At 35.7% G+C, this 576,716-nt stretch overlaps 1 long non-coding RNA gene, 1 other non-coding gene and 1 pseudogene across 3 annotated transcripts; all 3 read left to right on the top strand.

Annotated features, from left to right (window-relative positions):
- The first annotated feature begins 60,460 nt into the window (after positions 1-60,460).
- Positions 60,461-60,848, top strand: LOC123637425 (annotated as a pseudogene).
- A 152,421-nt stretch (positions 60,849-213,269) lies between these two features.
- LOC123637557 lies at positions 213,270-213,376 on the top strand. The gene has a single exon (XR_006734926.1). It is a non-coding gene; the product is annotated as a U6 spliceosomal RNA (small nuclear RNA).
- Positions 213,377-239,676: 26,300 nt separating this feature from the next.
- Positions 239,677-498,964, top strand: LOC123636436. Of its 2 annotated transcripts, none has more exons than XR_006734535.1 (3): positions 239,677-239,732; positions 242,021-242,066; positions 498,901-498,964. It is a non-coding gene; the product is annotated as an uncharacterized LOC123636436 (long non-coding RNA). The 2 variants fall into 2 exon arrangements; XR_006734534.1 differs by lacking the exon at positions 498,901-498,964 and adding an exon at positions 390,100-390,185.
- Positions 498,965-576,716: the final 77,752 nt, after the last annotated feature.

The following is a 576,716-nucleotide window of genomic DNA, read 5'->3' as shown; positions in this document are numbered from 1 at the left end:
CTTCAACTAATAGGTACCAACGTGATAATAGGTCCTAATATTAATACCTTACAGAGTTGCTCTCTCAGGTAATTTGCATTTAAATGCAGATTTTAAGACTCCCATGATTCTGTCCTTACAACTGTCTTTTAATGATGGGCATTTTAGGCAGCTTCTTACATACTGGGGTCTTGTATTTCTTCAATTTCCCATACATTTACGGTACATATTTAGAAGGAGGTACTGGCCTTACTGGTTTTTAAGATACCAAACTACGTCCTTATTTGTTGGACTGTCTTAAGTATACTGAGTGATGCCCATCACTCACCAGTCACTCTAACACTACCACTGTGACCTTCCTCCTGCCCACCTCCCCAGGGCTAAACAACAGGAAGCAGAGCAGGGTAGTGTCCAAAACCCAGCTAAGGTGCTGGGGTCAACGTCCTCTCTGACTGGTTGCTGCCCTGTGCCATAGTGGGTGTTAACTGTTTTGAACTTTAACCCTGCATCTAGGAAACTAGCTTCAGATGGGATTGGTTTTGGGCTGAGACAATCAGTGATCAGTGCAGACAGACACAAATAATTTGAAGACCAGATCATAGTGAAAGTTATTTGACTTAGGTATATTTTAAGAAGCAATGTAAAAGTGACATCAAACTTCATAACAGTTTTCTGGAAAGAGGAATTAATCATGAGACATTTGTTTATAAGAGGCTAGACTGCCCAAAACAGACTGTTCTTAATTGTGATGTCTGTTTTTAGTCTCTTTTATTCTCTGAAAGTAGCAAAGGTTAAGCCCTAAATATAGAATATAATGAAGCATTAGCAGTTTATGTCTTAATAAAGTGGTTCTTACTGATGTGTACAGGTAGCTGGTGATTCAGAATCAGGCCTTTTCTTGGTCACAAAGTGGTAGGTCAAATTCATGGCAGGTCGGTTTTCAAAGAGACCTTATACACTTCAGGTATACGGATTGCCTAAGGTAATGTTTATATACATCTGTGAAAGCCTGAATAAAATGTAAATCACTCACATTAATGCCTTTGATATATGGCAGACACTTTTGGATTTGCAGACAATTTTGAGGAAGGATGTTTTATTAGCTTGTCAGCTCCGCGGGGAAAGCTTGAGATTCAAGTCAATGATTCACATAAGCTGGCCATGTGTAGGCCAGCTACTGCTGCAGACATTTTCACATTCTCTCACTTGGTCTTTCCAATAGCATTGTAACGGGGATATTATTAACTTAACTTTCCAGATGAGGCTCAGAGAGGCTGATTAGACGTTCCTTTTCACAGCAAATGTCTCAGAGCACTTCCTATGTGTGTATTTCTATGTGCTTCAGTGTTGTAAAGACAAGTCATATCTGTTCTTAGGAAACTTCTGTTTTAACTCCTAATATGCCTTTTACCTTTCCTTGATATCCAGTGGATATCTCAGCTCTACCAAAAGGGAAAAATGTTTACTAAGGTGGTTTGTGGTGATGGATATTATGTGGGATTAGGAAGAGATGAAGAACAAATTAAAGACATGCAGGGTATTGAGGTCATGAGGCTGCCCCTCTCTAGAGCAAAAGAAATGCCTTGGCTTCTAGTTGTTGTTGCAGGCTGAAAAATTAAGAGATAGATTTATATTTAAAAATATTTATCAAATGAGTGCTCATTATTGAGTGCTCTTTTACATCCAATTTCCCATTCAATTTCTGAAATGACCCTACAGAAAATATGTTAACCTCTTTTTCCCTGATGAGGTACCTTAAGCTGTGGGATGCTATTAAACTTGCCTGGCTAGAATTCGAGGAGATTTGAGACCAGCCTCAAAACTGCAGCCTACTGTTGCTTTTCCAAGGAACAAAGCTTATAACTCTCACTTTTATAAACATGAAGAACTAAGGGGCCAGTTTTGACTGGAAACTTGTTTTCCTTTCCAGTTTTCAATTTAGTTTAGTACTGAGAGATGAATATTGGATTTCTAAATATTAACAGTCCATTTCATTTAAGTCAATAAGCAGCTATGGTGCCGAGGTATTTATAGTATCATATTTAAAATTCTCTCATATTATGAATACAGTGCCAAAGTTTCTCACCCTGGAAACAAGAACTTTAAGATACAGTGATTGAAAAATAATTGAAGTTGCTATTAACCATAGAATCCTATGTCTGTGAGACAATATATTGAGGGCAAATACTCTATAAATTAAAATCTTCATTTACAAATAAATTATAAATATTACAGCTGTTTGATACTTAGACAACTAAATTTTTTTATTATTTTTTTAAATGCATTTTGGTCCCAGCTCCTAGTAAACATAGCTTATTGCATTGACTGCATATAAGCAGCTGCCTTTTGCAAACCACTGACTCTGATGGGAACTATCAAGCAGTTCTAATTTGGAGGTCAGCTACTGCAAGGTGATTCATTAGCTTCTTAATCATACAAATATGGCCAAAGCCACACTCCCTGGATACAGATAATGGGTACGGCAAACAAGCTTTGCATGCGACACTGTAGCTGACCTTTGAAAGAAATCTATCCTTGCAGGGTGAGTCTCCTCTTTTCCTTTTTTTCTGGGCTGACGATGACTTTTCTCCCAAGATAACAGCTCTACTAAACACTGCTTTTATGCTAGTTGCTTAATGTTTAGTGGTAGGCATTAGGAACCAGGAGACTCTTACAAATTATTTAAATGAGATTTGAAAATAAAATTCAGCTTGCAGAACTTGCATGGGCCTTATCCACACTTCTGCTTACTCAGCTCTCCTCGACAATCATCTCTCTCACTGGGTAGGGGAGCAAAAAATTTACATGGTTTCTCTTATATTTTATTTTTTTAAATTTAAAAATATATATTTTTAATTTTATTGTGATAAGAACACTTAACATGAGATCTACCCTCTTAGATCTTAAATGTACAATACAGTATTGTTATGTATAGGCACAATGTTATATAGCAGATCTCTAGAACTTACTTTGCAAAACTGAAATTTTATACCTGCTGATTAGCATCTCCCCATTTCTCACCCCCACCCCCTGCCCCAACCCCTGGTAGCCACTATTCTATTCTTTGCTTCTGTTAATAAAGTTTGATAACTTTAAATACCTTATATAAGGGGAAGCCTACAGTGTTTGTCCTTCTGTGACTGGCTCATTTTACCCAGCAAAAAAAACCTAATAACAATTAAAAAATGGGCTAAGTACTTGAATAGACATTTCTCTAAAGAAGACATACAAATAGTCATGTAGGGGCAGAAAAAGAGTGATCCCTTTCATCCCCATCATCCCACCGTAAGAGTGACAACTGACACCCCTATAACAAAAGAGAGGTTAATGAGAGAAAAGTGTAATGAATTTATTTAATCATAATTTTGTGTGACCTGGGATCCTTCAGAATGAAGGCCCGAAGATGCAGGGAGGCTATTTGGTTTTATGCTTAGGTTCGAGGAAGCAGGGACAGCCACATAGAAGTGTGATTGGACAAAAAGGGTATGATCTAATAAGAGACTGAGTTGGTGGTGAGGGATCCATCAGGACCTGTCTTTCTGGATTCTTCACGGCCTCTCTGAGCATGCGTGTCTTCCTTCCGACTAGGGGGCAGGACCCTTTCTGGAATGGGGGTCTTATGACCTATAATCAAACAAAGTAGGTCAGAGAATGTCTTTATGGTCAGTTTTTACATAGAAAGGCAGGGGGAAAGTTAAAGTAATATTTTTAGGTTTTATGGCTGGCTTTGGGGAAAAGGGGTTCTGGTTTCCATGACCTTCCTTGAGGAAGAAGGATTCTAGTTTCTATGGTTTGCCTCAGGGGAGAATGAGGCTGAAAGACAGGAGGGCAGGAGAAGGTCAGAGAGAAACTTTGCTTCTGAGGCCTTCACTTTGGGGTATTGTTTTCTGACCCCCAATAGCCAATAAGTATATGAAAAGACCACTAATTATCATAGAAATGCAGATCAAAACCACAGTGAGATATTACCTCCTACCCAGTAGGATGGCTATTATATAAAAGAATAACTACAAAAGATAACAAGTGTTGGTGAGGATATGGAGAAAAAGGAACCATTTACATTATTGGTAGGAATGCAAAATGGTGCCATGGGATCCAGTAATCCTACTTTCTGGGTATTTATTCAAAAGAATTAAAATCAGGATCTAGAGGAGATAACTTGCACTGTGATGTTCATTGTAGCACCATTCACAATAGCCAAGATGTGGAAACAACCTAAATGGCCATCAAGGAATGACTGGATAAAGAAAATGTGGTATATACACACAATGGAAAGTTATTCAGCCATAAAAAGAAGCAAATCCTCCAGTATGAGACAACATTGATGAACCTTGAAGAAATTATGCTAAGTGAAATAACATACTGTTTTTTTTCTAAAGGAAATACAGACTCACTACGAGGAGGGCCCCTGAATTCACTGCTCCTTCGTGTGGCCACTGAGGTATATCCATACATGCATGTGGCAACAAAGAAAAGGTACAGTGGACCCCATTCCCTATTCCAACTTATCAAAGGAAAATGCTTCTTTTTTACTAAAAATACTTGAAATTCAGAAATTGTTTATACCTCTACAGCATATTCTCCTAGCGGTTTTCTGCATTAATGGCACCCATACATCTCCTTTTCTTTTCTCTGTGATTTTCTTTAACTACTGTCTCTTCACTTGCTGGATGCAGATTTCTTGAGAAGAGTTGGAAAGAAGTTGTCAGAGCATCAGGGTTAAGAGAAACAACGGAACAGTGGGACACCTCTCTCTCCTCCAAATAAGTGTCTGCTACATCAACACTTCTGCTATATAACAGGGGTTAAGCATAGAGCTGTGGTCAGAAAACAATGCAACATACGTATTGTAGAGGTGGCATTAGCCTCATTAGTAACATGCAGTAGAAGGTAGCACAAAAGGCTCAGTGTAGGGTTATGAGATTCTTCCTCCCACAAAAGCATTGAGTTATCTAAACTCTCTACTTAAAATAAAACAAGATAAGCAGTATGTTTTTCACTTTCCTGAGGTTTGCTACCAGATTTTGATAGCTCTGTAGGCTGAGGATTGTTGTATTTCTAGACCATGGAAGTGCAGAATTTGCATTCTTGACTAGTTTTGCATTCTTGACTAGAAAAGTAAAAGAAGGAAGTCCAACACATTTACTTTTGCATGGGGCAAGCAAACAGTCCTGTTTTCATGCAAAAACCAAGGGAGTAAACAGAGAAGTATGTTTTGCTTAGGATTATCTTTGATGGTTTAATGAGTCTTCATAAAATTTCAGGTGCATTCCCAATTCTCAGCTCTGTCCACACTGCATATTTTAATTACTCTGGAGCATAGAGGGAGATTTTGTTAATCCTTAACTATAACATGCTTGAGATATTTGAATACTTCATCCCCTCAGCCAGTAGCATGCATATTCTTTATTGAGGCCACATTAACTATGCAAAGGGCTAAATAACCTGTGAGAATGGTTTTCAAAACCTGATCTCAGCATAAGGAATGTATTGTTATTAAATCAAAACAACTCCACAAACTTCCAATGAAACCCACAGCCTATTTTTTTTTTTTTTTTTGAGACAGAGTCTCACTTTGTTGCCGGGGCTAGAGTGAGTGCCATGGCTTCAGCCTAGCTCACAGCAACCTCAAACTCCTGGGCTCAAGCGATCCTACTGCCTTAGCCTCCCCAGTAGCTGGGACTATAGGCATGCGCCACCACGCCTGGCTAATTTTTTCTATATATATTTTTAGTTGGCCAGATAATTTTTATTTCTATTTTTAGTAGAGACGGGGTCTCGCTAAAGCTGGTCTCGAACTCCTGACCTCAAGCGATCCACCCGCCTCGGCCTCCTAGAGGGCTAGGATTACAGGTGTGAGCCACTGCGCCCGGCCTCACAGCCTATTTTAACCTCAAACTGAATATTTATGGACTAATCTCTTAGGAGGTAACCATCACTACTAATAAGTTTTATGGTATATTTTTATTAAGTTTATTTTATTAAAATTTAAAAAAAGACTGAAATAAATTTACAATGGAGCAGAGATGACTTTCGGGTATTTTATCCGTGAAAGATCAAAGTTTATATTATGAATCCAAATAAAGGCTAATTCTTGGGATTCCAATCTCCCGAAATATGTTTTGGTGCCCTTATTTGTCCTAGGTGTAATTTTGGCTTGGGTTTGAGAGAGCATTTATAGTAGTAGGGGGTGAAGGTGAGAATAATTAAAAAAGGTTGCTTAGAAACTAATGTGCTAAGTTTGTTCACAAAGCAATCCTATACGCCTCATGCATGCTATCCTCTGGTGTAGCCTTGGGAACCGACTCTGATTCCAGTGATGTGCTGGGGCTGAAAACGTTTTTGGAAGTCTTTGGAAATGGTTCTAAAGGTCAGTTTATGAAACACACAAGCCTTCCTCATTTATTCATTTGTATCACTAACTCCTTTTTGAAAATAAATTCTATTATTTACCTTATTTAGTGAATTTTGTTTCAAATGATGTTTGGCTATTTGAAAAAGACAAATTTGGAGCATGAAAAGAATATTGAAGAAATACTGAGGAAATCTGAATAAACTGTGAACTGTTGTCAATAATTATGTTTGGTTCATTAACTGTAACAAATATATCATTCAAATATAAAATGTTAATGATGGGGAAAGTGGGTGTGAGGCACATGGAAATTCTCTGTACTGTCTTTGCAACAATTCCGTAAATGTAAAACTATTTCAAAATACAAAAGATTTTAAAAAAGGATAAATCTCATACTTAAGATATCATCCTTGTTTCTGATACATCTCATTGACTGAGAACAGAAGAGGAAATGAGAAATAAACCAAACAAACAAAAAACTAACCTTTTCTGAGTATCTATTATGTTTCAAAACCTTATATCTATATTCTCATTTAATTCTCACAATAGTTCCATGGCAGTAGTTATTATTGCAGTCTTATAGGAGAAAAACAAAAGGATACTCAGAAAAGTTAAAACTTTCACTAAGGAAAAATAAATAATATATGGTAAACATTAGAATTTGAACCCATTGTTACCTGGGCCCTAAATTATCTCCACCACATTATCACATTTCTTCCATAAAAATGTGTCATAGGCTTTGAAATTAATTTCCAAAGAGCAGTTTCCAAAATAGTATCAAGTACAAGTTGTCAAAAACTGACCACCTTGAACAGGGTAACACTGATCTGGATGAAAAATTTGTTACTAATTTTCTGATAAAGTTCATAGTGGTGACAGATCTTTCATATTTGAAGGAAATGTCTGTTGCTCAAGAACAGTGGATCTCTTGGAACAAGCCCCTTTCTGAACTTGTCATCAAGCCAAAGCATCCATTTGGTAGAAAGGCCTAACGTGTGAAAATGAAACGTGGGGTCCAAATAAATGCTCTGTGTTAATGGAAGATCAGATTTTTTGCCAACATTGTGGCTTATCCAGCTGCCAGGGTTACCATGGAGAAATGAAGGGACCTCTTGATAAGCCCGAAGAGTGAAAGTGGGAAGTGGGTTTTCACACCCGCAGTGGATGCTGTGGCGCACGGCCCGGGTCCCTTTGTCTCCATGGAACCACTTACCCTCCCAGCTTCTGCTTGTGCTGACTGCTGGCAGCTCACAAGTGAGTTTGTCCCCAGGAATTGCCTTCTGATGGAAGGAGTTTGTCCCACATGAGTTTGGCCCCTTCCTTTAGGGCTGCTTGCATCCAGTGATTGATAAGACTTCAGAGTTACAAAGGCCTGGACCCTTGTCTCAGTGCAGGGCTTCTCTGAAGGACCACCCAGCTTCAAAGCTCACTTGGAATCAGCTGAGGCCTCTTTTCCAAGGGTCTCATGCTTCAACTTCGCCTTTTGCCTAGTTCTGCTTCCTGCACTCTCTTAGAAATGTTGATCCAAGAGTGCTCCTAGTAAACCATCTATATGCAAGTCTCAGAGCCACTTCTCAATGTGCTACTGCCCTCTCTCCTTGTGGGAGGACTCTAGTACATTTAAGACGCTCTCTTTACTTAAAAGTGCAGACATCACTTTTTCTGGGAAGCCTTTTCTGTCTAGCTTAGTGCTCCTTGTAGGGGCTCCCTCAGCTTTAGGCATTGGCCCAGTATAGCATTTATGCCACACAAGTGTAATTTCCTCTTTCTTTTGCATGTGACCCCCACAGAAGTGATCTCTTTGAGGTTTGAGACCGTGTCTTGCACATCTCTGAGTCCCCATTGCCTACTTGTTGCCTGGTGTGCAGCAGGAACTCAGAAAGCATTTGTGGAATTGCATTGTACTTAAACACATCAAATTAAGAATGCTCCTTTAAAGATCTTTTACTTGTATTGGTTTTGCCCCAAAAATAATTTGTCATACAACCAAAAAGTATTGATGAGATTATCCTGGAAACTTTAATTCCTATTTGTTAACAGTAGTTGGTTTTTAAAAAATGGGCAGAGTTAAAAGAAATGAAATCCTGGAAGAAAGAAATTCTGAAGAAAAAAATTCAGAACGAAATCTTGAAAACAGGGATTTGCCAAAGGTCAAAATTTTTTCTCTAATATATATGATTCTGAAATGGAGGCACACATACGATGGAATACTGATTCAGAAATTATGATGATTCCTTCCAACCAGGGAATGTCTGCTTAGAACTGGAGGAAATGTTACTGTGCTTCCAGTAGTGTAATTTTATTTTTACAGATAATGGAATTGTCACATATTATATATTTAAAGCTTATAGTTAGCTATGGCATGATAGCCTTAGCTTCCAGTTCATAGTACCATTCCTTTTTTCTGACTCTCCATTGCTTCTTTCGCTTGTGCCTCCCAGTAAGGGCTAGTCATGCGTGGGCCTTGAGTACCTTTGCAACATACCACTGAGGAATCTCTGACCATAGGTTCCTTGAACAAAGGACAAACTCGACGTAGGACCGAGAGACTCACTAACCGGAAAACATCTCTGGGATTTCCCATATAGTAGCAAAGTCTTCCCGAAGATGTGGACTTCCTAGGCTCACAGGGCCTTAGCTTCCAGGCCCTCTAGTTGCTGCCTACCGTAGTCAATAGGCTTGGAGTCAGTCCCTTGTATCTTTATTGTTTCTCTCTCCTGAGACCTGTGATAAGTGTTTTATCTTGCCTCCTCCCTTGGAGACAACTCTCTCATTCTTTGTGATGGAATGTACTTTCACAATCACTGCTGAAACTTTCACCTAGTTTGAGAGCTGGGTAGAAAGAAGTATTTGGAGTTGTGCATCTGCTTTGATCCTGGAGGAGTTTTAAGTATCTATTCAATCCTTTATATACTAGCAATGCTCTCCTCATTACTGAAATGATTTAGGAGTTAATAAAGAGAAGCAAGTAGTTTGTGTCTCACCTAACACAAAGCCAATTTTCTCACTACTTGCCACGCCCATGAATCTTTATATTCAGTCCCATAACTACTTTTCAGTTGTGTTGAATACTAATAATTCTCTTTTCCTGATGTTCAACGCTTCACATATATCTCTTGTCTTCCTAGTTAGAATAAATGCTCCCTGAGAGAAAGGTTCCTGTCTTGTCTATCTTTTAATCTTTCAAAATGCTTAGACTAACTGCCTTGCATCGAACATGTGAGGCTGAATATGGTTTATTACACTCAGCATGCACGTCTACTTCCTTTTTGTTCCCCCAACCAATCCATATAAAAGGGGCTGGAAGGCTAAAACCTGCATTCCTGAGACTCTGTTTTAGTTTGGGTAATGATGTGATTTGTGTAGAATCAGTGAGATGTATTAATATATGCATGAGAGTGGAAAGACTGCTTTCTTCAGAGATGTCAGCTGACAAGCCACCTCCCAAGAATGTAAAGCATTTTCTGCATTCAGGTGCCACATTCCACTCTCTGGCCACCAGATTGTGGTTGTGGGACAACAGGTGGTCACAGCAGTAATTCAATAACCTCTGAATCACAGCTGAGGGGGTGTGACTTTGAAACAAAAAAATCCAAGTCAGTGGCAGCTCCATGACATTCATTTCTCAAGTGATTTTGAGACTAATCCCCTACTAGATTCCCTTCTTATTGAAATACATAGTAGGTTTTCTGTTTCTTGCATTGAACCCTGACTGATAGTTGCCCAACATCCCTGGTTGATGTAGTAAAAATATTTCATGCCCATCCCAGATTATAGAAAAAAATTTTGCCTTATATTTCAGTTTGTTTCTAATTTTATTTTTCTAATTTCTGATGGGCTCTGAAGGCTTAAGAAATGTTAAGAACTCATTTATATTCCTTTAGCCACTTTGATGGCACAATTAACCCCTGGATTCTTCCAAATAAGCACAAATGAATTCAGCACAAAGAATTAGAGCAAATAGGGTATTAGAGACTGAAGAATTCTGAATTAAAGAAAACCCTGAATATTGGTAAGTGAGCCTTTTCAAAAGGAGCTGAAATTATTTATTCAACACTTCAGCTTAACAGTGAAAAGTCATCTATTTAACCCCACAAAATTCCCCATGGGTGCTTTTGATCTTATGGCACAGATCCACATTCTGAGGTTGAATATTGTGGACTATTTAATTTTAGGAAAAGTCTATCTTTTACATATAGAGCTTAAAACATATTGAGAGATGATTAATGAGGGATGACCCGTAAATCATTTGGCTCTCCTAAATGGCACTTCCAATTGTGGAGGTAGGACAACATCCCACTTGTCTTGATTTTAGTTCACCCTGCTATCCACTGTGCTGCCTTGTGCCATCGGTCTGTTGAGTGTGTGATGAACTGAATCCTTTTTATTTGAGCTTTCCGCCATTCTTCCTCATGCACAGCCTCCCTGTGGATCGCTAAATGAGAACTGCAGCCACGAACTTGGCAACCTTGGCTTTCTCGAGTATAATGATGGCTGCTAATGTTAACACAATATTTTACTACTTACAAATATCTTTCACAAATTTTAATTATTGGAGCCTTTCAATAAGGCAGGCAGGTATCATATGCATTCATTTTATGGACGAGAAAAGAAATATCCAAGAGACAGACATATATGTTATTAATAACATTTTTAAATGAAGGATAGAATACAGTTTGGATTTTTAAAAAACTATTAATATTTCTGTATTGTTAGTTGATTTCTTCAAAAATGTTTGCTAGAAGGCTGAACTATTGTGTCCAAAAATTAAAAGTCAATAGAACTAAAATAACTAAGCTTCAAACCAGTCTGGGGTAATGGGTGACCTGGTAAATGGGAAGTGACCTTCTCCATAGGAAGGTCTGTCATTATCTGACTTTTGCAAGTTATCATGATTTATAAGCAGGAGAGAAGGCAAAAAAGACACTATGCAGGCACATTTTTGAGCTTTTGCCAACTTTTGCAATTCTAGATTTTGACCTCAAGGCAAAGGGATGATCTGAATCTCTCTGGTTTCCTAGACTATTCTTGTTCTAGCCGTGAATTATTCAAGAGCAAAGAGACCATGTCATATTCAATTGCAAACTGTGTGCCTTGAACATGCTAAGAACAGGGTCAAATGTCCTCTAAGCCTGGCTAACAGTTCTTATCCCAAAGTTCCTCTGAATTAATTCATTATCTTTTGAGGTACTGTGTCAAATGCTCAACCTCACATGCTAATGTGTATCTCCAGCCCTTCATTTGGAATTCTCTCCTAGTATAAAAGCAATCAATTTTTTCCTGGCATGATGGCTCTTTATAAATGCTTGCTGTTTATTGTGTCTGCTCCCATTATTCTCTCTCCTTACACATTTAATTCACTCTTATACTTTATTTTGTTTTTGTTAGATGCTGTTGCTAAATCACAAAATACAGAGAGCATGTGAATGGAACATTTCCCCTCTCTGTTCTAGACGCTTGCTCTTTAACCAGAACATTTTAAATGTCAAATTGAGAGGAACAGATGGAACACTGAGTCATTCCCTAGGACTTTGAGAAAACCTGGTGCTGTGGCGAGGTCTCAGCTTCCCTATCTGTCCTACCTGTGTTCACACTGGGCTATACCATAGAGGGAGGAGGCAGGGTGCTGACTACAGGGGGTCTTCCACTGAACAGAACAGGTTGACAACTGGTGGACAATTCTGTGAGAATTTTCAGGGGACAAGAGTATTCTGAGACTGGCTCTCTCAGGCTTCCTGTTGTTTCATTTTCATACATCCCCTTCCTTTCCAAAGAAAAAAAATGCCTTGTATTTTTGAGGGGTTCAATTTATAATAGAGATCTTTTTGGTGTTTAAGTTATGATTATTTAAAAAATATTATCTTCTATTGCTCACATCCTTCTAAAGTCTGAGGAACTTAGCCGGGCATGGTGGCTCATGTCTGTAATCCTAGCACTTTGGGAGGCCAAGGTGGGAGGATCGCTCGAGATCAGGAGTTCGAGACCAGCCTGAGCAAGAGCGAGACCCCGACTCTACTAAAAATAGAAAGAAATGATCTGAACAGCTAAAACTATATATAGAAAAAAAAGTTTAGCTGGGCATGGTGGCGCATGCCTGTAGTCCCAGCTATTGCAGAGGCTGAGGCAGGAGGATTGCTTGAGCCCAGGAGTTTGAGGTTGCTGTGAGCTAGGGTGATGCCATAGCACTCTAGCCCGGGCAACAGAGTGAGACTCTGTCTCAAAAAAAAAAAAAAAGAAAAGAAATAAAGTCTGAGGAACTGACTCAGTAGTAAGTATAACATCTATTTGCTCTTCCTTTTCCTGAGAAATTCCCAGAAGATCCTTTCCTCAAAAACCATAGGTTTTCAATAGTACCCACTCCTTGTTACTAATGCTCACTAAGAGATGGCAACACTAAAGCAAGTAGCTGTCAATATTAGCAATGGCATTTGGGCCATGAGTAGTTTGCAGATGTTCAGAATGCAATGTTTCAAAATGGGACTGAGTGGAAAAGCCAAATTCAAATTGATAAGGGGACTGTACATGTGCTTCATTTAACTTTGGACAGATTTTTGACTAGTTGTGTCATATGCAAATGTGTACAACAATGCTTGAAATTGGATTTCCATTTTACTTAATTAGATTAGTGCAAGACCTGCATAATAATCAACAGTTAGTAGTCTTGCTACTACTGGGGTTCAGAGTTTCAAAATGATTGCTGATTTTGAAGTTTGGTCTGATCCTGGGGAATGAGGTCAATTGGTGGATTTGGGGTACAACTATGGTTGGTTTTAGTTACATTTGTGTGATCTGACAAAAAGACCTCGATTTTCTTTAACTCAGATAGGTAGGCATAAAAAATAGAATTCTGTTTTTAAAATTCTGTACAAGTAATTAAGGATTTTTTTTTAATTAAAGACTATGCTCTAACAAAAATAAGTTCAAGTACTACTTTTTCCCTGAGTTTTAAAGAAAATGAGTAATGAAACCTCCCTGCATGTTTTCTCTCCAACAAGAATAATAGGAATTTGAAATCCATTATAATGACAATTAGGGTGTTTTCTCTCCAGGTTTTAGATATCTACAGTGTGTGGCCTGCAAAGAGAACAGCTTTACATAATTACAAAAGACAAGGAAGATTGGTTTCAGAAAAGCCAATGGTGGAACAGACGATTACACATAAAATTCTGGGCAAGAAGACAATGACAATATCAAGAGAGAGAGAGAGCTCAAGGGAGCGATACTAAGAACTCATTCAGAAATCAAGAAAACCCAAATAGCATTTACCCAAGCAGAGAGCAGCTCTGCAGTGTTCTATTAAGCAAAAGGAAGGCAGATGTTCCATCTTGTCCCTGTTGGGAAGGTTTTCATTTGTAGCTGGGTGATGTTTTTAAATAAGACTTTCCTAAGTACTGCTTTGTAGAAGGAAATCTAATTTCACAACAGGCTAGAGGAGTTTTAGGCCACTCTGGTAGCACTCAGAGGCGCAGTTCAAACTTTGACTTAAAGGTAACATGCAGAAATGGAAAAAGTTCAACACTTACAGTTAAGGTTTCTGTGCCTACCTTTGCCATTAAGTACACTACCTTTTCATGCCTCAGTTTCTTCATTTGTTAAGCAGGATTATACTAATAATAATGCACTGCGGTGAAATTGGTACTTCTCTTAACATCTCTGGGTCTCAGGATTTTCATCTGTAAAACAAGATTACTTTATGACTCTGGAGAATAAGTAAAGGAACTTCATTTTTTGTGTAAGCAAATTTTAAATAACCTCCCTATTTCTCATATTCTGACCCTGCTATTTGCCTTTCATGTTTCATGGAGTGTTTATGATGATTAAATAAGACCATGTACAGCTAATTGCTTTAAAAGATATAGAGGGCTACCTAGAAATCAAAGTGAGACTCTTATTGTTAATACAACATCAAGTCTTGAAATAAATTCTAGTTATTGGTCAAAATGCCTGTAAATCATACATCCAGTCTTGGTTAGGATCCCAGGGGGGAAGTTTCTTACCCTGTTTGTAAGGAGCGGAGAGAGAATTTGGACCCAGGTCTTTCTGATCAGGGTCCATATTCCTGATGACCATCTGTACTGTGCAAATAGCAGGAATGTCCAATACTCAAACTGGATTAGAAGGAATGCTGATGAAGGGGTTTGTACCTTCTTTTCCCTTTCCCTTTGGGTTCTTTCCATGGTGGGGAAAAGGCCATACCTCTTTCCTTACTTCTCATTAGTAGGCCTCTGTAACATCGAAGGAGAAATACTTTGAAGCATTGCTTCTACTGAGTTGCTAGATGGGCTATAGTCCCTGTGATTAGACTATTGATAAGGAAAACATGCATTTTGCCCCTTATCCATTATAAAAGATCTATGTAACTTGAGTTTTTGGATTTAACAATGCTACAAGTCTAAATGTGTTCTTGAAAATTTATGAATGACTGAGGTTTCCTTAAATTTTATAGCTTAAGTTATTGGTAACGTATCTTATAAACCTCAAGAGTTAAGAACCTATGAAAAGAGAAACTTTATAATTAAAGATGAAGTATTTATAATGGGCTATGGTGGTGGTATGTATGTTTGCATTTAATAGGGAAGAGATAGGTGTAGTGATATGGGCAGGGCTTTCTTGAAAATATTTCCGCAGTGCCACATTTTCTGAGTCAGATAGGAGGCAGAGTCTAACCTACTCCCAGCTGCATCTGGAAGGCATAATGAGGCCAATAGCATCTGCGAAGACCTTGTGAGTTCAAATCATGCCTGTGCTCAAGATCCATAAGTACTGTGTATATGAAAGGGAGGATGTCTTGATGCTGTGTAACAGACTGGATGTGGAATGGAAGGAAGTGGAAGGAGCCATGAATATTTCAAAGGTTTCCAACTTGGGTGACTGGGCTGGTGAGGACAGGAAGAGAAGCAGGCTTGGCAAGGAAGATGATGACATATTTCGATGCACTGTTTGTGAAGTGGTTGTGAGATATCCAGCTGAGGTTGACAATAGGCTCCCAGAAGTGTAGATGTGTACCTGGCAGGGAGGATATCCATACTTGATATGTAGAGTTGGGATTCATCAGCTTTGTGAAGATGGGGTCACCTACGGGGGGAGGTGGACATTGGAATAGGATGTGCAATGAGATTCTCTTATCAGAACTGGTTTTAGACAGAGGCAGGTACAGAATGAAGAGGAGGAAATGGTACTAGCAAATAAATTGAGATGCAGTGTTGGCCAACACAACTGCAACCTCTACTTCAGGTCTTTAGCACATTTTGTGCCCTTTGTTGGAAAAGTTTCTCCCCATAAAACTATGTGGGTCATTGCCTCACCCTTTTCAGAACTTGGCTGAAATGTCACTTTTTCAACAAAGCCTTCGATGACTGCTCCACTTAAAACTGCAAACTTGTCCATATTCAGCATTCCCTTTCCTCCTGGCCTGCATTTTTTTTTCCTAAAGCATTTATCACCATCAGACATACTATAAGTTTAACTTAATGATTTGTTTAATGTCAGTGTCTATCCACTAAAATTGCAAGCTCTATGAGGGAGAGGATTTCTGTTTCCTTTGTATATCTAGAATCTCTGAGATTGCCTGGCACATGGTAGGAGCTCCAAATATACTTGTTGAGAGAATAAATAGGCTTTTAGAGACCTAATGATAACAGATCTCATGCGATTATTAGCCTGGAACATATGAGAATTCCCAGTTTTGGTGGAAGAGTGAGAAAAGATTATATCTTAAAACTTGATAGCAGAAAACTTGAGACCATGTTTTGCAACTAGAAAATGTTTAAAGAAGACAAATGGCAAAGCAATTTGTCTTCCAGAGAGGATAATTTAGAATATTAATGGGGCTGCTGATAAGTTAGTCAAGAAAATTAAGAATGTGCTTGCCGTGTTTGTGCAGGTGGAGATTGATGACAAGAGAGCCAGTTTGGAGGGATGGCAGCATGTCTGAAAATCAGGCAGGATGCAGCCTGGTTCAGCTGGGCATAATGATCTGTCTTGTATACTCAGGGTTGTTGTAAATGGTAGATCAGGTTTGGCTTCTTCAAGTGCCTTGTTGAAATGTCTCTATAACTTAGAGAAATTTAGGGTTATACCAGAGGAACTTCCTGAGTTGATAAAATAAAGAGAACAGATATTTCATGTTTAGGAAATTTGAAATTAAATGGTTTTAGAGAAAAAAGATAATGTTCAGCATGATATAACTAAAATTTTAAAAATTTAAGGATATGTTGAAATATATAAAAAACTCAATGTAACTTAAAGATTATTATCACAGAGTTTTTTTAAAAGGATAAAAACCAGTTATAGGGAAGACCTTACAATGTTCCCACTTGGATCCTAAAAAGGTGCACTTGGGTCATGGGCTTGCTAGCAGTGCAACTTTCCACACTGGAAAGCTGCCTAGATTGTCAGGACTCCACCTGAAACGGCCATTATAAGGTCCTAGGGAAAGGTCTACAATTGTGGCATGAAGTCCAAGAGACATATGCTTGATTTAACTAAGTTCTGTTCAAATGATGAGCTGCCCAATATAATGTATATTTAAAAGTTTATATTCTAAAACAGAAATAACTGCATACTGTTTACATATATTCATTGACTTCTTTTTCTGGAAGAAGAGTTTGGATAATTATAACTTTCCAAGAGTAGTAATACCTATCTCGTCTTCCCATGGGATGATCATTTTCAGTGATGCTTCATTTTTGGATCTAGTCAGTAAACACTAATCTGGACAGTGAAGCTGACATAGTCTGGTCGTTTCTTAGCTAGAGGAAGTATTCCACTCCTCTCTTCTCTCCCATTTTCTGTTCAAAATGCCTCAAAGCTCTTTTCATGTTTTCTTCTAGTGCCACTTAGGGCTGTTTGGTCGCAAGCAACAGACACCAGTGGTTCTGGTTAACTTACAATAAGAAGAATTTCTTGGAAGGTAGAAGTGAACACAGGATTTGAGAGAAAGCCTGATTGTTAGGCTTGGAGCAGACAAGGACCAGGCAGCTCCAGACAGTACTGATGGTAGAAATGTCTGCACAGATTTGCTCAGGCTGAGTTCTCAGATTAATTTTCTCCAGCTTTTTGTTAGTGTTTTCATCATATGGCTTAGGATTCACATTCTAGGAGAGGAGTATCTGTTTTGCCTAGCTTGGCAAAAAGGAGGTAGGGCCTCTGATTAACATTTTCACACATCTGATCCAGTGGGGAGAGATAATTCTCTCAAAAGAAACCAAAGAATGTGAAATACATCATGGGTGGTGAAAAAGCATCCAATATCCAAAACCACTGTGGTCAAGAGAGCCCTAAAAGTTAAGCAAACTGCTATGCCCCTGCATGAGCCATAGCAATTGCATTCCTGTGTTTCACACTGTATCTTGGACACCTCTTGCTCCTTAATGAGCCTTTAAAAAGCATTTGTGCATTTTTTAGCTACTTTGGCAGGTGGTTTAATTCTCTATTCTAATTAACAATAGAATATTTTAAGTAAACTTCAAGGGAGATTAGTTCAGAAGTTCTATTAATCTGAAGAACTATTATAGTTTTATCACTTGTAGTCTTGGTTCATCTGAGGGTGGCATTTTAGAATACCAATGTATGTATAATGGCAGACATTTTATAATGCCTTATCTGCATGCACTCTATATTCATAGAATAATAGACACTGATGATAAAGTTAATATTGCATTTGCACAATAAGTTGTTAGAAATTTAAGGATTCTATGAGTAGATAGATGTTAGCTTGGCAGCTCCATCCTCTAGGGGTTTATTTTGGTTGCTGTAATGGTTAAATCTTATGTGTCAACTTGACTGGTCTGTGGTGTCCAGTTGTCTGGTCAGTTACTAGTCTAGATGTTGTGAAAATATCTTCACAACATATCTATCACAACAATATTGTGGTTAACATCTATAATCAGTTGATTTTAAGTAAAGAAGTTACCCTCTAGAATGTGGGTGAGCCTCATCTAATCAGTTGAAAGCTTTAAGAACAAAAAGTAAGGTTTCCCAGAAAAGAAGGAATTCTTCCTCAAGCCTGCAACATACAAATCCTGCCTGTGTTTTCAGCCTACCCAGCCTGTCCTACAAATATGAGACTTGCCAAATACATCCTGTTGGTTCTGCTTCTCTGGAGAACCCTGACTGATACAGTTGTTTAAGGCTCCATTTAAACATCTTCAGACTTGAAATTCTGAGATATTTTAAAAATTATAGTAGGGTTGAAAATATTGCAACAGTTACTCTGACTCCATGTCCACTCTAGGACAGTGTCTAGAGTGCTGAGTCCCAGGCAGGAATAAATTTATTTGAGCATCCCTTTTATAAAGGCACCAGAATCTTGAAGGCCATTGTTAGTCCTATCCTCTTGGCTCAGCTGTCTTCTCTTCCATGATATTTAAGGGGCCCTTTAATTTAGGGCTCTCTAATTGCAATTAAAAGATAAATTGAGAGAAACAACCAATACTCTGAAATGTGATTACATATAAGGTAAACATATAAAATACATACATGTATATCATTCATACATAAAATAAATATGATCACATGTATAATAAACTGCAAAAATGATATTTTATCATTCTAATGTCTACATTCCAACCTTGGAATGTAATGAACTGATGAAGCACCAGCAGATGGAAGTTGACTCAGTTCTAGTCTTGTTCAGCCTATCACCTTTCATTGTCCTGGTTTAGGATGTGGACAGATCAGTGTTTGATTCTTACGACATGTTACAGAATTTATTTTCTGCGTTGCCTATGTTGCTTCCTTAGACATTAAGTTTGTTACATTAAATGTAGATAATTCTCAACACCTCTGTTTGCAGTTTCTTAAGTAACACCTTTAATAGAGTTTACATCATCTGTATTCTTTCTTTCTCTGTCTATACCTGATTGAGAATTATTCCTTTACTCAGAAATATGTCTTTAATGCTGGTGTAGGATACAATACAAGGTAGTGGATGAACAAAAGAAATGTTGCATTAGTTTGTTAGGGCTGCCATAACAAAATAACACAAACTACGTGGCTTAAACAGTAGAAATTTATCTTCTCACAGTACTGGAGGTTGAAAATCCAAGATCAAGGTGCCAGCAGGTTTAGTTCCTCCTGAGACCTCTCTCCTTGTCTTGCAGATGGCCACCTTCTTGCTGTGCCTCATGGGGCCTTTTCTCTTCACGTGTGTCCCTGGTGTCTTCCTCATTTTATAAGGATATAAGTAGCTGCATATTTCATATTCAGCATTCACAAGTCCTTTGAAATTAGGGCCCCACACTTATGACCTCGTTTAACCTTAATTACTTCTCTAAAGGCCCTACCTAAATATATAGACCCACTGGGGGTAAGGGTTTCAACATGTGAATCTGGGGGGATTTAATTCAGTACGTAACAGATGTAGTCTTTGTACTGGTCATGTTCACAACTCCTGCCTATATAAAGGCTCTGCTGGAACTGATGGCATATTGATCTTCTTCAATATGCCTACTTCTAAATGCCTGTGAATTACTTAGGAAATGATCTTTCTATGCATTGTGCCTATTCTCTGCTTTGCTGTGGGGTTGGGATGGGGAAATATTCTTCTCTTCCTAAAACAGTTTTTGCATGACATTAATAAGATTGCTTTTGAATTCACATAAGTCAATATGAAAAAACCCAAAAAACTTGATTGAAAAGTGGGCAAAGGATCTGAATAGACATTTCTCAAAAGAAGACATACAATGTCCAACAGGTGTTCAATATCACTAATCACGAAGGAAATACAAATGAATACCACAATGAGCTATCACCTCACACTTGTTAAGATGGCTATTATCAAAAAGACAAGAGAAAACAAATGTTGGCAAGGATGTGGAGGAAAGGGAAACCTTGTACACTGTTGATAGGACCATAAGCATTATGGAATACAGTATGAAGGTCCCTTAAAAATTTTAAAATGGAACATATCATATGATCCAGCAAGCCTACTTCTGGGCATATATCCAAAGAAAATGAAATCAGGATCTTGAAGATATATCTGTACTCCCACATTTATTGCAGCATTATTAACAATAGCCAAGATATGGAAATATCCTAATTGTCTGCTGACTGATAAATGGATGAAGAAAATGTGATTTTATGTATATATATATGTATATACACATAATGGAATATTATTCAGCCATGAAAAAGGAAGTCCTCCTATTTGCAATGACATAGATGAACCTGGAGGACATTATACTAAATAAAATAAGCCAGGGAAAGAATTACCAATACTGCATGAACTTACTTATATGTGGAATCTAAAAATGTTGAACTTATAGAAGCAGAAAGTAGAATGGTGGTTGCCAGGGGCTGAGGGTGCTGGGGAAATAACGTTCAAATAGATGGCCAAAGGGTATAAATTTTTAGTTATAAGATGAATAAGTTCTGGGAATATAATGTATAGCATGGTGACTATAGTTAATAATAATGTATTATTTACTTGAAATTTGATAGGAGAGTAGATCTTAAGTGTCCTCACTCCACCACCACACACACAATGGCAACTATGTATTTTGATGACTGTGTTAATTAATTTGATTGTGGAAGTCATCTCACAATGTGTACATAAAATCAAATCATGTTTTTGTACACCTTTAGAATATATAATTTCTATTTGTCAATTATACCTTAATAAAGCTGGAAAAAAGTAAAGACAAACAACAAACAGAAAAAAACAAGGTCCTTCTGTTGGTTTTAGGGAACTAGTTGTTCACAGTTTAACTATTTCATGCCTGTATGTATATAACAGAATCCCCCTTTTTTAGAACTAAAATACTGTTAATAAGTGGACTCTCTAGGAACCTTATAGACCCTTATATTTGAATAAAGATGGCTTTTTAAAATACTGTGTCCTAGAATGTCAATTATATTTTGTCATTTTCCTCTGTGCTGAAATCCAAATTACCAGATAAAGAATAGAATAGTTCATTGAAATTCTCTTTTTTAAGTAAAAATAAAATTTCACATGCAACCACTAGAATATTAAAATTTGTTCCTATTAAGAAAGGAGTATTGGGATAAAAATTCAACTTAAGTTTTTAAAAGAAAAATTACAAAAACTTGAAGGTAAAATGAAAGGGTGCCTTTGAAAATGTTTTGAAAGTTTCTAGTTATATATTTCCAAATTGGTGATTTTAACATTTTAAAATAATAATGCCTTCATGGATTATTATTCTAAAAGTATATTTTGACCATTGGAGTTGTGCTATTTATTGATTAAATGGTGCTGTAAGTGAAAGACAGGCACTGAGAGCAAAAATTGAAGAGCTGGTGAATTTTTACTGAGATTTCCAAGTCTGTGCATAGCACAATGGTTTAAATCACTCTTTCTCTTTCTTCCCACCTTAACACCAATGTTTACTTTGTGTTTGCACAAATTTTTATTTCTTTAAAGAAACTGTATTTCCAAATAACATCCTATTTTTGTTACCCAAACTTCTTTTAAAGTCTTTTCTCTTCATTTCCGGAATGTATTTCATTTTTATTTTTTCACTGCCATATGTCTTGGTTGAAGATTTTATATTTTCTCTCTGGTTTTTTTTTTTTTTACTGCCCACCAATATGTTGTCCTCAAAAACATTGATTCCATCCCTGGTGCGCTACAGAAGCTACAAGTGATTCCTCCATTACCTCAAACGGAATTTAGCCTTTTCTCTTAAATGGTATTGTATTAATTGTTTACTGCTGCATAATAAATTATCACAAACTTAGTGGCTTAAAATAATACACATTTATTATCTCACTATTTTTGTGGATCAGAAGTTTGGGTACCACTTAGGTGGGTTCCAATTTTCCAGGTCTCTCACAATGGGGGCAATAAAGTCATTGGCCGGGGCTGGGGTCTCATCTAAACATTTGAGTGGGGAAGGATTTGCTTCTGAACGCACGTGGTGTGGGCAGGATTCAGGCACTTGAGGCTGTTGAAGTGAGGACCTCACAATTCTTTAGCTCTCAACCAAAGTTCACTTTTAATTCCTTGCCATGTGGCCCTATCCATAGTGTGGCTGACAATGTGGCAGGTTGCTTCCTCAGAGCAAGCAAGGGAGAATTCTGCTAGCAAGTTAAAAGTTATAATCTCTTGTAATCGAATCATAGAAATGCTACTGTATTCTATTGGTAAAAACAAAGTTGATAGACCAGCCCACACTCAAGGAAAGGGGAGTACATAATGGTATGAATAACGGGAGGCGGAGGTCACTGTGGACACTCTTAGAGTCTGTCTGCCACAGGGATTATTTCTTGAATACTTTTTATCTGACAATGATGTCATTATTTTTTATATGACAATGATGTCATTATTATATTTTAGGCCAGTTATTCTGCCCTAAAACCTGGGAGTTTTCTTTGATTCTGGTCTCTTTCTCTAGTTGTCTTCCATTTTTTCTTAGTTTCAGTGTCTGTGTGATAATGAAAAGAATAGTCAGAAAACCAGTTATCATTTTAGCAATCCTACCAACTTTGGGGAATCACTTAAATATCTGGGCTACAGTTTCTTTATCTGTAAATGAGGTCTGGTATTAAGTAATCTATATTCCATTCAATTCTAACATTTTTTGAACTCAAATATGCTGAATTTTCCTGTGAGAATTTATTTCTTTTCTTTTCCCACTCCAATCCAACTAAACTACCATTTTCATTTTGTCATTTGCCAACTCAGGTGCCTATAGTAACTTCCAGTTGCCTATAAGATAAAAGCCAAATATATCTTTTTTTTTCCTGTTGTCAGTTGGCTCTCCTCAGTCTGATCCAAATTTCATCCCCAACTTCACCTTGGGTTCTACTACTACAAGGATCCCTTAGCTATGGCTCGCCTGAGCTACTCATTCATCATACCTTGACTTTTTTCCATGGTTTGTTCACCTATACTCTCTCCTTGATTGTCTTCCAAACCTTCCCTTAGTCTATCTAATTTATCCCATTCTTTAGAGTCCAGCTGAACACACATCTTTAAAACATGGATGTTAGTATACTGGTTTGAATTTGGAAAGACTAAGTTTCAAATTCTGATGTTACACATGTAAGTTTTGTTACTTAGGCATGTTTAAACTCTTTGAGCCTCATCTTTAAAATCAGGGTATTAATACTTTGCTCATGGGTTATTATAAGGATTATGTAAGATAATGTATGTTAGGAGCTTAACCTGGCACACGTAAAATTCTCAAAAATTATTAGTGTCCCTGATTTTTTCTAGTCTGTTTTTCTTGACATTGAAATAGTATGACATATCGTTTGTTGGTCCCACATTTTTTCCTGCCTTTTATTGTTAGTTGATTATTATTTCTTTTGCATAAATCTTATTATTCCCCAGATGGTACATTTCTTAGGGGCAGGGACCACACTTTACACTTCTTTATATTTCTCTTATCAACCAGAACAGTGCTTTGCAGCACACTAATTACCTGCTCTTCCCTAAACTTGTCATCCATGTTCATGCCACTGTGACTATGTGCTTTTCCCTCAGCTCTTTCTTTTACTTTCAATCTATCAATTTTTTCATTCTTTTGGTCTCAGCCCTGGGTTTCTCAATGATTCATTCAACAGGCATTTTATTAGGAGTCTTCAATATACTAGGCACAGTACACCACTCTGGGGATACATTGTTGAACTAAAACCAACATCCTTTCTGACTTGTGGAACTCACAGTCTAGTGGGGAAAAACTGACATTTGTCAAATATTCATAGAAACAAATATGATTCCATGAGGAAACTGACATATCATCAAATAAGGGACATGATGAGCAACTATAATAGGGAAATTTGACAGGGATAATGTGATATGTGAAAAGTAAAAATTATCTGGATGAAGGGATAAGGGAAGAGCATTGGTAAGAGGGAACTTAATGTGTGTCATCCAGGGCAGAGCTGGGTTCTCAAATTTGGGGAGTGGGCCAGCCCATGAGTGGGGATTTGACATGTACAGCCACCTTTTTGACTATCTTTTTTATACATACCATGATCTTGCTTTCATTAATCATAATCTAAATTGTTATGCTAAAATTTTGCTTTAAAATAGGTACCTGACTTGGAGAATGTACTTCGGGGAGCAATTGCACAATCTGCTATGTACAGCTATGGTTCTGAGTAAGAGGAATGGAAAGGCCAGTGTGGCTGGACCTCAGAGAGTGGGCTGGGACCCTGGGAGTATATGGGATTGAAGGGGTAGAAGGGCCATGATCACACGGGGCATTTTATACCAGGTTGAGGAGATTTATCCCAGGGGAAGTCACAGGGAAGTTTTAAGCTAGGGAGTTCAAGGATCAGATTCACATTTTGAAAGCATATCTTTGGCTGCCATGTGAAGGGAGAGGACATCCCTAAATCACTTTTTGTCATTCCATTTTGTGTGAACCAGGATATAGTTATATAATTAATATTTAATTTAATCTACTTGACTTTATAGTATTTTTCCCCTGTTCAACTATATGCTACATCAATTAGGATTTGGTTGGCTATTAGTAACAGAAGAATTCCAAATGACAGCTTAAACAAATAGAAGTTTGTTTTTCTATCACACAAAGGAATTGTGAAGTGGGCATTCCAGGATTAATATGGAAGTTTAACAGTCAACAGGAGCTGTGATCTTTTTTTTGTTGTTACTCTATCAGCTTGATGTGTCTTGCCTCATGTCCAAGACAGCCAATTGAATTTTAGACAACACATTAGTATTTTAGTTAGTAACAAGGAGAAAGGATGGATGAAAGGCATATCTTCTCAATTTAAGGACACTTACTGGAAGTTACTCATAATGTTTCCATGTTACAGAACTTAATTATGTGCCAACACCCAGCTCAAATGGATGCTGGGGTATATAGCTGATTTTCTATGGGACGCGCTACCTACCTACAAATGAAGGATTCTATTCTTATGGAAGAAGGAGAGCATGAACATTGAGGACAAATTTGGACTTTTGGCCACTCTATTCCTTCTGAAGGAGGCAACCCTGAATCCCATTAAGTTACTAATTGTAGTTCAAAGTTCAGGATCTCTGAGACTTAGGCAGACTTATCCATCAGGCCTGGATATGACTCCTTAAGTTCTGGTAACCCATGAACTAAAAGACAAATTGTCTACCATACGCACATCCAATATATCATATTAGAGAAGGAATAGGCTACTTGAAATAAAAACTCCTATTCAGAAATGGGGAGGATGGAGACAACCACTAGTTACTGATTCCTAGAAATTATAAATTCCCTACAGGCAAGAACAGTGTGGGACAACTTCCTTGATTAAACATCTGGAAACCCCTGATTCTGTTCTTTGGAAGGAACTGCCTCATCCATTGTTCTCTGTGGTTCTGGCTTTTTTTCCTGGAAATTTTCTTGTTTTCTATTTTCATGGAAGGACATCTCTGAAGCTAACAGTGGATAGTAAGCACCTTTTGATGGCCATGGAACTTTCTCAGATCACTTATTGTTTCTGCCATTTTCTTTGTGGAGGGCAGAAATTGTATTTTGAAGGCTACATAATTACAGACTCCCCTCACAAATATGGCTGTAACATTGTCTCCCATCTTACCGGTTATTCTTACAACATGACTTTGTTATTTCCCCATCAAGAAATAGAGTCTATGTCCTCTCTCCTTGAAACTCGGACCTTTTGACTGTTCCAACCAATAGAATATGGCAGAATGTCACTATGTGACTTCCAACCTGAGGTCTTAAAAGGTGATGCAGCTTCTATTTGACTCTCTGAGGTGGTTGCTCTTGGAAACCAATCACCATCTTATGAGGAAGCCCAGGTCATGTGGCGGGGTCACATGCAGTGTTCTGCCTCACAGGCTTAGCTGAGATCATAGTTAATAGCAAGCATCAAGACTTGTGAGTGAGGAACCCATTAAGGTCACTCTAGCACTAGCCACTGTCTGTCTGCAACTTCATCAGAAACTAAGTGTGAACAATCTAACTGAATATAGTCACTTTCCAGAAGTGTGAGGGATAATAATGATGATGATGATGATAATGATGATGATGATAATAATAATGATGATGATGAAGGACTGTTGTAGTTTCACACCACTAAATTTAGGGTAGTTTGTTATATAGCAAAAGATAACTGATATGACTTTTGCAGGCTGGGCATAACGGTTTTGTCAATATAATTCTCTATAAAAAAGTGAGCTTTCAATTTATTTACTTCTGGTCAGTTCCATGTATAAGTAACCACAATTACAGTTATTAATTATAGTTTTTAAGACTGTGGTCTTTTATTTATTGGCTTCTTTGATCCTCCCACCCCTTATGACTATCTTGTGACTGTCTGACATAATGGATTTAGGGGTAAAGAAAACATCTTTAGTGCCATCTTTGTCAGTAGATGCACAGCTTTTGTGTGGTGGGCATAAATACAATCTCCTAGCAGAGCCTTTATTCAGCCACACTGCCAACCTCACCTTGCTGCTTCAGAATGAGGTATTGAAGCTATAGACTCCTTCAACCTAGCAATGTTCTAAATCTTAGGACTCTTAATAAATTTAGATTTCAAGCTGTAAACAGAGGGTGCCTCTTTTAGCAAAGTTGAATTCTCTTCCATCTCTCCTTGCAGACTGGCTAGCCGTGGCCAGAGTTTAACCTTTTCACATTGGTCTTTGCTGAAAGAGGGAAGAAGAAACCAACAACTGCCAGCATTCTGAATCTTTTCTGTTATTTCACTCAATGTTATAGCCTTGTTGGGCATGTGTCTTGCAACAGGGTGCCTCGTGGGGTGAACAGGTTTCCATTTGGTCAAGAATTTTGACTGACCAAGCTGTGCCATCATGAAGCAAAGGTCCCTATATTTCCACCCTGCTATAACTAATTGTGCCCTGCTGCCCACCACGTCTAGTATGCCAATCCCTAGTTTTTTTTTAAAGTGGGGAAGTACCCACTTCTAGGTATATACATTCTGAATCACTCTGGAGTAGATTCAGCTACAAGTAACAGAAAAATCAAAGTAAGAGTAGCTTACACGGAATGGAAGTATATTTCTGTCTAACATAGAGGACTCCAGAGGTGGGCAATCCAGGATTTGTATGGTAGTTTCATGGTTATCAGGATTCAGTTTCTTCTATCTTGATGCTCTTCTATTTCTTAACTTGCTGCCTCATGTTCCAAGATAGCTGCTTGAACTCCAGGTATCCCATCACTTTCTAGCCAGTAGTAAGGAAAAATGGAGCAGAGAGGAGCATTGCTTCTTCAAGTGTGTTGATTAGAAGTCGTACACACAGCTTTTTATTTAAACCACATTTGCCAGCAAATAGTCTCCTGGCTGCACTTAACTGGGAGGGAAGATGGGAAATGTTTTTATTCTGGGTGGTCATGTGCCCAGAGTAGCTCTTATTTACATCTTCTTTAAAATTACTTAGCTCTGTTCTATATATTCTTTACATAGTTTTCTCGTGAATATAAACTGTTAAATGAACTGTGTGCTATGTGAGGAAAACATCACTGGGATTTAATCAGAAAGGGGGCATTTTGGGACGATAAAGCGGAGAAAATTAAGCCTCGCATGTGTCCTTGGGATCTGGACTCCCAGGACCTCATTCGTTTTTGGTAACTAAATCCCCTATACCAGCCCTCATTAACCATCCTTACAGCCAGAGCTCTTCCTCCCAAAAGGATTTATTATTTGCATTCTGGGGAGGCAATTAGAAGTTTATAGTAAGATTTAAGTTTAATAAGAACCCCAGTGGTCTTTTCTATATTTGTTGTCAATAACCTGACCAAGGACTTTTCTCCTCTAGTTTAATAAACTTTGTCAAATCTGATACTAGAAGAATAAGCTCTGTTTGATCAAATAAAAGCTTCTTTTTGTTTATCAGAAATAAGTTGACAAGAGATACAACAGTCCCCTCTTACCTGCAGAGGACACATTTCAAGACCCCCAGTGGATGCCTGAAACCACGGATAGTACTGTACTTTATATATACTGTTTTTTCTTACGCATACATACATAAAGTTTAATTTATAAATTAGGCACAGTAAGGGATTAACAATGACAACTAGTAATAAAATAGGACAATTATAATATACTGTAATAAAAGTTGTGTGGATATCTCACTGTACTGTACTCATCCTTATTCTTCTGTGATTTATCAATGAGAAAATAACCCACATGGCTGCTAAGTGACTAACAGGCACATAGCATGTACAGCATGGATAGATTTTGCTGGGCTAAGAGGTGATTCACATCCTGGGCTGGATGGAGCAGGGTGGTGCAAGATTTCATCATGCTACTCAGAACAGTGCACAAGTTAAAACTTAGGAATTGTTTATTTCTGGAATTTTTGATTTAATATTTTTGGACTGAGGTTGACCACAGGTAACGGAAACCATGGAAAGTGAAACCACAAATAAGGGGGGTTACTGTAAAGACTTATCTCTCATTATGTCTAAGAGGAAGATTAATGAAGTATTCCAGTGATTAAAAAGTTATTAAATTAATTCATTTATTCGTTCAAAAATGTTACTTGAGTACTTACTATGTGACAGTCACAGCATTCATCCTGGGGAACGTTGTGATGAACAGAACAGCCAGTCTTGACTGTAGTCAGCTGAATCATGACCACAAAGATACTCAAGTCCCAATCCATGGAATCTGTGAACCTTATATAGTAAAAGAGACTTTGTTGATGTGATGAAGTTAAGGATCTTGAGTTGGGGAGATTATTCTGGGTTATCTGGGTATGCCCTAAATGCAATTATGTGACCTACTAAGAGGGACCTACTCGCTCACTGTGAGAGATGTGAGAGAAGAGGAAGAAGGCACTATGACAAGGCAGGGGTCATAGCATGAGGCAGAGCCATGAGCCAAGGAGGAAGGACAGCCTCTGGAAGGGGGAAGGCCATGAGAAGGATGCTGCAGCACGAGAAAAGGAGCCTCTAGGGGGAGTGTGGCCCTCCCCGCACCTTGATTGCAGCTCAGAGAACCTGCCAACTTTTGGTCTCCAGAACTGGGAGAGAATCAATTTCTACTGCTGTAAACCACCAAGTTTGTGATAATTTGTTACAGCAGCCACAGGAAACTAATACATTGTCTGTTAACCCACTATTACCTAGTGGGTTAAAAGGCAATTAGAATAAAGTATGAAATAATATCTAATTTGAAACTTAAAAGAACAATATGGGTTAGTCTGGGTAAGAGAGTGGGGAAGGGAAAAGTCATAGATAGCTAGAAGTATCAGCTCTTAAAAAGTCATTCAGCCTCTTTGAAGTGGAGAATGCTTTTATGGGGGTGGGGGAGTGGCAGGGATGTTGTTGCAAAAGATAAGGCTGGATGAACCGTTAAGCAGGTGCTGGATGGTGAAGGCACAAGTCATGCTAAGGAGACTGGGCTTTATTCTTGGGGCCTGGAAGCTGTACAATAGCTTTTGGCAGGGGAGTGGAATTATTAGGTAGGAATTTTAGATAAACTTTTTGGACTGTGGGGTGGGTTATTGGAAATCTCCTAATGCCTCATCAGTCTTTTCAGGACCCATTCTTGGGCCTTTGGGGTTTAGGCATTTTGTCTTATTATTTTGGTTCTTTTTCTAAACATGGACTTTGAATTGCAAGATTCCCTTGGTTTCCACATGTCTTTACTGCTACAGATCCCTTTTTGCCTCCTCTTTCCTGAACTCCAGACAGATAGATTTATATGCCTACTCAACATCTCCACTTGGATAACAGTAAGTATTTAAAACTTAGCATTCCTAAACCAATCTCCAGATAGTCCCTTATCCACAACTTGTTCTGCATCTCAATAAATGATGACTCTTTTCAGTCATTCAAGTCAAACACCTTGTGGTTGTCCTTGACTCCTTTTCCCTTCACATCCTACATGCAATCTACTAGGAAATTCTGAGTAGAAAACTTATGTCTAAGATAGCTGCAGGGTTTTGTTTTACTAATGTTAATATACATGTTCTACAAATCAGGGCTTCCTCATTACTTTGAAATGCTTGATATGAAAAGTTCAATTGGATTTAAAATGTCTTCATGTTATTATAAGAACTTGAACAGTTATATTTGTCAATGGAAGAGCTCTTAAATCCCTTAAATATAATTTCAGCTATTGTAAATTTTTGAATGGTTGCATAAAAGTGTTTTATTTCTTTTTTTTATCACCTGCTAGTAAGACAAAAAGTTTTCCATTGATGATGCTCATCAAGAATTTATAGAGATCATCATTAAAATGTCTTGAACAGGAATTTAATAAAACCATCTTAACATTTAAAAAAAATTTCAGAATATTACAGGGGTATAAACGTTTTGGTTACATGAATTGCTTTTATACAGTTTGAGTCAAAGTTATAAGTGTGTCCATCACCTTTAGTACCTTTCCATAGCTTTCTTTTTAAAAAAGAAAAGAAAAAAAAAGCCCACTTTCATTCTAATTCCAAAGCCAAGGTAGAGAGTTCAGTTCAAAGAATTTAAAATCTTTGAAAGCTTGTTTTTTATAATTGCCTTCTTTGGTTTATTGCTTTCTCTATGCGTTGGGGTTTGGAGAAGATTTCATCTCAAATTTAGGAGATTCGGAAGTTGAATTCAATTTAGTTACTTATGACCTTCAAATATACTTATTGCCCCAGCAATCCTTTTGTGCTCCCGTTCTATAGAAGACTCTGGATTGCTTGCAATTCTTTTTACTGTTTTACTTGGAGGCTTAGAGTATTAGCACCTGCATCATCTCTGCATCAGCTGCCACCCATGAATTTCCACAGATGGGCCTGAATGTTCAGTCCCACATAGATCTCCTGCAAGTTGATAGTGTGAAAATTATTTAATTGACTTTGTTTTGACTTTCTAATCTGGCAAGATCCAGCTCTGTAGTTTTTTTTCCCTGAGGGTTGGGGAACCTGTGGCCTTGGGGTGACATGTGGCCTTCTGGATCCTTGACTGTGGCATTTTGACCGAATCCAAACTCACAGAACAAATCCCTTATTAAAAGGATTTGTTTTGTAAAATTTGGATTCAGCTGGGGGGGCCGTACTTGGGGATCCAGAGGGCCACCAGTTCTCCACCCCTGCCAGTTTATCCCATCTCTGTGTTTTATTTTCTAAGATGAGATTTCTGTTTTTAGTCCTGCAACCCTGTTTTTCTCTAGCTACAACCCAGACATGATGTGTGTGGACACATCTCCCTGATGACTCCCATGTTGCCTCAGCTCCTGATTATGTCTCACCCTGGATGCTATGTCTGCGTGTGACATCCACCTGCTGGGACCCTAACTTTTCCTTGGAAACACTGCAGGCTCTAACGTATCCTGAAAATGAGTGAGCTTTCTATGCCCTTTGAACATTTCCTTACTCTCACTGCTCAGGCATCATTTTACTCTCATAGCTGAGTTTCATTTAAAGTAGAATATTAAATTTCAGTGAAAATGGAGAAAGGTTTGTGAAGAAACCTGAACTAAGGATGGCCAAATCAATTCTATCAATTTTCTGTAAACCAAGCTTTCCCTTTTAAAATTTTTAGTGGCCTTGCCATAACACATTCTTGTGGTACAGAAGCTCTGGTATCCTGTGTAGTCCTGAACTTATATTCATCTCATGAATTGTTGTTCTGCACATTGAGTTTAGAGTCTGAGATTGTAATTTTCATTTCTGACAGTCACAGTGCCATTTTATCAGGAGACCATAGACTATGAGGCAATAGAAGTCCAGCTCTGGAGTCAGACTGCCTGGGTCGAGGTTTGCTTCCATTATTTATTAATAAATTCACACTTGCTCCGTGTGAACTTGGGCAAGTGCCCAAGCATCTTCCTAAGCATGTTTTATTATTATAAACTGGGAATAACAGTAATAATGGCATTTATATCTTAGATTTTTCATGAAGATTAGATGAAATACTTTATAGAAAGTAAAATACTTAGCACAGTTCCTGCCATATAGTAACTTTGCGATAAATGCTATGATTTTAAAAATTATATATTTACAGTACAAATTCAAATTTAGAATTCTAGCTAACCTTATGCTATCAGTTAATCTTATCAGGTATTAAAGTTTGATTAGTTTTACATTTAACAAATAACTAAAAAGTCTGTTTATGAACTATCAATTGCGTATCTGAAGGCTAGTCCTTTATAAACAATGAGGTTAATTATTGGTTACAAGTTGCACGTGGAGCTTCATCTCCAAAATCAAGAATAGATATGGTTTTCAGAGTGTATCACCAGGGAATGTAATAGAAATGTAAATTCTTGGACCCTACTCCTGATCTACTGAACCAGAAACTCTCAGGGTGAGGCCCAGTAACATGTGCGTTAATAAGCCCTGTAGGGGATTCTGATGCGCATTCAAGTTTGGGAACCACTGTTAGATTAAGTTTTGAGCCACTGTGTGCATTTTCTGTCTCATAGCTCTTGCTTCTGTGTTCATTGTTCCTCCTGCTGTCATGTTCATCACAGATATCTTTAGCTAGTTAGAAACCTAACAGGCTTAACATACAATTAAATTATTGTGTTAGATTGAGGGGGAAAATTTTTTTTTTTTAAAGGTTTTCCTTATAGGAAGAAAGATCTAAAGGGAGAAAAAACGAACAACTTAACCAAGCAGTCACATCTCCTGTGAATAATCACTGGAATTGCCTTGATTATTTCATTTGATTATTTGCTTTTCTGTTCAATAGCAGCAACCAAGCCCTTGAGATCTTTATTTTCCTTTCTTGGAAATAATCCTGAAGAAACCAGGATTTGTTAGTGTCTATGGCTGCCTTGTGGATTGTTATTTTAAGGAGCCTCTTAATTTAATCTTAGCATAATCCTTTCTTTCTGTTGGTGTTCCAATGCTTATTTTAACACATGAATAAATTTACAGTGACTGCTTAAAAGCATTTTGGACTTCTTAAAAGCATTTTGGGTACTTTCTGAGCAGTTGTAAATACAATTTCATTTATTCTGAGCAGCTAATTTCTGGATAAACAGTAATTCAGTTGCTAAAAGCTATCTTTGTTATGTTTTCCCATTTTTTTCTAAGCATACAAAGTGAAGCATAAACATTATATAGAATTGAGAAAGGAAATATTGGATATTATGTAAATTTAGTATATGAATTCTCACAAAATAGCATGTTCTTTCCATTTACTTATATGGGAATACTGATATATTTGAAACCCTTAGGAGAGAATTAGCTTTAGGATAGATAACATTGCATAGTGCTAGTCTGCCACCTCCTTGGCATGGAGCTTGGGTAAATTGTTTAACTACCAAACCTTGGATGCCCCATATTCAAAATGACAATATGGGAAATTTCAGAGGTTGTTGAGGAGAAAGTGACATAATATAGGTAAAGTATCCAGCATAGAGTAAGAGAGCTCAAAAAATATTGTCACAACATCTGAGGTATTTTGAACATTTTATAGTTTTGATTTGCATTTAGGATTCTTTCTAATTGATAAGGCTATTTATATACATATTGTTTATGGTTCCTTATTTGAGTGTTTTAATTTTTCTATGAGGCGTATAAAATAGATCTCTTTGTTTATTTATTTTTTTTAAACAGAGAAAAGTTTTCTGCTGATTAGCTTATTGCCATGTTTAACAGTGGTTCATTAAACTTTAGAATCGAATCTAGGAGGGATTGATCTTGGAGGCCGTCTAGTTCAAGTTCTTCCTTTACCAAATAAACCACCCAGGCCCTGAGAGTGGAAATGACACGGCCAAGGCCTCACAGCTAGTTGTTGGCATGATGTGACCTGTTCTCTACAAGTTGATAACCTGTTAGATGGCAAGGACAGATACATCACCTCAAACGTCCAGAGGTGCTCAGCTTGGCACCAGGCGCCCTGCACGATGAGGTTCTGCCTACCTCCAGCTTCCCCTTCACCACTTCCTGCCTAACGCGCTGTGATTCTGCAATGTGCATAATTCTGAAGTTTTTCTTTATTTGTAGCTCCGCTGATAATTGTCTTCTTTTCCTGAAAGACCCTTACCTCTCTTTCCAGTTTTCAACCTGTTAATTCTAGCTGTGAATCACAGAATGGCAGTCCTTCAAACCCTCACAATCCCATCTCCACTTCTCACCCACACCCCACTCCAAAACCTGCTGTGCTTTTGTCATAGCTCTGACTACATTGTATTAAAATGATATATTGATGTCTGTCTTACTTGCTATATTATAAAGCTTTCAGTGTTGGGTACATGTCCTATTTATTTGTCTGTTTCAGTATCTAGTATAGAGTCTGGCACATTTCATATGTTTAGCAAAGCTTGTTGAACTGAACTGTTGTTTGGCTTCTGTGAATTGCCTTTTGGATTGTCTTTACTTACATATCACTGTGATCTTCTCTATTCTAATACTTTCAGAGTCAAATGTAAGTGACTCAAGGTCTATTTATACAAGTAGCTACAAAAATGGGGCTTATGGTTCAGAGACCTGAATTCTCCAGCCTTGCCGCCTAAAAGTCATGTGAATACAGAAAGCTTAGAATGTTCCAGGGCCTTGGTTTTGTTCATTTAAAAATTTTCTTTTGTTGTAAAAAATACACAAATGCACAAAACAGATTTACTGTTCACATATTGATATAATGCAAATACCTGTCTCTCTCTCTCTCTCTCTCTCCCCTGTCTCTACCACAAAGGCTGAGAAACAGAGCATTGCCAGCACCCAGAACAGCACCCTGTGTTCTTTCCTGATCACAACTCCTCTCTCGCACTAAAAGTAATCTGGATTCTGACCTTTATGATGATGACGTCTGTCCTTTTCTTTGTACTTTTTGTAAGTGTCCATCCTTAAGGATTTAAGATGTTTTGCCTGTTTTCATATATTATATAAATGGAAGCATACTTTGGGAATTGTTTTGTATATGGCTGGTATATAGAAATATAGTTGATTTTTCAATTGTGTTAAAAAACACATGACATAAAATTCAATATTTTAACCGCTTTTAAGTATACAGTTCAGTAGCGTTAAGTATATTCACATTGTTGTGAAACAGATTTTTCATCTTACAGATCTGAAACTCTCTACCCATAAAACAATAGCCCCCCTTTCCTTTCTCCTCCCAGCCCTTGGTAACCACTCTTCTATTTTCTGTTTCTGTGAATTCGACTACCTTAGATCCTCACATAAGTGAAATCATGTTGTATTTGTCTTCTTTTGTGACTGACTTATTTCACTTAGCATAATGTCCTCAAGGTTCATCCATATTGTAGCATGTGTTGGAATTTCCCTCCTTTTTAAGTCTGATTAATATTCTATTATATGTATATACTACATTTTGTTTATGTATTTATCCATCAATGGACATTGGGTTACTTTCACCTCTTGGTTATTGTGAATAGTGCCGCTATAAACATGGTATGCAAATGTCTCTTCACGACCCTGCTTTCAATTCTTTTGGATATATACTCAGAAGTAGGATTGCTGGATCATATAATAGTTCTGTTTTTAATTTTTTGAGGAATCTTCCTTCTGTTTTCCATGGAGGTCGTGCCATTTTATGATCCCACTAACAGTGTACAATGGTTCCAATTTTTCCACATCCTTGCCAACACTTATTATTTTCTTGTTTTTTTTTTTAATAGTAATCATCCTAATGGGTGATAGCTTATTGTGGTTTTGATTTGCATTTTTCTGGTGATTAGTGATGTTGAACTCTTTTCATATGCTTGTTGGTCATTTGCATATCTATAATTGGATTTTATATATTGATCTTTTATCTAGCCATCTTTCTAAATTCACATATTAATTTTACTATTTTTTCTATAGATTCCTTTGGAATACACACACACACACACACACGCAAAGAGATATATAACTGGTGTGTAATGATAGTTTTATTTGTATTTTCTAATTCTTATAATTTTTTTTCTTGCCCTACTTCTCTGACTAGTTCACCATTGACTTCTCACTTTTTTATGTTCATTGATATCTTTACCCCTTTTCAAGAAAATGCAGATGCATTAAAATTCTTTAAACCTCTTTATTTCCTGTCTAAAACATACTATTATTTCTTAAGTTGTCAAATTCTATAAGAGTGTGTGTTTTGGAGACCTCAAATAGTGTGGTGTCCTCCCAGAAAGTGCTTGTCAGGTGACTCCAGGTACTAGCAATACAGGATTACCTCAGTCGAATTCAAGTTTGGGCCAGTTAGATGAACTGAAACTGGGCTATTATACTTCCCCATGGGAGGGTTTTCATTCTGTTATAGAGTGAAACTCTTTGGGGTCACAGCCATAAACATGGTGGCTTACCAAGGTCCTCAGTCTTTGCAGACCTAATTATGACTTTTCTATGCCTAGTTCTGTAAGGCTACCAAACACACACCTCGCTTCTCAGCAGCTGGTTTCTGATGTGAAGGACAACAGTGGCTGAGTGCCAGCTGAGCTTCCTAGATTCCTGTCTTCTATCTCCCCATCTAGTATTTCGTCTCACTCTCTTGTTAGTACTTTGATGTTTTTAAGAAGTTTTAAAATATTCTATCCATCTTCAATGGGAGGTTATGGCCAAATTACCTAACTTGTCATTAGCTCATCCAACCTCAAAGTGTTTTATTTTTTTCTTTACAAAAAATCTTTAAAATGAGGAAGATAGAATTGATAAAATTTATTTAGGACTTTCATTTTATCGTGAAATACTTTTTTTTCTGAAATTTTTGTCTTTGACAAAAGAATAGCTGAATAAAATGTTTAAGTGAATTAATTGGGAAAGGTATGTTCCCCTTCTACACTTTGAGATAGTTGGGGGTAGAAAGGTGAATTAAGTGAACACTACAGTAAAAGTGTACATTTTTGAGAAGTTAGTTATTAGAGTTTGTATACTTTCATACCCCCACTTCTTCACTTCTGCCTGAATAGAGATTAGATTATCATCTTTTCCTGCTTCCCTTCCCTATGTCCTGTATAGGTTGACTTTATCTCTAAGTGTGTTGGTTTCCTAGGGCTACCACAACAAAGTACAACAAACTATGTGGCTTAAACCACAGACATTTATGTTGTCATGGTTCTGGAGGTGAGAAGTCTGAGATCAAGGTGTAGGCAGGGGTAGTTCCTTCTGAAGGTTGGGAAGGAGATTCTGTTCCATGCTTCTCTCCTAACTTCTGGTGTTTGGCTGGCAATCTTTGGCATTCTTTGGCTTGCAGATGCATCACCCTGATCTCTGCCTTCCTCTTCACATGGTATTCTCCCTGTGTACGTGTGTCTCTCTGAGTTCAAATTTCCCCTTTTTGTGAGACATGTCAAATTAGTTCCCTTCCCCATTGTCTTGTCTTGATCACATCTGCAAAGACCCTATTTCCAAATACAGGTCACATTTTGAGGTACTGGGAGTTAGGATTTAAATATATCTTTTTTTGGGGGGGCACAACTCAACTCATAATATTTAGTAACATTCTTTGGCAACATTTATTTAATATTTAAACAAATATTTGTTGAGTGAGGTACTGCTCAAAAGTCCCTCTACTTTCGTGGAGCATGCATTTTAGTGGTGGGGGGAAGATTTAGGCAGAAGAGGAATATAGAATATTATGCATTTACTGAAGGCAAAAGAAACAATTCCAACCACTGTTCACTTAAGAAGAGATTTAGCACTTTCAACCAAATGGATACCTATAACAATAGGAAAACACTAAGCCTCAGCTGAAGACAGAATCCTGCTGCTGTGCAGCCGGCTATCTGGGGTTCCTCAAGCACTTCTTTCATCACTACTGCCCAGATAATGTTCAGTAACTGACTACAGTAGTTCAGCCAAGGAAAGGATATCTACCATAGATTAGTGCTATTTACTGGTGACATGACATAGAGCTCTGTGGTCCATAAACCTATAAACCTTAATCATTTTCTTTGTAGGGCTTCGTTTTGTAGTTTCTGCAGCAGTAGGTGTTACAGATCAAAATAGATCCAGCCACTTATTTATTGATTAGTCTGAGGATCTACTTGCTAGCAATTAGGGTGGGCTGAAGTCAACTACTAGCTAGAATTCAGGCAGCAGAGAAAGCCAGTATTGCCTGTTATTGTTTTCAGCTTTCATGGTTTTTGTGAATAGACAGGAGAGATACTGGGGAAAACTAGGGGAGATTTGAGGTCATGTGAATCATTGGAAGAACAGAGGGCTACAGAAGCTGTTCCTAAATTGTAGTTTACAGGTCCTCTGGGGTTGCTCAAACCCTTGCAACAGATTTGTGAGGTCAAGACTACTTTCATCATAATATTAAGATATTTGCCATTTCACTGTGCTGATATTTGCACTGATGGTGCAAAAGCAATGGTAAAAGTACTGATGCCTTAGCATAAATCAAGGCAATGGCATCAAACTGTATTTTGCACCACCATATGCATACACAATTGAAAGGAAAATTTACTATCCTTGCTGAAACAGCAAAAAATATTAATTTCATTAAATTTTGATCCCTGAGTATATATCTTTTTAATATCTTGTGTTAAAAATGAAATGTATGCATAAAGCACTTCTGTTATACATCAAGTATGACGGTCATCTTGAGAAAAAACATTTGTGTGATTGAGCTGAACTAGCTACTTATTTATGGAACGCCATTGTTACCTGAAAGCACTACAGACAGACAAACTGCGGTTATTTAGACTTGTGCATTTGGTGAGCAGCCATTTTTGTGAAAATGAATGAAATGAGCCTGTTTCTTCAAGAATCAACAACTCACAGCAATTGTTGCCAGTGATGAAATTTAAGATTTCAATTGAATATTAGGATTTTGGAAAACTGTATTTGCTGCTGTGAGCTTGACAGTTTCCCAATAGTTGGAGACTCTTTTCATGAGATCAGTGGTAACATAAATGAATGTGATTTTTAAGTTTTATATGATGAAAGGTACCAACATTTAGAATATCTGTATAACTTGGTGAACCAATATTTTCCAAATGACTAAAGCATATTATAAAACCATGCATCAAAATATACATGATTTTAATGTAAAAGAGCATGAAAAGTTCATTGGCATGGCTCCAAATATCATATTGCAACTAAATTTTAAGGCTTGGGCCCCATAATATCCTGAAATAAAAACAACAACAACAAAAAAGAAACTACCATTTGTTGAGTTTGGATATAGTATAAAATGGTAATATCCACAATTATCTGAAAAAGCTATTAAAATATTCCTCCCTTCTCCAACTTCACATCTGTGTAAGGAAAGGATTTGTTTACATCCCTCAACCAAAAGAATGTAGTGCAGCAGATTGAATGAGAATCCGGTAGTCTTCTACCAAACCTAATATTAAAAATATTTGTAAATATAAAGAATATTTGCAAAAAAGCTAAGTAAAAATGACGTCACAGAGGCCATTTGGGAATAAGATCCTGCTCACTGGCAGAGGACACGGCGAAGGGGAGTGGAACTCACTTACATTTTCCAAATGACTGGGTGTATCAGTGAAGATTTTATACATTTATAGAAATTTACAGCACCTGTTTTCAGACAGATGTTTCTTTTGAGACTCCTTTGCAACCTGCTCAGGGCATTTCAATTTTTATCAACTAGATACCACCATCTCAAATATTCAAGAAAATTTACCTGCTTTATCTTTCTTCTCGGCTTCCAGATTTCAGAGTATCTGTTCAGAGATTTGACCTTTTATTCTTTTTTCTCAGGAGTACTGATTATGAATTGAACCCTCTTCCAAGCAAAGTTAATTATTATTTATGGCTTGAAGGTTTTTAGATGTATCAGAAGAATTCCTAGAATATTTCATGAGTGTTAGACAGGTCCACCGTGCTTTTACTTCTTGGCTAAATAAAACTGAAATAAAATTGAATGTGATCTAGTCTCCTACCCTAAATTTGAAGTATTGATAAGATGACAACTAGTACATAGAGAATGAATCTCACAATTCTATTCACAAAGCCATGGTTCCTTAGAGAGTCTATATCTAAATCATTATTTAAGATCTGTGTTAAGTTTAAATTCTTCCTATGGCTATTTTTGACAGTATCCTGATACATTGAGCTATATATTTCTGTTGCCAACTTACATACTCTCATAGAAAGAGCCTTGGACAAAATTTGAATGGGAATATAATTAGTGTATGAGTGAAATATTGGTGCAAATAAACACAAGATATCTCTATTGTCCAGTTTTCTTTTCTGAAATTTAAAACAGGAGCCATGGGGCAATACAAAAATACTAAAATACAAAGTTAACCATTTGGGTTTTATTATTTGAGAAAATTAAAGCTACCAATCTAATTGTGTGCTTATCAGTGAACACTATTGAAATTATTACCTACCTCCAAGTTTAAAACATAGACTAAAATAATTCCTACTTCTAACAGCTAAATTTTTGGGGACTTGTACCTACAAGACCTCTCACAGGAACCCACATAATAGTTTCTATTTCTTAAATCTTTCAATTGTTTCAAGTGTCCAGAACAATGTTGCATAAATGTTCCTGAAATGGCCGTGTTCCTCCCTCCAGGGCCATCTGTCCCCATTCTTCTGTGTGTACCAGTATTCCAGCCATTTTGAACTTTTAAAAATTTCCAAAACATGCTATTCTTTTTTCTTCATATAAAAATTCAGTTCAGTTTATACATACTGCTCCCTACACCCAAAATGCCTCTTATTTTTTCTTCCTAGCCAACATCTAATCATTTTTCAAAATGATAGTAGTAACATATTATTGTGCTTACTGTGAACAAGGTACTGTTCAAAGCACCTGTGCATATTTTAATTCATTTAATCCTTACCACTACTCAATGAGATAGGTAATATTATTGCCACCCTTTTAGAGAAGAAACTGAGCCACAGAGAGCTTAAATGATTAGCCCAAGGTCACCCAGCTTGTTAATGGTGGAGATTGATTTGAACCCAGGTTGTTTGGCTCTAGAGTTCACACTTATAATCATCATATAAATACTCTCACCTTCTCTGGAAAGCCTTCCAAGACGTCTTTGGCCACAAAAATGATTTATTTCTGTTCCTGGTTCATACCTTAGTTATAGAACTTATCATATAACTGCCATGATTTGTTTTCACTTGTATTTCCCTTATAGTAGACAATGAAACTATAAAGAAACTGGGTATTTTTCAACTTTTTATCTTCAGTAGATTACCTAGAGAAATACTTGTTGAGTAAATGAATTGGACAATTTGGAAAAAATAAAAACAAAAACAAAATAAAACATAAAGCACTAAATGTGTCTTTCCCATTTTAAAATTGGCCTAGAACCCTAGATACTTTTCATGGACTGACCACTTTTCAGCAGAATGTCATTTTTCTGATCTGGGCAGATTTATCAGCAGAACCAAAGACAATTGAACACATGACCTTTTATGAATGTTAGAATCATAGAACTGGAAGCAGCCTTATAGAGCAGAATATTTGCCACCTGTCCTTTTTTTTCTTTTTTGCTAAGGAAATTCAGTGAAATGACTTGCCCAATGTCAGAGATTTAGAGCAGAGTAAGGATAAGAACCTGGTCTTCCTGATCCCCAGAATGAATATTTTAGCAGAAAGTATGAAACTTCTTCCTTAAACTCTACAGTTGCAAGCTAGATTGGTATTCTCAGTTTCTGTGCTCAGGGTGTGTTTGAGTTCTACAATGAATGCAGTATGTGCATTTTTAGAAAATAGTTCTGAAAGATTGTTTCTTTATAGGTCAAAGCTGCTTTGTTAACTTTTTCCTTCTGTCAAATAAATTTCAAATTTACAAATGAATTCCTTTTTGATTACACAGAAGGGCTTTCATGCTATCTTGTTAAAGATGAATATTTCTTCCTTTAAATTTTAAATGTATTTCAAAGATGAGCTGCCTAGAACCTGAAATGCTGTTACAGAAACAGAATTCTTTAAATTCAGGGTAAAACAGAAAATGTTACCTTTTTTTAAAAAAAGACCTTTATCCAAGTTACCATTTATAATTAATTTTATTAAAGTCTTCACTAATGGGGGCACTCTTGGCAACTAAAATATTTCAAAAGAATGTGTAAAGAGTAGAAGGAAAACCAGGGGTAGTAGGGGAGAAAAGCCTGTGAGAGCTTTCTGTCCATGCTAAAAGGAAAAGTATTGGAATGAATTATAAATTTAATAAGAGCATAGATTAGGAGGTATTATTCAAAAAGCTACAGTTACTTCCTGTTGTTGAAGTCACTGTAGTGGCTATAGTGGTTCAATGTACCTTGATTGAAATTAGCAAAGGTATAGTTTAAAATAATTAAAATATTAAAGTGCTGTTAAATATAGATGAGGATTTGTTCATGGTGTAACCGCTCACCCTTACCACTGTAAATGATCCAAAAGACAATCTTAAAAATCTGGTGGGTTTTCATGCAATGTGAGGACTGTTCTCTAAGCCTATGATGTCTGAAGGGTATTCAGGTTCCTTACCAAAATCAGTAAATATTAAATCAAAGAAGAGAACAAAGTCAATTGCAATGTAAATCCCCAATTTTTGTACACATGCTTATATTTCGGTTTCAGCGAGGTGTGGCCCTCTCAGCTCTCCTCAACTAAATGTTTCCAGTTCCCGAGTGTAAGAGGAGGTTAAAATACTTTCCTTTCATGTTCATTAAAATAACACCTTTGTTTGAAGAGACAACCATACCATTCCAAGTGGAAATCCACTTGTTTAACTGGGACTTGCAGTAGATAAAACTGTTGGGAAACTTAAGTTCACTTAAGTTATTTAACCCTGAGGATTTTTTTTAAAGCTTCTTTCTCTTTCATTCTTTAGTTTCTATTTCCCAAGGTAGATAGAATTGAAGTCCATTTTGAGACAAAACTGGTCTATATTTTAGTGCAGTATCTGCTATGGAAATTCTTACCCCAAACTGTTTGGACAAATCAAGAGGGTATTTTGGTGTAATCTCATTGCCTAAGGACAAAAGATGACATTCTCAAAAATGGTTCTGAAAGATGCTGTTTGAAGGAGGGATTGGGATTTTCACTGTGTACTGTTTTCTGTAAAAATACATAGTTTCTTGCTGATTCAGACGAAAGCTCCTACAACAGGCAAAAAACAAAGAACAGTGAGAGACATCGTAGAAACACACAGACAGTAAGCAAATGTGAATGAATCTTGCTGATTGTGTAAATAATTCAATTAAATCTCATTTGTATTTATTGAATGGTTTCTATTCAAGCATTGAATTAGATACTTTAACCCTAAATGGTCTGCACTGGGCCATAGGAATATGAGAGCCAAAATAAGAAATAGCAACATCGGAACTAGGAGAGAAAAAAAGGAATTTGAGAATCAAATAGGAATAAATACATGGAAACCAAACATAAATAAATAGAATAGGAAGTTAGGAGATGGAGACTAGGCTTTTAGTACCACTTCTTTCACCATCCATGTGCCCTACACCTGTCTGTGACATATAGTCATACTTAACCTATTCACATCTTGGGATTCTGGTAAGGATAATATATATAGAAATATCCTGAAAAATTTATGATGGAATATAAACATAAGATAATATTCTTTTTTTTTTTTTTGAGACAGAGTCTCACTCTGTTGCCTGGGTTAGAGTGCTGTGGCGTCAGCCTAGCTCACAGCAACCTCAAACTGCTGGGCTCAAGCAATCCTCCTGCCTCAGCCTCCCAAGTAACTGCGACTACAGGCATGCGCCTCCATGCCTGGCTAATATTTTTTCTATATTTTTAGTTGTCCATATAATTTCTTTCTATTTTTAGTAGAACCGGGGCTCGCTCTTGCTCAGGCTGGTCTCAAACTCCTGAGCTCAAATGATCCGCCTGCCCCGGCCTCCCAAAGTGTTAGGATTACAGGCGTAAGCCACCGCGCCCGGCCAGATAATATTCTTAATTATTATTTGTTACTTTTTCCTTTACCTTTCAGTGAGTTGAAGAACATAAAGTTTAGATTGCATTTCAATAAACCCTTTGTACAACCAAAGATTTCCAATGCCTAGATAGTGATCACTACAACATTATCCCAGAGAAACCTTATTTGTGACAGGATTTGAGTTGTAGAAGTGAAAGTAAACAGCACTCAAGCGCAAGCAAGTTTCACTGAATTCAATTCTGAAGTGAAGATGGACATGTCTCCTAAGCTTGATCTACACTATGCCAATTTATTTCAGCACACGATAAATGAGCTCAATATTTCAGCAGCTTCAGCCTCTCACACCTGATGTCATTGTTTCTTGCTGTCCTTGTTTAATCAAAGCCACAGAATAAAGTCACTTCTGTAATATAGTCAGATGAGGCAGTAAAAGTTAAGAAGGCTATTATAAGAAAAGGATAGAAGAGATAACCCAATGTGCTTTTTTATAGCCCTAAGCTAGATGGTTTCTTACTGATCTGACATGAAATAGGATCTGTTTTCCACCTTTGAATGTCTTCAGAGTTTTATGCATTTAAACAACGTGGAATTATCCAGAAAACAGAACTTGAAAAAGAGAAATGGAAACAAAAAACAAAAAGCAACAAAGCATGCTCAGAAGCCCTCTTATCAACAAAAATAAGCCCTTTCTCATAGGGTAGGGCGACATACAGTCTGAGTATCCAGGCAAGGAGATTATTTCCAAGGACCAAAGATAGAAAGTTATGAGGGAGAGGAGGAAATGCATCAGACTTCCAGATGAAAGGAAGGGTAATGTTAGTCTTAGTAATAAATGGTCTCTTCTTAATTATTTATAGATTTCTCTTAAAGTTCCGAGATAAAAGAGAAATACACACAAAAGATAAATGCTTAGAACGAATTATGTGAATCCTAGGTACAGAGATTTGAGAAGACTAGAAAAAAGGCTAGAAAGGGAAAATTCTGATTGTCATAATCAATTCAAATAAATTGTTACTACAGGCCTGTCCTTATGTGCTCTCTTGACAATTAACTAATTCTATTAATTCTCTCATGGACTAAAATAGCACAGCCAAAGCACACTAGTGCCATAGAGTAAATTTGGAGAATGCATACACAACACAGTAGATTGGAAGAATTGATGTTCTTATAGGAGAAAGATAAGGTTTTCAGTCTACTTTTTCTGTATAATTTCTTCTTTAAGTTCAAGTTGTTTCACCTGTAAAATGGAAAGGAAAACTCTTTACTTTTCCTAATGCAGGAGGCTGGTTCAGGTGATGTCTTCAAGGTAACAACTTTCATCTCTATGCTCTATTCCATGTCTAAATCTGAGTAAAAGGCCTTTTTGTTTTGGTAAAATTGAATCAGATATATCAAGAACTTTTTCCTTGCCTGTAGTTTGAGAACTCAGATTAGCAGTCCTAACTGGAATGAAACTGTAGAAGACTTTCTGAGAGTTCACAGTCATCTGACCTCTGTGGCTGATATACGACTTGTCTTTATTCACTTATGGAATATGATTCTTTAAGTCATCAATTCCCAGACATTTTGTGGTTAAAATATATAGTTTGAGATTGCATAAAAACTGCCAGTTAAAGGTTTATTCATTTATTTATAATTCCTTGATATACCTTAAGGTATTTGAAACTTTAGGAAATCACAATGAAGAATTACTACTCTGATTAGATGTGTGTCCGCACTCCACTCCAACAGTATACATACAGTTAAGATAGCCTGTTCTTTATCAAATAAATTATGCATGAAATTGTTGTCCAACCTCAACAATTAACAAAATTATATGTCTTTTTGTTTTAACTATTTGATGAAATCTACTATTTGGCTACTGTACTTTTACCTGTAATATTTTCACATGGTAATCTAGTGTTTCAGTATCATCTCCTTACTGGTAATAGTTGATATTTTTGAATTGAGGCACAATTCTCACCTTCATTTCCTTAAGGAATGATACATTTTGCTTCATTTTAGTCTTCCTTTGGTTCAGGATTTAATTGCCAAGCAAATCAAATGAATCTTTTAAAGAAGAGCAATAAATTCAAAGGAATAACGATTTCTTTTGATGAATTTAAATAGAGGGAATTCAGTTTTAAAAGGCTTGACTTGACCCTTTATATTTTCAACTTTCAATCTAAAATGTAAGAAGCAGCAAGATGGCAACTCTTAACCCAGTTAAGCAGTTCTGACATAAAAATAGAGAGGTGGACTCTACCTGTGGTTCGGGTTAGTTATTTCCTGCTTCACCCATATTCTTGGTTGACTTCATTTATTTTTTAGGATGGCTTTATTGTCAGTCTATATTGACATATTAATAGAATAGATTCTTTTTGTCTTTTACTTATTATGCAAAAAATAATACATAGAAAATAATGAATACATGCTTGTTAAAAATTGTGATTTTCTCTTGTGCTTTCATCACTGAACTAGAACACTGACATAATATATATATTTATATATTATACATAATATATTTATAATTTTTGCCTGAAAAATCACGTATCTTTAAAAATTCATTATGACTTACATTTTTACTGATAAATAGGGCTTAGAAAAATTTTGTGTTAGAACATACATGTGAATATTTAGTTTTTTTAAAAAAATAAAAATACAGTCATATGTATATTACACTGGTACTTGTTTTTGTTCAGATAATATATCAGGACTATTTCTTCAGGTTAATGCATATAAATGAATGCAGCATAATGTAGGCACTCACCTGTTAAAAGATGTTCGTTTCTAATTTTTACTGTTACAAAATATTGTGACAATCTTTTTACATGCATCTTTGTTGCCTGATTCACTAATATTTTAGTATATAGTACTACATGTAGAAATAAAGGGTCAAGGGTATGAACATTTAAAATCGTGGTAGGTAATGCCATATTTTTCTGAGAAGGGTGTTACTAATTTATATGCCCACACATGGTTGCATGAGAGTGCCTGTTTCCCTACATTCTCACTAATACTGGATTTTAGTAAACACTTTGATTTTTGTCAACCTGATACGACAGAAATGATATATTATTGTTGTTTTAATTTATCTTTCCATGATTACCAATGAGTTTGAAGATCTTCCTCATTTTTATTTGTGTTGTGTATTGTGTTTTCATAAACTTTGACCATCTTTTCTGTTCAATTATCAGTCCTCTTTTTGATTTAGGGAAGTTCTTAATATGGTTCATATCAGTCTACCACTTGTTTTAATTTTACAAATAGTGTCTTTTAAATCTCAAATAGTCAACTCTGTCTTTTTCTGGAGTTTATTTTTGTGTATGGCATTACGGGTCTAGTTATATGTAGTTTTTTGCAAATGTGATTAAATCTGCTATGCTTTGTCTGGCAGGTTGATTCTAAAAACTAAAATTCAATAAACAGTTTTTTACAATATTATGATTATGTAAGTGCTGTTTACTTCAAAACCAAGTAGTATGTTTAGGCCCTTAAAAATGTAATCTATTAACACTAACCTATGCCTTTTAAAGGGACATATTGCTAGTATCAAGGACCAATGGATTCTCTATCTTTCTTTTTAAAAAAATACTCCAACACCTGCTTATACCGCATTTTCATTTGCTTCATATATAGACCATTATTTTTTTTCAGATTTTTGGATTTTTTTTTGACATTTTTGATTGTCTCTCATTTGAAAAGATCACTCTGGTTATTAATGCAGAAAGGAAGATTGGTAGTAAAAGTTAAAACAAATTTAACTTTGAGGTATCTGACTTTAATTTTTATATACTTATTGATATGACTCAATTGGTAGACATATATGAAATATTCATTTATTAAGACCCTGAAGGTTTCGGATCTGAGGTACACATGGAGCTGGCATGGCTAAAAGCAGGCCAAGGATCTTTGCTTCATCTTGGCCTCATTTCAAGGACTTCTCTTCACTCCTGGGTCTTCTACCTGTGAGGGCATTATCAGTAAGTCCTTCTGAAATCTGGTGTTCAGGTAGAAACCAGGGAACTCTTACATTCCCACTGAAAGGTGAGTTATAAATTGGGTGGGATCCCACAGAAGCTCTTCGTTTCTTGATGGGTCATGAGGAAAAGCCATTGGGAATGTACGTCCCCTCCAGGTGGCTCAGAGAAATGAGGAGGTTTTCAAAAAGTCATTAAATCTCTGAAAAGGCTTGTTACCAACACAGCAATGTAACTATTATGTGACACAGAATAATGTACAGTAAGGCTTTTCAAAATCAGACAATTGCCTCAGTTAGAGTTATTTTAAGATACTGGAGACTTCCTTAGTTTTTTTCAATGCAGCATTATTTTTAAAATGATAGATTACATGTTTAGAATAAGGGCAGGTGGGAAGAGAAATGGAAGTGCCAGCTTTAGAGCATAAATTTAGCAGAAAAGTACTTCTAAAAGTGCTTCCCAGAAAGGTGAAATGAACTAACATGCTGGTTGGGCTCATTTGCTCCAGTTTTCTCCTCTGATCTCCTGTTACTAAATGGTCTACTGACCCCAGGTACTCCCTGTGGATTGCAGATCCTCACCAATTTTCTAACACAAGGATCAGCAGCTCACCTTGTTTACATCTCTCCTGCTTAAAAAAAAACAACAACAATACAAACAAACAAAAAACAAACACTGAATTGAAATTCATTCTCTTTCAGATGGGTTGGGGATCCTGTCATGTGTCCATGTCAGAAATCTGTACATCTTGTCCCTGGCATTAGTGTCTACTAAGAATAAAGGATGGATTCTCAGCTTAATATTTGGTATGTTATAATTCAGCATGATTGCTATCATCCTCCATTAAGTAGAACTGCAAGCCATGCTGAAGGCTGGGTGTACTTAAATGGCAGTCATAAAAATTATATTTTATTAAGCTGGAGTGGTTGTCATGGTTTTCTAAGTTTATGTGCTTATTAAGTCCCAGACAAGCCACCAATTACCATGTGGCTCTGTCTTTGGAAGTAGCACCAAATTAGTAGTTTAGGGGAGAAGTACATAGGGTTGATAATGTACTTTAGCTAATACATAGTTCATTTCAGCGTGTCCTTTGAGTTTAAATACTTGGGGTGGCTGTGATTGAAATAACATAGCAGCAGGAATAAAAATATTTTCTGTAAAAAATGAGTGGCTAAGAACATAAACTAGTTTTTATGAGAGAATATGTACATTCTCTCACAGAGACCACTGCCAATCACTTTAAGAATAACCTGAATAATGGTGTGATTTGTCAAATTTTTATGAGTTGACATTTAGGAGTAGTTTTGATTTAAAGGCAATAATAGAAAGGTGGTTTAATGCCAGGTTAGGAAAAACAGAGCCTCTAATCTTATACTACACAGAATTACAGTTATGAAAGAGAAAATGACTTGAAGTTATAGAACAAATTTGGTTTATTTTCAGACATCCTCTGAAGAAAAAAATAAGAAAATGTGGGAATTAGAGATTCAAGGCAAGATGGCTGAATGGACAAATTGGTTGCCAGATCATCTCTGAAAGAAGGAAAAGTTTTAGATGACAAAAACATAGCTTGTAAGATTTTCCCCTTCACTTTGACTTTGGCCAGTCTGATGACTATGTGCCTTGGTGATGCCCTTTTTGCAATGAATTTCTCAGGTGTCTATTGAGATTCTTGTATCTTGATGTTTAAAACTCTAGCAAGACTGTGGAAATTTTCCTCAATTATTCCCTCAAATAAGTTTTCCAAGCCTTTTGTTTTTTCTTCTTCTCCCTCAGGGATACCTATGAGCTGCATAAAAAGTTTCTGCATAGCAAGGAAAATAATCAAGAGTAAATAGACAACCTATAGAATGGGAGAAAATATTCACGAACTACACATCTGACAAAGGACTAATATCCAGAATCTACAAAGAACTCAAACAAATCACCAAGAAAAAACAAATAACCCCATTAAAAGTGGGCAAAATACATGAACAGAGTTTTATATAAAAAATAGACAAATGGCCAAAAAACATATGAAAAATGCTCAACATCACTAATCATCAAAGAAATGCAAATTAAAACCACAATCAGGTACCAATTTACCCTTGTCAGAATGGCTGTTATTAACACATCAAAAAACAGTAGATGTTGGTGTGGATGTGGTGAAAAAGGAATGCTTATAAATTATTTGTGGTATTGTAAATTAGTACAACCTCTATAAAACACAGTATGCAGATTCCTCAAAGAACTAAAGGTAGACCTACCATTCAATCCAGCAATCCAGAATTCTACTGGATATCTACCCAAAGGAAAAGAAGTCATCATATCAAAAAGACACCTGTATCCAAATGTTTATTGTAGCAAAATTCACAATCACAAAGATATGGAATCAACCTAAATGCCCATCAATTAATAAGTGAATAAAGAAAATATAGACTATATATACCATGGAATACTACTCTTTCATAAAAAGGAATGTAATAATGTCTTTTGCAGCAACTTGGATGGAACTTGAGAATATTATCCTAAGTGAAGCATCTCAGGAATGTAAAAACAAATACCACAAGTTCTCACTAATAAGTGGGAGTTAAACAAGGGGTACACACATTCATAAAGTGATATAAAGGACATTATAAACTAAGAAGGGGAAAGTGAGAGGGCTGTGAGAGATAAAACTTACCTATTGGGTACAATGTAGACTATTCTGGTGACAGGCACACTAAAAACCCTGAGTTCAGCATTATACACCTCACCTATGTAACAAAAACTCTTGTACCCTGTTAATATTTTGAAATAAAAAATAATAAATAAAACAAGGAAAGCAATGGATTATTAGGTTATAATAAGTGAAAACAAATATATGAAAATTAAAGTGGATCAATTGTCATATATTTCTACCTCTAACTTCCATACATGATATTTATGCATTCAAAAACATTCAGATACCCTTAGGCTTACATTATAACACAATTTATTTAGTCTCAAATAATTAAATATTATTGTAGCTATTTACAAAAGATGTATTAATTGTTTTTCAGTTTTCTGAATCTAAAATGTGAAATACTTCATAGTTTTTTACTATGTAAAAGAAAAAGAATAGATGCTTCCAAGGGACTAGTTGGTTAGATCTGCTTGGGACAAGAGCTGTTACTCAGAAACTTCCAACTTTTTCTCTGGTAGAAAATGATCAAGGGAAGACAGCCCTTAGGGCTACTTATTAATATGGCAGTATCTTGTATTGTATTGTGAAAAAATGGTCCTGGATTGGAATGCAGGGAGTTCCACTTTCCCAAGATGACATGAAGGGGGACAAGTCAGTGCACACATCAGCGTTCTGTTCTTTGAAAGGAGAAGAATAATCCTCAACCCTCACCAATGACATCATTAAGAACAAATATAATTAGGAACAAACAAATCTTCCCTTAAACACTCATGTGTTCCAATCTTTTGGCACCTATTATTGTGGCCTTTTGTTGTTAATTATGTTTTTGTGTATCTAGTTGTCAAAAGTTACATTGTTAAGTAAAGAATCCTTTTTTCCCTTTAAAAGGCTGATATTTACATTGAGGCAATAACAGATACATGCCTACAAAGGAAAGATTGTTTACATTGGATTTCATGTAAGTATGCCACATTAGTTCATAGTTTCTAGGCTGGAACTCCTTCCTTTACAGACATGTTTCAGTCTAATTTAATCTATTCACTAGTTGTGTAGAAATTAGGTAAATTACTTGACTCCTTTGAGCTATAGTTTCTTAACCTATAAAACAGGGATTACAATATCTCCCTGACAAATTATGGCTATGGATGCATTTGGTAAATTGTATAGCACCGTACAAAGGTAAGATGTTAGTACTGAGCTCTGATATTGGTTTTATCTCCAAGGTCTTTGACTGAGTTTCCATTTTTTTTATTCTCAATGTTCAGCTTTAATCTCCATCTCTCTGAAACAAATCTTTCAGTTTTTCTAGACTGGACTAGGATAATTTGTTTTAAGGTAAGCTCACACCATGAAAATTATGCCTACCTAACCAGTTGTCAGTCTCTTTAGGGTAGTGTCCATATCTATACATTTCTGTTTTCTAAATATATGTAATATTCCCCGATAATTCCAAAGAGTGTATTGAGTTATTTGATAACAGAAAAGTAATAAAATTATTTCTATATAAGATCCAAACATCCTCAATAGATTTTTTTGGTGTTCAATACTTTAATAAATTCATTATTAACATATTTTTGCATATATATGATATGTATTTGAAGCATTTCGTGGACTGATTTTTCTGAAGTAACATTATAGGTCAAAAGCCATGTATATTTTTGTGGCTTCTGCTACATCTTACTGAACTGTTATATAAATTTGCAGTGTGATTGTGTTCAACACTTTTAAAAAAGTTTTAAATTTTAAAAAAAATTATTTCAATAGATTTAGGGGGTGAAAATGGATTTTTATTACATAGGTGAATTATATAGTGGTGACATCAGGACTTTTAATGTATACCCAAATAGTATACATTGCACCTGTTGGGTAATTTTTCATCCCTCACCCCACTTCCACCCTCCTGTATTCTGAGTCTCCAGTGCCCGTTATACCCTCTGTAGGACCATGTATACTCATTGCCTAACTCCCACTTATTAGTGAGAACATGCAGTATTTGTTTTTCCATTCCTGAGATACTTGCAAAGATATGGAATCAAACTAAGTGCCCATCAGCCAATAAGTGGATAAAGAAAACGTAGTATATATATAAATCATGGAATACTGTTCAATACTTTTAATTTAAATTCACGAATAATAAAGCTGAGGCAAAAGGAGAGTATTTGGTATGCCCAAAGAGTGGTCAGATTAGAGCTAAATCACAGGCAAGTGTAGGACTGATGCATAGATTGCCTGGCCAGCAGTACTTTCTCGTCCCCTTATTTCCTGGCAGGTATGCTTGGCTGAGCCTACGTCCATGATGGAGACTGCACATGCAAGGTGCTTACTGTCCCAGCCTCATCAGCAGCCAAGGCGTGAACATGGAGCCCAATTCCAATCCTGAGGAGAACTCTGCCAGTGGATTCTGGAAAAGGGTATCCTAGGACTGATGCTTGTGGTCATCTCTTCAGGGTGTTGTATTGTAGGTTGTGTGGCTGCTCTGGAGTTGTGAAGTATACAACCTGTGCAGGCATATATAGGGGTTCTGGGCTTCCCTCCTTGACACAGACTTGTGGGAAGTAATTTACCTCCCAGACTTTGGATGTGATTGTTTGTTGGATTGATTCCTAGAGCAATAGCAGTCATCTTGTGATCAGAACGAAGCAAATTTGCAGATAAAAGCAACACTGAGAATGACAAAGTGCAAAGAGAGAGAGAGAGTCCTCAGTGTGTTCATTATGTCACTGGGCCACTAAATTAACCAACTCTGGACCAACCTCCTTCCAAATTCTTGTTATGTGACGTAATAAAAGCCCTTATCCTTTAAGACCCATATTGTTAAAGATTTTGTTACTTATCACTAACAACACTCTAACTGGCACAGTGGGCAATTTGTCTATGGACTTTCTGCCCAGCTAGGTTAATATTTGTTCTCTATATAATTATAGCACAGCATGGCATGGCTTAATACCAGGCACTGACATGCCTTGAACTCCTTTTCATTTAGAATTGGTTTCGTGTATTTAAAGAGAGAGGGTAGCACTGGCAGCACTTGAAAATATTGCAACATAAATTTCAAGTCTTGTGAAAGATGTGTTCTAATTTGTTTTTACCAAAGGCAGCTTTGGTACAAATGCCACTTTGGAGGATCCATTTTTCTTCCCTGAGGTGCACACCATGCCATGAGAACTGATGGCAAAGATACATTTGGCATTTTAAAGTCTTCCTTTCAACTCCTACATGAACTCATTCCAGCTCTGTGAGGTCAAGAGCTTCATTCACCTATTCTTCTTTCCATTAATCAGAGTAGCTCAGACTGTGTATGATGGAAGGTCAAAACTAAACTGATTTTTAAATTTTTCTTCCTCCCACATTATTTTTCAAACAAAATAGGATCTAATCATTTAGTAAGGAGTTTAATATTTTAATTGAGTTTTTGACTTTGCAGACATAAACAGGGACTCATTTACAGACTCTGAAGTTGACTGCAACTATATGGCACAACTAATATAACCAGTCGTCACCTCCTAATTGTTATGAAACTCTTAGGTTTATATAATAATGACAAAATTATCTTTGTTTCTTTTAGTTATCTTGTTTTTGGCATCAGTGATTAAAACCCTGGTCAAGTATAGATTTAGTTACTTAGTTTTTTGAAAAAAATGTTTATTCTTGTGTTGGGTTGAGTTATATTAAATAGGTAGGAGCCATCAGGCCTTCAACAATTTGATAAATGGTTTCTGGAAAAACCCACAATTAACATCATATCTAGTGTTGAAAGCCTAGGGCTGAAAAGTACAAAACATTGAAGTAAATTTAAAAAGATTGAAATAAGTGGAAAGATATCCCTTGTTCATGGGTTGGTAGACTTAATATTGTTATCACAGCAATACTCCCCAAATTGATCTATACATTTAATGTAATCTCTATCAAAATATTGGCTGCTCTTTTTTTAGCAGATTGCCAGATGTGGACTTCTGATTATCCTATTTTCAGTAAGGGGCCCCATTCCTATTTTTATCTATACTCATTGTTTCCAGTTCAGAAACTCTTTGCTTTAGTCTCTCCAGAGCACCACACTGAAATTTTCTTATTATTACTCTTTAAACCCAAGACACCCTTTTGATGTGAAGATTCAAAAGACCTGTTGCATGTATAAAGTTTTCATGTAAAATATTGAGGTCATCCACATAACAGGAGTATATTTTTAGGGGTACACTCCCAATTATCAGGGTCTTTTTTAATGGTTTTGACATTTGAACAATGACAGAGTCTCTAAATTTAGGTTATGCAGACTCTATCACCTTTGAATCTGGCCATATGTAAATGTAATTATTATATATCACTTAAAATATATTTTCCATAAGGGCTCATTTACATGCCACGTAGAAATCAAAACAGGAGGGAAATTTCCACATCAGATTCCCTCTTTTTGTCCCATTTAAAACAACAGAAATTATTCTGTCAACATATTTGTAAGTGTGCTGCTATTATCAGATTCTCAGTCAGTGGAGCTCATTATGAGATGAGCCCCAGTTTGAACATGTGAACAGGAGACATATTTGAAACAATATATTTAAGTAATCCAGATGACTCTGGACCAAGATGAGAAGTCTGACCGGATTGCCGAGAGATGTATGCCTTGCTCTCCATTAGCTGGGCCTTGGGCACAGAACTATCCATGTTCTAAGAGGCAGTGGTCTGGGTCAGGTTGAGGAAGAAGTTGCTACATTTCCATTCCTTTTTGGTTATGAGCAGAATTAGGAAGAACATGCTTCAAGGGTTTATAATTCAGTTTGAATTATTTATTTGACTTAAATTTGTTAGGATCTGATATGTTTTGAAAAAGATTGAAAATAATTTGGGAGTCATCTCGACTTATATACATGGGCTGTTATTGACAGGTTGATTTCTTTTTTGTATACCAGATTCAATTGTAAAGTCATAACATAAGACAAAAAATTGTGTATAAAAAAGTCATCCATAAAAATCCCTTAAATTCACTGTGAAATACAGTGTAAATGGTTTTATATGTACAACTTTATTTTGTAACATGTATATATAAATGTGCTGTGGATTTGATAAAATAAAGCATCTATTTCCTTAGATCATATTCAGAAATAATAGCACCTTTTAACAACTTCAAAATGCTTTAGCTAATTTATGAAAATATCAACTTACCAGCTCTACCTATTTCTTATAATCATTTTCATCGTATGGAGAAAATTTTTATCTTTTTCTGTAACTCTTCTAATCAATATTTTGAATTGTTCTCAGTACAATATTTATTCCTAGACTACTTTCAGAAAGTCATCATCATTTACCTGCCAAAGATAGAAAAAAGAAAATCCTCAATATAATTCATAACTCTCTTTCTCTGGGTATGCATAGACTATTTTATTTTCATCACTTCTTTAAGTTTCCTTTATTTATTTTTAATAAAGGATATTATGGGGGTACAAACATTTTGGTTACATGAAATGCATTTGCCTTGCTCAAGCCAGGGTCACAGGCGTGTCCTTCCCCCATACAGTGTGCCCTGACTCCATTAGCTGTGTGTTTACCCACCTGACCCGCTCTACCCCCCACCCCCCACCTGACTGGCACCCAGTGAGTATTACTACCACGTGAGCACCTTAGTGTTGATCAATTACTACCAGTTTGATGGCAAGTACATGTGGTGCATGGTTTTTTAATGCCCCGATCTTTAGGAAGGATCTTGCCACTCCGAAGGGTTACTTGGACCCTATTCCCCCTTAAAGTGGTGGTAGGAGCAAGGCAGTTGGCAGCTCCTGCCTACCAGCCTGGAAGTGTGTGCTTGTATGGTTGCTCGGTCTGCCGCTAGGGGGAGCCGCTAATGTGTTATTCAGGGTTCTTCCACCAGGCTTGGGAGGCTGCTCCTGATGGGAGGGGTTACTTGGTGCACCTGCTGTGGCCTCTGGCCAGGATTTTCCTTTCCTGACCATGAACCCCACTGTTGGCAGCCACCTAGAGGCGGAGATCAGGCCCCAGAGTTATGACCCTCCTGGATGACCTAAGCTGGTCTGACAGGCCGAGTCACTGGGTCGTCAACTATTGATCTGCGCCAAGGCCCTGCAGATTCACACCAGCTGCGCAGGGTTAAAGGCTTTCTTGCCTCTCCCTACTTCCAGGGGTGGAGCCTACCACTTCTGGCGGGAAAGTCACTGTGCTAGGGGGAGGGGCGAGGCCTGAGTCTGCTCAGCGCCCCAGGCCTGTGAATCCTGCAGGTGTTAGCCTCCCATGACTGCGGAAGTACTCACAATTCACCCATGCAAACAGGTCCGGCTGGTTGACAATAGGTCTCAGAAGGGCGGAGCCTGTTGCGAGAGTTCCGGGGCTGGGGGAGGGGGCTGCCCCAAACCGTTGCCCACCACGGTGTCTGGGTTGGGGGCCCCCAAAATGGCAGCTGCCCATTGGGAGAGCGCTAGCGCTGGGTGAGACTGTTTAGGAGTTGGCGGATGCCGGATTGTGGCGCTCAGTCAACAGGACGCCTGTTGTCCCTTGTGTGTCGCCCTCCTGCAATCTCAGACCTGTCTGGCAGGAGGTCTTGCACTTTCTGACCTACCTTGAGCTGGCCTCATTGCCTGCAGTGGTTTCCAGGTGAAAGCCCCCCTTTTAGTGTTCACCTCCGTTGTCCTGGTCCCGCTGCCCACCAGAGGCCACGTGCCTGCCTCCTAACTTCTTGGAGAGGTAGCTCAGACCAGTCCCTCCCCCGCCCAGTTCCGTCCTAGCACAGAGCTCCAGGGAGTGCAAGATGCTTCCCGCTATTGTCTCCTCTGCACAGAGCCCCATGTCTCCTGCCACGATTTTGCACCGACTTCAGGCTGGTCCCTGTCTCCGTGGGTGTGGAGGTCAGTGGGGCAGTAGGACGTTCTCCTGTGGGTCATGTCAGACTGCACTCTCTATTGTTGATCTCGCACTCTCCAGACTTTGTGATCCTATCTCCCATTCACTTTTTTTTCTTTTCCTGTGTTGTGTGTCCTATGCTGTTTTCCTGCAGTTTCACAATGCTCTCTTGTGGGGGAGTGATCCACTGGTGCGTAGCAGACCGAGTTCTTCATCTTTTCCTCTGGGGGCGGGGAGCCAGGAGGTCACCTTTACTCTGCTATTTTTCCTCTTCTCAATAGGTTGAGTTTTGGAATGAGGTTAGTGAGAAGTTTGCTTTACTGAAAGGTCCACTCTGAAACATTCTGGGAAACATACTCAAGTTGATAATAGGATATTAATAAAGTTGTATAATGCTTTTAATGATAGGGTGGGCAGGATAACACGGTTGGAGTTAATCAGATATGGAAATACAACATTTGTGCTGGACCAGCTCAGTCAGGTCCAAGCAGCCTTTCACTGTGTTTGAGAACCTGAACTATCTGCAGTCAGGAGTTGGTGGGGGGATATTAGGAGAGATATTATAAACCAAGTAACAGGGAAAGATCATGACTGAACCTATAAAAGGATAACAGATATGTATACCATTAAGTATATGAAACATTTAACCAATAAGATTAACTCATCATTTTTTTTTTTTTTTTGAGACAGAGTCTCACTCTGTTGCCTGGGTTAGAGTGCCCTGGCGTCAGCTTAGCTTACAGCAACCTCAAACTCCTGGGCTCAAGCAATCCTCCTGCCTCAGCCTCCCGAGTAGCTGGGACTGCAGGCACGTGCCACCACGTCTGGCTAATTTTTTCTATATATATTATTTTTAGCTGTCCATATAATTTCTTTCTATTTTTAGTAGAGACGAGGTCTAGCTCTTGCTCAGGCTGGTCTGGAGCTCCTGAGCTCAAACAATTCGCCCGCCTCCACCTCTGCCTCCCGGAGTGCTAGGATTACAGGTGTGAGCCACCACAACGGCCTAACTCATCATTGTTTGGTCATCCCATATACAGTGTGTTTGCCCTGCATCATTAGGCAGTTTTCCACATTTTTGTTGTCTGTTTTTCACTCAGTTGTAAGCACCATCTTAATCCTAAAGAACCAGTGTGGTATGAAAAGATATCAATCATTTAAAAAAAGATTTGTTCTCCACTAATAAGAATTCTATAGGACATTAAATTTTAGAACACCTAAAAAGGTCTTAGAACGTTTTTGCCCCCACCTAATAAGTAATAGAGGTAAAAGAGAATACATAAAACAATAACACCTTTGAAGTTGGCTTGGAGGCTCTTTAAATTTTTCATTTTTAACGTGTTATTTTCATTTATCTTTCATGACACATGAATTTAATGTTGAACCTAATTTTTAAAAGCCCTAAAATCAGTACTGATATTACTTCAGAATTCTATTAGTCTGACTTTTGGTATGCACTTCATATGTCAGTAATATAACTAAATGCATAGCAAGGATTATCAGAGATTTAAAAACCTTGACTCAGAGGTTTAGGTGAAATAATTTTTGCACATGTTCAAAAGCATCTTCATCTTGCACATTCACACATGTATTAATCTTACAAATATTTATCATGTGACTATTATATGCTAAATAAAGTTTTAGGAACTATAAATATTCTTCTAAACAAGAGAAAAAATACTTCCCTTTATGAAACTAATATTTAGTGGGGTGAAGAATAAAAGAACCATAGCATGTAAATATATTTTATAGTATTCTAGAAAGTGATAGTTGCTTGGACAAAAATAGGACAGGGTATTCGGAACCTAGAGTGCTGGAATGGGTTGAAATATTGAATAAAGAGGTCAGGATAGGCCTCACTTAGGCAAATATTTGAGTGGCACATTTGTATATCTAGAGAAAGGCATGATCCAGGCAGAGAAAACTGGCCCCCAAAAGTTTCAAGATGGAAGCATGTCATGCATTTTTAAGTAACAACAAGGAGGCTAATGTGGTTGCAGCAGCGTGAACAAGTGGATAGAATGGTAGGAGATTAGGTTGGACGTATAGCCTGGGGGAAAGCGAGAGATATTGGGTAGGGCCTGGTGGAATACAATTTCTTCTGGATTTTACTCTGAATGAAATGGGGTGCCACAGGATGTGCTCTGCCTGACATTTTTCTAGGATTACTTTATCTGTTGCATTCCTGTAGTGGGGCAATGTCAGAAGCAAGGAGACCAATTAAGAGGCTACTGCAATACAGATGAGAGAGGGTAGTGGTTTGGACCCAGGTGGTAGTAATAGAGGAGAACAATTAAGAGGCTACTGCAATACAGATGAGAGAGGGTGGTGGTTTGGACCCAGGTGGTAGTAATAGAGAACAATTAAGAGGCTACTGCAATACAGATGAGAGAGGGTGGTAGTTTGGACCCAGGTAGACCCAGGTGGTAGTAATAAAGGTGAGAAGACCAGGTCTCAATATATGGACTGTAGATAGAGCAGGTTTGCTGTTGCTGGTGTTGGTGGTGGGGGAACTGAAGTCACATTTTGGACATATTAAAATTGACATCCAAGTATATTTAAAGTAGATATGTTACCAAAGCCCAAAGGGGTCCAACCTAGGTCTAGTTAGTTGCTCACTGCACAGAAAGCCAATGAGGAGTGCCGAGGAAGAAAGGAAGTTTTAATATGAATGGCATCAGCACAGAGAACTCAAGGGGCAACCTCAAATCCATCTTCCCAACCAAGGTAAGGACTTTTATAATGGGTTGTGGAATTTGTGGAATAGACAAGGTTGTTTTTTTTTGTTTTTTTGTTTTTCCTCGGCAGTCTCAGCAGCTTTACTGTCGGTGGCAGGTGAGCGGGAAGGGGAGGGGAGGGGGTGGGGTGGCGGCCAGGAGTGAGGGGTGCTGTGGTCGCAGCCTGGCCCCCTGGGGCCCGTGCTCCCACCTCCCTGCCCACCCGGGCATGGCTTGAAGTCATGGGGTCTACAGGTGGTCTGATTCAAGAGTCAACTGTTACAGTCTGGAGTGCGTGGGCCTGGAGCCGATGGGCGCCAACAGCCTTGAGTGCACGGGTCTGGCCATTGGTGGCGGTGGTGGTGCCAGCTTTGACCGCGCCATCGAGATGGAGCGTGGCAACTTTGGAGGAAGCTTCGCAGGTTCCTTTGGCGGAGCTGGAGGCCACGCTCCTGGGGTGGCTAGGAAGGCCTGCCAGATATTTGTGAGAAATCTCCCATTTGATTTCACATGGAAGTTGCTAAAGGACGAATTCAACGAATGTGGCCACGTGCTGTACGCTGACATCAAGATGGAGAACGGGAAGTCCAAGGGGTGCGGAGTGGTGAAGTTCGAGTCTCCAGAGGTGGCCGAGCAAGCCTGCCGGCATGACGCTGAGTGCCCGGGAGATTGACGTGGGAACGGGTAGAAACGCTTAAGCAGTTGCCTTTTTTTTTTTTTTTTGAGACAGAGTCTTGCTCTGTTGCCCGGCTAGAGTGAGTGCCGTGGCCTCAGCCTAGCTCACAGCAACCTCAAACTCCTGGGCTTAAGCAATCCTCCTGCTTCAGCCTCCTGAGTAGCTGGGACTACAGGCATGTGCCACCATGCCCGGCTAATTTTTTTTCTATATATATATTTTAGTTGGCCAGATAATTTCTTTCTATTTTTAGTAGAGACGGGGTCTCGCTATTGCTGGTCTCGAACTCCTGACCTCCAGCGATCCACCCGCCTGGGCCTCCCAGAGGGCTAGGATTACAGGCGTGAGCCACCCCGCCCCGCCAGCAGTTGCCTTTTTTAAACATCGATACCAGACCTCTGAATTTGTTTTTTTTCTTGTTAATCATTTTAATTTGTTGGCTGGATGTATAAAGATGTTTAAAAAATTCAGTTGCTTTTTGGGGTAATTTGAATTACTTTTTTAATGACTGGGGTTCCATTTGATTGTTTGCATTGAGATTGCAATGTGTGCAATTTTTTTTGTAGTTGTGGCATCTTGTTGACATCAAATATGACTTTGATAATAAATACCAGTTCCTGAAAAAAGAAAAAAGAGTCAGCTGTTGCTGATGGATGGTGAGTCATTAGAAAGTCCTAGGGAGAAGTTAGTTGTGTGCTTCTTAGGCTTGATTGATTGGAAAGTCTGAGGTACTGGGGAGAGCAAAAAACATAACTTAAAGAAGGGGTCATTTTGCAAGGCTGATTACGTGTAGTTGGATGTATCAATATGGAAGCCAGGGGAGAAGTTGGATTGCAGACACACATTTGGTGGTGTTGGTACATAGACGGCATGTGACTGGGTGAAACCAGGAATGGAGAAAGTACTGAGAGAAGAGCAGAACTCTGGGGTAAGTTCTTGGTCTTAGAGATGAAGCTTTAGTATTTCACCATTAAATATTATGTTTTCTGTAGTTTTTTTTTTTTTTTCGTTGCAGATACCCATTACCAGGTTAAGGAAGTTCTTCACTAGGAAGCTAGACTAGTTTTTCTTTTTTTAAATCATTAATTGATGTTGAATTTTTATTAAATAGTTCTGTACCTATAGTGAGATAATTGTATGATGTTTTTTCTTTAATCTGTTAATTGATTTTTTTCTTATTAACTCAATCTTACGTTTTTGGGGATAAACCTAACTTGGTTGGGATATATTATTCTCTTTACATAATGCTCAGTTTTGCTAATATTTGGTTTAGGATTTTGTACCTCTGTTATTTAAATAGGCCTGTAATATTTCTGTTTGTATTTCTCTTGTTGGATTTTGGCATAAAAATTATTCTAATTTGGTAAAATGAGTAGGGGAGAGTTTCCTCTTTTTCTTTCCTCTGGAACAGTTTGTGTAAACGTGGAATTTTTTATACCTTCAATGATGGTTGAACTTACTGACAAATCTCAGAACATGAAACTGTCTTTATGGGAACATTTTAGACTACTGATTCAATTTCTTTAATATTTATATTTTAAGATTGTTTAGATTTTCTATTGAATTTTGATAAGTGATATTTTAATGAGAATTAGCAAATTTCATTTAAATTTTCTGTGTAGTTGTTCATAAAATCATTTCATTACATTTTGTGTCTTCGGCATCCTTAGTATGCCTCCTTTTTTCATTCCTGATGTTATTTTTCTTTTAACTTGATCGATCTTGCCAGATGCTTGTCAATTTTGTGAGTCTCCTCAGAGAACTTTTAGCTTTGTTTCTTTTCTCTATAATATTGTGTGTTTTCTATTTCATTAATTTCCACTTATTTCATTATTTCCTTCTAGTTTGGGTGTATTTTATTTTTCTAACTTGTAAAGAGGGATGCTTAACTCATTGACTTTTATTTATTTTTTTTTAACCAATATATTTATTTAAGATAGTAGTTTCTGTCTGAGTACTGCTTTAGAAACATCCACAAATTTTGTTAGATAATTGTTCCATTCATTTTAGAATATTTTCTATTTTCTGTTATTTCTTCTTTGATTTTTTTGAATTTTATATAAAAACACAAACATGAAGCTTAATTTTTTTTAAATTTCGGAATATTAAAATTTCAAAGCAGGAATTTCTAATTATCTTTTTGTTGTATTTTAAAATTAGTGCACTGTGGTTAATAAGTATGTTCTTTGGATTTTTATCTTTTAAAACTTTTGAGACTCATATTGATTATTATGTAGTCAATTTCTGTACACATTCCAGGTGTGCACAGAAAGAATGTGTTTGAAATCTTTAGGGTGCAGTATAACTTTAATGTCCCAATAAAGTGTATTCTCACTGATATTTTGTCAGCTTGTTCTATTAATTCTTAAATGTGTTATTTCCTATTATGATGTGCCTATGTATTGTTTTAGTTCTGTAAATATTCTTTTTTGATATATTTTGAGGGTATTGTTGTCTTTAAGCTTTTTATTCCCAATAAGATCAAAGAGGTAAATTGTAATTTTTTTTAGGAATTATCCATTTCATTTGGTTTTCAAGTTAACTTGCTTTAGAATTGGTGAAAGTAGATTTTGTGATTAAAAATAGTTTTTTTGTGTGTTTGATGGTTACTTCCTCCTTTACCATCATTTTAAAATCTCCTATATCTGTGTTTTATTTTTTAAATTAAATTTTCCAGTCATGTATTTTATGGATTCCTTAAATAGTTTCCTACCTCATCATCTTCTGCTTTTGATTTACTTTGTTTCTTTTCTAGCTTTTTTGAGTTGGTAGGTAATTTAATTTATGCATTTTTATTTTTCCATTTGTATTGATATGTGTTCAAGGCTGTAAATTTTCATCTGTTCAGTGCTTTGTTTCCCATAGATTAGAGAAATTCTGCAATTGCAATTTGGATTTTCCCTTTGACCTAAGTATTGTTTAATAAAGAGCTTTTGAATTTCCAGATGGAAGGGCCTCTTTTAAAGACACTTATTACTATTCTTGCATTGTCAACAGATAAACTTATTTGTTTTATTTGTATGGCATGTAATTTATTGAGGCTGTTTATGCATACTTGAAAAGAAGATACTATTTTTTGTTATTAGGTGCAAAAAATCTTCATAAATCTGTTATTGATAATAATTTTCTACTTGACCTTCTTATAATATGAGTGGTATGTTAGAGTCTCTAATTTGCCAGTCTATTTCCGTTGTCTTGTATTTACTTTGGTTTTTGCTTTAATGATGATAGTTGCTTATGTGGTATGTATATGTTCATATATTTAATATATCCATTCATGTTATATCTTCATTGTGGACTGTGGCCTTTAGCATTATGAAGTGTCCTTCTGTGTCTCATTTATTGCTTTGGCCAGAATATGACATTGCTTAGTATTAAAATCACAACCTCTGTTTTCTTATTTTTTCCAAGTATACCTTTATCCATTCTTTAGCTTTGCAAAATTATTTTGTTTGGGATTTTTTTTATGTACAACATAGTGTTGAATTTTTCTGTTAGTCAATTCTAAAATCTTTTTCACTAAAGATAATTTTTATTTATTGATATGACTGGTATTTTGAGCCATAACTCTGTCACACTACTCTAGTAATATTTAATTTGTTTTTCAATTTTTCTTTGCTTCTTTTGGTATGTTTTTGGTATTTGGGAAGGCATGGAGTTGTTACATTTTTTCTTCATATTAATATTTTTGTATTGCTTTTAGATCCTTTTTTACCTTTAGGATTCTAATTGGTTTGCCACCGTAAATCATTTGCTTGTACTGCCTCTTATTACTCAGTTGGCCGTTAATTAGCTCATTCTACTTCTCTTTTATTCTTTTATTTCTCCTTTTCCTGTACATATATCCTTTACATGGTATTTTTCTACTTCATCACACCCTTGTTTCGGTATTATAGTTAAAATAAATGTTGTAAATGTTCATCAGTTGTTTGCAGGTGTCCCCAATAATATTGTGATTGGGTGAAGTTTGTTCCATAGAGACTTCACCAGGAAGGGTTTGTGAATACAACATTCTTCTAGCTATTGTATGTTTATAAAATCCTTGACTCATACTACTCTTTTCCCAGAGATTTTTAAAAAATGTTGGTATGTTATTGTCTTTTTAAAAAGCATATGTTGCTGCCAACATAATGTTTTTAAAAAAATTTATAGGTGACATGATCATTTTACTTAAAACCTCACAGGATTTTTTATTCATCTTTAAAGTCTAGTAGTTGCTTTATGATATTAATCATCCTTGTTCATTTTCTCAGGTATATGGTGAACTCTTTTACTAAGTTGATTCATGTCTTCTATTTCTGGAAAGATTTTTAGGTTATAGGTTTAAATATTCTATTGCTTTGGTTTTCTTCATTGGGAGACTTACATGTTTGTTGGATCATTTTGCCTTTCTTCTATATTTATGTCTTTCTCTCGGATAATTTTTTTTTTTTGCCTCTGTTACCATACCTTCAATTTTTATCTATTATCCCTTGGGACTTACAAAATTGATAAAATCTGAAGGTATGGTAACAGTTTTTATTTTTCTAGCTCATTTTGTCTTTTTCTTCAGTTTCTTTCTGGTGTTTGATCAGCTCCTTTGTCACACCTTCCTCTTTTTTTGTCAATTTCTATTCTGAGTTTTTGAATTTGTGGTTTTTCCCCGTGTGTGTGTGTGTGTGTGTGTGTGTGTGTGTGTGTATGTGTGTGTGTGTGTGTGTGTGAGAGAGTGTGAGTGTGAGTGAATGTGTTAATAATAGTCCTGGATCATTTTTTTTCCCAGACCCTCTACTGCCTCTGCAGATGATCTTAAGTTAACTTCTTGCAACACCATTCCTGGAATTGAACTAAGTTAATATAGATTTGAAATGTTAACAGTATCAGGATCTTGTTATCACCATTGCTTAATATACAATACTTAATTTGTGGACTGCACTTCAGCTGACTGTGAATTGATTATGTGGTTTCTCTGTGTGGGTTAGTTGAGACTTCCTCAGAGGATGTTGGCTGAGTTCTAAGAGAAAACATTCCCAAAGCAAGAGACAAGTGGGAGCCAAATAATCTTTTATGACCTAGCCTTGGAAGTCATACATAATACATTTTATTCAATGAGGCAGTCATAAAATCCTACGCAGTTTCAAGGAGAGGAGAGATAGACTATACCTCTTGACAGGGAGTGGCAAATTTCTAGAAAAGCATGTGAGACTGGAAATACTGCTATGGTCATTTAGGGAAAATATGGCAGAGGAAGACCATATGGAATTAAGAGAACAAAGACAAAGGTCACAGGTGGGCAGGTAACCAACTGTCACTTCAAATAAATGAGAAGTTATGGAACTAACATCTCAGAGATAATGTATGGCAAGATACTGTGAGAAACAGTAAGGAAAAGGTGAGGACAGTGGGAGATTGTAGAGTAAATTCTGCAAGCATTCAGTGTTCTCCAAGTGTTCATTGTTTGAACAATTATTCTCTGTGTGAACATTATTTTGCTGGTAATTCCTTCTGAAAGGAATTAACCAGGTTGTACAGAATTGGATTAGGATCTAGAATAACATTCCCAAACCTCTGCTATCCACAGACCATATAGGGGTCATAATAGGTCATAATGCATGTTTTAATATACAACTAATCCACCAATCTTAGATAAAAATTATAGCAGTAAAAATGCAAGCATAACATTTATAAAATTAAAGCATTTTTGCTTTATTCAATTAGTGGGATGATATCATTTAGTCTTTGAATAATATGTATATGATTAAATTATAGCTAACTGAAGCCATAGATCACATTTCATCTCCATTGTTTTCTTTCTCTTATTCCTTTTATGCTTTTACATCAGAAAACACCAATTATTATAGATTATTGAAAAAGGAAACTATCATATGGTGGCATTTTAGGTAATTCAAATTTTGGGGTGGAATATGAATCCAAAATTATGTGGAGATCTTTCGGCAAAGACTTCAACTTTTGGTCGAATGCTTGAGTATTTGAATGAGTATATCTTCCTTGAAAGCAGAAAAGACTGAATATTTCTTAGAATAAATGGTGGATGATATTCAGTCTTTGGTTTCATTCAGCTTTGTAAAATTTCACATTCTATTGAAATATTGGGTTGTATTTTAAATGTGTATTCAATAATGCATTATCTACTTTCCCTAATGGGCGAAGAAAAGCAAGTGTTAGGAAAGAATAAAATTTTCTTAGATTAAGCCATTTATATCAGTTTGATCTTTTTAAGAAAGTGTAGTATTTTATCTCTATATTTAAAAAAATCATAATATTTTAGACTACTTAGGTTTAGGCTACTAAATATCCTGAATATATTTCTGAGATACACTACATAAGTCACATAAAATAATAGAATTATTTTTTCATCTGGTTATTATTAATGTTGTGAAGAAGTATTCTTTTCTCTAATTTTAAAAACGCATATCAGTACCTTTCCACTCACCAGTCAGCATAATCCAGTGTGATCAGCAGTCACGTATTCATGTTCCTTTCCTCCCAGAGTCCACTGAAATGTCACATGCTCACTGGCTGCAATTTGATTGTATTTATATCTGTGCTATTTCCTTTCACACTGAATTAACAGCAGTTGACTGAAACCTGTCTTTGAAAAGGCTATGTGTGACATGACATTCAGGAGAAACCTTTTTATGCCCTTAGTCATGTCCTTCTATAGCTGATGCTGGTTAGTTCTTGTCCCAATGTATTCTTCATCCATCTGCGTTGCTGCTTGTGAATTTTCAGCACTTTCTCCTTTAGGAAAAAGTTACTTGACATATCCACCTCATATATGAATTACATTTATGTCACTAGCAGATTCATGCTGTGAACATCAGTGGTTTTGTTCAGCTCTAAATTCAAACGTCTACTGTTATGCCCATGTGATAGTAATTTTGCTCTCTCCTTTGTATGGTGTATTAATTTCTTATGGCTGCTGTAACAAATTACCACAAACAGTGCCTTAAAACAATGCATGGTGATTCTTTTATGGAGATCAGAATTTCAAAATCAGTTTCACTGAGCCAACATCAAGGCATCAGCAATGAGTTAGCTCTTTCCAGAGGTTCTCTGGGTGAATCCATTTCCTTGCTTTTTCCAGCTCCTACATTACTTGCATCCCTTGGCTTGTGGCCCCTCATCCATTTTCAAAGGCAGCGGTCTAGCATTTTGCTTCAAGGCTATATTTCCTTCTTTTTCTGTGTCATAGCTCCCTTTGCCTCCCTCTTAGAACACTTGTGATTGCATTTAGGGCCTGCCCAGATAATTCAGCATAATCAATCTTCCCATCTCAAGATCCTTAATTAGTCACATCTGCAAGGTCCCTTTTGCAATATAAGGCTACATTCACCGATAGCAGGGATTAGAACTTAGATATGTTTGAGGGACATTATTCAGTCTGCCGTATGTTTACATTATGGGATATTTTACTAGATTACTTAATGTTGTTATTACACTTTTTTTCCCATGCATAATATTTTCCACTAACTTGGGCTGCTTTTACAAGCTTCTTGGCAATGATGTGACCGGTATCTGTCTTTGCTTCATGGAGCACAACTTTGAATAATATCTCCAGAGCTATGGTTTATTTTATGACTTTACCTATTACTTCTTATTGGAGAGCATTTTTTTTGTAGTAATGATTTGTTGCTTTTAGCTGTCGACATCTCTAAGTACTCCATCCTTTGTTATTGGGAACCAGTGTTTCTTTTAGAGGTTCTCCTATTTTATTTAGATTTGTTGGTACATAGTGTTCTACCTTATAGAAAGTTGAAGGGGTCAGATATTCTTATATGCCACCCTAGCATACCTAGGAGCAGGTACATGACTTAGGTAAACCAATCAGGTACTATCTCTTAGAATTTTGAATTTTTCGTGAGCCATATTTTTTGCATACACACAAAAACATTTATTATACTAAATAATTTTCTAGGCTCTAAGAATATAGCAGTAAACAAAAAATTCCTTATTCTCATGAAGTTTATATTCTAGCAGGAAGATGCAGATAACAAGGTAAATGTAAATATTTTATGTCAGATGGTGATAAATGCTATGAAGAAAAATAAGGGCATTAGAATGACTGATGGTAGTTTTCTAGATAAGATGGATAGGGAAGGCTTATCTTATAAGAGATCTAAAACAAATGAAGGACTGGGACATTAATGTATCTGAAGGAAGAGTGTTAGAAGCAAAGAAAATAACCAGGACTGAGTGTCTGTATGAGTATGTGATCGACTTACTCATGGGACAGCTGTGGGGCCAGAACAGATGGAGAGGCAAGGGAAGGAGATTAGGTCAGAGAGTTAACATGGGCCAGATTATGTAGTTTTGTGGATGACAGTAAGGAGTTTATATTTTATTCTAAATGTTAGGGGAAACTTTTGGGGGATGAGGAGAAGAGTCACATGGATTGACTTACATGTAAAAAAAGAATATTCTAGCTGTTGTTTGGAGACTAGTCTATAGGACGCAAGGGCAAAAGCAAGATGGTGCCTTAGAAGTCTATTGGGCATAGTCTAAATTAATGTTGAGGATGGCTTGGTCTAGGGCAATGTTTCTTAAACTTTAGCTTCAAAATGACCTGGAGGACTTGTTAAAACACAGATTGCTGATATCCATCTTCAGAGTTCTGATTCAGTAAGTCAGGTAGGGGCCAAAGTACTTATATTTCTAATAAATTTCCAGGAGATGCTGATACTGCTGGTCTGGAGACCACACTTTGAGAACTATTAAAGGGTGGTTAGTGGTGGAAGTGTTGGGAAGTGATTAGATTCTGGATGTATTTCAAAAGTAAAGTAATAGGTGATTGATTGGATGTGGGATGTAAGATAAGAGAGTCAAAGATGACTCCAAGTTTTTCTCTTGGGAAACTGAAGAAGGTAGGTAGGTGAGAAGATTTTATTTTGTAAGGTTGAATCAAAGCATCCAGTATTGGTATGTTAAGGTTTGAGACCTCTATTGGACCTTCAAAGCCAGATAACAAACAGGGACTTGGAAGACATGTCTGATATTCAGTTGACAGGTCAGGGCTAGGATGCAAGGAGTCTGTAGCATATGAACAACATTTAAAGACATGGGACTACATGAGATAACTTAGGGACTCAGTGAAGAAGCAAGTAAAGAGAAGAAGCTTGGAGACTGAGACCTGGGAAATGCTTATATCTGGAGATCAAGAAGATGAGGAAGAACTAGCAAAGGAAACAGTAAGGAATGACCAGTGAGTCAGAATAGAAACCAAAAGAGTGATATCCTGGAACCAAGAGGGAAAGATAGGATAAAAGAGGAGAGGAAGGAGTAGGATGTTATCAACTGTGTGAAATCCTATCAATAGATCAAATAAGATGAAAACCTAGAATTAACCAGTGGATCAGTCAAGATGAAGGTCATTGGTGGCTTTCATATGTGTAGTCATTTTGGAGTTCAGGAACACAGGCCTGTGTGTGGCGGGTACAAGAGAGAATGAAGAGAGTGAAAATAGCAAATGTAGGTGGTACTTTCAAGGAATTTTGTTGTAAACAGGAAGAGAGAATTAGGTGATTAGAGGGGGATTGAGTCAAGGGAGAGAATTTTTTTAATGGATACTACACTGTATTTTATAGATGGATGGATCATCCTTTGTAACAGCAAAGAAGGCCAAGAATATGGGTCTGATGCACATAGGTTGGCATAATTGGTTGTGAGAACCTAAGTAATTTTTTTTTCAAAGGCTTCCCTGGGTTCAAAGCAATTTTTTAAAAAATTCTTTTCTTATTGAAGAGGCAAGGTCATCAATAGAGGAAAGGGAGCGTTAGTGTTTGAAAGGAGAGAGAGGTGGGGAGGAGAAATGACTAGAGAAATGTGGCAGGACTGTCAGGTAGCACAGAGGCCTGTTGGAGGTTTGTGGTCATGAATTCAGGATGAGTCCACTCAATATACTTCTGTGTTTTTCTTAAGGCACATGCAATTCTTTTGGCAGGGATGAAGAGGACAGAGAGCTGGATTTAACCAGGGTTGGGATTTGACAATATTGTAGGATGAAGGGTGAGAGGGGTATGGGCATTGAGTATGTACACAAGGAGTGCTACTGATTGAGCATCCCTAATCTGAAAATCCAAAATACTCAAAAATCTGAAACTTTTTGAGCAGCAACAGGACGCCACAAGTGGAAAATTCCACACCTAACCTTATGTGACAGGTCACAATCAGAATGCAGTCAAAACTTTGTTTCATGCACAAAATTATTAAACATATTATATAAAATCCTTATCTTCAGGCTGTTTGTGTAAGATGCATATGAAACATTAATGAATTTGTTTCTAGACTTGTGTCCTATCCCCAAGATATCTCATTATGTATATGTAAATACTCCAAAACATGAAAAAATCCAAAACACCTGTGGTCCCAAGCATTTTGGATAAGGGATACTCAACCTGCATAATGACAGGCTGTAGAATCTAAACCAATTTAGGAGGAAAATTGGGACCTAAGGAGGTGATGGACAGTCAAACGTAATACGATGAATGGATTTTTGTTCCAAACGTATAGTTTGGGTCCTTCAGGGAGTGAAGTGGATTGATAGGGGAGGCTGGTTACACGGTGGGATTTTGCAATAAATATTGTGAAGGCTCTTCAGTTATGAGGATGACAAAGATCAAAATATAATCACAGAGTAGGTGACTGAGGTGGGGTGGAAATAAGGAGGTCAACAAACTTACAAGCATGACTAGTAGATACTGAAATAATCTATGACAGGAGCAGTGGTAGGGAGTGAGAGGAGCTAAAACCTCCACAATGGAGGAGAGTGACTCTGAGGTCTTGTTGTTAACTGTGACAATGAAGGGTCTGTAGTGCTCAGATCTGATGTCAGGAGCTTCTAGGAGGATGTGCAAAGGTTTTCTGAAATGGCGAGCTCCATGCATTTCAGTTTGGAAAAAATAGTAACTGGTAAATTAGGTTGTTAGGAGGCAGCAAGATTTTGTTTGGAGCAAGAAAGGAAAGAGAGTATTTAGAGAGAAGGATTATGATAGAAGGTATTTTGCTGGTGGGATATGATTACTCCAATGGTGGGTGGTTTTCAGTGTGGGTAGCGTGGGTGGCTGGTCCATATCAGACAGTGTACAGATATATTTGGGGGTGTGAGTCCAGGCAAAAAGAGATGGCCTGAGAGTCCAGGGCTTCCTGTGGTGGCCAAGTAAATGGGGACATAAGGCATGATATAGGTATGATGGTAAGATTTTCGGCAGTGGCTGTGGCGGTATCAGCAAGAGCCCAGACTCTGAACACTTTGTCCCACATCTCATGGCTCCATGTGGTGAAAACTTCCTGGACTTTCTTATTACACTGTGCTCAGCCCCACTCCTGTTGGGAAGGAGACGAACATATGACTTATGAGCTGGCAAGAAGGAAGTGGGTGTGCTCAGCTCAGCCTCACCTTCTTGTCCCTTTACATCTGCTCATCAGCACAAGGGCTCCTGCCTTAGACTAGAGGCCTTGCCTCTGTCCAGGGAGGCCCGTGGCTGTCCACCTGTGGCATAAAAGGGGTAGTAATTCTAATTCTGGGATACTGTTCTGTCTAAAACCACTATCTCCAACCCGTTTTTTCTGTAATAACTTGAAAAATTTATTCCTGGGTCTCTGACTCAGGCAGTGAAGGCTGGAACTAATGCAGAACTCTCAGCGATGCTTTTGATTCGATCTATTTTCAAGCCTGGTTCCTCAGCCTTGTGCTGATTCTGTATAAGCTCTGAATTGTCCTTCAAACAAATTCCCATTTTGCTTATTATAGATAGAGTCAGCCAGAGTTGCTTTAAACTGAGCACCATAACCAGTACAATCATTTAGTCCTTGTTCTGGACAAACCTCATTGGTTTGCAGAAAGGCCATTGTGCTTTGCTTGAAAATGGCTAAAATGGTTGCATGTTACTTTGTGACATTTCATTATGGACAACGCGCAGGGGAATAAATCACCAGTACAGGAAAACCCGATTTTCAGATAACTATCATTGTACTTTTTGTTCCCACTCTGCTGTTGGGGACTGTTTATGCTACATTCTCACATTCCCAGATTCACTTGGATGAGCATTACAGATTCACTTCCTGTAGTCTTTCTGGAGTCAGGTTTAACTATGTTTATGACATTCTTCTGGGTTGTACTTTTTACATTATGGTTTTCAGACTTATTTTCATTCATCCATGCGTACTATTAGAGTCATCGTTTCATTTAGGGGAATTGGTGGCATAATGATAGACTATAGTGCCAACAAAAGTATAAAATTTAGCAACTGTAAACAATTACATAGAAATGTGTGCTGTCAACAAATATCAGCCAAAATAAACTGACCAATGTTGTCTTCAAGGCACTTTATGTGACCTTGACAGACTTAATGATTAGTCAAAATCTCACAGGGGTTATGTAAAACTCAAATAATTTTATTCTTCTGGTTACATATTGCTATGTGACAAACTATCCTGAGACTCAGTGGCTACCACTACCACCAAGTTACAGCTCACAGTTCTGTGGACTAAAATTTGAGCAGGAGTTAGCTGGTCGATTTTCCTGCTTCACGAGGCATTGCCTGGTATTTGCAGTATTCAGTGACAAAGGCTGGGCTGAGCTGGAGGTTCCCAGATGCTTCGCTTGCATGCCTGTTGCTTTAGTGGGAGTGACTGGAAGGCTAGGATCAGATGGTGCTCCTTTCTCTCCAGGTAGTCTTAAGGTCTCCCATAGTGGTGTGAAAATAGGGTGAGTGGATTTCTGACAGTAATTTAGGGATCCAAGAGCAACTGTCCCAAGAAACCCAGGTGGAAGCTTCAAGTCTTTTTATATAATAACACAGCCTTGGAAGCCCCAGAAACTCATTTTTATATTCTATTGATCAAATAAATTACTAAGACCAGGCTGGCTTCAAGCATAGGGGAATTAAAGTGTCTCCTAATGAGAGAAATGTCAAACATGTTATGGCTATCTTTAATCTCCTTTGTGAAATTTATTAAATGAATGTAAGTAACATAATTTCATCATTTTTGTCTCTGAAAGAAATTGCATGTGGACTACTTGGGACCACCAGTACTCCATGGATCACATTTTGAGAAAAGATTTGTCTAGAAAATGAGGTTGGTCCTAAAAAAAAATCCCTAAAACTCCTGAGTACAAGTGCTAATTAAAAACATAATATGATTGTCAGCCGTATTAGGGAGGCAGTGTAGCATAATGGATAGTGTGGTCTCTGGAGCTAAACCATCTGGAGTTCAAAGTCAGCTGCTAAAGCTTATTAGCTATATCACATGGGCCAATGTCTTAATTTGTCTGCTTTTTATTTCTCATTTTCTTTCTCTCTAACTGGAGAGAATATCTTCCATTTCACAAGATTGTTTCAGTAATAAAACAAGAAAATGGAAGTAAAGGATTTAGCACAGTTCATGGTACATGGTATCACTCAATACATATTAACTATAATTATTGATACTATTAAATTTATTTGGGCCCCTGAGTCTCACTGGTTTTGGGCATCACCTTAAGAACAATAGCTACCTAAGGGATGAGCTATTGAAAATATGTAAATCTGCTTTTTGATGATTATTTTTTTATATTGCTGGTTAGATTTTGTTCTCTTGATTTCTTTAACAGAAAATTGAAGACCAAGAGAGAATTAGGCTGTAGGGACTCTCAGGTCAATAGAATTGAATAGGGAGTGGAAACAAGGTGTCAATATATTAAGAAACAAAAACCAAAGAAAACCTAATCCAAACAAAGCTTACTATTGTTTCAGGCAGATCCTATGTATGCCCTTCTTTTTTTCTTCCAATGTAAATTCTGCCATAGACTTTTTTCTGTACTTGATATTTTGATCATAGCATGGGTAGTAAGAAAAAATCCTTTATTGGGATCTCAAAGTTTTCCTTCTAGAGTTTCTTTGTATCATTAGGGTTTAGAATTGGCTGTGTGTGTGAAATAAACCTATAAATATACTGACTTAAATGAGATAGAAGATGCTTTCCATCTCACATAGAATCTGGGATAGGGATTCGAGAGCTTGTAGTTTATAGACCCAGGTTTCCTCCATCCTATGGCTCTGTCATGTGTAATTTCCATTCCCAAGGATAGCATCTAGGATGCTTTCTGGAGCTCCAGACATTATATTTGCTTCCCTACTATCAGAAGAGAGGGGGGAAGGAGTGAGGGTATGCCTCCTGACTTTAAGATACTTTCTGGAGGATTCAAATGACACTCTTGTTTATGAGATTCTTTTTGACACCAAAGGTTTGGTATCTCTCCACATCGATTTTCTAGTTCTCTGACACCAGCTAGGTGTCCAACAGTTCAATTTAATTCTATCACTATTTACCTGAAGTTAGTGTCAGATCCCACAAGTTAAAGGGCTCAGTCCCACAAGACTGCCCCTACTTCAGATGGCAGCCACAAATGAGGTGCACAGGCTACCTATACTTTTGCCTTGCTGACTTCAAATTTGAGGGTTCCCACAACCCCCTGCAGTCTTGATAATTTGCAATTCACAGAACTCAAGAAAACACTATACTTACGTTTACTGGTTTATTATAAAAAATACAAATGAATAGCCAGATGTAGATGTACTACATAGGGCAAGGTCTAGTCCCAAGTGTAGGAGGCTCTGTCACCATGGGGTTGGGGTGTGCAGCCTCTGGGTGTGTGGATGTATTCACCAACCAGGAAGTTCCCCAAATCTCATTGTTAAAGAGTTTTTATAGAGTTCAATCTTTAGATGCCTCTTTCTCCTTCTCAGAGGTCCGTGGTGCTGAAAATTCCAACTCTCTAATCACAAGTTCAGTCTTCTTTGTGATTATCCCTATCCTGAGACTATCTAGGGGCCCCACCCTAAAAGTTACCTCATTAGCATAAACTGAGATGAGGTTGAAAGGGTCTCCTTATGAGTAACAAAGATACTCTTATCACTCAGGAAATTCCAAGAGTTTTAAGAGCTCTGTGCCAGGAATGGGGGACGAAAACCAAATATTTATTTTTTATTATAACACAAGCCCATTGACCATAATTAAGTTACATGGCCTCATCTAGCTAAAACGGAGTCTTTGAAATGTGGTCAATGAGAATTTTATTATCAAGGAAGAAGAGAAGAATGGATAGTGGGGACATCTTCCCTGCTCCCTCATGAATGAATTTTCTATTCATTAATGAAAGTTTCTGGCACTCAGCCTTAATGATTTTTAGTAAGAACCTGGGTTCCACGGGAGTGGTTTTCCAAATGTTGGCATTAGCCTCACTGTTGTTGTAATCCCTGAACATTTGAAAAAGACTCATCATCGCTAATCAGTCTGGACTCCTATGTGGGGTGTTAGTCTGTGATACTGCTTGTCCTTAAGTCAATTGTGACCTCATTCACTTTGGTTTTTTAGACTGTAAGTCCTGCAGATGGGGAGCATGTGCAGTTTTAAAGATTATGCCTACTTCCTTGACATTTTTGTTGAATGTGTATTTACCTAAACACTTGTGTAAGTATTCAGCATCACACATAGTACAGTATTTCATCTTATTCTACTTCTAATAAACCAAAATGAATTAGTTTCTATTGGAGAACTATCCTTCTTCAACTTCTAACATCTTGCCCTGTCTTTGAATTTTGCTTTTTCTCTGTGTGATTTGTTTGTTTATTTCTGAAATGCTTTTTAATTGCTTACACAGATCCTTAATTGTTACAGAAATTCACAAATTTCTGTAATGTATTAACTTATTTATCTCATCTGAAGGACTTTATCAAAGCCCACTGAGAGTCTAACTTCGTATAAAACAATGCATTCTCATTAGTTTCTCTGCAATCTCCTTATTTCTTAACTTTTCCTGAAATGCTGTGACAGTTGATCCAACTTAAGATCCTCTCCAAAGGTTCATATTTCAGGCTTATTTTTAAATATATTATTGCTGGACTTTGGGCCTATTTGGGCCTATTTGTTCTTTAAATGATTTATTGCCTTCTTTGCTCTCAGTTGTACCAGTGAGAGCACATGTTCTTCTATACGCAACTGGCATGCCCTGGACTCCTTCAGTTATTATAGAAATTCGTCAGTGTTTTCTTATTGTTGACCAGTGCCGTTGTTTCATATCTTAAAAACATACAGAAACATAGATATTTTGTTTGTGATGTATTTCAGAAAGATTTACATATTCTACTACATTAGGATGTATAATATTTTGGTGATTGGAATGTTTGGAAGTTTGCCATGCTATGACAGGTATTAGCAGTAAGACTCACAAAATCCATTACAAAGACAGCTGTGGTCTGGCGGGGTCAGCACAAATTTTGTGTCTGAACATCTAGGTTACTGGAAGAATTTAATTGGGCAGTGTATGTGGAGGTGTTTCGAGGAGCCTCAATATGTTGTAAAACAAAATTCAACAAATGCTTTCTGGGAGCCCACGCAGAGTTGGTGTTTTGCTAGTGCTCTCAAAGAGCACTCAACCTTTTGTGGGGATTATTTCACAGGCATCAGTAGCTATTGGATATTATAGTCAAATTCTGTGGAATACTAGGATAGAAGATATAAACAAAGATATTCAATAAGACATGTTATAGCTCTTAGGAGCCAATATCTCAGGAATATTAGTCCTGATTTTTCCTTTGCAATTCTGCATCTATTTCAATTTTACTTTCCAGGATTTTAGTGCCTTACTTCAATTGTGTCAATTAAATGCCTTGCTTTGATTCCTTGCATTGGAAAGAACCCTTGGATCCTACTTCCTTCTTGGCAGAGCTACTGGGTTCTTCTCTCCTAATAATTTACCAAGTCAGCAAGGTTAACTTAATTCACACCCCTTTATCAGTCACTTTAGACAATTTAACCAAATTAACTAATTCTTCAGACAGCAGAATGTTGAATTATGTATTCAAGTATGGAGTCCTTTAAAAATTGTTAAGGATAAGTCACAAATAGTAATTTTCCTTATAACATTAAAATATATCAATCAACCTATATTTTTTGAACAGGTAAATTTTTTGCCTGTTTATTTCTTATGTATTACCAGCAATGAAATTCTGTGTTTATTATTACTTTATTTGAGTTAAGATGCTCTGATAGTTTTGGGTGTTGACATGACTGAATTGAGGAATACCTAGAAAGCTGGTAAAGCATTATTTTGGGGTGTGTCTATGAGGGTGTTTCTGGAGGAGACTGCCATGTGAGTCTGAGGGGACTAGGTGGGGAAGTTCTGCCCTTAATGTGGGCAGGCACCATCCAATCTGCTGGGGCCCAGAGAGAACAAAAACAGAGAAAAGGTGAATGTGTTGATCTATCTTCTGGAGCTGTGATACGCTCTTCCTCTCCTGTCCTTGGGCAAAAACTGCAGGCTCCTTGGCCTTTGGACTCCAGGGCTTAAACCAACAGGCCCCTGGGTTCTCAGGTTTTTGGCCTCAGACTGAGAATTACATCACTGTCTTCCCTGGTTCTGAGGCTTACCGACTTGGACCGAGCCAGGTTACTGGCATCTCGGGGTCTCCAGCTTGCAGATGGTTCATTGAGGGACTTCTTAGTCTCCTTAATTGTGTCAGCCAATTTTCCTAATAAATTCCCTGTCATATATCTCTGTCTGTCTTTATATCTATCTATCTACCTATCTACTCTAGTAGTTTTACCTTTTTTGAGAACTCTAATACAGATTTCTTAATTGGCCATATTTTGTTTATTCTTAGGGGTTCCTTGAATCATAGTGTAACAGGGATACCAGCTTGAGCTCATACCAGGTTTAATTATATTTTGGCATAAGTAGGAAACTGTTGGATTGGTCCCACCATTCATTTATTCCATCAATATTATTGAGTGCCCATTATGTGCTAGACACTATTCTAGGCATTTGGGATGAAGCAGTGGCCAAAACAGGAAAAAATCTTTATCTTCATAGAGCTTACACTCTTTCCTATTTGGGGATATGTGGGTATAGAATGCGTGTAACCCAAACCAACACCTCCACTATCTTAAGACAAAAAAAAAAATTATACTAATAGGGTATATCTTATGAAATCCAAGTAATATCTGAACATCTCCAGAAACCAAGGAAACTCCAGGTTTTTAATACAGATTCTTGCCCATTTGATGACTCTGCTACCAAAAATTCTTAGTGATCTTAATTCAAAACTCCAAATCCTGAGGAATTTGAATATGGAGATTCTTCCAGGTTGGGTCAGATATTTGCCCTTGAATCAAGCTACTATGGACAAGGAAAGGTCATAGAGTACAAATACATCTATTGAGAGTCCCCTCTTTTAAAAGTTGTGATAATTTCCAGAGAAATGAAGCTATTCAGACAATCTAAGTATCCACTAAAACTCTTAAAAAGACCAACCCATTGATGACAAAAGGAGACAAATTTTGGTAATACTCATCAGATTGCCCTTGTCTCTTCAGTAATTGTACTTTAATTTCATGGGCTGATTGATCTAACAAAGTAATATATTTATAGCAAAAATTAAAGAACTTCCAAATGAAGAATCATAAAGTCCATTTTAGAGATAACAAAATTGATGTTCCAAACTTCATGCTCTTTTCACATCATACAACCTATCTACATTATTTTATTTAATCCTCACAACAGCTCTGTGAAGTTGGTGTATTTCCTTCATTTTATGCCATTTGTGGAAGTAAGATTAGGCAAAGAAAACTTGTCTGTACTTCAAGAAAATTAAGGATGAAAGAGGTTATTGTTGGATCATTGAAGAAAATCCCACATCCCTAATAGTTGCTAAACTGGCTCACTTAAAAGATGATATCCTCCCATCTTGTAATATTAAAGCTCACATGGAATATAAGGACATAATATTTAGAAAAGAAAGACAACATCCTTTAGGTCTTTGTTCTGGCAATGTGTAATAAACAAACTTACTTGAAGTATTACTATCATACTTATTAATATCTACTTCTAACATGCTTATACAATAGTTTATTGATTCTAAGATATACTTCCCCCCCCAGATTTTGACATCACTGAAACTGCTGGACTTCCTTCTGTCATACAATATCCTCTTCTAGTTTAATTGGCAACATTTTAAAATTTCTTAATTGTACATTAAATAATGGTGCATGTTACATTTGCTGAATTCTTAGATTTGATAAAATAATATGTATGTACATACATATTAAATGTAACAGGAGGGTAACTGAAGACAATTTCAGCTGCCTACATTCCTGTATTATAAATTTCTTCCAAAAGTAACACAGAACAGTAAGAAAAAATAAAACTACACAAAAATCACTCAAAATAAATTGAAGACACAGAATGCCTAAACTTCAAAATAATTATAAGTTATAAAGAAGGAACATTCCAGTGAGTGATTTTTCATATCCCTGACCTCCTGCAAGGCTTTGTGGCAAACAAAGACAGGCTTTAATAAACTGCAGGGAAGAGAGAAGAGAGGTGCTAGCAACGGGCCTAAGGTTGATCTAAAATCACCTGCAGAAAGAGTAAGTCCATGGTAAATCTGAAAATGGAAAAGTGTTTTGGGCATATCAGGGTATGGCACATAGGAAATGACTTAAAAATACGTGTGATTTTTTTTTCCCCCGTTTCCCTTTCGTGCCTTCTTTTGAGTCATTTAAAAAATGCCACTGTGTGTTATATCTAAAATTGAAAAATGCTCTGAAAGACAGGTATCTTGCCATTTGTTAAAACTCCTTAATAAGTTAACTTCAAGTAATTGCTTTCATTCATATTCAATGGCTCAGGAAAAGAGAATAAGAGCATAATTCTTTTGTAGATATTGATAAGCTCAAAGTACTTAAAATTAAGTTTGGAGAGAAAGAAACAAGTTTCAAAAAGAAACGTGGGTGCCTCTTTTGACAAACTGAGCTGCTTGGAATCAAATAGTTAAAAAGCTAAGTTTTGATAAACTGTATACAGCCAAAAAGAAAAAAGCCTCTGGCCTGGACTAAAAGGTACTGTGACTATTCTAGACTTAATGTAACCTTTGAAGCTCCAACATTATACCCTTCCAATGCCCTTTTCAGATGTGGTCAAGGCAAAGAATGGAACTGCAGAGACAAACCGGAGTATAGAGCTGAGAGCCACAGAGAAGAATGGATTGTAATGGCAAAACCAAGCCCTGATAGGGAACAAGTTTTCCCCTCAGAGTAGAGTTTTACGATGACAAAAATATTCCCACCAAGATTTCAGAAGCGCTAAAGACAAGGGACAGCTGTGTGCCTTGCATTCTTTTTTTTTTTTTTTTTTTTTTCTGATCAGGAATACTTGTTTGCAATGAATTTTGCAGTGCCTCCCTATGGGAGGTATGTACAGGTTTCCACCCCACTGGTGTGGAGTTTGATAATAAGACTTTTGCTGGTTGTGGAATATAAGTGCAGGGGAGTTTAGAATTAAAAAAACACATGGGAGCAGAGAAGCAGCTGACCTACAGCTGATATATAACATGACAGAAAAACAAACCTCTGTTGTTGCAAACAATTAAAATCTTAGGTTGTTTGTTACTGCAGCATGACATAGCAAAAGCTGATTAATACATATAATCAGAGCCATACTTTAAAAATCACTCTGGTTGCAATTAAGTAAAGGGTCAGAAAGTAATGTTGGGGAAAAAATCTGGAAAACCATTTTAGTATTCTGAGAGAGATAATGATGTCTTAAACTTGGATAGTAATGATGGAATTAGAGTGAGAATAAAAAGTACAGGGTGTTTGATTATATGTGATGTGAGAAATATGTCAGAAATTAATCTTAGGTTTTTGGTAGGAATAACTGGTTGGGTGATGGCATATGGGCACCAATAAGAGAAGGGTGGATGTGGGGCAGAAGTAGTAGTCATGGAGACACTAAGTTTAGTTCTAGATGTCTATGGAATATCTTAATGCAGAAGCTGAGTAGGAAATTGGAACATGAGTTCAGAAGAAGGGTCTCAAATAAAGATATAGAATTGGAATTCATCAGCATTTAGATGAACACCATAGGAGTTGCTGATATATCCAAAAAAGAGAATATAGGATGAAAAGTGAAGATATCTTACAAGAAGATCCTAAGAAACTCCAACATTTGAAGATCAATCAGTAGCCCCCAAAAGAGACTGAGAGTAAAAGAAATGAGGGTGCCATGGAGAAAGGGCTGATTCTAGGACTGGGGAAGGATATTTACAAGGTGACCCTGAAGTATTTTGTACTGTGGTAAAGTAAGGACATGTTCCAAAAAAATCCAAAATGATGAGATTATATCCAAGGTGCGCAAAAGCCAACTGAATGATCTCCCAGTGACCAGAGCTTGTGCATGTGGGGCTACTCTGAATTTCTACATCCTAAAATTACATTTTGCTCTTATGTGGTTTCTCCTTCTGCTGTAGTCTTTTAACTGGGATTTCTGGATAAAGTTGCTTTTGAAATAAGAACACTCAGGGTCAGAAAGATTTTTCAGGAGTCAAAAGTGTACAAGTGTGGTGAGAACTCACAGCCAAGGTCTCTCAAGTATTTTGTCTAGACTACGGAGTAGTTTTCTCTTAATACATGTCTCACTGGAAAAGTTCCATTTGCAGTGGCAAATTTATATAGTTTACTAAGGCCACAGCTTTGACAGAGCCTGGAATTTTATTTACTTTAATCATATACTACTAGAAAAAAGTAAATCTGTTGGTGGAGTAGTTTCCTCTAACATTTTGTATTTGTATTTGAAAAGATAATAGAAATCCAGAAGGTGGTTTATGAGCCTCTTTTAGACTGGGTGGATGTGGAGCTCCAGTTTGGCTGCCTCTTGATCATTTTAATGGCAGCCCACATGCACAAACAGACCCGATCCCTGGTGCTTGCTGTGGGGGAAGCAAAATTTTGTGAAACAGTAACATTCATAAGGAGAAAGGCTATAGAGTCTGTAAAAAGAACAACTGACATATATGGAACTAATGAACAAGTTTTCTGTTTTAATCAGGATTTTGATGGTATGTAATGGAATAGCTTGCATTTCATTCAACAAGCTAATTAATATATTTTTAAAATTTAATATTTGTAAGTACTTTTATTCCTTTAAATAAGATGATCTGGGAAAGGTATTGGTCTTTCTTATAATTGAGAGCTTGGTAGTGAACAAATGTTTATTTTTTCGCTAGGAAATAAAAGGAGATATAGTTTATAGCCTGGCACTATTCAACAGGGCAGCCGGTAGCCACATGTGACTATTTAACTTTAATATTTAAAATTCAGTGTCTGAGTTACAATAGCTACATTTCAAGGGCTCAGTAGCCTTCTGGAGCCAGGGGCTACCTAACTTAACAGCACAGACATCAGGCATTTTTACCACTGAAGGAAGCTCTGTTGGACAACACTGTTCTAGACTACGCTCAAACATGAAAAATTTTTGTAAATAGTGAAAAGGAATCATAATGAAGCAATGTCAACACAGTTACTCACTGCTCACTGACAATTAACTAGGTTTTTTGTTTTGTGTTATTTTAAGCTGCTGCTGCTGAGGCTGTAGATGTTTACACACATAAATAGTTATTGTAACATCTAGAAAATTTTTGTTTAATTTCCTTAATTTACATCATCTCCCCTGTGCTTGCTACCACTTTTCTTTTATCTAGCTAGCTATGCTCTTCTGCTAAGCATCTACAGTGAATACTCTTTCCATTCTGCCACTACTCATCCTCCTCCAAGTGTCCAGCACAATCTTGGAGAAGGCTGAGCTCTTTAAATATTATGGGATATAGAATCTGAGTTCATGGTGCGTGTTGAATCTTCTATTATGAGGTTCTTTTCATGTGGTCTTTCATAGTTGCCCAGTTTTAAATGTGGCTTTTTAATACAAGTATAAATACGTTCTTTTTTCACCCTGGATTAGATATTTTAAATTGGAGATTTAGTCGTGATTGGCATAGTCCAAGAAGATCCAAGCATGTAAGTTTATTTGGAGAGAAGGCTTGCTTCTTCATTTCAGATGCGAGCAGTGGGCTTATAAAGAGATACTGGCACTCTCATTGCATCTAGGCAGACAGAAACTGTCTTCTTTGTCCGAGGTTGCATCTCCTTTATTTTTCTGCCTTATATCAAGATAAAGATCCAGTTGTAGCATGAAAGCTGATTTATTATCAAATTCTTCGTTCATAAGATAAAACAAAATTCAGAAAGCTTTTAAATTAATTCAGAGAAGAATAATGTTTTATAGCTGACGTGTTTTTCTACTTCTCCCAAATTTTTGGAAGAATGAGGTCATTCAAACTTAATGTATGAAGAGAAACGATTTTAATTTATTTAAATACTTTATATTTTGCTTTAGCCCAAATAAAACATAAGTCATTTATCAAAGGATAAAAAAGCAAGGAAATTAAAATTAGCTTGTACTGTAAACAAGTAGTAATTTAAAAAAAAAGCCCTCTCCTTGTCTGAATTAATAGTACTTAAAAAAAAATCTATTCACATTCCCTTATAGAGTTTTTCAGAAAGAACACTATGAAAAGTGTCAATGAATTATGAAGTTTCTACCTGTAGCAGGAACCATTATATTGTGTCATTAGCTTTATTTTCCATTTTGAATTAGAAATGACAAAAATGAATATTGACATAGTCACTGATTTTGCCAAAGTCATTTGTTAAAATTACTTTCTGTTTGGGACCTGAGCTTATTCCTCGCACAAAGTCCCAATTGAAATTAGGGAAAGAGCCAATGTGTGCAGGTTTTTTTTAAATTCTAAATTTGTTTCTTTGGTTATACAAATAGGAGTTGGGTATGCATGTGTAGACTTTGATTTCCCAGGACACTCTTTGTAGCACTCCACTTGCCATAGTGACAAGAGTGTAGCCTTTGAAATCAGAGAGTCCTGTTTTGCTTTTTACTGGTTGTTCAGTCTTGAATAAATTATTTAATTCTCTGAGCTTCATTTCCCTCATCTCTAAAACAGGGATGGTATTATTTACCCTGTAGGTCTGGTGAGAGGATTGTACATAATAAATACAAAGCATCTCAACAGCATCTGGCCAGTAGTATATGCTCAGTAAAGGAATGTTGCCATTTTTAAATAGATTATACAGTAGCATTGAGCTTACAGTAGTGCAAGAGATTAAATTTTTCCCAAAGGTTTCTTTTTAAAAATTTGAAATGATTTCATTGTGGTGGCAGGAAAAATGGTTGACACACACAGAAATATATTTCCTTATCCCTTCCAAGTATATGAAGTGAATATTTGAAGCTGGGAAAAATAATTAGTGGCTTGATGCATCAAGATGCTATCTACAGATCTACATGGTAAACACCAATTTGCTAATTTAAATGAGATCCTGTGCAGTGATCACAATCATTCTTACATGGAAATATGGACCTATTCTAGGTCTTGGCTGATAAGTGAAAGTGGGGCACATTAATATAAATTGATGACTACTGAGGATTGAATCAAAAGTATGGGAGTGTTACTTAAATGATTAAATTTGCTGAGCAAAGTACAAACAGGATACTAACTAATGAATTTATTGGTCATTTAACTTTTAGCTATCTTTTATCTATGTTACAGCTCTTTGAATAATACATTTGGGTACAAGTTAACAATTGTGAAATGACTAGACATATCTACTGGGATTGAATGCTTACATAAATGACTGGTAGATGATTTCTTGATGTCGGAGTGAAAGCTGCAGACAAGCAATGGGAAAAAGCTAGAATGAAACAGGTGGTAATGGCTTAGAATTTGAGACATTAATATACACTTCTGTATTGCCTAATATAGATACATGCAGACACATATTTGTAGATATGTGTATGTGCAAGGTTTAGCATGTACACTTACATCTTTGTTCTGTCAGTCAAGAGGCCCTAGAAGCAATGGCACCCCATAGTCGGGAGCACATCCAGTGGCCAGATCTTGGTTTCTAATACTGTTTCCCAGTAAAAGGAACCAGGCCTTCTTGGAGAAATGGCTGATTCTAGGGCCGGAAAAGGAATATACAAGATGATCCTGGGGTAACTTATAGCACCAGAAAGTAAGGAATGCTCAAAAACCAAAACAAAACAAAATTAAACAAACAAAAACCAAAACCTCGCTGACAGAATCATGTCAAAGGGTTATAGGAGACAACCAAAAGAGCTCCCAATTGCCCAAGCTGAAGCAATTGAGCACAAAATAAATAAAGTTATATTAGATTGTACCCTGAAGCATAAAATAAATATCCATTAATCCATGCTGGTATAAATAAATGGTGGAATAAATAAATACATGGGGGAGAATCAACAAATCTCCCAGGCAGAAGAATTCCAAGTAATTTATGTAGATAACTTTGTCCTTACGGATGTGGAGTGTAACTCCCTACCCTATAAGTGTAGGCTGTGCATAGTGACTTCCTTCCCAAGAACAAAGTCTGGAAAGGATGGGGCAGGGGAGAGAGTGACTTCACAGTGGAAAAATATGACAAACACTACCTCAGCCAGGTGATCAAGGCCAACAGCAACAGTCATAAATCATGTTCATAGTACATGTACTCTTGATATAATGTGATTTAAACAGCACTTTACCTCTGTGATCTCCCTACCCCAAATCCATAACCCCAGTCTAATCTGAGACAAACATCAGACAAATCAAATAGAGAGACATTCTACAAAATACTCACCAGTTCTCAAAACTGTTAAGGTCACAGAAAAAAGGAAAGTCTGTGAAATTGTCTCAGTTTAAAGTAGCCTAAGGAGGCAGGATAACTAAATAGAATGTGGTATCCTAGATGGAATCCTGCAACAGAAAAGGGATATTAGGTAAAAACCAAGGAAATATGAATTAAGTATGGATTTTAGTTGGTGATAGTATATGGACTTAATTAATAACAATGCATCCGAGCTAGATTGTTTCTCCCTACTGTATAGAATAGCTTTTGATTTTTTGTCGTTAAAATTCAAACTTACTAAATAAGTTTAAACATCTGAGAGTACCTCATCATGCTTTCCAGCAGACATGCAAAGGCATTAGTGTATTTTGAAACACATTTTATGTTAATTTCCTTTATTTGTACTTTATATTAATGACGTTTTAAACTATGTTTTTGAAATAAAAAAGAATATACACAATTATTTTAAAAATAGTAAAACATCTGGATAATATGAACCAAAAATTTCCAGGAATCTCAAGTGAAGAATATTTTGGATCCTTAAGTGATAGAAAAAACTTCTTCACATTTCTGAATTCAAGGAACTTAAAAAGCCAACTTTTACAAACCATTCAATAAGTTATAAAAATTGTGTTCGTGGATCTGGAGCTTCTTGTCCATCTTAGGTCACCTGAGGCCCACTCCTCAGCTCTGTCTCACTGATAAATAAAGGTCATGTCTACACGCCACTTATAACTCAGTTTGTGGCAACCCCAGACTCAACAGGAAATTCTGCTCTCTGCAGCATCAGGCCCCCCTGCTAAGAGGAAATCAATTTCCTGAGTGCCTAGTTGTCCTGATTCCAAAATTCCTTTCCTTTCTACTCATTAAATACAACTACTTTATGCAGGTGTCACTTTGGAAAATGATTACATAAGATATAAATTATTTTTATAAATACAATCTTTTAAATGATTTTGAAAGTATTCCATGCTCATTGCAGAAAATTTAAAAAGTTGGGAAATATCAATAAATAAAACATATAACTTAATCTCTCACCCAATTAATATTTTGGCATAATTTCTAGGTTTACATATCTATCAATATTTATTGTTTTTATAGAGGGATTATCTGAAGACTTTTTGTATCACTATTTAGTTGTTAATATTCATATGTTCATGATGTTCCAGGAACTGTTCTAGCTGTTGGGAAGACAGCTGGGGTAAGACAGGCAAGGTCATTGCTATAATGAGGTTTAACCTTGAGTTAAGGAGCAATCAACAAGGAATCAAATAAATACGATAATAGCAGGTGGGATTACGAGAAAAACAAAACATAAAATGGGGCAATGTGGTAAACAGCTATGAGCAGCAGTAGGCAGAAAGCAGGGGCGGCCAGAACAGGTTAAAGGAGGGAAAACAGGCCTCTGTGAGGGGTTGACATTTAATATTTGATCTGAGACCTGGATAGAAAACAGCTGGTACAGAAGTCCTGATGTGGGAGCAAGTGAATTTGGCACATTTGAAGGCCAGAAGAAAGCCCTGTTTGGCTGGATTGTAGTGAATAAAATGAAGAAAAGTATGAAATAAGGATGAGGATATAGGCAGGGGTGAGATTATGTAGGGTTTTATAGGCCTAGAAGGAAATCTGATTTTATTTTAATTGTGATGATGAGCTACAGGGAAGTGACGTAGTCTGATTTCTGTTTGAAGATGTTCATGTTGATTGCTCTGTAGGAGTGAATTGTAAGATACCAAGAAAAGTGTGTTAGTAAGAACACGCTATTGTAAGAAGGAGCCCCCAAATCACAGTGGCTTAATACAACAGAGCAGCTCCTTCCACAGGCTGGCACTACTGGTCGGGCAACACTTTACACTGTCTTTTAGGGACTCAGGCTCCTTTCATCGTGTGATGCTACTGTCTTTATTAGACACATGGCCTCCAAGAAGGAGAAGGGGGAAAAAGTGAATGGTGGATCAGTGGAAGTGGACTGCAAATGACCACATACCACCAGCTGGAATTCAGTTACATGGCTCGAACTTAACTTCAAGGAAACTGGAAAATAGAGTCTTCCTTCTCTCTGCCACACAGAAAACAAGCTAGGAGGCTGTTGGAATAGTCCACGCAAGAGGCTATCATGGTTTGGCTTCTTTGTTCACTGAACACATATTTACTGAGCTCCTTATGGGCACTGAATACTCTCTGGGTGCTGTCAACACAGTGGTGAGGAAAAATTTCTTGCCCTCATGGAGCTTGTACTTTACTGATAGAGATAAAAAGAAAAAAAAAGAAAAAGAAAAAACCAAAAACAAAGAAAACTATACACACACAATTTGAGTTAGCAACTGAATGTCATGAAATAAAAGAAAAAAAGAATAAAGAAAAATAGAGCGATAGCAGGATGAAATATCTTGTCTGTGTCTGTATAATTAATTACATTCCATATATCTGTATCTATCTACCACCTGTCCGTACATATAATTATAAAAGTTTAATCTCATTTTATGGGAATAGTCTCTTTACTACAGACTTCTCTAGTGTACAGACAGTCCCAGACTTATGGTTTGACTTATGATTTTTGACTTTATGATGGTGCAAAAGCAAAACATGTTCAGTAGAAGCTGCACTTTGAATTTTGATCTTTTCCAGAATTAGTGATATGTTGTATGATGCTGGGCAGGGGCAGTGGCCCACAGCTTCCAGTCAGCCACACGATCACGAGGGAAAACTGCCGATGCTCTACGGGGTGCTGGGTTGCAGGATGATTTTGCCCGATTAGGCTAATGTAAGCGTTCTGAGCACATGTAAGTTGGGCTAGTTTCAGCTGAGGTTAGGTCAGGTGTATTCAATGCATTTTCAACTTAATGATATTTGCCACTTACCATGGGGTTATTGGGATGTAGCCCTTTTTGTGTTAGTCAAGGAGCATCTGTATATGTATTAGTCAATAAATGCTCATTTGTACTGGAAAAATAGCTCTAGAAATCCATTTCTACTTAGACCATGGCTGTCTTAATATCATCTTGTGGAAAGAACAATACTTTAATTAGTTTTGCCCTTTTTACTATTTTCTTCCATGTTTTAAAAGAATTCTTTTGTCCAGGATGCTGAGCCTCTGGGGCATTCAGATCCTTGTCCAGGGAAATGTCTCTGTAGCTTTTCTCCTGGGCCTCATCTTCAGACTCAAGATAAGGAGAGCTCCCCAAATGCCCTGCCTTCTCTAGCGGCATTTCTTACACCACCGAGGACAGTGTTCTTCATGTGTGTGTATATGTGTGTGTATATTTATGGAGAGGGCTAGCAGTGCATTTATTATTATGTATTACTACAATAGAATTACATGTTATTGAGCAATACTTAAAAATTTCATTGAAATTTAATAAACAGTTTTAATGAATATTTATGTATTGATAAGGTTTTATACATATTCTTCACCAATCTCTGGTTTCCTTTCATTGGCTTTTTAATATACAGTCATACACTGCTTAATAACAGGGATACATTCTGAGAAATTCAATGCTAGGCAATTTCATAGTTGTACAAACATCATAGAATATACTTACACAAGCTTGGATGGTATAGCCTACTACACACCTAGGCTATATGGTATAGCCTATTGCTCCTAGGTTACAAACCTGTACGACATGTTACTGTACTGAATACTGTAGGTAATTGTAGCACAATAGTAAGTATTTGTATATCCAAACATATTTAAACACAGAAAAGGCGCAGTAAAAATACATATTGTAATCAAATGGGACCACTGTCATATATGTGAGCCAGCATTGACCAAAATGTCATTATGCGGTGTGTGACTATATGTGGCTTTATTTCTAAATATCATTTTGGCAGCTCTCAGATTCTCAGTTTTTATATGTACAAGCGATAATTGAAAGAAAGGGGCTATTGAAGTTTGGAAGCGATAAAGGAAGTGTCAGGCAGAACAAATGTAAGGTTTTTGTAACGAAGCCTTAGAAGTGATAAAAATGCTAAAAGAAAGGATCAGAGTTCCAGGCCTCAAAGCTGTGATCTTGCAGCTGCCAGAAGAGAGGGTGCCATGCTATGTACTGAGGGACTTCACTGAGAACAAGGGACAGGCAAAGTCAACTATTTTAAATCATCAAATCAAAAAAGTATTGAATTTTAGATGAGGAAGTAGGAGCAGAAAGAAGGGGATATTATTTTTAATGAACCCAAATTAATTGCAAAAATATAATTAACATGTAGCAAAAGGAAATTCTGATAATTTCTAGATCTACAGAGAATGACAAATAGAAGTTTATTGTGCGGTCTCCATCATTCCTATTTTATGATGTATGCAAAGTTATGTGGTTGGATAGTGGTATTGTTTTATTATGGAGAAAAGAGAAAACACTTGATAGCTTTCATAATTTTATTTGTGATCTCATTCCCCACCTCTGTATCCCCCAAACATCCTTCATTTTTGAACTGCCAATTTTTTTTTTTAACCACAGAAATTCTCAGGACCCTAACTCTTGAGTTTTGAATAAGTGATTATCTATAGGGTTTATTAAAGTGGTCACAATATTTCAAATGGATCGTATTCTAAAAATTCAGCTCAAAGCCAGATAGAGGTTTGGAATTAAGAAACATGGCTATATGTAAGATGACAGCCTTATACTGCTCATGCAATATCCAATAAATAAAGAACATTAATTTTTAAAAATTTGTAACCAGAAGGAATTTCAAAAAGACGAAGAGACAATTGGTTTCTTTTCCTAATTCTCTCATAGGCCTCTAGAAAATTTTGAAACTGTAGTTTATTCAACTATCCTCCTGCTTTTCTTCTGCACTCCTCTCTCATCTCCTAGTAGTGCTTTCCTCAGGCAACCTCGATCATAATACGTTGCTGTTGCCTGTGTTTCTCATCAGGGCATTCTGTTGAGGGATGGTTCACTGCACCAAAAGGAGCCATTAATGGTGGTCCAGAATTGCCTTCCTCATTTCCTATTCCCCTTCCTCCACCCTTGACAAAACTCACCTTACATTTGCAACTCAGTGTGAGCGGATAAGAAAGGCTCAACTCTTTTGGTGGAGTTTGCATTTTAAAAAGGAGATGTTTGATAACTCAAATGCATACATATTTAGTGGAAGTTTATTTTTGTTTATTTTATTTCTTTTTGGTAGAGAGTGGGGCTCTTGCTATATTGCCCAGGCTGATCTTGAACTCCTGGACTCAAGCAGTCCTCTTGTCTTGTCATTCCAAAGTGCTGGGATTACAGGCATGAGCCACTGCGCCTGGCTGTATTTAGTGGAAGTTTAGATCAATAAATTAAGTGAGAGAATACATATAAAACATTGAGTACAGTGCCAGGAACTTCCTAAATGTCATTATAATTCACCTGATTCTTAATATAACAAGTGAAAATTTTAAAAATTGCAGTGTGGGTAAGATATTATGATGCAGAGAGGGTGTCATATTTTAGAATTTGTGAGTAACACAGAATCAGCATGGAAAAAGTGACTGCTGGAGAAAGCAAGGCTCAGGTAATTTGAATATAGTAGTGGCATATTTCTTAACAAAGTAGCACTCAGAATCTTTTTATTTTCCTTGAAGAAGTCGAATCCTGTATTATACAGCTATTTTCATGTTTCTGACAAAATGTTTATTTTTCTGTTACTTTGATACATCATGCTAGACCATTAGTTGGTGGTTCCAGAGCCCTGATATTCTTAGACATTTTATTTTTTATCTTGAAGTTTACTACAAGCTTTTAAACTTCTTCCCCTCCTTATTGTAACCCATACAAGTTTAAATTCTATACTCTTTGGCAATCTTTGACACACTTACGTGGAGGTGGAAGGAGTAATTTTTCTGAGTTATGTGTAAGTTGGAAATGTCTTGTGTATTATGCTTAGAAGGTTATTTTTTTTGTTATGCACATTTAAAATTCTCTTCTTTCTTCACATCCTTGCCAGCATCTGCTATTCCCTGTCTTTTTGCTAAAAACCATTCTAACTAGGGTGAGATGATATCTTATTGTGGTTTTGATTTGCATTTCTCTGATGGTTAGTGATATTAAGTATTTTTCCCATACCCTTGTACGTTGTTGGTGGGAATGTAAATTAGTACAGCCACTATGGAAAATAGTATGGAGGTTCCTCAAAAAACTAAAACTGAAACTACCATTTGATCCAGTAATTCTACTACTTGGTATATATCCAAAAGAAAGAAAATCAATATGTTGAAGAGATATCTGTATTTTCATGTTTATTGTGGCACTATGCACAATAGCTCAAATACAGAATCAATTTCAGTGTCCATCAGTGAATGAATGGATAAAGAAAATGTGGTATATATACATAATAGACTATTATTCAGTCATAAAAAGAATGAAATACTGTCATTCGCAGCAATATAGATGGAAGTGAAATAAGCCAGGCACAGAAAAACAAATATTGTATGTTCTTACTCATATGTGGGAGCTATAAAAGTGGATCTCATGAAGATAGAGGGTAGATTGGTGATTCCCAGAGGCTGGGAAGGGTAGTGGAAAGGATGGAGAGATGTTGATTAATGGGTAGAAATACACACTTAGATGGAAGAAATGAGGCCTGGCGTTTGATAGATCAGTAGGGTGACTATAGTTAATATTAATAGATTGTACATTTCAATATAGCTAGCAGAGAATAATTCAAATGTCCCCAATGTAAAGAAAAGATAAATATTTAAGGTGATATCCCAATTACCCTGATTTGATTATATAAGTGCATCAAATTATCACATGTACCGTGAAAATATGTACATCTAATATGTAACAATAAAAAAACTGAAAAAAATAATACAAAATAAAATCTATGAATACCAAGAAAGCATAACATGTAAACTAAGACCCAATTTATGAAAAAAAAAAAAAAAAAAAAAAAAAAAAAAAAAGAATCAGAGAAAAGTGGTGTTGCTCATATTTTCACACTATATGCTATATAGAAAGGGCTGTTTCTTTTTTTTGGTCATGATTCTACCTTTGATTTCTTTACAGGATACTCCAATATCTCTGGATAAGTTGCATTTTCTTCTTTATAAGTTTCTTTTATGGATCTTAAGATCCTTTAAATGTATTATAAATAAGTACCACAATGCAATATTTATGTGTCCTCCACATTACACAAGTCAGAGTGCACTTGTATTTTTAGTTTTATAGAAAACAATTTTAATTTTTCCACTTCACTTATCCCCTCTCAATTGCTCATTGGAAGTTTGGCTAGTCTATTAAGCTTCATTCAATTTTCTGTTATAAATTTCACATTTCTTCAAAAACCTTTCTTCTGTAGTACATCATTTCTCATGTTATTCCTCTTTCTGCGGACACTCATCAATATTTGAAACTTGCAATATTATGAATTTTGTCTGAGCTCTCCAACTTAGATATCACATCTAGTCCATTTCTAGTTATAATTGTGTCTGACCCTTCTGACTCTTTCACAGTCTGTGTGAGGAGAAATCTTAAATTAGTTTCACAAAAACTGCTTTACTTTGTTTATTTCTCATTAATAGAGATACCTCCAAGTTGCATAATCGTTTTTTGTGAATTTTTTTTTGAGACAGAGTTTCACTCTGTTGCCCTGAGTAGAGTGCAGTGGTGCCATCATAGCTCACTGCAACCTCAAACTCCTGGGCTCAAGCGGTAAGTAGCACATCGCTCAGCATCCTGAATAGCTGGGACTACAGGTGTGCCACGACATCTGGCTAATTTTTCTATTTTTTGTGAACTTTTAAGAAGAATACTTTGTAGAATGCTGGGTGATCTTAGATAGCTTTATAGATAGATTTATAATGAACATCTGGAATATAGTCTGGTTAAATTTAGAATGTTGTTTAGCAGATTACTACCTTGTTTTTATCCTTTGGTCTTGATGGTGATAATGAGAGAATCATAGTTTTTTTGTATTATACAAGCTACATTAGTTTCTGAGCAGCAATAACTTTTTCCTGAAAGGTTTTTAAATAGTTATCAATATATGTCCATTATAATAAAAGTAGAAAACAGAAAAGCAAACTAAGGAAAGGAAAATTAACAGTTTCCTTTTCAGTAAGTAATAGTTCTTAAATTTTGTAGTGTAATCTTCTAAAATTTTATAAGCATAATTCCATTGTGCTTCAAGATGTCAAAAAAGAAGTCTTACCATCGACTGGGGACTTTGGTCTTGATGTAATCTGAAGTGAAACAGAATTCCTGGAAATGGTGAGCTATATAGAGAGGATGAGTTATGTGCCCATAGGCCTGGCTATGAAGGCTTGAGTGAAATGCTTTGAGGCTGGCAGGTAGGAAAGCCTATATTGGTAATAATACCACTGAAGAATTATTGGGGTGATGTGTTGAGTTAAAACATTTGTTCTCACTTTATTTAAAAGAACATGCTCACTAACCTCCTCTATTCAGTATAAATGGTCCTATGAATTCCTCTTACTAATATTGAAATTCCTTAGTTCTGAAGAGTACTTTGTTCACAGACAACATTCTGTATTGCAGTTTAAATTGCCTTTTATCATTTGCATAGATTCTACTGATTAAGAAAATTGTGCAACTTCATAAAAGATGAAGATTCTTTCTCCATTAAAGATGGATTATACGAACAGCAGAGGAAATGAACATGATCAAGCGTAACTGATGCCCATAAATCCTTTTTCTGTATGAGGATAAATAACTATAGTCATGTGCCATATAATGTTTTGGTCAATGACAGACCACATATACAATGGTAGTCCCATAAGATTATAATACCGTATTTTTATGGCACCTTTTCTATATTCAGATATGTTTAGATACAAAAATACTTACCACTGTGTTACAATTGCCTACAGTATTCAGCATAGTAACATGCCATACAGGTTTGTATCCTAGGAACAATAGTTATTTAGTAGGCTAGGCCATCTACGTTTGTGTAAGTACTCTGTGATGTTCACACAATGATGAAATTACCTAATGACTCATTTCTCAGATGGTACCCCATTGTTAAACGATGCGTGACTGTATATGTATTTTTGTTATCATAGTCAAGTCTGATGCTTATTATATCATCTGAGTAAATTCATAGTGATGTCAGTCATTACTTTTTAAGTGCTATATGAGAAAAAAAATTCTTATTAGCAGATTTAGCCAGTTCTTTTACTAAATGAGAATAGGGCTATCATGAGGCAAAAATGCAGTTTTTAAAATTCCAGCTCTACATCACATTACATAGTTGTGGTTAAATATCTCATAATAAATTTACAGATATAACCCTAGGATAGTGACTGACTGAAATGAATGTAATTTCTACTTGGCATTTGCCTTCTAATTATTTGACAGTTCACTATAATATTCTTTACTAACAGCAGAGTTTTCGAGAGACAGTGGATAAACGTAGATTAGTTACTGGAATCTTTTAGCTAAAATGTTTCTGAAATATCTGGAAACTGAGAAAATATCATAAGAGTAAGAATAAAATTATAAAGTATCAATAAATAACAAATGCATCAAATAGTGAAATTAGAAAGTTGTTTAGTCAAAACTGATTTTGCTGAAATATAAAGGTAACCATTTATTTTCTTGTTTACTATTTCAGAGTCAGGAAATATTACCTACTTTATTTTAATATCCTCAAGGAAAAACCTGACTTTGTCATTAATGTAGGAGTACCATTTTTAAGATGAATGGAATTTCAGTTTTTGAGAGACTGCTAATTATTGAGATCTGTAAGGATCTCAAATGGGCATGGCTTCTTTTGTCTGTTCTTTAAGGTTGTTAAATTTATTCTCACCTCTGAGCTTTTGTCCTGAGTACTTCCTGAGTACTTTGTAGTTGCCAGCTCAGCTCTGATTTCATATCCCCAAACTTTGTACTGAATAAAGTAGGTCTGGATCTTTTAGGTTAGATGATTGTTTCCTGTAATCTTGAAATATGTTTGGAAGAAGAGGACTCCTCAAGGTCAGAATTGAGCCAGGAAAGTTTTTGTGCTTCTGTAGTCTTTAAACTTGTAAACAAGATAGGTAAGACCTATTTGAGAATATATCATTAATAGGTGTCATTTAATGGGCATACTGTATATTCAGTTCTACAAATAACTTTATGAGGTTAGTATTTTATGGAAGAGGAGACTGATGCTCAGAGTGGTTAAGAATACTGTTCCTGGTTTCACAGCTACAGAGCAGCAGAATTGGAATCAAACCCAGGTTTAAGTGAATCCAAAACCTGTATGTGTTTCCATGTTACTTCCCACTTGTGAAGTGAGGGAGGTATGCAAGTGGAACTAGTAAATTCCTGGGAGGTTGTGATGCCTATTATCACAACAAAACAGTCTTCCTCTTTGGAGGCTATGTTGACTGTGAATATGCTTGCATCATCACAGGTATTGTTAAATAAAAGCATGGGTTTGTTTTTATGTGTCAAGTAGATCCTTAGAAACCAACACATCTACCAACTAGACTTGGTTCATGAATCGATGCTGATTCCATTCTGAGGCAGGTACAGCTACTGTAATGTGACAGATCGATGCCCAGATCTGTTACATTCTAGAAAATGTGGCCTAATTTGTCGTGAATTTTGTGTGAAAATACTTCCTTAACTTGTTTCTGTGAAGTGACTTTAGACTTGACAGATGATACAGACACCAATTGCTTTAAAAATGTCACTGTGAAGAACTGTTTTCTTCAGACTTTTCATCCACTAAAAGATTTATTATTCTAATCATGCAATTGCACAATGGAAAAATCCACTACAAAGATGGATAGAACTGTTTAGACAAAGACATGCTACTTTTTAAAAAATGTGATATGGAGACTGAGACAGTTCAAAAAAGAAGTTGACTCACTGGTTCACCTTCCAGCAATTGCACCATCAACTTCTAGCTCTGCCATGCAGACTGAGAACACAGTTCATCTTGTTGATGCTATTTCTGCCCTTAAGCTTGTGCTTGTGCTTTGAGATGAGCCTTACTGGTCAGATAGCAATTCGGGTAAATGAATTTAATTTGTTTCTTACTCTACAGGCTTTCCCTAATTTCATTCTCCACAGGGTGGGACTTCTGGTGGGGGCACTTTCGTAGCTTCATCAAGGTGTCTGGCAGGACAAATTTCCATCTGTAGACTGTGGAAGAAGGTCAAGAGAACAGTGGTCAGTTATGTTCAGAAGAGATTAATTAATGGTCATGTACTTGCTTTCATGGGGAACAAATTCCATGAGAACATCACTGTGTATCTGGAATAAGAATTCAGACATCACGTTTCCTCTTTAATAATGATTGATTTTCAGGTAACTCATTCAAATTTTCTCTAAGCATAAATTAACTTAGAATCTACCTGCTCATAATGCTTGTAGTTTTAGTTTTAGTTTTATTCCAAATGATAAAAGATTGGAACCAAAAGAATAAATGACTTCTGTTAAAGCAACAGAAATTTTAGGAGCATAGAAAGTTTCCTATATATTACATATGATTAGTTGTCTCCACTAATAAAAAGTAAATTTGTTAAAACCTTTAGACTTTAATTTCTCTGTTTATTTGCCCTACTTCATCCTCATTTTGAGTCTTAATATATCAACAGTCAAACTGGATTTAGTTGAACTTTGACTTTACTAGAAGGATTCCAGTAGAAAACAGAAAGTGGATATGTAGACTTTTTTTTTTAAGACAGTCTCTCTCTCTCTCTCTCTCTCTCTCTCTCTCTCTCTCTCTCTCTCGCCAGGGCTAGAGTGTAGGGGCATCAGCCTAGCTCACAGCAACCTTAAACTCCTGGGCTCAAGGGATCCTCCTGCCTCAGCCTGCCGAGTAGCTGGGACTATATGGGCATACCACCACACCCGGATAATTTTTTCTATTTTTAGTAGAGACAGGGTCTTACTTTTGCTCAGGCTGGTCTCAAACTCCTGACTTCAAGCAATCCTCCCACCTCTGCCTCCCAGAGTGCTAGGATTACAGACTTGAGCTGCCCTCCGATATGTAGATTTTGATCATGGATTTTTCTGTTTCCTAAATATTTATTACATTGCTGCCTCAGTTTCCCTAACTGGGTACCTAACTGTCTCAAGACACTGAAGTAAATTCACAGAGATATCCCAGGATATTTTAAATTTTTGAAGGAAACTACCACATTCAACATTTGTCAGATACTGAGTGGACTAATGGATCAAGATAGTTCATAGTTTGAACTTTAAATCGTACAACATTTTAAAAAATTATATCTTTGCAAATCAGTGCTTCCTATGATTGGAAGAAAACCCACAAGCACCTTAGGAGTATCAATGTGAAAGAGCAAATGAGGGTAGTAGAGTCTGACTTAATTTCAAAGTTTGAGAAGCTTTGTAGTGCCCACAAAGTGTACATCTCACATTGGTAAATGTGAAAATGTAATTTTTCTTTCAAGTTATATGTATTATTTTTCAAATACTAAGTTGTTAGGACATAAATACTTGTTGTTTGGACCTAATCTTAATAAATGGAATGGTTAGATATTTCCTTTGGTCTAGAGGTACCATAAAGTAATTGCTGAGACATGAAGGTTGGTGACCAAGAAAGTTTAGGGTCCTTTGATCTATGCCAATAATTTAGTAGATGGAATCAAAATATTATATGGGAGAAAATGGCTTTGAGGCCTTGTTTCTTATGAACAATTTTTAGCATAATTTTTTCTTTATAATATTAGAATATTCATTTTAATATTCTTGTCAAAGACAAAATTGGGAAATTATACTATAATTTTCTTTAAGTCCCATTTAGCTCATTATGAAGATTAATGTAATGTCAAGCATTTAATAAGCACTCAAAATATTTGAGGAATGAATGAACAAAAGCATATGAATTATATTTAATCACAAAATAAATAATTACTCCAAATTATCAAACTCATTTCAATTGTCATTAGACTGGCTTATATAATTAGAATATCACAAAGGATTTGGGCCATTGTCTAAATAACTGAGTTAAAAACAAACAGAAAAACACCTGTGTTCTCCTGTACATCACTGGCATATAGTTTTGATGGTAGAGAAACAGGTACCTTTTGTATGTCTTCACATTATGCCAAGAGAGGTGATATATTCTATCTATATGAGAAAGTGCTAATTCTATCTTCTCCTGTCAAAGCAGAAACAGTATGAAAATTATCTTTGAAAAGATAAACAAAATTGACAGACCTCTTGCTAGATTAACCAAGAACAGAGGAGAAAGGACCCAAATAAGGTCAATCAGAAATGAAAAAGGTGACATTACAACTGATACCACAGAAATACAAAGCATCATTCATGAATACTATGTAAATCTCTATGTGCATAAACTAGAGAATGTAGATGAAATGGACAAGTTCCTAGAAACACACAACCTTCTAAGACTCAACCAGGAAGAAATAGAACTCCTGAATAGACCACTGATAATCTATGAGATCACATCAGTAATAAAAAACCTCCCCCCCAAAAAAGCCCTAGACCAGATGGATTCATAGCCAATTCCGTGAGACCTACAAATAAGACCTGGTACCCATAATACAGAAATTATTCCATAATATTGTGAAGGAGGCAATTGTGCCCAAATAATTCTATGAAGCCAGTATCACCTTGATACCAAAGCCAGGAAAAGACACAATAAAAAAGAAAACCGTAGGCCAACATCCCTTATGAATGTAGATGCAAAAATCCTCAATAAAATACCAGCAAACCAAATTCAACAGGACATCAAAAAAATAATACACTAGGACCAAGTGGGCTGTATCCCAAGGATGCAAGTTTGGTTAAACATATGTAAATCAATAAATGTAATTCACCACATAAAGAAAAGCAAAAACAAAAACCATACAATCATCTCACTAGATGCAGAAAAAGCATTTGAAAAATCCAGTACTCTTTCATGATAAAAACCCTCAACAAACTAGGCATGGAAGGAATACATTGCAGAATTATAAAAGCCATACATGACAAACTCAGCCAGCATCATACCAAATGAGGAAAAGTTGAAAGCTTTCCCTCTAAGAGCCAGAACAAGACAAGGATGCTCACTGTCACCACTCCTACTCAACATTAGTGCTGGAAGTCCTAGCCAGGGCAATCAGGCAAAAGAAGAATATTAGGGGTACTCAAATTAGGAAAAAGGAGGTCAAATTATCTCTTTTCACTTGTGACAATATGATCTTGTACGTAAACAATAACCGCTTAAGATTCTGCCAAGAGTCTCCTGGAGTTCATAAATTCAGCAAAGTTTCAGGATACAAATCAGTGTACATAAATCAGTAGCATTTCTACATACTAATAACAGTCAAGATGAGAGTCAAATCAAAGACTCAATATCATTCACAATAGCTACAAAGAAAATGAAATACTTAGAAATATACTTAACCAAGGAAGTGAAAGATCTCTACAAGGAGAACTATGAAACTCTGAGGAAAGAAATCACAGAGGATATAAACAAATGGAAAAACACATGCTCATGGATAGGTAGAATCAACATTGTTAAAATGTCCATACTACCCAAAGTGATTGACAAATTCAATGCAATCCCCATCAAGTTACCAAAGTCATACTTCACAGATCTATAAAAAATAATTCTACACTTTTTTGAAACCAGAAAAGAGCCCCAATAGCCAAAGTGATCTTAAGGAAAAAGAACAAATCTGGAGGCATCACATTACCAGACTTCAAACTATACTATAAGGCTATAGTAACCAAAATAGCATGGTATTGGTACAAAAATAGAGACATAGACCAACGGAACAGAACAGAGAATCCAGACATAAAACCGTCTACCTACAACCAACTTATCTTTGACAAAGCAGACAACAGTTTACACTGAGGAAAAGAAACCCTATTCAATAAATGGTGCTAGGAAAATTGGATAGCCACGTGCAGAAGAATAAAACAGGACCCGTACTTCTCACCACTCACAAAAATTAATTCAAGATGGATAAAAGACTTAGATCTAAGGCATAAAGCTATAAGATTTCTAGAGGAGAATGCATAAAAAACTCTTCTAGGTATTGGCCGAGGCAAAGAATTTATGAAAACTATTCCAGTGGCAATCATGGCAACAAAAAAAATTAATACATGGGATTTGAATAAACTAAAAAGCTTCTGCCCAGCTAAGGAAATAATCAACAGAGCAAATAGACAACTTACAGAATAGGAGAAAATATTCACAAGCTACACATCCAATAAAGGACTAATAACCAGAATTTACAAAGAACTCAAGCAAATCAGCAAGAAAAACCCAAACAACCCCATTAAAAAGTGGGCAAAAGACATGAACAGATGCTTCTCAAAAGAAGAAAGACAAATGGTCAAGAAACATATGAAAAAATGCTCATCACTAATCATCAGGGAAATGCAAATTAAAACCACAATGAGATATCACCTTACCCGTTAGAATGGCTTTTATTAAAAGTCAAAAAACAATAGTTGCTGGCATGGATGCAGAGAGAAAGCAATGCTTATACAGTGTTGGTGAGACCTCAAATTATTACAGCCTCTATGGAAAACAGTATGGAGATTCCTCAAAGAACTAAAAGTAGGCCTACCATTTGATCCAGCAATTCCACTACTGAGTATTTACCCAAAGGAAAAGAAGTCACTTTATCAAAAAGACACCTGCACTTGAATGTTTATTGCAGCACAATTCACAATTGCAAAGATCTGGAATCAACCCATGTGCCCATCAATTCATGAATGGATTAATGGTATATGTACACCATGAAGCATACTTTACTATAAAAAGATTAATTAATACCTTTTGCAACAATCTGTATGGAAATGGAGACCATTCACCTAAGTGAAGTTTTGCAAGAATAGAAAAACACCACATGTACTCACTATTAAATTGGAACTAACTGATGAACACACAAGTGCAGAGAGGAAAGTAAAACTCAGTGGAAAGCAACGGGGTGGGGGTGGATCAACAAACCTAAAGGGTACTATTATATGAATGCTATTTGGGTGAAGGGCTTACCTATAGCCAGGACTGAAGCATTGTAAAAATGATCCATGTAACCTAAAACATCTGTACCCCCTTAAGAGTTTGAAATAAAAAAGTAATGCATGTGAAGAGTCAAATGCAAGTTACTTAAAATGATGTAAAATAAAAGGGAAAACATTCCTCCCTAGATCTTGTAGCCCTCTACTCAAAAGTATGTCCTATTAAAAACATTTTGTGTATTATGGTAGATAGACTCTAGGATGGCCCCTGTTTTTGTCTGTTTTGTGTTGCTGTAGAGAAATACCTGACACTGTGTTATTTATAAAGGCAAAAAGGTATTTGACTCATGATTCTGAAATCTTGAAAAGTTGCAGATTGGACATCTGGTGAGGGCCATGGACTGCTTCTACTCATGGCAGAAAGTGAAGGGGAGCCAGCATGTGCAGAGATCACATGGTGAGAGAGGAAGCAAGAGAGAGAGAGAGTAAGGAGGTGCCAGGCTCTTTTTTAACAACCAGCTTTCTTGGTAACTAATGGAGTGAGAACTCACTCACTCCTGGGAGAATGGCATCAGGCCATTCATGAAGGATTCGCCCCATGACCCAAACATCTCCCACTAGGTCCCACTCCAACATTGGGCACCAAATTTCAACATGAGACTTGGAGAGTACAAATATCCTTTCACTTAAAGGTACAAAGAAGAAGGAAAATAGCAAAAATGTTCTTTTTTGCAGAAAAATAATCTCTTTCTCTGTTCTTCTGAATATTTCTGGACAACAATGCTGTTTACTTGTACATGGAAGGAATGAGGTTTCACTTTTCTCTCTGATCCTACTCACTGGTGTTCTGAGTTCCTTTTATCTTTTGGATATTAACCCCTTATCCAGATGTATGGTTGGCAAACGTTCACCCCATTTTGTAGCTTGTCTATTCACTCTATTATTTGTTTCCTTGGCTATGCAGAAACTTTGCAGTTCAGTATAATTCGATTTGTCTATTTTTGCTTTTGTGGTCTGTTCTTTTGGATTGCTATCTAAAAATCATTGCCCAAACGAATGTCGTGGAGATTTTCTAAAGGGAATCATTATTAAATCAGTTCTTGGATGGTTTCCATTTCTGGTATCCAGAAAGCTCTACATGTTTCCAGAGCAGATATTGCACACATTTGTGTGGGCTGATTCTTCCCTCTCCTTCCACCATGATAGAGGTGAGTAGGGATGCCAGTCTCATCAGGGAAGGAAGCACAGTGAACCTCAGTTTGCCTATTCCCATTTCTTCCCTCTAGTCCCTACAACTCACCTATGTCCTTGTAAGTTATAGAATGAAGAAAATGTTTATATTAGGTAATCTTTGTATTACACAGTATTTACATTACTTTACTTATGATACAGAAACAAATAATCTCAGTGGTCTGCACTTTGATATAATAAAATTTTATTTTTTATTCACATTCTATGTTCCAGTAGGTTGTTAGAAGGCTGCATTATCACTTAGGGATGTGGCTGTCACCACCTTCTGATTGGCCCATCTGAAACACTCTGCCTCTTTAGTTCCTCAGTCACCACAATGAGGGGAAGAAGAAGCTGTAGAATTTCAAGGTTTTTCATTGCCTTAGACTGGAACTGGAAGCAGTACATATCAGTGTCACTGCCACTTCACTGGTTGCAAATCATTGTGTGACTTCACCTAATTACAAGGAGATGAGGAAATGTAGGGGACAATGGGGATCAAATGGAATATTTGGTAAATGTGTCTGCCATGAAGTTCTCTTCCTAATCACCAGCAAAAGAATATTTTTAAGGACACAGATGAAGCAGATGGTGAGACAGGTAGAAAGTGGAGCATTAGCATTTTATAAGTATAGTGCTAAGGGGAGCATTTTGATTTTGTAACATTTGGAGATTTTGTTAGAGACATGGAAGATTGTGAACTTTCAGGTTTCAATTCCTTGAAATGGAGTTGTTATAAAACACTATGGCAAAGAGGGCTCATCTTTTATAATGTTTTTCGTGTCTTTAGGTAAAGGCCTGTAGATTATTTTGTTTTATTTCATTTTATTTTTTATTCTTTTATTTTTTTTGGCACAGAATCTCTCACTCTGTTGCCCAGGCTAGAGTGCCATGGCATCAGCCTAGCTCACAGCAACCTCAAACTCCTAGGCTCACCACATCTTCCTGCCTCAGCCTCCTGAGGAGCTGGGACTATAGGCACGTACCACCACACCTGACTAATGTTTTCTATTTTTGGTAGAGGTGGAGTCTTGCTCAGGTTGGTCACGAACTTCTGAGCTCAAGTGATCCTCCCGCCTCGGCTTCCCAAAGTGCTAGGATTACAGGTGCAAGCCACCATGCCCAGCCAATATTTTATTTTGATCCATCCATAATAGAATCGAGTCTTAAGATCTCATCAATACTTCTGTTTATCTTATCTATTTAAGTCATCCCATTTCAAGTATTAGTGTATAATTTTATTTATGTAAGTATTTGTTATTACACCTGTAATTCATTAATTCTTCAGATTGTGAAATAATTAACACTGGCTGTTTAACTTTCAAAGGTTTCTATTGACCATTAAGGTAACTAAAGGCCAGTGGTATCAAATGACTTTTCCAATATTTAATATTTTTCTGCTATGTAATAACAGATACTCTTTTAGCTATTAATGGACCAGGATTGGTGGATGGAGAGATAAGAGTGGTCCTAACCCATGAGGATTTCAATTTATGGGAGTGGCTCCCAAATTTGCTGTTTATGATAATCCCTTGGACTGCATGTTAGAAATGTAGTATCTCAGGTTGCCTGCAGGGATTTGGATTGAGTGGGTCTGGGGTAGGGATCTACATTTTAGCATACATATCCCACATAACTATGATGCAGGTGACCTACCGACAGCAGTTGGTTAAATGCTTGCTGGATGACGGGCAGTATCAGTGTAGTGAGGAACACTTATTCCCATGACCTATCAATTCTCCTTGCCCCCTTATTTATTCTTCTCAGATGAATCGACCTAGTCCCTATTTCCTTTCTGTAATTTTGGGATCTGTTTCTCTGCACAGTCAGTGTTTCTGTCTGCCCTATGCCTTGGGGTAAGAAGCCCATCTCTGTGGGACATCCTGAGGCTGTCTAATGGTGTTGGAGCTTTATGAGTAAGTGTGTTAATTCCATGTAGGATATTAATAGATCTACTTGACTCTGCGTATCTCATCAGTTATTCTCAGCTGGGGGAGATTTTTCCCCCCACCCTCTCCTTTAGGGATACATTTGGCAATGCCTGGAGATATTTTTGATTGTTACAATGAGAGGAGGAGAGGATGCTATTGGCATCTAGTGGGTAGAGGCAAGGGATGCTGCTAAACATCCTACAGCACACAATATGAGCCCCAGTCTCCTAGCAAAGAATTTTTCAGCCCTACATGTCAATAGTGCCAAGGTTGAGAAACTCTGATCTATATCCTATAGTATATATTAATAAAAAGGCAATATTTCTATCCCCAGTTATTTGGCTCCTGAATGTGTCTCTGGTTGGCTGCATATTTTGGTGGGGAAGAGAATAGCACTCTTTATTGCGCCCCCTAAAACTCCATGAATAAGGAGTGGTCAGAAGACAGGAGAGAAAGCAGAAGGGTGCCCTGGAAACCAGGAAGATAATGTTCTTAAGTGGGAGGAGCCATCAGAGTCACCTACTTCAAAGAGGTCTAGTGAGGCAGGAACTTACAAGGTGTTTTTAAGACTTAACATCTATGACTTCAACAGTGACCTTTATTAGAGGAACTGGGGTGAGAAGGTGAAGCTGGAGCAGATTGTCTTGAAGGTGAGGAGATGGAAACAGTCAGTGCTGGATTCTGTCTCTCTGGCTGCTGGGGGAAGCAAGAGAGAGGATGACACCTAGAGAGGAACACAGGAACGGGGCAAGGTTGAACATGTTTGTGTAACAAACAGGCTAATAGAGAGGGGATGTTTGAAAACCAGGCAAAAAAAGGGGGGATGGGGGAATATCTGTAGTCCAGTCCTTGAGGAGATCAGAACAGAGGGAGATAAAATTCAGAGCACAGTTGAAATTTTGTTGTTGTTGTTCAGGAGAAGTGATTCCTCTTCATGAACATGAAGATGTGGGAGAAAGTAAACAGATGAAAATAGGTTTGTAAAACATGGACTTTGTTAGGGTAAGGGGTCATGGGAGAGGCAGCAAGTCTTCCTTGATAGCCTCTTTTTCTTCTCTGCTGAACTGAAAGGTGGTGACATTTTCTGAGACCTCAGAGAGAAGTGTTAGAATAAGGAGCCAAGTGGGGTCTGTGAAAGTTTGAAATCAAAATTAAATGGGGGATGGAACCAACTAGGGGCCATTCCATCAGCCTTTCTTTACTATGGTTCTCAGTAGTTTCTGGGGCAGTTGGGAAGGGAGGTGGATCTGGTCATTCACATCTTGCGACCAAGCTAGAAATCTCAGGCTCTTACGTTCTGTTGCCCACAAGCTGTACTCACAGGTGTCAGAGCAGAAGAGGCCAGTGGGGTGGGATGACAGACAATATTCTCACCTTCCTGTTTCTTTCTTGCTTACCATTATCAAATTTCTAGAAACATTACTGGGGAGTCTGACTTTTCTCCAGAACTTAATTAATATCTCTCACATGTGATGGGAATTTGCACTGCTGCCTTCCCATAGTTGGTGAGACTCCTGGTACCTTAGTAGATAACCCATCTCAGGCCCAGGCTTATCATGTCTACGGGTTGAACAATGGAGAACAATATATTTCGAATCAGTGATTCAGAAAGTATGTTACTAAATGTGATGTTGTTTGAATCCCAAGTTGTTGGAATTTCTATGAGTGCTTTCATGGCCCATAGAGACAACAGAATGGAACATTTGAAATAGGTGTCATACTGGGATACCCAGGAAAAGGCAGCCCTAAAGGCAACCACCTGCTTCACCTCCTTGCAAGGATGTTTTTAGAATACTTTGCTCCAATGATTTGAGTTTCTGAAATGCTCATGATACTCATCTCTATCCACAATCCTAGCACAAAAGGAGCTTGAATGTTTTCATTTGCATCTCTAAACTCCTACAAAGGTTATAAAGTTACTTTACCCACTGGTAAATGTAATAAACAGCGATATTCAGATAGTGCACATTTAAGCTTGCCTTTCCTCTCTACATAAAAATGCATGCTAATGGCCGCTGGATAATTAAAATTAAACCACATTCAATAGATAAACAAATTAAAGCAGAGCAAATTGTGTGCATGCCTCCTTAAACAGCACACACATTATCAGAGAGGGCAACCCTAATTATTCAAGGATATAGCAATAGCTATTGAAGAAGCTATTGATTTTTTTTTAAGATAAGAGATTGTCTTCAGTATTAATGAGTAGTATTTGTTTGTAAGCCAAATTCTTTGTAGTACTATAGAAATTAAAAAGAAAATTGGATCAAAGCTACCCAGACCTTACATTCTAATCTGGACTTACCAATATGTTGTGATCTGCTGGTATTATTTTTTTAACATTTAATTAGAAGGTAATACATGAATTTATTTCCATTGTCAAATGTTACAACATTTCTGACCAAGTTCAAGTACATATCTGCTCTTTAGAGGTAACACTTGTTACTTGTTTGGTATGGATACTTCCAGATGGTTTTTAATGCATTTTAAGTACGTTTATATATATTCACTCATACATGTTTTACAATATTGTGGGGTTTCTGTTTGCCTCTTTGTTTTTTAGATTCCAACGTAAATGAGATCATTCTACATGTGTCTGCCTCTGACATGCCTTTATCATTCAATAATATGCCTTAGAGATTTTTGATAGTGGTACATACAAATCTCCCTCAATATTTTTCCCATTTTGTTTCTTTTGTTTTTAATATATTTATCAATGCCCTTGATTAAAAAATCAAAAAGGATAAGAATGTATTATAATAACATGCCATAGATTTTCCTGCTCCATAGCCACTAGTTCGAGTCCCATGACTCAGAGGCAACCACTCTGAGCAGTTGCCTGTGGTTACTATCTCCAGATATCTAAATAATATATATGCCCATATCATTATTAATGAGTTATTAATTTCAGACACTATGTTGACTTCCTGCTTGATGGAATATAATTACCCTTACTGACACCATTGCTACCTTCTCTCCCCATCTTCCTCCAATATGGTCCTAACATTCCATTTAGTTTCTCTGCTGACTGCCTTTTAATAATAATAATTAAACTACTTAAACCTTCCTTTCTTATCAGCTATATATATTGTCTCTGGACTTCCGACTTTGTACACTTTGTATGATGATGATGCTACCCCTCTTTTTAGCTTTTGTTTCCTCCTTTCCACCCTTCCAATCTGTTTTATAATCAGTACCCTTTTTCATGTTAAGTTGGAATACGTGCTTTGTTTATAAGCTGAATCTAAAAGTTGAAAAATCAACAAATGGCATTAACATGATTGTGACTATGCAAACATTCTGTTTACAAAGAGTATACTATCTGTAATTTTAAAATATGACTTTCAGTTTTTGTTTCTGATTGTGTTTAATTTTCTTGCATTATTTGCCTTTATTATACCCTTTAAAAAAATTCCTTTCAATAAAATATTTTGGGATTCTTCTTTCCCAGAGATCTTCCTCTCAGGGTCATCCATTCTATTGTTCCAATAATAGCTATTGTTCTCTAAGCCTGTTGCCCAGGTTTTATCCTGGGACATCTTATTGCTCCTCTAGAATGTTCTGTGTATTTTTTATTCCCATATTCTTTTGCTCCAGGATATTCTCTAGTAACTTATTAAAAAATGGTATATGAGGCGTAAATTTTCTGAACATGTCTTAAAATACTTTTTCTGCCCTCAAATTTAATTGACAATGTGGTTGGGAGGTTAGGTAAGAATTCAAGTTTCAGAATTATTTTTCCTTACTAGATGAAGGCATCTAGTGTTATATCCTGAGCAGTCTGAAGACAATTATTTCTATTAGTGACCTTTTTTGTTAATCCTATGTGAAAGCTTTTAACATCTTTATTTTTAGTATTGTAAAACTTTACAGATATTTGCCTGAGTATAGGTCTTTTTCATTCAATCTGGGCCTTTTAAATTTGGAGTACTGTGGAAATTTTTTTGTACTATTTTTTAGATAATTTTGTCTCTTTCATTTTCTCTTATCTTTTTCTAAAATTGCTGTTAGATTGGAATGTCTGATGCTTGAGTCATATGGATTAATTCTCCCTTTATATTTTTTTCGTTTCTCTGTTCTATTCTCACTTCTTGGGATATTTCTTTGACTTTATTTCCAAACTGTCCATTGACTTTTATCTAACTTAACCGTATATTTTCAACATATAAGAATTTTTGTTTTTTTCACTGACTTTTTAAAATAATCTTTCACTGTTTTACAGATTAAATATCATCTTGAGATTTCTGAGGATAATAATTAGAAGTTTTTAAAGTTTGTTTCATTCCCCTAAATTGATCTTTCCCTCTGGCATCATTTTTCTTTTCTTTTCTTTTTTTTTTTTTAAAAATCCTTATTAATGTCTTTCTTTTGGAAATTTTTGTCAACTGTTAGGTGATCTTTAGGTCTCCTTTTGGCCTTTTAGGATGAAGGTATAAAAGGCTGTTTGGGGAGCTCTGTGCATATAGGCAAAGCTTGTCCCTTGGAGGCATCTGCTTTATGGTAATTGCTCAGAGAACTCTAAATACCAGATTATGGATATGTTTTTTTTGCAGACATTTCGTGACGAGCTACCTGACAAGAGCTGCTCTGTAGGTCTGTCTGCTCTGCTCTCTGGTAGGTTTTTGGCATAGATGGCTTCACAGGACCCTCACTCAGAAGGGCCTTGCCTTTGGTTTAATGTTCTGTTTCCTGTATTGAAATTATCAATAATTTTTATCTTTGAATTTGTGTTTTGTAAGTCAAGTCCAAGGGGCCAATGGAGCATGTGTCAAGGCTTGTAGCCTCTGCTTGAGGGATCTTACATGTTCTTGTGCATTTAGTTTTCTTCATGAAGTTTAGAATCAGTTTATCAGGTTTCATGAAAAATCCTGTTAAGACCTTTAGGTGGATTGCATTGAAATTAACATGTTGTTTGAAAACTGTTGACATTTTTATTTTAATGAACATGATATATCTCTATTTTTTGAGGTCCTTTTCAATATTTAGAAAATATATTTTTGAGAGTTAAAAAAATTTTTGTACATGATGATATTGAAGATATGTATGTAGTTTATTTCTATCTTGATATTTCATAGTAGTTGCTATCATAAATGATGGTTTTTTTCCTATTACATTTTCTAATTGGTTATAAGTAATGTGTAGATAGGAAAACTATGACTTTCTGCTTGTTGATCTTATATCTGGCCACATTTGTTTTTGTACTTCAATTATTTTTTAAGCTGATTCTCTTGCTGATAGATCTTCAACTAATGTTGCTGCCGAGGTCTTCTGTTTTAATGATTTGCCATGATTTCCATTCTGAACTTTACTGTCTGTCACTAGACTTGCCCCTCAAGAACGTTATGGTCAACATATCTGCCCTCACCCCAAAGTTGATTCCAAAAGTACTTTACCTAGTGGCTGAGTTTTGTCAGTGCACTGACATGGTAGGAGTAATTCAATCCCTAAATTACATTTTGGAATATTCAGTCCATCCATCCTTCCAAAAGATACTCAAATAGGTATTTTTCCATGGCTCTTGACAAGTTACATTGATTAAATGTTTCTGTTTAAATTTGGTGTACGTGGTATAAATATTTATATAAATTTAGGTTCTTTTGATGACTTGTCTCTGGGGATAGGGTTGCCCCCAGATACAATACAGGGTACCTAGTTAAATTTGAATATCAGATAAACAATAAATTTTAGGTGTAAATATTTTCCATACAATATTTGGGACATATTTGTTTCATGCAACATTTGGAACATACACTAAAAATTATTTGTTGTTTATTTAAATTTAAATTTAACTAGGTGTCTTGTATTTTTCTTTACTACATCTGGTGACCCTATCTGGGAAAGCATCATAAGCAGATGTAGATGTTGTGGTGTGTACACACCAATAGTAACACAATGAAACCATCTGTTTTGATAAAGGAAGTGACAGAAAATAGAAGAAAAATCACTTTCAGACTGAAAGGTTTTGAGGATTTCATTTGCATACTTTGTTCAGGGTGAAAGTGATTAATTTTTTAGCTTCTCTCTTCCAATTTAAGCCCCTGCTAGGAAAGTTATTGTTACAGCAAAATAGTCATATAATGCTAAACATAAATTATTTTAGGATTTCTGCTACTTTTTGTGTTACATATTTGTATCAGTTTTATTATAGTTTTTAGTACAGATACTTGAGGTACTAAAGACAAGTAGGAATTAGGGACCTGAATTTTAATATTATCTCTTTCACTAAATAACTATGTGAGTATGATAGTCATTAAATTAGGACTGTTAAAAATATATTGGTTCTCCTTATTCCAGGCATATGGTAGGATTGTAACACCCAGTCCCAAAGACTCATGACTTGCTTTGGCTAATAAAATATGAATGGAAACTTCAAAAGCTAAAATTCCATTTGCTGTGGCCCTGCACCTGCCACAGTGACTTTGGAAGATGGAACTTCCACAGCTTCGGTCCCTGAATGTCTATGATGAATGGAGTTTACCCTTCAGACCCACATTGAAAATACAGTGTAAATGAGAAATAAACTTTAAAACAGCAATTTAAAGTTTATTATTATTACTTTTTTTACTGCAGCATAACATAGACCACACTGACAGCAATAGAAATTGTATGTTGAAATGGGGGTTGCTGCATTAAACCCATAACATGTGGCGTTACTTTACTGGTTGGCTTGCTGGTTGGCAGACAACTGTTGTTAGAGGCCAGACAAATTGTAAACTGTCTCACACGATAATTTGGAGTTTAATGTGCCTATTTAATTTGTATCTCTAGAGCAGTGGTCCCTAACCTTTTTGGCACCAGGGACTGGTTTCATGGAAGACAATTTTTCCACAGACTGGTCAGGGGGTTGGTTTTGGGATGATTCAAACACATTATATTTATTGTGCCGTCAAACCTCTCTGCTAATGATAATCTGTATTTGCAGCCACTCCCCAGTGCTGGCATCACTGCTTCAGCTCCACTTCAGATCATCAGGCATTAGATTCTCATAAGGAGTGAGACCTAGATCCCTCACATGTGCAGTTTGTAGTAGGGTTCTTGCTCCTATGAGAATCTAATGCTGCCACTGATCTGACAGGAGGCGGAGCTTATGTGGTGATGCGAGTGATGGGCAGTGGCTGTAAATACAGATAAAGCTTTGCTGGCTCCCTGGCTGGCTTGCTTGCCTGCCCACCTGCCTGCCTGCCACTCACCTCCTGCTGTGCTGCCCAGTTTCCAACAAGCCATGAACTGATACTGGTCTGGCTGCTCAGGGGTTAGGGACCGCAGCTCTAAAGGTAGAGGTAGAAAATAAAATACATAATACGTGTTGGTTGCTATTTACTTTGTTTGATAAAATACTTCAAGAAAGATGAATTCAAATAAGAATTGGCCAGTTTGCAAGCACAAATAAAAGGAAAAGAAAGGGTCCATAGACTCAAAGAATTGTAGGGTTGGAAGAGGCAAGTTCCTCTCAATATCAAAAAGTAAAAATAAAATCAAAAAACTTTTTGCTTAAGAAAGGCTGATTAAACTCAAATGTATGGCCATTACATTTATTGTCAAATCTTCTGAAGGGATTGAAGTATTTCTTCAATGTCTGACTAAAAGTATGGCACCAAGTAAATATTTTCAACTGGACAAAATAGCTCAGGAATAGAAGGCTAATGTGTACAGAGTCCTTTACTAAACTTTGTTGGATGTATGGTGAGTACAGGAAATAAACATTAATTTTTTAAGCCACAGAATTCTTGGACTTCCAAGACAGGTATATTGACTTTAACCTCTTGTCTTTTTCTTCTATAAAATGGGATTAATTATATAATACTTGTCCATTGTATTCTACAAGAGAATTATGAAAATCATGGATTTGTAGCATGAAATCCATTAGCATACATTAGAAATCCATCATAACATACATTTATTAAGCATTGTTCATGTGTTAAGCTTGTCCTAGGCTTTAGGAAATCAAACCCGAATTTTACTTATAGAATCAGAAAATTAAAAATACTGCATGATCATTAAGCATAGTGGGCTTTTGGCTTACAAAGGAAGATTGGGTGTCTCAGCATTAGAAGGGAAGCTGTCAAAGAATAATTGCTATAGGAGATGATGTGCATTGAATCTTGAGTAATGCCTGAGAGTTATGTTTAGGCAGAAGCCATAGTAAGAATGAGGGAAGATGGTATGAAATATGGAATTAGTAAGTGCTTGTGGGTAGTGGTGGTGGGTAATGTTGGAAGGGTAGGGGGAAGACAGATCTCTTCTGTGCTAAGTCAAGGAATTATACCTTTTCTAAATAAAATAATGAATCATTCAATAATTTATGTATGGAGAAAAACAGAATAAAATTTGCCTTTTTAGAAATACCACTGTGACAACAATAGAGGGTGGCTTACATGGGCAGATATTATTGGGTAGAAGTTTACTGAGGTGTAATACAAAGAAAATACGGTGGTGGCAATGTTGTTGGAGAGAACAGGAGATATTTGAGAGAGATTTATGGAATATTTATGAAACAGAATTATTAGGATTTGGGAACTTATTGACTCTGAGATTTCTGGTGTAGGTGGGATGGATGAGAGGTGGTGATTCTATATACTGAGGAGAGAATATAGGAAGAGGAAGATTTTTGAGGGAAAGATAGGGTGTTCTGTGTTGTCCATGTGGAGTTGCTGTTTGCCTGTGTTTTACATAAGAAGAAAAATTCAATAAACAATTGGCTTTATTAGACTTGCTCCTAGACTGAGAAGGAAACATAGATATTGCAGTCATTATCATCTTATGACTATGTAAGAAATAGATGAAATCTGGGTTTTGTTGAGATTATATATACATAGAGAGAAAGAAAGGCAGAAGAGCAGGGGTGAACATAAATATTTAATCATGTGTAACAGCTGACTTTTATTGAGTACCTACCATGTACCAGGCACTGTGCCAAAAGATTTACATGCATTGTTTAATTGAAGTTCAACTACATCCTATAAGACAGTGACTGCTATTATATTTGTTTTATAGAGGAGAAAACAGAACCTCAGAGGGGTCACTTGCCCAAGGTCATGGAGAGGTGGGACTCAGACTCCAGTGACTTGATTCCAGAATCAGCAACCTTAATCATTGCATTTAGGGAATGAGCTATGAGAACAATGGAGGAGGTGTGACTGAGGGGTAAGGTCACACCTGGATGAAGGGGGTGTAGCAGAAGCCGAGGGAGGGAAGACTTTCAAAGGAAACTCAGGGAGCAAAGGATTCTGTGGTAAAAGGTTCTAAGTGGTGTGGACACAGCAAGGAAGATAAAATGCCTAAATGTTTTTGATGGCAGTAGTGAACAGGGCAAAGAGTGGAAGTCAATTTTCAGTGAGTTAAGGAGGGGCTAAAGTTAACAGAAGGCAGATAGTTGGTGTAAACTTCTTTCTAGAAGCTTAGTCCTGAGGGGAAGGAGAAGACTTGTGGCCAGGGATGACCTGAGGTTTGAAGTGTGTGTGGGAGTTTTGTTTTCTATGGTTTTGATTTTTAATGGGAAAGGTATGATCATGTTTAGAGGCTGGTTGAACAGAATCAGTGGGGTGAAGAGGAAAGAGTAAGATGATTGGGATGGGGCAACGGGTCTGGAATCGGGTGGAAGATCAGCTGTGGGTAGAAGAAAGGGCACTTCTACTGAGAAAGGAGAAAAAAAAAATTAGGAAGGTGAGAGAGCCAGGCATGTTTGTAGAGGAAGAAGAGAAAGTTGAGGTATTTCTCCTACAGACATAATGCTTTGAGAGGGGCAAGTATTGTGCATATACAAATTAAACCTTTTAAAGATGGATGATATAAATTTTTTTCAAGTTACTCAATATATCGAAAGAGTTAGTTCAAGCAAGTCTTAAAAATCTGTGCAAGTCTGTATCTGTAAAGGATGTGTACATATTTCTTTTTCAGTCTGTACCACGGTTTCAGCTCTGTGCCTAGGAGACAGCCATTTGAATGTAGACTTGATTATCCTCAAGAGGAATTGCATTGATTGGCTGCTTATGCTACAAGTTTAAATAAAATCAATAAAAGTTATTCAGGAGCTGATGCTATAAATCCATTCTGGAAAGGGCAGTCCCCATGCCCCTCACTCTGTCTGTTCTGGACCCTTTTATTGTTGACTTAATGACTGATACAGAAAACCCTGTGTCTTAGCTCGGGCTAATGTAACAAAATACCATAGACTGGGGGGCTTAGAGAGAGGGAGGGTATCTCTTCCTATAAGAGCAGTAATCCCATCATGAGGACCTCACCCTCATGACTTCATCTCAACCTAATTACATCCCGAAGGCCCCACCTCCAAGGACCATCACATTAGGGGTAGGGGTTGCCCCTATGAATTTTGGGAGGGGGACACCAACATTCAGTCCATAACACCCTGTGATCCCAGAGGACTTCTTTCTCTTGGGATAACCCTTGCTCCTTCATGCTTTTCTGTTTGTCTAGTTAAATCAGAACCTTGGTAATCTTTATTTACTCAAAAGGTTACAAGTGGTTTTGTACTTAAAAAAATTACTTTAGGGTAGGTGTGGTTGCTTACAACTATTGATATAATCTCAGTGCTTCGACAGGCTGAAGTGGGAGGATTGCTTGAGGCCAGGTGTTTGAGACTAGCCTGGGTAAAAAGCGAGGCCCTGTTTCTACAAAAAAAAAATTAAAAAATTAGCCAGGTGTGGTAGTGGGCACCTGTAGTCCTCACTTATCAGGAGGCTGAGGCAGGAGAATCACATAAGCCCAGGAGTTCAAGGCTGCAGTGAGCAATGATCCTGCCACTGCACTCCAGCCTGGATAACAAAGCGAGATCCTGGCTCTGGAGGGAAAAAAAAATTACTTTGCAGAATCCATGTGGAAGTTCATTTGTTTGTTTAAATCAGCAAATCTCTTTTGTCTGAGTTAAAAAGACATCATAAGACACAGAGTTGTGTGTGTTTAACAGAATGAATGACAGTAATGAATGTGTGCTTCTTTTTAACCCCTGAGCCTTCTGAGTCTACCTTGTTCTTGTTGGGTAGTTGTTTTTTTTTTAGTTTAACTTTTGCTGTGCAGTTATAGAGATTTTTTTCCTTAGGCAAAATTTTCTAAAATCAGAAGCAAGGGTTTTATTGGATACTACTTGCCTGTTATTTCTTTACAAAGCTGTTTTTCGATCTGCTGTCAGAGTCAAGACAGCCTTCTATTATACAGAGCTGAATTATTGAAATGCTTGGGGATGACTGGGGCGCTGGCAACGGGCTCCCACAAAGCCTCAGTTGGCATTTGGGAGAGCAGCGCCTTAGGCTACCTAGTGACAGATAAGGTGGCTCTAAACTCTGTATGTTTTCCAAGTTGCTGGCAAATCCATGATGTCTGGGTGATCAGTGATGAATATGTCCAGGCCTCGAGATGACAAAAATGACATCTGAAAATTTGATAGTGCCATTTGATAGGATAGGCCATGCTGGAAGATTGTGAGCTGCCTTTTCCGTCTCAGAATTAAATTGTTACATTTATTCTAGCAGCAAACATTTCTTACCTCAGCTGAGACTGCCTCAGTTTGTTTTGCTGTGATAAATACTTAAGAAGTTATGGCTGTGCTTTTAACCTCTGCCTGTTAGCTGGGCATATTTTGCAGCCTCAGTGTTTAAATGTGCCCCTGGGAATTACTTAATGGGACTGTATGATGCTGTGGAAAGGCTTGGAAGGGGAAGCCGGGCACTGGACCTGGCACAAGTCCTTTATCCTGTGTAGGCCTTAGTCTTGTCTTCTATGGAAAAAGGAATTGGATTAGGTGACAGTAAATGTTGCCTTTTCAATCTACAGTTTTATGAGTCCTATATATTTGAGATGGCTGAAGAGCATTTTACATGAAACCAGAAAACTCATCATTATGCATTTTAGCAAAAAACTACATGAAGCTAACAGAAATGGTATTTAAGTTTATGAGGAAAGTTAAATTTGTTTTCCAAAAGATTAATTATAGCAAGGAGAGCTAAGTATGGAGCCCTAGTGTGTTAGACTGATTTTTTTTTTGGGGGGGATGCCACACATGATCAATGACTGAATCACATAAGAATGTATATAATGGAATTAGTGTGACCAAGAAACATCAATTTCATGTTTCATCTGCACTGAGAAAATAGATTTTTGTCATATTTTATTGTAAAGTTAATTAGAGCAACTGAATGCCACTAAAGTTAAGCTGACTAGCACATATACAATATTACACTATGTTAAATTATTTCAAAGTAAATTATAGGTATTGTTACACCAACTCAATTAGGTATCCTACAGTTGGATTATATTGGAAAGTCCTTTTAAAAGATATTCTTGGCTCCATCTATTAATAGGATAATTCTTTTGGGATGTGTGGACAGCTATTAGGATTAGGCTTTTCAGTTATTCCAAGAGGGTGCCAGCCATACTTCAGCTGGTATGCATTTTGAGATCTTTGTACGTTTAGGCAACTGGAAGTATCTAATAGCTCTTCAGGGAGAACAATATCAATCTTATCGTCATTGTATGAAATAAAGTATAATGTAGAGGTTAGGAGCACAAAGTCTGGAGTTAGACTCCCTGAGTCTAATTCTGATGCCACCTTTTACTGAATGACCTTGGATAAGTTACTTAGCTTTTCTCTTCCATGGTTTCCTCATCTGATAATTAGAGATACTGGTGAGGATTAAATGAATTAATATATTTGGAGAATTAAATGTGTTAATATATTGAATGGGTTTACAATAGTGCTAGTTGCATAGTAAGTGCAATCCAAATGTTAGCCATTATTATTATTGTTGTTGTTATTACATCATCATCATCTTCAGGATTTATTAACACCCAGTTGGGCAAACAATATTGAGGGAGAGCTGTGTAGAAGATTTATAATCTGTTTTTTTTTTAGATATTCTTAACTGTGCCCCATTGATAAATCATATCTACAGAAAGCTGGAATTGTGGACCCCATATTGATCGAGTTCATTTAGTCAGGAAAATGAACACAGTAAGGTTGTTTCTTGCTCATGCCATGGTCTAATGCAGGTTGAATGACTCTCCTTGGAGATACTCCTGTGACTAAGGATATAGTCTCCCTCCATTATGAGATGCTGCCATCTAAAACGTGGGCCTGCCGAGTCACTGTGGAAGAAGAGAGCAGGGAGGTGTTATGTCTAGACCCAGATGGAGGGCACATTACTGTGCACTGGCTGGAACCCAGTCTCATGGCCCCAACCTAATTTCAATGGAGGCTGGGAAATGGAGACTTTCTGTGTGTGCAGGAAGAGGAAAAGAGGTCAATGCAGTCTCTGTTACATGTGGTTCTGCAAACTCATTTTTATGTGGCATTGACCAAGTCAGTACAAGAGAGAGTTCAGTGCCACATTATCTTATTTTTATTGTATAAATACCATTGAATAGTGTCCTCCTTATGTGACTCCCTAGTGAAGCCCTGGATCTGATCTTTAAGAATAGTTGTTGTTCTCCTAGGAAAATTGTTAGTATTTTCCCTAAGAAAACTGAATTGAGAACAAATTTCTCTTTTCAAGTTGGCAGGCTGCTAAAAGGTGTAGAGCTAAATTTGTTGCCTATCAGTAGCAACTACATTCCTTGCTCAGTCTTATTCTTTATAGACTTGGTTTCCCTATATTGTTTCTCTCACAACTAGTTCATATTATTTTGTTATATTGTATAAATCTTTATAAATCACAATAAATCTTTTTTTTGGAACTATTGATAGATGGAGCATAAGTAAGTAAACAAACTTCTTTACATAGAGGCATATCTCAGGGAAATAGTTATCATTGAGTTCCATTAATTGATGAAGACACTTCCTTAAATCCCTTGAGAGATGAAACACCCATCATTAGCAATGGCTCAATTTAAGTAGTGATTCTGAACTCAGGAGGAAGGGACGGAGCCCCTGTGAAGGCGTATTAGAATGTTCAGGAAGGGAGGGAGCAAGCGAGGAAAGTGGGATCTATCTCTTACATACACCTTCCTCCCGTATCATTGGTACACACAGACATTTGAATAGCAGTGCACCACTTCGCTGCAGTACTATCATAGCTCTATTCTTCCTACCTATTCTCATAGAATGTTTTGTATTTATCTCATGTAAATTTTTAAGAAAAGGGAGAGTTCCCACTTCTCAGAGTATCAAGTTACCTTACTACAGTTTAAGTTCCAGGTGTTGATCTGAAGAAGTGTTCTTGGGCTCAGGTGGGTATCTTCCTGGCCAGAGAGAAGCCAGGTGCAAGCCTGCTATGAGAAGTGTCTCTTTTCTTCTGGGAAAAGCATTAATTAGATTATCCTTTTCCTGACATCACTTCTAATTATCCTAAGGAGGTTTATTTTCCTTTCTTTGCCTGTTTCTCCCAGGAAAACAGCTTCAAACTATCCAGGGAAAGGCAGAATGCCAGAAAGAGAATGTTCTCTGAAAGGCAAGCACTTTTAGAGAAATTGGGTCTTGTCTTTCTTATCACACTGTATGTTTGATAAATGTGAATTGGAAATTGGAAAAGACTGACTAGCTTAGCCAATGCAATTATGTAGACTTCACAACCAGAGAGAGGAAACATATGTATACCTTATGGAAAAAATAGATAAAACTGTGTGAAAAATAGAGTGTTTTGATTAGTTACCTTGTTCCCATATCCTACCAGCTAAACCTGTAGCCATTTTTGTGGTTGGCCAACGCTGATTTCTTGCAGGCCTCCTGTAAGTTAGACAATGCAGTAGCCAGCCTCTAAGATGCCACCCAGTGGTCTCTACCTCCTAGTAATAGCCCCGTTATGTAGTCCTCTCCTACATTGCACCAGGGTTGTTCTATAGCAAAGGGTGAAATGGTGGTCACTCATTTCTGAGATTAGGTTTTAAAGATTGCAGCTTCCATCTTGGATTCTCTCTCTCTGGAGAAAATAGGCTACCATGTGGTGAGCAGCCCTATCCAGAGGTCCCGGCAGTAAGGAACTGAAATATCTGGCCAATAGTCAGTGAGAAAGTGAAGGCCTGCCAGCAATCACATAGATGAGCTTGAAAGCAGATCGTCTAGCTTCAGTCAAGTCTTGAGATGACTGCTGCCCCAGCTGACAGCCTGTCTGCACCCTAGTGAGAAAACGTGAGCCAGAACCACCCACCTAGCCTCCTTCTAGATTCTTGACCATCAGAAACTCTTAGAGACAATAAATGCTTGTGGTTTCAGACCAATAACATTTTGGGGTCAGTTTGTTATGCAGCAATAGATAACTAATACAGATGAGACAGAATGAACACAAGTATTTTCTCTTGAACATCACAGAATTAATCATTGGGTTTTCTTGAACATAAAGAGATAGCTGACTTTTCTTTCTACTTCAATTTCTTTCCTCCTTTCCACCTTAATAAATATACTTATCACCTGGTACCGCAAAGGAAATTAGATACTTTACAAATGTTGAAACCCATTTGACAGTATCTTGGAGTGGTGATTGAAGAAATGAGATTGCTCCCAAAGCTTAATGTGAAAAGAATTCCCTCCAACAAATCTTATAGTAATGGTCATTATTAATTATCATCTAGGCAGCTACTTCTCCCACTCCACCCCGCTCCCTGCCATATCCACCTTCTCTGGGGATTCAGAGACGTGTCTCCTCTATTAGGAAATAAAATATAGATTAAGAGAGAATCAGCTTCTGAATGTGCTGGTCTGAAGTTCGGTTTGTATCTCCATATGTTCTGTTTTCTCCCATTAGAAAAAGGGACAACAGAACATCTTTTAGGAGCCAGATATTCTGCCTTAAATTGTGCCATGAGATGCTGCACAGAATCCTGGGACAGAATCAATTTCACTTCCTCCTTTTCTAACACGCAAGAGCTGGGTAGGGAACTCTCTTGGGGCAACTGGAGCCCTGTGCACATTTTAATGTTCTATTTAAATGGAAGGTCTGTGGTATTTTACTAATGTGTTAATTCATAATACAACTTCTTTTGTGCAGCATGATAAACACAGTTTTACTTCTGTTATCTCAGAGACTCAGGTAATCTTACCCTAATTTAATAAAGAGGGAAAGTAAAGAATCTATGATTTGTCCAAAGCTCTCCAGCTGGTTAGAAGCACTCACGACTAGAGTTCCCATTTTTCACCTGACTTCCAGGCCTAGTTTATTTTTGTTGTGTTGTTGTTTTGCACAAGATTAGGCAGTCAATTAGCTGAATTTAATTCAATTTCTTATGTATACAAAGAATGACTTTTATACATTTAGTATGGCCCAAAATAGAGAGATCCCATGAAGTTTCAAAACTGGAGCTCCTTACTCTGTAAGATAGTGAGTCCAGATTTTAACCAGCATAAAACAGTTTGGACAAATCCATGCAATTTGATTATTATTTAATAAAATCCATTTTACTTAAAATAGCACTTCTGCTAAAACTGAATAGCATTTCTTTATTTTGGATCACACTGTATCATCCCATAATATGGCAAAAATATTCAGAATATGTTTTGAGATTCAGCCAGGCTATGGAAATGAAACAGACTTCAGAAAAATCACTTTTATTTGAACCTGCTTGAATTTGCTCAAGTCTATCTTTGCAGCACCTCTGTTGAAGTGTGTCTAAAAGCCTATACATTTATTCACAGGGCTGCAGTTTATATGCAGGGGCTACCTTCCATCCTGAGCATGGCTAAAAGTAGAGTTAATCATCCGAAATGTGCTTTGTTTCTGTTCTATTTGTCCATGGAGGACATTAATCAGTGCTTTCTTAGAAATGATGTTCTGGTATGTGAGTTAAAATTGCAATGAGTTTAAAGAGAAGCAAATGAATAAATCTAAAAATAGATTCCTATTGAACAAAATCTACACGCCTTCCTCTTAGACACAATTCTCCTGGTTGACTATTCCCAGCATTCAAGGGTACAGAGCTTTGCAAGGGCTTTGCCCTTTTTCTGGGGTACATAGGGGCACACCCAAGACCCTACAGGACCATTGGTCTCTGGTGCAGAGCAATTAAACTGCCAGATTTCAGCTGTGCTGTATCTTTTAGATTTTCCTAACATTAATTTCTACATGAGCCAAGACAAATGAGCAACTGGGAAACCTGTTTAGTCTTCTCAAGGCTTCCTCTGTGGACTATTTCTTTTCTCCCCAATGAAGGGATGGTTGTACAATGCATACTAAACATTCCTTCATTGTCTTAAAAGAAGAGAGTACTCCTAAATAACATACACATAATTCCCAGTTAGATAATTTTAATCAGTACGCAAATCTAATGAACCACCTTTATTTTTTGTTGCTCCCTAATTGGGATATCCTTCAAAAATATTTAAAGAAATAGTATTATTTCAAAATACCTGCAACAAAATAGAGTAGATTTCCTCATGAATGCTGACCAGCTAGGTATTCAGTGACCTTAGGGATTCCACCATTTATGAATAAACACAATTTGGAGCTATCTGTAATGTTTGAATTGAAAATTTGCCAAGGTTATTACTGTCGTCATGGATTGGGTCAGGATAGGGTCTAAGTGAGGGTCTTCTACATCTGCTGCTGTCCTAGGATTCATTGAAATTTATGCATCACGAATGGATAGGCACATGCATACTCTGATGCTTGTAAGCAGTTGGGCTTTGAGGCCTATTTGGTTGTTCATCCTGGCAAGGCGTTCTGTACTGTGTGACCGTCGTACGAACCCTTTCCTCCAGAGGGTTAACCCCTAGCAGTCCATTCCACTTCTTATGCTGAGGTCCTCCCTGGACTCTTGAGGGAGCAGCAGGATGCGAGGGCTTAGAGTAGGAGCTCAGTTCCTGTTTGTTGAATAAAGGACTGAATCTTCCATTTGCTTAGATCTAATTCTATTGATACTATTTTCTATTGGAGGTTCTACCACTTAGTGATGTGGCTTTTATTGTGTCTTCCTGAGGCCTCCCTGTGTCCTTGTCTTTCAAACTAGTTCCTCCATAGAAAAAAACTGAGGAGGAGGAACATCTTCAGCTCTACTCAGAGCACAGGATTTAATGAAGGGGTGGTGTTCTATGAAATAAGTGGGGCCCATCAGTGGGCTTCAGGGCATCTATAACCCCTTCAAGATGTCCTGAAAATTTCGAGTATTTATCCATTTACATATATATTTTTCAAGGAAGAGGATCCATAGCTTTTAGCAGATGCTTCAGGGTATTTGGGCTCCCAAACTGTCCAGAGCCACTGCCATAGAGGTTGCCAGCAGTAATTATAGACAGACTTCGCATCTGAACTGGGATTGTTACCAGTACCCTAGATACTGGGGTTTTAAAAATGCAATGATGAAACTGATTAATTAGAAGTAACTTGCGGTTAGACACACAAGATACTATTTGAGCAAGAAGTCATGTCCGAAACTTTGTGGAATATCCTTATGGTTTATTCATTTATTTATTCATTCAGTAGACATTTGGGTGTCTACAATATGCTAAGGGCTTTATAAATTTCTGATATAAAAATATAAGTAAGAAGTGATCTCTCCTCCTTCAACTTGGAGCTGACTGATTTTTCTTTCAGCTGTGAAAATTTTATACTTGTTCTGCTCTCATGGATTCTGCAACAGAAGTTCAGTGATAATGGAGCATTTGCACACTTTGTCTTTCAGTACAGTGGGAATGGAGGTTTCATTTTTCATTCTTTTTAGTCTACTCTAGCTCTGGTCTCTCATGCCTGAAATATATATATATTTTTGGAATCTATCTTTTCTACTGGCCAAGTATTCATGAAAAAGGGGACCTTCTAGAAGGCAGAATAAGTTGAGCACATTGTGTTTCATCTTTATGATGAAATACAGATTTCCCATTAAAAGGGAAATTCTTTTGGAAAAGGTGAATAGAAAGGCACTTAAAAAAGAGCCTTACATCATGCTTGAAGGTGCTGACTTGGGGAGGTGGGGGGTGGGGGGAGGGGATGGAGGTGTGACTACATGGTGAGTTCCAGGCGCACTGTCTGGAGAATGGACACGCTTGAGGCTCTGACTCAGGGGAATGGGCGGGACATGGACAATGTTTATAACCTGAGCTTTTGTACCCCCATGATGAGCTGAAATAAAAAAAGAAAAAAAAAAGCCTTACAAATTGAATTTAGAGGACAAAGAAAAACTGATAAAATTTAATTGCAAATTGGATAAATTTCCACTCAATTTTAATAAGCTCAGATGTCTATGTGTAGGTATATGTATACACAAACACAGACACACACATACACACACACACACAATAGTAAAAAAGAGAACAGAATGCCAGGCCACCTAGTTTTTGTACAGAACTTAGTTAAGTGTTGCCTTGGTTTTACTGAGATGGTTTAATCAGTAATTAGTGTAACAAGCATTCATTCATTCATTCATTCATTCAGCACACATTTGGGTGTTTTTCACGTGCTATGGCCTTTATTAGTTTCTTACATAAAGTATGAGTAAGAAGTGGTCGCTCCTCAAAAACCTGCCTTTAACACACAAAACAGACTAAACACAACCCAACATGTTCCGGGTTAGTACTGTCAGTGGGAGCAGGAGAATACGGCAGAATCTGAAGTGAGGTACCCTGGGTGTGAACTTGGTGCTAAGGGTATATTAGCTGTGCAACTGTAGTCAGACATGGCACTACTAGAGGCCTCCGATTCTATTTTTAAATTAAATAGTATCACTTCTTAGAGTTGCCATAAGTATGTAAAGGACTTAGTAGGATGCCAATAAATGTTGCATAAATATAAACTGTTATGACTAATTTTATTATTGTTAAAAACATAGTACTTGAGAGCACAGAGAAAGGAACTATGAAAAATGACTAGAAGGGTTCTGGAAAGTTAATATAGAAAATTTACTCTTTGGGCTAAGTGGGGTTGGAGTGAGAAGAATCCTCTGAGGACCACAGAAGGCCTGTGCATGCAGAGGTGTGAGGGGAGGGGGACAAGGCTGAGGAGAGAGAGGCTTTCTGGAGGGCTTATATTGTTTTCCATCATGTGCTCAATTTAGTTTTTTAGAACTATGATTTGGTCTTTAAGGTCTTTCTTTTCTTGGCATCAAGAAATAGTTTGTTTAAAGAGTAATTGTCATTTGACTGTTTTGCACCTCTTTTATCCCAACTAGCTAGTCTCCCAATGTATTAATAGATTTATTAGTGCCATACTTTAACATGGATTTCCAATTAGAAATATATTTCAATTTTCTTTGTCTTACATTTAGGTTCAAGGCTAAAATTTTCTGTATGTCATCCAGCCTTAGTTTATAGCAAGTGTTTCCAAAATATTAATATTTATACTTTCTGTTAGCCATCTTTGACCTTTTACAATTTTATACAGAGTGGCTTCATAAGTAATTTTCTATTGAATTTTATTTCTTTTTAATTTTCTGTTTTGACTGAATAGTGCCTATCTTAGTCTACTGCAAGACTTTAAAGCAATAAGCCTTTGGCATTTATGTATTAGTGTGAGTGAGCATGTGTGTCCATATATGTATCTTAACATTTTGCAAATGTGAGACAGTTTTAAGTAAAGGAAAACATTTTCCTAACTTCCTGAGTCTGTTGTGAGATATCGAGAAAAGCAGGATACAGAAGTAGCAATATGGCTAAGACTGACAAATAAAAAAGATTCATAAGAAAAAATGTTCTATTTCTTCAGTCCACAAATATATGCTATCATTTTTATTAAAGTATATTTGCCTTTTACCCTTTATTTTAAACTTCACCTGAACTCTTCAAGGTCTTGAGCCTAGGGTACTTAAACTTTGAGTTGACAAATGGTAACATATCCAATATAGCAGGTAACAGGCACTTTGAATAGACTAAGAATTTATAATAAAATCCTCATCAGTTAAGTTTTCAAAATTAACTCAGATTGCCAGTGTATTAAAATGTTTTCAGAAAATATAATACTCTGCACACAAAAATATTTAGCAAGTGTTAGCCTTAATTTTCAGATACATTACTAATCAGTGTACTTGAAATAGTATTATTTTAGCAATACCTATTCTCATGTTTAATAAAATTCTTATCTATGAACATATCTACAGAGATTTCAATGCTATTAATCTAATTGAAGCTATTTGATTACACGGGGATGCATTTTAAAATGACTAATATTTTCTGGAGACAAATTTAATTTGCTTTTAAGTACGATAGCAAATGACATTCTTCTAGATCTCTGAATGGTATTGATGTTTATGTGTTCAGGTGTTGCACAAATTAAGAAGCTAAATCACTTTCATAGGTAGGAGTTAAATGTGGTAGAGAAGTCATTAAAGTAATTTACAACTGATGATATGTCAAAGCAGTTTCCTATAAAATCCTACAGAGATAGGAGGGAGTATGAATCATTGAGAATTAAAGATTTTTCATCTCTAATTACTTTAGCTCTCTTAGGAACCACATATAAATTTTTAATGTAAAAAATAAAGACAACAAAGACTAGGCAGAAATATCACACTAATGCTGACTTTTTGTTTTTTAAGACTGTAATTCTGGGATCAAGCTGAATTTGGATACTTGATTTTAATGCCTCCTCTCTCTGTTGTCACTAAAACAACATCAGCACCAAATTGTTCATCAGGCCTGTGAGATTTCATTGATTTGTCATATTCATTATACTAAAATTGATTGGGGAATGCCTAGAAAGCTCTCTGTCAATATAGGTTTTTAAATATTTAAAATTTTTAATGTAAGTTAAATAAACCCTTATACCAAAATAGAATTTCAGTTGTCCCTTAATATGTACATAAAACCCAGGTATGTTAATTGCCATTATGATTTAATTTCATTTACAGATGTAATGAACATCTATTTATTGTTTTGATCATGCAGTAACTACTCCCTATTCTTTGGATAAAATTACCCCATTTTTCATCTGAGGAACTATCTATTTCCCATTTTTCATTAATGTATATGTGACTCAGCTTGAGCCAATCAAGATATTATATCCTCATAGCCACAGTGATTGTCTTAGGGATGAGTACATGAGCACAACTATTTTGTCATATAAGGACCATGAAAATGAAGTTAGCATGGAGGAGAGTAAAATAAAATTCAGGGGAGAGACCACATCCCAGTGAATCTTTGAACATCTGGAAAAAAAGACGTAGATGTTTAGTTATTTCGTCCAAAAAGTTAACCTGTTCATTTATACCAGTTTGAATTGGGTTTTCTGTCACTTGCAACTTAAAGAATCCTAACCAAAATATGTACAGAATTTTTGGGTTGGAAATCAATGAGTTGCAGGAGTAGCTGGGTTTAACATGAAGTACAGCTTCATTCCTGTAGCCAATTTCAGAGGCAGGGGTGTTTTCTTCTCTCTAAATATAATTTTTTTCCAAATAAGATTTCTAAAACTCATGCCTAGATGTAGACATGTATAAAGAATCAATCTGGCAGTCTTGACATAAAAATCCTGACAAAGTAATCCAGCTTCTTTTATGGTTTCTGAGATAAATGATGTTTTTCCCTATTGTGCCTCTGAGATGAAGACAAATCTAGGTTTTAATTTTTCAATAGTCTTAGGGGAATATGGCAGTATCCACACCTGCTGTGCCCAATGCCTAGGGCAGCAGCGAGCAGCCTGGAGGCTGGACCCAGGCTTGCAGGCACAGAGCTGGGCCAGCTGTGGCTGTAGGGCCACCCTGAACTCAGCACAGGGCCAGCCTGGCCAGGGAAGATTCTCAAATTTGTGGGGACATGGAGTTCTGTATGCAAGCTTTGTGTTGGATGCTCTTAAGAAAAGGAGTCAGCTGACTTATCAGGCCTTGTAGAATCAGCTTCCTGGAGATTTTTACAGACCTATGAACTACCTTGCTCGGCTGGCTTAGTTCTTTGGGAGTCCCTCTTGGTTATTACTTGTTTGGATTATGCATTTAAATGTTATATTTTGTATAGCATTTGTGTTTTTGGTAAGACCATGGTGTCTACTATGACGATGTAACTGGAAGTTTGCAATAAGGTTTTATGAGTGAAATTCCCCTAGTTATTGTCACTGTTAGTGGGGTCATTATAGGATTGTCAGGTGATTTTCAGGCTGTATGTAAAGTCCAGAGCCTGGCCCAGAGAAGGGACTCTGTGTATGTTGGTATAGGGAGGGGAAGGGATGGATATCCATGTAGTCCAACAACTGTCTAGCTGCCTGAAAGCAAACTAGAAAGGACAGGATTCAGGGCCCAGCAAAATTCCTCCGTTTCTTGTTTGGAGGCAACTTTGGAAGCTTCTGCCCCTTTGTCTCACAACTTCCTCATCACTGGAAAGCACCTCCTTCAAAGAGCTAAGGGAAAATAACAGTCACCTAGAATTTCATACCTAGCCTAATACTCCTTCAAGAGTGAGGCAAAGACGTAAAATGTAACCAGAAGATATTTGTACTTCTGTGTTTATTGCAGCATTATTCACAATGGCTAAAATGTGGAATCAGCTTAAGTGTTTATCAAGGGACGAATGGATAAAGAAGATGTGGTATATGTACACAATGGAATATTATTTAGCCACGAAAAAGAAGGAAATTGTGTCATTTGCAGAAACATGGACAGAACTGGAGGACATTATTTTAAGTGAAATAAACCAGGCTCAGAAAGACAAATATTGCATTTTCACACTCATATATGGGACCTAAAAAAAAATTGATCCCATGGAGGTAGTGAATAGAATGGGTGGCTACTAGAGGTTGGTAAATGTGGTGGGAAGGGATAATGAAGAGGTGTTGGTTAATGGGTAATACTGTTAAATATAAAGAAAAAGTTCTAGTGTTCAATAGTGCAATAGGGCAACTATAGTTAACAATAATTTATTATATTTCAAAATAGCTAGAAGTTTTCAAATGTTGCCAACATAAAGCAATGATAAATGTTTCAGATGAATCATGTCCCAATTACCCTGATTTGATCATTATATGTTATATGCTCGTATCAAATTATAACATGTACTCCATGAATATGTACAATTATTATGTATCAACAAAAAATTTAAAAAAAAAGAGGGTAAAAAAAAAAGTTCTTCCCCCAATGCAAATAAAGTAAAGCCAAATTTTAATACAATAACAAGATATGGCATGAAGTTCAAGGGTAATTAAATCATATTTTCAGAAGGCATGTATAAAGTTGAAGAACTTTTAGAAAAATTCACACATAATAGTATATGTTAAGCTTTTAAGAGAGCATTATATATGACTTTTATAATTTTGAGGTGTTTCTTCTGTGCCTAGTTTGTTGAGGATTTTTATGAAAAGGGCTGAATTTTGTTAAAACCTTTTCTACATCTATTGAGATGATCATATGATCTTTCTTTTTGCTTCTGTTTATGTGGTGAATCACATTTATTGACTTACGTATGTTGAACCATCCTTGCATCTCTGGGATGAATCCTATTTGGTCATGGTGGATTATTTTTTTGATATGATGTTGAATTCAGTTTGCTAGTATTGAGGTTTTTGCATATATATATTCATAATGGGTATTGGTCTGCAGTTTTCTTTTTTTGTGTGTGTGTCATTTCCTGACTTTGGTATCAAGGTGATACTGGCTCTGTAGAATAAGTTGGGGAAGATTTCCACCTTCTTGATGTTATGGAATAATTTCTGCAGAATGAGTACCAACTCTTCTTTGTAGGTCTGGTAAAATTTGGCTGAGATTCCATCTGGTCTGGGGCTCTTTTAGTTGTTGTTGTTGGAAGAGTTTTTATTACTGCTTCAATCTCATTGCTCATTATCGGTCTGTTCAGGAGTCTACTTCTTCCTGATTCAATATTGAGAGGTTGTGTGTTTCCAGAAATTTTTCCATTTCCTCTATGTTTTTGAGTTTATATGCACAGAGATTTTCATGGTAATCACAGATGATATTTTGTATTTCTATGGCATCCAGTTGTAATATCTCCTTTTTCATTTCTGATTAAGCTTGTTTGAGTCCTTTCTCTTCTATTCTTGATTAGTCTAGCAAGAGGTCTATCCATTTTGTTTATCTTTTCAAAGAACCAACTTTTTGTTTTATTGATCTTGTAGATAATATAAGCCATATATGACAAACCCACAGCCAGCATCATACTGAATTAGGGAAAAAGTGTAAAATATTCCATGTAAGAGCTGGAACAAGACAAGGATGCCCACTGTCATCACTTCTATTCAACACAGTGCTGGAAATCTTAGCTACAGTAATGAGGCAAGAGAAAATAATTAAGGGTATCCATTAGGGAAAGAGTAAATCAAACTATTGGTTTTTGCAGACAACACGATCTTATATCTAGAAATCCCCAAAGATTCCACCAAGAGACTGCTGGAATTGAAAAATAAATTCAGCAAAGTCTTGGGTTACAAAATCAATGTACACAAATCAGCAGTATTCCTATATACCAGTAACAGTCAAGCTAAGAGTCAAATCAAAGACTCAATACCATTCATGATAGCTACAAAGAAAATAAAATACCTAGGAATATATTTAATCAAGGAGGTAAAAGATCTCTACAAGGAGAACTGTGAAACACTGAGGAAAGAAATCTCAGATTATAAAACAAGTGGAAAAACATATCATGCTCATGGACCAGTAGAATAAACATTGTTAAAATGTCCATACTACCGAAAGCGATTTATAGATTCAATGCAATCACCATCAAAATACCAATGTCATATTTCACAGATCTAGAAAAATAATTCTACACTTCATGTGGAACCAGAAAAAGAACCCAAATAGCCAAAACAATCTTGAGCAAAAGGAACAAATTGGGAAGCATCACATTACCAGACTTCAATCTTTCCATAGTATTAAACTATCTCTGAAAATGTGTACCTTTTAGTATCTTGTGTACCTTACTTATTTGTTGACTGCCTATTATGTCTGTTTTCCTCCACATTTACAAGCATACCTTAGAGATATTGTAAATTCAGTTTTAGACCACCAGTAAAGTGACTATCACAATAACACGAGTCACATGAATTTTGTGGTTTTCCAGTACATATAAAACTTCTGATTATACTATACTGTAGTCTATCAAGTGTGAAATAGCATTATTTCTAAAAATAAATTACATGCCTTAATTAAAAAATACTTTATTGCTGAAAAATGCTAACGATCATCTGAGCCTTCAGAGAATCATAATGTTTTTGCTTGGAGAGGGGCTTACCTCAATGTTGACAGTTGCTGACTGATCAGGGTGTAGTGGTTGCGGAAGGCTAGGCTAGCTATGTCAATTTCTTAAAATAAGACCACAATTAAGTTAATTGCATCAATTGACTCTTTCATTTAAAAATTTCTCTTTAGCATGTGACACTGTTTGATAGCATTTTACCTAAAGTAGAATTTTTTTGAAAATTGGAGTCAATCTTCTGAAACTCTGCTGCTGCTGCTTTATCAACTGAGGTTATGTAATGTTCTAAATTCTTTGTTTTCATTTCAACAATGTTCATAGCATCTTCACTAAGGGTAGACTCCCCTTCAAGAAAAGACTTTCTTTGATCATCCATAAGAAGCAATTTCTCATCCATTCACATTTTATCATGAGGTTGCAGCAATTCAGTCACATCTTCAGGCTCCACTTCTAATTGTAATTCCTCATCCTATTTCTACCACATCTGCAGTTACTTCCTCCACTGACGTCTTGAATCCCTCAAAGTCATCGATGAATATTAAAATCAACTTCTTCCAAACTTCTGTTAATGTTGATGTTTTGACCTCCCCCCCATGAATCATGAATGTTCTTAATATAATCTAGAATGATGGAAGTTTTCAACTGACTTTGCTTAGATCCATCAGAGGAATCACTAACTGTGGCAGCTGAAGCCTTACAAAATGTATTTCCTAAATAATAAAGTTTGAAAGTAAAAATTACTCCTTGATCTATGGGCTGCAGAATGGACGTTGTGTTATCAGGCATGAAAACAACATTAATCTCCTTGTACATCTCCATCAGAACTCTTGGGTGACTAGGTGCATTGTCAGTGAGCAGTAATTTTGAAAGGAATCTTTTTTTCTGAGTAGTGGTTATCAACAATGGGCTTAAAATAGTGAGTCAACCTTGCAGTAAACATATGTTTACTGTAGTTTCACTGATGGCCTTGTTCCATTTGTAGAGCACAGACAGATTAGATTTAGCACAGTTCCTAAGGACCCTAGGATTTTTTCAGGAGGGTCAATGAACATGGGCTTCAACTTAAAGTCACCAGCTGCATTAACCTCTGACAAGAGAATCAGCCAGCCTGTCCTTTAAAGCTAGGCATTGACTTCTCCCCTCTAGCTATGAAAGTCCTAGATGGCATCTTCTTCAAATAAAAGGCTTTTCATCTACATTGAAAATCTACTGTGTAGTGTAGCCACCTTTATCAATGATCTTAGATCTTCTATTAATAGATAACTTGCTGCAGCTTTTACATCAGCACTTGCTGCTTCACCTTACACTTTTACATCATGGAAAAGACTTTTTTCCTTAAACCTCATGAACCAACCTCTGCTGGCTTCAGATATTTGTTCTGCAGCTTCCTCACCTCTCAAAGCCTTCATAGGATTGAAAACAGTAGGAGTTTTGCTCTGGATTAGGCTTTGGCTTAAGGGAATGTTGTGGTTGGTTTGATCTTCTTTCTGGACTAAAACTTTCTCCACATCAGCAATAAGGCTGTTTTGCTTTCTTGTCATTCATATGTTCGTCGGAGTAGCACTTATAATTTCCTTCAAGAACTTTTCCTTTGCTTTCACAGCTTGGCTAACTGGGTGCAAGAGGCCTGGCTTTTGGCCTCTCTCAGCTTTTGACATGACTGCCTTGGTAAGATTAATCATTTTTAGCTTTGATTTAAAGTGAGAGATGTGTGACTCTTCCTTTTACTTGAACCTTAGAAAGCTGTTGTAGGGTTGTTAATTGGCCTAATTTCAATATTATTGTGACTCAGGGAATAGGGAGGCCCAAGGAGAAGGAGAGAGACAAGGGAACAGCTGGTTGGTGGAGTAGTCAGAACACGTACAAGAACACATACAGCATTTATTAAGTTTGCCATCTTATGTGGGCATAGTTCACGGTGCTCCAAAACAATTGCAATATCAGTTACATTGAAGATCATTGATCACAGATCACCATAATGGACATAATAATAATGGAAAAGTTTCAAATATTGTAAGAAATATCAAAATGTGACACAGACACAAAGTAAGCACATACTGTTGGAAAAAATGGTGTCAGTAGACTTTTTCAGTACAGGATTGCCACATACCTTCAATTTGTAAAAAATGCAATATATGTGAAGCACAATAAAGCGAAGTGCAATAAAATGAGATATGCCTGTACTATCTACCCAATTAAATATTGTATTTTTTCCTGTTTAAATGAAAACTGTCCACATTTTAGGAGATAAAAGAAATTGTTTCTATCATTAATAAAGTTTTGGAGGGGTAGAGGGCCATTAATATATGCCATACTCTGCCAAGAATGCTGGTCAGAAATTATGGGAAAATTAATTGCAAAGAATACACTTCTATGGCAAACATGTCAGAAGCCATGATTTACTGTTGCGACTAGACTGTGTGATTCAGATAATGATTGGCAGGGCAGCCTGGGCCATGATAGATGTGGCTGAGTGATCATCATTGAAAGGCAGCATTAATAATGCACTTTCAGAGAGTGTCAAGTGGAAGGTTGCCTTTGTAAGTGGGGAGCTGATGATTTTGCTCCAAATGTGCTCCACTTCTTCCTCCCAAATCTGCGTACATGTAAGCCATTGTAATGTTGTGATTCAGAATTGGCCAAGTTCTAGGAATACTTTAGTATTACTGACGAAATGTTAGCCCAGACAGTAGCAAAATCCTCTACCTGTAAAACAACTCCCAAAGAGCCGTGATTTATCACAGATGCCAGTGTGGTCTCTTGTCATCATTTCTGAGTCTGTCTAGGGGCTCATAATCAAGACAGCTAAAAATAACAAGTATTGCAGAGGCTTGAGTAGAGGTCAGGGCCGGCTGTCGTTAGGAGTTAGCATAGTCTAGACACTTAACAAAATGTGAAGAGTAGTTTTAGCAAAGCTTTAAATCTGGATGCATTGTCTGTTTATCTTTGTGGGGGAGCACATTTGGTGCCCTGTGGAACATTTCCAAGAGTATTCATTTCTGCCCATTTGTACTGTTAGGATCTTTGTGTGTTTTCAGGACTGATGAAATAACACTCTATTTAGAGAACCTAAAGTATCCTTACTTTATATCTATATTTCACATCAGATCGCAATGAGTTAGAGAGATATTGGCTTCTGGTTCATGACACATTCTGAAGCAAAGCTTGATACTTCCTGTTTATCTGTTTAAAAAATACTTTGTCAAGATGTGGAAACAACCCAAATGCCCATCAATTCATGAATGGATTAGTAAATTGTGGTATATGTATACCATGGAGTATTACTCAGCTATAAGAAATAACGGTGATACGACATCTCTTTGGTTCTCCTGGAGAGAGTTGGAACCCATTATATTAAGTGAAGTATCCCAAGATTGGAAAAACAAGCATCACATGTACTCACCAGAAAATTGGTTTCCCTGATCATCACCTAAATGCACATTTGGGAATGATACCAATTGGATATCAGACTGAGGCGGGGGATGGGGGTGGGTGGGTGTATGCCTACATGATGAGTGCGTTGCGCACCATCTGGGGAATGGTCATGCTTGAAGGTGCTGACTCGGGGAGGTGAGGGTTTGGGGGAGGGGATGGGGGTATGACTACATGGTGAGTGCCAGGCGTGCTGTCTGGGGAATGGGCACGCTTGGAGCTCTGACTTGGGGGGATGGGCGGTACATGGGCAACGTATGTAACCTGAACTTTTGTACCCTCATAATAAGCTGAAATAAAAAAAAAAACACTAAAAAATAAAAATAAAAGAAAATACTTTGTCTTTTGGCTTTTCTTCTTGGAGAATCATAATGACCAAGGGGACAGTGTATCACAAGAATAAAATATTCACCTACATAGTATGAATTTATTCAACTATTATATTTGTATATTAGCTTAAGCCTTTATTATATTCTCCCAATGTATTTTATGGTTTATCTGCCTTGGGTTGTAATTTTCAAGAGAACAGCATCCATGGTGGTTAATTGTTTTGTACCATGTTATAACCAGGTAGTTGTATAACAAATAGTGTTTGAAGATGATCATGATGATGGTTACTCCAGATACATTTGTCTTTAGCATTAGTATAATTGACTGGATTTAGAACTGGCTGCCATTGGGTTTAAATGTAATGCTGGAAGTGTCTTAGCATGTCTCCATACAATAAAAAATTTCTAGCTTGAATGCCAATCAGAAAGTCATTCTTCTTGCCAAAGAGGTACAGAATAAACAGAGCTTCAGGGTGTCTGAGAAGGCACAGAAAGAACCAAAATCTGAAGATGCAGGACAGAGGCCTCCAATCACAGTGGAGAGACAGCTGGGCTGCAACACCAGGTAGTCATTGCTAGAGAAGGAAGCAAAGCCAACAACATGTGCCTTGCAGAGCTTTCTGGAGAAAAGCAAAAGCTCCTTAGCAATACCTTTGATGAAAGTTCTTATCTTTTTTTTTTATTTTTTTTTATTTTTTTTTTATTTCAGCTCATCATGGGGGTACATAGGTTTAGGTCATATACATTGTCCATGTCCCGCCCATCCCCCCGAGTCAGAGTCCCAAGCGCGTCTGTTCTCATTCTCCAGACAGTGCGCCTGGCACTCATCATGTAGTCATACCTCCATCCCCTCCCCCCCCCACCTCCCCGGGTCTGCACCTTCAAGCATGACCATTCCCCAGAGGGTGTGCAACGCACTCATCATGCAGGCATACACCCATCCCCTCCCCCCCCATCCCAGTCTGATATCCAATTGGTATCCTTCCCCGATGTACATTTAGGTGATGATCAGGGAAACCAGTTTTCTGGTGAGTACATGTGATGCTTGTTTTTCCATTCTTTGGATACTTCACTTAGTATAATGGGTTCCAGCTCTCTCCAGGAGAACCAAAGAGACGTCGTATCATCGTTATTTCTTATAGCTGAGTAGTACTCCATGGTATACATATACCACAGTTTACTAATCCATTCGTGGATTGATGGGCACTTGGGTTGTTTCTACATCTTTGCGATTGTGAATTGTGCTGCTATAAACATTCGGGTACAGGTGTCTTTGTTAAAGAATGACTTTTGTTCTTCTGGGTATATGCCCAATAATGGGATTGCTGGATCAAATGGTAGGTCTACTTGAATCTGTTTAAGGTATCTCCATATTGCTTTCAATAGGGGTTGCACTAGTTTGCATTCCCACCAGCAGTGTATGAGTGTTCCCGTCTCTCCGCATCCACGCCAGCATGTGTTGTTTTGGGATTTTTTGATAAAGGCCATTCTCACCGGAGTTAAGTGGTATCTCATTGTGGTTTTGATTTACATTTCCCTGATGATTAGGGATGTTGAGCATTTTTTGATACGTTTTTTGGCCATTCTTATGTCTTCTTTTGAAAAATTTCTATTCATGTCCTTTGCCCATTTTTTGATAGGATTGTTTGATTTTTTTCTTGCTGATTTTCCTGAGTTCTAAATAGATTCTTGTTATCAGTCTTTTATCTGATGTGTAGTATGCGAAAATTTTTTCCCATTCTGTAGGCTGTCTGTTTATTTTCATGACTGTTTCTTTGGCTGTGCAGAAGCTTTTTAATTTAATCAGGTCCCAGTCGTTTATTTTTGTTGTTGCTGCGATTGCCTTAGGGGTTTTCTTCATAAATTCTTTGCCTAGACCAATGTCTGTAAGAGTCTTTCCTACATTTTCTTCTAGAATTCTAATCGTTTCCCATTTAAGGTTTAAATCTGTTATCCACCGTGATTTGATTTTTGTGAGAGGTGAAATCTGTGGGTCCTGTTTCAGTCTTCTACATGTGGCTATCCAGTTTTCCCAGCACCATTTATTGAATAGGGACTCTTGTCCCCAGAGTATGTTTTTGTCTATTTTGTCAAAGATTAGTTGGTTATATGAGGATGGTTTTATATTTGGGTTTTCTGTTCTGTCCCACTGGTCTGTGTCCCTGCCCTTGTGCCAATACCAAGCAGTTTTAAGAACCACAGCTTTGTAGTATAGTTTGAAGTCTGGCAAATCAATACCTCCCATTTTGTTTTTATTGCTTAAGATTGCTTTTGCTATACGGGGTCTTCTCTGATTCCATACAAAGTATATAATTATTTTTTCTAAATCTGTGAAAAATGATGTTGGTAATTTAATAGGAATTGCATTGAATCTATAGATTACTTTGGGTAGTCTAGACATTTTAACGATGTTAATTCTTCCAATCCATGAGCATGGTATGGATTTCCACTTATTTACGTGTTCTGCAATTTCCTTCCTTAGCGTTTCATAGTTCTCTTTATAGAGGTCTTTTACCTCTTTAGTTAAATATATTCCTAGATATTTTATTTTCTTTGTTGCTATTTTGAAAGGTATTGAGTCCTTAATTTGGTTCTCTGGTTGAATGGTATTGGCATATATGAATGCCTCTGATTTGTGTGTATTGACTTTGTAACCTGAGACATTACTGAATTCGTTAATTAATTCCAGGAGTCTCTTGGTTGAGTCCTTGGGGTTTTCCAGATACAACATCATGTCATCAGCGAAGAGTGAGAGTTTGATCTCTTCCATCCCTATTTGGACACCTTTGATTCTGCTCTCTTGTCTGATAGCTCTCGCAAGGACTTCCAATACTATGTTGAAAAGTAATGGGGACAGTGGGCAGCCTTGTCTGGTTCCAGTTCTGAGTGGGAATGCTTTCAATTTTTCCCCATTCAGTATGATGTTGGCTGTGGGTTTGTCATATATGGCTTGTATTATTTTTAGGTAGGTCCCATTTATTCCTATGTTGTTAAGTGTTTTTATCATAAAAGGGTGTTGAACTTTGTCAAATGCTTTTTCTGCATCTATTGAGAGGATCATATGGTCTTTATTTTTGCTTCTATTTACGTGGTTAATTACATTTATAGATTTTCGTATGTTGAACCACCCCTGCATCTCTGGGATGAAGCCTACTTGGTCATGATGAATTATTTTTTTAATCAGCACTTGGATACAATTTGCTAGGATTTTATTGAGAATTTTTGCATCTACGTTCATGAGAGAAATTGGTCTGTAGTTTTCTTTTTTTGTTGCACCCTTTCCTGGTTTTGGTATCAATGTTATATTGGCTTGGTAGAATGTGTTGGGGAGAATTCCATCCTTCTCAACATTGAAGAATAGTTTATGTAGGATGGGCACCAGTTCATCTTTGTATGTACGGTAAAATTCGGGTGTGAACCCATCTGGACCAGGGCTTTTCTTTTTGGGAAGGTTTTTTATTGCTGTTTCAATTTCAGTTCTTGATATTGGTCTATTCAGGAATTCTATTTCTTCCTGATTGAGCTTGGGAAGGCTGTGTGTTTCTAAAAATTTGTCCATTTCCTCCTCATTTTCCAATTTGTGTGCATAAAGATTTTTGTAATATTCATAGATAATGTCATGTATCTCTGTGGCTTCGGTTGTGATTTCTCCTTTCATGTTCCTGATGGAAGTTATTAAAGATTTTTCTTTTCTGCTCTTGGTTAGTCTGGCCAGTGGTGTGTCTATTTTATTTATCTTTTCAAAGAACCAACTTTTTGTTTTATTAATTTCCCTTATAGTATTTTTGTTGTCTTTTTCATTTAATTCTGATTTGATCTTAATAATTTCTCGCCTTCTGCTGGGTTTGGGGTCAGTCTGTTCTTTCTCCAGCTCTTTGAGTCTATTCATTAAGTTGTCTATTTGTAAGTTGTCTGTCTTTTTGAAATAGGCATTTATGGAAATGAATTTTCCTCTCAGGACTGCTTTAGCTGCATCCCATAGATTTTGATAAGTTGTGTCACCTTTGTCATTTAATTCAAAGAATGTTTTGATTTCTGACTTAATTTCTTCCTTTACAAAATTGTTATTCAGGAGAAGGTTGTTTAACTTCCATGACTTTGAGTAGGAATGAGAGTTCCTGTTAGGGTTCATTATTATTTTTATTCCATTGTGATCTGAGAAGATGCAGGGTATGATTTCTATTTTTTTAATTTTTTTAAGACTTGCTTTATGACCTAGGATATGGTCAATCTTAGAGAATGTCCCGTGAGCCGATGAGAAGAATGTATATTCAGTGGATTTCGGGTAGAATGTCCTGTAGATGTCAGTCAGGCCCATTTGTTCTAGCATTCTGTTTAAGTCTACTATGTCTTTGCTTATTTTCTGCTTGGAGGATCTGTCCTGTGCTGTCAGTTGGGTGTTATAGTCTCCAACTATTAAAGTGTTGTTGTCTATCATTTGGTTTAGATTGAGTAGGATTTGCTTTATGAATCTGGGTGCGCCTAGATTGGGTGCATATATATTAAGTATGGTTATGTCTTCTTGTTGAATTGTGCCTTTCACCAGTATGTAGTAACCGTCTTTGTCTTTTATTACTTTTGTTGGTTTAAAGACTAAGTTATTGGAAATTAAAACTGCCACACCAGCTTTCTTTTGGGTACCATTTGCTTGAAATATCAAGTTCCATCCTTTTATTTTCAGTCTAAATGCATCTTTGCCGGTTAAGTGAGTTTCCTGAAGGCAGCAGATACTTGGTTTGTGTTTTTTTATCCATTGGCCCAGTCTATGTCTCTTGAGTGGGGAATTCAGGCCATTGACATTTAGTGAGAGAACTGATAATTGGGGCAGATTTCTGTTTATCTTATTGGGTAGAACTTCATTGCTATGTTTTCTCTCTTGAGCCATTGTGGTGGCTAGAATTTGATCTTTAGCTCTTGGGTGGTTTTACATTCGTGGGTCTTTGTTGTGATGATCCGTGTGTAACTCTCTTTTGAGTACTTCTTGGAGGGGTGGTCTTGTCTTGGTGAATTCCCTCAGTCCTTGTTTATCTGAGAATGTCTTAATTTCTCCTTCATATAGAAAGCTTAGCTTAGCTGGGTACAAGATTCTAGGCTGGGCATTATTCTGTTTCAGAAGAGTGACAATGGGGCCCTAACTTCTTCTTGCTTGTAAAGTTTCAGTTGAGAAATCTGGCGTAATTCTAATGGGTCTCCCTTTGTATGTCACTTGTTTCTTTCTCCTTACACCTTGAAGAAGGGTCTCTTTAGTGGATATTTTGGTCAGTCTGACGACTACGTGGCGTGGTGTTTTCCTATTTGCTATGAATCTACCAGGGGTTCTTTGAGCTTCTTGAACCTGTATATCTAAAGTTTTAGCAAGGCCTGGGAAATTTTCTTCTATTATGTCTTCAAATAGTTTATCCAGCCCTTGCTTATTATCTTCTTCACCTTCAGGGATGCCTATAACTCTCACGTTAGGTTTCTTCACATAATCCCACATTTCTTGAAGACTCTGATCTTTTTTCTTATTTCTTTGCTCTATCTCTGTGACTGTCTTATTTAATTGGAAAGAGTTATCTTCGATCTCTGAGATTCTGTCTTCTATTTGATCTACCCTGTTCTTGAGACTTTCCACTGTGTTTTGTAGCTCCCTGAATAAATCTCTCATTTCTAGGAGTTCAGTTTGGTTTTTCTTCAATATGTCTATTTCTTTAGTGAATTTTTCTTCAAAATCCTGGAATTTTTTTGCGGTTTCTTTGCGTTGGATGTCAATTTTTTCTTGTATATCATTCAGCTTATTTATAACCCAAGACTGAAATTCTTCTGGTAACATGTTGGTATTCTGAAACTGGCTTGTGCCAATTGGAGGAGAGTTGGTATTTCTCTTTGGGGGCGAGGTTTCCGTTTGTTTTTTTGTGCTCCCCATATTTTTCTGCTGAGCCCTTCCCATCTGGCTCTATCGTTAGATCTTTTCTCACAGCTTTAGTCTAGTTAACAGCACGTCTTGTACTCTGTTCTTAGGCTGTGAAACAGTCTAGGTATGTTGCTTCCTTTATCTAGAGGGGGAGACTGTTGTGTGTTGTTTAGAGTTTTCTTCTATCTCAGTTGGGGGACTGCTTCTGATGGGTCCACCCCCAGAGGGTTGGCTTGACCTAAGACCAGTTTGGCAAGTTAAATCACTGTGTTGTGGACTTTCAGTTAGTAGGCAGGATTCACACTATTTGCAAGCAGAAAGCCTCTTCTCCCTCTCTTTTTCTTTCTTTTTCTTTTTTTTCTTTTCCCCCTGGCTTTTGGTTCTTCCTCTGGATGTGTGGTTTCTGTCTCTTTCTGCAGGAAAGACATTGCCTAGGCGGAGGAGGTGGTGCCCTCACTCACTCAGTGCCCCAGCTGCTGCAGCTCCCACGGGCAAAGGTCTACACTGTCCCAGTGTTCCCAAGGTCTGGGCTCCACACTCTTGCGTCTGGGGAAGCACTCAGTGTTCACACCTGGGAAGGGGACCTGGAGAGGGTCTATGGATCAGGGGATGGAGCCTCCTGGGGAGCCGCCTGGCACCCTATGGCTCTGCAGCAATTAGACCTTGGCCCGCACAATTGTTCCTGCCCACCCGCAGATCACTGGCACTGGGGAGCAATTTTCAGGGTCCGATAGGAATCAGAGGTGGGGGTCTGGAGCACTCAGGAGTATACAGTAGCTCCTGGGCTGGAGGGCCACCGGAAAGGAGATAAGAAAAAGAAAGGAAAAAAGAAAAAAAAAAAAAAAAAGAGAATATGAATAACAAGAAGAAAGAGAGAAACAATATGAATAACAAGAAGAAAGAGAAAACAAGAAAGAAAAGAGAAAGAAAGAAAGAAAGAGAGAGATAAAAAAAAAATCCCGCTTTAATATTTCACGCTGGTGGCCCCTCGCCTCGGTGCAGGTCCGCGTCTGTCCCTTTAAGAGATAGGGCTCCGGCACCGCGGAGACCTGCCAGAGTCCAAGCTCTCTCCCGCCTATGTCACCTGTCCTCGGAGCTCCACGTCTCCCGCGGTGATTCTGCACCAATTTCAGTCAGATCCCTGACCGAGTGGATGTGGGGGTCAGTGGGGAGATCAAGCCGCTGTGCTGTGGGGCTGAACCCGCCCCACTTGCTGGTGAGGCGGGCACGGCCGTCCCGCACTCCGCTGTCTGTTTTCCGTCCCGCACTCTCCAAATTATCTCGGTCTGATTTCCCACTCGCCTCTGTTTTTTCCTGTTCCCCGTGTGCCACGGTGATTCTCCGTGGGTTCACCCCACCGTTCCTGTGGAGGAGCAATCCTCTAGCGTTGTGGCAGGTGGAGATCCACGCCTTCCTCTCCGGGAGCACAAATCCAGGAGGTCACCTCCACTCCGCCATCTTCTCTCCCCGAAAGTTCTTATCTTAAAAGGACTTTTTAAGAAAGAGCATAAGAAAAAGAACACTTTTGAAAATAGTAGTGTGGCAAAAACTTTGTCCTGGGACACTGAAATAAAGGAAGGAAAACTAAGTTGTCAGAAAAAGAGAAAAATCAGATGCATTTGGAAGATGGGGAAAGTTAATTCACAAGGAAATAACCTCAGCTTAGTGCATAGGTAGGACAGGTCTGCCTGACACTGGGAACCCAGGGATTTCTGAAACTTTGGGTGGGAAGTGGGAATAAAAAGGAATGAATCTCTGAGAGTTTCAAGCATCTGGCAAAGGAGTGGGGAAATGCTCTGGTGAAAATCTCCTTGAGGTGGCTGTGACTGGAAGCAGTGAAGGCAAGAGCAGGTGGTTTGTTTACCTGAGCAGGTGTTAATTGTTCTACTCCTTGCTCAAGGCCTCTGTGGGTGGCAGATTATTCTAGGCATATGTGGTCCCTGTGGCAGCAAGGGTGGCACCTGTTACTTCAAATGGTGGTGAGATCCCCTGGGTCTACAGATAGGGCCGGCTGGGGATGGCAGAGACAGCAGTGTTAGGAAGTAGAGTAGAAGAAATCTAAGCACCCCAAAAATCTTTGTCCTGCTGTGTAAGCCAGACAAAGGGAAAAACTGAAGGGTCAGACTTGTCAGATTCCTTTACATCTGCACGCTGGAAATCAGGGGAACTTCCTAAGACATTGTAATAAATGCCTGATCTATAGCCCATATTTTCTTTGCCACATAGCACACTACTTGGTTCCTCACTCAGTTTAGCAAGCTGGCTCCACATTTTTTTGCCCTCCTTAGATTTGGTTCTCTAGATTTGAGTGTTTACTGTCCTGGAACTTCCATGGGATCTTGGTTCCATTCAAAGAACAGTGTAAAGAGGATCATTTTTGTTAGTATCTAACTTGTAACTTTTAAATTTCTTTTTTAAATTACTGGCTGAGCTGAGGGGGTTGTTTTCCAAGAACAGGTACTATACTGTGACTACAGTAGTGATTTTCAAACTTTTTTTTGACTATTGTGACTTAGAGAAGAAACCCATTTTACATCAAGGCCCAATATGCAAACTTATACATATAGAAAGCTAAAAAGTTTAATAAAACAATACTAACTATAACAATGTTCTATGTAGTAAAGTTTCCGGTCTTAGCCTGTTTCACTTTTAAAAATGCCTTTTGTAATTCACCAAACTTATTTTATAACACACAATGTAGAACAATCTGCATTTTAAAAACACTGGTCAAGAACAAGGGCCAGCAAATTATAGCCAGAGCCAAATCTGCTGTTTTGTAAATAAAGTTTTATTAGAACACAGTCATGCCCATCATTTACATATTGGTTATGGCTGCTTTTGTGTAGTTGTGACAGAGACATATGGCTCAGAAACCCTAAAATATTTACTGTCTTTTCCTTTGCAAAGTAAATTTACTGGCTGGGCATGGTGGCTCATGCCTGCAATGCCAGCACTTTGGGAGGCTGTGGAGGCCAGGAGTTTGAGACCAATCTGGGCAACATAGCGAGACCCTGTCTCTGAGGAAAAAAAAAAAGAAAAGCTGAGTGTGGTGACATGTGCCTGTAGTCCCAGCTACTTGGGAGGCTGAGCTAGGAGGATTGCTTGAGTGTAGGAGTTCTAGGCTACAGTGAGCTATGACTGGGCCACTGCACTGTAGCCTGGGTGAAAGAGCAAGAATTTATCTCTAAAAATAAATAAATAAATAAATTTACTGGCCCCTACTCTGGAAAAAAGAAAGGCAGTTTAGGTACATAAATGAGTGTGCGTGCGTGTGTGTGTGTGTGTGTGTGTGTGTGTGGGTGTGGTGTATATTCATATTTACATTCACATATTTATACACATTCTTAAGTGCATATAAGTCTCTTTAGATTTAGGTATGCTCAAATGATCTTTAAGTATATTTCAAAACATATTAAGGCCACATAGAATGTAGTGTATACTAAAGACAAGTCTTAGGGTGCTTAGTGGCTATTGCCATTGAAGTGTGTGAATGGTATGAAGATGTTAAGGTTGCCTGTTTCAGGGAATTGTGTGGATCCTTCTAACAGTGCTGGACAACTGAAAGAATGATAATAAAAAATTCCTAATTTTTTTGGCTTAAATAGACTGTTCACAGGAACCTTCTATTCCAGTTAAAAAAAAAAATAAATCCTATGTCCTAGAGCTTTAGAACTAAGAAAAAACTAAATAAGTTTGATCTTGCAGGTTGCTAACATATAATTTCAGTTGAATTTATGGCTTCATCAGATCTGTATAAGAGTACGGGTATTGGTTTTTGTAAATATTGTGGGAAGTTGGAACAAATGTTTGTTGAAAACCACTAGATGCTGAATACTGTGGGGAAAACCTTGTGATCCAGGTGAGGTACCAGGCACACATACATGACCATAGGATGAGAGGTCACTGGCAGTGCATAATGATTGCCAAATAAGTGCAATGGACCTTCAGGGCTGGGGTAGATCAGGGATGAAAGAGGTCATAGCTAAGCTGGAGAAATCCGAGGGTGCTGTGGACTGGCAGTTGGCAAGATGTAGGCCTGGGATCCAGTCCACACCAGCCTCTCAGGCTTGAACAAGACACATGGTCTTTCTGGGACTTCTGAATCCTTAACAGTGAAAAGAGTTACAAATGGTTTTACAATGACCTTATTGTTCTACAGTCTATGGTTTCACAGTCACAAAAGAAGAATTAAACCAAACCTGAAGAAACTTAGGATGTTGTTATGAGGGCGAAGGTGCAGGACATTTCAGGAGGTGGGAATCACATGAGCCAAGTGTAGAACCAAGAGAGTTTCAATTCCTGTTTGGGGATGCAGAGTGGTTTGTGCTAAATATTATAAGTAAACTATCAGGAAGCAAATATTTGGAAATACAAGCCATCGATACCACATAGTAGACAAAGTGGACAATATATTATAATTGGATTTGGGTTCATGGTGAATGGTGTCGATTCCCATCTATCTTTCTGTAACTGTGGTTCACTTGAATCCTTCAAGTCTCTTGCATGTGGTTGTTCTTTGGTATCATTCCTCTAATTCTGTTGTTACTTATCTATTAAATAAAAAAGGCACAGTGAAGAATTATTCTGTATCTTTGTATTTTTAACATTAAAGGGAGTGTAAACAGGGGTGGGGAACCTGCGGCCCTGGGGCCACATGTGGTCTTCCGGATCCTTCAGTGCAGCCTTTTGACTGAATCCAAATTTTGCAGAACAAATCCTTTTAATAAGGGGATTTGTTCTGTGAAGTTTGCATGAAGTTGAGGGGCTGCACTTGGGGATCTGAAGGGCCACATGTGGCCTTGAGGCCACAGGTTCCCCGTGGTATTCTATGTAACATTAAATTGACAAAAACTTAATAAATACTCTCTTAGTCTGAGGGAGATGGAGAGTGACACTTCAATATTGCCAAATTTACACAATCCTAATCTAAGCACATTAGTGGCAGCACTGTTTTAGGGGTTAACAGTTTTTGTGCAGAATTGAGGTTAAGTAGTTTGTTTTGGTTTTAATAAGTCATCCTCACAAGATTTCTTATTAGTGGTTTTTTTCCCCAAAGGTTATAAGGACGTATTAAAGAAATTATTTTGATAAAAATACTAAACAGCTGCTTTCTATTTATTGTTTTAATCAGGCTTCCAAATGATTCATGTCTGACGTTAAATGCAGTATAACAGAGTATTGAATATTACCATCTTGAAGCTACCAGTATGACTTTGCTTGCTGTTTGCTTTCACAGAAATATTTCTAAGGATGATTGGAATTATGTATAAATAATCAGACTATAAATATTTGTGTCACTTTTCCATTTCAAATCAAGAATTTTGTCTACAGAAATGGCATTAACTCCATAACAGCAGTGCTTGAATAAACACCTTTAGTAAAGAAAATATTATTTCTATTATATTTCTCAAGAGAAGTAATATAGATAAAGAGTGGTATGAATTATCATGTTATTTGTTGCATAATCAGGGAGTAGCGAAGTAGCTTCATGTGCTTGCTTGATAATGGGGACAAGTTATAGAACAATGCCTGAGATTTCATATTAGCTTATTAACCACTATTATTCATAATGGTGTAATAGATTACTTGTAGGATGTTTTAGAAAAAGATCTACACAGTTTAGGTTAATTATATTTGTTTTATCCTATACTATTTAGATTTCTCTGTAGTCCTAATTAACACTATTAATGCCCCCTATTCTACCCATCCAGCACCCTGGCAATCTGGAATATTGTTGGTTTGTCATACAAGACCTCGTTATCAGAAGATTCATCTAGATTTTGCAGTTAGTGGGAATTTAAACAGACTTGAAGTGTAGACATAGATGGAAATACCGTAATACTCAAGTAGCCCCTGAATCACAGCATCCCCTCACTGCCTCCATGTACTTGGAGATACTAGTTTTCCATTGTTGACTAGTATGGTTGGGTTGGGATGATTTTTGATGTTGTCTATGGATAAGTTATCATGTGAGTCTGATTGAAGCACAAACAGTCTGCTATAGATTGAATGTTTGTGTCCCCCCAAAATTCATGTGTTATAACCTAATCACCAATGAGATGGTATTTGGAGGTGGGGCTTTTGGAAGGTTATTAGATCATGAAAGTCCTTATGACTAGGATTTATGTCCTTATAGAAGAGGCCTCACAGAGCTCCCTTCCCTCTTCCACCGTGTGAGGACACAGAAAAGATGGCAGATTATGAACCAGGAAGTGAGCCCTCACCGGACACTGAATCTTCTGGCACTTTGATCTTATAATTCTCAGCTCCTAGAACTCTGAGAAATAACTTTCTCTTATTTATTAGCCACCCAATCTGTGATATCTGTTATAACAACCTGAACAAACTAACACAAAGCCATAATGTAAATGTGGGTTTCAGATGTGCAACAAAATAGGGAAAATCTGACAGTGTAAACTGTGAAGAAAAAGAGGGAAATACGTTATGGATGGTAGAAGAACTAGGGTTCCAAAGCAAAGTTTCTTAGTTGAATCTGCCGTGATAGAGGCAGCTAAAAGGGAAATAATAAATGACCTTGGTTAAGACATGAAGGTGCTGCAAAAGTGGAAATGTAAGAGGGTATAGCCTTGCTCCCTAGTGATTGTCACTGGGGAGAAACTCATTAAGATTCCTTGACCCTTTAATGAAAGATCCACTCATTCATTCATTCATTCATTCACTCACCAGTTACTGAATGCCTTCCCTGACCTAGGCTCCAGTCTAGACACTAGATGTATTTAAGGGAACAAAACACAGTCTCTTCCACTATGAAATTTACATTCTGGTGAGAATAGACAGATGATACACAAATCAATATATAATTTCTATCTCTATGATATTAAGCACTATGGAAAATATGATGTAGATTATATACAATAGGAATGTGACAAGGAGACAGATTTTATTGCTGTTTTATAAAGTTGGTAGGGGATGTGGGATCAAGAACTTTCTTTTTGAATGGGAGCTATTGCAGCATATGAATACTGACAGGAATGATCTAAAAGAGGGAAAAATGGAGGATGCAGGGAATAGAAGGAAACAGCATTAGAGAAGTTCTTGATTAAGCATAGAACGTGGGATCTGGTACAAAAGTGGAGGCTTAGCCTTAGATAGGAACATGGATAAGTGAGATGATTAAAACTGCAATTAGTAGAGAGGTACCATTATCAGTAATGCCAAGATTTCACCATGGGAGTAGGTGCAGAGAAATTCAAGGATTACTGAACCAGAGTATTTGGGCATAGTTATCCAGTGCATACTGAAATCACCAAAAATTATGACAGGAGTGCTGTTGGAGAGAATTACAGTAAAGACAGTGTTAAATTCTTCAAGGAATAAGGAGCTGCTCCAGGATTCTGTAAATGAGAGCAAGAATACTTAAATAAATAAGTGTAAACCATTCACCACTTAGGAGATGGGTGCTCTTTTCTGATCCCCATTCCTTGACTGGAAGGCTGGGGAAAAGTCCTGATCTGAGTTAATCCAGGGAGACCATCCTTTATCTGGAATTTTAAGGATATTGAAATACAAGGGATATACAAAATTGAGGGTTGAATTGAATCAGCTGAGTCATTAATCCAGAAAAGTGGCTACAGTTGGGTCATCACAATGAAGCAGTGCTGGGGCAAAGTGTGAGGCATGCAATCAAGGGATCTGAGGACCAGGGGGAGGAGAGCAAAGGAGAATGTGGGAATCAAGCTATTTGCAGGTTATTGGAGATGGTAGGATAGAGCAGGGAAATAGGAAATTGTTACATCTGGGCTTTAGAGAGATTACTGTGGTGTGACAGAGGTTGTCCAGCTTTACTTTAAGATCACAGTAGACAATGTCCAAAGAATATTGTCTTGCTTATTGAATGACTTTTTTACAATTATGAACTTCACAACCAGTCAAGAATCCCATCTCTCCATTCTGACGATTGCTTATAAAAACCACTCCATCAGCCACTTTTATTTGGCCATATTGTCATTTGAAAGTAGAAAAGCATTTTTTCTTGAATTAAGAATGTTAAATCGGTTTTACTGGAAGGACTAAGGGTTTTCATATGAGATTGCCTCCTGGAGGACAACGGGAGCAGCCAGACAGCATCTGCTTACTGCTTCAGGTTAGATCACCATTACTTAATGTGAGTAGAGAAAGGTGGTGGGGAGAGGTCCTGTTTGCCCCACTGGTGCTCTTGGGCCCCTTGTGGATGCTGTCATTTGCAGTGACATTTAAAATTCTCTGCTTTTCCATCATGTGGTCTGTTTCCTTCATTGAGTCTCTTTATTTTCACAACCTATGTAAGATTTTCTCCTGTTTAAAAAAGCTGCTTAAAATGCAGAATGCTACTTCCCATCTCCTCTTTTTACTTCTGCTGTTCTTGAAAATAATTGCTGTGTATAGTCAATCCACAGAGTATGAGAATAGGTACAACCTTTACAGATTTTACATTATAAATTTAAGATTGCAATCTCTTCATTTTCACAAATGCCAAAGATGAGGGTCTTTGCTTTCATTTGCTTTTCTGTCAAGAGGACTAAATTTAGTTGGTTGATTTACCTTTTATCATCCAAACATTAATTTTGCAAAGCAAAGAAATTTTTACAGATGGACCTTAAAAAGATAATATATCTGATCCCTAAAGCCCCAAATCAGAGATAATACATCAGAGACTTTTTTGGGGAGCTAGGCTTTTTTTTTTTTTTAACATATTTTCATTTATCATTTAGTAGATTTCCTTTCTGTATGCAGAAATAAGGTATGAGAGCCTGCATTTGTCTGTATTTTCTATTAAAGTGAAACAGGCAAATATCTCCAATGTCCTACCATGCTGTGCAGATTATAAATGAACTCTTAGAAGAGTTCATCTTGATATCAAGATATTACTAATTTCTTTTAATTTTTGCTGCTTGTTTGTGAAATAAAAGAGTTGACTGGAAATAAAGACCCCTGAAGGTTGTATGTGTGGAAGTAATAAAATCTGATTTGGTACATTATGAAGCTCTTGACATGGCCCTAAAGTGATTGTCACTCATTTCCTTAACTCCCTAATGAATTTTCCAAAGTTACTGCTCTGAACTTTCTCCACATATTTCCAGCCTTTTTTCTCCCTTCATCCCTGAAGTAGCCTTGCCTATTACACTGCCTGAGGAGATTTGAAAACCATCTTTGAAACCATTTAACTCCCTCAATTTCTATATCAAACTTTTTATCATTCAAAGAAAACCACAGTGTTATAACATGGTCATGATTTTGAAACATTTCTAATTGACTGTTTTCCAAGCTCTTTTCAGGGCTCTTCAACTATATTTGGTGCTTTTGAGGGATCAATCTAAGAAGGAATATCTATAATAAACTTGTTTAGTTTTGATTCTATATTTATATTCAACCAGTGCTTACTGTGAAGTATTTTAATGTACTTTTTACATTTCTGAATTTTACATTTTGATTCAGTTTTTTAGGTAAATTTTTAAAGGAGTATTTTTTTAAAAGTCTTGTTCCCACAATACTACCTGTCTAGTATTTGCTGATATGTAGTATGCTTAAAAATGTATACAATATTGCAAATTAGAAATATCCCAATTTAAAATCAGAATTTAAAAAGTTCTTTTATAATCTGTATAATAGATAAAACATTTACGGTGTATAATTGGAAAGAAGACTTTGGAGTGAAATCTTAGCAGTTGTCCAAGCAGAAAAACATAGATTCATCGATTCCTTAAACACATATTTATGAAACACTATGTGCCAAGCATTGTTTCAGATACTGGGGATATAGCAGTGAAAAACAAAGAAAAAATCTTTGTCCTCAATGAATTCATTCCTCGACAATAAATCAGGTTAATAAATAAAATATAGGATGATAAGTGATATGGAGAAAGAAATAAAGGAGGAAAGAGGATAGAAATGTCAGCCTAGAGACTGAAACTTTAGATTGGCTAGGGAAATACTCATTGAGGAGGTGATCCTATTCAATAAATGGTGCTGGGAAAATTGAATAGCCACGTGTAGAAGAATAAAACTGGACCCCATCTCTCACCATTTGCAAAAATTAACTCAAGATAGATTAAAGACTTAAATGTACATTACATTTTACATTTACATTTTAATGTAAATATTCTAGAAGAAAATCTAGGGAAAACTCTTCTGGATATTGGCCTAGAGGAAGAATTTATGACTAAGACCTCAAAAGCAAATGTAACAGAACCAAAAATAGACAAATGGGACTTAATTAAACTGAAAAGCTTCTGCAAAGCAAAAGAAATAATCAAGAGTGAACAGACAATCAACAGAATGGGAAAAAATATTTTCAAGCTATGCATCCAACACAGGACTAATATCCAGAACCTACAAGGAACTCAAATAACACAGTAAGAAAACCCCAAGTAACCCTATTAAAAGGTGGGCAAAGGACATGAACAGACATTTTTCAAAAGAAGACATACAAATGACCAAGAAGCAAATGAAAAAATGCTCAACATCACTAATCATCAGAGACATAGAAATTAAAACCACAGTGGGATACTGTCTTACACCAGTCAGAATGTCTATTACTGAAAAGTCAGAAAATTACAGATGTTGGTGAGGATGCAGAAAAAAGAGAATGCTTACAAAGTGTTAATGGGAATGTAAATTAGTACAACCTCTATGGAAAACAATATGGAGATTTCTCAAAGAACTAAAAATTAGAACTACCATTCCACACAGAAATCCCACCACTGGGTACCTACCCAAAGGAAAAGAAATCATTATATAAAAAAGATACCTGCACTTATATGTTTATTGCACCACTATTCACAATAACTAAGATATGGAGCCAGTCCAAGTGTCCATCAATGGATAATTGGATAAAGAAAATGTGGTATATATACACCATGTAATACTACTTAGTATTCGTGAAAAAGAATAAAATCATGTCTTTTGCAGCAACATGAATGGAAAATTGGAGGCTATTATCTTCAGTGAAATACCTCAGAAACAGAAAGTCAAATACTGCATGTTCTTCCTTATAAATGAGAGCTGAATGATGTATACACATGAACATAGAAGGTGGAATAATGGACATTGGAGACTAGAAATGGTGAGGAATGAAAAATTATTTAATTGGTACAATGTACACTATTCAGGTGATGGTTACACTAAAAGCTCAGACTTCCCTACTACCCACTATATCCATGCAACAAAACTCTACTTGTAACCTTAAAATCTATAAAAATAAAAAGAAAATAAAATTAAGGTGAGTAAAGGAACATCACTCCCTATGAACATGTAAATTGGGACTGCTACTTTCTTACTCTGTTGTTTGCTGAGTTAGGGATGGAAACTGAAGCATGGTGAGATCTTTCTAGGAGGTCTTTTTTTTTTTTAAGTCTAAAAGAGTTATTTTTTAAAATTTTTGTTCTTTTTTTTTCCTTTTAGAATATTATAGGAGTACAAATGTTTTGGTTACATGAATTACTTTTGTACAGTTTGGGTCAAAGTTATGTGTGTCCATCACCCAGATAGTGTGCCTTGTACCTATTAGGTGTGAGTTTACCCAACTCCTTTCCCCCTCTAGGAGGTCTTGAGCCAGTGAAGCAAGTGAGTGTTTCTTGTTCATGGATTTGTGTGTGTGTGTGTGTGTGTTTGGCTTAGGTAACTGGTGCCCTAGTAATTAATGTTGAAGTTGGAAATGACCCTATAAACAATCTATGAAGAAATGTAATGACCCCCAAAATGTTTGCCAAACTAAACTGGCCAAAGTACTATTGTGAAGACCTAGCCCTAAACCCACATGTCTTTTTCCCAGTAGAGTTGTTTTTTTTTTTTTTTCCCACTTCATCATCTTTATTTCAGATAATCATTGTAGTGATTTTTCTCTGAGTTTTCTCTTTTTTCTTTCAATATTTATTTTTATTTTTTTTCTATCTCTTTATTTCATAATATCTTACTTCCTCCATGCAATGGTGGTCATTAAAGACCTATTTTAAACTCAGTCCAAAAGATGTGTCTGGCAAATTTCTGAAAATAGTCCTCTTCTCTGCCAGTTTCCATTGTTTGTCATTCTTGTTTTTTAAAAGCAATGAACTTTGGAATGGCATTGATTTCTTAAGACATGACAATGTCACAATTCCCGTAATAGAAGTTCTGGGTTTCCCGTTTCTTTTCATATAAATTTCTTTAGGAATTTTTTGTTTTGTTCTGTTTTTTCTTGAAGGGAGCAGAGCAGCTGGTTCTCTCTGAGCTATTGATTTGGATTCAGCTTCAGTGATTATTTAATTCTTTGTGCATTATTCAGCTCTAGTATGTTCTGCTCCATGAAAGACATTTGTGGGTGAATGAAGGTGTATGTATGTATTTCAGCAAGGACTTATTTCAAGCACACTGTACCCTGGAAACTCTCCTAATTAATAAAATATACCCCCCTAAATTTTCTAATTAGTGAATTTGAATTTTTAGTCTTCTGTACACCTAATTTCATGGTACCATAACGCTGGGGTTCAGATGAGCAGCATTTTGGTTTGGTGAGCAGGTTAATTGTGTATGAAGTAAGCCTTTGTTAATGCAACAAGCTGCTTCATTTCTCTTGTATGCACATTGCATTATGGAGATCATTTCTACAATTTGTAATCATAGAGAACATCTTTAGACTGTTTTCTGCCAGTCACACTGAAAAATTTCCAATTTTCAAGATCACAATCATGGAAATACAAGAGCGTATATGCTGTGATTCATAGAAGGATGTTACCTTGCCTGAGTAATGAGTTGTGTTCTGTGTTGTGTGTATGATTGTGTTTATGTGTGCACAAGTATATGTGCCTGTTTGATCAGTATGCAGTCACTTAGTTTATCCTTCTTGACATTGTTTCTAGAACTGTCTAATCTTCCATTATTATTCTAGAACTTTCCTTCTTACACATTAAAAAAATACTTAAAAATATAAATACTGTTAAAAGAATCATGATTTTAGAGATGGACGTATTGATTTATTTTACCAGTTTAAGATGCTTTTTACTTGACTGGTCCTAGGAAAAGTGTTTTTCATACTTAATCACTTTAAATATACAAATTTTGACTTCTGTAGTTACCTGACATAAAATCAAATAGCCCATAATCCCTATGGTAGTGTTCTTCAAAAGATTCACCTAGTACAGTGCTGCATACCTAGCAAACACTCAATAAATAGGTATGGATTAGTTGGCCATGGATCTTGTCAATTTCTCACCATTCATTTTTTTCATTTAATTATCCAAATGTGCATGCCTGTAGAATGTGACAAATACTTATTATGGGTCTGTAATGCTTTAGCTCTTGGGGGATATGAATTTGAACAAGAGAGAGTCTTGGCCCTCAAGGAACTCAGTTTTCACGTGATGAGAAGTAAAATGTTTAAGGTCATTTAGTTATATTGTAAATGTTGTATTGAGCATCCCCAAAGCAAGGCCCTATGCATGGTACTAGAGATACAAAGAAAATTAATGAGGCACTCCTGCCCTCAGGGAACTCACAGACCAATTAAAGGGCAAGACCTATACATATGACTACATATCCAGCAAAGTAAGGTCTTGTAGGGTGACAAGTGGATACTGCTCATCTTGTCTTTTGCTGTGTGTTCCAGACAAATGCGTGTTTGTCTCAGGCATTCTATGCATGGAAGCTTCCTAATTCTTCTAGTGAATTAGATTTCCATCCTTAAAATTCCTTCTTGCCTTACTTTCATCTTTTGCCTTTCATTTTAAAACTTCTTTCTCATATTCTCTCATAGTTTCAAAGGGAAAGATATCTAGTCACACTATTCTTACAGACTCCTTTCTGCTTGGAAGAATAATTATTCAACACAGGGGCTAGACTTTTTTCAGGTATATTATCTCCATTGAACCATTTAAGATCCTTTTTGCTCTCAATTTTTTGGTCATTTCAGACTGCATCTGCAGAAGACCCCATTATTGCCACAAACTTTTTAATGAACTCAGTGACCTTCATCACACTATAGGCAAAGACCCACAGAGGTAATTTTAGCTGACGTGAATCCTTCATATTTGATTTGATGAAAGGATAAAATTGCTCTATTCAACCTAAGTGACCCTATTTGGACTTTTTATTTAACAAAATCCTGGATTAGCTTAGATTTGTCAGTGACCAACCTTGCATAAGATAAAACATAATTATATGGCAATGTTAACCTCTTGAAATTGGTTTTAGAGGGGAAAGAGATACAATTGACTAGAATAAGTGATGTTGGAAGAGAGGAAGAGCGAGCTTTAGAATAGATTTTATTTTTGGTTTCTTTATTGGAGATGCTGAATGCAGATTTCTAAATGTGAATTCAGTGTGTCAGAATGCTTTGGCATGATGCAGAGTGCATTATTTGTTCTATAGATGACTGAGCAGGTGAATGGCATTTGGGTAAATCAAAAGTCTCAGGTTTTATGACTAAACCAGAAATAAATTTCCTTTCTTATAAATTCCTAAATAACATACTCCATAAAGCCTTCTGATCAAACATGTCTTCTACAGAAAAGGTATAATATTGTATAAAGATTGGTTGTTATGTTATATGTTTATATATAGAGATATATTTTTTTCTTTCTTGCCTGGGCAATTGGAATCATCTCTAATGAGCTTCGCCAGTTTCTCCCTAATCCAGTCAGTTTTGCAATCTGCTACTGGAATAATCTTTGGGAAATTTTTGTACCACTCATCTGCTCAAAACCTTGAATGACCTCACATTGTTTCTATACCAAGAGTCAAATATTTTATTCTGATATTCTAAAATATTTGATTAACCATATTAATATTATTTGTTACTTAATTTTATTGGTTGTTTCAATCAAATGAAGCTACTAGTATTTGCCACACCCAATGCAAACTCTCACATTTCCAAACCCTTTCTTTAAATGTACTTTCTGTTTTATTAAATACATTTCCTCTGATCTTTTTACATGTAAAGTCTTCAAGACTAAAAAGCCACTAATTTTACAAAGCTTTTCCAGAATCTCCACTACCATAAGTCATCTCTCTCCTTTTCCTAAACTACCAATGTACATTATTTGTGTATTTTTATGACACAGTGCTTTGTACATACACATACACATGTATATGTATACACACATAATTTATGTCTCTTTATTTTTAGAGAGAATGACTTGTATCTCCTTGAATGGAATAATGGTGTAATGTTCTTTATTGCACCACTTCTTTGTGTACTGTCTTTCATACACTGAGCGCCTAACAACCATTCCTAATATAGAATTTTGTGTGAGGCTTGTCTATAATCTATGGCCAAGGGTTTAGAATTATGGAGATGCATGAGTAAAAGGACTCTCAACATAAATAATTGTACTGTGAAGAATAACTGAAGTGCTTCTATATCATGTTTAAACTACAGAAAGTGGTGTTTGGTAGCTATTGGCCTATCCACACCAATCAGAACTTCTAGCATGGGAATGGAAAGCCATGAAAATAGCTTGTGCAGAGGTAGTTGGCAATCCTGAGAAACTTATTAAGATGTGATACAGTAGAATACTGTGCTTCACATTCAAAAGAAAAACAGAGTAATAGCATGTGATGGATGCCAATATGTGGCTCTGGTACCAATCAGGAAGAACAGTGATGTCATAAAGCAAAGGATATATCCGATTCAGGTAGTTAGAGAAGACTCAATTCAGGGAGTCAGCTCTCATTTTTCACGCCATTCAATGGAAGAGTTAGGCAGGTGTGTTTCAATTCTGTAATTAAAGGCTATCTGAAAAGTTATTGAAGTTTAATTGAAAACTATGTTATACTTCTGGGTCTCTGTGAAAGAATGATAGATGCCTATCTACTGATATCCATACCTCCTCCCAAGAATCATACATATCAACAGGAAGATTCAATAAGAACACCTTGGCCTTTGGTTATGTTATAAGAAGGAGGTATTTCTTCAACTTATGCATAAAGGGGGGGAAATACACACTATAAACAAGCAGAATCATCTTTGGAGCCCACACTCAAGTAGAGAGTCAGGAGGTAGCTGTGTGAAAGGGTTAGATATGGAGGGTGGAACTGGCAGTGGAACACAGAGATCATATAATGTTAACCCTAGAGCAAGAAAGGTCTACCCTGAGTGGAAACACTCAGGACATGTCTAAGGTCTTGTGGGCCAGGGCACTGGCTACTTAAGTGTCAGTAGAAAGGGGCTTGGAAAGTGATCAAGACCACAATTGGCAACATAAAGAAGACACTACTTCTGGGGAAGAGGAAGATGGTGGTTCAGGGAAAGAAGAAAGAGGCTGAAGATATGAGCATTACTGAAATAATGTAGTCTGGAAGAATTTGAAAAAGAAGAAGAAAAAAGAGATACCATTTTTTTTTTTTTTTTTTTTATAAAAACTTACCTTTATTGTAGCAGTGAAGAGGGAGACATTGATTTAGGAAAGTGGGAAACTCACCCAAACACTTCTTTCCACCAACCATAGAATCTCCTATTGTTAGTCCAGGAAAATCAGACACAAGTAAATATGAAAAATAAAAATAGGAACCCAGCATCCATACAGACATACTCTCAGACTGTGGTCCTCAACCGCTAGTTCATGCACCAGGCTGCAGAGCTCCATCCCCCCACTCTGCTACATCCATGGAAATACTGTCTTTCATGAAACCAGTCCCTGGTGCCAAAAAGGTTGCGGACCACTGTTCTAAGAGACAATAGAAGAATAAGAGTCAAAACTATATGACACATTAAAACATTTAAAAAAATATAGCCATAAAAGTGCTGTAAAATGGCACTTCAAAATGAATTAAAAATAATTTAAAAAGCAATTGCAGTTACAGAAGAATATCATGACACATAAAACTGAGAATACAAACAGAAAAGCAATAGAAAACTATACAATAAAAATTATTAGAATTCAGGAAAGAAGTGAAGAAAAAGATAAAATCTATCTCAGAAATTAATAATAAATTACAATGTGGTTATCTTAGCTGCTCAGGCTGGCATAATAAAATACCCAAGACTGTGGCTTAAACAAGAGAAATTTATTTCCTCACCATTTTGGCGGCTGGAAACTCCAAGATCAAGGTCCAGCAGGGTGTGGGTTCTGGTGAGGGCTCTCTGCCCAGCTTGCAGACATTGTACCTCATGTAGCTCTTTCTCCGTGCATGAGCATGCAGAGACTCTCTCTCTTTTTCTCTTCTTAGAAGGCCACCAGTCCTATTGAGTTAGGACCCCACCCTTGTGACCTTGTTTAACCTTAATTACATGCTAAAGACCAATCTTCAAATACAGTCACATTGGGAACTTCACCATATGCATTATGGGGGAGGCAGAATACATAATTTAGTAAATAGCAGTGGCCAAAGGGAAATATATCTGACTGAAAGTGCTATAGTGTACATGGAGGATAGAAATGGAGAATAGCCAAGAAAAGAAAACAAATGAAGAGATTAAAAAGAAAGAGAAAATTATAGATGTAGAAGACAAGCACAAAAGATGCAAATACATATGTAAATATGTTTGGTGTCCCAGTAAGAGAGAAAAAAAGGAACAAAACTAGATTTTGAAACCATTTTCAAGAAAATTTATTGAATTAAAGACTTGATTCTATATAAGGTCCATTTTTATGTACAAAAATTGACCCAAGGTGATTATCTCTGAAGCACAGCAAAGAGAAGACTAAGTCATTTACAAAGGAAAGCAAGTGGAGTGACATCAGCCTTCTTCACAGAAACATTCAACACAAGAAAACAAAGGAGTGACAGTTTCAAGATATTTAAGAATAGAGAGTGAAGGATGTTAGTCCATTCAAGTTGTCTTTAAGTTCGAACGTTGTTGCAAAAGATGTTAATAAGAAGTAACCAACAGGACAAAATTTCAACTTCTTTGATACCAAAAGAACACAAAAACAACAAAAAACTAAAAAACCACATCACTGAGTGATATACTATATGAATATGTGTAAGAGAGAAAAATAAAAATATGCACAGTAATTTGCATAAAATATAAACTATACTTATAACAAGAAACACTAGAAAAATAAACCAGAAATTAATAGGATGATTAGTCATAGGAGGATGGGAAGAATGGGGTTGAAGTAATAGGGTTGAAATTGCAACTTCTCTGATTATGTTTTTGTTACAGTTTTAACTTTTGAACCGTGTAAATGTTCAAATAAATGTTTTACATGGTTCAAAAATACAAGTAAATCACAAAGAAAAAACAAACCCTAGACTAAAAACAAATAATCTTAAGAATATATTGGTAGTATAGATATGCAAAGAATTATTTTAAGTGACTTTCAAACTGTATTCTACTCTGTACTATGTAGTCTAAGGATGAAAAGAGCTGCAAAGAAATCTTAATGTCATTCAGTAATGTTATTAGTAGTAATAATGGATTGTTATTTTTTGTTTTTGGTATATTGTAGAAAAATTCAATAATTAAACAGATTTTCAGTGTATGGGAAAAAAGATTCAAGTATCGAATCAAAGAAATTAAATGAAAATCCTGAAATGTTAAATTCGTTTTGAAAATCTCAATATGATTCATGATCATATATTTCCTATTGTTGTCCAGTGGAAGGAACCAGAAGCGATGGAACTTTCTTAGGAATCACCATTTTACTGCCCAAGTTTTGTTTTGTAAATACCATTCTTCACCAAAAGCCATCAGTGTTCCTTAAAGAAAACGCTGAATGCAGGTTTGGGGCAAGGTTACCTTGCTCTGCTAGAAAGCAAGGAAGCACTCACAGACTAATGGGGTTGGGCCAAAGAGTCATAGGGGCAAGCTTTAAACAGGTTCTCATTGGTCAGATTTGGGACATTTTGAGCATCCAGAAAAATAATGACTAACTGATTGAAATCTATGTAGTAAATGAATATTCAAGAGTCCACAGTGATATAAAAGATGAGAAAGTTTTAAAAAATGAATTATTTGCCACCATTGGAAGTGACTATTAAGTTAACTCATTCTGAAAATGGGTAATTAAAGAGAAATAATTATATATTTAGCCTGGCTTTTTAGTGGGAACAGTAGTTCTGACAAACAAAATAGCCCAATTCATGAGGGAAAGTTTTCTCTACAGAAGAATAATAGCTAATAACTACAGAGAAATGATAGAATTTTTAAAATATACAAAAACAAATAATATATAATTATTTAATGTATTTGTGTATATATTTCCTATATAGAGAGAAACATAGGAAATATATACAAATATAATATAAAATTTCCTATATATATGATATATATATTTATAGAAAACATGTATAGCAAATATATGTAATCTATATTTATAGGAAACATATGTTTAGCAAATATATATAATTCCTACATATAGGAAATTATTCTGTTGTAAATATTTTTTGCAAAGCAAGTATTCATTAATTCAGTAATCATTTGAGGACCTAACATGTGCCTTTGAAAAATGCTGAACGTTTAATATTTACATTGTTTTCTCAAGCCAAGCCATTTAAAGTAACAGTTATGAATGTCATTAAACTATACTATTTCAGAACTGGGAGGATCCCAAAGAGTCATCTGGCCAACTGCCTTCCCTGCATGCCATATCATTTTATAAATAAGAATCACCCCATACACACTGATGACATGAATACTGTTTGGCTTATCAATAACCAAGGAAAGAAAAAGAATTAATGAACATTTAAGAAGTTGAACAATCTTTGCAGCATATGAAGATTCAGCTTATGCTGAAAAAATGCCAGGCACTTTAGCATTTCTTTCACTTATTTGTTTTTAAGCTTCAGAAAATTAAAACACAGAGATGGACAATCTGGATCATTATAAATTCTTTTTTCTTTTCCTCTAGATTGATATCAGACTTGTGCTGAGTGGCTGAGGCAGTGGCAGTAGTTCAGGGACTAGGGCATAAAAGTGCCCTCTCCACTGAATAACCAGCAAACTAATTTGATGTTCCTATTGACTTGAATCTGTCTGCTTTCTGTCTTGAACCTACGAGTGTGTGACCTCTTCTGCAGAGATCTGCTGCTTCTGGGCATTTTGTAAAGTGCTAAAATTGTCTGGAAAACTGCTCTCTGTGCTTTGCAAAATAATAGAAAGAGAATTTCCTATCTGCTTCTCGCAGTGATTACCCAATAATAATTTTAAAATGTATGCTTTAATTGTAGTTTAGTTGTGGGAAACCATCTTCAGGTATTTAGCTTCTTAACTATTACTCCTTATCTGTCATTTTTTATGAATCATTGTTTTTCTCTGCTATAATTTCTTTTCCACTTTGCTTCCTAACAAATGGCTCCATATTTTCCTGAGTCACTCTACACTTTTTTTTTGAAACAAAGTGGACATACTAAAGATAATATTTAGCTGGAATCTCAATCTTGAAACTCCATCCATTTCCTAATGTGTTTAGCAACCAGGCAATTAAGAAACTGGCCTTCTTTTTCATTAATTCAGAAAATTAGGGAGGTTTTTCTCATGGTTAAATTGCATTTCTGAAAACTATTGAGAAGGCTTTTTGTAATTTGTGCAAAACTTTTGTTTTCCTTGAGCTTTCGTGTATACATTGGTCATTTAAGAAATAAAGAACTCAATTTTCTCTTTTTCTCTCCCTTTTCTTACCTTTGTAATTGTCCTTTTGAAATCTGGCCAGGACCAAGATAAGCTATATTAGTGTATCACCGAATACATTTCTGTTTTAGCCATTTAAATAACTGTACCTGCTTCTAAGGTTCTGGAGTAATTTAGTAGTTTGTTCTCTGACTCCCTCAGCAGCCAGCAGGTTTTTCCTGGAAGCCTTGAACCACTTTCTGAATATATTTATTTCTCTAGGTCCTGGATTTGTATAGATAGCAAGAAGTCTAAAATGGCTTAGAGAGAGGAAATAACCTTTGTCTTAGGATTTTTGTACTCATGTCAATGACTTCTCTCAAAGACTGTTATTTCTGATTCCCTAACTGACCTCTACAACCTTGGAACTTACCAATTTGGATCAACTTGCTCTGACCTATGTCTTATCTAACTCAACTCCCTAACCAAACCCATTCTGCTAGCTCTGTCCCGGTACTTCCTATACCATTTTGCTAAAGCTAGCACAGTACCTTCTTCATTCTGGTGTCCTCAACATAGAATCTTGCCCAGAGTGGGGACTTGGTAAAATACACTGAGTGATATCATAAACTGCAGCACACAGTGAGCTTGCTGGAGGTGAGCTGGAAATGCTGAATTGTTGAGAATTTGTAAGCAATCCTAGTGTGGGCAGCCAAGAAGGATGGAGTGGGTACCCAGGATGTTTTCCTGTACATTGCCTTTCCTTTTCCTCTTCTGTACTTATTCACATTGAGCTTAAGTGAGTGTTGATCAATATAGAACTAGAAATAGACCATTCCTCTGAATCATACTCTCATTGGCTACCTGACGTTTCCAGTGTCTACCCTATAATTCCTTTGCTAGAATGATATAAATCCTAAATGTGGAAGGTATTATTGACTTGAATCTGTCTGCTTTTTTTGTCCATTTTAAAGACCTAGTGATGAGACTCTGGGATAGAGGAAGAAATCTGGGTCATGAGAAGTCCAAAGCACAATGAAGATGTATGAAATATTCAAATCTAAACTTCTTTGATGGGATAAAATGCTTTAGGAGGATCAAAAGATAATAAACATAGGTTGTGCCTTCAGTGAGCAAGACTGTCAGGGACAACAAGGGAGATAAGAGAATTAAGATGCCTCAGTGTGCTGGTCCCTGTCTGTCAGCATCTGCTCAGTTGGTACAGTGCCTCTGGGAAAGCCACAGGGGGGCTTTCTTCAATTCTGAAATAACCTGTGGCCTTAGAAATGAGCTTTTGTGCTTGTCCTGCTATTGGCACAGGTTTTGCTATAAAAACATGTATGTTCTTTGCTGGCTGCTCAGAGGATGGACATAACTCTGTCCTTCTGTAACCACCAATGATCCTTTCTGCAAGGCTCTTTTAGGAGCTAGGAACTGTCTTTCTCTTTATACTTTCAACTTAAATGCATCCTGTGGATTTGTGTAACTCCTTTAAGATAGAGACTTGTTTTATTTTTCTCCTTTTCTTTCCTGGACCTTATCTTGTGTTAGCCTTAGACTGGGAAAATAAAAACCCTGGGGGCCCTTGGGAGCATCTGCAGCCCAGACAGCAGGGGCCTGAAGGAAGAGCTCTCTGCTTTCCATGTTTTTATGTCCTTTCAAAATGTCAGTTAGCACCTTTAAAATAAAGTCTGCCATCAAAGACACATACTCTTCTCCTCCCTGTCTGGTGTGCCAAAGATAGACATTACTCTGTCTGCTTCACTTCTCAGCTTCCTGTCATGTTTGGCAAAAATTTAATTGCCTCTCCTTTCAGAACAACTTTTATTTGTTTTCTTAGCTTCAACATCTCCTCTGGAGGAGAGTTTTTGCAGCAGGGGAATGTAGACAGGTTTTGTTTTTGCTGCTTTATGATTGGCTTTCCAATGTCCTTTAAAATGAAATTTTGTACCCAGAAAAGATGCCATAGGAGCCAGGCAGTGTTAGTTTATTCGAGGGTGACAGTTCACATAGGGAGCCAAATTTACTCTGGTTCGACTTCAGGCTGTGTCTCTGTTGCAGACAGGGGCATTTCTTTACTGCCATCTAGTTCACAGTGTCACATGCTACCTTGGCAAGGTGAGTTAAATAGTAATAATAGTGATACTTCCTCTCATTGGGCTTCTCATCCCAAACTTATGTTCCTTCTCTTTAGGAGGTCCTTGCCCTGCATCCTGGTGATTTTGTACTAACCCTTCAAAACCTGGCTCAAATGTTATATGGAATTAATATTGGTTTTTTTGTTGCCATAGCACTTTGCACATATATTGATTACGGTACTATACTGTAATAGCACGTGGTAGGATAACAATCATACATGTGCCCAACCGCTTAGCCCACCTACTCTCCCCACCCAAGACTGAGAGATACTTAAGGTGAGGGAACGTATCTCTTACCTTACTCATTCTCAAATCTTCAACATCTAGCTCAGGGTCTGATACATAGTAGTCATTTAAAAGACATTTATTAAATGTCATTTTAAAGACATTTATTAAATGAATAAATATGACTGGTGTGTTTGCATGTAGGTCTTACAGTTCATGCTTCCTTCAAGTATTGTACCATCAGATGCAAGTATTTATGTAGGACCAAAGGATGAAAGTAAAAGAAAAGTGTTGAGAGAGTGTAAAAAGGGACGATGAGCTGTCTGCTTTGGGGTTTTGTGAAAGAAGTCAAAATCTCTTGAGACTGATAAAGAGGAATGATTAGGCTTCACAACTGAGGAAACATGAGAGAATATATTTAAAAGGGTGACATGATACATCTATGTGAACAAGGAGATATTCTGAGAGGGTAAGGAGAGGTCAGGCTTTTCTGGTGAAAGGTTCTGAAGCACAGGTGAAGACGATGACACTGGTCTTTAAATACAAAGGAGGTATGACCCTGAGCGTAGAAGGCCACCTGGGAAAAACAAATGTCTGGGGAAGTTGCAGCTAGAACTTGGACTCTCTGAAGTCTCAGGAAGTGTGTGCGTGTGGTGGGGGTGGGGGGCAATCCAGGCAAAATGAACTGTACACAGACCATGTTGTTAACGCTCTCCTGGACAAGTCAACAAGAAGATCATTCTGTGTCAGTGACCCTGCAAGTCTCTCTCATCATTACCCAATGTGTCCGGAGAAGCTCTTTCAAGGGAAGGCATGTGGCTTGAGTTTTAATTCCTTTCCTCTCACACATTGTGTGACCTGGGGGATGTCACTAACCCTCACTGGATCTCAGTTGATTCCTCTCTAATATGGTAGTAATGGCATGTGACATGCCTGAAGGTGTAGGATTGTGCTGAATGATTTGTTGAGCTCTTCAGCTGCTATGAAATCATTATTTCTCCCTGAAAATTCTACATTGTCTCAGTTTATGTGGATTTTCTTAAGAGTCTGTTGTTTAAGTTATTTTATTGTCAAGGCTCATGATAGATAGTTGTCATAGACCACACACAGGTCATGAGACCCTAAGCATGACCACCCTGGAAATGACTTTCTCATGTGTGGCATTGAGAATCTACATTTAAGCTAGATAAGCTTAAACTTAAATAAAAAGGTCAAATGTTGAAAGGATATTCTTCTTTAAGATCTGAAATGCATAGGGCTGAATGATATTGGAATATTATATAGTGGTAGAATTTTCAGATAAATAGAATTTTCTTTAAGAGATCTTGGCTTTGTTGAGATCATTAAAGAAAAGTCTAGCTTTCTGAAGAATTAGAGCCTCTAGAAGGTTAAACAAAACGATTTTTAAAAGTAGCTTTTTAATTTTTTAACAGGAAAAATTCCTTTTAATCAAATAATCCCTTTCCATTTCTACTCTCCCAATATATAAACACAGCCACGCTGTTTTAAAATATGTATATTTCTAATGATAAAACAAGATACATATTTATTGTAAGAAAAATGAAAATGAAGAAAAGCTGGAAGAAGAATAATTAACATCACTCCTTAGCAATAACTGTTGTGAATATTAACATCTCTTTTTCAACATACCAATTTAATATATGTCCATATCTATTTTTTCTATCTTCGTGTGTGTGTGTGTATATAGGATCACATACATATATGCACACATGTGTATCCACACATATATCTGTATCCATATATATGCACATACAAGTATGCATCCCATTTTATAACTTGCTTTACCATTTAATAATTTATCATTTCAGAGTCCTTCAAATTGTTTTTAATCTTGAAAGAAAAATGCAAACAAATAACCAGAGCATATGAAAAAATTAAAATTATCCTTTATTATCTCTTTCTCATTCAAAATTCTACTCCACAGGTAACTGCATTCAACTATTTTAGATTTAAGTACTCTAATTAAAATACTTAAGCATCTGTTTCTTAATTTTATCCCCAATATCTCTTGATTCCTTGTTAACAGAAGATGAGAAATTTAGGACTACATTTCTATTCTTTTTCTTCTCTCCACTTCCTCATTTTTATGTTATATTATTACTATCTTTTGTCTCATAGCAGGTTCACTGAAAACTATAATTTACATAGCACTTAAAATTACATTTCAGAATAAATCATCTTTGGAAAATATACAATGACTCTCTCCTATGTAAGATGAGGAGAGAGCACATGCTACTTTTCTTTGATTTTCTCCCCAACTCTGTCAGTCTTATATTATCAAGGTGTGTGACACTGATATTTTGAGCTGTCACCATAATTGTGTTTTCTTTGTGTGGTTTTAAAGTTGTTTATAAACAATGAAAACCAGTGAGATAATGTACGGTTGACCTTGAACAACATGAGTTTGAACTTTGAGAGTCTGCTTATACTCAGATTTTTTTCAGCCATAGTTAAACCAAGCGTGCCTGCCTCTGCTGCCTTCCCTTCCACCTCTTGCACCTCTTCTACCTCTGCCACCCCTGAGACAGCAAGACAACCCTCCTTTTTCTCTTCCTCCTCAGCCTACTCAACCCGAAGACAATAAGGATGAAGACATTTGTGATGATCCACTTCCACTCAATGAATAGTAAATATATTTTCTTTTTCTTATGATTTTCTTAGTAACATTTTCTTTTCTATAGCTTACTATATTGTAAGAATATAGTATATAATACATATGATATAGAAAATATGTGCTAATTGACTGTTTATGTTATTGGTAAGGCTTGCAGTCAACAGTAGGCTATTAATAGTTAAGTTTGGGGAGAGTCAAAAGTTACATGTCAGTTTTCAACTGTGCAGGTGTCAGTGCCCCGAACCCCCTACATTGTTCATGGGTTAACTGTAGTTGGTAAAAGCATAAGCTCTAGAACTACACTACTTTCTATAGCTGGGCTTTTGTAATTTTAGATAAATTACTTATCGTCTCTGTGCTTCAAGTTCTTCATGTGTAAAGCAGTCATAAAATAGTATCTGCCTGATAGTTTTATTATGAATAGTAAGTAACCTGTAATGTCCCTAGAGCAAGGCATTTCTTGGAGAGCCCAGTACTGTGAATGGACATGTATCACTAAACCTATGCTGCTCGAGGGAGAATGTCCTAGGAATCAAAGTCAAATAGTTTTTCTATTCTTCTGTGCATGCCATCAGTTATTAAAAATCATGCCTTATATTAGGTATTGGTTTACATTTAGACTATGACTATCTTGTGCAATTTTTTGTTTTGCCTGCAATTTCTAATTATTTTTCATTGTGGCTGTTAATGGAAGAGAGAAATTCCCTCATCATGTTATTTACCTCTCCCAGGAATGTATTTATTAAATTAATTTGAATAGAGATCGAAAATACAGCAACAACTAAGAAATGCTTTCTTTTTGTGGATTATTGAATTTGATTTGATGTATATTTTGATACTGCCATGGGGCTTTTATGAACCAGATTTGATTCTCTGCTTGGCTTTAAAGACCAGCTCAAAATGGCAATCACAAGTGCTACTGGCTGAATTTTTTTCTATGGCACATTCTTTGTCTCTCTCATTATTTTAGTTTAATGCGTGGAACAGGCTAGCTGTGCCTCTTACTTCTCAAGGGTTTTCTTCCTCTGGAAAAATTTCTCGGAGAAGTAAACTGAGTGGCCTTTTACACATTCAGCTTGGTGCTTCAGTTTCTTACTCTCCATGCACTGCCTCTCTAGCACTTTATTTAGTCAAGACTCTCGGTCTTAATTTTGGAGTTGTTCAAATAATCTTAGTGACCTGCTTCTCTGAAAAGAGCTGGTCAGGAATACCCTGTCCAGAGACATCCATGTGTGGATAACCACTCATGTTTGGGGAACAGTAAACACTTCAGCATGTCCGTAGTTTGGGGAGTATCTGAGGGATAAAGGAAAGATGATTCTGGATAGATAGATTGCAGGGGATGGGGTGATTGTGAAGAATGTGGAACAATGTGCCAAAAAATTTGAAATTCTTTCTGTGCTATAGGGAATCATTGAGGTAATTTTAGTAGGAGAGTGCCATGATCAGATTTGCATTTCAGAAAAAAATATCTTTGGTGGAAAGCCTGAAGAAGATTACAGCAAGAAGAAACTGGGGGTGGAGGTGGGGGTGGGGAGACAGAACTAATTGAGACTGTTGCATTTAAATTTTTGGCAGTGGAAATTAACATCAAAATAATTTTTAATAGACTTAACGGGGCACACTATTCATTTGGATGTGACAGATAAAAGAAAGAGGAGCTGAGGACAAGGTCTAATGTGAGCACAAGAGCCATTTTGGGGGAAGAAGATAATGAATTCAGCTTTGGATACTGGCGTTTATATGCCTGTGGGATATCCAAATAGAGATATTTAGTTGGTAGTTGGAAATCAAAGACTGGAGAGCAGCAGAGAGGAGACCTGGATACACAGAACCAAGAATAATCCACGCAGCGGCTGGAGCCAATTAAATTGGATAAATTCCTTTTAGAGGGACTATTGCATAAGAAGAGATCTGAGGACAAAAAATTCCATGTACTACAAATGTTTAAGAGATGATTGCAGGAAGAGCAATCAGTGATAGGGAAAGTGTCTTGTTCATCTCCACATCCCCGGTGTCTAACACAGTCTTTCAACAAATGCTTATGCATGGACTACTTGAGATTAAATAAAGAATTTAGGAATGAAGAAGAACTAGTGACCTAGAAACCAAAGGCAGAGAGACTGCAAACAAGAAGGAGAGACATTAGGTGAGAAGTGTCCTTTGGGTTTGACCATCAGGAAGTCATTTCCTACCTTAGCAAGAGTTTGTGAGTCAGTGAGTTGGTGGAGCCAGAGCCATATGACAATGGGTTGAGGGGGTTGTGCTAGACAAGGAGGAGACAGTAAGGTATGTTGGTTTTTAAAGGAAGGAGGTGATAGGGGGTAAAAATATTATTTACCAATACGCATTCATATTTGATAATTTTGGGAGAGTAAAGGGGACTAAGAAAGAAAAGTCTCCACAGAATGAAGAGCAGAGGGAAGGAAAAGTAATAGTGACCTCTCATTTTGACACTGAATGTTTATCACCTGGAGTTGGTTATTTTTGTGTGTAGATATGTCATTTACCCCTGAGAATAGTGTCTGTTGTTAAGAGACAGGGGTCACAGTTTGTACCTCTATTCCTCTTCAGCTTATTTAATACGTGGCATGTGTGTATGGTTATTATTGCTTGAGTATAGCCTTTTGATATCACTGTATAAGGATATATTTCAAGGCACCTCTCTGGATAACCCCTTAATTCTTTGCTTTTAAAGTAGTCTCATTGTTGAAGCAAGGCCACACAGCTCTTAGCAGTCAGCTCTGGCCTCTTGCTGTTTAGGTGGCATGTAGTTGCACACTTTGGTCCATTTTGTTTTGGCAGATTTGAACATTGTCACCTCTTTCTCCCTAGGAAAACTGGCTCTGTGATTGGTAAGATTAAGGAGTTGGTAACTCTGCAGTTTGGATCAGGAGAGGACATTCTCTCTTCAAAATGGGGAAAAAAGTATGATATTATCCCAGTTTCTCTTCATTTCACCTGTTGTGAAACCTTTTCCCTTCTAGTGGTCCCGGACTTTCCTTCCTAGAAGCTGGTGGATCAGCATCCCAGTTCCTGGGGAAGCTTTGGGCCCACATAGGCTTCTTCCTGGATTGACTTGCTTTTCAATTTTCTACGTATCTTTGCACTTCCACATCTCTGCATTTATTTAAGGAAAAGGGGACAAAGGTTTACAGTTATGTCTTGAAGGTGATGATACCAGTAGATGTCACTCTGGACATCAGGATAGAGTGTCTCCATTCTTATCTGTGGTTCAGAATAGGCTGTGGCATTCCTGCTCTCAACCACTTTCAAGCATCTCAGGGCTGACACATATGAATTATGACATTCTCTGCATTGCCAGTTTTACTTCTACATTGTGAAATAAGAGGGCTGGGAGAGCTGCCATTTCGTCTCGTTCTCATTCAGCTAGAATGCCAAATGCTTACACAGTTACACCAGTCAACTAGGCAAGAAGAAAATGGTTTAGGGACAAATGGAGGAAATACATAATTTAAAGCAGCATATCTGAATTCATTGTTTAGGCCCATTAAATTCTGCTGAGCCTCCACCCAGAGAGGAAGCAGTAAATACTGTCTGAGTATATGTGGCTGGACACAGACTAGTATAATAAGCTGACCTCTTCCTACCTATATAATCTCCCTTCCCACTGTTGCCTTAAATCAGTGATTCTCACCCAAGCTTTTGGAATAGGAAAAAAGAGGATTCCTCCTAAAATTCTCCAAAATCAATAAGGTTAAGGAATCAACTTTTCTCAAATTAGATTTTTCTTTCCATACCCTATCCTCTTGCCACAAACCTTTGGAATCTGTTTCAGCATATGACAAGATCAATGAGCAAATAGCAAACAGGAAATGTTGAGGGAATAATCAGTCTAGTTGGACAGATTTGTATTTTTGAAGACATATGCTTGTGGTTTTCATGCTGTATGCAATTTTATTTCATCATATTTTCTTTTAAAACTGCTTGCAGTATGAATAGTGTATGTGATATTGTATGTATTGGTTTGTGACATTCTGTCACCAGAACAATAGTGAGAGCTTGTGCTCTGCATGAGCCACCTTTCACAGCTGCCCATGCCTAGCTTAAAGTTCTCAGTTGAGCTTTTATCCTTGACTTACTACCCCCTTCTGTGTCCCTCACCAATATGCATAAAATCCAGCCAGCACTCGAAACCCATCTCAAATCCCACCCCTCACCATAAGAGAGTTTGGTGGGGCAATAGGAATTATAAAGAAAGAGTGGAACAAGATGGTGCATGCAGGAAGAAAGAATATTTCCTTGGGACATAAGCTTGTGACAAATTTGGGAGCTATATTTAAGGGCTCATGGGAGCAAAGATCACTCCAGCAGGCATGATGGAGCAACTTTTATTGAGGAGGTAGAATTGACACTGGATTCCTTGCTGGATGAGATGTGCCTAGGTAGTGAAGAGAGAGGGAGGAGGTCCTCTAGGGAGAGAGAGGACATGAAGGAAAACACAGAGATGAGCAAGGCATGGGGGACACAGTAACATGGAGGCCAATTTGTCTAGAACCCAGGACTGACGACTGGGAGTTATTAGAGATAAGGCTAATATGACTTCTCACCCTCATTCCCTGCTGTCTGCTGAGACTGATGACTAAAGGAGTAGTAATTACTATTTTCCCAAGTACATGTGACTCTTCTTCTCACTGTTGCCTGTGATTCCCCCATCTAGTCCATCTTCTATGTTCTCTTTAGTCTTCCCCACTGTTTATCTCTGTTCCCTTGATGTTTTTTTTCGGTTATCCACTTTACAACTAGACCTTGAGCTCTTGAATCTTCTTGAATACAAAACAACATAATAATGCATGTTTAATAATGACAAGAATAAAAAATCATACTTGGCTTCTCTGTATCTTGTCGGGTTTGAGAGACTATGACTGCTATTAATCTTACTGGTGTGGTGTTAGCTCAAAATATGTTATAAAAAGCAAATAAATAGAACTCAAAGGGAAAGGCTCTTGAAGAAAGATGTAATCCTTTATAGACCAGGAGGAGAAGACACAGATAATATTGCTTTAATTAAGGTTTTCTTAGTATCTTCAATATAATTTCCTTCAATGTAATTTCCTTCAGTTATTCAATATAATTTCTCTTGAAGGGTTATATAGTTGTTAGACCTTTTCAAATGACATTATATTGAATAACTGAAGATCTTTCAATACTAGAAATAATTTTCTCCCCAACAACTGTATTTTCAAAGTATTGTTTTAACACTACTCTTTCCAGAAGTTAAGGGCACCTTTTTGTTTTCCTGTGTTAGGATGGCCTCAGCATTTTACAAAACAAGAATAAGTGTGCTTCCTGGGGCTTTCTTTTAAAATTCATATTATTTTATTCTCAGAAAGTAATATATTTACTTGGAAAATATCCACAGAGTAATCTACAATTTAGATCTCTAGGGAAAGAAAAGAATGACTTTTCATTATGTGAAAAGTTTCAAACTAAGTCTTCTAGAATCCTCTATGCTGACTATCCCATTACATAATGCAGTGAGCTATTAGATTGTCTCATAAGTTATAAAATCCTTATTAATCAAAACATGTTGGTACAAAGCAGAGGATTAATTGTTTGCTTTGAAAATTAAGGAAAGGGCATACAGAAGAGAAAAATGATATTAAATAGCATGATATTTCATACTGTTTGGAATTAAGGAGCATCGTGATCACCTTATTTGAGTTCCTGACCTTTACCATATTATCAAAATTCATTATGTGCAGAAAAATCTATGGAGATTTCAGATCCATTTGTTACGGACTTAGATGACTTGAGAAAAGTACTGTGAACCTTTAGAAATTTTGTTGTTAGGATTCTATGATGTCATTTAAATTAGGACACATGGGCAGCAGCTTATAATGGTGAATTTTACAGTATTTACTTTGTTGTAATATGAACTTGCAAAATAATTTGACTTCCAATATTAAGGAAGATCGATTACCCTTTTTACAGAGCTTGTCATGTTATAGAAGTGGTCTCTTCTCTTAGACTCATAACACTTTGTGCTTCTTAACAGAAAGTGACATCTGCCACCTAATATGTGAGAACAAAGACCATGTTTTTTTCTACCTTCTTATCACTGACAAAGTCAAGGTAAATGGAACTTAGGAATTGGTAAATAAATATTTATGGGATAAATGTCATAGCCCACTCCACTTTCAAGTATTTAAAACTAAGAAAGCTAAACATGAAACTACATTTTGATGAAAAGAAACCAGAATTACATTGCTGTGGCATTGTTCGTATCATAAATTAATCCTTTTGGCACAAACTTTCATCATTAAAAATTGTAATTAGCACCTACAAGAATAAGGACAATCTCCATTTTCATTCCTTTATGTGTCAGTGCATCCCTTTGTTCCTGTCTCTCCTACATTCCCCCTGCAAAAGTAGCACAGGAGTACAAATGTTACGTCTATGCTTCTGATTGAAATCTGAAATAGCTTTCTAAGATCCAAGTGTAAATGCATATGGAAATTCCAATTTTATATTATAGATGTAGGAGGGAAAAAATGACCTATACATGATATCAACTAGATCTAAACTAGATTTAATATTGCCAGTGATTTTCTTCATACAAGGCTTTAGATTGGGAACTTCTTGTCATGACTACCCAAGAGCAAAAATTTAGTATTTCCAGACAAAGATTAATTTCTTAGATACCTTTTCAATAGGGATAAATAATATAAGCTAGAGAGGCCCTGGCAGTACCAATTTGATAATGTGATAATGCTCTAAAGTGGAGCCACATCTATCAAGAATATTCATATTTGTTCTGCTATTTTAGATGTACTTCTGAGGTGGTCTCAGAATAACAATAATAATCACTAATATTTGAGTGCTACCTAAGTGTAAGATACTGTTCTAGTCTCTTAGCAGCTATTATATCATTACAACAAACTAATGAGTTAAGTTTATATTATCTCATTCTCTGGATGAGAAAACTAAGGCATACAACATTTATCTGGTCTTAATAAAAAGCATGTTTAGCAACCATATAAACTCTATGCACCAACACATATAAACATCCTGACTAAGGTAAACCCAGGACTCATGTATCATGATCTTTCTAGATTCATATCTCAATAGAATTGATATATTTTAACCTGAGAAAAATGGGAAAATTTTAGTAGATTTCGTGAGGATGCCAATCTAATTGTATGGGTTCTTAATAATATCAAATTAATTAATTTGCTTTTGCCTTAAACCACAAATTCAGTTTGATGCTGTTAAATACTCCAGTCAGCTAGCAATCTTTGACTACAGGTTATAAACCAAAATATTCTGTTAAGTATTTAGGTCTGCTCTTTTATGTTTCTTTAATTTTTAAAAGAAATAATGTTGTATGGCTGTGGTTGTTATGAATATTCTTAACAATATTGAATCTGTCTGAGGAATATAAGCTTTGATTTTTTTGGGAAAAGTTAGTTTTTAGTTTGAGCTTTTTGACTAATGCATAGTAAATGCCAAACCACAGACTTGATGGCTAATAATAGTAATAAAAGTAATAATAGTAATAAAAGTGGCTAATATTTATTGAGCATTCACCATAAGCCAAGTGCTGTTCTAAGGGCCTAGCATATATTCATTGATTTATTCCATATACAACACTGAATTATTGACATAGCCCTTTTGTAAAATGAAGAGGCTGAGGCACAAAGGGAAACTTGCTGAAGGTCTTGCAGCTAATAATGGGTTGAGCAGAGATCTCAAGCCAGTGAGATGTCAAGAGCCCAGCGCCCAAACCACGGCAGCCTGCCATCCTGGAGCAGCAGAGGATTTTCCTGCAGAATGGTTCCTTCTCTGCATTCTCATTGTAAGTAGGGATAATGGAAAAGGTGGAGAAATACTTAGCTGGAAAATCAACTCTAAATCTCTTTGGGGACTACTTTATCACCTTAAATGATTTCTAGAACATTCTTCTTTCATGCTTAAGCAAGATTCTGATATAGTATGATATTGGCAGAGGTTGTAAAGTGTCTGTCAAGTTGGCATTATAGTGCTACCCTGGGCTTTTCTACTGTCCAAATCAAAGCAATATTTATATAAAAGATCACAGAGGCTGAATTACAAAGCCTTTCTCGTTTAGGCCTTGGTGGTGGTACTTGAATGTGTCAGTTTGAGCAGCGCATGGCCATATGTGAGTTGGTAGGGAAATAGAAGAAATGCTGCATATATGTGTTCCTCTTTGAGAGAATTAAAAATATAGAAGCAAAGTCCTTCAAAGCATTATGTAGTTGGTATCTCTATGCACTGTTAATTCTGTCTTCGTTTTAAATTATTTGCTACATGGTTTTCTTCATTATGGAGATTTCCTGGTATTTGTCCAAACTTGTTTACAGATTATGAGCTAGTTTTTAGAGTAACATGGATTAAAAATTGAAAGAGAAATATATGGACGAGTTACTCAAAATCACTTAGAAATGGAAGTAAAGCATAATATTGCCCAATTTTAATGTAATTTATCAACATTTCATTTGGAAGACATCCTTTCATTGCATTTTCAGAAAATATTATAATTATATCAGTGATAAAGTTTGTTTTATTAAATCGATCCTTTTTAGTATCTATAATAGGTAGATCCAGCACTATTGCTGTGTTTTAATCTCTTCCCCTTTGCCTCATTGGTGAGGGAGAGATTCTCACCCTATCGTTACGGGGATGGCTGAACACATGACCCCCAACGCTGGACAGACGAGATTGGCAGCAGTGTATTGATCCCACATATGCACAGCCCCGTGGAGGACGATGCCACAGGCCAGGCAGCGCCCTGTGGGGGTTGCACTTGGAAACAAAGTGAACAGGCATGGGCTGTGGAAAGCAGGCTTTGTAGCAGCAAGAGGTTGGAGTGGCCCCTGGTTCCCGTGGGAGGGTGTGATTGGCTTGTTTGAATAATTCCACAGGCTAGAAATGGAACTGAAACCTACTGTGTAGGAATAAGCTAAAATTGCACCTGCTCTCTTGATAAGTTGTTTTGCTGTAGGACCTTATCTGTGGGAGTGGCGTGGAGAGAGGAACGTGCAGTTAGGCCATTTGAGGGCTTTCTGGTTATTCTAGATGTCAAGACAGCACATAATATTGTTTCTTAATTTTAGACCTAAGACCACAGACTACTAAATTCAACCATGTGGGGGGAGGGGGGACCTGCAACCTTAAGGCAAAATGTAGCCTTCTAGGTCTTTAAGTCAGACCTTTTGACTGAATCCAAATTTTGCAAAACAAATTTTTTATTAAGAGGGGTGCAGCGGAGAAAGATGAAGCTTTTCTTGCCTCCTTTGGTGCTTAAGAAAGAAGAATCTTGAAATCAGAGGCTGCAGGCTCCTCATCCCTCTTCCTGTATTAGTCTACTCAGGCAGCTATAACAAAACACCACAGACTGGATGGTTTAAACAACAAAAGTTTATTTTCTCGTTGTTTTGGAGGTTAGATGTCCATGATCAAGGTGCTGGCAAATTCAGTTTCTGAAATGGGCTCTCTTCCTGGCTTATGGTCACTTTCTTGTTATGTCCTCACATGGCCTTTCCTCTTTAGTACGTGCAAAGAGAGAGAGAGAAAAAAAAAAGTGAAAGCGCTAATGTTCTTCTGTCTCTTTTTATAAGGGCATTGATCCTGTCGGATTAGAGCACCATCCTTATGAAGTCATTTAAGGTTAATTACTTAAATGGCTGTATTTAAGCCACACTGGGGGTTAGGGTTTCAACTTTTGAGTTTTGGGGAGACACAAACATTCAGTCCATAACACTTCCTCAAATATTTTCAATACTCCTTACACTTTTAACAATTGGTTAATATTTGTTTCTTTACTGATAGAATTGAAACTTGGAATTTTACTAGTACCTACCATGGTGTCTAGCACAAAATAGATTCTTGAAAATTATTTGCTGAATTGAGAGAGAGGACTCAGATTTGGATATTGTTTATTAAGACACTTAGTATGTCCAACTTTCTTCTAGATTTTCTTTGAAACTAATTTCTGAAGATCATTAGTCAAGCAAATATCTGATTTAAGAATTGGTCAACACACTATAATTTTCCTGTTTTTTCTCTTTATTGTCTTTATCCCTGGGAAGAGCATGGAACATGGTGTTAGTTTTGATTCCTGCATCTGGTAGTTAATATTTGTCACTGTTTTAAACTTCATCTGTAACATGGGAATAATCATACCTATTCTATCTTGCATCCTGTGAAAATTAAATAAGAGCATGAATATGAGAGTTCTTCATAAAGTACAAATCACCACACAAATGCAAGGTGGGATCTTAGAACACAGCACACATGCTGCAGCAGCATTACTTCAACTGGCTGTTCAAAGCATCTAGGGTGTTGTTAAAAATGTCAGTTTCATTTTCCTACATAAGACTTACTGAGTTGTGCTAACAGATTGGACCCAGGAATCTGCATTTTAATAAAATCCCAGGTGATTCTAATGCATGTTAAAGTCTGAGAGCCAGTGTACTTTGTAAAAGTTAGTTGAGTTGAAGTAAATTAAAGAAAAACACTTAACCCTTGAGTTTACAAAGTGATCTTAGTTTTTGACAAAAACAAGCAAACAATGAAAATGAGCAACTTCCCACCAACAGCAGGAAGCTCATGGGTGTACATTGTTTACACCGTCTTCACACTTTACATTCAGAACTATGAATTTAGTGGTTCCCAAACTGGCATGATTTCAGAAACACATGGGAGCTTCCAATATGTAGATTCCAGGGCCCCACTTATGGAGAATTTGATTCAGTAGGTCTGTGGCAGAATTAGAAAACCTGTTTCTCAAATGATGATTAGAGAGTTTTGGGGGCAGACCATTGAGTTACAGTGTAACACTAAATGGTTATATAAAGTCAACAAAATTCACATTTCTTCACATAACAAACCTCTGATGTACTAATCTCACTCAGTATTGAATTATATAATACAACATTAGTCCTAATACGCAAAATTTAGGTTCAAAAAGGTGGCAAAGTTTGCTGTAGTCCTTGCATCTTTTATTCAACACTGGATTGTTCAGCACTGTATATCTATTTGGAACAAAGCCACTTTTTGTTTTGACTCAGGATGTGCAACTGAAAAGAGAAGACCCCTGCAGGGCTCAGTAGTTCTGACTGAATGACTTTTGGCTTCCAAAGTCTTATGGCTTTTCTTTACTGTTCACTCTTTGATCCTAGAGTTTGAAAAGGAATCTGAACGCAAAACTTATCATAAACCTGTCTGAACACAAAACCTATTTAGTGAAATAAAGTCTTAATTAGTAGCCTTTATTCAATTCTAAAGAAGTGGATTTTAAACACTTTAAGCTTTCACCTACTCAAATACATAATATGTTTATGCTCAACCCCATTCTTATGTGTTTATTGGAAATGTCAAATTGTCAAGAGTATATCCAAGACACACACAAATTAATCTATGTATTAGGGATATTGCTGCTTAGTTCAACACTGAAACATGTGTCTAGGGGAATGTTTTGAAGTTGAGTTAAGCAAGGCAAATAGTAGCTGAAAAATGAGAGTCTGAGAAATAATATTTTAAAGGTACTAATTGTTGTATGACTTGTGGTTGCATCTTTGGAGGTTTTCAAACATTTTCTTGATTCTCATAGCCAGTCTAAAACCTTAGTCTCACTCACTCCTCTCCCTTTGGAGAGGAAGCGATGGAAGTGGGGTGGCTAACCTAGAATGAGCCATGGGCTTAATCAGTGTCAGAAATTGTACTAAAACCCAGGTCTTCTGGTCTTAGTTCACTTCTGACTGAGTCCCATGGGTTTGGGCATAAATATATGCCATCTATATATTAAAAAGATGCCATTGTTACATGGCATGAAAGTGAGTTTAAATGTGTTGGATCCTGTAGGTATCAAGAGGCAAATAATTTTTCTACCTTCCTTAGCTGGACTTTTGCTATTCAAAAATTAACAGGGGGAAAGGAAAGATTATGCCAGCCTGTCTGGTGTATGTACTTCTTCTCAAACTTGCAGCTCAAGTTCCCTCTTCTTTGATCAATTTCTGGGAACATGATTGATAAGAACTTTATAGATTTCTAAGAACAGAAATAATGTAAAGGGTCTAAATTCTATCGGAGATTAATTTTAGATAAGGGCCAGAAAGTATTTAGACACATTAATGGAATTTACTTTATGGAATCAACTAGATACATGTAATGTTTTCTTGATGTGCATTCATTAAAAAACAATGTAGAACACTGAAGCATAGGCAATTATTGTGTTGAGAGTTCTGGATAATTAAAGAACAATCTCAGTTTATTAGCATATAAGTTTTTAAATTCATTTTCTCTTGGTTAGGGATTATCTTATAAAATATTCTTTTGAAAAATAGTAAGGGTCATCTTAAGTCACAGGTTACTTTAAGAGACTCTTCAGATGGAGATGTATAGTAAGAGAATTAGAGAAAGGGATTAGTAACAAAATTTTTGTATTTTGACATTATCAATAATTATTCTCTAGATAGTCCCCTATTATGAATATCTTGTCCTATAAGCCTCTCATTTATATATATATATATATATAAATATATAATATAAACATTTAATCATATCTACATTAAGGTTTACTTATATTAAAAATTATACACACATATATACTTTTAACTTGTTTTCACATTGTAAGGATCTAGGAATCTCATGAAATTCTACACAAAATATTTGTAGGGATAGAGCTGGCTATATACTTTCTGGGTTTCAGGGAAAAATAAAAATATGGGGCCTTTGTCCAAAAAAAACAGGAAAAAATGCCTTTAATTAACTGTAGTATCTTTAAACTACTAAAATATAAAGCTTTTTCCTTTCCTCCATCTTTCAACTTGTCATTTTTAATTTTTTAGTAAAGAAAACAAAAACATTTAAAATTATTAGCATGAATTTTACCATTCATATTTATATTGTATAATGCCACTTTGAAATGCAAATCACCAAATTTTTGAAATTCCTATTTTGTAGTTTGTGCATATGTATTTTGTTCTTACTAGAGCAGTGGAAACAATGCACAAAACTAACTCAGCTGTTTCATGTCACTTCTTTCTTTCATATTCTAGGAACACCCACTCCCCATGGTTTTCTGTCATGTAAGGAAGAACTTAAAGGAAAGAGAACTGTGGGTTGCCCTATCTTTTCCTTCTGTGTCATCATTTTCAGTGCAGGTGGTTGGCTAATACAGGGAAGTAACAAAAACGAGAAAGGATTTGATGGAGATCCCTGGCTATTTGTGTTTCTTAGAACACCATTGTCTTCTTTCTTCATTTAAAGAAAGTTCTGGTTTGAATTGAAAATGTGGCCTCTTAGGGCTGTTGGCGTTCCTGCTTATTCAGTAATAGATGCAACAGATGACTTGTCACCTCTCCTGTTGTCACCCCCGTCTCCAGCTGGGTGTGTGAGACTTATATGGGACTGAAGAGCTAGCTTGGGTCAAGGACCAGGCACTTCCTAGTGGGACACTTAACTGTTTCACCCCTCACTGTCCCACGGGCAGGCACCCTGCCTCTCCCTGTGCATGTCCAGGGTCAGAGGAGATGGACACAGTGGACAGTTTGCCTTTGGGTTTAGTTCCCAAATCAAAATCTTGTCTTAACAGGCTGAATACTAATTAAAAAATGTAAACAGAGACTTCTAAAAAAAGTTTACCTTCTCCTTGCTTTGAGACTTGCTGAACTCTCATGCATTGTGGGTCCACTTGAATCCTGTGATCATGAGGCATGGTGAATGCTGTATGCAAATGGAGTGGCAAGGATGGGACACACATATTTCATGTTCTGCTCTGCTCATGCTCCACGATCCCATTGGACTTCTCTTGCAGCTCTCTTACAAGTTCAAAGATAAAATTATTAAGAATTTATAGATGGCAACAGCAGAATATCAAAACAGCATAGGAGCTTTGGGAGCAGGGGACTCCGTGCAACTGCATAGGTCACACACCCATGAAGCCGGTGTGTGTAGGTAGGTGTATGTGTGTCTGTGTGCATACATGCATTATAATGCTCATGACAGGTTTTTCTTTTTCTCTGGAAAGAGGATCTAGCACCTTTTCAGATTTTTAGAGAAGTTTTTGACTTTGCAATAAAGATGAGAAGATACTGTTTTAGAAGGATTGTAGCTCAGAAAAGAACCTCATCATTTTGCAGGAAAGGTGGTAATAATCTTATTACTCTCTTTTCTCAACAACTGCAGGAGAGGATACAAAGTAAGTGGATTGCTGGTGCCACAACAGTGCATTCACAGAGCGATCAAGTTTGGGAACAACCCCTGTGAAGATTTTACTGAAAGGAAATATGGGTGTAAAAATATAAAATACCTGAGGTGTAGGGTATCTGTCAAATCCTCTGTTTTTGTATGTGAGGAAAAGGTACTCTAGAAAGCCTCATGGTGCAAGAACTCACACCAGTTTAAAAGCATATCCTGACTATATTTCTTTTGGACTATAAAGCTAGAGGAGTAAAGGGCTCTGGGATGGCCAAAGGAAAGCTGAGACTCTCTTAAATTTTTGAAAATAAATGTTTTTGGCAAAAGCAGTTGTTGCTCAGTGATGAGTAACATCTTGGGTCACATGTGGCTGGTGAAATAAATTGCCTGCATCCTGCCTCATCACCTCTGTTAGGGATTGATATCACGCAGTGTAAAACTGAGTGTTTTATGCAGGGAAAGGACACTAACATTTGTGTGCACCATTCCAGAGTCTTTGCTGCTGGTGGATGCTGTGATAATTACACACAAATATTCATTCAGTCTGCCAACCATTTCTTTGTAATTGACAGTTTCTGACTCCTAGGCTCACTAGAGAATTGTACGCTTGGTGCAGCCCAATAAAAGCCAGAAACGGGTTTGTATACATTGCTCTGTCAGGCAGACACAGTTCTGGGAAGTCAGAGTCATTCATTATGGCCTTTACTACATCATCCCACACAACCCCAGCCAGGTTTCAGTTGTGTGAAGGATTGTTTTCAAGCTTTGAAAGTAAGATGGTTTGCGCTCGGTGATAAAAACTAGGAGTGTTAGGCATATATGATTCTAGCAATATTTTTCTCAGCCATTTAGCAGCATAGGGAATATTTTTTACTTTATCAATCAATATTCATAGGTGAAAACAAATTATTTACCTCTTTGATTTTGCCCAGTGGTAATTGGAATGCATTTGGGAAACACAATACAGAAACAGAAGGTGGTTCAATGCAAACAGCTTCTGCCTCTGAAACAGGGCAGTCAAGTTGGGAATATTTTAGAGATTACTTTTTCCTCCTGAGTTTCAGATTCAATACAATGTCAGCAACAGTCAACATAATGTATCACTGCTCTTCAACAAATGAAGCAGTCCCTGTTTACAATAAAAGCATATGGTAATTTAGAAACATCAAAATACATGCTATAAACATTCTGTACTGAAATATTTATCTAAAGCATTGACTAATCAGTTGAATTTTATGTTTTATGAAATATTCCTCTGCCTTATCAGAAAATAAAGGCAAAGGATACAAATGAGTGCACATGGCAGGGATGAGAATGATGACTGACATGTAATACATAATTCCACACATGCCTTGCTTCCTGCCTGTTTTTATTTGGGGAAACAAAAAGTCTGTGGCCTCTACAAGTGTCTAATTTGGTGATAAGAGGTTTATTAATTTTTTTCTTCTATTAACTTCCTTAGGATTGCAATTCCATTTCCTCATTGGCATCTAGCCAGAACCCTCAAAAGGAATGCTTATTAAAAACCCCTTTTCCAGGCATGCACTACGAACTCAAATAAAAGGCCCAGGAACTATTGTTGGCAATAATTTTTTCCTTGTATGCCTTGCTGTTTCTACTGTATTTTGTCATATTCTGCCAAGTCCCCCTTGCACAAGGAGGTATTATAGCAGAGTGGCTCAGAGTGTTTGCTTTAGTGGCAAGAAGATCTGCATTTGATCCCTGCATTTCCTTCTCTCTGAGCATCAGGGTTACATCTGTAAAGAGATATTAATAATATTTCATATATTTTTTCTTTTTTTCTATTTTATTTCTTTTCAGATCAGGTAAACTAGTGGAATAATATTTCATATTTTATATCTCCCAGGCTTCCTATGAGCATTACATGAGTTAGTATAAATCCTTAGTACCACGCTTTGCCTCACGTTACTGACAGCTATTATCAGTATTAACAAATAGAAAGCAAATTTTAATCTAAAAAAACTTTATAAACTGTTTATGAGCTTCCCAAAGCTTTCCATTTGACCTGTTCTCTGTTCTATATGTGGCTACTTGACTTTTTACAATCCATCTCTTGCTACTTCCAAAATTGGCCCTTGGATTCTTTCCCCCCTTGATATATTCCTGCCTCTTGCTCTTGTTTCCTCAGTATGGAAATCTTCTTCTCCTTCTCACAATATGTTACATAATTTTGTTGAAAACAGTTCAAGATTTGTGCCTTTCAATGAGTTGGCACGCTTGGTCCATTAGGTAGTGACCACTCTGACTTTTTGTCCCCTTCACCCTTTCAGATGTGTGCTCTGTTGTTGCCTTACACGTGTTGTAGTTTTCTGGGTTTTGTGCATGTAGGTAGGTTTCAAAGGGGCTACTCTTTGCTGCATCATACCGCTTAAAATGCTTAAAACAATGCTGAGTGTCTCTCTCTCTCTCTCTCTGCATGCAAACATATATGATCTTAACAAATGCTTGTTAAACAAACTATCACCACCACCATGCCTCATCTGGAAGTTAGAATAAAAGAATTTAGGTTTGGAGATCTGGCTTTTATTGTACATTCGTATCCTTCTTTCTCTTTGCCTCAGTATTTCCATATGTATCATTTCAAGTATTTTCAGTTACAACTGTGTGGAAATACATGTGAGGGCATTTAGCACTACTTGTGTAGGCATACGTGAAAAGTAATACGCAAACACCTAATCACTGGGGTCTCTGTGCTATCAAATCTCAGGTGTCCACCATCTGTACCAGGGTTGGCAAATATTTTCTGTCAGGGGGAAGGGTCAGATAGTAAGTATTTTAGGTTTTGATGGCCACATATGGTCTTCCCTGTCACATATACTCTTTGGGGTTTTTTTGTTAGGTATTTAAAACAATTTTTATTTTTATCAATCCTTGAACAAGGTCTGAACCATTTTTGGCTTACAGGCCCTGGGCAGATTTGGCCCACAGGCCATGGTTGTGACCCTGACTTTGCTGTCTAGATCACTGTCTGTCAGTTTTTCATGGCTCCGTAGAACAGACCTTCCAGTGCATTCCACGTATGATACTCCATGCAGTGAATTTTCCTTATAGAAATTACTGAAGAGTAGCTGAAGAAATGGTCCAAAAAGATCTTGGGAAGTGTTTCTTCGATATTCAAATTCTGTCACTGTCATTGCTGGTTTGACAACAATCCTGTTGACCATAACAATTTGTGGCAGACAGATTCCTCTCCAATTAATCCACACACTCAGGTTAATTGTGTTTTCACTAAGTGTTCCAAGTCATATCCTGACACTGCTTTAAGGACACTTCTGATTCCCTGGGCGGGGACACCAGCCATGCTCCCTGTGGATGAGACTCCAGAATTTTCCTAAGTCCGACTCAAATGCCATATTTTTCATAAGGCTTTTCTTATTCCCAAGCCTCTTAATTTTCTGAGTCCCATACACCTAATTGTCACTTTATTGCCTTTTAATATCCTTCTGTCTTTCACTATATCTCTGAGAACCCTGTTTTTATTCATTGTGTTAGAGCTTATACAGGAAGGATTGTCTTTTGTTCCTCACCTTTCCCTAGCACAACACCTCTTCCATGGTAGGTATTCAAAAAGACTGCACTGAATTCAAAATCTACTGACACTGAATTAACAGATTTTTTCCCTGAGCCTTCCGATGAGCTCTTTAAGAGGTAAGAACAATCCTGCTGAATGATTTAGTGAAAGCCATTTTCATTCAAGCAGGGGCTAAGGAGAAATGGCTTCCCTACAATATAGTTTTCTAAGTCTTCTCCCTTGGAGGTCTTGTCAATTTTGATATATTTAACTATTTTTGAGTCAATAATGAATTCCCAAAGTCTAACACTTAAGTTTTTAGTAGTTATTTTTAGTCAAACAGTGTCAAAAACAGAATTTTGAAATTTTCTTAAAATGTCTCCTTGTAGTGTGTAACCCATTGAAGCTCTTCTGAAGGAATATCTGGAAGGCTTAAACTTTCCATTAGAACTTGAACGGCCATAACCCATTTCCCTCACTGCCCCCCGCTCCCAGATGTTTGCTTCAGTTTTCTCCCAGGTGGCCACACCTTCATTGGTTCCCCTCAGCAACACACAGGTTTAACAAAAAAGGTCTGGGAGTCAAAGAAGATTAGCACTCAGATGGGCAGGAAGAGGTATGTTTCTTCATATTCCCTGAGTATGTAACCGCAAGCTCTCAGGAAGTCAGCAGTCTATGGGTGGGATAGAGTATCAGTGTAACCTTAAGGAATTAAAAGAAGCCTAACTTCTAGGAATGGCCCTGCAGTTAAGCTAAGAAAGTTCAGCTAAGATTGGGAATACTGGGGAGTGAGGGGAAGGTATTTATGTGATGTGGTCTGGGGGACCAATTACTTATTTATTTTTAACCATTTTTGGTTGTATAATGGGTATTCCTTTCAGAAAGGACAAAGCCTGTCGTACCAGGTACTAAGACAAAAGGAGTTAATGGAAATGCCTCTGAGAACAGCATGTATTTAACTTAAATTTATACTTCAGTACATATGAACTATCAAAACTTGAATGAGGGGAGGACTTGAAAACTCTGAAAGGAACCAGAGAAGAAGATGAGGAAGGATGAAGGGAACAAAAGAATCATGACAAATATGTGATTCTGTGTGAAAGAACCTACCATTGTGTCTGACACATGTAGCAATTCGATATATATAATGATCAAACCTGAAAAGGGGAAATATCACCCTTATTCCCAATAAAAACAAACTCATATTTAACACTCAGTTGCTAGTGTCACTGATTTTGTTTTGGGGTTTGGTAAAATAAGTGCTGTTAGATAAATAGTGAGGAATTCCAGGTCTCCAACGGATGAAAATGGACACTTTGTCTTGTGCAATTGCCCCACTCTAATCCTGTCCATACCTGGGAGAGGAGGGAACACCCTACGAATCTACCGATCAGAACTTAGCATGCCAGCTGCAAAACAATGCAGAGGACTCTCTAGCCCACGGGCCAAGTCGCATAGGTACCATAGAATCTGGAAATTGACCCAGAAGAATCCGTGTGCATAGCAATGCAACTCCCAATCGGGGCACTGCAAGACGCAGATCCTAACCAGCCCCTTTTCGCGCCCTTCCTTTGCTGCAACAATGGATCTGGTTGTCGTCCATGGTGTATGTATCATGCTCTGTAAACCTATATTTTGCTTTTGCCTTATAATCCTATCTTTCTCTCCTCAATAAACCTCATTTTTATGCTTGCTTTACTTTGGCATGTCTGGTCATTCTTCCGTCATGAGCGCACTAAGAACTGACATTTCAGACTGAAACCTGACAAGTACCATCTTGGCAAACGAATTGTATTTAAAGTACAAACAGTAATACTTAAAATTTGCCTCACGAAAATTAGATTATTTTATTTCTGATGCTACTGAAATTTCCAGACCTTAACCACGTGGCTTGATGAAGTCTGGCAGATTGTTTTATGGGCTAGAAAAATGTTTATAAATTGTGCTAAATATTGTAATACTAAGCTGAAGATGATGTTAACAAAACAAAGGTAAAAAGCTTAGGAATGTAGAAAGGTAAGGGGTAGTCGAGCTATGCGAAGCTGACACAGCTCATAGATCGATAGAAAAATCATAATGAGGTAGGGCTTCAACGGTATCCTCTAAATGTGTTTCCTGTCTTGCTGAAAGAAGTGTCCATACTGGCAGAGAGGGGATTCCTTTGGGAACAGGTGCGAATGGATAATGTCCAAGACTGCCTTAAGGTTCCCCTCAGTTTGACTAAACTTTAGACAGGTTTTCTCTTGATTGTAGGTCCCTGACTTCTCTTTTCCTAGAGCATTTATTTTGGAAAACATGCAATTGTAAGTACTTTCTCTGTCGCTTTGAGATGTAAATCTAGCCTCTAGCAAGTTTACAGCCCAGGGAGCTCTTTGTCTAGGACCTGCTGAATCATCTCTTTGAAATGTAAACATCCAAGGGCCCATATCTCCCATTCTCTGGGAAAGTTGGGAAAGTAGGAGTTTACCTCCCATTGTATCAATTAGCAAACACAGATGACCTAATCACAGAGAAGAACATTTGCTAAATCAAGAATAACTCAATTGTACTAGACACATTGCATTGATCAACTTCCCCTCTAAAGTCTTCCAGTACTTTTCTACTATCTTAGTCCCTCCCCCACTTAAAAACTACCCCAGTGCTGGCAGAGTGGCTCAGGCCTGTAATTCTAGCACTTTGGGAGGCTGAGGTAGGAGGATCACTTGAGCCCAGGAATTTGAAGTTGCAATAAGCTAAGATCAGATCACTGTGTTCTAGACTGGGCAACAGAGTGAAACCCCATCTCAAACCCCCCACAAAAAACTCCAAAGCAAACAAACAAGAAACCATCCCACCTTTTGTTTTAGCTGAGCCAAGTATTCAGACTTGATCTTGTGCTCTCGCTCCTGTTGCCTGTGATAGTATCGGAATAAAATGAACTTCTGTTGGCTCGTCTTGTCCTGTGTGATTTTTCTTTAACAGTAAGCATACCATCTGCCAGCATATATGTGTTAGAGTGATTTCACATCATGGAAAAAAATAGGTGCTGTTGTTTTGCAACCGCTTTTTAAAAGCATACTTCATTTTGGAGCACTTGTAACCTTTGTGTTGCATATAATATGAAACTTGCATGTGGATGGGGACTGTGAAAGTATTGTGTAAGGAAGTGTTTGTGTGTTTCTAAGCAGGGACTTGAGTGCTTAGAAAGATCACTGTGAAAAATTATGAACTTTTTGACTTTTTTGTTCTTTGGGGTCAGTTGCCCATAACCTTTCTTTCTCTGATCTGACAACCTCATCCAGAGAACCTGGCTCTCTTCTAACATTAGAGCACCTGCTCACAACCACTTATTCATTCTAGGGAGCCTGACATCTTCTTCTTCCTGGGCCTATCACAGTAGGTGAAGAGAAACGTGGCTTAATCAAAGGCTTTCTCACCAAACTAGAGTATGATCTGACTGGAGAGGTCTCTGTGCATGCAGGCGATAGCTTTCCTAACTTTTAACCATAAAGAAGGAAGAAAAATATGCTACTGAAGATAGATTCATACCTTAAAATGCCTGTAGAGGTTACAACTGCATCTTCCCATGAATGAAGGGGAACTCCTTGATATATTTACTAATGATAGTATGGGGGGGAGTGCATAACAAGAAGGAGATGTGTAAATAAAGTGTCCTAGTTAACACACTGACTGCCATGTAAATTGTATTTAACTCAGGCTAGTTTTGAGCACAGGGCCTCGTGAAGCAAAACTCTGCAGTTGGTTCATGAAAATCTTACTTGATGATGTTCTTATTGTTATAATTAATATTGACAATTTAATTCTAAAAATGTAGATTGTGTTCCATATAACTCACAGAAAACAGTAAAAAATAACAAATTAGAAAGGATTGTTTTGTTTTAATAAAACACCATGGCCCCAGGGAAACATTTTTTTTTCCAAGTGTGGCAGTCAATGTGTTAATAAAGAAGGGAGAGTAAGTTCTTATTAGATTATCTGGAAGATAAGTTTTTGGTTGGTGGTCATCCAAAGAAATTCAAAATTGTCCATCTGATGTGTGAAAGGTATTTTCTTCAGCTTTTTGCTTTCCCTGTGATAAATCACTGAATTTCCCCAAACTGCTTAGATGTACTGTGAGGATTAAATTTTGATTCTAACCTTGTGAATGGGGGAGAATGTGAGACTGGCCAATGAGTTCCTGGCAATGACACTGTTTGGGCCTTTCTGAATATGAAAAAATCAGAGATAAGGTGCTCTGTTTGAGGGAATGAAAGCAGACAGACCAAAAAATCGGTCTTGTTCTTAATCAAATTAATATTGACAGCCTGCCTAAAGTATGATGGGGACAAGGGGAAAGGAACATGGAGATTACCTTGTCTTTTGGTAGAAGGTGTCAAAAAGAAACTGCTATTTGCATAAGTGACAATGGATCTACTTCAAAATTGCAATGTGCAATGTGGCAGAGATTATGTGGGTGAATTCTTCCTGTCAGCTAAACCACTTTCGTATCTCGGGTTCACCTTTAAGCCAATCCATTTGTGGTCCATTTCCTCTGTTATTTGGTTTAAAGTTGAGGGCAAAGATAAAATCAGCTTAGAGAGGAAGTTGACAATCTGGTAAATAGCTGTGGCTTTTCTCTTTTAGGTAATAGAAGATATACAAGGGTCAAAGCAGTGAGTAATACTTCTCCAGGAAATAGGTTTTCTGCCATTATCTGTGATGGTCTTGAATATTCTAAATTGCCAACCAGGTAAAATTGCCAACCAGCTTTACATGCTCACAGGGAGACCCAGGGAGGCCTGACTCCTCTCTACCTGCCTGAGAGAGTCTCGTCAGCAGAAATCAGGCTTCTCTGGGCCAGGTGGCAGCGAGGCTCAGTACATGGACAGAGGATAGTACATGGTGCTCTCTGTTTCTCTGCTTACAAAAATCCCAGGGGGCTTTGGTTCCGCTCATGGAAAATGAATCTCATGACAGGAAATGAACAGAATAGAAAAGATAAAACTTTGTATGTTGATGAAGTGGTATATGAACAGAAAGGACAAGAATAGCTCATAGATATTGTTTCTTTAATTATATAGCATGATGGTCTTTTCTGAACCTCATTGTTATTCTAATAGTTGTCCTATTTTGTATATATTTTTTGTACAAAATAACTTGCTGCATAAATTTAATGTTTTTTTCCTGAAGTCCCCCCTCTTGCATAATGTCAGTCCCAACTAATTTGTTTCTATTATTGAATTAACTAATTAATTCATTGCTACATTTTTAAAAAATCATTGAAGAATGTTGTATACCAGTCACTGTGCTAGGTACTGTCAGATAGGAACTCACGTGACTTTTTCCACACTGAATTCTCCTTGTACTTTTAAGATACAGCCATGTGATTATGAGATTGCATTTTGTTTGCAATTGTGCTATGCTTAATGTTTGGCTTTCCAACTAAATTTTAATTTCTGAGTGGTTACAGTTTATTACTTTTGTTAAATTTCTTCTGGTACCAAAAACAGGATAAGACACATAGTGGATACTCAGTTAAGATCTTCTGACCGATTGTCCCCTTTGGTCAACTTTGAAAGCATTCTCTATATGCTGAGTTACAACTGTTTTGGGGCTTCCAGGCTATTGTTTTTCTATGCTGTCTCTTCCTTTTCAACCTGAGCTCTGATCATGGAATTACATGAGAAAGAGGTCAAATCTGACCTACCTAGAAAATTGGGAATTTTGAGAAGGCCCAGTTGATAGGAAATGAAGAAGAACTGAGCAGATCTGAACTGACATCAGGGGAAAAGGGGCACAGATGGGGGCAGCCCAGGTGAGTAGACAGCATTAGCTTCTGCCATGTGTTCTCCCTCCATGCCCCATCTCGATAAGCGGCAAACCTGGAATCGTCCTTTGATTCTTCTCGGTCACTCTCACTCTGTGACCAGCACCTTAGCAAGTCTTGTCAATACTGCCCTCATCATATATACCCAAACCAACCACTGGACACTCCCACTCTGGTTCATATCACCGTTCTTCACCTGGGCTTTCACAGGTGAAGGACACCTCACTGCTGTCCTTGCTTCCATTCCTGCTGCTGCTTCAGGCTCTTCTCTGCACAGCAGCCAGTGGACTTTTAAAAATATAAATCATTTTATGTCATTTCTGTGCTCAAATCTCTCTTTTGGCAAAAGGTCACAGTTAAAATAAGATTCCCGACTCCTAAGCATGAAGCCTGGTCTACCTGGCCCCGCATGAGCTGGTCCTCGTCTGTGGCAGCAACCTGTGGTCTCACCTTCCCCCACGCCCCTGCCCGCCTTTCCAGCCTCACTGTTCTTCTTGCTGTGTTTTGAATACAGTGATTTTATTCACACACCGGCGCTTTTTGTGTTTGCTGTTACCTCTGCTCCAAATGCGTTTCCCCTAGATTTTCAAATGACTCTATTGCTTACTTCATTTAGTTCCCTGCTCAAATTTTGCCACTTCTCATAGGCCTTGCTTGCTTGTTCACACTTTTGAATCTAGGCCCAATTATTCTCTTTCTCTTTACCCTGCTGCTTTATTAATTTGTTGGTAACACTGTCATTACCTGAGATTATAGTCTTTATTTGTTTACCTAGGGTTGTTTTCTACTAGAATGTAAACTAAATGAAAGTGTAGCTTTTTTACCACCCCCTAAATAATGCTAGTGCATAGGAGGCACCAAATAAGATTTGCTGAATGAATAAATAAAGTAATGAATACTGCAGCCATTTCTGGGTTGTAGGTATTCAGTGCTGGTAAAATGGCCTTGCTTTGCTTTTTGCCATTTCTCTTTGCTGAACATGACCTGGTGTTATTGACTTGTTAAAAAGGCATACTTTTTAGGGGGTCACCCCTGGATTAGTCCTAGGGGCCATGAGCTACTCAAAGCAGGACAGAAAGATAGAAATCGGTAAATCACAGGGTAGAGTATCATGGAGTTATAGCTGAAACACTCTTGGTTGTTTCAAGTGACAAAATGAGAGTCCATAAAGACTAATAGCTATTTATGGTTATCTGTCAATGATTTTTATGTATATTAAATCATTTGATCTTCACTTCTATGAAATAAATATCATTATGTTTTCTGTTTCACAGATGAGGAATGAAGGCTCAGGCACTATGTCTCTTGACCATCAATAAAGCATGAATTCAAACTCAGGGGTCATCAGGCCCACTTGAGTAATGTTTAATGTTTTAATTCCTTGGAGGAAAAATGTTTTAATCTAAAGAAATGGTTTTGGAGACAAATCCCAACCAACTCTGCTACTTACTATGTGAATAAGTCACTTTTACTCCAAGAACATTAATTTTTGTTCTATACAATATATTATGCTAATTACTCCATTTCATTGAGAAAAGTGAGTAATCATGTAGTAAGTGCTTGGGACATACAAATGCTCAAAAAAATATTAACTCCTTTCACTCAATTCTTTGGTCCCATTTATGGGTAATATATTATCACAGTTGCCTTCTTCCTATAAGAAACATTCCATAGGCACCTGGAGATCTAAGGGACCTATAGCATCATCTTACTCTTGTTAGCTGGGAAAATATAAACACTTTTTTTTAGAGAACTGAATTTCAAGTTTGTTTCCTACAAAGTGCTATAGTTAATGAAAGATGTACTTCACCAGTTTCGGCAAGGGCCAACTCTGCAACTGAGATAAAAAATCTGGTGAATCATTCAACATAATTTATTTCCATTGTAACCACTGTGAGATAACATAAAATCTTAAGGCTTCCTCCCTACCGGCTGACTGAATGGACCCCCTCCTGGCCAAGGGAATATCCTAAAACTAAATTGCCTGCCATGAGGAGGGAGGTCAGACATGCCTCCTCATGCCCCCCTCCCTTCTTGGAGATATCCTCTGTAACTGGTTAACAGGCCTAAGGCTGTGTAAGACAAACCTGCAGGTCCTCAATTTACAAAACAAATATATGTCCCTGTAGCTTGTCTCTGATTAACAGACCTCACCTTAAAACATTCCAAGCCTTTAGACAAAGCTTCATGTCTTTAACCAATTACAAGTCAAAGAATCTTTAAACCCACCTATAATCTGTAAGCTCCCTCTGACCCACTTTGAGTTGGCCCACCTTTTTGGGCCAAACCAATGTACGCCTTCCATGTATTGATTTATGACTTAATCCCTGTCTCCCTGAAATGTATAAAACCAAACTGTAACCCAACAACAGCAACACTACTTGCTCAAGTCTTCTTGGGTGTGGCTCTGATCATGGTCCTCAAATGTGACTCAGAATAAACCTCTTTAAATTATTTTACAGAGTCTGGCATTTTTCCTTCAACACCACTAAGGAGAAAAAGGAAACGTGTCATTTTCCTTTTAAACCACGAACATTGCTGAGTTTTCCATGGGCTTGATGTGCATACATAACTTTTAAAATAAAAATAGGATTTGTGTGAAGAGGATGATCAAGGTAGACTACAGTGACCTGGCACTGTAGTACTTTGGGATGTCAGTAATTCTTAAGTTACTTTCACGATTCAACAGGACACCTCTAATTTTCCATTTGTTGTCATATTTCATTTGCTTTCCTATTTTGGAACCTTTTACCAACTGTGCTGATCGGACTGTTTGATTCCTATGGAGAAATGGTCTATCTTAAAAGTTGTGATGCAAGAGGAAGAGAGAAGTAATTCTTATTTTTATTTCAAATTATTTGAAATAATAGTTTAAGTGGGTTTTGTATTTCATTATTGTAGGCACTACACATAAAAGTTTACTTTGTGTATGTTTTTTCAATAGTATTGATCAGTGAAGCAAGCTTAAAGTGCTTTTCCAAAAGAAATAGTCACATAATTAATATGAAGAAACCTAGTTTTTAGTTCTTCTGAAGGTGCTTGCTTGCTTGGATAGTTGTTGAATTTGGTGTTTATGCAGAGGGATGATTGTCAGAGCTTTCTATTCAGCCATCTTGCTCTGGCCCCTCCTTTGTATTGTTGGTATGATTTAATCCTGGAATCAGGGAGTAATTTAAAGGATTCTATTGATGGAATAAACTACATAATAGTTATTAGGAATTTTCAATGTGAGACAGTCAATCTAAGTAGCCTCAAGGAGAGCTGGACTAGGCTACTGAATGATTATTTCTGTAAAGTCTTACCATAAAACCAATCCAACCTGATACTTTAGGCTTCTGTTGCCTGAGAAATCTGGAGTATAAATCCATAGCCAATAGCACTGAGTACTTCTGACTTTTAATCTTGGCTTGATTAGGAACTCTTAGACCCTCAATATAAGTCCTTGAACTCTCTCTACCTTTCCTCCTCCATCCTGAAGTCTTTCCCACATCAGAGGCTAGTAAAAAGGAAAATTAATCTGAAGATCAAGAAAATTAATGAACATAGTTCATTTTATCCAAATAGTTCCTATTGTTGTGGCCCAATAATACAATAGTGAGAAATGGGCATGTTTTGTCTCCTGTCATTAGACTCTGAAGCTTTCACCATTGGACAAGCATGTTGTCTTTCAAGAATGTGGGAATCATCATCTGTCTGCCTTCCTGGGAAGCTCAGGAGTGTTGGATGGAGGTTTTACTGCTGTCATCCACAGAATTAACTTTAATGGGCACTATGGATCTGGTGAAGCTTCCCTTCGTGCTCTCAGCCTCCTTGTGCAGTAGCCTTCCTACTCATTTTACTCTAGATATTTTACTTCTTTGTGCTTCTCTTTCATTGTCTGTCAAAACTTCTCATCAAAACAATGTGCTATTTTTCTTAGTGATTTAATAGGAATCAAAACCAAAAACTCAGAAATGAAGTAATAATTATTGGCTAAGTGAGGAGTGTGTTGAAAAACAGTAGACTGAACTGGTTAGCCCTGAAATTATCAATATGGTCAAATTGCCTCTTCCATTCTTATACAAATTTAGCCCTGGCCTATGCCATTACACTGAAGTATTTACACTGCCATCATTTAATATCCTTTATCACACACTAACTGACTGAATGTGTTTTAATGTGTTATTGTGGAAAAGGCTTCATCATTTAAATTGATTACAAGTTCAACATGGGTATATCACCTCTGCTGAGAAGGCTAATGAAAATGTACGTTACATTCATAAAAATATTGTCTTGATCAAAGGTCTCTGTTCTCTGTGCTGATTCTACTACATCTGGAGTATCGAGTTTACTTCTAGACATCATTCCTATAATGTGTACTGGATCATTTTGCTTGTCTTACACCCAAAAGATCAAATTTACACATATATTGGTACAAAAAGATATATTAGTTGCTTAACCTTAAGGATGTTGTAGGGTTTATTAAAATGGATCAAAGGATACCTGGAAAAGATTTTCTGCTGTGAGATGAATGTGAGGCTGAAATGAGGTTGAGTTGGTCTTAGAATGAGGTGAGAATGGGGATAGAGTGAGCACGAGGTGTGCTGGAGGTGATCTTGGGATGAGAACGGTTTGAGCTTGGAGCACGTTTAGGGTACTACTGGTATGGGAAGAAGCCATAAATTTGTTTGGAAAACCCCAAGAAACACTCTGGAGCTTGCATATATTGATATATTCTTTTGGGTATAGGGCACAGGTCATGCTAGTCAACAAAACAAACCATCTCAAGACATAGTTAACCTAAAAGCAGATGCTTTGATCTTTTCAAATATTTCAGTTCCAAAGTGTTCCCTTTTGAAGAGGTCAGTGAGTTTTCTTCTTGAGGTACACACAGACAGTAAAGAAGTTATCATCTTAAAAGCATCTAACATATACCCCCTTTCCCTAGCCACTGTCATCCCTTGAATCTTAAGGAAAGCATATTGAAAAAAAATTCAAATAATTGAATAGGATGTGCTAACCAATACAGAAACATTTCTCTTGGATGGGAAATATATAGTGAGATTTCAACTAGGCAAAGGAATTCTTATAATATGACTAACAAAGACATTTTTATGGAATGTTCCCATTTTATGCTCCCCAAACTATTGCTGATAACCATTTCTTTGTACTTCTATTTTTTGCTCCTGTTTAAAAAGCAGTTTGAGACTCCAGCTGCTAAGCCAGGAATGCTCTTTTTCACTGGCAGCATTTCTTGTATTGGCAGAATCCACAGGCAATTGTTTTGATGTTTTATGGAGTTACATTTGGTATCTGTCATAGTTCATGCAAAGATAAGCTGATTGGGTTGTGTAGTTGGTCCCAGATGCTTTTGGCTTTAATGCTCCATCAATTCTCTTTGAAAATGAAGTCCTCGGCCAATCTCATCTCTCAAGGGACACTTGCAGATGACTTGTTTATGATCAAAAGGCAACATGATTTTCTGATGTCCATATGCTTTCTCTGGAATCTCTTTTGGTATCTTCAAAACTGGTGTTTCTTATGGGTGGATGACAGAAATAGCCTCTTGAAAAAGGTCTAAACTTCAGAAGTGTTTCTTCCAAGAGTTTCTGTAAGTGGGAATCAAGAGGTCTGAACTGGTTACTAAAAACTCCAGGGTGTAGGTTTTAGAACATAGAAAGAGAGCATAAAAATCACCCAAATAGTATACCTTGTAACCAATAGGTAATTTTTTGATCCCTTATCCTCTTCCCACCCTTCCGCCTTCTGGGTCTCCAAAATCCTTTTTAGTGCTCTATGTGACCAGGTCTACCCATCTGTCAACTCCTACTTATAAGTGAGTACGTGCAGTATTTGTTTTCCATTCCTGAGATACTTCTCTTAGGATTATGGTTTTCAGTTCCACTCAGGCTGCTGTGAAAAACATTATTTCATTGTTTTTTTATGGCTGAGTGTTATTCTATGGTGTGTGTGCATGTGTATGTGTGTGCATATATATATATATGTATATCACATTTTCTTTATCTAATTATCTGTTGATGGGCACTTAGGTTTATTCTATATCTTTGCAATTGTAAATTGTGCTGAATAAACATAGGAGTGGATGTGTCTTTTTGATAAAATGACTTATTTTCCTTTGGGTAGATAAGCAGTAGTGTGAGTATTGGATCTAATGGTAGGTCTACTTTTAGGTCTTTGAGAAATCTCCATACTGTTTACCATAGAAGTTGTACTAGTTTACATTCCCATAAACAGTGTATAAGCTTTCCATTTTCACTGCATCCATGCCAACATCTATTGTTTTTTGACCTTTTAATAATGACCATCCTGTTAGGGCTAAGGTGGTATCTCATTGTGGTTTTATGTGCATTTCCCTGATGATTAGTGATGTTGAACATTTTTTCATATATTTCTTCACCATTTGTCTATCTTCTTTCAAAAAACTTCTGCTCCGGTCTTTTGCCCACTTTTTAATGTGATTATTTGTTTTTTCTTGCTGATTGGTTTGAGTTCCTTATAGATTCTGGATGTTAGTTCTTTGTTGGATAAATAATGTGTGATTATTCCCACCCATTCTGTAGGTTGTTTATTTACTCTGTTGATTATTTCTTTTGTTGTGCAGAAATATTTTAGTTTAATTAAGTCCCATTTGTTTATTTTTGTTTTTGTTGTATTTGCTTTTGGGGTCTTAGTCATAAACTGTTTGCCTAGGCTGATGTCTAGAAGAGTTTTTCCTAAGTTTTCTTCTAGAATTTTTTATGATGTCAGGTCTTACATTTAAGTCTTTAATCCATTTTGAGTTAATTTTTGTATATGGTGAGAGTAATGGGGATCCAGTTTCATTCTTCTGCATGTGGCTTTCCTATTTTCACAGCACCATTTGTTGAATAGGCCAAGCTTTCCCCAGTGTATGTTTTTGTCTGCTTCATCAAAGATCAGTTGGTTGTAGGTTTCTGGTTTTATTTCTGGGTTCTATATTCTGTTTCATTGAAGTATGTGTCTCTACTTTTATACTAGTACCATGCTGCTTTGGTCACTATACTGGCATCCTGTTGTGAAGGCAACCACAGCTACTTGACATTTCCAAATTTGTCCTTTTTAAAAATTTTTTTGGTAATAAGGCTCATTCTGGTATGCTCTCATCATTCATCCTCCCCATATGTTTACATAGCAGGAAATACCCTCTGGTTTTCAAGATTTAGCTCAAAAATAAACTCCTTTCCAAAGCCATTCTAACCTGTTCTTATAGACAGACAGATCTATAGCTCCATCCAAGTATGTTTTTATTTCCTGCCCCTCCTCTGTATTCAGATGTCTATCATTGAAAGCCTAACACTTGTTTCCTTCTTTACTTGTCTATTTTCGTTGATTATGCTGTTGGTTGGGAAATTATAGTCTAATCTATAATAAAGTTTGCCTTATTCCTCTTGGCAGCACTAGGATCCAGTACAGTGCATAGCTGATGGTCAGCTCTCAGAAACTTTGGTTAAACTAATAAATTATGAATGAAAACAAAATCTCAAATCTAAAGTCTATAAAAGATATCAGATTGGTCATGATCTAAGGGAATAGCTCAATAATGAATTGAATAGTTTGGATCTTCCATATTTTACACCTGTTATAGTGAAGAAGCTGTGACTATAGGAGAACTATATTTACTATACAGAACATACTCTGAAATTCTCTTTCCAAGTATTTCTACATGAATTTTCATTTTTATATGAATGTACTAATGCGGGTCTAGAGAAATAATATTTACCCCTAAAACAGTGGCAAAATAACAGGTTCATTTGTAATCTAGTAGATAAATTATATTACCTTAGTAAGAACTTGGTTCTAATTAATGAAGTGATAAAACATAATATTTTCTTATGTTCATTATGCAATTATATAACATGAACTAATGTAATGGCAAGAAGCTCAGAAAATTAGGCATAATTCATTAAATAAATGAGATATAATTAAAGAAAAACATTTTATAAAAATCAAGCATCATCTAAAACCTGGTGAGCTGAATTTTCTGTATGCATTTGCATGTGTTCATAATTCATTTTCCCCAAATCTCTATATTTAGTTCATTTGAAAATCATCTATGAGTTGCAGCCATTGCCTAAGTCATAAGTGTTTCAATATTCTGAGATAATAAAAATCAATTTAGAATCCAGTGACCAAAAAACCATAATCAACTTGTATATAAATTTCCTTGCTTAAGAGCAGTGTGGTAATTAAAATGTATGGTCACAGTAACCTGGATTTCTGAGAAATTATAAATGTTAGTCTTTCTTCCTTTGATTCTTCCCAAACCACTCTGTTTTGAGTGTGCCTCTTAAACAGTTTACTTTTGGGTGATCTGCTTTTTTTCTTTAGATCCATCTTTATATGATTGGTATAAGGAGCATATAGGCTCACAAATGACAATTTTTAACCAGGAGAAAATAGGCCAAATAAAACCAGGACAAAGCCACTATTTTCCCCATCATTTTCCAAGATTTAAGATTTAGGAATGAGATAACCATAGATTTAAGTACTTGCACATCCATGATAAAGGGATGATGGGTTCCAGTACTCAGATATGCAGCCACTGTACCCCACATGTGATTTTATAAAAGTGGACAAGTTGCTTTAAGTTGGAAATTGTTCTCAGGCATTGTTAGAATCACATTTGTCCAGTTTAGTCTTTCAAGTTATATTTGACCCAATCTACATTTGCTGTGATTTGCTGATGTTGGTGACAGTACTCCACTGGTTTGTAGCTTGTATATTTTTTAATTGTTTTACATGCGCCTGAGTTAAAAAGTGTAACTCTTTCTTTTCTCCTCTTTTTCTCTTTCTTTTCCCTTTTCTTTGTCTTTTAGTTCTTTTTTTCTTCCTTCATTCACTCACTCAATCAGTGAAATCACATGTGAATACCAACCAGGTGTTGAGCTCCTCAATGAGCTGCCTGTGGCCAGAACACCTCTTTTATTTCTTTAAGGAAGAAAATAATGCCCTTGTTGAAAATCCCTTCTCTCACTTTTCCCTTACTTCCTCCTGTGCTATCTCCAACTTCTCCTCCCTGAAGTTGTAAATGTTAGCATTTGTTGATTTGATATTATGTGCCAGGTCCTATACTAGTTGCTGAATATATATTATTATATCAACTTCCACAACCATCCTATGAAGTAGGATCAATTACTTCACACTTCACCTGTGAGAAAAATAGAGTCTAGAGTAACTTGCCTAAGTTGAGAGCCAGTAAGTAGATGAGCCATAAATAGAATCCAGTTGTGTCTGACTCAAAGTCCATTCTCTTTTATTGCTTCCTAATTATTTCTTCAATAGATTTTTTAAGTGAATTTACAGGTTCTAAAAGTTTTGGAAATAGTGGCACTGAACTTGTTATGAGGGTTGTTTATGGATATGACATCCCTAATATTGGTTTGATTTTCTGAGAAATTACTTTTTAAAATAAATTTGTAGAAAAGTGGGGCGTGCAAACGGAAAAGTAATTCTTTTCAGAATTAAGTTGGATGCTTATACTTTCATAATTAAAACAATAATTGAAACATAAAATATTTTGACAGTGCTTTGTTTTTTTTCAGAGCAATAGATCCTTTAATAGAGGAACTATTTTATAAAGACCTTTACAAATTGAACAAATGCAGAGCTCTCTCTCCCAGCCTGACTAGAATGCCAGCCATCTGCACTCAGAGTTTGAATGATGGGGCTGTCATTTAGGTTGGTATTTGAAATCAAACTATTGGAGTGAATTTCTAAATTACAAAGTAAAGAGACAATAGTTGGTTTATCAGGAAGACATGGAAATTGTCTTTAAATTATTCCCTCTGAATGTCCTTATTTAGAGGTCATGAAGTATTTTCCCTGCCTTTGAACAATACCAGGCCACTTCTTAAACAGATCCAAAAATGGAATAATAATTTTCTCTTTTTAATTAATGAATATTTCCTCTGATTCCATTGTGTATCAGCTAGACTGTGCTTGATATTATGGAGAACATAAAAATACTTTGAGATATGTTTCTTGACCCCAAGAAGTCTATCTTCTACTTGGGCTTAAAGTAATTGTAGAAATAAGTACATATTAGTTTCAGTAGATTTTGAAAAGCAGGAAAGGGAAAACCTCAAGTGTGAACTCCACAAGTGAATTTTCTCTTTATTTCAAGGAAAATTTTTGTTGGGGCATTTTTATTTGATTAGAACAACACACACACATCCTCAAACAGAAAATGAAAGCTGATGTAAAGAAAATGGTTCCCACTCCCAGTTTGTGATATCAACTTATCAAATAGTCTATGTTGCAGTAGGACATAGACTTCAATAGAAATGTTTTCTCAATGGAGAATGTCATTTTAGCATTCTTAGTATTATTGAAAGGATGTTTAGGCATGTTGGGATGATGGTGGTATATGTGGATCAGAGAAACACAAATGAAACACAAAGATTATGCGATAAACATATGCAAGAAATATCTCAAAATTATGTTATTCCAGATAACAGACAATGTCACCTTCTAACCTTTCATTTTAAAACTAGGTACAGATTCATAATCAGAGTTAGATCTTAGATTTCTTACCTTCTCCACAATTTCAAGCAAAACCATGTAAGTCTGGTGATTGTTTTATCTGTTGATACTAGATATCAGACAAAGCATTAAGATATGGTTGTTATGGTGATAGGATGGAGAAGAGAATTACGTGTCATTTTACCATGTAGAGAGGGATTTGGATCACAAAGCCTTCTGTGAAAGCCTGTGTGGGATTGATATATCATGCCGCCTATTCCTGTCATTCTAGCCTGTCTCGTGAGGTCAATGATTCAAATACCTCATAAGCCAGATATTGTCCAATGTAATAAGATCTTCATTACATTGCCCTCATAACTTTAGGAGAAAGGAACTAAGAGAAAAAGGTTTTCTTATATTGAGGAAATATATATTTGTACTTGCAATTTTCTACTTAGCCAGTCAAGTTCAATTAGGCATTTGAATGTAATTTTGGAGTGATTTTATCAAAAATTAAAATGCTTAGAGTAGATTCTTAATGGAACTGTATTTTCTTCTGTATGTATTAGCTCTCTGCTAGGAAACTGAACAAACCTGATTTTATTCATGAATTTGGAAAAGAGGGAGCGTTATATAATATATGACATCTTGGTTTTTGCTTACTAGGTAAATGTTTCTTTCTGAAATCTGGTTATCACTCTCCTGATTAATTATGTGCATACATATAAAAGGTAGGTATATGTAGGCAAATTTGAAATATACCAGTCTCATTTTTGATTACTAATGAATTAGATAAATTTATGGAGACACTAAGTAGTCTACAACAAAAACTAGTTTGTTTTTCTTTAACTGATCCAATTGCTATTTTTTCCAGGGAGAATGTTTTATGTGTTAACTTAAAAATTATGACATGGATAAATTTGGAGAGGAGTGCTTTATTTCTTATTAAGGGGTATAGCCTGCATGGTGGCCATTCTGACAGTCTGGAAAGTGTAGCCTCCTGTAGAAGGAAGCTCAGAAACAGATACTTTAAGGGTGGGAAGGGAAAGACAAGAATTTAAGCTATAATAACAGGTTGACTAAGTATGCATATTCGACAGGTTACAGGAGGAACTATGACTATTCATGAAGGTTGTCCTGACAGAGGCATATTGAACAAACATGCATGTTACGTATGACCCATGTTTAATTTGGGGTGGAGACTTAACATTAAACTGTATTACAATTAGGCCCTATATGTCAAAAGATCTTTTTAGGACACAAAGTTATTCAAGTGCACAACCTCTGTAAACCAGCCAGAACCAGTCCATGGTTAGTGGTTTTTTATCAAAAGAAAGTTGCTGAAATCAGTCTCTTGTCCAATCAAAGCTGTAGTTATGGCCTGTGGAACAGAAGGTGTGGGTCAGTGTCTGGTAGTGAAGCTGTACTTGTTTTAACATTGCTTATTTTGAGGCTAGTGCTTGTTTAGCTGCTAGAGAAAAAGAAAAACCTTGTGGCAGTTAGAACATAGTTTATTCTTTAAGTGTAGCGGGGTGCATGATTTAATCCTTGCCTGGCATGGCTTTTGGTCCTATTTATATTATAATTTGGCATCTTATTGCCACAAAGTCTGTTCTGTCAGTCTTATGAACTGTTTTAACATTAATTTTGATCATTTGTTTCTAAACCCTAAAATGGAGGGAATATAATGGAGACATGTCTGACCCATCCCATCATGGTTAGGAACTCAATTTTTAAGGTTTCTCTGGGGTCTCCTTGTCCTAGAGAGGGTCTACTCAGTGGTTGGGGGTTTAGGATTTTATGTTTATTAATAGTATACCTTATGTGACAATTTCCAAGTTAAATGTTATCTTGGAAATAGTTTTGAGACTTATACAAATGTGTATATATACATATATATATATATATATATAATTTAAAAGGTTAATAGCTTTTAGGATATTATGTAAACAGAAGAAAGACCACAATATATAATGAAAACTATTTTATAGTGCTATAGAATGGTAGTTTTAGGAAAAAAATTGAGTTAATCCATTTTCAAGATAGAAATAATATTTTAGATGATCTTTGGTTTAGGCAGTTAAACTGGATTTGTTAAAGTAATCATCTTTTTCCTAATTCCATTTCCATTTAAAAAAATCATAAATGATATATATTCTTTCTGTCTGCTTGCTTCTCTTTCTTTTTATATACCCACTAAGCAAGTCAATCAGAAATCAATTCCTCTAATTTCTTTTGTAACATTTCTTGAATCTTTCTCTTACTGTTTTGTTTTCTTTTGCCACCAATCAAACCTAGGCCTTAGTCTTCATGCTTAGATTATTGCTTTGTTCTCTGAAATAGTTTCTCTCCCACCAATATTGTTCTCATATAGATTATATGGGACCAGATTAATCTTCCAGATGTATAGTTTTCATTAAGTCTTCCTTTGAAAAAGCAAACACTACTTTATATTCATTTCTAATAGCAATTTGTACCTTTATGGTAAAGACCTGCTTTCCTATTTGTAGTGTGCATGGTACTCCATCATTTTCCTCCATTCTACATTCCAACCACATCTCACTTTAGTCCTTTCCCGGATCCTATGCTAGAATGGTTTAACAGTCATAACATTCCATCTCATATTCCACTCTCCATTTCTACTCCTCCAATTTGTATTGGTTTCATTTTAATTCTATAACATCAAAATTTAATGAGATTATCCTGCAATGCTTTTGTCAACCTCTGAACTCCCACAGCACTAATATTTATATAACTTTATGGTGATTTGGGATCACATGTGTTTGTATGTATATATATTTTCATTCGTGTATTTATATTAATATATGTACACATGCATATACATTTATATATATATACCTCTGTCCCCATCTCTGTCTGTCTCTCTCTCTCTCTGACACACACACACCTGGATACCTGGGCTTGAGGTTAGGCTTCCTGGTATTGTATTCTAGTCTTGTTGTTCATAGGCCATTTTATCTTGGATGAATTACCTAACCTTGTGGAACTTCATTTTTTTTTCATCTATAAAATGGGACAACAGAAAGTGCCCATGTGCATTAGTTTCCTAGGGCTGCCATAACAAGATACCAAAACCTTGGTGGCTTAAAACAACATAAGTTTATTGCCTCACAGTCCTGGGTAGTAGAAGTCAGAAATCAAGATGTCAGCAGGACCATGCTCCCTCTGAAGGCTGAATGGGAGGATCCTTCCTTCCCCCTTCTAGCTCCTGGTGCTTTCTGGAAATCCTTAGTGTTTTTTGGCTTGTAGAGATATATCATTGCAGTCTATGCCTCCACCTTCACATGGCATTGTCCCTGGGTGTCACTATGTTTCTCTGTAAGGAAACTAGTTTTAGGATTAGGGCTCATCCTAATCCAGAGTGACCTCATCTTCATTAATTACATCTGCAAAGACCATATTTCTAAATACAGTTATTCACATGCTGAGGTTCAAGGTGGACATGAATTTTGGGGGAACATTATTAAACCCAGTACTCTACCTCAGAGTTGTTTAAGGATTTGATGAGATACTTCATGTAAAGTACTTAATGAAGTGCTTTGCTACATCGTATTTTCAAATGTTAGGTATTGATATCATTATTACTACTCCTATTAATATTTGTTAAATTTCCTTGATCTTTTCAAGGGAACTTATATGTGAAATTTGAGAGTTTAGCCATTTGGTCCAGCTTATACAAGATGTTTTTAAATTGGAAGCTCAAATATTTTACAAAGAGAAAGTCATCATCTAGAAAAGCCAATAGTTACCAAGATTTTGGGAACTTCTCTTTTGTCATGAGATAGTTACATGTCAAAAATTACTTGCAGAGAGTCTTTCAGAATTCTCTTGCTTGATTTCATTTTATTTTTACTTTAAAATTATTTTTAATTTTTATAGCTACAAAATAATTGATAACTAATTTAACTCTATTAGAAGCTCTTGACTGAGCACACATAAAAATATAAGCTATAGAAAAGAGGAAAAATATGGAAGGCTGACTGGGATACTTTTAGTATGAGTGAGACTAGAAAACAGGTTAAGGAAAAGGATAAGGATACCAGTGAAGGAAGATGATGTACTGTTCAGAGATGTGAGTAAGCTTAATTATCCAAATTTCTGTTATGCTTTGCCCTTCCTTAGCAAGGAGGACAATTTTTAAAATGACAAGTATAGAATATGTAAACATAATTAAGAAAAAAATGAAAGCTCAAGATGAATAACTGTAGGTACCTTGATCTTTTGAATAAAGTAACTTTTTCAGAACCAAATAAACACTTTTGAGAAGGGAAGTTTAATGAAGGTGCAGAGGTAGGAAAACAGTCATTTGCTAATTTTAAAGAATTTTACAAAATTTGGGAGACATGCTAGGGAAAAAAGGCCTTGTAGAATTCCTGGCATAATAAATCATATTTACTGTACTATTTTTAAATGGCATGAAAGTGGTCTTACAAAGTTGATACTACTTCCAACTAAATTTTGGAAAAGATTACAAACTAACCATGGAATTCACTAAGAAGAACAGGTCTTAAGTCATTTCCTTTCATAATAATGGTATAGAACTGGAATAATCTAGTTTTGGATATCAGTGGAGCATTTGACAAAATTTCTTATGTTCTCAAATAACAAATATAATAATGTGGAAATGACAATATCATATTTTGGTAAATTTTAACTGGCAGCACAACTCTAATCAATGACTTTTAAATGCAAATAAAGGTTAGGAAAACATAATAAGCAAGAAGGTGAACTCAACTCTCAGAATTATCATGATGTGGGCTTCTGGCCAATATGGCATCATGAGTTAATGCTGTAATGCAACCTTTGTTCCAAACACATGGATAAACTGTGAGAAGATAATAATAAAATGCATTACTGGACTAAAAAACAAAACAGAGCAAAAACATTAACAAAAGAAAAAGAATCTCCATTGATCTGAGATGGAAGAGGAATAGAAGATGGTGAACGTAGCTGGACCCACACACCTGCTGGCCTTGGACCCCATGCAGAAAGTTTTGACTTTATTTGGTTCTTGGAGGAAGAAAGGGGACTAAAAGTACACCATGGCACATGAGACCCTGAAGAAGACTCCTTGCTTGAATCCAGGGACTGTGGATAAGCCTTTTGAAAGAAATTTTTGAGAAAAAAAACAAACAAAACACTGCCACTACATGGGGCATTGAATGTGTCTTAGTTCAGGCTGCTATACCAAAATACCCAAGACTGGGTGGCTTATAAACAACAGAAATTCATTAATATTTCTCACAGTTTTAGAAGCTGGAAGTCTGAGATCAGAGCGCCAATGTGGTTGGATTCTCATGAGGGCTGCCTTCTGGGTTGAAGACTGTGCAACGGAAACAGAAACACTGTTTTTCCATGTGTCTTCACATGGAAGAAAGAGAAAGAGAGCTCTTTCGGGATCCCATTTTTAAGGGCAGTAATCCCATTCGTGAGGGCTCCACCCTCATCACCTAATCACCCTCCAAAGGCCCTACCTCCTAATACCATCACATTGGGAGTTAGAACTTCAACAAATAAATTTTGGGGAGCACAGACGTTCAATCCATAACAGAATTTAACAAGCAGCTTAAGTTGAGAAACAGAAGGTCCCACACAGTCTCCCAACCAGGACAAACGTTTTCCCTGGCTCACTAACTGGATGTGCAATTTTATCAATGTCATAATGGGAAGTAGCCCCAAAATTCTGTTAGAAGAGCTGCAGGTCCTGAGGATTTAGAAAGTAAATTCACATTCTCTCAATGTGGAGAGGGGAACACAGAGAAAGATGGAAAGAGAAAATAACATCAGAAAACAAAAACTTAAATAGTCAAAAGGAGTTTGAAAGCAAAATTGTAAAACATGTGAATAAATGTAATGTTCTTATAGACAACCATCAGCACTCAGAAGATGAAGCTATTCCCAAAGTAACTATTCTTATAGAGTAGTAGCACAATGGATTTAAAGTAAGTTTATCATTTACCACATGTACTCACCATCAAATTGGTACTAACTGATCAACACTAAGGTGTTCACATGGCAGTAATACTCACTGGGTGCCAGTCAGGTGGGGGGATGGGGGGTAAACCTACAACTAATGAAAGTGGAGCACACTGTATGGGGGAAGGACATGCTTGTAGCCCTGGCTTCGGTGAGGCTAATATATTACATGTAACCAAAACGTTTGTACTCTCATAATACCCTGAATTAAAAAAATAAAAAAAATAAAGTAAGTTTATCTAGAATATTCTAAGACAATTTTTATTAAAAAGCATGATGCTATAAAAATATAAGCAGAAATGAAACAAAGACAGGTGCTTAAGGTAAAAGAGAGCATTAGAAAATATAAAATATAGCATTTGAAATATTTAAAAATATAACAAATTTGATAAACTCTAATAAATATATAACTTGACAGTTCATTGTGAAACTATAGAAAGTCAATAACAAGGAGAAACTCTTAAAAGAATCCAGAAAAGACAAAGTGTAGGTTTCCTTCAAGGAAATGCCACTTAGAGGGACAGCTGATTTCTTCTCAACACCAGTAGATACTAGAAAACAAAACAAAACAAAACAAAAAAACAGAGTAGTGGCTTCAAAGTGCTGCAATAAAATGATGTTAAGCCTAGAATTTTATTTTCAGCTGTATTATTATTTGGGAATTATTTTCAGACTTATAACAATTGACAGTTTAAATTTTATTAAACCTACTTTAGGAGGAGAAATATTGTTAGCACAGAAATTAATAACATGTATAAAATGTATATTGACTATAAAATAACCTTTTTAATATGAATATAAAATATTGGACAAGAATTAAAAGGGGCAAGAGAATAATTTTCAATGCGTAGTTACACTGTTCTTGTATCTGTTGCATATTTGGGATAAAGTGGAAATTTAGAATAACCTTTGCTTTGTTATGACAATTTATAGTTAGGTATGTATAAAGTGCTAAAAACTTAAAATAGGGTGGTTACTACTGAAAAAAAATAACAAATTCTGGGGAGAATATAGAGAAATTGAAACTCTTGGGCACTGTTAGTGGGAATGTAAAATGGTGCAACTACTATGGAGAACAGTATGGCAGTTCCTCAAAAATTTAAAAATAGAACTACCATATAATACAGCCATTCCACTTCTGGGCATATACCTCAAAGAATTGAAAGCAGAGTATCAAGGTATTTGTATACTATTTATAGATAAATTCATAGTGGTATTATTTGCAATAGCTAAAAGATGGAAGCTACCTAAATGTCCATTGCCAGATACATGGATACACAAAATGTGGGATATACATACAATGAAATATTTTTCAGCCTTAAAAAGGAAGGAAATTCTGACACATGCTACAACTTGGACCAACCAACCTTGAGGACGTTATACAGAGTGAAATAAGCCAATCACAAAAAGACAAATATTATATGATTTAATTTATATGGGGTGCCTACAGTAGATAAATTCATAGAGGCACAAAGTAGAATGATGGTTGCCAAAGCCTGGGGTGAGGGGAAATGGGAAGCTATTGTTTAATAGATATGGAGTTTCAGTTTTGCAAAATGAAAAAAATTCTGGTGATGAATGGCAGTGATGGTTGCACAACAATATGAATGTACTGAACTGTATACCTAAAAATAGTTGAAGATGATAAATTTTATGTTGAATGCATTTTACCATAATAAAAATTAGAAAAATATAATTACTAAAAGACTAGATGTATAATCTTTGGCATCCTCCCAACAAAGGGAAAATATAATACTTAATCAATTTCAATAGAGAAAATAAGGGAAAATAAAAGAAGCCAAGAGAAAGGTTAATAAACAAGATAAATTAGAATGGTAGAAGTCAGTGAGGTAAATATCAACACATTAAAATACACAGATTATCAGATATGATTTTAAAATATCCTACCATAGAATATTAACAAAAGAAAATCCTAAAACAAAACCACACGGAAAGTTTGAACATAAAGGAATGGATATATTGGGAAGTTAGAAATTAAAAGGTAGCTGTTGTTTCAAGCTTAATACAAGACAAAATAAAATTCAAGGCAAAAAATTATGTATAAAAATAAATAGGGATACTATATCTTAATAAAAAATTAACCACCAAGACTATAAAACAGTTGTTTTTCAACAATTATTTAATATCTGCTAGGTACTGGGCACATTCTCTTTTTTATTTCACAATATTATGGGGGTAAAAATGTTTTTGTTACATGGATATCTTGTATAATGCTTAAGTTGAGGCTTTTAGGGTGCCTATCACCATGTTCATTGTACCTGATAATAAGTTTTTACCCCTCGACCCTTTCCCACCTTCCTTCTTGGTTTTATTTACATCTCCTTGTGCTTGTGTGTGCCCATCATTTAGTTCCTCACTATTAGTGAGTGCATATGGTGTTTTTTTTTCCATTTCTAAGAAACTTCACTTAGGATAATGGTCTCCAGTTCCTTCCAATTTGCTGAAAACGACATTATTTCATTCCTTTTTATGGCTGAGTAGTATTCCATGGGCAGTATGTGTGTATGTGTATAATATGTTTAATATGTTCTTTATCTACTCATTAATTAATAGGCATTTAGGTTGATTCCACATCTTTGCCATTGTGAATTGTGCTGTGATAAATATCCCAGTGCAGGTATCTTTTTGATAAAATGGTTTCTTTTCCTTTGAGCAGATACCCAGTAGTGGGATTGCTGGATTGAATAGTAAGTCTACATTTATTTCCTTGAGGAATCTCCATACTATTTCCATAGAGGTTGTACTAATTTGCAGTTCCACCAACAGGGTATAAGTGTTCATTTCTCTCTGCACCCACACCAGTAGATGCTGGGTACACTTTGAAAAATGGGGAGGAAAAATGAACAAAGAGTCAAGAATTCCTGTCCTCATGGACAGAAGCACAGGTAAATTTGAAAAATCCATAATCATAGTGGAAGATTTTATTATGCCCTTATGAAATGGAGAAAGAAACCATTAAAAAATCAGAAAACTTAAGAATGTTTGAACCACAAAACAAAACAAAACACAAGCTTAATCTAAAATATATTTAAAGTTCTATAACCCAAATGTACAGAATACATATTCTTTCCCAGTGCCAATAGAACAAAAAGCTAAAAACTAGAAATAAATCCAACAAAATATTCAAGATTTTTATTGAGAAAAATATGAAACGTTATTGAAGAAGCTTTTAAAATCTGATTAAGTAGAAAGATATAGAATTATCATGTATGGGATCACTTAATGTGAAAATTTTCACTTAATCTATAAATTTAATGCAATTTCTATCTAAACCTCAATAAGAATTTTGGTAGACGAACTAGTTCCAAAATGTACATTGAATAGCAAAAAGCCAAGTACAATTTAAGGCAATTTTGAAGGAGAGAAACATGATAAGAATTCTTCCCTACCAGACATCATGGCTAATTATAAAATATAGCAATTAAACAGTGTGAAAAAGTATGGTTTTATTTTAAGGATTAAATAGAATAATAGAACATAATAGAGAGTCCTGAAATAAACCATTCAAATGTGAAAATAAGACAAATGATGGAGGTGACATTATAAACCAACAGGGAAAGACTGGGGTATTTAATAAATGTTACTGGGAAAAAGCTCATCTTTGTGGATAAAAAATAACATAAGGTTTCTACCCTATATATATAAGGCTATATCCCAAGAAGATTAAAAACATAAATGTGAAAACCAGAATTTTAAAACTTTTAGAAGAAAATAAAGATGATTTTTATGACTCCACAGCAGGGAAAAAATGTTTAGACTAGATACAGTAAGCACAAACCATAAAAGATAATATTCAGAAATTCAACTACATTAGTACTAAAAATGTCTCAATGGCTATAAATAAAGTTATAGGGTAAGCCACACTTTGAGGAGGTTTGAATTATTTGTATCAGAATATATAAAGCAAAACTAAAAAAGGAAAAACAGAAACTCAAGAGAAAAAAGGCAAATTATATAAACAGGCAATTTATAGACAATGTTGAATTGCCAAGGACCATAAGCAAAGGCACTCAGCCTTGTGGGTAATTAGAAAAATGCAAATAAAACCACAATGAAATACAATTCTCACCAGATTGGTAAAAAGTATAAAGTCTTATGCTAAGTATTGTTAAGAAAGTAGAACAATAGGGACTTATATACACCACTGATAAGTCTGATAATTGATTCAATCTCTTCAGAGTGCTAATTGTTGGAGATGCCACTTTCCTATAGCCAAATAATTTTACATCTAGGTTTATACACTAGAGAAGCTCTCCCCCATGTTTCAGGTATACACATCTCATTGCAGTGTTTTGTTGTTATTCAGTGATTAAAATGAATTAACTAGAACTATACATATCAACCTAGACAAATTTCAGAAGTTGAGTAGAATAAAGCAAGTTGCAGAAAGTGAAAGAGTATGTGTGTGTGTGTATGTGTGTGTGTGTGTATACATACACATCCATTTGTATATGGAGAGAGAGAAATATAATTTATACAGAATTAAAAAGCTATTAAATATCACTGTTTATAGATATAAGCACATATACATATGAGCAAAACTAAAATGCAGAGAAGTGATTCAAAGTAAACTTAATATGGTGGTTAGTTTAGGGAGAGAGAAGGAGATAGGATTTGGGAAAGTCACAGAAGGTGATTCATCAGTGTTTGTGAAGTTTTTAGTGGTGGTTTTGCTCTGATTTGCTTTAATGTTTAAAGCAAACACAGAAAACAAGATTGTTAAAGTTTGTACATAAGTATTTTATTATTTTATGCTTTTCTGTATGTTTAAATTATTTCATAATAAAAATATATTGTAAATTTGTAACATTGACCTAAATAATGGGAAGCAAAGCAAAGTTACACACTAAATTCCCTAAGTAGACCCAAGAGACTGGCTGACGTAATAGTTTACGTGAAAAAAATCTCATGGTATTTAGCTAACTACAAATGTGTAGAAATCAAAGCTAAAATATTAATAAATGCAGTCAACTTAGTTAAAGGTAGATTTAGGGGTCAAAAAGAATGTACTTGTTTAAATTGAATAGGCTAATGGCAGAAAAGTGACCTCCTTGTTCTTGAAGGTGTTCAAACAGAGCTGATAGACCACAGTCAGTTTGGTGGAGGTAGGGTGGTATTTTGAATATAAGAATGAATAAGACGAGTACTACGTCTCTTTCAACAATTCTGATAAAAATGATCAAATATTCTCTTTGCTGATTAAACAGGCATTCCTTAAGGTGTTCTAAGGTCATCTCTATCCACATGAAGAGTCATCATTTTGTGACCATGCCAAAATTTCTATATTTTTATTTTAAGTGGCCTCAAATTTGGGTCAGGCTTTATAGCTACCAGAAACTATTCTTTCCTTTCTGAGCAGGTTTTTGGTTTAAAAAATGTCCAGTTGAATCATTACCATTTATTCAATAACATTTAACAAGTTTACTGAATGTCGTACTCTATATTAGTATTTTGCTACTCTCTAAGCTTTGTCTAAGTCATCTCCTTCAATTAGAATTAGTTTTTTAAAAGTCGGATGTATTCAGTTTATCTATTAATTATCTATTTATACTCTTTTCCAGTCATCGAAGTCAAGTTATTTGATTATATTTTAAAAATCAGCAGTATGAATATTATGACACTGTTTCATAGATAGAAGTATAAAACCTAAACTTGTTTGCATTGTAACCTGCAATTTATTTTCCTATATGTGTTAAAAATAGAGAAGCTGACCTTGGCCCCTATCTTTAGAGATTACTTGAAAGGAGTGTTCATCTTAAAGCAGGAAACAATGGCATGGTCTGCTAAGGTCATCCTAAAAATCTATTAAAAATTTATTAAGGATGAGTTAGTAGTAAGCAGATAGTAAATATAAGTATCCAAATAGAAAATAGAATATTGTGGTGCAGCAGGAAACATAGGTGTGTAGACAAGAAAAATCAATGGAAGTAATTCAAAAAGGTAATAAATCTCTCTTAAGGAATATTGTCATGTTATCTGAACCTGCAACTATAGCCTACATTAAACTTTTTATCTGATGAGTTAAAAGTTCCTCGTACTTTCATATCTAGTAACAAAGAGTTTTTTCTTCAGCTGAGTGGTAGGATGGAGAATTCTAAAAAAAATCATCTATTGAAGTCTTGTGTAATTATTCTGATACTATCTTTACTGCAGCAAAAACAAGAAACCATATGATTGCTTTCTAGCTTTTAGGAGCAGGGATATGATGATGTGACCCAACTGGTAATTTTTCCTTTAAGTTCCATAACTCAGAAGAAATGTCTCTTCTACAGCTTGTATCTCCAGATTATAGATGTATTATTAGATATGAGGTTGAAGTAGAGCCTGTTTGAATCAGAAAACATATAAAAATGGTGTTAAGGTAAGGTGATGGGGGTAGGATGGATATCATATATATTAACAAGTGAACTTTAAATGAAAAACAATTTTTGTCATGCCTGAGAATTTACTTCTTATACTCACAAGGTCCAAAAAAAAAGAGGCCTAGGTGTTTTGTTTGATGGCATTGGTGGGTGTTTTTTATTGTAGCCAGGAACTGAGGAAACAGTTTCAGAATTTGTATCTAAATGAGCAACTAGGACCTTCAGGAATGTGCTGTCTCGTGCCATTCAGACTATTTCTATAGTGTTTGTGTCTGTCAACTTTTTGGTACTTATCTTTGCCATGATGACTTACCACTCAGAGAGCTACTACAGTAAAGACTTTTTATTTTAGTCATTTTAAAATTTATTTTACAAAATGTGGTATTTAAAGAGAATTCATCAGTGCTCACTTTGGCAGCACATATACTAAAATTGGAACCATATAGAGAAGATTAGCATGGTCCCCATGCAAGGATGACACCTAAATTCATGAAGCATTCCATATTTTTTGAACCTGGAGGACATTATGTATGTTAAGTGAAATGAGCCAGACACAGAAAGACAAATACTGCATGTTCTCACTCATGTGGAATCTAAAAATGTTGATCTCATAGAAGCAGTGACTAGAACAGATTACTGAAGACTGTGGAGGGGGAGGTTCCTCAATCAGTACAAAGTTACAATTGAAAAGGAAAAATAGTTCTGGTGGCCTATTGCACAGTAAGGTGATTATAGTCAGCAATAAAGTAGTGTATATCCCAAAATAGGTATAAGAGAGGATATTGAATGTTCCTACCACAAAAAAAGCATAAATGTTTGTTGTGATGGATATGCTAATTAGTCTGATCATTACACATTGTATACACGTATTGAAACATCACATTGTATCCCATAAATATGTACAATTATTAATATTATGTGTTCATTAAAAATAATAAAAAAGAGAACTCACCACTGCAAAAACATACTTTGTGCCTAAAATTTCCATCTGGCTCCAAGGTGTGTCTAAATAACTTTGGCTCACAGAAACTTAGTGCTATGCTCCCCAACCCCAGGTGCAGACTGGCACTGGTCCAGGGCCTGCCAGGCACCCAGCGCACAGCAGGGGGAGCCACCGAAGCTCCGCCTCCACCCACAGCCCCTCCCCATCGTCTAGCTTTACTGCCCGAGCCCCGCCCCACCGTCAGAGGAGCGCGGGAACCTCACTGCCAACTGCGCATGCGAGAGGCCCAGGTTGCACGCTCCCCACGAGAACTCCGTGCCTGAAGATCCGAGGTGGAGCTGAGGTAGCGATTCAGCCCCCTAGTCCCCCAACCCTGGGCTATGCAAAAACTTATCTTCTATGAAACCGGTCCCTGATGTCAAAATGGTTGGGGACTGCTGACTTAGTGGCTTGGAAAGTAATGGGGTGAAAACTTACAAATACTTCCACAAAATTGGCAATGCCTCAGAAAGAAGAGAGCCAAATGGAAATGTCCCCGTGGAAAATGCGCTGCTCAGACAGTCGTAATATGGTGGATTATGGTAGGACAATGCCTACTGTTTTCCTTATATATCAAGGCAAGAGAGAGCATGTGTTTTGTGGATTTGTTTTTTTTTGTTACGAACCAAGCTTGTACTGCATATTGACAACTCTAACTTAGTTACATACTAGATTCATAACGCTTTCAGTTTCCTAGTCTGAAAATAGCCTACAGATGTTTCCCTCAATATTATTAAAATTAGCTGGCTTGTGAATGTATCAGCCTCGCATGTTATACATTGTTTTGGCAAATGCCGTACTGATCCTTAACTGGGACTTGAGGTGGAAATGTAACAACTATCTTTATATTGAATGCAGAAGTTATTACAGAAAAGCAAATGTTATTAAAAGGTACTTTCTGTGCTGCCAATTTATGACAGAAAATTTATCAAAAGTTTATAATCTTATTTTGTGTTTTGGCATGTAATTTTCAAGAAACTGTTTTCACAGTTGATCTTAATATCCTTAAAGGGAAGAGAGAGTTTTGGGTTATCTTATGATATTTAATACATCCTTCATGACTTCCTTGTTAAGAGAGCAAAATTGCTAATTCTTGTTTACCTTCATATTTAAGGGGAAAACAAAATACATAGTTTGTTTCAATTCTTCAACAGCCCAGGAAAGTAAAATAAGTAATGGAGTGCTCTGGAATTGAATTTCTAGCACCAAAATGAAATTTTGTAGAATTTAATGTCTTCCACTTCAGACGACATATAGATTCCACCCTAGTTAGTATATAAAGTGTTTCATATGTGTGTTTTTAAAACATTTCTTTTTGGCAGGGGGCAGAGGGGGAGGTACAAGGGTCACAGCAGGGGATAGATTTGATTTGACTGATTTGATTTGACTTTATCCCCACCAGGCCAGAGAGTGGGATTCTCTGGCTTAGTAAAACTTACTTTAGGGAAGACTGGGAAGAGGTTTGATGGCCTCTGTATCTTAATAGAAGTTGACATAGAGCAGATTAGTGATTATTTTTTGAATTATATTTTTTAGTGTATATTAATAGACTTTAGTATATTCCCTTTAGTGGATACAGAAAGAGGAAGATCAACTCAATGAAAGCTTTCTCTTCACTGGTTTCTTCTCCTCCACCTCTTACTAAAGAAAAAGTCACGCATGCACGCACACACACATGCATGCACTACTGCAGGAGTGCTTATAATGAGCAGTCTCCTGCCCTAGGCTTTTCCACCCCTACTCCCAGAGCTCCATAGGCAATGATTGCTGACTATTTCTGGTTCCTTCTGGTGGTTATTTTCACCTCATCAATAAATGTTTGTGTAGTTATTTCTGGATTTAGACATTAAGCTTCCTACTCTGCTGAAGATTTAGCTTAACCATGCCCTCTATCACCCCTTCTCCTTCCTCCTGGTATAGTTATAAAACATTTTTGTTTCTTTACTGGTTACATTTCTATTCTCAAATGACACAATTAACCTCTATATCTTGTTTCATCAATTACAGAAAATATTTTCCCCCAATGTGTGTTCATTTTCTGTAGTTATAGTTGACTTACTGTCTGCTGTTAAAAGGGGAGGTTCTAAACCAATTTATTTCACAAGCTTCTCTAATAATATCTGTGCAGAATGTCAGCCTTCTCAATGTACTGGTTTTCAAATGGTGCTCTGTGGATTACTAGGAGCATCTTCTGGGATTTTACAAAAAATGAGCTTTTTTTCCCTGCCATTCAGCAGAACATTCATCCTTTTATTTTTCCGTGCCATATATTTTGATTTTTATTTAAAAATGAGATTGAGTTTTTGGAACTTGGGTTCTATCCCAGATCGTCTAGTAACTTGTTTTGTTACTTTGTTTAGGTCATTTGTGCTCTTTGGACATCAATTTCAATAACAGCAGCAGCAGCAACAGCAGCAGCAAATAACATGAAAATAGGATTTGTATTCATTTGCCAGGGCTGCCATAACAAAGTACTACAATTTGCATTTCTTAAACAATAGAAACTTATTTTCTCAAAATTCTTGAGGCTAGCAATGCAAAATTAAGGTGTCTGCAGAGTTAATTTCTTCTGAGGGCTCTCTCTTTGGTTTGTAGATGGTAATCTTCTCTGTCTTCACATGGTCTTCCCTCTGTACTTCTCTGTGTCCTAATCACCTCTTCTTATAAGGGAATAGTAATATTGGATTTAGGGCCCACTTTAATGACCTCGTTTTAGCTCAATTATCTTTTAAGGACCATATCTCCAAGTACAGTTGGACTCGGAGCTACTAAGGCTTAAAACTTTAACATGTAAATCCGGGGAGGGATTAGGGGCACAAAACTCAGCTCATGGTAAGATTGGTAACCTCCAATTCCATTTAGCTCTAAAATTTGATAAATACTGCTAACCAAGAAACAGGGACCTGTTCGTATTTGTTTAATATTTATTATTTCATTTGATGTTCTTTAGAGTTGTATTTTTTTAAGCTAGAAATGATTGTTAGAAGTCTAGCATTCTTCTTTTTTTTTTATTTCAAATATTAAGGAGGGTACAAATGTTTTAGGTTATATGTATTGCTTTTGTAATGCTCAAGTCCTGGCTATAGGTGTGCTCATCATCCAAAGAGTGTTCATTGTACTCATTAGGTAGGTTTTTGTCCCTCCTCCCCCACTTGATTTCCACTGAGTTTTGCTTACTGCTGTGCAGATGTGTGCTCATCAGTTAGTTCTGATTTAATAATGAGTACACATGGTATTTGTTTTTCCATTATTGAGGTACTTCACTAAGAAGAATTATCTCCAGTTCCATCTAGATTGTTGCAAAAAATATTAATTCATCTGTTTTACGGCTGAATAGTACTCCATGGTATACATATACTACATTTTATAAACCCACTCCTGAATTGATGGGCACTTGGGTTGATTCCACATCTTTGCAATGGTGAATTGTGCTACAATAAACATTCGAGTGCAGGTGTTTTTTTGATGACAAATCTTCTTTTCCTTTGGGTAGATACCCAATAGATGGATCGAATAATAGTTTTACTTTTACTTCTTTGAGAAATCTCCATACTATAAGGGTTGTACTAATTTGCAGTCCCACAAACATTGCATAAATGTTCCTTTCTCTCTGCATCTATGCTAGCATCTGTTGTTTTTGGACATTTTAATAAAAGCCATTCTAACTGGGGTAAGATGGTATCTCATTGTGCTTTTAATTTGTTTTTCCCTGATGATTAATGATGCTGAACATTGTTTCATATATTTACTGGTCATTTGTCTTTCTGCTTTTGAGAAGCTTCTGTTCATGTCTTTTGCCCACCTTTTAATAGGATTATTTGTTTTTCTCTTGCTAATTTGCTTGAGTTCTTTGTAAATTCTGGATATTAGCCTTCTATCAGATGTGTAGCTTGCATATATTTTCTCCCATAATGTAGGTTGTCTATTTCTGTGGTCCCCAACCCTAGGGCCACAGACTGGTTCCGGTCTGTGGCCAGTTAGGAATGGGCTGCACAGCAGGAAGTGAGTAGTGAACAAGTGAGCAAAGCTTCATCTGTATTTAAAGCTGTGCCCCATCACTCAGATCACCACCTGAGCTCCACCTTCTGTCAGATCAGTCACTGTCTCCCATCACCCCCAGAGGAGACCAGCTAGTTGCAAGAAAACAAGCTCAGAGCTCCCACTGCTTCTGCAGTATGGTGATTTGTATAATCATTTCATTATATATTATCATATAATAATAATGGAAATAAAGTACAAAATAAATGTAATGTGTTTGAATCATCCCAAAACTATCCCCCCACCCTGGGTTCATGGAAAAATTATCTTCCATGAAATTGGTCCCTGGTGCCAGAAAGGTTGGGGATCACTGGTACATTTGCTCTGTTGATTATTTCCTTAGTTGTGCAGAAGCTTTTTAGTTTAATCAAATCCCACTAATTAATTTTTGTTGTTGCCATGACTGTTATTGGGGTCTTTTTCACAAATTCTTTGCTTAGGCTGATATCTAGAAGAGTTTTTCCTACATTTTCTTCCAGAACTCTTATGATTTTATGCTTTAGATTTAAGTTTTGTATTCATCTTGAACTAATTTTTGTGAGTGGCGAGAGATAGGGGTCCTCTTTCATTCTTCTGCATGTGGCTATCCAATTTTCCCAGCACTGTTTATTGACTTGGGCTTCTTTTCTCCAGTGTACATTGCTGTCTGCTTTGTCAGAGACCAGTTGGCTGTAGGGAGGTGGTTTTATATCTGGGTCCTCTATTTTTGTTCCATTGTTCTATGTCTCCATTTTTGTACCAATAACAAGCTGTTTTGGTTACTATAGCCCTTTAGTATAGTTTGAAGTCTGGTAATGTGATGCCTCCAGATTTGTTCTTTTTTTTGAAGATTGCTTTAGCAATTTAGACTTTTTTCTGGTTCCAAACAAAGAATAGAATTATCTCTTCTATGTCTGTGATGTAAGACATTGGTATTTTGATGGAGATTGCATTGAATCTGTAAATTATTTTCTTTGGCCTATTCTGAGATTTAACCTATTACATATTTTTATTTCAATAATATATTTTATTTCATTTCTAAAATTTCTATTTAGTTACTCTTTTCAGGTTTGTTTGACCACTATTGATAGTATCCTATTACTTGCTCATTTAAAAAATGCAATTATTTTACTTCTTTAAACATCTCATACATAGATATTTTATAATCTCTAGCTGATAATTAGAATACCACCAGTTCTTTGATGTCCATAACTGTTGCTTGTACTTTTGTTGTCTTAGATTCATATTGGCTTTTGTTCTTACATATTTGATGATTTTTATTATAAATATCTATAATATTTATGATGCATATGTATTAAATATATATGCCAATAGAACCTATAAGTATATGTTGTAGAAGCTTTCCTCGGAGAGGATTTGCAATTGTTTCAACTTTACAGCATGGAATATTACAAATCTTTAGCCCTCTTCCAGAGTTCCCTGCTTAATCTAGGAATTCTGCCTTCACTTCTCCTCTTTTGCTTTTATACCAAGGCTCAGTGTCTTCATAGTAGTGCTGATCTTGGCTTTTGTCTTCAGAGCAATTCTGGCTTTTACATTTTCTTACCACGTCTGCTCTAATTTTAGTTATTTTTTTTTTTGCTTTTGTTTTTGTCTACTTGTTATATCCTTTACCTCCTCCACACCTAATATGCAATAAGCATAATGGATCAGTATGTTTATATCTATATCCATATCTATGTGTATATGCATATTTTGTTCCTCCTATGTACTTTCTTTTATCTAGAAAAAATGCCTTGATGAGCTATTTCTACTTTTCATTGTATTTCTTGTGAAATTGATAAGCATTTCAAGTAAGGAGTTATTAATACTTGGAAAAATAAAATATTGTTAATATAATAAATATGGAAGCACCAGCTCTTCAAGTCTGCCATTTGTTTGCATCATTCATGTTAGGGTTGATTTTTGAAGGGTGTTGTCCCAGTTCTTTGGTCCTAGCTTGGAAAAATCACAAGCATGGCTGGTGCTACAGAGTGATTATAGACTTAGCACTTCCACACAAGCAGCTTTTATTGCAGGCTTTTCAGCATAGACATAGAAAGCAAAATACATTTTCTGAGGGGAAACAGGTCTATCTCAGCAAGTGGAGAAGATGCTGGGGTTTTACCATACTTCTGCTTTTATATCTATACCTTTTAATATTCTAAATGGTAGGTAGAATATTCATTATTTTCCTGGGACAAGGGTAGAGAGCTCTTAGAGCTAAGGGCCCTCCCCAATTTTATCCTTATAGGGTAACTTCCAGGGGTTGCCATGACATTTGTAAACTGTCATGGTGTTGGTGGGTGTAATTTTTACTATGCTAATGTATGTTAATGGGGAAAAGGTCACTTTTGGACATGAGCTCCTAGTTTCTGCCCATGCTCCTGGCCAGGAAAAGTCCCTAACTGCCATTGAAGGTTTTAAATGCTCATTGGCCTCCTCGTTTTTGCCCTCCTCCTCTTTTCCTGTGGTTAACACTGCCCACCTACACCTGTCCCTAACAATTAATGGTAAATACCCACGTGCTTCATTATTTCAGTAGTACCGCTACAAGAACATTATAGTTCCATTTGTATACTGACAAAATATTCTTGGACAGATAAGTCAGAACTGATTTTTCTTTTAAACTCCTTTTCAGGGAAATATTTCCAATATTTTCCTTTGGTAGGGAAAATTCGATTATTGGTGTTTTCCCTTGAAAACTACTTTGGAGCCAATACTTATTGTTGCTACTTGTTGGTATGGAAACATGATCTTGTATTTACTAGTTGTGGCTAAACATTTCTTCCCCATATTTTATGTTTTCTGTGTACTGTCCAAAAGTGTATCCTAATTTAGCAGCACTCTAAAACCTGGGCAGATTTTAGACTTGGTGACCACTTTGGGATAAATTTTTACTATGCAATAGTAGAAAGTGTTAAGACCTGTAGAATAAGTCAATGGATTTTTATGGAGAATAGTATCTCATGTTGGAAATATAGGCTCTCATGATTGTTGTAGCAATCTCAGGTACTATAGCAATTTCGCATGAGGCATCTTTTATAGTTTGGGTAAAATAATGCTAATAGGTTTTCTGACTTAAAATTGATCTCTCTTCCATGATTTAAGACGTTCACTGACATTTAATTTTGTTTCTGTTAAAGAAGATTTAGTAATTTAAAATATTGTATATGTATCTTGAGAAATCATTAGAGTTTAACTCACAAAACCTTGCACTTTAGATTTCTCACTGCTTGAATTCAGATCCTTTTTTTTTTCTCTTTGTACTTTCACATCAAGATGTTTAGCAGTGTGAAGTTTAGGGATGGGACAGGGTAGAAGAGCAGGAAAGAAGGGACTGGACACTATTGTACTGAGAAAAGAAGAGACTGCATTCTGAAACATTTGGTTTATAAAGTGGACAAAAAATGCTGAGGACCTGACTCCTCTAAAAATTGAAATACATCCAGTTAAAATGGTAAAATGAATGAGAGAATAGTTCTCTATTTTTAGAAAAATGGGCTATGTCAAAGCCCTTCAGTGATACATTTTTTTTTCAATTGCATTTACTTTTAAATTATGGACGTTTTGCTTTTTGGCTTAAGACTTTCATTCCTCAATATAATACCTAATTTCTTTCTGCAGTATACAACTTAAAATGACAGATTTTGCCTTTGTTTATGACTTCTGTTGGTGTTATACAGAAGGAGGAAGTTTTGAATCTTATTTCTATTGTATGTATGTGTGGAGTGAAACTCAAGAAAATTGATCAGTAGGAGGAGACCAGAATTACAAGATTATGCGCTTTGAAGTAGTCAGTGATTAAAAGCATCTATTCTCTATCTACAACCCCCAAATTGATAACCCTTTTACATTGTAAAAAATGTAAAGCCAATAGGGAAAGGGCTGGATCCTTTAGCCTACTCTAAGGAAGCCCTTGTTCTTTTTTGAATTCCAATAGCAGTTCCATTGTTTGCATAAAAGTTACAAATTCTCAATTCATGGTTCCAAATCCCTAAATAAAATCCATCTCTGAATTCTTGAAGCTTTGACAAATCTTTCTCTTTTCATTGTTGCTTCTCCCTTCCTTTTCCTTCATCTGCCTTCTGTTTTTATTCAAATACAGCCAGTGACTTGGAGGTTATGGTCAAAGACAGAGAAATAGAAGACAGTGGAATGGAGAAACTCTTTCAGATTCTTTTTCCTTCTTAAGCCTGAATTTGACTTCAATTTTGGGAGGCCTCTGGTAAAAATAGGGTCAGTAATGACTTAAGGCTACTTAATTGGGATCTTCCCTGAGATGAAAGAATATTACAAGAATATAATGAAGCTGAGAAAAGGGGAAATGGGTTTTCCAGAAATTGAGAGATTTGCCTTAAAATGTATTGAGAATATGTATTTGCTTTCCATCATTACATGAAAACAGCACTATCAAAAAAATTATATGTTATGGACCTTAACTTCCAGAGCATCCTTTTTTGGAGATAGTACTTCTATATTATTTTAAGCATTAAAGCTATATAAATATTTAGAAATTAAAAGGTCATTATCTTTTGAGGCAGAAGTGGGTTCAAATTCTAGCTCTGTGGCCCTTAAAGTACAGGCAAAAAAAACAAAAATAAAAAAATGAGCTTGCATAAAGCTGAAAAACTTGTCACAGCAAAGGACATAACAGAGTAAAGAGACAATCCATGGATTGGGAGAAAATATTTGTGAACCATACATCTGATAAAGGGCTCATACCCAAAATATATAAGGAACTCAAACAAGTCAATAGCAAGAAAACGAATAACCCAATCAAAACTGGGCAAAAGACTCCACTCAAAAGAAGACATACAAATGACCAACAGATATATTAAAAAGTGCTCATCATCACTGATCATCAGGGAAATGCAAATTAAAACTACAATGAGATACCACCTTGCACCTGTTAGAATGGCTGTTAACAAAAAGATGAAAAATAATTGTTTGCAAGGATGTAGAGAAAAGGAAACATTTGTGCACTGTTGGTGGGAATATAAATTAATACAGCCATTATGGAAGACAATATGGAGGTTCCTCAGAAAACTAAAAATAGAATTACTATATGATCCAGCAATCCCACTACTTGGTATATATCCAAAGACTATGAAATTAGTATGTTAAAGAGAGATCTGCACACCTATGTTTATTTCAGCATTATTCACAATAGCTAAGATAAGAAAAAACCTAAATGTCCATCATATGAATGGACAAAGATGTCCTATATACATATATAAATTTCATATACAAATGTGGTTCTATATATATGTGTGTGTGTATATGTATGTGTGTATGTGTGTATATATATATATATATGTATATATATATATACACATAAGGGAATACTAGGTTAGCCTTAAAAAGGAAGAAAATGTTGTTATTTGTTACAACATGGATCAACCTGGAGGACATTATACTCAGTAAAATAAGCCAGGCACAGAAAGACAGATACTGTATGATCTCACTTATATGTGGAATCTAAAGAAATTGAACTCACAGAAGTGGAGAGTAGAATGATGGTTACCAGAGGGTGAGTGAGGGGGATGGATGGGGAATGGGAGATCTTGATCTGATTACGAAGTTTCAGTTAGACAGGAGAAATGAGCAGTTAGAAAGGAGGAATGAGTCACCATTGCAAAGAATAGTGACTATAGTAAATAATAATGAACTGTATATTTCAGAATTGCTAAAATAGTAGATTTTGAATGTTTTCACTACAAAAAATGATAAGTATGTTAAGTGGTGAATTTGTTAATTAACCTCATTTAATCATTCTACATTGTAAGCATATATCAAAATATCACATTGTATCCCATAAATATATATAGTAATTATTTGTCAATTACCAAAAAAAAAAAAAAAATTTTAGAAATACAGCTCTGCTTCTATTAGAGCAAGTTACTTTTCAACTTTATACCTTAGTTGGTCATCTTTAAAATCAGGATGTAAATCCCCAACTTACATGATTTGTGTGGATATTAGGTCAGAATAAGCATGTATACACATACTATAGTTTAATAAATTAGTTTTATTGTTATTAATAAGACCTTGATGAGGGATGAGGTATACTAACAAATGAGAATGAGCAAAGTCACAAAATGCAATCCCTTATAAAAGTCATATTTAGGAAGTGAGAATTTTGTTTTAACTAGCAGAATGAAATTATGGACCTTCATCATCTCAGTGATATTGAATGGAAGTATACCTGTGTTAGTCTGCTTAGGTGTCCTTAAGCTTAAATACACACTGTGTCTATGTACATACGGTGCCCAATGTCTGGCTGAAAAGGTGAAAAAATTCAGCAAAACAACTAAGTATTTACAAAGCTCAGACTTTGAGATAATAAAGTTGTAGACTTTAGATAACTTTCTCGTTTTCATCTGGATGTGTCTGTGATCACACCTGAAGTACTGTCCACACAGAAGAAGCATCAGTGATTTTGTTGAATTTTCTTAGTATGTTTCTAAATGTTTGGGTTTACCCAGTTACTTAATGGGAGAATATTTTAACTTATGTTTAATTGAAAGAAATAATATCTGTACGTTTGCCCCCCTCATTTTTTTGGTGATACATTTGAAAGGCATTTACCCTCCGAGTGTTCTCTTTAGTATCAGAAGCTATGTGGATTGCTTTTTTATGTGCTTTCAAAAACCTCAAACTAAAATATATAGTTTTTTGTCTCATTGGTTGACAGTGCTCATCTTTTCTAAAAATCTCCCAGACTTGCTGAAAGTTCAAAATAACTCAAATTAACTTTATCCATTGAAAATTCCCTTTAGATATATAATTTCACCCAGACAAAATGACAAATCTCATGCCATCAATAAATTAGAGGTGGAAAGAACCGACTATATTATTACATCCATCCAAGTAGCACGAGAGGAATGTGCCTGACAGTACATTATTTTGGTATATAATTTATCTCATAACAACATTTGGAAAAACTTCCAATGTTCCTGCTAAATTGTCATGTGTCAGGGTGACTTTTATTTTTAGCATTTCTCCAAAGTGCAGAGTGTGAATATATAAATTAATCAATCTGATTGACACATACAAAATGAAACAGAAGGAATGCTGGGGCAGAGACAATGGGGCTGAGAGGAGAAAGCCGGGTTTTAGATCCTATAGCCTGTATTCAATTCCATACCCTGCCATTTAATAACCATATGAACATAGATGAAAGTGCTTGAGCACATTATAGGCACTGAATTAATGTTACTCTGATTTTCAGTTATCCGGTATTCAGTAAATTTGAACAAAACATCCTTTTATAGCTTATACGTATAAAAAGATGTATCATACACATACCTTATACGTATGTTATGTACACATATCATTTGGTTTAAGGACTAGCAGGATATAGCAGGGAAATATATTGGAAGTGTTAAAAAAACATTGTGCTTCTAAATAATTTATAGCAGTATTAACATATTATTTTATAAACTTATCTATCCAAAATGTGTACATATGCTGGCTCCTGATTTTTTTGTGGTTTCTTGTAGGTATATTTTTTCTTTTTATCTAGCATATATAGATTTTTGAGAGCAAAAACTATTCTGCTTTTTAAATATCTTCTACGATACCTCTGGCACGGTACTAAAAACACACAGTACTTATAGATGTTTAATAAAAACATTTTTATGTAAGAAGCATTCTAATATAAAACTTAAAAAATATCTGGAGAGCATCATGATCCACTAGTTGACCTGAGCACTCTCTTGTTAACCTGTTTTCTATCTCCCAGCTATGAATTGACTCTCCATCCCAACCTTTGGGTCTAAAAGAATTTCAAGGGGTTCTACAGTCACCACTTTCCCCTGTAACCAACTCTAGAACTTAAGGCACCTACTTACTCCAAACCAGGGCTTTTGTAAGATTCCTTCTAATTTAGTTTCAGAGGACTCCTCTCCCATTCTGGAAGAAGGTGCACATGCCATTTTAGGGTCAGATATCTTAGAAGGAAACTCTTTAATACAGAAGTGTCTAATCTCTCCTCTCGTCATCTCACCTCCCATTAAGGACAATTTTGTTTTGCTGCCTTCATGTGCTTGCTCATTAGCTACCTGTCATTTTTAGGGTTTTATGTTTTCCAGGTGCTGTGCTAGGTTTTTGATGATGAATGAGATACGCTGACTGCCTTTAAGTCACTAATAGTCTCTGTGAATCATTCTTTCCTCCACACTTCTGCTTATGTTGTATACCCCCTTTTGAATGACTTCATTTTTTTCCTATTAGATTTTTGGCTTCCCATTATCTTTCTCCACCCACAACTTTGAGATATCATTGATTTCTCTCCACCCACAACTTTGAGTTATCATTGATTTCTCTCCACTCACAACTTTGAGATATCGTGGATCTCAGGGAGTCAGTGTACCAAATATATGCTGACTACCCCCAAATGTATATCTCTGGCCTCTTATTTGTATTGAGCTTCAGATTCATGATGCAACTTCCTATTCCCTACTTCTTATCTTCATGCACCTCAAAATAAAATTGTCCAAAAATAGACCGTTGATTCTGTATCCTCCAAACTTGTTCCTTTCCTAGTTCTCCCCATCTTAGTAAATGGCTTTTTCTTTTCTTGTTGTCCAGACAAAAATCCTTGGAGTCCATCTTTACTTTTCTCATTGTATCAGTTATTAAATCTCATCTCTCTACTTTCAAAGTGCTGCTACCACCCTAATCTGAATCATTTTTGGCTTAGATTTTTACTGCTACATAACAAGTTACCACTAAATTTGAAGTTTAAGACAGCCTGCTTTTATATCTCATGGTTTTGTAGGTCAGTAGTCTGGGCATAGCTTTGCTAGTTGTCCGCTTCCAACTTTCCCTTTTTCAGGCACCAGACCAAGATTGGCTTTGGTGGCAGCAGTGTCATCAGAGGCTGGACTGAGGAAAGATTTTCTTCAAAGTGCCCTCAGGTTGTCCAGTGTTGTTCTGGAGGCTGTTGTCAGTAACTTGAGGCCTCCTGTTGATTCTTGCCACAAGGGCTTCTCTAATGTGGCCACTTACTGCGTGGTCACTCACTTCTAGGCTGGTGAGGGACACTCTCTCCAGTGCCTCTATTAGCAAGATGATGTCTTAATATATATTGTATGGCAATTGCAGTAGTGGCCTCCTATCACCTTTCCCATATAATCTAGTCTCCTCATGAAGGTGACATTTCTTCGCCTTGGCCGTGGTTTATTGGCTAGAAGCAAGTCACAGATCTTGAATCCAAGGGGCGGAGATTACACAAAGCTGTAAACACCAGGGGTGGCCAAGGATCATTAGGGTCATTTTAGGGATGTCTGCCAAAACTGTCATCTCTTGCCTGGATTTTCGAAATAGCCTCCTGACTCATTTCTGCTTCTTCCCTCTCCTGCCCTCATTCAACAGCTAGAATAATCTTTTTAAAAATTAAGACACTTACGTAACATCCTGGGCTTAAAACCTTGAATGGCTTTTGATTTCAATCACAGTAAAAGCCCATGTTTTTGCAAGGTCATACAAGATCTGAACTTTTACCTCTCTGATGTAATCTTCAGAGGGAACGGGCTATTCCCTTTCTGGAGTGTTCTTTTCTAGTTATCCATAGGCATTACTGTCTCACCTCTTTCAAGTCTTTGCTTGAACATTACCCTCTCATTGAGGACTTACTAGAACCCGTACCTTTCATTTAAAATTATGACCTCTTCCTCTTCTCTCTCACTCAGCTATCCTTTATTTTTAAAATTTCCTTTAGCCACTGCTCCCAATTAAACCCAAAATTGACAAAGCAAACCTAAGATTCACAGGCTGTTCTGTTCCCTGCTGTATCTCTAGCACCTAAATAATACCTTTCAGGGGGTAGACACACAACAAATATATATTGAATAAATGAATGAATACATCTTAGTCAGGCTTCAATTCCTTGATATAGACTTATCACCCAAATCCATGGAAATATTTCAGATCATGAAAATTCTGTTGAAACTCTTTTCTGTTCCATTTTTCCTTTCATCTTACAATTTTTTTTGTGTGTTTATATAATATATTCTAAAGTAAAACTACATATATACATACATATTTATGTTTAGTTTTACTTTAGGATGGGTATAGTTTTACTTTAGAGTGGGTTATGTTGGTTTTCAGTAGTTATTTGTTGATTGACTTTGAAACTCAGACATTAAGAACTGGTTGAGTGATATATTACTATGCAAATATATGAACTTATTTGTAGACATCCTATTTGATTATCACATAAAAAACTAAACTACTTCAATCTTTGCTTCAAGAGATTTATTTGGATATGACTCTGGCTAGCCTTTGTTGGCCAGTGGAGATTTTTTTGCTTCTATATGACAGTTAAGGGATCAAGTAACTCAGAACAATACATGATAAAAGCTTTCATATATCTTTTGCAGAAAAATACTTTTTTATTTTCAAACTGCTTTATTGAAATTGATATACAATAAACTTAACATATTTAAAGTATACAATTTTATCATTTTGACATATGTATATGTCTATGAAATCTTCACCATATTCAAGATGGTAAACACATCCATAACCCTCCAAAGTTTCCTGAAGTCTCTTTGTAATCCCTCCCCAAACCCCTCCTCAATGTTCCTCTGCTCATGGTTTCCCAGTAACTACCAATCTGCTTTCTGTTAATATAGGCTATCTTTCATTATTCAGGGAACTTTTATAAATGGAATCACACACTATTTACCCTTCTGTCTACCCTTCTGATAGCAAAATTATTTTGATATCCATACATGTTGTTGTGTGTATCAACCCCTTTTGATTGCTGTGTGGTATTCCATTGTTATGTTTTTCCATTCACTTGCTGATATACTTGTGGATTATTTCCAGGTTTTGGCTTTTGCAAGGAAGTCTTATGTCCAATTTTTCTATAGACATTAATACAACTGTTTTCCAAAGTGATTGTACTATTTTACATTCCTACCAGCAATGTATGAGAGTTCTAGTTGTTCCACATCCTCTCCAACACTTGATATGGTCAGTCTTTTAATTTTAGACATCATAAAAAGTATAAAATGCTACCTCATTATGATTTTAATTTGCATTTTGCTAATTAATTTCCATTACTAATGATATGGAGCATCTTTATGTGCCTATTTGACATCTGTATATTTTCTTTGGTAAAATGTCTTTTCAAGTTGTTCTATACATTTTTTCAATTGAATTTTTTTTACCCTCATCATTGATTCATAAACATGTATATATTTTTTCAAAATATTAAGGGAGTACAGCTGTTTTTGATACATAGCTTGAGTCAGGGCTATAAATGTACCCATAACCCGAATAGTATTCATTGTACCCATTAGGTGGGTTTTTGCCCCTCCCCTCCTTCCCCTTACCCCCTGCTTGATTGTCAATGACTTTTACTTCCATCTGTGTACTTGTGTGCCTATCAGTTAGTTCCAATTTATTAGAGAGTACATTGTTTTTCCATTCTTGAGATACTTCACTTAGGATAATGGCTACTGGTTTCTTCCAAGGTGCTGAAAAAGGCATTAATTCTTCCTTTATTATGGCTGAGTAGTACTACATGGTATATATATATATATATATATACTACATTTTGTTGATTCACTGATGAATTTATGGGTGCTTGGGTTGACTCCACATCTTTGAAATGGTGAATTGTACTATAACAAATATTCCAGTGCAGGTGTCTTTTTGGTAAACGACTTATTTTGCTTTGGGTAAATACTGAGTAGTGGCATTACTGGATCAAATGGTAGGTCTATTTTTAGTTCTTTGAGAAATCTCCATACTGTTTTCCATAGAGGCTGTACTAATTTGCAGCCCCACCAACAATGTATAAGCATTCCTTTCTCTGTGTATCTGTACCAGCATCTATTGTTTTTGGACTTTTTAATAAAAGCCATTCCAACAGGGGTAAGGTGCTATCTCGTTGTGGTTTTTATTTGCATTTCCCTTATGATTGGTGATGTTGAGCATTTTTTCGTATGTTTATTGTCCATTTGTCTATCTTTTTTTTGCAAAACTTCTGTTCATGTCTTTTGCCCCTTTTTAATGGGGTTGTTTGTTTTTTTTCTTGCTGATTTATTTGAGTTCTTTGTAGATATTGGATATTAGCCATTTATTAGATGTGTATATTGCAAATATTTTCTCCCATTCTGTGGGTTGTCTATTTGCACTGTTGATTATTTCCTTATCTGTGTAAAAGCTTTTTAACTTAAAGTCCCATTTATTTATTTCTGTTGCTGCTGTAATTGCCATTGGGGTCTTAGTCATAATTATTTGCCTAGGCCAATGTCTAGAAGAGTTTTTCCTACATTTTCTTCTAGAATTCTTAAGGTTTTATGCCTTACATTTAAGTCTTTTATCCATCGTGAATTAATTTTTGTGGGTGGTGAGAGAATAGGGGTCATGTTCTATTCTTCTGGTGTGGCTATCCAATTTTCCCAGCACCATTTCTTGAATAGGGCTTCTTTTCCCCAGTGGGTATTCAACATAGTGTTGAAAGTCTTAGCCAGAGCAATTGGGCAAGAAAAAGAAATAAAAGTATCCAAATTGGGAAAGAGGATATCAAACTATTGCTTTTTACTGATGATATGATCTTGTTTCTAGAAAACCCCAAAAACTCTACCAAGAGACTACTGGAGTTGATACATAAATTCAACAAAGTCTCAGGATATAAAATCAGTGTACACAAATCAGTAGCATTTCTATATGCCAATAACAGTCAAGTTGAGAGTCAAATCAAAGACTTAATACCATTCACAATAGCTACAAAAAAAATAAAATACCTAGGAATATACTTAATCAGGGAGAGAAAAGATCTCTAGGAGAACTATGAAACACTTGGGAAAGAAATTGTGGATGACACAAAGAAATGGGGAAGCATATCATGCTCATGGATGGGTAGAATCAACACTGTTAAAATGTCCATACTACCCAAAGTGATTTACAGATTCAATGCAATCCCCATGAAAATACCAATCTAGATCTAGAAAAAATAATTGTATACTTTGGAACCAGAAAGGAACCCGAATAACCAAAGCAATCCTACACAAAAAGAACAAAGCTAGAGGCATCACATCACCAGACTTCAAACTATACTAAGGGCTATAGTACCCAAAACAGATTGGTATTAATACAAAAATAGAGACATAGAACAATGGAAGAGAATAGAGGACCCAGATATAAAATCATCTACCTATAGCCAACTGATCTTTGACAAAGCAGATAACATCATTGAATTTTGAGAGTTGTTTACATATCTCTTTATAAGAGATATGCTTTGCAGATAGTTTCTTCCAGTCTTGCATTGTCTTTTCCTTTTCTTGACAGCATCTTTTGAAGAGCAGAGTTTTAATTTTGATGAGGTCCAGTTTATCAATTAAATCATTTTTTTTTTTTTTTTTTGAGACAGAGTCTCGCTCTGTTGCCTGGGCTAGAGTGAGTGCCATGGCGTCAGCCTAGCTCACAGCAACCTCAAACTCCTGGGCTTAAGCGATCCTCCTGCCTCAGCCTCCCGAGTAGCTGGGACTACAGGCATGCGCCACCATGCCCAGCTAATTTTTTCTGTGTATATTTTAGTTGGCCAGATAATTTCTTTCTAATTTTTAGTAGAGACGGGGTCTCACTCTTGCTCAGGCTGGTCTCGAACTCCTGACCTTGAGCGATCCACCCGCCTCAGCCTCCCAGAGTGCTAGGATTACAGGCATGAGCCACCGCGCCCGGCAATTAAATCATTTTTGAATCATGTTCTTTTGTTGTGTCAGATTAATATTTTTTATCTTAAAATAACATGAATTAAGAATGTTTGATTTGAGATACACTTTAAGAGAAAAATACAAATCAATAATTAAACTATAGCTCAGGTAGTTTTTATGAGCCTTTGACTTCTGAACAAATCTCATTCACTTGATTAATATATTGTGTACCTAATTTTAAGCAGCCTATCATGGGTATTCCCCTAGGAATACCCAGTGTTTCTCAGCTTTGGTACTACTGACATCTGGGGCTGGATAATTCTTTGTTGCAGGAGCTGTCTTATGCATTGTAGAATGTTTAGCAGCATCCCTGGCTTTTTTCCACTAAAGTAGAACCTTCCAGTTGTGATGATCAAAATGTTTCCAGACATTTTCAAGTATCCCCTGTGAGACAAAAATCACTCCTGGTTAGGAATCGGTCTCTTAATTTATGCACTAATGGGCCTGATTCTGGTTCTGACTGCCCCACGCTGCCTGATTTGCTACTTAATGCCACATGAGAAAACACAGGAAAATAATGTCCTTCCTTTCTCCCTTGATTTGGCAACCAGTGATACCAGGAGAGAGATTAATAGATGCCCCCACCCTCCAGCACATATAAATGGGCCTTCAAACTGCACATGAAGTTATTTATTCAATTGGACTCCTTTTCCATTCTTTACTTTAATGGGATTGGGTACAGGAAATAACATATGAGTCCTTTACTTGTGGTGGACACAAAAAATGTTAGGTGTCCCATTACTCCTAATTCTGGAGATGTTATTTTCTACTTGGCAAGAGTTACCTATTTCTCTTGCTTTCTATCAGCAGATACATTTGATACTGATTTGGATGTGACTTTTTATGATCTTTGTTTTAGAGGATATTAGCTGTCAGTTAAGCTGACCCCTAAATGATAGTAATTGTTCAATTTTTGCTCAAAATATAAATAAGTTTTTCTAAATTATATAGAAAATTTAGAGGGCAAGCAGAGGCAAAAAACTACTTATATAATAAGCACCATCATAGAAATCACTTATTTTTATTCCTTTAAGTTTATAATATCTAATGCAAATAATTTTTTTTAAAATGTCCACTTCCTGCTATGTATATACATTTATACATTTTAGAAAATAATTTAGTGTTTTAGAGGATTTCTATTTTCCATTACTGGGGCTCTTCTGGAGAATATTGGAAGTATCTTCTCCTTATATGACAAAGAGATATTTCTGTTATTGTGCAGGTTTCAGAAAACAGTTCAGTTACCTCATAAAAATATGGAATCTGAACTTCATTTTCCCCCCTTTAAGAATACATATTTACAAGCAATACAGAATAGAGTTTGCAAGCAAGACAAATGCCATGATGGGAGGAAATTCCTTGAAATAAGAGTCTGCATGAAATTGATGACTAAGATTGAACATCCCCTTCTGGCTGATATGTCCCATTAAAGGATTGTTAGTGCAGTTAATGAAGCTCAAAAGGAAGATGCTAAGAGATATTGGATGAAACTCATGTTGTTTTTAAAATTTGCACAGGTGTTTTGAACTCAGTATTACTAGAGCCACTGTGTGCAGTAGTGACTCAAATAGTGGTCATCAGGCCCCTCTGAAATAATAAATTTGGTGTCTAACCATTTATTTTCAGGGTAGAGAAGCAAGTGAATGGTGATGTTTAGCCTTTAAGTCACCAACAGGCATCACATTATTTTAGGGTGAGTCAATTGTAATTCACCTAAATTACAAGGCAAGTTGCTGGAAGAAGTCATTTTATTGTAACATGATGCTGAATGTAAGATGGCATTTTTCAATTCAGGCTAAGAAAGTTAAAGAAGAATAGTGATGAAATGCCAGGACTAATAGAGAGTGTGATCTGATGCCACAAACACAGAGTTCAGAATGGAGGTTCCTGTCATCATCACTTTCTCTGACTAGGTATTTTTCCCCTGGGGCAGGAGGGTGTTATTTATTTGTTTTCTACCCGCCCCATTCAGTGTATCAAGGAATGGAAATTCCATTTTAAAACTTTGTTCTGTCTGGGCTTAATTTCCCTACTTCCTTTTTGTCTCTTTACCACTTCTTCCTCCTTTTTCCTCTTCTCTCTGCACAGTCTCCTTCCCTTCTTCCCTTCAGATCTTCCTTACATGGTTTCTTGAATTGTTACTTTTGCAGTTTTTGATAAAGATACTAGAAACTCAAGGTTCTGCTGCTGTTCCGTAGAATTAGCCACTTGTACCCCAGAAGCAGTGTTGACCGTTTCTCTGGTTGGTTGCTCTGCACAACTTTTTCAAACTGGATTTCCTAATTGCCAGAAGTACTCCTACTTCGGCCCAGGGGTCCAGTTTCACAAATGTGAAATCATCAGTTGCATGCTGCCAAGGAAAGCCAGAAACAAATTCATATTTCTTCTCAATTCTTATTTGGGAAACAGGGATACACCTTATATTTTGGAATAAACATGTCAAATGGCTCAGTATAGCATATTTTGTTCATCAAATTGTGTGGTATAAGCAAGGATGATAATTTATTTCAGTGGATTTGTATGGAGTCAAATATTTTAAAAGATGCCTGCTTGTCTTACTAAAAAAGCAGTGTAGTGTAGCTGGTGTACAAGTCTGGGATCCCCCTAGCTTGTGACCTTGGGCATGTGATTAAACCTCTCCAGTGTTCATTTTTCTCATATAGAATACAAGTAATAGCCTCTTCATTGCAAGTTAAGAAGGTTAAATAAGGTAATGCACGTAAGACAGACTACATACTCGGCATTCTTTCAAATCAGAACTATTTTTATTTTTAATTCTGTCATTTTTGATTGTGGTACATTATTTAACTTTTCTGTGTCTCTGGTTATTCATCTATGAAATAGAGGTTGTTTTCAAGAATGAATTAGATAGTTCATATTAAACACTTAGCCTTCTAGCACATGTGTGATCATAAATGTTATTGCATTAACAATGTTATTCTTTTTTAAAAACACTTTTACTATAAAATACAACACATGTAAAGAAAACTTAGTTATATAAATTAATTTCCATAATAAATGTTCTTTTTGAGTATAGTTTCTCTGCTTAACATTTCATTTGTAAGGTTCATCCATGTCTCTACGTCTTACTATTGCTGTTCGTTTTCATTGCTGTTACAGTGTTCTGTTGAATGACTGTAATTAAATTACTCAGTCAACTGTGGATGGACATTTGGATTGCTTTTGGCTATGAATAATGAGTCTACTAGGGGAATCTTTTTATCTCCCAGTGCTTGTGAATGAAATTTGGTTGACTATACACATAGGAATGAAATTGCAGTGTCCTAGAAGGTGAGTCTTCAGCTTCAGTAGATGACACCAAACTTTATGAGAGTACCCATTTCTACTCATCCTTGCTAACACTTACATTGTCAGTCTTTTTAATTAGTCATTCTAGTGGGTGTGTTGTGATGTATTATTATGGTTTTAATTTTCATTTCTCTGATGAATAATGAAGAGGACCAACTTTTCATTTGACTGTTGGCCATTTGGATATATTCTACTGTGTACTAACTGTATTCTGTGTTTTTACTCTTCCTTTATTAATTCTGTGTATTGCAAATACCATCTCCATTCTATGACTTGCTTTTCAACTCTCTTGATATATTTGGAGAAAAATCATTTTATTTTAAAAACAAAAAGCAAAAATGTTTCCCTTCCCTGAAGACTTTATAATACTCTTTTCTGCTCTTCTAAGACCTTCATCATTTTGATCTAAAATCCATCTGACATTGACATTGATTTTTTTTGGTATGGTAGAAGGGAGGAGTAAAATTACTTTTATTCTCACATGGATATCCAGTTATCCCACTATCATTTATTGAAAAGACCATCCATTCTCCATAGCTCCACAGCATCATTTTTGTCATCAGTGAACAGTCCATGTATATATACACGTCTGTTTCTAACATCTTTATTTTTTCCTATTGGTCTATTTTGTCTTATTTTGCCAGCACCATACTGTTTTAATAATTGTCACTTTAAAATAAGTAGAGCAGGCCATCATCCCATAGGCATTTTATTTTAAGATTTTCTGTCAGTGATTCTCAAAATGGGTCTGAGACCTGTGAGCTCCCCAAGACGCTTTCAGGCGCCCAGGATCTCATCTTTTCTAACTACATAAAATGTGTGAGGCTGGATTTTCTTCATATACTTCAACCAAATAGCATATGGAACAGATTTAATTCAGTCTTCTGTTAAGTCAGATTTTAAAGAGGTTGGCAAAAACAGAAAACAAGGCCACTGTTTTTACTAATTATTTTTGTTTTGGAAAGTATAGTATTTTTTGATACGTTAAAATTTGTTATTTGTTAACATGTAATATATTCATTATCATTATTTTAAAATCAGTTAATCATAACTATTTTAAAACTTCCTGATTTTAATATTTAAATTTTAATACATATTACCCCCATAAATTAAAACACTCTGAAGTCCTCAATAATTTTTAAGAGCACAAGTCAGTTGAAAATAGTTTTGGCTATTCTTGATCTTTTGCATTTTCATATAAATTACAGAAACAGCTTGTCTAGTTTCACAAAAACAGAAACAAAACTCTGTTGCAATTCTCATTGGGATTGCATTTAGTTTATAGATCAATTTGGAAAGATTGATTTTTTTAATGTTAAGTTTTATGGTCAACTAAAAGGTTTTATCTCTCAATTTATAAGCTTTCTTAACATTCTGTCAATCTTTTCTAGTGTTTTGCATAGAGACCTTATGTATTTTTAGTTTGATTATTATGCTATTATAAATCTTTTAATTTTATTTTTTGTTTATTATTGCTGATATATAGAAATACAATTGAATTTTGTACATGAATAATAAATCCAGCTGCTTTGATAAACTCACTAAGTAGGTCTAATAATTTCTCTGCCTTTTCTTTTGAATTCTCTACTTCCAGAATCAAGTCCTCTATCAATAATGGTAGTTTATTTATTTTTTTCATTTCTAGTTCTTATACTTTTATTTCTTACATATTTTTCTTGCTAGGTCAAGGTTGACTAGAAGTGGTCATAGCAGATATACTTTTCTTGAATTAATTTCTGAGTAAAGTTTTCAACTTTTATCACTTAGTAAAAGCAACATTAAATATTACAGGTTTTCTACAATTATCCTTCCTTACCTTAAGAAAGTTTCTATTTCTAGTTTAAGAGTTATAGTGAATAAATGGTGAATTTTATTTAATGCTTTTTTTTTGGGTCTATTGAGATAATTATATAATTATGTTTCTTTTGTTTATGTGGAGTAGTACAGTGATTCAGTTTTTTAAGATGTTAATCCAATCTTTTATTCCTGAAGTAAATTTATCTTTGTTGTGCCTTTTATGTATTTTTGAATTAGTTTGCAAACATTTTATTAGGATTTCTGTATTTATGTTTATAAATGTGATTTGCCTGTAAACTTCCTTTCTCAAAATATCCTTGAGTATCTTGACATCCTACTTGAGCCAATCTTGAATGTTTGGTAGAATTCACCCTTGACGCTACTGGGGCTGGTTTTCCTTGTGGGAATATTTTAAATTATGGATTCAGTTTCTTTAAAAGTTAAGATATTATTCACATCTTGGTAAATTTACATTTATTGTCATGGTGCTTTTCATATTTTACATATGTATATATTTCTTGTAACATATATCTTTAATGTCTATAGGATTTTTGATGATGTTCCCTTTTTTTGGAAATTGATTATTTTGAAATTTATTTCCTATTTTCTTTATATTTCTCTTCAAGAGTTTATTAATTTTATTACTCTTTCCAAAAAGCCATCTTCTGGCTTTGCCAATTCTTTCTATTGTATACTGGTTTCTATTTCATTGATTTTTGTTCTCACTGTTACTGTTGTTTTTTATTTACTTTTTAGCGTATATTTTTAATCTCCTTTCTAACATCTTGAGCTAGATTCAGAGTTTATTCATTTTTTAGTCCTATCCCTTTTCTTATCTATGAACTTAAAGCTATAAATTTCCTGATATGAACAGATTTATCTGCTTCTTATAACTTTGATATGTAGAATTTTAGCTATTTTTTAACTAAAAATATTTTCTTATTTTCTTGTAATTCAATCATTGACTCATGGGTTCTAATGAATTATATTTCTTAATGTCCAAAAATTGTGGAAACATATTGTTGTTGATTTCTGTCTTAATTCCACTGTCATCAGATATTTTATGTATGATTTTAATAATTAGAAATGTATTGGGATTTATTTTGGTCAGTTTTTGCAAATGTTTTAGTTATCCTTAAAAATAATTTGCATTCTGCAGTTGTGTGGCTCAAGAAACCATATGTCTTATTAGGTCAAATTTGTTAATCATTTTGTTCAAATCTTCTATACCCTTACTATTTTTTTCCCTTTCTTTCCTATGTTAGTGATAAAGTTGTATTAAAAGCTCCTACAATAATTGTGGATTTGTTAGTTTCTCCTTGTTGTTATGTCAATTTTGTTTTGTATATTTTGAAACTATTCATTGCATAAAAATTTAGAATTATTTTATCTTACTGATGAATCAAAAATTTTGCACATAAAATGTATCTCACTTTATTCCTCTTAATGCCGTTACCCTTAAGTTTACTTAGTTTGAATTAATATATCTATTCCAGTTTTAACTTTTGTTATTTTTGAATGACACAGTTTTTCTATTTTTACTTTCATCTTATCTTTCTGTATCTTTATGTTTTATACGCCTCTCTTATAAGAAGCAACTTTGTAGGGGTTTTAAAATTATAATATTACAATATTTGACTTTTAATTGGAGTTCTCCAGATTTTTCCTGGATTTCAAGTTAGTGGGTTAGCTTGTACTTATCATAATTTGAAGACTGGGGCATCATTTGACTATTTTTATAACTTTGATATCTCAGAATTTTGCTGGAATTTACCATAGATTATTGCTTTGAGATCATTCTTTCACTTCCCCTTATATAATCATTTGTATCTGGGAGAATTGCACTTAAAGGATCATGTGTTTTTGTCCTACACCTTCATGGATAATCCAAAACTCAGTCTTCCTTTTTAAAAATAGATAATTTTTTCACTATATTTTCTAATGGCTAAAAACTTTTGGATATTTTTTGAGATACATTTTTCTGGATACTATAATTATAACATACCTAATTATGTATTTCATTATTGTCTGATTAAGATGACATCATCTCCTTCCCTCCTTTGTCTTCAAAGATATTATTTTTGATGGCAAGAAATAGTAAGTTTGGCATGTGTTTGTATGTCTCTGTGTGTGTGTGCCTTTAAGTAGATTGTAATATCTTACATTTTAGTAGAGCAGTTAAGCCATAATATTCTTATAATAGCAAAGTAGAATTAAGTGAATTAAAAAATTATCAGAAATATGTTAAGATTACAGTATGTAACTGTATTGAAATATGTATTAAATACATCGAATATGTATATTATAAAATACTAAGTCAATACTAAGAATTGAATAGAATGACAGTATTTTGGAAATCATTATTTTATTACCATGCTTTATGGTTAATTACAAAATAACATAATTTTAAAAATAAAAGAGACATTAGCAATCACTAAATTAAGGATTCTTATTTTTTGGTGGAAAAGATAGAAATCCAGAGACGAAAAATAACTTGCCCCAAATCACGTAGTTTTAATGGTGAGAAGAACCATATCCATGTCTGTTTCAGTATTTTGACCACCTGCTATTATAATCCAAAAGCTTACCAATTGGCAGGAACTGATTTCCTGGCTTGGCAGCAGATTTACTAAGTGTGTACTGTTCAATCTTATTGTGGGAGGAAGGAAAAGCAAAATAGAACTTATGAAATAATTGTTAAAGTAAGAAAAAGAATCTACCAGTTTCTCCTTTCCTTCGATGTTTGAATTTGCAGAATGACCTTTGGGATCAAAGAAATAAAAGATCTATTCCAGTATCACTATGTGTGGAGGAGGCAGAATCAGGCTTGTGGCAATAATATAAAGTTCTAAAGCCTTAAAGGTTTCTTCATTAATTAACTTAGAAAAGTTCAGTTGTTGGTTCTGAACAAAATGAAACAAGCGACTGTAGGAACAGAATAAAAATATCTAACTTCTGGGAACTACTCAAGGTATTCCTTATGACCTTTACACTGGGCACAGTAAAATGTAACAGCATTACTGGGTAATGTATTTGATTTCTTTTTTCTTCTCTATTTAAACCATCTTTGGATTCTGTATCTTCACCCTCACTACCCCTTCCTGTCTCTCTCTCCTCCCCACCCACTCCCTCATTTTACCTGTTCAGTGCATCTTCGAAATCCATCTCTGACTTTTTATCTGCAATACTGTGAACTTGTTGCTCATGCTTAATCTGTTCTGTTCTCCACCAACACAACTTCAAACTTGATTTCTCAAAATTCCTCCTGAAAACTCTTTCTCTAGCAGATTGATATTCTAGGGGAACAGGGAGATAATATTGGAGTGCCTGAGAGTGATGTCACTGTTCTAGAGCATCTTCCATCTAGAGCTTCCATGATGAATGTTATCCTGTTAAAAATATCCTGTTTCCTAAGGCGGCATATAAAATGAGTAATCTTTATATCCTCATTAGCAAGTAGGTAGTAAAATTCAAGGTGATTGTATGTATATGCAAATATATCAAGAGCAGTAGTAGTTCTTGGGGTTTTCTTGGTAATCTGTTTTAGAAGTAGTTACATTTTGTATGCTGACTGTATATGTTCTCTTTCCTGTTGTATTTATATTTTGCCCTTAAATAGTATTGGCAATTGCATTTAGGTTACAGATAATAGTGAAGAATAAGGTGTGTCTTTTTCTTTTTAACATACTTAGCAAAGCAATAACGTTGGGTATACTTAAAATAGCAATATTTTAATGTAATTATATGCATTGTTTCTCATATCTGTGTGGTCAGGTAATTGGTGATACCCCTGTGGCATGGGTATTTTGCAGAGGTTTGCCATTCAATTATCACATAAATAAGCAATGCCTTCCTGAATAGAAAGACATCAAAGCAAAAGGAAACCTATAACCCAATGGATTTTATTGTTCATAACTTCTCACCAGTTCCCTATGTTATACATAAAAATGAATTCCATTTTAGCTCATAAATATATTCTGTTGCTACCAGTTGGGAAATAAATTCACAATAACATAATAATAATTAAAAATCACCCCTCCTAGATAATGTTTTTACCTTTACCAGAGCCTTCAGTGTCTTAATCCAATGGGACAACCCAAATCTTTTTCCATTTTGGAGTCAAATGATGTTTGTAGTTACTTGTTTGTTTTATTGGAGAGCTTCTATCTTTCTTCAAATCTCAGCATATAAAAAGTCAGTGGTTTTGTCTATAAGGCATTGTTAACTTGACAGGCCTTTTCAAGGATATCCAAGTCCAGCCATCATGATTACATATAATCATAGGCTCTCCAGCTCCTCACTTCCCCAACTTTTGGATGAGAGGGAATTCAATACTTCATGAGGATACTATTCTTAATTCCAGACAGTTTTAGATAAAAAGTTATTTCTATTTTTAATCCAAATATCTTCTTCCCTGTAACTTCTCCATTCAGTCTTCTTGTTCCCTGTTAAGCTGCACAGATTTGGCTCAAACCATCTGACTTTGGTGGTCTTGAAAACAGCTTGTGTGTCTCTCCACCAGCCTCTTCCTCCCTGGGGCTGGCAGTCTCTGTTTCTAGAGCAGCCATTCCAGCTACCCACTGGAGGATGCACCCAAGATGCACCCAAGAATGTTGAAGTTTCCTCTAAAATGACATAAAAGAACTGGGGGAGGAGAAAGAGAGATAGGAAGAGAAAGATATATAAAAGAGATGCACATAGAGAAATAGAGAAACAGAGAAAGAGGCCAACAGCAAAAGGCAGATGTACCAGGAAGGAAGAGCATGGCCAAGGGCTGGGTGAACATGTGTCAACATTCCCTTAGACTTATTAGTCTTGATATTTTACTCCTTTTAATGCAGTCTACGGTTAATATATTTTGGCAATCCCGTAACACTGTTGATTCACATTGAGCTTTTAGCCAAAACAGGTCCCTTTTTAAAATAAACACAATAGTAATTTAACTACTGACTGTGACTAACAATCCTTTAAAGTCATTTAATTCTACAATTTCCATAAAATATCAGTACTCTTTTATTATATCTATTTTACAGGTGAATAAATAGAACCACAAAGAGGTTAAGCAACTCATTCCAGTTTATACAGTGAGTGGTAGAGCAAAGATTCCAGTCCATCTTGCCTATTTTGTGACTGTGCTTACACAGTTTTAATAAAATCCAGAGTATATTCATCTGTATTCATTTTATTTTGATGAAGTTGGCCCGTTATTTCATCCTCCTATTTTTAATTCTGACTCACCCCATGTGTTGACTATTTCTCAGAGTCTTTTCATAAGCAAATAATAATCATATCATTTTTTTTCTTATTCATAGCATTCATGGACTTGATGAATAGAACAGCCAAGGATGAAGTACAATGGTATGTGCTTTGAGCCTTTTTACCAAGTGATATGGATTCATGTGTCTATATCCTTTATTTTAGACCAGGACATTTATCCTGTTCTTGAATTAGCATCCATATGTGTTTTTCTGTGTTATTATCAAGTATATTATGATAGACTATTTCCAGTACTTGGTTTTAATTCATTTATACAAAGTATTTCTATTCTAATGGTTCACCAGTAGCCCTGTCAAATTATTTATTAGAGTAAAATTATCTACACTTGAATACCTCCCAAGTGGTTTTAATGGGGTAATTTTCAAAGTAATTGACATTTCAGTGATTTTGAATTATGAAAAATAGATTTCTACCGTTAGAGATCTTCATATGATCCTTATAATATAGATATAAAAAATAAATACCAGTGTATGTGTGTGAGGGTGTGTGTGTACACATACTCATACACGTATATACAAGTGTATGTATAAAATTTTAGATGCATATCCTTAGGCCAACTTTATTTATAACATTTTAATTTTGGAAATAGGAACTTGACTTTGTATAGTATTAATTATAGTTTCAATCCTGGAAACTTTTCAGAGTTCAAATACTGAAAGTAGCTCAGGTAGTGAACACAGTATTCAAATGGTAAAACTTGCTCAAGTAGTGAAGAGAACAGTATTTCTTTCACTTGTATGGCTTTTAGAATTATCCAAGTTCTAATCTTACATGATCTGACAACAAATATGTGCCTTTTTGCCTTTGAGGGAGCCATAGGTAACAAGAAAGGGAGCTGAATTTACAAATCAAAATATAGGCTATTTTAATCTTCCACCTTCACCTCTGAATTTCTTTCCAAATGGACTTTTAGAAAATAGAATTAAAAATTCTACATGTTGCAAATGATATTGAATTTCTGGATTTCTGTGGGGGTGTTCAGACAATTTAGTGTCAGTAAGACATGAATTAAATTGCCTGGAAATTTTATTAAATGTCCAGCCACGACAAGTACTCAGTGAGAAATGCTTGAACAAGTGGTGCCAGGTTGCTGTCCATTGACAGCAGCATAAATTGTCCAGCTTCTTTATCTTTGTTTCTGCAGCTATTTTCTCTTATCAAAGAGAGAAAAAAATGATTCTTTTTGCAAATAGAAGATGGTCAGAGGGTGAAACAAAATTAGCATGTATGTCTGTAATTGCTCAATCATCTCCCCCCAAAATCACTGCAAATGACTCTCTTTTTCTTTGCAGTAATAATTGTGCACCTGCTTTTCAGAACACAAAAGCTGGTTTTGCCTTTGTGCATAAAATGTGATTTGGAGAATTTGGGGATCATGCAACCACATATTTACATAATCAAATGGCAAACTGCAACTTATTTTAAGCTCATGGATACTTTGTTCTTCCTTGCCCAACAATCATGTAAACAATGCCAAAAGCACTGGTGTCTGTCTGACACTTGGGGAGTTAGCTTTGGTTTGTATTACACTGTATCAAGGACACATGGCAGAGTAATGGATACAAATGATTCTAGGACATTCTTCTGAAAATACCTCCTATTTTCTGGTACAAGCCAAAGCCATTTTTAGAATTTTTCATCTACCCACCTTGTGCACACTACAATTGTGTTCCCTGGGGGGAAAAGAAGTATAAGGTTTCTTGTTGATGATCCAAGAAATGTGAATAAAGTTGTTGGCAGATGGTTCGCACATTTCATTCTGAAATATCTTATAGTGACAAATAACAAGTGTATATAATTAGCTCTATGCAGATGGCATGCCAAGTGTTGGTATTCATCTCTGCAGACTTTTTACAAAGGCACTATTTTAAGAGTCAAGATTCAAAGACAGCCCATAAGCCCTCTAAAGAGGAACAAAGCAGAGTTTTACCAAAAAGGACCATGGTTGTCAAGAAAGCCTTTTCTAAACCAAATTTGCCATCTTAGATCCATGTTGTACTCCAAGGGGAGTAAACCCGACAGCGAGTTGTATCTGCACACAACTGGTGAATGTATTTTGATTGTTTTGATTGGATTGACAGAAGGGATGCACCAGTGAATTTTGGAGTGTGTGTTCACTGAACTAAACCACAGTACTCTTCTTTCTTTCCTCCAATCAACCAAACCTTTGCATCTACCTTTCTCTCCACCAGGAATGCTCTGCTGTCAAGTCATTTTATGGCTGCAGCCTCTTACCTGTCACCTTTTAGTTTAAATGTTACTTTCTCAGAAAGGCTTTCCTTCACCACTCCAACACTATTTGTTCCTTCCCACTTGCCAGTTCTTCTCATATTATCCTGGTTTATTTCTCTTATAGTTTTTATTATTATATTTGAGATAAGTGATAAGTGAGGACATTGACCATCTGGTTCACAGTTTTATCCGCAGCCTCAACCAGAGTGCAGGACAAGTGAGATTGACTTAAATATTATTTACGCAAATGACTTCTGTGAATGGCTCATGAACTCCACACTGATCATACTTATCAACATGTATAAGCTAATACTTCTCTGTATTTATTCAATATTAGAACATAAACAGTCAATGTTAATACATTGAACTAATGTTATTTCTGCTGTAAAGATTTTATTTTATTACTTTTCTTTCAATATTTGCTTTCATTTAGTTCAGTAGGTATATATGGTAGAGAATGTGGAGGCAGACCAGGACTGAATATAAGTAGGTAGTGTAGTTTTAAGTACTTGTTTTTTTCTTTTATGGCTTACCAATAAATAGGGATCATGCCAGATTAACACATTTATATATTGCCTGGTATTAATGACATACTGGATATACCAAAAGGGAAAGTGTTATCTAGCTAAAGAGATTTGATGCCTAGATTTTCATTTTGGTTCCTTCATAAATTTATTATAATTTAAAAAAACATTTTGTGTCTGGGCCCAATAATCTATATGTAATGAAATATTTATAATATCATATGCTTTCAGGATTTGATGGATAAGAGAGTTTACCCCAAAGAAACAGAGGTAGACATTATTCTGATTTTCTTTTGCAAGTTGCATTTTAAATTATTCTTTTAAAGAATGACATCTTTGAGTTTCCATTTTGGTGATACTGTATTTTTTCCCATCTCAGTTCACTGAAATTTTGAAAAGTCTCCTGTTTCTTTAAAGTAATTTGAATGTTTATCTTGATTCATCATCTTTTTCCAGATCTCAAATATTTGCACCTCTGGTTTTAAGCAGGAACAGCTGAAACTTTTGAGAACTCACTCAGTGAAACACAAACAACAGGTTTAAAGTACCAAAATGGAACATTACTTTCTTCCCCAGTGTCTTTTTAATTGTTAAATTTAAACGCTGTAGACTGAGTGTCCATAAAATGCAATGATTGCCTCAGCTGGAATTCTGTTGTCTTCCAGTTTCTTCATATATTTTTTTAAAAATGCAACTGTTTTGTTTTTAAAGCTTTTGCAGCTTCTAAGAATTTTCTCTATTTAAGCTTTTAGTGCACAAGGGAATCCTTATAGCAGCCCTGTTTTCAACTCTTGCAAAAAGTGGGCCACACTAAAGTCACCAAATCTCTAACCACTTAACTCCAGCAGGCCCCAATCTGCTATGAATGGAAAACAGCTAATCTTAATTGTTGCCTAATAAAGGGCTTCCTGAGAAGCATGTTTCTACGTGGTGACACTTCAGAAGCCATAGGAAGCCCAGCAAGTGGAGGCGAGAGAAATAGCTGCGTTATCTGAAGTCTCATAAACTGGGATAACACAAGCAATTTTCCTCTCACAGGACACTTTGTGGTAATGAGTGGGTTTAGGCTGTGTATTTTACCATGGTAAAATACACACACATATACACTGGACTAGAATTTATTGTAGGGGTGAAGGGAAACTTGCCCTTTCCCCCAAAAGTTTGCTGAAAGATCAACTCACAATTAAGGCAGATTAATAAGAGAAAGGTTTTTTTACCGTGCACACGGGGAGAATCACAGAGTGATTACCCAATATCCCAGGGGGATCCAGATATTTTTATACATGCCTTTTAGAGGGAAGGGGGGAAATGAGGAGTATAGGTAATTCTGTTTAGGGGCAGGTTGCTAGGGAATATGAATGGATGGGGGAAACAGATTGACTTGTAAATTAACCTGAGAGACAGGTATTATTACATGTTTTGATTGATTTGGGTCAGGTCTAGTTGCATTCTGTAATATATTGAGATAAAAGGAGAGGCAGGAAAGTCAGTTGCCCCATTTGATCTTTTGATCAAGCAGTCCAATTTATGCAGATAGAGGGAAAGCTCTCTCCAATGCTTTGTTGATTTTGAGGGGTCTGCAATTCAAAATACGCTTTATACCAAGAAGTCTTATTTTGGGATGAATTTCCTGAGCTCCTTCATTCACAATAAATATTTTGCTTTAATTGACAAAGATATGAAAGCAAATGTGAGTGAATTACTATTTTCCTCTTCCACGTTTATAGGTACCCAATTTAATTCATTTCCTTTTCATTGTGTTCATAATTCCAGGCCAAACTCCAAGGTCAATATCTCCTAAGCCAATCGACCAGGATAAGACAAATTTAAACAGTCTGCCTGCCCTCTTCTTCCATGAGGAGCACTCATGTCTTCTTCCATAGTTTTTTCCTTCAAGCAAAATAAAACATTTAAAATATTATTAATTTCTAGTCTAGAGTATACATGCCTGTTCTTTACCATATTATTAATATTTAGATTACACAGTCTGGGTCATCATTTTATCTAATCACAAGGAACCAGCAGACAAGCCGAAATTGAGAGACATTCTTCAAAAATAACTAACTTGTTCCCTTAGAGACCATCAATAACATGAAAGATGAAGAAAGGTAGAGGATTTTATAGATTAAAGAAATCTAAAGAGATAAGACAAATGAATAACCAAGGATTGCCTTTTGCTTATAAAGAACATTATTGGAACAGTTGATAGGCTCTGTAAAAGACCTATAGATTAGATACTATATCATATCAAAGTTAATTTCCTGACTTTGATAATTATGATTATGTAAAAGAATGTCTTTGTTAGGAAATTTACACAGAAGCATTTAGAAGTCAATGGGGAAGATGTCATAACTTACTCTCAAATAGTTTTTAAAAATGTACATGAGGGAAGAGAAAGAGAAAGTAAATGTGGGAAAATGTTTAAAATAATGGTAAAGGGCACATGGATGTTTGTGACTATTGTGTAACATTTATTTGAGTTTGAAACTATTCTAAAACAAAAAGTTAAGAATTTGGCTCTCTGTACTGAATTCTCCTTGGAGAAGGGCTGGCTTCTCCAGTGGGTGTTGAGCCTGACCTCTCCTCCAGGAACAGCCTCGCAACTGTGTCAGTTCTTCTAAACCCTTTTAAACGTTTGAAAATGTATATTTTCAACCTGCAATCTCTATGAAGTTAATATCTATAATTTATGAAGTTATATATCTATAATTTCATTTGCAATACTTGGCATTTCAAAGGTTCTAGTATTTGTATATTATTTTTCTACATTATATTGTTGTATCTACATTTTCTATATAAGACTGTGTATTTCTTATTTTCAAAATTCATTGTGTATGCCTTTCCAACATCCCCAAAACATTCAAGGTGATTTGCCATTAAGGAAACACAATAGAAACCATAAGAGGTAAATTATACTTACGTTGTTTATATGACATGTCGGGCACTATACAGAACATGTTCTTTATAAAAGTACTTATACCAATGTTCTGAGATGTTTTAAGCATTCCTGATGAGAAAAGAGGCTCAGAGAGGTTATGGAGGTATGAAATTTCCCCAAAGTCATACAGCTAGTGAATGGTAGAGTGAGAATTTGAACCTGTGACTTTCTAGTTCTAAGTTTATTCTCTGTTGACTACTATGCTAATCTGCATATATCACATACCTCTATACAAATGAAAGATCAAAGTCCATTTAGTGAAGATGTGGTGATATGATGAAAAGAAAATCATAATTAGGTAAACATTGTTAGGTGCGTGATATAATTACAAAAAGAGCATGAACCCTGTCTTTCATTGATGCAACAAGGAAGGCTAACAGTTTATCAGGGGAGAACAATACTTACTGGCCCCAAATTCTAGGAGTTTTCAAGAGTCTGGTGTTCTATATTTCTAACATTCCAGAACTTAGAGAAAATTCTGATTTTCAAATACTTCCTAATATAATGAACTACTATTAACAATTATTTTGAGTTCAAGATTTTATTAAAGACCTTGAAGAAGATGCACTTATGGGGGATGTGCCAGTCACTTTTGCCTCTGGACAATAATAATCTAGAAATTGGTATGCCCTTTAAAGGAAAAGATATCAAATAATCCCAGGTGAGCCAAACCTAAATATCATTTTTGAGGGTGCCAAGAAAGAGCTTTAATGAAGGCCAAAAATGGGAATTCAGCCATTGCTTCTTTGGGGCTCTGCAGTTCATGCATGTAAGATATTTTCCTGACTCTCCTCAACCTGTTCTCCATCAACATGCATGATTTCATGAGTCAATTTATCATAATTGTATTCACTCAATGCATATTCCACCTACTATCTGCCAGACACTGTTGTTAGGTGCTGAGGTTACATAAGTGAACAAGACAGACAAGCATTTTTTAGGGCTTATATTCTAAATGGGTGAGAAAGACAATAAAGTAGCAAAAGAAATAAACTATTCAAGAAGACAATGTCATATTTGATAAGTGTGCTATGAAGAATTTATGCTTGGCCTATAAAGCTGAGCAGTGTGAAGAGACTATGTGTAGATAGGAAAGGGCTGTCTGCATAGGTGACAGCTGTTGTAAGCTTTGATAGACTACAGCAGCCTTTCATATAAAAATCAGAAGAGTCAATTCCAGCAGATGGAATAGTAAGTGCAGAAGCCCTGAGACAGGTGAGTGCTTGATGTATTCCAGGAATAGAAAGAAAGCCAATCGGGCAGGATTACATTGAATGAGGAGGAAGAGGTAGGAGATAATGCCAGCATATTAGGAACAGCCACATAGGCTATGATAGTAGTTTGGATTTTGTTCTATATATGATGGGCAGTCAGCTGGACTGTTGTATGGTATGGTATGTATTTTAAAGCGATCTTTCTGGCTGCTCTTGGAGAAGTGGATTATAGAAAGGCAAGAGTAGAATAGATGAGAGGATGCAGTAGGTTGTGACAATAATCAGGGCAAAGATTAGGGAATTAGCTATAGCAGTGGAAATGAGAGGGCGGATTTGGGATATAGTTTAAGAGTGTAGCAGTCAGGCAGAACAGACTAATGGATGGATTGGAAGTGACTGAGGAATCTTCTATATTTTTGGCCCAAATAACTGGGTGGATACTTGTGCCATTGTAGAAAGAAATAATTTTATTCTGGTAATAAAATTACTTTCCGTACTATGACTATTCTGTAAATTTAGGCACTAAAAATGGCCTTTATAAGGTTTTAGTATTTTGTTCTCTGTTCCAATGGGATATTTTAATGGCAGACATTTCCTAAAGCATCAAATGACTTTTTTCTTCTAGCATCTATTTTTCTTCAGAAAGTCAGGATGCCAGAATTTTCTATTATTTGTAGGAATAAGATAAGAAAAGCTTACATGTTTATATTTTGGGGATTAATTGACAGCAAATTAAAGATATTAAGGATTAATTATAGAATTATAAATGATGACCCATAGATGAGCAAATATTGCTCAATATCCAACACACAAAATTATGTCTAGTACGTAATTACCATTCAGTAAATGTTTTTGGAATAATGCGTAAATTAAGCACTGAAATGCTTCCCAGGATGTGTGCTGTGAAATCTGGGCAACTCATGATGTGGTCTGTGATTAACTATAGCAGATTCACCAGAAAAGGAAAAAATCTGTTTCCTAGATACTTTAGGTTGAGGGTCAAGGCTTTTAAAATACAGAAAAATATTTCATTTTCTTGGTGTAGGAGCAGATAAAGGCATCAGTTCTTTCTTGATTTTGACAGTCACAGTTTTATCAGAGCTGTATCAGAATCTACAAGGTTCTACCAAGATTGTTTTGAAGACCTTGGCTTAGCAGGATTGAGGAGGATGCTCACAGCACCTGTGTTCTCACTGAGCCCTTGTGTCCAAACTCTATATTTTGGGCCAGTCCAGTCTAGTCCAGTCAGTCTCAACAACAGTCTGAATTCTGACTAGTTCCACTGAGCTCCTTTTGCTGAATTTACTTTCTTAGCCTAGGATTTGTAACCAAATAGGACTTTGTTAGGGCTGTTATACCAAGGTTTTGATATAATTAAACTTAGTCTTTGTATAAAGTTATTTATACAAATATATTTTCACATGGTACATAATTAGACTTAGGTTTTTGGATTATTAGACTTTTTGGCTTGAGAGTGTACCATTTGGTAATTTTTTTGGTTATTAACCTATTTATTCTCTTGCTTACTTTGCCTTTCCTATTCGCTCTCTCTCTCTCTCTCTCTCTCTCTCTCTGTGTGTGTGTGTCTCTCTCTCTCTTTATATATATATATATATATATATAAAATTTGGTTTTCTGTCTTTTTTTTTGCATTTTCCTGGATTTTCTTAATTCTTTTGAATTGATAAGGGAATCTTTCATAGGGAATGAGTGAAAGAATAAGCCAAATAAGTCTCAATGCTAATACAATCCAGTTCTGAGGGCTAATGGTTGGAAGTTTGTTAGATTGGTGACCAATTCATGAAAAGTACATTGGTCAAACTTTGTCCTGGTGTCCTGTAAGTCTTTGATAAGAACTCTCCTTGTTTTTTCAATTTGTGAAACAAGGCTCCTTTGTTTAATTTGTATTCCAGCTCTTACATCGTCATAAGGCCCCTTTCTAGCCTCTGCTTGGTTTGGGAACCTGAGATATTGTTTGTAAGCACACGTGACTATTGACCAAATATAGTGGCCTGTGTTTCTGGTCTGTTCTTGGTTTGTCTATGTCAAAGTCACAACCTTCTATTGGAAGAAGTCCTTACTTCCTCAGATCACCATTATATACAATCAGCAGTCTATTGTACCTGATCAGCGTAGCTCTCTCTTATTATAAAAATTAATGATTTCATCTTTGCCTTTTTATTTCAGATATTGAGTGGTAGTCTCATAATCCTTTGACAATTCTGGGTTTGTCAATATCTTGACTATAAAGACAAAAGTAAATTTATTGCTTACTAGAGTAAGACAGAACTATGTTAGTCAGGCAGTCTCCCCAAGGGCAGAAATCTGCTTATGTTATGTAGGGTTTTGAGAAGTACAGAGTTCAGGGATTAGTAGATTCTCAGAGGTGTAAGTGCTTTGATCACATCTATATATGTGTGGTAACTGTTGTTGATTGGCTGGCATTGAGTAACTATGCTTGTTGAAATGAATTCATCCCTGATTGACTTTCCAAAACAAAAGGCTGTGTCTGATCATTTGGCTTGTAAAAGTTACTCACAGAGGCTGATCTTAAGTGATGGATAAATGGGTCTAAAACCAATTCTGGTGGCTGCTTGTTAACTTAGATGCAAAACAATCAGTAATGTCCTAGGAGTATGGGAATCTCTCTTTATTTTCAGCACCCTATTTTCATTGTCATTCAGCCAAAGCTTCAGTGGTGACCATCAAGAGAAGAATTTCTCAATCTTAGCATTTTGACATTTTGGATCAGATAATTCTTTGTTGTATGTGTTTGTGGCAGGGAGGTTGTTCTGGGCATTGTAGGATGTTTTGCAACATATCTGACCATTACCTAATAGGTGCCAGTGACACCACCTTCCCCAAGTCATGGCAACCAAAAATGTCTTCAGACTTTGCCAAACATCCCCCTGGGGTGAGGGGAGATCATCTTCAGTAAAAAAAACAACAACAAATTATTGATGTAGAGAGGTAAATATCTCTAGTAAAGCTTTGACTTGGGAAGGGGACCATTATAAGCTAAATCTGAAGGGCAAAATATTAAAGTAGAAATGTATGAAAAAAAGAGTATGCAAAGGATTGTGTGACGTATAGGAGGATCTTGTTCCAATGGTTTTGGAAGAAAATTGTCTGTATCATGTCACAAGCAGCTTGTTCCAAGAAATATAAGTTAGCAGTAAATTTCCACAGAATATCAGCTTCTCAAAGCTTTCTGAAACCTCTGTTTATCTAAAGGGAGTAACATTTTAGTTCTGCTACAGGTCCCTTTCATTTTTTCCCCAGAGGATTGAAAATGATAAAGACAATAATGTTACTAAGTACATGGCAAAGCTTTACAGAATTCAAAAACATGTATAAATGTTCCAGTGAAATATGGCCTATATCACCGGATAGATATGTTAGAATGTTCTAGGTAAAGAATACAAAATCTAGTGGGTTTTTTTATGTTTTATTTTGACTCTGTTCTTGTGGCTGTTGTGGCTTTTGTTAGGGACATGATTCAACCAAGTTATAAAATAAACAATAGATACATATTTATAAAAAATAGATAGATGCAATATCCATTTGGAGATTCTCAAAGGATTTTTAGGAGATTATTCTAATTTATGCTGCACCTTTATAAATTTCCAGATTTATGTAGTTCAGATGAGGCATGAATTGGCCATGTTTTATGCTATCTAAGCAAAGTTTTTCCATTAGTGTTTAATATTTTGACCAATTTGTCTCTAATGTGGTGGGTTGTTTTATTAAGGGTCATGACAAATTAATCTGATGTTTTATCTGGTACTATCAGGTGTTTATCCTGGTTTTGCTGCATCTTCTCTTCAGTTTTTATAATTCTGTTATTCCCATTTCCTGCCCAAGAATTTGGGGAGGGAGCAGATTTTGTGTTTCTATGATGGAATTCTTGAATTTTTCCATGAATTTATTATTTTTGTTGTTTTTATATGAGGTCATTGAATATGAACTTCTATAGCTTGAATGTCCTCTCCAAAATTCAAATGTTGCCAATGAGATAGTTTTAAGAGGTGGGGCCTTTAAAAAGTGATTAGGTCATGAGGGTTCTTCCCTTGTGAATGGGATTAAGGCCCTTATAAAAGAGGTTTCATGCAGCATTCAGCCCTCTTGCCCTTCTGTCTTCTGCCATGTTAGGACACAGAAGTAAAGCCCTCACTGGACACTGAAGGCTGACACCCTGATCTTGGACTTCCTAACCTCTAGAACTGTGAGAAAATAAATTTCTGTTTTTTTGTAAGTTACCCAGTCTGTGGTATTCTGTTATAGCAACAAAAATGGACTAAGGCACAGATTTATGTTGAAATGGTGTTTTTAGATTGATCATCATCTAAAAGTTTTTATGTGTCAACTTGGCCAGGTCATGGTACTCAGAAATTTGATCAAACATATCTGGATCTTCTTGTGAAAGTATTTTTTTTAGATGAGATTAATATTTAAACCAGTAGATTTTGACTAAAGAAGATTACATTCATAATGTACAGACTCATTCAATCAGTGGAAGTCTTTAAGAAAAGACTGACATCTGAAAAAGAGAAAATTCTGCCAGCAGACTACCTTGGGACTTGAGCTGTAAAATCAACTCTTCCTGAGTCGCCAGCATGCTGGCCTACCCTGCAGATTTTGGACCTGAAAGCTTCCACAGTCATGAATATGTCTCTGCTGATTATACAGTACAGTCATGCACTGCATAACAGCATTTTATAATGACATTTTGATCAACGATGAACCACAAATATGACAGTAGTCTCATAATATTATAATGTAGCTGAAATATTCCTATTACCTAGTGGCAGTTGTAGCCATTGTAACATCATAATACAATGCATTACTCACATGTTTGGTGTGATGCTGGTGTAAACAAACCTGCACTGCCAGTTGCATGAAAGTATAGCACATACAATTATGTACAGTACATAATATATGATAATGATAATGAATGACTGTGTTACTGCTTTAGGTATTTATTATACTTTTTATTATTTCAGAGTGTACTTTTCTTTACTTATAAAAACAAGTTAACTGTAAAACAGCCTTAGGCAGGTATTTTTAGGAAGTATTCTAGAAGAAGGCATTGTTACCATAGTGAATGACAGCTCTATCCATGTTATTGCCCCTGAAAACGTTACAGTAGAACAAGATATGGAGGTAGGAGACAGTGATATTGATGATCCTAACCCTGTGTAGGACTAGGCTAATGTGTGTGTTCCTGTCTTAGTCTTCAAGAAAAAAGTTTAAAAAGTTAAAAAAAAATAAAAAATTTTAAAAATAGAAAATAGTATAAAGACATAAAGAAAATATTTTTGTACAGCTGTGTTTGTACATTAAACTAAGCATTATTACAAAAGAGTAAAAAATCTAAAAAAAAATTAACAAGTTTATAAAGTAAATAAGTTACAGTAAGCTAAGGTTAATTTATTATTGAAGAAAGAAAAATATTTTTAATAACTTTAACATAGCCTAAGTGTCCAATGTTTATAAAATGTACACTCGTATACAGTATTGTCCTTGGCCTTTACATTCACTCACCACTCACTCACTGACTCACTTAGAGCAACTCCAGTCCTGCAAGTTCCACTCATGGTAAGGGGACCCTATATAGGTATACCATTTTGTATCTTTTATATGTATTTTTACTGTACCTTTTCTATGTTTAGGTATATTTAGATATATAAATACTTACTACTGTGTTACAGTTACCTACAGTATTCAGTACAGTGACATGCTATACATGTTTGAAGCATAGGAGCAATAGGCTATACTATAAAGCCCAGGTGTGTAGTAAGTTATACCATCTAGGTTTGTGAGTACACATTATGATGTTTACACAATGATAAAAATTGCCTAACAATGCATTTCTCAGAACATATCTGTGTCATTAAGTAACACCTGACTGTTTATCTTTTATTAGGAGTATCAATCTTTATAATAGCATTCAATTTAGGCATCAAGATATCAGGTAGTTTATGAATTTGCTGTTACTTTTTGTGGGGTACTGCAGGAGATCAAGAAACCTGTTAGTTCCTGTAGCATTTAAAATCAGTGCATTATTCAAAAAAACATACCAGCTATTAATATATATAGATATATAGTTACTCTTATTTTGGCAGTTCAATATACCCTATGGGGACATAAGTTCAGTCGTTTGTAAAATTTTATTTCTGGAAGGAACTGGATCCTAACAAAGAGCCTAGACAATTTATTGTGTATCAAGCTTTTTATTCTCAATTTATTTTTAATATAATACTAATTAATATCTAGTATTAGGACAGAATTTGGTACTGGAGTGACCAAAAGTTTTGTTGTGGCCATGGACACTTATTGTATTATAAAAACATAATTATGAGATTTTTCTTCATTGGGTAAGGGTATTCGAGTTGCTTAAGAGTGTTATAGAAATGAATGGTAATATGAGAAAGAAAGGGTAACAATATTTCATAATTATTTAATCGACAAGTAGAAAAATGTTGAGTGATTTTATTTAGCAAAGGGGATTTACTGCATATTAACATCAGATTTCAAGTTGATCCTAGTTCAAGATCAAGTCTGGATGCTTTGACTACTTTAGTTGAGGAATGTAATTGCTCTGAGACAAGGAGACTAAATCTTGCCTACTGAATAAGCATGGATTTTAATGTGTTATGGATTTTTATGTGTTGTGTTTTTGAGGTAATATCCCTAGAACATGAAACAATATTCTCATGTTAATGCAAAGAGAACTCAAATCAGTAGAGGCTGAATGTCGAATCCAAAGTCACATAACTAACAAGGGGCAGAGCCAGAACTTCTACCTGAGTCTTCAGCTCCTTTTCCTGATAGCAGGGATGGCAAATGCAAATGCTTTAAAGGGCAGACAATGAGAGAAGCATCCAGGGCACGTGCAAAAATATTTTTTAAAATATGTATTTCTTCACTTACCTCTTAAGTCTACAATAAGAAAAACATCATCACACATGTGATGATAAATGGTAACAGATGTATGACTTAGGATCAGGAATGGAAAAGTTATGAAAGGTTAAACTTACCTGAGAGCCTAACATTCAGATAAAATAGCTGCTAATTTGGTTAAGATTCTTTCAGTCCTTTTCTATGCTCACACACATACACACACATTAAATTGTATACACATGGAATCATGTCTAGGACACCTTCTTATGCCATTAAGTTTGTGTATGTGTGCATGTAATCATTCTATAATATCTGAATATTTTTCCATTGCATAGTTGTACTATAATTTAAATGGTAAGTCAGTCATCTATTGATGGACACATGAGCTGTTTACAATTTTTTTGTGTGTGCTGAACTAAATCACACTGCAATATATGCCCATTTATTTAAGACTTTTTTATGCCTATTACTGCAGGGCCAAAGTTTCCATGCATTGAAATTCTTATTCTGATTGCCAAAATGGGTATTCCAGAATTGCTTAAACACTTGCTCTGAATTAGCACTTTTAAAAAGAAGAAAGTTGATAAACTTATGCCACAGATGATTAAGGGCAGCTTGACTTACTCAGAAGCATTTTCATTTTCAAGGAAGATACTTGGAGAACAGAATGCATTAATGCAAAAGGGAAGAAGCATTAAAGATATGATTTGTAGGAAATCCTTCTAAAGTCCCAGAACAGAAACCATTATTTATGCCACCCAGCTAGGAAACAAATAGATTTATGTGGGCTGAGAAACATGGTGTTAGTGCAAAACTGAAAGTGTTAACTAATCATTCCTTTTTTAAGTTGTATGTTTTCCTCAACAAATTTGCTAGAAGCTTTGATTGCTGACTCCTGGTTACTAGGCTAATAAAAGGGTGTAAAATGATTCAGGCACTCAGAATACACAGAACCCTTTTTAATCAAGAATTTACATATTTAATCTTTTAATTCTACCTTCACATAATGCTTATATAGTCAGACATCAGATTAGCCCCTGGGGGAAATCCAAAGCAGCAACCCTCATTATGAGGTAAATAAAAATAAAGGGCAAGATGAAGAGAGAGCTGTTTTATGTGTGGATGGAGCAAAAGGGCTGAAAGGATTTTGGTAAGGAAAAAGAAAACTGGTGGTTTAACTGGAAGGAAGGTACATATCTATTACAGGAAAGAGAATGAAAAATTGAAATTTGACTCTGATCACTGTAATTATCAGTAATGGTCAATTGTAATTATTATAATTTAGAAAAATGAAGGAATCTGGCTGGCACTCATGCATTTAATTACCATGTTATGACCACACCATTTGGAAAGCTTTCATTTGCATTCATGTAGATGAATAATTTCTTTTTGATTTAATGAGAAGAAAGCAAACTTCCTCTGCTTTGCTTTTTATCTTAACAATCTGCTGGAGAAATTTCTCATTCATATTCCTTTTATGCAGATGATCTGCATTATGATCATAGAGGTATAGCAAGTTTTTCTGTGTTTTGTTGTAATTTCTCCTCTTTTGAGAGAAGCATTTAGTCCTCAGTGGCCTACACCTCATCAATGAATAGCAAGATCTAGTTACCAAGCACTCTTCAAAGTGGAGCAACTCATTGGATAAAACATATTTCTCTTTTGCATTTAGAGATTACTTTATACTGTTCTGCTGATAAGAGTGTTCACATTCATTTTATTATGTCACAGCTGCTTTGTGAGAGGATATATATCTTTACTTTTCAGATCAGAAATCTGAGTCAGAGAGTTGCATTTTTCTTTTTCTTTTCTTTTTTCTTTTTTAATTATTAATTTATGTGCTATGAGGCAAGAGTCTAAATTAATTTTCTTAGTGATTATTCATTATGCCAGTGCCACTTGTTTTTTAAAAAAAACTTTCCTCTTGAGTTCATAATATCACTTTATTATATATTAATTTCTCTTACCATTTGGGTATGTGTGAATACATACATATATGTATACATGTATATGTACATATATTTGTAGACTCACTACTTCCACTCTTATTTCAACACAGTAGTATTTTGATCACAACAAATTTATCGTCAATTTAAATATTACATAAGAGAACTTTCTCTAGCATATTGAAACAAATAATATAGAAGAATAATACAAATACAAATACAGAAGAATCTCTGAAAAATAGTACAAAAGATTTTAAAAATTCAATAGATAAATGGATAAAGGATACTGACAATTCACAGAAGAATTGCCACAACCCCAGTAATAGTCAAGAAAATGTGAATTAAAATCCAGAATGAGACTGATTTTTACCCATTAATGAATGAAAAGAAAGTAAACATTAAAAAAGACTGCTTTTTATAAGATTATGTATATTTTTATGAACATAGAATAAGTTGTGGAAGGGTATACACTACAACTTGGGGAAATGGAGTTATGTCAAATGAAGCAGGTGTAAAAACAGAAGTGAGATTATAAACTTCTTTAATATGCTTAACTTTTAAAATATATTTATGTATTTTGCAATTAAAAGATTGACCATGATGAAAATTAGAAAAAATGCAATTGGTGAACACCTAAAGAATTATAAAATGTTAAAAAGAAATTCAGAAGAATAAAGAAATGTTCTTATCAAAAATCTTAATTTGGATTCTTAAAAATCAGGCACTGAAATAAAGATTTGTTCTCAACTAGTTTATTTGGGAAGTGATACTAAAATATTCTGGTATAGGAGTGGCAAGGTGAAACAGGAAAGGCAGTTAAATAAGGGCCCAAAGGGCCACTGCAAGTTATCCTGGCCAAGGGCCCAAAGAGCTGTTTATGTTCCAACTCTCGTCATATGGACATTGATTCCAGAGGGGGAGACATTAGTTAATCTTTTGAAAAATAGTTCAAATCAGAGTATTCCATCACGTTAAATAGTCTCATCTGCAACTGGTAAGCATTAGGATTAATGTGTATGTGTGCGTACACGCACACATCTTTTCTCTTTTACCAAAGTGAAATTTAATTGATATTCCACAGGTAAAATGAAGGGCCTATAGGAAGAGAGACTGCAGTTTCTTATACATACCTTTATGCCTTCTCTTTTAACTAAATAGCTGTCCAATTTAATATACATATTCTTATATGTTTACATCAGCTCCTGTTTTTAGAACCTTTTTTTCATATTTGGTTATTTTATTACTAAGTGCAATAGTGTAACATTGTGAAACTTTAAATAGATTTCAACATTTCAAAATTTTCTTAATTTTTATTCTTAAGATGGGCCATGTACATTTGAAAGCTTGAAAAATCTTTCTTAAATACATGAAATTGCTATCTTGTTACCCAGGCTTTGCAAATGAATTACAAGTGGATTAATTTTTAGGAATAAATCTACTCTTCATTAAATTCTCATTTAAATTTTGGTGGCTTTGGTGTTGAATGAAAGGATGAAATCTTTCTTTAGATAGATCTGTTGGATCAGCTGTCTGTGTGCTTGTCATATTCTTTGTTGGCCACCGATTTGACATCCATTTGACTTCAAAATGACTAAGAAACAAAGTGATTTCTCTCGTGTATCTTTTCTGTAGTCAACCTTGTTTAGAGCCTGTTTGTTGACTTTTTTCATTGTAATACAATATGAGATTGTTTTTACAATACTGTGTCCAATGTATTATTATTTTCTTAGATTTGTAGAAGAATTAATGAGATACGTTTATGTAAATCACTGCAACAGAGTTTGCAAAAATATGGCAAATGGATGTGGTTAACAAGGGGGTAGGATTCAAAGACAATTTTATTTTTTTTTAAATCTAGGAAAAGGCTGAAGAAAATCTATGTTTGCAAGGAATACTGGTAGTCTTATTAGGTAAAAATAATTTAGACAGTTTTCCTTCTATAGCTTCCTAGGTATTCTGAATTGTAAATCTCATTTCTGAAAATGTATCTAGGAATGATAACATGTTTAGAAAAAGAACTAAAATGCAAATAGCGATAACTGAATAATTATGTAACTTATATCCATTGTTAGTAACCATTGATTTTGAGAGAAATAAAAGTAAATTTCCTTTTAATTCCATTTATATTCACACTTCCAGCCCTTATAAACCTTGGCAAACTAGTTTTGAAATAAAATTCATTTCCCCAGGAAAATAAAACTAACCTGTTGGAACTGAAGTAAACACCATCTTCCCAGTATTCATTTTAATCCACATCGATATTTTAAGAAAGTTGGTTAATGGCCAAGTAGTTATCCTGCTGTGTAGAATTCTGTAAATAGCCAGACCAGGCCCTCTAACTGGAGGAGTTTTTTAGTCAGCCCTCTTTGTTATGATAGAAATCCAACTCAGCCATACTTAAGCAAAAAAGGGCATTTATTGATTCTAATAAATGAGAAGTCCAGAGAAGGAACAGGCTTCATGTGCAGATGGATTTAGGGATATAAATAAGGTCATTTAAGTCCTTCTCTCCTCCCCTCCCCTCTCCTCCTTCTTTTCTCCCTTAACCCTCTTTTTCTCTCTTTTGGCCTCATCCTCCTCTACTGAAGCCAGTCTTATAGCTCTTGATTCATATCTGGTCAGCCAAACAAACTAGGTCAATCCAGTGGCTTAAAAGAAAAAAAACCTCTATTTTATATTTTTTTATAGAAATTTTAGGAGGGAATTAAGGTTAAATGAGATCGCAAGGGTGAGGTTCTAGGTTGGTAGAATTGGTGGCCTTATAAGAAGAGTAAATGGAAGAAATATCCCTCTCTTCATGTACACACATCTAGGAAAGGCCATGAGAGCACATAGCAAGAAGCATCTGTCTGCAAGCCAGAAAGAGAGATCCAACCAATCAGAACGTAACCATGCTGCCGCTCTGATCTCAGACTTCCAGCCTCTAGAATTGTGATAAATAAATTTCTGTTGTTTAAGTTACTCCGGTCTATGATATTTTGTTATGGCATCCTGAAATGACTGACATTCTTATATCCCCTTTTAATTTAAACTATTATAATTTGCATTTTCCCTATTTTTACTAGATTGTTCATAGCTATGTCTATTTTTTATAAAGCGACACCTCTTAAACTTATAGGCAATTGCTATTATTATTCCAGTTCCAAAATCACCTATTTCAGCATTTATCACTTAGTATTCTGTTATTTCTTTCATTTTGTTTCCATTCCTTTCCCTTGTTTTCCTTTTGCAGTCTTTTTATAATACCTTGAGTTGAATGTCGTGTTTATTTTCTGCCTTTTCCTGGCACTCAGATTTGGGAAGAATATGAAATTTCATCTGAACACAACTTCCATTTGCATACATCTTGGGCTGCATCTTAGAGATTTTAACAATTTGTAATTTTGTTTTGGTGTGGTCACTGTTTAGGAGTGGAGATTCATCTGGATGTCTCTTTCTTTTTCTGACTTCTGTTTCTGTCACTAAATTTTTTCTGATTCTCCTGCCTCCCTCTTTAACTTATGTGGATCTTTGTGATTACATTGGGCCCACCCAAATAACTCAGGATAATCCCCCAATCTCAAGATCTTTAATTTAATCCCATCTGGAAAGTTACTTAATTTGTAGAAAACCATATTCACACGTTTTAGGGATTAGGATGTGGATATCTTTGGGAGGCCATTATTCTACCTACCATATCAGCCATTCCTTAAAATTTTTTCTCCAAACCTTCCATGAATGGGGATTGTCTAAGTACATTGCTATAGTCATTTGCTTTTCATTATAAGTGGAATGTAGATCTGCTGATCTGACAGTATCACCTATTTTTTAAATTGCAGAAAAATATTCAATAAATTGAATTTTAGAATCGTTGTGTGACTATATGATGGTTTTGACATTTGGATGACTTAGATATATTTCAATAATGCTGTGTTTTGGCTTTGTGTTTTAGTCTGCCACTCAGTACAATAATGGTGTTTTTCATGTTTGAAAATGTGCCAAAAATAAATTTCTAATTAAAGTGATTACTAATCTGCTAACAAAAGAAGGAAAAATATAAACTAATCATATATTTCTGCAAAGGTTAGAAGGATTAAATAATGAATTAATTAACCCTGTCTTCTATTCCCCCAAAGGAAGATAGTACAAATACCTTTTTTTCATGACTTAGTGGACCTGAGTTTTGGAGCTGTTAAGGAAAGAATGATGCAATGTTTGTTAAAGATACAGATGAACCATGTTTTATATGTATTTTTTTCTAATTTTGACCTCAGATATAGTTATTACATGAACAATGTATAGAATTTACACCTTCTATTTATTTTTAAGATATATATAGGCCTCCCTCAAAGGGTTACTGGCTGAACATGCTTAATATTGATTTTTATTTTCTTCATATTTTGTCCAAACAGAAACCTCTGATCATTCTCTTTTAAAACATTTTTATATTTGACAAAGAAAATATTTATTTATCCTAGCCCTGAATGCCTTCCTTACCAGCTGAAAGCCTGGTACTTTTTAAAATAAAAAGAGTTCTGAAGGCTATGTTTCATCAACCAAAATATAAAATATCTCAGATTGATCTGGCCAAAAACAATGGCAGCAGAAGTGCCTTGTGAGTATTCAATCATTTTCTGAAAACAAGATACACCACTGCAGATCTTCTAAAGGTCAAAGAAATGAGAAGATATGAAGGAAAAAAACAAAACAGAACAAAAAACCTCAAGTCATGTATTGATCTTCGTGGCTTCCAGTTTAGTTACACAGAGATTATTATCAAACTATCTAAAAGAGAGGGGTTCCAAAATCAAACATACCTATTTATTTTTAATAGAGTGTTGTTAGAATAATATTGAATTTTTAAAAGATTTTTTATTTCAGCATATTATGGGGGTACAAATGTTTAGGTTACATATATTGCCTTTGCCCCACTGAGTCAGAGCTTCAAGTGTGTCCATCCCCCAGATGGTGCGCACCACACCCATTAGGTGTGAATATACCCATCCCCTTCTCCCCCTGTATCTGCCTGTCACCCGATGAATGTTATTACTATATGTGCACTTAAATGTTAATCAGTTAAAACTAATTTGATGGTGAGTACATGTGGTGCTTGTTTTTCTATTCTTGGGATACTTCACTTAGTAGAATGGGTTCCAGCTCTATCCAGGATAATACAAGAGGTGCTAGATCACCATTGATTTTGTGGCTCAGTAGAACTCCATGGTATACATAGACCACATTTTATTAGTCCACTCATGTATTGATGGGCACTTGGGTTGTTTCCCCATCTTTGCAGTGTGAATTGTGCTGCTATAAACATTCCAGTGCAGATGTCTTTTTTATAGAATGTCTTTTGTTCTTTGAGTAGATGTCCGGTAATGATATTGGTGGATCAAATGGTAGTTCTACTTGTATCTCTTTGAGGTATCTCCATATTGCTTTCCACATAGGTTGTACTAGTTTTCAGTCCCACCAGCAGTGTATGAGTGTTCCTGTCTCTCCTCATCCAGACCAACATTTATTGTTTTGAGACTTTTTGATAAAGGCCATTCTCGCTGGAGATAAGTGATTTCTCATTGTGGTTTTGATTTGCATTTCCCTGGTGATTAGAGATGTTGAGCAGTTTTTCATATGTTTGTATCTTCTTTTGAAAAGTTTTTGTTGATGATCTTTATGGCAATGACATTACATGACTTTTTCAAGTGGCCATGTTGGAAAGGTCTAAATTTACATTCAAGAGTTCTTCATTTTTATCGTTAAATATTAAAAATTGATAAGTAAACACTATGCTAAGCCAGAAAATAAAGGGCTATGGAGGCTGTAGGATTAGACTGCCTCTTACAGAAGGTAAAGTAGTGTGTAAAGTTCACACTGTGATCTTCTAAAGTAAGGACCTTTGGAATAATTTCTGTTGGGTCAAAATAAAAGTGAAAAATAGGTAGGAAATATAGAGGAAGAGAAGTAAGAAAACTTAGAAGAGAGAGATGATCTTGAGCTACTTAGAAACTTCTTAGTTTACACATTTTTAAAAAAAGTTTGACGTTAGTTTCTGATCCTGCTTTTTCTTGGAAAGGGTATGGTTAGGTGAAGATGAATAGGCTCTTTTTAAAAAAAAAAACTAAAGCTATTTAAATGTCATAAGTTTGAAGTTCCAGGGATAAAAATTTGTTTTATTATTAAATTTGTACATAGAAATATTTATAACATGTTTAGGTTAAAATGAATAAACATGTAATAAACACTAGCATATCAGTACTCAATTAAAGAAATTGAGCATTAGCAGGAATCTTGAAATGCCTTGGTTCCCCCTGACCAATCTAGTCCTTCTTTCCTCACCCATAAATAACTCTGGCCTCAACTGTTTTTATATAATTCCTTTGCTCATCTTTATAATTTTATTCATGTTTTGTTTTCCATACTTTTGTTTTTTTTAAATTTTAAAATATTTAATACACAAATAAAGATTTTATGTACTCAAGGTATACAATGTGATGATTTGATATATGTCTCCATTGTGTAATGATTATCACAACCAAATTAATTAACATTTCCATCTCTACTCATGCTGTACATTAGATCCCCAAAACTTGTTCATCTTATAACTGAAAGTTTGTACCCTTTGATCAACATCTCCCCATTTCTCCCTACACCCCAGTCCCTGGAAACCACTGATCTATATATTCTTTGTTTCTATAAGCTCATTTTAAATGTCACATAAAATTGTGTATTCTTCTGAAGATTGCCTTTAAAATCATTGACAATGAGTTTCCAAGGTTTATCTGTGTATATTTCTGTAGGTTGTACAATGTCATAGTAGATTAGTCTATAAATATCCAATCATATATTAAGCCAAGTTTCTGTCCATGGACATTAGGGTTGTTTCCATTTTTCCTCCTATTACAAAATAATACTGCTATGAATATTTTTGGATGTGCATTCTCATACACAGAGGGAGGAGCTGTCTTTGGTGTACATGAACAGCAGCAAAATTTCTGGGTCATTAGGACTAAAATTTCTGTATGAACAATTTTCAGTTACCTGAATATGCCAGATTGTTTACTATAGTGGTTATCTTCCCACCAGCAGTCTCTAAAGGGTCTAAATCCATATCCTTGTGAACATGGTCTTATGAAACAATTTAATTTTTATCTGTATAGTGAATATAAAGTATTATCTCTTTGAAGGCTTTCATGTGTATTTCCCTCATTACTAATGAAGTTTAGTATCTTTTTGTATGTTTATTGGTCATTGCTTTTCCTTTTATGTGTTGGATCTGTTCATATTTTTCTGACTTTTGTGGCTGCTTCTTGGTGGTTCTGCTAAAAGAAAACAAAAAGACAAATGAGAAAAAGCAATTACCCAGCATTCTCAGGGGCACAGGAATGCGTAGAGCCAATAGGACACAGTGGCAACTCAGTTCGTAGGGAATAAGACACTGTGTAGTGGTGACTCTGGCTCCTGGGACACTGTGAGGCCAAGAACAGCAGCAAGAAGGACCCTGGAATGGTGGAGCACAGCTGTTGCTTGAGTCCTGGGGGGCAGAAAGCAGCATAGTAATGACTGCACTCCATGGATTGAGGGGTCAGTGTTTGAGCAGCTCAGATTCTAGGGGGCTAGTTCAGTTCCAGGGAAGCAGTATATTAAAATTGTTTGGACTGTAGGACAGGGTGTCTCAGCTCAGCCAATCCTCTGTTTTCCTGGGATGCAGGGTATCACATCAGCTCAGCCTTGGGATGTGCAACTGCTTGGTTTGGTTAAGGATCTGATTCCCTGGCAGGTGATGCAGCCCTAGGGATGTGACTGCTTTAGGTGGCCAAGGCATCATTTCCCCAAGATGTAAGATGCAGCTTTAGCTTCGGCACAAGGAGGTGTGACTGTTCTGGGTGGCCAGGGTACTGTGTGTTGCTTCAACTCAGGCATGGGGCCAGTAATTGGTTTGTGGTCTTATACCACATACACAAATCAGCTAAAAATGAATTAGACTTAAATATAAGATTTGATAACCTAAAACTCCTAGAAGAAAATATTGGAAAAAAGCTTCTGAAGATTGGCCTTGGCAATGATTTCTTGGGTATGAAAGAAAAAGTGTAGACAACAAACGCAAAAAATAGGTAAATGGGATTGCATCAAACTAAAAAGCTTCTGCATAGTAAAGGGAGCAGTCAACAGGTTGAAGATACAATCTATGTAATGGAGAAAATGTTTACAAACCATATATCTAATAAGAGGTTAATATCCAAAATATAAAAGGAACTCCTGCAACTAAAAGCAAAATAAAACAAAACAAAACAAAAAACAAAACCAAAATAACCCCCCCTGATTTAAAAATGGGCAGAGGAATTAAGATAATTCCCAAAAGAAGACATGCAAATGGCCAAGAGGTATATGAGAAAACATCATTAATCAGGGAAATGCAAATTAAAACCACAGTGAGACATCATCTCATACATGTTATGATGGCTTTCAGCAGAAAAACAAAAGGTAAATGCCAGCAAGGTTGTGGAAACAAGGGAACCCTTATATAAGGTTGGTGACAATATATTAATAAATTGGTACAACTGCTATGAAGAACAGTATAGAGGTGCCTCAAAAACTAAAAGTAGAGTAACCATATGATTCAGCAATCCCACTTTTGGGATATATATCCAAAGGAATTGAAATTTGCATTCTTATGTTCACTGAAGCATTATTCAGAGTAACCAAGATGTGGAAGCAGCCAAAATATCCATAGATAAATGAATAGATGAAGAAAATGTAGTTTATACATGCAGTGGAATATTATTCAACCTCAAAAGGAAGAAAATCCTGCCATTTGCAACAATATGGAGGAATCTTGAGGACATTATGTTAAATGCAATAAGTACAAATATTCCATGATACAACTTATGCAATAAATCTGCAACAGTCAAACTCATAGAAGCAGAGAGTGAAATGGTGGTTGCCAGAGGCTGTGCAGAGAGGTAAACTGGGAGGTATTAGTCAAAGAGTATAGATTTTCAGTTATGCAAGATAAATGAGTCTTAGAGATCTACTGTGTAGCCTAGTGCCTATGGTTAACAATGCTGTATTGTATACTTAAAAATTTGCTCAGATAATAGATCTTATGTTAAGTGTTCTTATCAAAAATAATAATATAATACGAGAGTGGGAGGAAACTTTTGTAAGTGATGGATAGATTTGCGGCATAGATTTTGGTAATGGTTTCATGAGTTATTCTTGGAGAGCATATCTTAAAAATTATTCAACTGTATTTTCACTTTCTTTTTACTACTGAGAAATCAACCATCAGTCAAATTGCTATTCCTTTGAAGGTAATTTATCATTTTTCTGGTGGCTTTTAATATTTTCTCTATCTTTGGTTTCTTTCAATTTCTTTATAATGTGCTTTAGTTACAAAGTTTTTTAAAAGTATCCTGTCTGGGATGTTAGAATTTTTGATCTGGGGATTTATGTCTTTTGTTTGTTCTGGGAAATTATCAGTTATTGGGTTTTTGAATATTATTTCTCCCTCATTCTATTATTCTTTTCTGACTAGATGTTATGCTTTCTAACTCTATCTTCCATGTCACTTAACATTTATTCCATATTTTCCATTTCTTTGCTTATTTTTTATTCCAGGTAATTTGTTCAGATAATTTTTTCAATTTCTTTAATGTGTTGTTTTCTATCTTTTTTGAACCTACAATTTAATCTACCTATAGAATTTTAAAGCTATTATATGCTTATATTTCTAAAGCTTCTGTTTAATTCATGTAAAATTACCTCTATATTTTTCATACTTTCAGAAATCTCTTCTGTGTATTAAAATATGTTAAACATACTTATTTTATTACTTAAATATTCTAAGATCATATGTCCTTTTGGTTCCGATATTTTTGTCTATTATTTCTGCTGGATCTTACGGTGCTTTTGTCATTTTGACTGTAAGCTCATGTTTCTTGAAAATATACCTGTGGTAATTCTTTAAAGACTGAATTATATTAAATTTCTCTGTTTAGGGTTTATGTTTGCCTTTGAAAATACATGAAGATACCAACAACTAAAGGGAACTTTAAAAGTAATTTTTTACCTTCAAGTTTTCCACATACCACAGTGTGAATTTAAGCCATAAACCTTTAAACCTATGTGAGAGCTTGCTTGTAGTTTTAAAATTTTAAGGGAGAATTTCCTCCTTTACCAATTGCCAAGTTTGAGACATTTTTTGTTATAGGGCAGCTATATCTCTAGTTCATCTTTATACTGTGGTTGTAGTCTTTGAATTAGGATTTTGCAGGGGTTTCCCATCAAATTGTCAATATTGGGCAGCATCTAGGTTTCTCTCCTGGCCCTCATTCTCCTTCAAAACCTACACATTAGAACAAAAGCCAAGTTCCCCAGGATTTTGACATATGCCATGTGGGGAAAACCAGCATCAAAGCTGTTTTTTTCTGTTAGATTCCAGCTGTCACTCAGTTGTTGGTTTCAGATCAGTGCTTACTTCCTCATTAGCTCACTTATTTCCTCTTTTCTTTAACTTGGCAATTTTTAATTTTTAAAAAATTATTATGCAGGTTCCCATATATTTATCCAAAGGGAATTATGTAATACCTTATTTTCTCACTTATAAAAGTTTGATGTTGTAATTCTGATTGTATAGAAAAGTAAAAATTAAGTTATTACATACAAAACCTATTAACATTTTGATATATTTTATTCCAATCACCCCCCCCCATGTATAGCACTGGTTACTATTAACATACAAAGGTTCTTTTGTCCTGTTACTAAGATTTCTTCAGAAACTTAATTCTATATATCTCATTAACTTTCTTATTATACAAGAAAACCTAGAATAGGAAAACTTAGAAAATACAGATAATGAAAGAAAATTAAAAATTACCACTACCTGTTAATAGCAGCTGTTATCATTTGATTTTGTTTCAAATATGAGTTTATACTATATATGCTGTCTTATATCTTACTTTTCTTAACAATGTATTGTAGATGTTTTCCCAGTTATTAAATGCATTTCCAAAATATTTTAAGTGACTAATAATATTGCCTATTATACTATCAATATCTTTAAACATCCCATATTTTGGAGACTGATGCCTTATAAAATTGTTATTTATATAATGTATACATTTCCTTTATACACATTGAATAAAATTTAACCTTTTGAAAAAAGAACATCATTTTTTCTATTTTTATTATTTTATATAATATAATCACTCTCCTTATATACAATATTTATCCACATCTCAGATTATTTCCTTTGTGTAAATTTTTGAAAGTGGAGTTATGGAAACTCATAATAGGAATGTTCTTAAAGACCTTTGCTGATTATTACCAAATTGTTGTCTGGAAAACTCATACCAGTGTCAATTCTATTTTCATTAGCACTCTTTGACTATTTCAAACATTTCAAGTTATGTTTGCTCTTCATTACTCATTAACTAAAAAGAAAATCTTGCTTTTTTATTACAAAATAATTTTAAAGAGGTATTTTTTGTTTATGTTTTAATTTCTTTAATTATTAGGCTAAATATTTTCATATGCTGATAGGCTATTTACATTTCTTCGGTGCTAATTCTTTAATGAAATTACCTATTTTTCTAATTGGTTCCATTATAGTACTTTTCACCTCATTTTGAGACTCTCCATTAAGTCAAACTTTCATTGTATTTGTGAAATGTCATTTTTAAGCCGTTTATTTGCTATTATTTGATTTTTAAAGGTTATTTTGACATACAAAAGCTTCAATTTTTATACACTTAATTTTTTTGTTAATTTTTGTTATTGTCATTTCTTCTATTGCATTTTGGCTGAGAAAGTTCTTCCTACATCATGTTGTTGGCATTTTTCATTTTTTAAAAAAAATACATATCCTAGTTGAAATATATTTTAATCTAATCTATGGTATAAAGTATAGATCTGATGGCTTTACATTTTTAAACAATAATTAGTCACATGACCAACCCAAGTATGTTTGTATCTTTAAACTCAATTGGAATTATAAGATTTGCTTTTTATTTTAGTGTTTTAGAAAATTAAGAGCACAAAGCTAAAATCACATGAATAAAAAAGAAAAGTGTTTTCTTCTACCTCTACCTTTAGATAATTCATGTTTAAGTACAATGTGGCTGCTCGTCTTATTTTATATGCTTGCATCATTAAACAAAACACTACATAGATTTTGTTTCTTTCTAAGTATTGGCAAAACTTTCTTTTTTCTCTACTCATTTCTTCTTGGCCAGTTTTTCCAATTATAATATAGATTGCTTGTGGATAGATGTGTCTGAAAGGATATTTATATCTGTGCACAGCTAATTCTAACCACAGATTTAATGTCAGAATAAAGTAATCAGCATATATTCTGTCCCTTGCCTCTCTTCACTAGTTTCAGATTCTGTTTCAGGGAGCAAAAAAATACAACCCCTTTTTCTTCTGCAGTGACAATCCAAATGCGATAACAGAGTGTTCAATTAGCTGAGCTAATGGAGCAGCTCCCCCAGTTAAACAGCAAGAACAGTTTTGAAGCCTTCATGCTTCCTGCTCAATTTTATTCTCTCTGATAACATTTTTAACTGCCTGAAGAATCCTCTTTATTTAAAGGCATTCTTCCCATAGCTTTCTTATTAGTGGGTCAAGATTCCTGCTAAATCCCAAAGATGTCAACTTTGTTTGCACATGGAGGAACATTTAAGTCTTATGCATGACACATTTTTCCAGCCCATCTTATCTCTTTTATCTTTGAGTTCATTCAAAGTTAGGGCAGACAAACTGCCAACTGTGGGAGAAATTCTTGCCACAATCCTTCCCATAATTCGCTCCAGACATACTGTCTTCCTGGAGAGGAAGCTTTCAAAAGTCTGAGAAAAGGAAGCTGAATTTTCACTTTCTCTCAAATATGTAGTGTTGACAGCAAGTATGGTAATTAATAGAAAATAAGGAATGCAGACATAGCAGTGAGAAGAGTGGTTAGAATCTATTCTGTTAATTCTGTCAATGCTGTCGGGAATATGGAGGAACACTGGGTTTGCATTTGGAAGGTCTGAGTCTGAGAACAAACTCTGTCATTGAACTGTAAGGGTTGACAACTCTCTTCAACTTTCAGCCTCAGTCTCCTTATTTTTTTTTTTTTCTCACATAGGTAGTACAAGAATAAAGTGAGAGAATATGTGAAAGTGTTTTGTATACCCAAAGTGTACAAAATATGAGGACATGTTATTGTTATTCCTGAGACAATGTAAACAATGAGCGAAGGAGAGAAGTTTTATAGACCTTTTTTGGGAAGGTTTGTGGATTCACCTGTGAGGAGGATGAGAGAAACAAAACCAGACAGAATTACAGATGGCAAGTCACCCTGGAGATTAAACCTCAAGATGTGTCCTTTGGAACCTGACCACAACATTTAGAACTTTACTTACTGTGTTTGAAATGGATAGATACCATGACAAGATGTTATTTTCTTACTGAGTAAATAAGCCCTGAAATCCAAGTCTTTAGGAATAGGTTAATATTTTTTTCATTCATTTATCTATCTATTTATTCATCCATATGATTAGTATACATCTTGGGCTGATTCTACATAAAGTACTATGTTAAATAAACTACATGATTACAAAAATGAAAAAGACAAGGTTTTTATTTTGAAGGAGCCCAAGGTCCTAAAGAGGAGATATATAACTATTCAGATGTAGGTGTTCTCTTTTTACTAAACAAACAAACAAAAAATCTCAAAAGAAGGCCATATAAGTGAAACTAAACATGGTCTCCAAAAGCATTATAGAAATGTAGGGACAGATTGAGAGGTAATTCTATTAATATATCATTTTGAGAGGCTCCTGGCCACTCTCTATTTTTTCATTCTATTTTCAAGCTATGTAGTTTTACTCTGAGATGGGAAGCATGTAATTTCTATTTTAAAACTTCCAGATCTATTTAAACCCCTTTTTCTGTAAAGTCAGAATCAATCCGCTATCTGGAATAATTGTGCTTAAGCATCTTCTAGTAAGTGAGGCCAAGTTACCAGACTCAACAAAACTAGTGAAAATAGACTAAAGCAGGACCTTCCAGAATGCATGGGTAGGCAGGCTAATGATTTAGTTTCCATTCAAAACATTTCCTTTGAGAATGTGTTCAACATTTATAACAGGGTTGAAGGAAACTCGGGTAAGGCATATTTTGTTGTTGTTTGTTACTTTCTATCCTAGGGAGGGGAGCCAATCATTTTATATTTCACTAGTTACGCAAAAATTCATGTGTAGAGATCTGAGTTAATTGGCAATAAATTTTGGATTTACTGAAGTGATAATTTAGTACTCTTTAGAGGTTGGCACCTGCTCAGCTGGCTTGCTCTTATTAATCTGGTTCAGAAATGAGCCATATACATTCTTGTCTTTTATACTTTCTTTCTCCTACATATCACCTATCAGGGAAGAATCAGCTCTCAGTCTTACCAGTCTTCTTGTATCTTCTACTCACTCACCCTTATGAAACTTTTTTTAAGGAGCTATTAAGTATAATGGGTTATGCTTAAATTTGGCTTCCCTTTCATTTTCCTTTCTTCTTTCCTTCCCTTTCCCTTCCCTTCCCTTTCTTGAAAACACTTATCAGAGAATATTTGGAAACTACATAAGAAAGTAAAAATTTCTCAAGAAAGTAAAGATTACTCATATTTTGATGTATTTCTTTCTATTCATTATATAAATACATATCCATAGGTAAGAGGGTATGTATACATTTTTAAAATAAGATTTTATGTATTACAGTTTTGTAACCTTTTTTGTTGGCTTAAAATACAATCATCCTGTTTAAAAAATATTTTCTACAACATAATTTCTTGTCAATATTCCAATACATGGCTTTACCAAGGTTGATTTGTCAATCCCCTGGTTATTTCTAAATTTACATTAAAAACTCTTTTGTGACCTCATTTAGTTAAAATTTGTATGCATATGAATAATTACTTCATTTGGGTATACATTCCTATAAATGGAACAACTAAAACAAATATATGACTTTCATATATGAGGCACATATTGGAAATACAGATTTCCAAATTCTCTTCCAAAAAAGTACAAATTTATCCTTCTTGCATATGTATGCCTGCGTCATACTGTCAAACTCCTGTTTACAAGAGGAGATTCCTCAGGGAATTTCTTATATTTTTTAAACAACATAATATTCATTACAGAAAAATAATTAAGTCACTTTTTACTACAAATAAGTATAACTTCACTGTAATAAATATCAGTGAATTCTAATGATGTGGTCATTAAATGTCTAAAAAGGCAGACTAATTGAGAAGTGAAGAATTAATTACAGTTTCTTCAATAACATGAATTGATGTGAAGTGACAAATACAAACAAAATCAAAGCAATGAGTTTGACCATTAAGTAAACTGGTATTCAGAATGGAGGAAGGTCTGCATATGGCAGAAAGAGCACAAGGCCCCTGAGTTATTGTTGGCTACATTGCGAACAAGCTATGCAATGTTCTTTAAAATGTCAACTTCTTTGATAGTCAGTTTTCCTGTCAACACATTTTTTTTAGAAATAATAATTCTGACATTTTATTTTTCCTCCCTCCCTCTCTTCCTTCCTTCCTTCCATTTCAGAATATTATGAGGTTACAAATGTTTTGGTTACATGGATTGCTTTTGTACTCCTTAGTCAAAGTTATAAGTGTGCCCATCACCCAGATAGTGTACATTGTACCTGTTAGGTATGATTTCACCTATCCCCTTCTCCCCCCTCCGACCTGCATGATCTCTGTTGCATTTTACTTCCATCTGTGCACATGAGTGCTGATTGGTTAGTTCCAATTTAATAGTAAGTACATGTGGTGTTTGTTTTTCCATTCTTGTGATATTTTACTTAGGAGGATGGTCTCCAGTTCCATCCAGATTGTTGCAAAAGGTATTAATTCATTTTTAATGGCTAAATAGTACTCCATGACATACATATACCACATTTTATTAATCCACTTATGAATTGATGGGCACTTGGTTTGATTCCACATCTTTGTGATTGTGAATTGTGCTGCAATAAACATTCAAGTACAAGTGTCTTTTTGATAAAATGACTTTTTTTCCTTTGGGTAGATACCCAGTAATAGGATTTCTGGATCAAATGGTAGGTATACTTTTAGTTCTTTGAGGAATTTCCTTACTATTTTCCATAGGGGTTGCAGTCCCACCAATGGTGTGTAAGTGTTCCTTTCTCTCTGGATCCATGCTGGCATCGATTGTTTTGGAACTTTTTGATAAAAGCCATTCTCAGTGGAGTGAGGTGATATCTCATTGTGGTTTTGATTTTCATTTATCTCATGATTAGAAACATTGAGCATTTTTTCATATGTTTATTGGCCATTGGTCTATGTTCTTTTGTTCATGACTTTAGTCCACTTTTTAATGGGGTTATTTGTTTTTTTCTTGCTGATTTGCTTGAGTTCTTCATAGATTATGGTTATTAGCCCTTATAAGATGTATGGCATGAACATATTTTCTCCCATTCTGTCTATTTGATCTGATGGGAAAATTGAGTAGCCACATGTAGAAGAATGATACAAGATCCATCTCTCTCACCACTTACAAAAATTAATCCAAGATGGATAACAGACTTAAATCTAAGACAAAAAAAAAATAAGAATTCTAGAAGAAAATGTTGTGAAATCTCCTATAGACATCAGCCTAGGTAAAGAATTTATGAAGAAGACCCCAAGGGCAATCACAGCAATAACAAGAATAAATGATTGGGACTTGATTAAATTAAAAAGCTCCTGCACATTCAAGGAAATAATGAACAGAGCAAATAGAAAACCTATCAATAAAATTTTGACAATAATTTTTCCTACCAGACTCATAGGATTGTATGTAGGACTAATGAAAAATTCATGTAAAAGTTAAAGCATGTTAAAATGTAATGCATTAATACTATTAGTATTAATAAGCTTATGACACAAGGTGAACCAGCTGCATCAACATCACCTGAGAGCTTTTTAGAAATGCAGAATATCAGAACCCAACCCAAAATTACTGAACCAGAATCTACATTTTAGCAAGTTCAAGTGATTTTTATACACATTAAAATTTAAGAAGCACTAGAGAAGCAAAGAAAAAATTTCCATCCCTCCTAAACAAGAAATGTTTATTGAAATATCTTGTCAATCTCTTCTCCGAGAAGGCTAATAGAATGAACACACTAATTAGAATATAAAGAACGGAATAAAGCTGGGTGAATTAAGAAAGGTCAAACTATGTTTTAGAATTGGCTTTTTCAATGAAAGGAAACATGCCTGTTTTGAGTTATGACTTTTTAAGCAAAGAAGACTTACTAGCATTAAGTGGTAGCAGTTGGATCCCCATGTGTTGAAATCAAACCCATCTATCCTGGAGGTGGGATTCAGGAGTAAGAGGTAGTAATGAGTCCTCCATTGGTTATTTTACCCAAACACTCTGCATTAACCCTTTTAAATACTTAGCAATGCTGATTTCTGAGGTTCTGCTTACTTGTCAATATATCTAATTTCCTGATTTCAGGGCTGTGCTTTATTTGTTATTCCACCCTTGGCAACTACCACAGTATCTTGTACATAGTAGGGTAAATGCAGTATTTTATAGCAATACTGTACGGAATAAATTTACACTAGAAAAGCACAAGATTTGCTGAATCATATGTCCAATCAATCTAAGAGCAATATAATATTATTTGGAATCATTGATGTTTTAGGCAAACTTTTTAAAATGTTAATTTCTTATTAGTTGCTTTTGACTTCTTTGCTACCTAATATGCTATTTTTATTTTGACAGTTCTTTCTTGAAGATATATTATTGTTATATTGGCACATTTTCCCTTTGAAGCTATCTAATAGCAATTCCCCTCCATTTTGAGAAGAGGTGGTTTATCTTTCTCCTATGCTTGGTCGAATGATAAATTCCTGTTGCCACCTTTCTTTCCACTGCAGAAGCCTAAGGACTTTCTCTACCAGATCTCTCTTCTCTCAGCCTGCCATTCTCAGATAGGCATATGGTCTTTGTTCTGCTATTCAGACTTTTCTGAGATTTTGAATTTTGAGTGACTGATCAAGAATGGAAGAAATGGCTACAGTTTGTCTCTGGGAAGGTACCTTGATCAGCCTGACTTTGCTATGAGTTCATCCTATAATTCTTTCATTCTAGCCCTCTGGAGTTTCCTGGGCTTCTGCCATTGCCAAGACATTTTCTCTGTTCTTCCTATAGAAAGAATAGGTGGCCCTCAATAGCCACTACCTGATGCCTCATTTTGTCAGAGTAAGCTAGAGACTTTTGCTTATAACTAAAAATCCCCAATCAGTATTGTGGTTAAGGACATGAGCTTCTGAAGCAGATAACTAGGTTTATGTCTTCCATCTTCTACTTCCTAATAGTTCAGTGTAGTTTATCTTATTTCTCTTTGCATATTTGCTCAGCTATAAATAGGTATATTAATGTCTATTGCATAGGGTCATTCTTATGATTTTGGATGTTTTAAATCAATTTTACACTTATTATTTGAAATATGGAGCATGGTATTCTATCAAATAATGTGAGAAGTTTGTAAGTAGAAGACGCAGTAGTAACCTTAGTGTCTTGTACCTTTAGAGAAAGAAAAGCAAGCAGTTCTAACAGCATTGTGTTTTCAAAGAAATAAAATTGGATAGTTAAATTTTGCCAAAATTCACACTTCTGAGTGGTGGGGCTAAGAAAAATTGGCTGTCTCTGTAAGACGTAAGACAAAGTATCATTTGAAGGATAGTAAACATTTTCTTTGGAACGACATCTCCCAAAGGAAGGCTTCTCCTGTACCTACCTCTCTTCTGATACTATGCTTTGTCAGGATGTTTTTATTTCTCATTGACTGAAAAACAGAAATAATTCCTGGGAATTTGAAGGTTATTGGGCTCAAACTTTGAAATGTCAAAGAATTTCCTACATGTTGGTATTTTAGTCTTTGAACAACTGTTAACATTCAAATTAGCAATATATGAGAATGAAAGTTTAAAATGGGCAGGTGATTTGGACGATCTTACCTCATGTGTTTGGTGAAATATCTATGATATCTGTTCTTTAAGATGTATCAATTCTTTTTACAACTAGGGATTTTCTTTTGGTTTATGTATACTTCTGTAAAACTGAATAAGGACATTTATTTATGTGTTTATTCAACAAATATCTCGAGTGTCTCCTTTGTGTCATGTACCATGTGCTATGCTATGGGATGTGGTAGAGGGATGAAGCATAGTCTCAGATCTCAAGAAACTCATAGGTTACATGAGAAAATGCCAAATAGGCAATTATAATAAACTGGGATAGCTGCTAAGACAGAGATACACATTTGATACTAAGGAATATCTAATTTATATCTCATATTTGTCTGAGATACAAGGAAACTGACATTCAATCCAAGTTGAGTATAGTTGGAGGCATGAACAAAAGTAAGTTCTTAAGCTTCAGTGTTGTGGCAGCCAATTATCGCTTACTACTTCCTGTTTTCCATTCACTGTTGTGAGATGACTGTATAGCTAGTGGTTGAATATGGTTTCTGAAATCTTATTTTTTGTGTGTCTAAAACATACTTTTCTCCTGGCTTGGGCAAGTTTCTTACCTTTTTAAAGCTCCATATCCCTTTAGTTTTAAAATGTAAGTAATAGTCAAATCCATTTTGTAGGGGTATTTTCAGGATTAAATAAAAAAATCCATGTAAAGTGTATTTAACACATTTTCTGTCACGTAGTCAATAAATGATACCGCTGTTACTAATATCATTATCGTTTCATCTCATAGATTGTAAGTTTATCTTATTGTGGACATGATAGAGATCTTTATAGTAGGAAAGCCACTGGGAACAAGGCTCAGGAGTGCCTTGATTCTGGTTCTTGATTCGTTCACTTAATCTTCTAGGACATACATTTCCTTTCTGAAAATCAGGAATAGGCCAGGAGAGTGAGATTGGGCTACCCAGCCTTGTGGGTCCCTTTGTATCCACTTCATTAGTCTCCCTAACAGTCCTAGCACTCTGCACTACTGCAACAGCTGAAGAATATTCACAAGATGAAGTTTCATAAAATTGAATGTAAAGTCCTTGGTTCTAAGAAATTAATCAGGCAAGGATGACAGGGTAGGGGAGTTGATAGTGTGTTAGGAACAGTTCAAGTCTAGAAGGCAGAGGTCTTTAGAGTGTAAGTTCAATGTGAGCCCAAAGCTGTGTCAAGTCTGATCATCTGATAACGAGTTTATGGGATGTTAGACTCTTACATAGATAGAATGTTCTCCTTCTAATTAGGGCCCATGTGGAGAATGAGTCTAGTTTTGGGTAAGGACTTTGGCAAATGTGAGATGGCTAGTGGGGAGGAGAGGAACACTGGAATGGTGAAGGTTTGGGGAAATCATATTATGTGGAGAATGTTTGAGGAAGGTAGAGCTTGTTGATCTAGAAAAAGACAATTTCAAGGAGTAGGGGGCCATAAAACATGGAGTACTCTTTTAACGCTGGAACATTCCTCTATGGCATAGGGTTCAGATATACTCAGAGTGATCCTAGGGCCAGTGGTGGAGATTCCAGGGAGGAAAATTTGGGTTCCACTCAACAATGTAATTCTAAATACTTAGGGCTCTGTGGGGTTTTCTTGTGGGGGGAGGTTTCTTTTTAAAATTATTTTGGTTTTTTTTTGAAATTGGCAGATAAGATTGTATGTATATATTATGTACAGTAAGGTGTTTTGAGGATTGTGGATTGACTAAATCTAGCTAATTAACATATGCATTATTTCACATAATTTTTATGGTGAGAACACTTAACATCCACTCTTAGGATTTTTTCAAGACTACCGTACATTGTTATTAACCGTGGGCATCATGATGTACAGTAGACATCTTGAACTTATTCCTCCTATCTGACTAGTTTTGTATCCTTTGACCAACATCTCCCTGTTCCTCCCTCCCCACAACTAGCTTAAACTCTGGTAACCACCATTCTACTATCTAGTTGTATGAAATCAACTTTTTTAGATTCTATTTATGAGTGAGGTAATGAAGTATTTGTCTTTCTGTGCCTGGCTTATTTCATGTAACATAATGCTCTTTTAAAATGATTCTTGGTGGAGTAATAAGTAGCTTGCACAAGAAGTCCTTAAGTAAGGATTAAATTGGTATCTTTCAAACCTGCTCCATGCTCCTGATAAAAATGAAGACTTCCAGACTCTCCACTGGAGCTCTGATTCAATAGGTCAGGAAAAGGTCATAGACATATATAATTTTTATCAGCATATCATGAAATTTTTATGAGTACAAAAATTTGGGAAAGCCTTTGCTGTTCACCTACCAGGGATGTAGTAAGATAGTTCTTGAGTTTGATGGAAGTTTTATTTCTATCATGTTGAAGATTAATTTTAAATTTCTTAATATATTTAGCAATCAACTTTCATTGTGATCATTGTAGCAACAATGTTTTAAGAAATGTATGTATACCAGCATGGAAAAGGTGTTTTATCTTGAGATGTGAAAATAATTTTAGAAAGCTTATAAATAACTTAATAATCTGTATTCAGGTTTTAAAAAATATATATATTTTCATGCTTCAAAATGTGATTATCTTGTTTGTCATTCCACAAAAAATAAACATGTATTTTGCTAGTTAATATGATGGATATCTTTTTAAATGACACCCCAAAGTTTGAAAAATAATACTGATTTACGAAATATAAACTGTTAAAGCTTGAGCTATTTATGAATCCAAAATTCAAGACATATATTTTTTGTGTGATTTAGAAAGAATTAGCCTCTGACATTTCAGACTGTGGAAGTGATGGCTATTAGCAGAAACATCCACTTTTAAATTATTATCTTACAAGTGTAGTTACAGTAACCATCTAGGGACCTGTGTGCTTTTGACTTTGTGTCAATTTTATTTCTGTGATAATTGAACCAGCTCTGGGGTAGTGTCAGAAATGTTATTTTGCAAAATGAAGAAAAATGTGCTGAACTAAAGTAAACCAAGGAATCATCTAGAAATCCCTTCTAGTTACCAGTAGCAAAATCAATTGATCAGCATAAAGTTGTCACATTCTTTGGCTTTCAGAGGGAAAGAAACAGAAATTTAGAAACCAGAAAATTTACCAACATTTATTCTGGAGGAAGAATAAAAATGAGGAGGATTCATATGCTAGCTATGGGTGGAACAATGAGCTTATGAGGCAGGGGTTTACTGCTCAGCTTGGCAAGAAGGCCATGTGAGAGAAATGATTCTTGCTCTCTCTCGCATCACCTAGGTTGTGAGGAAACTCAGGCAGCCTGTGGAAAGGCTCACGGGGCAAAGAACTGAAGTCTCCAACCAATATTCAGAGAGAACCTGAGGCTTCTCAAGAACTTGGGACTAGATCTTTTTTCGCTAGTCGAGTTTCAGACTGCAACCTTATGAAAGACCTTGAGCCAGAACCAACCAGCTAAGGCCCCTAAGATAATAAATGTTTGTTGTTTTAGATACCAAGTTTTGAGGTAATTTGTTACACATCAATAGGTAACTGATACAGTCATTTCCCTCCAGGGTCACTTTACTATACCTGAGGTAGGAGTCCTTTGGGCCCAACTTTTATACCCAACCTATTTATTGCATCTTTTAAAATAAATGTTTAAGTTTTAACATATGGTTCAAAAAATATTTTATAAGAGCCTTGAGACAAATTTATACTACTTTTAGCTAAATCTTACCTATTAGGAAAATGAAGTGTGGTGCTATATAGGGAAAAACCAATAAGTACTTATATTTTATTTTCTGATATAATTAATTGTATCTGTGGGGTTAGCAAAAGATTCCCTTATGATTGAAGTTACTTTAGCTGAAAACACCCCAAATGATGCATTCTAACTGATCCAAATTTACGTTGCATTTACATAACTCAAACAATTGCATATTACCATTTAGAGATCATTAGAAAGAAAACTTGAGAGAAGAAATCTTGTGAAACTGTCTGGTTTTCACAGTGTCAAGAAAATATGAAAATCTTTAATCTTCATATTCGAGGTTCATATACTATCAAGGAAACTAAGATTTATTGGTTGTATCATACAGCTGACTCTTAGGTATTCGCACGTATGTTAGACAATATTTATTGACACTGATGGTATTTTCACCTTTATCAGATCAATAGATCCTCAAAATAACTTTTGTGGTGAGTATTATTATCTCCATTCTATAGATGAGAATGTGAAATCAGAGAAGTTAGTTTCTTTATCTCCCAACTAGAACTAAGACAATCCTGATTTGGGAACCCCATGGTTTTCCTTTATACTACAATACTTGAATCCATCTTTATTTCTACAAAGAATGATATTTAACTAAATTATGCCATATTTATTGAGACTGTAATAATTCTCTGTATCTTGTCTTTTGGTTTTCAAATATCTTTTATTTTACTAAGTTCTTTGGCTCCTTTTCAAATTCATTTTATGATTGCAGTTACTTATTCAGAGTGGAAGGTAGAATAAATCCATTTTCTCTGAATACAGTTTTGATGGAGCTGTTTCACAGGAATAGTATTAGGAAGGAAATGAAGGTCTGCATTATTGTATTTATGGTTCCTTGATGTTATTAAAGACTGACTTTGCTTAGTAAAAGTATAGCTGCTGTTCTTCTTTGCAATATATGTTGCAAAAAGTGTTTCCTTTTTTTTGCCAAGTAACATGTAGGAGGAAAAAGTAAACTGAAAATGTTTTCTTTTAGTGGTAATGTTAGCAGTTCCCTTAATTTCAATCGATCGGCCTTAGTCAGTTAAGAGGTTCCCAGGTAATTTGCCTTTGGCTTTGTCTTGGAAAGGTCTTAGGAAGCTTTCCCAATCAGTCTGGATGCTTGAATAGTGATGAAGTAGCAGAGCTGCTTGGTTAAGGAAAAAAAGAAGAAAGGGGAATACATTACTAAAGACATCTGTGGAGAAACATTTTAAGGGATTTTTAAAATAAATAACAAAGGACATAGTTGGAAGGTGCTTAGAGAAGCTAGAAGATAGGAGAAATATTTGAAATAATTACACATTTTGATGCATAAACATGTAGGTGAGTGGCAGGTACAATAGGCAATCGTTAGTTCAGTATCTTAGGAAAATTGTAAAGCTAAGAGGTGCACATTTGATGCACCATTTGAAAATATATTTGATATGGGTAATCCAAAATTGAGTAGAGTAGGACTCAGGATGAGGCAGAAAAAAGGCTGTCTTGAAAAAAACCAAAGAAACTGACTGTGAGGTAGTCTTGCTTAGAAGACATTTTATTGACAGTGTCCTTGAATCACATTATGGTTAATGAACAAAAGCATCCTGTAAGTAAGGAAAATACAAATTTCTAGTCAAAGAGTCTGGTCAAAATTCCCACCACAAAAATACATCTTCATGTTAAGATACAATGACCCCAAGTCCTGCATGTAATTGATTCATGGTTCATTTGCTCCCTTTGCTTTGCTGCCTATGCTATATCTCTTCTTATAATTGATCTTTATATATGTGTATATATATAAAGATTAATGAAATATATATATACACACACATGTATATTCAGACAAGACATAGGGTCTTCCCCACTTAAAGAAAGGATTTCGTATTGTACTCTCTCCTTTTAACAAAGAAACACTTGTTAAAACATTAAAGGTACAATACAAACTCCAAATAAATTTTGTGCAGCTAGAAATGGAATATTCTGTTAAAGATAATGCTGTTATTTCCAAAGGATGTGGGATTGTCCAAGGCTTGCTTACCATAGTCATAAGATATGCCTTCTTTATAAGTTGAAAATATTGTAATGGTAAGGCTAAAATATTTTAAATAAATTTTATCTGTTGTGTATTAACTTTGTATACAGTTGTTGTCCACTAATATTTATTGACATTGATTAACGCCTTTGTCTGGAGCCAGTGAATTGGGGTGCACTAACTTCAGGAACTAAAGAATTACTAAATTAGATTTTTGCCCAAAAAAAAAGATAAATTGGTGAGATGATAGATATGTTTATTAGCTTAATTCTTTTTATAATGTATAAATAATAAAAGTATCACATTGTACCCTCATAAATAGATAAAATTATTATTTTTCAATTAAAAATGAATAAATATTAAACATATAGTGGCTTAGATCTGAAGACTTATTCATAGCTTCCTGGCAAATGGCCTAATATCTCACGCTTTATTCTGTTTCTATTTGAATCATCCTGTATTCTCTTTTTCTTAAAACTGTAGGACCCTGATGACACTGTTGCTTTCCCATGTAGAGCTCAGCAAACCTTTTAGAGCTAAATGAACAAAGACATGAATCAGATCATTAAGCAGATGCTAGGCTCTGACTCTGAAAGAAATGGACATCTCTAGGTTATAAATCTTAATTGGATAAAATAGCAGTCAGGTAACACTTTTAATTTTGAAAAATGTGCAATAACAGAGGGTATTATAAGTACATGATAAATAAGCCACTGTGATGGCATCCCCTAGGAAAAACACCACTTGCAAAGGCACAAATGGAGTTGTAACTTGTTGGAGTAATGAGAGAGAAATATTCTAGTTTTCCATGGTATTCTTACTTTTCCCTGTAATTCATTGGATTGGAATGCTCATTCAATCTAATGATTCACAGAAAATTTATGGAATGATCTCTACACATTAGAAACCAGGGCACATACAAAGATAACTAGGACATACCTTGCCTTTTTATTTTTTTATTTATTTTTATTTCAAAATATTAAGAGGGTACAAGTGCTTTTGTTACATGGATATCTTGTATAATGCTTAAGTCAAGGCTCTTGGTGAGCCCGTGACCAGAATAATGCTCATTGTACCCAATAGGTAAGTTTTTATTCCACACGCTTCCTCCCACCCTTCCTCTTTTTTGGTTTTTCAAGTCCTTTATATCGCTTTTTGCCTTTGTATACCTAACATTTAGCACCTACTTATGAGTGAGAACATGCAGTATTTGATTTTCCATTCCTGAGATACTTAACTTAGGATAATGGTCTCCAGTTTCATCCAAGTTGCTGCAAATAACATTATTCCATTCCATTTTATGGCTGAGTAGTGCGCCATGAGATATATACACACACATCACATTTTCTTTATACACTCATCAATTGATGGACACTTATGTTGATTCTACATCTTTGCAGTTGTGAATTGTGCTGCGATAAACATTTGAGTGCAGGTGTCTTTATGATAAGAGACATTTCCTATAGGTAGATACCCAGCAGTAGGTTTGCTGGATTGAATCGTAGTTCTACATTTATTTATTTGTAGAATCTCCATGCTGTTTTCCCATAGAGGTTGTGTTAATTTGCAGTGCCACTGATAGTGAATAAGCATTCCTTTCTCTCTGCATCCATCCCAGCATCTATTCTTTTTTGAGTTTTTAATTATGGCCATTCTGATAGGGGTAAGGTGATATTTAATTATAGTTTTAACTTTAATTTCCCTGATAATTAGTGATGTTGAGCATTTTTACATGTTTGTTGGCAATTTGTCTATCTTCTTTCAAAAACTTGTGTTCATGTCTTTTGTCCACTTTTTGATGGGGCTGTTTCTTTTTTGCTTGCTGATTTGTCTGAGTTCTTTCTAGATTCTGGATAATAATCCTTTGTCAGATGTGTATTTTGTGAATATTTTCTCCCATTCTGTAGGTTTTCTATTCACTCTGTTTATTATTTCCTTTGCTGTGCAGAAGCTTTTTAATTTAATTCTCATTTATTTATTTTTATTATTGCTGTTATATCAAAACCAATTTTTTTCTTATCAACTTTATAGCAAAAGGACTGGAAGGAAATGATGTTATTCAGGGACCAGCTGCAGGTCTTTTCACTTCAAGTAGCAGTTTCCAAGAACCTATCAATGACGTTAAGTAAGGACTTAACTGTACCTGTCTTGTTCTTTATACTATTCACTTTGGGGTTGATATCTTTGAGGGAAACAGTTGATGGTGCAGAAAAATGTGCAAGAAAACTAGCTATTTGAGTAGATAATAGTAAAATCTAAATATGGAGATAAAATGAACGCGGAAAAATGTTGAAAAGAATTACTAAGATAAGTTCAAAATTATAATAGCTAACATTACTGAGAACTTATATGCCAGACACAGTGGAAGCTACATTGCATTCAATAAATTATGCCAATCAATCAAGAGAAATACATTATTATTTCCATAGATATTATTTTAATTGCAAAAAAGGAAATTGAGATTTATGTAGGATTATGGAAATTGTCCAAGTCTATATTGATAGGAAGTGGTAGAATTATATTCAAAGTTAAGTCTGTATAGCTTCAAATCTCATGTTGTTAGCCACATTTCAGTGCTTCACCTGCTCATGATAATGTAGTATCTACAGAATATCTTAACAGAATATATACCTGATTCTCACTGATCATGGTGAATGTGTCTTAGATTTACCAGTAAGACTGAGAATGCAGAAATACCCATAAAATGATGGTGCGTTTTGGCTCACCTTGGAAGACTAGACTTAAAGAAACTGGTATGGTTATTCTGAGACAACTGATTGGATTCTATAGCTTTTAAAATAAGTTCTGCTGTCCCACCTCCACTGACAACACAGGTCCATAGGCATAATTTCTAGTGAGATACAGTTTTTTCTGTGTTCTCCTTCAGTAGTCATCCTCTGGTAGAGAGCTTGAGTAGCACATTGAATTTCAGAACCACAGCAACAAATGGAGAAACAAATTTCTGTATTATTTTGAAGGGACTCTGTGAGAGTTGAATCAGGGGAGACTTCTTCAAATGAGTAAATCTTGAGTCAGCTCTTCACAGCTTATGAATAACTAAGTAGAATAGACTGGAAGAGACTTTTGTATTTCAGGGATATTAAATCTCATGGAGATCTAACTGCATAATTATCTAACTCTTAACTTATACCAAAGGAAAATATGGAGCAAAGAGGAAAATTGAGTTATTTGTGTGTTTGCTATCTTTTACATGGGTTCTCCATTTCCACAATACATGGTAATAAAAAATTTAATACTGGGTATTCTCAAAGTGAGTAAGATTTGATTATAATTATAAAGCATTCATTTTCAAGTAACTAAAAAAATCTAGAATGAGGAGTTTTGGTTAAAAAGTGGAACTATTGCCATATTTCAGGAGAATATTATATAGAACAAATAATGGATTTTATGACTTTTGGAAATACTATCAGTGTCCCAGAAGACAGTAATATTTCAAATTCAGAAAGTATCTGCCACTCACATGTTCATTCTGAGTCCAAACCATAACCATCTATTACTCCTGTTGTTAGAAGAGTGATATGACTGAAGACATGAAAGTTTTATTTAAAAAAACAAATACTATCTCATTTTAGAGTTCCAGGCTTTGGATGGTAAGGAGGACATTATTAACATGGTAACCATTTATTAACCACAATCAACAGTGACAACTCAGTTTATGATTATATCATTAAATATTTACCACAGGTATATGTGATATGTGTTATTATCTCTATTTGAACAAAGCAGTAACTAACATTTAGAGACATTAATTCACTTCATCAGGGCCACAGAACTTGTAGGCAGGGGAGCTCTAACTGGTCTGACTATATTTAACTTCAAGTCTTTTTTCTTTTTCTTTGATTTTTTAAAGTGGAGCAATGTACCCCATGCATTGAAAACACACATATGAAATTTTTATTCATGTAAAAAATAAAATGATAGTAACAACAGAAATTTTTTTAGTTTTTATAAACAATTTTTACAATTTTATTGAGCTTTAGAAGTATTAGAATTAGAATATTTTTCTCCTTAGCTCTAGTGAGATATAATTGACAAAAATGTATATATTTAAGATGTACAATGTGATGTTTTGATATACATATATATAATGAAGTGATTACCACAATCAAGCTAATTAATATTTCTTTCACCTCATATAGTTACCATTTTTTTCTTTTTGTGTGTGTGGTCAGAACTCTTAAGATCTACTCTCTTGACAAGTTTCAATTATACATTATTATTAGCAGTAGTCACCATGCTGTATATTAGATCTCCAGAACTTATTTGGCTTGTGACTGAAAGTTTGTACCCTTTGATAAAAATTTCCCATTTCCCCCACTCCCCAGCCCTGGCTACTGCCTTTCTATTCTCTGTTTTTATGAATTTAATTTCTTTTTTTTCCTTTAAATTTATTTAGTTATTTATATTAATTGACACAATACTTTTAAATATTCATGGTGTACTTAGTGATATTTGGATAAATATAATGTATAGTGATCTGACTGGGATAATTAGTACATCCATCATCTCAAACATTTATCCTTTCTTTGTTTTAGAAACATTCAATAACCTGCTTCTAGCTATTTGAAAGTAACATTTTGTTTCTAACTATAGCCATCCTATAGTGCTATAGAGCACTACAATTTATTCCTCTTATTTAGCTGTAATTTTGTATCCTATAACAAATCTCTCCCCATCCTTCCTTTCCCCCTACCCTTGCTAGCCTCTAGTTTCCTCTGTCCTACTTTTAGCTTCTATGAGGTCAGCATTTTTTAGCTTTCACATATGAGTGAGAATATACCATGTCTGTCAGTTCCTAGCTTATTTCACTTAGCGTAATCTCAGCCATTTCTATCTACGTTGCTGAAAATCACAGGATTTTATTCTTTTTTATGGCTGAATAGTTTTCCATTGTGTATATACAACACATCTTTTTTTTAATTTTCAAATTTATTATTTTCTTCCTCTGGGGACTCATGGTGGTCACATTCAGTATTATATTTTTTCTCTACTTATTTTTTATTTTTAATCATTATGGATACATAAAAGTTATGTATCTTTGTAGAGCACATGTGATGTTTTGATACAGGCATACAATGTAGATTAATCAAGTCAGGGTAACTGGGATATTCATCACTTCAGGCATTTAATATTTCTTCATGTTATTAACATTCCAATTATACTTTTTATTTATTTTTAAGTATACCTCTATTATTGATTATAGTCACTTTGTTGTGCTATCAAATACTGTTCATTCTATCTAAGTATATTTTTGCACCCATTAGTCATCATCACTTTATTTCCCTGCTCCCTGCTAAGCTTCCCAGTCTCTGATAACCATCATTCTACTCTCTGCCTCCTGCCTTATAAACCCGAGTTTAATTTCTTTAGATTCCACATATAAATGAGATCATGTAGTTTTTAATCTTCCTGTAGCTGGCTTATTTCACTTAGCATAATGTCCTCTAGTTTCATCCATGTTATCACAAATGGCAGGGTGTTTTGCTTTTGTAAGGTTTAATGATATTCCATTGTTTATATTTCTTTATCTTTTTGTCTACTGATAGATGCTCAGGTTGTTTCCATGTCTTGGTTATTGTGAATAATACTGATATAAACATGGGAGTGCATATATCTCTTTTAGATACTTAAATCAAATCCCTTGAATATATGTCCAGAAGTAGGATTGCTGGATCATATGGTAGTTCTGTTTTTAGTACTTTGAAGAACCTTCATACTCTTTTCCATAATGGCTGTACCAATTTACAATCCCATCAATTAATGACTGTTGTTATACTGATAAGCAGCAATACCCATTCAGACCCCCTTTTTAAATCAATTTATTGAAGTATAATTGACATAAAATACAATGCACCCCTTTAAAGTATACATGTAGGTAATTTTTGACAAATTTATGCATACAGCAGAGAAATCATCAGCACAATCAAAATGTTGTGCCCCTTCTAATCCAATCTCCATTCACCTACATTATGTCTTTTGGTTATATATTTTTTTCTAGAAATTCATATAAATAGTCTTTTATGTCTGACTTTTTTACTTAAGATAATATTTTAGATTTATTTATGTTATCTTGTGTTTCTTTCAAGTGGTTGTTTCTTTTAAGTTTCTAAGTTGAATTATACTGTAGGAATATAAACCCATATATCTTTATTATTCATCTGTTGTTGGACATTTGGGATATTTCCAGTTTTGGGCCATTACAAATAGATCTGTGAAAATTTGAGTACAAGCTTTTGAACATAGGTTTTATTTATTTTTGCAAATGCCTAGAAATGGAGTTGCTGAGTCTTATATGATGAGTGTTTATATAAATGTATGAGAAACTGCCAAAATTTTTTCCAAAGTGTCTGTCATTTTGCATTGCTACTAGCAATGTATGAGAATTCCACTTACTCCACATCCTTATCAATACATAGTACGGTCAGACATTTTATTTTAGTTATTTTAATGAGTATGTAGTAGTATCTCATTATGGTTTTAATTTCCATTCTACCTGATGACCAGTGATGTTAAGCATCTTTTTATATATCTTCTTTTAATAACTGTTTGTTCAAATCATGTCCATTTTTGGGTTGGATTGGTTGCACTCTTGGTATTAAATTGTAGGAGTTCTTTATGTAGTCTAGATACAAGTCATCTGTCAAATATATGTAATGTGATTATTTTTCTATTCTGTAGCCTTTCATTTTCTTAATGAGTAACTTTATTCTTTTGGATAAAGTCAAATTTATCAATTTTTTAATGAACCATGCTTTTCTAGTCATACTTACGAAATCTTAGCCTATCCTAGCATCACACAGGTTTTCTCCTGTGTTTTTTTCTAGACATTTTATAGTTTAAGCTATAGCCTTAGGACTATGATGCACATAGAGATAATTTTTGTGTATGGTATGATGTAAGATTCAAGATCTTCTTTTTTTTCAAAATTAATATATAATTGCTCCATTACCAAATGTCAAAAATACTCTTTTTTCCCCATTGAATAACATTATATCTCTGTCAGATGTCAATTATCATATATGTGTGAGTCTATATTTGAACTCTCCATTCCATCCCATTGCTCTCTCTATATATTGCCAACACCACATTGTCTCTATTATTGTAGCTTTATAGTAAGCCTTGAAATCAAGGACAGTTGTGCTCCATGTCTGTGGGTTCTGTATCTGTGGATTCAACCAACTGCAAATCAAAAACACTTTAGGAAATACTGATGTATAATGAACATGTACAGACTTTTTTCTTGTCATTCCCTAAACAATACAGCATAACAACTATTTATATAGCATTCACATTGTATTAGGCATTAATATTATAAGTAATCTAGAGATTATTTAAAGTATATGGGAAAATGTGCATAGGTTATATGTAAATACTATGCCATTTTATAACAGGGATTTGAGCATCTAAAGATTTTGGTATCAACAAGAGGTCCTGGAACAAATCCTGCGTTGATACCAAAAGTTAACTGTAGTATAAATCCCCAGATTTTGTTCTTTTAAATAATTATTTTAGCTATTCCAAACTCTTTGCATTTCCATGCAGATATTAGAATGAGCATGCAAATTTTTTCAAAAATAATATCTACTGAGATTTTCAAGGAGTGAGAAGGATTGCATTAAATTTATAAATCAATTTGGAAAATATTTCAATTTTAATATTGATTCTTCTATTCCGTGAACATAGTATATCTCTTTATTTATTTACATTTTATTTAATTAATTTCAGCCTTATAATTTCCAATGCACCCATACTTTTAAAATCTGCTATAAATATAATGCATTTTTAAGATAAATATATCAGCTATACCTTTTTTAGTAGTCAAACAAATGAAATAATTACACTTCCTATCGTTAAGCTAGAAACATCACTATGAAGTCCTGAGCCTTAGGTACTAAATACACCAAATATATTTCATAATATCATTGATAATAAAGTTCCACTTGGAGGTGACATGGTATTTGAACTCAAAAATTTGGTTAATGTCAATTTTATGTACATTTCCTGAGTGCCTACTCTATGTCAGCCATTGTTTTAGATGCTGGGGAGACAGCAGTAAACTCAGACAAAATTCCTGTACTTAGGAGCTTGAGTTTTGAACTTTTATAATGATAGAAAATTATTAATATGTAAAATTGATTATATAAGCAGATAATAACAATTTAAAGCAAAAAGGATGAGTAAGATCAAATCATTAAAATGTGGAACAAAAGTATATTCTGAAGATGATATTAATGGAGAAGAGACTTTAAAATTATAGTTTTGTAAATATCATCTTCATATAGAGCTATGTATTAACATTTTTCAAAATCTGAAATTGAGAGGACGGATAACTCTAAAACATCAATTATTTCTTAATGGTTAGCATTGAGGGAAAACATTGATAGTATATTAGTTCAAAACCTATGTAGCAGTATTAGTCATTAAAATGATCATGATTATACATCCCTGAAGTTTAAACATGTTGAATAAATGTAGTGGAAACTACAAAGTGATTGACCCTGGGTTCAGCCTCAGATTTTAAAAGGATGTCATAGTAATTCAACTGAAATTATTTTTTTAGAGTTATTTCTAATTTATGCTGAACCACTAAATATGCAATTGGTGAGAGCGAGAGGTTTTTTTGGCTATGGTGGTTTACAATAAAATGTGCTGAAAAACATAAAACTGAATAGCATATTTAACATTAGAGTTGGGGAAAAGCAACAGAATACTTAAATGAAAGGCATACTGTATTTAATGCTGTAAATTTTAAAGAGGGAAACCCTAATGTCGCTAAACTTATATACCTAAAATTAGCCCTCCATTACTAATTTACGGTATAGATTTAAGAATATTTTGGAAGTGATCTCATAAAATTAATTTAGGAATCGGAACCATTTCTAATTAAAATTTATTATTTAGTATACATAATTTGCTAATTTTATTATATAAATTATTTAATCCTGTCAGCAACCCTAAAGGTAGGTACTACAATCACTTTATTTCATATATAAGCAATTGAAGTGTGTGTGGGGGGTTAATTTATACTCATAGTTTCACAGCTAGTAAGAGAGAGATCTAGCATTTGGATTCAGGCACATTAGCATGAAAGCTCATGTTCTTCAACACTGCATAATTCTGGGCAGCAATTAATCTATTGCTTAGTGAATTAAAAATAGTACAGTTTATGAAATTTTGTTCCTCTAAAAATGAAGGTTTCAGAAGTAAGCCCTAAAAGATACATCATTATGAGTAGCTTTGCTTAACGAATTGAAGGAAATAATATAGAATATCAGAGAATGTAGCTGTTTGGTTACCTTAGTTTCTTTTCTTAAAGAACTAGGAATTACTTAAATGCTATTATACATTTGGAAGGGAATACTTCTGAGTATCGCTTATGCCATTGAGTTTTAATATTTTAGTTTAATTTATTAAACATAAAATTATAATATAATTTCCAAGTTAGTTGTAAAAACACAGGATAAAATAAAGCTAAAGAGAAAGCTCTGTTGTAAAATTGTTGCTACTGCACTTGCAGAAAAACAATACTATCAGTGTTTAAATGGCAAAATAAAATTAAGGAAATATATTAATATACTGCTGTAAGGAAATTGAGTGATAACCACAGCATTAAAACATAATAAAAGTAAAGACATATAATAAAACAATTCCCAAATGAATAGGGAATTTAAAATAAATTTTACTTAGCCTTAAAATAATAACTTGGAAGGGCTTATTAATATAAAAACAAAAATATTGGTTTGAAACTTATTACATTTCAGAATAATGAAATAGTGCTTGTTGCTATTTTGTAGAGGCAAACAAATGTTTTTAAATTTCAGGAAGAAGATTGATGAAAAATAAGGAAACAAGTCAAATTTCAGATTAAATGTAATATATTCAGGGAAGGATCTTATGAATACTTTTATTGCTTAAAAAAGATTTATAAAGGGCTGGGAATAGACTAGTGCAGATCCATCAATAGTACATTATCAGCAGAGGATACTTTTCAACATAGCATAGAAGATTAGGAAAGGACACACAAAAAGTTAAAGGAGAAGATACTCAGGTGAATAACAGGAGAGTAGATTTATGTGGTAACTGCTATAGAAGTAATGACTTTGAAGTGCCTTTAAAAAGAGAAAGATAGCAAGTAACCTGTTTTTCATATACATTTAAAGTAGCAGAACCCAAAGCCCAGGAATAGGAAAGAGTGGAGAAGAGAGCAACCTTTCCACTGTGTAAGGGTGGATGAATGCAAAGGGAGGTATATCCAGACTTATGGAGGATGCAGGAACAATGTTCCATGCTAGACTGCTGAACTACACTTGCTAATTAACTGGAAATGGAGCTTTAGAGGCAGTTTAAGGTAAATGTGGGCATCCTGTGGATCTATCTCCTGGATCCTTAGAAAACCAATATAGTCTCAACAAGATAGAAAACTAAATCAGTTTCTTAGAGCTCATGGAAAAAATAATACAAGCATTTTCTTATAGTTGCTGTGAGTCCAAGATTTTGCTTAGAAAGACACTTAAGCAGTATCCACTTACTTCTGATACTGAGCTTTTTATCCAGACAAAATATCACGATTTTTCTGGAAGGCAACAGTGTTGTTGGAAGGGGCTTGGAATGCTGAGTAGCAGTGAGTGGGCCCATTTGTAGGTCACAGTCTGTGGTGATTTTATGATGAAATAATTTAATCAGAACAGTTCCAAAATCATTTCAATGCTAGAGTGTAGTAGGTAGGGATTTAGGTTTATAGACTCAAGAATAGAAGCTTCTTTAAAATTTTTTTTTTATTGTGGTAAGAACACATGGCATGAAATCTACCTTCTTAAGAAATTTTTAAGTGTACAAAATAACAGTATTGTTGACTTTAAGAACGATCTTGTACAGCAGATCTCTTGCTTAGCTGAAAGTCTATGCGCCTTCCCGTTCCTCCTACCTCTGCCCCTGACAACCATTATTCCACTCTTTGATTCTATAAATCTGACCATTTTAGATACTTCTTTTGCCTTTCTGTGACTCTCTTATTTCACTTAGCATAATGTCCTCAAGGTTCATCCATGTTGTCACATATTGCAGCATTTCCTTCTTTTTTAAGGCTGAATAATATTCAATTTTATGTATATGCCACATTTTCTTTATTTGTTCATCTGTCAAAGGACAGTTATGTTTCCACATCTTGGCTATTGTAAACTGTTTCAGTGAACATGGGAGTGCTAATATCTCTTTGAGATCCTGATTTCAATTCTATTGGATACATAGAATTGGGATTGCTGGAAACATCTTTTCTATAATTGAAATGACTCTCTATTTTGAGCACTGTTTCTCAGAGGCCCTTGCCAGCTCCTGTGCGTGCACATCTCCAGGAAAGCCCTGTGCGTAGACGTTGTTATGCAAAGTGTCTCTAAGAGCTACTGAATACCCTGTCATTCAATTAGGATGAAAACAAAACAACAACAACACACCAAAACAAACTTTAGCCATTCTAATCCTACACCCTTTTCCCTCTGAGCCTGTCTCTAAATGCCAGGGTATGGTAGGGGTTCTCCATCTGAGTTTTTAATATAATTTGCTCATGCTTACATCTCTAAAATATTATCTGATGGTTCTTTGGTCAATGATCCTTTCAAGTTCCTGGCATGTGGGAAATACTGCAAGGAAAGCTGTGTAAGGCCCTCTGCTGGAGGCAGGAGTGAGGTTAGAGGCCCCTAATTGGTCAATAAGAAGTTTTTCTCATAATAAGACTCTAAAGGGTTTCTTTCCAAAGGTTTTAACTTTACATAACTAGCCACATTTTTTCAAATTCTGGCAGTATTTGCCAGCAACTGCTGCCAGATGAAGTAGAGGTTGATCATTTGACAATTGAAGTACTAAATTAATCTTTTCTGCTAATCCTGGTTCAGTCATATTAGAATGTTATAAAATTTCTCTATAATCTAGTGCAAACTCCGACCTAAAACTCAACAGAGAAATAACTGATTTGGGGGCAACCAGAGGAAGAGAAAAGGGACGAGAGAAGTGTCAACTGCAACAGTCGATAGGGAGAGGAGCTCATGAGTAGATGCAGCTACAAACACCTGGTAAAGAGGATGCCAGGAGAATTCACAGGGGCAAAGACAAGCACAACATTCTGGAATTCTTTATGCCTGACTTTCTCGTGTCCTCAGCCAGATCATATATAACCTGAGGTTTGGGCCATGATGTCTGTTTCTTTTTTATTCCCTGTAACTTCTAGTACAGGCTGGACTCATAGTGCATAGCGAACATTTTTCATTTGTTTTGACCAATTGCACCACAATAAGATCTCTATGAGCCCTTATCTTAGTACACTTTGTATTGCTATAAAAGGATAACTGACACTTGGTAATTTATAAAGAAAACAGGTTTATTTAGCTCCTGTTTCTGAGAAGTTTAAGGGCACGGCCCTGGCTGCTTCACAACATGGTGGAGAAGGACAAAAGGTAACTGAACACATGAAGAGGAGGATACCTGAGGGGTATCCTGGCTTTATAACAACCCACTCTCTCAGGAACTAATCCATTCCCATGAGGACTAATCTAGCCTCCTAAGAGTGAGAACTCATTATCATGAAAAGCCACCAAGCCATTCATAAGGGATCTGTCCCCAGGACCCAAACACTTCCCACTAGGTCCCACCTCCCAACACCACCACATTGGGGATCAAATTCAACATGAATTTTGGTGAGGACAAACACACCATATCTAACCGCAACAGGCAGTATTAGGACCTGCTGATATTTTGTATACCTCTGTGCTGTCAACATATTCCATAGGGTTCCTGATACAGTGTTGGCAGTTACTGGGAGCTTTGAGAAAGATAGCACTCTTTATCATAACATCAATAAACCTGACTGGATAATAGCTTTTGATGTTAATAAAGTTTAAATGTTTTACCACAGTTATTATTTCATTGGAATGCTAATTGATATTAATACTAATTTATGACTAATTTTTTATTGCTGGTTTATGAACTCATGTTCTCCATGAAGGCAAGGAAAATGCTGCACATAACTTCCCTGTTTTCTCTATATCATTATGAAAAAATCAGTTGTATCTATTCATAATTTCAAACTTGGCCTTTTACTGTAAATGTATTAAATTGTGCCATAAGTGTGTGTGTGTGTGTGTGTGAATGTATATATATACATACACAGATACATATTTTCATATATATAATATCTCTGATCCACTGGCATAGACCAATGGCTCACAAACTGACAAATCCATGAAATGTTCTCATTAGTGCAGAAAGTTTAATAACTTAGGAATGATATATTTACTCATGAAAATGCAATAGGGGCTATTGAACCATATTTCTTGTTTTGATTAGAATTATGTATCAATTCAATATGGTGACCTTTATTTCATACTTATTTTTGATGAACAGTTTAACACACACACACTTGCACACTTATACAAATGGAACACTGTTACATAATATATGTCATTTGGTCGATTGAATCCTTCAAGACATAAAATTCAAGGCACATAAATGATAAAAGGAATCCTTGAAAGTAAAGAAATATGATTCTAGACACACATAGCATAAAGCAGTCTCTATGAATTCATGCCTCATCGGATCCACAGGAAGATGCAGGCGATTTCTCAGGAAATATTCCATGAGCAACATTGTCCAGGCACTGTTTTAGTGTTCATGATACATCAGCAAACAGAAGAGAAGCACATCCCTTCCTGGTGGCACTTATGTTCTAGTGAGAATAAGATCTTATCCAATACTGCAAAAGGCAATTTGCTGCATTGTGCCGGATTGTGAAGTTGAGAAATATTAATGATCTGAAGAGGAGGAGGTGTCTCAATGATAATATTAAAAATGGCTCTAGAAATCAGAACACAGTAGAGATTCTGGTTAGCTGTCATTGGTGCCCTGCTTCCTTTAGTAATATCCTACAAACCCTGCTTCCTTTTCTCTCTAGCAAACTCTATTTCTTGATATAAAGACTCTTTCCAAAGCAGGGAACTTCTCATTTCCAGACAATTATATCATTCCTCTGGTGAATGAGGTTATTTTGTGGGTGGCCTATTTTATGCCTCTTCTGTTCCACCTAAGTGCAATTGTACTGTGTGCTGTATGCTATTTATTGATCATTTGTACCCTGAAAGGGACAAAAATGTTAATATTGATGAACTGTGTGGGGGTTTACTCCCATTAAGCTGTAGGCTCTTGTATTTTTAGGGCAAAATATCAAGTAAAAATTCTGTTGGAAACTTTATTTCTGGAATCTACTTCTTTCAAGGAAAACAAAGCCACACTCTGCAGGCAATTTACAGCTCTTCCATAAAAGCACCATAACATCTAAACTCCCATAGCATTTGACAGCTGGCTTCATTTTATTTTTATTTGGATGAATAACAATATATTTTAAAATAAAACTTCATATTATTGAAACGCTTATAGAGATGCTGGAATGTTTGTTAGAGAATAGTCACAAAGATTATATACTTTAAAAAAAAAAGCAGGGGAAGTGGTACATTGAAAGATTATCTTGATAATTCTAGTTAAAAGAACATGCATCTTATAAAGAAATTTGACCAGCATGATTCCGATCACACGTCTACATGAAATAAACTTAACATGCTGTTACTGAATTATTCTCATTTCTTATCTCCATAGACATAACTTTAAAGCAAATAAAGCTAATTACATGCATGTGGTATTAATGTTTAATCACCCTGGTATTTTACCATCTAATACTTATTTTGAGTTTAAACATGATCACAAATGGACTCAAACTATTTAATGAGCTCTCTGACATTCCATTGTGTATTAGTGTGTATATAGTTTCAAGTATTTTTTTGCATGAAAATATTTTGTTCATCTAATATGTTCAATAATTCTACAACAGATTGTGAAAGCATAAGTGAATTACAAAATAATTTAATGCAAAAACTAGAATGGATAAAAGAAATAGGAGCTGTTTTGTTTAGGCTATTTAGCCTAGTGGGTAGTTTATGTCTAGATGGAGAAAAATGTATTCTTCATTTTCCCAGAGGGCTGGGGTTATGAAACTGCTCTGGCTAGACTTCTTTCCCACCAGTGGTTTCAGGGGACCAGATTATACTTCTAGGGTTCTCTGTAGGAAGGCCAAGGAGAGAACCAATGCAATGGTGGAATACCATGAGATGCATGACCTAATACCTCTCCTGTAACATTGAAGTTTTTAATAAACTGTTTTAAAGTCATAAGATGCTTGGCTTAGTACTTTTATTTTTTGAGATAACTGCTATTGTAACAAGATGGCAAGAGCAGAGATAGTGAAACAGTGGTGAGATAAGGATGCATGAATAGAAAGAAGGACATTTATAGTGCCCCAGGTTGTGATGATAGTAGAGTTTGGATCAAGTTCAAGAGACTAGTTGGCTTCATTTGACAAGGGCTTCAATTATATTGAGCAGCCACCACCTTTACTCTTCCTATTTGTGGCTTTCTTCTCACCTCTGTGACTTGAATTATCTTTTGTTTTCAATGTCTTGTCAGTTGTTCTTTCATAAAACAAAGACTTTCAGCAGATAGATAGTTAAAATTCCATAATGCTATTCTGTGATGATTCTGTGTTAATTTCCTTATTTATTTTAGCAAAGCTGGGTGCATATCTTCTATCTCAGCATTTTGTAGCTCATTTAATGACAACTATAATAATAAACTATATTTTACCGTCATTCTACTTTGACTTAGTAAGAAGTGTAACATTCTGCCTCTTCATCACAGCTGCATGCACCAACAATGCACCCATAAAAAAGGAGCATGAGCATGAGATAACTGATCTACCAGCATGCTAATGTACATCTTCCCTAGGTGACTCTTTCCCTCTAATAGACTTCCAGGTAAACATATGAAAAAAGTGAAGGAAAAGAAAAACCTAAGGATATAATTAAATTCAATTTTGCATACCGTTTATCACTCAACTTATTTTAAAACAATTTGTTAAGGTATGTAAAGTTAAAAGAATAGATTTATTGCATTCATAAGTTTATGTCCAGGGGTTTTGGGTTCAGGAGATAGTAGCATAATCAGACACTTTCCAGGACAGTTTTTCAAGGTCATATTCAATGTTAGAGTCTAAAAATCCAGCTAGGCAGATTAATCCATTTTTTCCAGCTGCTGTAGATAGCCACAAAATAGACATATGGGACAAGAATGGTTCTTATGTCTATTGCCACATTACACTCCCCAAAAGTCCCCCCCTCTTGTCTTATTTTTTTAGAAAGTTATTCTATCGCTTTAGGGTCTCCTCTTCCAGCATCTACTTTTGTAAGAAATACCATATATAGTATCCCATGATGAATTCTTGAGTCTGTCTATAATATGATGTAAATAGTAATTCCTTTCACTAACAAAGTGTTTTTGTCAACTAGGGTTTCTGTAAATTACCATACAGGGGGTAGCTTAAACAACAGACATTTAATTCTCACAATTCTAGAAGCTGGGAAGCCTAAGATCAAGGCATAAGCAGTTGCAGTGTCTTGTGAGGGCCCTTTTCTAGGTTTATGGACAGCCACATTCTTGATATATTCTCATGTGGTGGAGAGAAAGAACTCTGGTCTCTTCATCTTCTTTTAAGGACACTAATCTCATTATGGAGGCTCAACTCTCATGACCTCATCTAAACTTAGTAACCTCCCACAGACTCAATCTCAAAATTCTATCACATTGGGGATTAGGACTTCAATATATGGATTGTGGGGACACAAATATTCAGTCCACAGCACAAAGTAAAGTGCATTAACAAAACAAGTTTAACCTTTGTAGAGTACCCTGCTACATTTAGTTCTGCCATTTATTCACATTGAATGTGTCTAATTAAGTGGATATAAAGAGATAACAGACAGATTGAGTTAAGGAGATCAGTGCTCTCAGGTTAAATTAAATTCAGTTTTCATCTTTGGTTTACTGGGCTGCTCCTCCTTTATTATCAGGTATATTTTTGTGGTGGAGACACCACGGAGATGCTCAATGTTCAGTGATAGAGAGGTATGTTTCAATGCCTAATAGCTTTGAGACCAAAGAACTTTGTTTTAGTGGGAAGCATGTCTGGGAGGACCTGGGAGGAATGTGGCAGTGAAGGGCAAACACTGATTTGGGGTGTATCCAGTTCAGGAAAAGGGAAGGAGCAGAGATGAGGACGTTCTGGAGCATGGGAGGAAACCAGAGGCTACTTCGCCCTCCAGAACTGGGTATCAGCAGGGAACAAAGAAAGCGGAAAGGAGTGGTGATGGCTTACCGAGCAATGAACCAGATTGCTCTAGACATCTTGATCTCCCTGGTATCTTTCTTCCTCCCTCCGTCCCTTTCTTCCCTCTCTTCCAGTCATTCTTCATAGGCCCTACTTCCAGTATTTATTGAGCAATGCCTTGATGCCAGACTTTGGACTAAGTCATGGGGTAACACTGACCTTGAGGAGCAAACTGATATCTGTGATAAAAATTGTGAGGGGGTGAGTGCAGGATGCTTGAGAAGGATGTAGAAGGGAGTGCATCTTCAGATTAGGGACTAGTAAAACCTTCTTAGTTGGAGGGTGAGAACATGGTGGTTTTAGGATGGTTTTAAGTGGTTTGCAAGAGAATCAGTGTGACTAGAATCCAGAGTGCTCAGCTGTATGTGCCTGGGGAGCAGTTCAACCAAGGGGTAAATTATAAGGCATGGTTTAGGGAAACAAAGTTGGAAAAATAATCAGGAACTGCTCATAAAAGTCTTTAAAAATATAATAATTTGGACATTATCTTGAGGGCAGTAGGGACCTGTTGAAGGATTTCAATCAAGAAGTGACATGATTAGATTTTGTTTTTCAAAAGATCACTTTGGCTGCCACACAGAGAAAGGATCAAGAGGGAATGAAATTTATCTATTATTCATTATGGTATTGAAATTGGTTGGAAAGCATTTTCACAGACAAGACATCTCTTCATTTACTCAAATAATTTAAAAGAGAGATTTATGCTCTTGTTTTCTGACTTCCAAAAGCCATATTTAAAACAAATAAAAATGAAAGAAAGAGCAACCATGTTTGCATAAGCAGCATGCTTCCTTTTAAGATTTGAGAATTATTTTTGTAACAATTTATTTTCCCCGTAAATCTCCAGACACACACACACCTTCTATCACTAAAACAGCATTATCATTCCGTCTGGATTTGTTCTGGAAAAAAATAAAAGAAAGAAAGAAAAGAAAAAAACGCACACAAAAAACACCCCAAAACACTGTGAAGAACAACTTACGTTGTCCTTCCCTCAGTATTATCTAAAATAAAAATGGATCCTTATGAAGGTTTGTTATAGTTATTTGCCAAGGCTTGACCAAGACCTCTTATTTTAAAGTCATCCTTACTTGGTGAAGACCACATTTCAGCCTGTGTGATGCTGAACTCTAAACCACAGCTTAGAGGCCCCCGACTGATCATAGTGATCTGGTTTCCATCACAGGGCCATTATTTCCTGCTCCTGGTATTTATGAATAGAAGGGTGAGAAGAGCAACCACAAGAGACTGACATCACGAGTTTGCAGGTTGGAACTTTTCTCTTCTCAAGGCCAGTCACAGAGTCGGCATTTGGCTGTGCTTCCTCAGGAGGATTGTTCACAGCACAGAATTATAACACAGTTTAACACAGCTGGCACTCTGGACTCCAGAGAAAACAGAAAAAGATTGGAGAGGATAAACGGCAAGTAGGATGAACATAGGCTAAGAAAAGGGCTTGGAGACTAGACAATCTCATTATAAGTTTAGGGATATTTTAAGTATCTGGAGGTTTCTTTTTACACTCACCCAATTTCTGTTAAAATTGTAAAGCAGTATTTGACTGTTAGTCTTCCTATGACCACATTTAATAAACTTTCTAATTTATTACCTCTTTTCATCTTTATGTTGTTTTTTTTTGTGTGTGTGAGATTCATAGTATCTGATTGTCATTTGACAGCTGAGGAAACTGAGGTGGAAAAATCTTAAGTAGGTTATCAAAGGTCATGTAATTAACTAACAACAGAATAAGGATAACTTCCTAATCCTAACCTCTTTCTACTCAGTAGTGATCAAAACATATTTGGACATAATCATTTAAGTTCTGCAAAGAATTAGAAACAGAGATCCATGGTTGATAATATCTGTGGTTGGATTCTTTGGGCATAACCCCTCAACCACCTTTTTGAAGATTGAACAAATACTAGCAAAGATGAAGAAAATATTAGAATAACAAAAGATTCAATTTAAGAAATTTCTTATCAGCATTCTATCCTGAAAGTTTTGCTTTTTCTCTCTTTCCCTGCCTATATACAAGTTCCCGAAGCTTTTACTATTTATTTATTTGTTTTAGCAAGTGAAGGAAGAAGGTTGAAAGGAATGGACAGAGGAATCTCAAAATTCATTTATTTATGAGGGTATCAAATACGTTCACAGCATTGTGGTAGACTACAAAGATGGGGAACAGAGTTAAGTTTAACAGAATGCTTGCCCTGCTGAATTTCATGGAGTTTCCATAGTGCAAAATGTAAAGAGTACTACTGGGAAGATGCAAGAAAAAAAGAAAAAATAATGCCATCAGACAAAACTCCCACATTAGAGAAGCTTTGCCATTTAACTGAGGAAACAACTATCTGCACTTGAAATAGCACAAGGTAATGTGTGATAGGTGTAAAAATGTATGAGTTTTGGTTATACTTATTTTTGCTGAAAGTACAAAAAAAACCCTCTTCAAACTACGAAGCAAAAAGGGATTTACAAGGATACCAGAGTATCCTTGCCCAAGGCAGGATATGCAACTAAACATCACAAGAGGCTGAAAAGCTATTAGAAAACTGGTCAGCAACTGCCTTTAAATCTCATCTTTGTTCTCCTCTGCACACCTACTTTCTTCTTTCCTTCTTTTTCTGTAGATCAGGATTTTACTGCTTCATTTTGCATATGACTAAAATTAGCTCTTCTGTGATTCCCAGCCTTGTATGTTTTAAAGTCAAGTAATCAGCCAGAGTGATTAGCTATTTCTGAGTCCCAATTCTAGTTATTAGGACAGAGATCCTGACTGATTCATCATGGGACAAGTCACCACTACTGAATTCAGTTTTCTGTTGGCTGAGTTGGAGAACCATAAACATCAAGAGGAAGGGGACAGTTCTAAGAAGAAGAAGAAGAAAAAAAAAATCACATTCTAGCAGGATATCTTTAAACTTTGTTTATCAGAGAAACTAATAATCTAAAGAAATACAGGAAAAAAAGTTTTAAACTAAGATAAGCTCATGGAAGTTCTGGGAAACTGGTAGAATATGAACAAGCAACATCTGGACAGATGAAAGAGGATGCAGGCAAGTGATGATTATAGATAAAGCAAGATAAATGGCACAAAGGTGGTGATGAGTCAGGCATGCATGAGGAGCAATGGGCAGATGGATCTTCCTGGAGTTCATGTGGTAGAAGTTTTGGAAAATAATTGAATATTCTTTATGTGGGGGAACATTGGGGTGGATTTCGGGTTTCTGCTTTAGGTTATAGATGTGGCTTTAGAAGTTGTCAGTATTAGAGACCTAAATTCTCTCAACTCATGAGAAGAGATGAGCTTATCCAGGGATATATTTTTAAAGTGAGTAGAGAAGAAGATTAAATGATGAAACTCTGAGGATCATCAACACATTAATTATGGAAAAAGGAAGAGAACCCTGAAGAAAAGACTGAAAAAGAATAGCTGCAGGGAGAGAAGAAAATGGTGTCACAGAATGGCAAGAAGAGATTTCAGGCAGAGTAAACAGGTCAGTCCCAGAAAATTCAAATAAGATAAAGTTTGAGAAGTATTCATTGGATTTGACAATTAGGAAGGGACTGGAGGCCTTAAATGGAAATGTGTGAATAAAAAGATATCTGTGGAAAGCACAAATGCATGGGTCATTGATGCAGCGGGAAAGCATAGACAATGGAGGTATAGACTACACCATCAAGGGGATTATTTGTGAGGAGGGGATGAGTGGAGGGAAATCTCTGGGGACTGCAGAGGGAATCAAGAACCAGGGAGAGGTTTGACAATAGGGGAGAAAATTGACCATGTCTATAAATTGAGGAGAAAAAAATAATTGGGGAGAATTCACAAAAGGATTTGAGAGAGTTTGAAATTTTACCAGGATGTGTTTTGGAGAGTGATATTTATATAAAAACAGTTGGTTATTCGATTTGGAAATAAAAGTCATGAAGGGATATTCTTAAACACGTTGGTTTCTCAGTCACTTTTATTTACATGATAATATTAAATCCTTCTAAGCATTGTTTGAGGTCAGTAGCCCAATTATTATTGAACCATTATTCAGAAATGAGGAGTTGAAGTCTCATTAGATTAAATAGTTTGCAGAGATTACATAGCTATTAAGGCACAAGAATTCAAATTCAACTTCCAAAACTTCAATTCTGGTGCTTGTTCAGTTTTGTCATGATTTCCAATACTTGTATATCTGCAGTTACAGTGGATATTACAGTGACAGTGAAAGGAGAGAGCAGATTTTAAGGTTTTTGCTGAATGGTAAAGTAGAAATAAAATGTATAGCCCATGATTTGAGAAGTTTAAAAGTACGCCTGTATCAAAACATCACATGTATCGTGTAAAGATATACAGCTATTATATACCCCATGATAATAATAATGATAATAAAGTAAAGGGAAAGGGAACTTGAGAACAGAGTAGGGATTTGGGGACATTTTATGGTTTTCTACCTTGTGGTGGCTGTGTCCTAAGGGGAAGTACCAGTGGTGATGGAGAGCCTTGGGCTCAAGGAGTAGAAAATGGTCAGACATAAAGTTCTGAAAAAGACAGCACAGGTGGAGGGGTCAGCTCAGAAAAGAGTAACTACACTCCACCTTGGTGAGCAACAATGACAAAGGCTTGAGTAAAATGTGACAATTTGAGACAAGTAAGATAACTAGCTTCTCTGTTCATAAGTTTTCTCCTTTGACAACAGACAGTAATATTTAAGATACAGGGTGGTTGCAAGAATACCATGGAAAACTGTATATGACTACCTAGCTCAAAGAAAGGACTGAAGTTTTGGTGGCTGTCACTGTCATTGTGGATGCTAATAGGCTAGAGACAGTGGTGCTCATCTACCATTCTGTCAACTCCCCCACATTCTTTATGTCCCTTGCAGGGAGCTGGGGTCACATGAGTCATTCTGGTCAGTGGTCTGTGAATGGAAGTGATGCAAATTCCTTCTGGGAAAAAATCCTAAAGATTCAGTGTGTGACTTTCCAGCTGTCTTTTCCTCTGCCCAGAAAATGGAACCTTCCAGATGATGGAAACATTTTCAGCCTGCCTGGAGTAGATTTTCCGCTTCTATCCCTCCCTGACTAGCATTAGTCATGTACTGTGATATAAAAAAAAAGTGTATACACACACACACAGACACACACACACACACACACACACACACGCTTCAGGGTTAATTTGTTAAGTCTGCATAACCTATCCTATCTTTACTGCTACCACTACCACCAGGCCAATGGCAGTTTTGCATCTCATACATCTTGTTTCTAAGAAGTTACACGGTAACTTGTTACACGGTAAATTAGATCTTAGTTATAAAATATTTCTATTGAACATTGAGAATCCTCTGTACAGTTTAATTTACTTAAATTCCCTTCAAGGCAATTCATAAACTATTGTTTGAACATAAACTATGTGTACTTGGCTGAGAGCTTAGAACATGAGTTTAATAATAATAGTGAATATTTTTTGAACTGTCATTACTCCAGATGTAATTTAGCCTCACAGCAAATTATGAACTGAGTTCTACATTTAACTTCATTTTACAAATAAGGGAACTGAGGCCCAGAGAGGTTAATTACTTTCTAAAAACATAGAGCTAATGGGTGATAAAGCCAGAATTCTAAACTGGATGCTGGAATTCATACTTTCAATCAGTATGTTGTCCTTTTCCCTTACTCAGTTGTATCTACCCTAGGGCGTTTTACAGTCTCTGGAGATAATTCTAAAACTGTAGGCCATGGAAGTGATGCATCAGAGTTACCTGAGAAACTTATACTAAAATAGAGATTCTTGAGCCCTTCCCAGACCTGCTGACTCAGAAGCTCTGTGCACAGAAAGCCCTCCATGGCAAAGGGTGTTCTGACAAAGGATAATAGGTATTTCTGTTCATCAACCAATGGGTTGCCACACTGTGGAATTCACTTGGTCCCAGAAGCTTTAAAACACACAGTTTTTTATGCATTTAAAAAATGGGATTTTTCATTATTTCAATTATTCATGTAAATTTGAGACTTTATCATTATTTTTATATTGAATTACTTAAAATTTGCATTAATTCAAAATCACATAAAACATGACTGTATTGCATCTTATTTCCAGTCTGTCTGTTTAAGGAAATGGCAAAGTAGTATTCTCTCACCGTTGCTCAATCTGTTTTGGTCAGTCTTAGGATGCTTCAGGAATGGCTCTACTCACTTTGTTAGAAGTCAGCAATTCTCTGTAGTTCCACATCTTGCTCTGAGCCTGATGACCACTGTTGCTACAAAATATGATGTGACATTAGGCTCCAAAGATTGGGGTCTAGCTTGCTGCTCAACTCCTTTTCCCCTACGCTCCTTTTAGTACTCAACAATATGTTGTTCTTGACCACCAAATGCATTTATCATCAGACTTTGAGCAATATGAACATACACACTTTGGGCAACACTTAGATAAATATTAAGTTATTCCAACAACCATAAAATTGTGAAAGTTTCTTTTCCTCACTCCCCAACTCCCACCCCTGCTGTTTGCCCAGATGAAAGGCTCTGCAAAGGAAAGTAGCCGGCTGTCTCTATCTAGGATAACATTTTTTCTGGCCCAGCCACAAGAGGAAAAAACAAACACACACACACACACACACACAGGCACACACACAGGCACACACACAGGCACATGCACAGTTTGACATTTAGTTATATGTGGCCCATTTAGAAAACATAGGACAGCAAGCAACATCTGTTTAATCATTTGCCAATTCTTCCTTTGGACATAACAAATGCTGTTTGAGCTCCGATTCCCAGAGAGTCTGGATGAGGGATCACTGGCAACTGTGAAATCTGAAAGTTTAAGTGAAGTAGCTATGACAGGTAATAGCTGATTCTTTTTGCTGAGCTTTCATTTAACTCTTAGTTAAGGAATATTTTCAGGGACTATAACCTATAGAAAGCTTTTGACACTCCAGGCTATACTCGAGGTAGCTAAATGTAGAATAAAAATTTATTTTAAGCATCTGTGTAATACTTTGAAATACACACAGGGTTTTTTCCTGCTTGCTTTGCATAATTTCTGTACTCAGCAGTACTATCAAAGAAAAAATGGGCTCTTTTCATTCGGCTGTTATATGCCAGGTTTGTTAAATAAAATCCCCCAGTTTCAGACCAAGGAAGAAGACTCTGACCTCTTGTGGAATCCAGGGGGAGCATTTTATTTTAATAAGAATCATATAGCCAAAAGTATATGTATAAAAAAATAAAATTACCTGCTCACAGCAGCTAAGAGTGATTTCTTTCTTTTCTGACTTCCGATTTCATGTATCTGCTCTGTCATAAGACTCTTGCTCTTAAATACTGTCATGTGTGATGTTTAATATATTCATATACTATATTATTTATTATTATTTAACACATACTACATGTTAGGCATTTATTATGTGAATAACACTACAGAGTTAAACAAAGTGTAGTTCCTGCCATTAAGGAACACACAGTCTTCTAAGAAATTACATAAACATAAATATATAATTACAATGTAGTATGAAAATAGCACTAACAGATTTTTGTGTTTTGAAATCTCAGATGTATTTGTATATACCTTATCTTCCTAACTAATTTGTAAAATTTTAGAATACATTCACTTTTTAATTTTTTCAGTACATCGATTCTCATAATAGCTTGAATCTATTTAGATGGTCTTTGATTGATTTGGTTTCATTTTTGGATTTGGTTTTTAATAGTTCCTAATTGGGAAGATAGATCCTCTAGAATACCTTCAAACATTTTTTAAATTAAAATACATATAGAAGAATAACAACATCATAAGTTTATATTTCAGTGAAATATCTCAAGGTAAACATGACCATGTAACCCCACCCCAGAGTGGTGTGCTGGAGATGGCTTGTACCAGTTTGTAAGAGTCAATTGTTAAATACTCAGGAATTTTGCAGCTGGTTGTTCAACTGTTGGTTGCTTGAAATAGAGCATGGTGGGAATATTTAAAGATCAGATCCTTTGGTTCCAGACAGCAAGTAGCTAGACATTTATGATCATAGATTAATAACTGCAGCCTAATAAACAGAGCATTACTAGCGTCATTGAAGCTGTCCCTGTGCCTACTTCCAGCTACTAACCACTCTGTCTCAGAGGTAGCATGATTTCTAATACTGTAGGTTCATTTTTCTCTTTTGGAATCATATAGGCTGAGGAAAGAAGAGATCCACTGGGTCTTTAAGATTACACAATGTTAGCAGTCCTCTTTATTTTTTTATTATTTTTAGCAATCCTCTTTAAATGAACAAAAACAAAATTGAAATACAAAATTAGGTACAAGTCCTAAGATGAGATCTGAGCAATTAAGGAAATTTTATTATCTTCATATAAATCTAACTCTGCTAAGATGTGTATTTTTTGAGGGGAAGTTCTGGCTTCTTTCACTTAGCATTGTGTTTGAGAGATTCATTTATGCTTTTATGTAGCAGAGAGCACTATTATATGCATTCCATTGTTTGAATTTACTGCAATGTACTTATCTATTATACTGTCAAGAGATACTTGAGTTGTTTCCAATTTGGGGATCCTATGAATAAACCTGCTACATGCCTTTTAGTACACATATGTTACATTGTGTTGGGAGAATGCATGTGAGTGAAATTGTGGCATCTCTGGGTGTTCATATGTTCAGCTTTAGTAGATATTGTCAAATAGTTTTCTCAATTGTTGTAAAAGTGTATAGTCCCAACAGTGGAATATAGGAGTGCCAGTTCTACATTCTTAACAAAACAAGGTGTTGTACAACTTAAATTTTAGCCATTTTGCTGTTTGCACAATGGCCTACCTATTAGCTTTAGAATATTTTCAAGTGAATTTTGGTCCTTTGGATATTTTCTTCTGTGCAGTTGTTTGTGCATTTAAAAATTAGATTATCTATTTTTAATGATTTATAGGAGTTCTTTTTACATTATGGATATGAGTTTTAAGGAGTATACGAAATGCAAATATTTTCTCTCATTCTTTACTTTGGGTTTTCATTCTTGTAAAGGTTTTCATTAATGATGCTAAGTTCTTAATTTTGTGGAAATTTAATTAATCATTTTAATAGCTAGTATTTTATGCATTCTGTATATGAAATCTTTACCCAAGATCATTGAAGGTATTCCCCTATGTTATTTTCCAAAAGCTTTATTGTTTTAACTTTCAACTACTGAAAAACACCTATTACTACGGCAGAAGATTTTTCTATATCTCTTTTAGTGCTGTCTACTTTTGCTTTATATAATTTGAATCTGTCATTCACTGCAGAGAAATTTACACTTGTAATATCTTTCTGGTAGATTGATACGTTCCTTAATCTTCAGTGATGCTTCTTGCCTCAAAAACTATTCTTTCTGATATTTGTATACCTACAATAGTTTCCTGTTATTCAATATTCACACTGTAAACTTTTATTTTCAATCTATTTGGATTCTTACATTTAAGATGTATCTATTGTGTCTACTGTTGTTTTTATCCAGCGTGATAATTTTTGTCACTTAATGGGAGTATTTTATTTACATTTAGTAAAGTTTCTTATGTATCTGGACTTAAATCTACTACCTTACAATTTGAATTATATTTCTCCATTGTGTTCTATGTTACTTTTTCCAAGGTCTCTTTCTTATTTTATAGATAATTCTAAATATTTTAAGTTTTCCCATATTGGCTTGTTAGTTACACATTTGTTTACTATTTGTATTATAATACAACCAAAAAAGTATTTATTTTTCCTTTGTATTCTGAAAGAGATTGCATAGAATTGATATTATTTGTTTTTTAGTGTGTAGTTATAATAGAATTCACCAATGAAACATCTGTCCCTGGAAGTTTTGTATATGCAAGAAAGGAAAGTTTTTATTTATGAATTTGTTTTTTTCAGCTATTAAGTTATATTATTCCTTCTAGAATAAGTTTTGATCATTTGTACCTTTCAAAAGTTAACTACTTCATGTATGTTTTTTACTTTATTTGCATAACATTTGCATAACATTTACTTTATTTGCATAACATCATTTTAATGCACGTAGGATTGGTTGTGATTTCCCTTCTTCCATTCTTAATATTGGTAATTTTTGCCTTTTTATTTTTCTCAATCAAAAAAATCTAGCTTCAGGTTAACCTTTTGACAAGTTTTTGGTTTCATTGTTTTTCTCTAGTATTTTTCTCTTTATATTTCATTGATTTCTGCTCTTATTTTATTCCTTTCATTTACTTTGACTTTAATTTGGCTTTTTTCCTAGCTTTTAAGGTGGAAGGTTAATCAATCTTAAACCTTTATTCTTTTCTAATTACAATTCTTTAATTTATTGAGAATTGTTTTATAGACCAGACAGGTCTATCTTGGAAAGCATTTCATGTGCACTTGGAAAAAATGTATATTCTCTAGTCGTTGAATTGAGTGTACTAAAATGTCAATTAGATTCATATTTATTTTGTTCCTATGTGTGCTGTGAGTTACTGAGGGAGGAATCTTGAAAGTTCTAACTCTTACGGTAGATTTGTTATGCCTCTTTATGTGTCTGTCAGTTTTTGTTTCTTGTATTTTGAAGGTCTAATTTTAGGTGCATTGACATTTAGGGGGTTTTGTTTCTTCTTGGAGAGTTGATCTTTTTAAATGTAAAGTTGATTCTCATTATTCGTGGTAATAATGTTCCAAAATGTCATGAGAAAACTGAATTAGCAAATACCAAATCATTACTCCTAGGAGAAATACGTACATATGTGTACACATTTCTTACGTAGATTATAATTTTAAACCCTAAAAACAATGGATCCTAGAAGGTTTTATTTATTTTACAAAAGAGAAAATGAGATTCAGAAGTGTTAACTAAGTAACTTGCCTAAGGTTGTCCCACTAACAGGTTGCCAGAATGGGGATTGAAATCCTATCTAGCTGTCCTCAGAGCCAGAGCTTCTTGCACTATACTGCATTGCCTCATATGTTCTCCATCCTCTGTTCATCTCTGCATGAGAGTTGAAATAAGAAGGTAGAGTGTTGCCTTGTTCAATCTCAGCCAGGAATATGCATGCTGGAAAACTAAAATATTTTGCTGCTCTATGCATGTCCATGAATAACTATGAAAGTATGGGAGAATTGATTTTGGATTTATAATAAATTTTAGTGATTAGGTAAATTCAAAAATATGGGATCCACAAATAATGAGGATCAACTATACCTCCTTTTCCCTGGTAAGTTATATTCCTTGTTCTGAAGTCCATTTTACCTGACATTAAAACAGCCACTTTACTTTTCTTATGATTAGTATGTTTGCATGATTTATTTTTCTCATCTTTTACATGTAACTTATCTGTATATTTAGAGTGAGCTTCTTTTAGATAGAATATAGTTGGGTGTTAATTTTTGATAAAGTCTGCCAACTCTGTCCTATTGTTTTATTCATTTATATTTAATGTAATTACCATTGTGGTCTAAGTCTACCATGTTGCTACTTGTTTCCTATTTGTTTCATCCTAATTTCTTTTTGTACATAAAGTGATTTTTAGTATTACATTTTATCTTTACTTGTTTCTTCTTGCTATAACTCCATTTTATTTCTTTTGTTTTTTCTCTCGGGCAGAAGATCTTGTGGGTTTTTGACCCCTCTTAAAGAATCTGTGAGGTCAAAACTATTTTCACAGTATATTTGCATTTCTCTCTCTCTTTATTTTACAATTTTACCATGAGGTTTTCGAGAAGCTATATGTCATGTTATGTTAAAACACATTAAAAGTGAATACAAATAGGGGAATCTACCTGTCTTTTTTTAAGCCACTATTAAGAAATTTTGCAAAATAGGAAATAATGACACTTTAAACTACTTTTTCCCTGTTTTGTTATATATAGTAATTTCTCATTAAAATATTTTATATATATATATGTGTATATATATATATATATACACACACATATATATGTTAACAGATATGGAGTTTTGCTATGGTCTCAGTGTTTGTGTTCCTCCAAAATTCATATGATGAAATCCTAACTCTGAAGCTGATGGTATTAGGAGGTGGGGCCTTTTGGAGATGATTAGGTCATGAGGGCAGAACTTTCCTGAGTGGTTTTATGCCCTTATAAAAGAGGACTAAGAGAAATCCCTCAACCTTCGCTCCATGTGAGGACACAGCTGAAAGACACTGTCTATGGACCAGAAAGCAGGCCCTCATCAGACACTGAATCTGCCAATGTCTTGATCTTGGACTTCTCAGCTTCCAGAGCTGTGAGAAATAAATTTTTGTTGTTTATAAGCTACTCAGTTTATGGTATTTTGTTTAGCAGCCCAAATGGACTGAGAATATAACATCACCATTTTAAAACAAATATTTAAAATTTAATTTATAATATGATAAATGCTAATAGATAGAATCCACATAAATAAGTTCTTTAGAGTTCTCAATAATTTTAAGACTAAAGACTTTCTAATGGAGAAACACTGCTATAGGTTTTGTCATGTACTTCTTTAGACTTATCACATAGCCTATCTGCAAATAATATTATACCACATTGTATATAGTATAAGAGCCTTGCAACAATATACTTTCATTTTTGCCCTTAATTTTTTGTGCTATTTTTATTATAAATTCTCTTTTTATATATGTAGAATGTTTTATCTTTAAACATTATTTTCTATCAACCCACATATTTACCATTTCAAGTAATCTTCATTTCTTTGTAAAGATACAGATTTCCTTCAGGTATCAGTTTCCTTCTGCCCAAAGAATTTCCTTTAACATTTCCTGGAGTGTGGCCTGCTGTCAATGAATTCTCCCCAGACAGAGAAATGCATATGAGTCATAAAGATCAGTTAGTTTTGATGAGTGACTGAATTAGAGCAGACAGAAAATAGGAGAGAGATATTTTAGAGCCAGACTTGGCAAGATTTAGCAACTCATTGAATGGATGGGGGACAAAGTAACATGCTAAAATGCCTGTTACACATCATAGCAAATATAAAAATAACAGAGTAATATTGGGAAGGTGCATCCAAAATTATTATTATTTGCAGATCATAAGATTGTCCATTTGGTAAACCAAGAATCCACCAAAAAATCACTACACTTAATATTAGGTTATTAAGTATGGAATATTTGATTTCCCTAAGTGCTAAGTTTGACAGTTGGTATCTCTGACATTTCACTTTCACACTTGTTTCTTTTTTTTAATTTATTGTTAAGGTACACTCTCATTCTTTCAAACATACATTTTGGCTTATGATTATCTTTCAAATTTTTTTTTAGAGCAATTTTTTGTGAAACCCTGGACAAGTCAAAAATTCGTGTTATTTCTGAATATGCATTCCATAGTGGAACCAGTGCAGTGCAGACAGCTTGAAATATCAATGAAGTGTTTAGGAAGGATGTGGTTAATGAATGCACAGTATGTCGATGGTTTGAGAAGTTAGTTATCTTTTGCTGATTTTAATCTTGAAAATGAGCCACATGGGTGACCAGAGACCAAGGTGGATAATGATGAGCTAAAAGCTATAATGGAAGTGAATGCATCTCGACCTGTGCATGAATTACCAGTAAGTTTTGACATTACTATTCCAACAATACTGGACCATTTGAAATAAGTGGTCAAGGTAAAGAAACTGGATAGATGAGTAGTGCATGATTAAACAAGCATTAGAAGAGAAATCATCTCAAAGCTTGCCTTTGCTGTCACAACATAAAGGTGAACCATTTCTATATGGTATTGTTACATGTGATGAAAAATGGATTCTTTTTGACAATTGCAAGCATTCCGCACAATAGTTAGATAAAGATGAAGTGCTGAAACACAGTATGAGAGTGAATATCAATCAGAAAAAGCTAATGGTGTCTGGTGGTCCAGCACCGATATTATCCACTACAGCTTCATGAAACCTGGTCAATCCAGTACAGTGGATGTCTACTGAAGCCAATTGGATAAAATAATGAGGATGCTTGTCAATAAGCAGCTGAGATTTGTCAATAGAGACAGGCCAACCTTTTTGTAAGACCACATGTTGCAAAAATAACAACGCTGCTCAAACTACAGAAGCTAGACTTGGAAACTCTCTGTCATCCTCCATATTCACCAGACTATGCACCACTCACTACCACTTCTTCCAGGCTTTGAACCACTTCTTGCAAGGAAAAATACTCAATTCTCAACAAGCTGTAGAAAACGCCTTTCACGATTTCATGGCCACTTGCTCTCCAAGCTTTTTTTGCTGCTGGAATAAGCAAGCTGCCATTAAGATGGCAAAACTGTGTCAATAGTTCAGGCACATGCTGTGATTAATTGTACTGCCTGTTTGAGATATAATAAACTAAACTTTTGATTCAAAATCAGACATTTCATATTTAATGCCCTAATACATGAGTTAATGTGTGTGTATAAATTTAATAGCTACCCTATATGCAAGAAATAACCTGTAAGAAAACATAATTGCAAACAGCAGCAACAGCAACAATGACAAAAATACTTGATCAAACAGAACAAGCACTTAAAACACCTGGGGTAAGAAGCAACCTAATAAAGAATATGAATAGTCAATGAGAAAAAAACTATAAAGGACTTGAAGGGAAAATTAATAATTAGAAAGATATACTTCGATATATGAAGCTTAATATTTTAAATTTGCCCATGCTCACCAAATGAATCCATAGATTTTATTAATTCATAATAAAAATTCAAATGGATTAATTTGGTGACTTGATAAGGTGATTCTAAAGTTTATTTTGAATGAAGGAGAGTATGAAATGAACAATTCACATTTTAAAAATGCTAAGGAGACTTGTCCCATCAAATAGTAACATATATTATAAAGTCATAATACTAGCACAAGAATGAATAGAATAGTGAGATAGAATAAAAATCATGGCCATATTTAATTGTATATCATATTTAATTATATATCAGGATTTATGTTATGATTAATATGGACCAAATTGGTAGGGAAATAACAGATGATAGAATTGGGCAAAAGCTGCTATTTTATCTAAATAAAGTTTGCTTTTCACTTTATAACACATGGTAAAATAAATTCCAGACAGATTAGAGATTTGAATGTAAAAATAAAACCACAAAATTACTAGAAAAAAACATAAGTAGATATCTGTGTCATCTTGAGTTTGAGGATTTTCTAACATAATAACGAAGACAGAAACATTAAGGAAATGACTTATTCTGGATCATTTAAAATATGACTAAAAATATTTAAAACCAAATACCATAAAATTCCACTTATGAATTTAAAATGAAATCCACAACTTAAAAATCCACAACTTGTAAGGGACATGGTCTAAATATAGTTAATATATGAGCCCAATTTACAAATCAATGTGGGAAAATTGTGTATATGGTAATAAAAAAATCAGACAAAGCATATGATCTTGTTATTTTAAAAATAACAAATATGATTGACAAAGAGGCATATGGCAAGATTTTTAACATCAGTAGTAAGGGGAGAGAATATTGGAGATAAAGATTTAGACTACTTGCAAGAGAAAATAGGATAGGTCAGACAAGGGAAAACAAAAACGTAAAAGAAGAGCAAGGAAAATGTCAAAGATAAAATGTGTGATAAGTTGTATTACTTTTTATTATAAACTTCACTGTTTATATTTCACTGGGTGAAATATACTTTCCTGTGACAATGAAGTCAGTTTGGCCATGTAATATTCTTTGGCCAAAAATATGTCACTTCCAGCCAGAAGTTTTTAACAACTACTCTGTTCTTTGCCAGATTTTTTTTTTCTCAGCTATCATGGTGAAGAATGTACCAAATAGAGACTGTTCAGCTCACCCAAATTCAGAGTGAAAGTTCATACGGCAAATCCTCAGTCAAACTGTGTTGGAAATGTAATCTGAATGGCATATATGCCTTTCTTGTCGTAAGCCACTGAAATGATGGGGTGATCCTGTTCCTTCAGTTAAACCTAATGTATCCTTACTAGTACATCTGGCCTACTTTATGCTTTTGACTTCCTGTTGGAAAATTGTCCAGCCGGGTAGGGAAGAGATTCCAAACAGAAAATGCAACCTGTCCAAAGAATGTGTAAAAGAAAGAGGTGATTTGGTGGGAGAGAAATGTTAACAGAACAGCTTGTTGTGAATGGAAACATTTAGGTAAAAAGTGATGAGAAATAAAGGTAGTGAAAGGAAAAAGGTAAGAAAGGGGGTAGAATATCAAATGCTTGAACTAGAGGTCTGTATTCAGTTGGGGACTTGAATGATGGTGTTTCCATATGAGGACTACAGCTGTCTGGTTTTACACTAGTTATATAATTTTTGTAGTGTTAGAAGTTATGTTCTTAGTTACTCCATCACCTTTCTTTTTTTTTTTTTCCCTCAAGATTTACATTGATTCCAGGTCATTAACAACAAGAAAAATGAGCATAGTGGAATTTGTTTGGTTTTGAGTTCTTATTTGGTTTATTTTAATTCAGATCTGATAGATTGGTCTTAACTATTTATTTCTTCATTCCTTCATTATTACTTGATTAATTTACATCATAATATACATAAAAATAATACTTGTACAGCAGTTACAGGTAAATAGAAGGGGCTGCTAATACTGAGACATTACCTTCCTGGACTTGCCAGACTGTGCCAAAAGCAGAGAGGATCCATATTTTGGCATACTTGTAACCCATTAAAGAGGCCATTGTTGGAAAGCTCTGTGATAAATAATATTGAGTCTGGAATAAGCAGTTGTACAAACTATTGTGCAGAAAGTTTATTCTGGCTAAATTATGGCAAGTGAGATGAAATGCGATGGGAAGGGAATTATTCATATTCATGTACTTCTTAAATATGATGCATTAAAAGTGAGGAGAATAAAATTGTTCAGATATGTCTTCTATTTTAGGAATAGACCTGTACTGGCCTCCTATCTCAGGATATTAACTTGGCTTTACCTAGTATGCTTGCTTGAACATTCCAGTAGTTATTGCTAGATACTGTATTTATTCTAACATATTCTCATTATTATATTTCCATAATATAAATATTCCTGGGCTCAAGTATAATTCCTATTTCCTGAGATAAACTCACTTCCTACCCACAGTCGTATGTATTTCTGCAGGTGTCTCATGCACACTGGCACATTGGTATGTATCATTTTACTCAATTGTATCTGTTTATTCTTTTAAAATATACTCTTCATATATGCAATATAAATAATTCACAGTAAGTTGATATTTTATTTGCCCGTCTCAAACATTGAGAAATTACTTCTCTACTTTTCTATTACAAATTTATTTTTTATTAATTATTATCTAAAGTATTTCTATGGAAAAGGAATAGTTAGCATGGGGCAGTGGCATGCCAAATTATCAGTGGTCCCATACTATTTCTATTCCAATTATACCAGTCCATTAAAACTCATGAGACCTTTAAACTAGAGCTTTACCAGTAGAACTTTTTTGACATACCAACTGTCTATTTCCCAGGGTAGCTAAAAAATGGAAATATATCCACAGAGAATGCAGAAAATAGAGAAATTGTGTTATTATAAAGCTTTTTGTATCATAAATCAGCTAGAATGCAGGTGCCCACAGTAGTAGCCTACTGCTGGACCTAATAATGTACACTGGCTCAGCAGTTGTAAAGCCAGAGTTGCTATTTTTGTTCAAAGATTTCAGACTCATTGTGTGAGACTGAAACATAAACTGTGTTTGCTTCTGTGGATGGCAAATGCACTTGCTTCTTTACAGTACGTTTAGTGTGGTGACACAGAACATGTGCAGGTCACAGTTAACATAGTGGCAGAGCAGTTTTGAGATATCCTGAATGTGAGTACCAAACACTTCTATGCTTTTCTTTCTCACTATTCAACCTTATTTTTTCCTTTTAACTGCCTTGTTTAACCTTTGCGGGATCCTCTTTCTCTTCTGACTTCCTTAATATTGGTGAACCCACTGTGTCAGATTTAGCTCTTATTTCCTCTTTCTCCTCATAATCTTTCTGGTGGTTCTCCTTGAAATTCAATGTCAGTTACATTTGCTAACACCCATATCTGTGTGTGTGGATAAAACTTTTCTGCTGAGATTCAGAATTGTATCTTTAATCCCTTGACACCTCAAGTTCAATTCATCCTAAGTAAGTTCACAATTGCATTGCTAATATACAACTAATGGTACCATCATTTGCTGAAACACTAAAAATCAGTAGCCAAGGTATCACTGCATTGCTTCCCTTTCCTTTGCTCCTTATAACTTATTAGTCTTTAATTCTTATCAATCACGTTTCTTGAATATTTCTTATATTTGACACCTTTCCATCCCCATGTGAACTGGTCCTTGTCACTTCTCAAAAGACTGTTAGAATAACTCCCTAAAAGTTGTCCTTGGCTCTAGCTTTCTCTGTCTCTAATTTATTCTCCATGATCTCTTACCCCCACATCAATAATTGGGATTCTAAAACACAAATCAGTTCCCATCACTCCACTTCTTAAAACCTTCCGAAGTTACTCCGTCACGTGGTCCATAGCATCTGTATTTGTATGCAAAGGCCCTCTATGATCTGAGATCTCTGCTTCTTCTACTGCATCTCCACTGGTATCACTCGGTGCCCCTGGAAGTGGGTGCATTGTGCTGTTTCACATCTCTTGGCTGTGCACATTTACTTGGAAATAACCCACCACTGCTCATCCACTGGCCAAACCTCAACTTTCCATTCAAGAATCAGCCCAAACATCCTCTGTGCAAATTTCTGCATGAAATGTGCTTGTATGTCTAAGCTATCATTGTATTTTCCTTCTTCAAGCCACATTTTAGCTATTATCATAGGCAGTTTTTAGCTCATTTACTGGTCAATTTTTACTATAGACTATTTGCCTCTTTAGGAAAGGAACCATGACTTTGTATGCCCAGGACTCTACTCAGTGGCTGACATGGTGATCAACAAACAGGTGTTAAAATATGAATGAACAAATAGATGTATAGATTGTGACTTTAAAATGATTCAGCACATTTCCTCTTTCTGCCATACTAGGAGAAATAGTTTGGGAATGTCTTAGTGATTTATTAATTTTATTTGCCCATGAGATTAATAAATTTATGGCACTTTATAACTGGCATGGCAGCAAAGATAATGGTGAGAGCCAAGGGCTGGCAGTGCTAGATTTTTTCTGCTTATTTATACTTTCAAGGATAATTAAAAAACATTTTTCTTTTCTGGTTAGTGCCTTGCATGCCTAGATAGAGGCAAAAGTGATTGATATTAAAAAGTCTTTCTTTGATTCGATTTTGAAAGAAACTTCAGGTATTCTAGGAGAAATATTTAGTTGCGGTTTCTAAATTTAAATATAAGAACAATCTGTACTTTTTGAGTACTCTGTACAAAATTTGTACTTTTGATACAGTAACCTATGTCTAAGATAATATGAAAATTGTTGCTGATTTTAAGTAATTCACACCTTATAGGCCATACAATGATACATTCCCTCAGTTTCTGAGACCTGGCACTATAACAAACTCTTAAGGATAAGGGGGGGATTGTTTTCATTTAATAAAACATGATACTGTATTAAGAGTAAAAATACTGTTTCTGATGAAACATATAAGAATTTGGTTAGTTCTGACTCAAATTAAAATGAAATAAGCTAATTTTGATTCAAAAGCTGCAGACTTTGCCTAGTTGTCAAATGAAGGGTTCGTGAGGCTGTAGTCATGGCAACCAGTGCTGAGGGAGCCAAGCTGTGAGTGCCTCTGTCCTCCATCACTGTCGAATTATAGATTCCCTATCTGGAGAAATGGTGTCAGTGAGTTGGTAGTAAGAAATCACCAATTGAATCATTTACCATCACCAAATCTGTATTTTATATAATGAACAAATGTTTATGATTCTTAAGGTAACCTCCTACCAGATTACAAATTGCAGCTGTTTTCAATAGAAAACCCAAAGCTTTTGGTTTTACTTCTTTTCTGCTTTTAAAAAATATATCTTGCTCAAGGTTTTCTCAGTTCTTTGCCTTTCCACAGGGGCTTCTGTTTGTGTTGGGGAGCAATTAATTTTGGTTGCACCATAAAGAGTGTCCTGTCATTTACGCCTCACAATCTCTCCCTTGGTTACTCTCATAATGGCCCCACACAATAAACTGTGAGCATCTGAAAAGAAAATTGATGACACCAAAATTTCTCAATGTGGGGGTGAGACTGAGGGGACATATGATCTCTTTCAGAAGATTTGTCCCAAGTTCCTATAAGTAAAGATTAGATCGTATCAGCAGTGTAAGAGTGCTCCAGTCTCTCCACATCAATGGCAGTATTTGTTGTTTTGGGACTTTTTAATAAAGGCCATTCTCACTTGAGTTAAGTGATATCTCATTGTAGTTTTGATTTGCATTTCCCTAGTGATTAGAGATGTTGAGCAGTTTTTTATGTGTTTGATGGCCATTATTCTGTCTTCTTTTGAAAAGTTTCTGTTTATGTCCTTTGTCCATTTATTGATGGGGTGGTTTGATTTTTTCTTATTAATTTTAAGTTCTGTATAGATTCTTTTTATCAGTCCCTTATTGGATGTGTGTAGAATATAAATATTTTCTCCCATTCTGTAGTTGTCTCTTCACTCTAATGATAGTTTCCTTGGCTGTGCAGAAGGTTTTTAATTTGATCAGGTCCACACAACTAATGGATACAGAGCACACTGTATGGGGGAAGGGCATGCCTGTAGCCCTGCCTTGGGAGAGGCAAAAGCATTATATACAACCAAAATATTTGTACCCCCATAATATTCTGAAATTTAAAAAAAAATCAAATACAAAAAAGTGGTTAAGATGAAAAATTTTATTTTGTATTATACCACAATTAAAAGTAAAATAAAAACTTTAAATAATGCAAAAAAAAAAAAAAGAGTAAAGATTAGATCCAGTGCCTTGACAGGTTCCTTAAAGCTGGTAGTGGTTTCTGAAGTGGAATCTTGGTTCAGACTTTTCCAAAGCCTTCCTTCTACTTCTCCTTTATTATTCTTCCCCTCTTTACCATCATCCCAACATGTCCACAGTGAACTCTTATAGTTAGCATTTCTTAGTGATGATTAGAGTAGGAAAGAATGTTGGAAACATTGGAAAGTGGAATGATAATAATATAATAATTTCTGAGCTCTTACTGTGAGACTTCATGCCCAAGAATTTGTATATTACTAGTTCTTTTTATTCTCAGTAATCCAATAAAACATAAATTATTATCTCTGTAGTACAAATGCGGAAATTGAGTCTCAGGAAGGTTTAACAACTTGTCCCGTGGTCAACAACTAGCATGTGTCAGAACTAGGACTCAAACTCAAGCTTTTCTGGCTCCAAAGCCACAGCATGGTCAAGTTCTGGTGAGGGTCTTCTGCTGACAGATGGTGTCTTCTTGCTGTGTCCTTACACAGTGGAGAGAACAATCTTTCTCTCCCTTCCTCTTCTTATGAGGGTACTAATCCCCTCATGGTGGCTCTACCTTCATGACCTCATTTAAACCTTATTACCTCCCAAAGGCCCCATTTCCAAATACCATCTCATTAGAGAATAGGGTCTTCAACTTATGAATTTTGTGGGGACACAAACATTCAGACCATAAGACAGAGGCTGGTAATGAGCCTAAAGGAAGGACTTTATATCAGCAGTGCAGTTCCTCCACAAAGTCTTGCATACTAGACTTGCCGGGGGAGGCTTCCTCAAAGAAGCACAGAAGAATGTTCCATATGGTTATTTATATATGCAGGTGGTCTTGGTGCAGTTTTAAACATTTTAATTGAAATATAATATATTGAGTTTAGAATATGAAATAATTAATATAAGAATGTACAATGAAAGAATTAATTATATTTCACTTACCAGATCCCTAGTTTGACATTTTACAGACAGTGATCTTAATATATTTTATGTGTCCATCCAGATATAGGCTATGAGTTTGTGAGAATGTCTTTTCTTTTGAGGGCAATATCTCTGAGGGTAATATCTACCAGAATTTATAATTCATGTGCGTTTTGATCCAGCAACTGTATGTGTAGGAACATTAGTACATGGCAGCAAGAGGTATGCACAGGAATGTTGAATACAATATGTATGCAATTTATCCATTTATTTGCCCTGTTTTCACTGAAATGAAAACATATAAACCTGAATTTCTTTACCTGTCTATTGCCTCTCAGCACTGGGTATTTGGGGAGTTAGGCTGTTAGATTGACATTAACGTGACACTTGCCTTCTGAACAATTCTTTTGGCTTCCTATTTTTATGAGGCTAAGTTCATTAATTTAGTAACTATTTACTGAATGCCTTCTATGTTTCAGGCAGTATTTTGCACACTTGGAATATTTGTGAACAAGACACATTAGGATCCTGCTCTTAGGGATCCTGTAATTTAGTGCAAGCAAAAGTCAAAGAAGAAAGAAAACAAACAAGATTATTATGAGTAGCTATTCATGTTCTCATAAAAAAAAAAAACAACAGTGATGGAGTGTGTTGTGATGTAGTTAAGAAGGTAAGATGATTTGGGAACAACTACTTCTGAATGAAGCGTATGCTCTAAGACTTGAATGATGGGAAAAGGGGAACCCCATCAGGGATTAGGCTAATAGATCATCTAAGTAAAAATTCTGAGAGAGGAACGTACTTAGCATGTTCCAGAAATGCAAAGAAGGTCAGCATAAATGAGGCAAAGTGAAAAATGAGAAAAGAATGGTACAAGATAAAATTGAGGACATGGGTAGGGGTCAGATCATGTGTGATAATGCAAACCTGATAAAAAGATTAGATTTTATGCTAAGGGCAAAGGGTAAATTTTAGAAGATATTAAGTAGAGTAGCAGCATGATCTAATTTATGCCTTTAAAACAATCACTGTGACTGTAGAGAATGGATTATAAGGAAAGGACAAGAACAGGGACAGAGAGATCTATAAAGAAGTTATTACTGCAGTCTGGATTAGAAATGACGGTGGCTCTCACTGGGCTGATGACAGTGGAACTAGGAATTCATGATACATTTTTTTTTCAGCTCATTATGGGGGTACAAAAGTTCAGGTTATATATATATTGCACATGCCCCCCCATCCCCCCAAGTCTGAGCTTCAAGCGTGTCCATTCCCTAGACAGTGCTCATCGCATTTTGAGGGAACTGTCGGTAGGACTTGCTGATAGATAATGTATGCAAGTGTGAAGGACAGGGAGGATAAAGGACAGTTATGGATTAAGGACAACTTGCAGCTTCGGCTTGAACAACCACGTGGATGAATGTGACATTTACAGGATGCATACAGCTGAGTAAGAAGCAAGTTGTAGAATTGGGGGTAATCAAGAGCTTCCTCTTAGATTAAATTCAAATTCTTTACTTGGGTAACCACCTACATATACTTGTGTCTACTTAGGTGCTGTTTACACAGTAGCATTTAATACATGTTTATTGGACTGACGTGGAAAAGTCATTGTACATACTTAGTTTCTCTAAAACTCAGGTGAAATCATCCACTGAGCAAAGCTTACTGACTCTGGAATTCTATTGTCCAGTTTTTGAAAAAGTTCAATTCTGCCCCATTAATCACTAAATAGGCATAATTACTTATACTCCAAATTGTAAAAATTGCCTCTTCATAATTCTGGTTTGCCTTCTGCAAACTCCTATTAACCCACTGCAAGAAATACTTAGTTCCTAAGTGAAGACAATAATTGTATATCAGCCAGAGCTGGAGAGGCCCATGTCACTTCATGAAAATTAGCTTTATTTTCCCTTGAGGTAAATTGTGGACTTTTGCAAATAATGTAAAATGTAACTTATGTTTCATGTGTTAAGGAAAATATCTCTGATCATCCAGATTGTCCAATAAGACACACTTATTTTTTCACTCATATTTTAATTGCTGTAATGTCAGCCTCAGAGCTCATTAAAGTTTTTAAGGTACCATATCCTGGGTGTAAAATATTTTTATTGAGAAAATGAATTTTTTCCTGCCTTGAGAATAGCTCTCTAATTAGAAAGCACATACCATTAGTGCAAGTATATTGCATTAAACATACACTCTGATGAATTGATAATTCATCTCAATCTCAAATTATAATCATTTTATTACCTTTCTGCAAGAAAGAAACCCCAGTGAAAGGAGGAAAAGCACTAAGATATTTCTAGAAATTGTACTTTCCTTAGCTCACTGAGGTCTCCTTTGACAGTCATGGTTTCCTAGTGGTTCAGAATAATTTTGTTTTTTTTTTCTTGTTCCTTCTGCAACCAGACAGCTGGCATTTGAACCTGCTGCCTCTAACCTGCCATCCTACTAGGACTATTACATAACTGTTTAAATATTATTTTTTAACAGTCTGAAAATTTTGTACCTTCTTTTAAGGAGCTGCAAGAAAAGTTACTTCTGTCATCATTAAAATATACTCCATTTATTCTAGACATGGTGATTATATGAAGAGCATGGTCTATGTCTTACAGCAAACACTGAATAGTGCCAGCAGAGAATGATTGTCTGCTGTTGTCACAGAATCAGCAGTTTTAGGCAGCATATAATACATTAGCTTTCACATTTTCTTCATTAGAAACTCTCCAAGTTTAATTTACTCAACTGTATAGAGGTTAAAGATCTGCTGGTGAAGCACTCATCATTAACAGTGATTATTCATTGTCACTCTTGAGTAGGCAAATTCCACTTTCGGAGATTTTCTCTGCTAAGGAGAATTAATGGAAACAGGGGAATCAGGGTAGGAAGCTCTAGGCCACAATTCTAAGGCTTTAGACTTAAAAATAGAGAGGAACTACACACTAGATTGTTAATTTGCTATAGTCACTTTACTATGTAATAGAACACCAAAACTTATTCTTTTCATCTAACTTTGTACTCATTGACCAACCTCTCCCAGTTCCCTGTCTCCTCCCCCCTCCCCAGCATTTGGTAACCCCTATACTACTCTCTACTTATTACCATTTGATCATTATACCATGTATACATGCATTGAAACATCCCATTGTATCATATGGATCTGTACAATTAATATGTGTCAATTATAAATTTAGAAATTAAAAAATAGAGAGGAACCTAAGCACCATGGTCACAAGGGCTGAGCCAAGCTTGGTCCTTGTCAAAGGAGAGAGGTAAAGGGCAGAGGCAGGAAAGGAGGAAGAAGTGACTGAGACAGTCTCAGGGTCCCCTCAGCTTGATGAAACTTTCTTTATTTAATTTCACTTAATTTTATTTCAGAATATTGTGGGGGTACAAATGTTTTGGGTTACATAAGTTGCTTTTGTATCATTTGAGTCAAAATTCTAAGTATGCCCATCACCCAGATAGTGTGCATTGTACTCATTAGGTGTGAAGTTACCCATACTCTTCTCAGACCCTTCTCACCTGTATGATTTCATATGAATGTTATTTCCATAGGTGCACATAAGTGTTGATAGATTGGTATTAATGATGAGTATATGTGGTGTTTGTTTTTCCATTCTTGTGCTACTTCACTTTGAAGAATGGTTTCCAGTTCTATTACCATATTTACCATATTTTTACAGCTGAGTAGTACTCCATGGTATACATACACCACATTTTATTAATCCACTCATTTATTGATGGGTACTTAGGTTGTTTCCACATCTTTGCAATTGTGAATTGTGCTGCTATAAACATTTGAGTGCTGGTGTGCTTTTTATAGAATTACTTCTTTTCCTGTGGGTAAATATCCAGTAGTAGGATTGCTGGATCAAATGGTAGGTCTACTTTTAGTTCTTTGATGTATCTTCATACTACTTTCCGTGGGGGTTGTACTAGTTTGCAGTCCCACCAGCATTGTATACATGTTCCTATCTCTTTGCGTGCATACCAGCATTTGTTGTTTCGGGACTTTTTGATAAAAACCATTCTCACAGGAGTTAAGTGATATCTCATTGTGGTTTTGATTTGTATTTCCTTGATAATTAGAGATATTAAACATTTTTTCATGTTTATTGGCCATTAGTCTACCTCCTTTTGAAAAGTTTCTGTTCTTGTCTTTTGCCTGCTTTTTTATGAGGTTGTTTGATTTTTTTTTTCCTCATGATTTGCTTGAGTTCTTCATAGATTCTAGTTATCAGCCCTTTATCAGATATATAAAAGGTATATATTTTGTCTCATTCTGTAGGTTGTCTATTTGCTCTGATTGTTTCTTGGTTGTGCTGAGCTTAAATTTGATCAGGTCCCATTTATTTATTTTTGTTGTTCCTGTGATTGCTTTTGGGTTCTTCTTCATAAATTTCTTGCCTAGGCTGATATCTATAGGAGTTTTTCAAACATTTTCTTCTAGAATTCTTATAGTTTCATGCCTTAGGTTTAAGTCTGTGATCCATCGTGAGTTAATTTTTGTGAGTGGTGAAAGATGCAGATCCTTTTTCAGTCTTTTCCATGTTGCTATCCAATTTTCCTAACACCATTTATTGAATAAGGATTCTTTCCCCCAGTGTATGTTTTTGTCTGCTTTGTCAAAGATCAGATGGCGGTGTGAGGATAGTTTTTTATCTGGGTTCTCTGTTGTGATCCATTGGTCTATGTCTCTGTTCTCGTGCCAGTACCATGTCGTTTTAGTTACTATAGCCTTATAGTATAGCTTGAAGTCTGGTAAGTTGATGCCTCCTGATTGGTTCTTTTGCTTAAGGTTAATTTGGCTATACAGGGTCTTCTCTCATTCCATATGAAGCATAGAATTATTTTTTCTAGATTTGTAAAAAATTATATTGGTATTTTAATAGGGATTGAATTGAATCTGTAGATCACTTTGGATAGTATAGACATTTTAACAATGTTGATTCCTCTAATCCATGAACATGGTGTGGTTTTCCACCTGTTTACATCTTCTGCTGTTTCCTTCCTCAGTGTTTTGTAGTTCTCCCTGTAGAGGTCTTTCACCTCCTTAGTTAAATATATTCCTAGGTATTTTACTTTCTTTGTTGCTATTGTGAAGGATATTAAGTCTTTGATTTGGTTCTCAGTTTGACTGTTGTTGGCATATAGGAATGCTAATGATTTCTGTACATTGATTTTGTAACCTGAGACTTTGCTGAATTTGTTTATCAATTCCAGTAGTCTCAAGGCAGAATCTTTGGGGTTTTCTAGGTATAAGATTATATCATTAGCGAAGAGCGATAGTTTGACCTCTTCTTCCCCTATTTGCATAAACTTGATTTCCTTCTCTTGTCTGATTGCTCTGGCTAGGAATTCCAGCACTGTTTTCAATAGAAGTGGTGATAGTGGGCAACCTTGTGTGGTTCCACTTCTAAGCAGGAATGCTTTCAGTATGATATTGGTTGTGGGTTTATCATATATGGCCTTAATAATTTTAAGCTATGTACAATTTATGCTTATTTTATTAAGAGCTTTTATCATAAAACTGTGCTGGATTTTGTCAAATGCTTTTTTTGCATCTATTGAGAGAATAATATGGTCTTTGTTCTTGCTTTTATTTATGTGGTGAATTGCATTTATAGATTTGCATATGTTGAACCAATCTTACATCTCTGGGATAAAGCCCACCTGCTCATGATGAATTAGTTTTTGATGTGCTGTTGGATTCAGTTTGCTAAAATTTTCTTGAGGATTTTTGCATCTGTATTCATGAAGCATATGGGTCTGTAGTTTTCTTTTTTTACTACATCCTTTCCTGGCTTTGGTATCAAGGTGCTATTGGCTTCATAGAATGAGTTGGGAGTATACTATTCTTCTCAATGTTGTGGAATAATTTCTGTAGTATAGGTATGAGTTCTTCTTTATAAATTTGGTAAAATTCAGGTGTGAACCCATCTGGTCTAGGACTTTTTTTTGTTGGAATATTTTCAATTGCTGCTTCAATTTCTGTGCTTGATATTGGTCTGTTCAGAAATTCTATTAATATTTCTTCCTGACTGAGCCTAGGGAGGCTGTGTGTTTCTAAGAATTTGTCCATTTCCTCCATGTTTTCAAGTTTATGTGCATGGAGATTTTTATAGTATTCAGAGATGATATTTTGTATTTCTGTGGTATCAGTTGTAAGTTCTCCCTTTTATTCCAGATTGAGCTTATTAGTGTCTTTTCATTTTTGCTTCTGTTTAATCTAGCAAGAGGCCTGTCAAGTTTGTTTATCTTTTCAAAAACCAACTTTTTGTTTTATTAATCTTCTGTATAGTTCTTTTATTATTGTTTTCATTTAGTTCTCCTCTCATCTTGGTTATTTCTTTTCCTCTCCTGGGTTTGGGATTGGTTTGTTCTTCCTTTTCCAGTTCCTTGAGATGATTCATTAAATTGTTTATTTGTGGTTTTTCTGTCTTTTGGATGACACTTATCAAGAAAACTAAGTGTAAATAAGAATGAAAAGTGTTTCCAGTTTGAAACACTTTTCATTCTTAGTTTCCCTAGTCATTTGCCCTTTTTCTTTCCACTGTCACAGCATGAAGTATTGGATTTGGATATGGATTTTCCTTTCCACATCTTCCTGACTTCATAGGCAATAGAATCTTGGCATGGAACTTGGGACTCTTGGGTTATCTCTTACCTGAATGTGTGCCACATCTGAAATGCCACGCTATGCCTTGGCTTCAGGATGAAGAACCAGGAGAAAGCGAGGCTGCTAGAAACGGCTTCCCCTGCCCCCCCAAACACACAAGTCTGATAATTAGAAATCACTAGGGGAATACAGGAAATCATAAGCAAGCTAAATTACTTTTTTGTTTTCTTGTTCTCCTTGTCCTGGTGTGGAAATGCTGCCTCTGTGTGTGAAGCTGAACTGCATCCTTTAGTACAATTAAATGCTCAATCCAGGACAAAAGCTTAAAGATCTCTGCAAAACAGAGCCTTTTATTTTTAGGCATGGATAAATACGGGCTTGGTAACACACTTAGATTGGAAGAAATACTGTGCCCTCAGAGATTTAGGCAGCAGGTAAGGCTTCTGGTACCCTCAAAAGTATCTTGTACATGCTCAGAGAATGAACTTTAGAGGTTTGCTCTGCTTGCAAACAAATCCTCCTCCTCCTCATTCTCCTCCTCCTTTTCCCCTTCCTCCTCCCCGTTTTCTGTTCTTTTATATGCCCCAGAGTTCCTCGTAGACTGCCTTGATCATACCAGCCCAGAGTGGGCATTCCTGGTGGGTTTTGTTGTGTTTGTTTTGTTTTTAATGGAAAGAGATGCTTGTTGTTGCTCACAGCCAATGTAAAATGTAAAGAAAATGTATTGTAACCACAAACCTGAGCAGTTGTTGCAAGAAGAATTGAAACATATCAACAAAGAATATTAAAAGTTTCCTCTTTAGCTTTAAAGGTGTACTGAAGGATAATTTCCACTATTGCAGCAACTTGGAAAGCAGGAGTAGGTCTAAACCTCTTACTATTTCTGTATAGTTAGGGGTGTCTTCTTGGTGGCTTAAGCTACATTTGCCTCAAAAATAAGATGTGTGCATGACGTATGTGACCAAAAAGCTTCCTAGGAATGATTCATCATGGGAGAAGCCATTAGAAAAGTGTGTAAAAAAGGTCTAAAGACTTCTTCCCTTGACAGATTATAGTTATTCAGTGTGCTTCACTCAGTCTTCCATTAGATAAGAAAGCATGGTGATTTGTTGTAGTTAGAGCGATATTCTTTCATTCTATAAAGAACAAGTAAAAATCTGCTTGGAGCCCTAAGAGACTACAATGTAAAGAAGAAATAATATTTCTTATATTTGAAGAATGCCATGACAGTCTTTCTGGAAGGGAGAGAACTCTAGCTGCAGAGATTTATTTACAGAAAGATTATCTGGCTCTCTGCGCAAACCCTCAACTGGTGACGTTCTTTTGACCAGTTTACTATGGTCCTTGGATCTGGCTCTCAGGAATTGGATCAAGAAAACTGATTGAATCTTAAGTAAACTGATAGGATGTCAGTGTAAAAGGTCAAATGCCAAATTTTAAGTTTGCAGTGAGACCACTAATCAGAAGGCCTATTCCTTTTTATGTTTATTTTTAGTATTTCAAAATAATAAAATAAGAAATCATCTGTGATTTCTTTCCTTAGTGTTTCTTAGATTTCTTTGTAGAGATCTTTCACCTCCTTAATTAAGTATGTTTCTAGGTATTTTATTTTTTTGTGGCTATTGTAAATGATGCCGAGTCTTTGAGTTTCAGCTTGACTGTTATTGCGGTATAGGAATGCTACTGATTTGTATACATTGATCTTGTAACCTGAGACTTTGCTTAATTTGTTTATTAATTCCAGGAGTCTCTTTGTGGAGACTTTGGGGTTTTCTAGGTATAAGATCAGATGATCAACAAAATGTGATAGTTTGACCCCCTGTTTCCCAGTTTGGATACTCTTTATTTCTTTCTCTTGCCTGTTGCTCTGGCTAGAACTTCCAGCACTATGTTGAATAGAAATGGTGACAGTGGGCACTTTTGTCTTGTAGTTCTTAGTGGGAATGCATTCAACTTTTTCTCATTCAGTATGATGTTGGCTGTGGGTTTTTCATATATGGCTTTTATAATTTTGAGATATGTTTGTTCTATGCCTAGTTTGTTGAAGGTTTTTATCATGAATGGATGCTGATTTTTGTTGAATGCTTTTTCTAAGCCTGTTGAGATGATCATATGGTCTTTGTTTTTAATTCTGTTTCTGTGTTCAATCACATTTATTGATTTATGTATGTTGAACCATCCTTGCATCCCTGGGATGAAGCTTACTTTGTCCTGGTGGATTATTTTTTGATGTGCTCTTGATTTTGGTTTGCTAGTATTTTATAGAGGATTTTTGCATCTATATTCATAAGGCCTTCTCTTTTGATGTGGGCATATGCTTTTCTCATCAAAAAATTATAGGGAAATCATGCAGAAAGTTGCTTGTTGATAAATGCTATTAGCTGGAGGAATTAAATGACTAATAGTAAAACTAATACTTTAATGATAGATAGAAAAGCATTCATTCATAAATTATTAAAAATCTTGATATGAACTGTCACATTTTAAACACTCTGCTGGATTGTGAAGAACAGCATGGACTCAAAGGTCAAAAGTCAACATCACTGTCTCAGAAGCTCTCATTCAACTGGGAGAGGTCCAGGAAATAGACAGCTATTATAGACAGGAAAATAAATAGACAGGAAATAGACATGTGGTAAATACTGTCAGAGAGGCATGGGATCATTCAATTATGGGTGCACCTGGAGGGTTTTACTCAAGATGGAGTTAAAAGGGGGAAATTATGGGACCTCTTATAGTAGGTAACACTTGAGTTATATCATGAATGGTGAGCAAAAGTCCCCTGAAGGAGGAAGGAGGGGAAGAACAGGGAGAGGAGGTTTCTAACAGAAACAACAGCTCAAGTAAAGACCAGAAACAAATAGTACCTTGGAATTTTCAGACAGTAAGTAATTCAGCCTGACTAGAGCACTGTCTAAATCCAGTCCTGGTTATGAAAAGCTGGGTCTGGGACTGATTAAAAAGAACACAGTGGACACATCTCCAATTTATGGAATACCTGTGAAAGAAAAGCAGAATTGAGTAGGAAACAAAAAAGGAATACTTTTCTCTTTTAGAGCTATTATTTATTTATTTAATTTTGCCTTGGGCTCTTCGTCATAATATGTTATACTTTTTAAAAACATTGGTCTTTCAAATTTTCTATTTCTTTAGTTATTTTGTTAATGTTATTTTCATTACAGTGTTTCTATTTGTTGATATAAAGTTTCTTTAGTTATTTTGTTAATGTATTTTTGTTACAGTGTTCCTATTTCACTTTAGTGTTTCTATTTGTTGATATAAAGTTGTTCATAGCCTTTTTATTCATTGAAGTTATATCCTCTTTTTCATTATAATGTTGATATTTATGCCTTCTTTTATTTTCTCTTTCCTGATTAACCTTGTCAAATAGTCGTCAATTTTGTTAGTCTGATTTTGTTGATCCTCTCTATTGGAGACTTTTCTACTTCATTGATTTTCACTCTTTATTCTTTCATTCCACAATGCAATATCATTCAGCCTTTAAAAGCAATAAATTCTGTCATTCGGGACAAGATAGATGAATTTAGAGGGCATTATGCTAAGTGAAGCAAGCCAGGCATAATAAGACAAATACCAGATGATCTCACTTATATGTGAAATCTAAAAAAAAGAAGTCAGTTTTAAGATTTACTGTTTTCTTAGTTCTTAGTTCTTAGGATGTGTGCTTAATGATTTAATTTTCAACTTTTTAATGTAACATTATAAACATTTTAGTCTGTAACCATTAAGAATGTTTCGTTAAAAACTATTTCAACTACACCTATTTGATATGTAATATTTTGTATTTCATCCCATTAAAATATTTTTGAATTTCTATCATGATTTCTTCTTAAATCTTTTGGTTGATTAAAAGTATTTGTTTTCATTTCCACGTATGTGGTTATTTTTGTTATATTTTTATTGATTTCTAATTTAATTTTATTATGGATAGAGACTATGGTCTTTGTGATAACCTTTTTTAAATTTTTTTGGTTGTTGATTTGTAACTTCATTACATTATTTCTAAATGTGAGTGGTTTTAAAATTTATTCCTCTTTTTAATACTTGAGTATTCATTTTGTTTTTTTAAAAAAAAATTCCAGAAATTTATCAGCCATTATCTTATTTCATTCTAAAACTTTGATTAGATGTTTGTTAGCTCTTTTTGCTTCATCCTCCATGTCTTTAATATCTGAAATTTTTCATTTTTATGTTTTTCTATGCTGAATGCTGGATAATTTCTTTTGATCAGTCTTCTAGTTTTCAAACATTCTCTTTGTTTTTCTTCAATCTCCTGTCTACTATGTTCTTTGACTTTTAATTTCAATTATAAATTTTATTTCGATGTCTTCTTTTTTGTTCTTTTCAAGACTATTTTGGCAATCTTATATACTCTTACTACTACTCATTCTTATTTTTAGATCCCTATTTCATTTCTTGGAACATAGTAAGCTTACAATTTTTTTAATTTTATGATAAATCTAATATCTGTCTTTACAGGTTTGTTTCTAATGGTTGTGGTTTCTACTGGCTTTTGCTCATGGAGTCTTCTGGACTTATGAATTTCATGATTTTTGACTGTGTTTATATTCCTGGCAGATTTATCAGTTGGGATCCTTTGACACTTGGGTCAAAAGTTGGCCCTCCAAAATGCATTTTCTACTGCTTTTGACAAGCACCTCAAAGCAGTAAGCACTGAAGATTAATTTAAATTAAATTGTGGAATTGAAGGTTTTTGCTACTTATGGTCAGAGGGTACATTGTAGTCACACATTTTCAGGGGATATTTTATTTTCTAACCCAGTGAACAGATTTTATCCAGGCAGTTTTCCATGTTTTCCCCTTGAATGGGGGATACAGGTTTATTTCTGGTCATTTTATATTGAGGAGTATTTCAGGGTACCAGTTAAATGTGGGGGTCCTCTGTTAGACTGTTCACTTTGAGAGATTCCTAGGCTGTGTCTCTTTTCACTACCAGCTCTGCAAACCCACTCATTCAATATAAGAACTCCAAACCCACCCATTGAACATAAGAACTCAAAATCAATAGAACTTGGCAAAAACTCTGAGGCAAAATCAGCCTCAGTGCTCTGTTTACCTCTCTGGGTCTGTTTTCGCTAAGACTTTGGCCTCAGAGAAGTCTTTTGATTCTTGTTGCCCAATAAACGCACTTAGAAAGATGCTTTAAAGATACTTTATCCAAGACAATCTAAGTTCTCAGTGAGAACATTGTCAGGGTGCCAGCCCTATCTATATCAATCAGGGGAATTTACCTTTTTGATTGTGGGTAGCTGATGGTATTTTTTGGTTTGGTAGTGTTGGCATTGTCAGAATTCCCATTTTCTTTAAAGCATCAACATATGAGCAAAGTGTTATTCTTCAGAAAACATATAACAACCACCTCCTTCTTTTTCCCTGTAGTTATTGGATATTGGGATATCAAACTAAGACTAGAAATAAATGAGAGAAGGCAGTATTGTAACAGGTAGAGAAGTTGGCTTTTACTGAAAGTGGGGAAGAAGTAAAACTGACATGGAGCTATTACTGATTGAGTACTTATGTAACAGAGAAGTTATCTAATTAAGCTGAAATTATTTAATATTATTCTTCAGATAGTCTAATATTACTTTTCTGCTAGACAAATTTCTTGGTGGTCAGCTTTAAAAAATGGTAAGGAAAATCTGAGGTAAAGGAGAGTTGATTAGGTCTTGTCACAGGGACCTGTCATCCATGCAGATGTTGCATGTGTAGTGTGATTTGGGATAGGGAACAGTGGGCAGAACGGTAGAGACCTTTCATTATATGGATGAGCCAATATTCCACAATCTTCTCCTGGAAAATTAAAGTCATTCAGTTTGGCCATTTGACCCTGTGGGATTCCACATAAAGCATTCAAAGCACAATGATGCCATTACTGCTGACATTGTAGAGGCCCAGAAAAACTAACAGAAAAAAAAAAAAAAAAAAGAACTGTATCTCTTTAGACTTACAAACTAAAGATGTATAAAACATCCCCCACCTTACTTTTACCTCTTTCTCAAATCTGGCTCAGGGGATATTTGGAAATACAGATTTGACAAGTGAAACATAAATAACCTATTTAGTTTCTTGGTGGTTGAATATATTTTCATCGTTAACCTAGAGAGATGGCAAAAAGAAAATCAACTATTTAAGTACCCCATGGGTAGCCTGCTCAGGAAAATGAGAAGAGGAAATAAATGGCCATTTTTATCTTGCTCCCTAGTGTAGCCAGAAAAGAATGGTGTTATTTCTTGATTTTGACATAAGTACTAGATTTCCAGATTGCTAGAATATATATATTTCAGGATATTATGTTTTTCCAATGTTCTTATGGAAATTAACAAAAGAAAATGACTATAGGATGCATGAAATATGTTTCAAATAAGTGACTTAGGTAAAAAAAAAAGACATATACAATATATTTAGGAAATTAAAATTGTAATAATCACAGGTACTTTTTAATAGTATCACATAAAACTTTTAAATGTGCTCTCATTTTTTTCTCCTTAAAACAGCAAATATCTGGATCAGTTATGTTGTTAATAGATAATAACATGAAGTTTCATTAAGTTATAATTCCCTGTAGAATAGAATATATTTGCAGACAGCAATCATAAAAAATAGAAGTACAATAATCAACTTATTATAAGGTGATTTCATCTCCAAGGAAATCCCATGGCATGCATTGCATTATAGTAAAATTTATATTTTCCTTGGTTGGAAGATTTTTACACTTGGCTCTTGCTAAGATATTATACTAAAGACTGTATAATTATAGGAGTTAGGGGCTCAAAGAAAACACTGGATCTATTATTTTTAGAAGAAAATTTTTGTTACCTGGTTTCTTTGATTTGTTTATGCAAATATTAATAAAATTTATTTGGTTAGTGTGTAGCTTTTGTGATTCACACACAAAATATACCATGAAGCCAAATTGAAAGAGGTAGAAGAGAGCACTAACCAGAATGTCTAGAAACCTGACTTTTAGTTGCAGCTCTGAAACTAACTAGCTGTGCAATCTCCCTATTTTCTGAAACTTTCTGGAGCTTAACTTTTTAATCTATGAACTGAGCAGATTGGACCAAAGGCCTAGTTTAGTCTAAACTTTATAAAGATTAAGAAGTGAATTATTAGCCAAGATGATTCAGTTGCAAAAGGCAGAAACCCAACTCAAAGTGGTTTATACTGTACAGGGAATTGACTCGTTAACTTGGCTGAAGATCTAGAGGTGGATTAGCTCCAGAAGTGCTTGGGTCCAAGGGTTTGACTGATTCTCAACATTCAGCATTTCGTTGTCCATCTCCTGCCTTGCCAATGCTTTCCTTTGCTTCTTTTTCAGGTCAGCTATTCTTGTGTACTAATTATGAAGTTCCAGAGTTAATTATCCTACATTTTACAGTGCCAGAGAAAGATAAATTTCCTTTCTGATAGTTCCAACAAAATCCTAGAATTGGTACTGATTTGTCTGACTTGGGTCATGTGCCCATCCCTCTTCTGTGGCCAGTAGGGCAGATTTCTCTCATTGGTCAGTCATGGGTAATGTCTCTATCCTCAGGTTGACAGGAGGGAAAGTCCCCTCCTCCCTAAACCACATGAAAAGGATAGTATGGCTCCCATAAAAGAAAATTGAGCTTTTGCCATTTGAAGTGGGGGGGGGGGGGGGAACATACTGAGAAGGCAAAACTAACAAACGCTCAGCATAGGAATCTTCCCTGTTTGATCAAAAACTCAGTCAGTGTTTTTGACATTGAAAATATATTTTGCTATGTTTTCATAGGCTACAAATAAATATAATTTTTAACAAAACAAATAAATATAGGAGGAATGACATATTTAAAAAGCAGGATTTTGCAACCTTCACTGTCATAATTTATTTAAAGAGAATTATCAGCTTAAGCTAAAAGAAATTTAACCACCAAATATAATGTGGCATTTTAACTGGACCTCTTATAGCAGTTTAAAAACTGCTGTAAAATCACTTTTGGGATAATGGGGAAACCTAATATGGGCTATATAGTAATGATATTAGTGATTTTTTTGTTTGATAATAGTATTATGGTTATGTGGGAACATGTCTCTAGTCTTAAGATATCTTTTCTGAAGCACTTGGGGGTGGTGATGGTGGTATCTGAAACTTACTTGAATGGTTAAGTAAAATAAACACACATATAGGCATGTGCATATATGCATGCATGTATGTATCTATATCTAGATAGAAAGAAAAAAAATCATATTAGTGACTAGTATTATATTTTCCTAAACAACAACTTGGAATTGATTGTATAATTTCCTCAGTATCTATAATAAATGCACAAATAAGCCTTTGGGATGCTATTATTAATCATAGTACTCTAGTTTTCATATCCATTTTCATTCTTCTACCCTATGGTTTTTCCTCATCCAGAGAAAAATAAATTGTGCTGAGAGATCACTGTTCAAGTGTGAAGACTTCCTGTTGTCACTCCCTACCCTTATCTTAGCTGTGCCAGTTACTGTTAATAAATAGCCAGTTATTTGCAGTTTCTGTTCTGCTCTTTCGGAATGAATCAATGGTGGAAGTTTCTTACCCCTACAATCAGTGAAATTTGGAATGGTTCCTTCTGCTGTTCTGTAATACTAATATGTATAATTTTGGGGGCATATACTATATGACAGTATAATGTTAGATGGTGTAATGCTCCCAGGAAACCTATGATTAAGTGAAATTATTGTCCGTGTTGCTACCCTAGACAAACCACCACCATCTTCTGCCTTCTGAATTACTACTCTAAGTGCCCAACAGCTTCCAATATTGTTCCTATGTAAATCCTTTCCACAGCAGTTAGAGGGATATCCCATAGGTCAGGGAAAGAGATTTTTGTCTATAGGTACAAAATCCTTAACGTATGTCAATACCTGGCATATTGATGGGATTAAATAAATATCAATTGATTGAATGCATGTTACTTATCTCCTTAAAACGTTTTATTGACTTGTTTTTGCACTTACCATGGCTTACAAGGCCCTCCATGGACTTTCCCCTGTCTGCCTTTCTTACCTCCTCTAGCATACTCATCCCCTTACTCATATTGGCCTTCTTTCCTCAAACATGCTAAGTTTAGCCCCACCTCTTCCTGAAATCTGCCTTCAGATTTTTCCCTTGCTTGGCTCTGTCTTTTTATACACATCTCAAATCAAATGTAGCTTCCTTAGAAAGAGTTTCCAAGGGTGCCACTCAATCTTAATTAATCCCTCTAGCTGGGCGGGCACTGTTGATCACATCACCTCATTTTTTCTTCACAACCCTAACACTATCTAAAATGACCTTTTCCGTTAATTAGTTTATTTTCTATTTTCCACTACCAGAATGCAATCACCATATGTCTAAGGACTTTATAAGGTAAAAATTTATTGTAGAATTTCTAGCTCTTAGAGTGGTGCCTGGCGCACAGTAGATCCATGATGAATGCACTTATTTTAAACAAATGAGGAAACCAAGGCTTATAGAGGTCAATAGCATGTATTTGTGATGATTTTAATGTGAATATATTTAAATTCATGCTTTTGTGCACTTGTAAATATGATGTATGTATTCATTTTATATGTGAGTAGACTTTTATGTCCCATCCAAGGACAAAACTGAACACATTTTTATCTGGGTATTTTACTCACTTATCTATGATTCTATCTATTGGCATATACTCTACCCTCAGTTGTAGATTGAGGAAAAGAAATCGTAGAGAAAAATATTCTCAGCTCTGTTCCATTGAACTACCATGCTTTGAAAATCTTTTCCAGTCTTTTGGAACAACCTGTCTATACTTTCTTCTGTTTTCTTTCAGAGATGATGAGAAACCAGAAATGGGAATTGAGAAAATTCACCTTAGAACTTTAGCTGTAATGAATAACTTCCAACAAAACTTTTTTAAGACATGTACTGAGCCAAGTACCACAAAAATGCTGTCAGTTACATGTGCTTGAATTATTTTTTCTTCCTGTTAATTCAGATACATGAAATTGCATCTATGTGATTTGAAACGAAGAGCATTACAGTTGTTTTTCTCACACAAATAGTTTCATTTGATAAATTGTACATATTTCTAAAATCCTCACATTTGTATATCATTTTAAGCATTTCAAAGTATATTCACCTACATTATCTTGTATTATTTTTAAAATAGTCCAAGGAAGCAAGTACCTCAAAAAATAGTCCTTTCTAACAGATGAGGGCATTTAGGCACAGGGTGGTAAGAAAGCCACCTAAGGAACACATCTGTCTAACAATGGACAACAAACTAGAAGAGTAAGAGCTGGAAATTGTCTCTTGATTTCTTATCCAGGGCTGTTCTTTTCATGTGAATAGGATACAGACAATAGTATCAATAGGTAAATGTTAGAAAAATATTATAATAAATGAAAATATTCAAAAAATAAAAAACCAAAAAGTCGAACTTCTAGAAGGTACATAGTATCAATATTTTGAATGGGATGTAGAAAGAATGAATTGTCATTGTTTTAAATAATGTAAAAATGAACAATGGGAATAGTCATATTAGGCATTTGAAAAGAAGCCATGAAGGAAAAATGCTTACTATATTAAAGGCTTATATTAAATCTCATCTTCAACATTTATGAGACCTGTACTGTTCTTCAGCTAAAGTACCCTTGTTATATCAAAAACAATTGATCTCATGGAGACAGAGAGTAGAATGATGGTTACCAGAGGCTGGGAAGGCTAGGGGTGGTGGTGGTGGAGATACAGTGGGGATGGTTAATGAGTACAAAATATAGTCAGGTAGTTAGACAGAATGAACAATATTTGGTAGCACAACAAAGTAACAGTGATTAACAATAAGTTGGGGTATACTTTAAAATAAAAGAATGGAATTGGAATGTTCCTAATACAGAGAAATGTTAAATGCCTGAGGTTGATGGATACCCCAATTACCCTAATTTGATTAATTCACAATGTATCTGGTTATCAAAACATCACATGTATCCTATGATATACAGCTATTATGTCCCCATAATAATTAAAAATAAAAAAATTTTAAAAAGTAAAAATAAAGTACCTTAATTGTTGCTTGGCTGAAAGCATAATTTAGACTTATGTGATAATTGAGCCTGAATAGAAGCAAATTTTACTCATTTGACTCTGCCTTCAAATGATATATGTGGATAAAAACTTGTAAATCTAGATAATTATCTATACAATTTTTCTTTCGTAATGTTAAACTTTCTGATGAAGACAATTAGAAAAGTGAATCTATAAGTCAGGGTCCCATTAGGAAATAGATGACACATTCAAATTAGAATTATTCAGAAAGGGTTTATTTTCAATGGTGTGAGGAGAGTATCGGGTAGCCTTTCCCTAGTCTTCTTTTGGACTTCTGGTTGGTGGAAGCAAACCCAAAGCTAGAAGACAAGATCAGCCTCTAAGGGCAGAGGGCAGGATACAGAAAGGTAGAAATGGTTATGGAGGTGTAAAATGAATGTATTCAGCAGAGTGATGCTGATGATGAAGGGGATAAAGATGATAAAATAACATTGAGCATTTATTTCTGTCTGTCATTGTACTTAGCACTTTGCATTCATTGACTCACTCCTCATGAGAACCCTATGAAATGAATATTATTTTCTCCATTACACAGGTGAAGAAACTGAAGCTGAAAGATTACTTGCAATGTAGTATAAAAAACTTGTTAAAGATGTGTTTGTGATTATCCTTCTCCTTGGGGACAGACAGTCCATGAGGAAAAAGGAAAAAAAATATCAGTCTATACAGGGAGAATTTTCCACATAATATTGTTATGATTATTTCTCTTGGAAAAATCAAAGAATAATACTGACCTATTTATGGTTGATTGTATATTTTGATTTAAAATATGCAATAAAGTATAAATAACTTTAGTTAGCTAGACCTAACAAGAAGAATGTTTTGGCACCAAAATTTGCTAAATGTAGTCTCATAGACAAAATTAAAAAGGTAAGCCAAAAATGATTAGTTGCTCACCCAACTCTCAATCTTCTAACTAAGCCTTGGGAGGAAAGAAGCCAAGAAGATATTATCATTGGATATAGCAATTTTGGAGGAACCGCACCAGAAAGAAGTAAATCCAATCCTGCTATTTGAGACTCTGACACACAACCTTATTATACTGGCTCTCTTGGCACAGGAAAACAGAAAATCCACGTAATGGACCCATCTTCTGGGTAGGTTGTGAAAATCACATCCAACCTGGCCAAGACCATGGGTGTGAGGAAGGAGGGGGAATCACAGAGGGGAAGTCATTTTCTTCTTTGGTTGCATTATTCAACAGACAGGCTTTCCCTACCCATTTTATAAGTGACTAGTGTAAACATGGCTCAAATTGACCCGCATTGGAAGGCTGGAGCAGATATGGGTAAGCTAGCACAGAAGCCCTCCTCTGGTACTTTCCCAGGGCCATGAGGTGACACTGAAAATGGATCTTATAACCAGATGTGCTTTCAAAGTCCACCTCCCTACCACTTTGCCACATTACCTGTCTTGACCTTTCCTCTGCATCTACGCAATGGGAACATAGTATTTAGAAAGAAAGGATGCAGTGAACACATTTGTAGTTTGCATATGTAATATTAATGTGAGAATACATATAATTACTCCCTTTGTTTCACATTCTACCACATTCCACCAGGACATAAAATGGGTGCCAAAAACATCTCTATAAGGCACAGACCTGAATGATCTATTTAGAAAGAAGTGATGTAAAAACAATTTTACTTGACAGGTAGCACTAAAACATATCTCAGGGGACTTTATTTGAGGCCTCTTTAAAGACTCCATGGGTTGCTCATATGAATGTAGTAATATCAGATTAACCAGAAAATGTGACGTATGAAGACAGACCCAAGTCCCTTTGTCTGATTCTCAAGGACTTTAAAGATTCATGATTCAAAACTGATGAAATTATGGCAATTTTTGCTGTACCCATGCCACTCTAGCTCCTATCTCTGTCTGTTTTACTTTACCTCTCTATAAAATGGGCATTTCTTTAAGGATTGTCTAAAGATTGATAAAGTAATTTCTAGCAAATACTTTAAAATCCCCAAAGATTCTTGCAATCAACTCATTGTAGGTATTTTTCCGTGGTTTATGTTACCAGCTGAAATTTGCAGGCCATATTGCCACATAAATATTTGTTCTAGTTTAATGCTTGACAGGTGGAATAGTGTTTTTTGCATACCATTTTATTGATAGAACACTTTGGTTGAATTCCATGGGGAAATACAGACCATGAAAGAAATGCATTGCAGGAATTATGCTTTGGGGATCTGCACAATTTTATGGACCTCTTAGAAGTTACCTGATAACACAGCCAACTCCTCCTCACTTTTCAAAAAATCTGGGCACTAGCAATACCTATAAAATTTTCTAATCTCTTCTTTGTCTATTTTTGAGATTTAAAGTACTGTATATGCTATTAACTCTCCTCTGACTTCTTAAAGAGCTTAATATTGACAATGCTGTTGTAAATAAACTGTTTCTGTAGAATATGTCTATTTCTTCTATAGCATGTACACAGTGAATCTGCCTGGATTAAAAACAGATTGCAACAACTCACTGATGAGTGGAAAACAGACAGTTGATATTCTGCTTTCTTCATTGGCTGTGGCTCCTGCCACGAAGCATTACCTGCAGAATGGGCTTTCTTTCTGACTTTGTTTTCCTTCACGTTTTAGTAACTGAGCTTGTGATTATGGATCAGAGCTTGAAAAAAGTCCGTGATTTACTCTGAAAAAGATTGCATGAAGTGCATCAGTGCTTTCCCAGCTGAAAACATCTGTTAGGAGGCACAAATTTAGCTGCTCATTGTTGGTTTCCTGAGTACCAGAGAGAGTTTATTATTTAACTGATGACTGGGAGAAATGGGCTTCAGCAACAATCTGGCCACAAACTGAGCAAGGATTTATATTTGTTCTTTAAAGTACCTTGAGATGGAAGGATTTTGGAGTGAAATATTGACCTTTAGTCCTTGCTGGCTAAGAAATAATCTCCAACTACTCATAGGAATACCTATTAGTGTGTGTGTGTGTGTGTGTGTGTGTATTTTATATATATTGCTTTAATTCTAAACTTTAAGAAACAACTTTTCTTCCTTAAGAACAGGAAATAAATTTTCCAGAAAGGTATTTTTTGTAATATATAAGGTGATTTGAATTTAGCAAAAATAAAATAAAAATGAAGGAACTGCTTTAGGAATTTTACAGGGGAGGAGATGGGGGAATGGAGAGAGAGATATTACATTGAGATCAAATTTTGGTTAATAAATATCCCAGTATACTAGAACAAACACTAGTGGATTCTCAAATTTTCATCTTCTTTACTAGTCATTTTCATTCTCTGATTCAACCTCAGTTTCTAATAGCAAATATTTTGAAACAGACTCTATGCTTCCTTGAAATAAATTCTCTTCATAATATAATTTAATTCAATAAAAATAAGAATATAGCCCTGACTGTGATGAAGTTAAAGGTAAATAAAAGTAATTTAAACTAAAAATAATAAGCAGCACATTATTTAGAGTTTAAATATCCAGGTAGGGCCTCACTAGAAGATGTCTTGATGTAGCAGTTGCCTGTACCTCTAATTAACTTTAAAATCATTGAATGCCATAGCTACACATGCATGCTGACACAGATACCATGACCAACATTGCTGTCAAGGACACAGGTTTTCCAAAGGTGAAAAATGAATAAATTTGATAAATGGTTGATAAATTTCTAAACAAAACAGGGTAGAATTTTTCTGTTGATTTATAATGTAGTTGCAATCCTGGAAAATTCATTGTGTATTAAAATTGTGCAAAAGATGCTTTATGCTTATGTGAGAAAGATAGAGTTAGATCTGGGCTTTGATAATTATAAGCAGGTTTTTCACTTATGTGACTGGGACATTCAAATGCCATATGAGGTGCTTTACTGTTCTTTGTATAGGACTCTATGGTGAATTTCAGAAAGATAAGATTATCTTACACTTGCACACTAAATGCCAATAGAATCCTGCCATCTTCGCCTAAAAACCTTGTGATAACCAAAAAGTCTCCAAGTAATTCACCAACTGCACTCTAGGGGGCAGCAGGGCCATTGTTGAGACCATTGCAATGTATTACCTATTAATATATTGCCTAAAGGTCTATCTAAGACTTATCTTGTACATATGTGAGTCTTGTGGTTTTATCCTTTGGACATATAATAGAGTGGTTAACTAGAAATCCAGGTATGCTATTATGTGCTTAATCAAAGAGCATCTTCTCTAAAGCTTTCTGTATTTAAAGTAGCATCTCATAGTGATTAATTGCTCAGAGGCAAAAGGTGAAAAACGGTGGAAGAAATGTGATGCTGATTTCATTCCACTGCTTTCAGGATTGGAATTCGGTGACACATAAAGATGCTCTAGAAGAGAAAAAAATCTGTTTTTCTGTCTAAGGTCTAAGGTGTTTTTGTGACACTTAAAAATTTCATACCAGTGATCTCTCTTTGACTCTATGCTAGCTCACAATGAAGCTAAAAATAGATTTTGCTCCAGGCATTTTTTTAAAGCCACAATGCAAAAGGTGAGAATGACAGGTGTTTTTTTTTTTTCCAGTTACTTAGATTTTGGTCCTTTTTTTTTGGTCCTAAGCATTGACCACCAAATAGGTTCAATTTGAATTAAAATTCTGAAAACGGAATAAGGTGGGTATTCAACCTTGTCATCTTTTTTCATAGTGATACGACATTAACTTTTTCTTATGACTAGATTTATTTAATAATAAGATATATAATTTTCTTATCCAGTTTCAAAATTTCTGGCATATTTAAGATTTGTCAAAAATCATTCTTTTACATTGTGCATGGCTATGTGTTTTAACTTTTCCTTGAGAATTTCAACTACCCATTTGTAGTGAGGAAAGGCACTGTCAACATTATTATCTTTCAGTAGAAAGCTAATTTAACAATTAGAAGTAGTCTGCATATCTGAAAATAAGTCAAGGATATTTAGACTAGAGGTTTTTTTCTAGCTGCCTACAGTTCTTGATGTGGATTAAATGTTTAAAGGATGGAGTGGAAGACAATTTTCTCTACCTGGGGAAAATGTTGCAATAAATGTTTTCTGTCCGAACATCCTATCTCTTCATGTCAATGACAGGTAATTTTCACAGGTGGAAAATTGTCATTCTCCTCTTTTACCAATCTAATATCCCTTTAAAAATAGTTTTTGGTTCAAAAAATGGATATTTTTCTCAAGTAAAAATAATACTTTTGAACTGATACAAGCAACATACCTCAGGCTGGGTTGAATTTGGGAAAAAGTCACATTAGTAGTGGTTAATAAAGAGATTTTTCTTCTTAAAAATAGTAGTTTCTCAGTTGCCATTGATAAAAATGTAAAATTGGATTAAGAAGGAAATAAAAAACTAATATCCTCAATCCTTTATTTAAATACTGGACTATATTCTGTGCTAAATCCCAAATACATCCAAATTTCCTTTATTCTAAAGTTCTCTGAAAAATACTGAATACAAGAACTAAAGTGATGTTAGGCTTTCAGCAGCTGACTATTTACCTATGAACGATCAAGGTATAGACTTCTTAATGACAGTAATGAGAATGAGTGGAGAGGGCAAAAGGAATTAGGTTATTTTGAAATTAAGAAGCATACCAATTATAGAGTTTTAAAAATATGTCTACAAATCCTTTGATACTCCTCCCTGCACAAGATGGAGCATCCCTTAAGTGTAGGCTGGAGTTAGTGATGCTTCTAATGAATAGAATAAAGCAGAAGTACAGAGATTGATGGGCAGGAAAAAAAAAATCACAGTGCAGAAAAACATAAAGCAGAAGTTATGAAATCCAGAAAAAAAGTCACGGTGGCTTCCATCTTGCCTGCCTTTGTCTTGGATCACTTTCTCTGCAGAAAGCTAGCTACATCATCATGAGGATGCTCAAGTAGCCCTATGGAGAAGTCCATGTAGTCAGAAACTGAGGGCTCCTATTGGCAGTTCTGTGAATCTTAGGAGCAGATCCTCCAGCCCCCGACGAGCCTTTAGATGATTGCAGCCCCAGCTGATGATGTCCGACTCCAACCTCATGAGAGACCTTTAACTAAACTACTGGACTAGACTTCTCCCAAATTCCTGACTTGAAGAAATTGTTAGAAAATAAGTGTTGGTTGTGTAAAATCACTAATTTTAGAGTAATTTTTTTTAAACAGCAATGGATAACTAACACACCAATAATATGCCTTTCATACTCATTTATATTTAGAGCATTTACCATTCTAACATATTGCAAATCCAAGGAATTCAGTAGCTTCCTAATATCACCATCAAATTGGTATTAACTGATCAACACTTAAGTGCACATATAGTAGTAACATTCATCGGATGTTGGGCAGGTGGAGGGGAGAGGAGGGAATGGATATATTCACACCTAATGGGTGTGGTGTGCACCATCTGGGGGATGGACATGCTTGAAGCTCTGACTCAGTTGGGGCAAAGGCAGTATATGTAACGTAAACATTTGTACCCCCATAAGATTCTGAAATAAAAAAAAATAGGAAGGTAATACTAAGATTTGTTTCTCTCCTTACAGATCTTGGCAGTTTTTCCAATTTATATAGTACTCTCACTATGTGTTCTTACAGGTTTATCCGTAGGTTTCTTTCTGTGGTTGGTTTACAGACATAATAGCCTGATCATTCTTCTTTCTTAGGATGAGGTGCTGCCAGGGGTATAAGTGGTAGGAAACTTCATGGGTAAGTGCAGACTATTTGGGTTCAAATTCTGGCTTTACTACTTACCAGCTGTGTGACTTTTGGCAAGATTCTGGCTTCTCTGTGCCATAGTTTCCTCTGTGAAACATGGATAATAACAGCATATTCTTTATATGGGTTTCAGCTGGTTGCTTTAACATCCTAAAATCAATGTAATTTATCACATTAGCAGAATGAAGGAGAAAATCATATAATTCATCATAATATATGCAGAAGAAGCACTCAGTAAATGCCACATCAGGGCACAATTAAAATGACAAAACAAAACTAGGAATAGTAGAGAAGGGAACATCTTTAATTTGTAAAAAGGACAGCTATAAAACATTTTGTTGAAATCTTATATTTAATTTTGAAATACTTAAAGTTTTCTATGAGTTTGGGAACATCTTTTTAAAATAAATTTAGTTTTCTCACCTTGCATTGCTGTTATTTAGAAATGCAGTCAGTTCTTATATTGGTTAGTTATAAGGCAACTGCCCTCAATTCACTTAATAGTTCTACTAATTTATCTGTAGCCTATTTCTTGACCTGGATGATACGGTGTTTTGACAGAGGGAAAAAAGGGGTGATAAAATCCACACTGGTTCTTAAATACATGCTTAGAAGTGGCATACATCACTTTTGCTCACATGTTATTGGCCAAAGCAAGTTAAGAACCAAGCCTGATATCCATGAGACAGGGAGGTATAATTATCCCAGAAGAAGAGGCACAGAATATTTAAAATCATATAATCCATTGCTCAGATTTTTATACTGTGACATTTGTAAACAAGACAGAGAATCTTAACTAAAAATGAATCCCTTCATATTAAAATTACACAGGGAATGGAGAATTTGTTAGTGAATATGATGATTTATATGAGATTTTCTTTTATTGTTATCTTGTCACTCTCATGCAGAAATAAATTTGTTAACCAGAATTTTTTCTTTGACATTTTAGGACTTTGCATTCAAGATATGCTGAATATAAACAAACTACAATGATATAAAATAGTTGTATAATCCTTTACAGTTTAATAGGATACTTTCATTTTTATTATTGCATTGAAAAAAAGCAATGAAATGGAGTTGGAAATTTTAATTGTCAGTTATGTCCCCCCTAAAATAGAAAAATACAAATGAAGATTTGGTTAATGCTGTATTCATTTTCCCATCCTTAGAGTCTAACACAATATCTGACACACAGAGGGACTCATTTATTGAATGAAATAAGATTTAATTACCTGTTCAAGGGCATGGTGCTAACAGTCCTTGGAGCAAAGACTGAATGCAGGCCTTCTGGCCCCAACTACAGTGCTTGTTCCCCTACAATGCTGCCAGCCTAATAACACCTGCCTGTAGATGGGCAGAGAAACTAGAAAACCAGGGATGAATAATGTAAATATGTTTGTTTATTCTCTGAAACTGACCAACCTTTCCACTTTCAACATGCTGGCATGTAATTAGATGAGGAAGATAAAGCATGGGTCACTAGGAAGGCAACTGCCGAAAAGTCCCTACTCATAAAATACCATCAATGTGTCCATCTGTTCCATATTTAGATACACATTTTTCAAAATTAACATATTTGGACCCATTTAAGTGAAGAACATATGTTCCGAAAGGTATTAGAAAGTGCTGCTGAAGGCTGAGAAAGCCTGAGGTGTAAGAAAATATCGATAGCTGACATTTCCTTTTTCTGGAAAGATTTATTTAAGCTAGTAAAACAGTTCTTGGAGGGAAATGTCTCCAGTGTTGTCTAAAGGGATAAATTTGACCTGCATAATTTCATTGGCCAGGGTCTCTGAACATGAGCAGTGTGCTTTTTTTTTTTCATCTTCAATAAATGGATACTAGAATTGAAATGATTTACCCAAGTCAGGCTGATGATTCACTTTCAAAAGAGCATAATCACCACTAACCAAAATAAAATATTTTCTCGGTGGCCTCCTGTACCATGTTTCAAACTTCTTGACTTTAGTTTCTCCACCGTTATTTTGTGTATTAATTCTCTATGATCAATCAACAACCATTTTTCCAATCTGCTTATGGAGATATAGGAGCTTTGAGTGATAGAATCACAAATGATAGACTTAATCTTTATGCTCCTGAATAATAATCTTCATATAATATAGGATAGATTATAAACTAGTTTGATACTAATGAATCAATTAGAAATCATCAAATTAGCACCAGTTTTTTAATGCAGCAGTGGGTCAGGCTACTGTGGAAAGCATAAAGAATTGAATCCAGAGCCTTTGTTTGATGGAAAATAATAACTACATAAAAAATGAAATGGTAACTACATTAAAGACTAATGTCAATGCAAAAATTAAAATACATGATGTAAAATATATAATAATGTAATCTTATTGCTTAGATATAATAAAATATACATTAAAGTTATATTATTAATACATATAGTATAATAATAGCATCTTTAAGGTTATATATTTTAACCTTATTGCTAAGTGACTGACATATTTAATTACTGTGAGTTTTAGCAGAGATGGAACTCAACTGCAATAAATGGGAAATTCCATGAGGAAGAAAAGACTTGAGATATGCCTTGAAGGAAAAATTAGTGTCTAATAATTATTAGTAAGATAAAGGGATGAATACTATAAGAATATCTGAATCTTGAGGGAGTGTATTCCAAAGCAGATTGAAGTTTTAATTCTATTTTTGAAGAAAAAGATGAGAAAATAAGAATGCAGTAAGAGAGGAGATATATTAAGAACAAGAAGAAACAGTGTTTTGGCCCATGCCATTTCAGTGTTTTCTTGAGGGAGAATTGGAGTTAAAGCTATTCTCAAACATCTTCAACCTAGACTAGAAATCACCGCTGTTAAAACTGGCTATAAAAGTCAAATAGAAACCAATAAGAAGATGAGGTATAAACTATGGGCCAGGGGAACTCACATCTCTTGTACCCTTCCCTTGCAACTTTCTTGCTCTAAAATTCTTAAGATAAATTCCTGACTCTTTTTAAGCAGCAGTCATCTAATTTAGTTAGATACTATATTGGGAAAATTCAGAAAAATACTGAATGTGGTGATAAAATATATTAAAATTTTATTTGCTCTTACATTAACTTTAATAGTTGTGTCCTTAAAAGGAAGCAAGATGGACCCTACTGATGGCTGCAGATGATCCCTACCCAACTCTTCTGCAATTCTGCAACTTTTGCCAAGGTCCTGTTTTTGTTTTGTTTTTAATTTTCTTGGAGAGGCTGTATAAGTTCCCATATATCCTATTATTTCTGACTTCTTTTGTAATTTATTCCTCACTATCAGACATATACTCAGTTTCATCTACCCTTTAAGAGAATATTCATCATGAAATAATCTACTTAGAACAGAACTTCAGTCCATCTTTCTGGCTAATACTGCTCAGCTCAGATTACCAATAATTTGCGGATTGGCGATGTCATACTACCCATCTTAAGAGTTTGGATGTTTAGGAGCCTCAAAAATACAGTGGAAATTTTTACATAATTACTTCAAAGGCATTTTTTGTCTGATTCACACAAAATGACTAATACTTCTCCCAAGATCCTCTAGTCATTTTTGGATCATCTACTAACAATTTCTGAATCTAAAATCCAGCAACCACAGCAAACATCCACTTAATGTGAATCGTTAATTTGCCATTTATCATTACAGAGCAGATCACAAGTCCAGTGATTCATTATAAAAAAGGGACATTTTTCTATCATTCATCTCCACTCTAGTAATGTCCACAGTCTGAAAATGCTTATGGTTGGTTGACACAGAAAGGTCACAAAAGTGATTTATTTCTCACTGAAAATATAGAATCTTATTGTGAGGAAGGAGTCTGGTGCACATCTACTAATCTAGACACAGCTTTAATTAATTTTGCTGTATTCACTGAGGAGATTAGAGGGAGGTAATTATAGCTGTTGATCTATTAATACTTCATTCTGCTAGATACAGAGAGAAATTAGTGAAGTTTTTTGTACTTTAGGAGTCTAAGTTTAATAGGGAATAAGCATATATATTGATACATATAATATAATACAGTGTAGTATTAGAGGTATGTGACACACTTAGAACAGTGTGAGAGTCTCAATAAAAACTCAGTACAGGGCAGTGTGGACATTAGAATGGTTTATTGACTATAAGATTTTCATAAAGGAGAAAGTGCTTAAATTGGTTGGGTTGGGTTGAGAAGGGCTTCCTGTCAATTTTTTTCTCCATCTTTTTTATTGGTTTGTCAGTTTTTATTTGTAATTATTATAGGTATACAATAATTGCATATTTTATAGGGTGCATGTGATGCTTTGATAGGTATACAGTGTGAATTAATCAAATCATTCAGGGTAATTGGGATGTCCATCACCTCAGGCATTTAACATTTTATGGTGTTAAGAACATTTTAATTCCAATCTTGTACTTATTTTAAAGTATACCCTAACTTATGGTTGATTATAGTCACTTTGTTATGTTATCAAATATTACTCATTTTATCTAACTATCTAACAGTATTTTTGCACTCCTTAACCATCCACACTCTATCCCCCCTTCCCTACTACCCAACCAACATTCTACTCTCTTTCTCCATGAGATCAATTATTTTTAATATTTGTCTTCCATTAATGAATGAGAACATGTGAGATCTGTCTTTCTGTGCTTGGCTTATTTCACTTAACATAATATTCTCCAGTTCCATCCATGTTGTTGCAAATGGCAGAATTTCATTCTTTTTTTGTGGCTATATGGTATTCCATTGTATATATGTACCACAATTTCTTTACCCATTCATCTATTCATGGACACTTAGGTTGATTCCATATATTGCCTATTGTGAATAGTGCTGCAGTAAACACGAGAGTGCAGATATCTTTTTGATATACTGAATTCCCCTCCTTTGGATATATAACCAAATTGCTGGGTCATATGGTAGTTCTTTTTCTAGTTTTTTGAGGAACCTCCATACTCTTTTCCATAGTGGTTGCACTAATTTACATTTCTACCAACTTTCCATGTCCTCGCCAGCCTTCGTTATTGCTTGTCTTTTTGATAATAGCCCTTTTAACTGGGGTGAGATGATACCTCATTGTGGTTTTGATTTGAATTTCTTTGATGACTGATGATATTGAGCATTTTTTCATATACTTGTTGGCCATTTGTATGTCTTCTTTTGGGAAATGTCTGCTCAGATCCTTTGCCCATTTTTTAAGTTGGATTATTTTATTTTTTCCTATTGAGTTGTTGGAGCTCCTCATACATTCTAGTTATTAATCCATTATCAGATGGGTAGTTTGCAAATATTTTCTCCCATTTTGTAGGTTGTCTCTACCTTTTGTTAATTGTTTCTTTTGCTGTGTAGAAGCTTTTTAGCTTGATGGGATCCCATTTGTTCAATTTTGCTTTGGGGGTATTACTCAAGAAAACATTGCCCAGACCACTGTCCTAAAGCATTTCCCCAGTGTTTACTTTTATTAGTTTCATACTTCCAGGTCTTAGATTTAAGCCTTTAGTCCATTATGATTTGACTTTTATATATGGTGAGAGATAAGAGTCTAGTTTCAGTCTTCTGCATATGGATATCCAGTTTTCCCTGCACTATTTGTTAAAGACACTGTCCTTTACCACTGTATGTTCTTGGCATCTTTGTCAAAGCTAAGTTCACTATAGATGTGTAGGGATTTATTTCTCGGTTATCTATTCTGTTCAATTGGTCTCTGTGTCTCTTTTTATGCCAGTGCTTGCTGTTTTGTTTACTGCAGCTCTGTAGTAAAATTTGAAGTTAAGTAATACAATTCATACTGTTTCATTCCTTTTGTTCAGGATGGTGTTGGCTTTTCTGGGTCTTTTGTGGTTCCATATAAATTTTAGGATTGTTTTTTCAATTTCTGAGAAGAATGTCATTGGTATTTTGGTGGGGATTGCATTGAACATAGAAAGCTTTGGGTATGATGGAAATTTTAACAATATTAATTCTTCCAATCCATGATCATGGTCTATCTTTCCATTAATTTGTGTTGTCTTCAATTTCTTTCATCAATGTTTTATCTTTTTCATTATGGAGATCTTTCACTTCTTTGGTTAACTTTATTTCTAGGTATTTTATTTTATTTGTAGCTATTATAAATGCAATTACATTCTTGGTTTCTTTTTCAGATTGTTTACTGTTGGCATAGAGAAATGCTACCGAGTTTTGTATGTTGATTCTGTATCCTGCTGCTTTACTGAATTTGTTTATCAGTTCTAACAGTTTTTTTCATGGAATCTTTTGTTTTCTCCAGATCTAAGATCATATCATCTACAGACAAGGATAATTTGCATTCTTCCTTTCCACTTTGGGTGCCCTTTATTTTTTTCTCTTGTCTGATTGCTCTAGCTAGAACTTCTAGTACTATGTTGAATAACAGTGGTGAAAATGGACATCGTTGACTTGTTCTAGATCTTAGAGGAAAGCCTTTCGATTTTTCCCCATTCAGTATGATACTCACTGTGAGTCTGTCATATATGGCTTTTAATGGGTTGAGGTAAGTTCCTTCTGCACCCAGTTTTTTTTTTTTCAAGAGTTTTATCATGAAGAAATATTGAATTTTATCAAATGCTTTTTCAGCATCAATTGAAATGATCTTGTGCCATGTGCTATCTTCTCCTGTGCCAGGTGGGTCCTGAGTTTCAATGCAAAGCCTCACAATTATTTCACTCTACTTCTGCCAGCCACACATGTTCTCTCTCCACTGGTGTACTGGTGCAGCACTGCTGGGGGCGGGGTGGAGTATGCAATGCAAGATTGTCTTTTCTGCCCTCTTTGGTGTCTCTTTCCTTGATATAATGTTAAAATGAGGTAATGCAATTGCTCACCTGATTTTTGGTTCTTCTGAAGGTGCTTGCTTATGTGGATAGTTGTTGAATTTGGTCTTTGCATGGTGGGACAATCACTTGAGGTTTCTATTCAGCCACCTTCTCCACATCCTCCTCATCTGTTATTACATTAACTTTTCACAGTAACTGTGTGATATAAATATAATTAACTTTGGTTTTTCTAATTGGAGAAATCGAGATTAAGAGCCATTGCCTAACTTTCCTCTGATTCCATGACTACCAAGTGGCACAGTATAGGTTTGGGCCCTGAAGTGTCTGACACCCAGGACCATCCTCTTCCCGCCATGCTACCTCTTTCCTCTTCATTACCACCTAGGCTTTGTAGAGGTTGCAAACATATATACTGCTCATTCTCTATTCTTACAGACTATGTAAACCTGTATAAGAGACCTTCCCTAAAAAATATGCAGGGCATGCATAGCACTTAGAAAATTCTATCTGTCAAGAGGTAATAGCTTTAACAGTTTCAAGGAAGATCATTCTTAGAACTTCTTGAAGAAGGATGTGGTTAGAGTCAATCTCTATACCATTCTGGTAGTATGCTTAGATAGGATATCAGGCTTCATTGAGTACCAAGGATGGCTTCAAAAAGAAAAGAAATGAGCCAGGTGTGGTGGCTCATGCCTGTAATCCTAGCACTCTGTGAGGCCGAGGTGGGTGGATTGCTCGAGGTCAGGAGTTCGAGACTAGCCTGAGCAAGAGTGAGACCCCGTCTCTACTAAAAATAGAAAGAAATTATCTGGCCAACTAAAAATATATATATGTAGAAAAAATTAGCCTGGCATGGTGGCACATGCCTGTAGTCCCAGCTACTCGGGAGGCTGAGGCAGTAGGATTGCTTAAGCCCAGGAGTTTGAGATTGCTGTGAGCTAGGCTGACGCCACAGCACTCACTCTAGCCTGGGCAACAGAGCGAGACTGTGTCTCAAAAAAAAAAAAAAAAAAAAAAGATGATGACAAGTGCCACCTCTCCTTTGATTTGGGAAGTATTCCAAAAGGAAAAAAAAAAAAAAAAAAGACTACTGTGGCTTGCAGACTGTTAGGTGATTAGTTCAATAATGGATGTTCTGCTGCATTTTAGAGGAGGAATTAAAAAAAAATTTTTTTAAACCAATAAATTTGATTTTCCTTCAAAATGCTTTGTGTTGACAGATAAAGCCTCATGACCTAGATACAAAATTGTGTGATATATTCTATCACTCTGATAGCATTCAGCTGCATATCTTTAACAAAGACTTGTTTATTTCTGTGAAGATTAGCTGAAATGAGCATAACAAATATGTATCTTCCTGGGGAGAAAGTCTTACTGCTAGAAAAATAATGTAAGAAGATCTTACAGGCTTTTTTCTTTGGACAAACCAATAGTAAATGACTTTCTCACTCTTGGGTTACCTAAGTCAGTTAGAAAGATGTTAGTAAAGTACTACAGTCTGAAGTGTTAATAGCTAATTAATTACTTCAACAATCAACATTCAGTAAACAATTACAGATTATGCACTAGGTGTAATGTACTTTGCTTTTGAGTCCTGTGGAGAATGGAGAATGCAAAAGTGAAAAAAATGTGTATGTAAAGTTCCTATCTTTAAGGAGCTTAAAATCAGTCAATTAAAAACAATGAATCTTTCAAAAATTGAGTTTATGCTGGGCACAGGGCTAGGCTTTGGGGATATGGTGGTGACAGAATACCTTCCCTATGGAGATTACATTCTCTTGGGAGAGTCAGATAATAAATACCTGAATAAGTAAATAAACTACTCCAAAGAAAATAAAACAGATCGGAGAAGTTTTCTTGGCAGATATGATATTTGTGCCAGCCATGTAACACATCTGAGGACAGTTTGTTTTTTTAGGGACAAAGAACAAGGAGCAAACATAAGAGTGTTCAAGGCACATCAGTGTAGGCCAGCATACTACGGCTCCATGGACAAGAGATCCATGATGTAGGATGGTGCTATGGTTTGAATGTGTCCCCAAAGTTCATGTGTTGGCAGCTTAATTCCCAATGTAACAGGATTGACAGGTGGGGCCTTTAAAAGGTGATTAGATCATCTGTGGATTAATTGCCATTATCACAGGAATGGCTCAGTTATTGCATAAGTGAGTTAGTTATCATAAGAGCGAACTTGTTATAAAAGTGAGTGGCCTCCTCTTTCTCTCTTGCTTTCTTGCACTCTCTGCCCTTCTGCCTTCCCCGTGGGATGATGCAGCAAAAAGGCCCTCATCAGATGCAGGCACTTAGACCTTGGACTTCCAACCCTCCAGAACTATAAGAAATAAATTTATTTTTTTATTTATTATTTTAAATTTTTATTTTAGGATATTATGATGGTACAAGCACTTTGGTTACATTTTGTGTCTTTGCCTCACCCAAGCGAGGATTAGAGGCATGCCCTTCCCCTCTACATTGCTCACCGTATCCATTAGTTGTGAGTTTACCCCCCTCCAGCTCCAACGGAGAATATTACTATGTGTGAGCACCATAGTGTTGATCAGTCAGTGCCAATTTGATGGCAAGTACATGTGCCTATTCTTCCTATCTTGAGATACCTCACTTCGGATAACGAGCGCAAGCTCTATCCAGGAAAATATAAGAGGTGCTAGATCACTGTCGTTTCTTATAATTGAGTATATTCCATTGTATATATATACCAAATTTAATAATCCACTCACGAATCAACAGGCACTTGGGTTGTTTCCACATCCTTGCAATAGTGAATTGTGCTGCCATAAACATTCGGGTGCAGATGTCTTTATTATAGAATGTCTTTTGCTCTTTTGGGTAGATGCCTAATAATGCTATTGCGAATGGTATTTCTATTTTTAGCTCTTTGAGGTATCTCCAAATTCTTTTCCACAGAGGTTGCACTAATTTGAAGTCCCACCAGCAGTGTAAGAGTGTTCCCATCTCTCCTCATCCTTGCCAGCATTTGTTGTTTTGGGATATTTATATATATATATATATATATAGACAGAGTCTCACTCTGTTGCCCAGGCCTGAGTGCTGTGGCATCAGCCTAGCTCACAGCAACCTCAAACTCCTGGGCTTAAGCGATCCTTCTGCTTCAGCTTCCCAAGTAGCTGGGACTATGGGCATGAGCCACCATGCCCGGCTAATTTTTTCTATATATATTTTTAGTTGTCTGGCTAATTTCTTTCTATTTTTTCAGTAGAGACAGAGTCTCGTTCTTGCTAAGGCTGGTCTTGAACTTCTGACCTCGAGCGATCCTCCTGCCTCGGCCTCCCAGAGTGCTAGGATTACAGGCATGAGCCACCACGCCCGGCCTGTTTTGGGATGTTTTGATAGAGCCAATCTCATGGGGGTTAGGTGATAGCTCACTGTGGTTTTGATTTACATTTCTCTAATGATTAGAGATGTTGAGCATTTTTTATATGTTTGCTGGCCATTATTCTGTCTTGTTTTAAAAAGTTCCTGTTCATTTTCTTTGCCTGTTTGTTGATGGGGTTGTTTGATTTTTTTCTTGTTGATTTTTTAAAGTTCTAGATAGATTCTTGTTATTAGCCCTTTATCGGATGTGCAGAGAGCAAATATTTTCTCAGTCTGTGGTATTCTGTTATAGCGAAACAAACTAAGACAGATGGGGTCCAAGAGGTATACAAGGGGCATTTCATGGAGGACCTGTGGGTTCTGGTAAAAAATTTGGATTTTAATCCAGTTGCCATGGTAAGCTAGTAGAGAGCTTTTCAATGAGATGCAATATGATGTACACAAATTATAATATACATGTAATGTGATGCTATGCATCCAAAGCGTATAACCTGAGAGTTGTGATTATTGAAATACTAGACAATTACTTATTTTTGATAGGGAATTAAGGATAATTTTATGGAAAATTTTGTCTTTGAGCTGAGTCTTGACGTATGCATAAAATTTCCTATGCTGAAAGAATGGTGTGAACAAAGCTCCTGGGCAAGAAATCTTAAGATGTTGACACCTGCCTGACAGATGCATTTGCTTCTCAAGAAGAGAAACTACTTTAGCACAAACAAATGACTAAAATGTGAAATCGTGGGCACCAGGAGTAGGCTGAAATGTTTGGGTGACCAGAGGTTGAGTGGAATGAGAGTGCTGGACTTCACCCCTTGTGCTACATTTATGGCAGCTGTTTGCTCTTAACACCCTGGAAGCTGACCTTCTTGTTGTGTTTTGACATCCTGAGGGACAACATGATGCAGTAAATGTCAGGATAAAGGTGTTATGTTTCAGGAATCTGCTGAGGTCACAGGGAAAGGTTGGTACATTCTCAAAGTAGAAGAAATTCTCACTAGTGAATATGAATGGGCTGACCTCTGTTGCCTGTTGTGATTCTCTTTCCGGGATTATGCAACAATGCTGTCTGCATATAGAAAGGTGACCCTAGTGCTTGAGAAAAGGAACTGAAAGGCCACTTCTTGGGTTTGGGTTATGATAATTATTCAGAAATAATTGAGTCCAAGTTTAATAGCTTTGTCTGGAAAGGGATCATGTGTTCTCTGCCACTAATGCAGATTATAACATGCAGTCCTGGAATTATATAGTAGTCTTCATTTTGATAGGGGTATTTTGATTGTGCTGCTTTCCTCTTTTGAAAGACTTTGTCAGACACACAAGTCTGCCTAGCAATGTTTATTATTAATACTAATTGAATTGCCTAAAACCTGGGGTCTATAAAATTTTTCTATAAAGAGTCGGGTGGGTAGTAAATGTCAGGCTTTTTGGGCCAAGAAAGTAAATCAAGAATATTATATAGGCACTTACACAATAAGACAGAAAAAAATCCACAATATTTTACTGATGAATTAAAAATATAATAATAATTAAGTATAATTTTTTATGATACACATCTACTAATGAAAATAATGGAATTCTTCTTTGGGAGATAAGATTTCACTTAATTTGGGTTCAAAATTAGTGTTTCCCATTATCAAACCAATTATAAATGTTCATCTATAAACGATTCTCAGCTTATAAGCTGTAACGAAACAGACAGTGGGGCTGATTTGGCCCCTGGGGCATAGTCTACAACCCCTGCCTTAAAGTATATCTTCATTAGTAACATAAACACTTTTTCAAATTAATAAGCATATTATTATTAATATAATAAGTGATCTTTATATATTATAATTTTTGAGATGTCCACATACAATAGATAAGTGGTTAAAAACATGCACTTTGGAATCAGACCAGTCTGGGTACAATGGTTGGCTTCATTCCTTTCTGACTGTGTGAATTCAGGAAAGTCACCTAACATCCCTCAGTCTTGATTATCTCACCTGTAACCTATGATAATATTAGTAGCTCTTCAGGGCCATTTTGAAGGTTAATTGAGATAGTATTAATATGGTGCCTAACACATTGGGGGCAATAAATAATAGCTATTACATTTTTATGTGATGTTTCCAATAATTCATTGCAGGTATATAAGACAGGGATTATTATTTACAACGTTACCATTATTCCTCACTGGGGAAATCAAGGCAGAGATCAAGAAACTTACCTAATATCTGTGATGGCACTATAGCTAAAAGTCAATTTTATGTTCTTATTAACTCACTTAGTAGTTATTTATTAAATATATATGTATGTGGCAGGCAGAATTCTAAGATGGCCCTTGAGAGACCTGTTCCTTGTATGCATACCCTCTGCTTGAGTGTGGATTTCAGTGAATTTGTGGATACCAGGGATAGTAACTCGATTACACTGTATCATGTGGCAAAGGGGAAGGATAGTCATTTTCATGATTATGTTATATTATATAAGACTCCATAGTAGAGACTGGAGGGAGATTCCCCAGTGGTTTTTAAGGAAATAAACAGCCATATTGTGAGAGAGCCAAGTAGACAGGACTTGAGGTCAGCCTCTGGAAGCCAAGAGCAACCCCAGCAGACAGCCAGCAAGAAAACAAAGACAAAAGTCTCACAACTTCAAAAAATTGAATTCTACCAACAACCTGAATTAACTTGGAAGAGGACCCCAAGCTTCAAATAATAATGCAGCCCAGCCAATACCTTGATTTCTTATGAGAACTGAGCAGAGACCCAGCTGGGCTGTGTCTGAACTTCTGCCCTGCAGAAACTCTGAGATAATAAATGTATGTTTTATGAAGCAGCTAAATTTGAGATAATTTACTACACAGCAAATAAAAATCTAATAAAATGTACCAGGTAGGTGGCTAAATGTTGGGAATAAAATGGTGAAGAAAATAGACTTAGTTGTTATCCTGTTGGATTTATGGTTTAGAGAACAAAGGGAACATTTTATTGTGTATGTTTCTATCATAGAAGTAGAAATAAATTGTCGTGGGAGAAGAAACAAGGTCATCTAACTGTCTTGGGTAAGGAGGAAAAGTTTTCTTGGGATAGGCTAGGAAGGGAAAATTTAGTAGGTTCAGCCAGGGGACTGGAGGGTCAGTGTGGGAGGAGGTGGAGGGAGTATTGCAGCCAGGGAAGTAGCACATACAAAGGTTCTGGGATGTGTGAGAGCACAGTGTATTCCAAGAATTCCAAATCAGTCACTGGCTAGAGGGAGTGTGGTGAGAAATGGGCTGCAAGCAGGGGTGAGTTCATGAAGGACCTCAAATACTGTGTCATAGAGTTCGGACTTTCTGCTGGGGGGAATGGGGAACCAGTGAATGACTCAAAGGAGAGGAGTGGAAGCTTCAGAGATGTTATCTTTGCACTCTGCATTAAACTGCAGGGTAAAGTCAGAGAGACTTGTTCAGGGACAGAACCACAATCCAGAAGACAGATTATGGTAGCTAGACCTAGGACCATGACAGGTAGGGTGGAATAAAAGGGTTCATGGCCTCCTACATTTCTCCAATGTGGGTATTGACTTGCCTTAACTTCTGACATAACAGATGTGATGGTTTATGAGGACATAGCTGGAAATGTATAAACTCATTCTTTCACCAAAACCTTTTTAAAACTAGGTTATATGATCAGAATGTCTAGACTGTGGGAACAAAAGATTCAATAATTGTCTTCCTTATCACCTCCAATGAAAGAAAAAAATCTATGACTTTCTATTGGCTTTCAACAGTTCTTGTTTTTGTCAAGAGAAAGTACTGTCAGAAGAGTAGTCACTCACAGCTGTTTATTGATTCTTTCAGGGATTGAGAAATGTTAAAACGCTCTGACCGTTTTTAGCCTTATTGCATTCCTCTGGCATTTTGATGAAAAGCAATTAGTCACTTCTCTTTCTGTAGTAATAGTGGTTCCAAATTCAGAACAAGCTGCCTAATTAGAAGATCATAAGCCAGTATGGAAAAGCAAATGGTCACCTGACAAGCCACAGTAAGATAAATGTTGGTGCTTTATGCAGAGGCTGCTGGACACCAGCTGAGAAGGGTCATTGAAAGAGAATTTAAAATTAATCCTGACCTGCAAAATGGTGTGGATGTCATAGTGAATCTAGTCTTTGTTAATAATTCTGTAAAGGCTGAAGAACGCAATAATTTGTTTATGATAACAAAGGAGCTGGAAAAGCTCATGCAGTAAATTGATGGATAAAAAATAATACCATGGATTTGATTATCCTGTCATTGAGAGAGATATGGGATGGATTCCATCAGTTTTGGTTCCACTGAAGGTACAACACAGACGCTATTCTTATGCCCTAAATAGGATTTAGAGTGACTCTCTACAGCCCTGAATAGGAGAATTGTTGCAGCCTTGAGCTTCTTGTACAGCTATTTTGGTAAATGACAGAGGCAAAGCCTCCAACAAGAGTATCTAAAATAGGAGGTGGTTTGACAGCCAAGGGAAGCTTTGATCATGTGATAAAGGAGTCAATGGGAAGGAATCTCTAAGGTTAGAGAGCTATAGTTCTATCAATTATATTGCTCTGTAAAATCAGGAGAATTGGGGAAAGAGCAAGAGGTTGCCTTTCAGCTTCCTGCCAGATGGATTTCTAGGAGAAAATTTCGGCTGTGTTCCAGACTCTGTCTGTGTCGCAGATGAACTCTCAGCTGAAATATGTTAATGGAGGTAGCAGTAATACGGAAGGACTAACATGTTTCCTTGATCTTCTATATAAAACAATCTGTGGTGGGGGGATGTTTCTGGTGCAGACAGAACAAAGCAAATAAGGATACTGAGTTAGAAACCCTCTCCTTTCAAAATCATGGCCTAACTTTCAAATATGTTTTGTTGAACACTCCTTACATTGCTGTCACCCTCTGATGGAAGTTGGCTGTGATGGACCTGAAATTCTGGAAGCACAGTCTCTCTCACAGCAGCCTATCTCCCTAACTAATTCTCTGTGGGTATTTTATTACTGAAATGAAAAACTTAGCCAGGGTTTGGCAAAGTATTCCTTTAGTAAACCCGGGAAAAGTGGTGGCACAGAAGCCTCTTTATCTCACTCTTCCTGAATGGGTGGATTCATTCAAGCCCATGCTTCAAAGTCTAGGAAATCTCTCAGGAATGATTCCTCTTATGAGATTTTCTACACCCAGATCAATCTAGATAAACACCTATGAGCATTTTCAATAGGGAATGCTAAACTAATACGACAAGCCCTGGTTTTCTGAGATGGAGCACATTCCCTCAGATATATGACTGTCACTAGCTTCATTCATATCATCAGGGCAGAGTAGGAAGGAATCCCTTCTAAGATGCAGTAAAAAAATATTTACTCCCTGATCTTTGTGATCTTTATAAATGTTAAAGTTCCACACCCGCCCCATCCCCAGCCCTTGCCCTATTTTTCTTTATTAGGCTTAAATAGGTGTCACATAAAGTAAATGAACTGGTGGTAGGATTCAAATAAAGGACCAAATCTAACATGCTTTTAACTGTCCCCACCTAACCACGGAATGAAATATTACCTGATACCTCATCTCAGTGGGCATATTATGAAATCTGATCTTAAATTGCTGTTCTATGTTGTTTTCCCAGAACTATCCATAATTGTATGCCCTTTAATAAATAGAAGAAGGAGATTAAAGGTATGAGGCTTTTGGGTTGGTTAGAAATGCATTTGATTGGAAGCTACAGAAAACCCAACCATGGTGGCTTACAGAAATAAGTTTTCATTTTTTCCCCATGAATGTTGTCCAGATGCAGGCAATGGCTGGCCTTGATTCAGTCAATTTCAGGACCAACATCTTTGTGATTCTCTTGACCTTTCCTCATCTCAGAAGATGATTGCTTCTATTAATTTGCTAGGGCTGCCATAACAAAATGTCACAGACTGGGTGTTTTAAACAGCAGAAATTTATTTTCTCATAATTTTGAAGGCTAGAAGTCTGAAATCAAGGTGTCAACAAGGGATGGTTTCTTCTAAAGTCTCTCTCTTTGGCTTGCAGATGGCTGTCTTCTTCCAGTGTCTTCACATGGTCTTCGCTTTGTGTGAGTCTGTGTCCTAATCTCTTCTTTTTATAAGGACACCAGTCATATTTATTAGGGCCCACTCTAATGGTCTCATTTTAATTACCTCTTTAAGGGCCCTATCTCCAAATACAGTATATTTTTGAGGTACTGGGGCTTAGGACTTCAACATATGAATTTTAGGGGGATGTAACTCAACCCATAACATTGCTGAAGCTTAAGCCAACATGACCGTATTCAAGGATGGAAGAAGGGACCATAGCAGCTCAGTGTTCCCTGTTAAAAGCCCTGCCTACCACCAGGCTCATTGACCAGTACTGGAACACATGACCTTCCTTAGATACAGAGAGGCTAGGAGGGGAGGAAATGGGCTTGCTGTCGTTAGTCACTATCCATTGCCTGGGGTTAAGCACTTTGTTTATTTGAACAAAATCTAGTTTTGTCAGCAAAAAAGAAGGGGGAAGGATGCATATTGCATATATAAATTAGAAAATTTGCTTTAGGGATGAAAAGGAAATTGAGACATGAAGAAGCAGGAAAGGTTCCACTTTATGAACTTGTGTTAATTTCAGCCTAGTCCAGGGTCAAGAAAGGCCAATACTAGACATCATTGTAAAGAGTCACTGGTTTTTCCGCTGTTTCCCTTTCCTTTCCATGTTTTCACCCCTCCCCAGGCCTTACCAGGTGCTCTGTGCCCGAACATTTTCTGCATGTCCTTTGGTTAAAGCTTGTTCTGAGAAGAGCATCTTCTATCAGTGTAGACTCCCTGTGGTATCCAGTGTAAATAAATTTAAGTCATTGAAATTCCTTTCTGAAGTATATTTCCGTTTTAAGCTTTACTTTATAATGAAAGACTTTGCTCACAATTCAAGGGATTTCAGGCACTGGTGCACAACTGAGGGAGCTTTAGGACCAGAACAGCCATTCCAGTGCCCTAGAAATCATACTGATTTTGTGGCTGACCTTATAGATGGCTACTATTCTACTTACTGAGAAGGCTGGCATTGAATATTGGCTTGAACTAGGACAGCCCTAGAATATGAAATCTGGATTGACTCATATTAGTTTTATATTTCTGTGTGTGACAAATTGCCACAAATTTAGCAACATGAAGCAACCCCCATTTACTACCTCACAGTTCAGTAAATGAGAAGTGCGTGATGGGCTTGCCTGGCTTCTCTACTCCAGGTCTCACGAGGCTGAAATTAAGATGTTGGCCAGGCTGTGCTCTTACATGGAGGCTGTAGAAAAGAATCTGCTTCCAAGTTCTTTGGATGTGGGCAGAGTACATTTCCTTGGCTGTAGGACCGAGGTCCCCATTTCCTTTCTGGCTGTTGCCCAGGAATTGCTCCCAGATCCGAGAGGCCACTCCCTGATCCTCGACAAGTGCCCCTTTCCATCTTCAAGCCAGTTTTGAATGTCTGTTGTGCTTCAGTCTCTGACTTCCTCTTCTGCTACCAGCCAGAGAAAACTCTTTTACTTTTAAAGGGCTCATGTGATTAAATGTGATTAAATTTTAATAATAAAAATAAAGCATATGCATTATTAAAAATATTAAATAATACAGAAGGGTTCACAATAAAAACAAATTTATTTATTTATTTATTTATTTTTTTTACTACTATCCCACTTTTGGTCCAAAGAGGGATTAAATTTTAACTCTTAATTTTATCTGTCCTCAATTCTTCTGGTGATAACCTCCACATCTCTAAATTATGTTTAACTAAGAACATTAATTAATCAATTTTAGATATTGTGTAATTCACTCCTGCTATGGCAAATGGGAATTTTACTTATTCATATGATTGCCAACTTCCTTCTCCTCGATTGGTTGTTTACCACTTTTAATGGTATATAATGTGCTTCTATGACTTTCTATAGCATACACAAAACCTTATTCTAGTTCTATCAAATGTAAACAATTTATCCTGGAGTCTCCCCATTAGATTGAAGACACTTCCCCCTTCTCCTTCTGGCCTATCGACTGCCCACACACTGACCTCTTTATTTTATCTCTTTATTATCAAGACACATAGCATATATATTCTGTTCTATAATTAATTTAATCTCCCTCTTTTAAGGCCAACTAATTAACCTGAATTACATCTGAAAAATCTCTTTTGCTGTGTAATAGAACATAACCAGAGGAGTAACACCAGGGGGCAGAGTTTGTGGGGAAGATCTTAGCATTCTGCTCACCACAGTCATCCCTGGCTGTGGAAATGTCCATGAAGAATTGTCTCCCTTATTTATTGTTTTGGGATTTTGGTGAGTAATAAGCCAGGAGAGGTAGAAAAAAGAAAGAAAAAAAGCACTGTACACAGATGTGGCCAATTCAGTGGGTTAGTTCAGGGATGATTTTTTTGACATAGTCAAGTCATGTGGGGAGTGAAAAGAGAACTTTAAGCTCTATGAAAATAGAAATGGAACCATGTTTGTTTTGTTTGTTCTCATATCCCCAATGTGTAATCTAGTAAGATTTTAATGAGTAAGCACTCAGTGTTTGTTAAATTAATGGATGATTAGACTGTGTGCTAGTCAACTTTTGTTAAAAAATGTCCTTCCTATGTTATTCACTTATAATAACAATTTATTTCTAATTACCTTGATTTTTGTATTTTCTTTTCTCCTAATGGATCTTGGTAAAAGAGACCAAGTCAATATACTCAATTGCACTAAAGCCTCTTAGAGATGGACATAGTTACATTTAAATCACATGGTCAATCCCATATCAATGGGATGAGAAAGTTTAATTCATCTACAGAAATGTACTACAATCTCATACAACAAAGGATAAGGATATAAAATCCTAATTCAGGGAGAGGACAGCATAGTTGGGAACAATGATACAATCTACCACAGACTGTCTTTCTATAATTTATTGCCTAATACTTGTCCCTACTTCTGTATTAGCAGCCTCTCTAAGGTTTGGTACCAAAGGGAGAATATTTAAGAGAGGAAGGTAGCTGGTTGAAGTTTTCTTACTCTACTACTGTGAGCTCCCTCTACCTCTGAGTTCTCTTACACTCCTTTGTGGATAAGCACAGTGTGCACCAGGCAAAGTTTAAGGAGGGCATTTGAATGACCCATTTGGCCAGCCTCACTGCAGCTCCTAGAGGCCCTCCATCCTAGGGTTTTGTCTTAAGAAAAGTATTTATTTTCCTTATTTCCTAGAGACACCCACATACTTACTCTGAAATTGTACACTTGAAGATCTGATTTCTCTCTGTTTAAATGTACTTGAAACATAACCTGGTTGGAATAATGACATTAATTTTACCTCAAAGATTATAAGTATTTTGTAAAGAAAACGTACATGTAACCCAATTTATCTTTCTTTAAAGAAGTATATATCTTTCTCCTTCTTGCATTCAGGCAACATTAGTCTTAAATTATAGCAACATATAGTGAAAAAATGTTGTTCTCTTACTTTTAATGCATGTTCATTTCTCAAGCTTAGAAGAAAAGTTGTGGTGGAAATAACATTTTAGTCAATAGATTACTAACATATTATATGTCCTGCACCTTGGGTAATGTGATATATGGAAAATTACTCAGCTATTAGTCTTCAGTGGGAGCCCAGTGAATAATGAGAATTGGTAATTCATCTTATTTTCAAGGATATTCAATCCTATCTGTGTCCTTGGGGCCACTTTCGCAAATGTTATACTTTACTATTTCCTGATCCAAAGCGACAGGAGGCTTTTTTTAGGTCTAAGATTTAAAAGAGGATTGAGGCTTGTCTGAGCCATGCATCCATAAAGACAGGCAGAAACATAACCATTTGTTTCTGTTTCCTTTCAAACGTGACAGTCAGAACAATAGCTGCCTTTTCCATCCATGTGAAGTTTCAAAGCAACCGGGACAGCTGCAGTCACTCTGTTATCAAATAAAACACTGAGTGAGTGCCAGCTTCACATCTTGCCATTAGTCTTAGTCCTTGGTCCTGATGAACCACCTGCTGCCATAAAGAGAAAAGTAAGAATTCTCACTATCCTCCTATTTCTTTGATGGGCATGCTAGGTTTTTCCCTTAACAGGTAAGTGATACTGTAAGTCTCCTCAAATCCTTGCTAAATAAATAAACAAAAGGTAATGGAGACACCCTCATATGGATGAGTATCAGAACAGTCAGCAAGTATGTGCTTCTCCTGACCATCAAACCTGTCCTGATGGTATCACAGTTACCTCCAGAATGAATGAAAATAGTCCCTTGATGGTTCCTCTCCTGAGAGTTTTTTTTTTTTTTTTTGCCTTTAGGGTTCATTGTAGTTAATGTGACTTTTTTTATTCTTAAAAAGATTGAAACTGAAAGGTAAGAGGAACTGAATTATGTAGTGAAATTGTATGGAAGAAATTGGCTAGCTGTTTACTAAACCTTACTCTGATTCTTTCTAAGCACACAAATCACATTTTCCAGCCTTCCTTACAATTAGGTATGGATCTTGAGTTCCAGAAAATGAAATATGAGCAGAAACAAAGTGTTCCACTTTCTAGGAATGTGCCATAAAGCCCTGCCATTAGTTACCCTCCACTAGGTGAATGAAGATAAGCATGGTGATCTTGGCAACTATGTGGTAAAGATGGTGGAGTTACAAGGCAGAGGAGTCTGAGTACCTGAATCACTACTTGGACGAGTGTCCTCTGCTGATCAGTAACTCCTATTTTGGACTTTGAAAAAGAATAAACTTCCGTTATGTTTGATATTATGAACCATTGTGTGTTTTGGGCTTTGTTATTGCATCTATTATTTATTTAACTAAGGCATATATAACTTTATTGTGACCAAAAATTTAGGATAAGGTAAAAAGATGATCCATTACATGAAATCCAGAAAAAGTGTAAGAATTGTCCTTGGTGAAATTTGAGACACAGGAATCATTTGATATGCGCAGTCCTTGTAGAATATGATGAAGGAAATGGGACATAAGAAGGGTTAGGGATTATTATCAAGTGCTTAAGTACTTAAATCTGAACTCTAATCAGAGGACATGGGGGATTATGCATTGTTGCCCACTGAGGTTTAGAGATTCTTAATCAGTGAAGGTGCTGAAGCCTTGAGGTAACTACAGTCCTGACCAACCTTGATTCTGGAGGTATTTTGCTAAGCTGTGTACAGATTCCTGACCCACAAAAACTGTGAGATAATATATATTGTTGGTTTAAGCCATTAACTTTGGGGTAATTTGTTACACAGCAATAGAAAACTACTACCACAGCTGAGTATATATATGAGTATATATACCCTACTACTCAAAAGTTCCACTCATAACCATCAGAAGTGCATGCATATATGTTCACAAGATATGTACAGGCATTTTCAAGCAGCAGGGCTATTTATAGTAATAGCCCATGCTGGAGACTTTCCAAATGTCCACTGCATCAAATATCTACCAAATGTGATGGATAAGTAAATTGTGGTATATTTACAAAATGGAAAAATATATAGCATTGAGAATGATCCTTACACAAAAAAGTACAACAATATAGATACCTTTCACAAAGAAGCTGGGTACAAAAGAGAACCTACTGTGTCATTTAATTTAAATAAAGTGTTCTGTTTTCTAATCAGTATAATGTCAATATAATGGTTGCCCTCTGAGTGGATGAAGATAGGGGCTTTATGCGGCATTGCATTATAGGTGATATTCTGTTTCTTGAAATGAATGCCATTCATGAGTGTGTTCTTTTTATAAAAATTCATCAAGGGATACACTTTGATATATTTACATTTCTACTATGTATTACATATTAATTAAATGTTTTTTTAAAGTTTAAAACGTGTGCTTCTCTGATAGAAATTTATGTTCATGATATTGTTGAGAAAATATATAAAGATGCATGTAGTTTTATGTTAGTGCTGTGTGTTGTTTCAGAAGTTTGGAGATATTTACATGTCCATTAAAGGGATTGGTTTAATAAATTGTGGGATATTCATCAAATGGCTTGCTACAAAGCCATTAGGATAAATATGGGGATCTGTGTTTACTAATATAGAAAGATGCTCACAACATATTTCTCAATGAGAATAACAGATGATAGAACATACATGCAAGGCACTGGCAGAACCACAGTGGGTTAGGCAAATAGAAAAATAATTACTAAGACATTAATAATTATTTACTTGGGTGGTAACTTCATGGTTGACTTTTTTCCTTTTTAACCATCTGCATTTTTAATACATCAATGGGATGGGCTTGGTTTGATTTTATGGTTTGTATTAATTTGATTTTAATATCTTAGAAAGCAGGAGTCATGCTTTTTATTCGACAGCTCATTCCACACACACTTAACTCATTTAACATAGACCTTGTACAAAGTTGGAACTCAATAAATATTCACTCACAGCCTGACTGAATAAAAAAGGCAATAATAAGAGATAATCTGTCATTATCATTCATCTGTTTTATATATGTCTTACAGAAGGGCATTTCTGTGTTCTAACAAGTTGTATAAATAGAGACAATGACTAAAAATGGTGTGCATTTGTGTCTGTTGTTTGTGGTGGAAAGTTACATGTTAGAACCTTGTTTAAAAGCATTTTGGACATTAAATGAGAGGGAGAGATATAATTGAGAAGGGATAATAAAGGTAATGCCTCCAGTTGGTTTATAATCTGCGGACATTTTTTTAATCTATTGAACAATGTTTTAATTTGATTAGACATTTTATCTGATGTATAGACTCCTTGTCTTATTTTGTGAAGGTCATATAAATCCTAGCTCATCTACACTGAGGAAACAACCTGCCAGGGCCTTCACAGCCCAGGCAGGTGGCTGATGACAGGATGCCTAGTGATCTGAAGCCTAAGATTGCAGTTGGTTGCTGATTCTGCATGCAAGGTTCAAGTTCTGAATTTCATATTTCCTCTCTGGGAATGACTTTACAAAAATAAGGAACATTGGAAAAAATCTGTATAGTTTTAAACAATTCTTTCTTTTTCTTCCTTGTTTTTTTTTTCTTTTTGACTTTCTTTTATATGTGTGCATGTGTAAGATGGTATGTCCTAGACTACACATCAGCAGTTCTTATTTATCATTTTGTTGCAAAACAACATTGACAACTGTCCACTTAAATGTAGTAACACCAACTCAGCTGTCTCAGTAGAAACAAAATGTTTGCAGATACCAAAATGTAAGATGAGGGAGGGTTAGGAGGAAGAAGGGAACAGTAAGAGAGCATTTAAAATTTTTTTCTGATATATAAGAACCAGGGCTGCATATTACAAATCTAGAAGTTTGATATTTTATACAAATTAACCTATCTAATATAAGAGGAAGTAATATTTTTGACATAGGAACTATATGGATTTAATTGAATAACAAAATATAGAAATGGAAAGACATAGTAAATGAATAATTATTATCTAGGTTAGATTGTCAAAGCCTTTACTTTTCTTCTTTCTTAGTCTTTTGGGCATTTATCGCATAACTACATGAATTCAGCCAAAATTTTTTAAAAATTGAAGCTCAAATAGGCTCCATTTATCTGCTAGCTGGGATCTATTTTAGAAAGTTAAGTGAGGGATATCTCAAAGCTGTTGACTTAATTGGGGAATTATCCATAGATCTGTAATTTAGGTTATTTTTTATTTTTATTTTTTTTTTTTGCTATTCATAGTCCCATTTAGAATAGATGTAGTTTTAAAATCATTATGAAAAAGCTGACCCAATCATGTACCATTATTTAGTTCAAACTATATAGCTCAGTAAATAAAAAAGAAAAAGGGAGGTGTAGATTTGGCCTAATGAAAGAGAGTCTTAGAAAAAAAGTGACATGGAGGTATATTTGTTGAGTGCAGTAGTGGCTAGATTTGGCAGTGTGATCACTGCAGGTTTAGGTGAGGGTTGTTGCTATGCCTTAATGCTAGGGCAGAACATATTCAAATGGGTACACTTGCAGAGCTCTGCAGTATGTGCTGGTGAGTATTCTAAGTGACTTCTAAATCTCTCTGTTTCAGAAAACAACCAACCCACAAGATAGAATAGCGCTATGTCTCCCCGGGGAGTGGAACTTTGGTACAAAGATCCAGGTACAGAGCCAGTTCAAGTGACAGGTCTTAGGTTCCCAATTATGAACCTGTGGTTTAGGAGTAGGACCAAAGTAGCCCTGGTGGTCCTGACATTATATAATGTCATGTGACAGGTGAAAGATAAGGTGCTGAGTTACAGAGTGGTTAAGATCTTATCCTTTCTTCTCTATTCCATATTGTGTGTTTTCTTGGATACAAGAAATTCTTAATCACTGGGTCAACTTTCTGGACTTCTTTCAAGACACACAAAATCTTTGTCCTAAGAAACAAAGAAATAGAAACTAGAGAGGTTAAATCGATCTACAAAATAAAAGGCTAAGACAGGAGAGAAAGAAAGAGGTGAAGTAAATATCTTTGAAGATTAAGTCTAAGAGAGAGATTAAGAGAGCAGTTTAAAGAATGTTGGAATGGAAATGGGAGTTTGGGATAGTCATGTCCATAAGAACTGAAAGTGAAAGAGCAATAGAAGAATATTTCAGATGTTTGGGGATTAATAATTAGATGGTTTTGAACCTTCAAGTGAGGAGATTATTGGGACAAAAATGTATGGAAACTAAAGAAGGAGTTTCAACAAATAACAAGTAGGCAAACAGCTTATACCACTTGAAGACATTAAACATCTGGAATTAGCTGAAAACAAACAAACAAACATGGGATATTCAACATAACACAGGGAAACGTTTAGGGTTTGGGTTAGGATTAGAGTTAGGAAAAGAAGAAAAAGGGAAAGAAACATGAAAATGTAGTTTTGAGTTCTATATGTGTGCTTATCATCATGGGAAATTAGGGTAATATATTTAACTTCTGGAACCACCAAATTTCTCACTATTTAAATAGAATAATTGCAGTAACATATGAAAGCAAGCACACTAGTACAGTGCCTGATACATATTGGTTTAAACAAAAAGAGGAAAAATAAAAACCTGGAAGCCTGCTTGTATATAAGAATTTTGAGATAATCCGTCGCATACCGTTTTATATGATTGTAGACTTTCATTTTGTTCGACCCAGAAAACCATGGCTTTTAGTATCTGTACCTAATAAATAATTATTAAGCATCCAAAGGAGTTTTTAACATTGATACTCTTATAAAATGCTGTATGGTAATTGTTTGTCAAAAAGCAATAATCTTTACAACACAGAAGAACCCCTTTAAAGCCACTGGCTTACTAAAACATTAAAAAGACAAGGTCTTTAGCAATTGTGGTTTTGCAAATATAAGACAAATTACCTGATTCTTTAAACAAATATTTTTGGTCCTGTCTCTAGTCCATGTACCTATTTTTACCTATATTCTATTCTAATTTGTGACTTTAAGTTTTAGAACTCTTCATTTTAGGAGTCATAGAAAAGATAATCTTGAACCGTATTTTAATGCATGAGAAAGAGATGACAAAAGCCAGTTGGCAGAACGCTCAGCTTGAATGTAACCTCCGTAAGGTCAGGAATGTTTTTTACTTTTCTCTTCCAATCTATTTTCAGTGCCTCAAAGAGGATTTAGCCACAAATGGACACCTGATAAATATTTGTTAAGAGAATTAATGAATAAATGGGTTAGTTGTAAAATTGCCATGGTTATTGAATAAATGGATTATCCTGTAGTTAATCCATATTTTTCAAAATTTAGGTCTTTATAGAGTAGCACTGTTACACAGAAATGCTGTGTGAGCCACATATATAGTTTTTAATTCTTTAATAACTGCATTTTAAAAAGTAAAAGGAAACTGGTAAGATTATTTTAGTAATATATTTTGTTTCTTCCAATATATCTAAAATATCATTTCAATATAATCAATCAAGTAATCAGTAAATAATTAGTTATGAGATCATTCCATTTTTGTACCAAGTCTTCTAAATCCTTTGTGTGTTTTATATTTACAGTACATTCCAGTGAGCTACATTGTGAGTACTCAGAATTTCATTAGCACATTGGACAGTGCACTTATAGAGCAGACAGAACCTGGTTTGAAGGAGATGAAATTAAAGCAGAATCTTAGATTTAAAATAAGACCAATATAAGATCAATGGTTTATATAAAAAAGCACAGAATTTGAAGTTAGGTAGAGCTAGTGTTGAATCCCATTTACTAGTTGTGTGACTTTGAATGAGATAATCTCAATGAGTCTGTTTCCTCATTCGTAAAATAGAAATAATTATTCAGACCTTGCTGGATTGTTGATTATCTTAGAAAAAAATATAAGTGAAAATTCTCCTATAGGATATTACACGTAGTAGGTGCTCAATAAAGATTATTAACAGTTGTCATTATATTATTATAATTCTGTAATATATACTTTATGCTTTTCAATTGTGATTTTTAAAAATGAGATTATACTTCCCTTTTAAATGAAAGTAAGAAAGGCATGAACCCCATTGCTAGATTACATACCAGATATTAGACCTTGAAAAAATTTTTTCTAGTTATTTCTGAGCCTTTATCTCAGGACAAACTCATATATGTCTCATACAAGGTCCTCATTTGCCTTATACATCACTGGCATGGGACTGTCTCAACTACTGAGAAATCTCTGGGTTTTCCATTCTGTTGGGAGAGTTCTCTGCTGGCATTTTGCTTCTGTGACTGCTCTGATGCCCATTTCAGAGAAAGGAATTTGGATTTAGGATCATAAAGACAGCACAAATATCCTACACATGTGAGGAAAAACATTTTTGGACATATAACTGTTTGGAAACTTATCATCTACTGGTTTATTTGAAAATTAAATTCCTCATGAATGTACTCCAGCAAAAAGAAGACTGTTATAGTCTGAGAAAAGCATAAAATAAAGAAATGATAAGCAAATAAACAATGAGGCTATGAAATTATTCAATTGTTAGGTAAGGATTTAAAAATAAAGAGATAATATAAAGTAAAAAGAATGGGAAATTAAATACTAAGAGGAAGAAGAAATAATTGTGTATCAATGGTATTATGTCAAAAAAGGGGGCTTTAGATCTTGATAACTTTTTAATATTAATATGAAACTACTTTCATATTAGCTATAAATTAGTATGTAAACATCAGTAGAATATAAATAAATCTAGAACATCTCAATATACCAAAAGACAAAAAGCACATAATATATGATGAACATAGGCAATGATGAAGGAAAAAAAGAAAATACATAGATATTGAAAAATAAGATGGCTGTGTTAGAATCTCACCAAAATCTATGCCTATGTTTTTGTGCTATTAGCTGTAGTCTGTAGTAGTGTGACTTCTATCCAATAGCATATAAAAAAAGTCTGTGTCACTTCCAGTACTGATCCCTAAAGTTCCTTCATGGAAGCTCTCAGATGTTCTTTTTGTTTCCTCAGACTGTATGAAAATGTCTATGATGAACTTGGACTTGATTCATTTAAGATGGCAAAACCTTTATTAATGCAAGTCCTTCGGTGATTGTATGGAGAAGCTTCCTGCTCCTTGCTACTCTCAACCACTCAAGATTACTATATGATATCTTAGTTCATTTGTGCTGCTATAACCTAATACCATGATTGCATAATTTATAAATAATATAAATTTATTTTTGCACAGTTATAGAGTCTAGTAAGTCCAAGATCAAGGGACTGCCATTGGTGTCTAGTGAGGTCTGCTCTTTATTTCCAAGTTGGAACCTTGTAGCTGCCTGCTCCAGAGGGGAGAAATGTTGTATCCTCACATGGTGGAAGGAAGATGGGCAGAAAGAGGCAAACTCTCTCTGAAGGCTCTTTTATAAAGGCATTACTCCATTCATGAGGGCAGAACCCTCATGACTTAATTACTTCCCCAAAGGCCTAACCTCTTAATACCACCACAATGGGGATTAAGTCTGAACGTTAATTTTGAAGGGGACACACATTCAAACTATAGCACATGATAAATAAACTTCTAGTACATTTAAGTCATTATGTGTTTCTTGTCTCTATTTCATGTATAGCTATTATTTACTTCACTAATATGACTGAATAAAAGCAAATATAATAGTGATTATAATAAATATGAATGGATTATATTCCAGAAATAAGCCAGATTTAGAAAAATGTACTGTTGCTTAATTTGATTGCTTTTTATGAGTCAGTGGACCAGATCAGATCTTGAAGGTATATTTATGTGTGAGGGAGGCAAGTGAATTTCTCTGAAGGAAATATGTACTTCCACTGTTAATCATCTTGTAGCAGGAAATGATGTAGGACTAGACTTAGGAAGGCAAGAGCTTTTTCATTTTTCTTCTTATTGTTTCTTACCTTTAGAATTGGTATTATGTTGTCTTTTCTCGATCTATCCTCAGTGCTTCTTAAATGCTTTCAAAACATTCCTATCTTTGTGTTTTTGTGTGGAATTTTGAAAATATCTCTAGATTTCTAGTGCTATCCTTTTGTCTTCAGCTGAATCAATTTTACTACTTATTGATTCATTATTATTCTTTTTTGAAGTCAGATTTTTAATCTGACTCCAAGAACTCTGCTTCTCTTTCATAGCAGCATTCTCTTGTTTTACATATATTTCTGAGAATAATAATCACAATTATTTAAAAATTTGTTTCCTACCTATAATCTCTTAAGAGTTAGTTTTGGTTTTGATGCCTTTCTTTCATGGTGTTTTCTTTAAATGTTTCATGGAAAAATCTTAGTCATCTGTTCATAGTGTGAGGTTCTTAAAAGAGTGGTATATTTTAATGGAATTTTTTTTCATTACCTATGAATATTCTCGTTTTCCTGGCAGCAAATTCTGCCTGATAGAGTCTGATAGGGTTTCAAGCTTATGTGAAAGTATAGGGTGGGAATATGTGGTCAGTTTGTCTTTCCTTTTGGGTATGAGGTAAGTATGCATTCTCAATTGGAGACATCCCTTAACTTCAGTTTGGCTTCCGTGTTTACTTTGGCAATATACAACAGCAGATTCACTACGTTATTCAGAAAACTATTCTTCTGTGTTTAGCTTGAAGGAAAATATCAGAGCCAGCAGCACTGAGAGTAGGGGATTGTTGCAGCTGTTCTACAAACTGTTAATCAATTATCTCACTGACCATCTAGCTCTGGCTTCTAGCCTCTGCTGCATCTGATTGGGATAATTCCAGGTTTCTGTTAGAGAATCATTGTTTTTAAGTGATCCTGTCTTTCATTATATTTTTGTAGGTTTTACCCTTTCCTTTTATTTTCCCACAGCTTTATTGAAGTATGATTAACAAATAATTGTATGCATTTAAGGTGTACAAAGGGATGATTTGCTATAAATAACATACATGCACACTGTGAAATGTTTATCACAATCAATCTAATAAACATCTCCATCATCTCACGTGGTTATCCTTTGTATGTGTGTGGCCAGAACATTTAAGATCTACTACTCTCTTAGCAAATTTCAAATATACAATATATTAACTAAATGTACTCATCTTAAAACTGAAAGTTTGTATCCTTTGACCAACATCTCCAAATTCCCTCCACCCCCACCCCTGGTCCTGGTAACCACCATTCTACTCTCTGTTTTATGAATTTGACTCTTTGAGATTTCACATATGAGCACAAGTATATCTCAGAGATATTTAAGTTCAGTTCCAGACCACTACAATAAAGCAAATATCACAATAAAGAGAGTCACTTATTTTTTTAGTTTCCCAATGCATATAAAAGCTATATTTACACTATATTGTAGTCTATTAAATATGCAATTTTTTATGTCTAGAAAATGTGCATACTTTAATTTAAAAAACTTTTTTGTTAAAAAATGCTAATGATCATCTGGGCCTTCAGCAGATCGTAATCTTTTATAGTTGGTTGAAGGGTGTTGCCTCAATGTTGATGGCTGCTGACCGAACAGGGTGGTGGTTGCTTAAGGTTGGGGTAGCTGTGGTAATTTCTTAAAATAAGACATTGAAGTTTTGTTCATCATTAACTCTTCCTCTCCTGAAAGATTTCTCTGTAGCATGTGATTAATAATTAGCAGATCCAGAATTCAAAATCCAAATTTCTTGTCTTCTTTCCCTATGGAATTCTTTTTTTTGGGGGGGAGGTCAAACTGATTTGGGCAACCACTAGTATAACTACTTAGAATGTCTTTTTGGTTTGTGAGTTCCTAGGATAAAGGGAGAATTAAATCCTCTATTTTCAGAGGTGTGTGCCTCATTGGGAAATGACAAGGACTGTGGATATATTTTTCCAAACACCTACTTTTTAAATTTTTGTTTAGACCAATAGACACAGCCCACACCTTCATAACTCCTGTAATAAAGTACTTTATGAATGGAAAGGGAAGTAATTATCTACCAGGTAAGTGATAGCTTACAGTCATAAATGTAAAAAAATAGCTGTATTTCTAGTTTAGTTTTTAGTTTCTAGATAGTTCCTGAAATTTGATTGAAAATAAATTTCTGTGTGCACAGGTACTGTGTGTGCATGATTTCAATCCAGGACAAATTTGTATGATTGAATTATAACACTTGGGCTTGTGTTGCTCTTACATTCCCTGGCTTATATCACTGTGTTTCAGCTTCCTATAACTATTGAATAGTAAAATGTTTATTGCAATATGCCATAGTAAAAACTTATTTACAGTCTTAACATATGGTTCTATTTCACATTGTGACAGAAGAAAGAGAATACATAAAGATGTGTTATTTACCCTATGTCACTTTTAATTGGAAAGCAAAATAAATGAAGAAGTAAAAAAAAAAAAATCTCATAAAGTACAGGTAGATCATTTGATGTTTTTACTTCTTAAGCAAAAATGATAGGCCTCCGTTTTATGAATATAATTAAAATGGATAGCTGGTAATTAAAATATGCGTGTCTGTCCCTCCTGAGTAAGCATATGTATCATAACAGGCAAAAAATGGATCATCATAGGTAAATAAATTCTCTGCATTCAAACATATTATCTTCTCCTTCTTTCATATGTTGTCATAGCAACTATTGACTTCATATGGCCTAACTCAGCTACTCAGCAACCAAAGAGAAAAGAAATGTACTGTTTTCTGTAATCTGCTGTTAGAGGTGATACCTTTAGATTGTACAGTGATAAGAGGAGATGGTTAAACCTACTGAATTTTCCTTCATGCTTACAGCAAAATCAATAATTATCTACTAGATGCAGGGCAGTTGTCAACTTGGAGTTTGAGTGATAATGTCTATAGGTAAAGAAAAGAAGTGTTTTAAGAATGTCCAGAATTTCATGGAGAAAATCCAAGCAGGATAACCCTTTAATAGACATTTGTCCGAATGTTTTTATGTGTAACTTAGAAATGAGCAAAGACATACAGAATATGAGATTTTTGAACAGAGAAATATTTAAAGAACACCTAAAACTCAATATCCTCCTGTTTTACAACATTCTGTAGTCCTTTACTATATTGATATAGTTCTTTGTGAATTCAATTTACAAAAATTGTTTTCTAAAATAAGGGATAAAATAGTACCTATTTCCAACTGAGTGCTGAGTATCTGGTATTAGTGTTCTTCACAATAACATAGTAATATAATAGTAAAAATTTGCTAGTTACAGCTTTGTATGATTTTCTATGTGGATGCTGTAAAAAGATACAAGGTATGCTGAATAAAATCCCAAAAAGACTTTTTTTTATGAGCTTGGACATACTGAAAAAAACAGACAACAAATAAGCCTTTAAAGAATTAACTTAAAATGTTACTCAGTTCTAATTTCAGTTATTCGCTTTCTAATTCCTGAGTGAAATAGATTTAAATGTCTGATTTTTTAAGTGATTTCCACTCCGTAGATACACAGTCATCACAAACAGCTTTATGCCCTACAGGACTACCAGCAAGCCCTGAGGGTGGTCCCTAGGTGGAAAAAGACATGGAAAGCTATCTTTTTTATTTTTAATTTCCCATTTAATGATTATAGCTATATTTCTTGCTTTAGCTAGAAAATAAGTGCTTACGAATGTGAAGATTTGTCCCTTAGAGGATGCAACTATGAATAGAAACAGAAATCTGAGAGTAATGCAGGGGTGATATCTACGCGGTGTGTGCACCAACAGAAACTTGCCCCCTGCCCAAGGCTGTCCTAACATGTACATAGAGACACCTTTACCTCTGAGTCCAGGTTTCACATAACAATTTAACAGAGTGACCCTGGAAACCACTGCTGAGATATTCCTACTATATCATTTATTTTATTTTTATTTTCATTTTATTTAATGAAAAAGAGCTAGGGAGGGAAATGAAACACTTAAAAAATCCGAAATTTGGCCAATCTTTCCCTCCCCTTCACGTCACCATCTTGATTACATTTTCAGTCTTTCAGTCATTCACCTCATTCAGGTGATTTGGTTTATAGGTTAGAAATGATTTTAAAGACAAATATTTCACCATTTCACTGTTATCTGTCTCAGTTCTGTCATCCATGAGTTCTGTGTTTCAAGAGTGCTGAATAACATTAGTCTAACGTCACATTCTTGGAGCTTCTTGGAAATATGACCCTGTGTTAATACAAGGCATTGCTATTCGCTTTCCCAAAATGACTCAGTCCTTACGAGTCTTGGTTTCTCCACTACAAATTTGAAATGTTGGAAGCCACAGTATTGATCTGTGTTCTGAATTTATCAAACTGGTTTTGTTAGAAGTTAGAAGCTAGGCTGAGAGCAGGGTCCAAATAAAGCCAAAATAAAATATTCTTTCTTTAACCCCTCTGCTTTGTCTCAGAGAGTGTGTTCTCTTTATTTTCCCTATAGTTTTGTACATTTGGACATTCCACCAATGATAAAATTCAGAAAAGTAATTGATGCATTCCTCATAGCATCTTCTAAAGATGAAATGTCTCCAAGCTTATGTTCTTTTCATTTAACTTGGCCTTATATTTTATTGCTTCTAGATTATCAGATGTTGTTGCCTGAATCTTCATTTGTGAAATAGGGAAAAGAGTGTCTATTTTATGATTATTGGGATGTTAAATATAATAGCATACATTAAAAGCCTGGAATAGGACATGAATAACAGTTAATAAGTGCTAGTTTCTTCCCTGTTCTTCAGCCCCCAGGTGTGGGAAAGGTTTTTGTTGCTGTAACTTGATCCATGCATACTGTATTAATTAGCTATTATTATATTACAAAACACTCCAAACTCTTTAAATAGTATTTTCAAAATTTCTCATGAAGATAAAGTTGTGTTGTTCTGCTAATCTTGGCTAGGCTTGTCTAATCTCACTTGGGCTCCATCATGCCATCCGTGATGAGTGAGCTGAGGGAGACCAATGGTCTTAAATATGAGGACTGGGCTTTGCTCCACCTCTAATTCCCATCCCTTCAGTAGTCTAGCCTGAAGGCAGGTGGCTAATAGCACACAAGCTCAGTTGTGGAAGGTGTCAAGGAAAGATAAGCATGTACTTTTCAAGCTTGGATCACCTTTGCTAATATCCCACTAGTCAAAGTAAGTTACACGACTTAGCCCAGAATCAAAGTATAGAAGTTTCTGTAAGTTAGAGGACAAAGGCCATGAATGACTAGGGCCACTGGTACAATCTACCTACTACCTCTGCTGGAGTAGATTATGCAGCCCTCTCTGTCTTGTTTTCATTCTGAAGCCATTTTGACAGCTAGACTGCCATTTAAAAGGAAAAACAGGATGTGGAAAGTCAACAACTAGAACTCATGAGGACAAATTGGGACTTACATCTGTCTTTCTCCACCTTCGTTCTTGGTACAGTGGGTCTCCTGAGGGGGAAGTGTTGTGTCTGTCTCCACAAAGTACGCATACCCTTAACCCAGGAATCAAAGAGACCAAAGAAAGGGATTAGATGATATCTGAAGGAGCTGCTGGTCTAGTTACAGCCTTAGTCCATTGCTGAGCTGCTGTAGTGCCTGATGCTCTGTGTCAGGCTTCAGAGTATAAAACTGTATGGCTATTGCTTCTCTTCTGTCTTGTGAATTGAATGCAAATGACTCTCACGGCCAAAACTAATATGGAGCTATACAGGGAGGAGAAATGTGTTTTCAGCTTGGTTTGCTCTCCTGTTTGTTAAAGTCCCTTTTGTCTCATACCACATTATATTTGGTTGTGCTGAATTCATCTTTTTAAGCATTCTCATATTTGACCCATCTCCCTAAAAGAGTTTAGATTGCTAATTCACTTAGTATGGAAGAAGTGATGTAAAAATTCCAGTTGTATGCTAGCATCTGAATATCTGGAATTTTTTGTAGCTATTTTGTCCATCTTATATTTCTTGATAAAATACCCCTATGATAGCCATTTTGGTTTCAGAACAGAATATGTTTGTGTAATATAATAAAAGATATTTTATAAATGCAATGATGGAGAATGAGAATTTAATTTCTAAAATAATGATTGCAACTCTATAACCACAGGGACAGATAAACCAACAAAGTGTATTAGGGATTTGCTATTATTTAAGAGAATAAATTGCTGCAATGGCTGAACAATCAAATTTCTTTATTAATGACGGATTTTAGTGAACCTCTTGACTTCAGTGTAAATTCCCACAATTGAATATGTAGAACTAATTCTCAGTAGGGAAATCATAGACTTTCTAACCTCAAAGCAAAAAATGATCTAATGGTATTTACTGTTGTTTCTCATTACAATATTTTAGTATAGAAATAACCAGGACTAGCCAGTTGAGAAAAAGCGCAAAATCTCCATATGGATTTTTCCTTTCACCATTATATAGTGACCTTTTTGTCTTTCTGTATTTTTGCCATTTTAAAGTTTATGTTATCTAGTATAAGAATAGCTACTCCTGTTTTCTTTGGGTTTCCATTTGCCTGGAAGTTTGTTTTCCAACCATTGACCTTGAGTCTGAAAGCGTCTTTGTGGGTAAGAGGCATTTCCTGGAGATAGCAGATACTTGGCTTGTGATTATTTATTCACTCAGCCAGTCTATGTCCCTTCAGTGGACAATTCAAGATATTCACATTTATTGAGAGCATTGATATTTGGGGTAGTTTGCTGTTCATTTTGTTGGATAAATTCTTACTGTTTTGTTTTACTTCTTGACCATTGTGGATTCCAGGTTCTAGACTTTAACTTTTGAGTGACTTTACTTTGGTGGGTGTTTATTGCACTGTTCAATGTATAATGCGGGTATGAGTACTTTCTGCAGGGTATGTCTGGTCTTCACAAATTCTATCAGTGATTGCTTGTCTGGGAAAGTCTTTATTTCTCCCTCACAGGTGAAGCTTAGTCTTGCTGGGTAAAGAATTCTAGGTTGGCCATTATTCTGTTTTAGAAAATTGAGGATGTTCCTTCTGGCTTGTAAGGTTTCAGTTGAGAAGTCTGCAGTTAGTCTGGTAGCTTTTCCTTTGTAGGTTATCTGGCCTGTTCCTCATTACTGAATTCTGAGAATTCTCTGTAGATTGTGGTCTTTATGTCTGTGCTGGGACTTAACATTCATTATTAATCTTCTCTCATGGCATTGATTTTTTTCTGAGCATTCTTACAATCAGTGTTTCTGCTGACTGTCCCATGTTCCTTTGGTTACTGAAATGGGTTTTCTGCATGCAGTGAATTAGTAGGCAAAGAGAAAGGATTCTGTTTCTGGAGTTGTCCAGGAGCCTGTATTTTGGTTCTAATAAATTTGAAACCCTTGGCATAAAAATATGGGGGAGGATTGTTTTTAAGAAAGGAGATGGTTATAATTCCTTTTTTCTAATTTAGACTTCAATAAAGTACTTAATTTTCATATTATCAACTGCTTTGATATATTTTATTTATAGTAGTAAATGTTTACTTCCTATAAAAAAAGAAATTAGCAAAAAGTGCAACTAGCTCATTATTTGAAGAGTAGTTAAACATTGACTAAAATGATCAATAGATTTCCATGTTTTTTAGAGTAATGACAATAATAATATCAAGTCAGCACTTCATAGGTGGTTATCTTGAATACTTTATGTATGCTATAATTTAACCCATAGTAATTCTACAGTATGTATATTATAATCTGCATTTTACAGATCATGTTTTTGAGGTCTAAGGAATAAAACAGCCTGTCCAGGATTATTTATGTTTAATGAGGGGTGGACTTGAATTCAGACTTAAAATCTGTGAGTTTTTTCTTTACTCTTCTTATTGTTACCATTTGGAAATAATGACACTTAAGACATTGGATTTCATTTTCTTTTCAAGACGTATGTATTTACTATATTACTCTTCTAAATTTGAAGAATGGCTGAAGTGGAAGTAAATGTGGTATGTCTTATAAATAACCAGAAGAAAAATCTGTGTTCATAGATATAAGACTTTTCTGTTACCAGCCTTTTTATCTTTTTATTTCAGAAATGTACTAGAAAAGAGCTTGTTCCTATTGTTGAAAGGCCTGAAAGGGAGCACATAGCTTAAGTGGGTATTAGGACTGCTCAGGTGGGGAAAGACGAAAGAGAAGGCAGGATTTTTTCTTGGAAAGAGCAAAAACTCTTACATCAGAAACTCTAGCTCTGTACTTACTGCCTGAGTAATCTCAATCAAGTTATTTAAGCTGTCTGAACCCATGTTTATTCCTGTGTAGAATGGGGTAAGAATACCTACCTCTTAGGGAGTTTACCTCAGCATTATCATAGGAGTTACTTAAGGTAATCAACGTAAATTGTCTAAAACCATGCCTCATGCACATTAGACACCCAATCCCATTAGGTCTTTTTTCTTCCTCAATAGGTGGGATTCAGGCAGTGTGTTAGCATCATAGCAGTTTGGCAAATGGGATACAGAATGGTGTCACATGGTGGCAAATGGTGTCACAGAATACAGCAAGTAGTAACAAGTAATATGCAGTCATTAGCCAGACTATCGTTGCCATCCGGAAGGACAGAATAAAGGAAGAAACCTTAAGGAAAGTTGCTTATTAGACTAAAATATTAGGTTGTCGTTTGTCTTCATGTGGAAAGGAAAAAATGTCCATTTATCATCATTGGTGAGTGAAATCAGTAGAGGACTATAAGAAAATTTTCTTTGGTGCTTAGATACCCCAGAACTCACCTTGAGATTTTTAAGTGAGTCTAACATCTTGATTGATCCCAGAGTCTCAATAGTATCTCAGAATGTGGTCTGAAAACCAAGAAACACCTGGGGATCTTATTTAAAAATATAGATTCATGGACCCCAATTCAGACCTGCCTTCATGCCCTTGTTTACTTTCTGTGCATTAGAATTCATTGCGGCTTCACATCATCCTGCAAAATATACTTATGGATTATACTATCAGGTTTTAATTAAACTAACTCTCCCAAAATAGTTTCTGCAAAGAGGCCTTTATTGAACATTAAAGAACAAGGCACACACAAGTAAACAGAAGGAAAATGGCAGGGTTGGCACTTCTATTCCTCATGTAGGCCCTTTCAAACCAAGTGAGAAATGAAGGAGATGCTAATCTTATCAGGCATGACATAGGCAATCACACTGCGCAATAACAATGTTCTCAACAACTGTGAGGACAAAAACCCTAGTACCATTAACATATAAAAATAAAATACATATTTAAAAATATTTTTATCTTATTCTTTATATGTTCTATTCCTTTTTTTAATAACAGAATGTTAATAGAATGGTAAATGTATATACTTTATAAATAAACATAAATTGGTGAGTTGTGAGATTAGAGCTAATTAGACCTGAGACACAAGAAGGCTGTAGAGTAGGGAGATGGGCATGTCATTACTCATTTTGCTATTAAAAGTCACATGAAAAGTTAAATAGAGTGTCATGTATAATTTCTCTTGACAATGCCCACAATGTGCATATTTGGAAATATCCTAATATTTTGGTGTTATATAAAATACAACCATAGACTTGTGCATATTATGCCATGGTACTACAGGAGATAAAGAACCATCCTCTTAGTGATTGAGCTAAAAATCAAATCACATTTTCATTTCCTCTTGAGAAAATTTGCACTAATTCTTCTGTCACAACAGCTAAGTGCGCAGCATGCTAAATAGCTCTAAATGATCTGTACATGTATAACTGTTCATTGAATAATTATGAATAAAAGTAATTTTGCTGTTTGAAACAGAATTGGATTGTGATAGTTATAACTTTTAATAACTATTTAACACTTCTAAAAAGTGTGCAATATTAACATGAGAAATCTAATATACTTTTATTAGAACTTTTCATTGAATTAACATTATGGACTTTTAACAAATGCCCTAATTAGTTAGAATATCTAATGGGAATATTGCCCAAATTAAAATCAGGGAAAATGTTCAATATTCTTACTAACCTCCAGGGAAAATTTGGAAGGCTCCTGCCATACTTTTATAAAACCCTTAGTGTTGCTTGATCTATTAATATTCAAACCAAATTCATTGCTTTCTTATTGCATATTCTCTATTGTTGATTTTCTCTTTAGTAAAATGATATAACCTATAGAAATGATAGAGATATAAAAGGGAAGGATCCTGGAGAGGTAATGACTATAAAATGAAATGCTTCTTATTCTCTAAACTTGATTTGCAAACAACCACAAAGATTTGAAAATATCTGTATCCTATATAATGCCCACTGTGGAGTATGTAGATGTATAAGGCATGTTAGCTGAATTTAATTGGAAATTTTACTTTTTATAGAGTAAATTAGTGTGAGTGAAAGCTTCTTAAAATGGATAGAGAAAAATATGCAATTATCCTAAGTTTGTTTGTCTCTATTCAGTGATAAATCAGTAAGCAACCAGCAGAGTGTAACAGGATGATGGGAGATTAGGGAGCTATGCTATTTTAGGAATGGTTACTAGAAGGAATGGAGCTGTGTACCTTACAGAAATAATGAATTATGGGAATTTACAGCTATCTTCAAAAATTAGGAAGATTTTCATAGAGGAAGAGGAATAGTCTCTGTTGTTCCAGTAGGCAAGGACTAATTGACATAAATTTCAGGAATGCAGGATTTACCATAATATAAGGAAAGGCTGTCTCACAATTATCATACAGCTGTGCCTTTTCGCAAACAAAGCTAGGGGCTACCATGTAAATGTGGTAAAATTGTCCCTGAACGTTTAATATATAAGCAGAAGGGAGTGATCCCCTGCCTATGTCTTAGTCTGCTTGGGCTGCTACAACAAAATATCATAAACTAGATAGCTTATAAACACAGAAATTTATTTCTCTCAGAGTTAATATTCACTACCTCCTAATACCTTATCTATAGGGCTTGGTGCCATCTACCACTTCAAATCCAAAACCTGAACACAATACCTGGCAGGTCATGTTCCAAAATGAGTATTTGGTCTAGCAAAAATCCATGGAAAATAGAGGAGAAGCATCTGTGGCCTATTTCAAGGAGGCTTCGATAGTTCAGGTCTATTGAGATTCACCACTCAAGTGTAGATATGCTATTTAGCTTGCAACGAGTGTTTATCAAGTAATGCATGTCTGAAAAACAGACTTGACTTGTGACTGCATGTGTACAAGCTTCCACACACACAGATATACACACAGCATATCTGTGCACAGACACACACTCACCCTTTGCAAAGAATAAACCTTAATCTTAAAAATTGTACTGTCTGGATACATATTTTATTACCACATGTGCATGAGAGTGTTGATTAATTAATTCCAATTTAATAGTACATATGGTGTTTGATTTTTGATTCTTGTGATATTTCACTTAGAAGAATAGTCTCCAGTTCCATCCAGGTTGTTATAAAATGTATTAGTTCACCATATTTTTAATGACTGAGTAGTAGTCCATTGTATATATATGCCACATTTTATTAATCCGCTCACGTATCGATGGGTACTTGGTTTGAATCCACATTTGGGTGACTGTGAATTGTGCTGCAGTAGACATTCAAGTGCAAGTGTCTGGATAAAATGACTTTTTTTCCTTTGGGTAAATAATAATCCCAATAATGGAATTACTGAATCAAATGGTAGGTCAACTTTTAGTTCTTTGTGGTATCTCCATACTACTTTCCATAGAGGTTGCCCTAGTTTGCAGTCCCACCAGCAGTGTATGAGTGTTCCTATCTCTACATATCCATGCCAACAATTGTTGTTTGGGGACTTTTTGATAAAAGCCATTCACACTGGAGTTAGGTGATATCTTACTGTGATTTCGATTTTCATTTCTCTGATGATTACCAGTATTGAGAATTTTTTCGTATGTTTATTGGCCATTAGTCTACCTTCTTTGGAAAAAGTTCTGTTAGTTTCTTTTGCCCACTTTTTAATGGGCTTGTTTGATTTTTTTCCTTGCTGTTTTGCTCGAGTTCTTTGCAAATTCTGGTTATTAGCCCTTTATGTGATATATAGCATGCAAATATTTTCTCCCATTCTGTAGGTTGTCTATTTGCTTTATTGATTGTTTCCTTAGCTGTGCAAAGGCCGTTTAATTTAATCAGGTCCCATTTATTTATTTGTGCTATTGCTGTGTTTGCCTTTGGGGTCTTCTTCATACATTCTTTCCCTAGGCCAATGTCTATAAGGGTTTTTGGAACATTTTCTTCTAGAATTCTTATAATTTTATGCCTTAGGTTTAAGTCTGTTATCCACTGTGTGTTGACTTTTGTGAGTAGTGAGAGGTACGGATCCTGTTTCAATCTTCTACCTGTGACTATCCAATTTTCCCGGGACCATTTATCGAATAGGGATTCTTTACCCCAGTGTATATTTTTGTTCACTTTGTCAAAGATCAAATGGCTATATGAGGATGGTTTTATATCTGGGTTCTCTGTTCTGATCTATTGGCCTATATCTCTGTTCTTATGCCAGTGCCATGTTGTTTTAGATACTAGAGCCTTGTAGTATAGCTTGAAGTCTGGTAAAGTGATGCCTCCTGAATGTCCTTTTTGCTTAAGGTTGCTTTGTCTATTCAGGTTCTTTTCTGGATCCAAACAAAGCATAGAATTATTTTTTCTAGATCTGCAAAAAATAACGTTGGTATTTTAATGGGGATTGCATTGAATCTGTAGATCACTTTGGGTAGTATGGACATTTTAACAATGTTGATTCTGCCAATCCATGAGCATGATATGTTTTCCCATTTGTTTATATCCTCTGCGATTTCCTTTCTTAGTGTTTCTTAGTCCTCCTACAGTGGTCTTTCACTTTCTTGGTTAAAATATTCCTAGGTATTTTATTTTCTTTTTTGCTGTTGTGAAAGGTATTGAGTCTTTGATTTGATTCTCACCTTGACTTTTGTTGGTGTAAAGGAATGCTAGTGATTTGTGCACATTGATTTTGTAACCTGAGACTTTGCTGAATTTGTTATCAAGTCCAGGAGTTTCTTGACAGAATCTTTGGGATTTCTAAATATAAGATTGTATCATCAGCAAAGAGTGATAGTTTGACCTTTTCTTTCCCCATTTGGATACCCTTGATTTCCTTCCCTTGCCTGATTGCTCTGGCTAGGACTTCTAGCACGATGTTGAATAGGAATGGTGACAGTGGGCAACCTTGTCTGGTTCTAGTTCTAAGCAGGAATGCTTTCAGTTTTTCCTCACTTAGTTGATGCTGGCTGTGTGTTTGTTGTACGTGGCTTTTATAATTTTGAGGTATGTTCCTTCTATGCCTATTTTCTTAAGAGTTCTTACCATAAAGGTGTGCTGAATTTTGTCAAATGCTTTTTCTAAGTCTATTGAGAGGATCATATGGCCTTTGTGTTTGCTTCTGTTTCTGTGGTGAATCCCATTTTTAGATTTTAGCATGTTGAACCATCCTTGCATCTCTGGGATGAAGCCCACTTGGTCATGGTATATTATTTTTTTGATGTGCAGCTGAATTTGGTTTGCTGGGTTTTGAGAATTTTTTCATCTATATTCATAAGAGATATTGGTCTATAGTTTTCTTTTTTGGTTGTATGATTTCCTGGCTTTGGTATCAAGGTGATATTGGCTTCATAGAACAAGTTGGAGAGGGTTCCTTCCTTCTTGATGTTATTAAATAATTCCTGCAGTATAGGTACCAGTTCTTCTTTGTAGTTCTGGTAAAATTTGGGTGTGAAACCATCTGGTCTGGGACTTTTTTTCTTGGGGGAGGTTTTTTATTGCTGCTTCAATTTCATTCATTGATAGTGATCTGTTCAGGAGTTCTATTTCTTCCTGATTGAACCTAGGAAGGTTGTGTGTTTCCCAGAATTTGTCCATTTCCTCAACATTTTGAAGTTTATGTGTATAGAGATTTTTATATTATTCAGAGATAATATTATGTATTTTTGTGGTATCAGTAGTAATATTTACCTTTTCATTTCTGATTGAGATTATTAGGTCCTTTCTGTTTCTACTTAGTCTAAGTCCTGTCAATTTTGTTTATCTTTTCAAATAACCAATTTTTTGTATCATTAACCTCTTGTATGATTTTTTTGTTATCAATTTCATGTAGTTCTACTCTGATCTTACTTATTCCTTTTCTTCATTAGGTTTGGTGTTGGTTTGCTCTTCCTTTTCCAATTTCTGAGATGATTAATTTCTGATGTTTCTGTCTTTTGGATGTGGCATTTAAGGCTATGAATTTTTCTCTTAGGGATGCTTTTGCTGAATCCCACAGATTTTCATAACTTGTGTCACCTTTGTCATTTAGTTTGAGGAATCTTTTGATTTCCATCTTAATTTCTTCCTTGCCCCAATAATCATTCAGCATTAGGTTGTTTTATTTCCATGACTTTGTGTAGGGTTGAATGTTTCCATTGGAATTGATTTCTAATTTTATTTCATTGTGTTCTGAGAAGATATGTGGTATAATTTCTATTTTTTAAAATTTATTAAGATCTATTTTGTGGCATAGGATGTGAGCAGTCTTAGAGAATGTTTCATGAGCTGATGAGAATAATGTGTATTCAGCAGTGTTTGGGTAGAATGTTCTGTAAATGTCTGTTGGGCCCATTTTTTCTAGAGTTCTATTTAAGTCCATTGTTTCTTTGTTTATTTTTTGCTCGGAGGATTTGTCCCATTCTTGTCAGTGGGATGTTGAAGTCCCTGACTATTAAGATGCTGTTGTTTATGATTTTGTTTAGATCAAGTTGGGTTGCTTTATGAATCTGGGAGCACCTCTGTTAGATACATAAATATTTAGGATTGTTATGTCTTCGTGTTGAACTGTTTGCTTCATCATTATATAATGATAATTTTTACCTCCTTTACTGTTGTTGATTTGAAGGCTATGTTATCTGATATTACAATGGCTATGTCAGTTTTCTTTTGGCTTCCATTTGCATGGAATATTGTTTTTCATCCCTTCACCTTGAGTCTGAATGAGTCCTTGTGGGTTAGATGTGTTTCCTGGAGATACCAGATACTTGGCTTATTATTTTTTTTTAATCAATTTAGCCAGCCTATGTCTTTTGTGTGAGGCATTCAAGCCATTCACATTTTTTGAAAGAATTTATAAGTGGGGTGGACTTCTGTTCATCCTGTTGAGTAGAACTTTATTGCTGTTTTTACCTGTTAAACCATCATGGTATCTGGGCTCTGACCTTTAGCTTTTGGGTGATTTTACGCTGTTGGGTATCTGTTGTGCGTAATGCAGTTCTGAGTACTTCCTGCAGGGGAGGCCTTTTCTTGACAAATTGCTTCCGTGTTTGTTTGTTTGAGAAAGTCTTTATTTCTCCCTCATATAAGAACCTCAGTTTTGCAGTGTACAAAATTATTAAGTTTTGCAGTATACACACTTTTCAGCCTGGCTTCAGAGAGCCAGCACTATTCCTGGCATTGCATAAGCTCCCAGTACTTATTCCTTTAATGCTTTTAAGTAGTCTTTCCCCTAGCCTCAGGTAGATGTCTCACATGCATGCCCTTGTAAATATGGTAGTCCCCCGTTATTCACAGTGGATATATTCCAAGACTACCAGTGGATGCCCAAAACCACAGATAGTACCAAACTTTATATATACTTTGTTTTTTTCTACACATATGTATGTTTTGTAAAGTTTAATTTGTAAATTAGGCACAGTAAAGGATTAACAAAAATAATAATAAGATAATTATAACAATAGACCGTAATAAAAGTTATGTGAATGTTCTCTCTCTCTCTGTCTCTCTGTGTCTCTTTCAAAATGTCTTATACTGTACTTACCTATTTTCAGACCATGGTTGACAGCGGGCAACTGAAACTGAGGATAAGGGGAGACTACTGTACTCTGAAGAGTATTCAAGGGGAGGCAGCTCTGAAAGTCTCTGGTGTTTTCTCGCAGTGTCAGAGGTTGGTGAACCTTTCCTGTAAATGATTAGGTAGTAAATATTTTATACTTTGCAGGTCATATACAGACTCTGTCACATATTTTTCTTCTTCTTTTTGTCTTTACATTCTTTAAAGAATGAACTCTATCCACCTTGGTCTCCCTGGATTTTCAGCTTCTTTTTCTCTATTGGGGAGTTTGCAAGTTTTCTCCTGGAGTCACTTTATCTCTGCTGTGTCTTGAAAACACTCTAAAGTCATTCAGTAGTAAAACTATTGGACTGTCCTCAATTTTTTTTTCTTTTTTAAATCTCAGGCACTTCTGTTCCAATGTTCAGTGCTTTAAAAACGATTGTTTCATACATTTTGCCCTGTTTTTTTGTTGTTTCAAGATGCAAGATAAATATGGTCCCTTTTACAACATTGTTATTAGAAGTGAAGTTCCAGCATAAATGTTTAATACTTTTTTCAAGTTATTCTTGTTACTAGTTCTTCTATTAATGGTTGTTGATAATCAAAATGCATAAATATTTAAATGATTCTAAAAGTCACCCTTAAGTTACCTTCATCAAACTACAAGTTGAGATCAGAACTAACAAGTCCCACTAGTCTTCTTCTCTATTTAATGTTTTTGTTTGTTTCATTTTCTCCTTGTCATTTATTTATCCTTTTGTTTTATTTTCTGAACTTTTCATCTTATATTAATCAATTTGTCTTTCCTAGAAAATTTTTAGTTCTACTCCTACAAAAGTTAACTAATGAGATGTCAAGTGTTTAAAAATCAAAACAAAACAAAGAACTATAAAGAGGGAAGAAAGGGGAAAGAGGGGGAGGGAGGAAAGGAAAGAAGAAACATAATTTTCTCTCAGCTCTTGGACAATACTACTTTATTGGCTTCTTGAATCATGTACGGCTGCTGCAAAGTCAGACATTGATCTGATTCTCTTCCTTGTAGGTAATCTGGTTATATTTAATTCTGGAAAAATTGTAAATTATGTCTCCTTTCGTCTTGATGTTCTGAAACATTACTATTAGTACATTGTTTGGATGTGTTGTTTTTATTTACTTGGAACATGCAATGCTTTAATATAAAAGGACTCCTGCCTTCTTTCAGTTCTAGGAAATTTTTCTCATTATGTTCTCCTAAAATTCCTATTAAACAGATAGTAGAAATTCCAAGTGTATCCTCAATTGCTCAAAATATTTATTTGAGACCTTCCATCTCTTTGTGCCTTGTGTTTCATGGGCTCTTCGAGCTCTTGAAATTGCTTATTTGTTTTGCCCAGTTTACTATCCAGCCAATCTACTGATATCTTTATTTTAAATTTTCCATTTTTTTCCATGCAAAATTCTCATTTTAAAAATATTAATAATGGCTTATGTGTGTTATTTTACATGTGATATTCTCTCAACTCTATGAGCATATTAATTTTTCTTATTATCAGTGATATTTGAGGTGAGTTCTCTATGCCATGGTGTTAGCATTTATTGATTTGTCCTGATTTTGACCATGTGCTCATCTTTAGTGAATATTTCCTATTAAATGATCTTCTATACACAAGCAACTTGCTTGTGACTCTTTCCTAGCTTGTTCTGTAACCTGATCTGAGAGAGAGTGAGATTTGTGAGTGGGTGAGATATGATAGGTGCATAGCTACTGTAGGTTATGACTGTTCCAGAGGACTGTCGTTCTCACATAGTCCGTGTTTTCCACTTGAGAATAATTAGTCCCATGGTTACTGCTTTGCCCAAGAGAAAGAAGGGAGATCTGAAGAGGCTGACATTTTCATCTGAAATTTCTACTTTTTTCATCAAATTATATTGTTATATGATCTTGGTCTCTTGTCTATTTCTAGTATTCACCACTTCTGAGCATGGAATACTTTAAGTATCATTTCTTTGTAAGTTTTAAAATATAGTCACGTTCTTTATGTTCATCCCATCGGCTTTGTACCTTTTAGAGGTTCCTCAAAGTTTCTGGTGGGCTTCTCTTTGTCAGCATTATGATGTATGGAAGTATACATATTTTAATGAGTCCTCTATCACTTCAGAGGACTTGACATGAAAATAGAGGACAGTACATATGATTATGTCTACCATCTTGAACCAAAAGTACATTTTATTATACTCAGGCTTCCAAACCTCATTTTTATTTTTCCTTATGAATCCAATGGGAATTGTTCTATAATAATTGCTTTATTCATCAATCGTCCTGGAATTTAGAGCATCTGGTTAATATAGGATTCTATCAACAATTCTGCAAGTTTAGGCTTTGAGATTCATTTACTATCAATGTTTTGCTTAAAGAAAAGAATATGAAAATATTACCTCATCTATTAGATTTTTTTTATTACCTATAAAGCTTCTATTCAAATAATTGAAAGAGTGAGAGATTGGCCCAGACTGCTTTTAGACACAATAAATTTACTATTGCTCTCTGATTCAAAGTCCCCAAATTTCTCTCTAGTTTATAGCTGTACTGTTGATTCAATTAATTTAGCAGGGAATGGTCAGTAGACTAATCACCAGGCAACAAAGTATATAAGAGTGCTTATTGAGCAAAGGAGGGACGGCACTCAGGAATCTCTTAGACATTAAACTAGCCTCAATAGAGAACTGTTTACTTAGCCACCTCTTGTGTCCATTCACAGTTCATTAATTATGATAGTAACTAGTAGTTTATAATATTTTCTATATTCTAAAACAAAACAAAAAATATATGTGTAAGTATATTTAGTACTAAGCAAAACTAATTTCTCTATTACTTTAGAGTTTTGAGTCAACCAAAATATTTCCAAATATAAAATATGACCATATATGATAAGTGTGAGTTCTAAATTTCTCTGTTCATACTTAACATATTTCCCAATTAGTGCTGCCAGAATGTTTCCATGTGAATAAATCAATTACAGAAACACTGAATATTTTTGAACTCCTACAGTATACAAGACATTTTAGGGGAAACAGAGAAAAACAGGAAAAATTATTCTGAAGTTGTGATGGTGTACCTGTGGAGAAACGATGCAGATATGACCATTTTAATAGCATTATAAGGCAAAATTAAAAAAAAAAATTTAAAGTGATCCAAAGCAGTAGATAAAAAAAATTCCTAAAAGAACTTAGCAGTACATAATTCATAACAATCAAGAGAAAGTGTATGACCAGTGAACATTTATAAGTCTGGAAATTTCCTAGAGGATACTTGAGCTGCAGGTCAATGGGCATGTCAGTGTAGAAGTGCACTCTGGATAGAGGGTATCTCTGTGAGATAGCTTGGTGGGCAGAAACCACCAAACCTGTTTGATGATAAAGGAGTAGACCAGCCTAGAAGAACTCCAGAGCTTCTATAAGGAAATAGTAAAAAACAGGGCAGAAATGAGTGTATAGGAATATGACAGCAGAGGAACTTAAATGCTAGACTAAGCATGACTTAATTTTATAAGTTGATGACATGATTAACTGTAGAGGGCAGGAATGTAACTTCATATCCAGATCAAGTCATGTTTAGAAGTTTAGAAGAAAAAGCATGAGTATATTGGAATTCATGCATTCATTCATTTATTCATCAACATAATCTCAGGCAAGTGTTGGTTTCTGCAGATATAGTGGTTAATAGATAAAAAAATGATTTCATGAAACATACACTCAAAAATTAAAATTATAAGTGATTTAAAGAGAGAAAACAGAACTTTACTAGAGAGTAGTAGGGCCAAGGAAGATATCTTTTTCGCTACAGTGATCAAGGCAAGAGAAGTTTATGTAGTGGTATTGAAACTGAGAATCAAGCATGAAGAAAGCACAGGCAGAGGTCACGCACTGTGAAGGCACAGAGACTGAACGGAGTTTGGCAAGTTTGTCTGGTGAACTGTTCGTGTGCACATGTGGAGCTGAGGTTGAAGAGCAAAAGCAGGAGGGCAGATCATGTAGTACATTTTACAATCCTTGGAAGGAGGCTATGTTAGACTTACACTGCCATGGAGAGTGATTCAAAGGTTTGAAGCAGGGCAGGGCAGTAATGTGGTCTGGATTATAATAGACTAAGGCATGTAGGAACAACTGTTGAGTCACCCTCACTCTCCAAACACAATTAATAATCTAGTCCTGTTGAACAGATATTTTAAACCTTTTTCACGTGAGTTTTTATGAAAATATGCATGCATTTAGTTTAGTTTTAAAGTCTGGAGCTAAACCTATACGTGGGTGCTCAATAGCCTCGGCTGTGGAGGTCCACAGGATGAAAAGCCAAGCAATAATGTGAGGTTAGGCCATGAAGAGCAGGGAAGTGTCAGGATTCAAGTAATATGTTAGTTTGTTCCAGCAGCTGTGAGCTACACAGAATGGTGAGGCACTGGAGGCAGAGACATTTCACAATGTGAACCATGACACCACGTTGTTTCCTAAGAAATTATAAAATGAAGTTACACAAAGTCAAAGCTGCTGGTATGTTTTCATTTTTAAATGCATTTTTAAAAATTTACATTAGGTCTCACTGAAGAATCAATTCAAAAGGGATAAGAAACATAAAAGACTATCATCAGTTAGTAGAATGTGGATTCCTTAGAGCTTTTCCCTGGGGTTTAGAGTCCTGTCTCATTTGAAATGTTTGTCCTAAGAAAACTTGTTATTATGACTACAGAAAATTAATCTTCCTAATATCAACGTATTATTATATATGTCATATAAAGTATGATGTAATTCTTTCCCACACATAAACACAGTCTCTCACACCTTTAATCATCTTTGATTCTTAGCATATTTGTTTCCTAGAAAATAGATTGTCAAGATACCTTGAAATCATATATTTGACATAAGAAAATATTTTCTAAAATACTGTGACACTAGCATATTTGTCTTTATGGGCTGTCCTAGTTGGGGGAGAGGAGTGTAATGGTTAGTGTAAATCATGCGTGTTTCTCTGGCTAGCTGTCATCTGTATCCAGGTGAATAATGGTTTCAAATGATGATCAAGGGCGGCCTTAATGGAAAAAATGAGTTACAAAAGGATAACTATCCTGACAAGGATTTAAAGCTTGGAAAGCCATGCGGTGGTGATGGTGGGAGAGATTTGGGCTCAATCTGTCTGTGAACCCCAGGGAACAAAACTGGAAGAGCTGCTTTCTGTTTTACTGAACTTTCTTTCAGAGAATATTCTGTTGGGTCACACTGGGTATTGCCTGGTGCCATTTTGCCTCAATCATAGAATGGATTGAAATCAAGTAGAAAGCCAAGTAGCAGGAACATAGTAAAGTTTCATGTCGGTGGAAATTGTGATATTTCAAACAAAGCCTGACAGGCTTGAAATTTTAAATAACATTTCAGATGACTGCAGCTTCTAAATGTTACATATGTCATAGGGAAGATAGTTGTCACTTTAGTAGGTTGAGAGAATTGTGGGAGTGGGGAGTATAGAGAGTAGGTAGAGTCTGTGGCCATACCACCCTGAATGCACCCGATCTCATCTGATCTCAGAAGCTAAGCAGGGTCGGGCCTGGTTAGTACTTGGATGGGAGAGTAGGTAGAAAACGCTAGCTTTTTCAAAGTTCACTATTCATTGATTCTCCACTAGTCCATTTCAAGCTGTCCCCTTTAATACTGGCTACAAGTAGGTAGATAGTAAAGCTGCTTGCTCTCCCTTTGTAACATCAAAAATTGGCCAGAAAAAAGAGTCTGTCACCCAAAAGTCCATGATGTGACTCTTAAGCCATTCCTTTATCTTTCCCTCCCTCCCTCATAGCTAGCACTGAATCAACTTGTCATAATTGCAGTTAAAACTCCTGCTTTAGCTGGTAGTCTCCACATATGCCCTCATGAGAACCTCATCTGGCCTTTTTAGCTGTCCATATCGTTTTAATTAAAATGGTACCAGTATGAAATATAATAGTGCCTAGGTCCAAAGTAATCCCATATTTGAATACCAGTAGCACTGAATTTTCTATTTTATAATTCCTATGTTACATGGACTGTGCTCACCAAGGCAAAGCATGACAGCTACTATAAATAATACTTGCCCAGCAAATGTTTCCTATCTTTTAACATTTTTCATTTTAAATATGTGCTACTAGTTGATAATATAGCACAGTACTTTTCCTCCCTTATACTCAATTAATGAGAAAGTTGTTTATTGAGAGCTTGTGGCTTGATACATGTATTTTCCCCCCAAGAATTTGGAGAGTGGAGTGTTTTTCTCCTGCAAGGTACTGGGTAAACATCTTTCTATCTTTCTCTATTTCACTCACTCTGTTACTCAGTTATGTGATCGCTCAGTTTTAATGAGCTCCATGTGTGATGAACATTCAAAGATAAAACCACAATCTCAAAGCAGTTCACAGTTTATAGGGGAGACAAATGTTTAATGGGGTTTTTTTCTGGAGAAAGGATAAGAAATATTTGGCTGCAAAGCCAAGGTTATGATCCCTGTTTCTTGGCTCTGCATTACAAGGAAAATTATCATTTGTGGCTTTCCCATTTCTAATAAATGGTTGATACAGTTCACATCTACCTCTTTAAGATGATGATAATAATACAGTTTGTAAATACAATGTAAGTCTTTATTTTTTTTTTGTCCCACTTCCTATTCCTAGACAACAATGTAAGTCTTTAATTCTAAGATTTTTTTCTAATAAAATTCCAATCTTACAACAGTAAGTTCAATGTTATCAACATAATTAGCATTCGGAAAGCATTTTTAAGCGACCAACATATTGAATGAATAAATGAAATAATAAATAGTGATTATAGAGTAGAATAGTAAAATAATGTTAAAATGTTTAGATTTCCATTTGAAATACTTTTCAGGTAGTAGAATAGCACTTAGATAAGATCTATCCAGCGGAGATATTCTTAGAATCAGAGCATTACTGGGGACTTCAAGAGCTGATATCAACAGTTTATTCAAATCCTATCTTTTCATAGATGAAAATTAAAAGAAAAAAACAAGGTTCAATATTTCAGATAAGACAGAGCTACAGCCTATTAATGTGACTTTTTAATGAGTGTTCTTTCTTTCATACCACCCTGAAAAAACTCATAATTTGCTCCGGTTATAAATGATAACCCAAAATGACTATAATGACTAAAAAAATACACCTTCATATAGGCTTCCTGTGCACTCACATTATACCATATTATTTTCAAAACATCACCTAAATCAATATTTCCATGTAACAGAATTATAAAACGTTTTAATGTTTCGTGTACCACAAGTTCTCTTCATGGGTGGGGATTGGCTCAATTATCATTAATTCCTAAAAATTTATGCCTTTGATGAAATAGTGTCATTTTGCCCTTAGCTGCAGCACTGGAGTCACAGTAATTGACCTAATAAAAGAAATAAAAGTAGTTACAACCTCAAGGAACATTTAGATATGGTTAAATGACAAAGGGGCAAGATATAATTGTAAATAATTTCCTCCCTTGGCAGGATTAACAATGATGGAGCTGCAATTCATTTGGCCCTGAAAGTGGGTTAACACAACAAAGATGATCATTACGCCTCCACCTAAATGTTAGCCTTAAAGACCTTGTGGTAGGCCCTCCTATTTAGAGGCATGTCCATTTAGTCCATTTGTAACTAATTTCTTTTCCCCTTGTCCTTGCCCCCTGAGAAGGAGGTTTGACCACAGAACATTCAGAGCCACAGATTTCACAGAAGGCCATTTCTCCCTGAAGTCTCTCTGTCACTGTAAACTTGTAAGTAGCACTCCAAAAATAATGGCTGGTTTTATATGCCTTAATAATTGTCCCACATAGACCTAAAACTTTCAATCCACTGCTTCCACCCAAATCCCTTGCACCGTCCACTTTTATCTATAGACAAACCCAAACCCAGACATTTGGCAAACACCATTTCAACAAGCCTGCCTTTCACATAGTGAGTCATGCCTGACCTAAGTTCTTGTTCACATGATAGACCTGAATCAGCACTGGTCCTTAAGAATTTCTTTCCCAACTCTAATTTGGACTTTCTCTTCAGTTCCTAGTGGATACCTTGTCTAATCCAGCCTGCTCTGAGGACACTGTCTCAGCACAGGACTTTCCTGGCAGCATCACACACACACACACACACACACACACACACACAGACACACACACACGCACCCCGACACATATACAAACACAGAGTTACACTATATTTTCTTTTTTTTACATGCTACGTTCTCACATAAAATGACATACTCATACTCCTTGAGAGCAGAGATTATATATGTTTATTATAACACCCCTGAGAGCACATATATATGGCAACATTAATGGTAATTACCAAGTGGAACACCTTCTCTGTGCCAGGCAGTTTTAGAGAATGCTTTTCCATACATCCTCCTATTTAATCCCCACAAGAATTCTGGGAGAGTCATAGGTTGTCAGTTAGTACTCCATTGGAGACTAGCTGATTGACTTACTGACTGAAACTCAAACACAAACAATGATACCAACCCCTACCATTGTTAATTGAGTGCCCATGGTCAGATACCTTGTTGTATAATTTATGGACACTACTTGCTTTCCTGTTCCTATCAACCTTGTAAGGGATTCTCATCATCATTTTGCATTTGAGGGAACTGAACTGCAGACAGGTTAAGAAAAGGATGCACAGTTATGCCAACAGGGCAGGCAGAGACAGGATCCAAACACAGGTTGATCTGACTTCAAAGTCAGTGTTGCTTTCCTCACACACTACTGTTTCTGTAAGGTCAGAAGGCACTTTCTTGCTCATCATTAATTGTCTAATCACTATACCGTATTCCCATATAAATGAGTAATTATTAGCTAGGACTTGGACCATGCTGTGTTCTTGTGTACGCTATTCCGTGATGAGAATGCCCTTTCTCCATCCAAAGCATTCACCTTTGTCTTGGTTCATGACCTGAAACCTTTCCCAACTATTCCCACTCACAGTGATTTCTCTCCTTCCAGATTGCAGTAATAGCCATTGCTGTCTCTTCTTTCCATTTAGGTGCTTAATCACATACCTCATTTTGTCACTTAATAATTTTATATGAATATATCATATCTGCCCAGAGAGACTTAAAAATTCCTGAACAATGAGTATTGTGTGCCATGCTTTTCTTTTGCATATTCTCAGTTATGACAATGAATGAGTCTTCACTGGAAAACTTTTCCTTAAATTCAAAGGTTTAGATGAATGTGTGAATGGTCAGAACTGTTTCAGCTACTAGGAGCAATAGGGCTTATTCTAAAGAATCTTCAGGGTGGGCTGAGGATGGACAGGAAAAACATGTACATTTGTCTGTTGAGGCTGATGTTTGTGACAAAAGCCTGGATGGTTTGAATCTGACTAAATGTTGTGAATTTCTTGGGGAAATCTAAGAAAACATAAGACTCTTTAAAACAAAAGGGTTGATTCTCAAGTTTTTGTCATAAAAAATTTTTAAAAATAAAACAAAGGGGATTTAAGACAGTGACCTAGTTACACAGGTGATATGATCACCAAGAAAGGAAAACAGAGCAGTGAGATAACCCAGAGATTAGTGACAATAGGAGAAGGGTTATCAGAGTCCAAGGGTTGATGTCAGGTAAAAGAAGCTGGAATCATGATCAGTCTTCCAGTGGGAGCTAAGCTGGAGCCATGGAAGAGAAACAATCACTTCCAGAGATGCTGCCTAAGACAAGCGGTAGGAAGGGAGGAGAGAGCAGTGAATACAAGAGACGTTTCACTCTGTCCTTCTATGGGATGAACCCAGCCAGCAACAGTTATGCTGGGCCTAGGAAATACAGTCTGCAGGGGAGAACACCTCTGTGATATTGATGAGCAAGAAATGGGTTTCTGAACAAATGCGCCACAGAGCAGCATGTGTGGTGCTACCTCAACACCTACGAATCAAAGTGAAGGGAAGGGAGTACTTAGGAAAGAAAACCTGCTCATAGCAAAGGGGTATCAGACAGCTGGGGAGGTCATCAGAAGGTTCTATAATAACACATCTCATGAAACTCAAGGCTAATTTGTATATTTTACAGGTGTTTATTGTAACTCTTATCCTGGGACTATTAATAATAATTTCACTCATGGTACTGTGGGGAACAAGATATTCATGTGATTTAATGATAGAGAATAGTTCTCTGGCATTATTTCTTGGTGAACCGGTGATGATTTCATTTTGCTCTTCTAGTTATTTCTCTGAAATTCCTTTCCTGAGTGGCATTTGGAAAATCTTTTTTGGCATTAATGGATATCATGCTTTCAAGAGCAAACTGTGACTTCATCTTTGCTGTGTGAATTGGCCACGCAGCTAGACATGCACAAAGTTATAGATGGGAAATACCATGGCTGTCACTTAGTGCAAAGGCCTCCTTTGTACATGAAGAAACTGAGGATCAGGGAGGTGACATTATTTCCCTAAGGTCACTGTAAAACCCTGTGAGGCTATATAAGATTGTGGCATAGACACTTCCCAAATTCTAGGGTCTGCATCCTACTTTGTGACCATGGGAAAATTACCTAACCTTTTGAATTTTAATTTCCTCATATGAGATTAATAATGGTACCTACATCACAGAATTCTTACAAGAATTAATTGAGATAATCTACATCAAGAGTCAGCAAATTTTTTTCTGTAAGGGGCCAGATAATAAGTATTTTAGGATTTATGGGTCATATGTTCTCTATTGCAACCATTACATCTCTGCCATTGTAGAAGGAAAGCAGCCATAAACAATGCATAAATGAATGACTGGCTATGTTCCAATAAAACTTTATTCACAAAAAGGATTGGCCAGCCCATGGACCATAGCTTGCCTCCCCTGATCAATATCATTTGATATAATCAATGGCACAGAGTAAGGATTTAATAGATTCTACCTGATGTTATTATTATCAACATAATTTCTATTATTACTTAGTTTATGAAGAAAGGAATTCATTCCTATATTTAATTTTTTAAAAATTAAACTTTATGTTGGATTCCTTGGGGCTGTATCCTGACTTTTCTTTACCACCATTTGCAAGGGAATTTCTCCTACATCTGGGCTGTTCCTCTCTTGGACACTGTGAAGTATTCCCAGAAAGGCAGATAGGACTCCTTCTGAAGACGAAATGCTCAGTAACAGATTTGGAGACTCCCTGAAAATCTCTTAGAACAGGTCTCAGCACCTCAGTTCCTGTTCAAGATCAGAGGTGCTGAATGTGTAAAATGAAACTCTTGTTTGCTCCTCATGCAAACAATATCATAAGGTTGTACAGCCAGTACAGAGAAATGCCAACCCAGATCTGTCACTGAGAAGCCAGGGCAGCAGTGTAGCATTGTGTGGGCAGAATCCACGTAGAGATCTTACTCTCCTGAGACCCAAATATAGGGCAGACTAAAAATGTGTGGGCGATGAAAAAAATGTGTTAGAGCAATGTCTGAATTATCCTTTAGGAAAAATAGAATTTGCTATAGAGTCTATTTCATGATATGGCATTTCTGATGTACCACTATTACAATAAAAAATTAATAGAATATATAAGGAAGAGATGAAAGTCTGGCTCTAGCAAGAATAATTTAGGTCATAGATAGGGATCCTTGAAAAGTCAAAGCCATGCCACACAGTAAATGCAATCTCAGTGGGCCCCTTTTTGGTCCTGTGGTTGAAATCATTCCTCTGAGTTTTTAGGACAATTATAATTCCTAAAAAGACCCTAAAAATAACAGCCATCACCATAATAATGTCCACAAAATGACTGCAATATTGCTGTCATCACGGAATCAGTCTGTGACAGTCAACTGCCATGCTTCAACCAAGGGACAGTTAAAGAAGGCAATGAGGAAATGATCTCTTTGGAATTTAGCACTTCAAAACTTTGTGAGGTAATTAATGGATATTAAGTTGTGAAATAATATTTTTTGATTAGACATTAGTTTTTAATGCAGCTGGAAATTTTTGAAGCAATGAGAAAAAGCTTTGCTTACAACACAGTTTCAGAAAGAAGGCATTGTTCATATTTAGTATCTCTTCTGCTCTTCTGCCTAGGCTCTTTCTGCTCATAAGAAATGCACTACCCAAAAGGGAGTACACTACTAATGTTGTAGTTTTTGTATTGTGTTGAATCTTGACATGTTGAGTAAGTTTATAATATATATACACATTAAAATTTTCCTTTAGCCTATTGATGTGATCTATTTTAGTACTTTTATGTTATGAAATGGGTTTCTAGAAATAAAGCTCCATTTATAGCTTGGTTCCTGTAGTAGAAGAATCGGCAAATTTTTGTAAAGTACCAGATAGTAAATGTATCTAGTGTTGCAAACCATGTAGTCTCCTCATAACTACTGAACTCTGCCATTAAGGAAGAGAGCAGGCATCAACAATATGTAAATCAATGGACATGCACTGTGTTGCAATAAAACTTTATTTACAAAAACAAGCTTTGGGCTAGGTTTAGCCTTCAAGCTGGAGTCTGCTTAGCCTTACTACAGTTGTTAAGAACTTTTTACCTTAAGAGAACTCAAATAATTCTGTTGTCTAGGAGCCAGTTAGTCATGTAAAGGACCATCGGTATTAAATATAGTTTTTTTTCCTAAAAGGAGGGCAGAATTTACTAATGCATCAGTGAGGGGGGTGATCTTGGAGACCCTCAACACACCATCTCACCTTGACATGCCATGTTTTCTTTATGTATTAGGCTGAATTAGAGGAAGGTCTAGCCACAGTGTAATCTTTCCTAGGAAGATGATTTATGTTCAGGGCAGTGGGAAAATTAATTTATACAGAAACTACACACTTTAATACTCTCCAGAATACATTACTTTTGGGGTCATTTTTGCTATGGCAGTATATCAACTGTCACTGGTCTCATTAAAAACAATAATTTTATGGAAAATCAGTGCCTGGTATATGTTAGGCTCTCAGATAAATATTTGTTGAATATATGAGTGATGATCACTCTAGCCTTTGAGTCATTGTTGTGTTTCTCTACACTAACAAATTGCTTTCTAGAAGGTCACCTCAAGGTAACCAATGGCAGCTCTGTGTATTCTTTGTTAGACATTCGTATTTTGATAAACACAGTAGCAAAATCTCCTAGAACGAAAACAGGCTGGGCACATTTAAGATAAACACTGCAAACTCATTTTGACATTTCTTTTCTGGTATGGTAGCTATAATTCTTTCAACTCTTCAGGTTCAAGTGTCCATAGCATTTTCACTTTACAACCACCAGCCCTTCTTTTACAATAATGCCTGTGACACATGTCAGTTCCAATAAATGAATGTTCCCATTTCCACTTGCTCATTCACTCATGTTCATTCAGCACAGACAGTGAGGCTGGGGAGGTACCAGGTGTTGCACTAGACACTGAAGAGTCAAAGACAAAAAACTCAAGCTCTTTATTTAGGTAGACAGTAGACATTTAAATAGATCACTATATACCGCTATAATAGACTTATTTACAAGTAGCTTATGATTATAAGCGGTTATGCAATTGACCCTGGTGGAATCTTTTCAGTTGTGTTCAAGGAGTGATTTAGGTTCAAGAATTCAATATCAAAAAAGGAAAAGCATTTTAAAAGAAATAGCATGTACAAAGGCCCAGAGGCTTCAGCAAGTGTGACACATTCAGGAACGAACAACTAGTGGCTGCTTAAAGAGTGCCTGTTGAGAAGTGGCAGAAAAATGACAATCAAACAAGGCCAATAAAGATTGTGTATATTCCATGCATCACAGTGGAAAATCATGCTACAGACAGAGAGGAGTCATTGAATTATTTCAAGGAGGGCAAGTATATGATCATATTTATAGTTTAAAAGATTAGGAGAATTGGGAGGGTAGATTTGAAAGGGTAGAGACTAAAGACAGGAAGACCAGTAAAAATTACAATAATCCTGAAGAGAGATTATGGATACCTGTACTAAGACAGTGGCCACGAAATCAGGGAGGGAGAGAAAACTATGAAAGTCATTCTGAAGTGGACCCCAGATGATTCAGCAAGTGATTGAATGTAATGTAAGGGAGAAGGAGCAACCACTGGTGATTCATGAATATTGGTCATGAGGTATTATTCTCAAGGACAAGTGGGTTGGAAGGAAGATGACAGGCTCATTTATGGCCATGGTGAGTTTGAAGATGTGGTTGAGCATCCAGGTGAGGCTGTCCCTTAGCACTGGGCAGTGACTTATTTGGCAGTGAAAGTAGCAGTTGCCACGTGTCATGTTCGATGTTGTTTATTTGCTTTCTTGTTTAATTCTCCTAAGAACTTTAAAAAATATGCAGTATTATAACCATTTTCAATTAAGATAGTTGACATTCAGGAAAGTTTATGTAACTCACTCAGTGTTACAAAGAGAGTGGCAGACCCACGATTTTAATCTATATCTCCCTGATCTCATTTTATCTTACTCTGCTGTACTGACTCACATTTTTGGTGGAAATAAAAAGTGTATATGTTAATATATGAGCTGACTCATATAATTGAATAGATATTTTATCTCACTGCGTTTTTGTACAAAAAGGATTAAGTAACCGGAAGCATGTTTTTCTTATTTTTCATGGCATTGCCTGTTGACTATACATAACATTCTACATAATATAAATGTGCAGAAGGTAGGAATAGTTTAAATGTGAGAGAAAGCGCAAAAACAAAAAATAAAATAGGTGTGGAAATAAATGTAGACTTTTTCACTTTTTTTCCCCAAATTATAATAATACAAATGAAATCACCCCTCCTCCATCCAGTGGCTGGGGGTCAGAGGGCACTGCACGTATGTACTTTTTTCAGTCCTACTGGGTTGTAATTTCAACCATTAGCTAAATCTTTGTGACTCTAATGGAGAAGATATTAGGAGGCTTTCTAAAGTTTGTTTTATTGGTTTCTTATCCTTTGCAGATTTAAGGGCACACACTGTGAAAGTAGGCAGGATAGGGAGACACTGACATGACTCAGCACAAGATTTGTAGCATGCCCCCTCCACTCTGGACACCAGGAGCATTGCCGATTGCAAGACAGTTAGAAACACATTTTTCTCCCTCTTTTTGAATCTAGATTGTGCTATTTTTGAAAACTGTTGATTGTCTTAGAAGGGTTTTGTATACATGTGCACATGCCTATGGAGATGTATTCCAACAATTATTTACCAGGTACTTAGAGAAACAATAAATTCATGTTAATAAGAAGTCCTCAAATGGGACTGGATTGCACACACCCAAATCCATGGTGCACTATGCAGCTGGGCTATTCAGCCTCCACAGCAGTCCCTCTTTGCTTCATCCTCAAATGATAATTTTGTGATATATTAGGTAAATCAGACTTGGGAAAATGCACAAGGGGGCACTACTCTATTTATTGAGTACTTATAGGAAAAGAGAGATGGGCCCTGGCGTAAGACTATCTCCTGTGAGCAGGTGTGTGGAGTCTGGCACTGTAGAAAGTTGAGAGTGTTCTCAGGGGGGCTATGCAAGGTGGAGGGGCCAGGATATCTCTGCAGTACTGTCTCATTATGGCAACTTGCTAGGAAGAGGAGCGCCAGGGACCTGCTTTAAAGTCGTGTCTGCATTTCATTTATGATAAATAAGCTATTTTCATTAATATTGTGTGTATATTTAGACTAACTTGGTAAGAGAGGATGATGGAGATTGATCCCACTCCTACTCACACATATGTATTGCACACATGTACACACAAAGCCAACACAATATGCTGCAGGTCACGGGACCAAAATTAGAAACTGGGCTGTATCTCTAAAAAAAATTATTCAGCCATTTCTTTTCCCTTGGACTATAAGGAAAACCATATGCAGTATTTCATTTTAAATTCTGTACCTTACACATTGTTCTTTTAAAGTTTTTCCAATATGTCAGTAAAACTTGATATATCACGACAGGTTTGCATGGTGGTGTCTTAGGTAGGAGTGAGGAATGGCATTATAAAGGGGGATTATAAAGTAGGGTGGCCACATACGTCTTTTTTCCCAAACAGGTCCACTTTTACAGAGTAAAAAGAATTGCACTCAATAAATACACCAAGACAACTGGCAAAAACCAGATTGCCTCAAGCAAACCAGTATATATGTATGGGCTTCCTAAAAATGAGGCCTACCTGCCTGGGGGGTCCCAGACCTGCACAGGCCTTTCTCTTGTGACAGCACTGCATGCAGGGGTGCTGGGTCTGTGAGTTCTTGGCTTGACTGAGGAGAGGGCAGTGACAGGAATGTGGGATCCTGTGGGGGTCTGTTCCACCCCTCTCTCATCCATTTTCCCTCATCTTTCCCAAATATATCAAAAGACAGTGATCTCTACATGGATGACAATGGAAATATCTATGGCAAAAACTCTGAAATAAGTGTCCAGAGCAGTAAGTTAAATCAGAAAAAACATTCATACAGAAATCCTCATTGCACTGTGCACAGAAGCTAAAAAGAGGATGGAGGAAAATCATTCCTTACACAAGCTTTCTTTTATTGCTTGTTCTCCAGAGAGAGAATAAGCTGTGGTTTTCGAGAAGTTGGTAATTTAGTGGAGAAGTTGGTAAACCGTGTACAAAGCTCCTCCTCTCCTTTCTCAATAGGTACCTGGGGCATCGGTGCATCTGGCCGGGTGGGCCTTGCCATCTGCTGCCCCTGTGTGAATGCGATCACCCTCCACTTGCTACTGGGAAGGAAAATACTTGTAACTTTCTCTTTCGAGAAGACAGTTCCACTTAATATTCTCAGAGGTGGAGGCTGTCTCAGCAAGATAGCATTATTTTGTTTCCTTGAGTTCAGATTCCAGAAATGGCTATAAAACTATCATTTATGTGAACATGCCACCATGATTTATATAGACAGAGGCCATTATAGTGATTCAGTGTTCCAATCATCTGGATAATGGATCCTAATTATTACACTCTTCTAGTACCTAAAAACAATTGCAAACCGGAATGAAAACTGTTTGATGAACAAGAATATTATATTTCTACTTTTATCACAACTCTGATTTTTGAAGAAAAAAATAAATTAGAGCTGTTAATTATGCAAATCTCAGATGACCTTGAGGCTGAAAGATGGACTGCAGAGATAAGGCTGTTGTTAGCAATTTAAGGTTTATAGCCCTGAGATTCTACTGGGAGAACAAGTCCTGGCTGCCAAAATCAGAGATGAAGGAGTGATTAGGTTTCCTTAATCTTTGAAAGCTGAAATTCAAATTCAGCCCTCCTACTTGCTCTTAAGGGAGCATTCACCCACTGCGCCTTACTTGCTTATTGTCTGTACAATATCAGTGTTCTGGTTAGAGACTCAAAGATGAGAACATGTGAAATGGGCTGCTAATTCCCCTGTCACCTGCTAATAAGAGAGTAGACACTTGTGTTAATCACTTTGGCCTGTCAAAAAGGAGAGAGGGCAGACTTCCCATCCTAATCAAAATCTCCTCCCGATGCAAGAAGAGTGATTTCTTACCCAGACTACCACGTACCTACTTTCCTTTGGATTTTTAAGTTCACATTTTTAGCACTCTACCTTCAACTCCTTTATTTTATTCTTTCTCATTGCTTGGTCTACTGATTGCCTTTGTTATTCTTGCTGCTGTTGTGTGAGCATCTTCAAACATTTTTTTCTACTGCATCAAGTACTTCATGGTCAGATTTCCTTCTAAACTCAAGGAGTATTCAGGATGAGAGTATAATTTGTCAAAAATAGAAATTGAAATGTTTGATGTAGCCACACATTAAATACGCATTCATAAGGTCATTCTTCAACACCTATCAAATTTCTCTGACTTTGTCCCTGTCTACAGCCGCAGCCACATCCACAGCCACAGCTACAGCCACATCTACCTCTACATCCACATTTACGTTCACATCCACAGCCACATCCACAGCCGTATCCACATCCACATCCATATCCATAGCCACAGCCATATCCACCTCCATATCTATAGCTCCATCCACAGCCACGTGCATGGCCACATCTATAGCCACATCCACATCCATAGCCATATCCACAGCCACATTCACATCGCCAGTCACATTCACATCCTGGTCTACATCTTTATCTCTCTCTCACTCTGAATATACAAATTATCAGTTACTCATAGAAAATGCAGCTTTTAAACTTTTTAATACTGATTTTGCTTTCTTCATAAGCTAGCTCCCCACTGGATTTTGAGGAAATTTAAACTATAAAATTGATAATTTGCTAGTCTTTCTTGGTTTATTCATTTTCTATCAAATTTACAGTTAGTCCTATGATCATGTTCCTATCAGGGCTGATTTAAACAGTTGTTTATATGGTTCATTCTCATTTAGAGAAGCTTTGTCATTCAGATGTCCTTCTGCTCACTGGCCATTCTCCAAGAGAGTGACACCAGCCTTTCTACCACATTAGAATTACATTGCTGGGGAGCTTTTAATATTCTGATACCCAAGTAAATTCCATATCAGTTATATCAGAATTTCTGAGATTGGGACCAAAGAATTACTTTTGCTAAAGCTCCCCAACTAACTTCCAAGTGCAGGCAAAGTGGAGAGCCTTGTACATAGAAGACTTTACAGCCAGCAGCTGCCTGGCCACTTAACATGCCCCTAAACACAACTAGGGTCTATTAAGGCCAGAGAGCCTGGCCTCATCCAAGGATCAGAGATCAATCCTATCTCATTCACTGTGATTTGGAGTAATGTAAAGAGCACTATGGCAAAATAAATAAAAGTTAATATTTATTATGTACTTACTATATGCCAGTTATATTGTCAAGTGCTTATGTAGATGTTTTTTTAAAACCCCAAGTGCAAGTGCAAGTATTACCCCATTTACCCATAAGGAAATTGAGGCTTAGAGAAGTTAAGTAACATGGCCAAGATCATAGAGGTAATACATGGCAGAGCTTACTGTCCTGCTGATGCTAAAACCTTTGCTCTTATAACAATACACTGGATTGACTGTGGACATTTATGATACTTAGAATAAAGTCACTCTGCTCAGTGGCTAAGGAAATAACTAGGTAGTCGTTATAGCTCCCTGGTCCTTTCTGCTTTCTCCACTGGACATCTCCCAGCCCTTTGGACTTGCCTACTTTAGGGTTTGACCATATCCAGTCCTGTTGCTCTTCACCTTCCACACCTAGATCCTGCCATAATATTTGGCCCTTACACCTGACTACTAATAGGTTACTCAGCTTTCATGGGTCAGTCCGCATTTCTTTGGAAGAGTCACTGGATACTGATCCTGTTGCTGATGTTGTCTCACACTATCACAGGGTCCTTTTTATTGTCCTTGTGCACATATGCACATTCACTAAAGCTTGTCACACTGGTTTTAGTAACAAACTCCTCAGAGAGCAAGCGCTTGGCAATTTCTTCTGCCTCAGGAACACGTGATCCTCTCCTTCCTCTGTATGCTTTGTCATTAGCCCAAATGAACAATTTCAGAGTCTACATTAGGAACTCTTAAGATTGAGATGGTCTGTTTATGAGAGAGAATATTTTAAGGTAGCATTTACCCTGCTCCAAATAAAATGGACTTGCAAGAAAATAAGACTCCATCAAATCACTTGTTCTAAGCCTCTCTGATCTCATGACATTTTAATGCAAACTATAACAATTTTTTCTCCAAACTCTTTATAGTTAATGTTGTTTAAATTATTCTCCATTATATAGTTTATGGAAATATATTCTCCAATATAAAAATGAGAGTAATTTTTAGCAGCAGACTGCATTTAATATGTTAGATTTAATAAACAAAGTCACATTTGGATGTGGGACATTTTCCCAGAACATAATCAAGTATGGCAGGATGGTTATGAGAAGCTCAGTTCCTTGATGTATGTATCAGCTTAAGAGCTTGTCAACTACCTTGACTCATTAATTCCAGTACTTTGTGCAAGTGAAACTTCCTGTTGTCTGCAAAACACTGTGAGCCATTTAACACATGACAAGGCTTTAGATCACGTTGCTTCTATGACTGCATATTCTGAATGCAAATATACCTCTGCAGTGGTTGCTGGAATCAGAATATTAAAATACGAAACGCTTTCTGCACTATCATGTCAGGCTGTGTCTGGGAAACGTACTTGATGCTAATAATTTCAACTTCCACTAAGTTTTTAATGGATTTACTGGATCCCAAGATGAATTTTAGAAAAATGACTTCATACCCAAGGTCAGATTGCTTTGTAACCAATAAATGATGAGTGAATTGGCATTTTACAAAAACCTTCTTTAGATAATGGGTTCTTTCTGCCCTGCTAACTGCTATGGTTAGATAATTAGACTTTGTGGTTAAGGTCAGAGTCAAGGAAAAGAATTTATACTGCATTGTCTGAATCTGGTCTAAACTCTGTGTTATGCTAGTAAATGATAATTACCTGATATGTCTCTAATATACACCTGTTGGGGAAGTGACTAGGAAATATTAAATTAAGGGAAATTTTATGAGGTTAACTTGGGAACAAATTTATGAGGACTCAGAATCTATTTTTCTTTAAATTCAGAAGGCTGTTTCTATAATTTCTTATGGATTTATTATTTATAAAGCTTGCTTGATGCCTTGTCATCTCAGAAAGACCAGGCAGTATATCTCTTCCCAAGGCTCTGCCCTTACTACTTTGTCCAGTATGACAAATTTATTTCTATGTTTTCTTTTATCTTCTTCCTACTAGATCCCCTCCCTACAACCCAGAAATCCTCATTCCACCTCCTTCCCGTGTGTCTGCTAATTCCAGACAAGACTTTAGCTGATACTAGTTTAAATTAATTGACCCTGGAAACTATTGGTTTAAACTCAACAAATGTTTAAGAATAACCCTGATTTTTCTCCTGTTATTTCTGAAAAATAGATGAATATTTGACAAAATTCCTGCCCAGCAAACACATTTATAAGCTATATAGAAAGTCATAATTTGCAAATATAAAAAATTCATATGAAAATGCAAGATTATAATTTAATATAATGAAATTATGCCACTTAGCTTAGTTACCTGTGACATAGAATATACTAGTTATTTTACAGTGGATTGTACACTCTTCTCAAATCCCCATCAGAACACTTCGGTATCCTTCCAATGGGTAAGCCTGTTGACCAGGTTTTGGCAAAAGAGTTTTATTAAAACAGGACATCAGATGATATCAGATTTCTGAAGAAGACATATACAGTGATTTACAGTCCTATGGTGTCTTTTAATTTCCCACAATGAATCATTTGTCCAGCATTGTGCACATTCTTTGGATGAATTCTCTACTGATTGGGGTCATTTTCCCTTACATCACTTGTGGCTCAAGTAGGAACTGTTGACATTGTCTCAGATCACTTGTCCCCACTAGTGATGCTTACAACTCCCTTGGACATGACATGTATTAAGAGAAAGTATCTTGTGACCAGTGAGTGAGAATCTTTGAACATATCTAAAGGATATAATACAAAAATAATTCCAGTCTTTTTAAAGAAAGGACAGTTGGCAAATGTATACAACTAAATTGAAAAAAATATATACTTACAGATGTAGATGTCAAAAAGTATTGTCCTATTTTTCTCAGTCTATCTCAGACCACTTAAAACCTATGAGGGATTGGTATTGTTCTAATCACGTATACCTGGAAAAGTCTGTTATATTACATGCCCAGGAATTTAGCTTTAACTTATAACATGTTGAGAGTCATCAGAATTTATACCTGATTACTGTTCCACATAAGTGTATAAATACATTTAATCTTTGATTTGTAAATGTAACTGTGCTGGCAGCTTATCACTTGGAAGGGATGGGCAAAGAAGGGGCAATCTAGAAGAAGAGAAAAGAGTTTGAAATGCTAAGTAATAATGGTCCATTAAAGACTGAAAAGACCTGAACAATAGCAATGATAATATAGCAGAGGATACATATTCAAGAGACGTTTTTCAAGTAAAATCCACATGGCTAGGTGTTAGACAGGATTTTATATGTAAAAAAAATTGAGAAGTCAAAGATGACCGCAATGTTTTCGACTTGGGTCATTAGGAGTTAGTCATGAGACAGGGATAAGAAACCCTGGAGAAAGAGCTTTGAAAAGGGCTTCAGTTTACAATCATGATTTCCATACTCTGAGTCTCAGGCAGATCTTTGTGTCTCTAGAGCAACTGGACCCTGTCTCTTCTTTGGGGGCTCAACTCTGCCCTAGTAGAATTGGGTAAGTCTTCTCTCCTATCAGTAAATTGTACCACACCACTGTCTACTCAGTCAAACTAAAAACACAGAAACGATTTTCATTTCTCTTTTTCTTTCATATTCATATCCAATCAATTACAAAGTCCTATCAGTTCTACCTTTTAAAAACATTTTGAGTTTTTCCACTTTGCTCCACTTTTACCCCTACCATCTTAGATGGTGCAGACATCTTTTGGACCACAGCAACAACTTCTTAACAATAGCCTGCTTATTTCTGCTCTGAATCCTTTTTTTTTTTTTCAAGTAAAAGTCAAAGTACTGTTTGATGTACAAATAAGATTATATCACACCTCTGTTGAAACCTCTTAGCGGTATCCCATTTCAGGTAGGATAATATTCAGACCATTTATCATAGCCTATGCAGCCTTTCAAAAAATAATTTTCTGTCGTTCTTTTGCCCTTATTGAGTGCCTTTCCAACTCATTCACTCCTTCTCAAGCACATTACCCTTCTTGCAAGCTCTCTGATGTGCCCCAGTCACATTGCAAGTTAATTCCTGCCTTGGGATCTTTGTTCCTGTCATTACTCTCACCTTCCACATCCATTGGTCACACGCCCGGCTCCTTGATATCCATTAGTTCTCAGTCACGTTTGAACTTATCAGAGTGGTCTTTTCTGACCTCTCAATTTAAGCAGTCCCTTGACACCTCCACATTAGCCTTGTTAATGTTTTTTAATTTATTATTTTAGTTTATAAAAAACAGATATATTTTTCTTTTTGTGTGTGTATGTAATCGTTTAGGATCTCTTTTCTGCATTCTAGAATATTAAGTTCAATAAATGCAGGTATCTTGCTTCTTTGTTTACTGTTATATTCCCAGCACATTGAACAGAGTGCAGCATAGGGTCAGTACTCTATATTTGAATAAATGTGTGATACAATGCATTAGTTACGGAAAAATCTCCTAAAAGGAAAGGACACTGAGAAATTATCCAGAGCCTTCTCTAAACTTAACTTCAGGTGCCCGTATTGATTTCTAACTACAGCGAGAGGTCCTCCTGACCCTGGAAGGTGTGAGAACCTATAGGACTGCATGTCCCCAACCCCTGGGCCGTGGACTGGTACCGGTCCATGGCCTATTAGGAACCAGGCTGCATAGTGGGAACTGAGCAGTGGGTGAGTGAGTGAAGCTTCATCTGTATCTACAACCACTCCCCATTTCTCACCATCTCTCCTCTCCCCGGAGTCTGGGGAAAAATTGTCTCTCATGAAACTGGTCGCCAGTGCCAAAAAATTTGGGGACTGTTGCATAAAAGATAACAATGACCAGCTGTCTGGTAGAGGAAGACAGGGGCAGACTCAAACAAATATTTTTCCTGGATAATGTACCAGACCCATTTCATTCTCTGCCTGAATATCATCTAGCTTTTCCATTGACATTCTGATCAAAGAACCTCAAAACTTGAATTTCACATTTAAGCAGAATCAATTGTGTTCCACTGGGTCCCCACCTGTCCTCCTCCAGGCCTCTGTGACAACATGTTGCCTTCCCCTTGTGGATTCCTACAGCCACTCTCACCAGCACCCTCAAATCCTTCAGAGCCTTGGCATTTGCACTATTAAGGCCCAAACTAAACATTTTAAAACCTTGTCAATTTATGTTACTAAATGTATAAGAGTTCTATCTTCAGCTGGGCTCTTGTGCTGCTTTTAATTTTTTTTTTTTTATTCCACCTAATCTATTCTCTCATTTGGTCCACGTATTGGATGTTTGGGGGAAGCTAACATTTCTGTATAGGAAGAGCACAAGATTGATATCATGTTGGAAGGGGAGCCTAGAAGACTTTCCTTGAATTTACATGAGTACCTAATAGCATTTTTAAAATTTAGTTGGTATATTACAGATTCAAGAAAATAGCAAAAGTTTCTGAAGATATTTCCAGTCATGCTTACCCTGAGATTGAGAGACAGACAGTTCATAGCCCATTATTATTATTATTATTACTATTATTACTTAAACTTTTAGGGGGTATTTTACAGATATCTTGGAAGGCTAAGCTTTATTTTACCCAAGCCACCTCTTAGCCGCACCATCTAATTCTCCAAATCTTTCTGATTCTCTTAGGTTCTTATTCTCCAATAGTGAGCCCTTCTCTTTTGAAAGATAGTTAACATACATTCAGCAAATATTTACTGAACTATTATGTGCCAGGCAATGAAACAAACCACAAAGATATCAGGGATAAATGCTCAAATCCCATTTCTTCTACTTCTGAACTTACCTGTTTCCTCATTCTGTAATGTACTTCATTATTACCTGTTTGAAAACTGCTCTCCAAGATAAATCTCTCCAAATAGGTTTTGATCCTGTTCTTCATCTCTTTTAGGATCTTTTCCCGTCAATTATCCCAACTTTGTTATATTTTTAATCTTTCTCTTTCTACTACTTTCTTCTCCTCCATCTTATAAATATGGTCAAATGATAAATATTGTACAGAAGATCTCTTTTGTTATTTGTTATAATTTACTGTACAATCCACCATAGTCTCTAGGGAAATTATTATTGCAAAGATCATTAATAACGTCACCTCTAATTCTGCTTGACCTTTTTGTGTAAAATGACTGTTGACTGAGTCCCACATTCCTGAAATTTTCTCTTCTTTGAATTAAATATTAGCATTCATTTATTCATTCCTTCATATATTGATCCTTTGCTATGGACCAGGAGCTGTTGCTAGGACTTGGTGACATAGTAATAAACTAGATGGGGTTTTTAGAATTAAGAGATAAAAGAGAAATCTAAAAATATATATGATTATGTGATAAATGTTTTTGTTAAGGTGCCTACAGAGCACTGTTTGAGCAGAAAGGAAGGAGATGTTAACCTGTGTGTTAGTCGGGGCAGGAGGTTCTAGAAAATACTCCCCAGTAGGTCCTTCTAAGCTGAGTCTTTGAAGAAGAGTACTCGTTTTCAAAGAGATACAGGGGTGAGAGAAAAGACTTCCTCAAGTTTGGAGCAGCAGCTAATGGTAAACAGAGGTATGAGAGCACACTGACTCCAGGGGCTGCTGACTGGAGTCTCTCATTGCTGAACTAGAAAGAGACCAACGGCCATGTCAAAGAGCTGTATGTACAGCATGCTGGAGCACTTGGCCTAGAGTAGGTTGGAGCTACAGAGACACTGAGTGCCAGGATCAGATTTGCACCTTAACAGATCACTCTGCCCATAGGTGGAAGATTGAATGTGGGTAGGGGAGGGAAGGAAGAAAGCAAATGACTAGTACAAAGACAGGAAAACCAGTCAAAAAAGTCATTCTGGGAACTGATAATGTCCCACTATGGTTTCAGTGTGGAAATGGATAGGTATGGAACAATTCTAGGAGAACAGGACCAAGGAAAGTTTGCAACTCATTGTAAGTAGTTCCAGATTCCTTTTCAAGCTTCTATTCTGCATTATTCCCTTCCTATATAGCTGGTTTGATTGCTCTTCCCTCAAAAGATCTTGCTCTATTCCATATTTGAATTACGTTCCCCTTAAGTGCTCTTATATATCTTGTATCCTAAGGGAAATTTTCATCTTCTAGATTAAATTTACGGCTTCTAGGGAGGCTTCCATGATTCAATACCTCCTTGTATAAGTATTACAGCACTCAGAACTTTCAGAATAATCTATGGTCAGTGTATCCATGTGTGTTGCTATATTGAGCATTTTTGCTTTTGTTGTATTTTGTTTTGCAATCACTGATCCACTAAGATAGTGCCTAGAACATAGTAGCACCTTAATAAGTGTTTATTGACTTGAATTTCAGTTGTCTTGAATAAGATAATATTGTATTGGTAAATATTTTAGGGAAAAATGAAAAAATAAAAACCTTGAAAAAATTTTAAATAAAGTGAAAGGGGAAAATGTCATATAGATTACAACCATATAGCTAATATTGTATAATAATATTATGGCAGACGCTTCAGCCAACCCAAATTTGGCTAGCCTTCCAAAACATATAAACTTCTTCTGCAGCCTGGCGGGTGACATTACTCAGTCTATAAATGGCAGACTAAGTCACAGAGGGATTGAGAATTGTACACCGGCCATCATAAAAGCTTTAGAAAGAAATCTGCAATTAGTAGCGTGGATGCCTCCAAGTCACGTAATATAAAAACTTAGGATGATTTATGGGCTGACAATTGGACTTTAATAATCTCTGGAGCTTTCAGAAGTACACATTTAATCAGGTCTTCAGCTCTCAGTGAGATGATAAACACCAAGCCAGAATAGTTAGACAAATGATTGAGAGGCCCAGGAAATCATTACTTTGCAGTTAAAAATCAATCAGCCCTTGCTTATCCTTGGTGAGTGTGTTGAGTACAGAAGGCATTCTGTGTACCTATGTATACCCCTGTATGGCCCTGTATACCCTTTAGCCACAGAGCATATTGCTATCACTCTTGATCTATTGGATGGAAGTATTTTGTTTAGCATATTTTTTAAAAAGATAGCAATTGGGTGCCAATGTATTTTGAATTCAGTACTTAACAACTAGAACAAAAATATCCTGTTATAATTACTTATGTAGAAAATTCATTAGTGGTAAAGCCTTTAAGTTTTCAAACAAGATATCAAACTTCAGAAATAGGATGGTGTACCAACATTTAAATTCCACTCCTAGTGCCTAAACACTTTATGCTTAGATATGTTAGCTGTCACTCCATATTAGAGTATGCAGTGACCTTATTCCTATTCCTGATTGCTCCTTGAACAGAAACATGTTTCCTGAGATAAATAATTGTCATCTCCATAAATATGTCTGGAGGATGTGATAAAGAAATGAACACAGACAGGTATCAGTGATTAAATTCTGTTTTTAATTGCCTTCTGAGAAACTTGTGAGATTTTGCTGAAAACACAGCAAAGCCAAGGAAAATCTTAACTGAAAAGACATCTGAGTAGGCAGAGTTACTGGTATTACATAGAAATATGGCTGCCTGAAAGCATCCACTTTCTGAAGTTCTACTTGGTTTTACATACAGAACTAGTGATTGCAACAGTTTTTCCTTTAGAGCAAATTACTTCACAAAGGAAGACCAAACGCCATCTGTAGGCAGGAAAACAACTTTTCATACATGGTTTTCATTATAAGACATTTGCCAAGGTGTCCAAGTGAGATATACAAAGATATCCCTAGAAATTGTTATATTATTATACACATTATACAGATAAATGGGCCAGGGATGGTCAGTGGCTAGGATGGGTCCGGGAGGGAAGCCACTGACTGTGTGCTGATAACACCAATTCATAACCATGATCCTCCTACCATATGTTCCTGTCTAGAGACTTTTGCCAGCTAGCCAGCAAAAATACTCATCTCCTGTCCTTCATAAGCCAAAACTAGCAGTTGCTTTCTTGTGACTTTTGCCTTGAAGACTTGCTCGGTTTGTTGACTTTATCTTTTCAAAAAGCCAACCTATTGTTTTAATCCACTGTATTTTTTTAAATCTTGATTTCATTTACTTCTGCTATGATCTTTATTATTTCTTTCCTTCTACTAATTTTGGGTTTGGTTTTTTCTTGCTTTTCTTTTTCCTTGAGGTACATCACTAGATTGTTTATTTGAAGTCTTTCTACTTTTCTGATATAGGCAATAATTGCTATAAACTTCCCCCTTAGAACTGCTTTTGCTATATCCCGTAGATTTTGACATACTGTATTTTTTGTTTTTATTTGTACCCCAAAATTTTTAAATCTCCTTAATTTCTTTATTGATCCATTATGTTAAATAAAATAAGCCAAACACATTAAGATAAATATCGTACATTTCGCTTTTATGTGGGAGCTAAAAATGTAAAGAGTTGTGAAGTGAAATCATGAAGATAGAAAGTAGATTGGTGGTTCCCAGGTGCTGGAAAGGGGAGGGGCTAGAAGGGGATAAAAGGGAAGAGAAAACAACATAAATACATTTATTAGTACTGAACTGTATACTCAAAAAATGGTAAATATGGTAAATTATATATGTATACTTTACCTTAATAAAAATTTTAAAAATATTTATTTGGATTTTTATTTTAATGAAGTTTTATGTTCAAGATTATATTGGGAAATAAAAATGCTTAATGTGAATGTTCTTGAACTTGCTTATCCTGGAGGATCACTTAATACAAATGAAGGGGAAATTTTAGTGTATATAGTTTTTACATATTCTATTTCTTGACAAAGAAAAAAAACAGGAAAAGGGGGTATTGCCACAACATTGACTCAATTGTACATGACTTGAGAACTTGGATGGTTAAAAGAAATTCAGTTATTTGTTAGGAAGGAGATGGAGCTTCCCTCACTAAATCAGAACTATAAAAAGAAAGAACTTACTAACTGGAGCAACCTGTGTGGCTTTTTTCTTCTTTATTCATATATCTCCTTCCCCACCCCGCCCCCCCAAAAAAACTATTCCTCTACCTTTTAGACCCAAACTGAAATAGATGAAATAAGGCTCTAGAGAATCCTAGGACTTTTCCTTAAACACTATTGAATTCAAGTTTGTTTCTTTTCAGAGAGCAGGACCACACAGCATTTTAAGCCAGAAATAAAAACCTTTTGAAGAAAGTTGTAAGCTCTTTTCACATCCAACTAGTTGGATTTTTCTCATGTTTCTTCAGATGTAATTTCTAAGAATCAAAAATTAACTTAAAGTGGATAAAACTCAACAAAACATATGTGTTCCTCTCCAAAGTTTATTTACTCTGATGGAATCCATGAATCTACTTAGAGCAATAAGGATATCATTGAACCAAGATACTTTACCTCAGCACCAGTGAGAAAGGTGTTTCTGCCGAATGTAGTTCTGGGCCACTACAAGGTAATGGGTCAAGCTTAAGTAATGAGATAGCTGGATGGTTTATATATGGGACACCCAGTCTTTGCTAGTCCTTTTAGGATTTCTCTAATCTCCAGAAAACCAATGGATATGTTCTGCAATGTCTTTTGTCTTCTCATGACCTATGCATGACACTTACAATGCCAGTTCTAGGCATAATAAACCTATTGGAGCTACGAGAGTAGATTAAGAGGTTTATAGCCTTGGATTTAAAACACACCCTTAATTCACAATGAAGGTTAGCCATTGTCAGTGCTTTAAATGGTGTTCCCAAATGCTGAATGAGAAGCAAATAAATTGTATGGGATATTGGAATTTAAAGTAACTAGAGCTTCTCTAGGAGAGGTATGTTTCTATTTTACAAAGAAATAAAATCTGGGGATCTGGGGAAACCACATGGGGAAGCTTGCTGGGACTTTCTCTGCTATTTGGATAGATAGTTTCGTAATTTGAATTTATTGGTTGGTGGTTTGGGTCAGGTAGCTATATGGGTGAGGATTCAGTATACATTAAAATATCTACAATCTTTGTGAGGATTTGAGAGGAAAGAAAAATGATTAAGACCGCTTGGGTTAAGGTACTTGATATGTGCATAACTGTGGTGGGAATATGAGTATAATATATATTTGTTAACAGTGAGCACAATTATTCTGTCAGAGTGTCTACCATATTTTATTGTGTTTCCAAAGTCAACATATATCAAGCTGTTTCTTCTCTTCAGTGCTTACTGAGCACCTTCTGTGTGTGGGGGGGGAATTTTCCACTGTATGAGTTTTGCCTGTCTAGGGCAGCAGTCCCCAACCTTTTGGCACCAGGGACTGGTTTCATGGAAGACAATTTTTCCACTAACCAGGGTGGGAGGGTGGTTTTGGGATGATTCAAGTGCATTACATTTACTGTGCAAACCTCTCTGCTAATAAGAATCTGTATTTGTAGCTGCTCCCCAGCACTAGCATTACCACCTCAGCTTCACCTCAAGTCATCAGGCATTAGATTCTCATAAGGAGCACTCAACTTAGATCCCTCACATGCACAGATTACAGTAGGGTTTGACTCCTATGAGAATCTAATGCCCCGCTGATCTGACAGGAGGCAGGGCTTATTGAGGTGATGTGAACAGTGGGGAGTGGCTGTAAATACATATGAAGCCTCGCTTGCTGGCCCCACTGCTCATCTCCTGCTCTGAGGCCTGGTTCCTAACAGGCCATGGACTGGGGTACCATTCTGCAGCCTGGGGGTTGGGGACCACAAGGCTAGGGTAAAGCCAGAGACTTCCTTTTCCAGTTTTCCTTGGTGTTAAGACATAATAATATGACCTGGGCAACACCCATTAGATATAATTAGAGATTTCAGTTTAGAGAAGAGTGATATAAAAAAGGAGGTTGTGCTCAGAATCCATCCTGGTGAGGATGATAGAGGGTGGTAGAGGAATACGGAACATTTAGAGGCAGCAGTGGCAGTGTCTGTGAGGTGTCCTATTCCCAGCATTGAACATAATGCTTACTCTCAGTGGCAATGGTACTGTGGTCTTCACTAGGCAGTCATGATGGTGAATTTGAGGACTGTTCCTGGCTCTGTAGCCTTATTCTGTGGCTCCCCTGGATTTCCTGTAAGCTACCTAGCATCTTTGCAGTCTTTTTTGGCTTAATGGAATAAGATGGATTCTACTGATTAGAACTCAGAACACTGACTAATGCTGTCTAATACTTGTAGCATTGTTTCACATTACTCTCATTGGATCCCTATGAGCATACCCTCACAAATGGAAGGAACTTTAATAGTTACCTGGTTTAGACCTACTCCTACCATATTTCTTTTATTTATTCATACTTAAAAAAATGGAAAATTGAGGTTCAGAGAGCCTGAGCACAGTGACAGTATAGTGAAACTCACTGGCTTGGGAAATTAAAGAACAGGGTCCAAAACCTGGGTGACTTTGGGTAAGTTACCTAACTGTCTGCCTCGGCTTCTCCCCATGTAGAGTTGTCAGATTTAGCAGATAAAATGCAGCCTATTCCATGCTTGGGACATAGTTATACTGAAAAAAATTGTTTTTATAAAATTAAAATTTAAATGGATATTCTGCATTTTATCTGACAAAGGCAGATAAAATTTGTGAAAAGGGAAAGATAATGAATACAAAAGTATTTTTGTGCCACAAAACACATTGCAATGTAAAAAATTGTTACATCCATTATTATTGTCTAAGGTCAAACATCTAGTTAGTGGCATAGCAATTGTTACTTTTATATTGAGGTTCAAAGAGGCTAAATAACCTACATGAGTCACAGATATTTAGCTCAACAATATTAAAATATTTGTTGAAAGAGTTAATGCTTATTCTGAAATTCTAGTTTATTTAAAATAACTTACAAGGCTGGACTAAAAACTTACTCTCCTTTTAATTGATGCTACCCCAAGTAGCATTGATATAAACATTTGTCTCTGTCACTGACACCAATTTTAGACACTAAATTCTGGTATGTATTCTCAGCTTTCAAAAAGATTATTCTGCAGACTATAAGCCAAATGGTCAAACTTTATGGCAGGCAGATCTGTTTTGAATCTATTAACACAGGTATTAAAAAAAAACCACAGAAATGCTGGATAATGGGCAGGAAAGGTTTTAAATATCATCCAAACTTGCTGAGAAATATTTTTCCTATGGCATAACAAATTAATAACTGTCATTTAGAAGTGGTTTGCAAAATCCACATACATGAGTTATTTGCATTCTGAAGATATACAGAAACAAACAAATAAAAGTAAATAAAAATATGAAGTGTCAGCCCAATTAAAAAAAGAAAAGTTCAGATACTCCTCTCCAAATACACTGTGCTCTCCCTCCCATCTCACCTGTGTTTATGGAGGTATACTACCCCCCCATTACAGAATTGAGAGCTTGTGAATTCTGGAATGTCATTAAATTCCAACTACTTTTAAGAAAAAAAAAATAAACCAGTCTTCTTCAAGCCAAGATAAATGCATTTTAATGTAATAGACCATCTTTTGAAACCTAGAAAGGAAGAAGAAGGGAAGAAAAAAAAGATGATAGTGCTCCTTCTGTGGCGACATTGTTGCGTGATTCACATAAACAAGTTTGACAATGACAAATACACTTTCTTTTGAAATACTTGCCAGACAGTGCTGTCTGAAGTTCAAAGAGTAGCATTAGAGATTTTTTTTTATTACTTTGAGGAATTGATATTGCTACCCAAGGCGAAAGGACAGAGGGTCGTTTAAGTGTGAGACTTGTGAATGTGTGTGTGTGTGTGTGTGTGTGTGTGTGTGTGTGTGTGTGTATGCTTTGGAAAGAGACCAATATCCTACTTTTCTATCAAGCATAGTCTATTGGAAGTGGGAGGGAAGTGAAACAATCTGTTGCAATCTCTGAGCAGTCTTGGATTTTTTTCATAGTTCATCTTTATAGGAAGACTTACAGCCTTGGCCGAGACCTAGAAAGCATGTAATTGTGGTTGTCATAATAAAGCCCTGAAGGAAAGAGCAAGTCTGTGAGCTTGCCTTGCTTTTGACATGGTAGCCAACTCTTTCTATCAGGTATTCATAGACTTGCTCTATCCTTTTAAACAGAGTGCTGGATTTTGATGAGCAAGGACTATATTTGCCTTCAGTACTGACATGTATTTAAGCTGTCATTCTTCAATGCTTCATTTTGGTTATATCTTCACTTTAGCAGGGTTATTACCTACCAATGAAAAACTCAGAATGTGTGTTATAGAGGCTTTTTATTTTAAAGACATTGAAAAAATCTCCTAGTTTATATTATACTGTTTCAGCCACAGATTTTATATGGATAGAAAGGAATATAAATAGAGATAGGTACAGATTTAGATATGTAGGGAGAGATTTTTGATGCAGGTAATGGCAAAGAGTGTGCAGCAATGGCTGTTGGTTATCATAGCATCAAACATCAAAGAAAGGTAACAAGTAGTTAAGGATCCCTGATGGGATCATGAAGTTCTGTGGCAGACCTATCTCCAAAACAAGAAGCCAAAGGCAGTCACGTGTGGTGTTCAATCAGTTATTATTTTTATTTGGGCCATTCAGAAAGTTTAGAAGAGCATCTTCAGCTAGTTTGAGCTAACATGAAGTTCTGGTCTGGTTCTTCCCTAACCGTAGGACAACTGACAATAGTTCTTACACTGTGAGAGCCTTAGAGCAATTTCAGGAAGTCCATGAGATACTTTTAAGGGGTCTATGAAGTCCTCCCTTTTCCAAGTACTACCATGAGCGTCCAGATTTTTTCATATGCATCAATCAAAACAACAGATTGAATGCATAAGTGGATACGAGAATCCAGCTGTCTTCTATTAAGACAGATTTTAAAAAGATTTGCAAAAATTTATACAATGCAACTTTTCTCATTTTTGTTTTGGAAAATGTATTAATAGTTACTTTTCATAAACTATGTTATTTGTATTAAGGTGGAATTTATTAATTTAAAATATATCAGTAATATATATTTTGCAGTTTCTTAGTTTCAGTTTCTACTATGGTAAATATCAATAGATATAGCCCACATAAAGAAAAACTTTCTGGGGTGCTCAATAATTTTTAACAGATCCTGAGAACAAAAAGTTTGAGGATTGCTATTCTGGGACAACAGTCTATAGCAGAAAGTGAAGATCATCTGAGAAAAGGCTAACTATAGCATTTGGCCTGAAGAATATACATAGTCTATCTTTCTATATAATATACATTTAATGTATGCATATGTATGTAAATATAAATATGTATATAGTCATACATCACTTAACGACAGGGATACACCCTAAGAAATGTGTCATTAGGCAATTCTGTTATTATGTCAGCATCATAGAGTGTGTTTACACAAACCTAGGTGGTGTAGCCTATTACACACCTTGGCTATATGATGTAGCCTATCACCCCTAGGCTACAAACCTGCAACGTGTTACTGCTGCAGCAGTCCCCAGTCCCCGAGCCCTGGACTGGTACTGGTCCATGGCCTGTTAGGAATCGGGCTGCACAGCAGGAGGTGAGTGGTGGGCTAGCAAACAAAGCTTCATCTGTATTTACAGCCACCCCCCATTACTTGCATCACTTCAATAAGCTCCGCCTCCTGTCAGATCAGTGGTGGTATTAGATTCTTACAGGAGTGCAAACTCTACTGTAAACTGCACATGTGAGGGATCTAGGTTGCTCGCTCCTTATGAGAATCTAATGCCTGATGATCTGAGGTGGACAATAAATGTAATGTGCTTAAATCATCCCAAAACCATCGCTCCTCCCCAGTCCATGGAAAAATTGTCTTCCATGAAACCAGTCCCTGGTGTCAAAAAAGCATGGGGACTGCTGTATTACTGTACTGAAAACTGTAGGCAACTGTAACACAATGGTAAGTATTTGTGTATCTAAACATAGAAAAGGTATAGTGAAAGTACAATTTAAAAATTAAAAAAAACCAGTATGCTTGTATAGGGGATTACTACAAATGGAGATTGCAGAACTGAAAGTTGCTCTGAGTATGTCAGTGAGTGAGCTCTGAGTGAATGTGAAGGGCAAGGACATTACTGTACACTACTGTAGACTTTATGAACACTGCATACTTAGATTACACTAAATTTGCAAAGATACTTTCTTTAATAATAAATTAACCTTAGCTTAACTTTTTTACTTTATAACTTTTAAATTTTTAAAAACTTTTTGACTCTTTTTAAATAATACTTAACCTGAAACAAACAAACAAAAACATGGTGCAGCTACACAAAAATATTTCATGTCTTTATTCTATAAGCTTTTTTATATTTTTAAAAATTTATTTATTTTTTACTTTTTAAATATTTTTGCTAAACACTAAGACACAAACACACACACTGGGTCAGGATCATCAGGACATCACTAGGAAACAGGAATTTTTCAGCTCCATTATAATCTTATGGGCCCACTGCTGTCTATGCAATCAGTCATTGACTGAAGCATTGGTATGCGGGTCATGACTGTGTATGTATACACACACACATACACAAACATACAGTGTATTTAACGACATTGAATATATTTTGCATAGGCATACTCTCTTCAGGTGCTAAGGTCCCATCATTTCCTTTCTTTCAATTGGCATTACTTCATATTTATTTTTAACTCTGTGGCCCGATAGACATTTGAATTTTTAAACCCCTTGAGAAGGGTCTACCTGCCTAAGTTTCTTGTGTAAATCGAAGATAAGAGACCTTCTGTTAGTGATCTCACAAGATATTCTGGAGGCTAGAATCAAGTGATGGATGCAAAAGACATGAATACATGGAGGAAGCACAATGTTGTTGTATCAGTACAATAGTAAATAAATAAATAGTAAAAACCATTACTATTATTACTATTGTGATCACCTCACTTTTCATTGGAATGCAATTCAGGAGGTCAGAGCTGTAAAGAGGATGCATAATCATACTGCTGCACATTTCCAGTCTCTTTCAGTATAGATATTTTCTCACAGTAGATTTTTTTCCTTGTCAATACAGCTAAGTATAATCTTATGAACTAAAATGACAGCTATACATAAACTAAAATGAGGACTTCTCATTGGGAAATATCATAAGATTAGGAGTCATGAGATACTGATAGGGTCCTCTCTGTTACTAACTAGCTGTGAAAACATGGATCAATTATTCAACTTCCTTGGGTAGTTCCCTTATCTGTAAAATAAAGTTATTGGGCTAGGATAGTTTCAAAAGTTTCTTCCAGCTTTATGATTCTACAAATCTAGGAGAATATTTCTGCTTTCTTAATAATAAGCTTTGTGCATGCTTTTCAGAATTGGTTCACATTGTCTGGAAATTTAGGCTATATCTGGAAATTGCAAGTGGTTACCATTTCAGATGTGCAAATCTATTAAGAAAGGATCATTATATGACGGATGTCTTCAATAAACCAACCAGTGAGTACAGTAACACTTCATTTATCCCATATTGGTAGGGAATGAAGAGTTTCACAAGCATGCATTTTCCAAATAATTGACACATACCTCTTTAAGAACCAAAAATCTGTTTTTATCAGTTTTTATAGAATTATTTGTCAAAAACACGTTCTTTATTCCTGTTTTCTTTAAAGAAGCATGTAAACTCCTCTTTATGATTCTGGTGAGAGCTCTTTACTGCCCAAGAGCTTTTTGTACATTGAGAAGAACCTTCCACGGACACTTTGTACCTTGATTTATGGTCAATGAATTGGGCCTGTAGATTCAGTTAACAATAGTTCAATTATTAAAATGTGTTAATTATATAGCTAATGAATCAATTTTTCTTAAATATTTAAACTGATTATTAAATTAACTAATTAAATTTTATTAATACTAAAGTAAACTCAGAAGTCTATAAGACTCTTTCAAACTCTTGAGAACCTTAAAAGTCAATTTAAATTTAATCATGGATATTTAAATATATTTCATAAAGTTAATAGATTAGTCTTATAAAACTAATAAACTACATTCTTTAAGTATCTCATATACCTGAAAAGGAAACATAGAAATCTAATAATAATTTCAAAAGCATTTGAAAAACTGTAGAACAAAAATATTATTGCCATTAGATTGGTTTTGTGTGTGTGTGTGTGTGTGTGTGTGTGTGTGTGTGTAAGCTTAGTTTTATAGTAATCTTATCAGTTTTCAAAGAGAAAAAATTGTTTTTATCTCAGGCTGGCTGATGTTAGATCAAGGATAATTGCAAGATGATTGATTGTATACCTGACTTCCATACTTAATGGCAAAATAATTTAGCTTTAAAATGTAAGTTTTGATTTGATGGCCTTATGTTGGTGCTTCCCAATCTCAGCCAATCACATGAGTTACTTTTTCTTGTAATGATGTATTTTTAGATTTTACTTTATCAGGGTTATATGTCACAGGGTCTTATAATTTATATATAACTCTGACCTAATGTTTAATGTGTATTTTTAAACCTTTAGGTTGAATTATACAACTATGGTTATAGATGTAGGTATTAACCAAAAAAAAAATGAATAGGATATACTGATAAGTTGAATTGCATATTGTTCATGTTTTTCTGTATAATATATTTTGGAAACTTTAACCTGCTCTTCCTTCATTTACCACTTGGTAGCTTTTCTCCAGATAACTACTCTAATTCAATATATGTTCAAATTGTCCAGTTGGCCAGTAGGTTTCCATTTATTTTAGTTTCTTTTTCATTTTGGTGCCTCTCCAAACATATTTCAGATCATATTTTCCTTGTCTTATGACAATAATAAGACACTCCAGGATCATCTTGATTTTTCTTTTTACCAGAACATGGAAACAACTGTTCTCCAAGGGTCACTGATTTCTTTTAGTAGAAAATAGAATTAAAGAATAAAACTGTATGGAAGTATATGTATGAATGTTGGCACTAAACAAAATATTCTGCTGTTGGGAAAATTAAATGATATAATTAGGAAAAAACGTTTCTTTTAGGGCATAATTTCACATTGATATTTATGATTTACTGTAAATATTGAGTTCTTGATATGCAGTGTTTATTAAGACCATGCTTATATTATAAACATTTAAAACCTTAGTTTTTTAGAATTTAAGTTGATTTGGAGCCAACATTTGAGCTACAATACTCTCTAATTTCACAGTTTTTGTATTTTATAACCTTATTTGGAAGTCACATTATTGTTAAAGTGTTATTTTGCTGTTCTATGTTACTATTAACATATCCTCAGGTTCTTTTGGTGTAGGAGCTCTATTTGTTCTGAAATTAAGTGGTCCAAGGCTGCCTTGCTTTTTGAGTTGATCTATCTCTTTTCTCTTATTTTTTTCTATGCTTACCTTCACAGGTTCAGTCTCACTTCTTTCTTGAGTCTATTCTAATCAGGCATTATCTAAGGAGGATCTGATGTTAATAAAGTAGCCATAGACTGTGGTGGAATGAGTTTATGATTAGCCGTAGGAATCTGACCTGCTCTCTGCTTGTGGATGAAGCCACACAGTTCACCTTACTGCTGAGTTCTTTTGCTCTGAATTGTACTTCACTGGAACTAAAATTCTGATTTGACCCTCATCACTGTGGATTGTAGGTTTGCTGAATCTTGTCAGATATAAGGGAATGTTGTTCTGCTAAATAAGAGAAAACTTAGAACAGACAAGGTTGGGCACAGGATTAAAAATCTACTAAATCAGGGTCATTCACTTTGCGACACCTGCCTTTTTGAATTTTTACTTTGTCGTAAAGTTTGTGACACTATTTTTCTCTGACTACCACACTGGCCCCAGATGGTGAAGCTGGTTATTATATTGTGGTTCTTAGTTCTCTTTGGCATGTTGAAGACAGGCTGAAACTTTCAAGATAATATTTCATGTCCTAGTGGACCCTTAATTGGAGGTAAATACAGATTTTCAAGGACTGTAATCATCTAGTTTGCAAATAGAGAGACTTAGTTTCCCCTAATTAGTTTGCTCTCCAGAGCCTCAGTCCTTGTGGCTTTTTAAGAAATGGGTCTTCTGTTTCCCATTCTGTCTCTGAAGCCCCTGTTTCAGTTTCACTTGGTGAAACAGCCAGGATGTCATGGGGAGACATTGGCTTCAGTTTTAATCCACCTTGTGGATTATTATGCAGAGATAACCACAAACCAGCCAATAATTTCTCAAGTCAGATGATTTCCTGATCTTTACCTCTCTCCTCGATCAAGTTTCATTATAGAAGTCCATGGTCATTGAGTGGTTGTCAAACTTGAACCTGCCTTGTTCACCTGGAAGGCTAGTTCTACCTGCCTAGGTCTGGAAACAGTATAGCTCGGATGGAGCCTGAGAAGTTCTATCAAATTCTCAGGTGACTATGTTGCTTCTGGTTCAAGAACCATGCAGAGAACCACAAAGGGCAATTCATATCTATACTGAGCTCACAGTGAAGCTATTATTAGGAGTTTCCAGCTGTCTTGTGGATTTTGATTGAAAAGAGATTTACCCAGAATACCTAAACTTAAGAAGTAAAATGGGAGGATGAATGTCAGGCCATTTGAAAATATTAGTGTCTTAATTTACAATGTGAAGATAATTCAGATTCTGTTCTGATAGTCAGTCAGCCCTTTCTATGTGTGTTCAAGGCAAACTGATCTCCTGGACAATGGAAGATTTTTTTCACTTATTTCGCCTATTATCCACAGGGCTGCTGCCAGAGAATGTAAGTGTCAATTCCAATGGTCCACATTGTAGTTAGTCACCTTCAATCAATTTTATTCAGATACTATCAATTGCTTTTGAAACTCCAAGGAAAGGATATCCAGGAAAATAGAGACCTGTATTGTCTTTTTAACTGAATTGCTATTCTAAATTGATCCATGCTCTACGTTTTAACAGGTCAGTGTTGCAAGTTATGTTTTGATGAGAATGTTGAACACTGCTTACTTTTTAAAATGCACAGGACTTCTTCGAGACTGTATTTTCCAGGTGAGATTTCACAGCACTAATCTGTGGATCTGGAGGACAGCACACTTGCTTCTCAGATGTCTCTGAAAGGGAGAGCTCACCCTCTAAGATCTTTCTTTTCTTTTCAGCAAGAAGGGTGCACTGCCCAGTTTGCAACCCCTCTCCTCCACTGACAGTCCTGAGCTCCTTTTTATTCACAGAGGAATGCCAGTGTCATTACTTCTCAGTTTCTGTCTTCTGTGAGCACTGGGGATCCCCCTGAGCCATGCCATCCCCATCACCGCAAGTCGATATTCATTTGCTTTCTTCAAGGTCCACAGCGCCAGGCTATGATGCTCATCAGAGACATTCTTATTGTCAAAGTGGTTAAGTAGAAAGTATAATTCCTGGCCTAAGAATCATTTGGCATCTGCTCCCTGTGTACCTACAACCTAAAGAAAATACATAGCAATTTTCCAAATGACTATTTGCCACTTAAAAAAAATCAGCAATTGGCAATAAACCAATTCAACACAAGCCCTCTGAAATTAAAAATTACAAATTAATATTAAGAATGTGGTTAAGATTTGTTTGAATTTTTGAATAATATTTTTGGTAGCTTGACAAATAATTATAAAGGATTTGTCAAGATAAATTATCTCTGGATTACAACTTATTTTACAATATGAATTAAAAAAATCTAACAGAGTTTATTGAATATTTTTCTCTGAATATTCTTATTCTTTAAAATAATTTTATTAGCTAAATGAAGAGCTCAAGAATTTCAAATAATGTGTAGTATATATTCAAAACCCCTCACCTGAAACTGTTGGGGCCTAATGTGTTTTAAAATTCAGAATTTTTCGGATTTTGGAAAACTATTATGGACATAAACTGTATATTATATAACAGCTCTTGTGGGGTCAGGGGCAACATCCCACAATCTAATATTAATATTTCTACAACAAAATGAATGACTAGTTCCATGAATGGGGATGTTTACAAAGGGCTATAAATACCAGTTCAGGTTAAATTATTTTTGCCAAAAGAGTTGTGAGGCACCTTTGGTATTTAGAGCTTTTTGTATTTCTTAAGTGCAGATAAGAAATTGTGAATTTTTACCACTCTTATAAAATGTTATCATCAATTCACTGATGTTGAGTCTGTGCTTGGTAGATCTTCAGTAAATTGAAGGAGTCACTTAATTGGTATCAAAGCGGAAATGAATATTTCCCTTAGGGCAGAAACATGGCTCTCTGTGTCACATCATTAGTGTCACCTCTTTCCCTCTTTCTGTGTCACCCCTGGAGCAAATGGATAAGATGTAGTTTCTGTTTAATCTTTAAAAATTTGTGTGGACAACAAAAGGGTGTAATTTGGTACCATGCAGACCAGAAATGTTTAATAAATGGCCATTTCATTTCACTTTCTTACTGGCAATTTTATTAATACTGAAAGGTATAGAATTAGGGATGGCTTTTTCCATATGTGTAGTTATGATGTCGATGCTCAAAAATGTGCAGATCAACTGAGCAGTGTGGCTTAAAAATGGTCACTGAGAAGCATGTCTTCCCATATGCTTGTGCCATTTTTCACACAGGGGAAGATACTTTGCTGAAAATTCAGGCTGTTTCAAGCATTGCCCTTTTAGCCTGTTTTTATCTGCTGTGTATGGGCTGTCTATGTATAGACATGGATCAATCTCCTTCAGTCCACATATATATATTTGTATGGCTATGTATGCTGCCTACTACTCACCAATGTCAGAGTTCTTCAGTACAACCCCCATGACAATACATTCAATCACCTTATTTCTGCAGGTTTTCCAAGGCAGAGTAACTCCATTGTTTTTGAATTTTTTTAACACACTGTAGGTAAATAGGTATTTATCTAGATAGCCTTTGATTATACAGAGTTCAGTACTTAGGAGTTTATTAATAGTAATGGGCAGCTGCCAGGAGGCAAACATTAATTTTTAGCTGATGAATCTCTTGGCTAAAAAAGGAATTTCATGTTACTTTTTTCCTCTCCATTTCTTTCTTTCCATTTTTTTACCTCTCCTTTGTCCTAAATAAATAAGATCTTCTGCTTTATGGAGCATAAGCACTTATAGCTGAAAGAGGATTACTTTAAGATTAATTACCACAATTTCCTAGCATAACCTAGGAAGTATTTACGAATGTGTATGTGTATGTGTGTGTGACTGTGAATAAACTATTACTTACATAGTATTTTATGTACATCCTTTTAACTTTTTTCCTCTATAAATATCTGTGACTTAATGATGTCTGCTGCTAGAGGCCCCATAACACTTAACCTTCGATATAGTTCCTAGCATTAGGTCTATTAAGAGCTACAGATGTTTTGTATCCGTGTAAAATGAATCAATCCATCTGTATCATGCTGCTTAGACTAGATTTCCTTCAATATGGGAAAAGCACAGATGTTTCTGCTTTGGGTGTCTCTGTATTAAGAATGGCTTTGACTTTGTTAATGTATGCTATTTACTACTCCAAAACACCTTCACACTTTTGGTTTACTTTTGAGTTTCTCATTCCTCAGTTTGCTTATTTATATCCATTTCCTTGACTTTTATTGTGTCCAGTATATGTAAGATATTTTGCAAAGGTGATGTATGTATACAATTACAGGTGTATATTTTTAATTATATAAATTCCTTTGGATAAATATCAAGTAAACTTATCATAGGCCTATTTTCTATAAGAAATAGCTATTCTTTTTTAATTGACACATCATAACTGCACATATTTATGGGGTACATAGGAATGTTTTGATACAGTCAATGTACAGTCAGTGATCAGATCAGGATAATTAGTAGATCCCTCATCTCAAATATTTATCATTTCTTTACATTGGGAATATTCAATATCATCTCTTCCAGCTATTTGAAATACATTTTTTGTTAACTATAGTCACCCTACAGTGCTATGGAGCACTATAACTTATTCCTTCTATCTAGCTATAATTTCATATCCTTTAACAAATCTCTCCCTATGCCCCTCTTCCCCCTACCCTTCCCAGATTCTAATAACCTCTATCCTACTTTTTACTTCTATGAGGTGAATTTTTTTTTTTTTTTTGGCTTCTGCATTTGAGTGAGAACATGCAGAGTTTAACTTTCTGTTCCTGGCTTATTTCACTTAACGTGATATCCTTCAGTTCCATCCATGTTCTGTGAATGACAGGATTTCAGTCATTTTTGTGGCTGAATAGTATTCCATTGTGTATAGATACCACATTATCCACTCATCTGCTGTGGGACACTTGGGTTGACTCCTTATCTTGGCTAGTGTGAATAGTGCTGTAATAAACATGGGGGTGTAGATATGTCTTCAATATAATGATTTCCTTCCCTTTAGATAAATGCCTGGTAGTAGAATTGCTGGATCATATGGTAGTTCTATTTGTAGTTTTCTGAGAAATCTTTATACTGTTCTCCAAAGTAACTTAAAAATAAAAAGTTCTTTTAGAATCTCTCAGCTCTTTTAAATTAAGAGTTAATATAACAGCTATTTAAACTAATAGGGAGCTTGACTTTAAAATATGTGGACTCCTGATTTATAATTAGAATCTCTAGTTTTGGAAGGTAAGACCAATATTTACCCTTGTATGGCCCTGCCAAAGGGCCGCCACAGACATTGGCTGGTAGATACTCATTTATCCTGACAGCAAAAACATTTTTCATGGAGTTCCAAATCTGCAGTCTCTCTCCCAGCTGTCAGCCTGGTGGTGAACGTCAGAATGCTGAGTGCTTTTGGCCGGGGATGGGTATGTTTGAGACAAATGAAACAATAAAGCAAAATAAAAATAGGAATATATTTTTTCTATTTTTATGTTTCTCTGTATGTCTCTGCCTCTCTGCTTCTGTGTATGTCTCTTTAATAGGGGAGGGAGTAATCTTTTTTGTTAAATCTTGCCTTAAGTTTTTATGTCATAATTTTTTTACCATTCATTGAATACTATCTTTCAAGCCTCTACTAAGTGCTTTACATGGATTATCTTTGTAAATCCTCACAAAAACCCTGTGAGGAACATATTTTTATTATTTTTATTCTAAAAATAAAAACACTGAGTCTTACAGAAGTTTAATAACTTGCCAAAATTTATGCTTTTAATAAAGAAGCTGATGTTTGAAGTAGAAATGTCTGACTTTAGAGCCCTCACTTTAAAATATGAAAGAAGCCCAGTTTATTTGGTAGATGGCCATGGAGAACTTGGCTTGCACATTCAAAAGATCATAGGTAGCATTCCTTAAAGATGTAATTCAAACTATTTTCTTGCCATTTATTATGTGCGTGTATGGGTGTGTATATAAATATTTAATTTTCTCATAGTGCATTAGCCTGAGCGTATAAATAACTTCACATTAAAGGTGATAGGTCAAATTCCTCTGGCTTATGGCTTTCATCTGTGTAAATCAACTTTAGTTCCATGCGAATTCCTGCTCAACTATTTTAGAAGTCCTTGATAGATGTCTCATATGTACTTAGCAACATGCCAGGGTATTTGGTAATTCCATTTTTCCTCCTTTTCTCTAAACCACAAATATCTCAGTTCCTTTCTGGTCCTTACTAGGGTTTTCCTGTCCACTGTTCTAAATTTTTCCAATGCCACAGCTGTGAGCTCTTCAACAGTGAAGTTGGGGAAGAAGAGAGGTTGTTGGAGAATCACTGTCCTTGTTTATGCTGTGGTTGGTAAAGAACCTAAAATCAACATTTGTGTGTCAACTTATAGTGATACTCTCAGGCATGTTCGCTTACATGTGTTGGGTCTGGAAGCCCATGTGGACTTTAAAGCCCAACAGCCCCCAGCACGTTTTTTAAGATGATCCTGGAAATAGCCACTTCAAAAGGACTAAACTTTGATTATACTAGAATTCTTTCTGGAAGCATAACAGATATAGATTTCACAAAATGCAATTTAACACAAGTAATTTTTCTCAAGACCTTATAAATAAAGAATTTATGTTTTGTCCCTGACCAAATGCCCCTGGCAATTTAATTTTTAAGAATACTTTGTAGCTAATAAAAGAAACTATTTTAATGGTAGCCTAGACAATTATTCCACCCATATATTATATTATGGGCCAGGTTTGCAATTATTTTCTGCTTTATTTGGATTTTTTTTACGTGTGTACCTAACAAGGGTTTCGTCAAGTTCATTCACTATGTTTGCTAGCAGGGCCTTAATATATTTTTTTGTTGATGGGAAGGCTCATCTTGAGGAAAAAAAGAAAGTGGAGAGCCCAATATTCTCAGCCAAATGAGCCCAAATAACTCACCAAAGATGGAAGATAATAACTATCCTCCATTATTTAAAGGCAAGAAAAGTGGAAGTTTTGTCTTTTTCATATAAGCATATAAGCATAAGATATAAGCATATCTGACAGTCCTTTAATATAAGCTTAGTAGAAAAATTTAATTTTACTAAAAACATGATATACCAAGTTGCTTTCTCTACCTTGTAAACTATTTCTCTCTGCTGGTCTCCTTCTCACTCTCATTTAAAACCTCGGAATAGATTTTGACTTACCTCCACTTTTCTTATCTCTTATCTCCTTCTCAAAACAAAGCCTTCTTTCTTCTTCATCTCTAGCCTAATTGAAAATCTTCTCATTTAAACATAAATCCCCATAGCAGCCTCTTAATCTGTTAACTGCTCTTTTCCTACTCGATTTAGCAGATTTATCTTTGTAAATCACCAGTTTTGTCAAGTCACTTCTTCAATGGAGAATCACCTATACTTTCCCACTGTGCACAAGTTAATCCAATACATAGGCCTGATATTTAAGAACCTGCTTAATTTTCCCTTCTCTTTCTTTTAAATATAAATTTCTTCTGAGTCCTTATATAAAGCCTCTATTCTGTACATGGAAACATTTCTCCCCAAACGAATCATGCTCATTGATGAAGCTGGTCTCCTTTGTTTTTGTATACCATCCTGTGCTTACTTTGTCATCACACCTATCATATCAAGTTTTAATTGTTTATTGTGATCAGCTGAAAATTTCCTCTCCCCAAGATGCCCATGTTCTAATTCCTAGAACCTATGTCCATGTTACCTTACACAGCAAAAGCCACTTTGTACATACAGTTATGTTAAGGACCTTGACATGGGGTGATTAACCTGGATTATCCAGGTGAACTCAATCTGATCACATGGGCCCTTTAAAGAGGAGGACGTTTCCCAGGTTATAGTCATAGTCAATAGCAGATGTGAGGACAGAAGAATGGTCAGAGAGATACAAATGTGCTAGCTTTGAAGATGAAGGAAGAGAGCCATTAGGCAAGACATGCAGGCAGCTTCTAAATGCTGAAAAGAAATGAAACAGATACAGATTCTCCCCTAGAGCCTCTCAAAGGATTGCAGCTCTGCAGACATTTTTATTTTAGCCCAGTGAGACTTATTTCAGAATTAAATTTATGTTGTTTTAAGACGCTATTTGTGGTCATTTGTTATAGCAGCAATAGAAAACTAATACATCTATTAACTTAGCTTCTTTCCCAAATGGACTTTGAGTTTTTTAGGTCAAAAGTGAGAAGCATAGTTTTAATAGCCATTCTCCCCTTTCTTCTAGAAACAGAATTCTGATGTTTTTTCAGGATTGCAGCAAGCTCAGCTTACTTTGCAGTTAAAGGTGGGGTGACTAAGTTATAAAAGGGAAGTGTTATGGGAAAACCTTCCAAAAGGATTGACTTAACTCAGAAAAATGACTCTTGTAATTAGTTAAGATGAGGTCATACTGGATTAGGATGGGCCCTAGAAAATGACTGGTATTCTTATATAAAAAGGAGAGAACACACAGACACAAGAAAAGTCATATAATAACTAAGGCAGAGATTGGAGTGATGAAGCTGCAAAGCCACAGAACACCAAGGATTGCAGGAGCCACCAGAAGCTGGGAACAGTGAAGGAATAATCCTTTCTTGGAAATTTTTGGAGCATGGCCCTACTGATTCCTTCATCTTGGATGTCTACACTCCAGAACTGAGAGAATGTATTTCTTTTGTTTTAAGCCACCCAATTTGAGGTAATTTGTTATGGCAACCCTAGGAAATGGATATATCCTTCTTTGAATGATACATGCAAAATGCTTAGTACAGTTCCTGGCATGTCATTAATACTCAAATGTTAGGCTTTATTATGTGTAACTATAATGATCATTATCATTACTTTATATACTGTTTTCTGACACTAAACACTAACTATATAAAACCTCATACTTTTAGTTGAAGCTTTGTTTTTCCAATTTATTTTTTTTATTTCAGAATATTACAGGAGTACAAATGTTTAGGTTATATATGTTGCCTTTGTTCTGCCCAAGTCAGAGCTACAAGTGTGTCCATCCCCCAGACAATGCATACTGCACCCATTAGGTGTGAATATACCCTAGCCCCTTCTCCCTCTACCCACCTGCCTGACACCCGACAAATGTTATTTCCATATGTACACATGAGTGTTGATCACTTAGTACCAATTTGATGGTGAGTACTTGTAGTGTTCATTTTTTCATTCTTGTGATACGTCACTTAGAATGGGCTCCAGCTCCATCGAGGATAATACAAGAGGTGCTAGATCACCATTGTTTTTTGTGGCTGAGTAGAAATCTGTGGTATACATATACCATATTTTATTAATCCACTCATGTGTTGATGGGCACTTGAGTTGTTTCCATATCTTTGCAATTGTGAATTATGCTGCTATAAACATTTTTGAGTGCAGATGTCTTTATTATAGGATGTTTTTTTTTCTTCCCCTCTGGGTAGATGCCCAGTAATGGGATTGCTGGATCAAATGGTAGTTCTACTTTTAGCTCTTTGAAATATCTCCATATTACTTTCCATAGAGGTTGTACTAGTTTGCAATCCCACCAGCATTGTACGAGTGTTCTATCTCTCTGCATCCATGCTGACATTTGTTGTTTTGGGACTTTTTGATAAAAGCCATTCTCACTGGAGTTAAGTGATATCTCACTGTGGTTTTGATTTGCATTTTCCTGATGATTAGAGATGTTGAGAATTTTTTCATATGTTTGTTGGCCATTAGTCTATTTTCTTAATAGGGGTTGTTTGATTTTTTTCTTGCTGATTTTCCTGATTTCTATATAGATACTGGTTATCAGCCCTGTATCAGATATGTAGCATGTGACTATTCTCTCCCATTCTGAGGATTGTCTGTTTGCTCTCATGATAGTTTCCTTGGCTGTGCAGAAGCTTTTTAATTTGATCAGGTCCCATTTATTTATTTTTGTTAATGCTGTGATTGCTTTTGTGTTTTCTTCATAAATTCTTTGTCTAAGTCAATGTCTGTAAGAGTTTTTCCAATGTTTCCTTCTAGAATTCTTATGGTTCCATGCCTTAGGTTTAAGTCTTGTTATCCATCCAGTTGATTTTTGTGATGAAATTGTTTTCAGGTATAAATATTTTGAGTCTTCAATTAGAGCATAAGGGCTTTGAGGGCAAATACAGTTGCTTACACTCTTTTATCTCCTATTCCCTTTGCTTGACATATAAGATGGTGCTGGGCATGAGAAGGGCAGCAGTTTTTAGAAAAGAAAAATTCCCCATGGGTAGTGTTCTCAGAATAACTGAAATCTGCAAAATAGTTACAGCCTCGGGGAATTTGGAAGATGGTTGCCAGGGTCAAAGAGTCTTCCTGATTGACAGAAAACTAGATAAGAACAAGGGAGTTTCTCTAGACACCAGCCAAGTGAGGAGGCTCAGATCCTGGCAGAGAACATTCACTCAATGATTTTTATCAGTTATTTTTTAGGAGGAGGAGGCTGTTAAAGAGGAATTTCCATTTGTCTCTTTAAATAAGTGCTTTATCTATTTAGGAATCTGCTATAGTGAAAGTACAAAGAAGCCCATTAGGACATCCATGTATAGCTATTACAAGCAAGAATAGAGCCTGAGGTAGCAAGTGATTTTTCTATAAAGTGAGCGTATTTCCTATTTTCAAACTCCCTTGTCACACTCTTCAGCTACATTACTGAAATGCAAACTTTTCAAACTTCCTTTTTTTTTTCTTGCTGGGAGACTTTGTGCCGCTAACTTGCTTTCAGGCAATTCTCTCTCTAGAAGTGGAAACCAAAAAATGTTTTGGAGGTGTTGGTGAATGCAGCAGTCATTTTAAGAGTCACAGATAAGAAATTCGAGACTCTCTCATAAAGAGATGGGAAAAGAACAAGAATGGATTTGAATTATTAACATTTTTGACAATAGGAGCTGTATTACTCCCTAAGGCCAGAGATTTTTAAATAACTAACATTTGTCCTCTGCTAAATAAATTCCAAGCAACTTCCTCATTGCTTTATGTATTTTAACTCATTTAATCTTTTTGATAGCTGATGAAGAGGTCTTATTTATTATTCTAATTTTACAGATGAGGTAAGGGTACAGAAGTAATCTATGAAATTTCTCTAGTGTCTACTTTACACTCTCCCCTCCCAATCAGAGTCAGGCTATTAACACTTGATAAGTGTGTTTAGCTACTTTCCTTTCCTTCCCTCAATGTCCTCATGTATAAAATGCCAGACGTCATAGTGAATAGACAGAACAAAGTGTCAGTGTTTGCCCTGAAGGATCTTAATGTTTCCATATAATTGAGTAAAAGAAACTGAACTGAATGTGAAAATTAACTAACACACAAGTTAATATGAATTAAAACCTATAATAGAGGCAACAGCCTTCCCCCAAATTTCCAGGGTCTAGGCAAAAGTACAAATGGAGGCTTGTGTATCATGTCAAGACTAAATATGCTTAAAATTTATAAATCAAGCTAATTTAAATATGGTCTAGCCTCTTATCGTGACAGACATAATTCTATAACAACTGGAAGAACAGATTCAGTTAAAATGCTTAGACCTGTTAGAGTTTCATGCCAGAACACTGGTACTCCGGGAGAGCCTGTACTAGGTCCCGGAGTCCCCCACCCTTGTATCCTGGCTCCAAGCCTGACCTGCTTTTTTTCCCACTCCTATCTCTGTCCTGTAATAGAGGGAACTTCAGTGCTCATGGTAGACACCTTGTCTCACAAAAATATCATTGTTGATGTCTCTTGCAAATAGGATTGCCAGATTTATCAAATAAAAAGATTTCCAGTTAAATATGAATTGCAGATACAAAACAAGTTTTTTAGTACAAATATGTCCCATAAAATATTTTGTTGTGTATCTGAAATTTCAATTTACCTCAGTATCCTGTATTTAATCTGTCAACCTTATTTACAAATGTTCACCCATTGGTCAAACTTTGAGCCCATTGACGTTTACTCTGGTGGCTGTTTCTACCCCTCCATTGGGACAGATTCAGATCCAAGACCCACACTAGTCCCAGAGTGGTTTTGGGGCTATTTGGGCAGAGAATTCTGTGGTCTAGGGTATGCAGAATGTGATCTAGTAGGTGAGGGGCTTGTGCCCTTTGTAGAGGGTCACCCTTATTTCTTAGGTCTATAAATAAGAAAATAATGGACAAGGAGAACAGAAAGTTATATATTGACTAGTGGGATCTCAAAAGAAATTATGGAAGAAATAGCATTTGATGTGAGTCTTAAATGATGGAAAGAATTTAGGCAGGCTGTGTTAAGGAAAGGACATACTAGGCGGAGTTATTTCACTTAACATTTTATTATGCTTTAATTTTAAACACATCAAGCCCTTATTTTATATGCTTTTAATTTCTTTGCCTTTAATGTGTACAAACATTAGTTATAATTCACCTTCTTAACTGTCATGAAGGTGACCTGTACATAATAAGGAGAGTCCTACATTTTCTCCACATTTTTCCTTTGAGTATTTGCTGATTTGCTGCATGAGACACACACTGAACGGAATTCAGGGACCTAGAAATGCAGCTGTTTCACTGAGCTATGGAGATTAAAAATAAGTGCAGGGCTACCAAATAGATAGGATTTAAGAAGACAAGATCATAGAGTAAAGAGAAAACTAAAAAGTGAGACAAAAGTTCTGAGTTCAAATTCTTCTCAAGGCAATACCCTAGGTTATACATGCTTTGGATGAGGCACAGAGAAACCAAGCAGAGAACAACTGCTGAGAGGCTAAACATGTAAGCAGAGAATTTACCAGTTTCATGGTGCTGGGGAGACAAAAATTGGAGTAGAGGGCCTGCCAAGGGAGAAATCCCTGGTAGATGCCCCAGACACTCAATTTAAAATCCCAGAGGAGCTATCCTTTAGGAGAAAAAGACAAAACAGAAATAGACCAGCTTTCCCCAAATCAAAGTGATCTGCTCATTTTCTATCTACTATTCAGAAGAAAATTAAACCTTCCCTAGAGGAAGATAACAACCCTCCAGTCACTACATTTTGTTACACATAATGTACAGCATTCAATGGAGAATTATTAGCTATGCCAGAAAGCAGGACCAGATGATTCAGAAAACAAACAAACAAAAGGACATCTTAATAGGAAAAGCCTACAGATGATAGAGATGTTTTGGAGTGTAGAAAAAATATATGGAAGTTGGAGAAAATATTTTCAATACATTTAGCCAGAAGAGATTCACATCCATATTATACAAATAATCTCTACAAATCAATATGGAAAAGAACCCAATAACCTAATGAGCAATTTGAAGGAAAGACTTATAGCTATGTCACAAAAGAGGATATTCAGATGGCCAACAAGCACATAAAATGGTGCTCAATATAATCGTCAGAAAAATTCAAATTAAACAATACTGAGAAATAATAAAAATTAACTGACAATATTAATTGCAACAAATATGCTACTCTGGTACAGGATTTTGATAGTGGGAAAGTCTGTTCATATGTGTCAGCAGGGTGTACTTGGGAAATTTTTGTACCTTCTACTCAATTTTGTTGTGAACCTAAAACTTCTCTAAAAAATTGTTTATTTTTAAAAAAGTTAAATGACAATCTTAAGAGTTAGGGATTCTATGGAGAAACTATAACTCTCATATACTGCTAGTAGGAGTGTAAGTTGCTACTAATGCTTTGAAAAATGGTTGGCAGCATCTACTGAATCTCAATATTATGAATATTATATAATCCAGCAATTCATCTCCTAGGAATATACTCACTGAAAGGAGGAAAATATATTTATCAAAAGATATCTTCCAGAATAGTCATAGCAGTTCTATTCATAATAGCCAAAGATTGGCAACAAACAAAATACCCATCAAGAGTAGAATGGATAAATGTAGAATAATCATACAGTGTAAATCCATATAGCAGTGAGAATGACTGAACCACAACCTGACTGAATCTCACAAATATAATGTTGAGTGAAGAAAGCCAGACATAAAATAATATATACTGTATAATTTAATGTATATGAAATAAAAAATAGTCAAAATTAAACTCTTCTGGTATCTGAAGATTAGCTATCTTTGGAGGAAAGGAGAGGTAGTGGGCGTGATGGCACCTACCATAGGGCTGGTGATATTCTGTATCCTTATCTGGGAGCTGAGTATATGAGTATGTTCACTAGTGACAGTTCCTCAAGCTGTACAAATTAAGATTTGTGCATTTTTTTCTATATGTATGTTAGAGTTCTAAAGTGTTGATATAAAAAAGAGAAAATCATGTATCCAGTACTCAGGGTCTTGTTAATGTTGAAATTAATTTAATAGTTTACTATTCAGTACTCATCAGTTGAGCTCAATTTACAAAGTAGCTGGACTTGAAGTATCATTTCCTACTGTCTCTTTAGTTTGGATCATCAAATTTTTATCCAGTACTTACCCTGTGGCAATAATGATGCTATGGTCTAGAATATAAAAATAACTGACACATTTTCACTACCCAAGTAGCATGAAAATTAGTTTGGGTAGGCATGCATAAACAGATAATTTTAAATTAATAAAGTAAACATCGTGCAGAAACAGAAACAAGATGCAATGGAACACTGCAAGTGTGTGCAAGTGCATGTGTGTGAACTTCAAAGATTTTCTAGAGAAGATGCTTTGTGGGCTTAGTCTTTGAAATGAAGAAGAATGCAAGCACATAAATGAGAGGAGTGAAGGAAGTGCTAACGGAGGGAGAGGCATGAGTGAGGACATGGGATTCTTAAATTGTGCCATTAAGACCTGAATTTACAAGCAGCTCTGCTAGAGCATAAATTTCAAAACATTGAGTGGTGGGGAAAGTAGATGGAATGGTAGTTAGGGCCCAGGCTATGGAAAACCATAGAGACACAATGTGTGGCTGTCCAGGATGCTGATTATACACGTGTCATATCTAATGAGCAGCGTTCACACAGTGCACGTATAGTAACCTGGAGCAGTCACAGTCGAAGCTAGCCATATATAAGCTCAGAAAAATATGAATGAAGACATGCACTAGCATACATTCTTTTGATGCCACAAGATTTTAATTTTGACTATTTTTATTTCATGTAGATGGAATTGTATAGGATATATTATTTTATGTCTGGCTTTACTTCATTCAACATTGTATTTGTGAGATTCAGTCAGGTTGTGGTTCAGTCATTCTAACTGCTAAATAGAATTACACTGTGTGATTATGCCACATTTATCCATTCTACTCTTGATGGGCATTTTGTTTGTTGCCAATCTTTGGCTATTATGAATAGAACTGCTATGACTATTCTATGCTGTCCTTTCCTGACATACACTAAGGTTTCTTTTTCCCACTGTCACTCTTGGAGGGCCTGGTTTCTACACCTCAAACTTGACATGGTTACCTCATCTGCAGAACAAGGCATAGGGGTGAGCATGGAATGTTAATGTTGCTGAGGCAAATACTTTGGGGCATCCAAGTTTGGGGGGAAAAGAGAGTGGGTAGATACATGTGTACATACATTCCTGGCTGTTGCCTATCAGGACCCAGGAAACTGACTCTCGACTGGACCTAGCCCAGCTGAGAAGGTGATTTACACAGCAGTGGCTTCCCTTGGTTCAAAAGAGTCATTGCTTATTCTTAATCAGGTTGTGCCATATAACCATCCTTATTTTTTTCTTTTTTCTATATTTTTTATTTCAGCATATTATGGGGGTACAAAGGTTTAGGTTATGTATATTTCCCATGCCCCCCTCTCCCTGAGTCAGAGCTTCAAGCGTGTCCATTCCCCAAACAGTGCACATAGCACTCATTATGGAGGTATACACTCATCCCCTCCCCCACCACATCGGCCCGACACCCAATTAGTGTTATTCCCAAATGTGCACTTACGTGATGATCAGGGAAACCAATTTGATGGTGAGTACATGTGGTGCTTATTTTTCCATTCTTGGGATTCTTCACTTAGTAGAATGGGTTCCACCTCTATCCAGGAGAACATAAGACATTCCATATCACCATTATTTCTTATAGCTGAGTAATACTCCATGGTATACATATACCACATTTTACTAATCCACTCATGTATTGATGGGCATTTGGGTTGTTTCCACATCTTTGTGATTGTGAATTATGCTGCTATAAACATTTGGGTGCAAATGTCTTTTTTATAGAATGTCTTTTGTTCTTTTCATCCTTATTTTTTTCTATTTAACGAAGGTAAACATTTTTAACTTTACACAAAAGCACTCTATAAGCAGAGGCAGCTCATCTTGCAAGCCATACCAAAAATTTTGAATTTTGGCTTATATGGATTGTGAGAAATTTGATTACTCTTTGCAGAACTGTTTTAATGGGTAGAAAATTGAGGAAAAAGAAGAGAAAATAAGAGAAGACTATTTTCTAAAGTTGCCTTGCTGGTCATAGAGGATGACCAAAGTCCACTAGGTTGAGTTATGGTTTTGTTTTGGGTTTTTTTTTTTTTTCTGTGTTTGTTTTGTTTGGGGCTTACATTGGAAGTAACCAAAGAGCCAGATATGAGAGGGAAATAGTTGATTTAGAAAGAAGAGAAGATAACTGATGAAACATTTTCTGGAACTGTTGGAGGTAATGGGATGATAGTGCCAATGATGGTGATGCTGATGATGATTATTATAATGGTGTCATCTTTCGTTTATGGAATTTTGCTTATGGGGAATTTTTTAAGAAAGATACTATCATCCTAACTTCAGAAGAAACAGTGAAGCTTAGAGAGATTAAGTAACTTGTCCAAGGTCACACAGCCATGAAGTATCAAATTTTGTCTTTTCTTAAAATTTTTACTATTTTAATTTTTTTTATGGATTTACACGCATAAAGCTCTCAGTGACTATCTCTCAACCTTGCCTTATTTTCTTAATGGTATTTAGCAATAACGACTTTGAAAAATGTGTGTATTTCCTTGAAATATTTCTGGTGCACATGAATGTAAACATCACAACATCAAGGACATCATATATCTTTTATATATATATGATATATATATAATCTCAGTGCCTAAGACAGTGGCAGGATCAGAGGAAAACTTAGTAATATTTGTTGAATAAATGAATAAGATGATTACAAAGACAAAATGAAATCTTGTATGTGAAGGGGGATAGAAAAATGCTGGCGTTCAATGAATTCTCCTGCTAGTATCTTGCTGAAGAGGAAGTATAATTTTTACATTACTTTTGGTTGTTAGTTTTCATACCATGGTACAGTACAATATTGGAAATGAAAATTATCAGTCCAAAGTTAGCATGTTTTATTTGCTTGATATTAAAAGATGTGTAGCTTCCAAAGATCAGATATTTTAGCAAAGAATATAGAAAGTTATTGAGCAACTAGTTTTGAGGGTAGGTTCTGGGTACTCTGAGATGACACACATAAATGGAAACCAACCAGAGGCTCTCTTGTGCACTGATTTTTTTGATAGATATTACTAAACAAGTCTAGAGATAGGCAGTTGAAAAGACATGGAATCTGCTACCACAATGATCATAGTCTAATGGAAGGGATGGGTACACACATGAAACATTAAAGTGTAGAGTAAGAAATACCTCAGTGGAAGGAGTGACTAAATACTCAGGAGCCCCAAAGAAGGTTAATATAAAAGATGAAGACTGATATGTGCATTAGAGTAAAGCTAGACTAACCATTTCAGACAAAGGAAGAGTGAGGGGAAAGATGGATAGATAATCTAGTATGTGAGAGTCATGGAGACATGGAGTAGCATGGTGTATTCAGGAACCCACAGCCAGTGTAATAAGGTTGGAATATAACATGAAAAAGAAGAATGATGGGAGAAGCATCGGGAGATATAGACAGGGGTGGATAAGGGGAGGAAGATGTGCTAGGAAGAGCAAACCCTTAGTGGCTCCAAGGAGCCGGTTGTGTTTAGAGAACCTCAAGTAGTTCTCCATTACTGGCACACAGATGCTATTTGATGATTCTTCCTATTTTTCCTCTCTCTTCTCCCATTTAAGATACCAAATCAGGGAGCTTTACTTTCACTGAAGCACTTTTCAAATTAAACTAAATTAAGTTCTTGAGTGAAGAAATTAACCTCTTGAATGTAGGATTTCCTTTCATATTATTAGTCCATTGCTTTAAACACTTAAAGCATCATTGCCTGTTGTTTCATGCTTAAAATTCATTCTTTTTTTTATTTCAGCTTATTATGGGTGTACAAAAGTTCAGGTTATATATATTGCCTAAAAATTATTGTTTATGTGAAATGTTTTTAGAGAACATTGATATATAAGTGCAACTGTTTACAACCTATATGGATTGCCCTTTGTGGGTAAATAGCTAAAGAAAATATTTGTTTTGCCTTTGGATACTTGTTTCTTTATTTTTATACTTATGACAAACATGCCCTGTATTATAAGTGATATATTTTTTTAAAGCTTCACTGATATTATTAATTATATGTTTCAAATTCAATGTTTATTATAAAATCCTATCAGAAAAGAATAATGTCTCATATTTCATGTTCTTAAATCTTAACTTTTAGTCTTTTAAATTTACCCCTGGAATTATTTTTTTTTCCACTGTAGGTACTTTAATTGGCTTTCATTTGTGACTCTGTTTTCTTTTTTGGGCATTTTTTTTCTTCTTTTCAGTTTTTTTAATGTCAGTAATTTATGCTTTCTAAATAGTTTTTTAATGCTAAATTATACAAATCATAGAAAAGTTAGGAGTCCAAAAGCAAAAGCCAGTAATTTATATGATGTGATGTTTATCATGTCTGTATGGAATCATGTTCAAGAACAGAATTAATGAATTTCTTAATTCAAATATAGGATGTGGTTTGATAATTGGATTGTGAGTATATTGTCAGTAGAACAGGATAATGGGTAAGTCACATTTCCCAAGGACTGATTAGGTTATCAACTGAACAGATGAATAGTGAATATCCAATTATATGACTCTCCAGAATTAGTCAAAACTCTTCATCAATGAGCTGTGGGAGAAAAAAGGAGAGAGGCAAGCAAGCATCATTTCATTGAAGAGCATAAAGAATTCTTCTCTAGATATTTGACAGCCCAGCTGTGTACGTGTTTTTATCTCTATAATAGTTTTGAAAACTAAATTTTGAAACTTTAATGCTATTTTAACTTTGATTAAAAAATGAGAGACTAGTCAAAGAAAACAGCATTGACAGTAAGAGATGGGAAAAAGTGGCGTGTACGTGTGTGTGTGTGTGTGTGTGTGTGTGTGTGACTGTGATGAAAGACAAAGTCTGCAATGGCAATCTGTCCAGAAACCCAGGGTTTTCACTCTGGCCAAACAACTTGAGTCCTTCATGTGTAACAGTAAATGCTCCAAATGAAAGGATTAAATCAGTCATATGAGGTTTTGGTGATTCAAAAACTAGAATCTCTGTTGGTTTCCATCTAATTATTAGAACACTGAGGTTTATTATTTTCCTCTTATTGGTCACAAAAAGAGTTTCAGCATCTGTGACTGACCTCTAAAATACTTCACATATTCTCTTTCCTTCCTAACACAATCATCTTTAATGCCACAAGGACTTTATTTCCTGCATGTCTTCTAAGCCATACCACTTCAAAAGATTTTTCTCCTAAGCATACCAACTTTGAAAATAGTTATATGCACTAATTTTTTTCTAGATATTTCTCTTCTGACCTCCAATTTCCATTATTCTTGCTAATTTATCTTTTCAAAATATAAAATCCTTTGTCAAATGCTACCAGTGGTAGAGATGACATTGGAAAGATCCAGAAAATTACCCAATAGAGGACTAATGAGAACCTCCAATTACTTTTAAATGCTTCTTCAGAGTCTAGTTATCTTTGTACAAAATAAAAATGCAATATTCATTCTCACTAAGGACTTTAGAGTCATGAATGATATAGAAAAATTGGTGTTTTATTAAAAATTTTCAAAATTGTAGTCCTTGAAAGTCTACCAAGAGTTTAGTTTTGTTGTTTTTCATGGGTTAAAAAGACAAATGAGAGTCTATGTTTTTCCTTGATGAGCTACAGTTTTTATGGGAGACAGACATAGGAAAAATAATTACGGGTTCCCATAAAGACAGCTATAATAAAGAGACATGGTGGGTCACCAGAGTGGTGACAGCTTAACTTTTCACATAAAGTTAGGAAAAGCTTCACAGGAAAAGTTGCTGGCACTAGAGGGAGAAAAGTGAGTAGGAACTTTACAGGAAGAATCAGGATCTGGGAAAAAGCATTCCAAGTCCATGAATCAGGCTGTGCAAAGCCATGGGGTTGTCAGAACTCTTAGTGTGTTCAGGGACCACTGAGAAGTTCATTGCACAGCTGTTGTCCCCAATATCACAGTCAAAAAACAAATGGCCTAAAGGATTTTCTTCTGACCTATAGGGGTAAAAGCAATGCTCAAAAGATCCAGTAAATTATATGCTAGAAGACTTAGGTCTCTATTATGTGGAAAATTCAGAATGACCTAGTAAAAAGCTGGCAATTAAAATATTTGTTCACACATGCAACTTTATAATTTTCAAGCACACAGTACATATATAATTGTAGTCTAATAAGTAAAATGATGTAAGTTAATGAGAAAATAGCAAATTGAAATAGACCTCCTTTACATAATAATGGATTAAAAATATAAAAGCACTTTAATATTTGAAAACTAATTGCTGAATTTAAAAAATGAAAGCAATTAAAAATTTCTGACATCTTTAATGATTTTAAAATCATTTTAATGATTTTGAAGATGTCAATAATTTTAAAGTTGTTTCTCCAATTAGGCCTAAAAAATGTAGAACTGCATAAACTTAGTGATATGTTTATCCTTATATGTGCCAGGGTTATTTCAAATCCTAATTAGTGGAATTCTAAAGATTTTACCATATTCTTAAATCATTGTCCAATTTAGAAAGCACAAAGACAAGTGTGCTCTGAAAAGACTTATAATTTCAAGATATTAAGCCCAAGGCAAAACTTGGAACAAATGATGATGAGGAGAGGAGATGTGTAGACATTATTCTTTCTCCCCTATGATCCATGGATAATCCATCATGTTGTCTTTTGGGTTTGTCACCTCTGAAAAAGAAGATGTGGAATAAGAAGATGTGTTATCCTGTTCTTTCCTTTTATGACCTCACCCTTTTCCAAGCTGCTTGGATCCTCTCATAGACTACTGCACTAAATGGAAGTATTTACATTTTCTCAGTGACCATCCTTAAACTGAACAGAGAGAGGGTACCAGTCATGAAGTTTCAGATGACAGCAGGCAATTGGGCAGAATGAGCTATGAGGCCCTGTCACCTTTCTTCAATCAAATATATGCGCAACTATCACATAAGTACTTTAAATTAGGACCTGTTGTAGAATACAGTGATTTGGAATATTCCTCTAACCAGGATTCAAAAACTTGATTGTTTCTAGTGTTTAGGCATACATAGTAAATGAGAGAAGCTGGACAATAAGACAGTATCAATTGGCTGGACACATACCTGCTTAAAGATGTTTACATACCAAATATTTGAAATAGTCATTTCCACACTGAATTTTTCCATTGACCTTCAGTTTGTGTCTCTTACTCAAAAGAATCAGCCTTCCTCCTTATAAGTCATCTCTTGGGAGAAGTCCCTTCAAGGGAGCCACACATGTGGGCTTCATGGTGGCTAGCTCTTTGAGATATACTTCCCCTTCTTAAGCTCCCTCTTCTCCCTTCTTTTTATTTACTCCCAGGGAACCTTGATAATGGGGCCACCAAAACTAAATTTTTGCATTTATTCACTTGTATATTTATCTATGTATATACGTATGTATTTATTAGCATGCTTTTTAGATACCTTGATTGTGGAACTGGAACGAAATATGAGCATCAGAATAGAAAGCTTGAATGTGATAGAGATTAAAACTTGGAGTATGTGTGTTTATGGTGCTTTATAGGGCATAGATCACATTCACTGCTTTGTCATATTTGATTCTTACAACAACCCTACGAAGTTGGTGAGGTGGATACTGTCCTCTCTATATAATACACAATGAAAGTGAGATTAAATGGTATTTCTAAAGTTTCCTAAAAAGTAAGGAGCAGAGAACCTATAGTTTGATCTGATCTAAATTCTTCTCATCCAAATCCTAGTGTATTTTTCTCCCTGTTATATTTTCTTCTTTCTTCATTTCTTCCTTTGCTATATTTCTATTGTCTTCCCTTTCTTTGTCTACCCCACTTTGTGCTCCTCTCATTTTCCCACCTAGCTCTGTCATAGTGAGCACTTCTTGCTCATAAAAGTAAGGACTTTGGAAAATGTAGTATGCCCTTGGCAATTGGTCATAGAAGCCATAGGTCAAGGGAAATGAAGTCCTCGGCAGAACTTAATGCCAATCTGGGCCTTGGAAGAGACTTGATTAGGCATTGGGAAGGCAGATAGATTTCAGGGAGCTGAATGCAAATTATTTAAAGAACTCAATCCTTAATTAGCTTACTGTTTAAAACATTATATTAATTCAGGTATCAACATTTCACTGAAGCTAGGAAATCCCTATTTTCTCTCTGAGAGAGCCTCATTTCATCCCTCTACATTGTCCTTTGAGGGTGCTCCATGCTTCTGATTGCCCTTAAAAATGTTAGAATAGGGCTAACGTGATGATCATCCATGTGCAGAGAAAGCATGATGGAGTCTAAATTTTCTTTTTTTTTTTTAATTTTAGTTTTTATTCTCCATTTAATTTTTAAAAATTTTTTTAACATTTTTAAAATTTCAGAATATTGTGGGGGAACAAATGTTTTGGTTACATAAATTGCTTTTGTGCAGTTTGAGTCAAAGGTATAAGTATGTCCATCACCCAGGTAGCATGCATTATAACAGTTGGTGTGAATTTACCCATCCCCTCCTCCCTCCTCCTACTTGCTTGATTTATGTTGAATTTTACTATCATATGTGCACATGAGGGTTGATCATTTAGTTCCAACTTAATAGTGAGATAGTGAATACCTGTGGTGTTTGTTTTTCCATTCTTGTGATATGTCACTTAGGAAGATGGTCTCTAGTTCCATCAAGGTTGTTACAATTTTCTGCACTAGTTCATCTGTTAATAGAGAATTGAATGCTCTCTTTTGGTCCATTGCAAATTAAGCAAAAGTATTTTCACTTTACACAGGGAAATGCATAGCAAGGGGCAACTCCTCAATAAAAAGAGGAGTGAGGTAAAGTGTGAGACAGCTTACTAAGATGTACAAACAAGCTAATTATCCTGCCTTGTATAATTTTCCTTCAACCTCTTATCCCGCTGGGGGTCTAAGTTCTCAGGTGGAGACTAATAGAATTTTACTCTCACCAGATAAGGCTGCAATCAATTTCCCTGCTTCTGGCTAAATGTTCACCACACCTCATTTTACTCAAATAGAATATTTTAGGAAATCACTAATTTTTTCTATTCTGAGAAAGTGGACCACCATGGCTTAGTTTAGTCCAGGTGGGATAGATTTAGCCAATTCTGGTGGGATTTTCAACACTAAACTTGGAATTATGAAATTCTCAAACTAAAAGTTAAGGGGTTTAATGATTTGTTTTTATATGGTACTGTAGGTGATTGCAATTGGTTTTACAGATAAAATTCAAATGGGATGGCCAAAGGTGTCTGATTAGCATCAGCATCCTAATGAGGATGTGAATCAGTTGTGTAATGTTCAAAGGGAAGAGAACACAGAGGAGCTATAGCATGTGTATTTCATTAGTCTCTTGCTTCCTTTGCTATAATCAATCACCTTCAAGACTAACAACTTGTTTACGCCCTGTGTTTCCCTTGCTTGTCTAAATAAAAAAGACTTAACACATACTTCATCAACTTCAAGCTTTCATAGGCAATTCTGAAAAATCCCTGTCATTGAGGCTATATATAATCAAAAAACAAAAAAGTCATTTTCTCAAGTTCTGTGCTAATTCTTCTCTTTCTTACTGTCATCCTTTAAAATTTTATCTCTTTTTGTTTCTCCTCTTTCCCACTAGAAGTTCGGCTCTGAGATTGTGCTTTGCTGTTCACTGTGCTATTTGAAACTCCAAAGAACTAGTTTTCTCCTTCATGACTATGTGCATTTACATGGTCAGTGGACTGAAAATTGAAATGCTAGATGGAGTTGGCTATTGAGACACTGTTCATTCAGGGGAATCTCCCTTCTCCTGAAGAGCAAGCCCATTCAAAGATAGCCTTTTTGGAAATAGAGAGACATTACTCTGTGCAGCTCAGCTCACATTTATCCTTAGCTTAAAGATTGGTTCATGCTTCGAGATAGCTCTCTGATAGTGAGTGACAGCTAATGTCAGAAGTTCAGGAGGAAGTACAGTAAGATAACTTAAAGGAAAAAAATTGCATTGCAGTTCAACCTTTACAGAGCAAAAAGTGACATCTTATGTGCAGGATATGTCCAGAAAAGAGAGAGCAGCTTAGTTAAGTTTTATATTAAGGTCAACATTTTTATTCTAATAAAAATGTTAGAATCCATAAAATATCATTTGCTGAACCTATCTATCTGTCTATATATATACATACACATACACACACACACACACACACACACACACACACACACACACACACACACATATATTTAAGTACTTTCTATTTCCCCACACTGTGCCAGCTACTTTAAGGACACAAAAGAAAAAGATATATTACCTGGCCTCATAGGAAAGAAGAATAACTAACACACCTAAATAATATTAAATCATAACAGACAAGAGTGAATTGTTGAAGTCTGGAATAGTATGGAAGGTATCACTCAACAATTAATTCAATACATAGTATTGAGCACATTGGTTGTGGAGTCAATATGGTTTAATTTAATTTTGAACGATATAGTTTTATTTGGGCTTTATGAACATTATATTTTAATTTAAACTTTCATATGAAAGATTAACTTTATCTGAGTCTGTGTGGGTGAGGCTTGGATCAGGTAGAGATGGAGAAAGAATGTTGTACTAACAATTATGGAGAATTTAAAATGCGTTCAGCCTACCAGCAGTCACTTTCTGTAGATAACATCTGACTGGGGGGGGAGGGGGAAGAAAAGGCAATATACATAATCTAAACATTTGTACCCCCATAATATGCTGAAATAAAAATAAATAAAAAATGTATTTAAATTTATTTTTATTTAAAATTTAAAATTATTTAAACTTTTTGTTTAAAAATTTGCAAATTCAATTTCAACAACAAAAAATACAAGACATCCAAAGAAATAAGAAAATATGGCCCAACAAATGATTAAAACAAACAAACAAAATAAATAATCAAGAGAAACTGTCTGTGATTTTCTCATCAGAAGCTATGCAGGCAAGACAGCAGTGCGATACAATATTCACAGTGCAAAGAAACCAAAAATCTGTCAGCTAAGAATTCCAAACAAAACTATCCTTAAAAATTGAAGAAATTAAGATATCCCCAGATTAAAAAATAAACAAAAAACCTTGAGATAATTGATTACTTGCAGACCTGCCCTGGAGGAAATGCTAAAGGGAGTACATCAAACTGAAATGAAAGGACGCTAGACAGAAATTTGAATCCACACAAAGAATTAAAGGGCACGAGCAAAAATAAATACTTAAGTTAATATAAAAATAGTATAAATGTATTTTTTGTTTGTAAATTTTTCTTCCATCTGATTTAAAAGGCAACTACATATAGCAATAATTATAAATCTGTGTTAATGGACATATAATATATTAATATAAAGATATAATTTGTGATAATAACACCCTAAAGGTGGGAGAAAGTGGAGCTACATAGGAGGTGATTTTTTATATATTAATATTATTAAAATTAAGTTGACATTAATCTGAATAAGATTATTATAAAGTAAGCTGCTCATTATAATTCCCAAGGTACCATTAAGCAAAACTCAAAAACATACAGTAAAGTAAATTAAAATGTTGCAATAGAAAATATCTATCTAACAAAATAAGACAATAATGGAGAAATACATGAACAATAAAAAGGCCATAATACATATACAAAACAAATAGCAAAGTGGCAGATGTACCTTACAAATAATGACATTAAATATAAATGATTTAAATTTCCATGTTAAAATGCAGATATTGGTAGAATGGATAAAAAGCATGATTCAAATATATGCTCTCTAGAAGAGATACACTTAGTTTAAAAGGTTAAAATAAAGAATAGGATCAAAAGAGAGCTGAGGTATCTACACTGATCTCAGAGAAAATTGTCTTTAAGACAAAAATTGTTACTAGAGACAGAGAAGAACATTTTATAATGATAAGAGAGTCAACTTATTGAGAAGATATTAAATTTATAAACATATGCATCTAACAAAAAACTCTAAAATATATGAAGAAAAATAATAAAAAGAAGGGACACCTAGACAATTAAGTAATACTAGCTGGAAAACTCAATATCTCACTTTCAATAATGAGTTGAACTAATTAGAAGATCAGCAAGAAATTGGAAGACTTGAACAACACTATAAACTAACTCAATCTAAAACACATCGGCAGAATAATCTTTTTAAAATGGCAAAATATAGAATTTTCCATACTATGCATGGAACATTCTCCAGGATAGGCCATAAAACAAGGCTCAATAAATTTATAATCATTGAAGTCATACGAAGTATTTCTCTGACCACAATAGGATGAAATTAAAAATCAATAAGGGGAAGAAATTGTGGAAATTTCAAACATGTAAAAATTGAAACAGCACACTCTTAATAAGTCAAAGAATAAATTACAGAGGAAAGTACAAAATATTTTTAGATGAATGGAAATGAAAACACAGCACACAAAAAATTATGAACCAAAACAGTAATCAAGGGAAATTTACAGCTAATAAACACATATTCAAAAAAGAAGAAAGATTTCAAATTAATAAACTAACTTTCACTTTAAGAAACTTGAAATATAAAAGCAAATGTAAGGAAAGGAGTAGCAAAGATCAGAATATAAATAAACTGAAGAGAACAAAAACAACAGAAACATCAATGAAATCAGAAACTGTTTATTTGCAAAGAACAACAAAATTGACAAACTTTTAGTAAGACTAACCTAGAAAAATTAAAAGATTCACGTTACTAAAATCAGGAATGAAAGAGGGACATCACCTTGGCTTTACAGAAAACAGTGATTCTAAAGTGATACTATGAACTATAAACCATTGTATACCAACAAATTAGATAACTTAGATGAAGTGGACAGATTCTTATAAACACACAAACTATCAAAACTGATTCAAGAAGAAATAGAAAACCTCAGTGGACTTACAATAAGTAAAAACAGTGAATTAATAATCAAAAAACTGTTGACAAAACCCAGGACCAGATGGTTCTCAGGTGAATCCTACCGAATATTTAAAGATCAATAGAGGGGAAAGCTAAAGATTAATATACCTTAGGAATATACATGCAAAAATCACAACAAAAGACTAGCAAACTGAATCCAGCAACATATGAAAGAATTGTACATCGTGATCAAGTGGGATTTATCCCAGGAATCCAAGCATTTGTTCAACAGACAAAAATCAATTAATTTGACACATCACATTAAGAGAAAGAAGGAAGGGAGAGAATACATGACCTTCTTGATAACTGACAAAATTTAACATACCTATTTCTTGGTAAAAAAAAACACTTGGTAAAAAACCCTAGAAATTATATTATAGAAACCTCCTTGACCTAATAAGCAGCATCTATGAAAAACCCATAGCTAACATCATTTAATCGTAAAAGATCGAATGCTTGTCCCATAAAATCAGGGACAAGACAAGGATGTTCACTCAAACCATTTCTCTATGACATTGTATTGGAGGTTCTATCCAGGAAAATAGTCAAGAAAATTAAATAAAATGCATCCAGATTGTAAAGAAAAACTATCTTTATTTGTAGATAATATTATTTTTATGTATATAACATCATAAAGAGCAAAAAGCAACTATTAGAGCTAATAAACAAGTTCAAAAACATTACAAGATAGATCAATATACAAATATTAGCTATATTTTTATAACTAACAATTGACAAACTAAAAATGATTTTAAGAAAACAATTCTATTTAAAATAGCATAAAAAATGAAATACTTTGGAATAAATTCAACAAAAACAGTGCAAGACTTGCACTTGGAAAGCTACATAACAATGTTGAAAAAGAAGACCTAAATAAGTGGAAAGATATCTAGTTTTCATTAATTGGAAGACTTAAAATTTTTAATAGGTCAATAATCCCCAAATTGATGTAGGATTCAGTGTAACTCTTATTAAAATTTCAGGTACCTTTTTTTTTTTTTTGCAGAAATTGACAAGATGATTCCAAAATTCATATTAAAATGCAAATAAAACACACAATAGCCAGAAAATATTGAAAGAGAAGAACAAATTTTAAGGTCCCCATGTCAAAAAGTACTACAAGCTTATAGTAACCAGATGATACTTTTACCAGGATTAAAGAAAGATGTATAGATTAATAAAATAGAATTGAGAGTCAAGAAATAAATCCATATATCCATGGTTAATTTATTCATGAAAAAGGTGCTGAGACCATTCAATGAGAAATATAAATGTCTTTTCAGCAAACATTGCTTTGACAACTGGATATCCAATGCCAAATAATAAAGTTGGACCCGTCTCTCACACAACATAAAAAATTCAGCTTAAAATAAACAAAAGACCTAAATGTAAAAGAAACTATAAACTCTTAATGGACTTCAACAAAATTAAAAACTCTGTTATGTCAATGGACACTATCAAGAAAGTAAAATACAACTCACAGAATGGGAGACAATATTTCCAAGTTGTATATCTGATAGGGTCTAGTAGCCAAAATATGTAAATGAATCTTAACACTTAATAAAAAGACAACTCAGTTAAAAAATGGGCAAAAGATTTGAGTAGACATTTCTCCACAGGAGATACAGAAATGGCCAAAAAGTGCATAAAAAGATTCTCGACATCATTAGCCATCGGGGAAATGCAAATCAAAACCACACTAAGAGACCACTTCATACCCACTGGGATGGCTCTATTCAAGGAAACAGGAATTATCAAGTATTGTCAAGAATGTAGAGAAACTGGAATCCTTATACATTGCTGTATGCATGAATATCAAATGGTGCAGCTACAGTGGCAATTAGTTTGCTCTTTCCTTAAAAAGTTAAATATAGAGTTACCATATGAGCCAGCAATATCACTCCTTGGTGTATACCCAAGGAAATCGAAAACATGTCTTCACACAAAAACTTGTACCTGAATGGTTATAACAGCATTATTCATAATAGCCCCAAGTAGAAACAACCCAAATGCCCAGCAACTGATGAATGGATAAACAAAAATGTGGTATATTCATATAATGGAATATTATTTAGCCACACACAAAAAATGGAGCACTGACACATGCTACAACATGGATGAACTTTGAAAACGTTATGCTATCTGAAAGGAGCTGGCATAAAAGGCCACATACTGTATAATTTCATTTACATGAAACATTCAGAATAGGTATGGAGACAGAAATCCACAGACAGAAAGTAGATTGGTAGTTGCCAGATGCTGGTGAAATAAATAATAGGGTATGACTTCTTAATGAGTCTAGGGTTTCTTTTTGGGATACTGAAAGCATTTTGGAGTTAGGTGGTGGTGATTATTGCATACTATTGTGACTACACTAAAAAACAATTGTGCTCTTTAAATTGGCATTGGTGAATTTTATGGTACATGAGTTATATCTTAATACAAAATCATATTTTTAACAAAATATTAATTATAACTTGTAATTGGATTAATGAAGGATTAGATAGTAAGAAAAAAAGAGCGTTCTCAAGAGTAAAGAAACGACAGATAAAGAGTAGCCTCTACTTCTAGGGTTAGATATAGTGGTGAAGGAAGGAATAGGATGTTAAAGATCTGTCCTATCCATGGCTCAGATACAGACCTGTTTGGAGAGGGAACAACTGTGGATTAAGGATGGTAGAAAAGTCACTGAGATGTTGCAGCAGGAACAGGCAGTCTGCTCCCTGGGACATCAAGGAAAATTGTCCACAGGGAGTTTCTGTGCTTTGTGACTTGCTACTAAGCCTCTCAATGGTCTCTAAGAGAAGCATTCATAGGAATGTGCCTTACCTCCAAGCAAGAATTTCTGGGGAAAAGCTACTGATCGCTGAGCTCTGGAGAAGCCAGGTGCACACTGCAAGAACCCAGCCCAGATCCAGGAAGACCATTCTTCTTGTAATGTTCCTCCACTGCCCTCTATTGATAGTACTTAACAACATGCCAGTTGGCAAAGGAGAAATACAGGGCCCATCTCTGTTATTGTGGATCTGGCAATGAAAAGTGCACTTGGAGCTGAGAGGAAATAAAATTGATAACTGGAACAACAGCATGTGGATTTACTGATTTGGCTCATGTGGACCTTTGATCAGGAGACTCTTTAAAAAGAGGTTTGGGCATACAGGCATTATTGTGACTGATTTTGTACAGATTTCATACAGTTGAAAACAAGAACTACTTTTAAGGCTTTGGTGAAACATGTTAGTTTTGCTGGTAGTTTGTTGTGCTATTGTATAAAATGTCCTGTTTTCTCAGAAGTTTCCCATATGAAGTTAAATATGCTTTATATTCAGTGGTGAGATACTTTGAAACATTGGCTGCATCCAAATAGCTTAAAGTTACCAGTTGCCCAGCTACTGTTGTTTTTAATGTAGTTATTGTATCCTAATTCATATGTAACTCTTATAATTAAAGGTTTTTATCTTCTGCTTCCCTTTTTCTCACTTACACCTGTCTAATGAAACAGTCTCATTGTGGGTATCTCCTGGGCCATGCATCAGGGAGGATTTCCTACACATGCAGTTTTCTACAAAAATGTGGTTGGTATTGTACATTAATTATATTCTGCCTAACAATAATAAAATTGATAATAATACGTACCATCTAATATTTTATGGTGTTTAAAGTTTTTCAACCATTTTAATGTATATTACTCCATTAGTAAATCTACAATGAAAAAAATTGTAAGTTGGAATAAAAAATTTATTAATATTTTTAATTCCTTTGCCACATATTCATTGTTCGAAGTTGATCAATCAATATTAATTATAAATTGATATTTACCCAATCATCCTCAGTTGTCATATATAAAACAGTTATAATAACAGCTGTCTACATATGATACAAGCATAAACAGGATAGAATTTAAAAGTTCATTTAAATTCTTAAGTGTTTTACACATGTGAGTTTTTATGGTTGTCATTATTCCCATTATCCCACTAATGAATGTTTTACAAAGTGGCAAACTGAGCTATTTCTATATAAGTCATTTAGGAAAAATTTTATAAGAGACTATTGAGAGGGAGGAGAGAGAAAGACTGAGAGAGAGGAAGAGAAAGAAAGAGAGAGAATTGATATAATTAAGAGATACTAAGGTTGATTGATATTTATGAACGATCTTTTGACATTTCCATTTAGCTAACCAGTTCATGAAATCAGGGATAAATCAACATGGCACCCATTAACAGTCCCATAGGGCAGCATAGTCCTCATGTCTTCTGTAGAAAACAGTTCTTTAAAGTAGTAATTTATCTTTATATTTTGTTGTTTCTTTACATTAAGGAGAAAGCTATTTAACCATATTGCTTTCGAGAAAAATGTATGCATAACTTAAAAAGAAAACTGAAAGTTGGAAAATTGGATACTAGATAAGCCAGAATTACAAAGATACGGTAACCATGACGTTGCTGTCCTGGCATGGAGAGAGATGCGTAGATCAATGGAATAGTATTGAGAGTCCAAATGTAAACCCATAAATCTGTGGTTAATTTTGATAAAATTAATGCTAATTACAAAAATTAAATCCTCTTTTTTCATAATGTTTCACAAATAATATATGATTATTAATACATTATACTTCAAAAATTTTAGGTGCTATAGAGAAGGCTCTTTTATCTTGAATACCAGTCCCTTTTCTGTCTCCTGAGAGAGAAATGCTATCATTAATTTGACCTTTTATCTTCTAGATCCCTTGAAATTTATTTACCAACACACACACACACATACTCCCTCACACACAAAAATACAAGATACACATTTGAATGCAGTATCATTCTGTTAATTTTGCCTTGTATATTAAATCAACAACAGATCTTGGATATTCATACACAGAAAATCTACATCAATCTTTTCTACATTTCATAGTATGGATATACTGTAGTTTATTATATGATTCTTCTATTGATGAACATTCAGAGTTTCCTCCCACAAAATGTATATCTGTTACATATAATGCTTCACTAAATGTCCTTGTACGTGTCTCCTTATGAATTGGACAAGTGTTTCTCTAGTAACGATAAAGTAAAATGAAATTTTGAGGCAGTGTATTATGTGCAGTTTAATTTTTGGAAGCGATTTCCAAACCATCCTTCAAAGTTGCTAAACCAGTATATCCTCCTCCCAGCAATGTATGAAAGATGGCTTTCCCTACAGAGTGACTAATACTCAATAGTATCAAAATTTTAAATTGTTTACAATCTAATGGGTGAAAATCTATCTTATTTCTCATTTGCTTCCCCTGATTACTAATGAGCCTGTATATTTTTCATGGGTTTCTTCTGTGAACTTCCTGTTCATGCCCTTTGTTAATTTTTTGTGGGTAAAATATATTTTTTTCTTAAGGACTGTAAAAATTCTTCTTATGTTCTATATTATTATACAAGAAAACTTTGACCATAATAAGCATTGCAAAAATGAGAATTATATAGCTAGAAGAAGCTGAAGCCATAGAGTTCTAATTTAATCCTTTTACTTTTATATTTGAGGAAATTAAAACTAAGAGAAAGAAGATGGGTTCCTACATGTCACAGGGTGAGGTTAGTGTCATTATCTGACATTGAAGCTGGATTTCTAAATGCCCAGCCCACTAAATTATGCAGAAAACTCCAAATTAGAATTATACATAAGCTTATTTCTAGATTACATTTACTAACCTAATATCAAAGCAATGGAAGGTTGCCCCACACAAATTTTGAATTTGCAAAGTTACCTGATTTATAAGGCAGGGCATATAAAATACTTCCTGAAATTGAAAGAGACAAAGATCAAATAACTTTACAGATTCTGTTTCCAATGGTTCAAAGTATTTTATCACGCTTAAACCTGATGTCTTATCAATTAAAATGGCCAATTTTATTCTATTATTTTAAAAGCAGAGGAAGATAATTTAGTATAAAAGAGACTGCAGGGCAATCTAAATTTTCTCATACTCCATATGGGTTACACTAACCCTTAACCTAGAAGGATAAAGCATGGAATTAAAAGTAGTTTATAAAAAGGACAAATATTCTCTATAGACCCTAATTTCTTTTGAAATTGCTAACTTATTCATGCTGAAATTTCTTCCATGTAGCATTATTGCTCTATACTTTAAAGTAACTTTTGGGAGAGAGTAAAAAGTTGCTTAACGTCCACATTACTAGCTCAAGTCATAAATTACACTTTGTTTTTGTCTACTTTATTGAATTTAAAAGGTGGTTTTAGAGTTAAGGTAGTTTTGAAATTAAAAGTTGTGGTCAAGTAGTATAGCTTGAGCAGAGACATAACCCAATGGAACAGGACTGAGAATCTGGATATAAAACCATCCTCATATTGTCATCTGATTGACAAAGCAAACAAAAACATACACTGGGAAAACGAATCTCTATTCAATAAATAGTGCTGGGAAAATTGGATAGTTACATATAGAAGACTGAAACAGGATCCACACTTCTCACCTCTCACAAAAATCAACTCAAGATGGATAACAGACTTAAACGTAAGGCATGAAACCATAAGAATTTTAGAAGAAAATGTTAGAAAAACTCTTAAGACATTGGCCTTGGCAAAGAAGTTATGAAGAAGACCCCAAAAACAATCACAGCAAAAACAAAAATAAATAAATGGGACCTGATCAAATTAAAAAGCTTCTGCACAGCCAAGGAAATTATCACGAGAGCGAGTAGACTACCTACAGAATAGAAGAACATATTTGTATGCCACACATCTGATAAAGGACTGATAACTAGAATCTATAGAGAACTGAGGAAAATTAACAAGAAAAAATCAAACAACCTCATTATAAAGTGGCCAAAGGACATGAATAGAAACTTTTCAAAAGAAGAAAGACTAGTGGCCAACATGAAAAATTGCTCAATATCTCTGATCATCAGGGAAATGCACATCAAACCACAATGAGATGCCATTTAACTCCAGTGAGAAGGACTTTTATCAGAAGTCTCAAAACAACAAATGTTGGTGTAGGTGCAGAGAGATAGGAACACTCAAAACACTGCTGGTGGGATTGCAAATTAGTGCAACCTCTATGGAAAGTAATATGGAGATACCTCAAAGAACTAAAAGTAGAACTACCATTTGATCCAGCAATCCCACTACTGGGCATCTACCCAAAGGAAAAAAAAAAGACATTTTATAATAAAGACATCTGCACTTAAATATTTATAGTAGCACAATTCACAATTGCAAAGATGTGGAAACAACCAAAGTGCCCATCAGTACACAAGCGGATTAATAAAATATGGTATATATATACCATGGAGTACTACTCATCCATTAGAAAAAATAGTGAACTCCCTGTTGTATCCCTGATGGAGCTGGAGCCCATTCTTTGAAGTGAAGTATCACAAGAATGGAGAAAAAAAGCACCACATGAAATTGGTTTGGGGTTGCTGTCAGCTAGGCTGACGCCACGGCACTCTAGCCCCGGCAACATAGTGAGATTCTGTCTCAAACAGAAAAAGAAAAGGAAAAGGAAAAAGCCAAAACTTAGAAAAGTAAAGCAACTTGCCCAAGGTCACATCGCAAATAAATCTAAGAAATGGGAAAGGATTCTCTGTTGCTTCTCTGTTGCTCCTTGAATTCTGTATCTCGCCTGATTCAATATTTTAAATATCAAAGGTTTTTGGGGTGTTTCCTACCCGTCAAATTTCCTCACTCCTCTGCTTTTCCCCAATTTTCCATTAAACAAAAATTCATAAATAGGGTGAAGCATATTTTAACAAGTTAAACCCTTTGTATTCAACAAACTAAACTCTTTCAATGAAGTTGCTCTATAGGAAGCAAATTTCTTTATGGTAAATACAAACAAAATTTCCAATTATTAATAAGGAGTCATTTAGAGTGTTACAAAGACTATCATGTGTACCCTGATGGGGTGTTGGTATATAGTGGTAAGATTACATTGAAAAAATAATTACTGAGTGATAATTTCCTTGATTAGGATTATTTTCAGCTCTAAATAACAACCTAATAAACCATGGCTTAAACATATAGGAAATTTTTTCTCATATAAAAAGTTGTTAGGGGTAAGTTGTTACTGTAGTTGATGCACACCTCTCTGTCATCGCCTTGGCTTTTCCTTCATAGTTACAAAGTGAATGGGACAGCTCCCATCATCCTATTCATATTTAAGTAAAAAAAAGGCCTGGGGGGAGGAATCCGCTATTTGTGTTCTCTTGGCAAGGGAAGAAAAGCTTTCTCAAAACTTCACAGATCAACTTGTTAGTTGGACAGCAAAGGAATGTGGAAATTGAGGAACCCACTATCCTAACTTGCTTAAACCAAGTGTGATCCATCACCCGGGACTACACCAAAACCAGTCAGTGTTGTGTTAGCCAGGAAGAAGTGAACAGATGAATATCTCTTAGGAAGTCCTCCTGCTCAAAATAGTATGACTATATATCAGCAAAGAAGTGGTGTGATTTCTAATACTTAAGGTCAAAAGCAAGACGCGTGTTATAGGCACCAAACTATAGAAACCTTGTAGAATTGTTGGAGTCAGATAATTTTGAATTATATAACCTTTGTCAAACTAATAAATCTCTCTGAACCATACTTTTTACAGAAATAAAAGTACTTACCTCACAAAATATAGTATGAATCAGGTAGGCAAATACATATAGTATTCCTGGTATCTATCATATGTGACAACCAAAAATAAGTGACTGAGGCAAAGATTTTAATCAACGGAGGTTTATTAAGCCAAAGTTTGAGGATGTGCTTGGGAAAAACACAAGCCACAAACGGACCTTTAACTGTTTTTTTCTGAAGTGGGATTTGAGAATTTCAGTATTTAAGGGGATAGAACATACAGAAAGAAAAAGGAGGAGGGAGATGGACAGTGAGGCAAATGGTTACATTTTTGTGAGGTCCAGGAAATCTACATTTTACCTAAGATATGGTGACTGTTAGAAGAGAAAAAGACGGTGAAGGAAGAATCAATTATGTAGATGTCCCTGGGTAAGTGGAAGAATGATTGATGTTGTCTCTGTTCTGCACCTGGAAAGATAAGCTTGGAATCAACATTATCAGTGTGGAATTAAACAGCCTTTAGTTTTAGGAGCTAGACTTAACCAGCAGATTCAAAGTTACAATTTGCGTGTTCTTGCTTATGGGGTACCAGCAGAGAATTTCCTTATGAATTATCTGTAGGAGTAGTCCTTCCTAGATGCCTGAGGCATTTTACCTTTCAGAGGGGATCTGGCTAATGTGTAATGTCAGTAACAGCTATTCATTTGGAAGAGAGTGTTTCATGACTCAGCCTCCAGGCTTGACCTTCCCTTTTGCTTAAGGAGTTGGGGGTAGTCCTGAGATTTTTATTTTCCTATGCACATGCTTATATTAGTTACTGAAGACCTAGCTGCTTTAACAGACTTCAAAATTGAATAAAGTATAGTAGATGACATGTTAGTGCTTACATAAAAGTCCTATGTGAATATTTCTACTAGTTGGTGACTTTTCTCCATGAAGGATCTACAGATGACCCATACTCTGTTATCGTTTAGCTTTACTATATGATAGGACCTTATAATCTTCTGTATCTAGCTCATAGAAGAGAAAGGGACAAACATTTTTCCCCAAAAGTGATACCAATCAATTTTTCTTATAACATATTGATAAAAAGTAGTTATATGGATGCATCTAGATGTAAGAGGACCTGGGAAGTGTAGTCCCTGCTAGATAGCTACCTCAGTAACAAATCCATATTCAGGAAGAGGAAGTATACATTTTAGTGGCAGATGGTCATCTTTTCTACAATGCTTAGTGATTATTAGTGGGTTTTTTTTTAAGCACATACATTCCTTTCTAAGTGGACTGGATTCTGAGGCAAGTATCATGAAGTACTGAGTGCAGCTTGAGTCATATGGGTAACTGATGAATGTTTCTATGAAGGCAGTACTATATAGCAGCTCCATAAACACTGAAGCCAAATTGCCTGCATACAAATTCCAACTCCACTAGTTGTGTGATTTTGAGTAAGTGACTCAACCTTGATTTCTTTCTCTGTAAAAATTAAGATAGTGAAATAAATTATATGTTATACATGTTATTGAGAGGATTGATTACTAATACAGTTAAATCTCTTAGAGCAAATTTATACTGTATGTAGTATAAATTCATATAGTATTTATAATGTATACTATTTACATTGAATTTTGTTTGAATTCTGGAATTACATATACTCAGGGATACACATATCATCAAATATTTAATGAACATCAACAAAATGTAAGAGATAAACAGAAGCATATTAAATAGTATTTGTGCTTACAGAGGCTGTGGAGACACAGAAAATACTAAGATAGCTGGAGCTATATTCAGAATGTTATGGAATGGTGCCTGCTAGACTAGAGGGGTCAGGAAAGTTTATGTGGAGAAGGTGATTTGTAATAGAATATGCAGCAAGTAGGCATGGAGAAGTGTTTAGGGGTACAACATAGTGCCAACAGTGTCTTGAAGAGGAAAGGGGATAGCAGATAGTTTGAAGGAGATTTCAAATACCTTGCTTCAATGTCTGTCTTAAGTAGAAGATATTGTTGGATGTGAATTGGATCATGTATACAGAAAATGATAGATCCAAAGGAACTTCTTAAGAGACTTTTAATTCTTCACTGGACTTACCCATGAATTGAGAAGATGATAGAATATCAGAAAATAATAATGGTCATAGTGATGATGCTGGCAAATTTGTTTTTAAAGCAAAGAGGATTGAAGACAGCTTAGAATTGAGAACTAGAGACAAGTATAAAGAAGTGCTAAGGATCTAGATTTTGAAGTTGGAAGTAAATACTAAATGGAAATCTTTAAAACCCCATATAATTAATAATTATAATTTTAGTAACTTCAGTCATAATGAATAATGAACAAAATAAATATTTCCCATATATTAACCATATGAACAGCCACATCTAGCTATCTATATTTTTTGTTTTTTTCTTTTTTTAACCTCTTACATAATTCTGCTTTCATGTTGGTAAGTAAATTATGACCAATATGTTGCCTTCTTCTCAATAATCAGCTATTTCACACCAACATGGGATGAGAAGTAACTATAGTATTAAAATGAACAAAGGGTCTGGAGTCAGAAAAATCTGGCTTTGGATCTTGAGTTCACTAAATTATTTATGATTTGTGTATGTTATTTAATTTAGGTACTACTGAGGATGCTCTATCCTAAAACTATCAGCAACTCTTACTAAAAATGTGTTAAACTAAAATGAGAATTTATTAATGTAATACATTCTAAGAGAGGATGAAAAGAGAATCCAGAAGCACCATGATCCAGATTCTCCCTATATTCTGCCATCCTCCCAGAGTTGTTTTTTTGTCTTATAATCCTCCCCTCCCCATAAAATGTGTGCACCATCTCAAGGCTTTCATCATCTCACAGCAACGTGAAAAGCTGAAAGAGATGCTGTACTTTCCTTGGTTCCCTTTTAAGAGCAAATAAAATTCCCTAGAATCACCCCTAGAAGACTTTATCCAATGTCTCATGGCTAAATTCCATTCTTTGTGCACAAATCACTAGCAAAGGGAATGATATTATGATTGTTAAAAAGGTGCTTAGTCTTCACTGGAGCATGGAGTTATTGGATAGATGAACTACATTGCGTGCTGTTAACATAGATAAAAGAAGGACTAACATTTGGGAGGCAACATTTGGAGACTGTTACCACCTCTTTCACCTATAATACCCTCAGCCACAAAAATATAACTATTAAAGGTACTTTAGATGAAACTATAGCTGTGAAAATCTATGGAATTTTCTATAATTTTCACTTCTAATACTCTAAAAGAAAAAGATATAAAACATCCCTCTATCCCACATCTCTCACCCAACCTCAGACCTACAAGTATCTTATTCAAAGTATCTTTAAAGGCAAATCAGTCTTCACATTTTGCTTACCCTCCAGGGAGAAATATGCCTTTAAATTAGTCATACATATGCGGAATGGGAAAAGGAGAAATACACATCAGGCTTCCTGTCTAAGTTCAAATCCAGTGTATAAGTGTTTTTGGTTTAGAATGTAACTTGAGTAATATATGCAAAGTAAATGCTCTGAGTAGCATAAGGCTTTCAGCCAGGAAGGAAGCCACGCTGTAGAAGAAGGCAGCAGAAGCCCCACTTACTACCTTTGTGAGAAATATCATCCAGCTTGTGCAATCTTTCTTTCAAAAAAATTGGATAATGATGCTCTTAATTCCAGAGTTTTAAATTATGCATCTGCAGAGGTATTTTTCCCCTCATTTAACAAACTCATAATTGTCCTCTCCAATGGTAGCAGCAGTATATGCCAGATTTTTTGATGAAAATAGAAACTGTTTAGAAATTCTTCTGGGTGATATTGAGGAATTTACACACAGTTTGGATCACGGCACCTGTTCTGTTCTTACAGTGGGTGGGTTTTGTAATTTGGAGTAAGTTCTAAGTATTAGACTTGGCTTAATGTTCTAGAGAGACAGAAGGGATTGACCTATAAACTGAAAAGTGTTTCAAAATAGCTGATACCTTTGTGTGTATTTGTGTGTGTGCTTTTAGGCCTGGTAAAATCCATGCCTAGGGCTAGGTAGCAGTGTGTTACTTGAAGAGCATTATAAAGACCTACATGTGTTTAGATCAAGAATTTAGTTTCTAAATCCTGCAGATTTGGATGTTTTGTGGTTTGAGGGAAGCTCTCTGGGTGTTTGCAAGCTTTTCATTTCTTTAAATTCTCTTTGTTTGGGGGAATTTGCAAAAATGGCTATAAATTCCACCTATCTTCATACAGGAAAAAGAAAGAAAAGAAATCAGAGACTGAAAAGAGCACAGTGAATAACTCTGGAAGTAAAATGTAAGCCATCATTTTAATGTGTTATATGTAGAGTGTTGTGCTATCATGTTAATTAAATATACCTGCACTGGCTCATCCCCAGGGTACTATCTTTGATTCAGAGCCTTGCCTCACCGCACACCATTCTGATTCTTTCTCTTAAATGTATCTTTAATGTACCTTGTCCCTCAAAATTAGGTTCTCTTTTGCAATATAAAGTGACATAGGACATAAAATCATTAAAAAGACAAAATGAACGTGTGTTAATATGTTAGTCACCTGCAGAAGCAGACCAACTCCCACTCCAAATTTGGTTTCAGTGTTAGAACTGTTGCTAACACACACACACACACACACACACACACACACACACACACACACACACACACACACACACACACACACACATCCCAATAGGGTATGAAAAGACTTATTACTTCCGTTATTGAAATTTCTGGGCAGATCTGGACAGGCCCCTCAAGGAGGTCTGAAACAGCTCAAGAGAGCAAAGAGAGGAGACTGGTTTGGGCTTTTACTGAGGTTATGGGCAGAGGCTTGCATTGTTTGAATCTTGCACCCATGCCAAAGGAGGGAGCACATTGGCTTTCTTATTAGCTTGCCAGCTGTGGGGCACAAAAGGGAGAAGGAAGAGTGAGATGTAAAAGCTGTTAGCAGTTAAACATCAAAAAATGGACTCAGACTGTAACCTGCCCCCACTGAAAAATTTCAGTGACCCCTGTGTAATCCTTCTTCTCCTTTAACTATTTGGCCTTTTGAGTTGTTTCCCAGCAATGGTGGATTTTCTACAAGGCAAAGGAAGTGAGATTCTGTCGGCCCCTGGGCAGACTTCCTGATGTCAAGATTCACCATCCCCCACAACCTACCCCCAATGAACATAGCTCCTTGTTAGTTACAGCATGACTTGCTCCAAGGCACATGTCTCCTCCCTTAAAAGCCCATGATCTCCATTAGTTGGAGAGATGGATTTGAGGCAGCTTCTCTTCTTGCCAGACATCTGTCAGATTAAAAATTCCTTTCTTCTTTGGTAATCCTTGTTGTATCAATAATTGGATCTTTGTGCAATGATCAATTAGACCTAGATAGAAACCCCCTTATGGCTTGGACAAAAAGACTCTTCATTATATAATATAAACTTGGATAAAGACTGGTTCTCTTTCTTCATAACATTGAATAATGAATGAGTAAATGGATAAATATAGTCAATTATCATTATTCATGATAGTTATAGTTTATAAAGTTACACAGACTCTGAATTAGCCAATATTGAACCATTGCTCCTAGGACAAATATAGGGTTAGGTTCCTTTGAGCCTCTGGTAACAGTATTTATATCAACTAAGAAATAGATACCTTTGTTTTATGTGTGTTTCTGTTTAAAGACATCTTATTTAATACATGTTGTTGATTCATTAACACTGAACTCATCACCAGCAGCATTCGGGCCTAACTCAGGCCTGAATGAGGCTTATCTAATACATTATTTTCTTTGTAAGGCACATCACAACCTTCTTGAGCTTAGGAACATTAGACAGACATTCAGCATTATGCTTGGGGGCCATTTTAAACAGAAAAATCATTAACAAAAAGCCCAAAAATTTGAAAAACGTGGCACTGAACAGACCACAAAAAGAACACTTGTTTACTATATGCAGCTAAAACAAAAAGGCAGAGTGTTGTCTTACTTGACCTCAGCTGGGAGTATGTCTTACAACAAAGTTTTCCCTGCTCTGTGCATGTCCACAAATGACCACAAAAGTGCCCCAAGTATTGATTTTGGGGTTACAAGTAAATGTTATCAACTAGGCAAATTCATAAATATGGAATTTGTGAATAATAAGGATTGATTGCAAGTTAATGAATACATGTTTTTTAATTGAACCATTTTAGGGAAAGTGCCTCCATTCTTTTCTTCTTTCCATTTGTTGCTGCTGTTGCTTTTACCTCACTCAAAAAATTTCAGTAATTCTTACTAAGCAAGATGGTGAGTGGAACCATTCTAAACTGGTGGGGAAAAGGTTTTTGAGTAGTTTGTATGTGAAACCACTGAAATGATCCTGTAGGTTACTGGTGATTAAACCAGTGATGAGATATGGTAAATATTTTAAGTGACAATACAATATGAAGTAAAAACACAAACTCCAGAATCAGAAATATTGGATTAATATTTCAGACCCACTACTTTTCAGCTATGTGATTTTAGACAAGTTATTTAAATTCTCTGATCTCAAGTTTTCTCATCTGTAAAATGGAAATGATAATAGTACTGACAATGTAGTGCCATCGTGAGGATTAAACTGAGCTAAATTCACACACAATATAAACATCTTCTATCCCAGAAAGGACTGTTCAGTGTTTTTAAACTATCTATACTTATTATGGATAAGTATAGATTCCATTCGCATTTTCTTGGTGCAATTATTAGTAGTACTGTCTCAAAATGTCTTGGTTCGAATGATTAATTTTAAGATCACTTTGCTAAAGAAAAGAACTGTAAAGTCTTTGTGCTCTATGGGAATAATGCTGTAGTTAACTGTGGAGTAAGTCTTGGGCATGGCAAAGAGAACAGAAGGAACATTTTCAGCCGGCTGCCATATTGGGTCTAAACAATTTGTGATAAATCAAGATTGTCATCCTTTATCTCAATTTAAATTTTTTTCCTCTTGATGCACTCATAAAATCTAAGCCATGAAAAGCAGGGTTGTCTTGGGCAAACTGGGATAGATCACCACCTGAAAGGAAATACATTGCTTATGACTAGATTTTTTTATTTACTGCCTCCAATTTCTTGAGCTTTCAGTCAAATACAACCATTTTGTAATTAGTACTGCAAAGAGAAGCAGCATTGTGTATCAGAAGAAATTTTGCAGTTGGTAGAAATAAAATTTTGTTCAGTGAGTATGTTTTAGGAGCAGGTAAAGTGTTATTAGTAAAAGCTAGAAAGGACATTGCAAACAATTGCTTGATGATATGTGTTTCAGAGATGAAGTTTTCCATTTTTGTTGACCACTTTCCTTTTTATAACTGAGCCAATGACTTTAGAGATGCTACAAAGACCTTAAGACACAAAGACCTCAGAACATTATACAGATGGATCTTCTTTGGGGAACATATGTTTTACTTTAATGAAAGCTTAAGATTTTAGAAGTGTCTGGTTTTGACAATTTTTTATTATTTCTAAAAAATGATTGTATGGCAAAAGAAAATAGCAAAATATATTTTCTGGTTAAAGCAATATATTGGTATTTAAAAATTGAATTATTTTTCTTCAACCAAGTGATTGAATGGATTTGTGAAACAAAAATCTGCAGAATGCACAATAGTGGTATTTATATATCAGATAAAAGAAATGGGTTATATCTATATACTAAAAATGATAGTTTCAAAATGATGTTGAGGAAAATTCTAGATACAATGTAATATTTAGGTAATAAAAACACAAAAATGCTATTCTATATATTTTCATGGAATCATGTAAATAGATAAATTTTTAATAAAATATTTTTTAAAAATGTAAAGAGTAGCTATGAAATGAAGAATGCCTACTAATCTTATGGAAGACTTTCCTTTGGAGAGTGGGAGATCATATTGGGAAGCGGGAAAAATTACAAATTTATCTGTAATTCATGATTTATTTTGTCATTAAGTGGCTTAAAGAAAATTTGAAAGCATACCTCCTCTGGAGCTTGGCTGGTGGTCCCTACAGAGCTGGTGGATGACAGTCCCTACAGGGCTGGGGCTCAGAATATTCACGAGGTAGCAGAGGTTGACTGCCTCTCTGGTACTTCTGAGTGAGTGTGCTGAGATGAATCTGGGAGGTCTGAATACAGATAATTGAGACCAGAGACAACTGTCATTGTTGGAATGATGCTGACAGGAGTAGCAAAACAGAAAGGCCATCCTTTCCTTCTCCCATCTTGCAGTACTCCTTTGGTGCCCCTAATAGCAGAATCTAACCAGAATTCAACTGGAAAAAGAGTCTGAAAATATGATATGCTGAGTCCCAGACCCAGCAACAGAGCAGAGTACAGAAGGTGTATTTATTGCTGAGAGACAATTACTAATTGATTGGTACTGTTTTGTAACTGACATAGTGAGGATTGAATGAGGCAATATATGCAAAGTGCTATCCCTAGAACATAGTAGATGCTTAATGTATTGTAGCAAAAATAAATAATAAATAATTAGCGATTATCTATAATACAAAGCACGTCAGTAAGTTCTGAGGCTGACACACAAAGGGTACACAACTAGGGGATCTATTACTGTAAAAACCACCCCCAAAATATAGTCACTTAACAACAACATTTTATCATATCTCATGAATTTGTGGCTCTGGAATTTGGGCAATGCTCAGCTGACTAATTTTTCTGCTCCACCTATCACCACCAGGGTCACTTGGTGATATTTAGCTGGCAAATGGGTTGGTACCGAAGGGCCAAGATGACTTCACTTATTTGTGTAGTGATTTTGCAGAGATCACTGAAAGGCTGAGCTTAGCTGGGCTATTCTTCTTCTACACATATTTTCATATGGCCACTGTAGAGGATAGTCAGACTTCTTTGTAATTCAATGCTCCAAGAGACCCAAGTGGAAGCTGACAGACCTACTAAAACCTAGGCCCCACACAGAATGTCATGTGTACCACATTATTTAAGTCACATTCATTCCAGATTCAAGTAGAGGGAAATAGATCTGCCTCTCAAATTTGTGGCCACATTTAATCTGCCACAACAGAGGAGAAGATAAAAATTAGACTCAGAGAGAGTTGATGGAAGTTGGTTAATGGCAGAACATGCAATCTTTTATTGAAAGAGAGGAAACCAACACACCATTCTTCTGACCTGGTGAGTTTTCTACCTCATAAAACTTCTATTATTAAAGTATCTACTTTCATACAATGGATTATAAACAAAAACATTTACATAAAATATCATAAACCCAAAGAAAAGATGAGGATTATTTTACTAGAATTTTTTTTTAACATAGTAGACACTATGAATCTTCACCTGGAATCTTTTTCAGTGAAAGATTGTTGGCCCAGCTGCTGGAAGTGCTGACCACAGCTAGCCTTTAGCTCTCACATCCTTCAGAAATAGCCTTATCTGCAAAGAGATGTTTTGCTAAAGCTCGTACCCCATCCTGGAAATGGTTCACATTGAATGGTTGATTGCTGTGGGGCTATGAAGGTCCTGACATGTCAGTCTTACTTGGGCAGTCTCTGAATGATCTTTCTGACTGCAGAAGTCCAGATGGAGTTGTCTGAATGTGTCCTTTGGCCTGCATCACAGCTGGACTTCTTTGGCTGAATCTTGCTTCTTTACTCTTCCTTTCATAGATATTAATCTCAAGGGTTCTTCTTAATACCCATTCTACACACTAAACTTTATTTCAGAGCCTACTTTCTGGGTAAGTGAACATATAGTAGTTTGTAACCAGGGGCATTTTGAGACGGTAACTGCTAAGATGGGGGTTTGGATCTGTGTCACTCCCAACCTGGTTGGAAATGAAGACCCCTTACTGATGATGGTGAAGTACAAATAGCTCTTAACAAAAGGTGATGATTCCATTAGAATTTTAATAGATGGCAAATTCAGATAATATACTTGTAGAAAGAAATCAATTAACTAGTGTGATGTTTTATGTATTTTAGAAATATGAAGGGAATAATATGTATAAGGAATATGGAATATAGTGGCAGTTGTCAAACTCAATTGAGTTTCTTAAAAAAAAAAGTAGGAAAAGGTACAAGGTGTTTAAGCACCAATTGAAGACAAATTGTGAAATCCAGAGGACCTCCATCATATCTGCTTCAGGAGAGCAGAAAATCTGAGGACCAGGCCCAGGACTGATCATGAGAAGAGAGTAAATTAGTTTCAGAAAAGATTAAACTCTGACCTGTTATGTCAAGATCAGGGCCTTAGTTTAGAAGAATATGACTCTAATATACAGGATGAGGGTCATCTGGATTGTTTCCCTTGAAACTCTTGATTCCCAGATTCTGCTTAACCCTTCCCACTACACCTAACCCCCAAGAGCTTGGAGATGATGCAGAGATAAGCTGGGTGGATGCTCCCCTTACAGTGTTATACATCTAATAACAGAACAAATCTCCACGGAAGACAAGCTCTTGGGCCCATAAATTTAAAATCTCTTCCCACTCCAAACACCACATGCTTTTGTTGCCAGACACTCTCATAGCCTTCATGTTGTAGAGTGACCTCTGGCCTTGTACCTGCCCAACACAAGGCCAGATGAGTTGGCCTCATGGAACAAGTGTTCCTGGGAACCGTTTATGTAAAGTACAGGTAGTGACTAGTACTAACTTTACTGTATGTATAAGGAAGTGACTGCAAATCACACAAATACATCCTGTCAAATGCATACCAAATGTATCTCTGTATCATTTATTCAACTCTCCCATAACCGAATCAGAAAAAAAACACCTGTGGCTACTCTAAAGTCAGTTGACACAAAGAGAGCTGTAATGGAAGAGAGGCTGAATGGAAAGAGGTAACAGTGGTAACCATTTGTGGTTAAAATACTTTTGAAAATTTTACATATATTTTATACGTATGTACATATATAGATATATGTACATATACATGTATTTGCATATAATAAATTATTTTAATTCTATCTATTCCCACATATCCCCTGGAAATTTTTTTATGTACATTGAGAAGTGCATGTATTCCAATTTGAAAACAGTTGATTTTAAGTCCTGTTGGACACAAGCTGGGTCAGATTGGAACTATAAAAGGGAATAGAAAAGCTTGAGCTTGTTTATTTGGTTTTTAAAATGAAGACTTTTATTATTCAAATATTTCTTTTTTTACTACCAATAATTTGTTTTTGTTGTTTTTGACCTTTTAGAAACATTTGTATGGGTAACATTTTTTACTGACATATATATTTTATTTTATACATTTATGAGTATAATGTAGTATTTTGATATATGTATACAATGTGGGATGATTTACATCAAGCTCATTAACATATACATCACCTTGTTTACCTATCATTTAATAGGATGAGACTTTTGAAATTTACTCTCTTGGTTATTTTGAAATATACACTATTATTGACTATAGTCAGCCATCTGTGTAATAGATCTCAAGATTTATTCCTTCTGTCTGAAGCTTTGTGCCTTTGATAAACAGCTTCCTATTCCTGCCCCTTCTCAATCCCCCAAGTATCTGGTAACCGTCATTCTACTCTCTACTTCTGTGACTTCAACTTTATTAGATTCCACATATAAATGAGATCATGTGGCATTTGTCCAGCAATCCCACTTCTGGGTTTATATCCAGGGGTATTGAAATCAATATGTTGAAGACACATTTGTACTCCCATGTTCATTGCAGCCTTATTCAGAATAGGTAAGCTATAGAATCAGCCTAAGTGTTCATCAGTGAATGAATGGATAAAGAAAATGTGTTATATATACACAGTGGAATACTATTCAGCCTTAAAAAGGAGAAAATCCTTTCATTTGTGACAGCATGGATGAATTTGAGTTTGTCTTATTCATTTTATATAATAAAAAAATGCCTCAATTCAGGGACCTTAGAATACCTTCTTTATCTCCATCTTCAAACATGTAAACCTACACACACACACGCCACTGTGGAGATATATAGGCTCACTTAAGACTAAGCTTTAATCAGTCAAATTCTTATTTTTAAGCAACAGAAACGTACTTTGGCTGATTTAAGAAGACAAGGAATTATTCACTGAAAGAATTTCCAGAAAGGTGACTGAAACTGACTTATAGAATATGGGTTTGCAGTAAGCAAGACTAAAAGCAAAATCATGCCACAAAACTAGTGTGGTGTGCACACTGCTGCTGTTTAACCATGTATTCAGCTTGCAAAGCTGCCATATGTTGATGCTTGACACTGGAACTGCCACTGCTGCCCCTGAAAACTCCTTCTTGCTATTGCTACTGCTACTGTCACCTGCATCAAAATGTTTTCTCCAAGGTAGACGCTCCTGCTTGTTTACCATCTCATAGTTCCATGTTCAGAGGTAATACATTCTAGGTCACATGCTCATGCCTTTGATACAAGGGAAATGAAAAAATGAACATCAGCCATTTTCAACATCAGTGATTAAAGGCAGGCTTTGCCTTTTGCTGCAACTCACATGGTGAGGAATTCTCCAAACATAAGAATGGTGTTCAGATTCTGGGTTACAAAAAAGCTGATGAATATTCACCACAAAGATATATAATTGCAAAGAACATACTAGCTCTTGCGCTTCTGGCTAATGGGGACCTGGACATTTAGCCTCTTCTTCTATTAAACCAAAAGTATAAATACAAGATGAATGTGATTCTTATTTGTAATCATAGTTAAGGACTGATGCTATTTTCTGCTCTGTGCCTACACCCCCTCCCACAGAAGCTTGCTCATGACTGACTTGACACAAAATTACTCTGAGGATTAAGGTTTAAAAGAAAGGACTTGATATTTTGGTTAAGTTTGATGGTATTAATATCTGTTATGCACTGAATTGTGTCCCCCTCAAACTCACATACTGAAATCTTGACCCCTAGTTCCTCAGAATATAACTATATTTAGAGGTAGAGCCTTAAAAAGGTAATTATGTTAAATGAGACCCTTAGGGTGAGCACTAATCCAATCTGACTGATATTCTTATAATAGGTGGAAATTTGGACACAAAAAAACACTAGGGGCATGAATATGCAAAGAATAGTCCATATAAGACCACAATCAGGCAAACTAATACAGTATTTAAGTGTTGTAGTTCTGCATCATTGTTGGTGGGCTATATATTGATTAGGAAAACATCACACACTTTTTATTCGTACCGTCTTATGGTTCTGCCCAGTGCTGCCACTGGGACTTGTCACCCAAAAGAAAAAGACAATATCATTATCAAAATTCAATATTCAAGCATGTGGTCAGACAGAGGGCAAGGAGTATACTTGGGGTTGGGAACCACTTAAAGGATATATTTTTCTTGGAGGTATGTACCCTTGGTAAAAATATAGGAGTGACAAACTTTGATACCAGCACAATGAAATGGAAGAGTACATATATAGGGCAGAAGTTTACACAGAGAAGTAGCTGATAAATTCTTGTAGTAGATTACAGTCTTCTAGTCCACACAGAACTCTGGCAGGGCCATACATACACAATTCATAAAATGAAGCAATAAGAATGTAAGTTTCCAGAGCTAAATAATATAGGAAAGAAACCAATTCAGGAAAGTGTCAGAAACAATTGTGCCTAGCACATGATGCCATTTAGTACTGGTCACTAACATGGTGATTTTCTATCCAGAACCTCCAAAAGATTTGACCCATTTCACTGTTAATCAATTAACTTTCAAAGAGTCATGATATAAATACAAATTTTAGTAGAAAACCTTACTAAATAAAGGAAAACCAAGAAGTCTCACTGGTAGAAAACATGGTAGGTTTGTTCACTGGTAATGCTGGTAGTATTTATTTTACAACTCACTATCATATATATGTGAGAAATATATCACAGTTGATGAATTTCTTTAAAAAAATGTAAAAGGATGAAAAGTTCAAAATTTTAAACACAAATACTCAATTTGTTAAAAGAAAGTAATGATTCTACTTTTAGTAATAGCAGAATTAGCTTATATCAAATTTATCTTCACAAAGATAAAAATTATAAACTCTGGGGAAAATATTTAGAAACAGCTATTAATATTTTGAAGGTACTAGGGAAAAAACTAAAAAAGAGGCAAATACTGAAAAGGAGATGACCTTTGATAGATAAAACTTGTACAGGGAAAAATTAGATTCAAGATGCTTTCTTAATTTTGTCTTAAGACATAGGACTATTTAAAGAAATAATAATAATAATGAATAATGTTCTGTAGTTAGACTTGGCAATAGCACAAAGGACTAATGAGTAAAAAGAATCATAATTTAAAAAATATTTATGTTTTACATGAAGCAATACAATGTAAGGATATAGGCTGTAATTTCTACCATGATCATTTAAAAAGTAGTATAGTTAGAAAGCCAAAAGAAAAAATAAGATGGAACACTAAATATATGTGATGCACTCCAAAAAAGGCAAAAGCAAAGTGTCAACTATAAAACAAAAAGAGAGAAGGGAGAAATGGAAAACAAATGGCAAGATAATAGACTTAAACCCAAGCATATCAATAATTATGCTAAATATAAATAGAATAATCATCCCAATTAGGCTGGTTTAGAAAATTCAAGACTTTACTATATATTACTTAGGGAAATTCACTTTATATACAAAGTCACACATAGGTTGAAAGTAAATACGTGAAATATTTATTCTATTCAAACTTTAGTCTTAAGAAAGACATTTCATAATATTCATATCAAATAAATAATATTCGACATAAATCATATTACCAGAAATAAAGAGAAACATTTTGTTATGTTAAAAGGAAGGATAAATATCATGAAGACATAAAAGGAATAAAAATGTCCATGCACTTAATAACAGAGCCTCAAAACACATGAAGCAAAAACAGTTAAATAGATAAATCCACAAGTACAGATGAGTATTTTCACAGCTTTATGTTTATCTATCATGTAATTGACAGAACAGTTAAAAACTCAGTAAGATATAGAATATATAAACACTATCAATCACCCTAGTCTAAATGACACCCATTTACCAAAAGCTGTAGAATGAGTATACATTCTTTTCAAATGCACATTGAACAATTACAAAGACAGCTCAAATGCTGACCATAAAACAAGTCTCAATAAGTTTTAAAATATTGGAACATTACACAATGTGTCCTCTGATTATGAAACAAAAGTAAAATTTCTAAAAAAGCCCCACATGTTTGGAAAGTAAATAAAACTTTTATGGAAAAGGATAAAAAATGATGTTAGAGAACATTTCGAACTGGATAATAACTAATGCATCAGAATTTGTGAGTTGCATACATAGCAGCACTTAGAGATATTTGCAATTTTAAATTCTTAGAAAAGAAGAAAGTTTTAAACTTAGTGATCTAAATTTCTATGTTAAGAATCTAGAAAAAGATGGCTGACCAGAGACATAGCTGCCAGAGCATCTTAGTAAGAAGGAAATGTTTTAGATGAAAGAGAAAAAACAGACAAATGTGGATGGGGTGTAAGTCTGAGGGAAGGGTGCCAGAACCTACAGGAGACTCCATGGGAAGCAGCTGTGGAGCAGAATAAGAAGGAGCAAAATATCAGCAGAGATCAACCCTGGAGAAGCTTGGAGTCCAGCAAAAAATGTAGGTGGAGCAGTTTGTTTCTCCCTCCCATGCATCTCTGACAGGGGGTTCCTGAGCTGCTGGAGAGAATTTTGACTCCTGTGAGCTCAAAAGCTGCACCTACCAGTGAGCTGGGAGCTTCTTGTGGACAAAGCACCAGGGTTCCAGCCCCTCTGGGGCACTTCCCGCCCCACAGACCCAAGCTGGGACAGGTGCCATATTGCATCTCTACCAACCATGCACCTTTGTCCTCCCCAGAGGGCTTAAACTCCTAAGGTTTCATCTTGCTCATTCGGACACTAACATTTCCTAACTCTGGCCCAGGCTGCATGAGCCACAGGGGTCCAGTGGGTCCCAGGTGACCTGTGTGCCTCCAGAGCCTGGACATTCTGGGCATACTGACTCCCCAAAGAGAGGGGCAGAGATGACTTAGAGTGCTAGCTCTCCTCTATCCAGATTCTTCTCCTCCTCTTTCCCTCCCCAACCCACAACTGCTGAGAGAGACAATTGATCCACCACACCAAGGCTTCCAGGGAGAGTGGAGCTCAAACCTTTCCTCTTGGGGTCCTGCAGGATGCAAATGTTGTTGCTGATAAAGCAGAGCTGGTTCAGAGGCAAAACAATAAAAATAGGTAATTCATATTCTAATGCTGTGAGAGATGGTTGCCTGAAAGGCAATATTTTTGTGATGAATGCTGGGAGCAAACAAAGTCACACAGTTTTCTTAATTATTCAGAAATAATGAGAGAAAACTTGATAAATGAGAATGAAAGCAATTCCCAATAGAGCTAGAATTCTTATAAGAAATACTCTGGTAGGGGGCCATAGAAAAGCTTAAGGCAATATTCATAGGAATTTTGAGCTTCTTGGCACTTTGAGCTGAACTCCTCATAAGAACGATGGAAAGCTTGTCCTGAATGAAATATCTCAGGAATGGAAAACCAAGCACTACATGTTCTCACCAATAAGTGGGAACTAAACAATGGGTACACATAGGCACAAAGAGATAAAAAGGACATTGGAAAGCAAGAAGGAGGGAAGGTGGGAGGGAGGTGTTGGATAAAAACTTATTTGTTGGGTACAATATACACTATTCTGGTGATGGGCACACCTAAAGCCCTGACTTAAGCATCATATAAGGTGTCCATGTAACAAAAACATTTGTACCCCCTTAATATTTTGAGATTTAAAAAATAAGAGAAGCTGAAGTAAGGTGTATTGGAAGACCTGGACGCTCAGGCAAAACTCCCCTGACTGTTCAACTCTCTAGAACCAGTTTGGGTTTACAGAGAGTGTTTTCCTCAGTCAGTTCTAGGCTGTGTTCAAGATTCTTGAGGATCTTAATCAGTTTGTATTTTCCTGAACAGTCTTTCTGGGCCTAACTTGATCAAGAAACATCTGGAACTTCCCAGAGGCCTCTAGACTAGAGATATGAGGCCAATTTGAATCCTTTAACACTCTGTGGGTTCTTTAGTCCATTCAATTTGCTATAAGAAAATACCATAACTGGATAGTTTATAAACAACAAAAATTTATTTCTTAAAGTTCTGGAGGGTGGGAAGTTCAAGAGCAAGGCACTGGCAGATTTGGTATCTAGTGAGGACTCACACTCTGCTTCATAGATTGCACCTTGTTGCTGCATCCTTACAAGGTGAGAGGGGCTATCCAGTTCCCTAAGGCCTCTTTTATAAGGGCACTAATCCCATTTATAAGAGTGCAGCCCTCATGACCTAATCACTTCCAAAAGCCCCATCTCTAAATATTCTTGCATCAGGGATTAGATTCAATTGTGTGAATTTTGGGAGAACACAAAAAGTAAACCATAATAGTGGTTTAAACTTAGATGCTCTTTGTCTTATTTTTAACCACGAGGAATGTAAGAGTGGGGTTGTGGACATTTTCTTTTCTTTTTTTTAATTTCAGAATATTGCGGATATTCAAATGCTTTAGTTACATATATTGCCTTTGTACCACCCACGTCAGAGCTACAAGCGTGCCCATCCCCCAGACAGTGTGTACCACACCCATTAGGTATGAATTTATCCATCCCCTCCTCCCCCTTCCCACTTGCCTGACACCAGATGAATGTTACCTCCATATGTGCATCTAAGTGTTGATCGATTAGTACCAATTTAATGGTACCAGTGTGGTGCTTGTTTTTCCATTCTTGTGATACTTCACTTAGAAGAATGGGCTCCAGCTTCATCTGGGATACAACAGGAAGTTTACCATTTTTTCTAATGGCTAAGTAGGGCTCCATGGTATACATATACCACATTTTATTAATCCACTCGTGCAATGATGGGCACTTGGGCTGTTTCCACATCTTTGCAATTGTGAATTATGCTGCTATAAACATTCAAGTGCAGATGTCTTTTTTATAGAATGTCTTTTTTTGCCTTTGGCTAAATACCCAATAGTGGGGTTGCTGGATCAAATGGTAGTTCTACTCTTAGTTCTTTGAGGCATCTCCATATTATTTTCCATAGAGGTGAAACTTTTTAAAAGAAGATAGACCAATCACCAAAAAAAAAAAAATATGAAAAATGGTCACCATCTCTAATAATCAGGGAAATACAAATCAAACCACAATGAGATATCACTTAACTCCAGTGAGATTGGTGCTTATCAAAAAGTCCCAAAACAACAAATGTTGGTGTAGGTGCAGAGAGTTAGGAATACTCATACACTGCTGGTGGGACTGCAAATTGGTTTTTGGATATTTTCTTATTGATTTTCTGCTTTTAGACCAAGACTCAAAAAATAAAAGCAAACCAAAATACAACAACAACAAAAACAATAACCAAGAATTGTAGGAAACAGATTGATACTGACTTTCAGAACATTAATGCCCTAAATATGTTTCACTGTATTTGATACCTTGTGGAAAACCTGTTATTAAAAAAATGAAACATCTTAAAAATCACTTTAAACCCCCAAGCATTTCTCTTCAACTGGAAGAGTTACAAATTTTCTTAAATTGGGTTCAATCTGAATGTTAGCAGAAGAGCATAGAAAACTAAAATGATCCAATTGAAACTGATGAATAACTGTTTTATTTTTAATCTAAGAAGGCTGATAGGAAAAGGGATAGATTGAAAGTGAATAGAAACAAGTTAAAAGGATAATTAGGGATGGGAAAAGAAATACATTTCATTCATACTGGATTCTTACTGAGGAAAAGATATTGCAAATGTATTTGAAACATACATGAAAGAAAAGTAGCCCCAGTAAAATTGAAAAGTAGAGAATTAAAGAGAAGTTATCAGAAAATGGAGGATTTTATATCACTATTTCCCTTTTACATTTAATGTGAAGTAAGAAAAAAGGAGTTGCCTAGGGCATAGAGCATATTTCTTAGTGTAGCTGTGGAAGAGACCATTGTAAAAAAAAGATTGGAACATCCTAAGGCAAAGCAAGTATTAAGTACCAAGTCTAAATAACTAAGATTCATGACTCTGAAAGGACAAGAGAATAGGAAGAACAAAGTCATGCCTTGAATTAATTGCTTTTGCTTTATCTCAGCAGCTGGATGAGTACGCTACCTGGCTCTTTTAAAGTGGAAAATGATAACCACAAGAAAATGATACTTAATTGGCTTATGAGAGGGAACATGAAATTGCAGATTGGAAATGGTGTTTTTGAATTTGGTGAGGTTAAAAGGAACCTCAAGATGATGCTGAAGAGAGAGAAAATAAGGGACAGAGAGGAGGTAGCAAGAAACCAGTTGACACCTGGCTAAAATCACATAATTTTATAACTAGAAAATGCTTCAGAAATTATCAACTCTAATACCTTTATTTCTCAAATGAAAGAGCCGAATCTAAGACTCTAATCTGGTTCCTCAGACTCCCAGCTCACTGGCCTCTAGTCACTCTATCACTTTCTTTTCTTTCTTATTCTGAGGTCTCTGCAGGTGGAAATAATAGGGTGCCCTGTACAAGGTGCTTAGAAATCATTGTTGGTGGAGGGGCTTTCCAAAGCCTAGCTCTCAGCCCTTCATGCTCTACTCTTTGGAACAAAGTTAAATTTAACTTAAATTAATTAAAGTTGAAGAAACCCCCAAATGCTGTTTCTTAGTCACAAAAGCCATATTTCAAGTGCTCAGTAGACACATATGGCTAATGGTTACCATATTGGTCAGTGTAGATAAAGAACATTCCCATCGTTGAAGAAAGTCCTATTGAAAATGGACACTGATGTGCTACAGACAGTGGTTCCATAGGTGTGGCTTTTAGCTACAGCTTATACCTAACATTAAGATCTATTTTCTATTTTCCAAAGGAGGACAGTCCTACAAGGAGTTAGGAAATGGGAATATTAGTTTTCCCTGAACCATAAAACAGCTAACTGGTGATGTTACCTGATATTAGTCTCTTCTGTTCATTGTGTTTCATTTTCCTCATCTAAAATGATGCCTGCTAATCTGACAGGGCTATTGAGAGGGACAAGCAGAAAGCTTCAAATATCTTGCAGTTATAAAGTTTGTTATTACTATTGTGATTAATAAAGACAGCATGTTTTTAAGCTCATTTTAAGAAACTATATGGATGTGGCTTTTCTTTTCTTCAGATATATATGCTGTTTTTGGAGTCCTGATTATTTTTCTGTGGTCCTTAATGCTTAGAGTACCTAAGCAATGGTATAAGCTTTGTTCATTCATTTTTTCCAAGTAAATATATTAACTAATAGATTAAGGATAAGGGCCAGAGTTAGATACTAACATCTGCTTAGAAATCTTGGGGTGGACATCCCAGGTTAAATTGAACTTGAAGTGACTCTGTTCTCACAGCACCTTATTAGTGGTTTATATTCATTCCTCTAACCAGCAGTTTTAATTAGAGACAAGCACAGACAGGGATGCTCACTTTTATCCATGTAGGTAATTGGCAATCCAGCTAGCCAATTACCTGCAAAATACTGGAATAGTGAGACCTTGGTCCAAAACATTTGGAAGCTACTGGACTCTGGAAAATTGGCTTAAAGGCAGCTCTCTGCTAAAACTACAATCAGGTACTTTGAAAGGCTTTTTTTCTTCTTTTCCACTCATCCATCTGACATACACCATCTGTCAGATCATGCTGGGTCGCTTCTGTCAGCTTTCCGTTCATCTTGAAAGAGAGATAGAGCTTTTGAGGTTTTTATTTCTTATGAATTTCCACATGAAAATGCAGAGAGTTTCTTACTGCATCAACATTTCTATCTATAGAAGACTAGAAGCTAGTGTCTAGTCCCAGCAGTAGAGGCTCCCTTAGGCTAACTGACATATGATCGATCGTGGACCTACCTTACACAACAATCATTGACCTGCTCATGTGATCTATACTAGTGCTTCTCAAACTTTAATAAGTATAGGAATCTCCCAAGAATCATGTTAAAGTATAGATTCTGATCCAGTAAGTTTGGAGTCAGACCTCAGATTTTGGATTTCTAACGGTCTCCTATTTGACACTGATGCTGCTGGTTTGTGGACCATACTTTTAGTAGCAAAAGTAGAAGACAGCGGGACAAATTTAATCACTTGGAGTAACTCAATAGAGTGGTCATAACAATACATACAAAAGCCTTAATGATCATTGAATTTTTTTGGCCCTTTGAAATATGTTTTCACATGCATTGTCTCATTGAAAATGTGCAATACTGTGAATTAAGACAGATATTACAGCTGTATATTGTTGTGTAACATACTGACCCAAGATTTATTAGCTTAAAATAATTACAACATCTATTTTGTTCATGTATCTGAAATTTGAACAGGGTTCAGTGGGCATACATTATCTCAGTTCCATAAGACATCATCTGGGGCAGCTGAAATGCTAAGGAATGGGAATCATCTAAACACATACTCATTCATCTGATGGCTAGAGCTGGAAGGTAGCTGGCACCTTAGCTAGAGTGTGTCTAGACCACTTACATATGGGTTTTTCATGTGGCTGCTTGACTTCCCCACAGCATGGCAGCTAGGTTCTAAGGATGAGCATCTCTGTAGAACAAGGTAGAAGCTGAAACATTTTTTTATCACTTAACCTTGGAAGTCACATTGGGTCATTTGTGTCATAGTTATAGACCTATCCAAGGGAAGGAAATAATATAGACTATACTCCTTGATAGAAGAGAGTCAACATTGCATTTTTTTTTTCTTTTTTAAGAGACAGGGTCTTATTTGTCCCCAAGTTGCCCAGACTGGAAAGCAGTGGCCTGATAATAGCTCACTGTAGCCTTGAACTCCTGGGCTCAAGTGATCCTCCTGCCTCTGGAATAGCTGGGACTACAGGAGCGTACCACCATGCCTGGCTAATTTTTTTTTTATTTCCAGAAATGAGGGCTCACTATGTTACCCAGGCTGGTCTTGAACTCCCATCCTCAAGTGATCCTCCAGACTTAGCCTACCAAGGTGCTGGGATAATAGTCACGAGTCACTGCACTGGGACCCAGCATTGCATTTTTAAGAACAGCTTGTGCAGTGTTTTTCTACCTTTGAGAAATGCAGTATCACAACAGGTAATATGATTCTACTTTATTGAGGGTCCACAGAGTGATCTCTTATTATAGGATTCAGTTGACAGTTTGGAGCCTGTTTAATGTGTTATATAGCTGTTGTAAAGCCTATAGTGACATGCATAGGTAAGACAGTGTAGTAGAGCATTTAAGAATGTGAGTTTGGGGTCTAGCTTCCCTACTTTCCAGCTGTATCACTTTGGACAAGTTGCTTAATATTTGTTACCATTGCTTCCTGTGTTAGTATAATAAAATGAGGATTTTATCTGTCTTAAACAGTGCTTGGCAGGCTTAAGTAAATTAAGATTTGTAAAGCTCTAAGCTTCCTGCCTGACAGATAATAAGTGCTTAAGAAATTATAACATTTTTATCACCATTGTCATTTCTATTGCTATTACCTTTAAGGAAATAACAGGGCTTTTTTTTTCTTCTTTGTCACTGAAGTAGGTATATTTTTGTTTATTTTGCTTATGCTCTATATTCCATAATAATTGAATGGTATCCCTGACTTACAAAATTTTAATGTTGGTTATGAGCTAGCTATTGCAGGAAGGAAGAAAAGGTGGGAGCTTAAATATCTTTTAGTAATATGCATATGGAGCTTCAGAGAAAACTCAATTTTAGAATTGATTCCAACATGCACATCTGTGCATTCATGCCTTTATTTAGTTTGTAGTTCTTGAAGGCAAAGATCATTACATTATTCCTTTATCCCCAAAGCACCTGGTGAGTGATCTGCACAGATCAGGTGATCAGTGGGTATTTATAGATGTATTTGACTGATTTTTCCATTGCTTCTCTTTCCTGTTTTTTATGAGAGAGACTATTTAGTAATGTCTAGTAAAGAAATAATATAAAGGAGATTTTCTATAATTGACACAACCCCTTTTCCTCACTGCAGAGTGTTTATTGTGTCACAGTGTTTATTTGACATTTTAATTGTGTTTTCTGTTTTTAATTGTGAGACACTTTGTGAGGAAGGGATCAACCACTACCCAGATAACAGATAATGCATATGAGTATATGAGTGTGTATACTGAACACTTGAGATAGGGCTATTGTGCCTAAGAACTATCCAATCTTTGCTCACAGATTCCTAAATTGGTTTTCAGTGTATTTCAGGAGCTTCAGATAGCAAATTATTTTGATTCAAAGCTCTCTGAGATAAAATGGGCAATGGTGGTGTAGGGAGAATCTGTGATGTATGTACACATGAAAAATGTACCATTTGGTGATGGATTCACTGTGGTGCTGGTGTTTCTACTATCTGTGATTTTGCTCTTGTCTGTAGTATATTTTCCCATTTACTTCTAAGCAAATTATTTTGTTCCTGAAGAAGAAAAATAAAAAGGACTCCCTCTCTCCCACATATACTCACACATAAACATACATAATTGGGGGAAGAGAGGATGTGAAAAAAACAACATTCTTATTAACTTTTTTTCACATGTTAAAGTGCTTCTAAGCCAGGAAGCTTTATATGAGAAGTCCCAGGATATCACTGTAATGGATTCTTAATACACAGGTGCCTGGTTACTTGTTGGTATTATATTTTCCAAACTAGTAAAAGAGATTTTATAAGAAAGAAAATAGTTGTTTCTGGCAGTTTGTAGGAGGCTATGAATGATAGATCAAGTGTTTTGTTCTTACATCAGCGTTCTCACTGGTCTCCAGCTCAGAACAATATACTAAGGCATTATTTAATTTCTGTTCAAATCTAGATGCATAAATCTAAAAATCCTTCTAAAAGCTATATTGTTTTACTCTTCTTTTCAGCATATCTTTTCTATATGCAGCTGAGCTAAATATTAAGGCACATTAGTATTCTCATACAAATTGAGGATATTTAGAAATAATCACTTCTGAAGTTTTAGAAATTATTTATTCCTTATTACAAATCTCTATTGCTCTCTCTTTAAGATGATTTCTTAAAATGTGTCATTTTGGGAAGGCCTTGGATACAGCTAAATATGTAGGGGTTGCAGTCTGTTTCCACGTGTGTTCTAATAAACACAGATCCCATGGTTTCATTGATTTGTGTGACTTGAAAAAATTGTAGATTAGTGAAGTGTAAAGGGACAGATTAAAATAAATAAATGTAAGCAGAATTTTCAATGAAGTATTTCTTTAGGCTTTGATGTCCTAGAGTACAGTAAGAAACCCCAAGAAGTTTTTTTCCTTACCATGGCAACCTGGCCCCTGCCTCCGCTTTCCACTGAAACTGTTCTTGGCAAGGCCATGCCTGGCTCCCAACCCGTCAAATCCATTTTTCAGATGCCATTATTGGAATTCTATTGGATTTGATACTATTTGTTACTCTTAAAGATTAAGACTTTCTACTCTATTAGGTCCTCAGACACTATTCTGGTTCTACAGTATGCCTTACCACACGATTTATGTCTGTCTTTGCCATGTCTTACCCTGTCTAACTTCTTCATGAGCTCTTCCTGTGTCCACCATTAACAAGAGCTAGTTCTTAAGGTTATCTCCTCAGATCGCTTTTCTTTTTGTTCTATACCCTTGCCTTGCATTTTCTCATCTGCTAGAATTTCAACGTCCAGACACTGCTGTTATCCTTATATTGATTCTAGTCATCTTGGCTATACTTCACAATCATACCTACCTTCCTGATCAACTACCTGTGGAACATCTCTACCACGAAGTATCATAGAAATCTATAGTGCAGAGTATTAAGAAATGAATCAGTAAGCTTGGCCTCATTCTGAATCCTACCCTTTGTCCAAATTTACTTATCCTTCTGTATTTTCTAACTCAATACCACTATCATTCCAGTAAACCACGCTAGAAACCTGGAATATATTTTTGGCTTATTCTTTTCACATATCTCCCATACCTTATCAAATTTCCAGTTTGATTCAAGTTAAATGTGGTTGATTCTAATGCAATGTGCTCAGTGTTCTGAAATGATAGCAGGAAAGCTATGTGTGTCACGGAGGAGAAGAAAGAATTGTATCTTTACACAGCTTTTCATCTCTCCTTTCTATGTCTATCCTAGTTTAGGCCCTCAATGTTTCTTACTAGAATTAGTAAAATAGCTTCTTGTCCTTTTATTTTCAATGTTGTCTCACTCATAGGTATATCTGACCATGTCACTGGCCAGCTTAAAGCCCTTCAAAGGTTTCTCATCACCCATCAGGAAACACGAGGTCTTGATGAAAAGCTAAGCCAGATCCCCCTCTGCAACCTCATCTCTGAGCATCACTCTCCCTAATGTTCCACCAACTGTGACTACTTGAAGTTCATCATATTGAACACACTATGTCTCATATTTATGACCTGCTCATGTTTTCTCCTCTAATTAGTGTGCTCTTTCTCCCCACCCTTTCTCCTTCATCAATCAAAGACCCACCCGGCAATCTTCAATAAGACCTCTCCCATGACTCTCCCCTGAAACTTTATAAGGATCCCTCTTTCTTATTAGATGTTTCTTCTCTGTGTTTGTATTTCCATGGCTCTAAGATTATAGTTATATTTTGATAATTATTTTTTTATTCTTCATAGTAGATTATAGATTATAAGGTATTCATGAGCTGAGACCATATTTCAGCCATTTTTTATTCTTGGCATCTACGATAGTAGATTCATTCATTTCCTGATTTACTAATACATGTATTCATTAAGTATTTTGTATTGAATATATAAAAAGATGCAGTAGAGTCCTGCTCTCAAAGAGCTCACAGTCCACTGGAAAAGTAGAAAAGTGTGTAAGTGACTCCAATACAATGTGATATGCTTTATGGAATGGTATCTAGAAAGCTATGTAGTGCAGAGAAGAAAAATTTAATTTTTGTTTCCTTTATTAGATGTGTGAGAGTATAGAAATGGCATAAAATAAAAGTACAGAAATGATAAAGTAAGCCAATGTGTTAAAAATCTTTATAGGTGATTGTATGATTTATTTCTCTCTCTCCCCCTTTCTCCTTAGTTCATTTCAATGTGATTTATAATCACAGTCAGTTAATAACTCAATGAAGCCCTAAAATTTTAAGGTAAATAGGAGAAAAAGAGACGGAAATGGTTAACAAATTTTCTCTATGACATTCTCCTAGTCTTCATCATTCTTAATGGGCCAATAAATTATACGATCATTTTAAATCTTTTGGGAACAAACATTAATTCAATTATCTTTCCCGTATCAACTACAGAAAAGGAGGACTGTGCAGATATGTGGCAGAATCCAGAATGAAAAAGACATTGTTTCTGATTCCATTTAAGGCATTTTTTTCATGTGCTGCATATTATAAGACTTATACATAAATAATTTCATTTTGATTCAGATCTGTGGCAAATTCCATAAGAGAAGCACTGATACAATGCTTTTCCAGCAATAAAGTAGAATGATTCAAGAACTGGTGACTGGGAACTGCACTATCTTTGGTTCTCAACCTAGCTCACCTTTTTAGTGGGTTTATTTTGTTTTGCTTTGTTTAGCTTGGACAAGCTATATAGCATTTTCAAGTTTGGGTTGTAATATAGGCAACATTATATGTATGTCAAGTTTTTGTTATAAGGATTAATGAAAGTACCTACAGTGAGACAGACAGAAAGCAAGGACTTAATACATGTCAGCTGTTACTATCATTATTAATGCTATCAAGGACTAACATGCTTTGAATACTTACCTAAGCATTGCGTATGTTTATTATTGTGAAGGCTAAATATTTTAATCTGGAAATTCTGCCAATCTTTGATACTTTCAGCTATTTCAGATTTTAGTAATTTTTGATAATGAATACAGAAAAACTATATACACATATACATATATCTATGTGTGTGTATGTATGTGTGTACATGTATACATGTATTTCTGGTTTCCAATGGTCTTTACAAAAATATTATTATTCTTTATGTCATAGTATCTACAAGAAATAGCTTATTATAGAACTCAACCTACAAAATCTTAGATCTGTTGGTATTAGTAAGGATCTTGATTATAGCAAATTAGATAAATAATAGTGTTTCAATGAGCCAGAGAAGATGAAGCCCTAATTTATAAGATGCTGAATATAGTCTACCTAGATGAGCCACCTTTCTTATTCCCCTAGCTAATGTTTCTGGCTTGGCTGCCTATAATGCCTTAAATATAGAGTAATTGCATAGTTTTCTTCAATGTAACACATACAAAGCTAAGCTTAGAAACTATATGGTTCCCCCTCTTACTATGACTTAATCATTGAGCGAATAAATTGATCAACTTTGGCTCAGCATGGTTCATAATGGTTGGTTAACTGTTAACAAATGAACATTTGTTGAGTTGGTTAAAAACTTGAGTAAAGTATTGGCACAAGAAACTCCACAGTAACTGCCAATACCAGACAACAACATTGGTATGTGAAATAACTGTTTCTAGTAACTGATGACATATATTAAGTGACATGATTTCCATTCAGAGATTGATATCCATTCTAGCTGGGAAAATTTAAGAAGTATATAATTTAACTCTTAAAATAGATCTGATCTTAGAAAGACATTCATAGGCAAAGGAGAGGAGAGAATGAAAGTCTGAAATAAGCGGTACTTTTGTCACAGGATATGTTACACAAGCATCACTTTTAAAAATGTCAGGTTTTGTGAATTCTAAAACAGCATTATTAAGTATTTAATGATTTTCTTCTTCTAAAGACAAAAATCAAATGCCCTTTCAGTGCATGGATTTGCAGTACTTGTTCATTTGTGTGTAACATTTCATGCCTATCACTCAGGTTTCCCTAGTTTTTTTCTAATCTTAGAAATAACAAAACCAAACCAAATCAAGCAGGGTTGTTTAATTAGTTACTTTTGTATCTGAAGATACCTCTTGGAGATTGACACTTCCATGTTTTTCACCTAGTAGCTTGTCAGTTTCTGAGAATTGAATGCCATCTCATTTCAAAATGTTCTGAAAATAAAAACAAATGTGCCTTTACTTTGCAAATGTTCATATATTTATTGTATTTGAGAAAGTTATTGATCAACTTATTTCTAAATTTTGTAAAAATTAATTGCATATTCTTATGCCTGACTTTAAGAGAGAATAGAACTTCAGTATTTTCTTAGAAACTGTTAAATATCCTTGACTAAATGCTTACGAATCCAGAATATAACATATGTTTCACTGCTTTGATCTGAATACTAGTAAATAGAGATACTGGAAATGTGGGAATATAACTATTGGTCACCTCTAGGTACTAACTTTCCCGAAGCTAAAGAATTCTACTAAACAGTATATTTATACCAAATCTAACAATCTATTTATCCAGTCCTTTTTTATTACAGAGTTTTCAATTTCTTAATAAACATAACAGCAATAGTTTCATCATCATCATTTGATTGATTCCTATCCAGATACCATTATTCAAAACATCTGCTCAAATTTTTCATTGATTGTTTCCCTGTTGCACAATAATATAAGAAAAGTAGTTCAGAAAAAATAGATAGGGTTCCATGATAAAATAAATTTTGGATATGCTGCTGTTACCTACTGCTTTTGAAAATTCACAAAGCATACTGCTATATTCTAGGCTTTGATGAGTTCTATAAAAAAGAAACCTATTTAACCTTGTTCTACCCCAAATGTTCTAAAATAATTTGACAATAGACCATTAACTAACATATCCTGGAAAAGCAGTAATCTGTAAAAGACACTTTGGGAAATAATGCTATATTTCCCAAATTGCATGTTTCAAAGATATAATTGTCACAAGAACCAATAATTCAATTAGTATCAAAGCTTTCCTATAATTTTTTATTTTAATGGTCTCCTTTGGTAGAGATCAAAGTTCAACCAAAAAAATGTGTATTAATCCCTGCTTCTAGAGAGACTGGATTCAACCATGCAAGTTTTTATTTTACAGCTGGCACCATAACTAGGCCTTCTATAGGCCCTTTCTACTTTTTCATAAGGATAGCTTATATTGAATGATTGAGTATATGCGAAGATCAGTAAATGCCAAGGGTATATACCCATTGTCTTACATCTTTTGGTGCTAAATTCCTGATCAGAAATGATGCTATCTAAGACACTCTAACATTGCATAAACATTGCTGGCAGAAGCATAGTAGGCAGGGAAGGCATATCCATATCGATAATAAGTATTGGTCCAGGAAGAACACATCTTCTTGGCAGTTGGAGTAAAAAAATAATGAACTGTGATGAAGTTCCCTTGAGTAATGATGGCATATCAGATTCAGCATTGATCTCTGCCTTTGGAAGACTGAGTACTCACCATCAACAGTAGTTGGATCAGCCACATTGTAGAAAAGTCCATTTTATTGAGCCCTTGCTTAACCTCCATTTCTACCATCACAATCACTTTGTTTCTGAGCCTTTGAAGAAGGACAAGAGTGTCCAAATAAAGTGATTTACACTCACAGAATGGCTCATCTACCTACCTAATTATTAAGGGGCTCTTCTAAAGCTGCTATACTTTGACAAACATGCATATGGGATGTAGATACACTTACAATCTGTTCCCATCCTGTGAGGCTCATTAATAAATCTCTTTTCAAGATTCCCTCTTTGTCAAATCTTCAATCTCATGATTTCTAAATCCCTGACCAACCTTTGGCAAAAAAGACACTGACATGCATTGCAGCCCTCCACTTCCAGCTGGGGCCATAATATCATGAGGCACCATCTTTAAACCACTTTTAAATAGGTTCTTCCTAGTACATATTTTAGGGGACTCTTCATAGGGGGAGAAAGAAGTGGCAATGCAGCAAGAGTAAGATCACCAAGTCTACAAACCACCTGTTTATAACACATGAGGGTGCCTTTTTTTAGGCCTGAATTGAGCCTGACTGTGTATGCACCACAGCCATTGGATGATAGAGTGCCACTGAACAGGCTTTAGCATTTGGTGGGCCTGATGACACCAGTTTATGGCGAGTAGCTCAGACTGCGTGATCATTTGCTTTCTCAAGTGCAGCCATTCAGTCTCCATCAAGATCGAGTTGTAATGATAATAGTAAACATGAATATGGTTTTCACTCTCTGCAGGGCACGTTCATAAGGACTTTATGCACATTAAATTCTTTAATCATCACAGTGACCCTATGAAGTAAGTACTATTATTGTTCCTGTTTCTCAGAGAGGAAATGTGGCACAAATAGTGTCATGTCCATTGTCACACAGCTAATAACAGAAGGACATAAGATTTAAACTGAGACAGTCTGGCTCCAAGGATTGCACTCTTAACTCCTCCCTGCACTATATCACCTCAGTTCTAAGCAAGGAGTTATTTTTTGAAAGCAAGTGGTTATTTGAAGAAAAAGGTATGACTTTGCTTTAAAATGCTCAAGGCCATTCTTGCGATTGTCTGTTAGGACTTTCCACAGTTTTCATACAGTGTTGTGTTCTGTCACAGTCACTTTGAGATGGGTTATGACCAAGTGGTATTAAATTACAAGTATCTGGGATCATTATGATCTCAAGCATCCCTTAAAAAAACCTTACAAATCAACTATCAAAAGTATTATAGCACTATATCAAAATGGCATTGCTTTGTAAGATCACATTACATATATTTCCTTCAGGCAATTTAAGTTGTCCATTACTTTCCATTACTGCTTATTTTATTAACAACCAATAGTTTTGATTTCATTAACTATAGCCTGCCATTTTGTCTTACTTCTCCGCTTCTGAGTTGAGAATAAAATACAACAAAGATCTGTTTCTATCAAAGGAAGACCTATTCATTTTTTAAAAATTTAAGATACTGCTCTTTAGTTAGTCTGCATTAAGGTGATGGAGACTGATGTGTGTCTCATACAAATATGAATTATTCTCAAACACTGGAGCATTACACACAGAGGGCTAATATTACTGCTTTAATTTTTGCCTTTGTCTTTAAAAGTCTTTTAGGACTCCTGTAAGCAAGACAAAAGAAGGAGAATTTCTTTACTTATGCAGGTTGCTTGAAGCCCTCTCCCTCAGGACCCAGAACAAACTTGATTTTTTGAATTCTGAGGATATGACCTGACCCTCTAAAATGTTTTCAAGAAGTTTAACTTTTTGATTTCTTTTTATTTCACAGCTTTCAGCAGATTGGTTTCAATAAGAATAAGAACATACAAAATCGTAGCCAAAACTATGAATTTGTGGGATTATCTCAGAAGTGCTTTTTAATCATAGATTTGCCCATCAGTTTATGGCCTTCCACAATGCCTGACCAATTAATGCTAAAACATTGCCTCCACCTTCAGTTCTGCCTTGGTCATTGAATCAGTCTCAACTAATATTTCACTGAGGACCAAACTGTAATACAGTTAATCTAATAAACTAATCACACATTATATGACAGGTTGCTGTGTATGTCTTTTTCACTGGATTTTAAGTTATTTGAAAGTAGAATCATGTCTGATTCACCTTTGAAATTCCCACTCTTTCTTACAGTGTGTTAGGCTGTAGTATTTAACATAAGTTCAATTTATGTTTATTGAATTAAGAGAGATTTGGAGACAAAATCCACATCTTTATAGGTCATTTTTGGTGACAGCAGAGGTGGTGATTTCAGGCCAATATTGGTGTCATTTAAAGAGAGCCCAAAACCTTCCATATGGACAGTTTTCCACTTGTCATATTGTCAATCAGGCCCAAGTGAAGATGAACATGGTGCTTGTTTGGCAATGTGACTCCAAACTCCGTTGTGATTTTGCTTCATAGAATTTTGGTTGGCAATTATCTCGGCAAACAGATTTTATAGAATCTCAGAGTGAAGATATGCATAAAACTTTTCTAGTATAGCATCATCTAACTTTTGTGGATCTCTTCTAAGATCTCATAAAAGAAAACAGGAGATAAATGATCCTTCCTGCCTTATCTGGTATTTAAACTTCTAGTTAAGCTTATGTTTAACCTCAGAAGAAAATTTATTTTTGCAAGATCAGTTATTAATTTCTTAATTTATACATCTACAATTTAATGGGCACCAATAGGTACTAGGTGCCTTGAGGAGCAGGATGGAAGTACAAATAATGAGACAAAAAGTTTCCTCCCTCTTTACTACCTCCGAGGAGATTTTGCTTTAGTAAGTGGTAGAATGTAAGTTTCTGGCTCTCAGTCTGCTAGAGTGATGGCATTAATTCTTGGATTGGATTTTTCCTTGAGCAAGGGGTAGGGAGAAGAGGACTGTGTTTTAGTAAAATGCTTTTGAACTTATGTGACCTACATAAAATCAATGGGAAATGAATGGCAGAGATATGTTTGTATGGAATTATTCTAAAACTCTATCCCAGAACCTCTTTTTCAGAATGTTATAAGCCAGACTAGTCCTCTGCACCCTTATTTTTATCAGAATAGGTTGCTAAAATGATAAGGCACAAAGCCATATGCTAATGCAACTTGATGTCCAATTAAATAGTCAGGTCTTATATAATTAAAGAAATTCTACTTATTTACAGAAATCTTTTTTGTGTTGGATCATTTTCTTCAGTTAATTTTTAGTCCTTTCCCACTAGTTCTAGGTTTAATATAAGCTTAACACATTTTATTGTTTGTGCTAATGAGGAAATGCTGGTTGCTTTGTGATAGGATATTGCTAAATTGTATATTTACTGTGTTACCACATCTCCCCTAACATACCTGAATGTCTTCTGAATGTTTGAGAAGCTACTTCTACCATTGGGACTATTATTGAAACATGTGTGCATCAGTTCCCCCTGTAAAACATGCCAAATCATAGATTTTCACAGATAATCTTTATTGTAAAAATATTATTTTATTATACTGTCATAAAGAGAGAATTAAGAGTATGAATTATCAGAAGAACACATCAAGGTTGAAGTTTCATGTTGGTAAAATATTGGTGTTCTTTTTCATATGATAGTATGGATATTATATTAATATTAAAATACTTCTCTATATATTTTGAAGCCTCATTATATACAAAAATTATTTTTATTAAAAAATAAGTTATTAGGTTTTACAAAATGAAACATTGACCCACTAGCCAATTACATTTGTATGATCAAGTCTAATAATAACAGAGCAGGATTGTAATTGAGGGGGGAAAAGCTCTTATTACCCAAACTGATTTTTTATAAAGTACTATAAATATGTGACCAAGTGCAAGCTCAGCTACTTACCACTTGCAAAAGCCAATAACAAGGATGAGGTGTAGTGAAAGGAAAATGACTAGCAGTGGGGAAATGGCCGGTACTCATGCCTCAAAGAAACCATTTCGAATCTTGGGCTGAGGGTTTAAAAAGGGAATTTGGTGTGAAGGGCATGCAGGAGTGGCAAGGAGGTGCTTGTTAGTGTGACTTGTCCTGATGACTGTCTCGAATTATTGCTTCCCCTGGTATAGGTCATCTCTTCAAAGGCTGTTTATTCATAGATTAACTGCAGCCATGAGGTAATCTCCTGATGGGAGTCCAGATTGTTTCAAAGCTCAGTCTCTGGATTCCTAAACAAGCACATAATTAGACAGGGGAAACTTGCAGAGTAGTGCCTGGTAGCAAGAAGGAGGGTAAAGGTCAGTATTTCTCCATTAAAAGCATAACAAGAAATGGGCAGGAAAATTTCAAAATGGGGAGCTGAAAAACAGAGCACAGTGAAAAGGAAAATAGGGGAAAAAATAGGAATCTAAGCTAGTAAGTGACAATTTCTCACACCAGAGTATTAGGAGCTAGTCTTTTTGAGACAGAAAGTAAAGAATTGAAGGTAAAGAGCTGCCAGAGAAGAGAAAGATCTGAGATCAGTTCCTGAAATCCAGCTGTATGCAAGAAACCTTACACCAATAAATGCTCTTGACTTTAAGCCCCTTTACTTTTTCCTCTGACATACAAGATTGGTTTTGTTCTATTCTGCCCATCAGCCAACTGCTGGAACCATATTTCCCCACAGACTTTTTTGTACTGAACTGAGTGATGGTGTATTTAGCAGTTGAAAATATGCTTGGAACCATTACATATTCCATGTTCTCAGTCCTCTGAGAGATCCTTCTCTCCCAGGGCAGATAGTTCTTTTAATTTCATTTGGATAGCCAAATTTCTTCCTGGATTATAGAATCCACATTAAAGTGGAAAGTCAGCATTGTGCTTTTCATGTTTCATGCCTTGTCTCACAAAGAATGTTGATAATTATTCTTAATCTTCTATTGTCATCATTATTCTTGTTGGAAATCGGTGGGAAACGGCACATGTTTACGTGCATACGAATCTAGTCCAGCCTTCTTGTGAAAACTCTGCTACCGAATGTTCATCTCAGGTTCATGTGCTATATTACAGTGGATAGATAAGTCAAAATAGAATACCTGTGATTAATTGGAGACAAAGGTCAGAGTGTTACTCTAATGGTCCAGGGAAGGACTAATCCTAGCTGTTAGTCTTTCAAGTTCATCATGGCCTTGCAGGGTTTTCTCTGTGACCTGAATAAAGATGCTATCACAGACGTGAATATCTTAATCCAGAACATCTGTACTTTTGTAGCAGTAAGGAACAGGGTTTGGTTTAATTGGTGCTTGGTTTTCTGAGTGATCTCAGTAATAGAATGGTCTACTATGACTTAGTTTCCCTTCTAAGGTTCTACAGACAGATTGTAAGCCATAAAGAGTTCATTTCTATTTCTCACATTTTGAATCTGTCATTAATGTAAGGTGGCACACAAAATAAAATCAATTAAAAGTAAAATTATTTGTCACTTTGTGCATTTAATATGTGTCTATATAAAAGGCTACCGGCTATTTTGTGACAATGACTAACTGGCACACTTAATTGCACATTCCTCTGAAAAGCCCTGTTCTGTCTGAAAGACTGTCACTGAGCATATTTATTCATGTGGAGACAGTTTTATAGAATATCAAACAGTAGGCTAGAACACCAGCTGTTGGGTGCCAGCCAAGTGCATAGAACTCATCTGTACTTTATTTGCTTTTTCTGTTTAGATTCATTAATTTCTCAGTTTACTATGTGAAATTTATCCCTCTTTCAAAGAATCATTTTAGTAGTTTTATTCCTCAACGGTGCATGGAATTTGGTCCTCTTTTTCTTTTAACATTTGAAGTTTTAGATCTCTAACTTTCTGTGGTTTCAAGTCTGATGGGATGTTAGTAATGGGAAGCTTCTGACTATAACCAGCAGCCAAAATAGTCATGATCTTGATGAGAGGCTCTATAGTTAGAAATCAGAGGCTTTTACTATCCTAGGGGTTTACTGAGTAAGGAAGTAAAAAGTTCCCTTTCTTTTCTTGTCTTCAAGTTTCCAGGCATGTTTCTTGAATTTTTATGGTGGCCATTGTGTTTTCTAGACTTCTACCCAGAGGCAAAGTGATGACGGAGTTGACCTCTAGACATCTCTTTCTGCTGAAACAGTAAGTTACTAAGAGAAACTTGATAGTGTTCTCATAACTTTAAATATTTCAAAATGTTTTCAAGAATTATTTTAATCTGCACAGATTTGATGGGATTTTGTTGATTTATGCTTGTCTTTATAATGCAGTTGATGCAGCATTAGTGGAATTTCGTTGTGCAGTAAATAGTTATGTTGATGAAGAAAGTGATTAAACTTAATTTCAACAAAATATTTAATTATATAATAGCATTTTCCCTGTTGGATGTTAATATAAACAAAATCTCCCCTAGTGTTGCGAGCTGAGAAATACATTACGAACGTATAACAAACAAGTTAAAAAAAAATTCTAAAAACAAATGCAAGAGAAGAGGTTGTTGAAAACCTATAGGTATATTTGACTTCAGTGTGTTGGTGATCCAGGAATGTTGAAGTTTGATTGTGGGTAGTTCGTGTGCCATCCATTAGTTTAATCATAAATAATATATAATAAAGTATATATAGCCAGCATAGGATATTCCCATTCATTCTTCCTATTCCAGGTCTTTCCCAGCAAAATTTCTAAGAATAGTTAAGAATTCAACTAAGAGTTTTAGTCCTATGTCCACAAAAGGTAAATATGTCTAACTTTGAATTTTATGGCAACCATGATTACATCTGAGTGATGACAATTCCATCCTTTATACCTGCGTGCAGAATTACAGGCTATGTACACATACAGCCCTTCTTATTCCCTTGCTCTATATAAGAAATGTAGAAAACTTATAGAAGACAGTAGATACAAATACCCCATGAAAAAAGCTAGGTCTTCTTTTGTTTTATAATTGCTTTGGGGATCTAGTGTTGTTTCTTGTATAGTTCTTTCTGGGGAGGCAAAAAAAGAAATGGGACCGCCTTAACTAATTTTAGATACTTGTTGATAAAAAGTTCTTCTATTTTGGGGAAGAATATAGGCTCATGGTTGATTTTTTTTTATCCAGATGATAAATGTTGAAAACATTCTTAACCTTTCTAAATAAATAGTATAACATACAAAAAAAAAAAAAAAGCTTCAATACACTAACCAGGCTGCCTAATTCAGTAGAAGTCCATGGGGGCTTGTTTCCTTTGGGAACACAGTTGTAGTAAGACTGCAGGCCTAGTCTTACATAACTATGTGACTGCTGTAAAGGCAGCTGTAGTCAAAGCTCTTGTCTACAACAAGTCTCAATTTCATCCCTACTGAAATAAGGCTAGTTCGCAAAGGTCTTCTATTTCTAAAATCTTATAACGTGCATAGCTTTTTGGCTAACTTGGTTTCAGCACTAAAAACATTGCAAAGTTGAGGGAACCTCTACTCATCCAACAAATGTTGAGTTTACTGTGTTGTACTATATGCCAAGCTTTATTTGAGGCACCACATATGCAGTGGTAAAGAAGAGGATGAGATCCCTGATCTCACAGAGGTAACATTTGAATAAAGGATAAAAATAATAAACATGTGAATGTATATTGTACAAGTGAATTACTGATTGTGTGATGTGCCATAAAGTTAACTGAGCAATGAGCAGAATACCTGGGGTAGATCACTTTAAACAAGGGCAATGAGAATGCCTATCAGAGGAAGGGTACTTTAGGATTATAAGGATGTGAATGAACTGAAGGAAGTGGATGCCCAGCAGAGGGAGTATGTGCGGAGCCTTAAAGGGTTAAATGTGCCTGGCATGTCTGGGAAACAGGAAGAAGCAATGTCCCTGAGATTCAGGAGCCCAGGGAGGGCAGGGTATGAAATAGAATGAAAGGTAGGCAGAAGCAGCATTACAGACAAGGCCAAGAATCCAGGCTGTGGCTAGGATTTAGGCTGTTGTTCTAAGAGCAGTGGTTAGCCACTGGGAGATTTCAAGTGTGGTAGTAATAGGCTCAGTATTAACTTTTCAACAGAAGTTAAAAAACTTCTTTGGCTTCTCTGTAGAGAACTCCTTCCTCACATTTTTATATTATACTACTTTTGGGCCCGATGACTTGTAGAGGTTTTAGTAAAATAGCTCTTAAATGTATTACTTTAGTCTGTTTTCTTTATACTGAAAGAGAAAGGGTTAAGTAAAGTTTACAAAAACCTAATACAGGAAGAAGAGCCAATAAAACAAATTGTATGAGGTGTGTGTGCGTGTGTTCAAGAACGGTTCTCTGCAGACATCTCTTTTTTTCTGAAGGGAGGGGAGTAGAGGGGCTCAGTAATTTTAGTAAGATCAAGGAGTATCTTCAACTCAGTTTTGATTTCTCAACTGAGTTCAGAACTACAGAATTTCACTCATGTCTTTTACTGTAAAAGGGCAGCATTAGACTTCCTAAAACTTAGAAGCACTCTATCTCATACCTTGAGCTTCAATTTTGCATGGTACTTCCTCAGTGTCTAAGTCGTTCGGGGACCCCAACTTCATTTGATCTGTGATAGTGGCCCCAGCAGAGGAGAATGCATTCACGTGCATACACATATACACACATGTAAATGTGGTCACACAAGCAGCTATTTTTTTTTAATCCCCCAAATTTTAAAAGTCAAGTTAAGTTTTATACATTCCTATAGGCTCACCATTTCTTCCTCTCTGGGCTCCAATAACTCCCCCTCCAATTACTTCCAGGCACCATGTATCGATGGAGTTTTATTCCCACTACTAGCCTAAAATAGAAAAGAGATAATGCAGGGTAAAATATAGGAGGGGAGCAGAAAAGATACCCTGAGTAGCCTTTATATTTTAAGACATATTTTAGGAACATGAACCTACTTTTTTGTTTATTTTTAAGGTTTCTGCTTAGGGTGGAGAGACAGATTTTGATTCTTCTCCCCAGCATGCTAATCCATCTGTGAAAATAACAAAAATGTCAAAGCACCACCCAAAAGCTATAAAGATAGGTAGCCAGGCTGAAATATATATAATAACTCTAAGTAAATAATAATAGTGGATAAGTAAACATATAGAAAATACTATTTCACACTGTATAGTAGACAAGGTCTGAAAATTTTTAAATTTTAGTCAATCAGAAGAGTGTTTGCAGTTTCCACAGGTTTGGCAGAGTATAGAAAAATATCTCTCATTACTAACCAAATTTTGAACTCTCCTCTCCACCCAAATTTCTTTTTTTTTTTTTTTTTTTGAGACAGAGTCTCACTCTGTTGCCCAGGCTAGAATGAGTGCCGTGGCATCAGCCTAGCTCACAGCAACCTCAAACTCCTGGGCTCAAGCGATCCTTCTGCCTCAGCCTCCCGAGTAGCTGGGACTACAGGCATGCGCCACCATGCCCGGCTAATTTTTTATATATATATTTTTTTACCTGTCCATATATTTCTTTCTATTTTTAGTAGAGATGAAGTCTCACTCTTGCTCAGGCTGGTCTCGAACTCCTGAGCTCCAACGATCCGCCCGCCTCGGCCTCCCAGAGTGCTAGGATTACAGGCGTGAGCCACCACACCCAGCCCCTCCATCCAAATTTCTTGGCACTGAATGGAGAAACCCGATTTACCTGTAAGTGAGCATGAGTGAAAATTTTCATCTAGGTGTGTATCCATTTTCTATGGCTGCTGTAATAAATTACCACCAACTTAATGTCTCAAAACAACACAAAGTTATTGTCTTACAGCTCTGTAGACTGAAGTAGGTCTCAGTAGGCTAAAATCAAGTTGTTGGCAGAGCTGTGTTCCTTTTCAAATGCTTCAAGGAAGAATCTATTCCTTTGGCTTTTTCAGATTTTATAGTTTGGCTGTATTCCTTGACTCGTGGCCCTGTTATTCTGTTTTTGTAGCCAGTAAGTCGAGTTCATCTCACATCAATCACATCTCTCTGATCTCCTCTTCTGCCTCCTTTTTTCACATTTAAGGACCCTTATGATTACATCAGGCACAGATAATCCAGCACAAACTCCCCATGTTAAGATCAGACACTTGGCCACCTTAATTCCATCTGCAACTTCAATTCTTCCTTTCTATGGAATGTAACATACTCACAGGTTCTAGGGATTAAGACGAGGCTATCCATTACTTTGCCTACCACTAGGCACTTCCACTAATTTTCCAGGCAAAAAGCAGAAGAAATAAAAGAAAAATAAGGACACATTGGAATGAATTTTAGTTAGAGCATCAGTTCCTAATCAGGATTTCTCCCTGGAGGAAAGAATATTTCCAGGTTTCCTAGACAGTGTGCATTTTTCTCTGAAAGCTCACTATTCTTGTTTAACTATTTTTTGGACTTCACTTATTTATTTATTTTGCATCAAGGAGCAAGTTAATTGTGTTAAGAGGCCCGAGAAGGAAAATTCAGCTGCAAGGAAGCAGTAGGAATGTCTTTGAAAAGTAGATGTGATAACTTGCCCTGAACACATTCATTGGTTAGTTTACTTGGTTTCTTTCGACCACTTCCATTGGCTAGCTGGGAAGTGAATGCTGATCGTTTTTGTTAAAGTAACAGAGGTTAGTAATGTTACATCTCTTCCCAGGGGAAATACAACATACAAAACCAACCAAAAGTATAAATCATTTGAAATGGCTCTATACAGTAAGAATGGATGGATGGGGTCTCTGAAAGTCAAGCAACTACAAGGGCTCTTGCATTCATCTGGGACAGAACCTTGACAATATTTGCTCGTTGAATACAGTCATCCCTGAGTCTCTGTAGGGGATTGGTCCCAGGACTCCTTTGGATACCAAAATCTGTGGGTGCTCAAGTCCCTTATATACAGTGGCATAGTATTTGCATATGACCTATGTACATTTTCCTGTACACTTTATTTATTTATTTTTTTTTTAGACAGAGTCTCACTCTGTTGCCCATGCTAGAGTGAGTGCCGTGGCGTCAGCCTAGCTCACAGCAACCTCAAACTCCTGGGCTTAAGTGATCCTACTGCCTCAGCCTCCCGAGTAGCTGGGACTACAGACATGCGCCACCATGCCCGGCTAATTTTTTGTATATATATTTTTAGTTGGCCAGATAATTTATTTCTATTTTTAGTAGAGACAGGGTCTCACTCTTGCTCAGGCTGATCGCGAACTCCTGACCTCGAGCAATCCACCCGCCTCGGCCTCCCAGAGTGCTAGGATTACAGGCGTGAGCCACCGCGCCCGGCCTTCCTGTACACTTTAAATCATCTCTAAATTACTTGTAATACTGAAGACAATATAAATGCTATGTCAGTAGTTGTTATGTTTTTTATTTGCATTATTTTTTATTGTATTATTTTTTTCCCCAAATATTTTCAATCTGTGATTGGTTGAATCCATGGATGTGGAACTTGAGGATACAGAAGGCTAACTGTACTCTGTTCAGTTGGAGAAACACAATTAGACAGTCACATTTCCTCATAGATGAATGCCAAGTGGCTAGTTACCCACAGACCCTGGCATTTACATGTTTCTTATAGCTGAAAAGTGAGAATGAAGACAAGTGCTCTTGTCTGAAACTGTAAAGAGATGGAGGACAACACTAGAGGTTTATATGAGAAGGCATTCTGATTGGAGAGAACAAACGAAATAACACATAATTAAACACCATGTGTCAAGCCTCAGGCTTAACATACTGTAAGATAAATAACATCTTTTTTTATATTACAAAATTGAATATCGAGACTTAGAGAAATTAGTTGACTTGTTCACAACTAATAAAGTAGGCTGAGATTTGGATTCATGTCAGATTGACTTGTAGGCCTGTGATTCTTCCACTTTACCATGATGTCAATATCCTCTGCCTTTAGATTAGGTTAGAGAACATGGTGTTTACCCTTTGCAAAGTTAATGGTATTTTATCAAACAAAACAGTGGAGTTTAGTTTTTCAAATTGTCTTTTGGACCTTGCTCACACATTTCTGAATTAACTTTTAAATGATTTTTTAAAATAGTTAAAACATAAAGGTATTATCAGAAATGAGAAAACATGGATCAAATAAGAAAAATTGTCCTGAAGTATGATTTGCATTGGATGCAATAAACTCAAATTACTTTACAAAGAGAATCAAGGCAATGTGACTAGTACTTGCAAATACAGAAACTCCTGTTTTATTCCACTGATATGATCTTTTCCACTTATTCTTTATAGGCATCCTGCCATCACCTGCCATTGCTCAGGAAGGAGAATAGGTTGTTAAACAGAGGTAGTTCCTTGTCCTCTAAAAAATCTTGATTTTTAGTTGTCTGAACTTCTGCCTTTTGAGGCTGCTTTTCTTAATCTAGTTTTTCCCTTCATGAGCTCCTCTAATTCTTTTTAGCTCAGATTTTCCTGGGAGTAATTACCTAGAACATGTTCTCAAAACAGGCGATAGTCTCTTCCAAGAATAATTTTTAAAAACATAAAAATATCTTCACATGCGTGTGCTGAGATAGAAATTTGAATGACCATTTTCTCAACCCTGAAACTTACGCTTCCCCATTATAACCTCAGTGTCAGAGAAACCTTTCTTCAAGCATAGAGGTGATATCCCTCAGTGTGTTACTAGGGAGAGATGAGAAGAGCTGACCTTTCAATTGATCTGTTTTTTTTTTTTATTTCAGAATTTTGTGGGGATATACACATTTTGGTTACATAATTTGCTTTTGTACACTTTGAGTCAAAGTTTTAAGTATGCTTTTCACCCAGTTAGTGTGCATTGTACCCCTTAGGTATGAATTTATCTGTCCTCTCCTTTCCCCCAGCCTACTTGATTTTCCTTGAGTTTTACTTCCATATGTGCACATAAGTGGTGATTGATTAGTTCTAATTTAGTATTGAGAACATGCGGTATTTGTTTTTCTATTCTTGCAATACTTCACTAAGAAGAATGGTCTCCAGTGCCATCCAGGTTGTTACAAAAGATACTAGATCACTATTTTTTTATGGCTGAGTAGCGCTCCATGGTATACATATACCACATATTATTAATCCACTCGTGTATTGATGAGCATTTGAGTTGATTCCACATCTTTGTGATTGTGAATTTTGCTGCTATAAACATAAACATTTGAGTACAAGTGTCTTTTTTATAATATGTCTTTTTTTCCTTTGGGTAAATACCTAGAAGTGGGATTGCTGGATCAAATGGTAGGTCTACTTTCAGTTCTTTGAGGTTATTTCCGTATTACTTTCTGCAGAGATTGTGCTAGTTTGCAGTCCCACCAACAGTGTGTAAGTGTTTCTTTCTCTCTGCATCCTGTCCAGCATCTGTTGTTTGGGGACTTTTGTTATAATTGTTATATTTTATTATTATAATTTTTGACTAGTTTTTTTAAACGTATTTATTTATTTATTTCAGAGTATTACAGGGGTACAAATGCTTTGATTACATAAATTGCCTTTGCACCACCCAAAAAGTGTGCCTATCCCCCAGACAGGGTGCACAGCATCTATTACTGTGTCTTGGGACTTTTTGATAAAAGATAGTCTCACTGGAGTTAGGTGTTATTTCTTGGTTTTGATTTGCATTTCCTTGGTCCCTCTTTCTATCATGCTCCAACCATTGTTTGTCTGCTGGTTCTTTGATGGCTCCACCCAATATTCTATCATAGCAGGGCCAAGGATTCTCCCAGGCTCATCTCCACCCTGGGTCCCACCTGGAGATCAGAATACAGAACTTCAACTTTTCTGAGAATGGTCGCATCTGACTCCCTCAGATTGTACGCAAGAGCCAACTAAATATTCCAAAGCAAAAAAGAATATGTTGTGCCCTGAGACTTCTGTGGCTTTATCCAGCTAACTTGCTCATATGTATTTTGCAGTGATGACGAGACTTCAGTGTGCCTCCCCTGCTCTGTTACTCAATCTCCTCAATCATCTTTTGTCATTTTTCTTTTTAAATGCTACCCCCTTCTACACAAAAAGCTGGTGCCCCCTTTCTTGGCAAACTCTACCTTTTTCCACATGATAATTGGTCCATGATCCTCAGTCATTTTTGGTTTTGCTAACTCTGTTGCCTCAGGATTCAAAGGATTATTAATGGAGGTTTTCCTCTGAAGGGTAAAGGAATGGATTCTGATTACCTGAGAAATGGTGAATGTGATGACAGTTTTAAATCTAGTTCAGTTTCTTCTCCAGGCGGGACTGAATAGGCTCTCCTTTAAATTCCTAGGGTCAAATACATTTCACCCCCAAGACTATTGTGTAACTAGGCTACACAATCTAGCTTCACATGAAGAAAGCATATTTTTCTATAAAAACTTTTACAGTACTTAGAAATATTAACCCTGGGATCATTGTGCTAGAAAAACATTATCCTTCTTCTTCTGCCTGCTGAATACATATCACCATCACCTCCCAGCTCTGTATGAATCATCCAGAAAAAGTGAACCACACAAAATATATTCTTTCCGATCCCATAATATGATTCTTCCTCTAATGTATAGTTTAATTTGGGGTTGAAGTTTTGCTTCATCATGACATACTACAGGGGAGCAAAGATAGCATTATGTATTCTAAATCTATAAATAGAAGTAGATGATATTTTTATGAATATTGTATGTTAGGAAGAGAAAAAAGAAAACTAATCAAATTTCTTTTTGGCTATCTCTACATCATATGATGTTACAACATACTTTTGGATACTCAGTAGGACCGTATGAAGTAGTTGTTGAACACAGGATAAAAGATTGAAACTTTCAACTTTGTGATTCCCGGAATATTTTATTTTTGATCCTTTTCTTGAGTCCTAAAAAGAGGATGCTGGCTGAGTATTGTGAATCTTAGTTCCTATTGGCCACAGTTTCCACTGAAATTTTCCAGTAGACCTTAGGAACTTGAGAGTGTAACTCTCAGTTCTCTTTTACTTTGTGGCTATTTAGAAATGATATTCATCTAGAACACCCAAAGTGAAGCAACTGATGTTAATTTGAGAGATAATTTTCATGATAGGCAAACATGTTTACTAGGAATCAAAGGTGGCCTTGGGTATATATTTCAGTGACAGAGCAAAGACCTATGATTCTCTACTAGCAGTATTCTCTAGTTAAGTAGCTCAACTCTTGTGATCTTCAGAAGTACAGAATAATGAAATATCTCCACTCATAATTTTGAAATTCTGAACATTTCTGTCATTCAGATTGTCCGCATTGTAGGGATAGAGATTGATAAGTAATTTCTTTAATTTTTAATTATGGATAAATAATAATTATATGTATTTATAAGATACATGTAATATTTTGATGCAAGCATACAACTTGAATTAATCAAACCAGGGTAATTGGGGTATCTATCCTCTCAGGCATTTATCATTTCTTTGTGTTAGGAACATTCCAATTCTTTAATTATTTTAAAGTATACCCTACCTTGTTGTTGATTATAGCCACTTTATTGTTCTATCAAATATTGTTCATTCTATCTATCTATATTTTTGCACCCATTAACAATCCCCACTTTATCCCCTGCTCCCCACTACCTTTCTCAGCTTCTGGTAACACCATTCTTCCATGAGATCAATTGTTTTTAATATTTACCACCCACATATGAATGAGAACATGCAAGATTTGTCTTTTTGTGCTTGGCTTATTTCACTTCACATAATGTTCTCCAGTTCCATCCATGTTGTTGTACATGGCAGAATTTCATTATCTTTTGTGGCTATATAATATTCCATTGTGTATATGTATTATACACAATGTATAGGAGACAGGAACACTCATACACTGCTGGTGGGATTGTAAACTAGTGCAACCTTTGTAAAAAGCAATATGGAGATACCTTAAACAGATACAAGTAGACCTACCATTTGATCCAGCAATCCCATTATTGGGCATCTACCCAAAAGAACAAAAGACATTCTATAACAAAGATATCTGCACCCGAATGTTTATAGCAGCACAATTCACAATTGCAAAGATGTGGAAACAACCCAAGTGCCCATCAATACATGAGTTGATTAATAAAATATGGTATATGTATACCATGGAGTACTACTCAGCTATAAGAAACAATGATGATATAGCACCTCTTGTATTTCCTGGAAAGAGTTGGAACCCATTCTACCCATCTCCTGTACATTGATGAACACTTGGGTTGATTCCAAATTTTGGCTATTGTGAATAGCGGTGCAATGAACATGGGAGTACAAATATCTTTTCCTTATGCTGAATTCCCTCCTTTTGGATATATACCATTAAATTTTTTTTTTCATATAAAAACCCTGAAAATCATCATGTTATTAAGAGATTGGTGGTTTAGTACCCTTTTAACAAAATATTTTTTAAAAATTGGGAGAGAAGTTGGCACAGAACTTTGAGAAATTTTGGTGCATGGATAGCTTTGCTGTGTGAGTGGAGGCTCCAGCAGGCAAGGTGTCTGGGAGAATGGAGGGAGATCCCAGGAGACAATGCCAGTGAGTGTTTTTGAAAACTTTGGCATGGGCACCCATATTCTTACAGTAAACATCCTGGCCAGAGTCTTGGTGAGTCACTCTCAAGTTTTTTCCCTAGCTGTAGGAGCAGAAAACCTTAGCAGGGAGCACCCGCACAGGAGAAATGGCTAAGTACATACACCACATGAAAGAGAGGATGGCTAGTCATTAATGCAAAAGAGGCAAGCCCTGGGGGACTTTGGAGACAATTAGTTTAGACTTGGAGGTTCTACACTAGCAGGTGCAATCAATATTTAAAACAAAATGTGCCCATTTCTGGTATATGAGCCCATTTTAAATTTCATCCTGATATTGTCTACACACATTACAAGGCAAAGTAGTTACTATTTTGTTTTATAACTTATCAAAGAATTTGTTATCAGGCAGCAATACACATATCTTCATATCTTTTTCAGTATCTACCCCAGAGCTTGACACATTCTCTCAGTATAAGTTGGTTGGAAGAATGATTGAACAAAGATAGCTCTTTTCTGGTACTTTTGAGTAGGTGTTTAGATAAATTTTACTGATTGGTATTTGACAACTGTTAAAATTATTAGCAATGACTGCTCATTAGATATTTCTAAAATTATGAAATGAATCATTCAGATATGAGATTTGCTAAGAAAATTTCTACTCACAATTATATTGCATTTGGAAATTGGCAATAATTACTATTATTTCAATATTATTTAATCTTAAGCTTACAACATTTTCTCATAAGTGAATCGGTAAGTTTTCAAATCTTCACATTTCACAGATTTTAGACCTGAAAAATTTAAATGAATTTTCCAAGTGCACAGGTACACATTTTGGAGAGCCTCGGGCTCCTGCTGCTAATACAGTGTTCTTGTGACCACACTCCACGGAATAAAACTGTTTCTAAATTTGTTTTCTTCTCATCCAGAGGTTTTAAGTACCTGGGACTTAGGAAAAATTATTATTTATCTTACATTTTGACAGCATGTTGCTGCCATTCTTATGATTTACTATAGAATGGAGAAAACATTGCCAACCAAGCATGTCAAAGGCACATCTCATTATACATTCCATTTGGTCTTTGGAGCATTGCTCCTAGTGTACATGTATATATACAATTTCCATTGTAGGAATGAAATAAAATAAGCCAACTTGGCTCCTATACCTATTGAAGGTCTTTAAATGCATGACTATCCAGAGTAAATCAAATACTTCCCTGGATATTTGGATGGCAAGCAGTCTTTGGATTACAGGATCTTCAGATATTGACATGAAAATAAAGAAACATAAAATAAGAAATGGTATCTTATTGATGCTTTATGTTCACTGTCTCTCCAAGGCCTCGTATTCACCTGATGTCTATCTTCAGAGTTGCATTGTATCTCGATTTCTGGGGAGGCTTTCCCTACTGAAAAGCTTAGGAAAGTACCACTAGCTATATTGTGTTCCATCTGTGTGTTTTGCAAGTGTAATGCTAGGGTAGGAATTGTGCATCATTATTGTTTTTTATATCACCTTATTAATTATTCTTGTTTGGAAAAGCAATCCTTTTGATGCATGAAGCTTCTTAAAAACAATATTTCAGATCAGAAAAAGATGAACATTAAGGTTTATTTTTTCAATAAATACTCTGTTCTCACCTCAGATGAGAGTTACTAATTATGAAAATAAAAGTGTATTTGATATATTTGTAGGAAGTTCTTCAGGGCATTTGGAGTGTTCAAAAAGCTTTTGTATAAAAGGACAGAGTGCAAAGCTTGCAATCACCATGGCTTCATTTTACTCGGTATCTGTGATTCAGTGTACGATGTTGCTTCTCCTTTTACTGTTTTATTGCTGTGCTACTGAGAATATTATGCATTAGCACTTCAGCAGGGAAATTTAAAGAGTGTTATTCTATTTATTTTAAGTGTCATATAATTATGAATTGATTTACTAGCCATTGTAATGCTACAAATGATAATTAATTTATTTGCATAATATGTAGTTTCATAGAAGTTCAATTATAAGACAGCATTTGCTAAATGTACCATGAAAATAGTGTTTCCAGAGAGAGTGCGAGTCTGAAGCTGGAATCTATTCTGCCTGTCAGTATGTGGTCGTCATCAGAGGCAATCCTTTCACATTAGGACAGGAGGGGAGTTTTCTTAGCTACAAATATAACTCATCCATTTTTTTTCCTTATTTTAAAACATGATATTCAGGGTCTTTGAGATATTCTAAAAATGATAGTGTATCAATAAAAATAAAGTCAAGGATATTGATTTGTTTAATAATAGCCAAAATCCTTTGAGCCAAACCTGGGGTGGAGATACACAGTTACTTACCGTGTTGTCTGAATAGTGAGGTAGAAGGGTCCAGTCTTGGACCTTGTACCCCTCTCAGCTTCCTGGCTCAGTGGCCCCCTCCCTCAAACAGGAGATGGGAAAAAGGAGAGTGGGGAGACCAGAAATCCCCATTGTCTGGGAACACAAGTCCAGTATCAGGCAAGAGTTCTAGATTCCCAGGCAATAATTCTGAATAGGGGACACAAAAGACAGATTGTCTTGGCCCAAAGTGTGTTGAGTATCCCCCTCACTAACAGTGATGCTTTTTTCATATTTGCCTATGAAAAGAAGGATTTCAAGGAGGAAGAATACCTCCTCTGGAATATGGTGCATCTTGCATGCTCAGCAGAATAATCTTCCCTAGTCTGACTATACGAAGGAGGCTGCAGAACCGGTACTTTTCTTCTTTGGCTGACAAAGTCTTGTTCAGTGTTTCCTTTCTGTAAAAGTCTATTCCTCAAACCATACCATGTGATGGTATGGAAATTGTCCTGAACTGTGATAAAAGATTGTGGCAAAGACAGGAGACTTTTTTTTTTTTATTTTTTTAACAACAGTAGTGGCCTCCAAGGGAATTACTTGATATGACAATTTGATTGTTGTATTTACTGTTTTTCTGTCTGTTGCAATCAAAGCTCCATGTGGGCAGGGATTTTTTAGCAGTATTTAGTAAGTGTGGGATATTGTCTTTTATTTTCACCATCTCAAAGTATTTTCTAATTTTCCTAGTGACTTCCTCTTTGATCCACTGATTATGAGTATGTTGTTTAATTTCCACATATTTCTGACTTATTCAAACTTCCCTCTGATGTTGATTTTTAATTTCTTTCCATTGTGGTCAAAGAACATACTGTGTATAATTTTCAATACTTTTAAATATACTCAGATTTATTTCATGGTATAACATATGGACTATCTTAGTGTTTCTTATACACTTGAAAATTCATGTATTCTGCTGTTGTATTGAGTATTGTATAGATGTCTCTTAAGTCTAGTTCATTTATACTGTTGTTCAAGTTGTTGATCTTTTGGGTAGCTGTGCTACCCATTTTGAGTATGGAATATTGACTTCTCCAACTACTATTCTTGAATTGTCTTTTTTCCCTGCAATTCTGTCATATATTACTACATGCATTTGGAAGCTCTGTTGTGAAGTCCATATATGTTTATCATTGTTATATCTTCTGATGGATTGATATTTTATCATTAGGAAGTGTCTTACTTTTTCTTCAGCAGCATTTTTTTTTGTCTTAGAGCCTATTTTGTCTGATATTATTCTATCCAGTCGAGCTTACTTTGCTTACTGTTTGCTTCATATATAGTTTCCATTCTTTTACAGCTGGATCATTTTTAATCTGTTCTTCTAATGTCTGCTTTTTGATTGAAATGTTTAATCCATTTCTATTTAAAGTAGTTATTTGAAAAGTGGGATTTACCACTTTCATTTTGCTATTTGCTATCTATAAGTCTTATCAATTTTAATTTCTGTATTTTTCCATTAATGCCTTTATTTGTCTTAAGTAGATGGTTTTCAGTATATCATTTTAGGTTTCCTTATTATTCCTTTTGCTCTATTTAAAAAATTATTTTCTTTATTAATAGCAGTTGCCCAGAGGATCATGATTAATTCCTAATGTATACCAATATAATTTGGACTAAGGAGACAATGTATATATGTTTTTTGTCTGTAATTCTTTTATTTCTTCTGATTTAAAAGACAACTACATAAGACAATAATTATAAATCTTTGCTGACAGATTCACAATTTATATATATGTAATTTGTGACAATAACAGTATAAAGGATAGGATCTGTGGTGATTGGGATATACCTTTGACACTCCAGCAGGCAGTTATAGTTTTGTCTTAGTTTTCACTTCCTGCTTGCACAGCCTTCAAGGTTAGCCAATGTTGAGAACTTAGGACTTTCTTAAGTCTTTCCTGGGCATACACATAGTCCTGCCCATGCACATGGCCTTCTAGATTCCCAAGTATGTGTCAGAGCTTTTATAAAGAACATTACAGAATCTCAATTTCCAGTGAATTTTGATCATTTTTTACTAGTGTTCTCATTTATCTTATAAAGAAGCAGATTTTCAGAGGGCTTTAGCCCACTATTCCTGCTGACATTTTCACCTTTAACTAAATGACTATGTGCTACATAATTGCTTAGGCAAATAGTGAATTTCTGTCCCTTCCCTTCATTGAATGGCAAAGTAACTGTAATGACTATTTCTTGCAGTTCAACTAGGATATATAGTAGATCTTGACATCTAAGCCCTAAGAAAAGGATGGTTGGGTATATAGGAGTTTGTAACAGGGGCATTTTTGTGAATCAATGTGAAACCTTCATTCTGATTAGTTTTAAATCCCCTTCATATGCCCATTTAATGCAACTGGCTTGTTTAAAGCTCAAAATCTTTAAGCTCATTTATTACAAGAACTAATTTGCACTCATAATGACCCTGCATTTGATATATGGCTGCTTCATATGTTTCCTTTAAAGAAAATTTCCCATCTGTGAGAAATGCTTCTACTCTGAGTAGCTGAATTCTGCAGGCATCAACTGAAGTTTAGTTATTCACTGTAAATGAGATTTTCTCATTTAAATCCTCATTGTCCTTGGTAACAACTCCATCAGTCTCTTAGAATGTAACTCTATTCAATGAGTTAGAAATATATTTTAGATGTATTTTCATCAAAAGAACACATTGTGACGTTACCTTAAAGATTATTTAGGCTGATCTACATTCTGGAAACAATGTTGTATGGCAGAAGGGTAACAAAGCTCACACTGTTTAATTTATTTTGACTTGTCACCATTAGGTTTGTATTGTGATGGGTGACTAGGCCACAAGAATTTATGAAGTTGGACTTCATTTCTATAGTAGTACATCTAGTACATCTCTTCTTAGTTAAGTGGGGTGTAGTTAATTTCTTCTGACAAAGAAATTGGTGGACACTTGAAAATATGTAGTTAAGCTACCACACTTAATAGCAGCTCATATCCTGCATTGTAGTGGTTCATTAGTGATGAAACAATTTACTGATTATCTATATGCTGCTTTCATAAATGATAAATTGTCTATATTGACTACAGGGCTATAATTACCCTACATATATACCCTATCTAGCAACATAGTGAGTATGGCAATAAATAAACTTGGGGCAATATAGAAGATAAAGAGTAGAGTGACCATGTATCTTTATTTGCCTGGAATCATCTCAGTTTTCACCTTCTGTCCAATGTAATTATCAATAGGGCCTCCTTTAACTTTCCAAATTATCCCAGTTTAGATGATAAGTTATATATGACCACCCTAGTTAAAAGCACAGTCTCTGACACTGGACTGTATGGATCAACATGTATGCTCATTTATTTTCTAGCTGTGTGAAAGAATAATTTTACTTGTGTATACTTCCCAATCTATAAAATGGGTATGGTAGTAGCATCCACCTAGTAATATTGCAAAAATAAAATGTATATAAAGCTCTTGGAACACTACCTGATTCTCAGCATGTGCCATATACCTAATATGCACTGTCTTCCACCACCCTCAATAAAAACAATTTCTAGACTACATTCATTAAAAGGATTTCTATTGCACTATAAGATTAATTTATTCAAAATAATTTTTTTAGAGAAAATAAAAGAGGAGAAAACAACATCAACCAAATGCTATAATATATGAATGAATTTAGTAAGAAAAGGGGGATGTGTTGTTGAGAGTAGTACTGAACTATATCTTCCTCTCCAGGATAGAGCCATTTTATATTAAAAAATGAAGCAGTGTACCACTATTCTTGTTACTAATTCACAACTTTGTATCTATCTGGATTTGGTGCTATCACAGGCTTTTCCAAATCTGCCCTAATAATATTGGAAAACGTTAGAAAATGAATAGTTCTGCTCCTTTACTTGGAAATCTCTGAAGTTAGAGTTGTGCCTTCTGGTCCCTGGAGTACACAATTTGCATTCTACTGATTGTAGTAACACCATTGTACTTAAAGCTTCACCCTTTGGGTAAATGTAAATCTCTGTCTATTCTATCCTTTGCAGGGAGCTGTTCATTTCAAAACAAAATACAAAAAAGTCTTTTACCTAAATACACATACTTTGAATAGTTAATACAGGATTTGGAGGAATGTAATACAAGAGTCTTATTTCCTTGCCTGATCATAAGTGAAACAATACCAAATTGAATTTTTTATTACCTTGTGTTAGGTTTTTCCTGACAAATATATTCAGTTCACATTCTAAGGCTACAGGAGTGCCTGAAACAAGGCTTCAGTAACTTCTTTCTCTCATATATCAATGCCAGTCAAGAATATAGCAACAGACAACCACAAAACCAACTCTGAATTGCAAACTGACATTATGATTTTGTCCAGTTAGAAGTAAAGAGGGAGTTCACTATTCTCATTCAAGGCATGGCTGATATACCCATTGAGTGAGAGGTGACTTTTAACATAAAGTGATAGATAGAGCTCTAATTCATTAACTCACCTTGATTAAAAATTCATACATGATATAGGCATTAATGCTAGCTCAGGGGAAATGAAAGATGCAAAATTAACATAGTTGTAGAGTGGTTTGCTTTTTATTTTCTTAATTTCTTTTCCCAGTAAGACTTAAATACGGTGCAAAAAATAAAAGTTTATCTTTTGTAATCTTTATGAGTCCGAGCAAACTGACTACATAAAAACAGTAAAGATGGCTGCAACTGGCCTCACCAAAGCCATGTGTCATGGATGAATTTGAGGTGATGGGTGTCCTCACTGGCAAGGCTTTGGGCTCTGGGTAAATGGTGTTGGAGAGAGCTATATTTGGGAGTTCTATTTTCTCCAAGGCCACATAGAGCTGAGCTCAACTTTACACTTTGCAATGGCAGCAACAGTGACGCCAGCAAGTATGACAAGCTGTCTCTGTATTAAGGAGAGTTGTGTAATAAAGGTATCTAGCATACTGCTTCCTAAGTTAACTGGTATTTGGAAAGAAGAACATTACTTCAAAAAGGGACAAGTCTCTTACATGGCTCTGAAAGCTCCTGTAGAAAGAGTTAAGACAATGATTTTTGATTTAAAGATATCTGCTAGATGTCTTAGAACAGGAATGGACACTAGGCAAATAGGAGGCTCTAAAGATGAACAACTTTAATTTTCTCCTATGATACAATGTTATGTTTACTTTTTCCACCAATAGAATTGGCTACCTGGGCCATTTGCATTATGCAATGGACTATGACATTCATAGTACACTGGAGAAGCAGATATAATAGTCAGGAACAGTAACAGAAGGAACTTGGAAAAAAAATGACCACATTTGGTTTGCTCTATAACCTGTAGAAATGAGACAAAAGTGGTGGTCTTAAGAAAACAGTTCTTATGTCCTCTTTCAATTAAAATGATAATCAATTGATTGTAAAAACAGTATATTTTGAATAAAAATATGACCCATGGATTTAGGATGTCCAGGTTACATCCCTATCTGTACCCTTAGAAGCTCTGTGATTTTGGGCAAATTACATAACCTATTTGTATCTCAGGTTCTTTACCTATAAAATGAGGTTAGTGCTGACTACACAGAAGTGTGAACATTTAATCCTGAGTGTTACATTAGATAGTCCAGGTAAACCACTTAGAAAAGTATTAGGAACATTTCAAAGTCTCAAAAAAAATAATAACTTTTATTATTGTGACCAAGCTAGTTATAGATGATGTATAACCAACACATTAGTATCTACAGATAGGCCACAATACCCTTGTGTCAAATGTTCACAATCCCCAACTGCCTATATCAGGAAGGCTGAAATTCTCCAGTGATGTCCATGCTAGAGACTACTGAGAGTCAGATGACATGTCTAACTGTAAAACTGTAGCTCCAGAGATTCTTTCAAGGGTGATGGACGACTAGTCAGAACCCTCTGTAGAGTTCTGTTATGTTGAGCCCAAGTCCACTGCCCCTGCCCATCATGCCTGTCTTTCCTAGACTCTTAAACTCAGTCTCTTTCCTTGGTTTCCTAGGAGGAAGCATCTTTTTATCAGCTTTTCCTGAGTATTCTGACAGCATAATTGTTGAATTCTAGTGATACAGTTTTTTCCTTTATTGCGCAAGGTTCTTCTTCCCAAAGACCACATGCCAAAGGCAAGGTGAATATAGCCCAACCTCATAATGTACTTGAAATTTCCACTGTTCCTTCTGACAGCGAGGCTCCGGCAATCTGTCTGGTCCACTCCACCACACTTTTATTTTCTTCACTTCAGTTGAAGAGACTCAGGTGTATTTTCTCTCAGCCTAGTCTATTTTGGGGTCTTTCAGTCCATCAGACTAGCCTGTGCATCTCTGAAAAACATTTATGGGCTAGGTTCAAAGTCCTTCCGATGGATCTCCTGGGACATCAATATCTGCTTTAGTGCTTCTTAACATTTCATAATGTTTTGAAGTAACCGGAAGATTCTAGCAGTTGAGGAGTTAGTCTGCCCAAAGTACTCAGAAAACTTTTAAGGGATTGCCTGACTGCACTTTTCTGGTTAAAATAATCTCACCTTTGGCCCAGCCAAAATATTTTGTCATATAGAGGATTGATGCGGCAAAAATACTATGTCCAATGAGTTTTCTTAAATATGTATATCTGAATGTTTTATATGTTATCTAAAGTGGCTGAAAAGAACAGATAGGGCCAGTGATCTGAAGGCCAGACAATCACAGCTGAGTGTGTGCTGTTTCTTGGTGCACACATGCAGTCTAAAGAGAGATGGAAGGAAGTTAGAGGTGAACACACTCTCTAATGGATAGAGCAAAACACAGGTGGTTGTTGGAAGGGAGGACTTGACTTCTCAGAGGGAGATTGATAGGAGGAAGACATGGTAAGTATGTGAGAACAGGCAACTGCCAGGAGATGTGGAATATCTCTTTATGACCCTTTGTATCAGTAGAGACAACTTTTATGCATAGACATGTAATGGTAGCGCTAAATGTGTGGATTTAAGACATATGCATGTTTTTGTATCACATCTGTGTGAACATATATAGTTCATTGAAATTCATAACTGTTTAAGCTAGGATACCATGCTGGTTACATTTTTCATCTTTTCCGTCTCAAAAATATAACTTATCCATTTCAGTGTCTGTACAAAATGATTAACCAGGTATCCTATATAATATATAGGATATCTAATGCAAATCACTTTCAGTCATGTCAGTTGAATGACTGCCATCCTTAAATTACTAAATGTATTATTTATATTACAATTAAAGAAATTTGACGACTGGGAAATAGAATAATTGGATAATATGTATTAAAATTATTATCCAGTTCTTTCCTTTTCATGAATTAATGTTTATTGTTTGTTCTTAGAAGAGCAGAGAGAAAGGATATTATTATTACTATTAATATCATTGCCATCATTACTTTTTAAGAGTGCAACAGGAAGCATTTGTCATTATTATTTAATTACTATTAAATAATAGTAATAATGAATTCATATAATTATATGAATTTTATTAGCACAAGCAAATCTTGAATTTTCTTAGGGTTTTCTCAGTGATAAATTAATCCTTATAGGATATCTGGCTAATCATTTGATTCAGACACTAAAATAAGTAAATTATATACATCTACCTATATGTTAATACATACACACACACATATATATATACATACTTTGCGTATATGTATGTATATTCTGTATTAAGATGTTTTGACATCTTTAAAACCTTTTCTGTCTAGGGAGAGACAGCTCCTCCCAGGAATTGCCAATTCTTGGAGATAGCAAGAGTTCAGCCAGGAGCATGCCTTTGATATGCAAAATCACCAATCCAAAGTCACACTTCCTCTATCTGGCCCTTAAACCTTAAAAGATAATATTCTTTTGTCTTAATCAACCTAGTGCCAGGAATCAGTTTACAGCCCAATGAAATTATTCAAACTAGCCAGTCCTAGACTATTCATTCTGCCTTGCCTTGCCTTTCCCACAAAAACCTCCAGAAAGGCTCCTGTCTTCTGCCTCCTGACCTCCCTGGCTCTGCGTGGCATGCCATGCTTCTTATCTTTAGGACCTGTGAATATTATAAATTTTGTTTTCCTGAATCTCTCCTCTGTCTTTTCTTGTGGCTGCTCCTGACTGATCATCTCATAAAAATATCAAAACAAGGTTGGAACCAGAATAAATTTAGAGACTATTCAATCCAATTTCCTCACTTTGTAAGTAAAGAAACTGGCTGAAGAAAAATAAGAGACTTGCTTGAGGTAATATAGTGAGATTATTTGTATATTTCTCCCTCATTCCAAAAAGGAGTTTGCTCATTAGAAGTTAATAAAAAAGGCAGACTATTCTGATTCATGGTCATGTGCTACACACAGATTTTTCTGTTTACCTTTATTGCTTCCAGAACTGATCCATTTTAAAGAGTAACACAACTGAAGACTGCTTCTAGAAAGAAAATAATTATCTCTCAAAAATTAGGATAGGCATGATTTATACTTGATAGTAATGACTGAGTATTTCTACTTTATTGAACTATGCATCTAGGGAAATTAGATGTGATCATTTCCTTCTTTATTATAGATTTTTTTTTTTTTGTATCTATGAAGTTGGTTACCAGTAATAATTAAATTGCCAGTAATCGCAGAGGAGATTGGGGGTTAGTTATTCTGTTATAATTTTGCTCTTTCCCATTCTCACTATTATATATGTAGTTTAAGGACTAATGAGTGGCTCTGGTTCTTCCTTATTATTCTACTGAGGTTTAAATTCAAATGTTAGGGACATTGATTCAGTCAATCAACATTTGTTGTGTACCTTTTAGGTGCTAGTATCAGAGTCATCCTTGATACATCTCTCTCTCTCTTTTGTTTTTCTTGTCCACAATCCAAGAACTACTGAGGCTCCTTTTGGGAAACTCTTTTTGATAAATTTCTTCTCCATTTCTTCTATCATTATTGTAGCACAGCCATTTATTTTTTATTACAACTAATGTATTCCAGACATGTTTATCTGATTCCCAGATAGTACACTAAAATTTCTAAATCTGAATATCCAAGGATTGGGCCTGGAGCTTTTTTCTGAAAACATCTTTGAACCATTTTTACATAGCCTATTTAAGTAAAAGCTTTTAATTTTTAAAATTGATTTTGAGAAAAATACAAATAGTTTTTTTTTTCCTCTAAGATTTGCCCACGACCAATTCATTCATTACTTTGTGTCAGAAATACTGGGAAAATGTCTAATAAACATACACTCTTATTTATTGTGCTTTTTCTTATCTGGAAAATTTAGAATGGCCCCCAAATAGATGATCAATTACAAATTCCATTACTAAAGATTTTCAGTCCTTAGTAACATCAGATCTCTTTTTTCATCCAGGTTTTTGTCCCACCGCTCTTCAGCAGAAGCTTTTAATATACTCCTACTGACTTCACCTATTTTCTCAATCTGTTGTCCCTACTGAAGTTCCTTACCTCTGCCACCTCTCCTCTCTTCTCACTTCAGCTATGTGCATATCTAGTTTTTACAACAAGGTATGAATTGTGTTTGATCTTTTAAAGATAGGAATCATATTTTATAGTTTTCTTTATCCCTAGTATTCTAAGCACAATGTTATAGTCCAGTTAAATCCCTTGTTAAATGGTATTGAGCATGCTCATGGTCAAAAGTGTATAGGCAGGTAAAAACGTGAGGATTTGACTAATTGATGTGTTCTTTTATTGTATTTTCAAAATTTCTTAAACACTGATTTAATTCTTTGTTTTGGCTTGGTACTCAACCAGTTTCCTATTTTGTGCTTATTAATAGACAATTGATGAAATGAGTGCTAATTATATAATGTGATATGTAATTTGTTGTAAAGTATGAACAGCTGCAAAATGAAATCTAAAAATGTATGTCATCATTCTAACAAGAGGGTAGAAATCCTATGTTTACTGTTTCCTTTTTTTAAAATTAGTTGGTAGATGGAATAATAAGATATTCTTTTAAAATAATGCCCATGGAAATTTAATTAATTCTCTAATATGAGATAAACTTATGGTAAAATGGTTAAACTTTTGATTAACTAAGCAAGTGAAAATAATTCTACTAATGTTTTTGTGTTCCAGGGCTAGGCAGAGTCAAAACCTGAGTGTTTGCTAGGTTTATCATAAAAGTGATGCTTGGATATCAGAATTTTCCCCAATTAATATTAAACTTCCTTCTCCCAAACACACAAGGAGAAATGTAGTGAAAAATGAGATAAATGTCTAAAGAATGGCACTGAGTCAATAAACAAATGACCTTAATCCAGAGTCAGTACTTCTGGGAGCCAGGGAATAGGCATATTGTTTAGGTACACACTGTTATATAGATGATTTTTATCTGTTCACCTAAAAGTATTCATATTAACTCAGGGCATTTTAAAGATCCTATGGTCTTGACCCCCCTTTTCCTTGAAGCCATTGCTTCTCTTCAGTTCCCTAACTTGGAAGAATTATTGGGGTTTCTTGGAGGAAATATGGCTAGAAAAGGGCCAAGGAACTGAAATGTTGAAGAGGTTTTTGTTATGTCTTTGGAGCACAAAGTCAGGCACTGGACTGTAACAATGATCTCTAACAAATTGTGGGAGTAGGTATTAACATTAGTAATATTTGTTTATTTAAGGAAGATTTGATATTGTTTCAAGGGAAAGATGATTGAACTTTGATATATAATGTGTATGTAGCTAAATTTTTGCTTCTAATAATAGCAGGCTAGAGAATTTGGAACAATTATTCTATACAGGACAAACTAAAAAGCAACAAAGAGCTTTAAAGAGAGAGAGAGAGAGAGGAATTACCAGGCTAAAATACTAGAGTAGGTGAGAATCCAGAGAGTTAAGGTTAAGTCTTACAGTGATCATTTGCCATAGGGCATCTTCCCATTTGGGGAAAGGAGGCTCAGAAATTGAACCATTTTGGTGGTTTTTTGGAACAAAGAGGATAAAACTTAAAACACGGCATCATCTTAGATGTAGAGCCCATCTGTTGTTAAACTAAGCCTCCAAATGGCTACACTTTCAGACGAAACTTGAACCAGAAGTAAACTTCCTCTTATGTGAACTTGTGGCCAGGAAGCTCCATTGGAAAATATTCTCACACTGGTAAGGAGCCCCAGACAAATGGCAGATGTAAACAACAATTCTATCAGTGAGAACAGAGCTTTATTCTAAATCTCAAATTATTTGTATAGATAATTTTTCAAATACAAAGATAACTGAGCACACACAGAAAGAAAGAAGCAGCAGAAAGAAGAGAAACACATTGAACTGATCAGACAACTATTTAAAAAATGATCTTAATCACCATGTTTAAAGAAATAAAAGACATTTTAAAATATATGTACAAAACCATAAAAAATAAAATACTAGGTTTGAAAAATAGCCAAATAGAGGTTTTACAACTAAAAAGCAAAGAAAAAAAATCAAGAGCTCAATAGATGGATTTAACACCAAATTAAACACTAAAAAGAGCTTTAGTGTATAGAAAGACAGGTCAGAAAAAGTTACCTAGAACCTTGCTACTCATAGTGTAGGCCATGAACCAGCAGTACAAACTGGTGGCCTTGTTAGAAATGCAGACATTCAGGCCTCACCCCAGACTTAAGTCATAATTTGTGCTTTACAAGATTGTAGGTAATTTACATGCACATTTAAGTTTGAAAAGCATTAATCCAGGAGGTAGTATCAAGGGACACAAAGCCAGAAAGTACAGGAGACAGGGTCAAACACATGGAGGACACAGTGAGAAGGTCCAATATAAATCTGAGTTACAGAAGGAAAATAGGATAGAAGCATTATTTGAAGTGAACATGACAGAATTTTCCAGAAGATATGAAAGATATCATTTTATGGCTTTAAGGAGTCCACAAAATCCTAATCAAGATAAGTAAACAGGAATCTATACCTAGGTATATCATAAGTTAGAGCTGCAGAAGACCAAAGACAAAAAGTAGAATCTTAAAGTCGGCCAAAATATCAAAGGTAACAAAAACAAGAGGTAGCAATGAGTCGACTCAAGTGAGTAATTATGTCCCCATCACACATGGTTTGAATTGTTATCTGGTTTGTTTAAAAGGCCCCATATGACCATTGAAAAGGAAATGGGTATATTGTTAACACAAAAACTAAATTCAGAATGCCTGGGTTCAAAGCCTTATCTACAACTAGCTACATAGTGTTAAGCTATTTACTTAGCTTTTTTAACTACTAACAGTACCTTCCTCAAAATTATATGATGATTAGATGAGACGATGCCTTTAAAGCACCTATCATGGTGACTGGCATACAGACTCTACTCAATAAATGTTAATTATTACAAATGTTATTTTTGTAATATATTTCCAAACAATATTATTTGTTAACATTTTACAGCACATGGATTTTTATAGGTGATTCTTTAAAAAGGGTGAGACATCAATTTTTTTTCATTGTACATTAAGACATTACTTTATTGATAAGGGATATGGACATGTTAAATGTGTCCTTGGTATACATGTGAAAAGTGCTTTGAAAACTAAAAATCACCATAAAAGTCCTAGTTTTGATTTAATTTATGAGATATAAAATGGCATGGAGTGAAAATCAATATGTTCATTATACAGATGATAATCATAAATGCTGACATCATATTTACCATGTGTCAAGTGCTATTCAAAGGACTATAAATGCATTACCTCATTTCACAACTTTATGATGTAGGTATAGCTATAATCTTCATTTTACAGAGAAGTAAACTAAAGCCCAAAGAGTTACTGTCTTACCCAAAGAGTTAGTCCATGGTAGAGCTGGGAGTTAATCCTTGGCCATCTGGCTTGAAAGTTTAACTCTTTACCTTTGATGTATAAACTATAAACCTATGGAGTCTTCCTAGGAAGTAATGAATCTGGAATTTGATGTCAGTGCTTTTAGCAATACAGTAGGACACTGCTCATCTAGAGTTAATAACTGTTTTCAAAGTAGTTATAAGATTACTGCATAGAGTCAGAGAGGAGAGATTAAGATGGCCTTTCAGCCAATGTTTAGAACAATCTACTCTGTGTATGTTTGCAATTATGGACTTTATAAGGGTGAAGGAATTACAACAGAATGAGAGAGTACATGATGGAGGTGAGCAGGAGAAGAAACTTTACTGAAATAAAAAGCATCAGTTAAGAATTTTAGAGAAATGGCATGAATGTAGCAAAAGGACAAAAAGGAATCAAGTTGGATGCATTTTAATGTGAAATGCTGCTGAAGCACTTTTTTTGCTTATGATTGCAAGCTTTTCTATTCATTAAGTAAGTTCTTTTTTCTGACAGAGGATGATGGTTCATTATCCCTAAATGGCAGGGATGGCATCAAGCCTGACACGTCCTGGGCAGTGAGAAAGTTGTCTATTCCAAAAAGCTAGTTAGGCCCTCCCAGGTTGTTGTGAGTCCATTAAAGAATGGGAAAAGCAATACTTTCTGCTCTACTTGGCATCTATTTTGCTTATCCTGAAAGGAAAAATGTTAGCTAAATTATAATCTGACTTGGCCTTTATTTAACATTTGTGAGAGGAAAAATGACAATAGTTTTAGTGGTAAGCACAATTGATAGATCTGATAACTTTCTTTTTGCAGTTTTTTCCAAGTCATTAGTGAGCGAGAGCCCTTAGGACAAAATACTAGGGTAAAAATTCAAAATGGCAATGATTCATAAAATTTGTTTCTTGTAAAAAGGCCATGGTTTCACAGATCTCTCATTTTGCTTTCATTTATGCCTACTTAGCAATCTTTTGGTGAAACATGTTTCTGAAGGCAAATACTCGTAATATGAAGACTTGAAAGTATGGCAAAAAAAGAACAGCAACATCTTATCTCTGATCTGTTCTCTATGTGAGTTATAGGGGTCTACATTTTGAAAGTAAGAAAGAAAGAAAGGGATGATTAACTGGCATCGCAAGGATTTACTTAAGTCATTCACTGTGAGTATTGACCTCCAATGAGCATTGATTACATGCCAGGCACTATGCTAAGGACTGAGAGACAATGACAGGTAAGACACATAACACCTAATATAAGAGAACTCACACAAGAATAGGGGTGCAACTGTGTAAGCAAGCAGTTGAGACACAGCGTGAGATAAGGTTACAACACAGATAAGTGTGTGTACCAACAGTCATGACCAAAGGAAGCAGCAATCAATTCTCCAAGGGGAGACCGGAAAGGTAGGGAAGACTTCATAAAGGAAGAGGTGTCCTCTGCTGGTCTCCTAAAGGAGATTTGGAAAGCATTTGTCAGACAAGCAAGGTGACATGGGAAGACATTTGAAGCACAAAGCAAGAGCTTATTGAGGCAGGCAGCACAGGCAAAGTGAGCAGTTTAGTATGGTGGAAGTAGAGGAAGTCAACGGAAATAGTGGGCAGGAGATGAGAAAAGTCACAGAGGGTGACTCTGAAGACCTGTCTGGTTTTGAAAAATAGTGGTTGTATATTTATTTTTAAAGGGATGTGCAAGAAGCAACTTGAGTCAAAGTAGATATAGGATGTTAGAAAGCTATTGTATTTTTCGTTCTAGAAAGAGAAAAGATCATTTTCATGCATCCTCTTGAACACTGTTCTGTATTCCTGGTTTTCTCCAAACTCGGTCTACTTATTCTTCAGGACTCAGACCCCTAAAGCTGTCCTTGATTATCCTCCCCCACACTTTCCTTTCTACCAAGAACTCCTAATTGTCTGAGGGGCTCCTTTGGCACTTCAGAATCCTAGGACTCTTAAACAAGCCTCTAGGTTTACAAATCAAGAAAAGAAAATAAGGCCCAGAGAGATGAAATCACTTGCTAAGGGTTCCTAACATTCTGTCTTATATTTCTAGTTAACCTTTTATATGTATAAATCTTGTCTCCCCAACTAGATTATAAACAAGTTAAGGGCTGACTTTTATTTTATCAATTTCTACTTTCCCTTCCATGATCTTGACTAATTGCCCAGATAATAGGTTTTCAATGTAAAGTTTGCAGATTGATTAGCAGGGTTGCTTGCTTTCTAGAATACATTTCCCTTAAAAAATGCCTTTGGGCACTCAATTCGAAAAAAAAAAAATAAACTAGTGCTTATTATAAAATATAACAGAACCTCACCAAATATTAGTCTGCCTGCAGGAACTACTTCTGTCTATTCTAACACTTAGCAGAAACTATTGTCTTTTAGGAGAAAAGAAGAGTATATTTATGATACATCAAGCATCTATTACCTAGAAAATTATAGGGCTCCCACTTGCCTCTGCTGTGAAATTCCAAGATCACACACATGACTCCAAGACCGTTCATTATCTACCTATAGATTACTGTCAGGTGTGCAATCTCTCGCTTTCACACGCATTGAATTCCATTTGATCATTTCTACATCCCCCGAAGTTTCTAAACTGCCCGGGGAGTATTTCTGAGTCTGCTTGTCACTCTTCCTGACTGAACTCTCCTCCTTCAAAAACCTTGACTCATTTTATCTGCTGTATGTCATTGTTCCTCTGAAGAGATTTCTTTCACGTGAAACTAGCTCCTCCCAGCCTATGTTTCATCATGGGTATGAAACTATCTCTGCAATATGACTTTTGTATTTGTAGTTAGCTTGCTCACTAGTTGTTAAACTCCTTGGAACAAGAGATTATCAAATCCAGGAAAACCACTACATGCTGATGTCCAAGGAGTGATTCTCTTGGGTCTTAACTTCCATAACTATAATGTTTGCTTTTAAGTTTTGTTAACTGAAGAAAATGATGAAGTTCATAAATTTGGAATGGAGAACTTTATTTCTCATAAAGGGTTGCAGCCTGTAGGTGGCCGTTCTGACTGGCGGGGAAGCAGAGCCCCAGCCAGAAGCCAGAAACATGTGCTTCGAAGGAGGGACATTGGGAACATGAATTTATGCTGAGTGATGTGGCCAAATATACATATTTAACAAGCTATGGGAGGAGTCATGAATATTTATGAAAAGAAAACACGTGCATGCACAGTCAAGGTTTATGCCCCTTTATGGGGTCCATGTTCAGAAAATGGCAACCCTCTGATGTCAAAAGGTGAAGCAAGTACATGAAAACCCTCTATGCACATACTCCATAGATTGGTTAAAACTACTCCATTATTGGTGGTCTCTTGTCAGGAAAGAAAGCTGGGCTGGATCTTGAGATTGGTTTCTGTTTAGCCCTTAGGGAAAAAAGACTGATGACTGTTAGCCAGGGAAGGTGTCAAAGGAGGTGTCTCTGGCCTCCCATCACGTCATGGCCAGGAACTCAGTTTTAAGGTTTCTCTGGGGTCCCTTTGGCCAAGAGGGGGTCCGTTCAGTCATTGGGGAGCTTAGGATTTTATATTAGTTCACAGTTTGTTTCCCTAATTTACCTTGCTTCTTAGAGATTAGTTAAGACTTCTTCCATCTCTGCAGGTATAGAATCATAATCTACATTGTTTTGTCATGATAGGCATTAAGATTTCTTCTATTTTCTCTAACATGAACATATGGTGCTTTCTTGATAAAGGGCTTTGATTTCAAACAGTTAATCCTTAAATATAGATGGATGCTAAAAGATAAAAATTAAAGAGTTGTCTCCAAAAGGAAGTAGATGACATTTCTGCAAAAGGACTCCCTTTGCTTCATTGACCAGATTCTGGGTTTTAGATTGACAGACCTGGAGATTTGATACTGCCGTTTGCTAAGAGTACCCCATATCTCAGGGGCAGACTCAAATTAAACAAGCTCACAGACCAATACATAAAACCAGATGCCTGTTTATTAATTTACAATGAGAAAAATGAGAAAAATAGCTGTTAAATGGACTAGAATACTAATAATCAACTTTCCATTCCAGGAAACCATATAACAACTCCTACATGGGAAGCTGAATTACAACACAAAAATTGCTTGGTGAGCATGGGATCAGAAAAGGGCAAGATTAAGACCTTTAGAAGCCACAAGCATTTTAGCGTGCCTCCCAACTTCCCTTATGTTATTCAAAATATGAACAATGCAAAACTACAAAAATGTGAAAGGAAGTCCAACAAAGTTTTTATCTTTCCCATGATGAATACTTTTAAACTTTCATTGAAATATCAAATATCATATTCTTTCAAAACTAATTTTTGTTTCTTTTTGCAATTTGCTTTGTTGGTGTCATAGACACACAATTTGTCTGCTCAAAGCAAGCAAATGCATTTCTCTTTCAATGCCTTAAGAAAACAAAACAAAACAAGACGAACAAGTGGAGTTAATTCTAGTACTTGGAGTTTTGACTGCAACAAGCCTGAATATTTTCCTTCTAAAGGAGACCAAAATTTTCTCCATTGAATCCTCTTTGGGTAGATGTTGCTAATGTTTGCAAAATGACTCTTCTCTGTGCTTCCATAGACTGGTTAGTCCCTTTCTGATTGACACAGTCTTTCTTTAAGACTGTTAATGTATTCAGTCAATTTATAGTCAAGGAAGGCTGATCTGAGAATACCCTAAGGAAAATTTGCATATCTCTGATCTGCTCCATTGTGCATAGATTTCATAATGTGGAGCTCACACAGAGGGCAGCCAAATGTCTCCCTTCCCCCATAACAATCACTACTGAAAAGATGAGAAAATCAACAATATGCCCATATCATAGGCAAGGCCAAAAGACCTGTTTGGGGTAACTATTCCTATCTATAGATATTATGCAGGATGGAGTCGAATTTATATTAGCCTGGGTGAGACTACAGTCAACAGCATAAAAGAGCATCAGACTGAAAGCAGGATTTTACGGAGTGTCATGAATAACTAAAAAGATACTTATTGGATGAATAAATGAATAAATGTTAAGAAAACATCGCAAAAGTCTTCATTCAAATAACAGAGACAGTTAAATATCTATGATTTTTATGTATTACATATTTAATGACAGATAAAATGAGAGATTTAAGAAAGGCTGAGGACTTCCTTCTCCTACAAAATACTTATTAATTATACAGGGAAAATAATCATAACTTTATTCTGAAAAAACCTAGCAGACACTACTCTAACCAAGTACAATCACCAGTTGGGAGACACATGGACACCATATTCCTCCCAATATGATACACAGAGAAGGGAGCAATATAACCTTTGTGGTACTCTTTTCCAAAAAGCATGACCTCAATCTAGTCACAAGAATACATCAGACAAACCCAAATTCAGGTGCATTCTACAGAATAGCTGGCTCTTAAAGGAAGCATCAAGTTCATGAAATACAAAGGAAGACTGAGAAACTGTCAGAGAATTAGGAGTATAAGGAAACATGACAGCTAAACGTAATTGGGAACCTGGATGGATCCAGAACCAGAAAAAAATATATTAGAAAACTGGTGAAATTCAAGTAAGCTGTGTAGATTAGGTTTATTGAATTAATTAATTATACCATGGTTATATATGATGTCAACATTAAAAGAAGCTGGGTGAAGTATATGTGGCAACTCTTTGTATGTGGCAACTCTTTGTACTATTACTATGAATTTTGCAAATCTAAAATTCTTTCCAAATAAGTTAAAAAAGAAAGAATATGACAAATTTAATGGATAAACAAACAAGTTATACATTGTATAACTGAAGTAAGTATATCTAAATTTTTTTTTTGGAAATATTATCTGAATGTTGTTTGAATCTGTTATAGATTAATGCCAAAAAGCCACTTGTCCCCACTATGCTGCAGTAGCTCTGGAAGACTTTTCACACCTCTGCTCTTTCAGAGTTGCCATATATACTTTATATTTTCTAAAGGCAATTGTCAAATTGGGATTAAAATGCACATGACTAAAACAAATCAAAGACTACTGAAGATTTTTTACAAAAAGTAACAGTCTCCCTCTCTTAAGCTTCAGCCATTCCCCAGACTTCATCTCCAAATGTGATCATTTTAACTCCTTTAGAATTTACTACAGGTAGTCCCTTCTTACCTCTAAATACTACATCTTTAAGAATATTTATTTTAATGGTTTTAGACAAGATCTTTTGGCTTTCCACCATGATAATTAGATTACTTTTAGCTTTTTGCACCACATCCTATAGCCCCTCCTCCATGTTCCAATGAAATTATATCCCTGATCAATCAAATCAGTGAACCAAGAAAAGAATTCAGTATTGTTATTATGTTATTGTGTGGTTCACTTCAGAGATAAGTTGTGTACCATGCTTTTCTCTTTCTGCCTTTTTGTACAAGTTTTTGCTTTTCCTGGATTTTCTATATGCTTTTATTTTTTCATATATCTATCTTCAGTTGTTTCACTCAAACACTCTATTATATCAGATATTTTGTTTCTCCTTCCTATTCTGGAGACCTCTGCCCCAGAGCTATTAATCATCTTGCTTCCATCTGGCCTGGTTTCTCTCTAGACCTGCTGCACAACTCTCTCCCCAGGGCTTCCTTTCTTTGTCATCTTGAAGGCAGTGAATCCATTGACTCCACAATCTCATAACACTATAGCTGAGTAATGATCTGATTGGGTATAAAATTGTAGGTTAAGAATATTCTTTCCTTAGTCCTTTGAAGAAATGATCTATTGTGTTCCAACTTGCAGTATTACTGCCATCATTTTTCTTCTTCTTCTTTATTAAATGACCTCCCATCTTCAGCCTTCCCTACCTCCAAGATTCAGAAATTTTCCTTTCCTTAAATGTCCTGAAATTTTACAGTTATATATGTAGGTATATTGATGAATTATGTTTGGCCCTTGATGTCATCTTTTAATCTGGAGAAGAATGCTTTCTCTTTCATTATTTCTGTGATGTCATTCTCCTCTCCATTTCCTTGTTCTCCTTTTTCAGAATTTCTACTAGAAGTTGTAACTCTTAAAATGCTTCTCTGTGCCTTTTTACAATTTCCATCCCAAACATTTTAGGTAATTAACTTAATTCTCTATTCCTATTCACTTATTATTCTGGTATTATTTTATTTTTTCAGAAACTCTTCTTGTTTTCTTGTTTATTTCACATGGCAGCATAATCTTAATTTGTGGATAAAATATCTTCTCAAATCACTTTGCACTGGTTTTTTTTAATGTCTCTGCATTTTTGTTGTCTGCATTCCTTAATGTATCTCTCTTTTGGGGGGTTATTTTTTTCTTTTTATTTGTGTTAAATATTTTGGAAGATACAGGCTTTCATCAAATATCAGAGGATACTTGATTACCTGTTTATATTTAAGAAAAAAATAAAAAACAAGCTGACTGGGAAATTTGTGTACCATTTGCAGGTCTTGTATACTTATGGGTTTGCCTCAGAGTACATGGGCAAGAAACTATTCATCATGTTGTAGATCCCTGCAGTGCTAGATTATGGAGGTCTTTTTTTGCTCTATAAACCAATTTAAATTTCTATTTTGGGGGGAGGGGCCCTTGGGAGAAGATAGCTGTGAGAAAATATGTCTGAGGGTTAAGCAATTTAACTGTGGTTGAATTAATAGCAAACCTTATTTTCAGTTTCAGTAGCACCCCCTATTTTCAGTAGAGCCCTGTTTTCACTCCAGATTTGCACAATACCTTAGACTTATGAGTCTCAGTGATCTCCATAGTTTTAGCAATCTGATTATCTCTCTCACCAAGTTATTCCCCCTTTGAATATCGTCTAGGCTGCATCTTCCTCCACTTCCTTTAGCAGTTACTTTCCCCGCCCTTTTGATATTTATTATCTAAAAATATGTTGAAATATCCTGTATCAATAGCTCCCTTTTCATTCTCTATACCATTGTTATAACATGTGTCCCTTTACTATCATCTATTTTCATTTAATGGAATTTACAAGGGGAGAAGAAATGTGGTCTGTCTCAGGTCTGTGAAAATTTACCCTTCTTGCTAATAACAAAAAGAAGAGTTTGCTGCAAAGCCTCTAAATTGCAGGGAGAAGTAGACTTGGCTAAAAAATAGAACAAAACAAACTGATGGCTAATGCAAAGCAGTGATTCTTAAACTTTCATGTACATTAGGATCATCTAGAGTAGATGGCTTTTAAAAAATATGCCCATACCCAATTCAGACCTATTGAGAAACAATGTTCACATTTTAGCCTTTTTTATGCCTACAGTGAAATGTCATATGCCATATTATTTCCAAACAATATTTGTTGTCTATGATCTGTTAGCCCCCTAAGCACATGCTTGGTCTACTGGACTCAGGCAAGTAGAGTTACTAGAAGGTGCTAGAGCAAGGTGACATCTTTGATGTTTTACTGCCAAATAAAACAAGGGTAGACAGAGAAGTCAATTACTTTACCTGTTACCAAACAATTGCTTAACAAAAGGGTAGATGTCTTCATTTTTTAATTTCTTCTCCAAGGTTTCTCAGAGCCTGAGCATAAACCGAAGAGTAACTCATCTTTCTTTCACTCCTTTGAAGTTTTGCCCTTCAGGTCCCGGAAGAACTTGATCTCCAAAGCTATAGCCCATCCTGATCTTCATGTCCAGCCACCACATGGTAGCGTGTCTGTGTGAAGATGAAGATTGGTAAATGACATCTGTCAGGAAAAATGATAAAAGAGTACAAGTATTGAGACTACAAAATGAAAAACTAATGAATTTCAGTTATGAAGAATGCTTATCTAAAATCACATCAGCTTTCTTTCTCTTTAAGAAATGACAAGTTATCTGAGGCATAGGATTTTAAAGGCTTTTAACTTGAAAAATAGTATGTATGCATAGCACTTCATAACAGGAGGTTTTTAATATGCTATTTGATTTAAGCATTAAAAATAACTTTGAGATAATAAGGGGACATTTTTTAAAAATTATTTTTATTTCACAGATCTGGAAACCAAGGCTCACATGCTACTTTTTTCCAAAAGCACATACATTTCGAAGAGTGATATCATAACTTAAAGTCAAATATTCTGTCTTTAAATTCTATACTCTGTCATATAACATTGACTCAAATTCATCAGTCAGAAACATTAACTCGTTCTGTGAGTTCCCTGCCAGTTTTGGTGACCTTCCCGTGGCCCTGTTGGCAATAATTCAATCTACAGGAGGTACCACACTATCAGGCAGGCCTTGGCTCCAGGGTTTCCAAGCATGATGGAGATCAGAGGCTCAAGCTTATAATTAAATATAGAATTTGTGGAGGGTCAGCTCATCTGTTTTAAATGCATGGTTAATACTCTGCAGATTCAATTTCTATGAAGTTCTTAGCAATAATTCCCAATTCCTATTTGGAATCCCAATTCTCAGAGCATCAAATTAAGTGATTAGAGACAAGTTAGACCACTGTAGCACAGTTAAGCTCAAGACTGTGACTAAATGAAGTTGTATAATATCTTTGCCTTTTTTAGAATTCTTTAAAATTAAGAGCAAATCACTGTGATAAGTTTAAATTGATACTACCAACAATCACGGGTTGCAAATAGACAAACATCCATTAAATATTACTCTCATTCAAGGGGAAGTAAAGAATAGTACTTTCAATGTAAAAATAGAACTAGACTTCCTGGATCTATAATTATAATTTGCAGCAGATTATTAAAATAGAAAAATGATGTTCTCTTATATTATGTGAGGGCTGTCAAATAGAAGATGACGACTAATTACATCTCTAACTATAGGGTAGAATAAAAGCCAATGGGCTAGGGAGAGGCAGATTTTGGCTTAACATAAGAAAAGCTTCTCAGCAATGAAATGGGCTGAGTGTATCATTGCTACAGATGTTCTCTAAAAGAAGGCTTTAGAAAGGTTAGCCCCTACTGTGAAAGGTTTGCTTAGACCCTTTCAACTCGAAGATATTGTGCCCAATATTGTTACCTTCATGTGACCTTAGTGACCTAGGAACTGCTATTCCCCTTCTATCTCCCTGTCTTATAATAATTACTTAAGTAAATTACTTATAATAATTACTTGAGGGTAAAAGCAATCCTTTATGATATCAGGTTATTGTTAACATTAGCAAGATATGAGTGATATTAGTGACTTTATTTAATGAGGTTATCTATGTTTTAAAAAAATGGGACAGTTGTCATTCTCATCTTTGTTTCATTGCCTCCAATTCTTTTCGACTTCTGCTCTGATCAGAATGTCCTATATAACTGAAGATTTCCCTTTCGTTCACTCTGCAACTCTCCTTCCGATATCTGTAGACACTTATGAGAAGCAGAAGTGTCAGATATGTGGCTCTGCAGACTCATGGGCCCTGCTGGTTGCTCTCTTAGGGCCCACCAGTTCAACAGGACATTTAAAAATTTGCCACAGACCTTTTCTCTTTACTAACTTCTACTTGGTATAATGTTTATGATCTTATTGCTTGTAGAAACTGACTTTGAACTTACTTTATAATCTCAGTCTATTGTAGAACTGTTTTGCATACCTTTGTCAATAGTGTTACAATCTGGGGACATTATTCATCATGCAAGGAGGTTGTCTGTCTGAATTTCCCCAGTAGCAGACACTGAGGCAAGGATTCCAGTGTAATAGTTCATTTAGGAGGTGATCCCAGGAAATACCATTAAGGTTGGGGATAAATGAAACAGAGCGTGAGATGACATCATATTTATCCACAGAGTTACTACTGAGGGCAGCTGGAGATTAATCCCATTGGGGAATTGTGGAGGTCAGTGTGGAACATGCCTCAGAGGTCTCTCAGCTAAGGGGAATGAAGCTGGAACAGTTATCCACCAAATCTCCTTCAGTCATTTGTCATGAGCTGATTCTGGGGACATTAACTCTGCCTCTTCTGGCTTGCGCTATACTTGTGAGTCTGCTTCCCTAGCTGAACAAAAAGCCTCTGGGCAGAGAGTTCAAGGTGTTTCTAGTAAGCAGCCTTCGGGCAGTTAGAGATGAGCGCCCTGAAGTACTGAATCACCTGCCTCAGCAGCATATCCTTCTGCCCTGCAGATTAATTTAAATCAGAATTAGAAGTTTCATACAGCAAGGACTGATTTGGAATTACGGTTGGATGATACTTTAGAGATAACCCATGTCTTTCCAAGAATGGTGTAAGAAGCACCAGGTATAAGAAATGTTGACAGTAGTATTTAGGAGGAAAAACAAAAAGGGACAGTGTTGAAACATGCTAGGAAAATGCTGTTGTAAACAAGGTTAAACAGTGTAAAGGACTATGTCCTGTTTGATACTGTAGATTTCCTAAAACAGTTTTTTCCAAACATTCGATATGGGGAATTTCCCAAACTAACGTAACCGAAGAACCTACATTTTTATGGCTCATCCCTTTTGGGTTGGTGTTCCATGAAACACACCTTGAAAAAAATGATGATCTAACCTACTCTTCCCCATTATAGCTAAAGCAACTAAAGCTCAGAGACTTTGTGACTGCTCAAGGTCATGCACATGGTTAGTGGCTAAGCTGAGCCCTGGCCCAGTACATTTTTACCCATTCTACTGTCTCTTATTTTAGTTCTAGAAGTCCCTGGTGATCCTTAAAGACACATCTCTGCTCCTTGAGCCATGGAAATATCTCCTGCTTCTTGACCAGTATCTGAAAGGGCTTCTTAGGGGGTATTGATTGTCTCTGGATATTAAGGGGACCTATAGTTCTTCCATGAAGAAGTTCATGAAGCCCACCTAGTGAACTTTTCAAGATATTGAATCATACATATCTGGGTTTGGGCAAGAGGCTTGGCATGCTTACTGCTAGGGTTGTTTGAAGTGCTGCATTTTTTTTTTCTATTTTTGTAAGAAGAAAGGCAGTGATACAAAGTATCAGAATGATTTGACAAGTTTGAACCTACTAGGGAAGTGGTTGTTCCTTTTCTCTGATGCAAAGTAGGAGTGAGAACCCACTGGCAGATTTCACTGCAATGTAGGTTGATCTGATCAGCCCAATGCTTCAAAGTGCAGACCCTGAGGGACACAGCACTGGTTGGCATTTTCTAGAAAGAGATGTATATGCCAGGATAGGCTGGGCTATTCTCAATATTTCCTCAGAGGCATAATACACCTCAGAAAGAGATTTCAAGGGACTGAGAGGCTTTACACTGTTTCTCTCTTCTCTCTTGTTTACAATAAGGGCTAACATATATTTGGTGCACTTTCTTGTGGTAAGGATTGTATTTGGCACTTTGTTTAATTTAGCTTATTTAATCTTCATAACAACAATTGTCAGAACAGTACTGTTATTCTCTTTTTTTACATGGGAAAATTGAGGCTCAGAAAAGCTATTCAACTTGCCCATGGACCCTAGCAAAAAGTAGGACGGTTCCATTCCAGAAGTGGGAGCCCAAGCAGTTTTGGCCCATGTGTTCTTCTGCCTAGGAGACTGCATTGGTCAATGCTCATTAGGGTCATTTCCTCAATAAGAGGACAATAAATCAAGAGAAAATGAAGCAAATTCAGTTGGTAAAATTGATAGAAATTAATAGCGGATAGTGATGTGAACGTGTTATCCTTTGTAAGAGAGCCAAACATCTACTATTCCCACACTGGCTCCACACTGCCACTCAGAAAGATGTTGCTCTTGATTTGCCAGATGAAAATTATAATGATTACACTGCATTCTTCTTTATGGAGGTGAATTAAACTCCTTTACTTAAGGGGTTCTGCTTATTATCCTAGGGAATTGGGGAGGCAGCTCTTTTTAAAATTGTTCTTTGAAAATAAAAAAAATCCCAGACTGCACCCACACAGGCTTTAACCTAAACAGGTAGAGTCATGTTATTAAAATATGAAGCCATATGTTTGGGGACTAGAGAAATAAGAGGACCATAAATCAGGTTTCCAGACTTGCATGGGTAGCTGAAGGATGAAGCATTTGGTTTCAGCTGTGTTCCTTAGATGCCCTGACCGTGCTGAGTGCAGTTTCAATTGTTGAATAATAAAGAATGAACACAGGGGAAAAAGGGGTGGGTAAGATAGAGAATAATTTTTAAAGAGTGCAGCAATTCCAAGAATTCAAGCAGAAACAGTAAGAGTTCTTAAAGAAAGGGTAAGATAAATGGCAACTTTGGGGTACTCTTAACCATAAATGATACTCTCCTGCAAACTGAGGACAGAATCAGGCTTAATAAATGTCATGACAATATATAACCTTGCCCTGGTTCTTTGGCCGCTTGTGTAGCAGATGAGTCAATGTGAGATGCTCTCCGCAGTGCCTTATGCCTAATAGATTCAGTAGATAGAAGCTGAGGTTTTTAATTACTGGGAACTGGGCCCCAGAAGGCTGGCTAGAATGAAGCGGCATGGTTTGCCCTCTCCTCAGGACATTCACATCTCAGAAATAAGAAAAGAGTCTCTGACTAGCCAGCGGGTGGTGGTGCTGTCGTAGAGTGCAGGGAGAGATGGTAATGGAAATATGTTTCAAACTCTGACTTTGCGAGTAACTGAAAGGCATTGCATGTGGCAAATGGCCTGCGTGAGGGGCCCTGAGGTCAGCCAGTAATAGCTGAGGAGGTTTGGACTAGAGAATAGTGGGTGAAATGGAACAGATGGAGGCTGTATTAGGCACTGAGGTCACAGCAGCCCTAAGGAGAGAAGTTGGCATGAATTATGCTGCCACATTGTAAGTGCAAATATGTGATTGCTTAGCCAATTAAAGAGGTAATGAATGAAGGATGGATTGGAAGGTGACACATCAAAGATGCCAGTGTTATCATATGTTATTTAATCAGAATGATATTTCACACGCAAGAAGAAACTGTAATCAAAAGGCAGCATATATTAGTGCAAGGAGCAAATAAATTGAAATGAGGAAAAACTGACAATTTACCCCCAAAATAGCAGTGTGAAAATGGGCAAATTACTTACCCCCTCTGTGTTTTTTTTTTTCCTCATTTGGAAGTGAAGATTTTTATAGCACCAAATATAACACAAAGGGACAGAAATAGAGAATTACTCTAACTTCTGTACAGTTATTAAGCAGTTGGTATCAAAGTGAAATTGTTGTGAAGACTAGAGAAGCAAATTATATTTGCCAGCATATAAGATGTAATAAAAGTATATTAAAATTATATCAAGGGCAAGATTTACTAACAAAGCAGAGGTTAAGGGCCTGAGTTTGAACTTCATAGATCTTGAATCCAAATTTTACACTCACTAGCTGTATGGGATTGACAGATGCCTACCTTTTATGAGCCCTAATTTTCTTATCCGTAAAATAAGAATGACCCCTACTCCATCAGTGGTTGTGGGTATTAAGTTAGATAATATCTCTAAAGCACAGCATACAAAAGCACTCAGTGAACAGTAGAGCATATGCCTTTCTTGTGACTCAGTTCCATGATTGAGTCTTCCATGGGGAAGACAAGAAGAAATGGTCTGAGATAGGTAGAGAGTGGAGTACAAACTAGAACCATCGACTGGCACAGTAATCGTAAAGCTGGGAAGATGTGGCACAACCAGATCCAGAGTAACTGTAAGCAACAAGCTTATACTGGTGTCATGTCTTGAGAACATAACAGGACTTGTGATGGGAAGTACGGTGTCTGTGCTCATCTCTTACGTTTCCCCTCGAGAGGAAGGAAGTTGAGGCTGGTCTGTGAAGAAAGGAACCCACATCTGAAACACTACTTCACAAGTCTCTCCAGGACCCCAGATAATTCCCAATGATCCCCACTTCCTGCTATGCATACCCTTTCTACTCTTCTCTTGAGTGTGGGCTGGACCTAGTAACTTGCTTCTAATAAATGGAATATGGCAGAAGGGATGAAATGTCACTTCCACAATCAGGTTACAAAAGACTAAGACTGTCACCAGTCTTTCTGGGATTCTCTCCCTCTGGCTCTTTTAGTTTGATCACTCTGATGAAGCCAGCTACATATTGTTAGCTGCCCCATGGCTTCATGATTACAAATTCAGCTAATAATAAATTCAAGTTTAGAGCAAATTAAATACCATATTGATATTAAAGTCTTATGTTTTAGACTATATGTTGAAAAGCTGTGTAATAAAGAGTTGGCTACATTTATATCGTTCAAAGCTTAGCTTTCAATAACCATGCCAATGGGCTGTTGGAAACACTTAATGAGCTAATGTATATAAGTGCATGATACAGGGACACTGGTTTTGTTTTTGTTGGAGTTTTTTTTTTTTTTTTAAGTGTATTATGATCAGGTTTTTTGAAATAACATTTCACCAGAAATCAGAAGTATTTTTGTGTTTAAAAATCAACCCTAGTTCTCTTGTCTATGCACAGTTTGTCTTAATAAGATACAAAATAAGTCAAGCAATATTTATAGTACACCATACTGGATAGTAAAGAGGAAAAAATCTCTACATTAGGAAAAAAAGATTTCTCAATCTAAATTTCCATAAACTTCTGAAAAAAAATCCAGAAATTTTTAGAGTATCCAAATTTATTTTTTTACTTGCTTTTTTAATTTTATAATTTTTCAGAATACAAGAAAGAATTTAAAAAATAAAATAAAAGATGTTCCATATTCAATGGCTATTTTGACCCTTTTGAAAGTCAAAGGTTATTTAGCAAAATGGGAGAAAACTCAGCATTGCTCATGGAATATACATCAGGAATCAGTTTTGAATAAAATGTATCAAGTGGAAGTTTGTGACCTAGAAATAAGTTATAGAAATAGTAGCTTTTACTTATTTGGAGGCTAAAAGCAGCCAACTCTTTGTACTTAAGAAATACCATTCAAATGTTTTCCAATACTGTTTCAGGGGCTTGAGTTATATCAAAACAAAAACTCCTGCCCTCAAGGCACTTATATTCTAGTGGGAAAGACATTAAACATAATACATAATAAATCATATGATGTTAGAAGTAGTACAGCAGCATAGTAGGTTATTTGTACATGTCTGTTTTTTTCCCTGTGACTTTTTCCTTTGGAGTGTTTAGGGCTACTGAGAGCGGGTCATCACCTGTGACATTCTTAATTTAATGTGGTGATGGCATGATGTTAAAAATGAAGTCCTGTGAAACTACTGATGCATGCTTGGGATATGGGAATTTTAGAGGTGTGATGAAATCATTATAGAAATGAATGTAGTAATCTTTGAAGATCTTGTTAATAAAATAATAATAGTTCATTCACAGATAATATAATACATCTCTGGGAGAAGTATTCTGAGCTATGGAAAAATCACATAATATTTTTATCATATTTATGTTAATATACTACTTTATGATGAAGAAAAATCCTCTCATAATTGGGAAATCAAATGACATCAAAATAAGATTGACAAATCAGTCAAATTATTTGTCAAATTTATAGAAAAAGTAAAGGACCCCTATAGGTGGAGCTACTTCCACCAACCAAGTACTTCTAAAGGTTAGTTTGCATTTTCTGATCCAGGAATCCTAGATATGCAGTAGTCTTTTCTAAACCAAACAATTTAGCAGTTGAGATTTTGTTTCAGGAAAGAGAATCCATTCTAAGTAGTTAAAGCAGAAAATGGATTTATTAGAGGATATTTGGCATCTTGTAGAGTGTCTGGGCGGATCAAGTACCAAGCTTGGATGCTACACAGCCTGAAACAGGAGCAATGTCTATCATGGGTGCTTGAGTGGAAATCAAATTGCTGTTTCTGCTAGTCAGTTGAGTCCATGAAATCAGGAACCAGAAACCAGCACTTTTTCTGTAGCTGATGCAGCAAACACAACTCAACACTGTTATGCTTGCCAGAACTCCTCAAACACACAATATTCACTTTTGTCTTCCCTGTCTCCTGTAAATGAGTCTGCATTATGGAAGTCTGTCAAATGTCTACACCTAATGCCACCAGAGCCTGGGAATCATAATTTAGGGATTCTACTTAGAGAAGGCTAGATTCATGATACTGGAGAACCACCAGAATGGGGAAGGAATAGTCAGAGGATTTGGGGCTGCCATAAATGGCTGATGTGTCTTGAGAACTATGTGCACATTTTTCACTGATAATCCTTTGCTGATATCTCTATAATTATTTTGATCCCATTAATGCTTACTTCCCAAAAGGCCCAAATTGTACCTGCAAAAAGGTTTAATTATATTGTTTACAAGGTAGCTACTTCTCAGGATAGTTGACATAAAGAGAGAAGTGAGAGAAGCTCACTTATTTTCTATATATGGTTTAGGCTAGTATATATTGGTTATATTTACAATTAGAAAAGTGCATGAAGATTTCTATTAGACATGGTTCTTTATTTTGAAGTCCTGTGTCTTAGGAAATCCTTTCAAGTAGGGCCCATTGTTGCTGTTGTATTTCCTAACTGGTTTTGAGTACAGAATGCTAGAACAGATGCTACAGGTGAGGTCTTTATGCTCATTTTGTCACATATGCATGGGTCATGTTGAAAGTTTTAAATGTCTTTGGAAGTTGCTTGACTTAGTTTTACTTCAGCATATGGAGGTTCTTTTGCTATGAAACATAGAAAGTCAGAAGGGAAGTGGTTACTATGAGATAGTTCACCCCAGAATGTGAAGGATATCCTCTCTGGAGGAAAATTGGCATGATATTTGGATTTTTGTCATAAATGATTGCTCTCACTTAAAAAACAGAGGGCTGCTATTCTATAGACTCAATATAGTAAATGGCTAAGACAAAGCTTGGATCTGACTCCCTGGTCTATTTAATAGATACCTGCAAAGTGGAAAAAATGAAAGAAAATCTATCCCCTCTTTTTCTAAGAGAAAGCTATTTTCAGCTAGCAATCCTGTAGCACACTCAAGGGATAGCATTATGTGAGCCATGTAAAAGTGCCATACCTCTCAAGTAAATGGACACTTATCCCATGCAGCTATGAAAAGGTAATTGGAGTCCAAAGTATAAAGTATAATGGAAGGTTATTGAGTCATTTTAAAATGGTTGGATTTTATACTACATGTGTGATATCATTCTTTATGGCTTGGAATCTTCTGTGTAAGTGTGCTTTTAGAATTTATTAAGCCTAGCATTAAAAAATTTGGAAATTATTTATTCCCTTTCAGGCGTCTCTTACTCCCACGGAAACTGATACCACTAAACAAGAACCATTTTACTGTTATTTTGATTATTTTTAGTTACAGCATAAAAACAATAAATAAGATAGCCTGTCTTTGGCATTTTTTCAAGTGGTAGGATCTGAGCTTCCAAACCTAGGGGCTGAAGAACTCTGATGAAAAGGTCAGAACTTCAGCCACATACTCAGGACTTCCAACCTCTCAATTTATGAATTGCTTTTTCTTTAATAAGAATCAAATTGTAAGAATTACTTTAATAGCTACTCTACAGAAATAGATGAGTCTCTTCTTCAAAGGGATCAGATAATGTATTAATTTGTTATTGTTTCTTGCCTAGAGATATTCTAAGCCTAGCATCATTTTGAGAAGTAAAAAGACCATAGCTAGTGAATTCTTTTAACTTTTCTTGGGCCTATTTCTGAAAGTATCTAAACTGGTATCCATTCCTATATTGTCCTCTCTTATCTTAGTGGAAGAGGGAAGAGCAATTGCATGAATGCATGCCAGGCGTTATGAAAACAAAATAAACTCTTATATATTTAAGTTGCTATTAGTCAGGAGTATATGAGTTGTAGAAAAATGCATCCCTTTCTCCATAATGTCCTTATACCCTAAATCTTTTCCTCATACCCTGTTCTCTGATATCAGTGACTTCATCATCAAAACAGTACCTTAAATTTTTTAACTATTATAATTTCATTCTTCACCTTCAACCTGAACAGCAATTTGGTTTCCAAATATATCTAGTCTTTTTCTGTCTTCATTTCCACTGTCTCTCATAAAATCACAATTGGACAATTTCAGTAATTTTCCAGCTGATATTCTAGCTTCAGTGTTCTCTCTACACCAAAACCATGTTCTTTTCCAATGGTTCTCAACCTTGATTCAAGACCCAACTACATCCTGACCAGTTAAGAAGTGTGTTTCATATTTTTGGTTAATAATAACAAAGCTGCAAAGTTTGTAAATGATTTGCATGATTTATAAATAAAAAAGATATTAGAATGATTCTTTAATACTGTTTTGCTTAAGTAACATTCATTCCAATACTTTTTTTGAGAGAAAGCTATGGAAAAGCATTATATTTCACTGTCTCAGTGGTAATTATTTTAAATATTCCCAAGCTTTTTTTTTCTTTCAAGTGAACATCATCTACCATGTATATCAGAGCAGAAAAACAGATTCTTATCATGACAAAAAAACTGAAGGCTTGATTGGCCCCTTCCCTCCATATACACTCCAGTGCTTTGACACTCTCACTCTACCCACACCCCTACTATGGTCTCTTGTCCTCCAAAACTACTCATCTCTCCACTAACACAAGCATTTTTTCATGTTTATATACTTTGCATACTGTGTTGTCTTTATCTTAAATGTCCATCTTCCAGTCTGTGATCTTGGCATGTCACCTTTTCTAGGAAGACTTCCTTAGATATGACGTAGACAGGAATGGATATCCATCATTTGAATATACTTTTTCTACAGTACTTATCATCATATGGCATAATTACAGCAATCATTCTCCAATGTCAAGTACACTTAACACAAAAATTTATATTTAATTTTAAGTAACATTTTGTCAGTTAAGACAACCTTGATTCCAGTAGAAGTTGTTCTGTGTTTCTTTTATATGCTGGATAGTCAGGTGTGGCTACAAGGGGAGATGTAGGAGAAGTTTATTATACTCATAGGTCCTAGAAACAGGAGGCACAACTTGCCACGCAAGGTCACATGGGAAAGCACCAGTGTTGGTCAGGAGGAAGAGAGGCAGGAGTGAGGGGGGGAAGCCTATTAATTGGGATTTCCACCAGAAAGGCAAGGCAAGGCAAAGTAAACAGTTTAGAACTGGCTAGTTTGAGTAATTTCAGCAGAGTGTAAGCTATTAAGGAGGTCCCTAGTTGCCTGGTACCTGGAACTGAGATGATTAAGGAGAGAAATACTGCCTCTCAGAGAGGAAGAGCCAGATAAAGGAGGTATGGCTCTAGACTGGTTAGTTTGCATATCAAATGCATGCACTGGCTGGGCCCTTGACTATTTCTAAGATTAGTTATCCCTTGGAGGAGCGGTATCTCCCCAGCCAGAAAGGTCTTTAAAATGTCAAAACATCACAATATACAGAAAACAAAAATATAAACACTACAGAAATGAATTGCCCCATGCAAATAACTATAAAAATGAAACTGAAAGTTAAGACTCGTAGAGGGATGTCAACAGAAGGTAGAAATTTTACAATGAAGCTCAGGAGAATGATGTGAAGATAGCTCAGGAAAAATAAATGTTAGCATGGAACTATAGTTCTGTCATGTAATTTGAAAGGTAAGAAACTGCTAAAAGATGCTGATGCTTTGATGGTAAGTCTCTAGAATCATAGTGCTAACTCCTATGATGGTTTGAGTATTTAATTCTACATGTTATAACCAGAAAGAAATTGAACAATTTAAATAGGAAACTAGACTGAAAAAAGTCTCTCAGAACTATTCTAAGAGAATAATTTTTAATTCCTCTCAAGTATATCAATGGATGGCAGTTCCTGGTTTCTTACATGCAGAGAGTAATCGTGGGGAAATAAATCAATCTTCTCATTGCTTGACTTAATCTGGCTGGGCTTTTGGAGCTCACCTGAGAATCGAAAGGTTGACCTTAGTGGAAGTAGGAAGTGAGACACACAATCTTTTATTCTTCCTGGATAAAAAGATCAAAGAGGGCACCAAAGTTGAGCTATTCAAGACTCACAGACTATTTTACACTATGATTTTACAACTTCAGCTTTAGGATCAATTTCAAAAAAAGAAGCAACTTTAATTTTAAAGACTCTGATATGTAATATATACTTACAAAGTATTCTCTCTTAACCCCACACATCAAAGTGAGAGCTGTCTTATTTGTGTCCAGAGAACATGCAAGAAGCACAAAGTTTAGCACCAACAGATGTGCTGCTCTTAGTTGCTGCTGAAACATTTTAGGATTGGCTAGGATTGGCCTATTGATTTATTGTTGAGGGTGAATATAGTAGCAAGAAAGGAATAGGACCGACAGCCCAGGAGACTGAGCTTTTGATTTATTGACAAAACGAGTGTAGGCCTCTGGCCACTCTCAAAGCGCCACCTTTAGAAACCAGAGTTTGTTTCTATTCTGAATAACCTTGAGGACACGTGAGGATGCCTGTTCTCCAACCCTAGGGCCTACTTAGGGCTGGAAGCAGGCACAGATCTGCTGTTAATGAATAGTGAAGCTTCCTATGCTACTTTCATAGCAGTGAAGCACAGTTTTTCTAATCAGCTGAAAGAAACTAATTTCTTTCTTAATTCCAGTAAAATGAAAAGGTGCTTTTTATGGATGAGCTTCTAATAAAAAAGCTCATATGGTATTGCTTGGGTGTTTGTCTCCTCCAAACTTCATGTTGAAATTTCATCCCTAATTTTGGAGGTGGGGTCTAGTTGGGGATGTTTAGGTCATGGGGGCAGATTCCTCAAGAATAGATTAATGCCCTCCCTCAGGGGTGAATGAGTTCTCACTCTATAGTTCACCGGAGAGCTTGCTGTTAAAAAGAGCCTGGCACCTCCTCCCTCTCTCTTTTGCTTCCTGTCTTGCCATATGGTCTCTGCACACACCAGCCCCCTCTTATCCTTTGCCATAAGTGGAAGTAGTCTGAGGCCCTCAACAGATGCCCAGTCTTGAACTTTCCAGCAATCAGAGTCATGAGCCGAGTGAAGATTTTAAATTTGAACCTTACAGTTTATGTATATATCTGCAATTATGAGGACTTAATCAAACAGAGTGTCACTCTGTTTCCTGGGCTAGAGTGCCATGGTGTCAGCCTACCTCACAGCAATCTCAAACTCCTCGGCTCAATTAATCCTCCTGCCTCAGCCTCCCAAGTAGCTGGGACTGCAAGTGTGTACCACCATACCCTGCTAATTTTTTCTAGTTTTAGTAGAGATGGGGTCTCACTCTTGCTCAGGCTGGTCTCAAACTCCTGACTTCAAGTGATCCTCCTGCCTCAGCCTCCCATAGTGCTAGGATTACAGGCATGAACCACTGTGCCCCACCTATAAGCATTATTTTTGAATCTTTGTAATGAACTTAGCTCTCCTAGACAAATGAAAAGTAATCATTACTAATATTCTCCTTGGAGTTTTCCTGTAACTATGTGTATTCTTTCCAATTTTGATGCCCAAAAGATGGACTAACATAATAGTTAAAGTCACAGGTTCTGGTGTTAGACTGCCTGGGTTTTCATCTTGGTTTAAATACTATACTTACTAGCTGTGTAACCCTAGACAAGTTATATAAGTTCTCAGTGCCTCAGTTTCCCCATCTGTAAAGTGTGGTGAATAATGTTACCTCCTCTCAGGGCTATTGGAAATATTAAGTGAGTTAGCATAGGAAAAATGCTTTAAAAGTGTGGGGTGTATAATAAATACTCAACAACTGTTCATTACAATTATTAGTTTCTTAGAATTATTTTAGAAAGTTCTTAAGTAAAATCAATTGGACTAAAGCTTCACAGCAGACTGATTCCATGGCAGTAGAGGTAAGGCTATAAGCTGGAAACTTAAACTTGAGCCATTTTCTGGGAGTGAGTAGGGTCGGGGAAGAGATCAATTTCCCCAAAAAGAATGAATGCTGGATGGATAAAAGACTAATTTCTTCTACATTTGGAATGTCAAAAGTAGCGTCTAATTTACTGTTACCATTTTCAGCATTAGTTTATATTTTGTAATGCTTTGATAATTATATAGGAGCCTAGTCCATTTTTATTTGTGTTCTGTTTCTGAAATGACTGTTTCGCATGATATTATTTTGCTATTTTGAGTCAAATTATTTTTTGTCTTATAGATATAAAATCAATCTTCCACAGACCAGATAATCTGTTCATTCTAGCCTTCCAACCTAGCCCTGTGGTACTATAATAGGTATTTTGAAAGAGCCCTGAGTAAGGGGACTTATAAGACTACAATCCCATACATTAACCAGACATTTAAAAATGACCTTGTATTTCAATGGAAGGGAGAGAAAAATATCCCGGCTAATCTTTAACATACTAAATTTCCACCTTGTCACCTTCATATGGTATTTCTATTGTTTAGAAAATGTTTCTGAAACTCAAAGTGGACATAATAGATTATGTGTGTGTGAGTATGTGTGTATGTGTGTGTGTGTGTGACACTGACATTTCTCACAACTTGGGAGATACTGTTTTCTGCACCAAGGCACCAAGATATATCAATCTTTGAGGTAGAAAATGACCAGGTCCATTAAGCCAAAATGTATACTCACTCATAACTCTTTTATTCATTTGATGATATGGTATGGATACACGTTTACTCCATTATGTTTCTACCTTGCATTGAAATTGAAACTATCCAGCATAACATCAATTTCCTTAGTATTATGTTTTTGACTTGCCTATGAAAATATTTCTTCATGAACCCACTTAAATTTCTTAAAATATCTGTAAAGTTATGATTGTTTCAATAATAATTTCCTGAGTCTACAATATATCTTTATATTTGTATACCAGAATTTTGAAAACAGTATGGCTTATTTACATTTCCTTGAAAATCATGAATACCAGGAAATATTACTTTAAGCCTTCTCAATGACTTTTGGAATAGAAAATCTTCAGTTATTTATATACATATATTTCAAGGAAGAAAGCAAAAGAGCAGATGTTTCTCAGAAGCATGTTCATGTTGACAGGTATTACTTTCCAAAAATGATTGTAACAATATCTCCCATCCCCATACTCTTCTGCAATGTTTGCTTGGCCCTCCTCCATTGAAGAGTGGAGTTGATCTCTCTGCCCCATTGAATCTAGTGGGCCTTGTGATTGCTTTGACTGACAGACTGTGGCAGAAGTCAGAGTGGAGTTGAATAAGGTGGCCAACTTATTCATCAGACACAGCCAGCATACTGCCTAGGGCCTGTGATACTTTTAGGGGACCATAAAAATGTTTTCATTCGTTTTAAAATCAGAAGAAAAAAATGAACTTCTAGGTTTAAAAAAATGTTTGATTATATACCTATATATTCATCTTTATATCAACACAAACATAAAATATAGTTGTATATTTAAATCTTACTTATCTATGTATTTAATATGTTTTAGAAAATGTTTATGTTCCTTTAAGTACCAAAAGGTCTTAAGAAAGGGTGTATTACTTGAGTTATAAAAGGTCCCAGGAAATTCATTTCCTTTTCAAAGGATTAGCTAAAATTTTGAAGTGATTAAGTATTTAAGTATTTTTGAACTGAAACACAAATGCCCACCAATCTGTTTCCTTGTTTCCTGCTTGGCCTGGCAACTCACTAGATCAGCTTGGAGAAAATAATAGGCTTTGCCTAAGCATCCATTGTGTTGTTTTAAATATCTATTCTGTGGGGAGAAAATCAACTGCTTCTTATCATATTCTAATGGGCAATAGCATTCACGATATTGGTAGTGAATTCAGGAGGGAAGGATAAAGATTTAGACATGATAGCAGAAGGTAATTGCATGTTCATTTTTATAGTTATGCTAGAAAATAGGCCAAAATGTGAATGACATAATTAGGGAAGTATTTACTTTAATTGAGTTCTCCTAAAAAAAAAAAAAAAAAAAGTGAGCATACTATTTTCAAAATTGCTTTTAGTATTGTGAAAATTGGTCAATCTAATGAGCCTATATTTTAAAATCCAAGAGAAAGAGGGTGACATGGACAAAGCTGTGAATTTTCAGCACTTAGTTACTGGTTCTCTTAGAATTCTAGAAATAATACCTCACCGACCCTCTCAGCATGCATGCGCACAAACTTTCTCTCTCTCTCTCTCTCTCTCTCTGCTTCTGATAAAGCCACAGAGCCTGAAGGTCACAACAAGAAAGATGTAGAAAGTCCTTAAGGACTCAGGTAAAATAGAAGGGCAAAGTTGGTCAGGTCAGAGCAGTGAAAAGATACTTACATAGAAATAAAACTGTCACCTGATTTCACAGAAAAATAAAACCCTCTTCTTTTTCCACATTAAAATTGGAAATAATATAGAACATATGCCTTCTCACTCTGTTCAAGAAAATAATACCAACTCTGTTAAAGAAAAAAAAAAACTTGAGCTATGAATTTTTCATTATATTTGAAAGTAGTTGCACATTTTTATGGCAGATGAATTTTGTTACAGTATCTCCAGTCCCTGGTATAACAGATCCCTCACATAATAAATCTTTTATGACTCAAGAAAATTTTATGTTTTTTTTCCCTAAATAAACTTTTTCCTATAAGATGTTCTTCAAAAACTATAACAACCTCAGAGAGCTTCATTTGTGGGATCTAGTTTAAGTTTTTGGCACGAGACCAATTCTTTAATTCACAAAGTTAATGTGGACATCTGACAAAAGCAAACAATGAAAAGTAAACAAGAAAACTTCCTTCTATTTGAGCCAAAAGATAGCATAGAGAAAGTGGCAGGCCAACAGCAATGCAATTGAGACTTGTTTTTTGATAAAATCAAAGGGAACCAAGACACAAATATCAGAGAAACTGAAGCAGCACTGTATTTATAATTTTAATTAGTTACCATTTTCACAAGACTTTCTTTCAGAATGTCTTAACCTTTGTTCTATTGACATTTTGAGCTAGATAATTCTTTGTCATAGTGACTGTTCTGTGCATTGTAGAATGTTTAGCAGCGTCTCTGGCTTATACCCACTAGATGCCCAGTTGTACCCCCCACTAAGTTGGGACAACCAAAATGTCTCCAGACATTGCCACATGCCCCCTGACAACAATATATCCTCTGATAGTGTTTATTATTATTATCATTATGCCTTGGGATCAGATAAGCCTAAGAGGAAGGATTTAAAGATGTGTCTGGTGGTGTTTTTCCAGCATAAAAGTTCAGTCACCTTTCAAAAGAGGCCCATTTGACAAACTTCACAGGCTACTCCTGTTTTCCAGTTATCTTTTCAATTCCCATTACTGAATATCAGTAGTTAGCCAAGAACCACTAAACATTGAGAAAGGTCTATAATATAGAATTCAAATACCAAAGCAAACAGAAAAGATAATCACAATTTGAAAGAAATGCAGATATTGCATTTACAAGATTTAAAAAATGATTAATATCCTCAGGTAATATCCATGAAGCAAGAGCAGGTTGTGATGCTGCTATTAAAGGGTATTAAGAGAATAAAATGAGAGCTGTAGGGAATAAAAATATAACAAATATGAATAATTCAACAGAAGGTTTGAAAAATAAGTTTGAGGTCTCCCAGAAAATATCAGTTAAAGGCAAAGAGAAGAGAAAAAATTAGAAAATCAGGCCAGAAGTACCAACATCTAAATAAACTGTGGTGTAATGTAACCCTTTAACATGCCTAGCCTATGGTAATGGATAGCAATAGTTAGTATAAGGTAGAATAAAATATTTCCAGATATGAAAGATCTTAAAAAATTACTTTTCATCAATCTTTTTTCAAAAGAAAGCTATAAAGCAAAAGTAAGAGAGTAACAAAGAAAGAAAGATCTGGAATCCAGTACCAGAAATGAAGACAACCTCCAAGTTGATGATGAAGAAAGGTCTAAGAGTTAACAGTTTTATAGCATAACTAGAGAGCGATCAACCCATACTAAAGTATTTGAAGATTAGTATGGTTCAAGGAAGGATCATCACACCAGTTTTATTTGGTGGAATATTTCAGAAATGTCTGGTATCTTTAAAGTTCAAATGTTCATAGCACAGTATCATGTAAGTTAATCCTTATCTCACAAAGTAAATTAACTATTTTCTCCATTCATGTATTTGAAAGACATTGAAATTATCACAATAGAATTCATCTGCTAAAAATCTATACTGCTGCTTTCAAAAGCAATGAAAGATTCATGGCTGATGTCTATTTTTAAAAACTATTCTGTGATTTTTTTTTTCCTACAGTGGTGGCTTAGCATTTTATTTTGATTCCTAAGGTTTCTCATGATCAGTTCACAGTAGTTATTTGTGATTCCTGAGCAGTATTCTATATCTACACAGTCACATCTTTGTGAAAAGAACATTCTATTCTCTTTTCATTAATAAATCCTTTTCTCTTCCTGCCCTTGGGAAGAGAGCACTGAGAGAAAGTTAGAAAAAATTTCCCAGGCCTAAAATTGACTGCCTTGGGATTAAGACCACAACCCATGAGACATAGATGGTTAATCTGTTAAAGAATGTGCAGCCCACAACACAACAGGTGTTGTACAGGGAATAGACGGATGAGAATTTCTTTTTTATTGTAAATTGACAATTTTTAATTATAAAATTTATGGGGTACAAAGCAATGTTATAATTTATGAATACAATGTGGAATAATTAAATCATGCTAGTTAAAATATCTATAACTTCAAATATTTAACACAATTAACATTTTTTGTGGTGAGAACATTTGAAATTTACCCTCTTAGCAATTTTTAACTGCACAATATTCTTAACTATATGCATACCACTTTTCAGTAGAACTAAAAGAAAAATATTCCTGCTGTCTAACAGATTTTGTACCCTTTGACCATCACGTCCTCATTCGCCCAGCTCCTAGCCTCTGTAACCACCACTCTATTCTCTGCTTCTATGAATTTGATTGTTTTAGATTCTGCATGTAAGTGAGAACATGCAGTATTTATCTTTCTGTGCCTGACTTATTTTACATAGCAAATGTTCTCCAATTCCAGAGGAATGGAAATTTCTGAGACCACAAACTCTATCTCCGTTCCCATAGAGCTGTATTCTCTCCAGCACTTTCTAATTTTCTTGATGTCTCCTCACTTGCCTTTTAAAAGTTCAAGCATATTCAAGTCTACTATACTGCCACCAGTAATCCTTGAAATCCCTCTAAAGCTCTCTTGGCTGTAACAGGCATGACTGAAGAGTGTGGTACCACACAAAGGGGAATGGAGTGTGAGTTGGGACAGCTGACTTTTATTTAGGTTAGTAAGTATGAAATGTCCGATTTCTTTAAGTACTAAGTTTGACAATTGATATTTCTGATATTTCACTCTGACACATCTTGTTTTATTTTTATTGTGAAGACACATTCTCAGTCTTTCAAACACATGGTTTGGCTTGTGATTATCTTTCAAATTTTTTTAGATCAATTTTTGTGAAACCATGTATAAGTCAAAAATTCATACTATTTTTGAATATTAGTTCCATTGTGGAAATATCAACGAAGTGTTTGGGAAGGATGTGGCTAATGAACACACAGTATGTCGGTGGTTTGAGAAATCCGTTCTAACGGTTTTAATCTTGAAAATGCACCACATGGTCGACCAGAGACCAAGGTGGATAATGATGACCTGAAAGCTGTAGTGGAAGTGAATCCATCTCAACCTATGCGTGAATTAGCAGCAAGGTTTGATGTTACTATTTCAACAATATTGGACCATTTGAAACAAATCAACAAAGCAAAGAAGCTGGATAGATGGGTACTACATGAATTAAATGAGCATCAAAAGAGAAATTGTCTCAAAGCTTGTCTTTCTTTGCTTCATGACATAAAGGAAAACCATTTCTACACCATGTTGTTACATGTGGTAAAAAAATGTATTAATTTTGACAATCGCAGACATTCTACACAATGGTTGGATAAAGATGAAGGGCCAAAACACCGTACAAACCCAAATATTCATCAGAAAAAGCTAACAGTGTCTGTTTGATTGGTCCAGCGCTGGTATTATCCACTACAGCTTCATGAAACCTGGTCAATTGATTACAGCATATGTCTACTACAACCAATTGGTTGAAATGATGAGGATACTTGTGATTAAGCAGCTGAAATTGGTCAACAGAGATAGGCCAATCCTCTTGAAAGACAATGTTTGACCACATGTTGTACAAACGACACTGCTCAAATTACAGAGGCTGGACTTGGAAATTCTCTGTCATCCACTGTATTCACCAGACCTTGCACCAACTGAGTACCACTTCTTCCCAGCTTTGGACCACTTCTTGCAAGGAAAAATATTCAACAAGCTATGGAAAACGCCTTTTGTGATTTCATTGCCACTGGCTCTCCAGGCTTCTTCACTGCTGGCATAAACAAGCTACCATTAAGATGGCAAATCTGTGTCGCTAGTTTAGGTGCAACTTTGATTAAGTGTTCTGCTTCTTGTTTGAGATATAATAAACTACACTTTTGATTCCAAGTTGTACATTTCATATGTAATGACCTAATAGTTCCACTTCTCCCAAGTTGTTCTAGGACCTTGGACAAAGCATTTAAACTTCTCATGCTGCTTATTTGACAAATAGATAATAAAGACAACCCAATTTGCCTCCTTTTATGGTTGAAAATGAAGTAAAATTGTGTATGTCTATGTGTGTGTGTGTGTGTGTTTAAATAATATAATGGGCTATAGATATAAGACATTATACTCCTCACCCTTGGCCCACATTTTAAGCCTCTGAAAAGACTCCCTGAAAAGATGGCTTCTGAATAATTGTCAATTTGGTGATACAGGGAATTGAGTTTAAGTCTTAGTTCTTTTGATGTGTTTTTGACAGTCTTTAAAGTGTAATGGTGTCACTTCAGATTATAGAGAAATAAAGCAAGGGCAAGGACCATAACCTGAAGAGTCAACTTGGAACTTATTAGATACTTTTAGGTTAGATATATTAGATCATATGTTTTGGGGTTATGGTAATTTTGCTTTTAAATCTATCTGAAAAGAATGTAAATAAGAGTCTTGGAAAAAACCACAAACTGGTATCTGGACGTCTTGAGGATGCATTGTCTAACTTCAGAAGTAAAGAATGTGAAACTCACTGTCAAGGTTCCAAAGTGCAAAGCTAAGCTTTTTTAGATTGGGAAGAATGGAGACATTGCCTCATTTTATGGGGAATATTGTCCAACATGAGAAGAGGAAGGCCAAGAAGTGATGAAGGACCAGGGGTTGGCACAAAGGCCATATAGTCAGGTTTAATTGGAAATTGTTTACGACACGCTGCAGTTTTCTTAATTAAGTTATCTCATCCCTTCCGCACCGAGAATATGTAACTCCTTACTCTGTTACACCATGATGAGAACTTTCCATCTCTGCTTCTGTTGCTTCTTTTTTTCTATGACCAGTTACACCTACCTCGTGGTTCACACACTCACTCTCAACCACCAAACTCATCACTTTTTTCTCAGCCTCTGGCTGTGCTTCCGTTTGGCTTCAACTTTCTCATGCCTGGCACTTTGTGTTTGTTTGTTTAATCAGTTCTCTTGCCTGTGATTTCTCTCCATGGATATCACTTAGTGGGTCTCTCAGCTTCTGTGTCAGCATTCTGCGACCCTTTCTTTATGACTCATGTCAAATTCTTCACAAGGTTAGATTGATGGTTTCTAGTGTAGAGAAACTTCCCCTGGGGAGAATTCCCATGTGGGGTCACCTCATAGGCCAAGTTAATGTCATTGGCTAAGTTATCTATTCTTTGTCTAATTAAAACTGGAACAGCATGATAAAGTTTTTATTTTTTTTCCAGAAAGTAGTTGTGGCATGTAAATTATTTAAATAATCCTTTCTTGTATTATGTAATACATAAACACAGAGCTTGTACTTTTTTAAAATTATTGATTAGAGTTATCCAGTGAACTCCAGCATGAAGCATGTTCCAGCTATAAAATGGAAAACATGACTGCTTGTTTGTTCTTCTTTTAATTAAAAAACTATTATATTTATTAAGTGATATAAGTATCATTTTCATCAACATTTAATATTGCATGTTTAACTTTAAAATATATTTTGAAATTTTTGCCATTGACTTCTCACAACAATTTTGGTATTATTTGTTTCATTGTTCAGATAAGGCATTTGAGGACCAAGAATATTCTATGGTTTTGTTTGACACTACCCAATTTGAGAATGTAGGCTTAATTTCTAGCTTCTTACCTTTTCAATCAAGCCAAATTATACCTATTATACAGCAGTGATTACCTATGTGGCAAATGGAACCATGTTTTAAGTAAGCCAATTTTCCTATATGAATTATAAAGAATAGATAATAGAATCAAAGTGACTAAAGGTGAAGAAAACATGTTTTGTCCCCCAAATCTTTTTTAAAACTGATTTAAAGATATACTATCTGATGTGGTCCAAAGGAAAAAAAAACCTAATTTAATGAGAAATATTACTGATTTTTGTCAAGTGATATAGAGTTACACAAAAAAATTGGCAAAACATCACAAGATGTGAATGAAAAGAGCCTATTTCTTTCACAGGCAGAATTGCAGATTCAAATGGTTATATTAATTCAACCGCAGAATACATGGGATTCATTTTTTGATTTCATATTAAGACCTTGCTACAAGCAAAATAATAAATTTTTCAGCCTGCAGAAACTTGTTTGCTAAACTTTCACCATAGGGCTCATGTAATTACCCTGTAGATTACTGCTCAGATACAATAGGGAAGCTACAGTTTTCTTCTAATTGGCTGCTATCAGGGATGCCACACACACAAAAGGCTAGATATGGTCCAGTTCTCAAAATTTTAGCAAAGATGGGAATTTTTTATTTGGTTTTGATTCATTTCTGAGGGCCTGTACACCTTGAATCTGGCATCAGTCTTCAGTCACATGTGAGAAGAATATTCCATTCACACGCCAACCATAATCAGCACCCATTGCACATCCTGGTGTCTCTGCTGAAATGATTGAATGCGGTAGTAACTGCGATTGCTGATACTATCTGCTGGAGAGGAGTGCAGTTTAGACAGTAATTGGTTATTGTGAGTAAGAAGATCTGTTCCAGGTCATTTCACATCAAATGTCCTCAGAGGACCTTCTCTTCCATGACTTTTTAATCCTCGGCTGGTGATTTAACCTTTTAGACCAATTTATGATTTGACTTTTCTTTTCCCCAGCTCTCATTCCTTCGTGAAATAAATTGAAAGTACTCAATATAACTGAAAGCAAACTTTTAATCGATTGGAGTTGAAGGTTGAGGGCTGAGTCTACACCATGTAATGACTGGACCATAAGGCTCATACCAGAAGCTGCTAAGCTCCACATCATGTTCTCAACCAAAATGACTTGAATGATCCACAATTATGAGCACATTCCCTTCGAACTGCTGCTCCTGTGTTGGAAATTGTTTTCTTTGATCCAGTTGTATAACCTGCTAGGTGGGGTAGTTCCATGCCCACGTGTGGAAGTCTATTAAGTCCATCTTTGAAATCAAAACCAGTGACATTCTGTTACTGCCATCGTTCTTCTCTCAATTCCCTATCAGGATACCTAACAATCTCGTGAGTCTGCCTCCTGCCTAGGATACCCTGCTTTCAGAAGGGATTGATTAGTGGTCACTTAAGCAATCATTAGAATGAATTTCTGTGAACTATCTCAGGGGCATTTTAATTTAAAGTGTTATTTTTAACTGTGTCCCAAAAGATTTGCCTCTGTTAAAGGAATCAAGGAATCTTGAGCACTAATGAGCTGAAAAGGAGGGATTAAAGGAAGGAAGAGAAACAGAAAGAGAGAGAATATGAATGAGAACACAGCCTTCAGGACTCACAGACTATTCGGCTGCTTATGTGACTGCTATTCCACTGCAGGCCCACTGGGAACCCTACCACAAACTCCTACCACAGCGCGGTGGGGTTAGAGGCTCAGCTCACTGTGACCTTGTCATTACAGGCCAAAGAAAAATGGCCCATGTGGACATAGAACCTCTAATTTTATCAGGACTTCATTCTGAGGTAAGCAGATTCACTAAAGAATCAAAAATTAAAAAAAAAATCTAGTTATTATAAAGTCCACGAAGTTAACAAAGGGTTATCTGCTATTCTAAAAAAATAAAAGCCATCGTTTACCTGAAGAAATACATTTGACAATTTTACTCATCTAGGACCCTTATCTCCTCTACCCCTTTCTCTGTTTCTATGTCTCCCCTATTCTAACCCCCTTTATTCACTCTTGTGGCCTTTTCTGAACATAATATTTTTATAAGCTTTTTTTTGACTTTACATATTTGAGAGGGATTGATGACAATGGGAGAAATCATACAGTGTACATCCAGATTAATCAGAAAATAGTCACCTAGGGCAGACTTTTTCATTTTAAGCAGCATCTAGAAGACCACAGGGGGCCTCTATAAATGTCTGTAGTTGACTGATGACACGTGAGATTGATTGTGAAATGCTTGGAGGGCCCAGCAGAGATATCCTCTCCCCTTTTCAGAGAGGGCAAGAAAGTGCTTCCTGGATCTCACAAAATAAAGTGATTAATTTTTAAGTAGGGAATAAGTCTTATCTTCCTCTATTTATGCAGCCCAGGAGAGTCTATTCCCTGGCTGTAATGACATTGCCTTACATTTACATGGTACTTTATGCTTTTTGAAATACTTAAAGATGTACCTTTTCACCTCATCTTAACAGTTACCCTCTAAGGCTAGTGGAGAGGCTTCATTCTCTTTCCTTTGTGGATAGAACAGAGGGAAAAGGGATTGACCATAATCTCACAGTTTGTCTTTGTTAGAACTAGGATTAGAACTCATTGGGGGCCAGGTTTAAAAAAAATTATTTTATTCCAACATCAGTGCATTTATGTGCTATTTGATTAGGTGTGCCATCTAAACTGAAAAAAGGATTTGTCATTTGATGTAAATAAAAGTTGAACATCATTTAAATTAAAAAAACTGGGTCTGCATTTTTATGTAATTGATAAATACATTCTTCATAAGTTACTAAAACAGAAACAATAATGATCATTACTGAGAAGTAAAATATGTGTTTTAAATGGGAATTTTATTACGTAAATAAGAAATCCAAATAATGTAATTTCCAAGAAATATAACTTCGAGTTACTTGGCAAGATGGATCTAGTTTTTTTTGGTCTTAATAAAATTTAAAAGGTATTTTTATAATGTTCTATTTGCTACTAAATGTATAGATTTTGGCTTTAAAAAACCTTATTTAAATAAGTGTATTCTATATTTACTTAAAAATTTATCTTTAGCAATTAGCTATTACTCTGTAACAAACTATCCCCAAACCTAAGCAAACAGCTATTTGCATAGGTCACAATTCTTTAGGTTAGCAATTTGGGCTGAGTCTAGCTGTGGATTTCTTCTGGTCTCAGCTGGATTTACTTAAACTTCAGCAATCAGCTGCCTATTTAGATGAAGAATGGCTGGTCCATATTGGCCTCAGTTCCACATAGTCTCTTATCCTCCAGCAGCCAGCCAGAGATTATTCACATAGCTGTGGCAGGGCTCGGAAATAGAGAGAAAGAGAGATAGAGAGGAACAGAGAGACAGAGACAAGGGATCAGAGAATGCATGGTGGATCTTTAGACCCCTAGACTCAGAACTGGCACACCTTCATTTCTGCTGCATTCTTATAGTCAGAGCACTTGCCCACACCCAATAAGATTCAAGGGGTAGGAAATAGACTCCATGTCTTGTTGAGAAGAATGTCAGGGTCACATGTAAAGGGAGGGAAAAATGACTGTGGTCAATTTTGCAATTTTTCTCATTACCTATTTGCTTATTTTTGATTTTTAGCAGATTATTGTTTGGTTTGGTGAAGTAAGTGGTACAAGCTACTTTAGATCCTTTTAAGCAGTCAGCTTTTATGCTATATGGAAAAAATTAAAGAGAAGAGTGTTCAAAGCTTCAGATAGTCAAAACAATTAAATTTTACATTAGAGGATTTTAAAATTTTACAATGCAATTTAGAATGAAATAGTTAATCTTAAATAATAAAATCTCAAGCTGCATACTAACTCAATTAACCTAAGTAGAGAGAGATTCATCATAATCATTCATGTTTCCAGGTCAAATGGATCCTGTAAATACTTCTCAGGAGACCCTTTTTCATGTGTGTGTGTTGCAAATGGATAGATATTCCAGTAGATACTATTAGCTCATCTTATATATTCCCTTGACAGTTTCACATAACCGAAATTTTGGAGGTGTTTATGTGTAGACAGAAGGAGAGAGAGAAAGCACACATCTGTATTTATGTTTGTGTGTGTTGAACTAAGCAGAGTACATGGCACACATTTTTAATGTTTCATTTTTCTTCCTAAAATTCATAGTTTTCAAGCCTCAACTTTTCTTTCCTGTGCAAGGTATGAAAAATTTCGAAATATGAAAATTTTAAAGGTTGATAATATTGAAATAGAACTATTTAAAGTTAAAAACATCAACTTGTAGAAGTATTCAAAATATGGAAGCATCAAATTTGAAATTATGATTGTTTCATGATTTAAAACCTTGATATTTTGAAAATAATATTTTAGTTTTCCATGCTTTTCAAAACAATAAATTAAAAAAAGAAGACATAGTGCTATGAATCTAAAACACATGAGTTTTAAAGAAGTATCATAAAATTATCTGACCCAAAGTCATAGAAACACTGTTATGCAAAGTTCCAATTATGTTCACTTTTAAGAACAGTTTTATTTAATGGAAAATTTTAATATCAATTACTGTAACAAAATATAATTTATTATCTGCCACCCAAGATAGCTCATCTACCTGATTATTCTCTGTCTTGGGGATTCCAGATTCCAAATAACTGAAGTCTGCTCCTTCTTTAAATGTTCATTGTTACTATGCCTACTGTCAGTCATTATTCCCTCAGATAATCTATTTTCCATACTTTAAAAAAATGAATACTTTTCAATGTATGTTGTTGATTTATTCAACAGCATTGCTTAGAAACCTTTAATGACTCTCTCTTACTTGAAAACAAACAAATAAAACCGAAAACCCAACCTCTTAGCTTGACAGGGCAGATTTTTAACATTTATGCGCCACTTGTTTTTCTAGTTTTATCTTCTACATCCCTTATATGTACACCTGCTATGGATCAAACATTGTGTCTCCTCAAAATTTATATGTTGAAGCCTTGGCTGGGTGAGGTGGTCATGCCTGGTTTTTTTTTTTTTTTTTTCTTCCCTTTTTTAAGACTTGACAGAGGAGTTTCACTATTAGCCTAAAGTTAGGAATCTAAATTCAGTAAAACCCAGCCATTGTTTGAATCCTTGCCATTGTTTGTGGGTTGCAGGGACTGCTATTCAACTTAAAGCCTCTCTCCAATCTGGGAGGAGGTTCCAAGTTCCAAGAGACAATTCAAACCCTAAGTATCTGACAGTGGGAAGTGATATCTGAGCTTTGTATAAGATGCTTTATTTTCTTTGTCAGACAGTAAATTTAATACAATTATGGCATGTTGCCTTGATTCAGCTTCAGTCTAACTGGCTATCAGGTTATCACCTACATATTGTAAAATCATTTCCTTTCCTAAAGCTGTTTACCTCAAATTTCTGGCAAGAATTTTTCCAAAGATTGTTGGGGAGGTTTTTTAAACGCCTGAGGAAGGGTAGTCCAGCAATACTGTCATTTGGCTTTAGACTTTGTTTTCCCATTTAAAAGCAAATAGTACTTGGGATTCAGGAGCAAGAGAAATGAAAAAGAAAGCATCTACTAAATCTATTACTGAAAAATAAAGCAAAATTTCCGGATAAAGTGGTAAGGAGGCTGTAAAGATTAGGTACCATAGGAAGAATATCCTTTCACTATTTGGTTTATTGCCATTAGATTGTGAACAAACTAGTATTCCTGGGTGCCACATTTTATTTTTTTATTTTTTGACTGGCAGAGTGGGGATATAGATATAATGTGGTGTGTCCAACTTGCCTTCATGGCCAGGAACTTAGTTTTAAGGGTTTTCCTTGGGGGAGATTTTCCTTGGCCAAGAGGGTGGTTTCTTTAGTCATGGGAGTATTTAGAATTTCATTTTAGTTTACCTTTTTCCCATTTTGGCCAAGATTTGCTAGAAGCAGCATTGATGACCAAACTTTTGTTTTGTCCCATGATTGCCAAGACGATGTGGCTACCTGTCCTGGTTCCATTCTGTCCCTCAGTGGGACCCTGTGTCCAGGGGACATAAGGTTAGAAGACTGCTAGCCAATTAAATGTTCTAAGCCATTAGGGATAGAGGTAGAAAGGCATTTATCAACTTCTACAATGTAAGAGCAAGAAACCAAACACCAAAATCAAAGTTATAAAATTAACTCATCTATAAGCATTGAGCTATTGTAATCTTGGGTTTAGTTATAGACTTATAGCAATTTGTTATATAAAACATAAGCACTGTTAAACTTTTAAGCTGAGGAATTTATAGATTTTTGTTATACAGCAATATTTTTTGTAGTCAGTTTAGTAATTTGTCCTAAGGTACTCAATAAATTTCTTATTAGCTGTCTATTTCCATAAACTCCACAACTGGGAACAACTATATCCAGGAAGCTCTGTCACCAAATATCTTGATATCTTCTCTGTAATTTTAAGTCTATGGGAAGCAGGAAATTTATGGTTGGGATGGATACTTGGGCTGTGTGGCCCAAAAAGACAAAGTCCCTCATTTTGCTAGCTGTTTAGGCATGTATGAGTCCATCCTTGAGGTGGAGGGTCTGAACTAATTCTGTCTTTCAAAATCAGCCCTTACAATCTCACATGCCCCACAGTTCTACAATAGTCCCTGGGCCTATAGGGAGGGTGTTTGTAGTTTTAGCAGTAGGGTATTGGCAATGGAATACATTTTAAATTCTGAAGATATCAGATGAACTTCGCTATCTACTTTATATTTGTCTTGACTCTGGAAAATAAAACAAAAAGAATTGGTAATATTTCAAATAAAAAGTCTTAAAAAATTTTAGTTCTTTCTGTGACATTTTCTTAAAGAAGCAAATCTTAGACCATAACTGATCATAAACTGTTGAACTTAAACTTACATTTCCAGAAATGACCAGAAAGTTTATGATTATCTACTACTTAATTTACTCTCAGATTTCAAATTACTGAAAACAATCTTGAAACTATGACATGCAGGCACAGAGTCAGGAGCATATCTTACAGATTTATAAGATTCTTCATTTGCCAGTTTTCAAATAGTTTCTCTCCCCCACTTTAGATAAGTGATTTCTTGACTATTTGTTTTATTGCCCTAAAAAATTGTTGCTAGGCAACACCAAATTTGCATTTCCAAAGACCTGAAACCATGTAGAAAATTTATATCTCAAGGCACAGAACTTACACTTAAACAAAGGGAAGATTTGTTATGCAAACTTTGAGCCATTGTCCTTTTTGTCTTAAAAGTTTTAGAGGCTTAGATGCAGGGAGAGAGGCTGATTTAGTTTGATAATTTTTTTTTCTTTTCAATTTAGCTTGTTTCTTAATTAGATTACTGGCTTTAGGGCGGAGCTCCTTAAAGAAACTGGGAGAAGAAAGCCCTTAATTTTAGCACCAGTGCAGCTGGAAGGCAGAATACTTAGATCCCAGTTATCATTTCAAATTATTTTCTGTTAACCATTTTTGTAGCCTGTGAATATTACTTGTACAACCAACATGATTTAATTGTGCCCTCAACAAAGCCATTCAATGTCTAAACAAATTCAAATTCAATATCTAAACATATTTTCTTAAACAAAATTGGGGGAAAAAGGAAGGAAAATAATTTTAAAACATAGACCAAGAACCAATCACAAAATATTATTTTAATTATTTTAATTGTTTTATACTTTAAAAACTACCATGATAAAAAAAATAAGTATTTTAGCATAACAGAAGTAAGGGCCTGAAAAAAGGGCAAGATGTATTACGAGTTGTCTTTTTAACACCCCTCCCCCCCCTTACTCTCTTTTTGGGAATTAAAACCTTCCTTCCTCCCTGAGGCCAGTAATCAGAGGGGCAGTGAAGTGTTCTTTTTTCTTCACACCACAGGAGATGGCTTAAAGGAATTGTCTGGGCCCAGGTCACAAGACTGTCTTCACTAGAGATGCTATAATAATTAAACAGCAGTAGCACGAAGATGAAAATTCCCTTTAAAATATCGGTATTTCTGCTTAAAGGGAGGATGATGATGCTTTAAGACAAGAGTGCCATCCTCCTCATTTGCCAGCAAATTAATAAACTTCTCTTTCCTTTTCCTCAAACGATTTGTCCTTGTTCTTCATTTGGCTACGGGGACAAATACCAAACTTCCCGTAACACTTAGCATCCCAAATAATGACACAAAGTTATAACTTTTTGTTTTTACATATAGATCAAGGTCAAGCTATTTTTAAAATAATCTAACTGTTCTCAAAACATTTTTCTACTCAAGTACAAATTCAGTTACACATCATACTTCCAAGAAATGAGATTGTTTTGAGATTCTCTTTGGATTCTGAGAATAACTATTTTGTTCATTTTGAAATAAATTATTATACAAAAATTAACAGTTCAAGGGTTTGTTTTAAAACATTTTCTAGTCAAAGGCCTTTGCTATGGCAACACAATGTATACATAACAGGCTAGTTTGCAACCAGTACTCAGAAAGAGTGAGCAAAACCAAAATATCTTCACAAAGCTTTACCCATAATTTTCTGCTTTTGTGCTATCATTTAGAGTTTTATTTATTCTAATTTGCTGACACTTATTTTTGTGTAGGCATGTCTATATTTTTACCTGATTAAGAACCTTAAGGTTAAACACAAGGGAATTTTTGCTGATAAGAGGTTCAGCTGCTTCTCTTAAACCAACAATATTAAATTACTCTTACTTATTAGAATTCAGGCAAACATAGATCATTTTGTTTTGGCTGGGTTTTTAGTTTTATAACCTTTGTGTCAAACTCTGATACTTTGAAATACAAAAATGACCATTAATCTCAGGCGAAAATGTATACTGATAACTTTGAAGACATTTTTATTGCTATTTTATCAATAGTTTTTAAAAACCATCTTGTTTACCAAAGATTACTAAATTCAATGAACATGAAAAGCATTTGGGCTTATTATTTAATTTATGAGAGCTTCTTGTATTTATAAGCCAGTTTTGGGACCATGTAGATATGTAATACATGTACACATATAAAACACATCCAAACACATACCCACAAAAGGAAGAAAGTTTCAGTAGCTTTTATCTCAGAACTCTAGCCCAAAAATCGTCTGAACTTCCACAGAAATCCGTATACACTATGTTTCCTTTCCTCTTTCCCTGTTTAACAGCAAGTGTCTCATCTCAGCCAGATTGCCTTCATGGACGGAGATGTCTTTCAATCTCCTAGACCTGAGGACAGAGATGTCTTCTAATCTCCCAGACCTTAGTATGGAGATTTATTTTAACCTTTCAGACCTTAGAACCTGCCACAAGAGAAACTATCATCAGAGGTGTCTTTCAACCTCCTAGACCTTGGCCTGTACTTGCAATCCCATCAGCAGCAAATTTAAAGTAGGCAAAAGGAAAATAGAGACAAGGAGCTTAACAAGCTCCACTTTACATGCCACACACCAATACACACTCAACATAAAGAGAAATTTAAGAGGTTCCAAACAAATGAACTGCAGTTACCCCTAATAAGCCTAGTTCCCACTCTCACAAATGGGGGATTATCAAACCACAAATGAATGAGAATTCCGTCAGAATTCCCCAAGTTGAGAGGGTTGTTGTCCCCCACTGTGCAGAACCTTCAAATATCACTTATCCATACAGAAGAAAATGTCAAAATCTAGAGTTCCTTTCTCCAGAGGCAATCAGGAGCCAATCATGAATGCATTGAAGGCCAGTAAGACTGGAGCTGGCAGGAGAGTCCAAAGCTGCCCTCTGGTAAGTATGGCCAGGCAGCTGCTAAGGGAAGCTGTTTGTCTCTCCCTGCTCCACAGCCACCAAACCACGAGCAACGCCATCCCAGAAGAGTCCCCATAATTGTTGCCAAAAGCACAAGAGGGTTTCAGTCTAGGTCTAGTTGCTCATTACACAAAGATTCAATTATTGAGACAATGAAGATTGCCCAGGAAAAATGGAATTTTTAAATAAGATAGACATCTTGTCAGGAGAATAAAGGAAGCTGGCATAAATCTGTCCCTCCAAATAACAGAGATCATAGGCTTTTAAAGGAGGGGCCATGTGCCTTGGGGCAGGTCATTGTGTAACTAACAAGGGGCCACATGCATTGGGGGCAGCTTGTGGGGGATGGTGAATCTTGGCATCAGGAAGTCTGACTAGGGGTCTTCAGAATCTCAGCTCCTTTGTCTTGCAGAAAATCCACCATTTCTAGGAAACAACTCAAAAGGTCAAGTAGTTAGTTAAGGGAGAGGACTATAAAAAACATATGGAGTCATTGAAATTTGTTCATAGGACTAGTTACACTATTTCTTTCACTCTCTTTCAGCTCAGTCTATTCTTGATTAACAACAAAAACAACAATGATAGTATTATAAAGGCCAAGTAGAAAACTTGCTCTTCACCCTCTGAAGTTTTGCTGAAAAATCAGCTCAGAAAAGGCAGATTAATTGGAGAAAAGTCATATGAAGTTTATTATTGTTTACACTTAGAATATCACAGAATGATTACCTAACCCCCTAATGGGATGCAGAAGCTTATACACCCTCTTGAGGTTAAGGAAAGAGTGAGGGCTTAGATCATGGCAAAATAGGTTATGGGAGGGGTAAAAGAAGAGGCTGGCAAGCAAAAGTGGTCTGTGCAGATGAAACGTCATAGGTGGCAGCCTATGAGGCTCAGAGAGAATTGATGGTAAATTTTTCTTTTGGAACTTTAAAAGGGAGAGACTCTCAGTTAATCTTTCCTAGATCTGCACAAGGAAGGTTTGGCTGCATTAATGCAGATTCTCTACAGATGCAAATTTCCTCCACAAAAGACAGCGTTGCAGGGCTACTTCTGTTGGCTGGCTCTCTGACAGCCATCTCAAAATGTGTCAAAGAAATATATTTTGGGGTAAAATACTTTGATTTCCTTCAGTATAATACTTGAGGATTCTCAAAGTAACTCAAACTTGGAAATATTTGTTCTAAGAATTGGCATTATTTTTGTTAAGAAAAGATAAGGGAAAATAGGTGAAAGTCTTTCCTTTAATTTTTGCTGAATTTAGAAGAAGAGGTTCTTGTATTTTTTATTTTATCCAAGATAAGTATTTAGGACTCATTTAGGGACTTAATAAATGCCCCTTTTCCCCCAAACAAACAATTCACAAGCTTTTTAAACTTTGTTGAATTCTATCAAGTATTTGATAAATGAAAAACCAAAAATAAAAAACTGATGCATTCATTCACTCTGAATTATTAGTGACTGAAGATATTATCTCTTTCAAAAAAGAAGGTTTTAATGATTTTAGGTACCCTGGCAGTTCAGTGCCAACTATTTTGAGGGGTCAATATAGACATTTCATTATACCAAATTATACCACATAGACTGCATTTTATTCTGTGCAGTACACCCTGTCAGGTTTGCTTACACACAATATTCACTCTCTGGTCTCTAAAAGTTACTTTAAAGTACCCTATTTTTACAACAGAAACATTCAATGTGGAACTAGTAATGTGAATAAACTTTGGACAAAATTAACCAAATACCAACACCATTGACCTTTCTGGCTTTAATCAGTCAGCATGAAATTTAATTTATACCTATATTCCTGAAGACTGATGAAGTGTAAAACATTCTCTCCATAGGAACTAACCTACATTATGGATTTTTTCCCCTCGTAAAACAGGTAGTGATAGAATACTTTAATTGTAACAAAAGAAAAAGCCATTATAGAACAATAACCACAAAGAAAAGGTAGGTTTCCATCTAGAATGCTTATAAACTGCACACTAAGTTTGGGACCAGCTGAACCAAGGATCTATCTTGCCCTTAATGAAATCTGAGCTAGATCTATTGCATGCTGGGAGCTTCACTGTTGGAGATAGCTCTGTGGCAAATGAGTTGTTTGATTCACCCAAGTGAATATAACAGCCATTTTCCTGAACAGTTGGAGTCCTTTGTCTGCCTTGAACAAGGTTTTAAAAACAAAAACAAAACCCTGATAATAAACTCTGCTTATCTACCTTGCCAAAAGTACAACTGGCAAATCTATGTTTAATGAGATGAAGGGTAGATAGAATGTATCGGTAGAACCCTGTCTGACATCTCAAGAGAAAGATACAAGTTCTGTTTGAGCAACCATTTCTACATAGTCATGTTGGAATTCTAGGGATAGATATAAATATCTCAGGAGGTGAGTGAGGGAAGGAGATAACAAAATCAAGTGGGTGGAGCTCTATCTCCTAAGGCAACCCCCTTCATCCAATTTTTAAAAATCCATGTTCTATAATTTTTTTTGTTTGGATTTGCAGTTCCGCCACTGAAAATACTGTACAAGAACATTCCTCTAAAGCAATGGGTCTCGGCAGGGCTTATTTTCCCCTCAGGGGATACTGAAAATATCTAGAGATATTTTTTGATTGTCACAACTTGGAAGTGCTACTGGCATCTAGTTGGTAGAGGTCAGGGATTCTTTTAAACATTCTACAATACACAGGACAGGATGGCACCCCCACAACAAAAAATTATCTCACTCAAAATGTCAGTAGTGCTATGCTTGAGAAACTCAGCTGTAAAATAGAGCTATCATTTCTATAACAGCTCTAAATTCTCTCTAGAAGAGCTGGAAAATCTTGATTTTATAAAACTGTGATTGTTATTTTTCTTCGTTTTCAAGAACTCCAGGATTTTTTTTTTTTCTTTGAGAAATAGCCTGGTGTTTTAAAGAAAGAAGTTATGGAATTATATGTGGGTTAAAATTTTCCACTTATTAGCTCTGTAGCCTTGGGATGTTCCTTATTTTTTCTCATTTCTTCCTTTAAAAAATGGAAATGGTAATACCAACCAATGGAGTATTGTGAAAAATAAAGCAAAAAAAATTGTTCAGCTATTTGTTTACATAAATAAGAAAATATAAAAAGTTCATGTATGGACAATTACATATATAGTAAAACTCTTCAATAACTCCTCCTGAGGTAATGAAAATGTAAATATAGTTGATTGGCAGCCTTAATGTTCTCTATAGCTTGACTGAACTTTAGAAAGGTTTATTCCTAACTGTCGCTCTAACTCTAGTGCCTCCCTTTTCTTAGAGCATTTATTTTAGAAAACTTGTAAGTAAAACTTATAATTGTGAACTTTTTCTAAGCCTCTTTGAAACTCCTCTTCTCCCAGCCTCTTGCTGGTTTTATAACTCAGAAATATCTTTCTGAAGGACCTGGGAATCATCCCTTTGAAATGTGATCCTCAAGAAAGATAGCACCATTATATCCCAGTTTCTATGGGAGCCTAACTTCAATGGGCGCCAATTAGCAAGCACAGATGGCCTAATCATAGAGAAAAATATTGACAAACTCGAGAATAACCCAATGCACTCAACCCATCCTATTGATCAACCTCCCCCATGAATGTTCTTCAGTACTTTTCCACTAGTGCACCTCAGTGCTTAAAAACTCTTCTTTTGTTTCAGTGGAGTTGAGTTAATCTCTCTCCTCTATTGGAATAGTTTTGAATATGAGTCTTTCTCTCCTGTTTAACTTTGTCCCAGGCAATTTTTCTTTGATAGTGCCTACTCTCTGCTCAGCTCCTGCATTAAACCAAGGTGAGCTAAAAGTGTATTCTACAGGGGCTACGAAAAGAGCCAAAAGTGGAAGATGTCACTGGGCAAGAAACAGCAAATAGCCCTAGTTATGAAAGCAGGGAAGCAGAGAGCTGGCCCGTTTCATCACTATGATCAAGTCCAATCTCCTTAGAGTGAGTACCAACTAAGAGGGAGATTTCTGGAATTATTAACCCCATCCCAGAAAGGTTAGCTATCGTAGGACCCAAATTGCCCTGGAGACAGAGCAGACAATGAACCACGTCATGGGTTTGGATCTCCCAGCTAGACCCAGAACTATTTATAGGAGAGCTTTACAGCATTGCCCAAGTCATTTAATTTATCTTGAAGTGACAGAATCCTATATGCTATGTAATTTAATTTCTTAAATGCTATATGTCATATTTTACTCAGCTACTTAAATAAAAATAATGTAAAAGGAAAAACTAAAAATTCAGGGATAGAATAACGATGAGTTTTATCTAGGAATTAAAATAGAAGGCCATGCTCTTTTATACTGAGTCTTTAGCACTCATGTCATTCAGTTCTCTCAGTTCATATTCAAGGGTCAGCAAACTGTTTGCTGTCTGTAGGCCAACTGCATAGACCATCTATTTATGTCAACTAAATTTTATTGGAACACAGTCACATCCATTGGTTTAAGTACTGTCTGTGGATGTTTTTTCAAGAAAAAGACAGGTAACCAAAACCTTGTAGCCCAAAGAGTCTAAAATGTATACTCATTGTCTCGATATAAAAAGTTAACCAACCCTTGTATTAAGAGAGAGGTTTTGTGATTTAACTAGGGTTACAGAGCAGGGCTAATTATAAAACTTTTTGGCCTGTATTGACCAGTGTATAAGTTTCTATGTTACTTATAGAGGAATTTTTGCTCTCATATTAGATAAATGTATTATTGCAGACTATAAAAAACAAAACACAAGCAAAAAAAACAAAAAAGGAATAGTAATGCTAATTCAAGTTGACATTGGATTGTATATATCTGTGTGGCAAATTAACTAAAAATCTACATAGAATCATAATCCAATATTTTGTACAAGTGTTGTAGGAAATACCTCAACGTAATGTGATTTCCTCGTAGGTGAATATTTCACTTGGACTCATGGTGTAAGTTGGATAAAAAAGATTTCCTGAGACAGCTTTAGTTTTTCTATCTATCTATCTATCTATGTATTTAATTCACTGGCCTTGAAGCAAGGCCAAGCCATTTGCATATTGACACACAACATATAACAATATCAGTACTTCATTGTAATGTTGAATCTAGAAAACTTAAAATTATTCTAGGATAATCACAAGGGAGGAACTCTTCCATGGATATGAATAATATAAAGAACCAATTAAGCCATCCACCTTCATTTTAATTTCAACTAATTCCCAAATATTGAAATAATTACTATTATTACATTAGATTAAAAGATATCCCTGGCTAAAGTTACAAAACATTTAAAACCTGCAAGGCTTCAAGAAGTTAATTACAGCTCAATTTCTGGCTCACTACCTGAAATAATGAGAAAACAAATTATTCTTGAAGAAATCACTAATCCTACTCAAGATATCTTGTTACTAAAACAGCTTCTTGACATTTTGTGTTCTTTTGTTGAACTTTGAATTTGCAAAGTTTCCTATATGTATATTAAGAGGTTTCTTAGTGCATTTGTATTGGCTGAACTTATTCTTAATGTCCTACCCTTCAATGGTATGGCTGAGAGAATGTTTCCTTTTGGCAAATTGTCACCTCAGTTAGCTTGGAGAGGAGCCTTGACTGGTAGCATAGCTGACATTCTGATCTGATCCCACTAGGCAAAGACAGGCAAGCTGTCATTCTCCCTCTAAAACGGCTGCTATGCAGAACAATCCTGTCTGGTGGGAAAATACTAGATTTCCCTAGAGAGAGACTACTGCGTGTGGATTTATATTTATTACAGATTCACTTGATTTGGTAGATGGATTTGGATGGAAATTCTTATTATTAGTCAGCCTGATGTTTCTTTAATGTTCCTCAGTGGTATTCCCCCGTAGCTATGTCTTGGCTCTGCAAACACAAAATCTCAGTTTAATGATTGGCATCTTCCCTGGAGATTTTCATTCTTCTCCCTACTCTATTCCTGGAATTCTTCATAACCTTGTAGAGCAGACCAAATTAGGGCTTAGTGTATGTTTGCTGTAAAGACTTTAAGGTATTTTATAATGATTTTGTCAATTGGAAACAAAAGTATATTTGAATATTCAAAAGAATATGTGTATCTCAGTGGTTTGATTTCATAGTTGAACTCACTATGCTAAAAATACCAAAGTATGTATCATGTTGAGCAGGCAGTTACATCTTCTTTGTGCCCTGCCAGTAGTCCAATTATCCTATTAAATTTTTGGCCCACGGCATATGCAGTCTGGATTAGAGAGAATACATACTAAAACATTTTCTAATGAAGAAACTTCAAATATCAATAGGTTAAACAAAGCAAAAGTTTATACAGTGGTCCAGGGTGGATGTCACAGGTCAGCTTCACAGAGTCCTTTAGACACATAGATTGATGTGCCATCTACACACAGCATAAAATTTCTCTGGCCATTGCCACCTTGCTATTAAGGAGGAGAACAGAATCAAGGACTAGTCTCAGAAACTTCCTTTTAAGGAAGTTAGCAGAAGTTGTACACATCCCTTTGGCTTACATTTCCTTGACAAGATTTTAGTTATCTGTCTACCTGCAAAGTAATCTAGAAACTCTAGCCATGCTGTGTCAGCCATGTCTCAGCCCCAGCTCCATGCTATGCACTAAAGGGAGGCATACCTTGCTGGACATTCAGTGGTGTCTTCCACGTTGTCTTCATCTCCCCAAACTCTGTGCCCCTTTATATGGAACCATGAGAACCACTAAGTTCCCTTTTCCTACCCTCTAAGAAACACGTGGGACTATTCTCTGGTCCCATTATATAATACTACAGTCCCCTATTGGCCAGAGGGAGATGGCTACTTTCTCAAACCTCTCATTTTTAGAAATCTCCATATGAGTAATAGACTCCAGTTTCTACTTTCAGGTACGGCCCTAAATTTCTGGGAACACCTGCCAAGTTCTTCCAACAACTCTATCACTATACCCCTTTTTTCCCCAATGACTGCACCAAGAGCAACTCTAGGGTAGGCCTGTAAATCTCAGCTCAGTGACCTGCCTGCTAAGTGTAGTGAGTCCATCTCCTCATTTTTTAAGTACCTGCAATTTGTACACATTTTTCTTGGCAATCCCTATCAGTTGGGTTGATGATGATGTCGTCAGAGTTGGGGGACTCTCTCAATAATGAAGATGGCATTTCCTACAACTCCATTAATTCCTCTCTTTCTATTCTCCAGTATTTTAGGGAAGACTAGGCAAGGGTTGGCCAGAGTGAGATTGGGGTTACAGAACCAGCTGGGTAATTTATTAATAAGCTCTAAGGAAAATTTTATGCCCAGTTTTAGGTTGGGGGGAATTTTATCTCTCCTTTCTCCTCTGTTTTGGGCACTAGTCACCTCTACTGGGACAAAAACAGTCCTACTCAAAATACTTCCTTCTAGACCTTGGCTATATCCATATATTATTTTATATAGTTGGCATTATAGACAGATCCTACTTTTAAGTCAGCAGTTGGTAGTCATTCAATATTTTATGGTGTTCATCCTTAGTGATTTCATAAAATCTTAGCACTAATATCATACTCTTTGTAGGAAGTTTGGAAATTACAAAGAAAGGAGGTCTATTTTGTTATAACTCTTTATAAGAATTGATGCTTTTTGTAATTTTTAAATTATCTAAATAATGAAAATGTTTTTAAAAATTAAAAAATAGAACCCATGGATAATGGCTGCATCAAAAATAGTTCCATTTTGAATCAACCTCTATTGATGACACATCAATATTTTTAATTAAATAGAAGATGTTAAGGATAGGACAAGCATTATTATAAAGAAATTAACATTCAGTAAAGAAGAAAAGCAAGACTGGCTTAGCTAATTCCCCTGGTAGAGGACAACTAGAAGCTCCACATGTGGTACATTCGTGGACTCTTCTCTTGGCTGATTTTAACCTGTATTATTTCACAGTGATTAATCATAACCATGAGGTATAACTGCTTTCTGTGAGTCCACCTAGTGAATTATTCCTCTTAGTGAATTATTAAACTGAGGGTGGTCTTGGGAACCTCCAAACTTGCAATTGGTGTTAAAAGTGAGGTTGATCTTATTGATACTCCTACACTGTGTACTGTCCTAAGTTTTCTATGGATTTACATGGGGAGAGTCAGGGAAACTAAAACATTATATTGCCACTACTACCATCTTTTGAGAATCACTCTATACTTCTCTTATTAAAAATTTAAATTTACTCTCTGTATGTTATAATTGTTGTGTTGTAATAATTATAAACATATGTATACCATAAATAAAATTATAACAAAAAAAACTTGTAAAATTCTTGCAAAATATATATTGATGGGCTAGTATTACTAATATACAGAGCTGGTTAATGAATCAATAAAGAATATACAAAATATTACTGTAGGAAAATGGCCACAAGACATGAGCATGCAATTTAAAAAGATATTGAAATGTACAGTAAATAATGAAATAGATGTGTAATGTTGGCAATCAAAAATATAAATATTTCACATTTTATATTAGGAAAAATTAAAAACATTAGCAATGCCAAATATAATAATAGGCATTATCTTCAACTAGCTATTCTATCTTTAGAATTTTTATCTAAAATAACTAATTGCACAGGAATGTAATAATATGCATGCAAAGATACTTAAGTTGCATATGTTGGAACTGAGCATGACTTAAATGGTATTAAAGAATTATGCTATTACAATTAATTATATGTATTCATATTTATTAACATGTGAAGAAGTATACAGCAAAGAGGTAAAGAAATGAAACAGGAAACAAAAAATGTGATTCTATTGAAGCAAAACAGACTGTGTGTGTGTGTGTGTGTGTGTATATGTGTGAAATCTCCTCTGTTTATGATGACATGTTTGAAAGGATGTTTGTTAAAATATTAAGAATAGCTATGCTTGACTTTACATTTTTCATTCTATTTGCATCTAGTATTTGCATTTTCAGAATATACACATATTGTTTCATCAGTTAGAAAAATAATTGTACTTTTAAAACTCTCACTAGGATTCTCCTATACACCTTTTCCCTCTCTTTGTCTTTCTCTGTACTCTGCTTGCCCAGCATTGCCCCTCATATATTACTTCCCATTTTTGTTTCTCCTGAATCTTTTACTTTTCTATCCCTTTCTCTAATAGAAATATAGCTGTCACATTAGCAAAGCCAAATATTCAGGAATTGAATGTTGCTCATCCATAGAATGTTAGAATTGCTAAGTAATAAACCTTGAAAATCACAGTCATGCATTTAAGAATATTTAGTGACACAACTTATTGGTCACTGAATGAAGCATTTTGATAATTGCTATAAAAATTCTGTGGATCTCAATGTTTTATGATATTACAGAAGTCTAGACATTCTGCTGATCACATAGCTTGCTAAACATGGTGCAGTAGACTGAATAATGGCCCCCAAAGATACTAGGTCCTCATCCCTGGAACCTGTAAATGTTAGCTTGTTTGAAAAATGGTTTTTGCAGATGTGAGTAACACAGTAATTTTGAGATGAAGAGTTTATCCTGGATTATCTTGCTGGGCCCCATATAAATCACTTGTATCCTCATTAGAGGGAGACAAAGGAAGATTTGAGACACACAAATAATAAAAATAGGAGAAGGCAGTGTGATCCCTGGAAAGAGATTATAGTGATGTGGCCACAAGCCAAGGAGTGATGGCACCTACCAGAAACTGGAAAAAGCAAGGAATGGATTCTCCTCCAGAACCTCCAAAGATAGCATGGCCCAGCCAACACTGTGCTTCAGCCCAGTAATACTGATTTTGGACTTCTGGTCCCTCGAACATAAGAGAATAAATTTTCTTTATTTTTAGCCACTAAGTTTGTGATCATTTGTTACAGCAGCTACACGAAATTAATGCACATGGCATATTGTTTCAGAATTTCACGGATTTGCTCATGAAATCCTTTCTTCCTGAAAATACTTCAATACATTGCATTACTTGCCAAACTTATATTCATCTCAAAACCTAGTTAACATGTTGACCCATTTTATCATCTCAGAATCTGACTTAATTTCATTTAATAGCAACCGCATAAATGAATTCTATATCTATAGTCCCACGTACATTTTAAGCTCTAAAAAGTATTACTTACTTACAGAAAATTGGTTTGTAGGATTATATTACTAAGACTAGGTCATCCAGGCTGTTCTAAAGCTGAGGAAGGATTATTTTCCTGTGTTGTACTGAGTTTCCTTTAAGTAGTCATAGCACAGATATTGCTGGGGAATGTTTCAAAGATCAAGTCCCAGACATGCCTTTAAATCTAAATATCCTAGATACTAGAATAAATTCCAAACTTGTGAATTGTGTCATTGATTCAACAGCAGTATCCTGAGTTCACTTTGACCCCTATAGGAAGTCACATATTATTCCAGTTCTTAGTAGTGTGTATAATCTCTAAAACTCTATGTATCTCTCACTGCTTCTTGTAGAATTGTTGTGTAACTTACAATTTAAGGGATATGTATAAAGTAATTGTCCCTGTGGCTTTCATCTGTTGTACAGAAATCCTGTGTTTTCTCCACATTATTTTGTGATGCTTCATTTATCATATATCCCACTATATTTTATAACTTATCTATATGTAACTTTCTATTATGATTTTCCTTCCAGCCATCTGTGCCATTATACTATCTGTGAAATTTTTGTTTTATAATAGATTTTAATATCCTCAATATTTTTAAGTTTATACATATTGCAATAAATGAGAAACATTACCTTTTAAGAAATGAATATAATAATGTTCCTCCATACCCATTACTATTTTTATTGCATGCATATTTTACCTTATAAATCTGATTACAATATTATATTTTTGAATGAATAAAGCAAATTGACTCCCTTGCCTTCTGTACTTTAAGTTTCTTTCCAGTCTATTTTTCCATGAAATTGTTTTTTATTTTCATAATAAATACATACATAATTTTAAATCCTGCCTTTTAAAAAATACTAAATATATCATAACTATTTTTCTTGGAGTTTCTTAGGATTAGAGTCATAATTTAAAATTGTGACCTAATCTGCTTTTGGATGAAGGTGTGTTCATTGATACTCAGCTATTTCTAATATATTCCTTTTGAAATAATATTATTAATATCTGGATTCATATATTTTTGATTGAAATGTCCTCATTAGCTCTGTCAGCCTTGTGAGTTTCTACTTGTTTTTTAAGACTTAATCTGAACATAATTTCTTCCATATAAAATTCATTCTGAATTCAAATCTCCAGCTTATTCTTCTACCAGAGCTTGGCATATCTTTCCTGCACTCCTGTAACCCTGTGTATACGTAGCTTTATCCCCAAGCACAATACTGAACTATAATTGGCTTCATTATGTAACCTCTTTCTGATTATAAACTCTCCAGGAGTAGAGGATATGTTTAATCATGTTTGTGCATTACCAATTTTGGCCAAGTGCTTATTGGCACATACATTTTATACAACAAAAGTAGTTACAGTTGTGAACAGTGTAGCCACATTATCTATGTTGAAATTCTGGCTTTGCTACTTTTTACTTGTGTGACCTTGGACAAATAGCAAAATTTCTTTGTGCCTCAGTTTTTTCCTCAGTAAAAAGTAGAGGATAATAATAGTGACTACCTCATAGATTGTACGAAGATTAAATTGTATCGAAGATTAACTGTATTAATTAATGTATCAATTATTAATACATAAAGTTCAAGGAACAGTATCTGGAGTTTAGTATTTACTCACCTCATGTCAGCTATCATTATT

This window comes from Lemur catta, chromosome 4 (genome assembly GCF_020740605.2).
Source record: "Lemur catta isolate mLemCat1 chromosome 4, mLemCat1.pri, whole genome shotgun sequence".
Classification (NCBI taxonomy): Eukaryota; Metazoa; Chordata; class Mammalia; order Primates; family Lemuridae; genus Lemur; species Lemur catta.
Note: the sequence above shows the minus strand (reverse complement) of the source record. Positions and strands in the feature narration are given on the sequence as shown.